Raw genomic sequence first — 522,912 nt, forward strand, 5'->3', positions numbered from 1 at the left:
CTGCTAACGACATGCTAGTAACTTGCTAATCATGCTACCAACATGCTAGTCACTTGCTAATCATGCTAGAAATATGCTAGCGACATGTTAGTAACTTGCTTATCATGCTACCAACATGCTAGTCACTTGCTAATCATGCTAGAAATATGCTAGCGACATGCTAGTAACTTGCTTATCATGCTATTGACATGCTAGTCACTTTCTAATCATTCTAGAAACATGCTAGCGACATGCTAGTCACTCACTAATCGTGCTAAAAACATGCTAGTGACATGCTAGTCACTTGATAATCATGCTAAAAACATGCTAGCGACATGCTAGTCATTTGCTAATCATGCTAGAAACATGCTAGCGACATGCTAGTCACTCACTAATCATGCTAAAAACATGCTAGTGACATGCTAGTCACTTGCTAATCATGCTAGAAACATGCTAGCGACATGCTAGTAACTTGCTAATTATGCTAGCAACATGCTAGTAACTAGCTTATCATGCTAGAAACATGCTATTAACTTTGCTAATCATGTTAATGACATGCTAGTCACTTGCTTTATTAAACTTCTTAAACTTTTCAAACTTTTCAAAGTTTTCAAACTTTTTAAACTTTCCAAACTTTTCAAACTTTTTGTTCAGGCTTTCTCAAGCCAACTTAAAGTTTGTCTTGACGAACTTTTTTATCTAGTTGTGTTTGAAATGGTAAAATGGTAAGTTGGTTTGATGGATTTTTGCTACCATCAACAACAATGAAAATCAGACTGTATGTCCGATACAATTAAAACTCTTGCTTTTTTGCAATCAACAGTTTAATACACTGTCAGCAGGGTCAGAGTCTGGGTTATTTGCAAACTTTAGCATTCGTGAAGTAAACCAGACACCAGGGAGGAGTTAACATCGGCCTGAGGCACATTATGAGACTTACTGAACTTTCTAGAAATCCCTAATGAGGGTGAGAGTGGAGCCTATAAAACATCAAATAGGATAACAGCTCTTCAGCTAGCCACAGTTGACATTTCTCCAATAATAATCATTCGTGCTTTTAATAAACAATAAACTCCAGGGAGGTGTGCACCGGCTGACCCCTCATTTATTCTGTAATTATGCGTGAGGCTGATGGAGAATCTTAAGACACGCTCTAGTCAATAACTGTTGAAGCTATTCAAATTATCATCATCAAGTTGATTTGTTTTTGCAGTTTGGTCGGCTGTCCCCTACAGTACGACTGGAGCTCTGAGGTGGCACAGAACGTGTTTACTCTGATCTCTGCCAAAAAAGCAAACATCAGAAAACAGCACAGCATCATTATGAGATTGTCCTTTTGCTGCAAAGTTGAAAAGCATCTGCAGATCTGCTCTCATTCTCAACTCCTCACACACATGCAGACATGCCAGCTATCAACGTGAGTCGCCCACCACATACACCATGATCGGACACCTGAGCCCTAAAAATGACCAAGCTGTGTAATCTTCAAGCTGCAAGCATGCACGCACGCACACATGCACTGTGACTCCATTCACACCTTGCACGCCGAGCCGCAAAGCGGTGTTCCACACACTGCACGTCCTGTTTTGAAAGTGAAATAAGAGGCATTAGTCTAATAAAGCGCCCACACAGTCAGTGAACCATTTAAAGAGTGCTGTTAGCATTCTAACCATCAGCAAACAGCCAAAACCCGTCATTACACCATAAGTACCCTGAGCGATGAAACATGGACCTGCAGTCTGAAGATAATGCATTTCAATGGTGTGCAGAACTGGACAAAACTGCCTAAAGCCACAGTTTAAAGTTAGTGAGGAAATTGCCCCTAACTATCTCCATGTTTGATTCGTGCGCTAGGGAAAGTTCCAGTAATTGTTAAAGAGCAGTACTAGGGTTGTTCAGTGCTTTTGTAAAATGAGGGACACGGGCATCCTGAAACACTGCCAAGTGAATCATGCCATTGCACTGACCTAGCCATGCTGTCAGCCCGAGGCACTGACCCATCACAGATGGAAATGTACATGAGGATTCGACAGGTAATTTCTCTTTCAGGCATTCGGAAAAATAGAAAGCAGAAGAAGATTATCTCAAGTTGTACACACTTTGTATATGACTCTTCACTAAACAGTAAACTAGATCCCATTGACTTTCACTGCATACAAAAACCCAGACAATTTTCAAAACACCTTCTTTCTTCTGGAGAAAAAAAGGCATTATAAAATTATGTTTTAAAGTTGTAAATAAAACAAAGATTACCTGCGTTAGAAAATACTATTCCAGTCTTTCTACTTTAAAATTTCACATTTAATTCAATGTGTTACTTGTAATTTCTTTGTAATTATTTGTGAGTGAAAAATGTAAATCCTATACACTGTTTTTTTTCAACGAGGTTTGGAATGACAACTATGTAATGAGTTTTATGTAAAAGAAAATGTAAAATTATTGTAAAGCTAATTAATAATCTCGAGTGTTCGCCATTTGACGACGTCACAACCAGCAGGTCTGTGTTTGTATGCATGTGCATAATCAGAGGTATCACGCGGTTCTCATCACCATGCTGATGGAGATGTTTAAATTACCTGTCTGTCCATTACACCAGACAGATAAATTAAACTGAAGTGGGGCCTAATCTCTGTCTCTCACAGACTCACACATAAGCACACATTCCCATCTCTTATTTCAGCACAGAGTCTGGCAGTGAGTCCCCAAAGGCTGTGTCACTTTAATTACTTCCCTACCAATTAGAGAGATGCTACAAAAACTGTTTGATTAAATTCTATACATATTCTTTGAACCATGTTGTACATCTTTCTATTAACCCTTCTCACTGATGAATACACTCTCTCACTCAACTTTCTTTCAGTTAGAAAACTTCTTTAGCAGAAGGATGTATACGATTGTATTTATTAACACCACAAGTTCAGAAGTATATGATGTATGTGAGTCGGCTGTGAAAATATGATTCTAAAAACAAATTTTGGGAGTTCCAATGCGAATTAAACTCACTAATCATTATTATTGCATTATTTATTTATATTTATTATTATACAGTTATACATTTTGCTACATTATTGTGCTACTTTTGCTATTATTCTCTCTTCTTTTGATAAACTTCTGATTTGTTGATATTTATTACAAAATTAACCAAATCCCAACAGAGGATAATGGGTTGTGATCTTTTTTAAAGAAAAAATTTTTAAACGACAGATTATATTTTATGCATAAAAAGGATATTTAATGTTAACAATAGCTGAGTCATTGTTCATGGATAACCTTCCCTTCCACTTTGAAATAGAAAAAAAAAGTCACATGGACATCAAAAATGGCATGTTGATATCATGGGATGCCAAACACTTTTGTTCTCACATGCCTTATGATCAAATGCCAGATGTTAATGACACTATATTAGATTTGAGATTTTAAATTTCAGCCTGATCCGCACACAAAGCTATTGTAGGGCTTCAAAAGACAAAAGAAAGGTGTTTTTTTGTTATTTTGGAGCCTGATAGCACAGGCCCCTTTCACTATATGGAAAATAGCAGCCAGTATACTCATTAAAAATTTACCTTTTATGTTCCACAGAAGAAAGTAAGTAATACTGGTTTGGAATGATATGAGGGTGAATAAATGGTGACAGAACTGTCATTTTTGGTTGAACTGCTCTTTTAAGTGTTGGTGTGAAATTGTGTGTTTTTGTGCTGCTGTAAATCTCATAGAGGCAATGCAGAGGCCAAGGCCACAGAGTGCACATACACACTGACACTTTCACATACTCTTGAAGGAGGCGAGATTTTCACTCAGTGTCCTCTCTATTGCTCGCGGCGAGACAATACCTTTTTATGTGTTGAGTTTCTCACTCTTGCACTCACACTGATGCAATAGGAGGAGCAGGCAGGCAGAACGGTCAAGTCATCTCCTATAGGCTGTGTGGAGTGGGTGGGTGGTGGAGGCCACAGGCCTCTGTATGATTATGATTAGTATGAGTCGCGAAAGCATATAGCCATGAAGGACACAGTATCCACACATCCGTCTCCACACCTTTTCCACTATCATTTATGATCTATATAGAGCATTCTATTAGACTCCATAGATAGCAAAGACATAAAGCCTAAAGCGTCTCAGAAAGATCGCTATATATGTGACACCTTATTGCTGTTTGTCTTCATCAAAACTCTGATTGGCTGCCATGTAAGATGTCTTGCTTCGGGACTCTGTATTGTAGGGGAGACCAGGGGCGACTGTAACACTAAATTTCTTAAATCAAAAATATGAAGTACTAACTCTAATGCACATGCTCAGTTGTGTTTTCCCTCTGCCTTAGAAAAAGGAGTGTGATGACAGAAAAGTTTCTGGGTTGGAAAAATCCAATATTTTCCTTTCCATTTTATGCCTTTGAATTCAAATTAATATCTAATTTCTCTCTGGTTATAAGTTAACATGAATAATATATGCTAACAACAACATTTTATCATGGCTGTGAGGTTGAGAGCAACATCAAATATGAAATAAAAATAAAATGGTTGAATTGAAAATGTGATCTTTACAGTTCTATAATCGCTTTGGTGCTATTTTCACAAGAATGTGTGAGAACCAATCATTGTAACCCAGCTAGTCGCTCATTCAAAACCTGCTATTGTGATTTCATTAGGGTTGTAAATGTTCCCTTTCACACAACCATTGTTTCAAAACATAATGAGAACATTTGATTAAATCAGCAAAACACAGCAGAATGATTTTTCTGTTAAGTCATTTTAATCACCAGTTAATTCTGTAGCAAACAATGCAAGAGACACATTTCAAATCACCCTTACAGGAGCTGAATGGTAAATGTTACATTTCTGTATTTTAAGATACAGGCATCAGATTAGGAAATGCATTTAAAAAATCAAACCAAACTGACGTGACATCTATAGTACCTGAAATATTGTGTTACGTTATCAAAAATGTGATATCACTGAAGACATGAAACAGATCTGTCACTTCTGACAGGAGAGCAGAGTATACTGTTAATACTGTAAATCATACAGAAAGCACAGTGAAACAGTTGTAATGCCATTTACTTTTAGTACCAATTTTGTTGTCAAAATGTTCCTATAGATTGCCTGAACTGATACGGTGCTTGACCTTTTCACACTGGGAGAGTTACTGTAATTTAGTGAGACATGTGTTTATCACAGAACATGCTGTAAACTAATTCATTTGATACAACAGTTCCCTGCCCTCTGATGCTCACCTCTGTGACAAGAGCCATGTCAGCCTCTTGACCTATCTGATGGGCCTCTTGTGGTCAGTTAATTGGTTCTCCTCACTCCAGTTTATTCTGCTCTGTGTTGCAAACATTCTCCCACACACTTCGAAAGGATATTGTAAACAACTGTGGTGTCCCTATGAGATAAACTGGCAATAGTGTAAAGAGAAGAAATTACAGTCCTTTTTGAATATGTTATTCAGATTATTTACATCAAACCAGAATAAAAACAACAACAGATCTGTTGAAAAGATATGTATGTAAATAAAATATAGGAATATCACATGCTTAGATGATTAACCATTTAAATCATTTGAAAAAAAGGTGCATCTAAAATAAGTGAGAACTGAACTAATAAAAAGCATTTACTATATATGTGTTCCTGCGGCTCAGTGGTAGAGCATTGTGTTAGCAGCGCAAAAGGTTGTGGGTTTGATTCCCAGGGGAACACATGTTAGGTAAAAAAAAAAAAAAATTAATAGCCTGAATGCACTGTAAGTCGCTTTGGATAAAAGCGTCTGCTAAATGTAAATATATTTCATATATGTATATATATGAAACACTTATTAGTTATATCTATCTATCTATCTATCTACAGTATCTATCTATCTATCTCCTAGACAAGACTTTTAAAAATTTAACTCTTATTTAAAATAGTTAAATGTTTATATATCTAATTACAATATATATATATATATATATATATATATATATATATAAATAATTACATATATCTAATATTATATTAATTTAAATTGTAGTAATATTTGATAATATTGTTGTATTTTTCATCATAAGAATGCAGCCTTTGTAAGCATTTGATTTTTGATTTTTTTTTTTTTGAAAAAAAAAAAAAAACTTACTGGCCCCAAACTTTCAATGATTCTATTTTTAATCAAATTCTGAAAATGCCTGATAATCATAATTTCACACAACAGGTCCTAAAGGAGAACATGCTGATTTCTAAAAGAAACCATAATGTTCTTGCACCATGTTGCGCCATCTCTACCGTGGTAAGATTATGGCCTCGGTTTTACCTACGCATTTACCCGTAGGCAAGCCCCTGCCATTCTCCTGTCTGTGTTTCATCAGTACCTCATGTTGAGTAACAGTGTAAGCAGTTTTTCCTAAAGTCTGATGAGTGGACTGGATGTTTTGTGCTGTAGGGGGCTTTAAAAGATCTCCCATAAGTCTGTTAAGCCTTCTGTTTTCTGTTAGCACTTCTAAAGGTAAGCTAACGTTCTCAAGAGCAAATCTCAGAGTGCTGTTTAGATGTTATGCTTTGCCAAGAACATGATTCTGAATTGTCTCATCTTGTCATCATAGTTCACCATTACATGCACCTCTCACACCTTCTGTTTATGCCCTTCATGGTCCATGCAAGACTCTTTTCTCCCGTGCATTTGCTGTCTATGCATCATGTCACATCTGATATCCTGTGCCAGACGCTGGAGGCTGGCATTACTGCCGCAGGAACTTCACTAACACATTTATCTAACCGCTGCAGTGCCGAGGGGCAGCAGATGCAACAGAAGCATGGCATAAGTCTGCGGCTGGTTTGAGGTTTTCACTGCACCGAGCAAAATGAACAGTCTTTGATGTAGCCACAGGACTGTCTCATTTTTCGCCATCGTTTTTCTGCACTTACATATTTTACAACCCAAGTGCTGCCATGGGACAAAATAATTTCCCCCTAAAACAGCAGAAGTAGCGATTCTCCATGCCAATTCTCCCTACTGAAACCAAAAGTGATGTCTTTCTCACACCAGTTTAGTAGACGCTACTATCTTAACTATTTTTCAGAAACGTGAAAGTAGCACAGCTTTCAAAATAGTTGAACAGAAACTACTTTTCAGTAGTTGTGTAGCATATCAAAATGCTACATTGCTGTTTATAACTAACGTCACATTGTTTGTGTAAGCAGTTTAACTGCTGAGCGTGCTGATATAATAATCACACATGCCCTCCTAAATGCCCTCTCTCTCATATATTGTAGTATAGGGGTTGAAAGTCTAATTCATTCTAGTGAATTAACTAATTCAGACAGTGTCAAGCAAGCACAAATACCAAAAATGATTCACTTATTCGAGTCCCAGTGCTGTGGGAATTAAATTTCTATCATACATGACCACCATCCTTCTGAGGTGACTATAGAAATCTTTGCACAAATATAAATGGTTTATGGGGGTAAAAAATGAAGTAGAGAATCATTTCACTCTTGGGTTTAATTTGATAAGGTTTATGGATATTAAATTACAGAACTGAATCATCTGAATCAGCAGATCCTGTGATTTAATTTTACTTATAATATTTTCTTCAAAACTTTCACAAAAGCACATATTCCAAGTCTAGACGCATATTCTCATATTCACTTCACTGAACCCACAAAAGAGGACAGTGTTTAAGCTATTATTTGAAGCAGTCACTAACATGTACACACATACTCTCTGTTATGGCTTTTAATGTATACGCTAAATCATTTTTCCACCTTTACTGTCAAAACCGGATCAAAAATTATATCTTTATGGGTACAAAAGCTAATTTAGTAATTTATACCTTTATGGTATGATTATGATGCTTTTAAAGGTACATTTTTTATTTTCAAAAAAAAAAAAAAAAAATGTTGGTTTGCTTATTTGATTAACACATTTTTAAAAAAAATTTGTTCATATTTAAATTCCCCATACACTTATTTTCTTAAAGTCAGCATGAAATGGAAACCTTATATTTTCTAAATGCAACTTATCGGTCTAAATGTGAACATTTCATCGATGCACAAGCTTTTATGGTTACAAAAATTTAGCTCGTAATTTTTAATCAAAATGTCATAACTGGATCTTCTAATGAAATGACACTGGTAGACTGTGTAAGTCTAAGTCAGTGGCTTCCATCAACTGTTTGGTTCCCTATTCTTCAAAATATCTTCTTTTGAGTTCATCAGAAGATAGAAACTTGTACATATTTGGAACAACTTGAGAATTTTTATTTTTGGCTGAACTATCCCTTTAAATTCATACTCAACCGTGCATTTAGATATATCTTCATTAAGTCAACAACCAATGGATAAAACCAGTCCCCACTGTACCCTTTTCCCCATTTTGACAATCCATTTCTATCATATGTATGTCAAAATATGGAAGAAAACAGTTGTTGCTTCTTTCATTACATAGATACTTTAAACTGATGTCCATGTTTCTATTAGTGTTACAGCCCACCTCATCTATTACTGTACAACTCACCCTGTGGGGTAGATTGTAACAGCAGTACTCTTTGTACTTGACATATAAATTACTTTAATTTTCAGCATTTAAAGGTGAAAAATAATTTATCAAGGTTGAGATACAGAGCACAGATGTTACAGCAAAAAGTGTTACAACCTTCAAACTAACTGCTCTTTGCTACTTTACCAATGACTAACTCTATCGAATGGTGGGGTGGTTACAGATAGGTGTGTGAAAAAACATGCATTTTTCTACCTCAACAGCATGAGGTTTGTCCTCCTAGTATTTAAAGCATGGAAGGGGTGGAAAATACAGGGGCAAATGCTATATTTTCTTGTCACTGCGAGCTTGGAGCCCCACACCCTCTGTTTCTCTCTCTCTCTCTCTCTCTCTCTCTCTCTCTCTCTCTCTCTCTCTCTCTCTTGCTCCTTCACTCGGTCAGACGTTAAGTTATTCACCCTCATTATATAGGGCACTTCTGCTGGGACTTGTGTTCAGTAATTCATCCAAGGATGCCCCTGTGGGACAATTTCTAGGTGAATCCTATCTTTATCACCTTGCCCCACAATCCCCCCACTCACACCCACTGCTGCATGCTGTGCAATATCATTACATAACCCACACTATAACATGACCATAAGCAAAAGTTCACTCTGCGGCCATTTTTGCAAAACCCCCAGGCAGCTATTTTCTGTGTACTTGAATGGGTCAAGTATGAAATCTCCAAAACGGTTTGTCAAGATTACGTTTCAGTGACATATTTCAAATCGCCAATAAAATCTGACAAAATGGCATCATCAATTTTGATCTTTTTTTAATCAAAATCAGGCTTAAAAACTATTTTTCAGGTTGGTCAATCTAATGCGAATTAGGGTTCTATATCAATAAGGCCTGTGTCATGCAATACCCTATGCAGTATCTTATCACCCTTCCTCAACTCATTTCATTGGCTGAGACAACTTTTTAATGGGTGCTCTATTCAGTGCCTGATTTGAAATTATACAAATTGTATTTATTCAGTGTATTTAATCTTATGTATATTTTTTTTTACCCGAAATTAACTAAATAATATAAATGACTTTTTTCAACCAATGTTTTTGCCTTACCTTAAATTATTAAGGTAAGCCTATATTTAAAATGTTTATTTAAGAGCATTCAGAATGGATTTAGATGGAAAATGCATGTTTCTGTCATTCAGTCATATCTGTAAATAAAGAAAATGACTATTGCTATAAGGTGTTGTAGTAGCTAGAAGCTACAACAAATGAACCTTTATTAATAAAACATGAATCAGCACTGACTTGACTTTTCAAAAATACATTTAGTTTGCATAGCAGCACATTTGCTGGGCATTGACTGGGCTAACCAATCTAGGCTGAAATGTGTTTATGCAGTTTAAGGTTAAAACACATTATTTTCCACATACTGTACATTATTGTTTCTCCTCTATGCCCCGCCTTTCTTAAATGCAATGATTTTTACAAAGCTCATCGTTCCGAAAAGCTAGGTGTTCCCTTATTGGCCAGCTATCCAGTGTGTTGTCATTGGCCGAATCCCTCAAGCGTGTGACGGAAATGTGCGGCAAGACAAAAAACTATAAAACCCATTATAAACGAGGGATTTGTTGGATCCAGTGGGGGACATAATTACTGATTATAATGACTTTTTATGCTTCGGATCTTCTAATGTTTCTCTATAGCACTGAAACCTACAGATATCCAAGTTGCGCTCCCTGTGCAACTGATACTTAACTGCCATTGGCTAGTCTGCATTCAAGGGGAGGTGCTTACTGATAGATCAACTGTGCTTTCAGTTAACTTTTTGTTAGCAAGCTTACTAATGAAATTAATTAATGGTTAATTAGTTGGAAGAAGATATCACAACAATGTGCTATTCTATTTTGATCAGGCATTAAAGGGTAAAATACTTTTTTAAGAATAAAAAAACCCTCCAATTTCTTCAGAGATCATTAGATTAAGAGCTGAAAGAAAAACTGGATTTCAAGAGAATTTAGGGCTTTCATTATGAGGTGAATCAATGTCCTGATCTTTCAGAACATTGCAAATAGATGACAGTAATAGTCATTACTCAGTTAAAAGAGATAAATGAGTCACATGAGCAAAGGTGGGGCCAGAAGACACTATTTTCTAAATCAATTCCAGGAAGTTTTAGAATTGTTATAGCTGGCGATGTCTGAAGATGTGCTGTATATATGCATGTATGTTTGTGTGTGTTTCAAGTAATGTATATTATGAAGAGATGCTGCTCTCCGGGTCACCAAGATATGAAACCATATGAGTACATATTCAAGGTTGTATGTGAAAGCGTGACTTGTTGTCTCCTCGCTTCCCAGGAAAAATCACACATCACATGCCCTTCCTGTGCACATTAAAATTAGTCTCACATCAGATGCATCATGCTGAAATTTTATGTCGCACATATAGTAGACACACACACACACACACACACACACACACACACACACACAGATTTTACCCTCCTGTGGCTCCATTGACTCATGGCATATTAATGTCTCATGGAGTTGGTATAATAAGTAAAAAGCAGTGTTGTCACCTACCTCTGTTTCTGCTGACACGTTCCTTCTACTCACAGACATGGAGGTCAACTTTGTAAGCCCACACAATTACAACAATGAAAGCAATTACACAAGGATGACATTATAAATTAATTGAAAATGAGTCCTGTTATTGTGTTATAATTGTCTGTTGAGTCAATAAATTAGGATGGTGTCATGTCAGAGGAGCTTGATGATTGGTGAGGACAGAAAGGGTCTTTCAGCAAGTTTAGTCAGTGTTTGCCCCTGAAAAAAATAAAGTCATTTGCATCTCAGGTTCAGAATTAAATCTCCTTTGAGGTAATTGCATGAATGAATGCATTAGTAGATGAACGATGGAATGAATGAGAAATACCAGTTATATTCTCTTAGGTGTGAGAAAATTATTGCTAATAGTTTTATATTCCATAAATAAATGGATAAATGTCTGCTGGAACAGAATGAAATGGAACACTTTTTTTCAGAAATTATGTCATGTTGAATTAAATACAGCAGACTTCAAACAAAGCATATTTATTAAATCCTGTCAATCACACCACCATGGTAAATAAATAACCACTTGCCTCAGCCTTCTGACAATTCTTCCTTCTTCCTCCACAGATTCAGCTTCATTTCTATTACAGGTAACACTTTACAATACTGTTCCTTGCTTAATGAATACCTACACAGGAACAAACAAGCAATGTTTCACAGCATAAAAATATTAACATTTTGCTATTAACCAACAAGACACTCTGATATACACATTTATTAATTAATAGCACTCAGTTGAATGTGCTAGTTCACTATTATTTTTCATACCTCTCAGAGAAAGTCACTGGGCTACCATAATTCTAACAATACTTATCAATGAAAACCTAATCGTAATGTACAGAATCTTCTAACCATTCATAAACTCCATTACCACATTCAAATAAGTGCATCAAGTTAATCAGAGTTTCTTGTTAGTTAACAGTAGTTATTAAAATAGTAGTTAATATTGTGTTACTCATTTGTTTCTGTGTAGTTATTCATTAATGACAAAAGTGTTACCTTATGTATTTAATCACATGATGAATCAAATTTCCTTTGATAAATCCTTTTGAAAAATAATACAATTAATTTAACTAAGAAAAAAAGATTTTCAGAACTCAATATAATATATATATATATATATATATATATATTTTTTTTTTTTTTGAAAATATGCAGCAGAACATCTTGTTACAAAATACTTGGATTTCTAATGTCAGAAACTCAATAATTGACTTACCACATTTACATAATAATGAATCTATGTTCAGAAACTGAGGTCATACTGATGGCCTGAGGTCATAAAAAGGAAGTAAATTAGTACTGTAGGTTACCATTATTCCTAAACACCTGAAAAACTAATAAAATAGTAATATGAGTTGTTGAGAAATGTTGCCAAACAATTTTGTTCCTGTAGCATCTGCTGCTTTAAATTTTCTTTGGAAAGATCCCAGTGTTAAAAACAAACAGCTTATGTACATTTTTATGTTCATTTTAGTCCAAATGAAGATTGGCGGGGGATGGTTGAGGCCACAGACAAATTCAAAGCATGTACATTTGAACTTGATTATAATTATGCATGATTATGTATATACATTCATACAAAACTCAAAGGTGCAAGCATTTGATAGATGAACTAATTACAGGAGATTAAAGTTCAGGCTAAGCTGAGATGAAATGGCTGAGATGATAAGCCCTGGCAATGTATCAAAAACTTAATAACAGCAACTTGTCATTCAAAACCATGAATTTCAAGAGAAAGGAAAATAAGAATCATGAGATATAGGATGGCTGTATCATGGGAAAGTTGTCACAAGGTCTGTATGTACTGTATAAGGTTTTTGGGTTACACTTTATTTTAAGTGGTCCTTGTTACAGTGTAATTATACATGTAAGTATAGAGTAATATTAATTAACTACATGTACTTACTTTGTGGTTAGGGTTATTTATTATGGTTTTCCTTAGGGTTACTTGCATGTAATTATGTATGATTTATTCTTATTATAGTAGTAAGTATATGTAACAATGTAACAATGACGCCTTAAAATAAAGTGTTACCGGTTTTTGCATATATATATATATATATATATATATATATATATATATATATATATATATATATATATATATATATATATATATATATATTAAACATTAAATGTATGGTTATAAAACACATGGTAACACATGACACTAAAATATAGCAATAAACATTAATTCAACAACATAAGATGTAACAAAACCCTTATGTACATAAGAAAAACCAAAGAAGAAATTTGTTATTTCAATAAAAAAAACATGCATGAAATATGACAACTTGCCCCATTATCAGTACCTTTTTCCTGGCTACTCTTTGCACAATAACTTGTATCCTTCAAATAGACTTAATAATATAAAGAGTGTAACAATCCGCCAACTTTTAAAACCCACAACATACTATTATATACAACCACATTTTACATTTATTATGCTTCTAACTGCATACACTTTCACTTACATTTTCTCTGTCTTTTACAGAAGTTCTGAGAGAAGAACCAGGATGAAAGTAAAGAGGACTTGCTGTAGAGTCATCACCTGTCAGCACTGCGCAAAAGGACTTTCTGTTATCTCTCTCTCTCTCTCTCTCTCTCTCTCTCTCTCTCTCTCTCAACAGATGGGCCGTTAGTATGCCTGTTTCCACAGTTTTCCAGCTTGTGAGAGAGGATGCTGTGCCAAACCCCTGCTGGCAAACATTTTACTGGCCAAACACACTCTCTCTAGCAATCTATCGGTCTTACTTTTTTCTCACTTGTTCACTCTCTCTTCCCTGTCAGTCAAAATACCTGCAGCAGGTATTATGTCATAATTATTACATCCACACTTCAAAGGTGCCACAGCACCGAGAACAAAAGTGATGAAAAGAAGAAACATACAGTGAGATCGAACACAGCTCAAGCAATCACACACATTTTCAACCTTTGCCAAAACTAATGGAAATGTCACTCATTTCTTATTTACACTGAGGCTGAGAGCTCTGCTTCCCAGCTTGAATGAATATTTCTCTCTGTTGAAATTGTTGTAGTGGCATGGAACACAAACTAAATAAATAAATATTCATTGATTCTTGGAAAAAAGTCTTCACAAGTTGAAAAAAATTTATGCATCAAGGAATTATTTTGGATTAATCTCTACAACATATTTAGAGGTTTTCACTTATATTTGAGTGCATCTTCTTCTACTGTTGCTGACAAACTAACTACACATTTCACTACTAACATTACCAACTTAAAATGAGACTTAAAAAAATCTGAACATAATTATAATTTATCTTTGTGTGCATTCATCTCTAAACTGTTCTAGTTTTTTTATTTGGTTTTATTTTTTAGCATAGTAGTAGACATTTTTTTGTTTGTTCTGTGAGAAAACAAAATAACAAAAAAAAAAAAATACTAAAAATAAAAAAATAACAGTTTCTATATTATGTGATAGAGTTGACATAATAGTTGTGACAATAATATATACACAAGTACAGGTGGTTTTGTAGTACTGAGTGATAATGCATTTTTTATTATTATTTTAAAAAAGTTTTTTTTTTTTATTTGTTTGTTATCGTCATTATATGTGATTAATTTCAGTGTAACTGTTGCTATTTTAAGTGATATCATGTTTTGTCCCACGTCTCAAGAACCAGCGTAGCATTCAAATGATGACCAGAAATAGTTTTATTTTTGAAAGCTTTACAAATAAAATGATATTTTCTCACCGCATGGATGTGGGTGACCTTCTAACATACCACAGAATACACTAATCTAGGAAATTTACGTTTCTGTTTTTGAAACATTTTATCTTGTAACACAATTCGATATCCCATGTTCCACAGAGTATGACATTTAATTGCATTCTCTTTCCAAACATTTGCTCCTCTCTGCTGTCAGTAGAGTTAGAGGGCAGAGCGCAGTGCTCTTACGCGTCCAGTGATTTGGTGTCAGTGCAGTTCTCATGCGTTCAGGAGTTAGACAGAGACGCAGCACCAGACGAAAAACAGCAGCATTTACTCCCGAAGACCGGCACCGCGCTTCAATTAGTGTCTTGAGTGCTAATGAGGTTTTTAACGCAGCATACAAACTTGGTAATGAAATAGTGCCGTTTCGTGACACTGATTTTGTGCAACTGTTTCCCTCGACCTGGCGCCAGATTTGCTGGGGAATAAAAGATGATTCTCGACGTGCTCTGTTCCTATGAAATGATTTGGATTGCGTCTCGCATTTTTGGAGGAATTCAGCACTGAACGCAGTACGACGTTTTCTGGACAACTTTGGTGCCAGTGGACACGGGCAGTCGCGAAAGTCTTTTACTGCCTCAAGATTGTTGGCTCTAAGCAGGATGGACTTCATCGGGCTCTACTTGTTCCAGCTGGCAATTTTTGGTGAGTTTTCTTCCGATTAATTCTGCTGATTTGAGGGGAACGGAGGATGATCTCAGTTGCAGCTGTTGCGGATGTGAAGGGAAAGAAGAATCCCTTCTTTGCCTGCAGACGCACGAATCATCTCGTGTCGCTGCGTTTTAACTTCAACTTGTTTCTTTTGCGATTGCAATGTTGTTTTAAGTTATTCTAACCGAAAGATGCAGTGTTTCGGGTGTTGGGACGTTTATATTATCTCTGGTTTGATTGTCAGGACGCTAGATTTTCAGTGCGCACTTAAGTGTCATTATCATGTTTGGCACACCAAATGAGACGCATCGGACGACCCGCTAATGCGATTACGTATGTGTCAGAATTACCTGTCGCTTGTATTTAATGTGCAAATGCACGGCACATTACCTCCATCATTAAAGCAGCAGCCCGACACCCAGTCCGTCAAGCTGTGCGCGTCATCGTGGATCTCGCGCGGTCCGCAGGTAGAGTGCAGGACGCATCCTACTGCAGCTATGCAAATGCCTTTAAAGAATTATGACGAGCCAGCAGCCTGACACTGTGGAGTCATGAGCTCTTGTCAAAAGCGTTTGCGACGGATACCTCCTAACTAGACCCCATGCCGCTGGCTCCTGTCGTCCTGTCGTTCCATTTGTGTATTCCACTGAGACTTAGTTTTGTCAAACAGTCTCAAGAGAAGCGCTTGTGCATTGGGCAACAGGCTGAAAGCAGACGTTTTGAGGCAATCTTTCTTGGCATGCCATGGTGGAGAAAAAAAAAAAAAATTTCAGATTGATGATGACAGTCCTGTTTTTCCCTCTAAGATTGTATGATGCTTAATAGCCTCACTGAAGCATTACTGCTAGAGTCGTGCTTCATTTAGTGCTTTTAGATTTAAATTTCCATATTGAATATGGACCATAAATGGGTTACATTTATGAAATAAATGTGAATGTCACAATGTTTTTAAGTATACACTCACACAAACTTAAAAAGGAACAAAGAGAAAGTGGGAGGTGTGGGAGACGTTATGGTCATTAGAAGTGTCTTGTCATTGAGCGCCCTTATATTTTCAAGTGGATTTTGACTGCAACTTCCCCCAAAAGGTAGCTATCTTTGATAATTATCAGAAGTAATGCAGATCATTTACTTTGAACAGAAAACTGTCATCATCCAGCAATCCAGTTTGCAACAGCATGCATATGCCACTTTTCAGTGGAACACATAAATAGTTATTATCAAAATGTCAAAGCTTTCTTTTACATGCAACAAAGATGGATTGTCTGTAAAGTTCAGTTGCAATTTTGCTTGATTTACTAAAAAAAGATTCAATATTTAGTTGAACTGGGCTTTTCCTTGCACAGTGTCTGAAAATTGTATCAATAGCCAAAACATGTGTTACCCTTACATAATGAAGTGCTAAGCTGATTTAAGGTGTTATCTAGCCTAGGGCAACAAATGAAACCAAGACCGCCACTGGTGCAACATTAAATTAAAAAAAGGTGCATGATACCCTTTCTTGACAAGAAAGCAATAGGCCACAATAGGTTCGTAATAGGATTGTGAGCAAAAATCAAAAGCCACAAGTGGGACAGGATTAAAAACAGGAGTAAAACCAGAACAGACATTCAATCACGGGCTAGTCTTGAAAATAAGAGCATACTGTCAGTGTAACGTATATACTCTCTCTCTTTCTGACACATACTGGTTTTCCACTGAGGTTCACAAGCTGAGGACGAAAGACATATAGCCACCAGCTAGACAGGATTGTCATACAGTCATTGACGTAGAGTGACACTTTTGCACTGATTTTCACACGTTTGTTTTGGTGGTGGTTGAGAATTTCCATTGGCTTTGGTCTAATGATATTTTCTGTCTCTTAACCCAAAACTAACCTTCACACAACCTTTTTGCATTTTTATTAAGACACATTCAGTATGTTTATTAAGCTGTTTAGACGATATCAGGTTTTGCTTTCCTTGTGGGGACATTTTATTCTTAGCATTTTGAAGTCAGCATGTGTTCATTTAGCCTCTTTTCAGAAATGCAATACACTGCATACAGCAACTATTTTGGGTCAATCTATGAAGCGTCCTCTCCTGCAGGGGAGATACAAGCAATGTGAGAGATGATTGGTTTGTGTCCTTCTGTGTCACTCTTAACTTTGACAGCCATCATGGTTCCAGTCCAAGGAGAAACGTTAATGGGCTTTGTCAACTGTTTTGTTGCAGTGTAATCATTTAGAGAAACTTTGCTACCAAGTCTACAACATAATCATGTCAAATGTGGGAATAAAATATGATTAAGTTATGAATGAATAAAGAAGAGAAGAACTATTACCATACAATTTCGTGTTACATTACTTTATACTTTTTGAAGTGCTCATTCTAAGACTTTAGTGTAGTTATGAGTCTTTGAGCAAATCCGAATTACCCTTTCTCAAGGTATTAATACAAGTGATCATATGTAATTTCCAACTGTTAACAACAGTGTGAGATTCATGCATGCGAGGCAAATGAATTCCACCTTTCCTAGACTAATGTTCATTTAGCCCTTTAAGCTCTTAGGGGATTGAATAAATTTGTTAGCCGCACATTTAGTAGCCTTGAATTGTGGCAGATTACATTATGCGGTGCTGTTCATTGCACCATGCTGGGATATGAATTCATTCTGGCACGTTGCTGTTTCTCACCAGCATTAATGTGAATGGCCCCTCCCCTCCCCTTCTGGCCTGTCCAGGTTCTCTGTCTTCACCCTGCTAATTATCCTCTGCATACATCTCTTAGTCTATTCGTTTGGCATGATTTTTGGTGTGACTTTTTAATAAGCTGTCCCTGTGAGTGAATATTGACTGGGATTGACTTGATTCAGCCGGGGTTAAGTAGGCGGGATAGATGAGTATTAATGTGCGGTGAGTAGACAGGGCTGTTATGTGTCTCAATAAAGGACTCATCGCACAGAATTTGGTCTAAAGGTGGAATCTTTGACCAAAATCTTATATAATAGCATGAGTAATCGTGAAAAATGTAAATTTTGGCATCATTTACTTACTCTTATTAAATTCCACATTCATAAGACTTTGGTTCATCACAAATTAAGTTATTTTTACAGAAACCTGAGAGATTTTCGTCTCTCCTTTAAAGTTTTATTCGCCCCAAACTTCAGCGCTTTTAAAAGTTCATAAGAAAATTGAGCTGTCATCTTTGATCGTTTTATATGATGAGCAGATTTAATTTGGCAACACAGTAAAAAGGTTTTTATTCATACATAAACAACTGATAAATGCACACATATACTGTAGAGCACATTAAATATGACTTGCAAAAACAAACAAATAACAAACGTTTGAGGTTCTGTTTACTATATTTGATAAGCTCTGTGTGAGTTGATCAGTTGTTTATATGTGAACAAAAGCCTAAATTAAATTTGTTCAGTGTTTAAAGTGATGTCTTTTCGGAGTGATATGATTCATATGGATTACTTTTATGAACTTTTTGAATTTTCAAAGTTTCAGTGTATTGAACTTTCAATGGAGGAACAAAAATCTCCCAGGTTTCATAAAAATATATATATCTTTAACTGTATTTCCAAGATGAATAAAAGTTTTATGGGTTTGAAATTACTTAAGGGTGAGATGAAAAATTATAAATGATAGAAATTGAAGTTTTGGTTGACTTTATTTTTAATTAATATTTTGTAACCTCATCCTTGTTATGACTTTGGGACAGCTTTAAACTTTAGTGTGTCTTTGTATCTTTTGGTGACTAACAAGCCAGCAACCCTGACTTATTAATGTTTAATAAACTAAATAAAAAAAAAATAGTAAAATAAGTGGTGGTTTTTATATAAATTCATGCATTTTGGTTGGTACAAAACTTATGATTTAAAAAAAAAAGAAAAGGAGATCAATCCCTAAATGCTACCCTCTGTAGAACATAAGCAGATCATATGAAAGTGTATGAATGAGAATGAGATCATACAAATACACGCCAATTCACCACCAATTCGCCGAAACATAATATAGAGTGAATTGCAATGAGTATGTTGGTAGAATTATTAGCTTGAGCAGTAAGCTCTCACCTCTTAGGAGGAGCTACTAAATATAACATTCACTGACATTTAAGTTATTCTTAGATTCCTGTATGAGATCTGAGGATATTGCAGTACAATTTTTCATTATAACTATTTAATTATAGCTTTTCAGCCATTTATTGGCAGTAGTGTTGTTTTGCTGAGCAGCTCTATATTTTCCTAACAGACTCAAAATCGTATCTGTCAGTAATGTATGCTAGGTTTTATTCAAGTTATGAGTTCATTCATTTCTCCAACACAATGATTCTCCATACCAAAATGGAGAATCTGCTCATCTGCATGTTTATTTATTTATTTTTCAAATGAAAACATAAACACGGGGTTTCTACAGGTTTGATGAAGGTAAATTTAAGACCTTTTTAAGAGAAAATAAAGACAAGCTAAGGAACACAGTTAAAGGTACCCAATACATCAATATGTTCTCTTAATGTAAATGTCCAGGGAACACAATGAGTTGTACTGACATCACTTAAAAGTTTGAAAATACAACTTCCAACAGCTTTCCATTACAATATGGAAATAACTTTTACTGTGCCTTCAGATCGCACTGCAAAAAAGTTTGTCATCTGTATTTTTGTTTTTGTCTTGTTTTCCAGTGAAGCAAAATTACATAAGATATGTCTTGTTTATGGTCAAAATTGATCAAAGTTTTTGATAGAAACAAGAACAAAGAGCTGACATTTTCCATCTGCATCTCCAGAAAATGCGTATTGTTTTAAAGATGTTTAGATATTTGTGTTGGAAAACAAGACAAAAATACAAGATGCGCCTTTTTGCAATGCATACAACTTTTATTGATTTAAGAATTCCTGTTATGATTTAAGGCATTGTTAAGGCCTTAAATTGTGGATGGGGATGAATTAAGACATTTTAAGACCCCCAGAAACCCTGTGAGCAGCATAAAACAATGCAAGTATGCCACAGATTCAAATAAGACAAAGAACCGACATACTGTAAGAGAAAATGAACATGTTGTCCCTCCTAATGCCCCTGTTCATGGATATGTACTGCAGTATATACTAGATCAAGATGACACATTTCTGCCATCAAATCACCCAGTCCTAATGTGGTGTTGTATCTAGCACACCTGACGATATGTATAGACCTATATGTGTGAGGTCAGGTCTGAAATACGCACCCTTGGTGCGAGCTCATTTAGAGTCAGTCATCCATTCAGTCGGCATGTTGCACAGGATCCAACCCCCCCTCCAACCCCATCATCTGGAGAGAACAGAGAAGAAAAGAGAAGAAATTGAGACCTTTTTTGGATTTAGATAAAGGAAAGCACACCCACCCACCCACACACACATACACAATCGTGGAGTGGGCAGAGTGGACTGGAGCGCAGGAGGAGGTGACAGAGCCGCTCATTATGTTAACGGCCCGTCATTCCACCGTCTTTTGTAAAGGCACGATTAAACTGCCAGGACAATTACCAGAGCCTCAATAAAAGAATCTGGCATTTTTACGACTTCCATGCGGCATACTGACAGGCGGAATGGGAAAGGCCGGAGATTGTCTGGAGTGATTTTATCTCGGCAGGGTGCTGAAGAATGCTACCACCTTGCTCACAAGCAGAGACTTCTTGTTAGTGCTACAGAGGCTGGTTGTGAATAAGGGGGAATTGAGGCTGAGTCACAGTCATGTGAATACAAATGAACAGAGTTCAGACTCTTGTCGAGTTCATGTGCCGCAACCACACGAATACAGATCAACAATGCAGGGTTTGATGGTCTCTGCCTGGGAGGGGATATAAAGTGATGTGTGAACTGAGGCACGTTTTGTTCTGTTTACTGTAGCCTTTCTGTCCCTTCTATCTGCGAGAGACTTTTGATCATGAAGAACAAAACACTCAAGCTTGGAGAATGTGTGAACCTCAACCCCTGTAGAGCCGACATGTGCCTTTGGCTTGAACCGAGTGTGTGTTTGGGGTTCAAAATGAACTTTCTGCAGTGGCTAGTGAAAAAAGAAAATCTTTTGTAATATAATTTCATTTTTGGTGGCCATTAAACTGCATTTAACATTATTCTTTTGCAAAATATATTTTATAAAATATAATTTTCTTCTGTAAAACTGTAAACAATGTCATTTTAAGTTTATTGCAATGCTTTTTTAAGTGTTATTTTTAAAAACGTACCAGATGGCACCATAATCTGTAAAAAATTAAATATTAAAGAACTAATAATTTCCTACATGTAAAATTGTGTTTGTTTAAAAATACTGATCAAACTGATTGTTAGTCTATAGTCATTGACCATGGTAATGCAAACAGTACAGGTCATTGTCTCACTTGCAGCATCAATACAGGCTAAGACTGTCTCTATCTCTTTAAAAAGAAATACAAAAATGTGAAGATTTTGTGGTGTAATGCAAGGAATATTTTGCGTCATGAACTTCTGGGGAAAAAAAAAAATCCTACAGTGCTGAATCTTTCACTGAGATATAAGCTGTTTAAAGATAAAGGAAGATGTGTCAGATTGACAGATAAGTTGTCACTTACATCAGCAAGGCTAAAATTATCATTCATGCAGTTCTTTTTAACCATGTAATGCAGCTTTTCCTAAAAAAGTTGCCGACCAACTCTGTTTGCTCACTAAATCTATTTTTACTTGTATTTGTCGTGTGGCGAGTGGTAAATTTGGACCCTGTGTTTACAGATCAACTGCAATGATGTGGCGCCTGTGAATTCTCACAATACAGACAATAAAAAGTTGCCTGCAGTCTGGCATAAACATTATCTCTGCTAGCTCTAATGAAACCTGCATGCATCCTTTCTAGCGATGGTGTTACTAAACCTCATTCACATGCATTAAAGCCTCTCATTGCATATAAACTCAAAGACAAAAGGGGCATCACCTCTGGTGTAACATGACTAATTCTTTCTGTATATGTAACATATATGGTGTACTGCCAGCTGTCACTATGCTCATTACAGTCAAGGGCTAAAGTCAGCAGGCTTGGCATGGCATCAGTCATAATTAGGTTAGGCCACACTGGATATAGTTCTGCCTTTGATCCCTTCATGTTCATTTGGGAGCTGATGGAAAGGACCGATAGGTCACATCAGGGCAACCAGTGGCAGAATCTGTGGGTAGTTCAGCTAAACACACTGAGTTGATTGGTTCCTAATGAGTGGTTCACCAAAACGCACTGAGCTGATTGGCCTGTAATTAGCAGACTGACAAAAAGCACCATGCTGATTGGCTCATAATGAGGACAAAATATGGTGGAGGCTGATAAACCAGTCATTAACAGAGCAGGTGTCTGTTGAGAACAAGCACTGTGAAGTTGGTTTATAAATTAAACAGAGAGCACAGTTTTGTATAGTTTGACAAGAAAGCAAGCCATCGGCCTATTCTGTATGATTGCATAATAGATGCATTTTCTCTTAAAAAACAGCTCATAAAAGACTTTTGAAGCTTCAAATATGCACTTTAGCTTTGAATACAATTCACAAAGAGCTCTAAAAAAATTGCTGTTATCTTTTGATTTATCTTTTATAAAAGATGAGGCAATATTTGACAAACAACACACTGCAATACAGAATACAGCAGCGGAAGAAAAAATAGACAGTGAGAGAATGCAAAATTTGTAAAGGGGTCATTAAATATATTTATTTATTTTATCATTCCATTGTTCTCCTGACATCCATTAGTCATTTTTTTTTTGTAAAGGTTTGCACCAACACCTTTGCACCTTTTCTAAGGGGAAAGCCCTCTTTGTATTGATCCTTATATTCCATTCTTCAATAACAGCCACAGAACAGAAAGTTGAACATGGGATTTGATGATTAGGAGCAGAACAACTCAAATCTTCTTGTTTTGGTTTGTAAGCATAATGGTTTTATTCATTACTTACTGTAACAGGGTGAACTAAAAACTAGGTATTGTTGATGTGTTGTGCTGAGGAACTGTCATATGTTAATTTAGTCATCTATATGATGTCATAAATGTGAAATGAGTTGCTTTTATAGGCATAAATTGTCATTTTGGACCGATGAGTAAAGTCAGTGTTATTTGAATAGCTCTTTTAACAATATGCATTGTTTTAAGGCAGCTTTAAAGAAAATCAAGATCTTAATGTCTATATAATACTGTATATTATTACACAGCTCTGTGGAATACTTGATTCTGATTGGTCAGTCGCGACATTCCGAGGTATGTTATCCCTCGATAACAACCGGTAAAAATTAATAACACAGGCTCATCCGGGTAACTGAAGTTGGCGCTATACTCTTGCTAGGAACTTTTTTTTGTTGGTAGGGTTTTTCTTTGTAGAAAGCTTTGAGTTTGTTTAGCTAATAAAATATAAAAACTCGATTAAAAATTGTATACAATTATTTAATTAGGTCATCCTGGTATCATGGACTTGCTCTCTCGTTTCATACAAACCCAGATGCTGCCATTTTGCAACATTTGTTTTGTATGTGGTAACGGATTACAAGATATAACTAACAAACTGGTCAGATTTTCATCTTAAATCTTTTATCGACATAATTATTTGCGTGGTGAAATATTGTGTAATAAGTGGTTTGACTGTCTAGTTTGAACGTGCCTCCTGCTCGCAACTGCTGTATTAATGAAAGCTTTGCGTTCAAATATTTCAACTCAAATCAATATTATGTGTCTAATTATTTACCTGTGTGGCAAGTAGCCATGTAATAAGCGGGATAATGTACATCCAGCCAGTTGTTATCGCAGAATAACCCCCTTCAGGGTGATACAGGACTCCTCTGCTTCGCGTTGGGTTCCTGATCACCCTGTCGGGGGTTATACTGCGATAACAACCGGCTAAATATTGTACACTCAAAACAGTTTATGCTTTAAAATAAAAAAAGAGATTTTTTTTTTTTTTTTATCATACGGTCCCTTTAAAAATAGTGCTGAAACAGCTCAGTCTGAGTAATTTTACTTCATTTAACTTGGACTTCTGTTGATTTGCCCTACTCAAAATCGTGCCACATTTCTTAGTCTATTTCTTCTATACATGGCCACACACTACATTATTCAGAGAGTGTTAACTAATCAGAAGCTTAATGCCTTGTTCTATTTATTACTTTATTTATTTATTTAACTAATCACAAAGGTTTTATTGCATTGGTAGGTTTTTGGGTTAGTTAATATAATTTGCTTAATAAATTATAATTAGTAATTACTGTTAATAATTAGCTTTATATAAAACAATTTTTTAAATATATGTCTTCATTTATATCTAGGTAAACATTTCTATGTGTGTGTTTCCCAGTTAAATGCTTTAGTTGTTTTGTGTATTAGTCCCATGCTCCATAGTACCTTACCACAGCGAACAGCGTGTTTACATTACAGTCAGACCATTGTGATAGCATGCAACTCTATCTCTCTCTCTCTCTCTCTCTCTCTCTCACACACACACACACACACACATACACATACACATACAGCCTTACACATGTGCACTCAACTGTTGGTTTGTTTGCAATTACAAGGCAATTCACTCCCCTGATCTCTCAATCTCATTCTTACTGCTCTGTTCTATTTTATTCAATAAAACTCATTTCTAGCTTGTCTTTGTAGGGGCTACTGTATAGATTGGCCAGAATGGTATAGGTTTGTAGGTAAAGTGAATTTGTTGCTCCTACCTGGATTGCCTTCGGTTTTAACTTTTTGAGTTAAAGTGCAGAGATAAATGGTGTCAATATGAGAAGGTGAGCTAATCTATATTTAAAATGACTCTCTTGTTATGCACAGGTGCTACAGTTTGATGGCCATCACTGAAGGGTACAAAGTAGTTTAATTAAGTTTATGTGGTCTTTGCTGAAGGCAATACATTTGTACATAAATAGTGGGATCTAAAAGTCTGGGGGCACAATGAAAATTTGGGATTCAAAGTTTAACTAAAACCTTGAAATAAACTGAAAGGATATTGAAAATTTTAAAGCAAATAAACATTTTGATGGAAAATGGATTTGGATAATTCTCAAATCACGTTGGATACCATGGTCATGAGATTTGTCAAAAATGTATGGAGTCAATTAATTGATATTCCGATAATTTAATTTGCTACGAAAAAAAAATTAACTTGCGGTCTCAGATTTTAAATGCACATTCTCGCACACACAAATGCAAATGCAAATGCAAAAAAAACCCTTAAAAATCATCATTTAAAATTGGTTAAACATGACAATGAAGACAAAAGGTTGCATAGGGAGTGCTGTGTTGATCAAATGGTCATCAGTGTTAGCGGCTGGAGAGATGGACAGTTATTAAGCAGCGTTTATTGATCCCCGTCTTCTCGACATGCTCCCGGGATTACCCACTGTCCTCCTCGAGGGCTATCAATGTTCATTAGTCAGTGTGACGCAGAGTGATGTTCCTGCTGTTCTGGAGTTCTGGAGAGATAGATGAAGCATTGGAGGTGAGAGTATTGATACCATCACAGCGTGTGGGTGGCAGCGTTTGATTTAAGTCTAAGTCGTGTCCACTCAACAGATGGCTAACAGCAGAGGTGCAGCCACATTCCCAGCATGCAGTGGTAAAAACATAAATGGTCTCCCTGGACTGGTGTGTGTGTGTATATGGTAAGATTTTTTTCATGAGTAAAATGAGAAATCTGTGAATTATTACAAATTAAAATAACTGTTTTAATATATTTCAAAATTTAATTTATTCCTGTGATGGACAGCTGAATTGTTGGCTTTATTACACCAGTCTTCAGTGTCACATGATCTTTAAGGAAATATTCTAATATGCTGATTTGCTGCTAACTAGCTAAACTCATTTCTTATTATTTTCAATGCTGAAAACAGTTAAATGCTGTTAAATATAGTTGTGGAAACTGTGGAAACTTTTACTTTAGAAATGTCTGTAATGTCACTTTTGATCAATTTAATGCATCATAGCTGAATAAATGTATCATTGACTTTAAAAAATATCTCGCTGCCCCCAAACCTTTTGTCATTGTAGTTTGTCATCCATTTCTTCAAGCTGTAAGCCTATGTATCATATGGGCATTGGAGGCTCATTTTATCCTATAGTATCCATTTTGCAAAAGCCTTAACTCAAAAAGATAAAGCTAAGTGCCATGTACTGTATCTTAACAATGTCCTACATCAATTTTCTCTACATCATCATAACTCTGGACATAAAGGAATTCAATTTGAAAGAAACCAAAAAACTTTTTTGGACATAAACATATTTAAGTCCCAGTCTGTGCTGTCTGTCCTTTTCAGGTCTACTAACGTCATGTTTGAGTGTCACAGTCATTTCTAGTGTGGATTACCCCTTGTTTTGGATTTATTAAAGACTGTTTCTCTGATCCAGATCTCCGTCATTCTCTCTGACACAGTGTGTCAAAGTTCTAAGGTTATGTAGTTATTTTTTAGAAAATGCACAGCTCAAGTAGATGCAAGCAGGTCTTAACTGCATTATACTTTCATACCACCTCGCCAAATGATTTCAGTTACTTCAAAGTTCCTTACAGCCTTTAACAACAAAAGAATCAAAACTCACAAAAACACTGACCAATCAAACAAATATAACAAACGACAGGATAAAAACGACAATCTATTTCCATGTTTTTCAAACAAAATTACATCCTATTATCTATAAAAAGCATGCTTTCTTTTTTCCTGCTCTCTCTACCATAAAAAAAGTGCACACATACAGTACAGACACACTTGAGCACAGAAACTTGTTGTCAGCACTGCTCTGCAACATTATCAGTAAAATAGTAATATTGAATACTTTTGAGAATCAGTTAAACTTACAGGTTCACTATTAGATGCTGCTGCCAAATGCTGTTAAGAGACGCACGAACTCAAGCTCAAGCCTCCAATACTGGCTCTAAAATCACATTTTGGAATTGTCAGTAGAAGCTCGGGATGAGATGTTATACACAAGAGCATTTTAAGGACAAAACCCTGACACATTTCTTCAAATAAATCATCTGAACAATATCTTGAGGTGTGGTAACCATAATATAAGTGGAATAACTGACTCCAGGCCATTGAAATTAGGTGATCCTCAAATCTGGCTCGCGAGATCCACTTTCCTTCAGAGTTTAGCTCTAACCCTAATCAAACAAACCTACCTGTGATTTTCTAATGATCCTGAAGACAGTGATTAGCAAACTCAGGTGTGTTTGATTAGGGTTAGAGCTAAATTCTGCAGGAAAGTGGATCTCGTGAGCCAGATTTGAGGATCACTGATGTAAGGAATAATTGACGACAGGCTGTTGAATTATTATAAAAATAATGCACACCCAAGGTGATGATGGGTTACACCTCGAATGTGCATTATTTTTCTAATAATTCAATGTAAGTTCCTTACAGCCGGAGTCAATTATTCTGTTTATACTATGGTTACCCCATCTCAAGACATCGATCAGATGATATATTTCAAGGCATTCATCCGGTTTGGAGTAGGATTAATTTATTCCGCATCTCATCCAATGCCTCCGTTGCTAATTCCAAAACGTAATTTTAGACCTACAGTAGTAACGGTGCCCTCAGGAAAATTAACCATGGTTTAATTTGGAGTCTGTGGAGTCTGTGTCTCTCAAAAATGTTCGGCAGCAGCATCCCTACTAATAGTGGAACTTTAAGTTAATTTTCTTCACGTAAACTGCCGTTACCTCACTTGTGAGAAATGTAATTTATCTTTAATGTTGCCAAACTTTTTTACTGATAAATCATCAGAGTGTCCAGTGTCATAGTGGGTTTCGGTTATTTCGCTGTTGTAAGACCTTTGAAATTACTGAAATCATTTTGCGAAATGATATGGAACTATAATGCAGTAAAGACCTGCCTGGAACTACATTCGCCGTGCATTTCCCTGAAAATAATTGCACACCTTAAAACATTCATCAGCCAATCAGATTCAAGCATTCAATGTCCCTGTAGTATAAAATAAAAATTATGCACACCTGAGGTGTAACTGCCACAAATTCAGCGGCTCACCATCATTTATTCCCTACAAGTCCTCCTTCACCACAGACAAAAATAACAGATTACTACTTCCTAAAAATTCTCTCACATAATCCATTTTGTGTTTGGCCGCCTAGAAAGAAGTGGAGCTTTGTCTTACCCCGTGGCTCACCTCGCCCTAATCTCCACTAATATCGGGAACACTGTGTAAAAATTTACAGCTGTAGTTTTTTAATACAGTCACAAGCAATATTGGTTAATCATTTTTTGGCTACCACCTCCAGCTCGACCACCTGCTGTAACATGCCAGGTGTTTTGGGAGGAGAAGAATGCTGTGATTTAATCAGCTACAGCTTTTTCAGGGCTAATCCACTTAATTGTGTTGACCTTTTTGTGTGCACTTTTTTCATCTGCACAAAACCTTGTGTTTTCTAGTGCATGCTGATACTTTTTGTGGCAAAATAAAGGACAGCAGCATATATCTTGTATTGTCGTGCATTCTAGTGTGGTGAGGCAATAGGGATTTAATCAGATATTCTGTCTGTGCAGACAGAGCCTGTGTTCTGATCAACATGAGCTGCAGTGTGTGTTTAACAAGGCTGATCACAGACAGACCACACCTGTTTCTCCTGTTCAATCTAGGGTAGACAGGAGTGCAACAGCATTTTATTGGTTTGAAGTATTTTACAGGATTGGGGAGAGAGAAAGAGAGCAGGAGGGAGAGAAATGGAGGAGAACACAATGAAAAAGCGGCACGCACACTCACGCACAGAAACCTACAGGTACGCAAACACTTTAGCATCAAAGGCAGTCACACTCATCGTACCAATCTGAATCCTGTCACCAATGCAGTCTAACTCCAGCCAACAGAAACTGCCAGCAATCCCTGCTTCTGTGAAACGATCAATATTCAGTATTTTCACTCCACTTTGAAAAAACCTTAAACACTTTCAGTGACAGTCTTTATGTACTGTATAAGAGAATGGCAGATCAGAGTTTCAAAGTGGCTCCTGTGTTTTTAAAGCTCTGTATGATAGACTTCAAAACCTAAGCTGGCCCCTGCTGAAAATATAGCATATCATTAAAATGTATTTTTTAAAAACGCAATTAAATTGTTTGAAAGCACTTTTCTTCATCGGTTGACGTATTTACTATTAAAACATCAAGGAGGCATAATATATCAAAGGTCTCTTTTTCCTAATAGCAATAATTAATAGCCTAATGCCACCACAAGTACATGCACAGTCCCAAATCTTTTACTAGAGACTATCCTAGCAGACAGGGAAACATTTTGTGCATTACACTTTGAAGAGCTCTCCAAAACATGTGGAAACTAGTAAAACATCCACTACGATATAATGAAATATGTGTCATATGTTGCTCGAAAAAGATAAGAATTAAAGTAACAAAGGATCAAAAATTAGTAAGAATCAAATGTAACAAAGGCTTCTAATGTTACAACATTTTTCTATAAATTAACTCTAGTCATCAAAGAATCCTGAAAAAAGTATCAAGAACTTTCAACATTATTTCTAGGGCACACAAAAATTACATTAGAATGATTCATGAAGGATCATGCGACACTGAAGACTGGAGTAATGACAAGACAACTATTTTCAAATGTAATAACACTTCAGAATCAGAATCAGAAAGAGCTTTATTGCCAAGTATGCTTGCGTATACAAGGAATTTGTTTTAGTGACATAAGCTTCCAGTACACAGAGACAACAACAACACACAGAAAAAAAAGCCAAATATTGCAAAATAAATCGGAAAATAAATAAATTGTATGAACAGTTGTGCTATAGATTAAAATGGAATAGAATAGAGTGAGATGCTGGGATGTACTAGGATGGAGGGGTAACATATATATATAAGAATATTGCACATTTTTATTGCATAAGTGGGGAACATTTAACTGTTCATGAGGTAGATTGCCTGGGGGAAGAAACTGTTCTTGTGCCTGGCTGCCCTGGCTGTCCTTCACAAATATTACTGTTCTTGCTGTCTTCCTTTGTGCTTAAATATTATTTTTTTGTATTGAATACAATGTGGTATCTGGTAGGAGGACGAGGTAAAAATGTACATTTTACATTCAGTATTCACATGTGGGTGGGAAGACGTAGTTTGTATAAAAAAGAAATGGACAACGCAGAGCAGAATGGGTCAGAGATAAAGACACAGCAGAGGGAGAGTAAAACGAGAGGACAAACCGCTGGCATCTTAAATCAGGTCAAGATAAAATCCTCCTCCTTCTTCATGTTTCATTTTCTCTTTCTCTGTCTCTAATGTTGATCTAAGGCCACGAGGTTATTGTAACACTCACCTTTTTCTGCTCCAAAATTCAATTTCTCTATTTTAACAAACCCATAGCCTCTGTCCAGACTGCTTTTGTGTTTGTGTATGTGTGTGTGTGTGTGTACACATGAAAGAACAGAAACCTGTAGAGCTCAAATCCATAATATTCCGAGAAGCTGTCTGTTTTTCTGTCTTAACTCTTAAGTGAAGATTTGACAAGTTATATTGAACATATATAGATCTAAATGAAATCAACAAGTACAAAATGGATTGCTGTGGACGACAGCCAGTGAGAAGCTCACGTTCAATGAAATGGAAATAAACAAATGTACTGATTTCAAAGCCACCTCATTTGCCACAATAATAGAATGATTATGAATCTTTCTGAGCAAACACTGCAATGCTAATTTGATAAGTTAGCAGTCGTGTCCTGTAATTAATTCAATTTAACATTCAGTTGAAAGCCTTAGAAAATCTCGCAGGTGATTGTAGCTATGAACTGATTTGGACAACAGATGTGTTTTGTGTAGTTAGTGTTTTGCTGTTGGCTGGGTAACCGCAGGTGGGCTGTTGTAAGCTGAGCTTTAGTGGATTGAACCATAATGAGAAATGTCTACTTTCCTCCTACTCACCTTCTCTCTGATCCTCAGCGTAGAGTGTAGGGGGTCAATGGACTCCACTGGGCTGCAGCTGTGTGTGTGTGTGTGATGATTTGAAATCGAGATGTTTTACCAACGCTTACCTAGGTGGACCTGCAGACAAAGGCAAAGACCTGCTGCTGTTTAGCAGTGGGCTACAAACACTTGACAGCTTCAGATTTGACCCAGGCCTTTTACCTACAGCAGGGATGTCCATTCCTGATCCTGGAGGGCCACCATCCTGATGCTAAACTCCTGTATACCTGCTGATTGTGGAGACCTTGATTAGTTGTTTCAGGTGGCTAATTAGGGCTAGAGCTAAACTCGGCTGGAAAAAGGCCCAAAGGGAACAGGGTTGGATGCTCCTGACCTACAGGAATATGCCTGGTTAAATGCAATCAACTATTTATAAAAACCAAGGAAAAATGTTTTAAAGTAATGGAAGTCATAGGGCACATGCACAGCATAGTGTATAAAATTTAAGATATACAACTGTGACTCACTCTGTTTCGAATGAATAACCATCTCATGAGATGGTGTAATATAAGCACTTAAAATTTATTGTGATATTAATAACACAAGAATGTCAAGCTCTGTTTTAGTCTTTAGGTCTGTTTTCATATCTGTATAATGAAACATTATATTTTTTTATTGTGATATTAATATCACATATGTCTTTTACAAGTCTTTAGGTCTACTTTCACATAAGTCAACTAATATAACGTAAAATTATTGTGACAATATTACAGGATCGTCTTTTGCGAGAACTGTTTTAGTCTTTAAGTCTGTAGTCATTTCGGTAAAATAATATAACTTCATATTTTTACTGAGATATTAATAACATAAGAATGTCCTTTGCAAGAGCTGATTTAGTCTTTAGGTCTATTTTCAAAACAGTAAAACAATATGACTTCATATTATTATTATTGTGACATTAATATCACCATTTTTTCAAGTCTTTTGGTCTATTTTCACATCAGTAAAATAATAGAACTGATATATTGTATTATAATATAACATTTTCATCATGCCACTGATAACACAAGAATGTCTTTTGCTTAGTCTTTATAACTCTTTAATTTTTTTTCCACTTATGATCCCTATTAGCATTCTTTACTGTGTATGGATATGCAGTATACCATATTCATTATGTTTATCTGTCAAAATTACAAAAAGCATTTTGAATTATCCATCAACATTTCAAAGAATATTAGATACATCCAAAAACCAGAAGTTTTTCCACTTAGAAAACAGGCCTTACTTAACAGGATAATTTAGAAGAAGTTACATCTTAAATATCAAACAATTTTACAGAGAAATTCAAGTAAATGCAAAAAAGTTTAGTCTTTAATCTGAGCTGTCAGTCCAATTGTGTAAATTATTTCTTGAACTAATCACCAGCATGCCACAGATAACGAAGCATTCAAACCAGAATATTCACACTTCAGCATTCTAGCGATCAGTAGCCCTGCTGGCCTTTATAAAAGAGACATTCACAAGATTAACATTTCTCTAGGAAGTGTCTTCTTCTGTCCGAGCTTACATTAAGAGCATTTAGATAGGATGTATAGAAGGCACATAAACGCTCGATCTGACCTTAAACTGTAATCATAGCTTTTTCTTTAAAGCCTGATCTGAGCTGTTTTACAAAATCCACTTAAAGTAACTCTCACTTCTAAAACACAAATGCTTTGGAAACATATTTACCAGCAGCTTGCGGCAGGCCACGTTCGCTTTGTCTCACTCAGGGTCAAACACTGATTATCCTGTCAGATATCTTGATGGCCAGTTGAAAATGCTGAGTAAGAAAAGCAGTCAGTGGCCACTGCCCCTATTACCAGGGTCAAATGACCGGAGTGGTCTATAAGGAGCAGTTAGGGGTGGACGGGGGTCCCGCAGACATCTGTCTAAACGGGGCCAGAACCTCCTAGAGGACATAAGGTTGAGGGTGCCATCCCTTAATGACTCTCGCAGGCCAGCCTTGGAGACGATGCCAGGAAAATGTCGCCGGTGGGAAGGTGATAGATGATGTCGGCAGGCTCTGGTTTTATTGAGGTTTTATTGAGGTTGAAGGAGAACGCTCAGCATGGCTGCCATGAATAAATGATTCTCTATTACCATCTGTCAGGAGACTAAATCCATTCGTCATTATTACTCATTCACACGAGCTATAATTCAAGTTACCACACATGCGACCACATATACACACGCATAGCAATAATATGTATTGCTAAACAGGGAAATAAAATATCAACCCATAAGCAGCTACAGGACCATTCACAAATTGTGCCGTCTCCTTGAGCTCTAAATCTTGGAATACATTCATCAGCTGTAATGAATTACATCTACTTAACATCTGACACTTACGATTTTATGTTCAGTTGCATATTTAGATCGCTCTCCTTTATCATGGTGATGTAGGAATATTGTTTGTGTTGGAATGCTTTATTGCTGACTGTAAATGCAGAGGGGAATGTGCAGCACGTGTAATGTAATTTTAACACACTTTCAAAAGGAGTATTTATTACACAAATAATATAATTCAGTGCAAACTAAATGGAATTTTTTTGGACAAGTGGATAATTGCATGGTATTTACAATTAAATGTAAATGTATTAGATTAAATGCAATTAAATTAATTTAATTTACCTTGAACTGTTTTTGACTCACTTAAAGGGATACTCCACCCCAAAATAAAATTTTTGTCATTAATCACTTACCCCCGTGTCTTTCCAAACCCGTAAAAACTTCGGAACACTATTTAAGATATTTTGGATGAAAACCTGGAGCCTTGAGACTGTCCCATAGATTGCCAAGTAAATAACAGTGTCAAGGTCCATAAAATGTATGAAAGTCATCGTCAGAATACTCCATCTGCCATCAGACATGCAATCTGGGTTATATAAAGCAACGGGAACACTTTTTGTAAGTGAAGAAAACAAAAATAATGACTTTATTCAATAATTCCTTTGTCAACGGTCTCCTCTGTGTCTCACATTATCACTAGCCACTTTTCCACTGTCGGGCCAGTGCGAGCCAGTGCTTTAAACGGGCCGGACGGAGCTAATAGCCTCGGGCCTGTATCACCGAGGCCAAAATAGCGCTGCGTTTCCACCATTGGGCCAGAAACTCCGCTGCACTTCACTAAAACCTGCCCTTTACACGCCTCTCAGGAACAACATCACACAACCCCATAATTTTACCAACAAAGAGACGTTATCAGAAAACTAATCAGAAATAAGTCTTGGGAACTAGCGCGATCACAAAACGAACATGATAAAAGCGCCTGTTTGTTTGCATGCTTTGTTATTTTTTTTTTAATCCAAAAGCATCTGTGTTTTACTATAATAAGTGATACACTGATCATAATGAATTAATTTATCAGGATTTAAAATTAGTCACACAGAAAAAAAGCGTTCAACTCAGTCGAGTCGGTTTCTGTTTATTTGTAGTCTTAGTATACGTTATACACATCTCATTTAGAAAAAATTATAATTTCTATATTTTTATAAAAGCTCCCGAACGAAAAACATTATTATATTTTAATGACATAGGCTACGCGGAGCTAAACTCGAGACGAGACTTATGACAGATAAAATATGTTACTAAATAAATACACGACTGTGATAGAGAATAAGAAGCTGACGTCTGATTTCTTCAAACGGTTGCATTTACCATGTTTACTATGGTAACGTTAATGGCTAGCATGCATAGTCTTTTGCATCGCTTATAAATATTTCTGACCTTGTATGGTGATTATAATCCACATCGGATCAAGTTATTTCAAACACTCGCTGCTGACTGAAAGTGAGTTTTGAGCTCAACTTAGGCTATTTTAAAAAGTTTTTAATGCTGGTGTTATAGCTGTTAGCTTTCTGAAATGATCCGAGGCGCTGATGCTCTCCAGACGCGGAGAAACTCTGCCTTTGTTCATAACCACTCCTCTAGCCCCTGCTGGCCTGCTTTGGCCCATGGTTTTCGTTGGGCCAAAAAACCCGGGCCATTGGCCCCGAGGAAGCACCGCCAAGGCACGATCAAGCCCCGGAAGTGACAGTGGAAACGCGACTGGCCCTGGCACGCACTAGCACGCCTGCTTTTGGCCCAACAGTGGAAACGCGGCTACTGTATGCTGCGTATGCTCTTGTGTCATCCGCGCCACAAGGATGCGCTGTTTCTATGTGTATTTAGCTTTGATTTGTAATAAAACAGCGCATCCTTGTGGCACAGATGATACAGAAGAGCATACACAGCATACGGTGATATGGAGAGACACAGAGGAGACTGTTGACAAAGGAATCACTGAATAAAGTCATTATTTTTGTTTTCTTCGCTTACAAAAAGTGTTCCTGTCGCTTTATATAACCCAGATTGAACGTCTGATGGCAGATAGAGTATTCTGACGACAACTTTCACACCTTTTATGGACCTTTGGACCTTGACACTGCTATTTACTTGGCAGTCTATGGGACAGTGTCAAGCCTCCAGGTTTTCATCCAAAATATCTTAAAGTGTGTTCTGAAGACGAACTGAGCTTTTATGGGTTTGGAACGACATGGGGGTAAGTAATTAATGACAAAATTTTCATTTTGGGGTGGAGTATCCCTTTAAGTAGCATTTAAGTACACCTTTTATATAACTTTATAATTACTTCAATTATTTTTTTTTACATTTTAGTTAAAGTGCACTGTCGAATGTACTGACAATCATTCACAATAAAAAATAACAGTAATTAAGAACAGAAAATTAATTGTAAAAATTATGATATTTATATTGAAACTTCTCATGTATTTAAATATATACTGTATGTAATTACACCCTTGTAATGATGAAGCAGTTTATAACATTTATAACATATATTAACTTTAAATGTATTGATAACACTACAATTACAATTACAAGTACTTTAAATCAAGTTTGCTGTATTAGTCAACATCAGAATAAATGTACTTCTTTAAAGCATTAGAAACAATTATAGTATAATCTAAAATGCAAAACTTTTAATCTCACATTATTACAAAGCACAATTTTTAAAAGTGTGAAAATAAAGAACAATAAATAGGTGTAGAAAAATTTTCATTCAGAAATTGTTAAATTTGATACAAATAAAAATGGCAAGTAATACATTGAAATAAATGTGAAAATTTGAAGTGGAAAGACTGAAATAGTATTTTTTTGTAAAATAGTCATAGTTTTACTTAAATTTCTAAGAAAAAAAAAATCACAGAGTACTTAAATGTGTTAAGAAACACAGATAAAACTTCAGAATAGGGAACACTTATTCACTATTAACTCCTACTTTTCCCTCAACAAATTCCTAATTTGCTGCTTATTAATAGTTAGTAAGGTAGTTGTTAAGTTTAGGTATTGGGTAGGATTAGGGATGTAGAATAAAGTCATGTAGAATAAGGCATTAATATGTGCTTAATTAGCACTAATAAATGGCTAATATTCTAGTAAAATGCATGCTAATAAGCAACTAGTTAAGAGACCCTAAAATAAAGTGTTACTGAAACACCTCTGAAACTATACTCACTTTAAGTGCATTGAAGTGGTCTTTTATTTAATTCATATTTTATTATCTGCAAGTACAGTTTTAAAAAGCAAATCTTTTAAGATTTAAAGTATACTACAAGTGCATATTCATTGCAATTAAGCACACTTGATTTTCATAGGGCCTGCATAAGGAAATATAGCTCTGAGCGAGTTCTTCAAGCATTGCATGTGCTACAGCAGGCTATAAGGCTTGCAATAAATTGTTGTGCGGGAGCATGAGCTGTCTTGGTCTGGCCACTTTGATCTACGATGGCACTTGTTGTCACTTCCAGATTTTTGCATACGCATTCTGCTCACACGGTGCCTTGCTTTTCAAACAAAATTGTTCTCACCCCCCTCTCCGCCCCTAAACCATCACACACAAAGGTCTGAGGATTTCACGTATCCGTGTGGTCTCTGCACCAGCGAGAGGGGTTTAGCATGCAGTGTCAGTGCCAAGCCTGGGCAAATATTCTCCTGCTGTGTGATGCTGCGCCGCATGGTTGAATAAGTTAGCGTTTCCTGCTATGCTAAATTATGCCATTTCTTTTCATTCACTCACAGGCATGTAGGACTTGATTCGACCTACAGCAGTGAGCATACTTCATCGGGTGAAGCCCTTTGCTCTCAAAGTCTCTTTTCCAGCCTAGATAAATAATTCTGTCCTTTTTCCGTCTCCTACAGCTAGCCTGCTTATATTCATGACGCTATGCTAAGCATAGCAAGATACTTATTTCACACTTGCATTATGTAACCAACTGGTCATTACCAGCGGATGCTTTGGCCTTGGCTTCCTGTCGTGGGGTTTGAGGAGCGTTGGGGGAGTGGAATGCACCTCTATACCTGCTGATTAAGGCTGATTGGCTGAGAGAGGTCATGCTGCTGCAGGTGATTGCTCAGGGTCGGCAGACGTTTTGCTGCCGCTCAGCACTACTTACATTCAAAGGATTTGAATCAAAACGCAAACAGAGAACATGGAAACGTGCTATTACCAATCAAGTTACAGCTTTACCTGGAAATTTGATTGTACCTGTGAGTTCAGAAAAGCAGTTATTGTCTTACTATCATATTTAGATGTGAATGTTGACGTATGAGCAAAATCCCTCTTGCTACTGATATTATGTTTTCATCTAAAGCATTGGAAAATAGCTCAATTCAGCCCAAAGGACTCCTGTGATGCTATATGTTCAGACGCATCCTGCTTAGACAGACCTTTCATTTTTAAATCCGGTGATTATTTACCCACACTTTTATGATTTAATTTTCCTGGAGGTTCACAGAATACGGAATGCAAAACAAAAGGAGTAACCAAAGCATCAAAGCTGCAAGCATACAGTGAAAAGTGAACGGTGATCACTGGATGACAGGTTCAGTCGGTTTATTAAAGGATTTGAGGTAAGAAAGTAAAATGTGATTTGCAGTCATGTTGATTGACACAACTAGTATCATCTTTATAACATCCACACAAGCTTTTCAAGCTTTTTTGATGTTAAAAAAAAATAGAAATATCATGACTGAGCAGATAGAGAGAGCTGACACTGCTTTCATGTACTTCCTCTGAACTCACTAAAATTGTATAAAATGGGACAACGTCTAGACCTAAATTTCACACAGTTGTGAGACAAACACATACAGACTCATTCTGGATGTGTGTTTAGAGCTGTAAGCCTGTGTTTCTAAATTTACTTCTGTATTTGAACTTAAAGGGAGAGTACACCCAAAAATGACTCACATTGCCTCAACCCTGTATGACCTTTTTCTCTGAACATGAAGAATATATTACAAAGCATGTTGGTAAGCAAACAGTTTTGGTGATTAATGACTTCTTTTCTAAAAAAAAAATCTATCAATCAATTAATCAAACAAAAACTATTTTCAAAATATCTTCACTTATGTTCTAGAGAAAAATCACATAGTTTTTTTTTCATATAGGGACGACATGAGGGGGAGTAAATGTTAAACTAGATTTTCAAATTAACTTATAGCAGACAAATATGTATGTGTATTTATAATATTATATTAACATTTAAGACACATTAAAAATGATAAACAATCAAACAAACAAAAAACAAAAATGTGCTACAACATTCTCTGGTCTCCACTTTGCAACAAGCTGAGATCTAAACTGTGGACCCACTGCATGTTTCATATAAAACAACTAGACTTATATGTCTTGCATTTACAAACAAAAAACACACATACACATATATACCTGCTCAAAAATATAGTCTTGCTGATCAAGTAACTAAATTCATTAGTGCTTCTCTGGCTAATAATCAGTAGCTGTTAATGACAGCTCTCCCTCTCCAAGAAAGCTCTCTCAACAATCTGTGAAATATACTATCTGAAGGAGACCACACAGAGCACACACTCTTCTGAAAATTGCAGATCTGTCTTAATTCTCCATGAGCCATGAAATGTTTATCCAGGACAAACACTAGAGCTTCATAAATTGGATTTCATCAGATAATGAAGTCAGACATATAGACTGTGGGTTATTGCCATGGCTTCACACTCGCTCATGATAATACAGCATCCAGATGATCAGCATGCAAGACAAGAACTGAAGTCATTTGATCTGAGTTCTGCCCTAATTAACCTGTGTTTCCCTTGTTTGTGTATGTATGTGTGTGTGTGTGTGTGTGTGTGTGTACAGGGGCAGATTGTTACACCTGATTAAACTGCAACAGGCACATAGTTATCGACTTATACACCTGTTTTAATTATATGCAACAGCACAGAAATGGCATTTGCATTCTGACATTTCCGTGACGTCATTGTGCTGGGTAATAACTAATTACATGTCATCTGAATTATGTAATCACTCAGATTCCAAAGGTACTTGTAAATAGAAAATATTGTGCGTTAAAGGGATAATTCACCCAAAAATGAAAATTCTGTCATTAATTACTCATGTCCCTCATGTCGTTCCAAACCCATAAGACCTCCATTTATCTTTGGAACATAAATTTATATATTTTTGATGAAATCTGAGAGCTCTCTGACCCTGCATAGACAGCAAGGGTACTACCATGATCAGGGCACAGAAAGGTAGCAAGGACATCATTAAAACAGTCCATGTGACTGGTTCAACCATAATTTTATGTAGCTGTGAGAATATTTTGTGCACAAAGAATACAAGAATAATTTCTTCAACAATTTGTCTGTTTATAATCAGATTAAAGCTACTTTTTATGGATTGCATAATTAATTGCATAATATTCACACGTTATTTTGACGCATTGTTTACTCAGAGATTTTAAGTTTATTTTAATCATTTAACATATTTTCACATTTCTCTGATGTCCAGTAATGGTCACACTGACATGCAGGCCAACAAATAAAATATTTATATTTTTAGTTTTAAAACATTGCTTTATTTTAAAGTTTTCATTTAATGAATTCGCTTTTTATCAACTAACAACCCCCCTGCAGTTCCTTAGTAAACCACTGCTTAAGAAACCCTGACCTTTAATTCACTTTAAGTTGTTAATAATAAAGAATAGAATATATTTTCTTTCTGTTTTTTTTTTTTTTGTTTCAAGTGTTCCATACTGCACCATCTCTCTGTACTCCCAGTGAGATATTTCTTGAGGGGGGCCCGGTGGCTGCCTCTGTGCCTCAAGCCCCTTATGCTGTTTGCATGTCAGAGAAGAAGGGGGAAAAGCAAAGAAAATAAATCCCTTGAGTCCATGTGAACTAGGAACACTTGGCAAAATAGATGCAAAAAAAGGAAAAGAAAATTGAACAGTTCTAAAAATGTACTCTGTGAATTATTGCATATCTGTAAAACAAGAAGTTCCAAACCTGCGGTTTACACCGGGAATATGTTCATCATCGTGCAGTGGCACTGACTTCTTAATAAAACTTATGAGCTCAAAATCTGCTATTATACAGCTTCATTAAGGCAATCCTGCAGCACAATCGTGCCTTCATTACCACTCTCCCTGTTGAAACAGATGGCCACTGTCTGTCTGCCTTATTTAAATGGTTATTTGTTGATTTAACTTAACAGGTTGTTTCTCAGATGTGTAATTAAAAGGTCTGTCTTTTTTCTTGTCTTGATAGGCTGTTGCTTTGTCCTTAATGGATGAAGAATTGGGCTAACAGTATCACTTATGATCATAATTGTCTGGATATGGCTGCTTAAGTCTGGTTATGACAGTCCCCACCCTCAACATAGCCCTGAGATATGACTGTCGAGATCTGGTGAAGTCTACCAAAACATCCATTTCTCCTCTTATCCGTGTGAGGTTGCCTTTACAGATGTATTCTGTTGTGGTACCATGATGATGGAACCTAAATTGAATTTAATTCATTTTCTGTTACAATTTGTAATGACGGTAGCCATTGACTGCAATAGTTAACCACATTCTTCAAAATATCTTCTTCTGTGTTTAGCAGAAGACATTCATACAGGTTTGGAACAGCTTGAGGGTGAGTAAATGGTTTTTACTTTTAAGTGAAATAACCTTTTTAATGATAAAATAAAGTACTACACATTGTAATAACACATTGTAGTACCATGTTCAAAACATTTTAAGGGATAAGATGCTCATGACAGGACTATGTTTGTGTTTGCTGTTAGTGGTGCCGAAGGTAAATCTGAACACAGACCATATTTTAGCCAACCCTCAGAAATCTGCAGAGGGAACATGGATAAATAATGACACCCTCTGAACCGTATAATTCTGTCAAAACTCCAGCACTGTTTCTCATGTCCAACCGACATCCCACCATCCTTTTCTGGCTTTTCATCAAGTCATGTTGCAAATGAAACATCCTTTTTCACCAATCCCATTTAAAGTGGAGTTTCCCACACCTTGCTCTTGGTCTTCATTCGGAGGTACAAAATGTGGTTTTATTTTATTGAGCCTCTTAAAGCCGTTGTGAGCCCGCTTTGATCTCCTCCCTTAATATGAGTGTTTTATTGCATCTGTCAGCATCATCAAAGTAGAGCACAATAAACCCGTAGGCTTCATTCTTCCCCTCTCTCTCCGTTTATTTACCTTTTGTTCTTTATCTTCTTTTTATTATTCCTTGTGGCAACTCTTTAAGCGCATCAAGGGTTTGATCCCTTAACAACAAACAACACAAACAAGGTCAGGCTTCCTCCCAACACGGTGCCATTAAAGACATCGGGTACTATACAGTAATTGTGGTGTGGGGTTAAATTGATCCAGTTTTCGCTTGATTCATTGACTGAATGTAATTGGATGCCGTTGTGAGACATTAGTTTAGAATTCATCAAACTCAATAGCGCTTAATGAAGACTAGGCCATTGGACCACACTTTAGGGAGTTTAATTAAAGCGGAGATTAATTTATTGGGGTACCGGGGTAATTTCATATCTGTATCTCTGAGAAATAGAGGTGAAATTGGCAGGAAGAAGACGGGACGAGTGAGATACCATTAAACAGCTGTTAAATGGATTACACACCAAAGCCTTCAACAATTTCACACACACACACACACACACACATTTGCAGCCAAGCATGGAAGGGCAGAGACAGACACAAACACAATAATTAAGCAGCTCCTGGTTGAGTACTGGCTGGGTGACAGAAGGGCTTTTTAATTCCACCTCGAGAACACGCTGAGTTTGTTCAGGTAGACATTCCCTGGAGACATGGGCTTAAAACACACACTCACACATCCTACTTATGCAATTAAATGCAAATTGAATTGCAAAGTAATGGGTTATTCCATCTGTGTGGTGTAATATTGTTTGTCCTTGGTAAAGGTAGACAACCAGTAACGGCTGTAGCCAAATAAAGACAGTCATTATAGGTATTGGCATAAAGGATGAACTGCGAAAAGCAAACAAACATTCATTTAAGCCACATTTGACAGGATTTACAGTATATAAATGTGGCTGATGATATAAGCTGGCTGTCAGAAGAGAGGACGTGGATAGATGGGACATAGATGGTGGTTTGAGCTTGAGACATTCCATCAGGCTAACAGTTACTATATCAAATTCAGTCCAATGTCCCTTTTTCGTGCCTCATTCGGTTTCTGCCTGGCCCATGAAATGCATCTAGTGATACACATGGGACTAAAACATGACCTTAATGGAGCTGTTTTTCATGCATGTACACATAGGATGTCGATTTTAAAAACTGTCCCTTTAACCTTGCATTATACTGTATATCCTTTGTAGCACAGACTTTAAAGTCTTTTGATTTCTGTCAGTGAGGTTAATCAAAGTTTTGCATTCAGAAATACACACAATCTCATTCTAAATTACCATTTTCTACTTGCTCGCTCTGAAATGGCAGTTTTTGTACTCTATGGCACTTTTAATAGTATTACATAAAGGAACCACTTTGAATTTGACATGACTAACAATGCTTAGAGTAAGTTTGCCGGCTCTGTGTGGCTCTGTCCATCAATAAATCCCTCTTTGCAGACCTGCATTACAAGACAGGTTCATAAAACAATCAGTGCCATACAAACTGTTAAGGTCAGACTGAAATCATCACTGACTTGTCAAAAACTTCACAGCCTTTTCAATATGTTGAAATCCTTTAGAAAGATACTCTCATCAGATATATACTGTACAGTCTTGTGCTTAGAAATTATAGCATTTATATTATAGCAACTAACATTCATTTCTTTCTGAACCCTTATGACTCTCTAATAAAATGTATGCAAAAAAGATAGTTAATTGCATGTAATTGCAAAAAAAAAAAAAAAAAAAAAAAAACTGTATTATAGTTGAATTTTACATTAAATGCAGTTAGTTGAACCTAACACTGCTTTTTTGACCCATTTATAGGATTTAAGTATATAATGGCATTAATTCTATTGTCTTTGAAATTTGGTGTACTGTTGAAAATTGACAAGCATTTATTGCAAACTAAAATATACATTAAAATAATCTTCTATGGAAACAGGTGTCTCATGAATTTACATATATTTGTAATTACACATTTGTTATGATGAAGTTGCAATTTAGTAAATTTAAAATATATTAATTTTAAATATAATACTAAATAACAGACTATACCGTTCAAATTATACCGAAGTACTTTATCATGTGCTTTACTATGTCAACACATAAAAAGAAAGCACAACAAAAGATTATATAAAAATTATATATTTGAATGGTCATTTATTAATGCATTAATTTGTTTGATGTCAAAATATCATAGAATTTTTGCAGCCATGATTTAATAAATGCTCTTTATGAACAGGGGAAGGACGGTTTTCTGGCCCATCAAACCCTTTTATTTCAAAGGATGAAGGAAAAAAATAATGATTTTTATCTGTATGCTCCTTGTTTATTCTATTTGCTAGTCCACGCTGTGATTTATCGTCAAGTAATTTCATTGTAATATGATTTTTGTTGTGATGTTTAAAGCATTTCACGTTCATTCACCATGCAGCACTATGGGGCTCTGTGTAAATAATCAACCTCAAGGTAATTATCTCATCCATGATGCTGTGGTCCATAAAGAAAGACGCCAAAGGCTTAATTAACTCACAAATGCGCTAGCAGACATATTTGTGTTTGTTATCAAAAGAGCAGTAAAGTCTTTTGGCATACACTCCCAGCTATACTAAGAAGAATACTTTGGATTTAATGCTTTGTTTTACAAAATCAACCTTCAAATGGTCTTTTTAACTTACCTCCTACACAATTTCCTCGTTTTCTCCTTCTTCTCTTTGATGAGGCTCTTGAGTAATCAGAGTTCCTGCTCTGTGTCTGCACACGTAAGACACTGTACTGAAGTGACCCGACAGTTTCCACCGCGCTTATGAAATCACTCCAGTTTTACTTCTCTTATCTGTCTCCATCTACAAGCCTCTTACCTCCTGTGAGATAAGGGCCACATAAAGAACTATCTGAAAATATTTCTCTCTTTCATCTTTCCTCCTCATTCACCCTCCTTTCTCCAAAGACTATCTGAACTTAAAGCAAAAACAACACGTTCTGTCGAAAAGCACAAGTATGCGTGCATCACATTGACTGTACAGTTAGTATCTGAAACTCTGTAGATTTGTTCAAAAAACCACCCCAGAGAGTATGTATGTATTTTTGATAAAGTGTTCTTGTTGAAGACATCATCTGCTTGTTTGTTTGAGCGGACTCCAGAGGCGATGGAATTTCCTTAGTCTTTGTAAAAGCTCGCTCACATTCATACGCCCTTATCCCGCCCCCCTGAGGCGTTCACAAAATTATGATAACTGTCGCTGTTTACTTAATGCTCTTCAAATTATTGAGATGTCTTCCTTGGAGCATCTGTCTTTGCAATACATACAACAGACCTCTGAGGCTGGATGAAGCGTGACAGAGAACACAAAGACTGCCGGAAGATTTATACTTTAATTCATTATTTACAGTTGATGTCTTGCCTAACAGAAATATTACATTGCCGGTCAATCTTTTTTCCCTGTTACAGTGGGATCTGAGCAGTCTTAAAGAGATGAAAATTTAAATGTAATCACTCTCATATTATTCCTTGCATGCTGTTTTTTTTTTTTTTCGTAAAGAAACTGAACCCATCAGGATTTTAAGTAGAAGTAGATTTAAGACTAAAATAAATATAATTTAATTACACAGTTAATACAATTCTACACTACCATTGAAACATTTGGAGTTGGAAAGACTTTTAATGTTTTAAAGGCAGTCTCTTATGTTCACCAAGGCTGAATTTATTTGATCAGATATACAGTAAAAACATAAATATTGTGAAATATTAAAATTTGAAAAAAGTCCAATAGTAATATATTTTAAAATGTCATTTAGTCCTGTGATGCTAGCTGAATTGTTGTGAACAGTTGTGGTCAAAATTTTACATACACATTGCAGTAGCTCCAAAATGTTAAGGGATCACTCAAAATGCTTGTTATTTCTTTAGTATGGACCTGAATAAGATATTTCACATAAAAGACGTTTAACATATAGTCCAGAGAACATAATAGTTGCATTTATAAAAATGTGTAACATATATAAAAATGACCCTGTTCAAAAGTTTACTTTCCTGAATGATCCACAGGTTTCTTTTTTTTTTTTTTTCTTTTTTTTTTTTTTTTGTGATAGTTCTTCATGAATCCCTTGTTTGTCCTGAACAGTTAAACTGCCTGTTGTTCTTCTAAAAAAATCCTCCAGGTCTCACAAAGTCTTTGGTTTACCAGCATATTTTGTGTATTTGAACCCTTTCCAAAAATGACTATGATTTTGAGATCCATCTTTTCACACTGAGGACAACTGAGGGACTTGCAACTACTACAAAAGTTCAAACATTCACTGATGCTCCAGAAGGAAACATGATGCATTAAGAGAATGGAGATGAAAACTTTCTGAATTTGAAGATCAGGGTAAATTGAACTTATTTTGTGTACTGGAAAAACATGTGTTCTGTAGCTTCTAAAGGGCATTACTAAATAAAAAAAAAATGATATTTAGGCAAAATTAAGTAAAATGTACACATCTTTATTATGTTCAAAAGTTTTCACCCCCTGGCTCTTAATGCATCTTGCTTCCTTCTGGAGCATCAGTGAACATTTGAACCTTTTGTAATAGTTGTGAATGAGTTCCTAAGTTGTCCTCAGTGTGAAAAGATGGATCTCAAAATCATACAGTCATTGTTGGAAAGGGTTCAAATACACAAAAATAGTTGGAAAACCAAAGCTTTTGTAGAACCTAAAGGATATTTCTGAAGAACAGCAGGCAGTTTAACTGTTTAGGAAACACAAGGGAATCATGAACAACTATCAGCCGCAATATGAATACAATATGAGGTAAAATAAAAATAAGGGTAAAATTATAATGACATAAACTGCACTTTTGGGTGAACTATACCTTTAAAGCTGTGATCATTTTTTGAAGTAATTGCATGCTGGAATGCTTTGTAAGAGTTTTAAAATAACTCACACGGTCCGACTGGCCTGTGAGTGTGCTGACAGCCGAAATAAAGATGGAGTCACTTCAGCTCATTTCTGCTGCGAGAAGCAAATTTGATTCAGCTCATGGTCACATTTCACTTCCTCTCTGACACCCATTCTGACATGCACCCCACAAACTCTCATCTCAGCGGCACTGTGGACCATCGGGCAGCTGCAGTCACCCACTATCATATGAGGTCAGCTCTGCACCGAGTTCATTTTAAAGATTAAAGTATTATTAAAGTTTAAATGTAATGCAGAGAGAGACCCATCAGTGTCACACTGTGTGCTGCGAGTTCACGGACGGGAAAAGCTTTTGAAAGAGAGGCTTTTCCGACTTTGAACCGCAAGGGATATGAATGTAGAAGCTCTTCTATCTCCAAGAGGGCTGAGAGAGGGACAAGAGAGCGGGTGGTTAGTGTGTGTGCGTTCGGGGAGTTACTGAATATATGTGTATCCGAGCCTGTAATTTCCCTTGAGAAACAAAAAAACGAAGTGGGTGATCTGTCCTACTTTATCATTTCACATAGTCCAACTGCACACTCTAGAGCTTGGACAAAGACTTATTTTTACTAGTGGACTAGTCAGCGAGTCCTTATCTTATGAAAATGACACTCTGTGTGCCGCATAAGCGGTCTTTGGTGTTTTTGTTGCCACATTCACAAATTTCTTATATGTTTTGTCTTGTAGTGTTAATGAACTTTGTGAATGCAAAGCAGTTTGTATTAACATTTTAACAGAATAAGAACAAAAATAAATTGTTGGACTGATTATCCAACCAGCACAGGAATTAAGTGATATTTAAATCCAATTCATTCATTTATAGAAAATAAAAAGAATAAACCATTTTCTGAATTCTAGAAGGCATATTTGCTATATGGAAAATATTCAATACTAATCTAGCTGAACACAATAGTGGTTCACAACCAGGAGATTGATCCAAGGGGCCTGCAAGATGACTTTAAAAAATATGTAAAACAAGACAGAATAAGCATTAAAACAAGCTAAAACTCAAAAATCAAGATCCAAACTGGCTTATTACTCATTCATTTGTTCCCTTAAGAAGATAATTTTTTAAGAACATGAATTTCCACTGTCTTTGATAACCTGAATATAGTATGAGAGATGACAGTGTATATGTCAAGCTCGAACAGGATTTGCTGTTTGTGACAAATAATTAAAAAAACCCTGTAATCACAAAAAGCATTTTAAATCCATTGATGTAAAAAGTGTATACCCTGTTGAACATTATGTTATTGAAACCTGGAATTTAATTATTTTAATCATTTTATTGGAGCCCTTTGTCTTTGTCATAACAGCAGAAATACCAGAAATAACCCAAGGATTTAAAAAAAAAAAAGGTTCAGAAGCACTTGAATGCAGGTACAGAAACAAAATTATTTAGTTTTTCTGTCAAATAAAAAACAGCTCTTTTTTCTTGTGACTTGGAAATATTACCTCTGCACTGATGTGGCAAAATTGAGTTTTTCTTTCGGGTTTGGGATTTGCCTCCACACCCTGCCACGCACCAAGTCACAGTTGGTAATGATAGGTTTATGCATCGGTCTTGGTCCTGGTGTTTGAATGAGTTTCTACCTGAAGATTTGTGGCACACAGTCCCATCACCCCCACGTCCATTCCGAGGTAATGACTGTCCTTGGTAAGAACACTTGAGTGTGCCCACTCTGTCTCTGTGTCCACCTCGGCCTGACCCCCTGCTGGGATCATAGATATCGGTGATGCCCAAAGAGACTCCCATCAGTCAGACTGCTTCTGTCTGAATCAGGTCCTGAAAGACCTGTTCCACAGCCGTGATCCTTCTTAACTTAACCATAAATCAGGCTATGAAAACAGTAAACCTGCTTTTTTGGAAGATAAGGATAATGAATTTACACGTCACAGTCAGTTAGGGAGCTCTTGGGCCTTATAAATAGGCGATAAATGAGAAGTATGTATTTACTGCCAGACACACAGAAAAGAGACAGATCTTCACAGAGTACCTCAGACTAGTTTTCAAAAAGTACTTAAATATAAAGACACGGTTGCCATGACAGTTGTGGCGTCACGTTAGATGAGAATTTGTTTTGCTTGATCTGAATCAAATACTTTAATAAACAATTTTTAGATGAATGGGTCCACTGTTTTTATTATATTTCATTTTAACACTGTAAGTTACTTTTTTTTTTATCTGTAATTTGCATTACAAAACTCCCCATCTAGCAGGCTGTTTTTTTGAGCGCTTGGTTTTAGAGGATGCAGATGACTATCTGGATAAACTTTACTGGGACTGATCCAGATGATCCAGATATATGGATCGGTTCTTTAAAATGGCTTGTACTGTAATGTTCTTGTATGCACTTTCGATAAGGATATACGATATGCAATGCTATGTAAAGCATTTAGCTAATAAACAACTAGTTAATACAGAGAATTGGTCCCTATACTAAAGTGTTACCTAAATTCATTACTGTAATCAACATTTTTCCTATTTATAAAGCAAAGAAACGAGTCATGTTTTCGCACTGGATCCCATATGATGTTACGGCACTGGCTGGAGACGGTTCCCTTCACACATCTCTAATTGCTTATTTAGAGCACTAATTTTAATGCCTAATCAAACTGTATCAAATGATAGTTCACTAGCTTGGGAACTGAAAGACTAGAGAAACTAAAGAAAACAGAAGTGAAGTAAAATCCAGAAGTTGTGTATAATGGTATTGTGGTGAATTAATTTTATTATAACACCCTGGATGCCTTTGTACCTTACCATTAACTGTGTAATGAGGCAAAATATGATGAGAACAAAATGTCTAAACGGCATAGTTTTAACAGTTATAATGAATAATGTATCATGGGAAATTCTGGATTTTATGTTAATTAGTCAGCGGAGTAAACACCTTGCTCTCAGGTGCACCAGGGGTGCTACAGCAGCTGCTCACTCAGTTCTGGCATTAATGATTTTGGCAGAAGAGGTGATAAGAAATGGAGTTTCCATAGTCTATAATTAACATTCCAAAGCAAACCTCGCACCAACTGACCATGTTAATGAAGAACTTCAATTCTCATTCTCACATACGGTATGATTAAACTTGGTGTTATGGTAAAGAAGTTTACTGTTCCTGTGGCTCAATTGTAGAGCATTGCATTAGCAGCACAAAAGGTTGTGGGTTTGATTCCCAGGGAACAGATGTTAGGTAAAAAATGTTAGCCTGAATGCACTGTAAGTTGCTTTGGATAAAAGCGTCTGCTAAATGCATACAAATGTAAAATATTTAGAGGTTCAGGTTTAATTTTAAAGAATCCTTCACAATGGTTCCAGGTTTAATCAGAGGATTACTTATAGTACACTGTGGCTCTGTCATCATTCAATCACTGGAATGAAATTCCAAATCTAATTTTGTTTTGCTTTCTAATGGAATGTGCAAGGAAATATTTTACAGAATGCTAATGTTGCTCTTCTCCTCACAATAAAAGGATATGATGACCAGGGGCTACCATGCAAAATAAAAAGTTTTATACTTAAGTTGTCATATATGACATGTGCTATATTCCAAGTCTCCTCAAGCCATATGATAGCTTTCAAGTCATACACTAAACATGAAGGTTCCCTAATATAGCTCTGAAATCTCATCCACTCTTGGACAATTTAAAACTTGGGACATTGCAATCAATTATGAAGTATGTGTGGTCTAATCATTAGTTTGAAGATGACTTGACTTATGAAAACACACATAATTTGAGGTTTAAATCATGACATATGTCCAGCTGTACAGGTCTGGTGGCCTTATGTGGAAAACAATGCTAAATACTTTTTTTTAAATTATGTATTTACAACAAAAAGAAAACACCCTTATACAACCTTTCAATTAAATATTAAATATGGGTTCACTTGGAATAAGGATAAACAAGTTTTGTGCTGACAACAGTGTATTTTGTACAGTGAGTTGGCTTAGTAAATATAATAAATAATAATAATGCATTTCAACATTAGAGTTTAAGGACATTATGTTCACGTTTTGTACAATAAACAGTTTCAGTACTGTGTTAAGTCACCACTTAATGTCCAATAAAAAATATGCATACTGAATCAAAATCAATGTAAACAACTGCATTAGAGTTGCATAAAGTAGATGCATAAAGGAATATCAAACACAAAACACATAAATGAGTCACAAGAAAATACAGAACTAACAGTCCCTTAAATTTGAAGACAGTGCATTAATGCACAACACAAATAAAAATTCTATCTGCAAAGCACAAAATGTTAAAATGTAAATCTTGACGAAACACTGAAAACAACAGAAAAAAAAATAACTTTGACAATGAAAAATGAAAGTCTTGGTAGTCTATGCAACACTTACAAAAAAAAAAAAATCCTTCTCTGCAATTCCCAGTTTCCCATAGTACCTATCTCATGTGTTATCAGACAGAATTTATAATGCATGAGGGCATTGCAATTGATAAAGCAAGGCTGTATTGTGCTGAACATATTCCAGAAATGTATGTTGCTATTCTTGATCCCTCTAAGACTTCCCTTGAGCAGTAAACTCAAAAATGAGAGAAAAAAAAATAGAAATTGAAAAGCTTATATTTAGGGAATAACACCTTCCAAGCTGTGACTTACAATACTTTAACCACTGACTCTGACATTTTAGTTTTTCCATCTCTTCTGAAAATGTTCTGAAAATAGCCATCAAAAAAAAAAAACATTTGCATGATTATTGTTGTAGACACTAATCTTGGCAACATTACAACAATGGCAACATTTTCCTCTTTTGCAGTAATGCCAAATAAGCTACTTTCAACCATATAGTGTATGTGTGTGAGAATAAAGTGAGAGAGAAAAATAAAGCATTTTCATGAAGGGTTCAGGAGTATGTAACTTCCCCCAGGATGATGCTTTGATATTTAAATTCCCTCACTGGGTGGAGAATCTGACATGCGCCTGCTAGACAGATGCTGAAAAACATGGAAGGACCCTGACAGACATGTAGACGGAGACATGGACAGATGAGGGGTCTGAAGACAAGGGGATAGACAGATGGGCAGAAGACAACAAGAGTCTTACCTATGCTGTACCTGTTTCATGCCTTCTGGTTCTCACTTCCTTTGCAGACACACCTGCACACAAGCATACATTCACATACGCACAGATTTATTAGACTCTTGTCTTTATATATCTCACCACAATTTCTGCAGCCAAGGCAAGGTGCCACTGAATGCATGAAATTATTACTTGATAAGAGAGTCTTTCTATGGAAATTTGCAAGGACATTATCCAGTAATAGATGTCCTATTTACAGATATGCTCAGCCACAGTTGTAGAAGCATGTAAAATCAAACAGGCTTGCAGATACTGTAAAGGGTTTCGTGAATGGGGTTCTCTTTCAAACAATCACTCAGTATCTCACTATGGGAAACGCACCGGGCGTGATAGAGTATGGAAGCTCCAATTACAAAGGACGTACCAATCACAGCTCATGACAAGGAGCCCATCCCCTCCCTATATATACAGCTGTGATCCTCAAAACTGTATTCTTGTTCTCTTCCCTGTGAAGACTTTCCTTCAGCACGTAGGCTGCGCTGCTCTCAGTTCGTAAACATACTGTTAAGGTTGGCGTTGCCAAACGCAGTACAGTCAAAAGAAAGAATGTGTTGTGGATTCTGTGCTCGTTACTGAGCTTCTTTGCCTTGCTAAAAGAAAATCTGTTGTGGATTCCCTGCTCATTGCTGAGCTTCTTTGCTTCACTGTTATTAGCTGTGTGTCACTAGCTAATGCGTTAAAGCATGCTACCAAGATTATCTGACTTACCATGTCGGCTTCCAAGGTTGCTGCGGAGAAAGAGAAGGAGGCCCCGTCGCACTCATGTCCGACAGCATGTGGATTCATCATCTCGGGCCGGGATTTACATCCAATGTGTATTGCATGCATGGGTGTCAAGCATGCCCAGACCATGCTGGTGGATGCAGAAAGTTGTGCACTGTAATGTCGGCCAAGATTCTAGAAAGAAGGCTTCGAGTGGCTGCATCTTCCAAAGATGATCCGGTTCTCTCTGCTGTCCCTCCTTCGGCAAAGGGGACCCAACCCTCTCCCCGCTGGCTTTTCCTTCATGGGGGGATATTATGGATTCGGAGTCCCCTGAGTTTACACCGCTTTTTGACCAGCAGCTGCTGGCAGAGGGCAATCAGGTCGTGGGAGATGAAGAGGAAGATGAGGAGATGCTAGCTCGCCTCCTCCTAGATGATTCGGATGATGATTCGGATGATGCTTTCCTGTCTGCAGTAGGGGTGGGAGGATAAATCGATATGCCGATTTATCACAGTATTTCCGGCCGCGATATGTTCTCAATAGTCTGGCACCAAGTATTTGATATTTTTTTAATCATTAAACAGATCTAAATTCATACCTACACTGTGACTGTTTAACGTTACTACTTTGGCTTACCGGAGCGGCAGTACTTCCAGACTTCTTGTGGTGGTGCTTCCCAGATTGTGGATAGTCAGATGAACGGAAATTGTAATTCACAGAGAAGAAGAAATACGAGCGCAATGGTAGACCATGGAGATGAGAACTAAAAAACTGCCCCGGAACAGCTATCAGTGTGGACTGTAGTCATCGATCATGTTATCATTGCAGAGCGCATATTGATTCCATGAGTAGCCTAACCTCTGTGCTCGGATCACAGGTGGATTTCCCTCATTATATGAGTGAGAGAGAGCAGCACCGGTGCATCCAGTTTTATGTCAATAAAACTGAAAACATTAATCTGCACCTATGGTATGGATGATGAAACAAAACAACAAGGTGAACACCTGTCATGTGCAGGGCTCCGTTTTTATGATGAGAGGAGAGTAAATGTTGAGAAAACCCTCCAGGTAAATTTTTAAACATACCAGGTTTATATATGAATTTTTTTCTATAAATAATTTCTATCAGTTTGGGCTTGAATAAAGAGAGAAAACTTCACTTAACCTTTTCACAGGCATTTTGTTTTCATAGTTAGACAGATATTGTGATATATCATTATAGGATTGTATAGCAATATATTGATTATCAAAGAATCGCTGTATTAGTTATATTATCATATCGCGAGCCATGTATCGTGATTCATATCGTATCGTGAGGTATCCTGCAATTCCCACCCCTAGTCTGCAGCCCTTCCAGGCCCATGAGTGCGCAAAGCGGCGTTGTGGCATCGACGGTGGTGGATTGTTTTTTATTTGAGGTTTGTAAGCGTGCAGCAACTAAGCTTGGCATCACTTGGCCTGTAACTCCTGGGAATCCGGGAGTAAAACGGGATATCTATGGCGGGAAAAGGCTCCCTTGCCACTTTCCTCTGGCAAAGCAACTGCTTCCCGCTTTAAGGGAGTGCATCATAGAGATGAAATATTCATGGGATAAACCCTTTTCTCATTGCATGCTCATGTGGTGCGGTGCAAGGCTGCAGCCGTACCATGGCCCTCGCCATCACGGTCGAGAGATCACTGTGGCTAAATCTCTCTGGAAAAATTGGATTTTCTCGACATTCCGGTTGATTCAAGTGGGCTGTTCAGCTCTGGCTTTTGCGACGATGAGATAGAATGCAACCTCCAGAAGGCATTTGACATCTGTCTGCCACATAAAAGAGTATCTCGTCCTCCTGTTCCCCCGCAGCCTGTTCCTCTTTAGCAGAACTGGAGGTTTTTGAATGCATCCAGAACTGCTAAACTCCAGAGCACAGAGCAGGCAGCCTGTCCCCCCGTTGCTTTGAACGCTAAGCCATGGGGAAAGCAGTTATTCGCAGCAGCGGCTGCAAAGTCCAGGTCCGCTAACCCTTCCAACAAAAAGAGAGATACCTAGGACGCAAACTCCGCAGGGGAGGGACAGGCAGCACCTAGGGTTTTCTGCGATGTCTTCTCCCGAGTCTACCATGTTTGTTCCCCCACCGGCAAAGAAGCGGAGGATGTGGAGTTTGTACGGAGAAATGGCTCTTTTTCAGGCCAGTTCAGATTCCCCTTAGCACACAAAGTTCCGTGGATTGCTTAGAGCAATTCCGCAAGTTCGAGTGCTGAGAACGCAGCCACCAAAATAATGTGGTCTGACGAGTCCAAGCACAAGTTCCCAAGTGTATTGTTACAAAATACTTCAGCAACTGGGTTCACAAAAAATAAAAGATCCTCTGTCACATCCAGGCTCAATGCTGAGGGTGCAGGGAGACAAAAGCCTTTTTTTTTTCTCTGTCAACTACAGTAGATGGCACCAGCACTCCATCTATGGAATCGGTTCAACAGAACCCTCTGGCTCTTCATCAGGAGACTTGGAGAGAGTGTTCTGTGCATCCATGGGTCCTTGCAACTGTAACCAAGGGTTACAGGCTTCAGTTCGCTGTAAAAAACCCCTCCTTTCAATGGGGTTATAGCATCTGTAGCAACAGGGGATTCAGCTCAGGTGCTGGAAGCAGAAATATCCTCCCTCTCGGAGAAAAGAGCTATAAGGTGAGTTCCAGTGGGGAAATTCAGAGGGGCTATTACTCCCGTTATTTTCTAATTTCAAAGAAAGATGGGGATTAGCGCCTGATAATGGACCTGCACCTGGGTGACTGGTTTGCCGCGGTAGATCTCAAGGATGCTTACTTTCATATAAGCATCTATCCTGCGCACAGGAAATATCTCAGGTTTTCCTTTCAGAATGAGGTGTGCAAATTTGTTACTCGTCCATTCGGGCTCAGCCTAGCTCCACGCATGTTCAGCAGGTGCACAGAAGTGGCATTATTGCCGCTGAGACACAAGGGTCTCAGAATATCTGCTTATTCGGACGATTATCTGATACGTGATCATTCCCAGGAGCTCGCGGAGCGGGACACAGAGATGCTCTCTTCGCATTTCACGAATCTGGGGTTCAGGATCAACTACGCCAAAAGCTAGCTGATTCCCTCCCAGGAGATAGACTATCTAGGCTTGCGAATAGACTCAGTGGCATACCGCGCCATGCTCTCAAAAAGGAGGATAATGACATTTTAGTGCCTAGCCTAGTTTCGCAAAAGAAACCTGGTCTTGTTCAGGACCTGTCTCTGACTTATGGGCGTGATGGCATCGTTGCTGTCTGTTGTCCTGCTGGGCTTGCTTAAAATGAGAGACTTTCCACATTGGGTAGCTGTGAGGCTTCTGTGTCCTCGCTGGCACCTCTCGCGCAGAGTGAGAATGTCAGCGGTTCTGCTGGGGGCCGTGTCTCTGAGAAAAATGGTGACAACAGATGAATCCCAGATGGAATGGGGAGCAGATCGGTAAATGGTCGTTAGATGCCTCAGCTTCGCAAACTTCACATAAACATGTTGGAGTTGATGGCAGTTTTTCTGGCACTGAAGCATTTTCTCCCATTCTTGGAAGGATTTCATGTTCTAGTCAGGACAGATAACACGACGGTGGTGGTGTATATCAGTCGCCAAGGGGGAACACGTTCGTTGCAACTGCACAATCTAGAGTGCAAGCTGATTGTCTGGAGCACCGCGCACTTCGGCCTGCTGCGCGCTACACACATCCCAGTCCTGAATGTTGGGGCAGATCTCTTATCAAGGTCAAACCCATTATACAGAGAATGTGTGCTCCACCCACAGTTAGTTAATCAAATTTTGGAAATGTACTTCAGAGTACTTCGCAGGCAAAATCAAAATGTCCTCTGTATTTCTCTCTCAGGGATGAAAATGCATCGTTGGGTGTGGATGCGCTGGCACACCTGTGACTGAATGTGTTGCTATACGCATTCCCACCTCTGAGTCTAATTTCTCCCACCCTAGTAAGAGTAAAAGAAAATGGATTATCTCTCCTTCTGAGAGCCCCTCATTGGCCAGGAAGACTATGGCTGGCAGAGATTGTCCAGCTCCTTCTGGGAGAGCCCTGGCCGCTCCCATTTCTGTCACAAGCGGGGGGACAGATATTTCATCCCCACCCAGAACTAATCAATCTTTGGGTCTGGCCCTTAAGGGGTTAAATATAAATACTTGTCATGTAGGAGTCAAAGGCGTTTCAGTGGGTCAGCACCCTCTTTTTTTTTCACCCTCCATTTTATGAACTGGGTGAAGTGTGTTGAAGCGTTGTTCTGTCGATTTGTTCTACGCTGTCAGATTTTCCTTCCTCCCATTAAAACAGTACAATTCGACAACGAAAAATGCTGTCGATAAAATTATGGTTTATTAACATCTACACATACAGTACCATAACCCTAAACCTACCCTTAGAGTAATGCAAATACAGTAATTATGTGTTATATTCGCAGTTGAAGCTAGAAGGGATACATTTAGAGGAAACCAACAATAAATATATTTTGTTTACCTATTAGATTGTGTTTTATTAAAGTCTATACCTACCCCAACCCTAAACCTACCCTTACAGTGATGCAGATACATTATTGTTGTTTAGCATAAGAAAAAGGACTCAATATTGCTGTGTGCATGCGCAGTAAACACTGGTAGGAAAATCTGACGGGTAGGATAAAATGTAAGGAGAGCGGCTGGTCCCGTCATGGGATTTGTCCATGGTCTTGAATGCTTTAACTCAGGGCCCGTTTGAACTTCTGGAGAGTGTTCATATTAAGCTCCTATCTTTGAAAACGCTTTTACTACTTGCTTTAGCCTCAGCTAAGTGAGTAGGTGCATTACATCCCTTGTCAGTTCATAAAACATGTCTGAATTTTAGTCCAGATGACAGCAAGGTTACGCTGCTGCCAAACCTAGCTTTCATTCCCAAAGTCAGTGATTCTGCTTATAAATGCTCTGCTTTGAAGTTGCGTGCTTTTTAACCCTCCTTCATTTTCTTCTATTATGTAAACAGGACACGATCGTTCAGAAAGAATGATCAATTATTAATTTCATGGGCCACTCATTGTAAAGGTAAGCCAATCTCCTCTCACGCTTCTACAGTTGGATGGTGGAGGCTATTGAATATACATCTATGGGTCTTCATTGCCCAGAAGGCTTAAGGGCTCATTCTACATGAGGAATTTCTACCTCATGGGCTTTGTTCAAAGGGATTTGTGTGGGAGATATTTGTGCGGCGGCAAGTTGGGTTTCCTCGCATACATTTATCAGATTTTATCGACTTGATGTTACTGTGCCTTCATTGGCTCTTGCAGTTCTTAAAGTGTGCTCTCTTGAGAATTGAAAGGTTATCTTTATTTCTTACGGGAGTTGGCAAAATCATTCCCATAGTGAGATACCGAGCGATTGTTTGAAAGATAAAGTTAGGTTACTTGCGTAACCCCGGTTCTCTGAGAACAGAGTGAGGTATCTCACCAAGCTTCCCTACACGCATAACACGGGGGAAGAGCATGCTTAGAATGCAGTTTCAGGGATCACAGGTGTATATATAGGGAGGGGGTGGGCTCCGTGTCAAGAGCTGTGATTGGTCCATCCTTCGGACAGACGTGGTGTAATTGGTGCTTCCATAGTCTATCATGCCTGGGGCGTTTCCAATAGTTAGATACCGCGCTCTGTTCTCAGAGAACTGGGGTTACACAAGTAACCTGATGATTTGTGAGAGAACTGCTGGCAGTTTGTGAATTGATGAAGAGCTAATAATTAATTAAATCAAATGTAAAATTAAAATAAACACAAGGGCTACACACAAAAAAAATTATACATCTGAAATAGCAATGTATCTCATTGTATTGTTTTGTAACATTAGCTGCAACTTTATTGTAATGTAAGTTGGTTCTTGTAAAAACTGAACTAAAGCGTAAACTTTAAAAGTGAACCTTAATCATGAACCTTAAAAGTAACTATTTCCATCATTTCCATTTGCAACAGTCTTAGTTAGAGTAAAACATTTTCATTTGAAATTAAATTGTCATAATCACAGTCCAGATTTTAATATATGGCAAAATAATCACAATATAATTGTTGGAAAAGTCATGCTGCCCTATATATAGAGACATCAGAGAGCCATGAACATCCAAATGTGTGTAAATTATTACTAACTGCCAGCAGCCATATCACCCTGTAGCCCAAGACTGGTTGCCAACTGAAACTAGGCAGGGTTGAGCATGGTTAGTACCTGGATGGGAGACCTCCTGGGAAAACCAGGTGCTGCTGGAAGAGGTGTTAGTGAGGCCAGATATGTTCCTGGATCAACATCTTCTGATGATCGTGGATCAACAATATTGTCCAAAAATATAGACTTAACCCAATCTTTACCCCTAAACCTAACCCTACTCATAATTTATTCCTAAAATCAGTGGGAAATGAAAGCTGATTAACAAGGGTGTAGAAGCACCTAACCCTGATTGTAAGCCTAAAACAGATATTTGCTGAAAAGTTATATTGTAATTCTGATTGGTTGATTGGAATGTTGTTCCAGGATCAACAAGGATGTTGATCCAGGAACATGTTGTACTTGGGAGTGATCACCCTGTGGTCTGTGTGGGTCCTAGCGCCCCAGTATAGTGAGGGGGACACTATACTTTGAAAAAGCACAGTTTTTCGGATTAGATGTTAAACCGAGGTCCTGACTCTCTGTGGTCATTTAAAATCCCAGGATGTCCTTTGAAAAAGACTAGGGGTATAACCCTGGCATCCTGGCCAAATTTGCCCATTGCCCTCTGACAATCATGGCCTCTTAATCATCCCCATATTCTGATTGGCTTCATCACTCTGTCTCCTCTCCACCAATAAGCTGGTGTGTGGTGGGCGTTCTGGTACAATATGGTCATTGCATCATCCAGGTGGTTGCTGCACATTGGTGGTGGATGAGGAGATCCCCCCTCACAATGTAAAGCGCTTTGAGTTCCCAGAAAAGCACTATATAAATATAAGGAATTATTATTACTATCTATTCATTTTAAATATGTACATGAAGTACACAGTGACATTTAAAGTCTGAGAGGTTCTGCTGACAAAAAGTTTGGGAATCCCCTACTGTAGAAGAACCATCTTCCCATAGTTGCTGATAGTGATTTTTTTTTTTTTTTTTTTTTTTTTTTTGATGTATAGAATGCTCCTTCTACCTAACAGATATGAAATATGTGTCTTGAGGAATAGCACTCGTCTGTGCGACAGCCCTAAGCTATGTGAACAGGAAACAGAGTTAGGGGAATGGCCAATCCTTTGCTTCCTGCCACGCTTTTTAGTTGCTGTATCTGCAGCACCATGGCAAAAAACAAACAATCAAACAAACAAACGAAACCTGCCTGAGCCATGACCTTGCAGTTTGTAATGTGATAAGATATTAAAAATGCCTACTGTAAAATTATACACAGGCATCATGCCTTTAATACTGAGGAATTGGTAGAACTGCTCCAAAAGATTTAAAGACTCATCCGTTATTAGTTTGAATCAGAAAACACTCTCTACATATTACAGTGATGTGAAAAAGTGTTGGCCCCCTTCCTGATTTCTTATTTTTTTGCATATTTGTCACACTTTAATGTTTCAGATCATCAAACAAATTTAAATATTAGTCAAAGATAACACAAGTAAACACAACATGCAGTTTTTAAATGTTTTTTATTATTAAGGGAAAACAAAATCCAAAACTACATGGTCCTGTGTGAAGAAGTGTTTGCCCCTGTTCAAACTGTGGTTTATCACACCTGAGTTCAATTTTTCTAGCCACACGCAGGCCTGATTACTGCCACACCTGGTTGTAATCAAGAAATCTCTTATATAGGACCTGCCTGACAAAGTGAATTAGACCAAAAGATCCTCAAAAGCTAGACATCATGCTGAGATCCAAAGAAATTCAGAAACAAATGAGAAAGAAAGTAATTGAGATTTATCAGTCTGGAAAAGGTTATAAAGCCATTTCTAAAGTTTTGGGACTCCAGTGAACCACAGTGAGAGCCATTATTCACAAATGGCAAAAACATGGAACAGTGGAGAACCTTCCTAGGAGTGGCCGGCCGACCAAAATTACCCCAGGAGCACAGCGACGACTCATCCAAGAGGTCACAAAAGACCCCACAACAACATTCAAAGAACGGCAGGCCTCACTTGCCTCAGTTAAGGTCAGTGTTCATGACTCCACTATAAGAAAGAGACTGGGCAAAAATGGTCTGCATGGCAGAGTTCTAAGACCTTGATGATCCACAAGACTTTTGGGAAAATACTCTGTGGACTGACGAGACAAAAATTTAACTTTCTGGAAGGTGTGTGTCCCACGTCTGGCGTAAAAGTAACATCGCATTTCAGAAAAAGAACATCATACCAACAGTAAAATATGGTGGTGGTAGTGTGATGGTCTGGGGCTGTTTTGCTGCTTCGGGAGCCGGAAGACTTGCTGTGATAAATGGAAACATGAATTCTGCTGTTTACCAAAAAATCCTGAAGGAGAATGTCCGGCCATCTGTTTGTGACCTCAAGCTGAAGCGAACTTGGGATCTGCAGCAGGACAATTATCCAAAACACACCAGCAAGTACACCTCTGAATGGCTGAAGAAAAACAAAATGAGGACTTTGGAGTGGCCTAGTCAAAGTCCTGAACTGAATCCTATTGAGATGCTGTGGCATGACCTTAAAAAGGTGGTTCATGCTCGAAAACCCTCCAATGTGGCTGAATTACAGCAATTCTGCATAGATGAGTGGACCAAAATTCCTCCACAGCGCTGTAACAGACTCATTGCAAGTTAACGCAAACACTTGATTGCAGTTGTTGCTGCTAAGGGTGGTCCAACCAGTTATTAGGTTTAGGGGGCAAATGCTTTTTCACACAGGGCCATGTAGTTTTGGATTTTCCCCCCCTTAATAATAAAAACCTTCATTTAAAAACTGCACATTGTGTTTACTTGTGTTATTTTTTACTAATATTTACATTTGTTTGATGATCTGAAAAATTAAAGTGTGACAAACATGCAAAAAAATAAGAAATCAAGAAGGGGGCCAACAATTTTTCACACCACTGTATATGTTGAGAGTTTACTGGCATTGGATTGGCTGATATGTCTTTGGAGGGTGGAGTTACAACAACAAAAGAACACCATAAATACCCTGATGTTCTAGTGTCCCCACGAGGCATTTTATAGTTAAACTTGCGAGGAAATCTTACCAAAACACCAGAGAGAACATGCTAGTTGGCCAACCTCAATAAATGGTTTTCCTGGAGAACAGTATTTCTGTACCTCAAACACTAGAACACAGTGGTAGCAATGCCAAGGTCATTAGTTTGATTCACATGGAATTCAAAAACTAATTTAAAAAGTTAACACTGAATGCACTTTAAGTCACTTTGGCTAAAAGTATAATACTTTTCTTTTCAACATTGATAAAGTTTCTCAAATCGGCATATTAGAATGATTTCTGAAAGATCACGTGACACTGAAGACTGGCGTTATGACTTTGCCATCACAGGAATAAATTACATTTTACAATATATTCAAATTAGGCCTGTAAGTAAAATTTTTTATCTAATTACATGATGTGTGGATTAATTAATCTAATTAATCACAAATTACATTTGGCTGTGTAAATACCCTCAAAAGTATTGTGTTAAATGAGAAAGTAGACATTACAAACAGTAACTTTAAAAATAAACATATTATTTAATTTAACATTAAATGTGTTACACATACAGGTCCTTCTCAAAAAATTAGCAAATTGTGAAAAAGTTCGTTAATTTCCATAATGTAATGATAAAAATTAAACTTTCATATATTTTAGATTCATTGCACACCAACTGAAATATTTCAGGTCTTTTATTGTTTTAATACTGATGATTTTGGCATACAGCTCATGAAAACCCAAAATTCCTGGCATGGAGGCAATCAGCCTGTGGCACTGCTGAGGTGTTATGGAGGCCCAGGATGCTTCGATAGCGGCCTTAAGCTCATCCAGAGTGTTGGGTCTTGCGTCTCTTAACTTTCTCTTCACAATATCCCACAGATTCTCTATGGGGTTCAGGTCAGGAGAGTTGGCAGGCCAATTGAGCACAGTAATACCATGGTCAGTAAACCATTTACCAGTGGTTTTGGCACTGTGAGCAGGTGCCAGGTCGTGCTGAAAAACGAAATCTTCATCTCCATAAAGCTTTTCAGCAGATGGAAGCATGAAGTGCTCCAAAATCTCCTGATAGCTAGCTGCATTGACCCTGCCCTTGATAAAACACAGTGGACCAACACCAGCAGCTGACATGGCACCCCAGACCATCACTGACTGTGGGTACTTGACACTGGACTTCAGGCATTTTTGGCATTTCCTTCTCCCCAGTCTTCCTCCAGACTCTGGCACCTTGATTTCCGAATGACATGCAAAATTTGCTTTCATCTGAAAAAAGTACTTTGGACCACTGAGCAACAGTCCAGTGCTGCTTCTTTGTAGCCCAGGTCAGGCGCTTCTGCCGCTGTTTCTGGTTCAAAAGCACACGCCTGTGCACGGTGGCTCTGGATGTTTCTACTCCAGACTCAGTCCACTGCTTCCGCAGGTCCCCCAAGGTCTGGAATCGGTCCTTCTCCACAATCTTCCTCAGGGTCCGGTCACCTCTTCTCGTTGTGCAGCGTTTTTTTGCCACACTTTTTCCTTCCCACAGACTTCCCACTGAGGTGCCTTGATACAGCACTCTGGGAACAGCCTATTCGTTCAGAAATTTCTTTCTGTGTCTTACCCTCTCACTTGAGGGTGTCAATGATGGCCTTCTGGACAGCAGTCAGGTCAGCAGTCTTACCCATGATTGCGGTTTTGAGTAATGAACCAGGCTGGGAGTTTTTTTAAAAGCCTCAGGAATCTTTTGCAGGTGTTTAGAGTTAATTAGTTGATTCAGATGATTAGGTTAATAGCTCGTTTAGAGAACCTTTTCATGATATGCTAAATTTTTTGAGATAGGAATTTTGGGTTTTCATGAGCTGCATGCCAAAATCATCAGTATTAAAACAATAAAAGACCTGAAATATTTCAGTTGGTGTGCAATGAATCTAAAATATATGAAAGTTTAATTTTTATCATTACATTATGGAAAATAATGAACTTTTTCACAGTATGCAAATTTTTTTAGAAGGACCTGTATATGTTTAGGCTACAACGGCCTAACATAAACTATGGAACATAAAAGAAGATCATTTGAGAAAAAAAAAATTGTTCATGCAATGGAAGTTATTGGTGACCAAAACTGCTTTGTTACCAACAGTCTTCAAAATACCTTATATGTTCCACAAAATAAAGCAAGTCATTCAGAAAATGATGACAAATTAAACTTTTTGGGTGAATTATCCCTTTAAAGTTTTTTCCCCCTTTTTTTAATGAAATAATTCCCTAATTAAGAAACTAAAACTGCCTGCAGATTGTGGTAAATGTCTTTATGAGTCATGCATTTATCCGATTCGTTCAAACGGCTGATTCATTTAGGAATTAAATGGTAGTTAAAAGTAAATGACTCTCTCTATTAATGGGCCTTTGATGGGCCACCCAATTCGTTCAAAACGCAGATTCATTCAGAAACTAAACACACTATGTTGCTTGGAGATGCACTACAATTTTGTTGTGGCTTTAAAGGTAATATTTTTGTCGGCAAAACTGAACAAAAACAGACAATACATATAACACAATATTAACTTATTTACAGAACTGTTGTATAAAATCACATTTGCACTCATTGTATTTAGGACAAACAGCAGTCAGATGATATTGCTTTCACTGCTCGTGTGATATCACCTATCATATGATATAAATATGAGACAAAAACTCACACATTTTTGCCCCAATATCTTGAATTTTAGTGCATAACTGTATTTATGGAGTTGTTGCTCTGCATCATATTTGTCAACAGTCAACTGTATGAAATGTAAATTGACGTACAGGTCTGGGGGCGGGGCCATTGCGTTAACTACGTTAAAATATTTTAATCGTGTTATTTTTTCATAACTAATTAATTAAGTCATTAATTAAGAATTAACATTTTAAACTGACAGCCCTAATTCAAATACAAAAGTTTGTAAAAAAAAAAAAAAAAAAACATTGGCCATATTCATATTGGAATCATCTGGTCTCTTCAGGAGAGATGTTGTAGGATCTACAAGTCTTAGATTATCAGTGATCTGTAATGTGCTTGAATGAATATCTACAACAATTCTATTCAATGTCTTTTTCCTGATCTCTGTAATCGACCAGTCAAGTACCCGTTCTGCACCAAATAGTTGACAAGTAAAAACATTATTCAAAGCAAATTGATTTCTCTTTGGCTGCTATAGGTAACAATGAAAATGTACTTTCCCACTGAAGCCTCTCTCCTAAATCTCAGCTTTGCAACTGAATGCATTGGGTAGCGCTGACATTGAGGTGATGATAGATAATGGTGTGTGCTTTGAGGTGCATCCAAGTCTGGCAATATTTTAATTCTTATTCGTCTATATTCAGCTCTCATATTCTCATGCATCCCTCCAGATGAGCTTTTACAGTGAATAAAATATGAACCGCTTCAATGTATTTGATCACTTATCAGACCAGTATCTTATTATGTTGTCTGAAGCACAGTCATCTGAGCACGACTGTCATCACTTGTTTTTTTCTGAATAAGAACATGTGAGATGATAAACATTTGAAAGCCATTATATAGACATGTGCTTTAACTTCAGAATGGTTCCTGTACAGCACCGTACCTGGTGAGGAAAAATTGACATTTCAAATGAGCTGTCAGTGTCCAAAGAAGAAAGACATCTACATTAACAACCAGCTGTTCAATTCAGTTCTGTACATACAAAGTGAATACACTTAAAATGTTGTTGTTTTAAACTTAAGAGTGATATAGGGAGAGAGTTGTAGAATGTGGTTGGACAAAATGTGAACACCCATTATTATAGGTGTTAATATCATTTGTGTTGGCTACTCTGAAAAAAAAAGCATCGCAATTGCCTTTTCTTTTTCTTTTTTGTGATTAACTGCAGCAAAGTTACAGCAAACCTCAATATTCACATTGAAAAAAGGACCACAGAGAACTTCACAAAACCAACATCCATGAAAGAGCTGTAATTCCTAGTGGTCGACCAATTATTCACAGACACTGATACTAAAATGCAAAAAAGTGTCATATAAACACTCAACAGTTGGAGCACCAAGATGAACTTAAACATTTGTCCGACCAACTTGAATATTATCAAACCACTGTGGGCAGTTTTGAAGAGAAGAGTGAGAAGCAGATTCCCTTCTTCAACATCTCTGAAGCAACTGGCAGATGTTCTGAGAGATGATGACATTCATCTGGAGACTAGTCAAAAGTTGCATAAATCTATTCTAGGCAAATGGTGATAAAATACATTAATAATGAAATATTGCCTATTTCCCAGGTTTTCACATTATTTTGTCCGACCCCTGTAGTTGTTACTTTCATAAAGAGAGAGAACAGCACTTAAACACTAAGTTAAACAGTAAACAGAATTAGCTTTAATGTGCGGTTGCATTAGCAAAATTTTGGTGAAATTTTAGACAAAAAAATCCATTGTATTGTCAATAGAGTAGTGATGTATGAAGCACAACTGACAGATGTTACTTTCTAACCAAACAAGTTTTTGTTTGTGAATGTGGCAAATCCATAAAAATATAATAAAAATAAAAATAAATGAACCCATTGCAAAATCAGTATGAGGAAAGCTTTCACCCCATGTGAAATTCCAATTTTGTGAATTCCTAATTAAAATGACTGGATTTCACCAGCAAATATTCTCAGAACAACAGTAAATTAGGCTCCGTACATGCAGTGTTTTTATGAATTGTGATTGTTGCTTGGATAGGTTTAAATGCAGCTTTAAAAAAAAAAAATTGTTGACTTAGCTCTCTGTCCTTCTTAACATATTTCTCTCTCTGCATGGTTAACCATGCCTCATAGACATTTACTGAATCAGAATCAGCCTCTCAAGGTAGACCACAGTGGTTCTCACATTCCCACACACACTTTCAGATGCACACCAGGCACAATCCGTCTTGGGTTTAGCACTCTTACCTGACCTGGATTCGTTGCCATGGTGAAATCCAGTTACGAAACAGGACACTTGCTCATCGGACACTTGCACATCTGCTAATGAATCTAAAGATGTGTTACAAGTACGTTAACATAGCTGTAAGCCAATCCCATTCCACTTCACGCTGATTCTAATGAGATGAGGAGCAAGGAGCATTCATTCGCATTTTTTAACAAATGCTAAACAAAAATATGCTGCTGTTGCTAAAAAGAGGTCACAGCAGATCCAGAGGCTTCACAGTAGTATGAAACCGTAAGAAGGACCATCTGTAAACACACACACAGAGCAGTAATCCAAAACATTATGACTCCTGTGTCAGCATGCTGCCTCTCAGTATCTCACACAGGGGTCCTGTCAGAAGACATCATCATTACAAGACTGTCATATGACATCGTCACAAGGAGACTGTCGCCTCTGCTCCTCTCCACTGTCACTCTAAACCCTCTGCTGGCTTTTGTCCCATGCTGTTGTCACAGCCGTGCCGTGTGCGTGTTAGATAGCTCTTTCACAGACCGTTTGAAGGACACTCCTCGGCTGCGTCTAAATGAGCCAGAGTTTCTCACTATCTGCTAAATGGTGGAGATTTAATTGATCTTTTTTTTTCCAGCACTGCTAAAACACTTGCCGCATTTTAGCACAGCATCAAAAGGGGGTGCAAAAGAAAAAAGGCAACTGGAAATCAAGAAGGTCTGTAATACCTTGGGAAAGTCATCCCCTACACTAACCCGATTCATCTTAATGGCAGAAGCCACTGAAAGGATGCAATTTCAAATCTGCCATCTTTGCTTATGGGACAACAGATGTTTTTGAGCCATTCAGTCAAGTGGTAAATGCCATATACCTAACTCTGACATCAAAAACATCTGACAGGTATAAATATAAGTCCACCAAAAAGAAGGTCATGTAATGTGACTGACAGAATTCCTACATTTTTAAAAAAAAAAAATTAGCTTATAGATTAAATGCTGATTGGCTTTTGAAAACAAACTCTTAGCAATATTCAGTGCAGAACTATCATGATGCAAACATCATTTCAGGCTGTCATAACTCATTGAATTGTTGATAGTTAAAATGTTGACTGTGAATCATGTTGTGACTGTTAAACAGTTTTGGACATAAATCCACATTTTAGTACAATTATACAATCATTAAAAAAAATATATATTGATGAGGGTTTCGAACTAACACTGCCTTCACATTCTATCGGAATTGCTGTAAATACAAGTTTCCTTGTCAGAAATTGGACATGAACAATCTCTAAAATCATATGTGCAACTGGGAAACTTGGAGATAATTGTGATATCTGAGTTTCCAAGTTGGGTGGGCCATAAACTATACCTACATAGTTTTTAACGCTATAACTCTAACCATAAACATAGCAAAGGGGAGACCGATTGCTGCAGCATTTTTTCCCCCCGTCTTTTTACACAATAGCTACATTGCATATATATGTATATAAATAATCATTTTATGCATATGATATATTTTATACACAATGAAAATAGTATGTATTTGACTGAAATTCCAGAATATTTTGCAAGCTGAGAAAGAAGCAATAATGAACACAATGAACTTTAGAAGAGGGAAAAAGGAAACTTTTCTAGCATGTGAAGCCAACATAAACTCTGCGGGCAAGTGCACCTCAAGGACAGAATTGAGAACCCCTGCTATAGAAGCTAGAAATTCATACTTGGGCACAATTTATATTTACCCTTACCAAAAAGAAGTATATTTCAAGTTTATTTACAGTATTAAGTACACTTAAGTAAAGTTCAAGTATATTTTTAAGTATACTTTACGTAGTAAGTGTACAAATATCAGTGTACTAGTAGTATATTTGTAAGTGTACTATTTCAATACTCCTTGGGACTAAATTGGCCCACTTTCTAGTATATAAAAGTATACTTAAGTATAACTTTGAGTACGCAACTAGTTTACCTCTATGTTTTTAGTTTGTACTGCAACTACACTAAAAGTGAATCTATAGGTATACTGATAGTTTACTAATTAAATACCTTTAGCATTTTAATACACTTTGAAGTATATTCCCAGTAAACTACTAGTTTAGTAGTTTTATGCTGCAAGTATACTCGTAAGTTTTCTTTAAGTGAACTTTACATCATATTTTATGTATACTACAATGTCCCTATTTATTAATTTGTATATATTTTTTATATGAATATCGGACATACAAAACATCAAAAGAAAGAACAGGGTATCTGCTTGTAAATAAAATAATTTTATTCTAGATTCATGCATTCTTTTTTATAGACACTTAAATGTGGGTAAGTTTCATAAGTTAAAAATAAAAATAAAGAAAGAAATAACATTTTAAACAAAAAGAAGAAAAAAAAGACAATCTATTGGATATGATAATCTAAATGTATATGGAGTTGATCAACACCTCAAAGCTTGACAATCATTATTTCCTCTTCATGGGTAAACATTTTATTCCATAACGTTATAGAGTTTTGATTCTGTTTTATGTTTGATGAACATGTTAGATTACATGTGGAATCATCTGTTGTTTTTCGGTTTCTTCTTCGCTTGTATTTTGGAAATTCTGTACAGAAGATATGTAATAGCACCCCCTACCATATAACAGTGAAAACATTCTCGGAGCAAGTATAGCTCAAATAAATTTAGACTTTTTCGAAGAATAAGTAAAGTATACTTTAACCCTCTGGAGTCTAAGGGTATTTTTGGGGCCTGGAGAAGTTTTGTCATGCCCTGACATTTGTGCTTTTTTCAGTTTCTTATAAATATCTAAATATCATTTTAAATATATTTCTGAGAAGTACAAAACACACATTTTTGGGAAGTACATAAAAGGTAAACTGAAAATATACTTTGCTATTTTTAGTTGAAAAGAAGTATACTAAAAGCACACTTGAATAAACTTCTTTTCCGTAAGTGTAGTAAAGAGTCTCCAAACTTTTGGCTGGTACTGAAAGAGCATCCTCTTTATGTGAGTGTGTGTGAAAGCAGATGGCAGCAGATAAGCCAAATCACTAAACTATTTGTGTCTATGGTCTGAGATAGGCAAGGTGGAATACCACTGAGAAAAATAAATCCACAGCATGCCTTTTTAGAAGCTGTGGTGTGTCTAAGTAACACTAGTTATTTAGAGTTATTTAGAGTTTATAGCTACCGTCTGCACAAATAGTACTTGCACAGATGCTTATTTTCATTAGCAACTTCAGATTTATTAAGCACCCCTAATAAAGAACATTCTGTGGCCGCCACTGGAAGTTAAGATGTCTTTTTAATCTAGGGGTTGAATTGACTGGTAGTTTAAAGAGACACAACTAATTGATATGTAAAAGGAGGCATTGACTACCCTGTTGGATCATTAACATTTAAATGGAAATCATTGCATTAAAAAAAAAAAAATCACTCAAAGCTATGTCTAAACACCCACTAGCCCAGACACAAATACACCTAATTAGTTTGTCACTATTGATCTGTTTAGTATTTAACTATTTCCCTCAAGAATTACATGTAGGTGGACCACCCAGTCTCTTAGACACACAAATGGACAGCCCAAAAAATATTTATCAGCATCTCATTTGTGAATTCCAGCATCTTCATTAAAATACGAACATACAGAGGAAGATAATAGGACATTTCATTATCAGGCATACGGCAGAGGAAAAACCAGTGGAAAACCAGCTTTGTGAAAGAGAAAATCGTTTATTTTCCTGAGGCTTTCAGAACATCTATAGGTCCCACTGAAACAAATTTCACCATGATCCTCCCGTGAAGTTTCATGAATGCAATGTACGTTTGTGTATATATAGATCTGCAGGTCTTGATGCTACACCTAGTTGATCAAACTCCTATTCTTTTGCTTTGTGAGAGATGAAACAACATGATACCCCCTGCAAACCTACCCACAAGGCACCACTAACTAAAAATGGGGTGTTTTACAATATTTGTGCAATGCATGCGAGAGTCAGTAAACCATCACAATTCTGTTGAGTGGCCAAATCCCAGTGGGTCCAGGAAATGTAGTCATTTTTCATGTGTCACCAACAGGAAGTCAGTCGATAAATGTGTGCATCTGTTATGCTATCCCATGAGGGTTATATGCGTGAAGTTTAGATCCACAGGAGAAGACAAAGATGCTGTGGAGTCCACAAATATTATTTCAGCAAACAGACAGACAAAAACACACTGAAAAAAAAAAGAAAAGAAAAAAAAAACACGTTCTTAGTCATTGTTCTTGTTTTTCATAAAAAGATCTATCCTTAAAACATGATAAATTTACATACATTGACCAAAATTGTTGGAAATTATTATTTGTTTCCAGAGGACATCTGTTTGGGTACAATCTACCATAATTTAGTTCATTTAAAACATGAAAATGATAATAATACAACCCACTCTCACTCCCAAGTTGTCAAAAACTGAAGCATGGCCGCTAGCATCTTTAACGTCACTATTAAGGCACTAAGGTAGTTTTATTTTAGACATACTGTATAACAGTCAAAATTGACTCAAAAATGCCGTAACGCTTAAATCACAAAAACATTAAAACAATGAGGAAGCGTTACATCAACTTTGTGATGTGCCTTTGACTATCATGTCTTGTGTTAGTCTTGTGACTGATTGTGCCATACTAAAGTTCATATTTGTCTTTTGAAACAGGTGTGACTGTGTTATGGAGTGGGAACATTTTCAACTATTAAAACCTTAAGTTTCACCCTGTTCCTCACAAACTGTAAATACATTGTATGGCTGAAGACTTGGAATGCAACACTAGTTATTTGCAACACTTTCTATATGGTTTTTAGTCTGTTTTTGCTTTAAATACTTGAGACTTTTATTTACCTCTTATGTTTTATTCTTGTTGAAAAGTGGTTAGGTTTAGGTTAGGTGCTAAAGAAAAATAAATAAATAAAAAAAGAAGAATTAAAAAGATAATCCACCCAAAAGTGAAAATTCTGTCATCATTTATTCACCCTCATATTTTTCAAAGAGTTGACAGTAGCCAGTGACTTCTATAGTATGGGGAAAATACTACAGTCAATGGCTACCATTAGTTGTTTGGTTACTAAGATTCTTCAAAATATCTTCTTTAGTGTTAAAAAAAAAAGATTTGAAAAAGATACAGGTTTGGAACAACATGAGGGTGAGTAAATGATGACAGAATTTTCATTTTTGCATGACCATTTCACTTCAAATGCATCTTGATTGGAAGCATAAGGCAAACAATTGACCATTTGCAAAGACCCACACCCCTTAGTCACTGTTGCTACATCTGACAAGCCATGGCGCTCTGTTGTTAGGGATAATGTTCTTGGGCAGTTATATATAGATTTTTTGGTAAAGAGAAATGTGACAATGTGTCAACAGAGCAGGTTACTTTTGGTGTTAAACAAAGTCTCAGCTTTCAAATTTTGTCATTTTTTTTTACAAATTAAAACAATAAATACAGTTTTTTTGTTATGACAGATCACTGTAGCGCCACTGTTCAAGTGGTACGTGAAATGATCATATCTTCCTCTTTACTAGTTATAGTTTGAAATAAACATGAATGAACATCAGAAAGTATCTTGATTCAACCTCGGAAAAGCATCAATACACAACATTTTTCAAGTTCAAGTCTACTTGAACTTGAAAAACTGCTCTCCTGTCTGGTTTGTTTGTCAGACAAAATGGCAGATTAGGCATTTTGATTGGTCAGATCATTTGTCAATCAAACCCCCAGCAAAAGGTGAACTGAGCAATGCAGTTCCTAGTTTGTTGATATAGTGATTCATTTTTTTGATGCCTCATAATCTTCTTACTAAAGTGATATGGCAAATATCATAGATCTTTATGTGTTTGCACATGAACCCATATTTATCTTTCTACCTATATCTTTCCTTTTCTCTGATGTGCTCTTACTTCCCTCTTTATTTCTCTCTACCTCATTCTATATCTCTCTGAGAAGAATCGATTGGCAAGACACTCTAAAGGAAATGAGATCTGACCCTCTGCGTTTGGCCCGCTCCGCTCACACACTCAGAATAATAATGACTCCTCCTGCAGGCCAGCACACACAGGGTGTGAATGTGTTTGCATCCATACATGTGCCGGCGGGTATATAAGTGTGCATTTGTGTCTGTGTATAACACTCATAGCAGGGTGAGTTTATATGTGCCGGCATGTGACTCTCACTTTATTTTTTTTCTGCCATTTCACCGCCAGACAGACGCAGCCAAGCAATGAGCTCAGACTGGAGATAAAGTCAACATCCAGTACACTCTTAGCTAAAGCGTTTTAAGTATTATCCCAATTAATTTTCTTCCTTTTCTGCTGGTTTAACTTTATGAGCAAAGGCATCATTTAGTTTCTGGGCTCTGAACGTGAGTTGAATGGCTTTATTGGAAACTAAGCAGCCAGACGCTGCCTGTACGCCCCTTCCAACGTGGCTCTGTCTGAGTGGCTAGGTTGATGTTTAGCATTGTGTTTGTTGCTGTGACTGGTTCAGTGCGTGAAACACTTCCTACCATCTCTCTGACTGCATGTGTACCAGTTTCATAAGTCTTAAAAGGAAATTTTATATCACTGCTTGATAGTTATTATCCATTTCCATTTCTCTCAACACCTCAAGTCCTGCGGTACAATAGGAACATAAGCTCTGTTCCAAAACATAGCTGGCTGCCTTTCTGTCTTTCAACTACATAACTATAGGCAGCATCCCTGTGAATTCACCATGGGAGGTGTTTACCTACCCTTGTCTGAAATTATGACAGGAATAACTGCAGTTGCAAAAGATGCAGTTTATTTCAGCAAAATGAGGGAAAATGCCTAGCAGTGTTGTTATCATAGTGACATATCATAATGTCATATTGTGTGCTCAGCATTTTTCCTCATTAAAAAGTTTTAGCCCTAAAGAAAAGAATAGTATTTAACATGATGTACACTCACATGAGATTAAAATAACCCATATTAGTAATTTAAAAAAGCTGCACTGTAAAAAAACAAAACAAAACAAAAAAACTGCATATGACTGGCAGCTATGGCTGCCAAACAAAAACTGTAATATTACAGTAAAATAACAAGTGCAAAAACAATAATTTTACAGACATTTTCATTAAGGGTTTTACAGAATATATATATATATATATATATATATATATATATATATATATATATATATATATATATATATATATATATTACAGATTTTTTCTTGTTTCAATTATGATTTTTTACTTTAATTGTACGATTTTTGTTTAGCAGCCGTATCTGCCAGCCATTTGACCGGGTTGTTTTTTTGTTTTTGTTTTTGTGCTCTATTTGACATAAGCTATTTACATTTTTTGTGAACTGTCAGGACACCAGGACAAACCTTGTGAAAACAGAACGTCTGGTCACCCCATGTCTGCAGCCTACATAGGCAGTATCCTAACCAAAATAGAACTTCAAAAGTGACTCATTTGGAGCGCTCTACATTCATGGCACAAATAGTGTTTGTCAAATGAAAAACTTGAGATATGCAACTGACCCTAACCATGGTTGATGTGTTGTTGTAGAAGTACAGCAGGGCACTAGGAAGACCCTGTGTTTGATTCCCCTACAGTACAATGAAAGAACTCTTAAAATGGTTCTCCTTGACTGGTATGCAAGTCACTTTGGATAATAGCACCTGCCAGATGTGTAAAGAAAATGTCAGCATGTCTCTAAGCTAAACACTCCAATAAGCATTAAAAGCATAAATAAGACATGTCACAGTCAAAGCGTTATGGGCATGCAGTGCTCTGACATGTCCAGCACTGGTCCCTTCCAGGGGTGCATTTCCCAAAAGCATCATTAGCTAATTATGGTTAATTATGGCCAATTAAGTTTCCTTCATTACCAACATAGTTCAATGATTCGTGATTCCTGAATAGTTCAAATGAAAATTCGCAAAACGTACACGTCACAAACGTACGTGGTTAGAACTAGCTGTCAACCTGTGGTGTTTAGTTTCTAGTTAGTAAGACATGTGGACTCAAAGGAATAGTTCACCCAAAAATGAAAATTTTGTCATCGTTTACTCACCCTCATGTCGTTCCAAACCTGTATGAATTTCTTTCTTATGCTGAACACAAAAGAGAATCTTTGAAGAATTTTGAAGAACTAAGCAGTTGTTTGTCCCTGTTTACAGTACTTCCATAGTAGGGAAAGAAATACTAATATGGAAGTCAGTGGGGATTGGGGACCATCAACTGTTTGATTGTCAGCATTCTGTCTGATTACCATCTTCTTTGGATGGCAGTGTTGTTATGACACCTACATTTAATAAATAGGGTTACATGCAAATGTGTTCATTTTGCTAGTTGTATTAGCTTTCACTTACAACAGGAGACAGCCTCATATGCTGATGTGGGATGTTTTCTTTTGCTTGTACAAGTGGCCATCAAGGTTCATTGCCACAGCAACCGCTGCTTTTCCACGTTCCACACCACATCTCATGCATAAGGAGAAGCCCTGCGCTCATAAGATGTGGCAAGACTGCACAAAAAAGCTTGTCACTGACCGTGTACTGTGCAAAAAATCCTTAATTTTGCTTCCTGCTTTCTGGAATGCCAGGAGCATGGTTGTGATGCCTTAAAACACTGTCTAGAAAGTTAGCTAGCTCACTAGGTTTCGGAACAGAGCTTACATGTACAGATATCCCCTGTAGCCGTAATACTGCTGCACTGCTGGAACTGTCAATAGTGACAAATAAACTGCAAACCGAGTAGCACTTATAGAGAGGGCAGAGTGACAGAGGGGCTTTATGTGTGTGTGTGGACGGGGTGGGCTAGAGGGATATGGATGTCATGTTGTGACACTTGAAGCTTCATAAACAGCATTAGGAGGAAGAGCTGTCAGACACCTTTAGCTCAGCGATCTCTCACAGCCCTGATGAAGTATAATCTAGCCGTGTGAGCCTTGTTCCTAGCAGCTCTTCCTCAGACAGTCACACTCACACACACAAATATATGTCGTTTCTGCAAATGCAGCACTTTTTTTGTAAGTGTGTCCTGAGCAATGAGACACAGAGGTACACAAACAATATGGGTTACAGGTTATTGTTTATATTGAACCTTCAGGGATGGATAAAAACACAATCATGCTGTAGTTTATACACTGTGTGTGCATCAGAGAGCAGAGTGAGACTGAGATTGAGGTGAATTTCAATAAAAAGAAAAAAAAGAAAAAAAAATTGTAAATGCAAACTTATGATTCATTTCTCCATGGAAACCTTCAAACAGAAAATTTAGAGTGTGAGGTACAACAGAGATATTGGATATAGAGGAGGATCCTCTGTTTCTTCACTGCACTCAAAAATATTTAGGCCTAATTGAAGATTTGAATTTCATTAAAAATTTCCATTCATTTGGATTACTCCTTTTTTCTAATAAACTTCAGTGCGATGCATATTTGTCAGTCACGAATACATGAACAGTTAAGATTTCTGAAATAGAAAACTCAAATTATTTTGCTTGTTCCACAGCTATCCATTAGCAGTTTAACCATGTTCATACTTTTTAACAGAATAAATGTAATTGTTGTCACACTAAAGACTATGAAGATTCTAAGTAGATTGAATAAATGCATGTCAAAAATATTATTTATTTAAATAAAATCAAATAATAAAATATGACTTTTTTTCTTTTTCAGAAATCTTTTTCCATTTTATTAAAGCATGACGCATAAAATAGGCCTACAATATATCACATTATGTTTATTAGTTAGTCTGTTAAAACTGTAATCCAAATGGATGACATATGCAATTCAAAGGAATATTTAGGCCTAAATATGTTTTGGAGTGTGCCATCTAACTTCATCTTATTTTAGTATGTAGTTTACGTGTGATATCCAAATGAATAATAGATGAGAGATTTCATCATATCTCTGCAGAAATAAGTAGGAATTTCAAAGAGTTCTAAAATGTTTCATGCCATTGGGACTGTACTTCAGCATGGTATTTGAGATGAGGAGAGGCGCAAAAACAAGAGGAGATAAGAAAGAGGGATAGAGGCAGAATGTATGACTGGCCTGGGGGCGGGAAACAAAAAGAATGATGCATTTGTTTTTGGATTATGGGATTAGGCTATAATTCCCACTTTCTGAAAACTGAAAAGTGTGTTTAACTCTTCTGTAGGGAAAAGAGGAAGAAAGACAGACAGACAAACAGAAAGACAGTAGAAAGAGACACATACATGGATAAAACAGCACACAAGCATCATACCATGAACATTATAGTACATCAGGAGTGATTTTGCTATCTGAGTCTGTCACAAACATGCCGTCCAAACAGATAAATGCTGAAATGTTCAAGGAAAGTGCAGGAACATCACAGAGGAAATGCAGGTTCTTCAGTCTGTTTGTACTGTTGCCGAGAAAATGGATTCCTGGAATTCAAAATCTACTCCTCTTCCCCCACCTTATCCTTTTTCTCTCTGCCTTTTTTTTTTATTTACATCACTCTCTTTTTTTGCATTCTGCATGTATTCTGCAAGCTGTATTTTGACTGCATTCTCATGCAGTTAATTAGAGAAGAGATCTTATTGTGAGTCATATGTAGAGCTTGAAGACAACGAGTCTTCATTTAGCATTTTGACTCAGTTAATTTTATCATCGTCATATAACTCATATAGGCTTTTAGACTGCAAGAGACACTGCTTGAATATCTGTGCGTGTCATATAAACTGGAGGGAGTGTTCGTATCAGTAATGTTTGTAAAACTCAAGTACAAATTGCTTACAGATTGTGAAATGGAAAATTGATCACAGAGAAAACTGAGATAGCACCGGATAAACAGAATTATACAAAAATGAATAAAAAAACTGCATTCAAAAATTTCCCTTTAAGTCCCAGTGCTCTGTAGGGACCACCGCTCCTTCATTACAGCTTATACGATTCACAAACTGATTATGAGACTCCAGTCCAGAATAGGATTTCTCCACTCCAGCTCATATAGCAACACACTCATACTGATTAGACATCATTACTAACTTGCACTACACCCAGTGTATCACTTAGGGGCCATTCACATATGCTGCTTTTGCCGTTTAGCTACACCGCCATTTGTGACCATTGCTTTTGCATTGTTTTGTGCATGACAGGGCATTCTTATTATTATTAATTATTATTATTATTATACATCTTATTACTCTCTCACTTCTTTCTTTACAACTCTATGGTCTCATTCTTTCTTTACATCTCAATACTGCTTTAAATATTTAATAAATAAACTGTTAGATTTCCAGATGTCAACATGACTGTGAATCGACCTTAGAAAAAAGGACACAGCAAGGAAAAACAGCATGACTGTGAATATGATATTGTTTTTACACAAACGATTAATTTAAACAAGTAAAATGTAATATTGAGAAACAATATTGCTGGGTACGTTTTCTGTTTTTCTCTGCCAAAGAAAGGTACATCTGTTGAGCATTGGTGTGTATTTCTGAATGAAAGATTGTTTGAATTAATGATTCTATCACTTTAAGCTTTTACTGGTTCCATTCCAGAATGAATTTGTATTTTTGAACAAATCAGTGGAATGAATGATTCAGTGATTCATTCATATGTGATTTGTTTAGTTCTTCAATGAGTCAAAGCTTTAAATGAATCTGTTCAATTAGTGAGTCAATGTTTCACTCAAAGATAGTCTATTTCTCACCACCTACTGGCGTAACAGTGTAAACTCACTGAAAACAGAGTTTATTAGAGACTCTTTTAAGAGTTTCTATCAAGGGAGCTCCTCTGAATCCACACATTATCACATAATCTGTCAGCACCAGTGGCCACAAAGGGGCTGCTGGTGATCACCCATTTGAGTCATAAAATAAAAAACAGAACACCCTATGGTCTAATGGATGTCACAGACATGTGTAGACTAATGCAATGGGACCACAAGTCTACATCAAGTAGCCTATTACTTAGGCTACTTGTAAAACACACTGCCTGATTTTCGGCTGTCCCAGATGTAAGATCGGCATTGTGAAACAATCGTGGCGATTTCTGTGATCCTGGCTCTTAATCGGTGGTTATGTGATGTACAGTGAGAGAGGTTCAAAGACAGCCGATGTCACGGTCTTGCGACCAAAGATAGCCTACGATACAGCATGATCATCGCACAGTGTGTTTGTTGGTACGATCCGCGTTTACTGACCAACCAATAAAAATGCAACATGAAACAACGCAACACGGCGCTAAAACATAAACTGCTTACTTCAAGCTCTTATCCCTTTCTCTTTGACCGCTTCCACTTTTTTCAGCACACATAAAAAATTACAACTGCTAAAGTGTGATTTATCATGCTCTTTTTGTTTAGCACTAGCGCATACTGATGATATTTTATTCTTCTATAGTAATCATTGTAAAGTCTAAACACACATGTCGTAGCCAAGTTTATTTGATCCATGTTGCACAGTGTGACATGCAGTGATCTTATAGGATTGCTAAAATCATGCAGCGTGTTTTGGGCTTTAGAAGATAAAGATTTGTTTTGTCTCAAGAGTAATATAACTGTTATCTAATAGTCAACAGTATAGTAGTCAAAATCATGACAAATTACAGTGTATGTGTAACGGAGGCCAGCGGGTAGGTGCTGTGCAGGTAAACCTCACTCCCCTGATCTCAAGAGATGCACTAGCGACTGACGCTAGTGGCTGCAGTCTTTAGCCTCCTTGTTAGTGCGCCCAACTCCCATGCCGGGGACCAGGGTTCGAGACCCACTCGGAACAAGAACGAGGTGTGGCGGTGAGGACCTGGGAGAGAGGGGATACATTGGTGACCCGGATGGGAGTGAGGTTTAGGGGGTGAGTGTAATGGAGGCCAGCAGTTAAGTCCTGCACAGGTAAACCTCACTCCCCTGATCTCAAGAGATGCACTAGTGACTGATGCTAGTGGCTGCAGTCTTTAGCCTCATTGTTAGTGCGCCCGCCTCCCATGCCGGAGACCCACTTGGAACAAGAACGAGGTGTGATGGTGAGGACCCATGAAAGAGGGGTTACATATGTGTCTATGTTCCCAAAAAGATTTTATTCAGGTGTATGCAAAGAAAAGAATATATATTTACAGAATGTCCTAGTTGATATGACAAGCCATCATTTTTTGTTGATTCAGCCCAGATCATCCAAGCTAAAAAGCATCAACTTATTGTGTAAAGGCCCATTCACACCAAGAATTATAACTATAATGATAACTTTAACCATAGCTATACGAGTGCCCACACTAGCGGACGAAAATGTTCTGTTTATTATAAACATGCACTGATGTCTGCAGCTTAAATGCTCAAAGTCTGTGAATTCAGGTGGATTCTGACTCCCAATGCTTTTATCGCCTTGTCATCTGGAACAAATCATTCTGAAAGTGATGCTAGCAGTATTGTTTCTCTGTGTCGTTATTGTCTGGACATTCCTGTTCTCACAGCATTATTTGGAACTATCATTTAAACTTCAGTTAGTTATTGTCCTTGGTGTGAAAAGGCCATAACTGTTAGTGTGTGTGTGTGTGTGTGTGTGTGTGTGTGTGTGTGGATATCCTGCAGGAGCATTTCCACTACTAACCATGATGCCCATGAAAAGTGACATCTGTTGATGGAGTAGGTCAAGAATACTCAACAACTTTACCTCTACACCATCTCGCTCTCTCCGCCTGTCCACATCCAGGCCTGAAAATCCAGTCCTAGCATGGCAGTTATGCACCCTGTGTCCATCTCTAAAAGCTCAGGCTGTGTCAGACAGCATCTCCACAACTCGATCACCTCTCAAAGCATAAACCTTTGCCCTTTTGTTGCAAACTAGCAAGAAAAAAAACCCACATCAGAGGTATAGAGGAGAATTAGCTAGACCGGCACTGTGCATTCAAACGCAATGAGCTGCAGCTCATAGCTTCAGTTGATCTTGAAACTTTGAAGAGATGTTTGCGATCACAGACTTTGTGTTGTTAGGCTTCCGCATTATGTGGGTTACGCTCAGTCAAGCAAGGCTCGTTGGAATCACATCATTGTCATTAATACAGCTGGAATGACGAGATGCCACCTAGATGCACAGATACACAAATTAGCATGCTGTCATGCAATCAAATCTGATTTGTTGTTGTCTTAACAACAAAAGCACTGGCTCACGTCCTAGTTTTCAAAGACCCTTATAGATGTTTTTGATTAACTATTAGGGCCTTGTGTAATATCTCAGATGAAAGAGGAAGAGCAGGAGGGAGGGGCAGGTGTGGTCTAATCAGGTATCTCATGCAGGATAATTGGCAGCACAGGCTGCCTAATAGAATTAGTGCAGCTTGCTTTGTTCCTAACACTTTGCTTGTTAATTATGCTGGTTAGGTTGAAAGGTGTGTGACCTCCACCCTGAACCAACCCACACCTGAGGTGTTGTACAAGAGATAAGATTGTCACATCAATTTTAGAAGCTGTAAACTAAAAACCCAGAGGAATGTGCACACGCTAGGAATACACAATAATGTACTTAAATTAACTACTGGTCTCAACTCATTTTAAATGTTATAAAATAAGGCTTCATGGTAGTGAGACTTTTTTTCATATAATCTGATGGAGCAAATAGTAACCTTATTTTGGTGTACTGTCCTGGGGGAGGGCTCCGAGCCTGGAATATAGACCAAACCCAGAGAACTCCCCCTATCCTTAGTATGGGATGAGAATAGATTAAGGGTCCCACTTTATATTGTGTCCCTTATACAGTATGTGTGCGTAGTCTGTCACCACAGTGTAAGTACACATTGGTACATAGCTGTAATTTTTCTGTAACTACACAATGTAACAACCCTTAGGTTGGTTTGCGTAAGTACAAATGTACAGGGGGTGGAGATGGGTAGGTTTAGGAATATGAAAAGTGGGAGGAGTTGGATCTCAAGTTGGAGGTGGACCACTGTAATACCAGTGCACTTACATGGTAACTACTCAGGAACTGTCCACTTAATATAAAGTGTAACATTCTGGACACCAACTACAATTTATATGTAAAGCCTAACTTACTGGCCGATGCTGTGTAACATCAGAGTTATTACATGATAAATTTTATACAAAAGGGTAACACTTTCTTTACCAAAAAGTGCCGTTAGTCCTGTTACACATTAGTACATTCATTACCAAAAATGTTGTTACCAATGCCCTGTTACACATTTGTACTTACACATACCATTCAGTGGGTTGTTACACATGTGTCGTTACACAAACATTAGAGCTGTAGATACTATGTACCAATGTGTACTTACACTGTGGTTACATACTATGTACCCATCTATCCTCCCGAACCGCGTTAATAAAACATCATTTTGTTTTAATTCTTATGGGGACATAAGGTAATTTCAACATTTACAGGGGCTAGTAGCTGATTTTTTTTTTTTTTAAATCCAGAATGCCAGTGTTATTCTCCCTCCACCCACATAAAGAATCCGGCCAAGTTAGGTTTTTTTTTTATTTATTTTTTTCACAAATGTCATCCAAATTCACATCTCTGGCTTTAAAGAAGGGATCAATCCAAAAGTTGTTTTGTAAATCTTTTTTGAAAACTGATTGAAAGCATCATACAATAATTTCACTACATTGAGTGAAAGCTGTTAAGAAGAAAATAAAAAAAAGAGAACAAAATTACTTAAACTTTTAAAATGTGCCATTATTACAGCAGCAACAGGTACAGTACTCAATAAAATTAATTATTAAATTATTATTATTATTAAATTATATTTAACTATGTGTTTAACAACTTTTAATTAACTTTTAAATGTTTGCTTTGTACATAAAAGGGTTGCTTCAATCATTTTGAGAGATAAAAGACATTAAATCATTTAAACCATAGTGCATCAATTTTACTATTATTAAAAGGATATTTGAATGATAAATACAGTAAATACATGCATACACATACATAAGATTCCTCCCCACCCCCATTATTCAATTCATCATTCTGAACATGTGACTAGCCATGTGAGAAGCAAAGTCCTGGGTTTGGTATCATTTATTTTCCACAGAGAATAAAATTTTTCAATGCAAATGTTTTTTTTTTTTCAGATGTCCCCATGAGAAACAATTACGGTCCGAATTGGGCTAAAGATTAACTTTGAAATTTTAATCCTGTCCAAATCAGCAAAGGTTTTTTAACACAACCTCTATAAAAAATTCCATAGCAAATTACCAACTATTTTTCAACAAACTCAATAGTCCTCAGAGAAATGTAATCTTGAATGTGAATGTCTGTGATTGCTGAACCATTATCCCAGTGCTTTGTTTTTGACTAACCTAAACTACGATTTGCACACTAATCTTTAGCACACCGGACCTTTTAAAATGGACTGCATCCGATTAAAAAGTAGTATAATAAAATGAATTAAGGAGAGCAAAGCATAGAAACTTTTTTGTGCACACCACAACACATGACCTTCTGTAACAGCCACATCTAGAAAACACACACTCCTGCCTTTGTAGATGCTAGTCCCTTCTGAAAAGGAACATAAATATAGACATGTGATAAGAATTGTAACTCATGTCATTTAGAAAACTATTCCCCTCCAAATTATTGACTTCCATTGTACGGACAAAAAATACACAGACATTTTGCGAAACATTCCACAGAAGAAGAAACTCATACAGGTTTGGAACAAATGAGTAAATGATAACAATATATTTAACTGTAGTGCAAACTATACCTAATTAGGAAAACGTAAGGATCGGGAAATTCAAACTCAAACACAACAGCTCTATTTATGTCATAAAGGAATTACCCACTGGGCCACAGCTTTGACACAAACAAACAGCTCAGTGAGGTTATTTAAATCCCTGCAATTTCAGTTTTAACACACTTGCATCCGTTTAAACACCCACTGTGACTCATTCTGTGGATTTGTTTAAGCAGTCTCATTTTCTTAACAACAACAAAAAAGACCCACAACACTGACAGAAATGTGGCAGTTAAGTTGGACATATTAGTTAGATATATTGCTGTTTTACTCTTAGGACAAGTAGGACAACATTACAACAAGGACGGTGGACTGTCTGTACACACATCAGTTTATGTATCTTTCTCACAAACACACACAGAAACCTGCTTTCACAGCATTGCCAGAGACAGGAATCAGCTTTTGTCTCTGTGGGTGTCCTCAGAGCAGCAGAGAGATTGCCAGCATCCATATTTGACAGATAGAGACAGAGAGCAGGAGATATTGAAAGAGTGTGAAAAACAGACTGACAGAGTTAGCCTAAATTCAATATTTCCGTTATGCATTTTCATTTTATAATCCAGAGGGCAGCATATGGGGCTAAAGAGACTGAATCACACACACTGAGCAAAATGAAGTGGGAAGGAAAAGAAATTACAAACCAAGTGTAATATGAAATATGAATACCATGCCCTGCCATATAAAGGAAGACACCTGCCAAAACCAATGTGTGATGGTGGAGAGCGAGTACACGGCTCAGAGCTACCGGGAGAGACGTCGAGAGGAATACTCCTGTCTGAGAGATTATAAAAATTTATGTGATGAAGCTCAGACTTACTACTCACAAATTAATTTTAATGTTTTCCACTTCGCTGACCCACATGAGTTCGATCTGGTACGATACCCAAATCACATGGTGAATATTACTCATCAGAGGCAAGTTGAGACACCTCAATAATTGTTTAGAGCAGGCTTTTACAGCTTTTTCTTGCTTTAAAGGCTCATTAACGTGAAATATGTTCCTTTAAGCTCATATTACACTGCATATTATTTGCACCCATATTATTTAAACCGCCATTATTATGCAATGATTCTCAATCAGATAATACTGTGGGTGAAAAGACTTACCATTCAGACTCACTAAGATTTTTCAATTCAAACTGAAGCTGATAATAACAGAATTTTTTTTTTTACAATGGCATATACCGGTACTATGCATTAAATTAATAAAGTGACTGTATAATGTTGCAAAAGATTTAAATTTTAAATAAATGGCGTTCTTCTGAATTTTCTTTTTATCAGTAGAATCCTGAAAAAATAATAAGCAGCATACCTGGTTTTTTTGTTTGTTTGTTTTTTAACACTGATAATAAGAAATGTTTCTTGAGCAGAAAATTAGTATATTAGAATGATTACTGATTGTTACACTGGATGCTGAAAATCTTATGTTTTTACTGTATTTTGATCAAATAAATGCACCTTGGTGAGACTAGTTCTTTCAAAAACATTTATATATATTTTTTTTTAATCGTACCAACCTAAAACTGTAGTGCAGGGGTGTCTGTTCCTGGAGCTCTACCTTCCTGCAGAGTTCAGCTCCAACCCTGATCAAATACAACTGAACCGACTAATTAGGATCTGAAGGAGTACTTGATAATTACAGACAGGTGTGTTTGATCAGGGTTGGAACTGAACTCTTCAAGAAGGCAGATCTCCAGGAACAGGGTTGGGCACCCCTGCTGTAGTGTTTAATTTCATCCAAACAAGATGACAAAAATATCTGAAATCAAAATATTTTAAAGTTTTCCCAGTGTGGCCACACATGTGTGTGGGAATCACTGCTTTAGAGGCATTAACTGTGACCACTGCTTTTGATCATGATCATCATAATATATTTGCTGGGATAAGTCATTGTAAGTCATTCCAAAGACATTAGTATTGATTAGATAAACAATGATTGCAGTCTCAGAGTGGCCCACATTATGTACTATTACTTCCTCATTGAGATACTATCAGTTCTCTTCCTATTTGCTTTGTACACGCGAACTGCACATTTCTGTTGCAAGAAGGCTTTCTGTTGCAAGAAATACCCAGTAATAAGGTGATTTTCTTAGATTTTATCCTATTTTAGAACATTTTGATCTTAACAGTGCCTTAAATCAAATTTTAAATTTTAAATAAAGAAAAAAATTGGCAGAAAGATGCATGTGATCTTGAGTAATTACACAAACATCTCATATGAAACAGCCATTCTGATCAGGTTAAGCGAAACCTGATGTAATCTAATCTGCCCCACAGCACCATTAACACAACACATATCTCCACAGTCTGCGCACATTGATTTATATTCAGCTCTCACACAATGAGACTTGTTTATTTGTGTGCATCTGTGTGTGTGTGCATTTAGAGATGTGGAGGAGGCTTAACGAGCAAGCTGAGTTAAACCCTTTTCACACTGTGAATGAAGCATCTCAGCCATGTCCGTTGTGGCACTGAGCTGTGGCACTGATAAAACCTTTAATATGCCATTTTATTTACACACACACACCTCCTTAGTGTGTATGTGTGTGTGTGTGTGGACACACCGTAAAGAGCCTGATCTTTTCTTTCTTAAAAGCAGTGAAGCAGAGGAATGGTTCGCATTTAAATCCAGATCTCTGCTCCTCTCCAGACCTTTTTCACTCATGCTCTTTTTCTCCTTGAAGGATGTTACTTCTGCTTTCAATCGTCTGCTTTGGAGACATGATAGAAAAGTTGATTGCAATTTGCAGCATGTGTCATTTCAATATACCTGTCTTCTCTTCCGCTTCTGGCAGGCCTCGTTTTTAAGACCGAAAAATAATCACTCAGAACACGCACCGGAATGCAAACATACACGCCCGCAAACAAGCATGTTACCTTGAAAAGATCTATTGAGGCTGTTCGGAGCCTGTGTTTAAGAGTCCCAGCAGTGCCCATCAGACAGAGCTAATTGCTGCTTTCCCAGTGTTTGGGATGTTGCATTTCCTGTCTGAACCTGATGCAGAGGAGGGGGGATGATGGGAACACAGCTTTATGACAGATTCATCCGTACTTTGTCTATCTGTGTAAATAGAGCTTGCGAGCGAATGTGTCTGAGTTTCTGACAGGCAGTGTAATTCCTCCTAAAACTGACATGGTCTCCTGAGATGTGGACGTACATGCTCATACACGTACACACAGATGTGAACGCATGCCCACATGCATGTAAATGCCTACGCGTGCAGACACGGCAAAGATGTGACAGGAAAACAATGGTAAAGTAAAATAAACTGCAATTCTTTTTCGTGAAGGAAGTTGGGCTGGCAGGTGTAATATCTGAATTTTGAAGTGCAGGCATGCTCGTATTAAGAGGACACCTGACCTACATTGTTGACCTATTTAACAGCTCAGTCGCTGGGTGGCCACAGGAGATTGGACTCTTCATCCCTGTATGGATCCTCAGCTAGACACATATACACACTCACCTTATATGGAACCTTACATACACAAAAATCTTTTCTTAGCCAGTATTTTGATCTTTTTCTCCAGGAAACATATCTAAGCAAAATTGCATATAATTGTTTTAGAGAATTTTGGAAAAAAATATCTTGGCCACCTGAAATGTGTTTTCTTGTTGTTAGGATAAACATAACAAAACATAGTGAGGCGTATGCTTAAAATAAGGAAAAAAATGCCAAGAGGGATAAAAAAAAAAAAATCTGAAAATGTTTTATTGACGTACATGAACCAAAGATATGATATTCTTTGTCCAGATCGAATTAATAATTAAAAAATAAATTAAAATACACTTCGGGCATACAATGCCTTTATAATTCTATGATGTGCATGTGTTTAATTTTTTAATTTATTTATTTATTTATTTATTTTTGGTATGAAGTCATACATGTCTCTGTGATACAGCTGTACTGATATTATAACGAAAGAAAAATGTTTGTTATATTTACATAATTTAATCATGTACAATGGTTCTATGAAACAATTAAGTTACACAAACATAACTTCAACCACAGAGTGAAGTTATTTTTAAACGTTCCAATTAAGTATTCTCAAAGTGATTTAATATGGTTCTCTGACAAGATTAATTTATTCCATTTCATATATTTGGTGTCTCATCACTAAATGATAAGACTGTACTAGTTACGAATGAGCGAGCAATAGCACATTCTAGCATGTGAAATGCTAAATATTATATGTCTTTCAGCTACTCTGACTTAAACACACGATGACGAAGATGATGATGATGATGATGATCGAAAAGTCTAAATCCAACATACAGAGTAGCACAAAGACACAAATGTTCTTGACTCAAGACTAGACAAACTTAACTGAACAGACAGGAACTTATATCCACAGACCAAACTAGGATAATTTATTAGACAGACCTGAACTTAATGAAGAACTTAAACCACGACAACAAACAAACAAAGTCCATGTGGTTGTGGCAATGTCCTTTCAGTAAAGCAGCACAAACATCACTATGGCCCGGTTTCACAAAAGGGGCTTAGCTTAAGCCAGGACTAGGCTTTAGTTAAATTTAGATATTTAAGCAACTTTTACAAAAGTGCCTTAGAAGAAAATATTGAGGTGTGCATCTTCATGCAGAACAATGACACTGACATATTTTAAGATATTTCAGAGTAAGATATTTTCAGTTGAGACAGCCCAAACATGCATTTTAGTCTGGGAGCTTAAGACTTGTCTGTGGTACATGTCCTTAGCCTAAGACAATGCACCATTTATCACCACAATGGCAACCTAGTGTAACTGAAATGGTTCTAAATCCCAACATAATGAAACATTCAGCACTATCATATCTCTCATCTTGCTCAAAAACACTTAAAATAATACCTAATTTTAACATTTTTACACTTCATTAAGTCCCTTGCGAAAGCATGCTGGAAACTACAGTTTCAGTGATGTCCACATCATTTTCAACAATCATTTATGAGTACTTGATTGGTTCACATTCAGCCTACATAACTTAATCTAGTGTGTTGCACATTTTAAAGGATTACGTTATTCGAAAGTAATCAAGTTTAGAAGAGAAATAATATAATAAAATAATATGATTGAGTAAATCAGACAATCTATGTTTTCCAGTTTTTCAGTTAAAAATAAAATACTTGAACAGAAAACCTTAACTGGTTTGGTATAATATATTATTATTATGTCTTAATACAAATGAAATGTTACAAAAGAACAACCCTAAATCCTGTAAGCATGTGCATGCATTTGGATGCTGTTCTTTTAGCCTTGTGAAGGACTGGCCATCCTTCCAGGGCCAAAAACTGTTAGGCTTCAGCTCCACGACCATGCATAGCATAAGCTGTTTATAAAATAAATGGATTAATGGACATGCAAAATGATTAAACACAAATATTACATGTCTAAGAATGTGGCACACATTTTAACCTAAACTTTTAAAGGATTTTTCCTTTTCCTTTTGACATGCATTTCCCCACATGCGTTTTGTGTTGTAACATTCTCTATGTTAGTTTGCATCATATGCAGGTTTCACAGACTACATGTTTTGTTAAGACTGACCTGCTCTCCCATTAGAACAACACTGTCAGTCCGTCAGTCAATACTCCTCCCAATCAACTGTCAGGTCATCCCGGAGATCTGATCAGCAGTCTGGCCTCTGGTCATAAAAACATCCAGTCCACTTCCTTTCAACCTTCAGGATTTTGAGAGGGGAAAAAGTTTACAGGAGAAACAACACCTCCTTATAATGGGGAAAGTACATAAGCCACTCTCTTGACACTATCTGCCTATTCTTCAAACAACTCCAGAGTAAATCATTCGTTAATGAGCGACACTCTCCTCCTAGACCACTGGCCCTGACGAAGGCTCGATAATGAGCTCTCCTGTTAGGAAACGGAGCTGCCGCTCTTTTAAACAATCTCTCAATATCAGCATTATCTGCAACGCTGGTTCAGTAACTTTCTTGCATCGATAAACATTATCCTCCTACCTGTTCAATGACTCAATAGTAGTATGTGTAGCTTTTAATCAACAGTAAAGTCACTGTTGGAGACAGTTCTCTCATGGTGAACTCTACTGGTCTTGCCTGCGGTGTTACTGTTGACACTGGCTGGCTTTGGTGTCAGTACAGTAATGCTGGCCTCATCCTGCTCCTCATTATGACATCGATCTTTCTGGCCTTTCTTCAGAAGTTCAATAATATAGAATGCTTGTGCAGTTAGGCTGCTTACCTCGCATCTTTTCAAACTCTTAGCTAGGTAATTTAGTTGATTATTGGATTTTGTTAACTAAAACAATGTACTTGACAATTATCTGCACTTCTCATCCTTGCAAAACTGAATACACTCAGCTGTTTAATTCAGATAAGATGCACATACTGCACCATAATACAGTCTACAAGCTTGACATATGAAATCATAGTCAGGAAAATCAAATTTTCTGAAATGGAGCAGTTTATTAAACTTTTAGACGAAAAACACTCGGTTTTATTCAGAGGCCCAGAGTGAGCAAAAGTATGCAGTTTGGTGCAGTTGCTGATATTAATATGCCCACAAAGTAAGATGAAATTATAATAGCTTGTAATGTAAAGGTCTTTATAAAAGTATATCAGACTACTAACATAAAATGCATATAAGCATAAGTTGTCAATCTATATATCATAATAATCTCTCTTAGTAAGATGATATTTTATTGCTTAGTTTTATGATCAAAACTTTGTAGTTTTTATTTTGGGGGCAAAACATTTGAATGAGATGCAATACACTGATGATTCAGAGATGTACAAATAATTGTTGCTCAAAAGCCTGATGTATCATATTTGATATTTGCATTTTAACATGATTTTATAATTACGTAAACCCATGTTGCTCCAATCCAGTAAATGTACTTGATCTATATAAAAGTTATTTTTACATTTACTATTAAAAATCACAGCAAAAAGACGTGTACCACAATCTAAAGGGACGGTTTTACAATTATACTAAAAGGCCTTTAACTTACTAAAAAAGTATAAATTATCAGTAAGATGACAGAAGACATGTAGTAGATTGTGTACAAGAGGTTATCCAGCAAAGTTATGATAACGTGGATATTAAGAGGCCTTAGAAATATGCATTTATAGGGGTAATTGCACCATTACGTGCCTGTTAAGAGTAATTGATTAAATAAAACTTTAAAGTTTTGTAAGGTCAGCACGCAAACGTGCTTGTTGGTCTACAGATGGGGCTAAATTACTCATAATTAAACAATAATTGATTCATTATAACCACAAGAATCTGTTACTGAAAGTGCTTTTAAGCTCTGAGGGTGGAAGCACTAGGATTCGGTTCTTTTTCATTCAAAAACAATCATTACAGATTTGGGGGTGGGGTGTGTGACTCCAATTAGTGGTTCAAGTCTAGGATGACAAGGCTGTGCGACTGATGCAACTCAGTCACAATGAGACAAATCAAACTGGACTGAGAGAGACCCGCAGTGCACATTCCCGGATTTACACAGGCAAGTGTATGCAATAGGGAGTCACTCGGATTTAAAGGCTGGACTCTTGATTGATCCATCTGAGGCCTGCTGCGAGATCTGATCTGACAGCAGTTTCTTTAGGCTCCTCAGAGCACAGCAGAGAATCATCAGCATTCCTCTGCTCCGCTCACTCTATCATTATGAGCTCCTCTACATTTCATTTGATTCTTTTATCCAATCAATAACCAGCCGAAACAAATTCCCCTTGTTTAGCATAAAAACACCAATCAAGAAGAGAGCGGGGAAGGCATAAAAACAGAGGTGGTTCTTGATTTCAATCTCAGCTCTCTATCAAACTATCAGATGTTAGTTCAAAAGTATATATCTTGAGATCTGTCTCATCCTGATATACAAATTTGATACATAAGATATAACAGGTCACAGATGCAAAATCAACAATGTTTAAAGTAAACCTATTCAAATGGAACAATATGAAAATGGATGTTTAGGGGGCACATTATAAACCATGTCAACCTGCCTCATTAAAATGAATTGCACTCCAAAAAGTGAAATTATTACACGGTATTTTTCTCTTGCTTTACAGAACAAATAAATAATCATTTTTAAATCAGGATACATTAACCTGAGATGCAAAATGACATATCGCTAATTTTATATTTATTTTTAAATTAAATAAACATAAAAATATAATAATAATAAAAATTACAAGTGGAGTACAGAAAAATAAACAATTTGAAAGGAAAACAAGTTTTTTCCCTCCCATTGGCAGATATTTTTCTCATTTTAAGCATCAACTCAATTTTGATAAATTTGAAAATAAATATCTTAATATCTAATGTCTTTTTGCTAGTAAATGTATCTTGATATAAGAATATTTGTACTGAAAATAACACAAAAATGCAGCACAACATTTGCCAAGAAAAATAGAAACTTAAGAGGCTGCAGATACACAATAGACAATTAAAAAAAAAAAAAAACTATTAAAAAGCTCACAAATGATCATCAGGAGCTTAATATCAGTGCATAAATGGTCATAGGACAGAGCTGAAAATGTGTGTAGAGGGCCACATTATAAGCCTGGCTCATAAATATTAATTAGGTGGCGCAAGTTGTGCCTAATGGTTAGAGAGTTTGACTTCTAACCCTAAGGTTGTAGGTTCGAGTCTCGGGCCGGCAATACCACGACTGAGGTGCCCTTGAGCAAGGCACTGAACCCCCAACTGCTCCCCGGGCGCCGCAGCATAAATGGCTGCCCACTGTGTGTGATCACGGTGTGTGTGTGTTCACTGCTGTGTGTGTGCACTTTGGATGGGTTAAATGCAGAGCACAAATTCTGAGTATGGGTCACCATACTTGGCTGTATGTCACCTCACTTGCACTTTCACTTTCACTCTCACTTTCAACGTTTGCCCAGTAGTTGTAATAGGCTTTCTGAAAGCATCTAAGTAGGAGCTAAATTTTTTTCTTCATACTAACTTGGTCATTATTTAAATACAGTCACTATTATCAAAACAGAAAAGAGCTATAATAATAAACATAAAATGGATGAACTTGGGACTTTCAAAAAATAGATGAGACAGAGGTAATGGCTGCTAAGCCAACAAGTATATCAGCATTTGGTCACACGGTTCTTCCACTTAATAGAGCACTGGATAATGAACTTTAAAGTTTTTTTGCTGAAGAATTTAGAGCACAATACCCTAAAATAGCTCTTTTTCATTTGGTCACACGGTTCTTCCGATCTGAGAGCATTGGTCATCCTCTCACCTCTACCAGGGAGACTTCCTAAACATGGTATCCTCTATATAAACATATATATATATATATATATATATATATATATATATATATAGAGAGAGAGAGAGAGAGAGAGAGAGAGAGAGAGAGAGAAAGCATTTATTGTTGTAGTTAATCAACTTAATTACCAAATGTTAATGCCTCTCACCCCTTCTACAGCAGCATTTGTGTCTTTTATCTCTGTGTGTCCATGTAGGTATTCTTCTGTTGAAGTGTGTGGGTGTTTAATTTTAGCACACTGATGGGAGGTGTAAAGTATTGGAACCAATGTGAGTGACAAACTAGATGATTTCCCATAATTGCTTTGGGCACCGTTGCTTTGATGTAGCAGCTGTACTGCGGCAAGGTTCTCAGAATGGCTGCTTGTCAGTCTTCAACTATTCCCGTACAATATTTCATGAAGAAATAATCTGATTATCACATAATCCATTGAGCAGGTTCATCTTCCACACTGGATTAGTCTCTTTTTAGGCACAATGAGATTAGTTATTGTGGCGACACACATCGATTTATTTAGGAATTTGTCTTAGATGATGTGCAAGGTTCCCACACAGATCATCTCATCTCGTCTTTTCTCATCTTGTCTCTTCTCTGCTCTCGTCTTATCTCTTCTGCCGTCTTTTCATTTCTTGTCACATCTCATCACATCTCATCTCGTTCTGTCTTCTCTCCTCTCATCATGTCAAATCTCCTCTCTTCTTATCTCATCTTGTCTCTTGGTGACAGAAACAGGAAAACCACAAGAAAAATAAAGTAAATAGAGTATACTGTAAATAACAACCCAGAATACGACAGAAGAAAAAGACTAATGTACGACTTTGTGAAAAAGAAGTGTGCCTAATTACACTGAATGTGCATTTGTACTGTACATTAATCTTAAAAGTATAAAAAAAAAAAACTGTGCTTGTACATAATAGCTAATATTAATTAAATAAACCCTCACTTATGTTTGCTTACGGAAGGTACACTTTTTATGAATATATGTTGCTTAACCGTAACAGATAGGTGCACTTTAAAGCAACTGTAGGTACTGTAGTTTTGTATATTTATCCACCTTATTTTTCACGTTAGAACAGCCATTTGCATGTTTAATGTGTCTGGTGTCATTTGCTTCCAGTTATTTGTAGCTGTACACTGCTTCTTATGCTCCCTGAAACGGCAAACTGGTATTTTTACCATATTATTGTTATAATTATAAACACACTGGTTTGTAGCACAGCTTTACGCTTTACTGCACGTTCTTTTTATTATTCCCCTATAGCGGGGAATAGTCTCACACACTCAAAAACTGCTTACTTTCGCATTGAAAAATAAGGTGGATATTGGAGCCCCCCTACAGTTAAGTGGATGGAATTCACTGTCATAAATATATCACTGTCTTAATTACAGTGCAACATTTGTTGCTGCAGTAAATCAACCAGGTCTTTTTGTGGGGTTTCGTACCTGCTATCAAAATTACATACTCTCAGAACAGATGTTTGAAGGGAAGCGTGGAAGCCATTCGCTTTTTTACAAGTCTGTATCCTATAGCAGAGGTTCTTAATTCCAGTTCTCGTGCCCCCCTGCTCTGCACATTTTGTATGTTTCTCTTATCGCTTTATTCCATTGTTCTATTCGAATGTAAGTGCCCTGCGAAGTGGACTTCACAGGATATTTCGACATGATTCCAGTTCGAAGCGAATGTATATGTTCCATTCAAAGTGCATTGAAGTGTGCAAGACGTGAATTTAAATGGTATTTATTTACAGAGGTATATAATGTCACAGTTGTCCGTGTGTGAAGACGAAGTGAGGTAAACTTCAACAGATTTCCCCTGTTCAGGAAGTAGGGAGCAATGAACACTGTGTAGGGACTTCTAACGAGCTGATTATCTGAATCAGGTGTGTTAACAAAGAGAGACATGCAAAATATGCAGAGCTGGGGGGCACGAGGACTGGAATTGAGAACCGCTGTTGTAGAGTAGTGCTTGTTGTTTTGTTGTTTTTTTTATTTTATATGATGACATGTTTTTATGGTTTTATGTTTACGTGACACGATACGCAACGCAACATGTAAAAACACAGTATAATCAGTAACTATGTCCCCAATGAATGCAACAAATGGCTCATTTGTAATGGGTTTTATTGTTTTTGTCTTGTCTCACTGGTGTTCTGAATGGGACACGCATCACAGTATGACAAGGGGCATAACATTTCCATCACATGCTTGAGGCATTCGGCCAATCACAACGCCCTGGATATCTGGTCAATCATAGCATACCTCGCTTTTCAGACCGATGAGCTTTGTAAAAAAACATCGCGTTTCAGAAAGGCGGGGCATAGAGGAGAAACAATAATGTACAGTATGTGGAAAATAATGTGTTTTTTAAATCTTAAACCGCATAAACACAGTTAATTACACCAAATACACAAAATAATGTCCTTTTTAGCAACATCATATGACTCCTTTAAGGTAAACCAATTACATACAGTTGCTTTAAATACACAACCAAGATTTACTTTACAGTACACTTTAAATAAATAGGTTTTAATATTTTTTCTTACATACTAAAGTGTTACATAGTGTTACTTACATAGCTACTAAAGCACATGTAAAGTACCTGATTATAATTTAAAGTTTAGTTTTATTTGATAAAACTTTTTGTTACTACATTAAAAAAAAGTCTAAATTGCAACTTCATTGCAAATGTATATTTACAAATATATTTAATACATGGTACAAGTTCAGTATAATACATAAGGCAGCCTTATGTCTCATGTGGGACGAAGAGGATTAATAAACATGTTTCAATACAAATGGCATTAAAATACATTTCAGCTTACCACAAACGTTGTCATTTCATTCGGCATACACTTTAACCATATTTCAAAGACAATATAAGTAATTATAAAATTAATTATAAATATGTTATATTTAAGTGGGTCTAAAGTTCACCTAATTGCATTCAAATATAGGGTAGTCAACCCTGGTCCTGGAGATCTACCTTCTGCTTCCTCTAGTATTTAGTTCCAGCCTTGTTTCAATCCACCTGCCTGTAATTTTCAAGTGACCCTGAAAATCGAGATTAGCGGGTTCTGTCCGATTTGGTAGCTGAACCAAACCAGAGATAGCTATAATGGAGGTATACAGAACAGACTCAAAGACGGCTGAGAACTATATCAGCAGGTCAGCTTCAATCACAGACTGGCTTGGAAAAACCCAAACTTTTCAAATATGCTTGCCAGTTTTGTGTGCATCAAAAGGTCAGGGCACAGATGGTGGGGTGTCCGTGGGTGGGACGTCTGAGGCTGAGACCATTATTACATTCAGCTCCTTTAAACAATGCTGAGATCATGATATTTAAGATCTCATTATGTAAACTGCAATAGAAGATATTTATTGTGTATATCAAACACTTAACAAGCTAAACAAAGACTATGGGCTAGTACATGCATTGTATTGGGAAATTTATAGACAGCTGTTGAAAATATTTTTTACCTGCTGAAGTTATTCACGGGTGTTTCAGCTAAACAGATGTTGAGATGCAATTATTGCCCTAGAGATAAAACAGCACTGCATATTGGGAAATCAGACTTTCAGAAATATTCTCTTGCCATTAACTTCTGATTTAAATAGAGGCTATTTTCATACATTTTTTTAAATCAGAAAACAGAATAGTTTTGTTTTGCTTTGTCGCATGTGATTATACAGGTAATTTTCAGGAAGGATGAAATTGTCCTTTGATGAGCAAATCTGGCACTGTCATTCATTCCTCCACAATTTGCAGCTTGCTTACCCCCTGAAAACAAGTGGTGTGACTGTGAAACGGCAGGGAAAGTGGATGAGGTTGACATAGGTTAAGCCATGTAAATTATTCCTTTAGTCGCCCACATAAACAAGTAATAATATTGCTTTTTGTTTACAGCAGTAAATGTTGTATAACAGTTTATTATGAATGACAGATCAGTAACACTTTGCAATTTGTATACATTAGGTTACATGAACTAACAATAAAAAACTTATAAAATGTTTAATAATCTTAGTTAATGTTAATTTTAACATTTACTAATACATTATTCAAATCAAAAATCATGTGAAATATTGATTCAACTTAAAATCTTACCCTTTTATGATGTCATTATTGGGGAATGACAGATTGACAAATTAGAATCAAGCATTTAAAAGCGTTGAGTAATAATGCCAGTATATAGTATATAGGGATAGTTCATCTAAAAATGAAAATTCTGTCATCATTTACTCTGTTGAACACATGATATTTTGAACAGTGTTGATAACCAACTAGTTGATAGAAGCCATTGACTTTCATGGTATTTTTTCCATACTATAAAGTGAATGGCTACCGTCAATTGTTTGGTTACCAACATTCTTCAAAATATATTCTTTAGTGTTTAACAGACAAAATAAACTTATACAGATTTGGAACAAAGTGAAGGTTAGGAAAGGTTTTTTTTTTATAACGCAAACTAATGGGACCTTACTGTAAAGTGTTCCTGACAGCTCTGTGTGTTCTGTGCAGGGGTGCCGCGGCTGGTGTCCGGGGGCCGGTGGGACTGTCTGACTGCGGGGGATTCGTGCTCCAGCGACGAGGCGTGCAGTCCGCGCTTGAGAACGCTGAGGCAGTGTGTCGCAGGCGGCGGAAGCGTGAAGCTGGGTCCGGGGGCACGCAACCACTGCGAGAACGCCGTGACGGCCCTGCTGTCTAGCCCTCTGCACCGATGCCAGTGCAAACGGGGAATGAAGAGAGAGAAGAACTGTCTTAGCATCTACTGGAGCCTCAAGCAGTCTGTGCTGCACGGTGAGCAAATTCATATTCATAATTTTCCTTTGTCACATACAAAGCATTTGCTCGCACAGTGATACAATTACAAGTTCTAATACCCACACCCACGCGGTCCCTGGAAACCACTTCAATGGATGCTAATTAGACGCCGCATTTTAATATGCTAACCAGTTTAGCATTATAGAAGCATTACTTCAAACTGAACTTTTACCTGTGACACTCTCATTAATTCACTGACACAAAATACTCGGTTACCATAGCCACGAAAAACCCTGTTTGTGTGTGCGTTTACAGGGCTGAGCTTGGTGGAGAATTACCCCTATGAGCCTGTCGAGCGGGGCTTTGATTATGTTCGCCTGGCCTCCATCGCGGCAGGTCAGTGATTTGCACAGACACACTATGCCGATTATGTACTATGGTGTTGGAATGGATATTTGGAACTGATCACGATGTGTTTTGTCACTTCTATGCCAAGCATTAGCAGTGAAGAGTTATTAATAGGGCAGAGCTTAATAGCTTACAACAGCAAAACATGAGTGCTTTGTTTAATGTGTTTGGATATAACATAGTTGGCATTCATCGGCACCGTTGTTGATAAACTGCGTTTCCTACAAAATGAGGCATGCATTAGGGAACTGTCAGGAACAGAACAAACATTTCATTGTGGGCCAAAGACTCTCAGACGGACCTAACAAAGACTAAATGGTCAGATGATTTATCTCAGAATTTCATTTTCTAATCAAGGCATTTCACTCATCACTTCCTCATCTCTCTCCTATCTCTGCATTCACTCAAAATAGCACCGTACCAAGTTTAGAAACTTATTTTTGGAGGAGCCACATGACTAAAACTGTCAGTTTGTCAGCCTCAGTTTATGGGGTGCTTAAGGCATGAGCTGAATTTTATGGACCCCGAGGGCAGCACATAATGATCCATTTACTCATCATCTCTCTTGCGTGCACACACACTGATATACACACTTGAGTCCAAGCAGACACACATAAAATAACATTTAAACTCTCGGGGATAGGACAGAGAATGATTTCCTCAAAGTAATGAAAGTAATGAAAGTAATGTCGGTCATTCATGCTTGACTTTTAATGATGGCTGCTCTCAACTCTCAAACACTGTGAGCGTTTAACAAGCTGGCTCGGTAGAGACAACAAAGATCAAACAAAAAAGTGTGGAAATTAGAAAGGGGAGGGAGGAGGGATAGACACATAGAAATAATAATAGTAAAAAGACAAAGAAACTGGGAAAAATGAGAGAAATTAATTAAATATATTCTTAACATTATAATGACCTTGTAACAGGCTTTTCTGCCAGTATTACAAACTCAAATTAAAAGGCCCACTTATCCAAACAGGAACTTTTGTTCATTTTCTTTTCTTTATGTATTGGTTCTTTATGTGTTTGTTCATTCATGTGGCATGAGGCTTTCAGTGTTACTGGATAAATTATATTAACCTTGAAATTTACAGATTTTAAATGAAAAATATATATCTCATTGTAGATATATATTTGTAACTGTATGTGTGAAGTGTAAGGCTTGTAATAATAGTTTGATTGGTCCCAACAAATTCTGATGTACTTACATCTAGAATCTGTGTATACAGCAATATAATGAGCACCATGGTCCAGAATATTGGCTCAGTATTGATCACAAGCTTGCAAAACCCCTTAATGATGGATGAGAAAGTAATCTCACCCAAACAGATTCTGAGCAAAATCCCTTTTATATGAAAGAAAAAATAAAGAAATAAATGAATGAGGGAAAGAAAGAAAGAAAGAAAGAAAGAAAGAAAGAAAGAAAGAAAAATATTTAAGATAAGAATGAAAGAACGAACAAACAACAGAAAGACAGCAACAAAAAAAATTAAGAGAAACAAGCATGGAAGGAGGGACAGAAGAATGTACTGTAAATGAGGTGGAAAGAAGAAAGGAAGGAAGAACAAGAAAGGAAACAAGCATTCATAAAAAGGAAGGAAACAGAAAAAAGGAAGAAAGGAAGGACACAAGCGAAGGAAGATAGGTGGGGGGGAATGAAAGGAAGGAAGCAAGAGTGCAAAGAAAGGAAGCAAAGAAGGAAAATACAACAAACAAAGTATAACTGGAGGAATGATGGATGAAAATAAATAAGGGGAAAAGAAATGAGTGAAAAAAGGGAATAAAGAAAAGGAAGGAAGCAAGCAAATGAAGGAAGGGAAGAATAGAAAGTAAAGTAAGAAATAGAGTGGTGGACAAAATTATTAGAACGCTAATATTTTCACCAGCTAAAGAAAATGGTTTTAAGTCAGTTATTTCTGTCTTCTGTCTTATCAGTTTACAAATATCAGATTACTTTTGAAACATTCATGCTGTCATTAATTGTAATAATCCAGTATGATTTTTGTTTGCACAAGGAGTCTGACGACAGCCAGTGCTCCACACAGAGATCTGATCTGATCAGCACTCAGTCTCTCTGGATTGGCATGAAGAAACAGAACAAACTGAGACAGACTAAATCCAGAAGAACTGAGGCAACGTCTCCGAGATGCTTCAAGAAACCTACCTGCAAAGCTACAAGTAATGTTAAAAATGTTGGGCACTTGTGTAAAAATGCTGTAAAATGAGGATACTGTCAAAAATAATGTCATAAATAGATTTTCTTTATCAATTAACTTCTATTAACTATATTACAGTAAATCAACATTTGGTGTGACCATCCTTTAAAGCTTTAAAGCAGCTTTTGTCCTATAGGTGCACTTGCGAATAGTTTTTCAGATAGCTTTGCAGACTCTTGAAGCATCTTGGAGATGTTGCCACAGTTCTTCTGGATTGTCTGTCTCAGTTTGTTCTCTTTCTTCATGTCATTCCAAACAGACTGGATGATGATGAGATCAGATCTCTGTGTGGAGCACTGGCTGTTGTCAGACTCCTTGTGCAAATAAAATCTCTCTGGATTATTACAAGTAATGGCAAAATTAAATTTTTGAAATGTAAACTGATATTTCGTACTGACACACTACAGCAAAAGATAGAAATAACTGACTTAAAACCATTTTTTTTAGCTGCTCAAAATACTGGTGTTCTAATAATTTAGGCCACCACTGTAAAGGATAGAATAAAGCAAGAAAAGAGGAAAGAAAAAGCTAACAAGCCAAGGAAGGATGGAAGGAAGGAAGGTGAGCGAAGAAGGATGAGGGACAGAAAGATGTAATTAAAAAAGGTGAAAAGTAAGAAGGGAAATAAGAAATGGGGGGGGGGGGTGGAGGAAGCAAGTGAAGGAAGGAAAAATGAAGTAATGAATGGGGAAAGAAGGTACAGGAAGAAACAAGGAGATGAAACAAACTAATGAAATGAAGCAAAGAACAATGGATGGATAGATGGATGGATGGATAGATGGAAAGGATAAATAGGACATGTTAAAAGAGGGGTGAAGAAGAAGAAAAAGATGACAATGAAGGGGGCAGTGGTTAAAAAAGTCCACGGCTCTTGGGGGAAGAAAGAGAGAGAGAGAGAAAGCAAGCTCTGTGGCAGTGTAATGCTGGCAGGCTCTCTGCGGCCCACATTAGTCTGATATGAAAAATGAAGCAGCAGCAGCAGCCAGTCTCAGCTGGGACCTGCTCTGTGATAGAGACCAGACTCATTCAACTTTCATTCTCACTCATGCTCTATTCATTAACAGCACACACAGGCCACCCAGACTCACATCCTCTTAGAGTAGACCAACTCAAACCTTCGTTAAGACATGAGAGAAAGAGACGTTCTGTATGAACCTCAACCCTCATTAGAACAATGAGCCAGAGCACACCTCCAAAAACTCATGCTGCTCTGACAGTTCGACAAGGCCATTCTGAAAATAACCAATGACATCAGTTATTAAATTGGAAGGCTTTTGTAAGTGCATTTAATACACTCTTATGGCGATTCATAACTTTTTGCATTTGACATTAGTGACTACAATCTCATTTGTATGATTTCATACCCCATCGACAGTTAAGTTTAGGAAATGGAACAGAAGGGGAAAAGAAAGAAGGAAGTAAAGAAAAACAAGAAAAGAAGCAAAGAAAGATGGGGAAAACAGCAGAGAAGAAGCAAATAATGAATCTAAGGAAGCAAGGGAGCAAAAAAGAAAGAAAGAAAGAAAGAGATTTTGTTTCATAAGAAGTTTAGGCAAAGGATAACAAGGGGAAAATAAATTTGTAAAAGAAGAAAGTAAAAAAGAAAGGAAGCAAGTAAGCAAAGAAACAAAGGAAGTAAAAAAGATATGAGAACAAAGGAACAGTGAAACAAAAAAGAAAGGCAGCAAAGAACAGATGCAAAGTAAGAAGCAGTAGAGAAAAGAAAGATGCAACAGGAAATGAAGCACAGAAGGAGGGATGGAAGGATAGCAAGTAAAGAAATAGGGAGAAATGGAAGGAAGAAAAAAGAAAGGAAGCAAGGAATCAAGGTAAGAAAAGTAAAAGAAAAGAAAGTAAACAAGCAAAGGTAAGAATCAAGCAAAGAAAGGATGGAAGGAAACAAAAAAAGGAAGGAAAGAAGCATGGGAGGGAGGAGGGAAGAATGGAAATGAAGAAGAAAATAAAACAGGGAAAGAAGAAAGGAAAACGCAAGCAAGGAAAGAAGCAAGTAAAGAAAGGAAGGAATGATTGACAATCAACTCATGCCCCATTGGTGGTTACAGGAGATGGAAAAGAAGGTCGGAACAGAGGGACCTTTGCCATCTTACAAAATAGTAACATTTTCTTATGAGATGGGGTTGCTGCATTGCATTATTTTGGCTTTGTGTACAAAGAATATTATGTTGGATGGTAAGTAATGCCACATTTTACAGTTGTGGTCTGGTTTTCTGTGTTATCTTGAGAACAGGCTTCTGTTTCAGCACTGGACACCGACTGTAGCCACTCCAACTACCTTTTTGTTTGTACTCCGAAGTAGGCAAGTGTAACTAACACGCTAATCCCTTTATACCCAGGAAACACAAGCCTGCTTCTCTCTCTCCTTCCTTTCAGAGTCTGAGGTGGGCATGACAACAGTGAACCGTTGTTTGGACGCTGCTAAAGCCTGTAATGTGGATGAGACGTGTCAGAAACTACGCACAGAGTATGTGTCGGCATGCATTGCCCCATCGGCGCGAGCCGGGCCCTGCAACCGAGCACGCTGCAGCAAAGCACTGAGAAAGTTCTTCGACCGTGTACCGCCAGACTACACACACGAGCTGCTCTTCTGTCCATGCTCTGACACGGCTTGTGCAGAGCGACGGCGCCAGACCATTGTGCCTGGGTGCTCATATGAAGAAAGGGAAAAACCCAATTGCCTGGCACAACTTCGAGTTTGTGAGGCCGACTATGTGTGCAAGTGGGTATTGTGTGTGTGTGTAAAAATTACTGCTATAAATACAATCAAGCTCTTTTGAAGGGCCTTAAGATTCTCTGTAGAGAGTAATATACTTTATAAAGGTGCACAAAGACATTTTGTCCCATTCAAAAAGTGTTGAACCTGAAGAAATGGATGTATGTTAGACGTGTTAAAACAATGTGAATTCATATAAGATAAACACTCAGAAACCTAAAAAGTGTTTTTTTTTTATAATTTGGTTACACTTTATTTTAAGGTATCCTTGTTACAGTGTAATTATAAATGTAAGTACTGAGTAATATTAATTAACTGCTTAATACTTAATATGTGGTTAGGGTTAGGATTTGGTTTAGGGTTACTTGCAAGTAATTATGCACAATTTATTGTTAATATAATAGTAAGTACATGTAACGTGTAACAAGAACACCTTAAAATAAAGTGTTACCAATATTTTTAATATACTCCAATTAAACAATTATACTTTAGCAATGCCATTTGAATGCAGTTTTTTTTTTTTTTTTTTTTTTAATGGAACAGTCTTGCCATAACCTCCCATAGATCCAAAGATGCTGAGGGCAGCAAACAGGCTAATATTGTTGAATAAGAGCCATTGAAGCCAACCAATTAAATCAAACCAATCAAAACCCTACTTTATTTCAGTAATCTTGGCTAATGTATTGCAGGTGTGCTGTCCTGTTAAACATAATTGATGTGCTCTCACATTGCTGTACCGGTAACAAACAATGGTACTCAAAGGTATGATAGAGTTTCATTCAAATGACGGTAACGTTTAACTGGATATGTGTTTTTCCCTTTAGCTGGCTACTAAAAATGATGGCTTTAAATTGCAAAATAAAGCTTGCTAAAAAACTGTTGAACCATTCATAATGTTGGGCTCAGTAAGATTTTTTAATGTTCATGAAAAAGTCTTTTATGCTTAAAGCTGATTAAAACCCTCTTGGGAAGACAGAAGTCTGCCGGGGAAACACAGGTTCTAAGGCTATACCGTGGACTATACACATACGAGTACCGCTTAGGTCTCAATATGGAACCCAGCCTTCCACAGTTCTCACGGATTCATCATGAAGGCCTGGTGCCGCACATTCCGAGGAGTCGGGCTGGTTAGGGTGATGGAGGATCTCAACATGGTCTACGGTACGGACACTCTGGAGCAGTTTTAGCAAGCCGACACTAACCGGGGCCTCTCTGTGCCACTACCAGTTTGAGGTGAGAATACAGGAGGATACCGGCTCTAAACCAAGGCTATAGAATCTAGCGACCATGTTAGGGGTCGCCCAGCCCACAGCTCTACAATTATCTCTCAGTGACACTTCTTGTTGAGTAAGCTCGCAACCTGAAAGGGCAGGGCACACCCTGTGCCTGATAAGCCAGGGTGATGGCATCCACAATCCAGTGGGCCATTCTCTGCTTAGAGATGGCATTCCCCTTCTGCCGGCCTCAAGTAACAGACAAAAAACTGGTCTGAGGTCCTGAAGCATTGTGTCCAGTCTACGTAGCATCTCAGTGCTCGGACGGGACAAAGCAAAGCCAGGGCTGAGTCTGCCTCCTCCAGGGGCAGCGCTTGCAGGTTCACTACTTGGTCCCTGAAAGGTGTAGTGGGAACCTTTGGCACGTAGCCGGGCCAGGGCCTTAGGATTACCTTGTCGGTTGATGTACACAACGGTCGCTGAGTTGTCCGTTCGGACCAGCACATGCTTGCCTCATAAGCGACCTTTGAGACAGTTCAAGGCAAGGCGTACTGCTAACAAGGGGCACCCCTGCCCAGAGGAACGCAAAATCTGACCACGGGGTGAGGGTTTGGTGACAGGCTGGTGTAACTTGGACCTGGAGAGTGCCGCGCTTCCACGCCCACCTCGGGACTCAGCCATACAGCCAGTGCTGGAGCGGTCTCATATGTAACAGGCCGAGCAGTGTAAGTGCCGCTGTGGCCGTCATATACCCCAGGAGCCTCTGAAAAAGTTTCAGTGGGAGTGCTGTCCTGCTCTTGAACGTATTCAAGCAGGCTAGCACTGACCGCACACGCTCCTCTGTGAGGCGCGCTGTCTGTTCGAACCAAATCCAACCCCATACCGAGAAAAGAGATCCTCTGTGTCAGGGAGAGTTTGCTTTTTTCCCAGTTGACCCAAAAGCCCTACAGGCTGAGGTGCCGGAGCACCAGGTCCCTGTGCTCGCACAACTGATCCCGAGACTGTGGTAGTATAAGCCAATTGTCTAGATAGTTGAGGATGCGAACACCCTGTTCTCTTAGAGGAACATGAGTCGCCTCCACGACTTTCGTGAAGACACTGGGAGACAGGGACAGCCCGAAGGGCAGGACCTTGTACTGATATGCCCGTCCTTCGAAGGCAAACCACAGAAATGGTCTGTGGCGCGGAAGGATCAACACAAGAAAGTACGGGTCCTTCAGGTTGATCTCTGCAAACCAATCTCGGGGACAGACACACCCAAAGATGCGTTACTGCGTCGACATCTTGAATGGTAGCCAATGAAGGGCCCAGTTCAAAACTCGCAGATCCAAGATTGGCCGTAACCCACCGCCTTTCTTGGGTAAAATGAAGTAAGGGCCGTAAAACCCCAACCTCATATCGGCTGGAGGGACCGGCTCTATCGCGTCCTTCGCCTGTAGGACTGCAATCTGTACCCATAGAACAGGGGCATTGGACGCTTTCACTGTAGTGAAGCGGATACAGCTGAACTTGGAGGGCGCCGGGTGAACTGAATTGCATAGCCAAGGCTGATGGTCCGCAGAAGCCAGCGAGACGGGCTGGGTAGCGCTGACCAGGCGCTTAGAAACTGTACAAGCGGGACCAGTAGAACCACAGCCATACCCGCTGTGGGGCAGCGAGGTGGAACACAGGGACCCCACTCGGGCAGCTTGTGAGCGGGCCGGAAAGGGGTGTGAGTGTGGGGTGCAAGGCCCACCTGGTTCCACAGGTTGGTAGAGGGTGCATGAGTAGGGCCTTTGTTGACGCTCTCGAACCACCCGCTGCTGCCATCAGGCGAAGGAGGAGGGTGAGTGAGGTCCGGTGCTTGGCCGTCCACAACTAGAGAAAAATGTTCTCTCATCGAGATTTCCAGATTCTCCACCCGACCCTCCTCCAGGGGAGGGAGAGGTGCCTTCACCATCCCCCAAAAAACAGCTACCTCTCTCTGGGTCACCCGTCCCAGGGCCTCTTGCTCTTCCGCCCACTGCCAGGTTTGACGGGGGCCAGGAAGGGTGGGGTAGCCTGCCTATACCTAGCTCTACGACCCCACTTGCTAGAGGATGCTGTGGATGCGGCACGGGAGAGGACGCAAGGAGCCACCCTCAGCGACGAGCAGGCTGGGGCGCTGTGGCCGGTGGATGGGTGGAGGCAGCAGCTGCCCGCCGGGCAGAAGGTTGGTCCGCCTCAGTCTGCTTCCATGCAACCAAGAACTGCTGGGCCAGGTTCTCGACTGCGTCACTGAAGAGACCGGTCTGGAACATAGGGGCATTAAGGAACCGATCTTTGTCGGCGTCCCTCATTTCAACCAGACTCAGCCAGAGATGGCGCTCCTGGACCACAAGCATGGACATCGCATGACCCAGAGAACTCGCGGTGGCCTTTGTCACTCGAAGCACGAGGTTAGTGGTGGTTCGAAGTTCTTTCAGAACTTCCGGATCGTGACCACCCTCGTGCAGGTCCTTCAGTGCCTTGGCCTGGTGCACCTGCAGTAACGCCAAAGCGTGTAAGGCGGGAGCAGCGTCCCCGCAAGCCATATAGGCACTGCCGCTTAGACCAGATGAATGCCTACAGGTCTGGGAAGGAAGCACTGGGTCTCCCCGCCAGCAGGAGGCAGACTTAGGACACAATTGTGTCACTACTGCCCGCTCCACTGGGGGAATAGCCGAATACCCCATCGCTGCACCGCCATCGAGGGTGGTGAGGGAGGAGGACCCCACCGGCCAATTTCTGGCAGTAAAAGGTGCTGTCCACAACCTGGTGAGCTCGTCATGAACTTCCGGGAAGAAAGGCACCGGGGCGGGGTGCTGAGAACCAGCGCGAGCCACCTTGAGAAACCAATCATCATGCCTCGAGGGCTCAGGACGCAGTGGAGATTTCCTCTCAAGCCCTACCCTCTCAGCGGCCCGGGAAAGCATAGTAACATCTCCAGATCCGATTCAGGCTTTGCCACCATCTCAGAGGGCAGAAGCGTGGCCGAATCTTCATCGGACAGCTCTCCCTCTGATGCTGAGATCAGCATCTGGTCAGGGGGAGGCCCACTGGATACCGCTGGTACACTTTTTAAAGAGGGCCCAGCGCGTTCCGTGGGTTGCTCCACTGGATCGGAGGTGCAAGAGGAGTGATGGTCCCCAGAGGGTGACCTTTTCCCACAGTGAAAACATGACTTATCCACGAAGGCCACCTCAGCATGCTTGATGCCCAGACACGTGAGGCAGCGATCGTGACCATCACCCGTTGCCAGGTAACGACCGCACCCAGAAACGCACAGGTGAAATGGAATCCTTAAGGACGTTCCGTCATCTGTACAAAACTCTTTTAGAGAAATTTGCTCTTTAGGAAATGCTCTTTTAGTGCTAAGGCGCACAGGGGAATTGGCTGCTTGCAACACGACAAGGGGTAGTGCAGCCTGAAGTGCGCAACCCACTCGACTCGGGAAAGACCCCCGCTGAAGTGCCGTCTCGCCAACACATGAAGCTTCTGAGAGTGTGCTGAACTCGTAGTTCACAGCTAGACACAGTTTGAGCAGAACAATACTAACGCTCGTCTCCAAAGCGAAAAGCTGGTATGTATTGCACCTGCTGCCTTATTATACTCACGCTGTGATCAGCGGCAGCGGGATGCAATAATTGCATGCCAATGTGCATTGGCTCGTTTAGTTTACACTCGAAGTAGATTGGTCTATCGAAGCAATATCCCAATTCGTCAGTCACCGACGTGACGTCGAGAATGACCGACTGAAACGGAACTTGTCTTATCAAAGTTGAAAACTATTGAAAACCAATTTAATAGTTGTTCTGGTAAATATTTGTGAGTAAACAGATATTTTTGAGGATTCTGAGAGCTTGAATTAATTTAAAATATTTAATAAGTTTTTGCTGAATAAAAGTACAAATTTCTTAAACAAACAAAAAAACTTACTGACCCCCAAACTTTTGAATTGTAGTATATATGAAAACTACCCATATAAGATGACAATTTATGCTACATTATCCTTAGTGGTATTGCTGAGAATATAATGCATAATGAATTGCTGTCAACAGCTTTTGAAATGCAATAATGCCCAAAATCAAGGTTATACAGTATAGATAGAAGACTGTACAACATATGCGTAATAAAAGTATAGGAGGATTTTACACTCCATTACTTTATCTGTTCACAACAGACAAACAGAAAACCGTAAATCCAACAAACACACAAGTCTGACAGCTGCAATCACTCTGCAAGCAACTCTGTATAGCAGAGTTTCAGTGGTCATATCTGAGTCTCCCTCTTTTCACATCACAAACACGAAGGCCTTCATCGTACTTTGCCATCGATCAACCATCACGCTTTCACACTCCAAGTGAACACTCTGCTGACACAACGCATTACACAAGAGGAGATCACTTATGGCCACAACAGCCAGTTAGCATAAGAAATCAGCAGGGAATGTGGGTAATTCCTCTGAGACTGACCTGGTTAAATGATTGATTGGTCACCAGAGGAGTGGCAGAATGTGACCTGCATGTAAACGGTCACTGTCGGCTGAGTATCGTTCCCGGTTACTTAGCTGTAACCTTGTTCCCTGAGAAAGCGGAACGAGATGCTGCGCTGCTCAGCGCATTGGGAAACGTCTTGTTCGTGACCAGCTGTGAATAATGTGTGTAACACGTCGATAGAATTGACCCGGTGGTAATATAGCCTCGGTTGATGACGTCATCGGCGCGCGCGTCCGCAACACGGGGCTATAAATAGATAAGCCACAGGTGCATCAACAGGACATTTTGTCTGAAGAGCAGTTCTGGGACATATTTCAGTACGGCAATGCAGCGCAGCATCTTGTTCCGCTTTCTCAGGGAACAAGGTTACAGCTAAGTAACCGGGAACGTTCCCTTTCGAAAGCTTCAGTCGATGCTGCGCTGCTCAGCGCATTGGGAACGAGAATACCCACGCCGCCGTGCTTGAAAATGTCTGGACCCCTAAGGTTGTGCAGGTGTGCTACCAAACCACAAGAAGGCCTCAGACATTAGCTTGTGATGTTGATTCAAGGACATGAGAGCCCGGAGTAGCATGGACATCCAAACTATAAAATCTTATGAATGTGTGCGGAGAGGACCAACCTGCCGCATCACAAACCCGTTGTAAGGGGGCACCCCTTGCTAAAGCACTAGAGGAGGCGACCCCCCTTGTGGAGTGAGCTCTAAGACCTATAGGCGAAGCTTGACCGCGCGCCTCATAAGCCAAAGCAATAGCATCCCTGACCCAGTGAGACATGGTCTGCCTGGTGGCAGCTGCTCCTCTGTTACCACCACCATAACAGACGAACAGTTGCTCCGACTTACGCCACTGGCTAGTGCGGTGGACGTAAGTCTGAAGAGCACGGACTGGACACAGTCTATAAGATTTCTCCTGCTCCGGCGTTGCGAACGGCGGAGGACAGAAGGCCTCTAGAATGACCGGATGTACAGCCGAAAACGGAACCTTAGGCAGGTAATCAGGATGAGGATGCAGAATCACTTTCACGCTCCCTGGGGCAAAGTCTAAGCATGATGGTGAGATAGACAGAGCCTGCATATCCCAAATCCATCTTCAAAGAAGTTATTGCCATGAGAAAAACCATTTTTAGAGTTAGAAGTCTATCAGACGCTGACTCTAAAGGTTCAAAGGGGGTTTCAACCAGACCCTCGAGAACTATAGCTAAGTCCCAAGAAGGCATCTTGGTCTTTACTGTAGGCCTCAGTCGTCTGGCCCACGACGAAGAAAGCGAGAGAGCAGAGGGTGTCTCCCGAGTGGCACCCCGTCAATCAAGGCGTGGCAAGCCGAAAGAGCGGCCACATAAACCTTAAGAGTAGCAGGGCATGTGCCTGTTGACAACTTCTCTTGCATGAAGTCCAGAACTGAAGCAATATGGCAGTTGACCGGATCTACATTGTGTACCACACACCACCTGTCAAAGACACCCCATTTACTGGCATAACTCCGCCTGGTGGAGGAAGCCCTAGCACTAAGGATGGTATCAATAACACCCGGCGACAGCCCTGTGTTCCTCAGCTGGTACCCTTCAGGGGCCAAACATGAAGATTCCACAGGTCGGGCCTGGGATGGAGTATCGTACCCCCTGCCTGAGACAGAAGGTCCCTCCTCTCCGGAATCGCCCAAGGCGAGCCGTCGAGGAGAGATATTATCTCCGAGAACCATACCCTGTTCGGCCAACGTGGCGCTATCAGCAAGAGGCAAGACCCTTGTTGGCGAACTCTGGCTAGGACTCCCGGGAGCAGAGAAAACTGGAGGAAATGCATACAGGCGCATTCTGGGCCATGTGTGTGCCATCGCATCCAGACCCAGGGGGGCTGGGTGACTCAGAGAGAAGTAGAGGGGACATTGCGCTGTCTGAAGGGAGGCGAAGAGGTCCACCTCTGCTTCGTAAAATTTTTCCCAAATCTGCCTCGCTATCTTGTTCAGATTGCGTGAGCGCAGACCCCCCTGGTGATTTATATATGCTGTGTTGTAGCGCCATCTCTCGCGATTGCGCTAGTATCAGCCAATCGTCGATATAATTCAAAATGCGGATGCCCTGGAGTCGTAATGGAGCCAGCGCTGCACTCCATGCATTTTGTGTACGTGCGGGGTGATAAGGCTAGGCCGAAAGGAAGAACCCGAAACTGGTATGCTTCGCCCCCGAAAGCGAACCTCAGGAATTTCCTGTGTTGTGGCAAAATCTCTATATGAAAATATGCGTCCTTCAGATCGATCGTGATAAACCAATCGCGATGCTGAATTTGCGACACGACCGTCTTGACGGTTAACATCTTGAACTTGAGTGCTCTGATTGTACGGTTTAAGCCTCGAAGATCCAAGATTGGACGCACTCCCCCACCCTTTTTGGGAACTAGGAAGTATCTGCTGTAATAGCCCGACTCTCTCTGTGGAAGAGGAACATGTTCTATGGCCTCTTTGCCCAGAAGAGTTTGTAGCTCTTGAGACAGTACCTGCATCAGCTCCGGTTTCACGGAAGTGGAAACCACGCCGTTGAAACGTGGAGGATGACGAATAAATTGGATCCTGTATCCTACCCGTACTGTGCTCAATACCCATGCAGAAACGCCTGGCAGAAGTTTCCACGCTGCCAGACTCTCTGAGAGTGGTACCAATTTCAATACTTCCTTTTGAGGGGATGTTAGATGTTCCGTGTCCAGAATGATGGCAGGAAGCACTGGAACATTTAAAATCTCGCTGGAAAACCCGCCCCCCCGAGACACCAGAAGCGGCGGGGATGGAGGGGTTTTGTGAGGGTAACGGTGCGGGGCGAGAAAAGCTCTCGAGCGCGCCCCACCCCGTGAGGGACTACCCCCACCAGCACGGGTGCCATGGCGTCAGGACTTCTTCTTCCTATTAATAAAAGTCCTGAGGTCTGGCTTGGGAGGTTGCTGAGCACGGCGAACCTGTCCCCAATCCCTACGAGGGGGAGCACGGTCTGTCACGCTCTGCTTTTTAACCTCCCTGGTTTTTGAAGGACCGGGGCGAGGCTGGGTGGCTGATGGCCCCTCCCCTTGAGTGCGGCGAGGAAGAAACTGAACGAACGCTTCTTCATGTTTCTTTACTTCCCTAAACCTGTCGACGACGACCGAATTAACTGAATCGCCAAACAGGCCAGATGGAGAGATAGGGGAGTCTAAAAGAAAACAAACGTTCCTTCTCTTTAATGCCCGTCAAATTAAGCCACAGATGCCTCTCCGTGCTGACTAAAGCTGACATCGACCGGCCAATGGCACGAGCCGTCTGCTTGGTCGCCCGGAGAGACAAATCTGTGGCCCGACGAAGCTCAGCGAATGCTTCCTTGTCGATTGTACTGCCCACACTCAAGTCCTTCAATAGGTCAGCCTGGTATGCCTGTAACACCGCCATAGTGTGCAGCGCAGCACCAGCCTGACCTGCAGCTTGATAAGCTTACCCACTAGCGATGATGTAATTCTACAAGGTTTAGGGGGAGAGTAGTTTTCTTCACCGAGGATGCAGATTCAGGTGAGAGATAGCTCGCAAGCGACTCTTCAACCCGAGGCATCTCCGAATATCCCCGCGATTTTGCATCCACGATAGTTGAAAAAGTCAACGTCGAGGGCACAAAGATGCGGGAAGTATATGGTTTGCTCCATGACTTCGACAGTTCATCATGGAGGTCCTCGAAAAAGGGGAGAGACTGATGTTGCGGTCTCTTTCTCCTACCACCCGACAGAAACCTATCCTCCAGCTTACTACGTTTGGGGGTCTCTTGGTCGCGTGGCCAGTCAAGCTGCAGTCTGTCCACCGCGCGAGTAACCACCTCGAGCAGTTCCTCGTCCGATTTCCTATCGCGAGAGGAGCGTTCAGAGGCCTGCTCATCGCCCGAAGACTCAAGAGATATATCATCCTCCTCGTGAATCGAAGAAGCACCGGAGCGCGCTTCGAGATCACGAGAGAGGATGCGTGGATCTGGTGACACTGCAAGCAAAAGGGACGGGCCCGTCGCTCGCTCGTCACGCAGACCCGCACGAGAGCCCTCCGACGAAAAGGTGGGTGCGGTCTGAAAATAGTTCAGACGAGCACGAAGCATCTTCACTGAGAGCAGTTCACAATGCTCGTACTCGCCCGTTTCTAAAGCCAGAACCGCGTGCTCTTCCCCCAAACAAACAAAACAGTAATCATGCGTATCCAGCTCATACATAGGACGAGAGCATGGAGGAACACAACACTTACTGTTTCGTTGGGTCATCGTACGAAGATCTGTAGTAGACAAAAAGAATCTTCCTGACGCACACATGCACAGAATGATCTGAAGACAAAAGACCTGTTGATGCACCTGTGGCTTATCTATTTATAGCCCCGTGTTGCGGACGCGCTCCGATGACGTCATCAACCGAGGCTATATTACCACCGGTCAATTCTATCGACGTGTTACACACATTATTCACAGCTGGTCACGAACAAGACGTTTCCCAATGCGCTGAGCAGCGCAGCATCGACTGAAGCTTTCGAAAGGGAACTGGCAGTTCTCCAGAATTCTGAATTGCAGTTATGTCTTTGATTAGCAAAACGAATGGATCAGAACAGTGCATATGTAGGGTATATCTAGGGGACTGAAAAAGAAAGAAAATGACAGAGTGGAGAGTGTTGATATAAAGCTTTCTAAGCAGAACAGAAGAGGACAAAACAGAACAGAGAATGTAGCCCCATCTACATGTATAACACAAGGTAGAGGGAAGTGTTTGTGGGAATGCATGTTTCTGAGGGTTTGCTGACTGGCTGGATGATGGATGTGCTGTTGTGGTTCCCTCAGGTCTCGCTGGGCTCAATTCCAGCACGACTGCCAACCCTCTGAGCTTACTGCCAGCGGCTGCCAGCAAGAAAATTACGGAGCCTGCCTTGTTGCGTACACCGGCCTGATAGGTAAGAACTCTGGGCAACATAGTTCAACCTGGCTTATCGCATGCACCAGTCAGGGACATTCAAATTATGGCCATTGCAACCTTATCAAGCTTGGCATTACAATCTTATCCACCGACAAGTGAAATTTTAAGAAGAGAAGACCACCGTGACACATACAAGCTCTCAGGGTTTATTAAACCTTGTCACCAGTTCATGTGATGCATATACTGCAATTACAATCCTCATTACAAACATGTATGACTTCTGCAGAACACAAAAGTTTCAAATGTTTTTGTTCATACAATGACAGTCAGTGGGGTCCAAATCAACTAAGTCCAGTCCTGCTCCTGGAAGGCCAACATCCTGCAGAGTTTAACTTCAACCTGCTCCAACACACCTGTTTTAAAAATGCAGGGGCGTAGCCATCATTTCAGAAGTGAGGGGGACAAAAATGTCAAATGTAATACCTTTATGTCTGTGTGTGTGTGTGTGTGTCTAATTGACAGTTAGTTAGTTATTTAACTGGCTAAGAAATCAAATACACTACTGGACAGTAACCAATAATATTCAATTATATTATTCCTATATGTTCTTAATGACAGTTTTATTATTGGTTTATATACACTACAAACACTTTTTCCCATTTTTATCACAGAATAAGGCAGAAAATACAATTTATAGTTTCTACTATGAAAATTATGTCAATTAGCATAGCATTATTCGTATACGTTTTTTATTACCTGGATAAGACTTAAAAACACACACACAGAAATCATGTATTATCACAATTGTATGTTTATTGTCTTCATGTTTCATCAGGCAAAATGTTTCTGCTTTTTATTCAGCTTAGCTGCAATCAGAGCCGTTGAGCCGGTTGGGGCAAGAAGGATACAGCTATGGCCAGATTGTCCTACTGGCCATGCACATACACATCAATGTTGCATAATTTTTGTCATGCTAAACAACAGTTAATTACTGTATTTGCATTATATTAAGGGCAGGGTTTAGGGTTGGGGTATGTGTACACAATAATAAAATGCAATCGAATAGGTAGCAGATGTAATGTATTGTTATTTTCTGGCTCTAGCTGTATCCCTTATAGCCACAACTCAGAACCCTTGCTGCAATAACTGGCAAGGCACAAATTATTACTTCTATAAGTCTGTTTTGGACTCTCTGCATGAGAGCGCCCTCTAGCGTCGAGTATGAATGAAACATACACTGCATGAGAGTGTTTAGCACTCTGCAATTTACACATCACCTTGTTTTGGATAGAAATAAAATATCAGGTCATGCATAGACTGTCTTATTTGTTTGAATTTAAATCTACAGTTATTCACAATAGCCCTTAAAAACCTCTACACGTGAACACACTTGCTGAAAAAAAAAAAAAAAAACACTGTTGGATATTCTACTATGTATTTTTTGTCCTTCCCTCCTTAACGTCCCTCCATCTTGTTGACTCGGATGTAGGCTATTTGACTGGTTACATTTCACGAGGTCCCACTACTGCCAGAATCCCTGTGATGGGTAAATTGGAATGTCCTAAGTAACAAGTATGTGTTTAAATCTCAAAATAATTCATATATATCATACATTAGAGTTGTGAGGGTTGGGGATAAATTGCACACATCACAATTGTGTTGCATTGTGGTATATGGAGCTGGCTGAAGTGTACATATGAGTTGACTCGCACCCTCTTGAAATTGAGGGATCAAGGGTCTGTTCATCTAAATTTTATATATTCACTTGACAAAGTAGAATGCACTTCAAAATAACATCCGGGATTCCCCTGAAGGGAAGCGCTTAGGGAAATTTTGCAAAGCTTGTCTAAAAGCAAAATGGAAGCAAAATCCATATTTGCAGAAGAGGTCCACAATATCTTGATTAGCTGGTTCATTTAGGGTCGAAGCTAAATGTGACCCTCCAGGAGCAGGTTTGGACACCCTGGATTAAATGTGTTGTTTGATTCTGTGGCTCAGTATGAACCCAGGTACTTTTGGGTCTGATTTGCAGTACATTTGTGTGATAAACTTGTACTACAGCAACTTATCACCACTATAAACAAGTAACGATTCAGTGTGAGAGGATTCCAGCTTCTGCTAAACTTTTGTTTTAGTACTTCACAGCATTTGTCTGTGCAGGTATTGCAAAAGATGCAAGAAAAGCAACGTGGGCTGCTCTCCAAAGGCAATTTATTTGGAGACAAGCACCTATGAGACACATTTCACTATAATAAATGTGACTAGGAGTGTGCAATGATGCAAATTATATGTCATCAGTCAGAGGCTCACTTTTGTTTAGTACCTGAAATCTGATTACAAATGGACTCAGCCAAAAACAATAGAGTGACAGCACCCTTGAAGTCTTCCCCTGCACCGTTCATATACTGTAGGCTACTCCAAAAAGGCATGTAAGGAGACTGGGTAGACAGCACATCAGGATTGACGTCTACAATGCCAAACGTTTGACAGAATGGTGAGATTTGCTGGTAAAGAGAGTTACAGAAGACTTTATTACATTAACAAATGAACAAGTCAGACATGGCAATACAGAGATACCGAAGACAAAAAGAGACCGAGCTCTCTGCCCTGACTGTTAGTCATTACAGCAGTATTTTCCAAGAGCGGTTGTGAAGATGTTGTGCTTTTGTGTTCTGGGACAAAAGAAATCAATGTGTTTAAACGGGTCCCTATCAGACTATTGAGTTCTAGAGTGCAGCACCTCCACTTTTCCCGCTTTCAGCTGTCGCCTTCTACACTCACTCTCTCACACGGTGAAAAAGCACTGTCATTTTCCCTCCCTACTGAACAAAGACAGCTCTAAGAGCTACGGACCTATATCCTCTGCAATCAATGTTCTAGCACACTTATGTAACCCACACACAAGATAAAGATTGACAGAGCTTTTCATATCCGTTTTAGCAGAGGGCTTACAGAATAACACAAGGTGGATTGCTTAAAATGCAACAAACATTTTAACGTCAAAAAGGTGAAAGTGTCTCTGCGCTGATAATAGGGTGCACTTGGTGTCCCTGAGGTACAAATCTGATATCATTTGTTGCAAGAAAAAAATAAAAAGGTAGAATGTCTGAGTGCTAAGTGACATCTTAATCTGCACTAATTAGCTTAATTTGATCTGAATGATCTTAATCTTGTTTAATTTTTTATGTTTTGTCACTTTAAAAATAATGGTTTGACAATTGAACCCATTTTTGGTTTGACAATTGCACTAATTGCAACTAATTTTGACTGATCATATGTTGAAAAAAAAGATTAAAAGAATTTACGCTGTATTTTGTACCCTATTTGTGGAAAATGGCAAATAAAGTTTGAATCTCTGCCTTTTATCTAAAAAAAGAAAATATTTCCCATAATACATGACTCAGATATGACAGATGGATGGTGCATTTATTTGATACCGGTAGACTTGCACTGTATTTGGCTTTCTGTTTTGCAACTGATGTTCTGATCTGTGTTATTTCTGTCTCACTCTCTCCCTGTAGGTAGCATTATCACTCCGAACTACCTAGATAACTCTACATCAAATGTGGGACCGTGGTGCTCTTGTGCGGCTAGTGGGAATTTCCGAGATCAGTGCAACCACTTCCTAAGCCATTTCCATGACAACAATTGCTTGAGTGAGTAAAAACTTCTCCCCTGTCCTATATCACAAATAAATATTACCATCATTGCTGGAGATTCCCTTTTGAGCTCGCAGGGAAAAATGAGAGAGAGTCATAGAAACCACATGTAGTGGCATATAGCCTGTTTCAGTAGTTTTTTGCAGAAGTAGCATTTCAACACATCATTTCCACCCATCCACTACCTTGGCATTGTCCTTTGACCTATATGTTCTTTGACCCATGACATAACAACAACTGTGAAAACAATACTGTGCCTGTCCGAAAACCCACAATTACAGTACGCAGGCTGTCTCAGGTTTGCCATAGAAGAACCATTCTGGGCTCCAGTAAGCAGTTTTTAAAAGACCATTTTTTGCCTTAGTGCAGAACATTTTTAAAATCTTTTCCAGTTAAAAAAAGAACCTTTTGTCTAATGGTTCTTTATGGAGTGTAGTGCATTTCCCACATGCTGGTAGTTTCAGTTTTGCTTAATTCTTTCTTTCTTTCTTTTTTTCTTTTTTTTCTCAATAAATGTTTAGTCTTGGTGTTTATAATGAATGTCACTATAATATATGTTTGTTTTAAACTTATATTTTTCATTGCTGTTCTGTTCTGGATATCATTAGGGGAACCAAAATACATCAAGATTATAAATGTATTGTTTTATTTACCAGTGTGACTTTAGAATCAGGTGCAAGTTATTTTCTAGAATATATGTTTTTTTGTTGTTGTTGTTTTTTTTTTTTTTTTGCCTTTTAATCACTTAACATGGGTCTATTTTTCAGAAGTTTAAAAGTTTATTTAAAGTTCATAGTATTGAAAATCAAAATGTTTAAATGGGTCATGACATGGATTTGTTTTATTATTTTAATATGTTCTTTGAGTTTGGTTTACTTATAATGTTAATACATTTTTTTGCATACAAAAAATAATAATAATAATAATAATAATATGTGGAAAAAAACATAAGCAGAAAAAACAACAGAAACAGGCTGTTTTTAAGGGGCTGGTCCTTTAAGGCTTCTCAGGAATCAGCCACTGTTATGATTGGCTAACGTCATTTCATAGGAAACAGTATCAATGCCCCCTTTTGACAACATAATCAAAATAAAAGTCATTTCCAGACAAAGCATTATGAAATCTTTTACTTACAATGTGATGCAGCAGCAGTCAGATCTAGTACTGCTTCATCTTTCAACAAATGTTTCTTTGTGAACTCTTCATGACACTGTGCCTCATTTCCAAAACAAAATACTCCTATCAATCCTCTGACATGATCTGGGGTGTCATTAAAATAAACCATCCACTTGTTCCTTACTCTGGGATCCTTCTGATATCTGTACAAAGATGTGAATGAGCTGTTTAAACCAAACGCGTCAAAGCGAACATTCTTTCACTCCATTTGTCCTGACGTTAAGGTGACGTCAGCTTGTACCATTGGAACGAGATATTTTTGGAGTTTAATTAAATAAATGCTTTGTTTATAATGATAAGTACGTTTTAAGCTATGAAACTTGCAAGATGTTTTAATGGTACAAAGACCTCTTATAAGCCAGAAGGCAAATTTGATTTCTCATGTCATGACCCCTTTAAAAGCTTTGCAAAACTTTACTTGCATCACTATAAGTGCCTCATCGGGTATTCAGAAGTTCTACATACACTTGCGTTTTCACGTCCACTTAAACACTTGGGCCAAATGCAGTAAATATGTTGTGTACTGTAAGTAGACTGCAAATGTGAGTACCGGGACAGGTCCTGACTCAGGTTTTTTTACTCATGAGGAACAACTTTCTATATTCCATAATAGCACTTTCCATTAATTTTAATCAAAGGGTCCATTGTTTCCTCGCTTAAGAATCCCAGCACATGCAGGACGTCATCCGGGTTTTGTTCACCTACTGTATAATCAATGCAGCCAATTCTCCTTTTGCATGTGTGGAGAAGGATGCACATATGGAAGCAGGGACAGTTTTACACTCATTGAATACTCATATACTCCAATTGATAGAAAATAGACCCAGGTGATGCAACACGAGAGTCAGCAGAGAGAAATATTTGCAGCCCAGTTCTTCGCAGTCAGCACTATTATTGTGCATTCAGCAGCACTGAGAGAAAACTCTCTTGATGTAACGTTATGAAGTTTCAATGCATGTCGGTAATGAGGCATTAACAGTCATCAGGAGCACAGGATATCTTGAACGGTGTGCTCTGCTCATGGGCCGCTGCATCTCTAAACCACTAATAACAAACACTCCATGTAAATACATCCGTTTCACAGGTGGGCTGGTGCTGTATCTGACCGCTGAGATTTTGGAGATCAGCTCCAGCTCTAATCCAGAAGCGCTTCAGTGTGATCTTGCTCCTCAAGGGTATTTCCGGCATTAACAAATTGCAATGTCCGGTTTCAGCCATCCCTCCCTATTCTATCTGAGGGTCTTGGGGCGGTCCGGAGTGCTGGGTCGGTGTGTATGTGTGCTGCTGATTCAAGCTGAAGCGCAGCCTCTGGTGTCTTGGTAATTGAGCGTAATTTGGCTCCCTGCAGTAAAACTAATGGAGCGGAGACAGCCGGAGAGTAGCAAACAGGACAGAAGTAGCACAGTATGGAGGGAAACAGCTGAAAGAGCTTTTTGAGAGAGTCCACTGAGGCTGGTCCTCACCTCAGCTGTTTCTGAACTAGTTTTGCTGGCTACACCAGCCCCCAAACCATCAGCGTACCCCTGGGACCACCATGAAATACTGGACAAGTATTACAAGAATTTCTTCATTCATTTGGACTGTGAAAAAAAGCGCTTAAGTCATTGGGCCAACAGCCAGCGGAACTGGAATTAGACAGAAGTGATTCAGTGATTTGCTAATGTAGTAAGCACGTGAAGTTTATGTTTCGTAAGAGTGTCCCTCAATGCAGTCCAGAATGAGTGATGAGTGTTTCGATGAGAAATATGCAGGAAGAGTGATGGCTCATTTCCTGTCTCTGGGTGGTGAGTAAGCAGTAACTGCTAAGTGTGTGCGTGTGAAATGCTAATAACATAATGTTTATTCATTTATGTATTGATTCAAGCGAAAGCAACTAAAACATTCATACTGTAGTACAGTAATGGCACAAACATTAGGAAGAGTTTTGTGCTCATGTTTCCGTTTACTTAAATTCTGAAGCAGCCTGCAGTATTTAATCATGTTTACTGTGTAATTTAATAGTTTCTCAAAGGAATATTTTCTTTATTAAAGTACAATGACAGATTAAAAAAATAAATAAATTAATTAATTACACTTAATTTCAGCACATATGAGAACTACAACAAAAATCTTTCTCCATTAAGTCATTCAATATGTTCCATGTGTTCTAATAATTAATAAATTGTAGTAAAAATGAATTAAAAAACAAAGAATATTCTAATAATATCAGGATTATTTTCAAGCAACACATATCTTTAATATTACTTTAATAATGAAATTACATTATATTATTCACCTTATTTCGCAATGTGCAAGCTATTTTCTGTAAATGTGTGATACTTCAGTTGCCACTATAGGTAAATAAAGGAAAAGGTAAAATTATTTACAAACCAGTGTTGTTATGATCTGGATATGATTAATAAAATAACAAATACCAGTTTGCAATATCTACAGAATAACAGACTGTTTAAGTACAGCTAAATTACTGCTGAAATTGGAAGCCTTGCACATTTAAGTTACAAATGGCTGCACACACCCTTATGTTGATAGTACTTTTTATGGTGAAATGCCTGAGCCACAGCTCAGGATGGTCACCTGTGAAGGGATTGTGAATAAATCAGCCAATCAACGCAGTCATTAAATAGTTTTTCAGAAAAACGAGTCACATGAGATTAATGGCAGATAACTGGCTCAAAAAACATTCTGTCCAAAACTGAGCATCCATGGACAAAGACATCCTGTGCCAGCTGAGCAACTGCTATCAAAATGAATAGTAAATTTACCAGTAGCTTTGGGTCTGAGCAAGCAATGGGAGGTGGAGCTTATCAAAGGGTCAGTTTCCTCTAAAGTCCTGCAGGGATCAGAGAGGAATCACCACTTCTAAACATTCACCGCAAACTCCCCACTGTTAGCTGCTGCCATTCACACCTCGATTACTTAGACGTCCACTATTTCGTCCTGCCTTTCATCCATGAAAGAGAGAGTGAGACAAACCGAGAGTATACTGGAACCAAATGTTCAGCATCACTGATGAAATATCTTTGTAATCATTGTCTTCGCTTCCCCATTTCTGAGTCTCTTATCATAACATCCACACATCTTTTTAGCTGTGATAGAGAGTGACACTGCGACTCTACACAGGCCACACACTCATTGTTTGAGATTGATCATTTCATTTACTAACAGATGTGACTCTCAGATTGTCTTGTATGTACAAAATTAGACAAGAATGGAATGGAGCTATAATAAATGTCAAGATTTTATATCATATCTTTAGTTCCAGACCATCCTTTAAATAAAAATTCCAAGAGTGCTAGCATTGTTATGCTAGACGTCTAGCACTGGTTGTCAGCTAGTGGATCTGTTTATACATCACATATCAACCAAACTCATTCTCATAATTTAATCGTATACTTTAATGTATTCACTGTGAATATAAAATGTGGCTGTCATGAACGGTGTATAAACAGGGCTGTATTCTGCTCCTGTGTGAATGTAGCAACTGTATTGGTTTGTTTCTCTGCAGTAATTCAGCAACGCTACGAGTGGGCAGCTTCAATTAGCATCAACTCATGGCATTTTGCTAAACATTCGGAGACTAATCAACTTCACACCATTCACACTCCTCCACATTACTCTACTGCTAACACTCCCCTGATTATGATGTGTTATGGCTGTTATGATATGAATGTCGGATAATGAGGGCTTTAGTTGGGCTGGGGTGAAGGCTAACTGACAGAAATTATATTCTTTACAGTAAACTTAAATGCAATGCTTTTCTATGAACCCGCCCCTGCCTTTCAAAATACATGAAAGATATACAGTAGTTATAGAGTCTTTTGTGTGTATAGAGCAGTGATATGTGCTGGACATCTAAAATGAAAGTGAATTTGTCTATTTCATTGATGTTCAAGAAGTTTCCAGGTTAAAGGCCTGTAGGACAACATTTACCAGACATGGACAACAAAAAAGCAGGAAATAACAAGAACATACTAATTAAAAGTAATTTGCAGCAACGTTTCAGTACAGTCAGCTTTTCAGATCATGCTTTCGGACCTCAAGAAAGGCAAAAACATCTTCTGCTGGTGTCGATTAACAGTCCGAACCTTTTTCTGGTTAAAACTGATCCAAAATCAATTTTTGAGCAAGTAAATAACCAGCCAGTGTTCAAAACGATCTCCTTACCTAAGCCCGATTCACAACGGTAAGCTTGTAATAATGTGTTCTAATTTGAGTAGTACTGTTAGGTCTTCATAGGGGAAGTCGTGGCCTAGTGGTTAGAGAGTTTAACTCCTAACCCTAAGGTTGTGGGTTCGGTTCAAGGCACCGAATCCCCAACTGCTCCCCGGGCGCCACAACATAAATGGCTGCCCACTGCTCCAGGTGTGTGTTCATGGTGTGTGTGTGCACGTTGGATGGGTTAAATGCAGAGCACAAATTCTGAGTATGGGTCACCATACTTGGCTGTATGTCACGTCACTCACTCAGTTCACTTAATGATCTTGACGCCATTAGTCTTTAGCCCTAAACATACTGCACAATATTTCGGCTGTCTCAGATGAAAGATTGGCATTGTGAAAAAAATCGTGGGGATTTCTGTGATCCTGGCTCCTAATCAGTGGTTCTGTGTCATCAGTGAGAGAGGTTCAAAGACAGCCATTGTCACGGTCTTGCGACCAAAGATAGCCTACAATACAGCATGATCATCGCACAGTGTGTTTGCTGGTACTATCCACGTTTACTGACCAACCAATAAAAATGCGAAATGGAATCAACGCAACATGGTGCTAAAACATAAAACTGCTCAAACCTCAAGCTCTTATCCCTTTATCTTTCGCCGCTTCCACTTTTTTTCAGCACACATAAAAATACAACTGCTATAGCGTTATTCATCATGCTCTTTTTGTTAACCACTAGTGCATGGAGGTGACGTTTTATTCTTTGATAGTAACGTGTGTCTTATCCATGTCACACAGTGTGACATGCAGTGATCTTATAGGATTGCTAAAATCGTGCAGTGTTTTTTGGGCTTTAGCATCATTACATCACATCTGTATACATAAAGAAATCGGCTAATAACGCTAATAATACACACTAAATACAGGTAGTCATGCAATACTGATGTTGTTAAGATTTGATAATTAAGTATAACAATAATAATAATAATTTGCACAGTTTTTAATGTGATTTGAGTTAAGCGATCATTAGATTAAATCACCATTGGTAGCGCGATGTATTGTAATGCTTTTTTTTTTCTCAGTTGGTCAGAACAAAACTGGCAGATATGTTACTTGCTTGTTCAGATGACATTTTCCAGTGAAAATGTTTAATTGGATCATATATTCCAAGACATAGAATCTGTGATTCCAAAGTACAGTATCCACATGGTGCGGTGACTGACAGGCCACCAGACTGAAAAAAAAATGGACGATGCATCTCCACTTCTTTCCACTATAGAAAAGTGAAGCCAAAACATTCTCGGTATGGCCGCTGTCATCTTGGGAAAATGACGTCATTTGGAGCCATAGGCTGCGCAGTAGTGATTGTGAGGTGGAGCAGCGGAATCAAAGTCCCGCAGACCCAATCGCAAGCTAACATTCATGACGCCACACCCCATTTTTCTAGCATCAAATAGTTAAAAGCAAACTTGTTGGAAAAACAAACACTTGTACATACATTAGCATGATAAGAACTACCTTAAATGATGGAAATCATCTTTGGAAAAAAATGTATTTGAAGTGTAATTTGATTATTTAGTTTGTCTCACGGCGATCGAGACACTATGGCTTAACTTTTTTAAGACTCGTGCACATACTCCTCAAAACGCTAGATTCATCTGTGCTGGAGCAGTGCCGGTGCACAACCCACGTAAAGATGGTAATTCCACATATAATTGCAATTGAAATTTTGTCATTAATCACTTACCCCCATGTTGTTCCAAACCTGTAAAAGCTTTGTTCGTCCTTGGGAACACAATATAAGATATTTTGGATGAAAACAGGGAGGCTTGTGACTGTCCTATTGACTGCCAAGTAAAATACACTGTCAAGGTCCAGAAAAGTATGAAAAGCATCATCAGAATAGTCCTGACATCTGACATCAGTGGAATCTGAATTTTATGCAGCAACGCAAAAAAACAAAACAAAACAAAATAATTTGTCTCCTCTGTGTCTCTCCGCATCACAGTGCCATTTTGGAGAACATACGCTAAACTGAAACTGCATATGGTCTTCTGTTTCAGCCGCGACAAAAGGATATGGTTTCTATGTGTATTTAGACTTTGTATCTGAACGAAAACATCGCAGCCGCGCAGCACGGCTGACACAGAAGAGCGTACTGCTTTCTCTCTCTAGCTTCATTACCCCTTAAGATCACAAATATTAAGCAATTAGTGTTTCAATTAAGAAAGAAAATTTACTCAACCATGCCACTGTTCACCATTCATAAATCTAATCTTCCTTTTTCCCCACAACCCTTTCCTCAGGACCAGAAAGGAATATCAGACTCAAATATGGAGTTATATCCCGTGCCGTCCTCACAGCTGTGTCTTAATTGAGGCGACTTTCATGCCACAGTAATTTCAGATAATTGACCTACTAGACAAATGGAAATTAATCAGTTCAGATGATTCATATCATTCATATGGCCTTCACTATATGTCTGAAATACACCCTATATAGACAATAAAAAAGGGGGAAATTGAAGAGGAGTGTGAATGGGAATTTATATTTAGGTCAAAGGTAATTTTGCCAGTACACAGGTGACTGTAAAGAATATTTCAAAATGAATACACAGGTGTTTTAGTACAGGTAAGATTTGCTTCTAAACATCAAGATACAAGAAGTAATCAAACTTCTTTCAAACACACATGCACTGAGGCACACTCAAGCGCACACTCCATTTTATGCAACCAATCTTTCCCAAGGGAAAACACACTGAACGAAAATAAGAAAGAAAATGGAAGACTTGGGCAAAGAAATAAGGACGAATGCCAAACCGTTAAGAAATACAAGTCATATATATATATATATATATATATATATATATATATATATATATATATATATATATATATATATATATATATATATATATATATTTCTGGAGGGCAGGATTAGCCGCATGGTAATATAGGGATGTATATTCTACTATATAAACAAACTATATTTAGAGCATGAATCAGATGATGGAGTTTATGATCCTGAATGCTGTTCTGTCAACATTTATGCAGGATCATTTATATATAAGCCAGTCCTCTCTGGTTCCCTCGAGTGTGTTTTGTTGTTGTTATTGTAAGAAAGCATGTTGACGAAATCCAAACCCATTTTGAAAGAGAGACACGTCTGAAAGAGAAAGCCAACTGAGGCATGACTGCCTTCCAGACGTGTTCATCTGCAGGGCTGGGAATCTGACTCTTTCCCCTCCTTTCAAACAGAGAACGCCATCCTGGCTTTCGGGAACGACACAGACCTGAAATCTGCGACCAACCAAGCTACGGGCTCCAACACAAACACTTACAATCAGATCTTAGTTACCAGCACCGAGACCACCACTACCACCATTGGTTCTGGCATGGAGACCGAGCAGAACATCCTGCGTCCACAGATGCCCACACAGGTACAGGCCTTTATCCCAGTCTGTCTGAGTGCCAGTATGCATTCTAGGACCTTTTAAAAAACTGCGTTCCTGCTAGATTTCAAACTGGGCAAAACAGATCATTCATGTTGCCTATTCATTCACGTCAGAGATTTCTTGTGAGCGAACACAGATTTGCATTGTGTATGACACTGCATACATATTATGTCACAAAAATTAAAATCCATTTTGACTGTCCAGACTGTAACGCATTTGGAAAAAAATGTATACTGTTTTAATCGGATTTCAAATCACATATGGATAAGGTTTGGGTTTGTCAAAATTGGATTTCTTTCTTTTTTTTTTTTTGCTGTTCAGAGTGCAAACAGCTAAATGGATTGGAGTCAGATATGCTTTTCATGTCTGTCAGAACAAAGCCATAGATGTGTGTTATAGTCTCCCTGCTGAAAGAAACAGTGTAAACCAGCCTACATGATTACTGTTGCCTGTTTGCCTGCCTGGCCAAGCTTACCACAATAGTCTGGTTTTGTGATTTTAGAAGGGATTTGTCAGATGGTCTGGACCAGACTGGAAGACCAGATGTAGACTGTTTTGTTATTTTCTAATGCAGTGGTTCTTAATTGGTTTCAATCAGGATCCAGATTTTACATTGGACTTTAAGTGGTGATTACATCACAATCCCAAAATTGTTTATTATTTAAAACTGAATTTTGAGAGTTTCATGCTCTCAGAAACCAATCATTCACTCAACAAAGCCTGTATTTATAATCAGGCACACATTCTTTTCTTTTTCACATTTGGTTCAAAGGCTTTTGAGGATGTAACATCACATAACCTACACTACTGCGATCAGTAAGATTATTTTCTAAAAGAAACGTATCATTTTTTTCCCCCCGCAAAGTGCAAGAAATGTATAATGTTACAACAGATTTTTGTTTCATATCAACGATATTCTTTTGAACTTTCTATTCATCAAAGAATCCTGAAAAAAATATTTTCCACAAAAATGTGTGTAATATAAATCAGCATATTAGAGTGGTTTCTTAAGGATCACGTGACACTGAAGTCTGGATTAATGGCGGCTGAAAATTCAGCTTTGCCTTCACAGGAATAAATTAAATTTAATATATATTAAAATAGTTATCGGTTATTTTAAATTGTAATACTTCACATTACTGTGAACATGTTTTTTAATCAAATAAATGTTGTGAGACTTTTAATAAAAGACATGGGAAGCATCTTTATCTTTCCTTTTAAAAGTTACACACCACTCGTCCCTTAGAGATGAATCCATTTAGTACTGTATCTGTCTGTGATGTGATATCCGTAAAAGACAGAACCAAACATAGAAAGAAATGAGATGATAAAACAGATCTCACTTGCTCTTGTTTCTTCTGCAGATGAACGAGAGAGACAGACTGTGGGGCGACTCCACGCTTCCGTCCCCTGATCTCTACGACGCCAGTCCTGCAGCGGCCCACCTGGACATGGTAATGTGGCTCCTCCCCTTCCTGCTGCTGGCTCTCTAACTTTAAAATCAAGCAACCAATCAAAGCACCACAGAACTGGGACAGTGTGTGTGTATTCATGAGTTTCGACTTCCACATCACAATAACTTGTTCGGCGAGGGCGCAAAAACCGCCAAACTCTCTAAATATATGAAATCCTGCTCCATTCCTCAATGCAATATAGTGATTCATTGTCTGGGTGTTCACAATGACTGATTTCAAGGGTGTAAATAATTGTGTGTGTGTGTCTCTCTCTTAATTTGAACTGAAGATGGTGCCCGTGTAAGATAAAACCCCCTCTCTTCAAAGTGAGCGACTGAGTCATGCCTTAGCTACAGATTTCTCATACACAAAAAAGAGAGAGAGAAAAAAAACCTTACATAAATTTCTACCTGTTCATCATCCATAATTTAATATCTATTTTTCCCCAGCTCTCTCAAATGGTTGGTGTTGGTATGTGTGCTGAATATTCACCCGGATAGAAGTGCGGTTTGTGATGTTTGCTTGAAGCACAAGAACAAGCGGTAAGAGAAAGGAAACTGATGTAATGCACTAAAAGTGTCTGTGATGAGAGCTCTTTCAGTGGGTTACAGAGACGGTCATTTTTATTTTTTTTTTGTAATGTGGCTGTATTGTTTAGATGTAAGCTGTTTCTCCCAGCAGTCTTGGAGTGCACGGTTTGCTAAGAAAATGGCACAGATATGAAGAACAGAAGAGCTTAAGTATCTTGATGAATGCCATGATCACTGAGCAGTTCTTGTACACTTCACCTGTGAATATGGGTTATCTGAAATACTGCATCAAACTGCTTATTGCAAATGGAAAAAGAAGCACAAAACACTCTGTTAAACAAAAAAACACTTCCTGTTCATGTGAATTCAAGTAACTTAACCCCATCTCCTTACTGTTCGTCTATGCCAATCAAAATGGGCACGACGAGAGTCTGTTGATTCTCTCCAGTGACTGACGGCAGTTTTCTGCATCCCCATCCTATGAGCACTTGGCACCTGCAGTTGTGTTGCTTTTTTATTCTCAAGTGTCCTGTGATTACAAACAAGGTGAGTGAAAAGTAAATGCGCTGACCTCTAACAAACTTCAGAGACTACTGACCAATCAGCAACCTGCATCACAAAATGGGGCAAAGCATTTCTGTCAGATGGGTGGACATTGTGGATTTTAATTGTTATGTCCTGAAAAATAAACCTGCCAGATACAGATGTACAGAATAATGCTTGTGTGTCCAAATATGTACATAAAGAAAGCGCATATGTTTGCTATGCAATGATTTTTGGGGAAAAACCTGAGCAATCGATTTTAATATGGTAAAATATGCTAAGATGATAATTGAAAATAGGTTTATGGAAAATAGTGGTGAGAAGATTCTTTAATATTTGTATTTTTGTTTGCCCTACAGAAGAAAGTCATACATGTTTGATTTGGAATAAATACTGAATTCATTCTTAAAAATAACTGAAATCATTACCAAATGTTACCAAATTAGCTAAAAGTGGCATTACGTATTAGAGGGGCTTCATGAATGACTGATGTTGTAATTCTAAAAGTTCTGTGGGTGTAGTTTGTGTGTGGGCCTGCCGATCAGCTCAAGCTGAGGGGGTAATGAATAACTGAGGGAGTGAAGTAACCCTCATTTATCTGGAGCACAGTCGTTGCATTGTCACCTATGCACATCGTCTGGATCAGCACACACATCTACACTGCCCTTCAGACTAACAACCCCCAACAAAATAAAACGCCCACATGTAACAGTGTTGTGCTACTGCTGCAAGGCATACTCAAGGAAATATGAAGGATATCTGGACTCGGGAGGAAGACAACATGGGCAACACGGACACCAAGTCACACTTAAGCTGAATTTTTTTACTGTCATTATATTTCTGAATTTCTTTTTTCTGTTCAGCACAAAAGAGGATATGTTGAAGAATGTTGTTAACTATACAATTGCCGGAAGCCACTTACTTTCAGAGTTTGAAAAAAAATAAAAATAATAATCAAAGACAATGAGGACCAGCAGCTGCTTGGTTACCCATTTTCTTCATATTTTTCATGAAATCTGAGAGCTTTCTGACCCTGCATAGGCAGCAACACAACTGAAATTGTTTTATGGTCCAGAAAGGTAGTAAGGACATCATTAAAATAGTCAATGTGACATCAGTGATACAACCGTAATTTATGAAGCTATATGAGAATTCCAGAATGCTGGCTCCTGCATCTGCAGCACCGTACGCATGTGTTATAGTACTCTTCTGAATGGTGGCAAAGACTGATGCGGAAGAGAAGAAATTGTTTAAGTTTTTCATTTTTTTATTTTGGCGCACAATTAACATTGCACAATTACAGCAACACAACTGAAATTGTTTTATGGTCCAGAAAGGTAGTAAGGACATCATTAAAATAGTCAATGTGACATCAGTGATACAACCGTAATTTATGAAGCTATATGAGAATTCCAGAATGCTGGCTCCTGCATCTGCAGCACCGTACGCATGTGTTATAGTACTCTTCTGAATGGTGGCAAAGACTGATGCGGAAGAGAAGAAATTGTTAAAGTTTTCATTTTTTTATTTTGGCGCACAATTAACATTACGGTTGAACCATTGATGTCACATGGACTATTTTAACAATTTCCTACTACCTTTCTGGCCCTTGCTGTCTATGGGAGGGTCAGACAGCTCTTGGATTTCATCTAAAATATGGTAATTTGCATTTTGAAGATGAACGAAGGTCTTATTGGTTGTTGTAGAAAAATGTGGGTGTGTGTTTTTTGTTATAGTTTTTTTTTTTGTGTGTGATATATTTTTATTATTCTTCAGAAAAGGTTGACTGTCATTTTTTCTAGCTTATGTTTATTAATGTTTTTTGTTTTGTTTTTTAGCATTTTTTTCAAGTAAAACTAAACATGTAGCCTAAAAAATTAAATCATTTAATTAATCATTTACATAACATACTTTCCACAAAATAAAAAAAAATGTGTTTGATAATTTTCCCTTAAATTAACTTTGCTTAAAGAGTTAAATGGCTGAATTTGATGAATACAGGAACCACTACAATTTGTATAAAAACTAAGTAAATGGAATGATATGATTTATATGTTGATGTACTCACAGCATGCGGTTAACCAGTCCAAACGATTACTTTCTGGGTCCTGTAATTTTAAGGAAGGTTTTTTTTTTTTTTTTGGAAATTGAAAAACCATGCAGTAACAGATGCCAGCAAAATGTGGGGCAGCTAAACATCTCATTCATAATAATTAAACTTGAAACATTTTCAGTACAATAAAATATTAATTCAACAGAAAATTGTCCAAATTATGATTTTAATCACTGCATACAGTCGAGAAGGTCAAGACCTCTGAGACTCCACAGGCCCCAATAACCATTTTACGGAGGGCATTTGTGAAAAGAATATTCACCCTCTCTGTTTCTGGATTCCTGCCAAGGTGCTTGATAAAATGCAAATACACAGCTAATGGTGAGAATTTCCATTCAATTATGAAGCCGTAAAGTATCTGTAATATATCTGAGCAGGGAGACTTTGAAAGCTCCCTCATAATCCCATTCGGAAAATCTCTGAAGAGGCACTGGATAAACGCTCACGCCGAGCTGAGGAAGTTGTCACGATATTGTTTATCCACATCCGCCTGCTGATAATAAGGAGATAACAAATGCATTTCATCTGTGCTGTTGTGAGAGACAAGCTTAAATGCTTACAACAGCACACTATGCAATGAAGATAAAACAATGTACATTCGATGCCGTACTGTACAGTGCCGTTTCCCCTTGTGCTACATAAATAACTCAATAGATTAAAAAAACGCCATAGGCAGCTCGTTATCTCATTAAATAAACGATGGGTGATAAGCTAACCAAGAACACTGCAATTTCTCTCAACATTAGAACAACAGATTTACAGGCACTCATCTTCATTTTACCATTTAATTATAGACAAAATGTTCTATGTCATTCTTTATGTACACATATAATTACAAGGTCAGTTTAATTTTTTTTTCTTAAAGTAGGCAACTAGTTTAAAGTTTGTTCATGACATTCGCCATCTTACATACAAAAGAAGCTGCAATGCAGTCACATTTCAAAAGCTTGGGATACTCCACCCGCCAAGTGCAGTAAGTCGCTTAACATAGACGGCATTCACATTACTGTCCATCACTACTGTATGTACAAAAAACTTGAGTGCAATGCTGCTACATTATACATATTAACAAACTACAGACTCCGTATCTACAGTATCACTGTATACAGATGGTGCGGTCGGTGTGTGAGGAGTCCTGTTTGAGGCTTACAGAGAAAAGCAATGTTAGAGTTAGCTTCCATTTGAAGGAAGAGAGACCAGCTCCTTTCATTAGAACACTTTGTGTGTACGTGTGAGTGCGCTTTCCCTTTTGGACCCTAACAGATCGAAAGAAAAAAAAGAAAAAAGAAACATAAAATGGTCTCTCTGTGACATTCTAGCTTACATTTGCACCTTAAGGGTGTAACAGGACATGAATTTTCCACTGAGATCACGGACAGGTTAGTAACATCTTGTTTGGGCTCTCAATACTAGATGTTTGGTTTTGGTCTAGTGACTTGTGTCCCTTTATTCATGGCACTCTAAATGCACCGAGAACTGGCAAGCAGGTCATCTGTGCCGTCTCGATACAGCCGCGCGCCAGGATAATGAAAGAAGTAATGACTGCGCCGCTACACGCACTTACACCGGTTTAGATTTCATAATGTCACATTTGCTCTATCTCTGACCTTTCCTTTGCACTAGGCAGTGCACTCCATATCCTGGAGAATACCCCCGGTATCCAACGCAGGTCCAGGTTTGTGCATTTGTGTATGCAGATAATACTTCGCCAGCCCAAAATGACATCTGACATTTCGAGAAACCCAAACAAGGTCCTTGTTCGCTCTAATTCCACCCTGCTGCCTGCCTGCAGTCGCCTTTTATTTCTGCCTTCCTTGAAATGTGCCTGAGAAATGGGCTGAGATTTCAGATAAGAGAGAAGTGAGAGGAAGTAAATGATAGAAGCAGAAGCAGCACTATCATTATGGCAAACATAAACACTGACGTCTCAGATCTCTACATGAACATGTGAAAGGAGGTAATTCAAAAGAGGATGGAAGGATGTGAAAAAGCTAAGATCCTCTTATTGGGACAAACATGAAATGCTTGGGAAAGACGTCACAGAAGTAAAACGCTTGCAAACATACCAGTTAGCTGTGTCTTATTCCTGCACATCAAATCAGAGACGTGTTTAATAATTAAGAAATAAAAGCAATTTTTGGCGACTACTGCCATGATTAAAGAGACATCGACGTAGTATATGCCTCTAAAAGACATCCTGTACTATATGCATGTGTGTGTGTGTGTGTTTGTGTTAGAGCCATGCAGCCAAGGAAGTCTCAAAAAGAAAATTTTGTTTGTGTGTGTGTGTTGCCTTCATCAGAGATGCAGCAGTGCAAGGATTCTTCCTCCTGATTGTAAAATTGGAATAAAATAACTGAAATAAGTTAAATATTATAAAGTGGCCCAGGATAAGTCCTATCAGTCAGGGTCACATAAAAGTTAATTTCCTGTAGTGTTCTTTCAGCTTGGGCCAGGAGAGATTCAGTTTCTCCAATCAGAGTCCGCTTGGCTTGGCTAAAACCACGCAACCCAGCCATAAGCGTCCTGGCAGGGGTCCGAGGTCAGAGGACGAGGGGTAAATGTCAGATGCAGGTGGCGGGCTGTGCTAATGGCTGCTGCTTGCGACTACGCAACCCTCCCGACTTCTCCTTATATCCCAGACACATCTGCTGAGAGACGTCCACTAATGCACTCGCTACTGCCAGACCTGAGAAGAGAGGAAGACAAAGAGGTGTTTCTGAGCGTCAGTATAATAGCCTTGGCGGCAGAGAGTGTAAAAATGTTCAGCACTCAGTGTGGGGGCCAAATGCATTGGCTCGTCGACCCACCTGACTGTCCTGGAGGAGGAATACCTCCGGGGCCTCTGGGTAATCTCACAAAGATGGAGAGCACTGCTGCCTTATTCCCAAAACAGGGCTCCAAAGCTATGGGCTTAGGCACAGACTGTGAGGGAAAAAAAGACAAATGGTTACAAAAAAAAAAAGAAAAAAAAAAAAAAAGACAAATGGTTACAAAAAAAAAATAATATGCTTCATTTTTTTTCATTTAATAAAAAAAGTTATATTCTATTCTATTCTATTCTATTCTATCACAAAATGAGTGAATTTTAAATAAAAAATGTATACTTCCATTCAAAAGTTTGGTCTTGGCAAGATTCTGATACTTTTGAGTCTTTTTTGCTCATTTAGATTTATTTGATTATAAATACAGTAAAAACAGTAATATTGTGAAAAAAAATAAAATTTCAAATAAATGTTTTCTACTTTAATTTTTTTTTAAATTTTATTTTTTTGGGTTGTTGAAGAGGAGTTTTTTGAGCATCATTACCCCAGTCTTCAGTGTCATATGTTCCTTCAGAAAAAGTGCTAATATGCTGATTTGCTGCTTATGAAACAGATGTGCTGCTTAATATTTTTGTGAAAACCTTTCTTTGATGAATAGAAAGTTTGATATACTAGCATTTATTTGAAATCTTTTCAACAATATAAATTTTTACTTTTGATAAACTGAATGCATTCTTTTTTTTTAAAAAATTGTTAATTTCTGTTTAAAAAAAGCATAATTTGAGAACGATCAAAAGAGCATCTTGAGTTTCATTATAAGCAAGAACATCTGACGTCTGTTCAAATAAGTGCTCAAGATCTATGTACTTATTTGATTTTTGACCAAGAAATGCAGCAGTACCACATATATTTACATATATACATATACATATATACATATATACATATACATATATACATATATATATATATATATATATATACATATATATATATATATATATATTATATATATATATATATATATATATATAATATATTATATATATATATATTGTATTTTTTTTTTTTTCTTATTCTTTTAAAATCTTAAAAAGGAATTCCAGACTAAACTGAAAAAAAAAAATTAAGATTTCATTGTGGACCCCACTGTACATATAAATGACATTATTAAAACACATGGACAGTTCTGACTCTGAATTTTACTTGTTCAGTCAAATTTCAAAACCACTCTAAAACAGCTGATATATGCACACCTGTGACACTAATATTATAATACTGTATTATAATTTTAGCCCATTAACCTCTTCAAGGGATAGTTCACCCAAAAATTTAAATTCTATAATTAATTACTCACCCTCATGTCGTTCCTAATTTGTTTGACCTTTCTTTTATGTTCTTTGTTCATATTATTATATTTTTGTTGATATATTTTTGATGAAATTTGAGAGCTCTCTGACCCTCCCATAGACAGCAGGGTACCACCACGATTAAGGCACAGAAACGTAGTAAGGACATCAGTAAAATGGTCCATGTGACATCTGAACATAAACAACGCATGCACGCGGTGCTGCTGACACAGAACACACATGCGTCGAGATATTCTCCAAAATGGTGCCAGGGTGATGCGGGGGAGGGAGGCGTTTTTAAATAAATTTGTTTTTTTTGTTTTCTTTGTGCACGTGAAAAGTATTTTTTTTGATTGTTTATTAATTTCGGTTTATCCTCTGATGTCACATGGACTTTTTTTTTTTAAAACAATCTCCATACTATGTTTTTGTGCCTTGACCGTGGTAGTACCCTTGCTGTCTATGGAGGGTTCAGAAAGCTCTCGGATTTCATCAAAAATATCTTAATTTGTGTTCCCAAAATGAATGAAGGTCTTACTGGTTTGGAACGACATGGGGGTGAGTAATTTATGACATTTTTGGGTGAACTATCCCTTTAACAGTGGCAAAACACCATACTTGAAAACAGGGGGGGGGGGGGGGGGGGAAAACTTCATTTCATTTCATTTCATTTTTCTTTTTATTGTTTTTTTCCACACAAATGTGGAAATTTGCCTTCGGCTGTTCTCATAAAACACAATCAAACCAACAACACAAAAAACAACAAGAACAACAAGACTAACACACAGACATCCTTCAGGCAAAAATGCAGTACAGCAGTAGCAATTACGTTACAATACATCAACGGGAACGTGTTGTTCAACGTCCCCGAATTGCATTAGGGATAAAAGAATTTTAAAGATATTAGCCGATTTGCCCTAGGTACTCTGTAACGTCTGGCAGACGGGAAGGAGTTCAAACTCCCTATTGAGTGGATGAGTGGGATCGTTTGTTGTTTTTAAAAGCCTTTTTTCCTGAGACTTCCTCGTACATGGGAACTTAATTGTTTCTGATTTGTCCCTATGATTTTTGAAGCGAGGTTTACTATTCTCTGCAGCTTACTTGCTCCCCTTTTTACGTTTAAAAATTACCATAACCCATCGCCATGTTAAAAGTTAGAATACTCCTCTATCAGAATCTTATAAGACTATTTCCATAATGTTGCTTGCTCACTCTCAAAGAGTTGAGCGTTGCGCAGTAGATGGAGACGTTGGTTCCAAGTTTTAAAAAATGTAGTCTAAATGTTTTCACTGAAATTTAGATGAATCAATTTATGTACCGTAGGTATTTGAACTTTTCTACTACACTCTACAATTTGTCCCCTAATTTATACGGGGGACTGCACAGGGTCCTTTTTTCATAAAAGACAAGTTCCTTTGTTTTTTGTTACAATTTTATCTCTAAGAACTTTCATCGCAACAAGCACCATGTTCTGGAGAGATGACACCTGGCTCTATATACTTCCTCATCCAACTATGTCCCCCTCTTTAATAAAGCAACCAGGGCCATATCATCTGCCAGTACTTGAACCAACGAAAATTTTCCAGTATCTAATTGGAATTCGTTTGTATAAATGGAGAAGAGTAATGGAGATAGAATAGTCCCTTGCGCGGGCGCCAGGATTAAGTACAAGGATGTCAGGACCGAGTATTATTAACCAGAACCTGTTTGAGGGCGATCAGAGAGGAGTCCCTTACAAGGTGGGATACTACCACCATTTACTCCTATATCGATAAGCCTCTGCAGCAAGGTGTGAATCTGCATGCTGTTAAAGGCAGATGTAAAATCGATAAAACAGGGCCCTAGCAAAGTGAGAGGGGGCTTGAAGGCGTGCTTTGCCACTGGTTTGTGAAACATACTGACAGTTGCCCCCCCACGGTCGTCGTCGGTTCCCCTCATAATTTTGTTAAGCAAAACTGGAGATAATCAAAGCTGTTAGAAACTGATGCTGTAATATGTTTGATTATAACTCTCTCAAAACATGTTTCCTAAGATGGAAGTAAGGGCGAATGGGCCTGAAATCTTCTAATTCAGTGGAATGGCTCCAGGTTTTTCGGAATAGGCACAATATAGGACATTTTCCATAATTTAGGCCTTGTTAAGGAATTAAAGCAAGTACTGGAATAACTCCAGCACACAATACCTTTTAGTCATGAACATTTTCATTTTAAAACTCTCCCTCTCAGGCCATCTGGCCCCCGGGGCTGAGTTAGGCTTTATACTGGACAGGCTGGCATAATATCATGTTCATTCAAGTGTAATAGGGACATATCCCGAAATGGACCTACACACCCTATCACGTTCAGACACTAAAATCATTTTTGTCAAAAAACGACTGAAAAAGACAATTTAGATCATTTGCAAAAGATGGAGAGGAGTTGACAGGGGGGTGTTACGGTTTTTCTTAGTTTCCCGACCCATCATCACATTTAACCTTCCCATGCTTTCTATGGCATATTTCCTGAAGAAATACTGACATTCAACTTTATCCTTATATTCTATTTTGCTTTACTCAGTTTCGATCTTAGTTCGCTTCTTTTTTTCTTGAGTAACTCAATATTACCATTTTTAAAAGCATGTTTTTTCTCACGAATACATTCCTTAAGATCACTAGACATCCATAAATTGTTATTAGGAAATATTCTAACAATTTTAGTTCGAGTGATTTTACTTTCATTAAACAACAAATAGGATGTAAAAGTGTCAATTAGTTCATGGGTGTGTCACATGAGTTAAGAAATAACCAGAGTCAGTAGTCTCCAGCTCACATTTTCATCTCCTCCATACAGTCCTCAGTACAGATCTTAATTTCCTTAATCACAGTCTTTTCCCGTCTCAGCTTAGTCCTGTAGCTTGGAAGTAGGTGGACGACATTATGGTCAGATTTCCCCAAGGCAGGCCTGCAGATGGATTTATACGCGTCTAGTATGTTGCCATAGCACTTATCTAGGGTACGTGCCAGGCGGGTGGGACAGTCCACATATTGATGTAAAGTGGGTAGATGATCAGACAGGTCACAGGAATTAAAGTCCCCGAGTAACAGGACGCGGGTTGACTGACTGCAACGGGACAGGGCGGTGTTGTAGCTCTCTGCTATCCTGGCTGCAGCTCCCACAAAATCCGGCCCAGGTACATAGGCCAATATGATCGTGATCTGTCCAAACTCCCTCGGAGATAAAAGGGGCGAAATGAGGACAACCAAAGATTCGTAGTCATGTGTGCACACACGTTCCCGGACGGTGTACTGAGTAGCCCCAGCGTGTGTCCATATAGACACACAAACCACCACCAATAGATTTCCGAGACGAATTAATGTCTCTATCAGCCCGAATAAGTGTATAACCCGGCAAGTTGGGGTCTGACGTCTCCTCTTTCAACCAGCTTTCCGAGTTGCGGATACTTAACCAGCAGCTCCAGACCAGAGTCCTCCAGTCTGATTGTGTATCTGAGTGACAACAGCTGGTCCCGCGTATAGGTAAGGATTCCGGCATTTCCATATAAACTCCATACTTCGGCGATTAAACCACTGAGAAGGCACACAGCCAGCTAAAGTAACATGCCAACGCTGAACTTCATTTTGCCACAAAGAAAATGCAGGCTCAATCACTTAAAACAACAAAAAATCACAGGACACGAGACAGACAGGTGAGACACTGGGTCAGCAGCAGAGCCGCGCCCCCATCAATCCCAAACTTAAATTTATAATGTTTCCCAATTACCCTTTAAATGTATTACTATGACATATATTGTACCAGTGTACTGGATTGACTGCTACATTCCAAGGTACTGTGCTTCAAAGAATACCACGGTACATGCACAGAAACCATTGTAATTTTTTTGTAAGTATTTTTAATGGATGTGTGGAGCAGGGCTGAAAGCACCTGACCTTCTGTTTTTGAACACATGCACAAATCATATTCCAGCTTTGACCCATTTCACACTCTCATTTTGCCCTTAGTCCCAAGCCTTACATAAACCCTTTTATACACACACAGTTGTTCTTTTTACTTAACTGCTGAGTTTCCCCAGCGTGTGTTGTGTGTATGCGTGATATTAGCACATATGCATCAAAAAGACTGTTCAATGACTGAGTGTTTGCATGCTTACTGTGGCTCTCCAAGCCCTCATTCACACATTCTCCCCACTGTACCGCACACTTGCATATTCATCCCTCCTTCTCTTCATACATTCTTTTCTTTAAGCCACTTCTTATCCTACCGAGGCCAGTTCACCCCCTCACTCCTCTCTATCTCTCTCCTCCTCGCACTTTCCCACTGTCAATTCAGAGCAGGGGGGACGGCATTTATCTTTCACGCCATACACACCTACTCCTCCAGCACACAAAAAGAAGAAACTCCTAGTAAAATTCAATTACAGTTTCTGAGAGCATCGGCATTGCTGTACGTATGCATTTATATATTTATATATATATGCGTTCGTTACGTTTCAGCTCAGGCGATTATCTGAGGCAACCAGACTGAGCAAGCAGAAGACAGGTTCTGTATAATTAACTTTTATAATTAAAGAAAACGAGAGTGACGGTGAGTGAGTGAGTGAGAGAGAAAGCAGATGTATATTCCATGTGTCAGAGGCCACAAACTACAGCACTGAATGCTCTGATGTCCACTGAGCTCCTGTGTGCACTGCTCTTTGTTTAGTTGTGTTTACTTCAGTTTCACACCCTCTGGGTCCTTCTATGAGATGTGAGAGAAATAACTGCATTTATAGCATTTTGCTATCAAGGATGGCTGGATTGTAATTACTTTTAAACCTTGATCTTGAGCATAGGACATTGATGGAGCAGGAGTGAGAACATAGGAAAGGGGTAAATCTAAATTGGATCTTCACTCTAGGGCTGTCATTACAGTGTTAGGACAACAAACAAAACAAAAGAGTAACTACAAACCAACAATTCCTGAAACCAAATATAGCTGTAATACTATGTAATGTAGTTATTTGTTGCAAATCTCATAGAGGGGTCAAGAAGTCTAACTAAAGTAAACAGAATTAAACAAAGCTGTCAAATCTAGACAAAGTGTGATGGTTTTAAAGTTGCGGAGTACTGTTAAGTTCTGTTCTGAAACCCAGTGAGCTGCCTAACAAGACAATTCTTGAGGCACATTCCAAAAAATCTATACTGCCTTATAATATACCTCATTTTGGCCAAGTTGTCAGGTAGTTTCACATGTATCTTCCAAAGACACAATCCTAGAATTCATTTTGGAGAGCTTTGTGCTTTGACGGAAATATATTTTATTTACCACTTTCAAAATCGATATAATTATTTCATTTATAATGTTGGGTAAAACCTAGATTTTCCAATTAATCGCAGTCTTTATTTCAACTATCTAGACATCAATTCTTAAAATACCATGATTGATCTTTTACTCAATTCCTATTTTCAGTGGGTGCATGAAAATGTAGCCTCCATGGAAAACTAACTCCGTCAACTGCATAGTTTGGGCCCTGTTGTTAATATTTAACGTAAATATTTTCATAATGTACCAAGAAAGTTCCCCATATCGGTGCATTCTGCACTACTTTTCAGCACAGTATTCCCCCACTGCTGAATCTTCATCGGAAAAAGAAAAATTATATTTTACCCAAGTTGTGAATGTAAGTTTGAAATCTGTACTGAATGTGATGTAATACAAGGACCATGTACCATCAAATAATAGAAAGAAACCTCTTTCTATTGCGGATTGTATGCAAAAACAAACATACAACGCAACTAATTTCATCTAAACCTGTCGTGTGCTGTATTTATCCAATGGTAGTTGACTGGTAGAGTTGAATGGTAGAGTGCACTGTTTCCATTGATATCAATGGATGAGCAGGGTGTTTGACAGACTGTAAACTCTAGTGTGTAGGTGCCCCAATCACTGTCACTTAAATGAACGATCTGTTTCTCTCACACATGCAAAAAGAGAACAAATAGAGTCTCACATACCGTGAAGAATTGGCGTGCTACATGCAAATGATATTCTTTTTGAGTTAGTTTGAAATTATTCAACCCTCAAGACTAATCAGAAAGCACTGCCGGCTGGTTACTTCAGTAGTGGGTGAGAAAAACATGCAGGTGGCAATTCAAATGAATGTATCTTTATAAAGGGCTGTCATAGTCTGAATAAAATAAGATTTCAAATCTTTTATATTTTCATATACAGTATATCTGTCGAGTCTGATGAGTACACCAAGAAATCCACTAGCCAATGGCAGTTCTATTGCCAAGGGGTGCATAGAGGGTTGTGGTGTGAAATGAGAAGCACAATAACCCAGGATTCAGTTTACCTGAGATTTAGAATGACTCCGGGTTAACGATTTCAATTGTGAAAAGCCCTTCTGAAATACTTCCCTGTATATTTCACAGCATTAGCAGAGACAGAATTTTAAAGCAAAGCAAACTGGACAACCTAACTAATAACTGATGTGCATTTAATGAAATCGATGACTATTGCTGTGAATATTTGTGTGCTATTGTATTTCTTTTTGTGTTTATTCGAGCACCGAATCATTAGTTTGGCAACATGAATCGGAAACAAAGTGGGAAATCTGTATTTTTGTGCTTATTTTGGCATTGAATTCTAAGATTAGCAACATACGCTAACGAGAAACAAATCAAAAGAATCAAGTTTCTTGTGTGCGTCATATTAAGAGAGCACGAGTGACCAGTCCTAAAAGAGTTGCAGCTTATGTATAGTTTCAAATGACTTTTTATTCGGTTGCTGTTTTAGAAGGCAGTTGCTTATGTAGACAGCGACACAGCTCACTAGGTTTTGGAACAGACCAAGTGACTCAGCTCATAGTTCGTTCCCACATTAGCATATGCAGTAACTGTACTCCCTCTTAAAGCCACTCTGATGTCACCACATGAAAGGTCCCGCTAACCTTCACATTTCCACCAATCAGGTCTGGCGGCTCCTCATCAGTCTCCAAGGCGACGTTGATGGTGGCGAATGGTCGGCTGGCCATCTGCTGCATTTCTCGCAGGAGTTGCTGAGAAAGAGAAGAGGAAAATTATCCAAGTGTTACATTCACACACAAACATGCATACGGCTCTGTGTGCCATTTAAGCTGAGATCAATATAAAGGTGCCGGTTGAAACGGCCCAGCTTGAATGAGATGCAGGCTGAATGTAAAAGAGAGAAGACCAGATTGAAACAAGCTTGTGAGCACATAAAAACATAAAAAGGACCATCTAAGAGGAAGTCAAACAAGAGGAACTGAATATCTGCAGAGGCTTTTAACTGTCAGAGTCTGAGAGCGAGCGCACAAAGAACAGATCAAACACCTGTTAAGCATAACTGATGCCACTCTTTGCTTTTATCTCAGGAAAATAAGGATACAAACACATAAATTGGCACAAATCTTCCAATAAAGAAGGAAAAAATGAAAAGATTATATGCAGGTATGGAACATCTGATAAGTGTCAATATTAAAATTTCAAGAGCTGTGCTCAAGAGTTCTTTTTATTTGGAGATATCCCTTCAAATGTCTGTCAACAGTATGGGAGGAAAAATAAATAAATGTAAATACTAGTGTTCACTTAAGAAACATAGGAAACAGAAGCAAGTCATTTTTTTCTTTTTGTTTTCTTCTTTTCAGTGAATGTAAACTTTTGGGTACACATGGCAGACCAAACTTATATCTGCATCATCAATGTGAGCACCATAGCTCCTGAAATCACAGTAATATTCTCTAAACGTACCTCAGTGTTGTTACTGTTCACTAAAACTTAAAAATATATATTAATTGAAATAAAGCAGAAATAAAATCTAAGTATTGGATGAAAAAAATAACATTTGTTCCATGTGCTATTTCCCAGCTCAATTCAAATAGGAAAAGGTAAATTTTTAGGTTATTGTAAGTTTTTATATTTATTAATATTTAATGTATTATGGTCTTTTATATTTGTTTGTTTTATATGTGCTTGTTCTCCACCGTTGTAAAACAAATTGCACCTCAAGGGGGACAATAAATGGTAAAGTAAAATAATGAAAAGTAAAATAGTTGCTTCCTTAGCAACTAACTGAAATAAAATACGTTGAAGTACTAATTTTACTGGGGGGAAAAAGCAGAATAAAAAAAAAATATCCACCCACCCATCCATCTACAAATTGTAAATATAGTTTTAAACATCATTTTTTCTTATGTTCATTTAGTGAAAATAAAAGTGCAGAAAACATGATTTTAAAACTACATTTACACTAGATAAAGTTCCCACATTAAACATTCTGAAGTTTTGAACATCTCAAATGTCCCCATGGGATTGTCTTTTGGTTTCTGATGTTAATAATGATGAAGACGGTAATCTGAATCAGTACAAGTGTGTGAGAGACCGAGAATACAGATAGAGAGAGCGATAAGAGCAAAACAAGCTTCTTCACAGCAAACCACTCAATTAGAAACCCCCACCGTCTGACTGCCATCCCTCTCTGCAGGAGCCACAAGTCATTTAATCTGTGTGTGTGTGTGTGTGTGTGTGTGTGTGTGTTGTGTATCTTTCCGTCCATGTTTGAATGCTCAGCTCAATACACAACAGAAAATCATATAAAGACAGAGAGTGAAAGGAAGAGAGAGAGTGAAAGGAAGAGAGAGAGAGAGAGAGAGAGAGAGAGAGAGAGAGAGAGAGAGAGAGAGAGAGAGAGAGAGAGAGAGAGAGAGAGAGAGAGAGAGAGAGAGAGATCAAGAGCTCCAGGGAGCACAGCAACTGACACACATACCCACACGGTCCCATTGCAGCACATCAAAGTGCATATTTACTGATGTGTGCCTTAAACTACCGTCAGGAATATAAGGCTTATCCAAAGAGACGGAGCAGAGGGGTAAAGATAGATATGGACAGGGGAGAGAACAGAGAGATCTTTCAATCAACCTTCAAGAGAGAAGCAGTGCTGAATCAGATGGTAAGGTGTAGCCATGCTGAATACTGATCTGAGACAGCCTGTGCGCTGAAACACAAGGACACTCTGATATCAATCCCCACTGCGTTTCTCCCAGCTGGTCTGGGTTGGTGGTTTTAGAGGGGTTTTGGTCACTTGAAAACCAGCTAGACCAGCTTTTTCAGCAGTGTAGCCTTGAATTGTCCTAAAATTTGTTCTACGTACCACTGGCTTTGTACAGGCAGGCAGCAAAAATCAGATTTTTTTTGGTGTATCTGACTCAAACTTGTGGTCTGAACATCTAAAGATTAACTGATCTAAACTTGGGCTTCAATAACTAATCAATAAAATCAACAATAATTGCTAATGAAAATAATAAATCTTTACGATTCTGAGTGGATCTCGAGTTCCTTGTAAATAGTTGTAGGTTTTAAAATGTGATATAAAGAATAAAAATCAATCAATAAAACAATTTGCCATTTACACCACTTTACATTAGTAAATAATGCATATGGACAAAAAAACATCTGAAATACAGTGGTTGATTTTGTTTACTTTATTATGGTGGGCAAGTTTGAGAAAGTATTATTTATATTCATCACACTTTATTTTAAGGTCCAATTCTCGCTATTAACAAACCATTAACTATAACTTTTGCCACAGTAAACTCCTAATTTGCTGCTTATTAATAATTGGTAAGGTAGTTGTTTAGGATTTGGGTAGGGTTAGGGATATAGAATATGCTCATGCAGAATAAGTGCTTTATACAGTAAGTACTAAAAAAAAAAACTGCTAATATGTTAATAATAGGCATGCTAATAAGCAATTAGTTATAGTGAGAACTGGTCTCTATACTAAAGTGTTACCTTATATTTGACCCTTTTTTGTACAATGTATAGCACAGCCTACTTTCTTTAGTATACACACACATTGGACAGGTTGTAAAAACTTTTTTTTTTAAAATAAAATACTGAAAAGTGTAAATAAAATTTGACAAAAAAAAAAAAAACATTAAATTATTATCAAAATAATAGTTATTTGCAGTCCTAATCTAAATCACATCCATATGTGATTTGAAAAACTCTGACACTTATGATGTCTGATGCGCCTCATGCCTTCAGCACTGCGGTGAAATCTACAAGTTTTCTACCCTCTGATGAAACGACAGCTCTTCTCATCTCTTTTGGCATAGTACAGACACTAGTGTCATTAATATGGCAACCGTGAAGTTAGAACAAATATTCACCACACTGTTTGAACAAAAGGATCTGATTTCATCACTCGTAAAATGACAGTGGGGACAGTCAGTCCTAAAGATTGGACTTGGAATTTGAAGCACTGTGAACAAAGCCATAGACCGATGGTTGGTTGTCAAGCACACACACACACACACACAAAAAAAGAATTTGCCTGTGAGACTGCCTGCAAAATAATGGCATTGCATGTCTGATACATCTAATTGTCTCAGCAACAGGGCGGGAAAATGCAAGGCTACAAGTGGGAGGAACATGACAGAACAGGAGGGAGCCACCCAACCAACCAACCAGAGATAAACCTGGGCCACTGTGAGAGATTAATGCAGGAATATAATCCCCAAAATGAGCCGTAATCCAACTACCTAATTATGCCCACAAGGCCCTGAGACTACAGATTAGTGGAATTAATATCATTGCCTTGCAGCAGACAGAAAGAGAGAATGCACAGAGTGCAAAGAGTCATGTGTATTTAGCCATAACTCACATATGATTCAGAGATTCACAACTAAAAAAAGCCATTTGAAAATCCGTGGTCTGTCTGTCCCCATTTCAGGGATTTTATACCTTTTGACCAATGAATCCCAAAGAATATTCCAGGAAAAATCCTTTTATAGAAGTTACACTCCCGCAAAGAGCAAGTAGTCTAGTCAATGAAATATTTTAGAGAGATAGAAAAATGTATAATCACTCAAGATTTCCATGACCTTTGTATGACTTCTTTCAATTAATTTCTTTGACTTGTCCAGCCCTAGAAATGACTATTTTAAAATTCTCTGACATCCCAGTTTTTGGTGACCACGTGAAGCCTGATATTTGTATGCATGTCCGTGACTGATGGATGAATACAGTATTTATTTTTTTTTTGTCTTTATTGAATGTTTATTTAAAAATATTGTTTTTAAAATTTTGATCTCCCTTGAATGTCAAATCACAATGACAATGCGAGAATATGTGAGCATTTCATTTCCAAAAATGAACACAGGAAAACCTTTGAGGGCAATGAGTATTCAGTATTCAAGAAAGTGCCTACAAATACTCATTTCAAACTGCTAACCAAGCAAATAGTACCATATTTGTTGCATGGTTTCATTTGGTTCAAAATGTAATTTTCAAATTCAAACTCACTGTACACTTAAGATGCAGCGACATCTGTAAAATTTTGATGAAAACTTGCAGACAAAAAACCGAGTAGTTTTCAACAAATATGCGTGACCAACAGAACATAAGTGAAATCTCATGCACGGGACCTTTTCTGCCCTCACTTGTAAGTCCCAATTGTGCAGATTTCCATTTAAATGACTGAATTTTGCCTGCAACATCTAGAAAGATGAAAGTATTACAGCATGGACTATGTAAAATCAAGACAAAAGGTGGCAAAAATGTCCAAAATAACCTCATAATAATTGTCCATCTTGTTTCGTGCTACCACGGAAGGGGGGATTTGCCACACAGCACTGGTTAGTATTTACTATTTTTGAAACAAGTCAACAGTTCTATAAAGTCTGGCAAGATAAACCCATGCTCATTTGTTGCATCAAAGCAAAACGAATTTGTGCTCTGAGGGATATTGGAGAGATAAGATAAGGGAATATGAGAAAGCCTTGCATGCACCGTAATGACTAGAATGTTCTCGTTAACCATGCCATTTCTGTGCAACGGATGTGGGCCGGAGCACTCTGAAGGAGGCAGGCATGCCCACGTTGCTTGTCTTCTTAAATCAGTCTGAAGCTGCAGCCGGTTCTTGATGGCCATGAGTGGATAAGGAAAGCTTGTGCCAATGAGTCCCGCTGGTATTTTCGGAACTGTTCTGCTGTAATAACCCGTTGCCTTCACGGTGGCACAGGGATCAGTAAAGACTGGATCCATTACAGAGAAATATTTTGATGCCAGAGCAGCACCATTCCTAGGTATCCAATTCTCTACTGCAACAGATTGTTAAAATTAGTTCACTCGGACCATATGCTGAAATCAGTGTTTTTAGTGTCGAGTCATCTATTACACATAGTGGGTGGGAGAGTGTGTGTTCCTCTGTTGTCTCTCTGTGTGTGTGTGAAACACAAATGTCTATTTTTTACTCAACTACAACTGTTTGAGATTACGTGTGGGAGAAAAAAAAGCAAAGACCGTATTACTGCAGAGGGAATCTGACCTCCAATTGAGAGGCGTTAAGGCGCTGAAGAACTTGGCTACTACAACAGTCCAAACGCACAAACACATTTATTTATTTCTTTATTTATTTATTTCAGGTTTATTTAACAGGGACAATGCACACTAATACATAATTAAATGTACAGTGTGCCAGAATTAGCCCAAAGGCTATTTTACATCTGCTGTCCCTGGACAGATCTTAAGATGTCACACCTAAAAAAAAAAAAAAAAAAAAAAAAAAAAAATTAAACAAAGATTAAAATATTACATACATGTTAGAGCCAGCCAACCTCATCGGCATAGCACAAGAAACACAAACAAACAAACAGACAGGACAGAGAAGACAGGATAGTAGCAAGATTTCATGTCAAATATAATGTTGACAGACCTGATTACCTGTTAGCCACTTCTTTAAGTTAATTTAAAAAGAAGCGTACGTTTTAAAATTCCTAATGTGAATTGAAATAAGGTTCCATTCACGAACAGCCCTGACTGAAAAAGCTGTTTGACCAAGTGCACTCTTCCTAAACGGAACAATGCAGTCACCTCTGGCTGCACTCCTTGTAGATCTGCAAGCATTTGGCGCTGTTCTCACAAACTGGCACAATACAGGAGGAGCCAGTCCATGCAAAATTTTGTACACAAGACAGAGATCTGCATATATAATCAAGTTTTCGAAATTCAATAGACTATATTTTTTTAAAACATGACAATGATGATAATATATGGATTTCCTATCAAGTACTTTAATAGTTTTCTTATATAGGGAGAGTAGTGGTTTGAGAGAAGTTTTTCTAACTTGTGACCAGGTTGTCAAACAATAGGTTATATGTGATAAAATCATTGAGTGCATAAACATCAAAGCGGCCCTTTTTGACATGCAGCTGCGGACATATATAAAATTTGCCAGGTTGTACTTAATACGATTACAAACCTTCTTAATGTGTAATTTAAAAGTAAGATTGTTATCTATATATACTATATATGTATTTAAAATCTGAGACGACTTGTAGTCTCTTCCCTGCTACGACTACATCAGGTTCTACACAGCGGCTATTAGATTTACTAAAAAACATACATACAGTTTTAGATACATTCAGTTGAAGGCAGTTGTGATCTAACCATTCTGTAATCTTTTGCATTGAGTTTGATAGCAGATCAGCAGCTTGTGCTGCACTGTTAGCATGTACAAAGATTACTGTGTCATCTGCATACATTTGGATGTTGGCATTAGGACAAACATTTGGCAAGTCATTTACATACAAAGAAAATAAAAGTGGACCCAAAATAGAGCCCTGTGGGACACCTGCAGACAAGGCAATAACATCTGATTGATGATTCCTAACTCTAACAAACTGTGTCCTATGTTTTAAATAAGATTCTACCCATTTAAAAGTTTGTAATTTAGATAAAAGAACTCTATGATTAATGGTGTCAAAAGCTTTTTTTAAATCTAGAAAAACAGCACCAACAACCCCTCCAACTGTGACTTGACTTTTGCAATTCAGGACTGGGTGAGGTTCTCTACACCCGCATCCCTTCATCAAACAGAAGGGGGAGGCTGATGCAAGCGTTTACACTCAATCCTCTGAAGGAATAGAGAGTGAAGAGCAAAAGGAGAGAGACTGTGAAGGAATGAAGGCTAGAGAGAGGGAGATTGAGGGAGAGGTGGAGACCAACTGAGTGTGCTGACTGAGTGAAAATGTGGCAAAGAACGGATGAGGCCCTTCTTTAGCTCTCTCTTTTCAAAGCAATCACTATCCTAATCACTCAAGCTCTTCCTCTGCGAGGTTATTATTGGCAAATAAAACTATTACCAAGACAAAAAAAAAACTGCACTGAAAAATTAAGCAAGAATATGAGCTCGTGAAAAAAACAAAAACAAAAAAAAGTAACTGAAACTATAAATGTGCACCACAAAATCTGTATTTTCAGTCAATTATTCACAACATCATTGTACTTTCTGGCCCCAGAACATAGGGAAATCTTTGGACCTCACAGAATTCCCAATTGTGTGGATTCCTATTCAAATGAGTGTGAATTCACCCCAAAAAAAATAAAAAAATAAAAAAGGATATGTGACCACACAGTTTATAGAGTGTACATGGATATAGGTCTATGGATTAGCATATTGAAAAAAAAAAATAAAAAAATTTTTTATTTCAAATCCAAAGATTAGTTTTTCTCCAGGGCAGACCATTTAACATGAGATCTGAGCGGATCCAATTCATGCTGCTGAACCATAAATTACCCTTTGAAATATTTTGTATATGATACAGTTCAATATGTCATCATAAGCAAAAGAGAAAATATATGGTGCAGAGCATTATTAGGGTTGGGCGATATGACCAAAATATTATATCATGATACGAGTAATTTTATTTCACGGTAACAATATAGTTGTTTTTTTGCTTTATTAAACATCTTTTTTGATGATTTTTGACACAGCATATTAGACTGCTGTCACTTTAAGAGCTGCCCGGAGACAATATACTGTTACACGTGAGTTCTTTCTAAATATATACTTGCAAAAATAGCCATTTTGACATACAAATGTATGTATTTAACCGTTCAAGACAGCAAAAATAACATCGTTCAATACTCCTGCGCTCTATGAGCAACGTCTTCACATGCGCGTGCCTCTCTGAAGCACTCTGAAAGTCTCTCAGAATGTGCACACATATAGCGAATTGAGTTCTCTTTCACTGCTCATTGCATTTCAATGGATAAATATGTTTTTAAGCCGCAATGCTCAAAAAAAAAAAAAAAACGCGTGCAAATGATAGGTCTTTGTGACCACATAGCACAGCAACGTTGTGTCAGCATGTAACCGCCATAGAGATAATAGTTCAAAATCTCTACCGGTTGACAAATTGCTACTGGCTAATTGTGTCTACAGGTATATCCCCCCTAAATTAAATCTGCCGTTTTCAACTAAAACTGAAAACAAAACAAAAATGAAGACAACAAATAATGAAACAAATTAATCACGCAGAATATTTCCCCTCTGTAAATAATCTGAATTAGCAGGTTATCACTTCTAATACTGTCTGTCGTAATCATGGGCTATTTAATCATACAACCCTGAGTCACAAAATTCCTAATTATAAACATATAGTCATATTCACTTTGTTCATGCTCTCAAAAAGAGACGGAACAAAATACAGGATGACTGTTCAAGTACGATAGGGGCTGTTTGCCCCAGAGGAGCTCTGATCATGTAATGCTTCTCTTAATCATCTCACACAGGCGAAACGTGAAATATGTCAAGACAAATAAAACACTAGCATAGAGGTGAACAGTCTGAGAAGCGTTTCTACTCGACAGAACTGACTGCAATGACAGTTCAATCTTGCGCTGGTGAGAAAAGTGCATCCCAACCCAAACCACAGCTAAATAAAACTACAGAGAACACCCAAAGGACATTGCTTTGCAGAGAAGAGAGGTCTTGAGATGGGAGATGAGGCTTTGTACATGACAGCACAATGAAACTAAGCGACTTCACTGTTTGAAAGGCCCTACCATACATTATGAAAAAGATAAAGACATCTCTCCAAGCGCCAGAGACCCCTTGCTGCAAAACAAGCAGTTTTCATGCTGGAACTACAGTTTCCTGCTCAAACCCTTTCGTTGTGAGGGACAGGAAGACTTCTTCAACATTACAGAACACAAAGTCAACAAGGTGTTTTGAAGAAATAAGACATCAGAAGGGCTAGTTGGACCCAACCTGGCATCTCCTGCAACAGTGCAACCCTACGTTTACTAACTGTCCCAGGATTTGTGGAGATTTCCACTATTCTGACATTCCTCTGTTACTCTGAAAAAGCAAGAAATATCCTGCCAAAATCTCAAAAACTTTGCCATCTCAGCTAAAATCAATCAGTCTCGTCTAGCTACAGATGGTCAAGGATTTGACTTCCACGGTCCAAAAAAAACCCACACACAAAGAATCTTTCCAAAAGAATTCGGAACAAAATTACAATGAGAGAATAACTGATATTGCATCTGCTATTATAAAGACCAGATGCAGATCATCATTACGACAACAGAGAGGACCATTAACCATCACATGCCATCCATGAATGACATCTGTCTCCAGGACAAGCAGGAAGGGTTGATCACTAACCCCTTCCACACTAAAACTTCTCCCAGATCTCCCTTAATGAGAAACAGTTAGTTTAATCAAGACAAACTACCTAAAATGTAACTACCTAAATCTCTCAAAGGTCATGGCATAGTTTTTATTACATTTTCCCTCGGTCTACTAATATGGTGGTAGCTTTTTGCACCTAAAAGTGCAAATTTAGTAAATAGTACATATTTTAGCTTTTTGCTTTCCACTCTCTCTCTCTCTCACAGACCCTTAGAATTAAAACGGGCCATTGTTTGCTGTTGTCTATTTAATATTTTCTATGACTATGTAAACACTCTATCCCACAAAACTTTGCTCCACTCATTTGAGCTGACTACAATATACTTTTAAATTGCAGCATCCTTCAATAACAGACTGTTTGAAAAGTATGCGTTTCATTGTGACAGGTTCACAAAACAATTTGCAGGGAAATGTTAAGATCACACTGAAAGGATCAGGGACTTTGCTAAAAATAAATATCAGCTGCTTGTTTCTCTGGTACTCTTTAGAAGGATATGCAGATACGCACAGAGATGAACAGCACAAGATTTTACTCTTTGCATCAGTTCTTCTAGTGCTTAGGAATAATAGTATCTAACCTTATATACTTTGTTGACATGTACACGTGTCAGATACGGATCCAAAAAGACAAGTGTAGTGGGGGAAGAGTTTTAATCTTTTGAAAGTTACAGCAGGTTTTCATAATAAAATGGCTATAAAGTCAGATAATAAGACCTAAGAATTGATTTATCATGATATAACCCTTAAAACAACAAAAATGACTAACAAAACTATATATAGCTATTTAAAAAAAAAAAATAAAATAAAAAAAAAACACTGTTGGTAACAAGTATTTGTTTCTCAGTGTAAAAGAGACACATAAACACGAGACCAGCTCAGACGACCTCATTATAGCACACACACATGGACAGGGAATATCGACAGCTATTCTCACTACGGCTAATTCACAAGCCACTCTCTGTCAGTTTAATTCACAGCCTCATCAATAAAGGTGCGAGAGCTTGTGTGTGTGTGTGTGTGTGTGTGTGTGTGTGTGTGTGTGTGTGTGTGTGTGTGTGTGTGTGTGAGGACCAGTGACGATGACTGAAGAGGAGCTCGTGCTCATCACAAATCTTGAATCTTGTTACCTTTGTGTGTGAGAAAAATAGTGTGTTCAGTGTTCAGAAGAGAGTAAAGTTAATTTAATTGGGTCATAAATAATAAATATTAACTAATAACAAAGGCAGATATCAACATGCTCTATGCGCACAAACACATAAATCAAAAATATTCTCCAAGTGTGCAACATGGATTCACAACTGAAAACGTAGGAGCATGCAGTCTTATTTTAAAATGTGACTAAATAGAAATTTCATTGGGATGCTTTTGTAATATTCTTTGAATGACGCACATTCACAAGATTAAAGAAAATAATCAGCAGTCTGGTAGCATCAGCTCATCTCAGCTGAGTGGCCCTCATTTGCATATCTAACAATTACAGAGGATAGTCCCTGAAAAACTGATAACCCGCATCTTTGATTTTTGGGTCACAATATGTTCTCTGCCTGCGAGGCTTGTGATATTTATCACTAGTAGATTTACCTGGAAACTCTTTCAGAGCACCTCCGGAGGAATTCTGTGTAATTACTTGCACGCGCACACACACCACACAGAGCGCTTTGAGAAAAGGTCACTTCTGATTTGCAATTATAGTTTCGACATCTGAGCAACCCTCAGATGCTTTTTCAAATCTTCAAACAGGACAGTGGTGTTCAAAGGCAGGACATGTACATATATGCAGCTTTATCATTCACAATCATATTTAATATAAATTAAAATTCTAAAAAAAAAAAGATGAAAAAATACATGAAGAAAGTATAGACTAAATATAAAAGACTAAAAATATGAAAAAGCAACAACATTCAAATTCTTGCTAATACAGATGAATCATTAAATGGTAGATCTCAAAATTTGATATTGTTTAAATGTCTACACACACATTCACACTCACCGGCCTCTTTATTAGGTACACCTGTTCAATTGCTTGGTAACACAAATTGCTAATCAGCCAATCACATGGCAGCAACTTGATGCATTTAGGCATCTAGATGTGGTGAAGACGACCTGCTGAAGTTCAAACCGAGCATCAGAATGGGGAAGAAAGGGGATTTAAGTGACTTTGAATGTGGAATGGTTGTTTGTGCCAGCCGGGCTGGTCTGAGTATTTCAAGAACTGCTGATCTACTGGGTTTTTTCACGGACAACCATCTCTAGGGTTTACAGAGAATGCTCCGAAAAAGAGAAAATATCCAGTGAACGGCAGTTATGTGGATGAAAATGCCTTGTTGATGTCAGAGGTCAGAGGAGAATGGGCAGACTGGTTAGAGATGATAGAAGGGCAACAGTATCTCAAATGGCCAGTTGTTACAACCAAGGTATGCAGAATATCATCTCTGAACGCACAACGTTCAAGTCGAACCCTGAAGCAGATGGGCTACAGCAGCAGAAGACCACACCGGTTGATGCTCCTGTCAGCTAAGAACAGGAAACGGAGGCTACAATTCGCACAGGCTCACCTAAATTGGACAATAGAAGACTGGAAAACCGTTGCCTGGTCTGATGAGTCTCAATTTCTGCTGCAACATTTAGATGGTAGGGTCAGAATTTGGAGTAAGAACATGAAAGCATGGATCCATCCTGCCTTGTCTCAATAGTTCAGGCTGGTGGTGGTGGTGTAATGGTGTGGGGGATATTTTCTTGACACACTTTGGGCCCCTTTTTTGTACCAATTGAGCATCGTTTAAACACTACAGCCTACCTGAGTATTGTTGCTGACCATGTCCATCCCTTTATGACTACAGTGTACTCATCTTCTGATGGCTACTTCCAGCAGGATAATGCAACATGTCACAAAGCTCAAATCATCTCAGACTGGTTTCTTGAACATGACAATGAGTTCACTTTACTCAAAAGGCCTCCACAGTCACCAGATCTCAATCCAATTGAGCAGCTCTAGGATGTGGTGGAACAGGAGATTCACATCATGGATGTGAAGCCAACAAATCTGCAGCAACTGTGTGATGCTATCATGTCAATATGGACCAAAATCTCTGAGGAATGTTTCCAACACCTTGTTGAATCTATATCATGAAGAATTAAGGCAGGTCTGAAGGCAAAAGGGGGTCCAACCCGGTACTAGCAAGATGTACCTAATAAAGTGGCCAGTGAGTGTGTATATACTGTATATATATATAAAATGTGTATGTGTGTATGTATGCATGCATGTATGTATGTCTGTATATAGTAGTCAACATTTGAAGTGGACCAAAAATGTTTATCAAAGTTGTCCTAAGACAAGAACGCTTTTTGGTTTTAGGTTTTATTTGATTTAGTTTTTTTATATAGTTGTATTGTGGTAAGCAAAAAAAAAGGTCCTCTTGAATATGCATGTATTGTATTGTATTGTATATATATATATATATATATATATATATATATATATAAAAAAATACAATACATGCATATTCAAGATCAGGAGGTCTGATCCTTGGTCTGGAGGTCTGGTACTTGTTAAGAACACGACTTGATGTGTTATGATTCTACCAACAATTCTCCATCAGGTGCAAGTATAAGAAAAAAAAAGAAAGGAAACTTAACTGGCCCCAAATTAGCTCGCTATGTCTGGTTGCAATGGAGATGATTAGTAAAAAAATAATGCAGAAGAGTCAGAAGAGTGCAAAACTTCAATGTTTAAGACTGAGATAGGAAGTGATGTACAGTACATGTACATATATGAATGCGTGTTGGATTGCTGCATGAAAGAGGAAAAAGTATTACCACATTTTAATGGATGAGAGCACTTTACTAAGCCAGCTGGTGAAGAGGGTCATTTAAAGGACACTCACATTAGCCCTTATAAACACCCCTGCTTGGTTTAAATTAGCCCCTTGAAACCTTTCTAAACCAAACCTCTTCAGTCTCTGTTGGGGCCGTAAAATCACGGTTCATATTCCAGCACAATTTCTTCTTTTTAACAAATCGGTTCGCAATGTAATAAAACAATTAATTAAAATTTCTTCAGTCTCTGTTGGGGCCGTAAAATCACGGTTCATAAGTTTTACTACTAATGACTGACTTTTTAACAAATCGGTTCGCAATGTAATAAAACAATTAATTAATGCTATCAGAAATACCAAATAACAGGTCAAGATTTGCCCATTTGGAGATTATGGATTGCTAATCAACAGGGTCTGGATTCACTAGCTGTGCATAAATTACCTAGAGTAGTTGAGATGTAAAGGAGCACTAACTTGCACACTATTACATTTTTTTGCATTGCACCATTAAACTTAGTAGAAAAGTATTTACAGAAAGCCTCTGACTAAAGGTAACAGTTGAATAGAAAAGCAGATTCAATGAAATGCATCAATAAGCTGAAGTTTTACCTAAAACTCGTCAATGCTTGGACATATTTGATTGTATTTGGAAAAGTTACTTTTAGTAGCTCTTCAACACAAATCTAAACAACACACACCTGTATGCATAAAATAAAATCAATCAAAATAAATGTTATTTCTCTTTTGTATCAGTATTAATTTACTGCTCCTTATTTATTTTTGAAGTAAAGTTTTTAAATGTTACTCACATAATTGCATCATTTCCTGATTAAGTATACACTGCAAAAACCAAAGAGTTAAAGGGGTGGTTGACTGTTTTTTTTCTAGGCTTGAATGTGTTTATGGTTTGCAATCTAACATGTGTTCATGCCTCATTTTTGTAAAAAAATTGCATTATTGTTCACATAATTTACCTTTATTCCACTCCGATCTGTCCCTACTCTGAAAGACGCCTTGATTATTTCCTGTTTTTATGAAGCCCCTCCCTCAGAAATACGCGATGGGCTGAGATTGGTCAGCTGGCTCAGTGTGTTGTGATTCGCTAAACCGTAAATTGGTCAGCTGGCTCAGTGTGTTGTGATTCGCTAAACCGTAAATGTGGATACTATTGTAAACAATGACGTCTTCTACACAGAGAATATTAATGAAGAGGATCATGCAGAACCTGTGCAAGCATGGCTCTTAATGGTATGTTTGTTTGTTGTTGTCTCGGATACTGTACTTTTAGACACACTGTTGATTGTAAATGCTACTGCTTCTGTTAGCTTTTAATTTATACGGTTTTATTCTGATTAAACTTTAATACAGCAAAGCAACCGTACGTGCGTCCATGTATAACACTTCTCATTGCTATGTGAATATAAGTGTATAAATGGAACAGTTTGTTGGAGCTGATCTGACGATCTGAATGAGAGAGACAGAGAGAGAGAGCGAGAGAGAGAGATGCAGAGCAGGGTGACAAGAGGAACAGTATTAAGAGCCGCTGCTTTAGAACATTGGTTTTGAAGCTTGTGAATCCATTAGAATCGTTAGAAGACAGAATCGCGATTCATATATGAACAGATTTTTACGTGCACCCCTAGTTTTCTCTTCCTCTACTCTAAAGCGGCACAGCATGGCCTCGCCCCCTTTGTTGTGTGTTCCTGGGGGTGGGGTTTATCTGGGTTTGTGACGTAACGGACCTGGGAAGAAGCTCATTGCAGTCCCTTACCAGCCGTTTTTGTAGGCATAAAACTGCCAGAATTTTGAAAGACTATATCTACATTTGCATTGAACTTTCAGCATTGCAACTTAGCAGATATTGTTTATGCTCAAACAGCAACATTACACACTAACTAACGTTAAAAAAGTGAAATCGCAATCAACCACCCTTTTAAGAAACCAATTGCTTTAAATCAAGAGAATACTTCTTAATACTAATCTTTAATTCCACTTAAATACTTTGTGTAGCTGAAACTTAACTAAATTGCATAAAACCATTAAAATGCTCACAAGATATCATGGTAACACTTTACTTAAAGCCTTTATGCAAAATGCATTATAAAGGGTTATTAAAGGGTTTAATGCATTATTATTAGTGCTGTCAAATGATTAATCGTGATTAAACATCCAAAATAAAGGTTTTTGTTTACATAATATATGTATGTGTGCTGTGTATATTTATTATGTATATATAAATACACACACGTGCATGTATATAGTTCAGAAGAATGTTATATTTATATATTAAATCTATATTTTCTTTAAATATAAATAATAGAATATAAATATAGACATGTAAATATTTTCAATATATATACTGTAATGTTGTGTGTATTTATAACAAATACTTGTCGGAAATAATTATAAATATACACAGAAAGTGTAACACACATATGTGTGTATAATGCAAACAAAAACTTATTTGGATGCGATATAATATCGTTTGACAGCACTAATTATTATTATTCATAATGTGCATTCATAACACATATATCATATATATGTATATCTTGTGTAATAATGTGTATATATATATATATAATATATATATTATATATAATGCTTGTATATACTTTTTGTTAAAGTGTAACACAGGTGTGTATATACATATACCCATATTATACCCATATACATATATACTACGATTAAGTATACACTGCAAAAACCAAAGAGTTAAAGGGGTGGTTGACTGTTTTTTTATATATACACACACACAATGAATTAAAGGTGAATTGTGTTGTATCCTTAATGCATTAAAACTCCTTTTATAATGCATGATAGATAAAGGCTTTAAGTAAAGAATGCATTAAAGGTGAATTAAAAGGCATCCTTAATGCATTAAAACTCCTTTTATAATGCATGAGGCGCTTTAATAAAATATAAAGATATATTGCGTCAACCTCTAGTGGAATGTCCAAAAAAAGCCTGAAATGAAATTTTTCTAAACCACGGTTTAACAAGTGAAATGCTACACCCGCACTGAAACCTCTCTGCGCCGTCAACGCCCAGCAGCCTCTATTTTTATCTTCCATACGACTGCTGCCACAAATAAATCAATGTGTGGGAAACCCTGAAAGTTTTATCAATGTTTTGGAAACAAATAAATCAATGTGTGGGAAACCCTGAAAGTGTTACCAATATTATCAATGTCCATTTAGAATGTTCTTTTATGGATAAACAACGTAAAAGAATCACTGACATCTCTGCAGCAGCTCAAGTTTTATCTTCCATACGACTGCTGCCACCAGAAGCAAGGACAGGAAACAGCTACACACACACACACACACACAAGACAAACACACACAATCATTAACATTTTTGGACACATGGAACACACACTACACACACACTGACACACACACACAAACACAGTCATGTAAAGATAAAATCTCGTGTATAAGAGAAATAGGGATGTATGTGAAAATGTTTATTGTGTGTGTGTGCTGTTTTATACTTTATAAGTGCAGGTGTGCGCAGAGCTGAAACACATTCGCTCTGAGTTTTGGGAATAGCTCACCCACACACACATACACACACCGAGGTTATGAAGAGTTGGTGTAATTTATCATGGCTGAGCTGACATAACTAATGATGAAGAACCATGGCCAACCACAGCTACAGTTGGGTGTATGTATGTTACGTGTGTGTATGTGTCACATGTGTCTTCGCCATGATGCATGACCACATCTGAGTGATTATCATATTTTAATCACCCTTTTGCTGTTTGAGAACCAGAAGGAAGTATAACAAGCGACATGGCAGAATATGTGAGAATGTGTGTACGTGACAGGGTGAGTTTGCTATATATGGTCTACGCCACCTGCTTCCTAAATCAATAACATATTACAGCAGGTCTTGCAGAGGTGAATTAGAGCTTAGAGCCATATAACACACCCCCAACACACTCCAACCCAATGAGTTCCATTAAAAATGTACAGTGTTTAGATTAAAATGGGTTTTTGTGAATATCTGTGGCTTTACAAGTTCATCGAAGACTCATGTGCTTGTCTTACCTGAAGAACGTGACAAAGAACTGAACCAAATCCATGAAGTTACTGTGTTGAGAGAAAGCGATCTGAGAAGAAAACAGAAATGGGTATTAAATAATGAGAAAAAAAAAACATTCATTTACATGCTTTTGTGTACATGTGTTTTTCAGTCTGTCTAAAAAGGACATGAGAGCAAAGGTTTCGTTTCTGACTGTACCAATACTGCCCCCTTCTGATACACCTCTCTCTCTCTCTCCTCACACACGATCAATAGAAAAGAGCATCTTTACAGTTTCAGACTCTAGATTCTAATTCAAATAAGTAATCATATTATTTTGGCACAACTATGTTATTAGGATGAACCTCCAATAACAGGGAGAGATGAATAACAGACAAAGAGCAATGGCTTTCCAAACTAGTATTAACCTTGAGCAAGTGTATTTATTAAATCCAGGTAAAGCACTTTTAATCATGGGTTACTAGTGCCTGTTCCTGAACAGGTTTAATACTGTATGCTAATGCCCTACTGCAGTATTAAAGTTATAAAGCAGGGGGTTTCATATATATATGCAATCTTTCAATTGTTCATTTAAATAACTTAAATTATTTATTTAATTTACAATATCATTTTAGTTATTTAGTATTTTCTATTTTTCTCTAAGCTTTTCCACTTGCTCCCTAGCACTCCCTTATGGGCCTCTTTCATTTTAAAAAAGCCCCTGGTATAGAGTGTAAAACACTGCAGTGCTGGAGTTATTTAACAACAGGCAACATCATAACCTTCTCCAGTGCTTACTTCATTAGATATTCATACAGCACTTGTACAACTTTCTCACATTGTGTTTAGTGTCTAAGGGAGAAAAAAACTGAAAAGTGATGGCAAACGCTCCTCCGCACTTTCATTCAGTTTTTTCTTCCAAGTATTTTTAAGAACATATAAAGACAAGCGGAGGAGATTTACATGTTGACGTTGTTGTACCCAGATGGTCAAGCTGTTATTAAAACTGGTCACACGCTCGCTACATGCTGTACTTTTCCAATCAGTGTTATTAACCTTGTAAATATGCAAATGAGACGATTAACCCAGGGTTTACAAAGTACAGCTTGAAACAAGAAAACCTGATTAGTCCAAATTAATTACTAACCCAGTGTGTGAAACATAAAACAAGCCCACAATTATGTTAACGTAGCGTTTAAAATGACCCTATTGAAATTAGCAGAGCAAAGGCTGCAAAGAATTACATCATTCCTGTCGCTCTGTTTAGGGATGCAGCCTTAAAGCTGTCTACCGTAAGGAGGGCAGAGTCTAGGGGACACTAGAGACGTTTCCACTTTAAAACACTGTCATTTTCTCTCCATCTTTTACCTGCTTTCAAACAAGCTCACTCTTCCCTCTCTATTCCTCCAGGCATTTCCAAAATAAGCACAGGATTTTCAGCGAGGGAGAGGGAGAGAACAGGGTAAAAGAGAGCATGCCAGACGTCCACAGCATGGAGGGTGAATTCACACAGAGCTCTCATTGAGCAGATGCTGTGTGCTGATACGTCCTCTCTCACACACCACAACCTCCTCATGTTCAGACGCACACTCTCAAAGACGAACGGGGCCTGACTCACAGCACTGATACCCACACACATTCAATATAAAACAATAGCAAGCCGACTTATCACTGTCATTCACACATGACAACCTGTGGCTCACACGGGCATTTATGTGGCGTTTGTGACGTAAACACTATATATAGCTTGTTAGTCATGTTTTAAGGGACAATCATGTGGCTTACCCAATCCAAACAAAAGGGAGAGAACGTTCTGGTACACCTGCCAAGGTAAGTTAACTAGTGTGATGAAATATGTTTTGTTACGTGTGATCTGTGGAGGAGGATTGAACTTGAGAAACTAATGTACTGGTATCTCTACTGACAGAACATAAGCATGTAGAAACTAGTCCAGGATGAATGGAGGAGTGTGTCATTTCTGAACCACTAGGAAATACAACACTCAAATTTGAATTCTTAAGTTTGGCGTCTCAAACATTCCTTACATTCTGTCCCCATCTGCCATTGTTTGAACAAACAGGCAGTCCCACCCCAAACTCTCGCCATTGGCTGAGGCAGAAGTTGACATGTCATGCTGCTCAAACAAACAGAGCAATGTTTTGAAAGCCTGACACAGCCACAGTGTTTACACTCCTCTTATGAATATATGACTTGTTTTTGAACATTAAACTGGCTAAAAAGAAGCCAGTACAATGAAAAATCTCACAAACCCTGTCAAAAATATGTCTAAACCTGCCTTTCCAACAGACCAGTCAGTCATTTCCAATGAAGAGCAGTATGGAGGCTGTGTAGAATTTCAGTCATGTGTGTATGTGGAATTTTCAGATCTGATTTAAGCTTCTGAAATGTTTGAACTTTTGCCAGTTTTAATCAAAACTGAGACCGGGACATGAGAATTATCAACATATTTGCAAAAGCATTACTACTTTTACCAACACCGCAACACTACTTCTGTAAAATGTTATGAATTATGAAAAACTTGAAGAATGAAGATGAAGAAACTTTCTTGTAATTATGCCTTAGTATCTCATAATAATGAGAAACTTTCTCATGAGTTAATATTATAATATTCAGGGGGAAAAAAATCTCATACATAACGAATAACTTTCTCAAAATAACGAGAAACTTTCTCGAAATATTAACTTAACATCTCGTAATAATGAGAAACTTTCTCGAAGTAACAGGAAACTTTCTCAAAATAATGACTTATTTTCTCAAAATAATGAGAAACTTTCTGGAAATGAGAAACTTTCTCGAAATAATGACTTATTTTCTCGAAATAACTTAATCCATGCATGCACAACGCAATGTTAGCGACATCTGTCGGTCAAACTCAAAGCCAAGCAGGAACACCGCAAACATTTGTTCTGTTATATAAAGTGTATAATCAGTCATTAATGAACAATTTCAGATAAATTATCTGCATGTATTCTTGTTAATTTGTAGCACCTACCAACAAGTTACTCCGCCAGACAATGATAGTTTATGGCTTCAGATATAGAGGAATATATTCCAACAAAAATCACACGCATTTTATGAAGAAATGAAAGCCATTACACAAATAAACTTAATGAATAGATGTTCATTTCGATGATTTGTTAGTTTTATTAGCCATCATTTTCATGCATAGGCCCACAATGTTTATACAGTGGGCCAATCTCATCTCACTAGCACAAAGAATAGTTGTTCGTTACCACAGCAACACTTGGTGTTCAGCATCCCACACCACTTCTTGCAGGACATGTGAACGTGAAAAATGCTCAATGTGGCTTAAAGTACAATGACAAATTCAGGATACAATATTATTGATCATGCATACAGGCAAGCATAAAAGCCCAGAATTTGAACGCAACACCCAAAGTTGCACGTTAAGTGTTTTCCTTTAGAAAACCGTTATAGAATAAGCATTGCAGTTTTGTGTTGCATTCATATTTTGGGTCCACCTGAATGCCTGTATACAGTATGCATGATCATTAAATCAAGCCACATTAAGCTTTTCCATGTTTGTCCTGCAAGAAGCGGGACGCAGAAGACCAAGACCAAGCGGTTGCCTGGTAACGCACATGCTTTGTGCTTTTGAAATGAGATGGCTTACTGTATGAACATTGTATGCATGTGATGCATAAAGTGACAGCTAATAAAACTAATAAATCATGGAAATAAACATCTATTAATTAAGTTTATATGTGTAATGGCTTTCATTTCTTCATAAAATGCTTGGATTTCTTAACTGAAATATTAGTCTTATCTGGCAGAGTAACTTGGTAAGTGCTACAAATTAACAGGACAACATGCAGATAATTAATCTGAAATCGTTATTTAATTACAGATTATAAACTTTAGATTACAGAACAAAGCGATGTTTGCCGTGTTCCTGCATTGCTTTAACCAACAGATGTCGCTAGCATGCAATCACTTTTGCGTTTGCATGCGTGGATTAAGTCATTATTTTGAGAAAAAAAATCTCATTATTATGAGAAAATAAGTCATTATTTCGAGAAAGTTTCTCAGTATTTCGAGAAAAAGTCATTATTTCAAGCAAGTTTCTCATTATGAGAAAATAAGTCACTATTTCAAGAAAGTTTCTCGTTATTTAGAGAAAATAAGTTATTTCAAGAAAGTTTCTCGTTATTTAGAGAAAATAAGTTATTTCAAGAAAGTTTCTCATTATTTCAAGAGAGTTTCTCATTTTAAGAAAGTTTCTCATTATTTCGAGAAAATAAGTAATTATTTTGAGAAAGTTTCTCATAATGAGAAAATAAGTCATTATTTTGAGAACGTTTCTCAATATTTCGAGAAAGTTTCTCATTATTATGAGAAAATAAGTCATTATTTCGAGAACATTCCTCATGATTATGATAAACTTTCTCAATATTAAGAAATCTTTTTTTTTCTCAACTGTGGTGGAAACGTGCTTCCATACACAGTATTTAGATACAGTGGCAGCATTTGTTGTACCGTTTACAATAATGAAGTAAAAGGTCTGAATCCATTTTGGTATTATTAAGAATTTAAAGGTAAATTAACTTCACCATCATGTGATTCTGAATAAAAAAGGTCTTACAAAATTTTTGATTTTGGGTTGATATGTGACCTGCAAATGTTTTCATGAAGCTCAACCAAATTCTGCTTTTAAATAACATTCTCACACAGAAACTCGACACATGAGCGCTCCTACTATACTCTTGTTAAGATTCACACGCTTCCATTCCGCTGGCCAAAAACTACACAGGCTGCACAGACTCTTTGGCCACGGGCAAAATAAAAACAAGAGCCAGAAACAGAAGGCTGGGATTGTGCCTCTTCTGAACTTTCTGATCTCTCTGATTCTCTTATTCTCTCAGGCTCTTCCCTCAGTCTCTCTCTCAGAGAGCCATGTGTTTCAACTTAACATTCCTTCTGACACTCTCAGTCTCAGCCTGCCATGTTTACAGAGCAGGTTTTGAGCACTGCATTTTTCTGCAGCCCAAACCCTCTTGTCGTTCTCCTCTAAACGCCTGACAACAACCCCTCTGTCCTCCAGAGCTACCACGGCGCAAGCCCTGCCGCCCGCCTGCAATCGTGCTCCGATCCAAACATGCAATCCGTTAGATGAAACGTGGCATCCAAAGGTCAGCTAGAGAAGCGAAAGGCGAATGAGAGAGACGATAAGGGCGTTACCTGTGTGAAATTCACCCTTTCTCCATGAGCTGAGGAGAGAACGTGCTCTAGAACAGTGGACGGAAAATCAAACTAAACTCTGAGTTTCAGAGTCCTAGCACAGGAGGGTAGGTTAGATCACTTTCCAAAGCAAAGGAAGAGAGGAGGGGGAAAGGAAAAGAGGAGGAGGAGAGGAGAAAAGGGAGGGAAGGAAAAGCTCTGCCAAATCATTTCCAGACAGAAAAGGCCAAATATATATGAGAAAGAATAAAAGGACACGGACTGTGTGAATTTACAGATTGAAGGAGAGGATAAGATAGCAAAACAAAACACAAAGACCCTCGCTGATGCTTAAACAGCGCTCATGCACACACACACAATATATTTTTCTCTGTGTACATCACCGGACTCCTCTCACCTGGATTTTGACTGGCCAGGTAAAGTTGCTGACATACACGTAGAAGGTAATGTTGGCATTGCTACGGAAATCAAACTTCTCGTTGGAGAAACTGTCTTTGAATTCCTTTATGTTGCTTCGGGAGACAACAGGGATTTCCTCACCAGCTTGAGTCCCAGCTGCTCAGAAAGGAAGAAATGCAGGAAGGAAGGAAGAGAGTTTCATCTGCACACGCAGCACATTTATGATGTGCTTAAAATATATGTTTAACACATGTCAGGGCTCCATACCTGCAAAGCTGGTTGCCCATGTGATGTTGAGGTTAAAATTTTTTGAGGCATTAATAAACATGTCCAGGTCTCGATTTTGCTGCAAGAGAAATCCAAAAAAACTATCAGACGGAAAAAATTACAGTATATGAAATATTCAAAGCAGAATATACAACTTCTCAAATGTATTATATAAGCCAAAATGTCCAAAAAATTGCTGTAGCTTTTATAAGATGGCATATCAGCAATATGATTTAAAGCATAATCTACTTTCCAAACTGATGCTTATCTAAATTTATGCATCACATAAAATGTGTCTTCTGTTTGTGTCTCGCTTTTAACTCAAATTATAAAATTCCTTTTCATTTCATAAGTCAACTCATGATTTTAGCGCGATAGACACGATAATCAAAACCTAACAGATGTTTTGTTTTGGCAGAGTACCTAAGGTACAAGCTATAAAGGCACAGCCCTATTCTGGAAAAAGGGGGCAGTGAGCAGCAGCTCATTTGCATTTAAAGATACAGGCACAAAAAAAAAAAAACAGTGTGGTTCTGCTTCCACTCAAAATAGGCATTTTCAAAATAATCTAATAAACAATCGGTGGGGTATTTTGAGCGGAAACTTCACAGACACATTCTGAGGACACATGAGACTTATATTACATCTTGTAAAAAGGGACATAATAGATGCACTTTAAGAATGCGTCCTTGGTAAACCCCCTTAATGCTGTATTGTTTCCTCTGTTCAACTCTGAATTGCTGAACAAATTTATGAAAAAAACAAAACTATTGATAACAGTAACATCAGATGTCCAACTGCACGTCAATCAAATTATTTTGCTATTTGATCATTTCAAAGTTTGTTGTGTTTGCAAATAAAAGAAAACCGTCAGCCTTTGTTCACTGACACCTAGTTGACCATGACTCCACAAGAAAAAAAAAATATATATTTTGAACAGTAAAGTCTTTTCAGTGTAACGTACCTCGTCTGGAGTTGCCACAAAGTTGATGGCAGTGTAGTAGCGGTCGTCCTCCTGAGACAAACTGAAGGTAAACTGGTAATCTATCAGCAGAGTGTCTGTGCATCAGAGATAAAGATACAGTTTTGTGTGAGAGGAAGATGAAAAGGATAAAAAATAATATTGAAAAACTATAACTTAAAATCTGGATATTTTCCCAGATTGACTGACACATGTGCAGGTTTGTGGTTTCTGTCTGATTTAGTCAAGTAAGGACAAAATGACTAGTTCTGAAAATGACAAAATTACTCAAATAGCCAAAATATGAACAGCCATCAGCTGCTGCATTGACACACTCACAATAACACGTTCCCTTCAGAGGGTTGCCCTGGTAACGGTTCTCTACCTCACACCTGAGGGACAGAATGAAACAAAGGCCCAGAGTGAAAATGAGTAGAATTATATAGAACAGAGTTTGATATAGACAAGATAACGATAAGCTATCCGTCGTACATTTGACAAATTACTTTGTAATGGCAGAGCGGAGAGAAAACCTTACGAGACTGAGGCAGAACGAGTGTGAGCGCACACTTACAAATGGCAGCGGTCTCCTTTGATGCCCTTGGTGGTACAGAAGCATTTGCCATTGTTAGAGTTACACATGCTGGCATGGCCGTTGCACTTACAAGCGCAAATGACCAACACACACACACACAGAGTTAAGACCCTATCAAACCGGCAGCAGAAGTCAAAACTGTATTTTGGCCTGAGCTTGTGTTTAGACTTACGTTGGCAGCTGCCCCCGTTTGTGGGATCGCCATAGTACCCGGAGATACAGCTCTCGCACTGTTTGCCTGTAGTGAGGTCCTCACATCTCTCACACACGCTCTCATTGACACAAGAGCTGTGTCCATTACACTGGCACGCTGCATGAGAGAGGAACAAACAGAACAATTTGAGAAAATATGATCAGTACTATAAAAACACAAACAGTATCTAAAGTAAAACTGAGATAGAAGTAGATACAAACAGAGCCAGAGTAATCTATCTATAAAAAGCTGTCTTTGTCAGCAATGTTATGATTCAGTATACACTGTGATGATTACATTCTCTCTAAAATGGCTTTTAAAGGTTATTTGATATCCACAATGACCACAAACTTTAACTAAAGAAATAAAAGTGATACAAATTATCAACACGTTTTACACAATATTTGTTTTAAACCAATTACATTTAATAATTTTAATTTATATTCTTTTAAATACTATATCAAAATAACAAACTAATTTGTTTTAGATTTAGAGTTTTTGGGGGGTCTGTAATTTTTCTTTATTATTTATGAAAGAAGGCTGCATTTATTTTATCAAAAACACAGTAAAATAGTAATATGTTGAAATATTATTACACTTTAAAATAAATGGTTTCTATTTTAATATATTTTAAAATGTACTGTATTCTCAAATGGCATTCCTGATTACTCCACTCGATAATGCCACATTAACCTTCAGAAATTATTCCAAAGTGCTGAAATATTTCTTATTATAATCAATGTTGAAAACACTTGTGCTGTATAATACTTCGGTGATGCATTTTTCAGGATTCTTTCAATAGAATAATAAGCACTGCAATATTCACATTTAGCGCTGCATTGATTATTATTTTGGTAATCGAGTAATCGGTTGATTATTCTGACGATTAATTAATAATCGGATAGATCAGAAGATTTTTGTCGTAATAAAAATAGACCTAAGCAAATAGGTCTATAATAACAAATAATACAAATATAATAGCAATAAGGCAATAATAATTAGTTTAAATAAAGTATCAAAAGTAAGTAATCATATGGTTTTTTGAACAAAACTGTTCCCATACTGAAAAAGATGATGCATTCTCCAGTGTTTGCGCAAGTTTATAAATTATTTACCTTACAAATCTGATGAAATGGCATGCGTTGCATTAATAAACTCAAATTCCCAACAATATGCATGATGGAGTTTGAGACGCTTCTCACATGTAATTGATAATAGTTAGTGTGGATCATCATTTACTATTAATGGAGCCATACCTAACCTACGTGCATGTAAATAATTAAAGGGGTCATGACATGGGTTTTTTTAATTTTATTATTATGGTCCCCTAGGTGCAATTATAGTATTACTATAGTTTTTAAAAAAAAAAAAAAAAAAACTTTTAAAATGTAGTGAATTATGACATTTTCCCACCCTGTTTCTCATCCTTTGATTCAAACAGTCTGTTTTTGGGTTGTTTCCCCTTTAAGAGTTCGGTGTTAACGCCCGCTGTTATGATTGGCTAACGACAGTGCTTATGGATCAATTATTAACGCCCCCAGCCAGAACATTTGTGGATTGAGCGTAACTGTTTAGTAGCGGGTGATGCATTCGAAGCAATGGCTCTTGCAATGATAAAACTTCATATGTTTGAGCACATCTGCGTGGCATTGTAATTTTCCTGTACACAGACCCACTCGCTGTCCGTCGACTGAACACTTGTGAGGCGCGCGGCGCGACAACGATACGAAATGAGCGTAGTTGTCTTGTGCTGGAGGCGGTCATATGCAAATGGTTGGAACGTCACTTCGCACCGTGACGTCACTTCTTACCATGGATCCAGAACGAGCTGTATTTAGAGCTTGATTAAATAAATGGCTCGTTTATAATGGGGAGGACTTCTTAAGCTATGAAACTTGCAGGACGTTTTAATGGTACAAAGACCTCTTATATTCCAAAAGATCAAGGCAAATTTGGTTTCTCATTTCATGACCGCTTTAAAGCGCATATATTTAACCTGAATCGCCTATGTTTATTTAATTGGATCATAATGTTTGAACTCACAACAGCACTATGCTTTATTATGATTTTTAATGGGTTTAATATATCATGCAGCCTTGAAAAACGGTCTAATAATGTGTTTCATGGATTCTCATCCACGAAACACTCCACTTCACGGGCAAAATGAAATCAAGGACCTTTTAAAATCAAGTACTCAAACGGAATCGAGGAATTGTGACAGCCCTATTCACATTGTTGCTTAATTTTATACATGCCTTAAGTATATCAGCGTCAATGAGACATTTTGATATCTAATTCAATTTAGCATGAAATTCAGTTTATGTAGAACAACTTGTGAGTGAGATGAGTTTTACCTGGGCATTGGATGAAGGACCAGTTGTAGCTGCCCTCTAGTGGGCACAAGCTCACATTCAGCATTGGCTGAGGGGCGGGAATGAGGGAGGGGCCTGAAGAGGAAGGGGCGTGGAACAGTGTTTGGATTGGACCGCGGTAAGAGCCCTCTATACACTGGCCCTGTCCTGTATTACTGGAATCAGTGCACCACCCACAGCCAGGCTGCTCCAAACAGTGACCACAGGTCTTGTAGCCAGAACAATTCTCCGCTACAATAAAAACACACATCCATTTATAACAGGGGTCATGCAGTGCAATCACCTCAAACTGAACCCTTGACAGTAAAGTTATTATTAGTATATTAATCTGAATTGATTTTAAGTCAGTTGTAAAGACATCTTTGTCCATTTCAAGTCAATAAACAAAAGCTAATGTTCAATTTTAGATTTACAAAGAGAAAACAAGACACAGGCTGCCAGGCATGAATCCACTAAAAGAGAGCCAGACGTACGTGGGCAGCTGTTCATGGTGTACCACTCCATGCACTGGCCGTAGGGGAAGGACGCCACATAAGCATTAGAGTCCACGCACTGCCTCATGTTACTGCACCACATGCACTCTGAGCTCCCACTGGTGCACTCACTACAGGTAGAGCGCAGGGCACAGGGGGTCCGGCACTGCTTCACACTGTGGTTCGCTGCAGGAACAGAGAAACAGAGAGAATGTAAGAAAAGACACATGAGAGAGAAAAGAGTGAAGTGCATTAAAAAAGTCCTTTAAAGATTCTGATATCAATAAGCAACATTTCTGTTTAAAATTCTAATGATAAAATATAAATTATTATAAAAACTTAACAAAATAATTAAATGTAATTAAATGCAAGTAAATTTAAGTAAATATATAAAAAAAAAAAATTCAAAAATGTTAATTTGTAACATCAACAACAACAATACAATAAGAATAATACTATACAGTGTAATATAACATTTTATCATTTAATATAATATCATAATACATCACCTTTTAAAAACAGGAAATGATACAAAATATTAAAAGCATAATGACATAAAATTTAATTTAAAATAGGAATTTATAATATAATTCTGAAAACAGGAAATTGCACATTTGCACATTAATCATTGACATGATTTAGAGTTTTCTGTTAATAAAGCAAGTGAACACTGGTCAGTGTTGTGTGTGCATGTGCATCTTTCTCACTTGGTCGTTCACACAGGCTTCCATTAACAGAGTTGACGCAGGTTGCCGCCTTCAGTCCATTAAAAGTGGCCTCAGCCAGGTACCCACAAAAACCAGCGTCGCTGGGCTCGCCCGGCAACCACTGTAGCGTGGAATTGGTGAAGGGGGACATGTCCTCCCAGCACCAGTAGGAGACATTGATCTTCCTCAGACCCACCCACGGAGTGATGACTGCTTTTGACTGCAGCACACAGGACATTTCATATTCAGTTCAGTTTAATGTGTGAAGAGCTTCACACAGACTAGTGTCTTACAACCCCCAGATTACAAAGTTGTGAAAAAAAACATGTCATGAAGCACAAAGACTGTGAAAGTGTGCCGCAAACTCACTTGCAGTGATCTGTTGTGCATCTCTTTGAGGACGAACTGGACTTTCTTCTGCGTGGTGAGGGATGCCAGCACCGCCTGGTGACTGCGGCATGCCAGTTTAGCGTTGTCATACGAGTCCTTGGCTGTGATCAGCTTCAGACAGGAGTTCCCCACCAGGTGCCAACTCTCTCCACAGATATTCCCTAAAACACAAACATGGTGCAATCATCAGGCCTCCAAATGAACATATGAGAAACATGGCAAGTGTGATATCAAGTGTTGATGATGGAGGAATCCTTTGAAATAACAAATTAAATAATAAAAATAATAATAATAATAATAATAATAATAATAACAGTGATATTTTCATTATCATCATGATGGACGGAGGACTTTAAATAACAAAAATTCAAATAATAAATAATTTAAAAATAATTAAAAATAAATAATATTAATAATAATAATAAATGATAATAGTGATATTATCCTACCATACTGTCCCAATAATTGATTTTATTCTATATCACACTTTGTTGTTCTGCTATTGTTTTTGCAATGGACTATATAAAATGGACTATAAATAAAATATTTTTTAAAACAGGAAATTCTATTAAATATTTAAAGTACAATATTTTACAATATTTAAGTACAGGTTTTTAAATAACTGCCAATAGGCAACATAATAAATATAATATAATTTAATATAATATAATATAGATAAACGAAGGCCTTTAAAAACTAATTTAAATAATAAAATTAATGTGGTTATTTTTTAGGCAGGCCTTTAACAAAAATAACTAATAAATAAATAATAAATAATAATACAGCAACAGTAATAGTGATATTATTTCAATAACATTAGGTATTTTATTCTATACCTGTATTATTCTGCCATTGTTTTTGCAATGGACTATGACTAACACATTATTTACACTCTTGAACTTCAAATAGCTTCTTATATGACTTGAAGGTCAATGGACCAGTTAAACCACAATGTTTGGTTCATACCAGGGAGGGTAGTGCACTCTTGATTTCTCGTCTCCCATTGGCAGTTCTGATCTGTGGCACAACTTTTACAGCTGGTCTTCTTGCTGCACACAAAGGATGGGTTATCCTTTGGACATGCCTCATACTCCATTATCCCACCCTGCAGACCGGCAGACAGATTAGACACGTCAGAGCAAAGTCCCAGTATTACAAATTCATACACTGAAACTTGTTCTTCCACACACTTTTCTGTAGGACACAGCTTATTAAATGTTGAGTCTTACCGGGGAACTGGTGCAGTTACTATGACCAGACATACAGACCGCAGCGCACCACTGGCAGCTGTTAGTGTTCGCTGTGCAGCTGTAGCAGTCTGAATACTGCTCACACTTTTCACCATCTGCATCTGGAAAGCACACATATATATTAATGCTTACAAGGCCTGTGGCAGTAACTGTGTATCCAGTGATGCCACACTCTGGAACAAAAGGTAAACATACAGATTCTGTAAATATGTTGCAAGTAACTGCATCTGACAGATCATCAAGAACATCGTCTATTCGGACAAGACTAGTTCATGTTTTGCAGAAATATTATCTTGATTTGGACTGAAATTAAATTGAATACATGTTTTTTATAAATATTATCTTGATTTGGACTGAAATTAAATTCAGTAATTACCCATCATTTCTGGCCTAACTCTGACATCCTCAAAAAAATCTAAGATGGCTTGTGTTTGTAGATACTGTATTTTCAAAACACAGCTTTTGCCAAATAACTAAAGCTCACATTCTCACTGAGTGCAAATCTTTTTACGGCCTGGTGCACTATCATGGATTTAGGCCTTTTTGCCAATTTTCTGGATAACATAACACTTGGTGGTATAAATACTGCCTGCTGGTATCCCATAAGGCATAAAAAAAATTCAAATCAATAAGGAGAGCCAGCAGCCGGTTGCAATATGATTAGGAAAACCTCTTAAGTTAAGAAAACTCTCAGTGATAGTTCATAATTCTTAGTGATACATTCACTATAGAATTCACTATACTTCGGGTTTTCTCAGTATAATATTTATACATTTATTTGACCAAAATGCAGCAATATTAAAACAGTAATATTGTGAAATATTGCAATTCAGAATAAACATGTTTTTTTTAAATTTATCCCTGTGATGCAAAGCTGAATTTTCAGCATCATACTCCAGTCTTCAGTGTCACATGATCTTTCAGAAAACATTCTAATGTTCTAATATGCAAAAAAAGAAAAGAAAAAAGCATTCTAACATGCTAAAGCTGTTAACACTAGTGCATTTTCGTTTTAAAACGGCTCTAGAAACATTTCTTACTATCAATGTTGAAAATATTAGTACTGCCTGCCATTTAAGAGCAAGCCATTAGATTGAAACGTTTACAGGATCGCACATAAATGCAGTTAAGTGTAATGCATAAATCTAGACAATGCCACATAAAATGCCAGACATCCTATGGTAATAATCATAATTTAAAAACTCAGAATAGTTCTAAAGGCACACAAGAAGCAGACGTCCTCTTTGTTCCTGTCACTTACACCCTCTGGGACTGCAGGTGTTTCTCAAGCCCTCGGTGTCATGGGGTGCCGCTGCGTCCCAGGACATACAGGTGGAGGTAGTGAAGTTCCACACACACTTCACCCCGGGCACAGCCGTCTCACACTCCAGCTGCTCAGAGAAAGCAGCGCAGCTCGCAGGGGTGAACCTCAGCACATCGCTGAGCATCAGGCTGTTAAAGCCTCCATACACGTACATCACCCTGACACACACAAAGAGACAGAGATTAACCTCCAGAACCTCAGAAGAAACGAGTGAGAACAGGGAGAAGTATGAAAGGTGAGGAAGAAGAGGGCAGTGCGAATGAGGAAGAACATGAAAAGGAAGTTAGGAGGAGTGATGAATAAAGCGCATGAGACTGTCAAGTCAAACAGCAAAAGCAGTGTTGTGCCACAGCTCCCCACAGAGGGGTCACTTAGTGGTCATATCGGCGCTGACAATGACGCTGGGAATTATGGGTAAGAATACAGATCACAGTCAAAATCTCCCAGGAGAAAGTCTTCTGTGTGGATGAGTGCGGTTTGTTAAGGTAGCAAACTGAAGCACTAATAATGAGACGTGTTATTTATGGATAATGATTCTGCTTTATGACTTCATTTGACTAATCCGTATGGAAAGAGATTACAGGCAGCTTTAAATATAGACTTCATATTTACCACAGCACTGTTCAAACATCACAGATATAGAAACACTTTTAAAAAGGAACAGGACTCATTACAATTTAAGCGTTAGTGGCATGCTGTCAAATATCTGAGGAAATTATTTTGACTGAGTTTGTAACAAATCAAACAGCTTGTTTACAGTCTGTATGACAAGTTTACTGGAGTGTTTAAAAGCAAAAAATATGATGTTCTTATTTTGTTAAATAACTTGAATTATTTAGCTCAAATGATTAGCATTTGAGCTGTAAATCAATTTTTGAGTGGGGTTGGTTTCTAGGCAGATTAACTTTTGGTTATGTGATATCCAAATGCAACCTGGCTACGTTCATCCCTGGTGATTTTTCATAAAATTCTTCCCATAGGTATAGTATAAAATATAGGTTTACATGGTCATAATATCAATTTAAAGACCTATTTTACAGAGACAAGGCAAAACGTAATTCTATCACACTTGTCCCATACTAACACATAAAGGGCCAAGACTATAATATTGAACAACAATTAAAGTGTATAGCTTTTACAGTATTTTTAGTTAATGTATATTAATGCAACATAGACTTCCCTTGAAAGTGTATTAGTGTTAAAAAAAAATTCATTTAATTGTAGAAATTGAGGTATGTGTTTAATTAATTTTCGGTGGAATTCAAAAGCACGTCACAAATATCAGTAGAGTTCAAAGTTACCCTACTGTTTAAAAGTGTGGAACGAGTTTTTTTTTTTCACTGCATTTATTTTATAAAAAAAAAAAAAAAAAAAAAAATAGTAGTATTGTAAAAATATTATTACAATTTAAAATAGCCGTTTTCCATTTTAATAGGTTTTAAAATGTAATTTATTCCTGTGCTGTTATTAATGTAATTAAATGTAATGTAAAGTACATATTATAATAACAATAAATTATGCATAATTACATGCAAGTAACCCTAACCATATAGTAAGTGCATGTAGTTAATTAATATTACTCTGTACTTACATACAAAATAAAATGTAAACAATTTTTCATTGTAAAAGTCTTTACTGTCACTTCCTTGCTGAACAAATGTATACATTTCTTTAAAAATAACTCAATCAAACTTACTAACACCAAACTTCAGAACGGTAGTGTATATCATCCTAACTATTCATTTAAAACAGTGCACATTATGTTTAACCCAAAACAAAATATTACAAGTGCGACTGGATATTTTCGCATTGAGATTACCCATTGTGATACACGGCTGAGTGGCCAAAACGGTTGACATCACGGTGAAGATCTGGATTGGGCAGAACAGTCCACTCATCACAAGCTAGAAAAGAGAAAACGGCAGACAAAGTGAATCTCAGCCAGTGCTGCCAGAATACGTATAGAGAAGACAGAGCTCATGAATATTAGACTAATCCTTGCTCAGTAATCTCCACTTACATTACATTACTTACATTACACAATTAATATTCATAAGTCCAACCTTCACATAAACTGATGACCTGTGCAGATGTGCAGGGGCTATAAGGCACCTTTACTTGCACTCTAAAACTACATGACACTTTAATAACACGCAATATGGGATAAAACTGAATGTTCCCAGTTCCCTGCATCTTTCTCGCATTGGTTTGTAAAATGAGCTCTTTGCATTTTTGGAGCTGACCCTTAATATCAAATCATCTTTCCTAGTTATTAGTAGTTAATCTAACAGGAGTAAGAGGAGTAAGAGAAGCATGAAGAGAAATGACTGCTATTAGCAGTGTGTGACAAGTCACTGCCCCCTGCTGGCAAACTCTCTGACAAATGAATTTGGCATCCTGGTGTGGGCCAGTGTAATTGAGTTCAGCTTATAAGGACAGAGCAATTACCCTCAGGGCCAAGACAGGCCTCTACTTAATTACAGATTAACACAGCACTAGTCTGAATCTCAAAAGAGAAGTTGGCAAGGGAAGAACAAGAGAAAGGAATTTAGAAGCGGAGTGATATACAATGATAAACAAGCAAATGCAGACACTTATGATATGTTTGAATCTTCCTGTGTATTATGCAGGCACTACAAACTCCTCAAAGACGCTCTAAATTTCTGCCCACGCATCATCATATTCTCACATTCAAGAGCCGCCGTATTCAAGTGCTTGTAGTGCGTCTATTCTGACATCACAGCATCCCTCATTATCTAAATGAAAAGCGAGTTAATCCCACCAGACAGGCATGTCTCCATTCCCTGGAGATTACAAAACTCAAATGTGTCACTCATGAAATAATGGCTTCAAGATCACGCATCCTTCTGCAAGAAGCCCCCCTGATGAGTGTATTTCGGTCTCTAATGGCTTGCTGCTACACGCACAGAAATCCAATTATGCTTTCTGCTGTTCAGTGTTGTGAAAGACAGAGATATTATATAGATATATGATGCCATACGTGAGAGGATGCAGTAAGTGAACGTAAAAAGTAGGCAAATGACAGTTTTTTTTTTATATATTAAAAAAACACATTACATAATCATATAATATAGTTATTTTGCTGGAAGGTGTATTACATTCTTTACTTCTAATTTGGTGGAAACAATATAAAAGTATCACAATCTAATTACATTTTAAGTATGTTTAATTTGGTGCAATAAACATTTTCATCTGAATGAATTCAGACATTTTTTTTTTTTTTGTATTAATGATTTTAATTTTGGTGAATTTATAAGTTTACATTTTTTTTGGTCCGCCAGATCAGCTGCTGGTACATAAAACTTGCTGCTGCTCACGAATAATCTATAATGCTAAACAATAGTGCAGAGGAGAGGTAAAATCCACAGTTGGCTCTCTTGTCTCTGTACTCTTATATTTGGTTTTGGAAATACAAAAACCTGAACGGCTGTTTTCTTTTTTATAAGCACCACCTACTGTCAGAGAGCAAATCTGCATTTTCATTTAACTCATTTTGTTGTTTTTTTTTTTACACAAAAATCTGAACAGACAAATTGCTTGTGGCATTTGTGTTGGTGTGAACACGTCTTTACAGTCACATTATCTTCAAAAAATAAGACTTGAGAGTAAAACCAACACCTAACATCACATATTCTCATGTTTCCAAGTCCTACACAGAAGTACAAAACCCTGGTGGTTTGAATAGTCAGGTGAGAAAGAAGGTGTTTGGTACTCACCGATGCTGTATGCTATGAAGTCTGAGGAGAAGCACTTCGCCCCGTGGCTCATTGAGGTGTCGTTGTGTGTGTTCCCTTCAAACACCAACATGTGCCCGCCAACAATCACTGCCGTGTGGAGGTAACGGAAGAAACCACTGTCTCTCAGAATAAACCTACAGATTAATCAGAGACATCATTAGTGGGAAACCCAGAGAAAGTCAGACTATGTTTATCGTAGCATGCTAGCATACCACTCATAGACCATCTACATCATACCATGTGTGAGCTTTCTCTATGAATGTACACTACCATTCAAAAATTTGGGTTGGGCAAGATTGTTTCAATGATTTTGAAGAAGTCTTATGCTCATCAAGGCTGCACTCATTTCATTAAAAAAAAAACAAAAAAAAACAAACAAACAATAAAAACGAAATATTACAATAAAAAACACTAGTAGTTTTAATTTTAATGCATCTGAAATATTATTTATTCCTGTGATGCAAAGCTGAATTTTCAGCATCATTACTCCAGTCTTCAGTGTCACATGATCCTTCAGAAATCATTCTAATATGATGATCTGTTGCTGGTTCTTTTCAGAAGTTCTAAAGGACAGCATTTATTTTAAATTGAAATCTTTGTAAAATTGTAACATTATATATGTCTTTACTGTGACTTTTGATGAATTTAATGCATCCCTGCTGAATAAAAATATTAATTTCTTTAAAAAGTCTTACAGACCTCAAACTTTTAAATGGTAGAGTATTCTATTTCTTTTTTAAATCAACCACTATATAAACAGAAAATCAAGGAGGTAATAGTATTTCATTTAATTGCTTTTTTAATTGGTTAATTTGGTTAAAATAAAAAGCTAAATAAGCAGGCACTCCATTTTAAGCATAGCCTCAAAAAGTAGTCTGTATTATATTAAATTGTGCAATGCCACTTAACGTACCACATTCTCTTGTCCACATCGTAGCGGTACAGGTCTCCAGCCAAGCCGTATTTATTGGCACTGAAAGCTTTATATCCTCCATGAATGTAGATGGAGCGGGTTTGAGGGTCGTACACACTGCTGTGCCCATAGCCACCCTGAACCAGCGCCCCTTTAGTCTCTAAAACACTCCATGTGTTCTTTACTGCAGCAAAAGGACAGGATGAGAGTTAGTGAAGAAAGAAACAACTGGTTCTCCTGAAAAAAATATTTGTGATGTTGCTCTTCCATTACATCACCAGAGGGCAGTAGAGTAAACACAATTACTGCAAACACACCAGAACAGGAAAACTGTCACATGAGGAAGAACTACATTAGCATGTATGACATTTTGAGACAAAAGTATAATAAATGCTTGTTTTCCCTAACAGAGGTTTTGTATGTTGATTTCAAACCACATTGGAATCCATTCACCTTTAGAAACCAAAGTCTCCACTCTCTCTCTCTCTCACACACGAATCATGAAAACAACTTCAAAACATTTTAGACCAGCTGAAAACTAATATCAAAAAGGGGCCTCATTTTAATTCTGTGATGAATGACAGAGTCAGTCTCTGCGGTACCCAGCAGTCTGATTCTTCAGACAGAAACTGGGTCACAACTGTTCACTGTGACTTTCAGTCCGTGGTAGCACTCAGTTCTGAAAAGGATTAGGGTGCTTTCACATAGGATGAATTCTTCCTTTTTTAACAGCTAGACTGAATGGAACAGAACACAAGTGTCCTGAGGCCTGTTTTTAAAAGATGCTATTTTCTTTTTTTTTTTTTTTTTTATTTTTTAGTTTTTCATAAGCTATCTTAAAAACATAATGTGCATGATGCAAGATGCTGAAAAGGAAAACGTGGTGTAAGAGCCATGTATATGTACAGAGAAAAGTAATAAAATTAAAGAAATATCACAGAAGGATGTCAGTACTTGGTTGATTTATCCGTTGAGTAGGGCTGGGTAATAGAGCTAAAAATGTATCTCTCGATATTTTTGCCAAACTTAATCTTTATTCAATCTCGATATGTATCTTGATATTCTGGAATAAAAAAAAACATAATCTAGATAGAACAGATACTGTTGCTAAGTGCATTTATATCAAAATCAACAACAACAAAAAAAAGATAGTGACCACTTACTGCTTTTTATCACATGAACACAAGTTCATTAAAGTACTTTTAAGTCAAAAAATATAAATTTACATTTACTTAAACGTAATGTGTGTGTGTGTATATACATACATACATATATATATATGAAAATATATATACATACATACATATGAACACAAGTTCATTAAAATACATACATGCATATATATATATATGAAAATATATATACATACATGCATATATATATATATATATATATATATATATATATATATATATATATATATATATATATATATATATATATATATATATGCATATATATATATATATATATATATATATATGCATATATATATATATATATATATATGCATATATATATATATATATATATATATATATGCATATAAATATATATATATATATATATGCATATATATATATATATATGTATATATATATATATATATATATATATATATATATATATATATATATATATATATATATATGCATATATATATATATATATATATATATATATATATATGCATATATATATATATATATATATGCATATATATATATATATATATATATATATATATATATATATATATATATATATATATATATATATATATATATATATATAGATAGATAGAGAGAGAGAGAGAGAGAGAAAATACAAAAAGTGCAATCTTCTAAAAAAAAGAAAAAAAAAGTTTGCAGTTGTCACAAGAAAGCGATTAGCCGAATGCAGATTTATTTTGGCATACAGTATGAGATTTTTTCCATCCCATCTGTAGCTATGGTTATCACTGTCAGTTATCACATTTTCAGTTTCAATCCCATATTTATTAAATACGGTTGTTGATTCAAAAACAGAGGAGTGTTTGAAGCACCCAAACGAATCCTTTGACAAGGTCATGTTTGTGAGATGAAACTGAATTACACTCTTTTTAAAACTATAAACTAAGCTAAACTTTTAACACTGCTGTGATATTCACACCATTCCTTAATTTAACATTATTATTTAAATTATGGCAGCAATATTCATCATAACGCCCAGCCCTGTGCACTACTGACCAATGCTGTACTGCTGCACTTGGCTGATGTATCCGTAAAGAGGGCAGTGTCCGAACACGACCAGTATGACAGGCTCCGATTCGTCAAGATGGACAGTGTGTGCAGAATGGCCCACGACGGCATACTGTTCTTTAGCCTGCGGATTCAGCAGAACCCACGACTGGTTCCACGTGTGAAACACCCACAGTTCTGATGTCACGTTTCCTGTGGAGTCAATCTTCCCACCATACATGTAGATTTTATCCTGTACGCGTGCGCACAAAGACAAAGAAGTCATTAAATCACTGTTTAGGAGAAACAGCTCTCAGTTCAGTGTATGTAGGGAATAAATACAAAGGACCGTAATGAAGAACACCATTTACAAACCTCATGCAGGGAGAGAGAATGACCGTAGCGTCCAGTTACAGAGTTGACGGACCGGTTTAACGACATCCAGCTTTGAGAGGAGATGTTGAACCTGAGGAATAGACACACAGAGTAAAGGACAAAGTGAAGCTGCAAGCCTGTAAAGTTATTATGCTCCAGTGTGTCTTGGTTAAGAGTATATGTGTGTGTGTGTGTGTACTCACGCAGTCACCATCTGGTAGTGTGTGTAGTTGAACACATGTCCACCTATCACCCACATCACGTCTTCATGAACCACAGCCTTATGGGACGCCCGTGCCAAGCCATGCCCGCTGTATTCCTCACGTGTCCAGAAGGAAACATTTGCTGGTACAGTTATTGAACAGTCCAGGCCTAAAACACACAAACACACGTACTTTAAGTAGTGGAGTCAACCGGCATTCAATTTATTTAAAAAAAAAAAGTGTTTCATTGACTAAATTTACAGAATTATAAAACCATCAAATTAAAGATACACTAAAGGGCTGTGCTTGCAAATACAAAATATTACAGGAAACCATGGAGGAACTTGAAACATGATTCAGTGTGACTCAACCTGATTAAACACTTCAACAAGAGAGAGAGGAAGAGAGGAGAGGAAACAGAGATGGACAGGGCTTAGATATGAGAGAGAGAGAGAGAGAGAGAGAGAGAGAGAGAGAGAGAGAGAGAGAGAGAGCGCACTGGGCAGCAGTGCTCTCCCTAAAACTGAGGAATAGTGGCTGCTTGTCATAATTACTGTTAATTACAATTATAAAAAAAAGTTAATGTCTTTGTCGACCTTGCAATTACAAGTCAAACTCACAATTATGAAACTTTAGACTTGTGATGTAATACAGTATATATAGAGTCAAAATAGCAGTTCTAAGGAGGAACACATTTCTTTCATATGCCATTTTATTGTAGCTGATTATACCTGGTGCACTTTTCTTAATATTTCACGGTTCTTGTGGGTACATTTTAATGTTATAATAAGTACTGCCATAGAATCAAATCATTATTGAGTTTGAGGTGGTGAACACAGTAGGGTCTGTGAGTAACTGGGTGTTTCTTCAACTACGGGCATTTTGGCCCTGAAAACTAGAAAATAAACTTTTAGAATATTCTTGGAGAGAAAAAAAAAAAAGAAAAAAAATTGTTGATCCTAAACACTTAAAATTAAATAATGTTTAATAGCAGCTTGATTGGGAATGATAAGCAATAAAATATTCTATAATAGTAACATTTTTTAATTTTCTTTATTTTCCGCACACATCATGTCAGGCCTTGCAAAATTTCAAAATCCCTGGTAGCCCTTCGGTAAAATGAAATTAAAATGCCAACGACACCTTTCTGAGGACAGTCGGTTCCCTTCAGATACATTTAAATAATGACATCCGCGCCGCATTTTGACTTGAAACAAGCAGCGCTTATATTTATTCAATGACATCATTGCCTTTTGAAGTTTAATCCAGCCATATCGCGACTCTTGTCTTTCCGTTCCCAACTGTAAGACCTCTTGAAATTATAATTAAGACATTTCTTATACCATTCAACGTATTTAAAACTTTTTACAGACTTAACTTTGATACAACTCACTTTAAGAGTTTTTAAGGACCCGCGGGATTTCTGTATTTAAGGTAGACCGTCGGGCAACCAAAATGTATCCCCGCTGTGCCCACAATAGCCCCGGGACGTCGGGAAGTGAAGTATAAGAACACAAGCTGTTCTCCAAAATACAGCCCTGGGACAAACAATATCCTGTCAGTGTCCCGTCTTTCAAGCAAACCCAAACAACACTAGAGGCGGCGAGACTGAGACAGAGAGATCTGTACTCAGCGCTGTGAGGCCAAGAGGAGGAGAGCCAGGAAACAATTAGTGAAACCAAAAAAAAACCTACAAATTCCCAGAACTGTGAGTGAATTACAAAACATTTAGAAACAAATTTGATGATGAACAGCTTCCTTAATGATTCTTAACGTCACGCAGTATTCAAGCCGCTAATGTATATACTGTACAAATAACTAATGTCATGTCATTCTCACGATAGCTGTGAACAGGTGCTGTAACCATAGCAATAGCGACTAAAAGTAAATATCATTACACACAATGCAAGGTCGGTCAAAGAGCAATGCGTGATGCTGATTGTCACCAAACTCACTCTCAAAATGCAGTCCTGAAATGCATCAATCTTGTTCATAAATGAACTCTCTGTCAGACGTATGTCCAGTAGCTTACTGTCATTCCTACGCTTGAGCCAAGCGACAACTCACCTTGCCATCCTGGATTGCACTGGCAGCTTTTGGCGGCACTGTCACATCGTCCCCGCAGAGGGAAGCCACAGTCAGAGGAGCAGTAGGGCACATCACAGGCCTCTCCTTTCCAGCCGTCCTCACATACACACTGCACAGAGTCACTTGAATACCCCACACGACACTCCCCATGATCTGAGCAGTTCTCGGGGCAGGTATTCAACCTGGGTAGAGCAGAAAGACACAGAGAAATCAATGCAACAGGAAATCCCACATCTGTATTGATAAACTGGACCAAAACTAAAATGTGTGCAAGTGTGCAATTGCTGTATTACTGGCAGAACTACTTAAATAAGGATCGCTTCTGGTCTGCCATTGTTTGGACAACAATTTCCTGCTAACAGCTTATTTCAGGTAGCCCCGCACCATTGGCCAAGACTGAAGTTGATATGTCAGACTGCTCAAAGCAAAGCCCTGACAGAGCCAACATATTTACAATTCTCAGGAACAGTGTTGTTATTGTTAACTATATACTAGGGCTGTATGACATTAATGGAAAATGTGAAAACTTGTGTGATTTTGTGACAACCTGTTAAATAACAAGTGATTCGGAATGCAAATTTAAAAAAAAAAAAATTATATTTAAATACATTTAAAAGCTGAAAATGATGAGAGCAAGTTGCAACATACTACTTTCAGTACTAAACTGTTAGCTATTTGTGTCTACCTAAACTTTTCTTTGCAACTTTCTGAAGTATTAAAATAATTCTACTGTTGCAAGTCCTTGCGATATACAAATCACGATTTGTAAAATTGCATTATTTTGATCTATTTTTCAGCCCTGTTGCTGACCAAAACTATTAATGTATTAATTGAAAGAAAGCTGAAATGCAAATAAAAATAAATATACATATTATTTAATTAAATAGTTTTATGCAGTGAAAAACTTTTTATTTTAGTTGCCAAGGCAACATTTCAAATGATCATCAAATCAAGTTAAAGTACTAAAACTAAAATGCAACGTAAACATATAAAAACCTAAATACAAAGTAAATAATAAATACTAAATAAATACTTTAATTTTATATGAATGCTATAATAACCTACAAATGGTGTACTTGAATCACTTTTATACTGTTTTACAGAATTTTTATGACTGAAAATTGTGTTTAATTTTTATGAATAAATGAAATCAAATCCAAAAAATTTAATTTTACATGGTGATATCAGCCATCAAAACATACATATCAAAACAAATTATAAAAATATAGACAACAGTTCACTAATTTTGTAATACGGTACAGACAAAAGCCCTGATATTATTACTGATTTTCCTTGCACCCACCACACCTCATGTAAGCCTATTGTTACACTGTTTGCTTGGGCATTTACCTTTTCCAGCACACAGTTAGACATTTTACTCAGTAGACATTAGATGTTGCCAATATTGTCTGCCCACTTCCCCTATAAAACAGTGTCTGGCTATACAACAGACATTTAGTCTAGGCTAAAAATATCTTGATTCAGATTTAGCTGCAGTACACTGATTCAGCGACACAGAACTGCAAAGCTGTGTCACATTGCCCTGTACAACAACCAAAACTTACATGAGACATTTGGTTAATAATTAAACTTCATCTTAAGTTAATAATTGCTTTTGTAGCTCGAAAATATGTAGTAAGCAACTGAGGGAAGAGCTTGACTTGGGTTGAAAACTGTATATTTCGATACAACCTGTACTGTACTGCTGGCATTAGTAGGCAGCTTGCTCCCTTCTACAGCTGAACACGGGAAGAGAATAACAGGCTGTCTAGCATCTGTCTTTCAGCTCTACGTGGTTTTGTGAGTGTCTGCAGTGTGTCAAGATTGGTGTTTGATGTTCTATTGCTACTGCACTCCAGTGTTTTTTTGTAAATGCAGTCTCTATAGAGACTGCCGCAGTCACCGTCAGGACTTCGCACGAGCAGTCCCTGCCACAGACACCGAGGTCAAAGACATCTGCGCTTCCTCTGTACCGCTCTTCTTAAATTACTCTGACCTGCATTTTCTTGTTCTCGCTCTTGTTCTCTAGCGCACAGAGCCTTAAAGGGACAGTCCAGCCAAAAATTGGTCAGCTTTTACTCACTCCTGGGGTTTTCCCAGATCTTTGAGTTCCGTGGAACTCAAAGAAAAAAAAAAAAGAATAGAATCGCATTTATATTTAAACTTGACGTGTTAAAGGAACACTCTCCTATTTTTGAAAATAGGCTTATTTTCCAACTCCCCTAGAGTTAAACAGTTGAGTTTTACCATTTTCGAATCCATTCAGCCGATCTCCGGGTCTGGCGGTAGCATAGATCACTGAATCTGATTAGACCATTAGCATCTCGTCAGTAATGACCCAACAGTTTCTATATTTTTCCTATTTAAAGCTTGGCTTTATTTATAACTTGTATATATTTATCCTGTGAAGTACATTTTTGATTTGCAATACAGACTGGGTGAAACAACATTTCAGCTATATTTTTCAAGTGGCTTTAACAACAAACCAAACTTGACCTAAAATTTCAGCACTGTAAACTTCTCCTTTTGTGTTCCACAGAGCAACGGAAGTCACATAGGAATGATGTAAGAGTGAGAAAATGACTACACGCAGCAAATGATAACAATTTTCCATTTTGGGTGGACAACACATTCACATTACCCAGAATCCTCAGATCTCATCAACAGCCATGGGCAACAAAACCACACCCTGTCCCAGCTTGTGAAAAGCCATAAAGCAAAGCGCTGGCCATTCAAAAGCAGCTATGTACTGTATATGTGATTTCAAGACACCTTCCTTATAAACAAACGTTCTTAAATACCCCGATGTTCTTAGGTCAGGAAAACTTTGTTAAAGTTATAAATTAGGGTTAAAGTTTCCAAGTCCAAGATGGTAACAAGCACTGTTCTAAAACCTAGTGAGCTTCCAGTGTCACATGACCCTTTAGAAATCATTCTAATATGCTGATTTGGTGCTCAAGAAACATTATCATCATCAACGTTGAAAACAGCTGTGCTACTTGATATTTGTGTGGAAACCAGGATGCACTGTTTCATATAACTATTTATGTGAAACAAAATCTTTAGTAACATTACAAATTACCTTACTATCACTTTTGATTAATTTAATGCATCCATGCTTAAGAAAAGTATTAATTTCCAAAAAAAACAAAATTGTACTGACCCCAAATTTTTGAACTGTAGTGTACATATTATGAGTTGCATGCATTTGGGCAAATTAAAAATAAAAGTGGCCTATTTTTGATTAAACCAAATCAATTTCTATAGATACTTTTCAGGCTGGCTGCTATCTTGGATTTCACTGACTTAGCATAAATAGAAAAGTGAGGTATCTTATAAGGCAGCTGGCAGCATAATGTTGCTGTCTAGCTTCTGGAACAGTTGTTTTAATGGAAGCGTGCCCACAATTCCTTAAGACGCGGTCAAAGCAAGCAGCTCACAAGGTTTTGGAACTACAGCACAGCTGTTTCGCTCCAGGAATTAAAGCTTACCTGTAGGAGATGTTGAAGCCGGTGAGATTATACGCAGCGTCACTGAAGAAGTGCAGCAGGGCGAAACCAGACTGTGCCACCACCTCTGGGACAGTCTCATTGCTGTAGCTCTCAGGAACAATCAAACCACTGGAACATGAAACAGAAAAACACTGAATACTTCATACCTCTGCTGACAGGGAACCCAACAGATGTAATAGTTTCAGTGCTTTCTCATTCAATTGTACTCTAGTAGAGTGTCTGTGTGCTTTCTTTATAATGCTCTTTTTACAAAAGTGTTAGGGTTTGGGTTTGGTAGATGTTCTGTCAAATATTGTACTAACTATTGGAGTCACTATGCAAGTTCATACTTAAGACTTATAGACTCACGTAAGGGGTAATCAACCAATCTATCATCAATCAATCATTTTTATCCAACTGACCTTAAAATCCTAAAAATCAGATGACTGTATTGTAATTTTCTCCACTTTCAGAAATAAAAATAAATAAATATTTTGGTGTTAGCACATTTTTTTGTTTCTAAAATTTGCTCACCATGGACGCATTTATTTGATCAAAAATACAGTGAAACAGTACTATTGTGAAATATTATTACAATTTAGAATAACTAATTCTAATCTGATCCTGGATTAAGAGGTCATTACCTGGCCGTCTCACTCCTCTTGTTTACACACAGAAATAAAGAGAAATGATGAGAATACCTGAAGGCAGCGAGTAAAGGAGAGTAGATGGAGTCTCCATCATACACATACAGATGATCCCAGCTGCACTCGGTGGCAAAGTGCTCAAAGCGAAGCCTCAGGATTGAGTTCGGCCTGACAAGAAAACAACCATCAACCAACGTAACCCACACAAATACTAAGTACCTGATATAGAGTACTGCTACATGACCCAAAACTGACAGGATCTGACAAATGGTCCAAAATGTGTATTATGCAAATTGAGGGTTAATCAAGTGTTAATCAAGTGATAAAAGAGTAATCGATTTTGATTTACGCCAAAATGTAAAATTTAACATTAATGGTGAGGTCAGGTGAGGTCACAAGGTCTTGTGAACAGGCCAGGTTCAGGCTTAGGCTTAACGTTCAGACCTCTAATCTGAGAAAGACAGTTTCATTTTCAGGCCAGTACTCACTGTCCCTCGATGAGCCATGTGCACTTGGTCTTGTATTTGTAGTTTCCTGGTCCATCCGAGAGATAGCCTGAGGGTCCCGTTAGCCTGTGTATGACAGACACAGCGTTATTAAACCAAACGAACAACGCTTGCCAAACATAAGATGTAATTTGTTTTTGGTAAATCTAACATCTTTAATCTTTAGTCTTTATTCTATTAATCTATTAATATGTTAAAATGAAAATTAAAAAAGGCAATACTGTTTGACATATTTGGTTTCATTATAATGTATGTACATCCCCTGAACAACATTTTTGCTGCTATTAATATGTTTAAATGAAACTGAAAAGAGGCAGTGGTGTTTGATATCATATTTCATCTTACTGTAAATACAGTGAGGAAAATTGCAGTAGCCAAGGCGAGCTGACTGATGTTATCAAGTACACTGCTGTTACTTGCCTCGTCCCGTCAACAGGAGTTCACAATCCTGAGTCGAACTTACGAAGTCCAAACTAAAGAGGATGCAAGTCCGAAATTTGCGTACTTTGTATTGAGAAGTGTGCGCAGACCTACATCACCAGACAATTTGCCTAATCTTCTGAGTACTTTAGACCACGATGGAAACACAGAAAGCAACAGCTCTGGGGGGAAAAAAAGTTCCTGGGACAAGTAATTTCCGTGGAAAAGTGGTTCAAAATACTACTGAAGTCAATGGCTACTGACAACTGTTTGGTTGCATACATTCTTCAAAATATCTTCTTTTGTGTTCAACAGAAGAAAGCCATTCACACAGGTTTGGAAAAACCTGAGGATGACAAAATTGTCATTTTTTTTGTGTAAACTATCCTTTTAACATGCTGTCATTTTTTACGAAGTCTAAGAAACTCCCACTCTGGTAGAATAACGTTTTTGTGTGGCAGCAGTAGCTACGCTGCGTTATGTGGTGACGAGGTATCTAAGCCCCTGACTACAGTCTCAAGGAGCTTTGTTAACATTGAAAAACAGTTCATTAACACACCCACAATCCTGTGGGAGCTGCACAGACTGTACACTCTCCAGCAGACAGCTGTGACAAACACACATAACCAAGACACGATTCTCGACGGAGCACGGCACTCTTCCACCCAGCCGACTAGATCATCATTTAACACTGTCCCATTAGAATCATTAACAATTAAAATCACATCATGTATTTCCTCAAATAAAGCACACGGGTTCAATAATGGGCAAAAAGATAGCAGAATAATTGAGCTGTTGTGCTTTTTTCCTGTCAGTTTGGCAGCTGTCTCCATTCAGCCTTTATGGTGACAGAAGACAGCCGAGTGAATGTCAGAAATGCCCGTCTGCCGTAAGTGATTTCAAACCTGGGTCTACTGAGAATTAGACTTGCTGAGTGCAGACGGAGCTGCTGAGAGACGGAGCACTTAGCGTGAGCTACTGCACACTTTAACAGAAAAAACCATCAGATGGTGTTCAGCAGAAATGCAGTGTCCGGTCAAGGCGACATTCTGGGGCAGGAATGGACTCATGTGTTTGCGGTTGGTGTGGGGAAACAGTCAGGCTTCTGTACTTCTCCAAATGATGCACTAAAAAGAAGCCATTTACTAAAGCAGATCCTGTTGCTGATAATTATGTTACGGAATTATGAATGGGCCGGCAAATTAGAAGACAAGCAACATACAACATTACGGCTTTCATACAGCATACACATCCTCTCTTTCTGATTTCTGGGATAGAATTCTATTTATAGATTCCTATTAATAAATTCATATTAAATAGAAGAAAATAAAATTAGTATGTACTAAGACACAGCTTCCGCATTCACTTTCGCACATACTACACTCATAACTAAACAGTAGTGTGGTGTTAATATGAAATATACTGTGACTCTGAAGAATTGCCATGTTTACATACCATGGAACCCCAAAAATTATGAAAATCCTGATTAAAAAAAATAATAATAAAATTCCAAGAAACATGATACTGGAATCACCATTAAGCACGGCACCTAAAAACTGCATTGGTTCATCCAAAAATCACTTACTGAGTTGCATTTGGAATAATTCACAACCATTAAAAAAACATATGTTATATATAGTATGAACAATAAAGGTATTATAAAAAAAAAAAATTCGGACATACTAAACTCACCACGTTTTAAATGTCACATGATCTACTAATATCTGTTGCGATTTTTCACTGCTATGCAGAAATCCTCTCCTATGGCCTTATGGGACAGTAAATTAACCCTCAAATGCACACCTCAGAATTAGTAGGTCATCCAGGTACTTTTTGCCTACATCATTTTCTGTTTGTGTACTGTTTTTCGCATACTATATAGTAGGGAAGTATCTGATTTCGAAAGCAACGCACGTCTCATACACAAAGCCCCTCCATATCAAAAATCAAACATCCAGCATCATCTAATCAGTGTTATTTATTATTATTTGTATACTACTATAGTATTTGTTTTCATTTTTAATCTTTATTTTAGATGATGTTTTAGTTATTTTATTATGTGCTTTGGTCATTTTTATTGCACTTTTATTATTTTTTTTTTTAAACATTTCTATTTAGCTTCAATGTTTTAAATTTAGTTTTAGTACTTTTAGTACAACGTAAACAGATTACAGGTAGCTGCTAAAGCAAACATTTCTAATTTCTGTGTTATGTTGTTTTTTGTTGTTGTTTTTAGTCTGCTATTTATATTTTATTTTATTTTATTTCAGCTTTATTTCAGTTACTGAAATGTAGGTTTCTTTTAGTTATCAACTGGGTCTGATCACTGCACAACATCACATAAGAACATGAGTCGGATTATAAAGGAACCTGTGATGAGTGTCAAAATAACAAAATATTATCAATGTATTACTCTGATGACACGTGTGCCCACAATTTGCATTTCCTTTGCAGAAATCTATATAGAAAAAGAATTTAGACTGCGTTCCATAGACTTTATTCCTGGTCATTAGCAGGACAGGAACATTCCTGACCTGAGATGAAATGGCAGAATGGTCTCTGCCTCCAGCGTGGCTGTGCTAGATTCATGATTGACACCACATGATCATTTGGCTTCAGTCTGCCTGTCTCTTCGCAGCCATTTGGAGCCTGATTCACCCCACATGACCCAAAGCCTCCAATGTAGCCAGTGTCTCTGTCAGACTTTGCCCATCAGTGAGTCACATCCCATGATGGAGCAGCATGAGGCAAAATTCATATTCCAGTGAAACCATAAAATACTACTGTTCACTGGCCTTTAATCACTGCTGTGAAGATATTTCCCAGTACAGTTCTAGATAAGTATGACACAACCGACTCAAGTCGCTATATAAAAATAAATGACGACAAGGGTGCGAAATATTTAGTGATATTCAGCGAAAATGATCAACATTGTAACATTTCAATGAGCAAAATTTTAAGGGCCCGATCGGCTCGTGCAAACCAGTTGTTTTTTGGCGCCCACAGGTTGCAAACATTCGACTATTTAAATTACACAATTATTACATTTATCTGAAGTGATAATTAAATGACAACACCTTAAAGTCTATCTTTTGTGGTTACTAAAATGTTTGAAAAAGCTGTTAAAATAATATTTGTGACCCTGGACCACAAAACCAGTCTTAAGTAGCACGGGTATATTTGTAGCTAAAGCCAAAAATACATTGTATGGGTCAAAAATCATTAGGATATTAAGTAAAGATAATGTGCCATGAAGATATTTTGTAAATTCCCTAGGTAAATATATATAAAAAAAACTTAATGTTTGATTAGTAATATGCATAGCTAAGAACTTCAGTTGGACAACTTTAAAGATGATTTTCTCAATATGTCGATTTTATTTATTTATTTATTTAGCACCCTCAGATTCGATTTTTAAATAGTTGCATCTCAGCCAAATATTGTCCTATCTGGTCCTGGTTCACAGTAATATTTATAAACGTAAAAAGAATACACACTTCACAGGACCCCCCCCAAAAAATATTTTATAAAGAGCCTATATACAACTGAGGGCTTCAAGTTCTCCAACGAAATCAAAATTGGCACCCTGTTAAAGAACAGTTTCTGACGACAATATCAGATGCCAGACAGCGCAGCTCGTCTATATTCATAATTCCCTAAGAAGAGCCTTCATGATACATCAGCACACATAAACCGAGCTATGACAAAAGTAACAGCGTGTTCTGAAAGAGCTTCATGTATCAGACGCGTTGGTGGAAATGTCACGAGCATCAGCTGGGAATAAGAGCCGTCTGTGTCTCACCTGAAGCGGCCGCCGCAGTGCTGGCACTGCTCCCCGACCCATCCCGGCTCGCACACACACACGCCGCTGGCGGTGTTACACTGGCCGTTCAAGCACGGTTTATCGCACTCCTTCGCCTCCGTGGCCGCAGGGAGACGGACCAGTCCGCTGAGGGCTGTGATGAAGAGAAGAGACCGCAGTACGGTGCCGTGAAGGCCTCCGCGAGCCAGGCCGAGCGTCAGACACCAGCCACGGCCGAGGGCCCTCCGAACCTCCGCGGCCATTCGCGCAGATACGGCTGACAGTCGGCGGCGAATCCGCTGCTAGTCACTAGCGGATGACGGGACACAAAGGATGACAGTGACGTCGATGCTGTCGGCGGCCCGTGCTTTCGTTTTGGAGGCAGATTGTTGTATCTTTTCTTCCCGCTCACATCTTACCGATGCTTATCGCCGCACTACCAAGACGCATATTGACACCCGGAAATGACGAGTTTTCGGGCGAGATGCGGAAGTACACATAGATTGATAAGGGGCGGGAGTAATTGGGATAAATGACCCAGAGCAAATGATATAAACATTAGGTATAATATAAAATATTTTAGGAATAAAGCAATATTATAATAGACACGTATAATGCCGTTGGGGTTATCCTCTGTAGGATATTTACGTGGTCGGGACATAAAATTATAAAGCATGCATAACTCTCGACAAATCTTTCTAGAGTTATTATCATATCAAATCGTATGTGATAAGATTTCTATTCCATTCCACACATTCTGGTGTATCAAAAGTTCATTTAGTGTCTGTAGTAGAGAATCTAACTATAGCTCAACAGCGTTCCCTTGTGGCATTTTGTGGTATTTAACCATCAAATATACTACTACACAATGTAACAAATGTTTCATTTAAATAATTTTTTTAAATATATAGTTCTTCTGTAATGATTATTATTGTTTTTTTTTTTTTACGTGGCATCAATATTTAGGTCAGATAAATCTTAGAACTTTTATCATTAATCATGAAACAATGGTTAAGTCAAACATGAAGAAACTTAAAAAAAAAAAAGTGAAACGACTTTTATAAAAATTAGCTTCATGGTGCTAAAAAATGATTCTTGGGAAAGCATGATAATCATATAAACATGTCTTATAGCAGGAAACTGCTGTAAAAAGTGCATCCATAAAAAAATGATTTAAAAAGCACTTTTACAAACATCATAGAACGTTTATTAAATTCTGACTTGTAAGAAGTCAAAATAATTCAACGCACTCTGCCGGATGAAGTGCATTCATATACCTTATTTATACCTCAAACCAATCCAGCGGATCGATTTTTGTTCTCAACATAAATAAAAACAAATAAACATATTTACATAGACGGCAGGAGACATGGCTGGGCTAAATAACATGAAACAGGGATATCGACAGTCACAAGGAAAAAACAAAACATCTGAAGAACTGTCTGAACCAAATGCTACATTAACAACAATGAAACAGGCATGAATAAAACCGATTTAAACCTAGAGACTGGAGAAGATCATTAGGCAGGGAAAGAGCCGTTGGAAGGATTTGCCACAGTGATCTGAACAGCACTCGTTGCTGTCTTCACAGGTTCAAAGCTGAAGGGTTCACAAGCGGTCCCTGACGTCAATTACAGGATGCAGTCCTCGTGATTAAGGGTCAAAGGTCATAATCTCATGTCCGTTCTGCAGCATAACAGCCCGTTCAGGAAACACACCAGTATTCATATACACACGAAAGCGGCTCCTGAAGGTGCAGAGGCACCAGGTGCTCTTTAACTCAACCACAGAGATCAAATCCATCACCAGAGACCATAAAGATCCACTCTATCACCATTCTCTCAAACAAGTCTTAGGAAAATCATCTACAGAAGTTATAAAAAAGCAGTTACATACAGAAAATTCCATCATATACAAATGAAAATTTAGTCCCTCTAATCAAAATTGGTAAGAAAAATCATACAATCAGTAATTACCTGATATGTTACAATTAAGGGTGTGTGCTGAATATTTGGTCGAAGTGATTCCTCCAGCTGTATCCTTTCTTATTGTGTAATTAGTCAAAGCACTTCTTAATCAGGTTTTTTTTTTTTTTTTTTTTTTTTTTTTTTTTTTTTTTTGGAAAATTATCACAATTTGTGTTTCAAAATGATTTGAAATACAGTAAACTAATTTTCTGGCTGCTAATGACGAAGTATTTTACAGAATGATGCTCAAAGTCTCAGTTTCAAATCACTCAATTCTAATTCTCATACTGACCATCATCACATTTTTGTCATTCATGTCTCAAAGTCCAGCTTAAAGGCAGTTTGAATAGTTCCACATCCGTTGAGTCACACACAGATTCACTTTCATCAAGTTCTGTGCACCTAAGCCACTAACACAGTATCGGCGAGTGGCTGTAATGCCTCTGAACTTGTGCGTTCGGTCTTGTACGAGCACCTTTAAAGCACACAAAGCCTCTGTTCCTTATTATTTAAGATTATTTACATTAGAGGAGAAAAAGAACTTGTACAATTTTCCGTTCGGACTGGAAAGCACGCGTCGCACCGATTCCTGTTTAAGACATGCAGAGTGAACAGCGTCCGAAGGCAGGTCATTCATCAGCATTCGTTAGCGCTGGAAAAACAACAACTCTCCTCCTACAGCAAGTGTTTGTGTGGGAGTGTTCAAATGCTTCTGGAGTATGGAATCATGGGATTGGTCAACGATGAGGGCTTATTGTAAATCAGTGAACGCACTTGGCACAAACGCCACAGTGGGCAGCTTGTTTTATGGTTACGATGTGTTTGGTTCCAGTTGTAGAGGTTTGTGGAATGATCTGCTCTCTATCTGTAGGGTAGTGTCTGAATGATGTGCGATCTAAGAGGTGGTGACTGGTTGTGTTTGTCATCCCGCAGATGAGGCACAGTATGTGTCTGTCTTTGAGTGGGAGTTCTAGTTTGAGGAGGATATCTGTCGCGACGGTCGTCCTGCAGATGAAGCGCTGTACGTTCGAGGGCGTTGTCGGATTCTGCAGGGCACCTCTAGCTCCTGGAATATAGGAGCCTCTGTGATCTCTGACGTCTCTGGCCGCTCGGCGGGCACTCGGGACAGCATACAGCGCACCATCTGAGCCTAAACCACAAACAATGATATTTATTTATTTGTGTTTTAATGCCACATCAGCAACAATGGCTATATTCATGGCAATATTAACAGTTCTATTTCAATACACCATTTACAATAATATAACATTTTCTTAAGCAATCACTATACAGTACTGATTAAAATCATATAGAATCTTAACATAATGATATTAGTGTGTGGAATAATGCATTTATATATATGTGACCCTGGACCACAAAACCAGTCATAAGTAGGGTTGGGAACCGAGAACCGGTTCTTATTCAGAACCAGTTCTGTTTTTTTAAAAGAACCGGAACCGTGAGCAATTTCTAAGTTTCGGTTCCGAAAATGGTTCTTGTGCGACACGTGACCAAGCGCTGTGAGCAGTGATTGTTCTGAAGATTCGGCATTTCCCGTAAAGGATGTCACAAACCAAATAACAGAAACACCACCCTGCCTCTTTAATTACTGAGCACATTATTTCTAATGATGCGCTCTCCACAGACGCGCCGCATCGTGTCTTTAACTGCTGAACACATGTTTCCCACGATTGTACTGCACTCGCGCCTTTGATAACTCTGCACGTCGTTTTGTCAGACTGTACATGTACCGGCAGCGCGCAGCACCTGCCGCCACTAAATAACATTATATTTGTCCCATGTTGTCATTAATATACATACTGACTTTAACTTGGACCACTAAATAAATTGACTGCTATTCTTATGCAAGTATGAGGGTTAGATTATTTTGACATTGCCAAAATTTAAATTAAGTTGACAGTAAGTAATAAACAGTATTGAGCATTGAGTAGTTGAGTATTCTGCATTTTTCCTTACCACTATTTTTTTAATAGTTGTTTAATGATTTTAATGGAACCGGAACCGGAAAATCTCTAACGATTCCCAACCCTAGTCATAAGGGTCAATTTTTTGAAACTGAGATCTATACATCATCTAAAAGCTTTGCATTGATGTATGGTTTGTTAGGATAGGACAATATTAGGCAGAGATACAACTATTTGGAAATCTGGAATCTGAGAGTAAAAAAAAAAGGAAAAAAAAATAAAAGGAGAAAATCCCCTTTAAAGCTGTCCAAATGAAGACCTTAGCATTGCATATTACTAATCAAAAATTAAGTTTTGATATATACACAGTAGGAAATTTACAAAATATCTTTATGGAATATGATCTTTACTTAATATCCTAATGATTTTTTGGCATAAAAAAAAAAAAAATCTATAATATTGACCCATACAATGTTTTGTTGGCTATTGCTACAAATATACCCATGCGAATTATGAGTGGTTTTGTGTTGCAGGGTCACATATACATACATATATACATATATATATATACATACATACATACATACATAGAGAGAGAGAGAGAGAGAGAGAGAGAGAGAGAGAGAGAGAGAGAGAGAGAGAGAGAGAGAGAGAGAGAGAGAGAGAGAGAGAACGATTGTCTATACGAATGAATAACCAAAGGCAAGATCATTTTTTATTCTCAGAATCAAAAATAGTGGGTGAACAAAACTGTATCCTACACAGTTGTGCTGAGCTTTCTGTAAAGCTGTTTTGAAACATATGTTGTGGTATGTACTATACAAATACAGCAGTCTAAATTTAGTTTTCTAAAACAGGTCTGACAACTGCATTCTGCTGCTGTATGAGTGAAATCAGTTCCGACTGGAGATGTTGATGTTGTAATTGTAACTCTGCACCTACAGGGGGCACTACAAGTGTTGTTCATCTTTAGGATTTCCCAATTGTAAGCTCCCTTGCACTCCGCCTCCCACCACCATTGCAAAATTCCCAGCAGTATAGGAAAACAAACACTAACAAACTTACTTCCAGGACATTGGCCTTACAGAAAGCAGCAGGAAACTGCAGGGCTCTGACCTCTGTGAGAGTCTGAAAGAAAAGCAGTTAGAGGTTCATCATTCGGTACAATATAATAAAATATTCTAGTCAAAAAAAATTCTTGCATTCACATGAGTACATTAGCATTCAGATTTTTTTCTCTTTTTTGGAAAGAAAAACAATACTTTTATTCAAAATCAAAAATCAAATTGATCAAAAGTAACAGTAAATACATTTATGTCGCTACAAAAAATAATTGTTTTTAAATAATAATAAATGTTTTACAGGAATAAATGACATTAATTGTAATAATATTTCACAATATTTTGATTTTTACTGTATTTTTGATCAAATAAATGCAGCCTCGGTAAGCATAAGAGACTACTTTTAAAAACAAAAATCTGAACTTGGTCTTACCCTGACTCTCTCCATCTGGGTGCGGAATGGACAGAGAAGCTCAAAAAGAATCAGGCCGAGGGAATAAATGTCCACCTTGTGAGAATAAGAATTCCCAGACAGCTACGGAGGGAAAAGGAAGAGACAAAAGGGACAAATTAAAAATGTAAGTGGTGCTTGGCCAAAAACAATGTCACCTCCTTGGTGGTTACCAGGATGTTGTTATGAGTCTGTTAAGGTGCTCTTAGATATATTGCTATGTGGTTGCTAACTGGCCCACATTAAGTCTCTTTGACATTCAAATCCTTTACCGAGTGCTTTCTTTATGCTGTTTTTATCCCCCGCCAGCGTTTTCCTTTGGCTTGTTGTATGTTAAACACCAGCACTGTTTTCACACTAAATTGTGAGTAGTTTGTGCAGTGAGTGACAGGAACTGACCTGTTCTGGGCTCATGTAGAGTTTGGTCCCCACTTGGCCAGTGTGACGGGCATAGACTGGCATTGGTGTGAGGGTACTGAGCTCCTCATCATCTTCCTCCTGATCCATGGCAGTGACCAGTCCGAAGTCTCCCACCTTCACCACGTCATCCATTGTGAAGAAGATATTAGATGGCTAGGAGAGAAAAAAAGAAAATGAAGCATAGTTTGCTTTGGAAAACCCCTCAATGCAAGCACGTTTTCATTTTTAACACCAACCTTAAGATCTCTGTGCATAAGCCCTTTGCCATGCAGGAAATCCACAGCTTCTGCGATCTGCAGGAAGATGTCCAGACACTGAGCGTGTTCCCTGAGCTCAGGCAGACACCTCTGAGCCATCCAGTCCTTCAGGTTCTCCTTCCTGCACAGCTGCATCTGAATGTACAAGTAGACCTTAGGTGTGAGCGGGGGCCGCGTGGCAGGACAGGGGTTGCTGGGGGCCAGGCTCAGAGAGGTGGGCCTTGAAGGTACGGAAGAGGGAGGTCCCGCTGATGCACTACGCTGAAGTTTGGAGCCAGACTGTGAAAGGCACGCAGGTGGCACAGGTGTACTTCCGCTGAGGTCACTGTCATTGTCCTGGTGTTCACAGCCTGTGTCCTCGAAGACGATGTCGAATGAAGAAGAAGTGCAGTCGCCGTGAATAACTGTGCGGGGAGGGCAGAGCTCAAAGGAGTGCGGGGAATCAGAGACCTCCAGGACAGAGTCTTGGTTGGCCTGACTGTCATGTTCTGACATCATACTGTCCGGCCCCAGGCCCTCCACACACACCTGATCCCCGATGCACACACTCGTGTCACCACCGGCTGCAGACATGCATGAGGAGTCCACTGGAGAAGGGGTGGCCACAGGAACCTTGACTGAGAACGCCTCCATGTGGTCAGGAGAGCTCAGCAGCCAGTCAGCACTGCTGAAGAAAAAATAAACAACAGGATCCTTCAAGTTATGTCCTCACTTCCAGATTTATTTTTATAATCAAAATATAAATTGAGAAAAATTTCACTGGACAGACAGGTGTATTTAAATACTAAAAATGTTGCAAACATACATTTACACTACAGGTCAAAAGTTTGGAATTATGATGTTGGGTCTGAAGTAAGGCTGCATTTATTTGAACCAAAACACTGTAAAAAATGTCGTGGGATATTACAAATGAAGGCAACATTTTTTCTATATTATTGCATTTTAAAATGTAATTTATTGTTGTGATGCAAAGCTGAATTTTCAGCATAATTTCTCCAGACTTCAGTGTCACATGATCCTTCAGAAATCATTCTAATATTCAATTTTGGTTGTCAATTATTGGTACCTAATTAATAATAATAGTTCTTATCAATTTTGAGTTTTTGCTGCTTAATATTTTTGTAGAATTTTTATAAGGATGAATTTTTTTCATTGATGAACAGGAAGAAAAAAAAATTTTTTTTTCAATATTTACACTATTTTGATGTATTTACATGATTTTCCCCATTTTGCCATTTTGAAAAATCATTTAATAGAAATTGACATGAATATTTAGGAGATGAAACATTGTAGAATTAAGCATAACTAATATGTTTATTCGATAGAGAAATTTTCAGAGACTTTCACCAGCCCAGAAATGGGACTTCTCTGAAATTCTCTGGCTATCCATGACCGCAACGACCCTGTATTTATCAAAAGTCACCAGTTTCTGTTCAAGGCCATGTTTTGCACCTTGCGTCTTTGAGCCAGCGTTTGTCCATGTCCTCCTGCCAGCCCTGGGGCGGGCTCTCCTGCCAAGCGTAAAAGTAACGAATGATGCCTGGGTGTTCCAGCTTAGCTAGAGCCTTCACCTCTCGCATGACCTTCTCCCGAGCCAACTCCCTACAATCACAATCATAGCATTACAGACAAACATACACACACCTGTATCCCAAATGGATGTTTTTTTATGGAGCACTAATGTTTATGTTGATTGATACCTATTGGGTAGACGGATCCTCTTGATGGCGTAGTTGCAGTCATCCACTTTGTTGCGTGCCTCAAACACAACACCAAATCCACCACGTCCCAAACACTGTACTGGCTCGAAGTCTGTCAAGTACCTGATATACACAAACACAAATCATTTCTGAAAAAATTCCTTTGGCCTTTTTCTGCTGATCTGAATCACCACTGTATGTTGTACAATAGAACAGCTGTGTGTCGGTGTTCAAATGAGAAGCCTACTAAAACAGTTACATACTGTATAAATTAGTAATTTAAAACGTCACTTGAAAACAATCAAACTCAAACAACAAATAAACTGCGCAGCAAGAGCACTTGAGTCATAATAGCGGTGCATTTACCCATGAGATTTAAAAAGCAAAATATGATCATGAAGCCATCTGTGCATTCCACATTCAGCAACTGCAAGTCTCTAATGCACCATGTGCAAACTATTTTAGGAAATGAGTTTGAATTTCCTTATTTAAAAGAGGAACTCCAACTATAATTCTGACTGATGCATTTGTTAAGTACGGTTAGTTCATTTAAAGGTAAAGTTACTTCTAGAAGCACCATATGGAAGTGAAATGTGTTTGAGCAACCTGACTGAGCTGGACACTGACTCAACCAATGGTGTGAGACTACCTGTTTGTCCAAACAATAGAAAATGCAACGTGTTTGTTTTTAACTGCTGCCCTCCTGAATCTGAAAAACCTGGAAACCTTTACATGAACATGATACATTATGTTATAAACTATATGTGTGCCTGCCTGAATGTATATGGAATATTGCTCAGATTTTCACTTTTGGTTTTAGGCAAAAGTAAAAAAAGAAAAAAAGAAAGAAAAGAAAGATAGAAACCAGACCTCATCTATAAGAAATGGTTCAGTTAAACAAACAACTAATTAAGAATCTATTATCATCAAACTATTAACAACAGAAAATTAACAAATCAGTTATTAATTAATCATTAATGTTGATACAAGATGCAAGTAGCTCATTTCAAATTACGGTTTATATATACACTTGTGAAATGTTTTATTCTTGATACATTTTCAGTTTGCTATCCATATTTTAATGCATTGATGCCAAATATGACCTTAATTTGTTTAAATGTACTATTAACTGATGACTATTAATGAACAGAAACAATGAATAGTAACTGCAGATTTAAGTTTAAGTCTTCAATAAATAAATAAATCTGCATTTACTATTCATTATTTCTGTTTAAATTAACATCAACAATTAATTGTAATAATAATGAACCATCTTACACCCCCAAATCAGCATTAACATCAAAATAAAATTCAAAAAGCATGCTCACTTACCTAGAAACATATTCACAAGGACGTGTCTCTGTGACAACAATTTCTTTGGGTTCTGTAAAGTCCAGTTCAGACTTGCTGTCAGTTTGACACTGTGTCTCAGACTCCTTTCTTTGCTGCACAGATGAATTAGAACAGAGCAACATACATGACTTTTCACTGACATTATTTTGACATTATAAAAAACATAAGATGTTTCGTGTATATTGAGAGTTTTTGTTTACCCGCACATATGTTGTGGGTGGGTGGAAGAACTTGCGGACGATGTAGGTGGTGGCAGCGATGCAGAAGATGATGGTGCCCAGAATCTCTTTCCACCACGGCAGCAGCAGCACAGGGTCCTTCCTTCTCACCGGTGACCCCTCTCCATCTTTCTTCAGCAGAACACTCACTGCCGTCTCATCACGCCGGTTACGGTAACGAGGACTGTACGGAAAGTAGTATCCATTATCTACATTGGGAAACAGAGAAGAAGGTGATGAGTTGAAACTGTCTCTCAAACCACATGGTCACAGTCAAACCAAGTGTTGAAACGGACTGAACGACTGTTGTTCTCACCATATGGATACTGCAGTATTGACAAAGCTCCATTACTGTACTCCTCATGAGAGAATTTGTCATTATTCAGACATTTATCAAACTCCTCAGAGCCCACCAGGACTGGAGTACGGGAAGGGGAGTCTAGGAGGAAATGAACAAGTGTTACTGACAACATCACAATGTCTTGAGTACACTCTTATTTTTGTGTGTATGATGTGTAATATGCTTACGGATAAGGGGTTTCCATTTGACCGTAGGTGGTGGCATCATTTCACTGTTACTGCTCCACCCGTTCAGACCTTTGGGCTTCAATGGAAACTTCTCAGAGATTCTCACAGAGGACTGGAGGTACAGCTGACCCTGAAACATTCCTTTAATGAGAGAAATCACATTTTAGATTCCCATTACATGCCTCAATATCTCAAAAAAAAAGAAAAAAAAAAAAATCACATGTCTCAAATGCATCTCCTGTAAAAATATAAAAATACAGTAAATTACAATTTCAAATAACAGTTTTCTATTTAAAAATGTTTTAAAATGTAATTTATTTCTGTGATGCAAAGCTGAATTTTCAGCAGTCTATACTCCAGTCTTCAGGGTCGCATGATCCTTCAGAAATAACTGAAATATGCTGATTTGCTGCAAAATAATTTTTTTATTACTATTATCAGTAATAAAAAACATTATACTGTTTAATATATTTTATATATTTTTGTGGAAGCTGTAGTTTTTTCAAGACTCTTTCATGATCAGAAAGAATAGCATTTGTTTGAAATGGAACATTATTCCAAATAATGACTCAAAACAATGAAAATATTTTACTGTCACTTCTAAACAATTTAATGTATCCTTGCTGAACGAAGTATTCAATTAAAAAAAAAAAAAAAAAACCTTACTGAACCCAAAATGAACAGAATACTTATTTTAGCTGAGCAGCTGTATTAACTACATTTAAAGTTGGCTTTTCAAATTTTGAGTAAAAAATATATATATATTTTAAAGCAAAAGTTATCGCCCTTGTTTTATATTAGCAGTTGATTGACAGGTCAGGAGCTTGAATGGACGGATCACAAAAACTTTGAGACGCAGTTTGTACCTGTATTTAGACATGACTATTCATTGGTTCAGCCAATGCCAATTTTTATACCAAATGTAAACATATTTATGTGTGTAAAACAAATGTCAAGTGTGTGTTACCCAGGTAAACGCTGGACTCCGTGGCCCCACGGGCCTCCTCCATGATGTCATCATCCTCCTGAGCCTCAGTCTCAGTGTGGGAGTTATATGAGGTGTCATCGAACAGGCTAATGGGCGTCACCTTCCCCCCTCCAACCAACCATGCAGAGGCAATGGGTGTGCAAAATTCACAAAAAAGAAAGAAAAGAAGAAACCATGAAAAATGTGAAATCGCAAGTTTTAGCTGAGACAGCAAATGTCAACAAAACAGGTTGAGTTGTGTTACCTGATGCTCCCAGATCAGCTGTCCTTCTGGTTTGGTGCTGAAGGCCATGACTTTCCAGTCCGGCACAGAAACCTTAATGACCAGGTCTAAGCCCTCTACCTGAGTGTGCGAGTTTGGATGCGCATGATTTTTGGTTTGTGCGTCTGTCTCCTCTTGGATGACGCGTTGTGCTTCACGTCTAACCTCTCGCCATGTCTCCCCATTAGACGCCTCCCCCTCAAGGAAGTTGAGGTTGGACTGAATCTCAGGGATGAATTTTAGCTCAAAGTTTCCCACGCTGAAGTTCCATCTAACAGGGAGGGAAAACAAAACGATTGGCATTTTACTAGGATGACTACTATTCTACAATTGCTTTTCAATATCAAGCTGCGCACTGTTGATACAACCTAGCATACCGTGCATCCAATCTACCTCTGTATCATTTGTTAGATTAAAAGCAAGGTCATGTGAAGCGCTCAACAGAGCCTGCGGGTATTTCTTACTTCTCAAACCCGTTGCGAGGCCTCACGGCTCTGACAGTTTTCTGTGTTCTCTGGAGTAACAGTACGTCCTCTGGCTCTCCTTCCTCGTCCCCCCACCGACTGCAGCCCACCGCTGAACAAATATACTTCAACTACAGAGAAAAAGAGAGCGAGGTTAAAGCTGACAATGATACTATATGATAAAAGAGTTTGCATAGTGCCACAACAGCACATCAATCATTTATTGTTCTAAAAAACAACTGGAAAAAAAGGGTTTGAGTTACCTTGCCGCTGTATGCGCCAAGGCCATACGTGGTGAGGGACTTGCCACCTACAAGCACAGTGTCCTCTCCAATGCGGTACGAGGAGTCCAGCAGGGACTCGACACTGAATGGAACAGCCTCCATACTCTCCCTGTCCCTGTTCCACTGAAACAGAGCTCCATCCAGAGAAGGAATGAACATCTTGTTCCCAAAAATCTGAAAAACAGAAAGAGGTCATGAGAATCATATTGTTTTTGATCTGATTGTTGTGATAAATCGAAGTGGTGCAAGATTTTTACTTTGGGAAATATTTCACGTTTTTTTATCAGCAGCAGCAGGTTGGATACAATGAGCAGATCATGATGGATAGAGACAAGGGGACAGACAACACTGAGACTTTGACCAATCAGCTTTGAGTCTGTGTGTGGCATTATCACACTGTATGCCATTAACATTTGGCACTTGGTCTCCTGTTGTCCAAAGAGTTACACAATCCGACACGTCCTTAAAGGATAAACAGGGACAAATGGGTACAAGTATCCTGAACACACACACACACACACACACATTGATAAAAAGAAAAGGCCATTATATAAGGATGTTGTAACTGACCCTAATCCAAAAAGTGATCTCAGCTCAAACAGACACTTTAGTGAATGGGTGGGGGGGGGGGGATGAGATCACTGACTTCCTGTTGTGCTGAATCTAACCTTGACACCTGGTGTGGACCAATAGGAAGCTGAAACACCATGAGAAAGCAAGCACCTGGAAAACGAAAACAGCCGCTGTGATTGGCTGAGAAACAAGGGATTAGCTCATCTGTCCATCACATCTAGGAGGGCAGGGTTAGTGAGGAGCTTGCAGTTGTACTGAGGGTAAGAGGTTTAAAGAGTGTGTGTGGTGTGTGTGTGCTGCAATAATGACTCATCACTGTGCTACACTGAGTTAATCCATCATGTGATCTATTTGTCTGATCTCCAGCTATACATGATCCTGATGTTGGGTGAGACTTCAATCATCCTCAGCCCAACTACATACTGAATCAATGAACAATTAAAGCCAATCAATTAGAAAAGCATGAATTTAACCCCAGCCGATGTCCAGAACTTCATTAATGCCATTAGCTGTAACAGAGCGCTTCTGCAGATCTACAGTGTCAGCTACATAAAATCAATTTAAAAACTAGTACACAAGCGAAAAATGGATTGATTTGTCTTAATTAATCAAACTATATGATAATGTATTAAAATGGGGGGAAAAAATTCACACACACACATACATATTATATATTTATATAAAGAATAAATAAATAAATAAATAAATAAATAAATAAATAAATATTACACATAAAAATGCATTTGTGGCGTGCTGGTCCAAAAAAGGTGTGTGTTCAGGCGCATTGTTGGCATGAAATAAAAATAGACTGTGCCATAGACCAACTCAAATCTGGTCTAAAGTCTGGCGCAATATTTTTTCTTTGTTATTTAAAAAGCGCATTAGTAATATGTATCTATTAGGCAGGTGCACTATGCACGTACACTTTGCTTATTACACACACAGGGATGCACAGCAGCAAACAAACATTTTTAAAAAGGAAAAATTACATTCCGCCATGTAAATAGCGAACCTGCCATGGCGTGAGCGCAACTGGCTTTTAAAAGGGGATGGGAAACGAGACTCTGATTGGCTTATTGCATGTTACGCCCAAAAAACCTCTATTACTCATTAAGAGAATAGGGACAACCCGTTTAGACCATGCGCACTGACCATTTTCCCGTCGTAAAACTGGCAAAAGTTGATTTGGACACGCCCTGAGTGCACCTGCGCCGTGCACTTTAGACCATGTGCTTAGATCGTTAAAATAGGGCCCTAAAACTGTATTTCATGGCATTGGATAAAATTATTTTGAAAACTACATTTATTTCACATTTATTTTATTTTATAAAACATTTATTTTAAAGAAAGTTAAACAGCCTTTAAGCAAATCATTCTGCAAAAAAAAAAAAAAAAAAAGTGGTGAAGTGAAAAGTAGCTAATTTAATGAACTACACCTGTGATTACTCTTCTAGGACATTCTTGTGAACTTGAGAGGAACTGACTACATACATTCACAACTGGTTAAAAGTTATTAATATAGCTTTTTTTAATATACTATACTACTTTACATTAATTAAAAAAAAAAAAAAAAAAATTCCAGTGTCCAAAAAAAGGAGGCTCCCGAAGCCTTGAAGAACATGAAATTAAATTACTTTTCAGAGAATTATTGTTAATTTTTTTTTTTTTTTTTACACAACAAGGAGGTTTTATGGCTTGCATGAAAGGAAGACAAGCTTTTAAACCTCTTAACTACAAGCTGTAAATGTAAAAGGTCGGCTGCTTTTTACGAAGTGTGTAATTTAACCTCTACAGTATCACATAATAGTGTGCTCTGGTATTTAAACAAATGTGAAGCTTCAGTAAAGAGACACATGGCACAAATCTATTTTTTCATGCACTGGATGCGAGGGAGGACTGAAGGACCAAGCTGGTAGTCTGGTATTCAAAATGCTTTCTCTGACGGGGGATATCTGGCTTGGCATAGCTCTTTTCTGCACTTCAGTGGCAAATCTGGCATCAACTACTTGTGCATTTCATTTAAAATGCCCCAGAGCCTGTAGTTTTGATGGGCATCAATAGTTAAATCAAGATTCTGTCATTTAATTAGTGTTGGGAGATATGCTGAATTGTCATATCGTCCTATCATCAGCCTGTAAGATCGCCGATTAACCTTATTATCATGCTAATTTATTTCATTATTTACTTTTAGTTTCATTGCCGGAAAGTGAACCAACTTAAAAGCAGCCTAATGTTTTTAATATGACTGAATTTGTATTTAACATAATTTAATAGAAACATTGTAAATTACTAATAATAAAGCTTACATTTCCTCAGTTATCCTCTATTATAGATCAGTGACTGGAACACACTAAGCAACAATCACTGGCTTTCCTTTTAATTTGATCATTCCTAGTTTTCCATCATTTTCATTAAAGAGAAGGGAACATATGGGCATGATATCAGACTGAAGCCTGTAGGCAGCCCAACATGAATCAAATACTTAGTTCAGTTGTGGGCAATGAGTTCTGGAATCTTGTTTGACATTTTCAATTTGAGAGATTTAGCCAAAGGCAGTCTGGCCCTTGTCTTAAGGGATCACAGCAGGTTTGAGAATGAAGTGTGTCTATGTAGGCAGGATATCCCTCTGTACTCAATGACCTCCCTCAGATGATAGCGCTCCACCGAGTCTGACACATAGCATTACATCAAGCTAGGAGCAATCCCCTCTCCCTTTCCTGTTTGGAGGTAATCTCTCTGTCTCCCACACACATCATTTCACACTTTTCCTGGCACAAAAAAAAAAAATCACTTTAGTGAACCCTACATACAGTTTAAAATCAAATAAACACACTTAGGCCTACAGATGACATGCTATCAAGAAAAACAACAGAACAAAACATTTACAGTTTACCTAACGTAATATAGTTGTGACATCAATTTGTACGCCAACCTGGAATATATGGGTTTCAGAATTATTCAGTTTGGAAGTATAATATTAAGACCTGTGGTTAAGCATGTTTTAGAGAAAACCATAAAAGTCCCTTTACATGATGTTAAACACACTCTCCTGACCATTTGTAACTGTTTTACGTTTTGCCAAGTTGATGTATTTCTATGATCTCTTTTGTGTGTTTTGTACAATCTGCTTTTGCCCCATTGAGATTTAGGTTTAGGGGTGGACCTTCATGCTTGCTTTTTTACAAATCGCATGTTTTAAACAAATAAAATTTTACAAATTCATATGAAATCACCAACTATTAAAATAGTTACGTTTTCTCATGAGAACTGTTTGACAGACCTTACTTTACTCAAATCAAAAAACCTTTATTCTAAAAATTTCTGAGGGAAAATGCCGATATCCGATATTTCACTATTGTGAAACCGCTGATGCTCTTTTGCCTTTTTTCATGGCAGATGAGATATTCAAGATATCAGTGCCGTGCCATCTCTCTTAAGAAGTTGACATCACTGACATATACTAAAAAAGAAAGCAAAAGAGCCGCACCAAAATGACACTTCAAAGAACTGCGTGTTCGCACAGCATTGTGCTGTTGAAGAAAATCTCACAAAATCTGTCAAGAACATGTCAGGGTCATATTTTCCAGCGAAATTAAAAGAAATAAGTTTATATTTTACCAACAAAAAAAACAGCAATACCAACAACAACAGCATGAAGAATGTTTTTAATACAATTACATTTTTACCATTGTAATATAAAGCAAAAAAAAAAAAAAAAAACAAACAAAAAAAAACCAGACCAATTGAATTATTAAAAAATAATGCATACCCGAGGTGGTAATGCAGCAATAACGCAAAGCAGAGTGGCCTTTGCACCTTGGGCGTGCATCATTTTTTAATAATTCATCGGCCTGTCGTCAATTATTCTGCTAAAACCATGGTTACTTACCACACCTCAAGATATTTTCAGAAGTTTTGTTTCAAGACATTTATGCATTTTTCTGTCTTTAAGATGTGTATTGTTTAACAAAGTAATCATTTTTTGTTTTCTTTGCAAACAAAAAAATATTTTTTTAGCTTCATAAAATTAAGGTTGAACCATCATGTCACATGGACTATTTTAAAAATGTTTTTACTACCTTTCTGTGTCTTGAACATGGTAGTTGTGTTGCTGTCTATGGAGGGTCAGAAAGCTCTTGGATTTCATCAAAAATATCTTAATTTGTGTCTTGAAGATGAATAGAGGTATTACAGAATTGGAATGACATGAGGGTGAGTAATTAATGACTGAATTTTTGAGTGAACTATCCCTTAAAAAAAAAAAAAAGTCTGTACGTAATGTTAAATTTTAACAAGGACATTGTGAAATAAACTGTAACCTAATTTCCTTTTTTTTTCTCTTTTGTTTTGGTGTGAAATATTACCTGGGCATGGTTTTCAGAGATTCAAATGACTTCATGAACTTTGTCTTTAGCACAAGCCCAGCAGTGTGTCTATACCTTTATTCTGTGAGACACATTAAACGATTCCCTTTGGTGCTGCAATCAAACAAACAAACAAAAGGCCTTGTGCATTGAATAGCGTGCAGACATACCAGATTTTCAGCTCATTGGATTAATGTGCCTTAATTACAACTGTTCACTCTAAAGACTAATAGATGAGAGGGGGTGCATGTGTTTGTGGGGGGGGTCAGCATTCTTATGGATGACATCATCCCACACATAAGGCATTACCTCATTCTTCAATCCTCTCAGCATGACTCACACCACACAGTCAGTGGCATCCCTCTCCACCCCTCATCTCTCTTTCCCTCTTTCCTCTCATCTTTCTTTCTTTCTTTCCTCCATCCCACCTCCCCCTCGTTTTGGGACAGCGTGTTTCTGCAGACAATGCTGTTTACTGCTGGCCTCTCTCCTACTGTTGAGGCATGCTATAGGTGACTGCTTTCTACTGGCGCCATGGCGAGGGCCAATCAGAAGGGGGCAGACTGCTCTAATCACCGAGCAGAATGCCTTGCAAGGCACCAGCTGAGCCAATCAGAATGGCTGGTTGCTAGGCACCCAGAGGTAAAAGGGGAGGGGAGAGGAACATTCCAGCCAATGAAGAGGCTGCTTCCACAGCAGCAAGGCATTTCAGGTTACCGCCAAACCAGACAGGGGGTCAACACTATCACTCACACACATACTCATTAAGCTATACAAAAATCAAATTAGAAGAAGCCTGTGAGTGTAGCGTCAATGTTTTCTCAGTGTGTTTGTGTAAATGTGTGCATGCGCACAGGCGCATGGCTGCCAAACGCTCTTCCTCCAGGCTAGTCTTCCGTCTCTAGAGAGTATGAGTCTGTGATCTATGTGTGTGTGTGTGTGTGTGTGTGTGTGTGTGTGTGTGTGTGTGTGTGTAACTTGTTTCAGATTCAATTTCCTTTGGGCAATGTCTCATTCTCTTCTGGGGTAAAGAGGTTCAAACAAACATCACCTTTTCCCACACACACAAACACACACTTACTCAAACTCTTATAAACAACAGAAAAACATGTGCAGTGTGCATATTTGGGGAGAAAACCTTCTTATGTTAAATCACAATGCAAAATGCTACAAGAAAGTGTTTAATACTTCTAACCAAAACACATCTGGTCACTAAGCATTACCTTGTGTATTTTAAAGGTTGTGAGAAAATGTGTTGAGTACCTCTGGTTTGCTGAGGCTAGAGGACACTAGAGATCCTGAGCCCACGTCCAGGTCCCACTGCTTGCGTCCCTGGTTTAGAGGATCCAGAGCGGCGATTCTCCCATCAAGTGTGCTGATGATCACCAGAGCCCTGTCAAACGCATGAAACACACAGGTTCACATAAAGTTTCCCTTCATCTTCAAGTTTGTTTGACATAGAGATTAGAGGATGTATATGAATTATATCCAATATAAATATTATGACTAATAACAATACATTGCCAATATTAAAATACTATTTTGTCTAAATAAATAAAAAAAATAATAATAATAATTGTGTATATACTATGTGACCCTACAGCTATAAAGTATGAAATAAAATTGATGTTCATTTTGAAATTTGCTAAAATGACATTTAACAGTGATATTAAATTAGTCTTTTTATTTTAGTGTTTTAATTAATGTTTGGTTAGCCTACATTATATATTGGTGTATACCGACATACTGAAGTAGGTAGTAAAGTTTCAGCACAAAAAGAATTGTCAAAAGAAATAATAATAATAATAATAATAATAATAATAATAATAATAATAATAATAATAATAATAATAATAATAATAATAAATCTTCAAGTTTTTATAATATCACTGGCAATATTTTAGGAGTTGGGTGGCCAATAGCCAATATAATGCCAAAATATGGGTAAATAAATAAATAACTTATTTTACACAATATTGAAATCTAATCAAGAATGTTGTAAAATCATTGAAAGTAGTATTTTTTTTTTTTTATCATCGGTCACACTTTATTTTAAGGTCCAATACTCATGATTAAAAAACTATTAACTACGACTTTTGCCTCAAGAAACTCCTAATTTGCTTATTAATAGTTATCAAGGTAGTTGTTAAATTCAGGTATTATAGGATTAGGGATGTAGAATATGGTCTTGCAGAATATGTACTTAATAAGCACTAATAAACAGCCAATATTTTAAGAACAGTCATGCTAATTTGACCCATAAACTCTTAAAATCTATAACATCTACAATTGGCCAAGAGAAGTGGGAGATTAAACTGTGTGCACACCAAACTATCACAAACTTGTTCTTTTGTAGTATGTGATAAAAGCTAACAAGAACTGAAGTCTACACAGGACACTTCATGGCTAAAGTGCCAGGGAACTTTTTAATGGAAAGGGGCAAACACACCTGCAGGGAAGAGAGCAGGACTAAGAGTGAGGGGAGTCACTTTGATCAAGTCTAAGAGAGTTAGCACATCCCTCCAGACATCAACACTGATGAAGTCAGAATTTAAGGGCACTTCAGTTCTGCTCATCCCAATGCTCTGGGCCAACACCGTTTGTTCTCATTCTCCAATAGGACTGCAGAGCAGAAAATGTTTTAGCACAGCACTCCTGATTGGCTGGAGGGCCCCTCCAAAAATATGAGGGCTGATTGGTTGTTGCTAAGCAGTGGGCATTGTGAGAATGAATGAGGACACTACACGCATCCCGCCCAGCCAAAAGAGTGATGAGGGAAAGAAAATAAAACTGAGAGAGAGAGAGAGAGAGAGAGAGAGAGAGAGAGAGAGAGAGAGAGAGAGAGAGAGAGAGAGAGAGCGAGAGAGAGAGAGAGAGAGAGAGAGAGAGAGAGAGAGAGAGAGAGAGAGAGAGAGAGAGAGAGAGAGAGAGAGAGAGAGAGAGAGAGAGAGAGAGAGAATAAAGGAAAAATAAAAAATCCCATTTTCTGGATGAGATCAAAGAGTAAGTGTATTCCACAGGCTGTTTAACCTCAGGAAAAATAAAAAGGAGTACAAGAGACTAAAATAGAAAAAGGGAAAAAATGCTTGAGAATCGAAAATTGTAAAACTAAATTGAAAAAAATTCAACAGTTTGTCTGACACCAATTCAATTGTGTAGATTCTATTATAACATAAACAGCACAAATAAGTGCCATTAGATGTAATTAAAGTCAATGCACACAAAATGAATTTAAGCAATTTTGTGATAATGTAGTACACTAAAACTAAACTCATATTCTTGTACTTTCTAGTTAACATTGTGTTTTGTAATTTGTAAATTTTATTTTCCTCTTCCTTTTAATACATGTTCACTTTTAATAACTTTTTTGTCTTTTATTGCATTTTACTGCGCTTGCAATTTTCTACACTTTTTCTTTACTATGCCTCAGTCACATGACTTTTTTTACTCATCTGGCATATAATTTATGACCATCAGCAAAGCAAAGTACTGGTGTTAAATACAAAAGCACATATATAATGTTAATTTTATAGCAAATGTCAATATATGCACTACTATTTTTAAGGAAATTAAAAAAGTTTTTCAACAACACAAATGTCTGCATGTAAAACGTGAAAGCGGCTTCACTTTATCTTACAGCCTTTTAAAAGTGTGCCTGAACACTCACAAATGACGCTCACCCTTTCGCCTCTCAACATTATTCTTGTCATGCTGTTTAACACACTTAGCACTTTACACACAAACAGATCCACACACCTGTGATCCCTCCCTCTCGCTCTCACTTACTCTCTCGTCTTGCTCTCAGAGGAAGTCAAGAGATTCTCAACTCAGACCTGATGTAAACAGACTGCATGGAAAAAAAAAAAAAAAAAAAGAAAAAAATAGGGTATCTGAGGGGTTTGGTCCAATCACACGAGGCTTTCCTCTTCCCTCAGCCAATCAGGGCTTAGATGCGTTTCTGCACTTTCAATCAGAAACCACTCCTTTAAAAAACACCAGCCAATGGACATAAAAAGCCCACTGTAACCATGCCACATTGAGCAGCTCTTATCAGCAGAGTGTGAGTTAGCAAGTACCACTGCAAAACACACTCGTGCACAATAGGGGCATGGGGAGCACGTGGCAGAGTTGTGAAAACAGAGGCACACCCCTGCGGAGAATCCGCAGAATTCATGGCACGTTAACATAGTAAAGTACTTTGTGCAGACACAATTGTTCAGCATGGATGGCATGCAGAAACCTGATACGGCAATTAAGCGAACAACAATGTGATTAAAGCAAAAGTTCACTCAGAAATTAACAAGCCGTCATTTTTCACCATCCCTTTCAAACCCAATCTTTTTTCAGTGGAACCCATAAGCAGACGTTTCAAAAAATGTCCAGGCTGTTATTTTTCATAGGGACTGACTAGTTATCATCAAGTTCCAAAAAGAAACACCCATATACTTTTTTTCTTAGGGTGCAGTCACATTTACATTTGTAGGGTGAAATTCTGCTGACAAAACGCTGTCATCTCAATAGAAATTGGAAACACGTCCTCACATGGATTTCACATCGGATTTAAATTTGTAGAGCTTCAAATATGTGAAGTTGACCATCATTAAGCTGCTTGGTTTGGAAGTGACTTCTGGATAAGCCATGCTTCATGAACTGCGACAATAGACCTTCTTTGCCCAAAAAGTTTTCGTTAATGCGACTGCACCTTAGATCTTCTGACCCCCCATGAAAGCGTTATTAGAGGAACAGACTGAAATGGAAGTTATTGAGTTAAAAATTAACATTAATGCTCTAATATCTCCTTTTGTGCACAGCAGAAGAAAAAAAATGCATAAATTTTACAATACATACAAGTTTGAATAACATAAGGCTATAGCATGAAAACAGCCACATCATATCCTTTCTTGTTTGATTATTTATTTTAGCATCATGGTGAGAGACAGGTGGGTAAATATAAACAATAAATAAATATATATATATATAAAACTTTTCTTTGATTTAATATAAATTTAAAAATGAAATTTCAGTTAAATTGTCATAAGAATTAATTGAAAAGAAAAGAGACTTTAAAAGAGTTAAAACCATGTCAAAAGCCCACATATTGCACATGCATAACTTACATAAGTGTAAGTTATGCTGAATAAAAGTCTCCAAAAACACAATTGAGAAGGGGCATCTTTTAAAAAGGATGAGATGAAGACTCCAGAATCCACCGAGTTTCCAAAATGAAAGGGATGTTCTGCTTAAGTGAGCACACAATAAAATATAGCACTGCAGTAGCATGCAGAGCTCGGTATGGAGCGATACACAAAGCACTCGGCAATGCATTTCGAGGTACCATCTTCCCTAGGCAACATCCACAGTACACAAACATGTCCATAACCGTATATCTCACTACAGAAAGAAGAAGCCCTCACTAGAACATTCAAAGCTTTAGATGCACACACCACATCCTATAACACCTGCACACCAAGTGCAGTCTGTGCATTACTTGTTGAATGTGTAGTGGACCAAAAAACTGTAAATAAAAGCATGACAATGTGTGTTCTAACGTAAAAGAGAAAGATGATCAGAAAAACAATAAAAAAAATCAAATTAATAACAAAAAATATAACCAGCTTAACCAAGAGACAGTTGACCCTCGACATCTTTCTTAACATGTATGCATTTCTTTCTTCTGCCGAGCACAAGAGATGATATTTTAGAAAAATTATAAGACTCAAACTGACTTGTACAAACAACACAGAGACATTTCTCAAAATATTTAAATTTTTCACAAAGGAAAAAAAAAAAAATTGTGGGAGAACTATGACTTTAAGGCTAATGCAACCCATTGAAGAAAGTTGCATTCATTCTTACATCGTCTCCTCCATCATGCAGAGTTTTTCTCCACGTATTGATTAAAGCATTTACCCAGTGTGTCTGAGTGTGTGTGAATGCTTAATCTGTCCTCTGACTCCATGTCACGTTCTGACACGCCCAAGCAGCTATCTCCATGCAGAACTAGAAGCGCTTCTGCCATCTCAACTGACCTTGCTAAATTTGGTGCATCCTGCAAAAACTGCAGTATAGCAATTGCACAGAAAAGCATTTCTAGCTGATTTTGATGATGAAACTAAACTTAACAGTGGAGCACACCTGTATGATTTTTCAATAAGCTCCAACACTCACTTTGAAAAAAATACCACCACAAACTTGCACAAGAAAACATGAAAGGCGTGTCACACAAACTAATTCCATCATGCACAAGTCACTGTCATTTCCCTCCTCTTTAACTCTCATCATCTTCCTCCTGTTTCTATCTCTCTAATGTGCGCGGTGCGGAGAAATCAAAACTCTGTCACATGGTGCTGCTCTCGTCCTATTGGATGAGTCCTGGTCTTGATCTAGGTGGCTGATTTGTTGTTGCTAAGCAGTGAGGAACCAAACTACAGAAAAGCAGAGATCCTGACTACAGGGTCCTAGTGCCTTTGGTTTTAGGTCTCGATGTCCCCCCTTTACTTTCTCCCTCCTCGTCTCCCCAATCTCTCCCTCTGCCACACCTCTCCCATCTTCCCACATTGCTGCAGTGCAGTAAGGTGTGTCCTCTGCAATGAATGAAGAAACCGCTTAAAAGAATAAAACCACAAACAGAGCAAAAATCAATCAAGTCCTGGAGTAAGTGTTGCCACATGGCTATGAACAACAACACAGAATCGACAACCTTAAAAAAAATGTTCATTAAACTGGTTTTATTTTAATTGTTTGAACAGCCTGTGAGATATTTCAAAAGTGCTCCAGTGAAGTGGAAAAGTTTGCATAAAAACATGCCAAGTTTGGTTCTGATTACAAGAATATAAAGTCTTATCGCAAAGTGATGAACTTCACTCCAGAACATGAGATCCTATAAAATGAATCTGACAGTCTCTCGCTAGTTACCTAACCATCAAGTCAGACAAAAAAAAAAAAAAGCTCACAACAACAAGCGCACGAACTCTACCCTTTCCATCCCTCCTGCTCTCTCTCTCTCTCTCTCTCTCTCTCCCAACTCAAATTCTGAACACTTTTTCCTTCCAATCATCTAATTGGCCAACAAGTTTGCCAGCTCAGCTCTTCTGATTGGCTGTTGCTAAGCAGTAGGCAGTTGGAGCTAGATGTCTGGCAGAGTTTGCACCAGGCAGTGGAGAAGCGGCATCACCGTGAGTGTGTATTTGTGTGTATGTGTGTGTAAGAGTGAGGGCACCTCGAGCGAAGTGTTCCTTCCAAAAGGTCCCTCAGGAATCACCAGCAGTCCAAAAATACACACACCGAGGCAAAGCTGAGCTACATTAGTCTATAGGCCATACCTGGATCCTGCTCGCCAAACCAATTTAAAGGAGAACACATACATACCACATACTAATTCAGTTATCTGTGCATTTAAATAGCAATTGTGTTGCCTAGTCTTTACTCTAACAGCAGCCTAGGAACTGGCATCTGGTTGGTTGCTTGGAAGATCTTTACAATATGTTGTTGTTTTTCTTCCACCTTTACTAGACTTAATGGACTGAGTAACAGAACAAGTTGATGAGAGCATCTTTATTACAAGTGTTCCCTACAATCTTTGCTTTTGTTGTGAGTAGATCTCTCCAGGGTTAGATTCCCATTTGCCAGTCAACCATGCTGTGCAACACATAAAACTGTCCCAGGAGAACACCATCCCCCAGTAAAACTGTTCCATGTCACGGGGAAGGCCTGAGGGTGATGATTATCACCGCTGTGTTACTGAGAAGTGAGCGCAAAGGTCTGGTTCTTGGTTCATGCATTATCAATAAAAGCCAGACACTTGTTTGTTTGTTTATATGTGATTGACAGTTGCTTGAACACTGCACATAAATGCATGAGATGGTTTGATACAGAGGATCATGGGGGGGAACATGTAAAGGTGTGAGCGAGTGTTTTATCTTGGCAGCAGGTGTGAAGGCAGCTGCTACTCTCACCCCTGTAGAGATACCAAACCAATGCAGTGTTAAACACACTACACACTATTCCCTCGAGTGTGCATGACACATATAACTATGCCACCAGAAACAAAGACCAGCCCCTCCTTCCAGTGATATATGACTACTGTCAAGACAAAGTCCCAGGAACTTCACATTAAAGCACCATCACTGAAGTGGTGTTTAAAACTGGACTTCCAGCAGGCTATTCATACGCACAGATAAAGCATCTTTGCACTGATCATTTTCAACATATCTTGTAGTACATGGAAGCTGACACTCATATAAACCCCAACTATTTTTTTTTTTTTTGCTTTTTCTAGGGTAAATGAATTTGTGGTTGGTGTAGAGTTGCAAAAGCATGCATGATATTTTTAGTTATTTCCTCAATAACCTGCAAATGATATGAATCTTCTCTTCATTAGGCTGTTTAAAACAAGCAGCTTTTTCAATATCTAACTGAGGTGGTCCATGCCATTCAGGTGTGCAGATAACTGCTGCTACATTGCTATCAGCAATACCAGAGCAAGTGCAGGTCTCATTCACTCAAAGATGTTTTGAAGAAAGTTATTATCCAAACAGTTTTTGTGACCTGACTTCCAAAGAAGAAACCAGATACATTTCTCAAAAATATCTTCTTTTATGTTCCACAAAGGTCTCAAGAAATTTTATTTTTTTAGGTAAACCATCCCTTCATATTAAAAAGCTCAAAAGCAAAATTTGCAATTGAAAATTTGCAAATGTGCAAGTGTATGCCTCAATTACTCAAAATTTTTCACAAAAATTGCAGATTTTGTTAATAACATTCTTAAAAACATATTTTGTGTTTCACAGAAGATTGAAAGTTGTACAGGTTTGGTTTCAGTAGAACATAAGTAAATGTGTAAATAACAATTTTTAATTTTCATGTGAACCATCCCTAATATCCCTTAAAAGCTAAATTAATTCCCCTTAAGTTAAATTAAAAATGAATTCAAATGAATTCAAATAAATAAAAAATTTTTTAATTTTTATGTTTTTATATAGTTAAATAATTATATTTTATATTCTATATATATATATATATATATATATATATATATATATATATATATATATATATATATATATATATATATATATTATATATATAAAATATTTCTTGATAAGTTCCAAAAGGTGTCTGCTTCAACATTTCCTGAACATGATATCCATAACCCTGACTCAAATCTATATATAACAGTTTTCAGATGAAACAGAACTGTTCTCTTTTGTCTTCAAAGGTTTTAGAAGAATCCTCAGCACTGGCAAACCATATCCACCCTAAAATTCCTCGCTGTAGTTCAAGTGAGGGTTTCCTGCTCCTTCTTATGTTATTTTCATCTTTGGAACACAGTCTGTTCTAGGTACTTCGATGTGTTGTTGCTTTTCTATTTTACCTCTTTTTCTAAAGCCTGAGCCTGTAGTTATCAGGACCGGACTCTGGTCGTGTCAACTTGTGCTTGTTTGGAAAAATCCTCCATTAATGGGTGCGCCACATGTCGATGTGACAGCATGTCAATGGTAAGGCAAGGTGTGACAGATTTTTTTACTGCAGTGGAGCAGAACAGGTGTTCCCAATGATATTATCAGCTCCTGTAACATATTTGTAGAACCAGCATCTCCACCAAAAACAATATCCAGCTTCAGCTAAAAGAAAAAACTTAACATTTCTACAAGGAGGGCGAAAAAATATCACCTTAAAGCTCCAAAGGTCTTAGACAAAATGTTAGATTAAAAAAACAACAAACTAAAGCACCAAAAAAAGTTTAAATTAGTTTTAAAGCAAGACCCGCGCGCTCGCCATTCACCTCTTCGACACTGCTTCTCTCTAAGGTGGGGCAGAGGGCTCAGATGCGGTAACACACTGATATCACATCCAGCAGCACGACTAATTCCCGCCACAAACAAAAACAAAACACCCTGAATGTTGGATCGCGCGTCTGGGCGCGGGGAGACGCGTCTGGAGTCGCGCTCTGAGCAGCGGTTTAAAGTGCGTCAGCGCAGCCTCCAGAGACCGCAGTCTACCGACGGACACCGGCTTCCTTTGTAATAACTGGAGCATAAATAGAGAACTAATGTCTGAAACAACAACAACAACAAAAATCCCATATAAACCTATTAAAAACGGCATTGTTAATGTTAAAAGTTCAAAAGACGTCTCTCTCCTCTACTGGTACAGTAAACTGTCGTTTTGGCGTCTTTAAGTGTGTTTACAAACAACACTGAAGTCAGACTCAGTCTGGCTGACATGCATCGCACGCCCACACTCAAAACACTGCAGCAGCTCTCAAGACAGGCACAACCTCCTCAGGCTGCGACAGCAGTAAAACAAGTTTTGAACTCCAGAAAACAGGTCCGTTTATATACCATAAGGCAGTCCAAGTATATACAGTAAAGTTCACAAACACACACTCAAGCCATCAAGTGCGAAAGGGCAGACAAGCGTTCTGCACTGGCTCTGAGACTGCTGTCAGTCATCTAAATCTCCATAGTAACAGAAAAAAATCCTAACTTAACAGATTTTTGCGTACAAGTAGCCATATTATAAATGACAGCGTCGAGTCGAACTAAAATGATCTGCTGTCACGCGGATTTAATTTGGTAATGTAAATATTTGCACATATTTAAACCCTCCTTTTGGCCCAGCGGGGAGAGGTCGACTGCTGCAAACATCCGCCCATCACGAACTCCAGCTCGGATGCCTTACGCAAACTTTACTAAAGTTGAATAAGACTACAGAAAGCGACGTGACAACCTAAAAAGCGAGTCACACCCAGACAAACCGAAAACTTCTGCTAGGACTCGGTGGAAACTGCCTAAGTTACCTCCGCTGCTTGTGGAAGTTTGCGTCGCTGTCTCCAGACGGCTCTTCGCTCTCCCCGGTCGAGTCGTACTCGTCGTCCTCCACGGTCACTTCCCCGACGCCAGGGGCTCCTCCGACGCTGTCCAGCGGCCGCTCCATAACGGCAGCATGTTCCGCCGTCTCGGTGTTGGGCGTCGGAGCCACTTCGAGATCTCTCTCTGAGAGAGACTGACTTTGTAAAGTAACCGTTAACGTTCTCAAAACAAGCAGCAACAGCAGGGATGTGCACACGTTTCCAAACTGAAACCCCCTTTCCATTGGGACAAGTAGCACATGAGTAGTTAGTCAATCACATACCAAAATAAAGTGAATTTTAAAAACTAGTCTATAAAAGGCGTTTTACAATTAAACTCGTAAGCTGTTAGATCTCTTTCTGTTGTCTTCTCTTGACGTAAACATGCACTCCACAGCACGGCACCATGTTATTCCCTTTATACTTGACGTTTGCCGTGCCGTGGTAACGTCATGCCCCGCCCCGTATCCAAACGCCCATTGGCTGCGCATGGAAGCAAATCGCTGCAGTGTGTGCTGATTGGTGCTAGCGCTTGTCAATCTTCACCGCTCGTCTACTAAGCAGATTTTGATTGCGTCCTACAACTGTCTTTTACAGCGCGGTCTGTTGACGTGGTCGGCCCTCCAGCCTCTTCATTCCTTTGGGCGCTTTTCTTGTTACTCAGAAATATAGGCGGGAGGAAAGGCAGCCCAGAGCGGGTATGGCCATCTTCGGAAGTATTTCACTAGAGTTTTAGCCAATAAGATAGTAGTGTTGGCTCCAACACGCTTCATTAGTATGTTTACGGAAGCCGCGAAAGTAGTCTAGTCAACCCATTGGTCTGACAAGCTGTCAATCAAAATCATCGCTACTGTGATTTTCAACGGAGGGGCGTTGCTAATTCGTTTTGAAAGAAATTTGATTGGGTAAAAAGTACAAGGATGGAAACAACGACGTGGCCGTTTGTTTGCAGATAAAAGTGAAGTCATGTTTGACAGTTTTATATCCGGGACTTTTGGTATGAAAAGAGTAATGTACTCATTGGTGACGCAAATTGTAGTGAGTTCAGTATTGTCCTTTAATTTTACATCACGTCACGTATCGGTTTGTAATTACAGCTTAACAACCATAACACTTCTAAAATAATACAAATAGTATTACTTAAGATTAGAACTTAAGCGTTCCAGTTCACTTTTTGCGGTCATGAAGGCTGGCCATTGCGAAATGTGTATGGCGCCCTCTTGTGGTTTGTTAAATTATCTTTTAACCCATGTTTGACTTAACTGAGCCACACTGTTTACAAAGCCCTTAAAACTGTCTTACTATGTCATTTTTATAATGATTTCCTTATTTTTTTAAATCAGTAATTGTATTTTCAATTGTACTCACCCCTGGCATTGATTTTTGTATGTTCTTGTGGCATAAAAAAACGGGTTAAATAAAGTATGAGATGCAAAATAATTAAGATACTTTAGTTGATTGGTCTGGTTTTAATATTGATTTTCAGTCTAGAACATAACCTCTGAAAACCTCAGTATCACAGTAAAATTGGTAGAGTAAAACATGCTGGTGTTTTAAGTAGTACCATACCCAAAAATCACAGTGATCTCTGTGAAGGGTTTTCATTTAAGGAACTGAACGATCAATACATGTACAGAAGATAAGGCTTTCAGCTGTGCCACCAACTCACTGCTGCTTTCATCCCTCAACAACACTGTGTTCGTGGCCACAGGCCAAAATTATACAAAAACAAAATCAATATCAAAAGCCGAGTGGCATTTCACAACTTCAAATAGTGCATTTTACCCAGGGGCAGAATCCTCTGAAATGATTGATCACTGAACTAAACTAACCGCTGTGTGCTGGCAAAGGCCGCTCGTTTTGCTTGAGGTTTCACGTTGGAGCGTCTGAGGAAATCTGTCATAATCAGTCAACAAAACAGATTCAACATGATCATGCAAACTCAAAGACACTATACTAAAGATTATGGAGGCACAGACGCAAGCCACAATATTCATAGATTTGTACAGACGCCCATGCAAGACAACATTCATGGCTACGTAAAGAAGCACAGAAGGCAAACTGACACTGTAGATGTACCGTATGGACAGTGTCTGTAGACTCCAGCCCAACATAAACAGAACTGTCCAGACAGAGCGTATGAGAGGAAAAACAGGTACATCTGAAAGGTCTGAGGATCTAATGTTGCATTGTTGTGTGAAAATCCATATTTCATGAGAGGTACTGATCAGACGTCTGAAGGTTTCTGGAACAGAAAATAAAATAACCTGTAGAGAAAGAGCTGCCAGAGTCTGTGTATTTGAACGGCACTTGAGGTGAGCAGGCTGGTCTATCGCAAAAGCAGAGGAAGATCTTCTTAGTTGATGGGAGGGTCTCTAGTCTTGACACTCCCGTCCTCCAAACCGAAGTACACCCTCTCAGCCATCCCCACAAACAAACCTGTCTCAACCACACCTTATATGAAAAAAAGAGAGAGAGAACATTCATTTGTGCTTAGCAATGAGAGAGAGAACATTCATTTGTGCTTATATATATATTTTATAAAGACATCAAATGATCAAAATGAAGAGAGAGAGAGAAAACATTTATTGTGTGCTTAGCAATACATTACTACTATGTTTTTTGTTTCTTCTGCTCATCAAGCCCTTGGATTTATTTGCAGAAAAAAAAAAAATGTAATATTGTGTACTTTTTTTTTTTTTTTACCAAAGATCATTTATTTTATTCAGCACAAAGATATTCTAAATGATGATCAAAACTAACGGTAAAGGACTGTAAATACTTTTATAAAAAAAAAAAAAAAAAAAAAAAAAAGCTATGTTTTTAAAATATAAATATTTTGTAATATATATATATATATATATATATAAATAAATATATATATTATATATATATTATATATATATATATATATATATATATATATAGATATTTTTTTATATAATAAATAGTTCTTTTTAACCCTTTTATATCTAGATAGAATATATACTCATAATATATAGAATATTAGAAGATTTCAATAATGTGATACCATTCTTTTGACACTTTCTATTTATCAAACAATCCTTAAAGTAAAAAAAAAAAAGTATCACAGTTTCAATAAATACCACTCAATAAATACCACAGTTTCCAGTTTTTCAACATTTCTTAAGCACAAAAATCAGCATATTAAGGCCAGTACACACTGCACCAACAGCCACTGACCGATGGTTGGAAGTGGAGTAAAATCTGCTAAAAAATAAGCTTTGCCATCACAGGAATGAATTACATTTTTGGAATAAATATGTATTTAAAAATCAATTTTACACAGTTCTTGGAATATCCGATAAGTGGAGTAATGCTGCTAAAAATTCAGCTTTGCTGTTAAAGTAATTGATTTCTTTTTTAGATTGTTGTGTTATTTAAAATTTTTACGATTCCAAACTTATTAACAATAGAGAAAAGGTGTAGATTTGTACTGACCTGGGATCATCTTGATGGCTGTGTTGACTTCTTTCCAGTTCTGTGCATGCTCAAACTTCCAATCCAGGATGAAGTTACTGTTATCAGTAACCACTGGACCCTAGAGTTCAACACCGTAAAGAAAAATCATCATTTGACTAGAACATCCATTTCATAGAAGCCCACAACATTCCAAGCTTAATGAGACGATTCCGAGGATCTACATTGGAACAATGCTACTTTCTGTGAAATTCAAGGCAAGATTGGGAGCATGTCAAAGAATAATACACTATACTATAATATAATACCCTAAATAGTGCAGCCAACACAAATGTGATGACAGTTCTTTTCAACAATAAACCAAGTTCTTTGGGTTGAATCACTTATTCAAATGAAATCAGATAAAAAGGAGTCCCTATTTTAGGGCAGGACATTGATTTTGTTTTACATATAATGTAATAAGTATATTATAATAAGAAAGTAAAAAAAAAAAAGAACCCTTAAAAATGTAAATAACACACAAATGTAATTCAAGATCCATTAGTAAGACTCTCTTACAGCTTTACTGACTGCCATCCTCAGCACAGCCTCTCCTCCAAAGCGCCGGGCAATGGCTCTGGACACAGGCACATACGCCATGGGAATGACCTCCACCGGCACACCTTTCTTCCACTGCTGCCCCAGGGCCTTCGAGTCCTTTCTACCCACACAAGCAAAAAATGACATCACACAAACACATCTCAGCTTCCAGTGGAAGACTCCCGTATAATTATAGCAATCACAGGCTGGGTTATGATGAAACCTCACCACTGTTTCACTACATGCAGTGATCAGCAGTATGATCAGCAGTAATTATGGGATGCTAAATATATACCAAATATTGTAGTTCAAACAATAGTGCACAGTGGGTTGATTTTCTGGGAAACACATGAAATGATGAAGTCACAAGCATCTGCTAGACACCACATTCATACAGTACCTATAGTCTGCAATGACAATGAAGTGTTTGGCACAACCAGCTACAATCTTCTCCTGGGTTAAGCATCCTCTGTTTTGAGGGAGGAAAAGAAAAGGACATGATGCTAGACACCTCAGGGATTTCACACAAATGAAGAGAAATGAAAGAAAAAAAAACTTGAATTAAACTTGAATTTTCCAATAATACCCTCCTCCTTTAATCAGCGTCAAAGCAGCATCAACCTCATCAGCTCCATCAATTGCAACATCCAGCTACAAGACAAAAAAAAGTTCTTCATTAATTCACAAACCCCCTGCAGTTCCCTCATAAACCCCCAGGGGTTCACAAAAAACCCAGTTTAGGGAAAGCTGATGTAATTTAATCTTGTGTAACTGAACTCTTTATGCTATCCAGAGTGTCATGGGTACTCATGTGATAAATTAAACCAGTTGTAGTAAAGTTTTTTTTTTTTTGGCAAAAAGCTGTTACTTTATTTCAGCCCAACAAAATGCTACCTATTGCTATTCCAGCATCAAAGTCAAATCATACATTTAATTGCCCTTTCCAACATAGCATTGTTTTACTAAGCTTTTACATTCTATAATGTTGTCTGAGCTAGTTAAGTTAAGTTGTCTAAATCATCTTTTTTTAGCCATTCCAGCTGGCCGTCTCAGCCCAAACTCACCTCAGGATGCCGGTCTAAATCAGACAAAGTGAGACCGTGCTGCAGAATCAGCTGACGGGCCTGGATCAACACAAGTTAAGTTAGTTATAAAACACAGTTTTCTAGTGTTAAATGAAGCTCTAAATGAATGAATACTGACCTGGAAAGACGTGGGAACACATACGATATTCAGCTTCTCCTGTCTGACCCTCTCAGCTAGAAAGAAAACATCTTTTACTAATTATCACTGTTAAGCGCTCCAAGCAGGAGTGTGTAATATTAGATCACATGTCTTACCCAGCCTGTCCACAGCATAGACGATAGTTGAGCCACTGCCCACTCCAACTACCTGATTATTCTGAAAGAGAAATGAAAAGTCAAATATTATAGCATAAGCATAACCCAACCAAATATACCCATACATCAGGCCACCACAACACTGAAAATAAAGCCTGCATTCATTCATTTCTTTCAACAGGGTCAGTAAAGGAGATGCTTAACCTTGAGGAAATATTCATTAGCCCAAACAGTAGATCACAGCACTAGAAACAACAAGGTCATGGGTTTGGTTTTCAGAGAATGCATGAACTGATCAAATGTACACCTCAGGAGCACCTCAAATCAACTTTTATATTCATTTTCAAGTAGGTATATAATTCTTACTATTTTATTTAAGCATGTTACTAAATGTATCTAATAGGCATCTCAACAACAATAAAAAGTGTTCATGAGTGTTTTACAAGCTGTATAAACTGTATAAGCTTACTCTCAATTTGGAAGCATGCAAGAGTCAAGTAAGGCATAAAGAACCCAAAGTTCACTTTGCTTGTCCAGTCTTTACCAGATTTACCTTAAATCACTCAACTGACCCTAGTGTGTTACAAACAATTAATTATTTATAGTACAGAGACTGCATCCGTTAGCTATTTCCAAACATGCTAAGCGCTAAAGGTTTAATTTGAGCAGAATTCGCATCTTTATCGCCTAGCTTGCTGTATGTTTAAAGGAACCCGCTGTGTAAATAAACACAGGTGCTCAACTGATGCCACCTGAGCCACACTCACTCACTGACGTTAGCTGACTTCACTGTAACATCCCAGCTAGCACGTGTAAAGCTCACAGCGAATACTTCCTATTACATACTACAACTGTCAAAGCCGTTAGTCACAGCAAATACAAAACAGCATTACTGCAGGTCTGCTGAAGCGTATTTTAATAACGCTTCGTACGTCGAGCATCTGCACATGTTTATCAACGCCTCCTAAAGTATTTGAAGCGCCCGTTTATCCAGTTAAACTAATGCAAGTAGCGTTAATGTGTCCCAACGAAGGTAAATACACAATCTCACCTGTATGTGGTTGTCCACAGCAGCATGAGCTGCCAGTTTTTTGGCCTCTTCAGCCATGAGAGTGCCGTGGTGCCGCGACACACGTGTTGTTTCCCCGGCGGAGAGAGGAGGAGATATCTGCTGCTGATCACCGCAGACTCAACCCACCTCCTCCGCGGCCTCATCACATAGCGCCTTCACGACCAATACTACGAGATACGTGCCTCAATAACACATGTGCACGAGCAGAGGCATATTACAGAAGCTGGACTGAACAGAGCCTGAACAGGACGCTCAACACATCAGCTGTCAGATAAGTACTAGTCAGGTGTTTTCGTAACAGTGTTGTTGGACCCAACGGCAGAGCAGCGTACAGTGGATTCCGATTCCGCCTGAGTCGGATCTTTCAAATGAATCAGTTGCACAAACTGTTTGAATCGGATCTTTTCATTCAAATGGTTGAAAATATCAAGTCTGATCTTTTGAGAGAAAAAAATAAATAAATATTAAAATAAAAAAAAAAAATCGGTCAACAAATCATCGACTGAATTGTATTGTCTCTTTCGGACAATATTCACGCTACGTTAACCGAGGAGGGTTGGCTGATGGGGCGAGAAGGTACCTTAATAATTGAACAGCAAAAATATAAATCACATGCAGAAATATGTTTTGAGTAGTGATGGTAAAACTAAGCTTTCTAAAGAGGATACAACTGTATTGAAACTGGGTTTATTACTGGGTATGCCTATATTGTTTATTTTATTTTTATCACACACGAAATTTGGTTTTAATAGCATTTTATTGACAACATCCAGCCGAGAGTTAACATATTTAAAATATATTCATATCAGAATGACTTGCCTTTGAATGAGCCGAATCAAGGCTGCAATAATGAAATGAAAAAAATAAAACGCAATAAACACAGGTAATTACTTATGTGCAATATGGCTTGGTTGTAATTATTATTATTATTATTATTATTATTGTTATGTAAGCCACTCTGGGAATCAGGGGCCACGTGAGGAAGTGTAATGTAAAGAACCGCTAAACCGTTTTTTGAGATGAATTGTTCAAATGAACCGATTCGCGTTCTTAGAATCCTTAGAATCTGTAATGCCGTCATCACTATACTTAACATGACCAGTAGAGGGCAGTTAATGCCAACATTATTTTTAATTTGTGGTATGCGTAGCAAGAGCGTTTAAACATTAGACCAGGGGAAAATAAAAAGAAACTGTGGTAGTTAGCAATGAAAATCAACTATAGCCAACATAAATAGAAAACAGAGGAGAGCTGAAACAGATGGGTATCAATATATCTCTTTATTTGGCAATCAGCTTGAAATGATCTAGATTTCAGTGTATAGCATACCCCTATTAAACCCACACAATCCTTCCAATAAACATGTCTCTTATTTACCATAGTTTTTACATATTGCAGTTTACAAATTTAGCTTATCTGTTTGACAAAATCAATTCGACAATGGATCTTTTTTTTATGTGCTATATAAAAATCTACACAGTATACATTCATGATTAGAAAAAAAAAATCAAAACAATATTTTTAATGGATTGACAGCACACACACACAAACTCCCACCCAGGTGTGAGCGATCACAAATTAAAGCTGAATACTTCAATATTACAGTAAATGCTGAGAGATGCCCAATGACAAACAGGATTACTGAAGGGAGGTTGTTTTTACACCAGAGGTCTGGACTCAAGGGGAATAACTATGATACCGTTACAGGGAAGATAGAGAGAGAAACAGGAATGCTGATTATGCGAGTGGTGCAAGATGTTCAAGAGAAAACCAACTTTTTCAACACTACATCTAATCTCTCTCTCTGAAGCTTAAAGCTCTGCATGACAAAAATCAATCGAGTCTGGTTCTCCGCTTTCTCTAATCTCATATTGCCTATGATTAAGTGCACAGGTGCTCGCTTTTTTGCCCACAGTAAGTCAAACCATATCTTTCTCAATTTGTGCGCCTTTGTTTATAACGTCGCTCTCTCTAGGAATGTAACATGGTTTGATGAGTCAAAATCATCAGAGATATCTGCGTCTTCCGACTTCTTTTGTTCGGAAAGATCGCGAACAACTATAAACGATTATAAAGTAGGGATATAAAGGTACTATACCTTCATTTGACCATTATTTCTAGTTGCTTTTAATAATAACACAACAAATTACATAATAGTAATACAAATCAAAAGTTTCAATGTCTTATAAAAGGCATGCCTTCTCAGTTTTAAATATATTGTGAGACGGATAGACATGAAAGTGTGCGTTTAAGCGCCTTTCTTTTGGGTATTGTTTATAATCATGCCTCTGTGTGTGTGTGTGTGTGTGTGTGTGTGTGTGACTGGGGAAAGTACACAGATGTGGTGTCCTGTGATGTGCAAAGCTTAAATGTCAGAGTCCATTCAGCAGTGAGTAAGGTTTGCAGAAATGCTGCTTGTTTTTCTCCGTTTCCCTGAAACCCCAGTGCTTAGGATACATTCTCTACACATCAGTGGGTCTCCAAACTAGAAGTCTATTACCTCGAAAGAAAACTCTCTTTAGAAAACTCTAAAATATTGATAGCCTCTAATAATCCGCTGTATTGCTATGAGACACAGTTTCCTAAGGTGAGTGTATTCTTTTGGTCCATGCTCACTTCGTTATTACTTATTTGCACTGATATGTACCAAAATGCGCTGGAAAATCTGCCATCGACAGCTTTTTTTACTTGATGTATGAGAAGTTTTGCACTGGGTGTGTGTGCGTGTAAAACGTTCAGCATTAAGAGGTATTGCTACAGATTCAGTTCAGTCTCTTGTTCAACAGCTGTATTTGTGTTGAGAACACTATGGTCGGAGATGGAGTAAACACTTGTGTAATTTAGTCATGGCACAGTTGTTAAGAATACGTGTGATGGTTTCCTACGTCTCATAAATCAAGTGTCTGTGATGCATGGATACATCAGAATAGACTAGAGAGAGAGGGGGCGGGGGGCTTTGGTGTACTATTCAGATCATGAGAGAAGCAGTGACTGACCAAGGTCAACAGTCAAACAGTCAGACAGCGGTCTGTCGTTCTACTCTGTTTTGAACAGGCATCTCGTCCTCCGCCCTCTCTGGTTCTGTCTTCAAATATCCTTCTTTTCTAATCTCTCTCTTACTCGTTCAGTGCTTCACCAGAATGTCTGCTGTTAAACACTAGAATCAGTTTGTTTTTTCCTCCCAGAGTTTTGCATTTCAGAAATACAATTCCCAGAGTCCTTTGCTCAGAGGCTCAGTGTGCATGCGTTTACATGCGCTGTGCATCCATAATGTCCAGGTATTTAGCATCGATGATCCTGGGCAGTAGATAGTTCCTAAAACAGAGACAAAATTACAGCAGTTATCTTAATTACATACAAACAGATAATTAAGAAAATATACAGTACAGGTCAAAAGTTTGGAAACATTACTATTTTTAATGTTTTTGAAAGAAGTCTCTTCTGCTCATCAAGCCTGCATTTATTTGATCAAAAATACAGAAAAAACAGTAATATTGTGAAATATTATTACAACTTAAAATATAGTGTTCTATTTGAATATACTTTAAAACAATATTGATTTGATGTGATGTGAAGTTGAATTTTTAGATTTTTTGATTTTGACTTGTTTTAAAGTGCTAACATCCCATCTAATCACATGATCATTTAGAAATCTTAATTCCTGATTTATTATGAGTGTTGGAAACAGTTCTGCTGTCTAATATAGATTTTGATGAATAAAAGGTTAAAAAGAATTGCATTTATTAAAAAAAAAAAAAAAATTCTAATAATATATATTCTAATATATATATTTTTACTATCACTTTTTTTTATCAATTTAACACATCCTTGCTGAATAAAAGTATTGATTTTTATTTAAAAAAAAGAAAGAAAAAAAATTACTGACCCCAAATTTACTGACATATTCTATTATTAATATTAATATTTTTAAAACATAGCTTCTTTTTTTTTTTACTTTTTATTCATCAAATATCCTAAAAAATATCACATGTTTCTGAAAAAATATTAAGCAGCAAACGGTTTTCAACTTTGATAATGAATCATCATATTAGAATGTTTCTAAAGGATCATGTGATAATGATCCTAAAAATTCAGCTTTGCATCACAGAAATAAATGATAATTTAAAGTGTAAAATTTAAAAACACTTTATTTTAAATTGTAATAATATTTGATATTACATTTTTTTTCTGTCTTTTTTTGATCAAATAAATGCAGGCTTGATGAGCAGAAGAAACTTATTTGTTTAAAAATAGTAATGTTTCCAAACTTTTGACCTGTACTGAATATTTGATTTTTATTTGTTTTTTTTTTTTAATTAAGAAATGCATTTTTAATGACATTATTATAGTTATTTATTAATTAATAATTATTTATTAAGAAATAAAATTATATCATTATTGAAAAGGAAATCTTATTGATACATTAAAAATTAATACATTTTTGAAATCTTTTTTTAGTCCTGTCAAACGATTAATCGCGATTAATCGCATCCAAAATAAAAGTTTTTCTTTACATAATAAATGTGTGTGTTCTGTGTATATTTATTGTGTATTTACAGTATATATTAATACACACACACATGCATGTATATACTTAAGAAAAATGTTACGTTTATATATTAAATATATTTATATATGATATAAATTATATGAATATAAATATATACATGTAAATACATGTAAATATTTTCTAAATATAGGCTGTATGTGTGTGTGTGTTTATATATACATAATAAAAATTTTAAAAATTAAAAAATTTTATGTATGTAAAAACTTTATTTTGGTTTTGGATGTGATTAATTTTGATTTGTTTTTTTGTATTAATTCTTTTTAAAGCACTACTTTTTAATTAAAAAATATTAAAAGAATGTTTAACAAAAGTGCTTCAATTTTTAAAAAGGCACATGACTACAAAGAGCACATTTCAGAGAACTTCAAAATATTTTTTTTTCTCTGTCATGAACAAGCCACACAATGCATCATTCATCATTCTGCATCATTCATCATTCTGTAATATGACCTTTAGCAAACACCATTTATTACACATGCACACGCACAGCAAATCACACACTACACAACAGACGGGAGCTGAAGGCATTTCAGGACTCACCTGATGGGTATGAGGATAAACATTAACAGAGGAAAGATCATCTTCATATACGGCAGAGGGTACATCCCAAACGCACACAGAAAAAGCAGCTGCACCATCTGAAGGAAAGTGAAGTAATGGATCTTCCTCTGCGGCACCTTGCGGATGTAGTGAGCGGGAGGGTAGGACGTCTGAGAAAGAGTGAAAGAGAGATAAAGAAAAGAAAGAAAGATATAGATCAGAGAAAGATAAATACAACTGTATAACCTTGAGCATCTTGAATGATGGGATTAAGATCGGTCACAGTATGGACATTTCACTTTCACCTGGCCACATACACAAGTCTCCACAATACAGATACAAATCAGATCTAATTCTGGGCTACATGCAAATTAATGGAGATCATGTCCATGATTGTTCTACTCTTTTTATACCATAGGGCAAACAGTGTTTAAGTTAAGTATTACTGTTCAAAGTTTTGGTGCATGCTTTTATTCACCAAGGCATTTATAAAAACATTTAGAATGTAACAAAAGATTTCTATTTCAAATAAATGCTATTCTTATGAACTCTCTATACATCAAATAATCCTGGAAAAATATTCTATGTATGTTTCCACAAAAACTGTTTTCAACCTTGATCATTTAAATAAATTTGTTTATATGTTTGTATATTAAATATATTTATATATAATATAAATTATATGAATATAAATATATACATGTAAATATTTTCAAAATATATACTGTATGTGTCTGTATTTATATATACATAATAAATATACACAGTACACACACATATATTATGAGAACAAAAACATTTATTTTGGATGCGATTGATCGTTTGACAGCAAGAAAACGTATATTAAATTAATAGTTAAGAAAAATTGTTTTAAGTTAAAAGTTAATAGAAATATCAAACAATTTAAGTCAAATCAAAAATCATTTTGCCAAATCATTCTGTTTTCGGGATGTGCTTAACTTTTGTATTGGATCTTTTGTTTTGAAGAGTTTTATAATAAAAACTTTTATAAATAGACTTTGTGTAATAAAAACACTAACTAGTCGATTATGAAACATTTTGCCAATCCATAGCATTTACACAGATGTATGCATCTCAAACCACCTCCTGATCCATTCTCAATGCATCTTGAGTGCATTTATGCTTAGCTATCCGATCAGTAAAAATGCACAAAGCATCCAGCCACAAAATGCATCACTTGGTACAAAGACATTTACATCGATGAGAGGTAGAGGGCGCTCTGGTGCTTTATTTGCACAGCGGTGCTCTCTCTCTCTCTCTCTCTCTCTCTCTTCTGTGTTCTTATTTGTACAACTCCTATGACTTTTATTTGCCTTTGTTTTCATCAAAGACGCACGCACACACTTACTTGTTCTTTGAGTAGCAGAGCCATGCGGTCGCACATTTGATTGCCGTCAATAGATGTGAGAGCGATGTAGAGGAAGAGCCCATAGAGCACAGGCTTAGGAATCCACTGCAGGGGCACCGGCAGCAGAAACAAGCTCACACCTATCAGGATGTTAGCCACGAGCGAGGTCACCCGCGTCTCCTTCACACTCACTATACTACACACATGCACACGTACACACACAGAGGAGTCATTTAAAACCAAGCACAGTGTGCCAATAGCTACTAGAATGACGTTTGTGCTTCACAGATTGATTGTGAGTGTAATTGTTTGTGGTGTGTGCTCACGTCTCGTAGAGGTGTCCTCCCTCCACCCTTTCCTCCACGATGGCCAGCTGTCTGACGTGAAGAGTGGAGTGCGGGAACGCAGCATGCATCCACGGCAAGCCCAGCACAGACATCAAAATATTAATCAAGCCAGACAGAGTCAGGTCCCAGTGATACGCCGTGCCCTTCAGTAACCTGTGGCACACACACAGTCACGACTCAGCAGTGTTCAACAGCGGTGCCCTACCGAGACCAATACACAATCTGACCCAGTGTCCTATTCAGGTGCAAAGTGTCCAGTTTCTAGTGATGTGTCATTTTTATGTCAATGCTGAAAGCCAATCATGATATATTTGATGTTTAATATGCAGCTAGGTAGAGCAGGACCGACAAGGTTTCAGTGTGAATTGGGCTTGATGTTGTCATGCAATAACCTAAAGTTCAAAAGTTTGGGGTCTGTACCTTTTTTTATTATTATTAATTGAAATTAATTATTTCTTTAAATACATTTTATTTATTTTTTTTATTAATAATGCTACTTGGCAAGGATGCAACTGATCAAAAGTCACAGTAAAGACATTTTATAATATCAAAAAAGATCAATTTTTTAATAAATGCTGTTCTTTGAAAATTTTATTTCTATTCATCAGAGTATGCAGATTTTTTTTTTTTGTGAGCACATTTCACGTGTAACTGTAGAAAATGTATTTAAAAAGAAAACTGTTATTTTCAATTGCAATAATATTTCACAATATTTGTGTAAAAACGGTATAGTAGTGTGTGCATCTTGGACCCTAAAGTGATTCCTCTAGCTGAGACAATTATTTATGAGGACTGTGTTCAGTGCCCTTTTAGAAATTCCAAATAAATAAATTGCTTACAGATTTAATCATGAAAATATGTTCATTAATATTATTTTAAATGACACATCACATTATATGATCAAAGTTAGGGGGTAAAATTAAACACTTCCCTTCCGTTTTAATTTTTTCCTTTGCTAACTTGCTTAGCCCTCATTATGGTAATGATAATTTGCATAAAGATTAAACATGTTGTATTGCTCATTTGTTGCTCTTTGTAAATAAATGAGTGTAGGATGCTATAAATCACAGCCAGTGCAAACACTCCTCAACATGAAATAGAGAGCTCGTCACTTATTACATTGTGCCTGGTTAGGTGAAGTTCATTTTATCATTAATCATTTTAATAATCTGTAGTCTTCTGTAATGAAGCCACTTGTATGAGTGGGATAGGATCTCAAAACACAAGTTTAGCTGAAACTAATTTCAAAAGACATTAACCTGTTTTCTGGTGCATTTGTGAGAGAAACAACGATGTTCTGGTCGATGAAGATGAGGAGAAACAGGAGGAAGCCCAGACCCATTGCGCTCAGGACACTCGCTCCACTCAGCTTATCCAGCGGGGCTATTTGAAACACCGGACCTTCATGGAAGTTAAACACCGGCACTGGAAGAGAACAAATAACAGAGTGAACCTCAGATCACAAACCATTACAGACCCTCTGACACAAACCAGGCCCTCCAGCAGTCATCAATGATTTTCCTCATGGATTATTTCTTGTAATCACCATCATGTCACTTTATAACACTGAAGGGGGATTTCTATTGGGGGGAAAAGTTGCAGCAAAAAAAAGACACACCCCGTGTGCAATGTCTTAACAGTAATAAGCCAATCAGAAAGCACATTTGTTGTAGAATGGTTGGTTTAGGTCTAAAAATGACCACATTTAATTGAAATCCTACATTTATCACAACTTATGATATTTTTATAGAAAAAGTAACAGTAGCACAATTATAAAGAGTACTTACATACTTACACTTACATCTACAAGAATAAGAAATGAGTTATACATTAATATGTTCATAGGAAGGTATGTGAATGTACCTGCTTATCATTTGCTACCTATTAACTTATTATACAGTAAGTTAATTACAAAAATGCTACCCAATGTTTATTTTTTCCCACATAAAACATAAAAAAAGAAAACATTGGAAAGGATATGAAATAAAATGTCATAAAAAAAATAAATGTGGGGATTATATATAGCAAACAACACTACAGCAAAGTTTTGGATTGTTTGGCCATTTCCTCCAAAAGCAGGCCTTTTTTGAGAGGTTGTGATTTGATCTAATTTCGAATATGAGCCTCTTGACTGCAGCATTGGAGCGCTGAGTGAACATTTAAAGAGCCTGAGGTAAGACGTAAAATCTCACTCTGATAACCAAGTTAAACTCCCACACCGAACTGATGACAGAGGAGTTGGAGGAATCATGTAGTGATAGTCGGAGTGAGTGGCTTTGCAGTTATGTGCTGGCAGTAAGAGAAGGAGAGTACTGGCAGTGTGTGTGTGTGTGTGTGTGTGTGTGTGTGTGTGTGTGTGTGTGTGTGTGTGTGTGTGTGTGTGTGTGTGTCTAAGAATTGGTAGGGGCGTACATTTTGGCAAGCCTTCCTGGACACAAACTGAGCCAAAATTGAACTGATTCTCAGTACGGAATCTTTTCTGCTATTTGCATGTAATTTCAAAATTGCTGCTTTAATGCTGCATTTTGACATATTGAAAATAACCCCCCAATATGATAAAAAAAAAAAAAAAAAAAAACATAATAAAGCAGTTTTATCATTATGAGTGTTTTGATTTTCCTCTGCTTAAATTATACCATAAATAAACTCACATTTTCACCTTGTTTTAAATAGTATTATCATGATTAAAAAAAAAAATCTTTAATACTGAATGACTAATACGAAGTGAAATAATATAATGAATGGAAAAATAACCTAATGTAAATGATAAAGAATGTTTCATGTCAAATAAAAAAAATAACAATAGCAAAAAAAAAAACATTAATAAGTAATGATAAAGGGATAAAATATAACAAATAAAAGAAATAATAAATATTTAAATAATAATAAAAACACAAAAAAAAATGTGAAATGAAATTCAAATAATATAATATAATTAATATAAAATAGACCTAGTAAATAATAGTAAGAAATGCAAATAAAAAATAATTATAATAATAAATAATACTAACTAATGCCAGAAAAGGTTCAAATTTAAGAAGGTTAAAACAAAGATTTTTATTTATTTTTTTTATTTTTTTTGAGTGACACATATTGTACTTGTCAAATGTTTAGGATATAAATGACCAATCATCAAATGGAAAACTGTATTGAAGAGCTGTAATGTTTGCACATGTATATGTTAGTGTCTCTGTGTGTGCAACATGAACATGTATAGTGACTCACAGGCAATGTCGTTGAAGACGTATGATCCCACATAAGAGAAGACAAGCACTGAGATAGGCAGAGCACAGTCGGACAGAATCTCTCTCATCTTCACATGCAGAAACGGACTGTAAGGAAAAATGAAAGATGGGGGTGTCAGAACAATCTTCTATCACTCTTTAAAATCTCCATCAGTGTGTGTGTGTGAGACAGGGAGAGCTCCTCACCTCCTCCTGAACTGGTACAGTGTGTATCCCACCCACAGTGTGCCCAGCATGAGGAGCAGAAAGAGAAGAGGCCGTGCCCGCGTGCACAGAATGAAGGATTCTGGGAGGGACACAGGGCCTGTCTCTGTCAGGTTCGGTTCCCCTGAATGTAAACTTCCACTGATGCGATTCAGCTCCGCCGCACTCCCATTGGCCAAAGTGGGAGCATGGTAGAACTCATGAAAGACTGAAAAAGAGACACATCAACATAAGGTATCACTATTTATATACTGTAAGAATAGGTCAAAATGAATGTACAGTATACAGTATGTTAAAAATCAGTGTTCACTATATGCATTGTGTAAATGTTTTTCAATCATCAATAAGAACAACTTTTTTCAAAACATTTTTCTTCTGTACCACGTCTTCATTAAAAAACTGGTTTAAATGATTTCAATTATTGATGGAAAAACAAAAAAATTGGCTCAAGTAAAATTGTTGGTACGGTTGCCAAACATTGTGAGGACCACTATTAAAAATATTTTCACACTACTAAATTGCATAAAAAAAAAAAAACCTTAAACAAATTATTTTATTATTATTTTATTTTTTCTTTCTAAGATAAAGAGTCTTTGCCTTTGTACTGGCAAAACTGCTTTAAAAAATCTATGGATCTAAAATCCATGTTTACTGTATGTAATGTGTAGAAGTATTGAAAGTGACAGACTTTTAAAGTAAAATTTTCTCTGTGCCATCTTTATTGAAGAATTGGTTTAAACAATCATGATTATTGATGGAATTGTGTAGAATCTTGTTTACTGCCAATAGCACCAACCAATGCTTGTTGATTATGACTACTGATGGAAAAAAAACATCTCTCAGGCAATGCAACAATTAATATAATTGGCAAATGTAATGATTACTACAATTTTTTTTAAATAATCACATCTTATTCATAATTGTAATCATTTAAAATATTAATTATTATTTATATGTTATATAATTTATATTATTTTCAATTGTACTGGTAAGCGGGCTTAAAAAGTAGAGTCTAAAACCATCTTTTACGTTTGTTGTGTGTAAACATTTTGAAGTCGTCAGCATGAATGGCTTCCAAAGCGTAACATTTTTTTTGTTGTGCATCTTTTTTGTTTAATTTTGTTTTTTAAATAATGATTATTGATGGAGGTTTTTTTGTGGTATTTTTTTTTGTGAATATAATATAAAATTTTTTTTTGTTGTTATCACATGCACATTGTTTCGGTCCATGCACATTTTTGGGATGTCTGTCTTGAACGGCCTGTTTCACATCATAGCAGAGCATTTCAAAGGAAGTGGGGTCAGGACTCTAATTTGGCCATTGTGAAGTGCTGAATTTCTTTTGTTTGAAGGGTTCTGTTGTTGATTTACTCCTGTGTTTTTAGATCACAAACAGACGCTCTGAGATTCTGCTCCTGATATAACTAGGAATTCGTTGGTCCCTCAGTGACTCCAAGCCGTCCAGATCCCAAGGCAGCAAAACAGCCCCAGATCATTACACTCACCCACAATCCTTCACAGCCACAATGATGTTTTGGCAATGGTATGGAGAGTGTTGTTCCCAAAGTATATAAAAAAATTTAAATGAATAGTGTCTTAGCAGGGTTTTGGGATGATTTAGAACACTTCATGTCTGATCTTGCCTCATAACCAACTCTCAAGAGCAAATGACACCACTATCAAAATGCATTTTGTTGGTCACCACTAAAAAAAAAAAAAAAATTTAAATGATTAATTTTTATTAATTTAAGTTTTAATTATTTTTTTTCCCATTATTACCATTTTTTCTGATAAGACAGGTACATTTTTAACAGAAGAGCTATTTTTCTTTATGTGTCTATTATTAATATGTGACGTTATTGCATATGTGGCAATTTAAAAAATCGTTCAAAAGTAATCACATTATGTTACTTTCATTTTTTGTGGTGCATTACTGATTAAATAAGTTAGTAGTAATTAAAAATTAGGACAGTATATAGTTATTTATTAGCTACTGTACATCTCTTGTTCAGTGTCACTTCTTTAGAGATGCAATGGTTTGTCCTTGTAGCTGGTAAAGTATTTGCACAGCAGTTTTTAGGGAACGCTTGTTTTTATTTTACAGGCAAGTGATGCTTGTTTTCTATTTATTGAAGCTGTTTCAGCACACATCAGACTGGCTTCATCTTCCAGGAAACACAGCAATGGTGCTGAACTGATGGTGCTAATCTGCCTGACTGTAGGCATAAATCTTCCGAAATCCTTTGCAAACATTGAATTTTATGAGTTCTTCTTTTGTTTGAAGTCCCTTTTGATCAGACTAGATTGCTCTTGAGCACAATTGTTTGCTGAGGAACAACTAACATGCTGCTTTCCATTCAGGATGGCAGGTCAAACCAATTACCTTCTTTTCAAGAGGTCATTATTGTAAAGGTTATCTTGATTGTTTAACACATTTGTCCAATAAAGACACGGCACTGCAAAATGGCTTGTGTGTGTGGTTCTTAATAAGGCCAGTCATATGGGAAGCTGTGATCTAAAATATTTTTCAGCAACTGTAAGGTTTTAAAAATTTGAAACATTAGCCCCTTTGACACAGTAATACCCGTAAATTGCCGTAAAAAAATCACCAGAACGACTTTACCAGTAAATAAATAAACAAACTGATCACACAGAAAATGATGTTCCGTCTTTTTACCAGTAAAGCACTATTCACACATTAGTTTCAAAATACCGGTAAATTCTGTGACATCATTAGCCGGAAATGACCTCTAAACGGTTGCATTTTGTTTTGTTGATGTTTACATTTCTGTGTCAAACGTTCACATTCATGCAGCTGCTTTTGGCCCAGAGACATCATATTAGATGACTTTAGACATTTCTTTGACTTCCGTAAACAGTGTGGAGTAAATGCGTCATCTGCGTCAGAATGTTATGATTGGCCCAGAGTGATGAATTTTGTGTTTTCTTTTTGTTAAATAGTAAGTTCTCATACAGGTAATCTTGTTCCGGGTTCACACAGAGCACATAACCGGTAATTTACTGGGAATGTTACAACTTTTCATACCAGTAAATTGCTAGTATTTTTAAGAAAATGTTTGACTATATCATGAAAGTAGATTTTAGCTAAAAGGTTGAAATGTGTTTTCAGAAAAAGGCTATTGTTTTTTTAAATATCAAGGCAGAAAAAATTGTCACTTCTATATGGGGACATTTTATCACATATATTACACATTTATTTTATACCATATTTGTTTTTCTTATAATATTTTCTTATCTTTTTCTAATTGGCTTTAATATGTAAAAAAAATATTTGACAGAAATTAATACTTTTATTCAGCAAGTATACATTCAATTTATCAATATTATCAGTAAAGAAATGTTAAATAAATGTTCTTCTTTTAAACTTTCTATTCATCAATAAATACTGAAATAAATGTATCATGGTGTCCACCACTTAATTATTAATTAATTAATAATTATTATTAAAATATTTTCAACAGTGATAATGATAAAAAAAATATTTCTTCTAATCAGCAAATTAGAATGATTTCTGAAGGATCTTATGACACTGAAGCCTGGAGTAATTGCCAGTGTTGCCAATTTCTTTCAAAGGTAAGTAACTAAAGGCAGCTTGAAAAGTTGCAAAAAGTCGCTAGATGACGTCATACGCTAATTAGCATATTCACTACATCATATTGCCTTTTACATTTGTTTGCATCTCTGTGCTCACATACTGTAGTTTAATGCAGCCAAATTCTCAAATTCTTATTCTCATTTATATGTTTGTCAGTTTCTGTTGTCAGAAAACGGGATGAATATGAAATAGTGACTGAAACATGGCCCATTAAGACTACATAACCAGCTCTCCCTTCCAACATGTTAATCTGCACAAAAATCCTGATTTTATAATTGAGCCGTCATCTGATGAAATCAAATACACATAAGACAAGAAAAGCAAAGACATTGCCTGTGCTCTGATTTTGGCTTTATGCATATAAAATTAGAGATGAAACAGTATATCTATTTTAACTGAAAGCCCTGCTCTTCTCAGTCGCTCACTGAACAGAGCAGACGCAAAGAGAGAGGTGTGTGTACGCTGGGAAAGCAAGACCTCGTGCGGCAGTACTGGTGAGTCTTAGAAACTAAATAAAGTTTGTCCAAGAAGTCACTTGATTTGTCGCTAGGCGCTTTTTTTTGTGGAAAAAGTCACTAGGGGGGGTCTGTAAAGTTGCTACATTTAGCGACAAAGCAGGTAATGACTGCTAAAAATTCAGCTTTGCCATCACAGGAATAAATTACATTTAAAATATTTGAAAATAGTTAATGATGGTTCTTTGCATCAATTCTGGATCTGATGTAGGCAGGTCTGAATGCAAGCTTGCAGCCGATTGTAAAAAAAGATAGGAGAAGTGTGACAGCATCTTTCCATTATCACTAAACAGCCTCATGTGTTAAATGAGCTGTATCGTTTTTCCTGGGCAGTAACAATGAAAATCTTGATTTCACAGCATAACAACTAGCCCCAGTCTCCCTAGAATTTCTTGTTAAAATCAGACTGTAATCTAAGAATCATTCACACAGAAATCCAGATTATTTAAAGGGTTTGGCTGTGTATACAGTTCAGGTGCTGGTCATATAATTAGAATATCATCAAAAAGTTGATTTATTTCACTAATTCCATTCAAAAAGTGAAACTTGTGTATTATATTCATTCATTACACACAGACTGATATATTTCAAATGTTTATTTTTTTTAATTTTGATGATTATAACTGACAACTAAGGAAAATCCCAAATTCAGTATCTCAGAAAATTAGAATATTACTTAAGACCAATACAAAGAAAGGATTTTTAGAAATCTTGGCCTACTAAAAAGTATGAACATGAAAAGTATGAGCATGTACAGTACTCAATATTTAGTTGGGGCTCCTTTTGCCTGAATTACTGCAGTAAAGCAGTGGCATGGAGTCGATCAGTCTGTGGCACTGCTCAGGTGTTATGAGAGCCCAGGTTGCTCTTATAGTGGCCTTCAGCATTGTTGCGTCTGGCATATCGCATCTTCCTCTTCCCAATACCCCATAGATTTTCTATGGGGTTAAGGTCAGGCGAGTTTGCTGGCCAATTAAGCACAGGGATACCATGGTCCTTAAACCAGGTACTGGAAGCTTTGGCACTGTGTGCAGGTGCCAAGTCCTGTTGGAAAATGAAATCTGCATCTCCATAAAGTTGGTCAGCAGCAGGAAGCATGAAGTGCTCTAAAACTTCCTGGTATACGGCTGTGTTGACCTTGGACCTCAGAAAAACACAGTGGACCAACACCAGCGGATGACATGGCCCCCCCAAACCATCACTGACTGTTGAAACTTTACACTGGACCTCAAGCAACGTGGATTGTGTTCCTCTCCTCTCTTCCTCCAGACTCTGTGACCCTGATTTCCAAAGGAAATGCAAAATTTACTTTCATCAGAGAACATAACTTTGGACCACTCAGCAGCAGTCATTTTTTTTTGTTGTTTAGATGTTTTGTTTTTTTTATTGCGCTGTCTGTTGTTCAAGAGTGGCTTGACACAAGGAATGCAACAGCTGAAACCCATGTCTTGCATACGTCTGTGCGTGGTGGTTCTTGAAACACTGACTCCAGCTGCAGTCCACTCTTTGTGTATCTCCCTCACATTTTTTAATGGGTTTTGTTTCACAATCCTCTCCAGGGTACGGTTATCCCTATTGCTTGTACACTTTTTTTCTACCACATCTTTCCCTTCCCTTCACCTCTCTATTAATGTGCTTGGAAACAGAGCTCTGTGAACAGCCAGCCTCTTTTGCAATGACCTTTTGTGTCTTGCCCTCCTTGTGCAAGGTGTCAATGGTCGTCTTTTGGACAACTGTCAAGTCAGCAGTCTTCCCCATGATTGTGTAGCCTACAAAACTAGACTGAGAGACCATTTAAAGGCCTTTGCAGGTGTTTTGAGTTAATTAGCTGATTAGAGTGTGGCACCAGGTGTCTTCAATATTGAACCTTTTCACAATATTCTAATTTTCTGAGATACTGAATTTGTGGGATTTTCCTTAGTTGTCAGTTATAATCATCCAAATTAAAAGAAATAAACATCTGAAATATATCAGTCTGTGTGTAATGAATGAATATAATATACAAGTTTCACTTTTTGAATGGAATTAGTGAAATAAATAAACTTTTTGATGATATTCTAATTATATGACCAGCACCTGTATGTGTGTGTGTATGTAGCACTCACTCTTGACAGTGCCCTTAACTGCATCTGCTACAAAAGCAATGGAAATGAACAGAGCTATCACCTCCTCTATCGACCTGTGGGTCAAAAACAAGAACAACAAAAACATATCAGTATTCAAGCAGTGGTGTCTAAACAATTATCTATATTTGTAGGTGTGTGTGTGTGTGTGTGTGTGTGTGTGTGTCTGACCTCTTAAAAAGCTTAACAAGCAGGCTAAGGTTGAAGACTCCTCCCATGATGAGGAAGAGGCTGTTCCATAGGCCGATACATGCATAAAATGCTGCAAAGTCCAGCTCATAATCATCACAGATCCCCCTAATCACTGCAGCCACACAGAGACAAACACACAGAAGCAACAACATAACATCCAGATCATTAGGCGCGAACAAAAACACAATCAACTCAAATCTCATAATGGCAGAGGATTATAACACAGTAAATGTTCATTGTTTGATGTTTAAAGAACTGCTCCCAAACATTTAAAGAATTCCTGTTGTTATTCCCATGAGAAACCACAAGACAAGAACTTTGATTGGAAAGGATCATTATTATAGATGGATGTGGCGGTTTTGTCCTCCTCTGTGCATTTTTATCCAAACAGAATTTCATTTTACTACAGTGAAACCATTTTTCAGGGCAACCCTCCCGCTGGTAACAGTGTGCGACTGCAGCCGCAGGAATGAGCTTTAGGAGGAAATCTCCTCTCAGCCAGGGCTAACATCAAACTTCGCCCAAACAAATAGCGGCCATATCGGACCCCCATCCTGCTGTTTGTGAGATTAAGAATCTTGTTCCACCTCATCCTGTGGTTAGCTGAGCTCTCTAAACACTCAACGTCAAAGTATTCAACAAACAATGAGTGCTCATCTAAACACACCGCAAAAACGAAGCACAGTTTAGGTTCCAGACCGCAAACGAGAGCCAAGGTATGTGTGTATGTGAACGTGCATCTATTGTTGCACATGGAGGCATGTATGTACATACCGCTGATGAAAATAGCAATGGGCGCTGTGGTCAGTGGAATGACGAGAGGAGAGCCAGCACACAATGAGTAGATGATTCCACCTATACTCTGCCCGATGATCGTCTTCTGAACGTCTAATCAAGAGAGAAAACAACTCAGTCTGTGTGTGTGTGGAGATGTGGTGTGTGAAGAGCATATGTGTGTCTGTGCGTGAGTGATCACCAATCTCGCCCCGAGTGCTCTCGTCGTTGAGTGAGCCAAAAGCAATGGCGGGAAGCAGCACAGCGATGTAGAGGAAGATGGAAGTCGTCATGAACTTGACCAGGGCTTTGTTATTACCCACTAATCCTGAAACAAACACATTTATAGAAATGCACATAAGTATTACAACTGCCAAATTGAAGTCATGAGATTAATATGTTTAATGGCATGTAATGTCATATAATTCATCCACATTCGATGTATTTATAGCTGTTAACATATAAAATAAACATCATTAGAGCTATATTCACTTATAGCATAAAATAATAAACAATCTAAATCAGAGTGAAGCATAAAGTATATACACTCCATTTAAAAGTTTGGAGTTGATTTTGATGATTTTATTGTTTTTAAAATAAGTCTCTTATGCTCACCAAGACTGGATTTATTTGATAAAAACATTATTACAATTTTAAATAACTGTTTTCTGTTTCAATTTTCAAATTTAAATTATTAACAGTTATTGCCCCAGTCTTCAGTGTCATATGATCCTTCAGAAATATTTTTGTGGAAAGTTTTTTTTTTTTTTCAATAAATAAAGTGATAAAGTGGAGAAAAGAATTAAAAAATAAATAAATAGAAAAATGTACTGTAACATAGATGCCTTGACTGTCAATACTTTCCTATAATGTTTCCTTGTAAAGAAAAAAGAAAAAAACTAGAAATGAATCATTTATATACAGGTATAAATGGAATGTACAATATATATACAACAGAATATATAACTGGAATATTTCACTGCAAAACAGAAAAACCAATTAATCAGTGTTTTTTAAAGGTTTATATCTAAATGAACTGTTTCACCAAAATGAATCAGACTTTTAAATGCAATAAGAGAAAGAAAGAGGAGAGTTCAGAAGAGCATATCTGATTATTTCCTCAGAATGCTAGGCTGTACTATAAAGTGGCACAAAACCCAGAAATATAGCATTTTGTAATTTCTGTTTGTTCCTGGTCCTGCTTATTATTGGACAAGCTCTTATGAAATCATCTGCACTACTGTCATATCTTTAAATATAACTAAGGACGTTAATAAGACCACTGAAGGACCATATATTCTTTTTGAAAATGCAAAAAAAAAAAGTACATCTGCAAAATTTGATCCTTTATGTTAAAAACATTTGAAAGTTTATGCTTGACACACCATCAGTGAAGTCAGACGGGTAGAGAGGCAGTCGGCGACACAGATCCTCATAGATTCCTCTGCCCACTCTGAAAAAATCTCTACACTACACACATACAGAGAGAGAGAGAGGGAGAGAGAGAGGATTACTCACACACACATGTACATACATCTACATATATAAGAGTCAAAACATTTAAATACATTTACTGCAATACTGCAGCAGGAGAGGCACAGGATTAAAGCACACACACACACATACACACACATCAATTAAACATCATACACACCAAATCCTGCCGAATCACAGCAAATATGCACACAAAAGCACATACACTCACACAACGCTTTACACTGCAAGGGAAGAGATACTGTGTTAAAGCAGACAAACACACACACACACACACACACACACTCTCTTACTTAAATCCTCACAGACAAACACGTACACACACAGAAGCTCAGTGTAATCGCACTCACACAGGGCCCCCTGCACAGCAGAGAGAGAGACACAAGATGAGAGAACACAGATTCTGCAGACTAGAGAGAGAGACAGCTCAGTGTTAGAACAGCATTAGTACAATGCAAAAGCATTACAACTACATCAGCAAAGCACAGTTAAGACACCTGTTACATTACTCTAAATATCCATTAATGTAGCATCAGAAAACATCTGACACATGCATTTCAGAGAACTGCATTAGACTGGATTAAGCAATTCATAAATAAAAAGCACTCATAAAATGTGTGTACTTTTGTAATTGTGGATTTGTGTGTGCATATATATTTTTATAATTAATTTTTTTATATATATATATTTTAAAATATATATATATATATATTTTTTTTACTTGTGTGTATTAGTGTTTTGGCATGACCTTATATTTTGTTCTATATATTTTATTATATTTTATCTTAGATTTACACTTGATGTTTGTTACAATGTTAATTAATTAGGTATTTTTTTAACAGCATTTATTATAAATATTAAAAGTTTATTTATACTGCTGCTCCAAAAGTTTGGGGTCTGTCAGAATTGTAATGTTGTTGAAAGAAGTCTTTTACACCAACCAAAGCTGCATTAATGAAAAATACAGTAAAACTGAAATATTGTGAAATATTTTTTTAAAGTTTTCTATTTGAATATATTTTAAAATATAATATAATTTCCTGTGATGGCAAAGCTGAATTTTCATCATCATAACTCCAGTTTTCAGTGTCACATGATCCTTCAGAAATCATTCTCATATGCTGATCATTCTAATATACTTAAAAACAGCTTCTTAATGTTTTTTGGAAACGTTGATACTGATGAATAGACATTTGAAATATACATTTTTGTAATATTATAAATATATTTGCTGTCAGTTTTGATTGATTTAATGCATCCTTGCTAAATAAAAGCATTTGTTTCTAAAAAATAAAAAACATACTGACACCAAACTTTTGAACAGTACTGTATAATTATTCTATTGTTTGTTGATAATTTACATTTGATCAAACTTGAAATATTATAATGTATTAGTAAATTTATGAATTATAATGAAAAAATTATGTAAAATATCAATTATTTTTAGTTCATAATACCCAATCCATTAATTAATGTTAAAATTTTTAACCTTACAGTATAGAAGAAACAGGAAAATACTACAGGATTTTTTTAAACATGTAGTTAGGACCAATTATGGTGAGGTAGGAAGCCCTGGTGTGTATGTGTGTGTGTCTTTGTCCCCAGACACAAATATAGAGTCTTGTTGAATTAATCAAATTTTAATAGGCTTTACAGGTCAGGATTTGGCAGCGGAGCAGTTTGTCCATCTCACATTAATGACCCACATTAGCCTCTTTTTGGCAGACAAGCTCGTTTTCTGTCAGTCACAGAGAACCTTGTCTCAGGATATGTTTAAATAAGTCGTACAGCTTTAAGTGTTCATTACTGAGCCGCACTCATTCATCATGACAGTGTGTGTCTGATACAGAAAGAGAGAGAGACCTTTCCTGGTCGTTTGCCAGAGATGAATAGCTTTTAGTGTGCACAAGCGCAAGTGATCATGCACACACACACGCACACACAAAGTAATGATCCTCTCCACCTGGTTACCATTCCTCAGATGTGTGATGGAGTGAAAAACGCAAAAAAAAAAAAAAAAAAAAAAAAAAAAAAAAACTATTTGGGCCTCCGCTGTTGTCTTTACAGAGAAGAAAAGAGAAGGCTTTTACAGGCTGCTAACCTCAGCCAGGGTGGTCTAATGCTCACATATGCCAAATCGGACTTTGTGTGTGTTTGTCAAACCGGAGCAACAAACAAGATCAATTCTCATTAGCTGCTACATGCTCAGTAGAACTTCATCACTGGAGTGTAAGTCAAACAGCAAAAGGTGAAGGGAGAAAGAGTAAGCGGCAGACGAGGACTGAAGAGAGAATAGTGGAAAACAATCGCATTAAAGCCATTAAAACTGAACCTTAAGCATCGGCGCACGCGCTACGATGCGCACACACCTTCAGTGGTTTTTGACTGTGTGGGTCTGTCTCTTCGCCCTCCACAGCCGTGGTTTTACGCTTGGCAGCGGTCAGGTGGTACCTCTGGATGAGCAGTGCCTCTTTGAACTCCTCTTGGGTTTTACTCTCTAGCAGCTTCTGTCTGAAGGAGATGTCCGAGAACATGCTGGCGAACGTCCTGCCAAGCTCCATCGCCGTCTTAGTGCTTTTCTGAGAAACGTCAAATACAGAGATCAAACATATTTGGCGATCGTTACTCATTTACAACTGCTATTAAAGGAAATGTTCAGTGTAGCAATCCAGAAATCACTTCATCTTCTGAGCAGAAAATGCTTTATCATCTTATGGATTGAGTCCAGTTGGTATTAAAGTTATTTAACATTTGTGCTGTCTATTGTTTTAAAACACAACACAAGAAAAGAGGGTGTATCTACATGTGCCGGCATAACAACCCAGCTTTTAATGTAATGAGAAGATGTGTTTGTCTGTGTGTGTGCAATGTGATTTGAGTTTGTGAAAAGAACAGAAGATTATGGAGGAAAAGCACTTTGCTGTACTGAACTGCAGAGGACAGAAAGAGATGAGTGCATGCGAGAACAAAGAGAGAGAGAGAGAGAGAGAGAGAGAGAAAGAAAGAGAGAGAGAGAGTGATTAGATGTAAACAGATGTAAACACATACACACAAACACACAGATTTATGATGTAAACACAGACACAAAGAGATACACAAAATGGTCTTGGAGGGAGCCAGGGGCCCCAAAGACTTTACAGGGAGACTGCAGGGGGAACAAGAAACACAGGAGCAGGACTTTAAGACTTGAACATGATAGTATTAGTGTGCCTAAACCTGATTTTATTATCTCAATCATTTCTCAAAATTAGCAAACTGTTTAAAAAGAGAGCAAACAGACCCTTTTGCTCAAGTCTATTTTCCCAGATTTTTTATCTAAATACCCCAGTAATTTAATCTCTCTTTTTTTTGTACTTTTTTTACTTTTTGATGTCAAAGACCCCGAAACATGATTATACTTTTCCTGAAATACTCCATGAACGCAAAATACTATTTTAAACCATGTATGTGGAAAAAAACGTGTGATATTATTAAAAAAAAATCTCATTTTTTTTATTAATTTTTTTTTATTTTTAATTTATTTTTTGTATGATAAATTTTTCTATATATTAATGACAAAAATGTGCACAAATACAGACTATTTATGAACTGAGACACAACACGGAAATAAATATTTATATTAATATGTTCAGATTTTGTTTTTATTTCTTACTGTTAAAAACTAGGACTCTCATGATTTTAACCTGTCCTTAGAAAGCAGAATGAAATGGCAATCACATCAAATTCAGTAAGAGTGTTAAAAAATTAGGTAACACATTATTGTCTTGTTACGCGTTATATGTACTTACTATAGTAATAACAGTAAATTGTTCATATTTACATGCAACTAATCCTAAACCAAATCTAAATCCAAAACCTATAGTATAATGGTTATTATACTATAATAACCTTTATATATGTGTGTGTGTGGCCCTGGTATATGTTTTGGGGACAAAATGTGACCACAAAGATTGTAATACTAGCAAATTTTGACCTTGTGAGGACATTTTTTGGTCCACTATTAGAAACAAGCTTATAAAATAAATAAGACAGAATGATACTTTTTGAAAATCTAAAACAGCAGAAAGTTTTGTGAGAGGGGTAGAGTCAGGGTAAGAGGACAGAAAATACTGTTTGTACAGTATAAAAACCATTACGCCTACAGAATGTCCCCATAAAACTTGGAAACCCAACATGTGTGTGTGTGTGTGTGTGTGTGTGTGTGTGTGTGTGTGTGTGTGTGTGTGTGTGTGTGTGATTATATTACCATCTTTGAAGGTGCCAGAATAAGGATAACATAGCGGACTTCTGCACAGTTTTCCCCCCAGTTCTGTGGACGATCCAGGCGTGAGATACACACATGCCGCCTCTGCAGGTTCTTCACATTACAGCTGTCACAAAGAGTTCATAAATCATCATAAATCCTCTTTACAATTTACACAGAGCTTTAATGTACCTGGCACTGTATCAGATTAATTCAATATGTAACAGGAGTACAGCAAACACATTAACAAATCCATTGGTTGAGGTCTAATGGGATTACAGAAAGTTCTTGGACAGAGGTGTCTTATGCCGTGTTTCCACCGAAATTACCCGGACAGTATTGTACCAGGACTTTTTTTTCTACATGAACTAGTTGCTTTCTTCGTTTCACAAATTTAAAAAATGTACTAGTTCAGATCATAGTTCAAAACTTCAAAATTTTGAACTAAGTTCACAGTTCCAAAAATGAACTTGCATCATCGTAGTTCTTTTTTCCATGAGTGTTGCTGTGAGCTATTATTTTTCAAAAATTATTGACACAGTCCCATAATAGAATCACAGACAGCACTTGATAAACATCAGTCAGTTTAACAATGAAGCTATGCGTCAGATTTCCATCTGTATATCCAATTTTGAATAGCCTTATACGTTTTAGGGTATACATCCGGCATTTGAGGGTACAGCATTTCCCCATTGTTGCTTTTCTGAGGGGCTTTGTTTCTGTCCGGAACTTCATTTGGACACTAGTTCCAGCTGCAGCTTTCAACACCTACAGTACATTCTCAAAAACCTGAGGAAAAACATGTGCTTGAATGGCTTTTTTAATGAGGAATTATTAAAAGAAAAACAGGGTGGAATCATTAAGGCACAAACATTTTTCAATTTTAAGCTTTCCATTGTCCAAATGCTAAAACAGAATATTGGAATCCTGGGTAAATATACTGTGTTCAGGTTCATGTGGCCACAAGTTATGAATAGTAAAACCCTCAATTTACATTCTACTAACAGAAAAACTGAGGTACTCAAACCAGGCTGAGGTAGTAATTTAAGTTGAACTCGAAAGTTGCATTAATCAAAGTGCAAAACATTTAAAGGTTATTAAGTAAACTTTTAAATTTTTTACAACACTGTTTGCCCAATGAATAATTTAAAAAAAATAAAAATAAAAAAAGACCCCTAAAGGACTCAGTCAGAGCCAAGGCCATGGACAGTGCTTCTACTTTCTGTCCAGTGAGTGAAAATACTCATAACTGAATGAAACTCTGTTAATGGTACTGAGTCACAAATAACTAAAAAAAAAAAAAAAATGCCCTGAAATAAGTGCTCAGTTCAAATGCCGTGTTCACTTTTGCTGTGGATGTCATGAAGTGGCGGATTTTCTTTTTTGAAAGCTTGCGGGCCAAAGTTTGCACATTTAAGTGCTCTGTTTCCCATTCTCACCGGAAATGTCATAAGACATCATAAGAGCTGCTGTGGATCATACGCATTCCATGCTTTTTTTTTTTTTTTTTTTTGACTGACGCGTCATTTAATGCGGCACAAATGCGTTTCAGGCACTAGACCACTGTACCCGGAACAATTGTACCAGGAACTTTTTCCCCCGCAGACCTGTTGCTTTCTGCGTTTCCAAAGAGGGTCTGAAAGTACCGTGAATGATTAGGCAAATATTATGGTTGTCGTAAATTTGCAATCTTTTCTCAATACAAAGTATGCAAATTTCGGACTTGCATCCTCGGTAGTTCGGACTTTGTGATCTCCCGCGGAAGAAACGACGCAAGTCCGATAATACTGCAAACAGCAGCGTACTTGATAACATCAGTCAGCTCGCCTTGGCTACTGCAATTTTCCTCACTGTATATCAAATACCAATGCCTCCTATCGTTTTCATTTAGGTTCCGGACCTTTGAAAAAGTACTACCTCGCCAGCAGGGACTTTCTGAGGATAAATTCATTCTGAACCCGGAACTTTTTTGGATCCTGGTTCCTGCGGTGGAAAACACACCGATTACCATCCCTAGAAAGTCCCTAGTTCCTAGGTAAAGTATCTCAAGTATGGAAACCATTCATATACTAATATTCACTTGTGGGCCGGGTGCATATGAAGGCATTCCATGGGCCGGGTGGCAAAAAAGGCACTTCCAAGTAGGAAAAAAAGTGTGTACCTTCTGTTTCAGGCATGTGGCCACCTGTTATGAGGTTAATATCAACTCAATTTACTATATTAAAACAGAAAAGATAAAAACACTCAATACACTTGATTTTTCTGTTTCAGGCATGTGGCCACCTCCATTTCCAATACATCAAGTCAAATAAAGCATAAAGGTTGGGCAAAGTTACAAAACTTAACTGGTAGGATGTTGTGTCACATGTCTAATTTACTTGAAAAGGAATTAATAACAGCTAAAGACTCTCCAAACTTATTAATGACAGAAGGTGGGCTGAATCTGTTGCCTGAAGGGGGGGTGGATGTGTCTTTATAACTGGTCCTGATATTAATCATTGCAATAAAACTCATGCATTTTTCTGAGTGGTCCAGCTAATACTCATAACTATAAAACTCAGGCAATGTACTGAGGTCACAAGGGACTTTGGTAACTGCAGCCTTACATTAAGCACATTTATGTGCTCTGTTTTATTTACTATAAATGTAAAGACATAGAGCTGCTGTGGGTCATCCAACATTGCCACTTGTTTCTCTTTCTTGGCCATAAAACTGTCCACACATAATTCAAAGAAACACAAATCTTCTGCTCACTAGACTAGTGTGGGCCATTGGCTGAACTCGGCCTTTTTTTATTTTATTTACCTCAGTCAGGGCTTTTTCTGAAATTAAAAGTGGGTGTGGGTATGTTGATTTTCTTTTGATTTTTGTTTTTTATATCTTTATTTTTTATTTTGTGTTAATATTTATAATTTAATTTTTTAATTTTAATAAAGTTTATGTTCATGATGTAAGAACTGGTAAATGCCTTTCCCACTGTGATAGATAAAGCCATGGGCAAAAATATCGGCACCCTTGGTAAATATGACAAAAGAAGGCTGTGAAAATTAATCTGCATTGTTGATCCTTTTGATCTTTTATTTAACAAAATCACAAAAATCGAACCTTTCATTGGATAAAAGAATTTAATGGGATAATTTGGATAAATACTCATTATGAAATAAATGTTGTTCTCAAATACACACGTTGGACACAATTATTGGCACCCCTAGTAATTATTATGAGTAAAATATCTCTGAAGTATATATTCCCATTCATATTCACAATTTAAGACCACTTCAGGGGATTATGAATATGAAATTATTCAGCCATGGCTTCCTGTTTCACAGAAATATAAATAGGAGGGAAAACAAAGCCCCAAATTCCCTTAAATCATCCATTACAATGAGAAAAAACCAAAGAATATATTTCTGATGTGCAGCCTTTTATAACTGAGCTTCACAAATTAGAAAGTGGCTTTAAGAAAAGAGCTAGAGCAGTGAAAATTCCCATTTCCACCATCAGGGCAATAATTAAGAATTTCCAATCAACAGAAAACATTTACGAAACTGCCTGGAAGAGGATGTGTGTCTGATATCATCCTAATGCACAGTGAGAAGGACGAGTTTGAGTGGCTAAAGACTCCACAAGGACCACAGCTGGAGAATTGCAGAAAATAGTCTTGGGGTCAGAGAACCTAACAAAAAAAAAACGGTCAAACAGCACCTACATCACCACATTTTGTTTAGGAGGGTTTCAAAATAAATTCTCCTCGCTCATCCAAAAACAAACTCCAGCATATTCAGTTATCAGACACGACTGGAACTTCAAACGGGACTGGCTTCTATAGTCAGATGAAACTAAAAAATGTGCTTTTAGCAGCAAAACACTCAAGATGGGTTTGGTGAACACATGGATAAAAAGTACCCATGTGTACAATGAAATATACTGCTGTATTTTTCATGTTGTGGGCCTATATTTCTGATGGAGGTCCTGGACATCTTGTTTAGGTACATGGCATCATGGATTCTATCAAATACCAACAGATAAAAAAAATCAGTAAGTGGACTGACTCTGTTAGAAATCTTATAATGGGCCATGTTTGGATCTTCCAACCGGACAATAATCCAAACACAAACCTCAAAAACAACACAAAAATGGGTGTCTGAGAACAAAACCAAGCTTCTGCTATAGCCATTCCAGTCCTCTGACCTGAACCCTATGAAAATGAGAGGTGTGAACTGAAGAGGAGAAGCACCATCATGGAGCTGGGAATCTAAAGGGCCTGGAGAAATTCTGGATGAAGGAATGGTCTCTTATCTCTTGTCAGGTGTTCTCTAACCTCATCAGGCATTATAGGAGAAAATTTTGAGCTGTTAAACTGGCAAATAAAGGTTTCAAAAAGTTTTGAATAAAAGGGTGCCGTTAATTGTGTCCAATGTGTATTAGAGAAAAACATTTATTTCATAATGATATTTCCCCCCATTTTAAATTCTTATTATCCAATGAAAGGTTAGATTTTAGAGAATTTTTTTTAAATAAAAGATCAAAAGGATTAGCAATGCAGATTAATTTTCACAGCCTTCTTTGATCATATTTACCAGGGGTGCCGATATTTTTGGCCATGACTGTAAATAGATAGATAGATAGATAGATAGATAGATAGATAGATAGATAGATAGATAGATAGATAGATAGATAGATAGATAGATAGATAGATAGATAGATAATATAATGTAAATCCATGTACAAGTACGGGAAGAAAAATATTCCTACAATGCAGAAAGTGTTTTTTATGAGTCACCTGATTTTGTTCTTTAAAATGCATAAAGTGCACTTGACTACATTGTGTTTCTGGATATGAGCCCAGTTATAATGCTGTTCTCCTTCATTTTATCATAATTCAATGAATCACTGCTGCCATTATCACTAGAAAAATCTGCATAATTGTCCCCTTTATATAAAATTCAGTGTACCACTTGTTTTAAGCAGGTAGTAATGTAAATTGTAGCATTGTGCATATAGCTGCTGCTTAAGTTTAACAGGGAGATGTTGGTGAAAAATCACACCATTGAACGTGCTGTATTTGCCAATAGAAAATAAGACTTGTTAGTTTGTGCACTGATGTTGGGTGCTGCCTGACACTGCTACAGTTTGGAGGCTGTTGATAAAAGTTTCGGCAGCTGTTAAGCAAAAGTTTTGAGAAGGAAAATGTGTTGGCGGATCTTGAAAACTCTGAAAGAAAGTAGATGAATCATCAGAACCTAATCATGACCTGCATATGTCTGTTAGATAAAGTTTTTTTGGGGATCAATTTATTTTGATAAATGACTCAATTGCAGGTAGCAGATTCTGACAGATGTGAATCCTAAAGACATCAATGTATGATTTGCCCAAGAGTTGCATTCATCTTTTCAAAATTACAAGAGCTATTTTATGCACAAGTATTGTATGTATTAATATTTTTTATAATAATAAAATCATTGATGAGACTGATGATGCAAAAGTGTTGTGTGATAATAGGGGAGGAGGAGCCTGATGAAAATGATGAAATGTTGTAGTAGTGTTAAAGTTATTTATGGTCAAAAAAGACCATCTATCGACAACACACCTTTGTTGTAGCCTACTTTGTGTGTGGGTGTGCTTGTGTGAAACGGCACTTCTTAATACCACTGTGTTAGCATCAAGACAATTCGAACATATTTTAGAGATACTAAGTAGGGAGCTCTCAAGGGCATCAATTATTTTGTTGATGTAACAAAAAATGTAACAAGAAAGTAGTAACATGAGACATTCATTCCACTACTGCTTCTATCAATCCAGTCTCAACAAAAAATGAGCCCACTATGAGCTTTCCTAGGTAAATAATCCACTATTACAGCTTGATGTTCCAGAATAAATTTACTTTCATCAACAGCTTTCAAAATTTCACAAAAGTTTGTTAGTGTCTAATGTTTGTTTTTGTGTAATCTTTCTTTAAAAACACTGAGACAACCTTGTTGGCAAAGGCTATTTTCTCTAGCCCTGCCCACCAGTGCTGTTTAAACATTAGTACAAATAGCATGTTACTTCTATTTAATATAGCATCTATCATTATTTGCACGATAATCTGTGTAAGACACACAAGACAGGTATCAGGAAAGACAGCTAATTCTCCTTGCAGTGGCAAACCATGTGTGTGTAAAAATATTTTTTTCCTAAATGTATAAATCATTTTTGGGGCCGCTGGTTATTTGGGGAGTATGCAGTTCCTTATGTCTCTGATTCTTCTGCAGTGATCTGCTTCATAAAGCTAGTTGAACCCCCACAAATATTCAGAGCCGTGTTGAATGACGCCCCATTTACACTGCTGGCTGTGCGATGTGGCAAAATAGAACGTTCCCATTATAATCACTGTCAACACTGCAAGTATGGCAGCGCGGGGTCCACTGCGCACTTTCACACAACTGTTTGAGCCCACAGTGTGCTTTTTGCTTGCACAGGGAGAGCTGAACTCCTCTGAATGCTCTCATTATAATAAACGAAGCTGTTTTGTTTCATCACTCGCTTGGGGTGTAGATGGGCTGCAAAAATACTGCTACTAGCTGAGCTCCATTAATGAGTCTCTGACATGATTCATTTTCTTATTCCTCACACACAATTATAGGCCTGCTTTATCTTCTCTGAGAGTTCTCAGCAAACTCTAACTTTATGTTTCCATTTGTTTGCTGGTTTTAAATTTATCTTTCTAAATGTTATTAACACAACCTTTTGCCTTTAAAGACATAAGCTACTTAACAATTGCATATGAGCAAAATACCTATAATACCAGACATTAAAGACATAAGCTACTTAACAATTGCCAGACAAATTTTTGCCAATACTCTTACCTTTCCTTAATACTTTTATTCAACAAGGAAGCAATAAATTGATCAAAAGTCACAGTAAAGATTTAAAATACTAAATATTTAAACTAAATGCTATTTTTTTAATCTTGCTATTGTGGTCAGAAATGCATCATTATAATACATCATAGATTTCCCAAAAATTATTAAGCAGCACAACTCTTAATACTAGTAAGAAATGTTTCTTGAGCAATAAAGCAACATAGAATAATTTCTGAAGGATGATGTAACGCTAAAGACTTGAGTAATGACTGCAATAATATTTCACAATATTACTGGTTTTACTGTATTTATGATCAAATAAATACACCCTTGGTGACCATAAAAGACTTCCTTCAACACAAAATCAAACTTAAACTGTAGTGTATGTGTTGTGGAGTAACTAGTTACATGTAACAGAGTCACGTAATTTAATTACAAAATAAATTTAATTGTAATCCGTTACAGTTACTGAGAAAAAACATGTGGAATTAAATTACACTTATGTATGAAAATGTTAACACTTGGTTAACCCTGCCTGGTTTAAATGTTTTAAAATTATTAATTGCTTAAAACATTCAACAGAAATGTAGAAATGTAATCAAAAAGTAATCAAATGTAATCAATTACATTACTTTAATGTAATTGAAATAGTTACACTACTTAAAGGGTTAGTTCACCCAAAAATGACAATTAGCCCATAAATTACTCACCCTCAAGGCATCCTAGGTGTATATGACTTTCTTCTTTCAGACGAATCCAGTCGGAGTTATATTAAAAATTGTCTTTGACCATTCAAGCTGTTTAATGGCACTCAGTGGGTGTTGCATGCATCAGTCCAAAAGAAGTTAAATAAAAATGTGGCCATCCATAATAAAAAGTGTGAACAAAGGCCTCCTGTACCGAATCGATGAGTTTTTGTAAGAAAAATATCAAAAAATCATATTCAAATTTTATTTATCTTTTTAATATAGTTTTTGACGGAAGCAGCTCCAGGCGGATGACGTATGAGGTCAGCGCTGCGCATGCGCTGATGAGTCTCATGAAAACCAACATTTGTTAACAGAAGCAAAGGAAGCAAAGTTTCCTTACTTTAGCAAAGGAAAACCAGTCTCCTCTCTGCTTATATCGAAATCCTCCGACATTCTTCTTTACAGATCTTCATTTTGTACTTCTAATTCATGACCGGCGTTTTGTTTTGATCTCTCCCCTGTGTTTATGCGTTTTTCGCTTTTGTGAATTGTGTGTGGAGCGTTGGCATAGTTGGTCTTATGCCTGGAACTGCTTCCGTGTACAACTGTTGGCGCAAGCTAGGTTAAAGTGATTATTAAGTTTTAAATATGGTTATTTTTCTTACAAAAACGCATCAGTTCGCTACAGGAGGACTTTGTTCACCCCCAGGAGCCGTGTGAGACACTTTTTTATTAAGGATGGGCACTTTTTATTTTTGGACTGATGCACTGCAGTACCCGCTGAATGCCATTAAACAGCTTAAAAGATCAAAGACCATTTTTAATATAACTCTGACTGGATTCATCTGAAAGAAGAAAGTCATATACACCTAGGATGACTTGAAGGTGAGTAATTTAAGGGCTAATTTTCATTTTTTTGGGTGAACTAACCCTTTAATGCATTTTAAACAGGGTAACTTGTAATCTGTAACCTATTACATTTCCCTTGTGAACCTCAAATAGGGCTCGAAAGATCTTCAGGCCCATCACATCATGGACATCACCTATTCACCTTTCCTTCCTCGGGCAGACATGCTAGTCATGCACACAAGTTCATCTTGCTATGATAACAACTTCTTCCCTGAGGCCATCCACCTCCTCACTGGCCTCAGCAAATGATTAAACTGTCTATGCTCAAACTGATCCAGCAGTATTTCATTATCACAATACCTCTATCCATCAGAATTTTAAGTTGACTGTTTAGATAAGGTTTTATTCGTTTGAGCAGTTTCATTTTAACGCCAGAACCATGAATTTCATGTGAGATGGCAGGAGGCATGTTCACTAGACTAACTCCTTATAGACATCTTAAAGAGATCTTAACCCAAGAGAAGGCGATAAATTACTTTAAATTGATGATTCAGGCACTCCCTGGCACAGAAGTGCAGTGGCAAAGTAATACTGGCAAAAGCTTCTGCTTTCATAATGCATGTTTTGACCCGGCTCACCCCTGGATTGGCCTTCTTCACCGAATCTCTCAGACTGATTGCTTTTTTTGCATTTTTTCAGAGAGACTCTGAAGTTTGCTACCTTGTTTTGTACTGAGGTGTCCTATGTCTATGAGTGTCATCTGATTTTGTACTCTTGCCACAGATATGTCTTCTGAGCATTCTGTACATTGACCTCAGAATAGTCCATTTATCTTGATATTTTTTTCTGGACAGCATTCACTAGGAGAAACTGTTCAAAGCATCTCTCAAATCTCATTGCTGCATGCTGAGGTTACACAAAACACATAGTTCTGGCTCTTTTTTGCTATAGAGAATAAAGAGTTTATGTCATTTGTGACCCTGGACCACAATACCAGACATAAGTAGCACGGCTATATTTGTAGCAATAGCCAACAATATATTGTATGGGTCAAAATTATCAATTTTTCTTTTATGCCAAAAATCATTAGGATATTAAGTAAAGATTGTGTTCCATAAAGATATTTTGTAAATTTCTTTCAATAAATATATCAAAACTTCATTTTTGATTAGTAATATAGATTGATAATGTCTTCATTTGGACAACTTTAAAGGCGATTTTCTTAATATCTTGATTTTTTTGCACCCTCAGATTCCAGATTTCCAAATCTATCAGTATCAGTATCTCAGCCAAATAACAAACCATACATCAATGAAAAGGTTATTTATTCAGCTTTCAGATGATGTATAAATGTCAGTTTCAAAAAAATTGACCCTTATGACTTTTTTTATTGTTTTTATACAGTACACTACCCTTCAAAAGTTTGGGGCTGGAAATATTTTTTCATGTTTTTGAAAAAAGTCTGTAATGCTTACCAATGCTGCATTTATTTGATAAAAATACAGTAAAATATTAATAATGTGAAATATAAAAATCAACTTTATCTATTTTAATATATTTTAAAATATAATTGAAGAGTTCAGATGCAAAAGCCTCTAAGTGCAATCTGAAATTTTCTTCTAAAATTAGCATTTTTATCAGGATCCTATGTTTAGGTTCAGTATTTTTACTTTAATGGCAATGTACAGGACCTTTTCTATGCCATTAAAGTGAAACGAATGAACATAAATATAAGAGCCTGATAAAAATGCTCATTTTAGATGCAAATTTCAGATGGCTCTTAGAGGCTTTTGCATCTGAACTCTTCGGTTTATTCCTCTGATGGCAAAGCTGAATTTTCAGCAGCCATTAATACAGTATTCCAGGAAAAGTTCAAAGGAAAGCATTTATTTTAAATAGAAATCTATTGTAACAATATGCATGTATTTACTAGGAATTTTAATCAATGTAATGCATCCTTGCTGAATAAAACTATGAATTTCTTTAAAAAAAAAAAAATTGCTACTGACCCCCAAATTTAGATTTTTTTTAAATTAAATATGCCATTTAATTTGCCAGTCCTAGTAATAATAATTTTGTGGACTGTCTTGTGGAATTTCTTCAGACACCCCTGTTCTAGAACTTCTAAAAGCTCAGCATTACAGGTAAGACAGATTCAGGTAACTCACAGGATACAAAGCCAAGACTGCTGGTACTGGATCCCTGTGGCTGTGGCCGTCACACACTGCAGAGTCTCTGACAATAGATGCACTGTGAAGAGAGAAGGCAAGGGGTCAGTCGTGAGCAGCCATGCAATACAGACAATGGATGACCATGCATGAAGACAGAAACTAAACAATCAATTCAAGTTAACTTCAATCTGGATGCCACTTCAAAAGTAATGCACATCATGAGTTTGACACCAAGATTAAGTCAACTGACTTTCACTGTATATAATGGCACACACCAAAAACAAACAAGAGGATGTGAATTGATGGAAGGGCCGGTAATTAAATCAAAGTCCACTCATCTCCATGAAAAGGCTAATGCATATCGAGGTAAAACAGAAGCAGAAGCTCACCAGAGGACAATACACATCACTGCAGCCAGCTTGAGTGACAATGAAGACCTTTCCAAGAACACCACCAAATGTTTAATTCAAATTAATCAATCAGTGTGTGTGTGTGTGTGTGTGTGTGTGTGTGCGTTGCCTGCACTCTGTCTTGTGTAGGTGTGAGCTGTCCAGAATATTAACAACAAGCAGTGTAAAAGCATGTATGTGTGTGTGTGTATGTACACATCCTCAGTCCGGCAGAGGTGACAGGTGTGAGTTGTTCAGCATGACCAGCAAAAACAATATGTGTATGTGAATTTGTGTGTGTGTGTGTGTGTGTGTGTGTGTGTGTGTGTGTGTGTGTGTGTGTGTGTGTGTGTGTGTGTGTGTGTGTGTGTGTGTGTGTGTGTGTGTGTGTGCGCTGTTTAGCAAGCAGGATGGATGTCTCTGGCACACAGTCACACTGTCTCATCAATAAGACATCACACACTCACACTGTGGACAGATGGGTATCACCATGACAACACACTCAGCACCATCGAGAAATAGACAGGAAGAGAGAAAGAATGAGAAGGAGGGGAAAAGAGAGGGAAACGTTTCAATGGGGCAATACAGGGCAATATGAAGACTGTTGAATTGGCAGGATGACAAAGAGCTGAGATAATTGTGTACTTGGTGTGTTTGTGAAGGAAAAACCAGACCAGACCTCTTGCCACAATTCTTTTGGGCCATAAAAGCATGTACAATAAGGCACACATGCACACTTTCACAAACACTACAGCTGGATGATATATTGAATATTTACAAAACTGTATATTATTCTATATTATTATTAGGAACAGAACTTATTCTGGGATGTTCTAATGATTTCTGGTCATTACGTTTGTAAGACTGTGCCAGCAGGACAGTTTCACGCTTGCTCATTGTGTCACAACTTGTATGTTAATGTGCGAGTAGGTTGATAGGATTCAACAGTCAGGGTTATTACAGATAACTGAAATCATAAAAATTTTACTTTAAATAAACGCTGAATGAAATCAAATAAAATACAAAATTACTTTATTTCAGCTAATTGCGGAAGCAACATTTCTCATTTTCATTTAGCATAACTTGATGTACTAAAATAATTGATGATGTACTAAAACTAAAATAAAAATTAATAACACTATATAGGCATATAAAAAAATCACTGTAGTGATCAATAGTTCAATGATAGTATAATAGTATAATTATAATAGTCTCAGTGATACTAAAATAAAACTGTCAACCATTTGTGAAAAAATATTAACAGATGTGTGGCATTTTACTTGCTTAGTATAAATATATATCTTTATATATTAATATATAATATATACTATATTATATTAATCCTTATCTTACTATAATTTAAATTACAGTGTATTTATTATGATTATATAGTGCTGTCAAACGATTAATCATGATTAATCGCATCCAAAATAAAAGTTTTTGTTTACATAATATATGTGTGCACTGTATATTCATTATATATAGATACATTTATATAGATATATTTGTATATTAAATATATTTATATAATATAAATTATATAAATATAAATACATGTAAATATTTTCAAAATATATACTGCATGTGTGTGTATTGATATATACATAATAAATATACACAGTACACATTAGATAAACAATTTTTTTTTTTATTTTGGACGTAATTAATTGTGATTAACGGTTTGATAGCACTAATACACACACACACACACACACACACACACACACACACACACACACCACATATATATATATATATATATATATATATAAAATAGTTTCAAAAATTATGTATACATTGTTATATTGGATTATATAAATAAAATGATTAAATATCATTATTTTTGGATGATTTAGTTAGTAATATATGGAATCTATGTCTTGGTTATATTGGCTAGTTTTTAGCTATTTGAAAAAAGTATATATATATATATATATATGTGTGTGTGTGTGTGTGTGTGTGTGTGTGTATACTGCATTTTGTCAAAAAGCTGAAAATACCCAGATATAATGTTTTCAGCCATCGTCCAGCCCTAAAATACACTCATTAACATTCAGGTAATCATCTAGGCCAACCGCACCTCACCCCTTCTGATAACTGCCAGAGGCCTGGACATCAGGATGGAATGGGATGCTTTTATTCACACACACTAAAGACTTTTCCACAAGATATTAAAAAGTCTGTTCGCTCCTTGTATGTGTGTGCTGCATAAATATTACGCAGAAAAAGACATCAGAATGACAGTGGGCTTTTTCAATCACAACAGCAGAATCCATGCACAGCCAATCAGCCGAACAGCAATGAGGCAGGAATGAGAGAGAAAGAGGCAATGATACAGCCCAATCTAAAGCACCACCACGGGGAAGGGAATCACTCAGCATTCACCACCGACTCTTTGAAAACAACACCGAATCTTGTCATTTCAAATGTGTGGATACTGATTTCAAATTGGATTGTGTCACTGCATCAACTGGAAAATGCAGCAAATTGATGGATCTGAATAAGAAAACAGAGACTCTCGTGTCTGTCAGATTAATGGTACGTGTCAATCACATCCACTGGAAACATCAGCACTCAGGGAGAAAACACACATGAAATGTAGGTTATATCCCACGTCTGATCATATCGTTCTTACCGTTGTCATAGAAAATGAAATTCGCCGACCTGTCTGTGCGAGAGAATTGGAGACACGCAGACGCACACACAAACACACAAACACACACTGAGTTCAGTTTGGAGAGGAAAGAGTTAAAGTTAGGTTGAGCACAGAAACACGTTGTGAACCCTTAAAGCAAGCAAAAAGAGTGAACAATCTCTCACAAATTCAGATAACCCACCACCCACACAGACACACCGACCGAACCTCCCTCTCTCACTAATTGGGGCTGGGTTGTCAGGCAGATGCTCAGGTCTCTTTACTCAGATGAAATATAATTTTTCTCCATCTTTCATTGTGCTTGCATCTTAGCTGAATGAGATCTTTATTCCCATTTCATTCTAATTTGATCTTCAGACTGATAGACTTTGGGTTGCGTGTCTGTGTGTTAAAGACCTGCCGCATGCACATACAATCAATGCGCTTACAATTAGATCCCATTCATGGATTCTCAACCAAATGATCATTCATTATCATATTCATGACATTCGCATTTCATAATCCAATCACACATCAGTTCATTTGCATGTTCCCAGGCTCATATCATTAATATGATTCTCACTCACATGTGAGCCATGTATCCTAGCAACAGAGACAAGAGGGAATGTATCATCCCTAGACTTGAAAAAGAACAAACAAACTAAACTAACGATAATTCACGTCTCACCATTCACGTGATCCAACAGAGTCCAGGCATGGATTATGTGCCGTGTTAGACCGGACTGGAGTGATGGCACAGTAAAGTCCAGAACTGGACTTAATTGGTGCCCACTGATATTCTGTGTGTATTCAGTGTGAATTTGGCAACGATGATAAGAACACAGAGATTACTGGTGAGCCGGAAACAATCAATACAATCCAGAAAAAGCGTGCTGCCAGCTTGTAAAAATCTCAGAAGTAAATGACACATTCATGCAGCCTGATAGTGTGATTATATATGTTGTGTTGTCATGAATATTTCATTTATCGTAGTGAATTTTGATTCAAGAAATCATTTGGAAAGACTCTGAATGAATCTGTGAGGAACAAATACAAACTGAATCATCAGGATAGAAAATATCGGAGCATTGAGTAGTGTATTACAACATATAACATGGCATCCTGTGTCTCTCAATGAAAGGTTTCCTTTACCTTTGTCTCTTGTAAGTGTTTTTGGCAGGAAGTCCTAATTAGGTGCTTAATTTCAATGGTAGGGGTTTCAAACATGTATAAATCAGGATATCAGGCATTCAGTTTGCCAAAAATACTCTCACTATATAGTCACCATAATAATTTAAAAAGCACCATGAACTGAAAAATCTGTTTCTAATCTGAATCTCTGGTGGTGCAGCATCACCTCTAGCTGAGAGTATGCCAAAGGTTTCTTGTGTTTGAAAGAATCTGTCCGTCTTCCTGAGAGAGAAGGAGTTAGTGATACAGAGACCAGCTGAGCTCATAAAGTAGGGATACTTGAATTACATAGCTTGGGGACCATTTTTAGAAAATGCTGGGTGTCCAGGGGCAAGTGAATAAAATGACCCAGTAGAGTAGATCTAATGATAGCTGCAGTAATGTGCAGTAACCAACAGCAAGCACTACCAGCCTCACATCTGAACATGATGGTCAGTCTTTAAAAGATGTGTTCTTGCTTCATAACAACAACACAATGCAATAAAATTAAATAGCATTTTATTAAATCAAAATAAATTAAATAAAAAATACAGACGCGTAAGCACAAATTCTACACACAAAAAGCAATGATAAAATAAACAAATTATTGTGTAAAGTCTGGAATACACTACACGAGTTTTGAAATCTGAAATGATTTGAAAAAACTAGGCATCATACACTTGCCAACTTTGTAAATGGCTTCAGAGAAAAACTGGGCATCATACGCTAAATGACTGAAGACCACATAATATTAGACTTTTCAAGCTGTCCCAAACACAACATATTCATGCAAAAACATGCACTTCCTTGCAAGAATCGACTCAAAATATCATATTTGACATTTTGGATGGACTCTTACTGTGTGTGCATACCAAAAGCAAAGCGAATCTTCACATTGCGTTATCGCTATAGATTACTCGTGGGATGTTTTTTGTGTCACTTGTGCAAATAAAAACATTGCGTAATGCTCTCCTACAACCAGACGTGTCAATAAGCTCTTCGCTGACTTGCTTACACGACTGCGTGTTTATGCAAATTAGTTTGCAGCAATCGCGTCACCCAATTTGCATTATCTGCATCACCCGGTGTAAATTCACACTTATTCGCGTCTTTGCATCGACTTTGTATGTAATCTACTCTTGCGAATAATTAAATTCTCTTTTGGTGTGCACAGTAGTATAAAATCTGTGCCCATCATACATTATTTGGTTTTCTTTGAAATCCGTCAGCTCTGACTGTCCAAATTCTGAAGACTTTCTGCAAACAGCACCAAAGATCTGTACAAAAGTGATGTAGTGTATTCCAGCATTATTTTAATTTGGTTCTTGTATCTTAACTATTGACTCAAATATCTTATGTACTCAATCTTGAATTATACATTTTGTACTCATTTATATTTCATATGTATTGTATTTTCCTTGCAGCTGCTCTTTCCTTAACTTTTGCTTAACTTTTGTGATTCGTCTCTATTTTCTTTGACTTTATCACTGTCATAAAGGCTTGTGTGTCCTCTGGGAAGGTTTGACAATTCCAGTGAGTCCAATGTGTGAATGACTGGACAGAAGAGTGTTATTATCACCTGACTTCTCTTTATAGGGTCATTCAGAGCAAGCCCTCTCTCTGACACATCCTAGACTGAGTTTCAAAGCTATGGGGTCAGCAGGGATGGAAATGGACTTAATTATTGTTGAAACTCTTTTTTCTGTCTGTCTCTGCACAGTTCCCTCTGTTACTCATTCTTCTGTCCCTTTTTTATGTAAAATCTGTATTATAATTTATAAAGCATTTTAAATTAAAATAACATTGACTAACGTCAAACTGCTGTGCTTATATCCTTTGAGGTGTCAGTCAAATCAGCTCTCTGAGGTATTGAGCAACCTTTCACTAGCTTTTCATGAAAAATCACACAAATAAAAACAAACACACTCACCATTGACTTCCTGTGACCCTGCGTCTGTGAAGAGGGAGCTCATGATCTCCTCGAAGTTGCAGCTGGGCTCAGCGGTGTGAGGGTCCTGTGAGACGTGGAGGAGCATTGTCTTTAACACGTCGTCTAGAGAGGCCTCGTCCTCGTGCAGCAGAATACTGGCCCTCTCCAGAAACCCGTCCAGATCCCTGTGAGCTCGCACTTCCTCCTCAAAGTTCATCAGCTTCACATACTGAGGGAACATGCAGAGGTACATGTAAGCAATGCTAAAAAAAATAAAAATCTATATAGTAAACAACTTACTTTATAAACAATTTTTTGATTTATATATTAAGCTGATATTTTTTAAACAATGATTTTTGAACTTTTCCAGTATGTATGATTGGTTAATTTTTATTTAGATATAAATATTAAATAATATATTTTTTAACATATTTATATTAAAAAGTATAAATTATTTATTTTTCAATAATATTTTTATTCATTTTGACCGGATCACTAAAAAGAACTTGAAAGATTGATTCACTCAAAATGGACAGATGCAAAAGAAATAAAAAAATCTAATAAAACAAATAAACAAATAAAAATGTCCTGATATTTCCCTATTTTCCATGACCTTGGGATCACTCATGAATAAGTCATTGAAAACTGTGTATTACAGTGATGTTAGGTTTGTTAGAAATACAGTTTTTTTTCTATTGTGGATAATTGTCAATTTTTTACAACATTTTTCATTACAAATTAAATTGTCAGCATAAAAATTGAGTGAATAGTTCATAATTTAAGTAAAAAACTGTACAATTAATTTTAGAATGCAGAGTTTAAATAACGGATAATAATTTGAGTAAAAGGTAATCAAATTAATTTTAGAATGCAAAATTCAGAATGCTACAATGTTAGATAAAACCTGATTGATCATTTTATCTAGTACATTTCTTTCATAATTTTATATCATACGCTTTGTTTTAAATTTTAAAATCCTGAAATATTCTTATTTGCATATTTAATTAAAAAATACCAGATTTTTAAAAAAAAAAGGTTGCATACTCATGGGCGCCACTGTATGTAGACATGGTATATCAAAACAGAATTCTATTAATGTGCAGTCACAGGTGTGCATATAACTTCTGACGGTGACTATGCATCTTATAAGATCTGTTTGGCATGTGAACGTAATGAAAAGTCTCACCCTTCGAGACGTGTTAAGCAGCACACAGCCATGGACATCAGATTCTGTAGGAAAGAGAGAAGAGGAGGCCTGAGGGGTGAATACTGTGTGCCAAAACAACAAGCATCATAAAACAGCTTTTAGAGTTTTTAAGAAGAGAACGACTAGTTTCAAAGAGAACACTCTGATAGCATAAAATTGTTCAAAAAAAACTGTGAACATAAAAGCCATCTGCATCAGAGAGCCCCTATTGTGATCTCCTCAATTTAACCCAACATCAGAAAATATCTGCTATGAAACAATTCAGTCCCTGAATACAAAAAAAAATATCACTCCCACAACACTGTTTATTAGTAACTGCCAAATACATCACAGCATACTCCATGGATCTTATCCAAATGTTAGTCGTTAGTCAAAGGGACAGGATGTACTTGTGTACGCTCATGTGTTGCCATGTCCCTGCCATGTCCCTGCCCTGCCTTTATTTGCTTAATTCATGTTTGGTATTGTCCTCAGGTTTGCCAGTTGAGCTTGAAACCCTCACGTGATGGCTGCATGCTGTGTCCTCCTCCATATAGAGATTAAATAAAAGCAGACAGCCTTTATCAAATAGAGATCCCTCAGTCCTGTGCGCGTGGCCCGCAAGAAGTCCTGCCCCTTGAAAGAGATATTCAGGCAGGATTACCACGACCCACGGCTGACTCCTCTGCTGCCTTAGCTCCAAGATTAAACAGCCCCTCAGATGGGTTTGGGATTAAAAGGGGGAAATTGAGAATAAAAGCACCACTTTAAAAGCACAACTTTGGGTTTTAATAAGAGGTAAGTCTATGTGTTAAACTAATAAGGTTACATAACTCCTCAAACCTTTTAATGGCTTAAAGTCACCATGCGAAACCGGATATTTTATTCTCTCCTCTATCGTCCTTCTGTCCTTCACGTTTCCATTTGTCATCTGCATTTTCAGATGTTTACAAGTACGCAATATACATTTAACAATTGAGGTCACATCATGTTGAACTGAAATGTACTGCATTATCTAAGCATCTAATTAAAGCTCAGTGAGTTGTCGGGTATAAAACTCGAAACCACTGTATTAACATAAGATAAAAGGCAGCATTAATTGAGCTCCAACTACACTGGTGCGAACCTTAATCCAAAGAGAATTCAGCAATTAGCCAGTTATCAAAACCACATCCAATCAAACCAGCATCAATGATTTGCCGGAGGCTGGTAATAGTCAGACATACTGTATATGTTCACCCCCGTGGTCTTCTGAAATGAGGAGCCAAAGCCTCTCTCTCTGTTTACTTATTTACTCTAATGTGAATTCATGTTCCATTGAAGTTTACAGTTTCATGGTTAAAATTTGGAAATTTGCCTTATACTGTGATAATGCTTGTAGGGTTGTATATACTTTATTCTTCAAAAGTTTGGTGTCATTTTCAAATTTCTGAAAGAAAGATTTTTGATGTTTTTGAAAAAGGCTGCATTTATTTGACAAGACATTACAGTAAAACCAATAATATTGTGAAATATTATTAGAATTTAAAATAACTGTTTTCTATTTGAATATATATTTTTTTTTTAATAAAATGTATTACTTTTATGGCAAAGCTTAATTTTCAGCAGCCACTACTCTAGTCTTCAGTGTCACATGATCCTTCAGAAATCATTCTAGTTGTGCTGCTTACTGTATTTGTGGAAACTATAATACAATTTTTTATGAATAGAAAGTTTAAAAAAAATGAATTTATTTGAAATATAAATCTTTTGTAATATTTTAAATTACTGACACTTTTGATCAATTTAATGCATTTGTGCTGAATAAAAGTAATTTAATTTAATTTAATTTAATTTAATTTATAAGTATATAAATAAATAAATAAAACCCTGAAAAAAATCGTTCCATTTCCTCCAGTCTGACGCATTCAGTCAAATTTACAAAAGAGTAATCAGCCAATCATAGTGCTGCTAAGAAGGACATGCGTTCCTCACATTTACGCCATGCTACAGGACACTGATGAGAACTCATTAGGCTCAAGTGAGGCAAAAGAAATGCTGCCACCCTCTAAAACTGGTGTGTGACTGTGTTACTTCAGAAAAATTAGTGGTTTAGATATAATTTGATCTCATATTAGGTCATATTTTTTTGCTTTATTTTTGTAGTGTGTAATTATTTCTCACCACCCCTGCCTCACCCCCAGCAATCAAGCAGCATTAAAAACCCAGCAGTTTCCTCAATAACATGGCTGGGTGTTTGCTTCGGACAACTGCTGAAATCATGGGAATTATCACTTAAAGGGTTAGTTCACCCAAATATTAAAATTATGTCATTATGACTCACCCTCATGTCGTTCCAAACCCGTAAGACCTCAGTTCATCTTCAGAACACAGTTTAAGATATTTTAGATTTAGTCCGAGAGCTTTCAGTCCCTCCATTGAAAATGTATGTACGGTATACTGTCCACGTCCAGAAAGGTAATAAAAACATCTTCAAAGTAGTCCATGTGACATCAGAGGGTTCATTAGAATTTTTTGAAGCATCGAAAATACATTTTGGTCCAAAAATAGCAAAAACTACGACTTTATTCAGCATTGTCTTCTCTTCCGTGTCTGTTATGAGCGCGTTCACAACACTGCAGTTTAGTGATATCCGGTTCGCGAACGAATCACTCGATGTAACCGGATCTTCTTGAACCAGTTCACCAAATCAAACTGAATCGTTTGAAACGGTTCGCGTCTCCAATAAGCATTAATCCACTAATGACTTAAGCTGTTAACTTTTTTTTAATGTGGCTGACACTCCCTCTGAGTCGAAAAAAAACCAATATCCCGGAGTAATTCATTTCCTCAAACAGTACACTGACTGAACTGCTGTGAAGAGAGAACTGAAGATGAACACCGAGCCGAGCCAGATAACGAACGAAACATTGACTCGTTCTCGAGTCAAGAACCGATTGCATCAGTTTTCGGATCACCAGTAGTGATGGGAAGTTCACCAGTTCTTTTGCGCTCGACGTAATGACGTCATTGGCGATGATTGCCCTTGATTCAAGCCTTCGGTTTACCCGCGCTCATAACATTAGCACAGAATCAGTTCAGAATCAATCACCAAGAGAACCAGTTCAGTTCATACGCACTGTGTGTCAGTCTGAATCACGCATGTGCAGTATCATCAGCTCCTCGGTTCTCGAATCGGACGCGTCTGACAGAAACGGTTCTTGACTCGAGAACGAGTCAATGTTTCGTTCGTTATCTGGCTCGGCTCGGTGTTCATCTTCAGTTCTCTCTTCACAGCAGTTCAGTCAGTGTACTGTTTGAGTAAATGGATTACTCCGGGATATTGGTTTATTTGAACTCAGAGGGAGTGTCAGCCACATTAAAAAAGTTAACAGCTTAAGTCATTTGTGGATTAATGCTTATTGGAGACGCAAACTGTTTCAAACGATTCAGTTCGATTTGGTGAACTGGTTCAAGAAGATCCGGTTACATCGAGTGATTCGTTCGCGAACCGGATATCACTAAACTGCAGTCTTGTGAACGCACTCCTAACAGACACGGAAGAGAAGACAACACTGAATAAAGTCGTAGTTTTTGCTATTTTTGGACCAAAATGTATTTTCGATGCTTCAAAAAATTCTAATGAACCCTCTGATGTCACATGGACTACTTTGAAGATGTTTTTATTACCTTTCTGGACGTAGACAGTATACCGTACATACATTCTCAATGGAGGAACAGAAAGCTCTCGGACTAAATCTAAAATATCTTATACTGTGTTCCGAAGATGAACGGAGGTCTTACGGGTTTGGAACGACATGAGGGTGAGTCATTAATGACATAATTTAAATTCTTGGGTGAACTAACCCTTTAAAGGGTTAGTTCACCAAAAAATAAAAATTAGCCTGTGTTTTACTCACCCTCGAAGCAACAATTTTCTAATATTCAATTAGTTGATTTAATTATAGAATATCGAACAGGTTGTGTGATTATTGAGTTAAAAAATTTCCCCATGTTTCCGTGCCCATGCGGTGGTGTCGCATTAAAAGCTGTCAAAGACAACAGAACACATTGTCTCATGTGCACACTGTAGACTTGTGTGGCATAAAAAAGACTTGAGTAGCATATAATGGTTACAGTAACTTGGGATGATGTCAAATAAGAGTGCTGTGTGGACCACAAACACCCCCGACTGGGTTAGAGGTGTTGCTGAAACCATATTCAGAGAGGTGCGGAAAACAACTTGTTCTACGGAGCCACTAAAGGGACACGGTAAGGCACGTGCTAACAGTAGCCTGTTACATTACAGTACATAACATTTCACTTACCACATAAACAGAGTAAAGAGATGACTGATAGGACAATGGCAAATTATTTGCAGATCTCGAGCACCACTGACAAACATCTAATCTTAAAATATGTGGTAAGTACTCCAAGTACTTTTTACAAGTGAAAGTAAAAAACAAGCGCGCGTTCATAAGCGATTTCAATGCCCCGGATATTAATAATGGCTCCCTGATACCTGCAGTTTATAAACAGTGTAATTACCCAACGATATAATTGTGACAGAAGATCCTGAAGTATATTTTTCCCCCCGTCCATTTTCGAATAATAACTGAGTAATACCCAGTGATTTTCGAATATTATTTTTGCTTGGAATGCCCATCCCTAGTTTGGACGCCCTGGTTTATAAATATTCAAACACGCACACACAAGCGCATACATCCTACACAGTTCAGACTCTTAGCAGTATGTCAGAGGAGTGGAATTTGGTTTTAATCTAGACAAGTGCTGACGGCTTGTGCGCCGAGGATGACAGAACATCAGACCGGATGAGACAACGTGTGAACACACCCCACTCATCCTAATGTGAGCCCACCAAATGCACAGCAGGAGTCACTCACGCAGAAAAGAGAATTTAAAACAGAACTAACTGTATTTGAGTAAACAGAGAGAGAACATTTGCTTGTCTAATTCTGGGTCACCTGTCTAGTGATATTACTGAAGCTGCGCTCACTTTCAACAGCAACAGCATGTTAGGGCAAATAGCAACCCTAATAATAGATACGTTACATCATCCAGAAGATATTATAAGTTTCAAATGTTTTCAGTTATGCAAAACAGTAAATGCAGCAAAAATCTTTAAATGGGGCTGTACTGTACCCCCTAAACATCCAATTATAATGTTACTAGAGGTTTCTTGCACCAAAAGCAGTTCTTGTTTTACATGGCCATTTTCCATCCTCTTTCTGATCCATATTAAACAGGCTGTTTTTCCAACTGTATCTATAAAACTTCTGTATGTAAAAGATTTGTGATTAGCTAAACTCCATGTAATGATGTAGTGCACTTTCGTTGTTCATCAAGACTTTTTATAACTTTTTATACTTTTTTTAAAAAAAATTATACTTCTGATGTTTAGATCCATTAGCATTCGTTTATCAGTCAGCATAATACTGTAGCATAACAAGTTATACAATATAATATAATGCTATTATGAAGATCTTATTTTTTTCCAGATGTGGACAAGAATCAGCAATTAACCTTGGAGCACGTGATTCATTGGTACTTATGTACTTAAGTTTTTGTAAACACACCTTTTTGCAGATATTGGCGCACATCCAACGTACAGATTTATGAGAGATAACAAAAGCTTTGTTCAGACAGGACTAGATTTACCTGAAAAGGTTAGGTAAATATGCATTGTACAAAAACACATTATGGGATTATACTGTCTTACAAGGCAAATTGGCCGGTTTCTTTTTTTTCCGGCTTATTCAGTCCTCTGAGAATTGTAATACTGTAACAGTATATTATTAGTATATATTATTTCTCATTATTTATTTTGACCTATACTGTAGCTAAACTTTTCTCGTTGTGCTGCCTGGTAAACCTTCATTATGGATTTAGACAACCTTAATGGCAACTTTTCCAAAACAATGTCCATTCTTCCTTGAATACGTAACCGAATGTTTATCAGCGGTTTAAAAGCAACTATTTGGCCTTTTGCATGCACGATATACTAAGTAAATTACAACGGAGATGTCAACAGTTTCCACTGTTTTTTGTTTATTTTTCAATTGTCATCTTTGATTACATTTTCCTGCAGAGACTGAGGACAGAGAGAATAGAAGACGACTTTGTGTGGTTTTGAGTGACAACAGGTGACCTCTCACCGTGTGTGGGTTTGGTGGGATTGCCGCGACATAATCACAGCACACCTGAGACTGTTGCCATGGCAACAACTGACCTGCTAACCTGAGCATCTCCAGAGCTCATCAACAGCTCTGGGTCTAACTGCCATCCCACCCTGAACTCGCTCGCAAACACACACATTCACTGACCTGTCCCTCCTTGGTGTGTCTGGTTGCCGTAGAGATGAATGTCATCTCCTGATGGGATGGGAGAGTCCTGGCCCTCCTCTCGCTCCTCGCTCCCCTCCTCATGTTCTTCTCTCTCCCTCTGTTCTAAGAGCAGGCACACACACACAAAACAGCCTCAATCTATATATACTTTTTAAACACATATTTTAATACACACAAATTGCATCGACTGCTCTAAAATATGAAACAACAATGTTTAGGACACAGAATAGGACTCATGCTTATTCAGTAACTGTTTTATTTCCTGTTTGGGTTAATGTATATTTTTTCCAAAGCATTGTTAGATTGTAAGTGTTTCCTGTCATAGCTATGCAAAGGGTTGATTTTCAGAAACAGTATCTAAGCTATTAAACTATTTCTAGTTATGATTTTAAATCTATATTTAACCTCAGAACAATCTCAAAGTAAAACAATGTGCCAAAGTCTGATTTTGTAGTGACTGTGCTTTAAAATTAAAATATTATAATCTTAATTCAAGTGATGAAGGACTTTGAAAGTCTGACAGTGTCGAGTACTACTGTAAAGTTAACCTTGCATGCTTTTAATGTTTTAAAATGATTAACAGTTGAAAACATTTGTTTGAAGTTTAGAAAAGTAATCAAAAAAGTAATCAAATGTAATCAGTTAAATTACTTTAATAAAGTAACTGAAATAGTTAACCTCTTAAGACCCTGTGGCCTCATATGAGGACATAATTTTTTTGTGAATTTCTCTGAGACTCTACATGCCACAGTTTTAAGTCTGGATGTCCTGTACAGAGCACATTCAGGGTTTTTCAGAGACACCAAATGACTGGATGTTTCACCACGACCACTCCCTCTCCTTGGTCATCAAAAATGTCTGAAATTAACTTAGTGACACTCTTATGGAAATATGATAATATTTTGTAATTATTTAAATCTGTCTAATTTTTTAAATTGTGTGTCATAAATCAGCATCTCAGGAAAATGTTATGGGGTTTGAAATCAAAATATTACTTTCCATTACGAAACAAGACGTTGATTTCATACGTATATTTAATACTCATATGAGGACATCAGGACTAAAAGCATGTTTATTATGCATTTTGGGAGACATAACAAATTAATAGGAAAATAAATTATATTTCAATATTCTATGAAATATTATATATTATTATGAAAATCTTGTCAATTATTACTCCCATTATTACACTTCTTTTTTTCATTACATGTTGCCCCAAAAACACTAATTAATTGCACATTAATATGCAAATTAATATGCAAATTATATTTAGTATATATAATGAGAAAACCCGTTTATGGTCATTTTACACAAATTTTTTTGAAGGAAGAATGGTATATTGAATCATTCTGTTATAACATAGTTGAGAATCATCTTTATACAAAGTTTGGTAAAAAAAAAAATCTTGAAAACTAAAAATGTATTGGTGATTTAAAAAAATCAATTGTTTTTGCCTATGCATGTTCATTCATGTCTTTTTATTTTTTTTTTAAAGAAATTAAGTCCCGATGTCCTCTACCAAGGACATAGCATAACTTGTGAACTTATTTATGTCTTATTATCAACTTATGAATGAAATATCTTTTAAAAATTATTATTATTATTATTATTATTATTATTATTATTATTTTACATTATTTTTAATGCTCTAAACAATGTAAAGACTGGTCTTAAGAGGTTAAACTACTTATTACATTTTAAATAAGTTAACTGTAATCTGTAACATAATACATTTCCAAAACAACTTTTCCAACATTGCCAATATGCTATCCAGTAACACCGGAAACACTGTCAGCATATTTTTACAGTGAATTTCTGGCAACTACAGCTGTAATTTTCTTACTGTAAATTTTACAGGATATATTTTACAGTATAGCAAAGTATACAATATAAATTGGCTCTTCATATAAATAAAATAAAATAAATATCCAATTTCTACTAATCCATATTAATATTGCAGAATTTTTCATATCTACATACATACCTACACTGTTCTCTGCTGACCCTATACATTACTGACAAACTCATATGTTAAAGTTTCACTTAATATACATAATTAATATGCACCACTGTACATTTAATCCATTTGATTCTGAATTGATATTTCAGCACCGATAAGACAGTTCCTCAACGCAAACACTACAAGGCTTCAATAATCCATACATTTCTCTCTTTTTTCCTGTTGAATACAAAGTGTTCTTTGGGTTTAATACCCCACAGATGTGACTGTGTAGCCAGAGTGTGGCTGAAGCTGTGATTTATCCACACATGGCAGCTCGTTATTGTTCTTGCTTCTCTGGCTGAATGTGGTATGTGAGTGGCTATCGGTTCCATATCTTTCTCCTCATCTATTCATTTATTCACTAATCCTTCCCTCTATTATTCTCTATGTAAAGCTGGAGAGGAGAGGGGTCTGTTAATCCATGTGTGCTCACTGACTCTACCGCCCTGGACCTACGGTGAGCGGGCGAAAGGATATTCCTCTCCCCGGCGACGGCGTTCCCCTTTTTTCCCCTTTTCTCACTCGCTCTTTCAAGCTCAGCACACCGTGGTTGATCATATTCATAAGTGTTTGAGTCACTGAAAGCCTATTCATTAACAAATTAACTCATTTATTGAAAATACCCCCCATACTTTGTTATACGTATAAACAAGAGCCCCTTGAATTGAATTGAGAGAGAGTGATGACATAAACAGTGATTTCTGAAATGGCATAATGAGAGAATACTTGAGAAATCGGAATATGCCCCGAGATGTACTTGCACTAACAAAATTTACACATTTAATTTTACAGACAGCATTTCAGGCACTTTCAGACCTTTTTTTGTTGTTGTTGTTTTTTGCTTGGATTTTGCTGCATTGGGCTTCAATGCAGCAGAATCTGAGGCAGATAACTTGTCTCTCTTTGACACTGATGAGAAAACCAGAAATACTACATTTTGAATATTCCTGCAATTCAGAAATGAGAGCATGCTTTTAATACTGTAGAAAGGAGTTTCCTTCTCCCTGTGTTTTACTCCCAGCTCGACCTTCACACCTCTCCTCCAGGCCATGTGTTGAACAACAAACACACCAACCAACTCCTACAAACATTCACTCACCCATCTCTTGATAGAAGTATCCATTCTTAGCCATCCCTGAGGAGGGAGCCTCTGCAAGAGAAATTAAAACCACAATAAACAAAAGACGTCAAATAATGAGTGTGTGTTAAATAAGTGTTTCAGATTACCGTAAGAGAATAAAGCAGGTTTGATCAAGCACTGATTCTTAAGTACTGGGACAAAACAGACTACAAAAATAAAAGGCTATCTATCCAGGAATTATTATGGATTAATCTGTTCCACATTTTCGGGTGCTGTCTCTGGCCTCTATTTTCTCCCAAAATGTTTTTCCTCTCAATAAATGTCAATGCCAACAGACACAAAAATAATGTGTAAAAGTGTTATTATGAATATTAATTAATAATTACCGGTAAGAATAAAGTAATTAATCATTTTTTAATAAATTAAGACTACAGGATAGTTTCAAACTGATATTTAACTCCATCTATTGTCACCACACTAAGACAGAAAATATTACAGTTTTGACAAAAAACAAAAAAAAAAAACTGAAAAAATTTGAATACCATATTAAATTTAGAAGCATTTTTTATGAGGTTGATTGCTACTGCCAAGATCAATTTAAAATTAGGGAAATTATTTAAAAATCCAAAACAACTGAATTACAATTTAGAGTTGACATATTATGGCTGTGATCTGTGAAAAAATAAGCATAATTACTTACATTTATTTTATTTTATTAACCCACTATTAAACTTGTCTCGGGTGCATTTCCTGTACAATGACGTAACTCGCTGATTAACCACCATAGTACGATGCATTGTTGTTGAAACAAACTAGCCAGTTACGACTGATTCCCGAACACGGTCGCATCTCCATCATTTGAACCACATTAGTTCAACAACATAGGGCCATTGTTAATGATGTCATACGCATGTGTTGGAGGAATAACTTCTGCTTTTTAACCGATTAGACATCTCTAAGATGCTGCTGTATTGAACATGGCACATGATGACTAATTTATGATTTTTTTGTTCCCTGTCATTTTGCAGCCACACACACTCCAAAGCACAATTACACTGATACACACACAAACTTGTGTATTTATTCCAATATACTCATACTCAAGCATAAACACATGCACATGGAACCAGCACACATACTCCCACACCTGTGGACTACATTCATTTGGTGCCGTTTAAGGGGATATTTATGAGGTGAAGTCAGCCGTGACTGAGGTTTCTCTTTTAACACTTTCTGACTCCCTTAATTGTCAGGTACCTCTCTTTCCAGCCAAACACCCTGTCTAAAGAGAGTATGCATGTACGGCTGGCACAAGTGTACCACAGCACTCACATTTTGGAACATGAAAATAATACACACACACCCACACACACAAACTTGCACATATCTCGTCCTGTTGTACAGTGAACAGACTACATCAGACGTACTGACAGAGAGTTTGTCTCATATTTCTCTTCAGTGACAGCCCAAAAACACGAGCTGCTGTGCCGTTATATTCTGCAGGATGTAAAAAAGTAGAATGTGTCAGCGCAGGAAACAGACTGTCTGAATATAAAGCTGATATGAAACTCCAATCAGCTGGGACTGGCCAGTCCAACATAAGAAGCCTCTGAATGCCTGACAACCCCTCACACTGTGCCTTAAATTAGCACTTATTTAAAATCAATAAAAACCCTCACTGAAGACTGAAGATTCATATATAACAAAGACATAGCTGAGCTAACATCCTCATGCTCATGTCTCTAACTAAATCATTTTATACAATGATTTCTTGAGGGTTATTCCGACAGCTTTTGCATTAGTAATTTGATGCCAACAAAAACAAGGTTGTGAGCAGCAGAAGAGCAGTCTGTTCAATATGTTGTACTGTCTCAGGGCAGTGTGATCTCATTAGTATTGTGACAACCTACAAACACACACACACACACACACACACACACACACACACACACACACACACACACACACACATTAGTAAATGAGCGAAACATGTTGATGTTACACTGTAAAATTAAATAAACCTGCATTTAATATGACTTAGTTTCATCATTTACTAATAAACGCCACGTGTAACTGAAGTCTTACAAGGCTTTACATTTTAAATGTTTTCAGTATATGTTTACATTAAACAATAGTGGACTTTAAAACTTTCCCATTAATTCAAGACCTTAAACACCAGGAGAAAATAAACAACTGATGTTGTAAAGGGTACAGATGTCCTTTTTATTTAATCTAAATGGAAGAATGAAATGGATTTAAATGTATAAATTACAAATTCCATCACATAAATGATATAGGCTCTTTTCAATTTAAAACTGAAATTTGACCACAATAAGTAGAATCCTTTGCTTTAGATATTACTGTTGGTAGAATCTTTCACAAAATACTGTTGAATTTTAAATGTCTAACTACTTATTTCACACTTATTGATCTTTAAAACTAAATCATTGCACTGGATTCCTGTTTGAGTTCAGTGAACAGTAAACTCTTCCTCCTTTGATTTGATTTGCCATCTCAAATATTTTGACACTGTTAGACTGCAGAGACAGACTATCCTGAGAATTTAAATTTTAAAACATTTTGACATCCTCATAACACAGAGAGTGGAGCGTAATGGAGCACAGCATATTGGCATCAACCATGTCAAATATTGGATGGGGGACCATTTGGCCATATCTGCTTATTTTAGAGGGGTGGGTGGTGAGGGGCTTGTCCCCCTCAGTGTCTATATGGTTACGACCCTGCATTAATTTAACAGAATTGTGAACAGTGTGAAAAGAACCTGTTGCCAGAATGCCAGTAAATCAATTTAAAGGCCATTGTTCGACAAATGGCATTATAACGGCATTTTGATGCTGATGTGTAAATTTGATTGCGTTTCAATACAAGTAAATGATGGGAAGCAGTTTGATTCAATAGATTTTGTACATTTGCTGAAAATAGTCCATTTAATTAGCAATTTAGCAGGTTTTATGTATGAAAGTGATTGGTGTCCCTTCAAATTTACAAAAACACATGTACAATTACTTACAAAACACATGCTTAAGCTCTGATTCATGTCTAATTTTTACAACAGAAGACTTTTGTCTACTGAAAACATGTTTAAGGTCCTATTTTTGCTTCTGAATAATCAAAACCCAGGTACATCACAATAAAAAAACAAACCTAACCACAGTACAAACAAACATACCCTATGCAGTCTCATAGGTGTTTGTGTCAAATCAAATACAGCGTTTACACTGACTGAGGTCTATGATCACAGTAAAAGCCCCAAGGTCACAGTATAAGGTCACCCTCCCACAGTAGATGACTATTCTCTGACAGCAAACGGGCAGGTTTTTGCGTTTCACCTCACACACTGCTATTACATGATGCTCACAACCCACCCAGCTCTAATCAACGACATGCACTAGCATTTGCATAAATGGCTTGAGCAAGCAAACCCATAATTCTTTAAATGTCCTCCTGTCGTAACATAATTTAGGAAGCCAAGAGTAAGCTGGTGAGGCAGATGGAAAAAAAACGACTCCCTCCCCTGCCATTCAAAGTCAGTGACGACACTGCAGCCGATTGGTATTCTGTGTGTGTTCCCATCAGAACCGTCCCTACAGACAAAACACCTTTAGCCCAGCCATGCCTACAGGCCCTCCGGAGGGGACGCAGTCACTGTGCTATTTACCCCCACTCTGACCTTTCACTGGGTACTTCGTCTCTGCTGCCTCCAGCTAAGGGTACTGTGTGACCAACCCCTGGCTCAACGTCTGAACTGAAGATATTTCTCTAATGCCACGATATGGCATGCTTATTTCCACCGCAGATGCGTGTCGATATGCAAAGGAAGCGAGCAGGACTGATAGAGGAAGTGGTGCTGCGGCACTTTCAGCATTAAATCACTCAGGTCCGGGGGTGGGGGCAAGCATCGCACTTCCTTTTTAGAGGTTATTGTAGGTACGGTACACAGTAGGGTGGTGCTGACAGAAGATAGTATCGTGTATCAACGATAGTCAAAGATATCGCCTGTGGCTAATGCCTTTGATGACATATGATTCATGTTTTTGTTTTTATTATTATTGTTATTTTTATTTTTTTTTTTTTTTTTTTATTGTTATTATTATTATTTTTATCAGGCTACTTTTTATTTGATTCATCATATTTATTTTTAGGCAATTTTAAAGTGTTGTTGTGTTATAAGCAATCACACACGGTTCCGTTGACTTTTTGAACGCAATGGCTAATCAGAGGCATCTAGATTAGTCTGAAACAGCGCCGTTTTGTTTTTCAGTGCACGCACTCCTGCTCTCTCGTGAATTCTCTAAACATAAACAATAAAGTGCAGATTTAAGTGTGATGTAAGTATAAGAGATTTATTCATTATATAGTGTAGATAGCTTCACTGATTATAACATGAGTGTTTTTAGAGGGCAAATACTCATGCTAGACTGAAGTCAGTGATGATGTTCTTTGATAATGTACTGTAAATGTTCTTTGCTCATTTTCTGTAGCTACTGTTTAAATAACTGAGGAAATTCAAGCATTATAATAACACTAACTTTCTATTAAATTTTTATGTTAAATACAAATTCAGTCATATTAAAAACATTATGCTATTTTAGCATTACGCTGGAGTTGGTTCACTCTCCGGCAATGAAACTAAGAAAGTAAATAATTAAATAAATTTGCACGATAATATCATGTATCGCGATCTCACATGCTGACTATAGGATGATATGACAATTGAGCATATTGTCCAACACTAGTACGCAGACCAAGCCAAAACAGACATATCAAACCAAACAAGCTAAGGTTTGCATTCGAATCCTCCCACAGGCATGAAGCATGAAACACAAACAGATCCGTCAAGACGTGTTGTAATTAATGCACCTTTACTGTTTTATTCGTTCAAGTTTGAAATGCAAAACTCTCTCGCTTTTTCTTCAGTCTCTTCTATAATCACATTTCCTGCAAACCAGAGGAAAAAAATATTTTTCACGTGGAGACGTGATCAAAGCCAATGTGCTGAAAGAATGAGAGATAAAAGGAGGCACAAAAAGACTAAACAGAAAGCTGTTTTTGGAATAAATCTTGATAAAAAAAACCTGCTAATCACATTAATGCAAGGAAACATGGACAAACGATAACTCAAATCTAAAGCGAACAGAAAATACCTGGTGCAGGCTGCGTAGCGAACAGGCTCCTAATATCTGAGCATCATTACTAACACAGGAAGTGCTGTCTTGGCAAACAGGAAGCAAGAACTGGCAGAACAGGTCTTTGTGTGTGTGTGTGTGTGTGTGTGTGTGTGTGTGTGTGTGTGTGTGTGTGTGTGTGTGTGTGTGTGTGTGCGCACGTGAATATTTGAACGCCAATGTAGTTGTACTCTCAAACGGATCATCATTGTTTGCATGTGCATTTAATACGATGTCTAGATTCAGTTCAGCTACAGCGATAAGCTGATGTGTGAGTCACAGACTGAAGCAACCAGCGAGTCCTTCCCCTTTACACACACACACACGCAGGCAATTTCAGGCTCTCTGCGCCAGTGAGCAGTGAGAGGGGTGTCTCTTTAAAGCTTGGTGGTCTGGTTGTTAAGAAATACTCATGTATGTGGTTAGTGTGCAACAAAACCACAAACAGCCTGTACATCTATTCAGTTTCGTACTCAAGATAAAGAGCATAAAACATCAAATATGCCTCAGTATCTCTCTCTCTCTCTCTCCTTCTCCTTCTCTCCTTGCTTACATTTTTTATTTTTTTTTCTAGACAAGACCAGACACGCTAGAAAAATACTGTCGGGATGGACGAACTCTCTCTGGCGAATAATGCAAATTTACAGATAAAGTGTGCGAAGATGAAACAACAGTGCAAGAGCAAGCATGTTGTTGCACAGCTGAGGTGGCTGTGTAGTTTGGCTGGTGTGAAAGCAAGGGTGTGTAGTCAAGCTGTCCTCCCTCTCTCTCAAACACACACACAGAGTTAAATAAGCTCATCACAGAGGTGCTAGGTCACACAAGACAGCCGCTCGATCTCACTACTTCCTTCAAGACAGTAACCTTAATGTGATATTCTTCTTTGAAATTGAACCTCATAATAAGTACATCAGAAGCTACGCAGCCCTGATGCATCTAGTTCTTCAGAACTGATTACAGCAATCATGCAAATCAAAATCAACATCTACAATCACAATTCAAATGTACATTTTGAACTTTCTTATATTTGACCAAAAATAAACATAATAATAATAAACGGTAGTATTTGGTTTTCATGTCTCATTATTGACATCAAACATGTCATGACTCATCTTGATGCGCCTTTTTTGGATGTATCATACTGCACTGCGCTAACTGGAATTTTTCTTTGACTCACTCTTCATATTAGGTGTCTTTAACTACTTTGTACTTATGTCAAAAAGTACAGTATGTTCAGTAACACCTTAATTTAATTACTACAGTAATACCAGTAAATTATGCATAGTTATAAGCAAATAACTTTACATAACTAAACCATAAACCTAACCCTACTGCAAGAACATGTTGTGATTTAATGTTACTTATTTGTGTAATTACATGGTAACAATGACACATTAAAATAAAGTGTAACCCAAAATATGTATTGTGTTCACGTTGCATTGCAAAACCTTGCTGCTATTGAGGTTAATTTTAGGAACAGGTTTTGTGGTATGGTTTGGTTTAAGTGTGGGTTAAGAGGTCAACGGTGTAAATTAAGTAATTACATGTAGGTTTTTTTAATATAAGCACAATATAAAAAACAATAGGCCTATGTACAAAATAATTGCATTTTATCAAATGATTCATTTAAATGTTAGTATACGTACATTAGATGATTTAAAAAAAAATTTGGTTACACTTTATTTTAAGGTGTCCTTGTTACAGTGTAATTATATATTTAATACTGAGTATATTAATTAACTACATGTACTTAATATATGGTTAGGGTTAGGATTAGGGTTTGGCTTAAGGTTACTTGCATGTAATTATGCATATTTATTGTAATTGAAATAGTAAGTACATGTAACATGTAACAAGGACACCTTAAAATAAAGTGTTACTGTTTTTTTACAGTTAACTGTTACAGTTTTATAGCATTAAGTTTTGTATTTTGATGAAAAATCCATTAAATTTAATCAATATTTTGTCATGCCGAATTTAATTAATTTTAGCTCCTATTACTTACTAAAACAGCATTTTAGTCAACATAAGAAACATTTTAGCTAATAAGGAAGTGCAAAATTACACCAAATATGCAAACATTTTTATAAATTTATTTAAATATGTTTCATATATCTGTCTGTTTATCTCAAAACGATCGTAAATCTTCAGAGGACTTGGAATATATTGGATTAAGTTATATGGACTACTTTACGAAATTTTTATAAAAATATTATTTATTTATTTTTTCATTTTCTGAGCTCATCAGCCCCTATCCCCATACATTTTCAATATTCTTCAAAACATATTTCGTATTCCACAGAAGCAAGAAAATCAAGAGGTTTGGAATTATGTGAAAGTGAATAAATGATTACAAAATAATTTTTGGGAGAACTATCCCTCTAACATTTTCATCAAGAGAGGAATTGAAATCTCACGCTGCATCTCGGCAGGTTTGCATAATGTCAAAAAAAAATAAAAATCCAGTAAATTGAGTTTGCGAGGCTGTCACAACCAGCCATATGGCACCACACTCTGGCAGACCAAAAACATTAATCCCTGCCCTGACAAATGGACAATGTGCATTAAAAAATTGGAGGTACTGTAAGAAACAGGGCACATGGCCTGCAATTTAAAAGCACATCAAACATGTGAATGCATCTTTTACATAATCTTTTACAGCTGTAATATCATAAGAGAAGGTACAAATGCAGAAAGCATGTGCTTTGGGTTTAGAAATGCTGCTTAGTCACTGTTATTTCACAGACATTAGGTTTTTGAGATCTTTTAATCCGGCGGTACCTGTACGAGAAGGGCCATGCTTTGACACAGATATGACTTTGGCTATGTGAGAGATAGGGTATGAGAGAAAGAAAGCTGCCTCCTGCAGGCTGTAATGGTATTTTGGTTGTCTAGCAGTGTGTAGTGATGGTCCATTAGTGTATACACCTCTACTAAACAGACAGACAGAATGAGAGACAGATTAAAGGTGCTCTCTGCCACTTTTTAATGTCACTTACAGCCCTGATCTATGAGAGAGCGAGCCGGAAAGAGAGAGACTTAATATGCCTGCAGGCTTTTTGGCACTCGAGTCTCCGACTGCTTAGAGAGGGAATTCCTTCTGAAGACCAATAATGACACACATACATACTAGGGGTTGAATGACTTCTGATTTTTTAAAGTCAACTTTTATGTGATGAAATTCGAGTCGAAGTCCACTAGTCACTGATGACGTCATTAATGAACAAATAAGTCTGGAGCTGAGACTCAAACACCTTGTGCACAGCTATGGCATATGACACAGCACTACATACATGGCTATTGCTCCTATAACAGCTCAGTTTTATCAGTTCTTTTGTCTTTGGGTCGTTATATTTCTCACAGATTTCTGCTTGTTCTAAATCACGTACAGATAAAGTAGCACAGTAAAGATTACATTCATATGAATGCATTAGTGAGAGCGATTGCATGTGTGAATTAATTCTACATGGCAGCATTTCACTAGTAGTAGTGAAGCTGTGGGATTTAGTTATTAAGAAATATATGCTTGAACTGTTCAGTTTCTAAGCTATGTTACTAAACAGTGAAATCAAAGAACAGTGTTTACAATACATTATCCATGCTGAAAGATTCTGTGCATGCGATCTGCGCATGATGTACTGTAGGAGGTTCTGTCTGTAGTCTATGTGTATGCGTTACAGTGCAGCAGCGCATTAGATTAGAATGCAGATTAACTTACCTGTACAATAAGCTGTTTAAAACATGTATTCTCCCATTCAATTTTAAGCATCCAGTAATACAATAACGCGTCTTGTGGAGCGCTTTCAGAGTATGCATTTATTTGTCATTTTAACTGTTTGGAAACTGAGTGTAAATGTGGAAGTCCTTCAAATATTTCTTATCCTGTTGCGCCCTCTATAGAACCAGCGACTAGTCGACGTCAAGCTTAAAGCGTCATGGCAGAGCACTGAAGTTGACTAGTCGATCATTCGGTGCAACCCCTAATACTTTCACATATGCTGCTTCTTTGGGAATAAGGGAAGAGTGTGATGAGGCGAGGAGATGGAGAGAGACACCGAGTTGTGTCTGTGTGTGCATGAGGCTGCTCGACAGAATATTCCTGGAGAGAAAAAGCCAAACAGTTGACGATGCATTCTCTCCACAAATAAACCATGGAAAGCAGCAGAGAAATATTAATATGCATGCTGTTGTGGGAGTAATAGAGGGCAAAACTCAATGCTAAAATTATTAAATGAGGAAAAAATTACTGTTTCTGCATGCAAATGAGCATGTTATTGATCTTCAACATATAAACACACATTAAAAAGATTTTAGAAAGGCCAAGCTGAATTAGTTTCTTCAAGCAAGTGTGACATCGGCATACATCAATTCTCCTCTGCTGGAAGATGCTTTTGACTCTCTGCATGAAGTCTGGTCTGGAGCTTATTCTGGTCAAGAACTGCCTACTTACATAGGAAAAGGTCTGAGTGACAAGAAATCGACTAATGTTTTGTTTTTACTCAGCTTTCAGAAGAACGTTTATTTTGGACCACAAAACCAGTCTTAAGTCGCACAGATATATTTGTAGCAATAGCCAACAATACATTGTTTGGGTGAAAATTATAAATTTTTCTTTTATTCCAAAAAATCATTAGGATATTAAATAAAGATCATGTTCCATAAAGATATTTAGTAAATCTCGTACCGTAAATATATCAAAACTTAATTTTTGATTAGTAATATGCATTGTTAAGGACTTCTTTTGGACAACTTCAAAGGCGATTTTCTAAAAAAAAAAAAAAAATTCAGATTCCAGATTTTCAAATAGTTGTTTCTCGGCCTAAATATTGTCCTATCCTAACAAACCATACGTCAACAGAAAGATTATTTATTCAGCTTGAAAAATTGACAATTGACCCTTACGTTTTGTGGTCCATGGTCACATTTTATATTTTATCTAAAACATAATAATCTGGCATGAAAAACTTAATTAATTAAAAAAAGGACACAGCAGTGTTGATATGTGTTGAAATGTGTGTAGAAGATTATTTCACAGACATAAGTTAAACATACAGTTTTGCTCACTGATTTCAATTTAATTGTTAAAACACTGAATATCTTTATTCAGATGTTCAAAGAACAAGCGTAGCACCGGCCAATCTGATCAGAACAGGCGATTTCAGCTGGCTCTTGCTTTTTTCTTTTTTTTTTTTTTTTTTTTGAGTGCAATATGCATCAGTGAACAGACTGTGGGCAGTCTGTTGGCATGTCATCTGAGGATCTTCTGATTGTAATAGAGAAGATACCGTCCTGATAATAGATTTATTAAACCCCTGCCACAGAATAAGGTGTAACGCAATTATAATGTTCTTCACATATTCGGTTGAAATAACCGTTCATGGCAATTTGCAGGGAAATCCTGAAGCCGCAGCCATTTGCTTTCAGATGAATTTCCTACAGCAGAGATGTTTCTGCAGCATGCAGAAGGCTGATGCGTCCGTCTCACCTCATTCTCTCGGTGTGATGGGAGCAATCACCAGGTGACCCTGATAGTGATCTATGCATACTCTACACATCACACAGTGTTATATAGACGTCCGTGAGCCGGCTGCTCTCTCTCTGCCTCTCTTCATCTCACTCTCTATAAGCCGTAGGAGAAAATACGCAGAGCAGTGTGTGTGCAAAAGCAAAGAGCACCAAACAGCAACAGGAAAACCTAGGTAATATTATGAAGATGGCATCAGATCTCGCTCTCTTAAGCACGTTTATTCCTGTAAAGCATCCTCTTGGGTGTTGGGAAGAGAAATGGAGAGGGAGATACTGAGGGAAATGTGGACGTCAAGATCCAGTGACCGCAGCGCTAACATGCTTCAACATGACAGCCATCTTTAATCACACGGTACCAAGGGAATGCGCAGCTTAAATGTGTTTGCATGGACACTATTGTCCTGTACATCAAGGAAAAAGAGATTTTCTTTTCCTTCATATCTCGGCTGCTCTGGTTTTGTGAGCGCTCTGCTGGGGGATTCCTGCTAATTGCTTGCACATTCCCTTCTTCCTCTATTAAAGCCAGGCCACCATTCCCTCTTACAATCTACAGTACCGCCGCCACAAGAGAAGACCAAACCGGAGACAAAACACAAGCGAGAAAGAACAGAAAAAGGATACAGCTGTATCATACGAGGAATGTGAATTCTGAACGAAAACAGAAAGACCGTTTGACATTTGAAGGCCATGATGGTATCTAGTTTATGCAGTTTGTCATACAGACTGGCACAACGTCAGACTGCGCGCATCTGTGTGTTTGTCTGCCGTATGCGTATCAGAAAAGTGGCATGTGTGTGAGGTTTCTCCCCTGGCGCACGGGCAGCATCGCAATCAAAGGTCGGAATTCATCAACACTGGCATCCTCCGACATCTTGAAGCAATCTAAGGTTTACTCCAGGGGTGGGCGGGGGGCGCGTCTGTTTGCCTGAGCGTGGGTGTTTGTGTGTGTGTGCGGATGCGAGAGGGGGTTCCTGACATTCGCTAACAGAAAGTGAGGATGGAGCGTTTGTAACTTTTCCCGCGAGCTATATTTAATCCATTACGGAGAAGCAGAGGCATGTCTATCTGGGATCAGACTTTTAGCGGAAGAGATGGCCAATTAATTAGGCTCAAGCAAACAACACACAGCACTTGGCAAATTGCGCACATATTTGGGCCTCTAAAAATATCCACATTACGGCCGTGCCTGTAAATCAGAAGAGGGTCAAGCTCTCCATCATGTGAGCGTCTGTGATGGCTGCTCCATTTGCGCCCACAGACGCCGCTCTTTGTATGAGAGAGGATGCCCATATGGCCGTTTTACAGTGTACCATAAACAGAGGAGATAAACAGAGGAATGTGTGATTCTAATTTCCCTTTGCAGACTGCAATGTACAGTGGGTGGAAGACAAATGGGGAACAGAAAAGTCAGAGATGCCTAACCGCATTACCAACCTCTCTGGGACCCGGCAGATGATTGTACACGCACATACACAGATAAATAAAGGGACGCACAGCCACGCAAAGTCAATCAGCCCTCCAGAAAATGACATCTATTCATATCCCGGCATCTGCAGTGCAAATAGGATGCTCAATACGCAAACATGATGGGAAAACGTAAATAAAGGAATCTGGGGACAAAATGTCCACCTTTCATGTGTGTGTAATGAGAGGCGGGTGAGCAATCACGATGCTCGTTAGAGAGAAAGGCAGTCATAAAAAGACAGAGGACATTGCTTATTACATTAGTCCCATCGTTAATTTTATTCTTTCATCCATCCGTTCATCCGGTCGATCAACTTCAATCCTGTTGCAGCGATTGCTCACCTATGTGAAAGTTCTCAGGCGGCCACAGCATGCCGATGGCCCGTGACCTGCTCCAATGACATTGAGATTCTGTGGAAATTATGGTATTGACAGAGTGCCACAATGATTATCTACAAGCCAAGATGGGCACAAAGTAAGTGTCAATTACAACAGCCTGATCAAATGCACACTTGATGCTGTGTGTCACACACACATGGAGAAACACACACGTAATCATGCGAGGAGAAAAAATTGAGACATCAACTGATTTGAAGTTCAACCCTCAGGCGAAGGATGCAAATCACAGTCTCATTATGTATGTGTGTGTGTGTGTGTGTGTGTGTGTCAGCGGGAAGACGGGCACAAGATTTGGTGTCTTCCCACTTCTATTTCCTACTGTGTTTACACTGAGCGCATTTGTGTTGCATGCGGTATTAGACTGACTTTTCACAATGACACGAATTGAACAGCAACATTGCGTACAAATAAGACCTACTCTCTCAGAAGACTACCAACTACACACACCCGCTTGTTTTCACATGCGCGCACACACAAGTGCTGCCTGATCAGGCATATACGTTTTGTTTCAAGCGCTACCCTACAGGTACTTGATTTTGATCAGTGCTTTGCATCAGTCTCTTTTCTCACGTCTCCCTCTCCCTCATTTGTATTTGCGTGCGTGTGCTTTTGCAATATGTGTGTGGGGTATCTGAAAGTGTGTGATGTCATTTTTCTTTTTTCCTGTTTACTCGACTAAGATTAACAGCGTAAAAGCATTTACGACGCATTCAAGAAAACCAGCCCCGAAAAAGCCCGTCTGCATTCCAGCATAACGCACCCCAAAAAACACCAGCAGCAGCAGCGGCGGCAGTGGCAGTGTGTGAGAAAAACAATCCACAGACCTGCAGGATTCAACAGAGAGAAAACTTACAACAACACACAAACACGCATGCACCCTCTCTGCTGCACATGTTTAGCACACACAGTCTCAAATTTCAGGGAACCCTCGGATGCTTGGTCGTGACGGCGCGGGAGCATGTGCATATATATGTGTGTGTGTGTGTTTGTGTGAGAGTGCATGTGGATCTTACCGGATGGCACAAAATGAAGAACTTTGTTTGCTTCCATCATTCCCTTCTCAACCCATAATCATCCTGTAGTCCTGACACTAATGAGGGCAAGATCACCTCTGCTCCGGTCTCCTCTCTCTCCCCTCCTCTCTTTACTTCTACCTCTCCCTCTCTCTCTCTCTCTCTTTATCTATCTTTATTTCTCTCTCTCTCATTCCTTAGACATATTTAGTGAGTCAGCCTTGCCCTGCCTCCTTTGAGCTGTGACTCTGGGTCCTAAAGCCTACATTTCCTGCGTTTCTCCATTTCACTTTGCGTACTTGATGCTTGCGGGCATAAATCGTCACGACAAACCGCCTGGCATATAGCATTATTTTTGTGTGAGAGAGAACTGAGCCTGTGTCAGAGTAGTCAATAAAATGTGTATTCTGATAAATGTTTTGCAATGTGCGATGTGGTGTGCCTGTAAGTTTACATACTGATGTCACTGTAATGTCCTTTGTTTCTTTCACAATAAGGAATAATGTCATTCTTGCATCTCGAAAATCAAGGCATGATAGAAATACACACCCTGTTGTGAGGTGTGGTGCTTTTAGTTTGTTTGATGCTATTATTTTTGGTGTGGTGCTTCTAGATTATTTGATGCTGTTATTTTTGGTGAAGACATGTTGAAACAACGTTTCAGAGAGATTCACTGAAAAGATGGCTGCTGAAATTGGGTACATTAGCTGAAACACGTTGCAAGCATCCTGCTTTTTTAGTCAGCTGCGTATGAGAATCAACACAGTGTAGCGCCATCATCACAGTGAAAAGGCAGTTATATTGTTTAATAAATGCAAGTGAGCAAAGACCAATTAAAACAGATGTAAAAAAGTACTCAATATGCCAATGGCACAAAGACATTACTGTAGTCAATTAGAATTTGAATGGCAAATATTCTATCAAATTAAGCCAATGGAAGACTTAAAAAAAATGAAATTTTAATTTTAAATTATAAAGATTACAAACCCAAAAATATATTTAGTACACTTAAAGGAACAGTTCATTCAATTTTGTCATTATTTACTAATCAAACCTGTATGACTTACTTTCTTCTGTGGAACATAAAAGAAGATATTTTGAGAAACATGTTTTATGTCCACACAATGGAAGTAAACGGTAAACAAAACTGCTTGGTTACCAACATGTTCCACAGAAGACATACAGACTTGATGGTGAGTAAATGTTGACAGAATTTGCAAATTTTGAATGAATTATCCCTTAAATGCTAAAATGGTCTAAAAAAAATATCCACACGTTTGAACAGAAGCTGAATAAATATTAGAAGACAGAATAAAATGAAGATGACGATGAAGAAAATAACAAAAGACAAAAATAAACAGAATGACGACAAAGCAAAAAGTCAAACAAAAGAAGCAGAAGACAAAGATTAGATGTAGAGAAAGAAGACGTTGAAGCAGACGCAGTATACTAGCAGCAACAGCAGAACATGATGATAGTATAAGGCAGTATAAGTAGATGAAAAAGATGAAGACAATGGTGAAGAAGAAGAAGAAGAGGAAGAAGAAGAAGGAGGTGAAAAAGAAGAACAGAATGTTTGAGGAATTTCCAGCAAGCACTGTAATGACTCATCATTCCAAGGCTGTTTGTTTTATTTCTCTGTCGAGTGGAGTGGGGGGTATAGGAGGATCTGTTTTTTATTTCGGCCCTCACAATAAGTCTTATAAGAAGTACAGAACCCCTCTCTCCTCCCTCCATTTTGTTGCCATCAAAGGCTCTTTCCACAAAACACACCTGCTGGCAGTGTGTAAAAGAGTTTTTAGAGGCGTGTATGTACGTATATGTGTGTGGGGGGGCTGTAATGTTCACACAGCTCTTGTGTAAACCCTGGACTGTATTGTGATGCGCTGCTCTTTAAACTATTCTGTTATGGTCAAACCGAGTACCTCCCACAATATGAAATGCTAAGCATTTGATTCGGCCACCTACGCGTCCAAACATTCAACATAACGACATTACTGAAATATCCTACCTCACAATCATACTCTGACTGATTTATAAGAGATATGGTGTATGTGGTGTGTGAAGGGTTAAATCCTGATGTGGGCACAGGATGCTGTGGGTACACAGAGTGAGGTCAATCTCTGACCTTGCTATTGTCCTTGAGTTCAGCAGAGTTGTCCGGAGGTGCCAGACAAACACACATACCACACAGCAAAATATTTGGGCTAGATTAGGGACGCAATGTGCATTGGCCAACTGAAAGAGATCCCTACAGCAAAGCAGAGGGTTCTGGGTGACACACTGCCCCCTAGTGCCCTGTGTGGCTGTCAGAGGTCTAAACAACTACCTTATACAATGACTCTTTGGAGCCGTCTCCTAAGCACACACATTTAATGAATACTTTGTGCTTTCACTTGTGTGCCCTAGACCTCACTTCCTATCTGTGTTTGACTGTGATAGTCAGATCATAAGCGTCGCAGGAAATGTTTTGTTGTCTTTCTGGACAAACAATGGGTATTGGAGATTTATGGGTTGTGACTGCTGACTGTAACACTTAAAGCCAAGAGGTACAATCCCAAAACGTAACATACCATCTTTTTGCATAACTCCTGAGCTATCTATTCACATCACAAATACAAGTAATTGGTTTTCAGGTAAATAAATCTAATCATTTACTCCCAGAACAGTTTCTGTTCATTCCAATTATTTGCAAAAGAGATAAGAAATATGTAGTCAACTATAAAGTGATACAAAATTATACACAGGGTATTTTTGCAGCACAGGTCAACAAGATTCAAGACTCAAGAGATTCAAAACTAAATATATATATATAAAAAAAATAATAATCTAAAACATCAATTTTATGGTTTGCAAACATATAGGTTTGGTTTTCTGTGAAGTATTCTAGATTTTTGTTACAAATTATGTTTATTATGATATTCATCTTATTATCATGCAGTCAGACGCAGATGAGTTTTTGGCAAAGGTTTTTTTTTTTCAGGAATGTGTATGTGTGTGTGTGTGTAAACCTGTACTGCAGAACTACTGTTTAAAAAAAAAAAAACTTTATTGTTGAGACCTGAGTCACTGCTGCTTTTGAAACAGAAGTAGTGAGGATCTTTTTCTCCATATTGTGAGCATATTTTAGTAAAATGGATTTTAAAAAGAAAAGTGTAGGGGGACATAGGTCTATACTTTCTTTGTTGATTGGATGGAGGCAGATCTGAATGAGACCTTGAGGTCAAGTCTGAGAAAGGGGCGGAGTTTAAGAGAAGTCAGGTATACATCAACAAAGAGAAGTTTGTTTCACAGGAAGATCCAGTTAAGATCCATTTGTTTAAAAAAATAAACATATCGATGAACTGTTCACAATAAGATCAATAAGCTGCATTTAAAAAATTAAGTGAATTTTCATTTCATGCTGACTTTAAACTGAAATATGAACTGAGTGACTGAGTTCACTTTTCATTCTTACTGGGTCTCAGTCCATTTTGCATTCACAATGGAAACCCAGCCTACTGAAATATTACTATCCCCTGCAAATGCAGTAACATGATGTTTAATTTGTCCAAATTCTTCCTTTGCTATAAGCATTAAGGTCGAGCCATGCAAACACCAGGCCTTTTTGGGTTTGCTTCACAGACACACACACACACACACACACACACACACACACACACACACACACACATATTCAAGAACACAGAGTTGTATTGTATCTTCAGGAAGAGCCAACAGTCAAACTGAGTGAACAACAAAGGGTGGAGCTTCCTTCCTCTGGACCCTCACCTAATGTAAGTAATGTATCAGTTAGAGTGTGTGTGTTTGTGTGTGTGTGTGTGTGAGCGCATATGCGTGTGCTTGTGAGAGAGCATGCACGTGCATTCATAGTGAGATTTGGAATTAAGAAAACAATGAATTTTTATCATAATACCTTGACATCTAGAACAAATATGAAAGATGTTCAAATGGAGCAATCTTTAATACAGTCTATCACAAAATCTATTGAATTCACAACCTAAGATGATACAATAACAAAGTGTGCGAGAGAAATTCTGAGTTACCTCTCACTTGCAGTACTTCATGAGCTCCAAGGACAATAGAATATGTGGGAGGAAGCATGTTATGTCTACACAACTACTAAGGGAACTTTCCATTTTTTGTCAGGCGAATGAGAGTCTGAAATGGCACCACTGCTGCGGTGGATGCTGATTCTTACGGGTGTGCAAAGATGCTTTAAAAAGAGGCTTTCTAAATGTTTTGTATAGATTAATAAACAGGGTATCCTCTTTGATCAGACAGCCTGATAGCTTTTGACTTTGTGAGACTAACTGCTGAAAGACAGAATAAAAAGATGAATCTTTATCCAGCAGTCCTTCCTTCGCTCATTACCCTAAGAGCATGAACCCAGGCAGCTTATGTGCAGCTCTATTATATAGCAAACTATTGGGACACTCATCCTTTCTTTGTTGTGTCAGTCTTGATAGGGAATGGAAAATACAGCTTAATCATAAAGAAAAAGGTAATTATGCTGATAGAAAATCATTGGTCATACACATTTTCCATTTAAATGTGTTAATACATCCAGAATTATATATGACTAGACTGTTCATCAAAAAAAAATTAGCAGACGATAAGATCAGATTTCCGAGTTCTACAGAAATTCCTTTTTGGGAAAGTGCTACTTCAGTAGTTGGCCAAATAAATGCATGGATATCGTATTAGGCGATATTTTAACAGATTTGCATAATAAATAACTCTATAATATAATTTATAAATGAACCATATTTATCATGGTTAGTCAGGTTGTGCAGTAGTTATCACTTCTGTAGTCTTTGGCCTTGTGCTTGTCTTGAATAACAGGACTAGATAATGTGACTGGGGCAGTGATAATGAAGGCTAGAGTTTGGATTTCTGGAAAACACCATAGGCCTATCTCTTAAAAAATTACCATGGTAACCATACCATAATAATATTGTTACAATTATTGTGACGTTACAACAACACAAGTGTGATTAAATATCAGCAAAAAATATATATAAAGGCCTAAACACTTATAAAATGACAGCAAGTTTCTTCAAGGAAAGGGTCCTTCTGTTTGATGTTCGTCCAATATTAAATTAATATGGCTTTACAGTAATGTAAGTAGCAGTAACAAAACTATGGTTGCCATGGCAATGTTTGTTGAAAAATAGCATCTGTTCAAGACTAGAATAGGAAAACAAACATTTGTTGTTTTTTTGCAGTTTAGTATATTCAAATTACGCGACATTCAGCAGGACTTTGAGGTTTACAACAAAAACATAAACTTGTATTTTTAACATTAAAACTTTGCAAAAATTACAACTTCTATCACAAGCATATTTCGTTAATAACTGTATTTTCATTCAGTTTGCCACCTTGTCCGTGTCGATACAAACATCCTTACCTTCAGCAAAGCGGTTAACAGTCACTCCCCTCATGTCTTCACCGTCTTTATCCGTCTTCATGATGTCTTTCAGTTTGGTACACCTTCTAATGTCTGAAATCACATCCAGAGGAAGCTTTTCTGAGAGTTAGCTTATCTTTATATCCAGACTAACTGGTCAAGTTGTTCTCTTTTCTCCTGAGTGTGAAACACAGACTGGCATGTTAGCGGTGCGCGCGACTGTTCCTCAGGTGTGCATGACAGCGAGAGCGCAAGAGGTGCAGCACGCGAACAAAAGCTCGTGATTCTGGACCAATCACGCTCCAGCAAAACAGTGCGACTGGACACTGATGGACCATCAACATCACTGTTGTGTGGATTTTAGAGGGAAAAACTGTTTCTCCTACTGTTTAAAAATATTTTAAACGTGACTTTAAATTAATAGCGGACTTGTAACTATGAGTATGTGAGAAACTAGTATGAGAGAAAGGTCCCCCACTAGATAGCGCGCAGAGAACATGAGACACGTGCTTTCTTTTGGAGAGCCCTGTAGCAGTTTCATATAAGATTTTTTTCTGTAGCTGTTACTGTGAATTTAGGATTCTTTATTCAGTTTAGTTTTGAGAACTTTAGAAGAGAACACTGTGTTACAGCACTCAGTACTACTGATCCTTCAGTATCACAGCACTGGACATTTGTCTTTCTTATCTGATTTACCCAGTTCAGTTCGTGGAGCCTCTACTAATGAGCTGATGAGTTGAATCAGGTGTAGTTGATAAGGGAGACATCCACAATGTGCAGTGCCGGTCGATGATTGAGAAGCACTGGTCTTTTATGTTCTGCCTACAGAAGATATAGATACACTCTTAAAAAAATAACATTTCAAAAGTGGGGTTTTCACAGCGATGAACCGTTTTTCTTTCAGTGAAGTCCTCAAAACAAATTTTTCCTAGTGCAAAGAAGGTTTTAATACTCTACAGAACCATCATTTACTGTAAGGAACCTTTTGTGGAATCGAAAGGTTCCATGAATGGTAAAGGTTCTTCATGGAGCCACAGAAGCCAGTAAAGAACCCTTATTTTTAAGTTTATAGAGCACACTATGCCTTTAAATGTTTGTTATACTGTTCAAGGCTACCTTTTGGGCTTCTTTCTTATCACATCTTGAGAAGAAGAAAGACCATCACCTAATGTCCTCGTGATATCAAAAAGGCTGCATGTACATGGAAAAGGCTTCATGTTTACATGATGCAAAACAGAAACAGGAAAACTTATGCAAGTTTTATTCCAAAACCTGAAGGGGAGAACTTCATAAACAAACACACAACTGTAGTCATTGCTATTCTGGCACACTGCCGATGGGTAATTGGTCAGGGGTAATTCAGCCTGCTAGAGGGGGTATGTAAGAGGACCCTTGAGGGCCCCCGACAGACTGTCTGACATGGAGCCCGAGCCAATGAGGATGTTTTCGGAGGAAGGGTCTCTATGTATGGAAATAAAAACTGCTTTGTTTTCCTGCATAGCGACAGTATCCACTAAGGTCAGCTACAATTTCCATATCAGTGATTTTATTTACAGAAGGATAGTAATTTGGAGAGCAGGGTTAACGAGTCCAGGACTGTCACTGAAGGAGATGATGATTATTGTGATGAATTATTGTTATGTATTTGTGTGTGTATTGCTCCCACTTTATTATTTTTTTAATCATAAGCAGACTAAACATTCACACAAAGACTTTAATAGCCTTAACAAGGTCAAGATAAACTTGTTTACGCATGTTTGTTAGCTAATAAATTTATCAGTTACCAACCACAACCTTCTTCACCCTCTGTGCCAATATCAAATGCCCTTCTTTCGCCCCCATCTCTTGTATCTTTGAGCTCATTGGCTGTCATGATAAGTCCAAGTGTATTTTTAGCATGCTTTCCTTTCATAGGGGTGGACACAGGGTGAAAATAGATATATACAGACCCCTGCAATAGAAATCAAAACATATATAAATCTGCTGCTACCAACAATACTAGAAGTGACAGAAGGTATGAGTTTCACAACTGCGAAAGGTAAGATTTTCCATCTAATTGCGTTTTAAATGTATTTTGTAGTGTTTTGAAACTAAGAAGAGATAGTATGAAGTATGACCTATGTCATCAGATGTTAGTTTCTGAGTTGAAAGTGATATACTGTAATAAGCAGGATGATGTAAATTTTAGTTCTGATGTTCTCTTTTCCTCTCATCTGCACTGATCAAGCTCAAACTGATCAACAACCAATAACGAGAGAAAACAGCAACCGAGGCCGCCAACCAGAAGAAACTGTCACAGATTTAAACAGTGACACAGATAAACAAAACTTTGATTTGAAAATCGAAAATGGTGTGGTCAAATACAAACTTCAGAATGTATCTGAAAGCCAACAGACCAGCATGAAGGATGAGAACAGCACTAAAGTTTCTTTGATTATTAAGAGCCACCGAGGAGGTTCAGCTTCAGTGGAGCAAAATGACCCAAAGCCATTATCCATTGTACCGATACAAGAAAATGTGGTTTCACATAAGGTATTGTTAGAGAACTATGAAGGGAAGTTATGTGAGGAACAACGGCCGAGTACAAAGCGCCAACTGTCCGCTGAGAGCGCGGCGAAGTCAGTCAGTGTAAGAAAGAGGAGCACTGTGAAAAAGAGCCAAGAAGGGATTGTGAAACCCCTCTCAGCTGCCAGCCCTGGCACGCAGTCTGGGAGACCTTATCTACCTGCAGTCTCCACCTCTCAGAGGAAACCCAGAAAATTGCTGTTCTCCAGCACAGATATTTTCAGCAAAGTAGACACATTCTCAATTCAGAAAGGAAGAGAGGTAAGAGACATCACACAAGTCTTTATGTTTTTACAAATCAGGAGTGTCCAGTCATGGTCCTGGAGGATCAACGTCCTGCAGAGTTTGGCTCCTACTTATCACAAAATACCTACCTGGAAGATTCTAGTGATTTTAGATGTTGACTACATTGGTTCAGGTGTCTTTAATTAGGATTGGAGCTAAACTCTTCAGGACAGTGGCCCTCCAAGAGCAGGATTGGACAGCCCTGTTATAAACAATAGATTTAGACATGAACATGTGTTTTTCAGTTGAGGGAGCAGGAAGTATTTGATGCTCAGAAGATTGCTCGTGCAGTCACTGAGAGAGGCAGAAATGATGTGGAAAAACTCAGGGCCATATGGATCTGGCTATGCCAAAATATTGGTAATTCCACATGCAAAAATGCATGCTTGATTTTGAATGTTTTTTCTAAGTTGTGAATAAAACGAAGTATTGGACTATAAAACATACAAGACATTTTCATGTTTTTCAAAATTTCACAATTCACCTTGTAATTTTTTGTATCTGTTTGTGAAATTTACTAGCTATTTTTGAGTGAAAACTCTTTTTACACAATTCTTTTAGTAAGTCAAAGCATGTTTAAATATTTTAGTGAGTCTACTTCCTCAAGTAAAATTTTGCACGTGTTTGTGTGCGTAGAGTATGACTTGGAGGGGTACCTTGGTCTTTCTCAGAAGATTTGCTCTTCTGATGAGGTCATCAGGACAGGAAAGGGTGTATGTAGTGGATACTCAGGCCTCTGTGTGGAAATGTGCAGGTAAATGCCCACAAGTATATAAATACACACATCATGCCAGTAGAATGCGGCTCTGAACTTTCTCTCTTTCTCTAGGGAGGTGGGCATTGAGTGTGTGGAGGTGAGCGGGTACAGCAAAGGCGTTGGATACCAGGCCGGGCACAGTTTAGCTGAGAAGCGTTCCGATCATGAGTGGAATGCTGTCTTCGTGGGGGGTCAGTGGTGGCTGCTTGACGCTTGCTGGGGCGCTGGCACTGTGGATATGAAAAGCAAAACATTTGTGAAGAGGTCAGGCTCCTCAGAAGTGTCAGTTATTCATATCATACAGTACACACATACTGCAGACTACAGTATATACAGACAAATCATGAGTAGTTTTTACATATTACAACAAACACAATATATTCTACAGCATGCAAGAGTTGGGTTTCTGGAAGAAAATAAATTCATTCATGCATTCATTCATCCATTGTAGAGAAATTGTTTTTGCATTTAATTGATTCTAATGTTATTAACTGACTGGATATGTATCTGTTGAATCCATTAGTTAGCATAATTTAATAAATTATATTTATTAGCCAGTGCGGAATTACACTACCAATATCCAAGAATGAAAGAGTTGTGGAAAAAACAAATTAAGACAACAAATTAAGACAATGCCAATCAACCGCAAATGAAGCATTATGAATGAGTCAACTCAGTCTCCCAACACTATTATTTATGAATATTTTGCAATAAACTGAAAATGTATTGTAACTTCTAAATCATGATTATAAATCAATATTTATATTGTACTATCACGTTTCATTTGGTTACATCATTTGCCATGCTTCATGGGATTATAGTTTATTCAAAATCAAAGTTTGTTATGCGGCTCATCTTGGATCTGGTTGGTTTGGTTTAGCAGATGCAAATTTACAGTCTTCAGGGAAATTGGAACTCATACTGCAGTCTTTAAAAATGAAAAACCAGTGTAATATTCCACACTAAAGAGTAGGAAAATAAGTAGTGATGGCTCTGTTTCAGGTATGACGACTTTTATTTCCTGACTGAACCTAGTGAGTTCATAAACTCACATTTCCCTGATGACCAGACCTGGCAACTACTTACCACTCCCATCTCCATGGAAGAGTTTGAATCGAGACCCTTGAAGACCTCAGCATTTTATCAGTTTGGATTGACCCTTTCACAACCCAAAGAGTACAACACCATCACAGGTATACATACACACAATCTCTATGACACAACTACACATATGCAAAATAGAATAATGCACAAACTCAAAAGGGAAGATTAGTGAAGAGCACACAATGTCTGTTACACTGTAATGAGATAACAGGCGGCTGCTGGCATCAGCTCGTGGTGAGAAGCTCTGAGAAAACAGATTAGACCGTTTGCTGCAGAGATTAGACTGTCTCATGAGAAAAAAAGTTATTGTAACTAAAACTTCCTGAATACTGTCTATAGCATGCACTGTAGCAAATAAAGGCAAGAGAATTAAGTTAGTGTAAACATTGGGTGAACCACGAAGAAAGCTTGACAAAGCCTCTACTGGTACACTGAATAGATGCACACACACTGAAGCTAAATGCGGTGTCACAAGGTCTTGAGATGAGTTTTCATATCTAAACTTTTTTAAAACTAACACTCATGCATGAGATGCTGTATAAAGCAGCAAAACGTCTTGCGAACACTTCGGTCTAATATGCATGCATTGAAAACCAATGAAAAGTACTGCAGTGCAATGCAGTAACAACCCACTAGGGTTTCTGAGCCCCCTGGAAAGTATATTAGCTTGGGCCCCCAGAATTCATAACCACGTTTCAGGGAGGGGCAGTACAAATTGTTTTCCCATTTGGAGAAATCATGATCATGTCCGGCCCCTTTTCTGTACTCATTTTTATGGCATTTGGCTGTGTAATCCACTGTTGACAGATGAGAAAGAGCGAACATTGATTTAGCACCCTCCAAAAGGGCTCCGAATTCCTGCCACGCTCAAATGCTTTCTGATTGGCTAAACAAAGAATCTGTCAGCAGCCCATGGCTATGTTTTATTTTACCATTAATGGAGAGTCATTCTGTCACAAAGATCGACAAAATATCCCAATTATATCAGTAATACCTGAAAGCATGGATCGGGCCACTTCAGTCCCTGTTCCCTCCCTACCTAACTGATTTCTACCGAGGGCCCCCCTCCCCAGAACGCAATTTCGCAATTAAAAAAATTATAACTGTTATTACTATGTCAACCATTGTAATTTTAGGAGTGGTTCTCCATGCATATATACTGTATATATAAAGGGACACATAAATATAAATGTGTCTTAGCAGTGTGTGGACATAACTAGCCTACAATGATAAGAATCCGTTCACTCCTTTTTTTAAATCCCCCAAAAAACTAAAAGCCGTTTTGATTTTCTGAGCAGTATGATGTCATACTACTCAAGCCCTGCCCATGACCACTGATGCATTGCCCCGTATTAGCATATTTCTGCACTTAGCAATGTTAGCAGACATATGATAATTATCGTATTTGAATGATAAATTGACCTCTGAACGATGTACCATCAATAATGGAAAAAATCCCATAATGTAAGATAATTTTAGAATTATGTGACACTTTAATTGATAATCGTTGTAATCAAAGGGCTTCCATACTCTTTGATCTAGCTGTGGATCCTACATCTGTCGTCATGATTGTGAGGAGAACTCGAACGTGGTGTTACATGTCTTCCATCTCATCTCGCGTTACATCTTCTCAGCAAATCAATGACTCTCTCTCACGAGCACAAATTAGCGTTAATGTTCCTGTTGCACTTGGGTCAATTGTGTCCAAGCTGAGATCAATAGTTTAGCAATAAAGTATAGAAAATTATGTTGGTCTAGATAAAAAGCTGTATTCGGTATATTTGACTCGTGTACGAAAATTTTCTTCCAAATATGAAAAATTTGAGCTTCTGGTCTGATACTTTGGACATTTCTAATCTAGCAACACTGGCACTTAGTTAGATGTACGCTCTTTGCCATTTTCTCCACGCTCAAGAAGATTTAGCGTCAACAATGTCTTGTAAGCAATGCAGGTGTTTTGTAGTTGGATGTAAATGTGTTGTTAGCAGTGTTGGTTTTTTGTAGTCTTCAGAGCCACAGAAGACTCAGTAGATTAGTTTTGTTTTTGATGGTAGCGTGCCACCGAATACACATAAAACGAGAGGGACGGGGTAAGCAGGAGCTCATTATCATTTAAAGAGTCATGCACCAAAACGGCTCGCTGTGAACAGAGCTGTTTTTGACAGGGTAAAAAGTGTGTTTTACTTAACCATTAAGGAATTCGAACCAAAGTATGTTGCGGAGATTTCATGAAGAGCCTAAAGAATCATACCAACTTGTGGGAAATGGGCATCCCATGTCCCCTTTAAGGATTTTACTTCCTTATTTACATGTTGGCACTGCCATAATTTTCCAGTGTGAACGTAGGCACAATATTACTGTAACATTTTGCAAATGTGTCAAAATTTGTTTTCCACAGATGGCGGGGAAGCAATTGTGTCTGTGAGCTCCTCTAGACTGTTGACGTTTTCGTATGAGATGAGGCAGCGGGATCCCCAGACTGGAGCTCTAAAGCAGGAGGAAGTTGACAGCTCCTGTGGTCTCCTGTCAGTGACTCGTCAAGGGATGAAGTTGCGATTACTGCCCCCAGAGCCTGGCGCCTATGAGGTGAAATTGTTCGCCCAGCGAGAGGGTGAACCTGGTCCTCTGCGGTGGATTTGCTCTCTTGAACTGGTGTGCCCGAGTATCCAGAAGAGGCAGGCCCTGCCTGATAACCCATACCTGAACTGGGGCATAGCGGCAGGGGCATTGGCACTAGGTGTCAAGGGTTGCAACTTCACAGGAGAAGAGGCCGTAGAGGTGGATGAAGGTGGCGAGTGCAAGGTGATCCTACACACATCACGACCTCTGATGATGGTGTGCGAGCTCACGCACCATGAGCTCGAAGCCATCACTGCCAAGCGCTGCCTTGCGTCGCAGATCACAGCAGAGCAGCTGGTGTGTAACGTCATGTGCCCGTACAAAGGATTTTACCGGCTGTCTATATTCGTGCAGGATTACGACAGCGGAAGTGGGACTTTTCAAAACGCTGGGAACTACCTGCTGCACTGTCAAAGCCCAGGGTTGAACCCAAACTCTCTGTATCCTCCAGACTTGGGCCTGTGGTGTGGTCCCGGGTTGCGTACCCAAAAAGCCGGACTGTCGCATTTCAGCCACACAGGGGCAATAGTGAACACACCCCAGGGCCGGTGCAACATTACCTTCCACTGTGCTTCACCAGAGCTGCAAATACACACGGCGCTCTGTGCTGAGCTGCATGAGCAGGCTCATTTTCCTCTCTCCCGATATGTACTCTTGACATTTACAGATACTAAGGTAACCGTAAGTGTGTGCGCGCCCAGAGCGGGAGTCTATCGTCTTGGTATTTATGGACGCAAACCCCCTCAGCAGGACTACATGTCACTGTGTGATTTTATAATCAGGAGTGTGTGTGAAAAGCCTGGAGATCCGTTTCCATGTGTGTATTCAGCGTGGGGAAGAGGGTGTGTGCTGCTGGAGCCCCGCACAGGTGTCCTGGCTCCACAAAGTTCTGTGAGTTTTCGAGTGCGGGTACCAGGTGCACAAAGAGTGTGTGTGGTGGGAGAGAAACAAACCGATCTGAAGATGAATAAGAGCAGAGTTTGGGAAGGTGAGGCTGTCACTGGAAATGCCGCACAACTCAAGCTCGCTGCTGTCACTAAAGAAAGCAATGACATGCATGTTCTCATGACCTTTGATGTCCTTAACCTGAAGAATGAACTGTGAACAGAACAGACTGTTGTCTAGAGGACTAAAGCGCTACGGTCACACTGCAGTTCAATGTGGTCCAACAGATTTTTTCAATCAACACATTTATTTGATGATAGTGTGAAGATCTATTTATCCTTCATATTTAGAAATAAATCAGAAATAAATCTGTTGTTTACCAAAACTAAAAAAAAAGTTAAAGATATATAAATATTTACAACAAAATAAAGGAACATGAGAAGATAAACTTTTTAAAATAATTAGAGTACAAATCTTTTCTTTTATTATTATTCTTTAATTAAAGATTTTTTTGTTGTTAAATTTAATTAGTTTTATGCCTGAAAGAAAACAAATTTGTTATTGAAATATGAAGAATAAACTTACAGTAATTCAATGCATGAATAAAAAAATATAATGAGCATCTTTAGTTTATTTTGTTAAATATTTATTGCAACAAGCCTTATTATAGCTGGGATTTTAGAGCAGTTTATGACCGACATTTAAAAGATCTTACAAAAAAAAAAAAATTTCATCACAGGTATAACTTACATTTTAAAATATATTTAAATACAAAAATAGTTTTGTAATAATATTGTTTATATTAATATTCACAATATTAATGTTTTTACTGTATTTTTTGATCAAATGCACCCATGGTGAGCATAAGAGATTTTTGCCAAAAACACGTGTATGATGTTTGATCAGAAGTGAAATTGGGCAGTTTGTCTTGCGGTGTAAGCGTAAACTAAAAGAGGAGGAAAGAACAGGGCAAAAGCATATCTAAGATCTCCAGGTCAAAGTGTGATAATGTCCACACACATTTTCAAAATAAGCTGTTTCTTAATGACATTTATGTCAATGTATGCGTGTGCATGTTATATTTGCATGGTGACACAAAGAGTCTGTATCCTCAACTGCTCTTAGGCTCTGCAAGTATCAGGGACATAAAGTGACTACCAGATAAAAGGGCTCTCTGGCCTCCATGTTTATGCAATAGAAAGGACTATTACTGTCCATCCTATACATCAGTCCCTGGCAGTGATCAAAAGACAGATGACCAAACAACTGCCACATTCAATGGAGCCCAAACATGGTTCTGCATAATGCTAGCAATACCAAGGTCATGGGTTTGATTCCCGGGGAATGCATGCATTAGCATAAAATGCAATGTACTGTAAGTCAATTGCATAGATGTAAATGTTCAATCTTAAACTGCAATTCGTATATTTTTATTTAAGAATTTAAGATTTAAATTGTTGTATAATTGTAATAAATACAAATGCTTAATGCTGGAAATGGAGCAGCCTTGGGAGACAAACAGTCCTTAGTAAGGTTTACACAATGTGGTCATAACAGTGCATCAGAAATGAAACCTTGAACTCGTCCCACTGGCCAGTGAAAAACAATGGCTGCTATGTGTGCAAAGGGTGGGTACCGTCTCCAGGGAGAGATGAAGGGAGCCTGATGTAAGTTGAAAGATATGTGGGTATTGTATCTGCAAGAGGGTGAGCGCATTGTTTTTAGACCCACTCTGGAGCCGAGCACAGGTTGTATAAACGGCCCGAGGATGGGCTGGGACACGTGTGCAGATCCTTGGGGTGTGTTAGAGTAGAGTCCCGGTGGATCGAATGGAAGTATTTTGGAAGGTGGGCTGGGCAGGGACCCAAAATAAAGGCCAGGAAAAGGATGTGTGTGGTAGGCTTCAATTTGACACACAAAACAGTGCTCGATTACATATTACAGATACACATACTAAGTTATAAAAAGCTTCTGTTGTTGCAGGCCCCTGAGATTAGTGTTTAAGCTGGGCTTGGCATCCTAAAAGATGTTATCACCATGTGACAAATCCACTGCTGAGTTGATAACCTTACACACACAAACACACTTCTTTTTCAGTCTGTTTTTGTCAGAAGATGTTGTTTGCCTGCATTGTTTGACTAAGCAGACTTCTACGATTGACTGATAATAAAAATAGCTCATCAACAGAAGTAGCTTATAAATATTTTAATGTGTTATTTTGTCATAAATACAACATATATATCAGAAAAAAGCATCAGTCACAGGAGAAAACACGAGTTACAGTAGTTTTGTGCAAACAACACTCAATTTAAGATTTTTTCACAAACTTTTGTTTAACCCCTTTAAACAAAAAAAAAAAAAAAAAAAAAGTTACTTGGCACTTTTCAAGTAGACCAATCTGAAATCTTGTTCAGTTAAGAAGATATCAAAGATATCATGAACTCCGAGCACTGTATATTCAGAAACTGAAGTAAAGACTAGGGAATCTATATGAATCCCACATTTTCCCTCTGGGTCAAGAAGGTCCAATGTTTCCCCAAAATGCCAATATAAGACCTTATGGGTGCATGTTTAGCTTTGTGCAAATAACTTTTAGCTAATAATATCTATTTTTAGCTATTTCAATTTTCAGGCTTGTCCCCAGCCAGCCAGCAGCAATTGGAAATCATTTAGCCCTTTAGCTTGTCCTAATTTTCCTGTTGCCCCCAAAGCACAGCACGTTCATCCACAACACAATACACTGAATGTAGGCCGCTTGTGATGGACGTTTGAAATAAAACTTGAATGCTGGTGTTGCCAACTCTACTACATACCTGAGAACACAAGACATGTGCTGTCTGAATATTCAGCCTCTGGCTGGTTATTAAAACAATGATCAGATTTAGGGGCTAGACAAGATAAAAAGTTTTGGTCGGAATCAAGCCTTTAGTGACCAGTGAAAGTCAGAATATTTATCTATAATAATAACAGTTTGCCACCAAAGGCAATGTTAAGACTAAAAAAAGTGCTTTTCTTTAAAAGTTTGACCTTTTGGAAAACCCAGGCCAGTTTGTGTTCAGCAAAACAAAACTAAAACGACATAAATCTATCCCTCCTATCTGAATAGCATTGCAGCCGCAAATTGAAAATTATTCTTGACATGTTCATGTCATAAACCTTTCCACCAAACTCTGTTTTATTCCTCTAACCTCAGCTCCACGAGCACAGCTGTGCGGGCCAGAGGGGGTTCACATAATACCAGGAACTGCCTCTGGAGGGCCTCACTAGAGTCCTCTGTGATGAGAAGCAAAGATTCATAGTTCTCATCTCTGACAAAAAGCCCAAATTTCTTGAGTTTTACACGGTGGCCCTCCAGTGCCTTTCTGTTACTCGGCAGACCCTTACTGGCCCTTTACACTTACATAGACAAACAACTCTTCATATCCTTTCACCAACACTGGTGCTTGGCTCTGCCCAGGGATGCCCCTGCTCTCTGCCAAGACTCTGCAACGGCAGCCAAATATCTCTCACGGGAGAGAATCTGCTTCGCCTGAGGAATACTATCATCTGGCTCCAATTTAATTGATTTCACAGCATTAGAAAAATAGAATTTGCAAAGATAAATCACCTTTTTTCCAATATGAAAAATAGATTGAACTCTTGCGATTTCTTTCTTGGTTGTTCCAGTTTGGTGAAAGGCATTTCAGTTAGCTTAAATAGAACTTGGTAAGACATCTTAACACACGCGGATATGTGCTAAAAATGGCCACTACTTTGAACTACACATTTTATAAAGTGTTACGTAGCCCTGTACCCATTAAGGACAGCTGCTTTGTAGAACCCGACTAATAGAGACACCACCAGCTAAATGAGCAGTGTGTGAGGGGTGGGGGGGCACATCGGTGATTTTGTTTCAGCACTCGTGAAGTGACTGCTTACCTCTGAGGCTTTTTTTTTTTTTTTATTTGTTAGTGGTTGGTTTGTTTGTTTGTTTGTTGTATATATCAGCAACGTCCTTTCAGAGTTTATTCACAACAGGGCGGCCTTGAGTAAAACTGCACTTGCATACTGACAAGGTACAGATGTGTCAAGAGACATAAAGGCAAAGTTACCATATTAGAAATCTCTAAAGGAACACTAAAAAGGCCCATAGCAACATTAGCACTATGTAGCTCATAAATCTCCACAGTAAAGAGTGAATATGGCTTGGTGAAATAACTGCTAACCATGTAGTGTATTAACACCAGTACAGTATATTGCAGCACAGAGGAGACCAGCAGTGTCCGGGTTTCTTTGGAAGTGCATCCCTTTAGTAGCGCTGTAATTATTTGAAAACATTACTTTTAAGGCTTGTCTTACAGACAAAAGTTCAAATGTGTGTGTATATACACACAAGACACTGCTGCTCTCCTGCTGTGTGTGATTAGTCTAAGTAAACATGCATAGAATGACACACACCCCAAGATGGAGTTAAAATACGACCGTAATACCGAAAGGTACAGATCTAATACAGTACAGGGGTGGTATAAGCATACTAATTACGCTTCTGCCATGCTTTTGTACCAGCACACGCTCGGCAAGCATGGGTTTAACACACCAAACCGATCCCTGGTGCTACAAATGAACCCAACACCAACAAGTCAATCTGATTAAGAACGCATAAAAACTTATAATAATAAACCCTCCATCGTACCCTGATTCCCTCACCCTCCCGAAATGGGGTTTCTTGAAGCACCGGCGTGTCAGTTAATGACTTTGGAATGGCTGAAAAGAACTGCAGCACATGAGAGATCCTCAGCCCTGATCCACACAGCGGGGGTCGATAGATTGACAGAGGCTGACTGAGTGCAGCTGCAGTGCACCTGCCTTTCCAGATGCACACGGCTGGAAATGAGCCTTCTGTTTGATCACTTTCAGCCTCACTGACAAACTTCATTATGATTCAGCTCAATATGTCTGCTAGGCACTGGAATTACAGTAGAACAACCTTCACTGCAGGGAGCTTCAGCACTACAGTATGTACACTGCGGAGAGAGTAATGATCTGGGCATCCCTTGTAGCCTATATATAAGCCTCGAATTTCTGTTTACCTTCTATTTTATAATACAACGAAAATATTGTTCTTTACAGGAATGTTTTGACACATCTGAGGCTTTAGCAGTGCTGTTTTACACAACAGCGTTTTAGCTTTCTCAGGGCACTGGTACTATTTACAGTCATGGTATGTTGGGCAAAGGATCTCTCATTAGGCTGTGATATTTCTTCCTGGCTGTGAGCTAAATCCTCCCCATCTCTCAACAGCAAATCCCTCACTCTAACATGTGAAATGGACGGTTTTGAGCAGGTAATTGAATAGTGGACGTTGGTGATTGTAAAGTGACCCTCCCCTCCCCTCCCCTTCCCCGGAAAGAGAATTTGTCAGATGAGAGGATTAGGGGTCGAAGAGGTCAACGTGTGGCTGCAGGTCCACCTCTCTGTTAAAGTGTTCAATCTCCTTATTGGCCTCCTGCACGTATTCATCAATGAACTGATCCATCACTGAACACACACATGTAAGGAATCAACAACAAGTGGATCACACAAACACATCGGTTTTGACAAGCACACAGTAATATTCATTAATGTAAATATTCAATATTATTTTTAATGCTGTTGATTACAACTGACAATAACTTTAAATGATGCCTCAGTGTGTATAAATGCATTTACAGTGATACACTTTTAATGAAAGCTTAGCCGTGCAAATGTGCTGCTTTTCAATGCTCCTGATCAAACATTAAGCCTACTTATCAGATGAATAAAAGTAAACATCACCTTATTGTTCATTTATACACACATTGGGACAAGTTGAAATTACTGTCTGTGGTAATCAACAGCATGCTACTGTTGCAGTATGCAGACATTAGGTTAAAAGTACACTACTGTTCAAAAGTCTGTGGTTGGTAAGTTTTACATGCTTTTAATGGAAGTCTCTTATGCTCATTAAGGTTGCATTTATTTGATCAAAAATACAGTAAAAAAAATTTGTTCCTGAATTTTCAGCATCACTACCCCAGTCTTCAGTGTCACAAGGTCTTTCAGAAATCATTCTAATATGCTGATTTGAACAGTATTAATTTGAACTAGAAATATTTAGTAACATTATCTTTAATGTCACTTTTGATCTATTCTAATGCATCCTTGCTAGGGTTGGTTATCACTTGAATTTTGTCAATTCCAATTCTGATTCCAATTCTGCTTATCGATCCCTGATTCTTATCGGTTCCCAGTTTCAACTCCAATGTAGTTAAAAAAGTCATTTAAAAACATTTAGAAATCAAACATATTTATTCTGGGTCTCTTGTAGCTAAACATTTAATTGCTGACAAATACCATGAACAAAAATCAGCCAGCTACATAAAAGCTGGAGTTGATTAAGAGAGCTGTTTGTGTGCAAAATAGAACTGCATGATTCTGGATAAATTTTTTTAATAAAGGTTGTATTTCTCTCACAGTTATGAAAAAAAAAAATTAGACAATTAAACAAAATCTCAAGGAATTTATGAATGAAATGATTCAAAGACTCACTCAAGATTTACTCGTTTCAAAACTGGATGAATCAGTGTTTTTGAATGAATCTCTTGAATGAATGATTCAAAGACTTTTTAACAGCCCCTTTTCACCACCTAAAAATACATATGCGCACACAGGAATTGATAGGTGGAATTGAAATTGAAATTTTACAACAAGTATCCGATTCTGGAATTGGAATTGATTTGATTCACAACCCTAATCCTTGCTGTCAAAAAAGTATTAATTTACAAAAAAAAAAATCTTCCTGACCTCAAACGTTTGAACGGTAGTGTAAACTTCACATTTGGTTAAACTACAATTAAACTACAACAGTTAAACTACAATTTAAAGATACGAGGATGGAAGTTTTGCTTTTCTCCAAAGAAACTGACAAAGTGATGACCATTGTAGAAGTAACCAGGAGGGAGAGGATCAAGGTGTCTTTTCACCTAAAGACACATAAAATGAAAATATTTAGATTAACTATTTGCTTTTGTGCTAAATTAATTAAAATATGTGTGAGTGCAAGTGTTTCGGTACTCACATGAATGTATCTGATCTCCTGTGGGGTGAGCGTCCTCTTATTCTTCTTGATTTTTTTTGCAACTTTCTGTGAAACACAAAAACACTGACATGTTTAAGCCCTAATCCTCAAATGTTTATGATTTCATTCAAATTTCCTTCTCTTATATGCAGGAATCTGCGCCCACAGGAGTCTGCAGAATTGCAAGCAGTTGATATAATTTTGTTTATTAAGTATTTTGGGTTATATGATCAGCTACCAATATGTTGTTGCTCTCAGCACACATTTCACTATGCTTAAATCAATGTTTATTCCTTCCACAAAATTAGGGAAGAAAATATGGAAGAAGTCTGTGGATTCCACCTGCTCCCACCTATGAGAATTTACCTGTTTGGCACAATGCCGAAGCCAGTCTTTCAGCCCCTCCTGGGTGAGCCCCACTCCGTGAAACATTAGATAACAGTTGTTTGTTGTCCGTGGGCCATAGTGAGTCCCCTGATCAGGGGCAATGGTCACATTCCCACTGATAGAGTTACAGTTTACCACCATCTGTCTGTCATTGTCTACAGTGAAAACAGACACCGCATGCAGTCAGATACACACACACATTTCACTGAGTCCAACATGCTGCACACTAATTTATCAAACATATCATCAGACGGAGCTATGTCTAGCATGGCGTGCCAACAGCCATCCATCCATCAATCACTCCTCTGCAGTGTGGACTACGACTCTGCACTCTACAAGCAAGCAAGGAGTCAAACTTGAAAACAACTGATCACAATGCACTGAATGTTACAAAAAAAATCAACTTACAGGATCTGAAAACAAATCACACACCAAACCGAACGTAGGCACCAAAAATCAAAAGATTTCCATAACAAAACACAGATGATTCATGGTGATAACTAGGCATCACAGATGGTGTCTGGACCGCATGGGTCCTAAATGAACTACACTATCTAGCGTGCTGTTACTTAGGCAGTATTAAATCACTCAGTTCTCTCCATTCTGTCAATCTGCCCACTCTCTCCATGCAACTCCACCACAGATTCAAAGGAACAGAGGACGGTCAAAAACCCTCCAAAAAATATGACCACAGGAGGAAACGATGTGCAGGCCACATCACTTTGAGGAACCAGAGGTGAGAGTCCTACCGTGTGGCGTCACCCCACAGGCCCCCTGCCTACTACTTCTCATAGAAAAATCATACATTAACTACACAGACAAAACCAGAGCAATAAACATCCTAGAAATCAAACAATACACATTTATAGCCAATCATAATTGATTTGTGAATATGTCACACTGTATAAAGCCATAAAAGAAAATCATATTAAGACTAAGGTTATGGAGACCGACTGCCCTACCAGAGAACAGCACTTTCCCACTGATGTGATAGATATTTCCTGTGAAAGAGCTGGGTTTGAGAGAGGATTTCAGAGCTGAAAAAAGAAAGAGACAGAGAGACTTGTGAGTTGTGTTGACTTTGATCACTTACTTTAGACAGTTCCATTTTTAGCACATGATCGTACAGCATCCTTACATATACTGTCTGCAATCACTTTATAATTAAACACTCTTGAATATTTATTATTGATGATTAGGCCTCTCACAATTATTGCATAATCACCTGATCACAATTATTTGATCAGATTGCTTTGATGTAAAAAGACCTCAATCATTTTGCATGTTAAATTACAATCATATAGTGGCATCAAAATAAAGTCATTTTAAGTAAATATACCATTAAATGCACATGCTGTGCCTCTTTTTAAAGCATTTGTGCATTATGCAAAATTCAGATCATCTTAGGAGGTGGTGTTCTCATCTCAATTCAACTGACCCTATTTACTTTTTTAATCTTTAATTAAAACATATTTTAACAGAACCATAAAGGCCTTGTTCTTTTGTGCAACATAAAGGTTTGAGGGTTTTATCAAGACAACCTTACAATGCCACTAAAAAACATTTTTATTACTCTTCACGTCATTCTACTCTGTGCCAGTGTTATTTTAGTGTTATTTACATATTACTATAGTATTTAATACAACTGTGAATTAGCTTTTATTTCCAATTAAGCACTTTCGTTTTAGTAATTAGTTTTAGTTGTAGTAATTTAATTTAGTTTTAGTAATTTAGCAGTTAAACATATTTCAGTTAGTTGCTAATGCAACATTTATGATTTTTATTTTATTTAGTAAAATAAATCTTTATATTATTTAAAATATTTTACAAAAATATTTTGAAGCTTTTTGTTTGTTTTTTTGCTAATTTTTTTTTTTTTCCTAAGAAAATTAATTTAAAAAATTGTCATTATTGTGACAGTCTTATGGATTATAATAAATTCACACAAACAGATGCTTACCTTTGCAGCGCTGCAGAAATAATGCTTTTTCCAATGGACGACTGAACTCAATGCAATGCTGAGACATAGACAGTGATCCACTTCCAGAAACAAACCTGCCTTCCCACCTGAAATACACAGTATAGTTCAATATAGTTAAACATGCACCTGTGTATACGCACACATGTAGGGAACGGAAACATTACCAGCCAGGATACAGCAGGTATCGTGCATTGATCATATGAGACTGTGAGAAACTGCTGTCATTCAGAATAAGCCGTATATCTTCAGTCCTACAATACAAAAAAAAAATCACTAAGTAATATTAAAATTAAGTGAGTGGGTATGTCAGAGAAAATATCACGGTACATACCTTCTGACCACCCATTTCTCTGCTGAGATAAATGCAGTGCTGGGATTGGCTGCACGGATCAGCTGCTGCATGTATTTGAGAAGTGGATGCTTCTGCTCGGTAGTCAAACCCGTGAAGATAACATTGCTGACAACGCCTGAAAGAGAAACTCATCTAAGAAATCATTTTATCCAAAGCCACTTACAGTGAGTGCACTTATTACAGGGGCAGTTCCCCTAGAGCACTGAGGTTAAATGAGGCTGCTTTAATTAAGGGCGCACTGGTGATGTCTCACTGTCTTCATATACTCAGTACACTTTGATTGATATTGTTCATATCAGATGGAAATGATCAGGGACGTTGTAAAAATAATGCTGGTTTCTAGCCATGGGATTCTTCAGAGGGATATGCAGATACAGAAAGTTGCTGAACACCAATTAAGCACTGTTCATATGCAAATTTGTTTAGTTTCTGAAAAAAAATTTATTTAAAAAAATACACTTTATCGAAGCAAGGGAAATTCAAACTCAAACTCAAAATTATGGTAGGTTTCATAGTACAAAGAACTTTCAATCTCCAAAGATCCAGGAAAATTTGATTTCACACGATACGACCCCACAACAGCGACAGATCTGATCATCTATTCTGTAACATCCACGCACTACCACCATATTGAGAGAAACTCACCCTGACTGCACTGCTCCAGGAGTTTGGGGAAGAGAAGTCTGTAAAGAGCAGTTTCAGAGAGCTTCAGTGACGACATCAAACAAGGGAAATTACAGTGTGTTAACAGGCTCTTTAGACACTTACATTATAATTACATAATGACATATAATTCTTATTACAGAATTTACAATCTGAATTACAAGTGTTCGTCTGGAGAAGTAGGTGTGATAAATGTCATGTGGAAAAACTCTTGCCTGTGTTTGATGAAGGATGTGAGTGGGTTGACACATGCTGAGACGGCACCCACTGTCACTTGGCTGTGAACTTGTGGGTCTGGATGAGCCGTGATTGCCTGGATTACATTCATTACATCGGTGTACCTACAACACATACAGTAAGCACAAAAACTTAATTTAACTGATTCTTGTATATGATGGCTATGTCTCAAAACAGTCAAGTACAGTCAGCTTTATTTTATACAATAAAGACTGATTGTTTCCAAGCAGCTTCAAAGCAACAACAGAATGATGCAAACTTTTTTTAAATATGAGACCAATTTAAATTCTCTTGTAAAGCAGCTCTCACATGACAATAGTGTCAATATTCAGCTCAGTCAGATTAATGTTGATTCAGTTCAAAAACTGAAATTCAGTTTCAGTGCAATTCTGAAAAGCTATAAGCAGCTCTAAAGAAGGCAACATATTGTTATTCGTCCATTTTTAAGTCAAGACCATTCAATGTTTAATAAGTGTTAGTACTGTAAAATTCATCAGTAGTGAGCAGCTGAAATAAACATGATCCTCAAGTTTTGAGACTCAGTGTTCATGTCTGTCTTACCCTGGTATAAGCAGCACAACTCTGGTTGAATTCAGATCCGTCTCCCTCTGTTTGGCCAGAAGGCTGCTCAGGAACCGCTGAAGGTGTGACGCACTGAATTCCTCAGAGCCCTCCAGAGCAGGGCAAAACACCTCCCAACTGTCAATCAAATAGTCCTCAGTTTAGGAGTGTAAGGATAAAAAGACAGTAATGAGCGCACTAGCATTCAAGATGCTTTCCACTGAACTTAGAAAGTCAGAATTTCCAACCTTCTATTTAGAACACATATTCCGAATTACAATTTGTTTTTAATGTTCTTCCAATAGCAGTACAGAAAAAATCATTATGGTCAGAAGTCAGAAATCTGTCACATCCAATATTAAATGTAACGTCACAACGTCACAGCTGTAATGAGCATAGATAAAGTACATGGCATTTCGATTATTCTCTCACCTGGCGCTATTTTGATTCACTTCCATCAAGAAATCACACAGATTCTCTTTATGACTGCCTGGCAAGCCTGCAATGATAGTGAGGACCACCTACGCACACAAACACATTTATCTATTATTATTCATATGCTCTGTTTCCTCCAGCATGACTTGTCAGATAGATTATGTATGATTGTGTTGCATTTATACTCATGTATTTCACCTTTTTCTTGGATTCAGGTTTGATGTTTTCAGGTACTGTGTCTGAAAACACAGTAGACAAGTGGTCGCTACAAACAGATTCTTCACCCACGCTACTGCTGATGGCAAAATGCTGAAGGAACCTGAGCAGAAAATTTGACAGACACCAATATACATGCGCAAAGCAACAAAGTCAGTACAACCAATAAAACGATCAGAATATATGCTGTACAGTTTGTCGTTAATCTGTTGGTTTTTCAGCATGATAGCACCATTTTCAATAATGGGCTCAGAATTTTGACAGATAGCTCAGAATTTTTACCTTACTGACAGATAGAAACTAAGCAACTGGCAAAATGTCTTGTCAATTGCTTGTCATAGTCATAGCTGGTTAGGTCAAAAATTCTGATTAACAAGACAGACAGATTTATCGCCTGACATTCTGCCACATCATCCCTAGTTAGGACATGGTGGAGGTGTGTATGTATGTGTTACCTGTCCTGCTCTGGCAGCTGTGGATAAGCAGTTTTCAGAACAGCTCTGTGACTGTTTGCCGCTGGTGTATATATCTCATGAAGCTTTAACAGCCTGAAGTACCTGAGAGGAAACGCGTCATGGGATACATTTATGTGCTACATCATGATACCTCAGGGCACAAGCACAATGAGATCTTAACAAATCAAGCTGAATGCTGTTGGCTGAGCTAATGCAGAATGAAGTGTTAACTCACATGCTCTTGTGCTCAGGGCTCAGCTGATCGTTGAGGACATGATGCACTCTCAACCCAGAGTCTGACTTGCGCCAAGCTGGCAGGACCTGCAAATCATATCATAACTCATTTACAACCAAACACTAAACAGAATACAACAACTCTGCAGGACGACAGAAACCTAAATGTTCCACCTGCATATGTATGTGTGTGTGTGTGTGTGTGTGTGTGAGCACCTGTGAATAGAAGCTTTTGTAGCTCTTGGTTCTGGGAAGCAGAGCGATAGCCAGAGATAAATCAGCACTGTGTAAAGGGAAAGGAAGGTGTGGAAGCAGAGAGGTCTGATACTTGATGAACAGCATTGAAACATCAGACAGAGAGGCCTGTGAAAACAAAATTACATACAAAGCTAAATTGATGATATATACAGTACCGTTTAAAAGTTTTGGGTTAAAATATATTTATTTTGAAAACATCTTCTCTTAGTCTCTTACACTCCACAAGGCATGTATCTCATCAAAAATATAGTAAAATTGTGATGTTTTTTTTGTCTTTTAATTAACTGTTTTCTGTTTTTTTTTTTTTTTTTTTTTTAATGTTATGGATCCATGTGATGCAAAGCTAAATTTTCAGCAGCCAATAATTACAACTCCAGTCTTGAGTGATGCATGATCCTTCAGAATTCATTCTAAAATGCTGATTTGGTACTCAAGAAACATTTTTTATTATTCATCAATGTTCATAAGTTGTTCTGTTTAATGACAGCATTTATTTGAAACAAAATGTACTGTAAATTTTTGATCATTTTAATACATCCCTATTGAATAAAAGTATTAATGCTCACCCCATCATAGAGCTTAATGGTGTTGATGTGACTCATAGAGAGTGTAATGGAGCCGTGATGAGGATGCACAAACAGGATACCCTCAGAGAAAAACACCAGTTTCCCTACAGGACAATAAACACATTAATGCCTTTGCACAAAGACTACTTGAAACCATGACCTTCCAGTAGAGATGAAATCTGACCTTCCTCAGGTGTAGACAGCAGGCTGTTGGAGAACATGTAGGCAGAGTCTCTCACTGTAAGAGGAATGCCCAAACACGTACCATCCTCTTCCTGTTTCCACACACACAGGTTTTAAGCATATATATAACAGTTAATACAGCATGAGGGAGGAGGTTCAATGGTTTGTACAAACTACTGCATTGTAAAACTTCACCTTCAACAGATGCTGAGCCTGTTCAGACATTCGCACATCAGCCTCATCTACCTATAACACAGAAAACAATGAATCAATGAACTCAGTGTTCAATCAAAATTATCAATCATAATAGTACTGATAAAATATTATTCTGCCAGAATTGTTCATGTTTTAACAAGAAATGCACATTTTAGCACAACTGTGCAGAAAGACAATGAGTGCACTATACCAGCCAGCAGACATAGCGAGGAACTGAGGAGGTGAGCACAGTGAAACAGCTGTCAGAGGAAAGAGCGCCATCTGCAGGAGAAGAGGTGTCTTACAATCTCACATGTACGATGTAGTATTATTTAGTACTTAACCTCCAACTGAATACTCTCACAAAACAGATTTTTACCTCTCTGCTGAATGTAAACGCTGGACTCTAGAAAGGACTCTGAGAAAACTACTGATCCCAGGTTTCCTCCACAATGGAGATCTGGGATATCGTGCACCATCATGGACGCCTGCAGAGAAGTCAGCCATTTAATACAAGTTGCAGTAAAATGAAAAGCTGCAGCCGACATGGAAAAGTTTTATACTCACAGTTTTTACCATAAAGCGACTGTCCTCATCACTGAGGGGAATGATTCTGTGTAAAGGAACATTGTTTTAAGTTATAAAAATACAGAATGTGGAAAATGTACAATGCAGTATAATGTGTGAAGGGCAATAGCTGTGTCTGTGCATAGAAACTCACGTTCCCTCATTGTTGACAGCCTGTATGCTAAACACAGCTTTGGATCTGAATTAAAAAGACAAAGCAGATTCTCAATTCACAAAGCAAGCACAAAATGTGTCCTATAGTGAGACCTAAATATAACTTCACTTTTAATAACCACTGTTTAATAGCCAAGGCCCAAAAGGAATCTGCAAGCTCAGAACCCCAAAGAAATTTACAGAGATTTCCACAGATTTGGAACATCTGTCAGTTCTATACATTCTGTACCCCATGTGTGTTTGTTTAATAAATATTTAAGCATAATTTGATCATACTATACTTCACCTTCCTATGACTTTGTTTAAATTCACCCCTAAATCGGCTAAGAAAAGGTCATAAAAAAAATATGCAGATTTCTTCTGGGCCCTTTCTGTGTGAATTGCATACCTGAGAGCTCCCCTGTACTGAATCAACCCAAAGTTGTCCAAGGCCAGCTGAAACGTTTGCTCGGCTACATCCTTTGCCTTGAAAAAAAAATGCATCATTTTCTATATTGATAACCTGAGCAAAATTCTTTCTAAGCCCATAATGATAGGATCATAAAAATACTGTGATACCGTATAAAGGCTCCTTATATATATTATATACATATAAATGTATAAAGAATTTCTCTGTGCCCATATTGTTATAGTTCTGGTACCTTTGTTCACCAAATTTTCAGGCAAAATTAAATCAATTTAATAGGAATCCACATGATTTAGAATTATCTGGGAGCAGGGTTCCCAGACCTCGGTTAACTTCAAATTCAAGGACCTTTTAAGACTTTCCAGGTCCAATACCCTCAAATTCAAGGACTTGACGTGGGGACACATTTCAAGTGAGAGCGAGGTTACATCGTGTTATCTTGTACATACATTGTTACAGTTTTCATGTCTCAAGCACAACTATGCAAAAAAAATTGGCCATGACAGAGATCCGATATTCTATTTGTTGTATTTCTATTTTGCATAAAACTGAAGAATATTCGGTACATCCTATACTGTATTCTAAAATGATATTAACTTTTGCATGGATTTTATTGTAAAGAGCTTAGGCTCATGTAACCAGAAGTTTTAAGATATATGAATATGCTTTTAAGTTTTTCTTGCCTCATGGGTTTACATTATCTTAACAAGCAAAGCAATTCAACATTAATTTCATGGTGTGTCTGTGAAACGTTGAGGTACCATCGTAGTAGTTTTGTGTGCGCATGAACGTCATGTAGGGTGACCATATTTTAGTTTTCCAAAAAGAGGATGTGGTTGGTTGATGGTTAAAGTAGTGCCCAAAGTAGTGCAATGACTATATCCCAAATATCAAAACTGAAAATTTATTTTCCATACCTAAAATACATATTTTACATTTACTGTTATGCATATTGATCATAAACACAGCTAAAAAGCTTCCTACCAGTGTCTCTCCTTCACAAAACTTAACATCTAGCACAGATTTATCATAGGCAGAATGCAAAATGTTTCAATACAAGCATTTCAGTCAAATGTAATTTAAGCCACAATTGAAACCTTTAACCCACAGGGGAAAATCAACCCATTAACAGTTTAAAAGTAGCCATAGGAAAAAAAATGCAGACTTGGCAACCCTGCATTCAACGCGAGCTGCAGGAGTCAGATTTGACTGATCACGGGTTGAGGAGAGAACAATGGCTGATAGACCATGCTGGAGGATCTGCTGCTCAACAGATCCTGAGCTTATTGACAAATATCTGATTTTACTTTACACAGAGCGTGCATGATCGCGTAAACAGAAGTTAAAGTGAACAGCGAGCACACATTCAAAAGAGATTTAAATACTCTGCGTATTGATAGATGCTCCCTGATGCGCGGAAATTATGCAATATTAGAAAGTTTGTTGGAGGAGGCGGGACTGGACACAAAAATCACGGGAGCGGGCAATAATGGTCAGAAATTCAGTGGGAGCGGGAAAACAGTCCCTTGCAGCGCTCTAATACAAAAACGCACACAATCATTGGCGACTGTAGAAAGTAAAAGCCGAATCCTCGACATTTTGGGCGATTCAAAAATCCTGGCTGGAGGCATTTTTTTAGGTCCAAAAAGAGAACATGTCCGGGAAAAAGAGGAAATATGGTCACTCTAACGTCATGGCTATGTACAACACAAAGTACATCACGTGGGAAACACTTAACATAACGCGTAAATGCACCTAACTAATGTAAATCAAGCAAGCTAGTATGCATAGGCCATGAAGTGTTGGCGAAATAACACATAAGCGGGCACGAGGGAATAATATGGAATTTATTCCAGAAAACTTCTTGCACAAAATAAATTTAAGTACTTTCAAAGACCTGTGTCAATGTATGTTTATTTTAAAAAACTTTCCAGTGCCTGGAATTTTTTTTTTCCCAGATTCAGATTTTTTCCACTTTCAAGGATTTCAAGGACGCGTGAGAACCCTGTGGGAGGGTTTCCACACAGACAAATTCATGTTGACCAACAGAAAGCTGCTTGGTTTTACAGTGATTTCTGTGTGAACTGCACTTAATGTTTATTACATGTGACAATGGCCCCTTTTTGTCCATAAAACTTTGCTAATGGGAAAACACTTTTTGTGATTTTAAAACATTATACTTATAGTTATCGGAAAGCTTTTTATGAATTGAAACTTTTTACCCACATTTACATCCTAAGTTGCCTTTTTATTTTATTTGTAAATAAGTTTTACTTCTAATGTAAACCCTACATTAATGTTCATCCCAGTTTTACTAAACAGGGCCCCTTTGGTGTTATACGTACCTTACTAGCACTTGAGTTGATGGAGAAACATTTGATTCCTGCTAGTACAGACTGAACCACAGCTGAGTAGATATGTGAAAGCAGCCTGCAACATAACAGGTCTACCTTTAATACCAATCCAGTCATCAAAACACAGTACAGAGAGCAGTTGGAGTACTTACTGGAGATCTGTGCACTTCTGCTGGGTGTTGTCATTTCCTGTCGGATTAAAAAAAAAAAAGTAAACTTATGACAGAAAAAATTAAAAATGATTTTATTAAAACATTTATTAGAGATACACTTACCCAAGTAAGGGACATGTGTGCTTCCAAAGAAATAGGTTCGAGCACAGGCTAGTGGCCCTTTAGGAGCCACACATTGCATCAGCTGTGAGAGGCATAACAAATGCACAAATTAAATTGTTTTATGCAGAAAAATACATAAAGGAAGTAGATGATTTCATTTAAGTTGAGGTCTCAGTCATCATGCCGCTGTGTGGCGCTCTCACCATGTGCTTGGCAACACCCCCACCAGGGCCAGTGTTGCGAACCTGGTGGCCTTCAGAAGGGAAGGTGAAACAGTAGTTCTCCAGATCTTCCTTAGTAGAGTGGCTCCCAAACAACACAATTGGCTGCCTGCTTTTACTGGCATACAAACAGTGTAAAATGCATTACATGCAAGAGAAATAATTCCTGCAGAATGTCTTTCTCAGAAATAAGAGCTACTGTATCATTTGTAAATACCTCTTGTCTGTGATATTGCTGGAAATAAGGCCATGCGAATAATATGTTCTGAAAGGCTGAAAGACACAGAAAATGAGATTAAGCATCACACAAGGAATCATATCCAACATGTTATTTTCAGTGACTGGTAAAGCCAACATGAAACCACAATAATAAAGAAAAAAAATATGCAGGAGGTGACTTGATTAATTTGAAATGGATTTTATCCATCAGGACCATTTAAGTGGCTGTTCCATACAAGAAAAGAGTAAAATTGAGGTTGCAGTCAATTGTGGTAAACTACAATTGTGGAGAATTTCCCAGCTCATGCAACCTAGATGTCATCTGAAAGGTAATAAACCATCTTTGATTTTATTTGCACTTTAAATTTTGGTAGTGATAATATTACAAACAGCACCTCTGCAACTTGGGCCTCTGACAGTTCCTGCATGGAAAGTGCACTCTCGATTTCCATACTGGAGAACAGACAGCTCCACTGTCTTTCGAAAAGCTGAAGATCCTGTGAGAGAGTATCACATCCACTGTTGTATAAGAAAGAAATGTGTGCATGGGCGTTTGACTAACAATCTATGCAAGTGATTTACCTCATTAAGAAGGGAGTCCAAAGAAGCTGGGTCCAATCTGCTGTAGACTTGCCAAAGTCTCTGACTTACATCTGTGAGCTATAAGATGCAAGAAACAATTTGGTGAAGAACACAATAAAAACAGGTATGTTAGTTTATTTGCATTTACACTATTATCATGTTTATATAACATGATTATTACAAAATGTGAATATAACCCATAAGTCATGTATATGTAAAGGTCATGGAGTATAAATACGAAACCTTATATTTCATGGTGAAAAACACTCCAGCCCCAATTCCTTCCAAGGCAAATGCCTGAATGATAGGCCATTTCTCCAACATGAACATGTCAAACTTCTGAACATGGCCTATGGACAATATGAATCAACTGTAAACATTATAGTTAAAAGTACAACACTTTTGCAATGCCTTCATCAGTGTATCTCATGCTTACCATGTGAACTGTAGGGAATTCCAATACAACGGCAGTCTTGAACCATGGACACAAAACTTGAGATTTTAAATTCCTCCGCAACCTCTTCATCCTCATACTGAGAGACAGAAAATGAGAAGAAAACAACAAAAATAGTAATCAGATGAATATGAGTGATTTTTACTTGTTTTTTTACATTTAGATTCTCTCTGCCATCATCTAATGCTCACATAAAGTTAATATGTAAGAAAACTAAAAAATATTTTATCATAATATTCATATTTTATTACATTATTAGACATAAATACAACATTTGTTTCTATATATATATATATATATATATATATATATGTATATATAACAGTATCAAATTTTAATATCTGCCATCACATGAAAATAATTATCAGTCTATTGTATCAGCTTGAATTTTAATATTGGTGCATCCCAAGTAGAGATGTGGATATCACGAAAGCAGTGCTGTAGATCATTACTTCTGTCTCGGTCAGACAATGAAGCTGCAGATTCCTCCAGTGAGATACATAGGGAAGCAGGTACCCATAATTCACTGGGTTGCAGTACAGATGCACACACTCCGCCTTAATAAGGATGATCACATCTAGGAATAAGCAAACATACAATATGCTCAATCCAGCCAATAATAACTGATTGCAATGAAAGAGCTTTTTAACACTATTAATGAATATGAATGCCTATATTATTGTTGTACCATCCAGCACTTCCTCTGGAAAGTCCTCTGGGATCTGCTCCATGTCAAAATGGTTGTGTTTATACATGCCGCAGAAAAGATAGCTGGCCAGCTCGCTGCAGCCTTCATTGTAGCGGCTGTCAATACCTGAAAAATCAAACACAGCATATTACTTACAGGTGGCTCACTGGAGCAAGTCATCTCCGCCTATCTCTTTGGAGTAAAGATCATATGAGTGAAAGAGCACAGGTGATATTGATTAATTAACTCACCCAGGGAGCAAAGGATGCCATCTGGAGCTGTATTAACATCATCCCTTAGCAGAGCCTGGACCTGCCGTAAGCGGGAGCAGCTGCAAGAATGGCATTGCATTACATTCACTGAACATGGTTCAGAAACAATACAATCCTGCATTACATGAAATAGGAAGGAAGGACTCCTTATAAGACTTGCGCAGAGAAAGTTCACAAAAATGAAAATTCTGGCAATATTTATTCACCATCACATCTGTCCAACTCTCTATGCAGCCCTTTTACATACAAGAACAATTAATAGTGATCAGGGGCTGTCAAGCACCACCACGAAAGTAGTTTATATGACTCATTCACTATATTCCAAGTGTTCTGGAGTCATGTGGTATATTTGGGTAAGAATTAGATTCAAATTTAAGTCATTATTAACTAATAATCTTCTACACCAGAGTACTGAACTTTCATTTGCAATCATGCACAGATTAATAAAGGCCAAATGCCACAGGTTCTTGTTTGTACTGTAACTAGTGATGATGGGTGCTTTTGAAGCACTGATTCATGAAGATTCAAAACATTATTTACAAATCTTTTGTTTTCAAATCAGTGGCTCAAAGCATGTATCAAACTCCCCAAGTCACAAGAATACACAAATTGAGGCTTTTTTATATGTAATACTGTTTTGAACCTTGGTTTCAAAGTGTTTTAAAATTCTGATAGTTGGCACTAGGGGTGTAACGGTACATGTATTCATCCAAAACCTTCATGGTACAGACATCATGCAGTCAGACGACGAATACAGTCAGTCATAGGCGATCAATCCAAATCCAATGCAACGCTAACCGTCACAACAGGAAAGAGCAGAAGAGACGATCTACGTAACAACCCAGAACAAGAACGTGAGTTCAGGTGGCATGCTGGCTATAAATCGGAACCGGTTTTTAGTTTTATTTTGGCCGATCTCCATTCCAGAATTGCACACAAAATGCATTGCAATCATTTCCCAATATCTAATTTGTGTGTAATTTTTATGAGGTCTGTAAAGAGGAGAAAATACTGTATCAGGCAGCTCAAGCTCACTGTTTGCGATGCTCAAAATATAGGAAGACAAATATGTGTGGGTTTATATGAATGTATTTCTGAGAGGAGCTGACCGTCTTCAGAAATGTATCAATGGCATTTTCTTTTTCTTTTCCTTTTATATAATTATTTTTTATTTTTGTGTTTGTGTTTGTATGCGCATGTTTTTTTTTTTGCGGTGGTAAAGCTGCTGTACCATAAGCGCCACCTGCTGTCAGAGAATAAATCTGCATTTTCATTCAGTCCGTCTGAACCATGACCCCAAAACCGAGGTATGTACCGAACTGTGATTTCTGTGTACCGTTACACCCCTAGTTGGCACTGATATAAAAGAGTGTTTAATAGTTTTAAATTATTTTGGGTTTATGTAGGTTCCATTTTAATTTAATAAATGTTAATACTTATGCATGTATAATACAAAAAGGAGGATGATAGTTATTTGTTTTTAATTGCCCTAGATTGCCAAGGCCTGCCTAAGGGGACACAAACAAGCACAAGAACACAATAAATGAATACAGATCATACAGCACCTTTATATGATATTTAATATTTGTAGAGTATATTTCATATTTAGTTTATACTTTCATAAAAACATTTGCAATTGGTTTGTGAAAGGTGTCACTTGGTGGTTACTAGAAACTGTTGTTTGGAAAAATCTGAGAGGATTCTTCAAAATATTTCATTTTCTGTTCCACAGACGAACCAAAAGTGTAGGAGTGTGGATTGACAAAGTAAATAATGACATTATTTTCATATTTGGGTGAATTATTCATTTTATATTATCAAATAATGTGCAAAGAGTCAACAAGCATATTTTCTTGAAAAGATGCCACAGAAAGGATTATTATTATTATTATTTTATCTGAGAATGTTTGTGAGAAACATGACGGCCCTCCCTCCATCCATCATATTCATCATTGGCCATGATCTCATATAATGGCAACGCTTATGTAGACTACAACTATACAATGTCAAGATCAAGATGTTTATTACTGTAACGTACTATTTATTTTCATATACGTATATTTAATAATACGTGTAACTGAAATGGGTCTAATTACAAACAAACATTATTTTGCATGAAATGAGATATGTCTCGACAATTAATTCAAATATCACCGGTCATACTGAATTTACCACTGAATTACCGAATAAAGAAACGATTGACGTTTTACATTCAAGACATAGCAAAATCTATATCTTTAGGTTCATATTTAACTAAACCCAAGGCGAACGGATGTTTACAGTCTTGCCGTGCTCTCACCATCTTGGAAACGGAAGAAGAGTCTCAGGGGATCAGAAATCAAGCGAGAATAATGGGTTCACGCTGAGGGGTGGGCGGGGGCGCTCGACAATTAGCTCAACGACAATTATCTGCTAGCTAATTACATTTTTATTGAATAACTGGTAATGTTAGCATCTTATTACACGAAAATCTCTTTGTTTGACACGACGTCTTCAGATGGCGGCGGCTCGCGCGCGCGGACGGTTGGCCCGCGAGCCTCAGCAACGGTCATTTCTGTTTGAAATAAAAACATCTTGCCTATAATACAACCGAAACCAAAATAAACGACGGAAAATAATAATTACCTTACGGCAGCGGTCATTAAAGGAGATTTGTTTTTCCTTATAGCAGCCATGGTCGTTGTTTGGTATTTAGAAGGCGTTTGGAGATCTGTCAGTATTTCTAATGCTGTTAGTCTCCATAGTAAGCTAATGATTCACTGTAGGAGAGAACAACAGACTGGAGCGCATAGGAACCGCGCGTACCATCTTCTCAAGGGTGGGGGAGTCGGTATTTTCAGCGTTGCACAGCGTTAGAGGACAGACAGTGTGCCACCCCCTGATGGAAATATCAATATCGTTTGTTACAGTTATTTATCAGTTTGGCATAAGAAATATTTATGAACACATTTATTGCAAAATCAAAACAAAAGAATGATACGTTTGCCTCCCCCTCCGCTGCTGAGGACGAAGGAAGAAATATGACCAGTGTCTCGTGCAATCCTCGAGCAATATTCTCGGTTCAATAATATTTTATGAGAATTAAAAAAAAAAAAAAAAGGTTTTACACTTTTACACAGCAATAAGGTTTCAAGTAAAGATTGGTTTCAGTTCTTAACACTGATTTGCATTTATAATATGTTTAATTTTTGTATGTTATTATTTTTAATTGTGTTTATTGGTTTAAGTTCTTAATAATGATTTTCATAACTTTCGATTTTTTTTTTTTACTTTTTCATTTTACTTATTTAGTTTTTTGGTTTGTGTATCTATCCTAATTTTATAGATCATTTAATACTGTGTTTGCTGTTGATCAGCCACTATGTTTCAAAAACTAAATTGATCAACTGGGTTTGTTGCTATAGTTCTCTCATCATAAACAAAGTGCAGATGTGTGTAGCCTACGATATAAGTAAGATATTCATTTAAATCTAGACAAAAGTTAATATTCTTTGGTAATGCAAATATTCTTTGCTCTCTTTATGTACAATAAAGTGTTATAATTAGTAACTTACAATGTTTTTATTAAATTTACGTTAAATACAAAGTCAGTCAAGGGGTTTTATGCATAGGCTAGTTAATAGATTACACTAATATTACCCGGAGGCGACTTTTCCCATCTAGGGCCCATTAATAGATAAACTAAACATGATCCTATAAAGGTTGCAAAATGTACTTTCTTATAATTAGTAAGAAGCCGTGATATTGTATGATATAGGTTAAAACCCATAATTTGGGGTAAAATTTAGAAATAAAAAAGAAACGGAAATGTTTAACCGATCGGGGGGCGGCCCCTTTATTTCGCCCAGGGCACCGATGTGTTTATAATCCCTTCCATCTCCTCGTAGCACTAAGGGGTGTGAAATAGGTTTAATTAAAGCACATGAAACTTGTTTAGGAAATACTGCTATAAATACTGCTTATGTCAGTATCTTGTAGTGTTTCTTTTTTATAGGCTAATATGCAGTCTATTGTATTTTCTATAGGCTATTTGTTATAGTTTTTTTTTTGTTTCAATTTTTGTGTTGTTTGATTTTTAGTGTGTTGTATTTGTAGTTGTTTGTTTTTATGTTAGCTTTTGTTGGATGTTATTTTTTTTGTGTTTATTGCCATGTTTATTTTTCTTTCCTTTTTTTCTCTCTAATCTGTCCTGTGAGAAAGTTGTAAGAAATGTCTTGATCCTTTAATGTTTTCGTTTTTATGGTTTGTTTGTGTTTGTCTGGGGGTTGGAGATGAAGAACGGCAGGAAGTGTTTTTGAAATTATGGATCGTTTGTGGGGCTGGGAGAGTAGGTCGGACTGAGACCAGCAAAAAAAAAAAATAGGAATAAACAGGAACCTGCGGTAGATGGCTCTTTGGGTTCTGCCCCCTGATAACAGCGGTAGATGGCTTTGTGTGCGATAACATGAAGATAAAGACCCGGCAGGCAGTTTGTTGAACTTCCCTTATTAAACACACACACAAAACCCCTGCCAAAGACAAAAACAATGACACACTCGGACAAACACAAGCCTTGAGGCCAACTTTTATTATCCAGTTTATTGTTACAGTACATTTAATTGGCAAGCACAGGCACTTTAGGTGATCTAAATCTCTCTTGAGACCGTATCAGGATCCTGGTAAAGGAAATGCCTGGGTTAGATGCCTGCTAAGTCACTGAGCAGACTCAGGTTCACCTTTGCTGGCAAGCACAGGCACTTTAGGTGATCGGTAAAGGAAATGCCTGGGTTAGATGCCTGCTAAGTCGCTGAGCAGACTCATAAAGGAAATACAAAACAGTATACTTGGACGCATGTTTAGTGAACTTGACTGCTGTAGAAAACAGGAACACAGGACAGCATTCCTGCACTGGACCCTGAGGAATTGACTTCCTTTTATGAAGTCTGTTACTTTTCACTGTCTGATTTAGACTGTTACCAGCTAAGCATCACAACTAGCTAGCACAGTTACCTAAAATCAAATGCCAACCATGGCAGCAGCTGTGCATGCTAACTTGCTGAAAGCATTGCTTCCCTCATCTGGCAAACCTATTATTTGTGAAAAGCATGTTTTTGAGAAGTTAAATGAAGTTATGTTGAATGAATTTGGTTTGGCTGACGTTTTTGTTTTGAGAGTTTTTATTTTGAATATTTGAGTGATTTGTTTTTATAGTGCCTTGTGTTATAGATTCTGTAAATTATTGGTTATTCCAACCTTGCAAATACTGGGTTGAACACCTTACTTGAACTAGGTTCTGGAAAAGATCCTCAGAGATTTTGGTTCATACTGACATGATAACATCGCACAGTCGGCTGCACATCCATGATGTGAATCTCCCATTCTACCACATCTCAAAGGTGCTCTATAGGATTGAGATTTGGTGATGGTGAACTGTGGGTCCACTGTGGTCATAAAGGTATGGACATGGTCAGTAACAATACTCAGGTATGCTGTGGCATTTAAACAGTGCTCAGTTGGTAGCCCAAAGTGTGCCTGAAAAATATAATATGCATCAGTCTGAATCATTGTTAAAAGGATTGATGCATGGTTTGGGTTTTTGATTTAATTTCTGACTTCACCATCCAAATGTCACAGCAGAAATCGACTGTCAGCACACAAAACAACCTTCTTCCAATTTTCTGTTGTCCAATTTTGGTGAGCTCATGTGAACTTTAGCCTCAGTTTCCTGTTGTTAGCTTTTTCCAGTCTTCTTTTGTTCAACTTTGGTGTGTGTGTGTGTTTATACAAAACCTGCTTTCTATATAATGCTAATTTTTTTGTTTCTGTTACAGTATTAAAAAAAAAAAAAAAAAAAAAAAAAAAAAAAAAAGTGTGTTTGTGTTTGTGTATGTATTGTTTTAATATATTTTAAATATGTGTGTTGTGGTTTTTGGATGTTTTTATTTGTGTTTGTATTGTTTAAATATATTTTAAAAGATGTTATGTTTTTTTTTGTGAATTTTTATTAAGAACAACTTTAGCTGAACCTGACCAAAAAAAAGGGGGGTGGGGGGGGGGGGGGGGGGGCATGTGCAGCATCATTATGTAAGTACTATTTAATTTCTATGTTCACTTGAGATAAGCACAATTCTTGTGGACCCATTTCCAGAGGACTGGATATACTTCATCTCTACTCTTACTGGAAGAAGAGAAGACAAGAACCAGAGCCAGCAGGAGGAGTATGATATATGTTACAAAATGAGGTAAATGTATCAAACTGCAAATAAGGGTGCTTATCACTTACATCTTGAAATACATGAGAGAGTAAAATTTATTTCATTTCTTTAATTTTTTTTTTATTATGCAAATAAGGGTGCTTATCGTGTGTGTGTATGTTTGTGTGTGTGTGTGTGTGTGTGTGTGTGTGTGTGTGTGTGTGTGAAGAAAAAGAGGGAAGAGAGGTAAAGGTCCTGCAGGCTTTGGAGAGGATGCAGTAATATTTCTTGTTGTCCTTTCAATAAAAGCTGATTATCAAGAATTTATCAAGAAGTCTTTCTGAACTCGAAGAACTGGAACATGTTGGGTGGGCATTTGGCCAGGAGTTTACAGAGAATGTTTTCCTTGTCATCCATTGTAACCACAATAGAAATCTATTGAATCTAAAGAATATATGTGGCCAACAGCCATAACGGCCTGCTGGAAACAATGGAAATTTCCTGAACACTGTTAATTATAAACAGGTTGAGGAGTTATTATCTGGCATCCAAAATGCTTGCAGCCTCATACAGTATAGGGGTTTTGCAACACACAAACACTGAAAAATACTCTTCCCAAAAGACCTGTCATGGGCTATTTAAGTTAGAGATAGCAGACATTGCAACACCGATGTGTGTTGAGAGGTCTATTTAATACTGTTTTGTGGATAGATTTTGTTAGCACTCCAGCCGTTAGATTGTACTGGCATTTCATATGTAAATAATAGGAACAACATTGTGTTTCACAACTCAGATATAATGAAGCACTAAAAAGTCTTACATAACACAGTAAGCAGTTTATCATTGCAACATATTAGACTCAAATCCACAAAAGCATAACATCATTCCGTTTAACTGTCAGAACATGTGGAAATATTTTATTTATCTATTATATCACTGCTCTTATCAGCTTGTGCTAGTCTCATTGCAAAAATGTCTTTTACTTACTCATAAGATGATTTCTAAAAATGCTGATAAATAGCAGTTTTGGTATGCATCTGAGTAAATGGAATCGATTTCAAAATTACATTTTTGGTTTTAGATTTTTGAATAATTTGGCTCCTCATCTTTCAAACTTGAAGAGTTCTTTTAAACCCATTAGAAACTTTGAGATCAGAAAATCAATAATGACTTGTCGTGCAGAATATTATAATATAATATAATATAATAATGATATGATATGATATGATATGATATGATCTGATATGATATGATATGATATAATATAATATAATATAATATAATATAATATAATATAATATGTAAGCATATAATGTGTGTGCATAAAATGGTATATTTGGCCTGGAAGAATTAACTTCATTGGGTTGTCTATTTCTATTGTCTATTGTCTATCATATGCTATTGTGTTGTCTCACAATGAATCATTTAATAGTGGTGTTGATGACATCTTTTAGTAAAAATAAAATATCCGAAAATGAACAAATAAACAAGCAAAACAACAGTGAGTAGATTTAGGTATATGTAGAAAAGTTTTTATTAATGTTGAAAATAGCAATACATGTACATTGCCAATGAAAAAGAAAAATGTTATGTAAAGGATTCTGCAGCTTGAAAAAGTTGTCTAGGATTAACGTTTTTTTTTTAAATTTTTACTGGGTCATTGTACTGTCAATCCACTGTGTGTAGTGGGAGATGATCGTGTAGAGTCCAGGCTTTTTGCTGGAGCCACATTTCTTTCCTCCATTAGAAGTTATACCCACAGCAATGCCCTTGAATAAGAGAGGACCTCCGGAGTCACCCTATTAGACCAAAAGACAGCAGAAATGAGAAAGGTCATGTATTAGATGTTGTCTTAACAGTGGTCATGTTCATTTTGAAGTGCTTTATGAATAACTGCAGTGAACTTACATCACAGGTGTCCTTTCGTCTATCTGCAGCACAGAGCATGTTGCTTGTGAACTTTGTTCCATAGTAGTCACCACGGCCACAGAGCCATTGTTGCATGACTTTGATACTGAGCTCTTGCAGTTTGTCTGGTCGTCCTCCCAGGTTGTTCAAGGAGCCCCACCCAGCCGTTTCCACAATATCAGACTCCTTGGGGTCAGACGAACTTTCACGCTGGAATTTCACTGGATTCACTGCATCGCTCTCAGTGATTGGCTTATCCAGCTGTCAAAAACAACAGCGTACAGTATATTCTATGATTCTGACAGTCTGCTGATGAAAACTGTTCTCTTTTATATACACATGCATAGATTTCAGTGATTTTCAGCTACATGACTGGATCACAGTGTATACCTTGAGCAGGGCAATATCATTGTCATAGTTGCTAATACTAAAATCAGGATGGTTGTAGACTGCAGTGGCTTCAAAGGTTTGTTCAGTGTCCTCGGCATTAGACAGTGAGTGAGCACCCAACACAACTTTAAAACCGGATGTCCTCCTGCAACACACAGGACATTTATCAATTTGCATAGATAAAAAAATATATATAATACAGTTTCTCTGAAACAAATGCTTAATAAGTGCCAGATGTTTTATAAAATTTTAGATAATATGGGTTTTTAGGAAAAAAGGGTACAAAAGTTTAAAAGGAACACTTTTGTACCTTATTCACTAAAGGGTGCATATTGTGTCTTAAAGGTACCTCAATGGCGCATTTTGAAACCTTTTGAAAAGATACGACCCCAGTGACAGATTTTTGGTAGCTTTTTTCTGAGATTGTAAGGACTGAAATTGTGAAATATTTGCTGCTGAAATCATTTCAACTTTGCATTGCAATGCTGACGGACAGATCACTAGTGTCGATGTGTTACATACCCGTCCTGAAAGCAGTGCGCTGCACTCATAACCCACTGACTGGAGATCAGAAAGCCACCGCACTCATGTTTTCCATTCCACTGAAGTGAAGCCATGTATGGACGAGAGTGTGCAACAGCCTCATTTCCTCCTGTGATGCATTCACCTGCACATTACACAATAATGTGTAATAACGTGAGAAAAACCTCATTAATCAAACAAAATATAACTGTTCAGTGTTTAAATGTAGAAATGCTCAACGGAAATGCATATTGTGTAGCATAAATAGATTCAAGTACTGATAATGAATATTACTCACCAGTCTGAGATGCTGTATAAAGCAGCAAAGTGGCAAATATAAGTCTATTCATAGTGAATGATCTTTGTCTGTATAATTCTGAGACTGAAGACCAGGGCTGAGCTTTATATAATGCCCAAACAGGAGAGAGAGAGAGAGACAGAGGGTGTGTGTGGGTGTAGTTCACTTTGCATTCTTTTCCCAACCCCACACCACAAGATAGAAAACAGGAATATGCCATAAATCTTCCTCTCCTTATCGTTTCCTTTACATCTCTATATCTGTTTCACTTTTCCTTTCCTCTAAATGTCTCCTTTCCCTTAATTGTGTCTATATTCTAAGTAAAGGCACAACAATAAATTTTATTTTAGTGTAGAGTGAAATTGAAGGAAATTTGGGATATTGTGTTTTTCAATTTTTTTTGGTTAATGCCCGTATCAATCAGAAGTGAGCGGTACCCTCATTTCTCAACCCTCTTCTACATGTTTTTTCCTAGACCAGTGAAATGTACTTGGTGGTACTAATCAAAATAATGCACAAAGTTTCCTGGAACCTTCATGGTCACTGACACTTGAGCTTCCAGCTTCAATTTTCACATGTGCCATAGAAGAAACTTTCAGTGAACAGAACTATTTTGTCTTAGTGTGAAGAACATTTTAATAATCTGAAGAATATTTTTTCAGTATAAAGAACCATTTGTGCATTTGAAAGATTCCATGGGTATTAAAAGTTTTTCAAGGAACTAGATGCCAAAAAGTACCTTTATTTTTAAAAGCGAAAACTGCAACCACGTCAATCTAATTAAGCATACCACAACAGAATTTATTTATTGAAATTATTTTGTTAATGTTTTTGAAAGATGTATTTTATGTTCTTTATGCACGTATTCAATTAAAATACAGAAAAACAGCAATATTGTGAAATATATCAATTTAAAGAAACTGTTTAAACACATTTTTAGAAATATATAATTTATTCCTGTGATGGCAAAGCTGAATTTTTAGCATCATTAATCCAGTCTTCATTGTCACATGATCCTTAAGAAATCATTCTTATTTACTAATTTTCATTAGTTAACCAGCTTCTGTCATCATGCCTGTCACAAGACCAGTCACCTCAGCACACTACATTTCCCAGAATCCTCGCTGGCAGTTCGCACCTGTCTGCTATTAGTTTCATCAGTGGAGCCAGCAACATGCACTCAAAAAATTTGCTTCATCCCAGTGTGCCTACTTATACTATGCCCTTAAAGTATGTACTCTTTTGGTGAAGAAACAGTACACACTTTTGAGTGTGTAGTAGAAGAGTAGGCAAGCTTTGGGTCATAATATAAGTTCCTACAATTGCGTCTTTAACGGTCCACTCTGTCGCATAATTACACACATCCTGTCACTGTAAACTGGCCTGTCAATGATCTTGTCACAGTTAACATCCTCCACACTTTATTTAATTTAACTTACTACCGTATTGAAGAGAAATGAAGTAGCACATTGATCTGTTAGCCGTGGGTCTTCATGCAAAGAACTCTGCTCATATTTTTTTGCATAATGATGCATTTAAAAGTTAATGGCCAAACGGATGTTTATAAAAGTTCACGTTGTTGTAGATGAAATATCCTAACACAGATAACATTAAATAAAACATTTTAACAGGTTAAATGTTGATTATTAGTAACTCAAACCCCTTTATCTAAACCTGTCTACTTAACTGTCAGTCACGCACATCCGCCATAGTTGTAGTGATTTTTTTTAATTTTTTTTTACTTTTTTATATGTATTTGTAGCTCTGAACAGAATCATTCATCAGAGCGCAATGGATTGTGGGTAATGTTAGCCATTAGAGTGTGCACGGATCCACACTTCAAAAATCTGCCTGAAATAGTAGACCAGAGAATGGCATACTCTTTTCAACATAGGCTATTACGCTTGGGGACACACTTAGGCCTATTTTAATCTCACATTTAGGATGGATAGCATGAACATTGGGACGCAGGGATTGTCTGGTCTCGTCAGTGCTTAGGACAAGTTGGAATAGGCCATTGTTCTCACCTCAGATCACCTACCTGGACTTTATGCAAGTTTGCGGTCTACATACCCTTCTTCCCAAAAGCTCAGTGGATTCTTCCTTGAGAAGAAGAGGACATTTCTACTATTAAGTTCCTGATCCATTCAATATACTCACCTGCCGTCTTGCATTGCTGCTCACCTGTTAATCACCTGTTTTTAAAGAACATTGTTGCACTATCCTGAAGTCTCTGACTTACCTGACTCCTTACCCAACCTGCAATCTCCCTCAATGAAAAGAAACCTGCACATCTACTTACCTGTTGCCTGCTTGTGTGGACCTCTGCTCGAGCCAGTCATTAAACCTGCATTACTTTACCTGTGCATTCCTCTCATACGTATTCTGTGTCATATGCGGTAGCGTATATTGTTCTGTGTCAGCTGCGCCATGCGGATACATTTTTTACGTTGTTCGTGCTTTGATTTGACCAAAAAACAACTTATCCGTGTGGTGCGGCTGACACAGAATAACATACGCTGTTTGCGTTTAGTGGATATTCTCCAAAATGGCACCAGGGTGGCGCGGAGGAGACAAATTGTTGAATAAAGTGATTTTTTTGCTTGTTTTTTGCAAACAAAAAGTATTCTCGTAGCTTCATAATATTATGGTTCAACCTCTGATGTCACATGGATTATTTTACCGATATCCCTTCTACGTTTCTGGATGTTGATTGTGGTAATATCCTTGCTGTCTATGGGAGGGTCAGAGAGCTGTCAGAATGCATCAAAAATATCTTAATTTTTGTTCCGAAGATGAACGGAGGTACGGGTTTGGAACGACATGAGAGTGAGTAATTAATGACAGAATTTTCATTTTTTGATGAACTAACCCTTTAAAAGTGTGCTACGATGCATGTGTGCTTTACTAATAGTTTACTCATAAGGACAACCACTGACGCCACCTGCTGCTGTATCGATGTATCCATTTTTCAGTGGCGTACTCAAGTCATAGTCAAGTAAAAGTACCGATATCCTACCAGAAAATGACTTGGGTAGAAGTTGAAGTCACCGTTTAGAATATTACTTGAGCAAATGTCTTAAAGTATGTGATATTTATTGTACATAAGTACGAAAAGTATATTTTAAATCTTAAACGTACTTAAGTATTGAAAGTAAAAGTACAGGTAAATGCAACATGGAAAAGGAGCAAATATATCATAATATATATATATATATATATATATATATACATATATATATAGATATAATATATATATATATATATATATATATATATAAATGTTCATACACAACTTGAGTAGCAAGATTGAGTTCAGTTTTAAGTATTTCTTCCGTTTTGTATTTTTGGGTAAGAATAAGAAGCACTTTATCCGGTACGTAGTCCTTCATTCCAACATAAGAAAACATTTCTGGAATCTGCATCTGAAATAGCATTTAGCCTACAGTTTAAATGTATTTCAGTGGGGACATGGATGAATTTAATAAATAGGCTTAATGTTTTGTTTTTAACATAAAACTGATATTTGAAATAATTTAAAACATGGGAAAAAAATTGTCGAAATGTGAAATTAAAACCGCCAGTGGGGGACAGCAAGTGAATGTTAATGAGTGAGTCATTGAGATTCAACCGATTCATTCAAACGTCTGATTCATTCAAAAAGCTGATTCATTCAATAAGTAAACACCTATCACTGCTCAGACACAACACAGTACTGTGATCTTTGTTTGTAACTATTTCCATTAGCAAAACTGAGCAAAAACAAGCAATATTATGTCTGAAATGTAAGTTACTTATTGCTTTACTGAACATGTATAAAATGATTATTAAATGTGTTCATGCATCTGCAGAAAAACTGTAATCTTTGTGTGACATAGATTAAGCTAATTATAGGCCTACATTAAATTATATGAATATAAAAAGCATACAGAAGAATTTCTGCCGTCTACAATTTAGAATGCTTGAAATTTTGAGTTTTACTAGACTAATAAAGCAATGTGCATGCACTCTGTGTGTGATTTGGTCATATAGCCTACCAGCAGAAGTTGTGGCCTAATGGTTAGAGAGTTTGACTCCTAACCCTAAGGTTGTGGGATCGAGTCTCGGGCCGGCAATACCACGACTGAGGTGCCCTTGAGCAAGGCACCGAACCCCCAACTGCTCCCCGGGCACCGCAGCATAAATGGCTGCCCACTGCTCCGGGTGTGTGTTCACGGTGTGTGTGTTCACTGCTTTGTGTGTGCACTTTGGATGGGTTAAAAGCAGAGCACGAATTCTGAGTATGGCTACAATCTTGTAGTAAGTAATGAATATACTTAGGAGGTGTGTTTGTTAGTTTGTTTGTGTTTTTGTTTTGGGTGATGAATATACTTAGTATAAGTAGGCTGAAATATAATTAAAACTCAAGTAAAGTACAGATACTCCCAAAAAATACTTAAGTACCGTAACAAAGTATGGATGGGTTAAAAGCAGAGCACGAATTCTGAGTATGGCTACAATCTTGTAGTAAGTAATGAATATATTTAGATTCAGATTTATTTCTAGAGCACAAATCTATTACACTAGTCATTCTGATAACCAACTTCATGAGCTGGAACCTGGCTGATGCTTAGTTAAACAGTACTACTTGACATTAAGTACAGCATTATTTAAGTAGTTGCAATGTTTAGATTTGAAATGAATATGATTTGATTAAGAATTTGAATTTCTAATATATTTAGGCTAATACACTTATGCTCTCCAAATGCTTCTACTTTTGTCGGCCGGTAAAATATTGTATAGGTCCTTGATAATAAATTGCTCGATTTCTTCATTTGTAAGTCATTTTGACCACTGCATACAACTGCACATATAATTGTACATTGTAGTTAGTACATAGTAGTCACATCCCATGATTTTTATAAAGGAGCAGTGTAATTTAAATAAAACCCACTGAGAGGTAATATCACTGATTTTAATTCACGTTATTCAGAATTCAAGAGGAGAGGCAAAGCAATCCAGCCCATCGCGGTGCGCTTCCATATTATGTCCGCAAGGGGGCAGCAAAGACTTATTATGTAGCGGTCAGATTTGTAGCTCAGGATACAGTAAATGTCAGGAAGAAGAATGATGTAGAATAGTGTATATTATCATAAATATAACAGCGTAAAGTAAATAAGATGTCACGAAGATAAAGAACCTAATTGAGGAAAAAAAAAAAAACATTAAGTGGGCCTAAGCTGTAGCCTACTTTTTGTGTCTCCATTGTGTAGAGGTGTGAGAAGAAGTGATTTGACCCCTTTTGCTGGGGTCAGAGGTCAGGCTGTATTCTGTGGCTTGCAAGAGTGATTGACAGGAGGAAGTGTGTCCTTGACCTGAGGAAGATGGAAGCTTTAGTTCAGTCAGTTGATAATACAAACGCCATTTCCTCTGTTATTTTTAACCTTTTTTTTTTTTTTTTTTTTAGAAATGTTTATTTTAATTTATTGCCATTACTGGTGCTATTATTGATCACATTTAACTTTTTAATAGTTTGCAACAGTCTCCTTCATTTCATTAATGTTTAGGTTAGTTTTAAGTTGAATAAAGGCAAGACACAACAGGTGCATTACCATACTTTCAACTGTTGATTAATCTCATTACATAAAGACAGTTATTTTATATGACAAGATTTGCATGTTTAAATATGCAAATGAGGCATTATCCAATTAAATGTGCACAGATTTGCATATATTTCTAGAACAGAAAACAAAACTTTGGATAAGGCCGGGTTTTATTTTGTTGACAATTTAGAATTTTTGATATCCCTTTTGTCACTCCATTAATCAAAAAGTAATAAAAATGCCACCATGTTTTTGGAATAAAAGATTAAATATATATCAGGTGTGTTATGTATATGAACAAACCCCTCTGTAAAAACCTTTTATGTATAGAAACTCATTTTGAGAAAACTGCCTTTAAACATATGTATTTTAAACTGAAATCTGCAGATGCAAATAAATCAAGTGCAATAAAATAAACACCTAAATGTGTATTTTGGATAATTTCTTTCTATTTGTCTGAAAAAAAAAGCGTTATAAAGCAAAATCTCAAAACTGGCATACAGTCCCTGAAAAACAATGTTTTTGTCTGTAGTGTCTTGTTGTTTGGAATTATTGGCATTTTATACTTATATAAATTCAGTAATTCAGCAGATGTTAAGTAATAGGGTCATAAAATTGCATATGCTTCTGATCCTGCTTGTGTTTAAATGTTTGTATGTACGTGTGGTATATGGTCTCCTCTTCCTCTTTTGTCCCCAGGGGCCGCTCTCATCTTTTATCACTTTTAATGGATAGGAAATAGGTTTTCTTCTCTGTCCCACCCCCTCTAAACACACCTCCATCAAATTTCCACTTCATTGTCTCTAATTTGATATTTAAATCCATTCTCTCATTTACTTCCATCTCTTTATCTCTCTCTCTCTCTCTCTCTCTCTCTCTCTCTTTGACTGAAAGTCTTTTTTCATCTTATGGACTTAAAATACAGTAATATTGCATTTTTAAAGTCAATGGATCGGTCACAGAGGGGTCAGGCAATAAGGTCATGACCGTCTGTCACCACAGCTAATCTGAGACTCCATTCTGTTAGTCAGGGTATAATCCAGCAGATTATCAAGAACTAGAGGAAACGCAGGAGATATTTACCCAGCCACCCAAGCCTTCAAGTTCTCATGTTGAGAGTCCTTGATGCATCTGCTGATCTTCTGAGATCCCCATGAGAGAGAATATTCTTTGGACGAGGGGTGGGAGGTGGGATTAGAGAAGCGATTTCTCAGAACACGAGAAACCACCACTGAATGACGTCTTCCTTTGCTGCAGTCCTTAGTATATAGTGTTTTCTAAGACTAAAAATGGTATATACAAACAAACGCCCACGCATTAGAAACACACTAACAGGCATTGAAGGATTAGTGTTGCCAGTTTGGTGATATCCACTGGATTGACGTCTGTTCCTCCACTGCAGTGGGAAATCCCATTGTCTTTGGAATAGAATGCGTGAATAGTAAAAAGAATAAAGAGTAAATAGAAGAGAAATTTGACTTCTATTCGTTTAGTGAACTATTTAGTTATTTCCAGTGTGATTTTATGTGATTTAAAACTGCTTTGAAACAACATGAATTGTGAAAAGTGCTACACAAAGTGTTTTAAAAAATCAAGAAGAATACAAGTAGAACTGGTTAATCCGAGGAAAAAACAATACTAGTTTTGTTACTATGCCATCTAGCAGACCTCGGATCATCAAATTAGGGTGACTGCAATTGTCAGTTCCAAACAAATGAGAGCTCAAAACAGAGTTTGCAAGCCAGATGATCCTTAATTAATTGATTTAGATAATTATGGGGTTAGTTTGGTCAAGCCTGTGAACGCGAAAAGGGCACAAAAGCATCGAAGAGGCTTGTAATGCTGTGTTTGGTTCTGAATACTGTTCATGACCGCTTTTTAAACTGTGTGAAACCACCACCAACTGACCAGGATACAGTGTTCAGTTTAGATAAACTCTCATGTCTTCTCACATGCATGGCATGCACACACAAACCTCATCCTCTGACCGTGATACCGTATGTGACCTGTTTGAAAATCTGTGAGGCCAAGATGCATGGATGCAATTTCTTTCAGTTTCTTTCAGTAATTCTGCTTTATGCTGCAGTATTGGCATTTATTGACAGATTATGCTTTTGGGTCACTTTTAGGGATAATATGATAAAAGTGTAACATGATGTTTTGCTTTTTGTTTGATTTATTCATTGAGGCCAATGTTTTTGCATTTTAAATTCCTTGAAGAAAAGGAAGTGTGTCTTTACATATAGTAATATGTGCCTTTATAGTGCCTTTGCTTTATTCACAGATATGCCATAAATAGAAAGGACGACTGATGTAAATCTGACATTTCCAACTGAATCAGACCTATTCAGATAACAGTTTGTGTGTGAGTGTGAGTGTGTGTATTGGGATAAGGGGTTACTGTGTCAGTATGAGTGTTCTCTTTCTTTGTTCTCTGTATGAGAGTTCTCTTTCACTATTAATTAGAACAAATCAAGTAAATTAACTTTGAGCCCAAATCCTCTTAAAGACGATGACTGCAGTATGGTCTCTATTCTTACTGTCCTTCTTTAAAGAAACAATGTAGTGAAGTTATACATTTAACATTTATACATTTAAGGTCAGCAGAGTTGATGTTTGCCTTGTCTGTATGATTAGTATCTTTGACAGTATTAATAATAAACAAATATATAATATTATATGTATACACACACACACACACACACACACACACACACATATATATGTATATATATAAACTTGGTAAATGCATCTCATTTGGTCATGTTCCCTGCCTGTTTCTATGTTTGCCAAGCATATAATTTTCTTTTCAAGGCCAAGTCAAAAAAATAAGCCTTATTTTTCTTTCTTTCTTTCTTTCTTTCTTTCTTTCTTTCTTTCTTTCTTTCTTTCTTTGTATATTATTTTAAACACACAGTATGATAAATGACTGAATTATGCCTCAACTCCTCTCAAAGGTCTTGATTGCATTATTGAGTATGGTTTTGAATATTTTTATATAAATGGCTTTTAAATTCACATTAATGGATTTTAGGCAATTCACAATGTCCAAAAGCCATCTTGAACTGAGACATGAATTTTACAGACAGAAGATTAACCATCAGGCATTAAAAGGCGTCTAATGTCTGGCCACTACTGGCCTAAGAGAGCCGATGGTGGATCAGTTTAAAACATCTAAAAACACCTTTATAGATATCACTATAAAAAGTGATATCTTGTAGTTGTGAGCTATTTCTAACTAAATTTTGTTTTCTTTTCTGGGATGATCTAATGTATTTATGTTGATTTAGTCATCTTAAATATATGATTTTTTAATTTTTTTAATCTTTTTTGAAAGACAGCAGGATAAAGAAGCTGTGAAGTTATGAGGTGGAATATGATTCCCTCATTGCACGATGGAAGGTGAACAGAATCAGTATTGTTGTGAATAGCAGATGTAAGTTTTGTAAGTTTTGCTCTGGAACAGCTTTATCAAAGTCTATCAGGATCTTTTCTAATGAACAAGAGTGATGATACAATATGTTGCTGTAGTTTCCTCTGTGGTACTGAAGGGAACAGTGCCTGCACCTGTGCCCTCTGGCAGTATGAGAAAAGGGAAAAAAAAAAACTGTTCTTGGCAAAAACAGTGGTTGAGACCTGTCGCACGCCAGACCCTCCTAAGACCACACACAGGTGTGTGTGTGAGAGTGTGTGTGTGTTTGAATGTGTGTGGTCTAGTGTGGCAACAGTTATCAAAAGTGGGAGTTTCTGTGCCTTAAGAGATGTTTCTTCTCTTGTGTCTGAGCGTTATGTCCCACCTCTCCATCACTCCACAAAACTTCCCCCTCTCCCTCTCTTGAGTCCCGTGTTCAAATCTGGACAGTTTCCAATGGAAGGGATTATTGTTAAATTCACATAATCTCCTGTGTTTCCTCTAGAGAATCTGACTTTTTAGACTTTTTAAACAATTCACACAGCTTGTCTATAATAATTATTATGTCCACCTTAGAGGTTCATTACCCAGCATTCAGCCAACAGGCTCAATACAACATTTAATACACAGTAAAATACATTTTAAAGCTAACTGAATGCAGATAACAATCAGTCAGTAATCTATAACGTATTCCCTGTCTACTGAAAAGTCCACTTGCAAGTTTCCAGGCTACCTATCATTATCCTCCTGGTTTTTTCCCATGGGATGCAGTAATCCAGGTCTTCTCTCATTGTGAAGCAAGTATCCGCTCCAGTGGTGGGCCAGAGAGCATTGGAAGGGGATTCCCAAGATTCCCAGACATCATGCACTTCCTGATCTCCGGACTATTTCACCTCACCTCAAAATACTCCACAAGCATTATCTCTCACTGAACCCTACTATATCAAAAAATACACCTGCGGCCAGGATTTTGGAATCAGGTAGCAAATCGACGTATTTCAAATAATATTTGTGACCCTGGACCACAAAACCAGTCTTAAGTCGCTTCTTTATATTTTAGCAATAGCCAAAAAAAATAAATAAATAAGATAAAAAAAGTTGTATGGGTCAAAATTATTGTTTTTTCTTTTATTAAGTAAAGATCATGTACCTTGAAGATATTTTGTACATTTCCTACCGCAAATATATAAAAACATAATTTTTGATTAGTAATATGCATTGCTAAAAACTTTATTTGGACAAATGTAAAGGTGATTTTCTCAGTATTTAGATTTTTTTGCAACCTCAGATTCCAGATTTTTAAATAGTTGTATCTCTGTCAAATATTCTCCTATCTTAACAAACCATACATCAATGGAAAGCCTATTTATTCAGCTTTCAGATGATGAATAAATCTCAGTTTCGAGAAATTGACCCTTATGTCTGGTTTTGTGGTCCAGGGTCACATTTAGGGTTCTAGAAATGTAAACGTATAAATTTATAAAAGCACTTTACTTTAACGCTTCTGGTAAGACTTTGTTGTTTGAGCTGTAAAGTTGTTTCTACCATTTTATGGCCATTTTTCAGGTTTTAAGCATTATATTGTCATTGCAGCAATGTTGGAAAATTTGGATATAAATTGACATAGAAAGGGTTACTAAGCAAATTATATGTGAAAATAAATATAGTTCTGAAAATGAATATACAGTATCTAGTAGCTATACTCTTGGAACAGAGTATTTTAATGTTTATGAATTCTATAAATATTTCCATCATTGTAATTTTCTGTCAAACAGATTAGTGCGTAATGTGGACCAAAATTTTTGTTGTGTGAAGTCAATGCATTTTTTTAAATTCACCTGATATCCTAAACTCTACACATGAAATACAATCCTGCATGTAGAATTAGTTGAACGAGTAGTTTGTAACGTATTTTAAATCGGAAGTGGTAAGCCAACACAGTTGTAAAATTGTGTACAGTATGTGCCCGAATGTGAGTCTGTGCGCATTTGAAGTGTTGAAACTGCTCTTTGAAGCTCAGATGACAGTGTGTGAATGAGTGTTTGGGATTGATGTAGACCTGAGCAGTGGCGAAGAGGAACCCGAAGTCACTGACCCACGGCCCATTTCCACCTAACACCAACAGTCACTCAGCACTGCTTTGAGTGCAACTGGAAACACTCATACACTCAAACAGGAAAGCATCTTATATCTTCTGCAGCACCCAAAGTGGCCCATTTCAGACTGTCAGCCCGAAGAGGCTCCAAACAGACTGGTTGCATCAGCCGTAATCTTGTCCACAGAAAGGAAAGCACCTTCAGGGCATGCACCACATGCAGTCTGGCATAGCAGATGTCACCCGAATGAAAGAATGCCATGAACTGCACACAGACTTGAAACAAGCCTCAGAGAAGTTCAGTTTAAAAAATACGTCAATGGTTTTTTGCATATGTGAGATGTCTTCTGCGCCGCCTCAAGCATGCTCTGTCAAGACCAGAAACCCATATCCTCCTTTGAACCTATGATTGACAGGCAGGAATCCCCACATTTTACACTCAGAGTCTCCTGCAATAAAAACAAACCAGGACCAACATGGATCAGGGTGTCAGTCACTATAGAGGCGATCTCTTTCATATTCAGCTTTATAAACACCACTGCTTTCTCTGACTAATTTGTTGAACATAGTTACAGTTGTCAAGGCCAAAGCCGCCGCATTTGAAATGTGCTCTGACAATGTTTAGGTTGGAAGTGTCGGTTCCTCTCCCTTAGGCTTTATTATGGCTAGACGAGTCGATTGTCAATAACTGTCACCTGTCATGAGCGAAGGCTGCATCCATCTGCCTTTACCTGCAATGTAATTAGTGAAGCAACAAGCCCTTGTGTTAAAAAATGCAGTCTGCCATGCCATGCCAAAAACACAGCACATTGCGTGCCCGACCAAAGCACAGTTCTCACTTTATTGGTTTTCCATATTGAATAGCATTCAGATGACTCATGCATTACAAAATAAAGCTGTTAATATCTAATTAAAGTGTTGTTGTTGTTTTTTTCTTTTTCTTATCGATGCTGAGCTGTTTAAAATGCATTTTTGTATTGGTGTGGGTGGCAAGACCACAGTCCTTTCCACCTGTTTCCCTGCGGCTGATCTAGACGAGGGTTCTCATAAGCCGGCCTGCTAAAAGATATATGAGAATATTAAAGCACTTAATTTCATCTTGATGCAATGAAGAACAATAGCAGCTTTGTGCAACCTCACAGACTGTGTTTTTCTTTGTGGTTTCGCTAATAGAAGGTTCCACCCTCTGAGATATTTGTCTTGCTAAGTGGCTTCCCTAGAGATGATTCTGAATGATAAGGCGTTAGCAGATGTAGAGCATATGCATAATGTCTGATTCACATTTACTGTGTATTAATCAATCGCTGCATATTTCTTTTATGGAATGGAGGAAGTGTCAACCACAAGATTTCTTTTAGAGGTTGACTCGTCTACCTGATTACTCGGGCCGCTGGTGGTTTTATTACAGCTGCTTGCTTCCACATAAGGAGGTGAACTAATTACAACCCAATTAGTTCATCTACCTCACCTATTTGCAAAGTGTAGAGATCATGCTTTTAGAGGGAGACCACAAACTTTCAACAATCTTTATGCTCTCTTTACTAAACAGAAAAAATCCCACAGCAGTTACCTGAATTGAATACTATTTTGTATTGCCACAAAAGACTTTTACAAATTCCTTCAAAGGAGGTTGTGTGTGTATACAGAATTGTGGTTAATGGGAGGGTCATGAAATAAAAGATAAATAAACTAAATCCAAATACCTATGACTAATTAACTGACTAAACCTTGAAATCTAGGAAAGGTGCTGAACAGTACTGATGTTGCATATCACACTCTCAGAAAAAAAGGTACAAAATCTGTCACTGGGGCGGTTCAAAAGGCACACTTTTGTACCTAAACAGTCCAAATCGGTACTTTAAAGGTACATATTAGTATCTAAAGTGTACATATTAGTACCTAAAAACTACAAAAGTGTACCTTTTGAAAAGGTACCACCCCAGTGACAGAGTTTCTACTTTTTTTTTTCTGAGAGTGCAGGACATTTTGTCACAATTCAAACACAAGTTTGAAAAACATATAGAAACAAAATTATTTTTATTAATTTGAGATGGAATAAATTGAATGTTAAACATTTAATATTATCTAACAATAAAACGCACACACGCACATATTCTTTTCTTTTTTTTTTTTTTTGCAAACATTAAAACAGTCACGAGCAGACAGGATTCTATGAACAAAAAAATCCAAAACATTAAAACAATACTCAAAAATGATGAATAGTAATAACAGTTTGCAAAACTATAATGAAGCAAAACCAAAACCTAGCCAATCACAGAAACCAATTTTTTATTATTGTTAAATAATTTTTTTTGTTTTTAAATTGGTAAAATAGTATTACAAAGTCCTGTCTGCAGTTATTATGTATTACTATGTCTTATCAATATGAAGCCTAAATCAAATGCTTTATCTGTGACATATATCAGGACAGCATAGTTGTCTTATAATTGATGATTAACTCTTAATTATCTGTCATATATATTTGATTAATGTTGATTTAGGACTGTCCAGGTTTGTTTTGTGTTGTTGTGATGGCATGAATCAAACCTGAGGTTCCTGTTTTGCTCAGACCTCGTTAGAGCCTGTCAGCAGCCACAGGAAGCCACACATCCATCGCTAACACCCTGCCCACACACACACACACACACACACATACACACACAGAGAAAGATACTCAAGCAAGAACACTTCTCCCCCCATAACATGACTGTGATGTATCAGCCTGGCACAAATTGTCTTCTACTGACGTATTGGACATGTGTCAAGACTCGTTAGGTAATGTATATAATTAATCACATATTTACTTAAGAGTACTCTAAACCTAGGATAAATTAAAACAGTTGTGTACCTGAAATATATTTATTTGGGTTTGACAGACAGTTGTACTCTACATGACGTAATGTCCACACACGGTCCCAGACAGCTGGGAAACGGCTATATAAAGCGTGTCTGTCGGCAGTGGTGCATAGGTTTGTTTGAACCTTTCTCTGGCGGATTTGATTTGAAGTCTCTGCATTGTTTTTAAAGCCCCCGGTTCTTCGTTGCATCATTCCCCATGAGACACAAAAATGTCTCTTTTGTCATGAGCAACTGAGTCCTTGGAAATTCAAAGCAGCTTTTTTCTCCATCTGAAAATTTGAATCGGGTAACTCAGTTATTACATAATGCACTTTTAAAGTGTTTATATATTATATATAAAAACCACATATATTTAAATGTCATAAATATATCACATATAATAAAATGTACTACACTATAGAGCTTTTCACACTTGAAATAGTTGAAATACTTTTTTTCATGCCAGTCGATATTGACAATTATCACAGTCAATTTAAAATCTTTATTTATTTATTTATTTTTAAGTTTAAAGGCAGATTTTTGCTCCTATTATTTCTACAACTTTCACTTAGGAGCCTCCTTAGTGAAAGTTGTAGAAACAAGACCATTAATTGTGTTGTTAAACTACTCTTTATGGTCAGAACATGACAAACGCTTCATGTTTTTGAGTTCTTTACACTTTTCCAGTTATTTTTCCTTAACAAAATAAATATATTTGGTTGCACTTTATTTTAAGGTGTGCTTGTTACAGTGTAATTATACATCTACTGTAATTATACAAGTACAGAGTAATATTAATTAACTAATTACTATATGGCTAGGGTTAGGGTAGCTTGCATGTAATTATGCATAATTTATTGTTATTATAATAGTAAGTACATGTAACATGCATGTAACAAAGACACTTTAAAATAAAGTGTTGCCATATATTTTTAAAAATATACAGTGGTGGCCAAAAGTATTAGCAATTTCAGCAGCTAAAAATGGTTTTAAGTCATTTTTTATTCGAATAAGAATTAGAATTTATTTGGCAAAAACGCATTTGCCGAATAAATTCCTCCATGCCCATCAACAAAGTAATGTGACTTTGCACTTAGGGACGGCAAAACCTGACTAACCAGTGGGCGATCTCACTGTCATTTGAACTTTGAACCAAGTGGATAAATTGTCCGTGTGGCATGGTTCAAATGAGTAATGCTGTTTCGTTCCGCTTTTGCCACATAAACATTATACGAACAATTATCGAACTCTTGCTATCATTTTATTGAATAAAATTAAATTGCAATAATTATCGTTATCGTTTTATCGTCCAGCTCTACCTAATTTATCCTGGCTGGGATCAACATCATGTATGTTCATAAGATAACATTTCAAACTGCAGTGTACATTCCTAAACCCTGGATTGTCATATTTGCATATTTGTGATGTCAGTGTCATTGATTGGACAAATACTGCATGCAACCTGTTTACATAAAGGTTCTAGCGTTACACATCCTTATATAATATATATTGCCAATTTTTTTCCTGAATATATTTTTTGGTGTACCTGGTGTTTCTGTGATGACTCAAAGCATGTGAATATGAGGTAGGCCTACGAGATTGATGTCTGCTTCTTTCCTTTTCCAGGGGTTAAAAACGGGGTTTGGAACGTCTATAACTTAGGGTTAAGCTCAGTGTGAAAATCCCTTATATAAAGTACCAAAACACTGAAATAAAAAAAAGGAAAAGAATATGAAAACAACTAAAAAAGCAATAAATAGGTTGATGAAAATGAGTGATAATGAGCTTTATTAGGAAGTGGAGAAAAATACAGTGGTCTGACAGTGGTTTGGCTGGCATGTGTTCCGGAAGATAAGAATGTCATACACGCTCACACAGAGCACAGTGCTGTTATTGCAGAGTATAAAACACTCTCCTGTCATCTTCTCCCCGCCACAGACCTACACCGCTGCATGCGCCCGGAATGGACGTGTCTTTAAGCCAACTCGAGCAGTTATCTGAAGAATCTCTGTACTGACACACTCACAGCACCTTAAAACACATACACAGACACAAACGCAAATGCTGTCATACCCAGACAGGTTTGTCTAAGTTTATCTTTGGAGATATCTGTGTGTAGCAAATACATCATTGAAATAAGTCTTCTTAATAAGAGTCTGTGTGTGGTGTACTGCTATTATCTGATCTGTGTCAGCCATGCCTGATTTTGATAAATGGATGATCTCTTTATTTTGATTATGAATTATGTCAATGTACATATACTGTGCAGGAGAATGTTTCTAAATAAGGATTCATAACTGTTGATGAAGTAGGTCATATAAATATGTTACAGGTCTTAGTAAAACACTGTTGTAGTACCATACAGTAATAGTATCCGAGGAAAATACTTTAATATACGGGTGTGCCTTGATGTAGGTGATATATAGGTATTTTAAAGCTTTTTTTAAGCTTTGATCCCTGCAAAAAAATTTATTCTCTCCAAACACTCCAGTAGCTTATAAAATTTGTCTACTAATAATGTCTAAGAGTGGATTGGACGTGAAAGTCATTGACATTTTAAACATTTTTGAAATATAATTTGTCTTGCTAAAGTTAATTACATTTTATTTTTTCCTAAATATATTTTTTCACACTTTTTGCGGAACTTGACATAATTACAGCATGATTTAAAGTATAAAAAGTGTTGTCTTCACTGGCACTGTTGTTGCTTTGGGAACCAAGTACACTAACTTTTGGAGAAAATAAAAATCGATGTAATGTCAGTATTGTTGACCATGATGGAAATGGTGAATATGGAAACTATGCTAAAAATGAGGCACAAAAATTGATAGTAATTGTTTTCGTAAAATTAATATTGATTTATTTTCACTATATTCAGATTCTCATATATTTAAACAATAATAATTTAGATTTTTATAATGGATATATGTATTTTAAGATTGAAAATCTGGGTGTTAGACAATGAACAATAAACAAAAATGAATGCAGTAGAATATATAAATGAAGTCATTGTGAAAAGTTTGGTAGAAGACATAAGTTAATGTGATCTTCATAATCTTCATGTACCAAAAAGCAAATTTGTTAGTTTTTATCAAAAACAATTAAACTTGGGAACTTAAAGTGCCTTTACCTAAAGAAACACCTGTACATCATGGTGCTGAACCATGGTACATGGTAGGACTGCTTCATGATACTTAAAAAATGCATTACTGTCGTACAAAAACTATGATAACATGGAATTTTTACAGCATGATGAACATATTTATGAAAGTTGATAAGCTCTAAAATAATATATATATACACACACACACACACACACACACACACACACACACACACATATATATATATATATATATACACACACACACACACGGTATTGATGTGTGTGCAGTGTTTGTGTGATATGCATTAGCGTAATGTGAGTGTGTAATATGAGGTAATTTACTGCAGAAATTAGACCCTTTTTTATAGGGCTGCCATACTGTCAACATGGCTTGTTAAATCTCCTTTTCACTCCTCTGCCACTCCCCTCCACTTCTGTCATTCTCTTCTCTTCCCTTCTTCTTTTTCATTTGTTCTAATTCCAGGGCTGGCCAGGTCTTGCCTGGATTTGAGCAGTGCTGGGTTTCAAAGGGGTAAGTGACACCTTACCTGTAATTTCATGGTTTCACTCCACCTGCCTTTGAAGTCTCAGACTGGAGATGTGTGCGCGTGTGTGTTTAAGTGTGTGTGTGTGTGCATGTCTTTTGAAAGGTTGCTGAAGAAAGATTTTTAATGTTGCGCTTAGACTTCAGAAATGGGATTTTAGCTTGTAATGAATTATTTTCAATAGGTCTTTATACAAATACATTTCAACCAGTGGATTTTATAGCTGATTTTTATTGCTCTAATTTGTGTGATGTTGATACATCTGCGTATTTGCTTTGTTTGCTCAAACTTAAAACGATTTCCCTTCTTTTCTTTCAAGATTGAGGTTTACTTTCTATCAGTGTCTTCTACACGCTGCAGCAAGTTAAGGACTCATCAAAGTGCAAAGTGTGAATATGATTTCAGCTCTTTGATACTTTTGCCAATCCAGGTGAATAACAGAGCAGACACTCTTGCCGTTAGTGTATAAGAATGGCACTATGGTATTTGTACTGTATGAACATATAGAAAAGAGGGACAACACTGAGGTTTGCTGTAGCCCAGCCTCTCACCAATGTTATTGGTGTTTACAGTCATCTGCTCTCTTTGCTGTCAGTCTGTGTACTGTATGTGTGCTCTCAGCCCTATTTGTTCAATGATAGGCTGTTCTTCGTCAAGTGCTGATAGACAAATGACACATTTTTTTTTTTTGTCATGAATCATTTTGAGCAGATCTTTACGAAACGCTGCTCTCTAATCATCATCTCATTCACACAGCATTCACCATAGGCCATTACCTCCATTTCCTACAACATTCCTTAGCATATGTCACCTTAAGGCCCTGTTTAGTATTAAGATGTTTTGGTCGATTCAATCACAAATGGACAATGCTGAATACAGGTGTAAACAGGATGCAAAATGTTTTTAGCATGTTAGCAACATACAGCACTGCTTGAAATGTAACATTTGTGCAATATTTATTGGCAGCAACACACAGCTTATTTATTTCTATTGTTTTCCATTTATTTTCGTGCTTCATCAAAGGTTTCAATTTACAGCATTTTTATTTTTTATAATGTGTAAAGCACTGTTGCTAATCACAGTCATGTCTATTGAGCACATGAACGCAATGGCCAATCTTACACGTTTCAGTTAGTCAGAATTCACACAAGCTCAAGTTATGCTTGTTTAAGAATCCTTTCATAATAACCAACAAAGTATTTTATAAATTTCTATTCTATGACAGTAGGGAATTACACACTACAATTAAAGTGATAACAACACAGAGGAACAACATCAATGGAATCTATTTTTTTTTTCAGCTGATGAATGACAAAACCATTAACAGCCAGTCAGAATCCATCCAACTTTAAAAAGCTTGAGCATATAATGCAGCAGATGACAAAACTGCTGCATGCATCCTTAATAAACAGAATGTTATTGTCCGCTGGTGTGGATTCTAATATAGTTACCTTTATAGTTATCATTCTTGGTGTGAACAGCCTTTTAAAATTTTGGTATAGTGACAATACTAGTGGCATTACTTTTCAACCTGTCTAGTAATATAGTAGCATAACAGTGTATTTACCATAATTGATGTAAAAGTTAAAGATGAAATACATCAGTGATGTAAGTAAGCAATGTTTACTTGTTGACATCATAGGCTGTAAAAACAAAGATGGACGACACACCTTCACTCACTCCCATTGAAGAAAAGTGAAGCTGCCATTGTCCCAATAGGGCGCCATATCACGGCCATATTGCGCTGATTTGGGACCAGAGTTTGCGCAGTATGAGAGAGCGAAGTGGAGCCGCATCCTGCCCACACTCCCGCAGAGTCAATCACAAGCACACGCCACTGACCCTTTTTTAAATGAGCCTATACATCTCCAATTTTTGTCTGCTGATTGCAGTATAAGAGATATGTGTTAAAATTTGGTAAATACAACTCCAATCTCTTCCTGAAGTTCCCTAAAAAGTCCGCTGGCACCTCAGTTCGTTCAGTTTAAAAAAACGAACACTTGAACTTACATCAGCATGATAAAAACTACATAAAACGACAGAAACCAACTTTGAAAACAAAATATTTGAAGTGAAATTTAATTATTTAGTTTGTCTCACGTTCCATTAGATTACATGGAGAGGGCGGGGTTTATGACCTATACTGGGTCCAGCCACCTGGGGGCGATCGAAATGCCATGGCTTCACTTTTGAGGACTAGTGCGGCACACTTGGTTGACATGGTCAAATGTAAAAAGAAAGAATGAGAAAGAGTTTCCACTGAGTTTTCAGCAAGGTGTCTGTGAGTGTTTGGGCTCTGCTTCAAGTTTTTGACAGGAATATCAGTCCGTCTGCGCAGGGGTTCTGACCCTTCCCTCCCCCCGGCCCTCTAAAACTAACAGAGCGACGCCAATGACCCAGCCGTGCACCTGAACCCCCCGCCTGCCCACTATCGCTCAAACTCTCACAGATTAAGGAAGTATAGAAACCACGTTCATTCACAACAACCACCGCAGATCGTGTCTCATTCGCTTCTGAGTGAGTGTATTCGAGCAACGCCCTTGTTTCGCAATTGTTGACGTGTTGCAACTGCATGGTGTAATTTCAGCAGAAGCTCTCCGACAGGAAGTTTGCTTCTTCCACGACACTGAGTCCAATCCCTGAAACGATAACTGTCAACATATCCCAGTGTGTGTGAGCTGGTGTCATGGCCGCTGAGAGTGTTTACCCATAACACAAAGCTGTGAGTTTGATGCATTAATACCACAGACCTGTGTAAACTGTAAACAACTCGCCAGTGCCCACCTCTCTCGTTTTCTCACAGTGTCGCACATTCACCCCTCTCTTTCTGTCTTTCTCTCTCTCCTGGGTCAGATTAAACAATAATAATATGGTACTGTGCCAAGTTCACAGCGCCCCCTTCTCTACAGACAAAACCATCACCGACTGTGCAGTTAGTTAATGTTGTAATCTCTGGCACATTTATTCATTAAAATATAAACTTTGATATCTTCAGATCCATCCACAGCTCAGTTATTTTTAAGAGAGATCTCCAGGCCCTAATAGCTTGAGGTGTTTGCCCATTTTAGTCTGGGAAAAGAGCGAGTGGGAGTATATGGAAGACTGGCTACGTCTACTGTAGATTGAGCTGCTGGGTCATGTCTGGTCATGAGGAAAGAAGGAGCTACCACACTCGAGGGAGCTTTTCCCTCTCCAGATGTTCATCCCTCCTGCCTGCCTCTGTCTAAACCAATCAGTGTCCGGGGTGCAGGCCTATCCAAAGCATACAGGGTTACCTGGTGAGAGCTGACCTTCAGGAATTACAAGGCAGTTATTCAGCAAAGCCTAAAGAACTCTACACCACAGTAGAAAAAAGGGATAATAAAGCAAGATATGGTGGTGAGATGGAGGGAAGTATGCTTATTTGAGGAATTCAAAATATACTTGAGTCTATAGATACTAAGTTAAACTGAAGTAAGGCATTCTTGTAGCTCATGAAAGTAGTCACATTGGAAAGGTCACACATGGCGTTGGCGGAAGTACCACCCCAGTGGGACTTTACAAAGCGAACGTGCAAATGTAAACAACGATGTTGGACACCCTACCTTTTCGAACCGAGGTATACACAGACAAAGAACTAACCACACGTTTCCAACGTTATTACGTAATGTGTAAATTTGCGCATGCGCATCGCAGAGCTACTGCAAGATGAGCATTTGTTGTTAAAAAGTCTATACATTTTTATTGTTTTCTTTTTTTAGAAAATGACCAATCATTTGGCTACATAAGACCCTTATTTGGCTGGGATCGTGTAGAGCCCTATGAAGCTGCATTGAAACTGCAATTTGGACCTTCAACCAATTGGGTCCCACTGAAGTCCATTATTAGAAGAAAATAAGTTAAGGTTTTTGAGGAAAACATATAGTGGACTTCAGTGAAAGCCAACGGGTTGAATGTCCAAATTGCAGTTCCTGGAACTTTATTTCTTTTCGACTGAAGAAAGAAAGATGTGAACATTTTGGATGACATGAGGGTGAATAATCAAGAATTTTTTATTCCGTAAGTGAAATATCCTTCAATAGCTTTGAATAGAACCTGCTGCTTCTAGCTCAGTCTGACTGACTGGCTGGCTGGTCAGTGTGATTTGTCTGGTTTTCACAAAAGAAGCTTTGCTTACAGTATTTATAAAACACCCTTTTCTTATGGTTACATTTATAGCAATACATAAGTATTGTAATGACCAAATATTTTCTTGGTTTTGTTAATTTCACTTGAGTTTGTTTTAGATGATTAGATGTGCTGTTGGTGCTTTTGAAGCTGGTCTGAAAATGTTTTACATCATACACAGAACCCTGCATGTTTAAATACACTTTAAAAGTTTGATTACAGTGAAATTAAAACAATTTGTTATTTCTTTCTGACTGAAATTGGACTAACTGACCTAGATAATGTGATTCTAGCTCTGCTTCGTCCAGCATATATACATGTAAGTCAGACATTGACCTCGATGTTCTGTGCATGCTCTGAAAGGGTTATGTGTTATATTTAATCCTTCAAATGATCAATTACAGTATCATGTGTCCACCATTTTTTCAACATTAGAGCAGACAGCCATTTTAACTTGAATGAGCAAGACGTCTAGTGTCAGCCACTTACAGTTCTTTTAGCTGTTGAAAAAAAGGTCTGTTATAACATATATGACGTTTGATGTTGGTAACTGTAATCTGTTATCGTATTATTCTAATAATTTACCATTTACTGCATATACTGTATTGTACCTAGCAACTAATGAAGATGATGACTGTTGGATGACTATGCAAAATAAAGGCCTCCTGAAGTGAATCCATGCATTTTTGTGAGAAAAATATCTATATTTCAAATGTAATAAACAATTTTCTCACACTTCATCTAACTGTGGTACGCAGAAGCCCTTCCAGCGGAGGACAATTTTTAATATAACTCAGACTGGATTCGTCTGAAAGAAGAAAGTCATATACACAGAGGGTAGGTAAAACACAGGCTAATTTAAATTTTTGGAAACTCTTTAACCAAAACTATAAACAATAAAATAAAAACAAAAAACAAAAACATATATATATATATATATATATATATATATATATATATATATATATATATATATATATATATATATATATATAAAAAAGGAAAATGGGAAATACAAAAATAAGAAGAATTCAAAATACTAAAAAAAAGGAAAAAAGAACTATAATAGTGTCTCATTGATATACTAAAACAACACTATAGACTAATCAAGCAACAAGGTAGCTTCCTTAGTTTTCATAAAGCACATAATGAGAGATTTTAGTTTTAAACGGGTGTCTCATTAATGTGCTAAACATTTTCAGGTGTTCATTGACTCAGGCATAAGGAATCACATGCACTCTCAGTTGCTGTATAGTCCCCAACCCCCCCGTTGGGTTTCTCCCTTCATGCAGACTGCACTCGTCCCCCAGATGAACCTGTCTGTGAGGGGCAGTGTGTTGGCAGTGGGCTGGATTAGTGAGCCTGTTGCTCAGCTTGGACACCGGTCTTCTTAATGAGCTCTTCTCCATGGCTCGGAGAACCCGGCTTGGAACCAGATGTTCAGCCTGGAGGGGTTGTTGAAGGGGTGACCCTACAGATCTAGAAGAGTGCATCTAATGGAGCTGCAGATAACGGCTCTGACCTTATGTCAAAGAGGCAACAAGATACAGTTAGAAACTCCCCTGGAAGTGACATCTGTGAGTGATTTGATAATTGACTCTACAGGACAACACTGGAAAAAATATAGATGGATAAGATGGAATGAAGGAAAGAGAGATAGTGCCAAGAATGGCAAAGATGTCTGAAGCATTTAAGATGAGAGCAAAGAGGCAGACATGCACTGGCAAGTGTCCCAGGACTTTGACCGCAGACAGACCTCCCAATTTATACACCTGCTTCAGCTCTGCACAACATGTGTCTTTCATTTACACACACACACACACACACACACACACACACACACACACACACACACACACACACACACACACACACACACACACACACACACACACACACACACACACACACACACACACACACACACACACACCATTATTATGCTTAACATACAGGGCTCAAGATTAGTCTTATGCTGGATTCATAACCATTACCTGTGTTCACTGTCACCAACTGCAGCAGCCATCAAGTGCTCAGAGAATATGTCTAAGTCAAGGTTGAAGTTTATAAAAAAGCGCTTGAAATGTCAATTTTATGTCTCTTTATTGTCCATCTAGTAAAGGTTTATAATAAGATTAAAGGAAATTAATGAGAGATGTGATACTGTTTAGACTGGGTTATTAGTAAAGTATCCTATTACAGTCAATTAAAGGTAATTAGTAATTTTTGGAGTAACAACTCTATTGAGTTGATTAGTGAGGTCACTGGTTATATGGGGATTTCTTTAGCTAAGGGTGCTTTTGGTCCTATGGACTTTTAGAAAATAGACTCCCTGATTTCTGTAATTTTTTTCCTTTTTTTCTGAAGTCATGAAAATTCCCACCACATCTGGAAATGGCTGTCATGGAACTGACATTTGAACTTAATAAAATGGAATCCTAAACACAATATTTTCACACTTTTTGCATAACTTGACAATTGCAGCTTGACTAGAATTGTTACACATCATGTCTAATACTTCATATTAAGCTCTGTCTTGGTAGCCAGGTACATTTAGAGTGTTTACACAATGACGATGTACTACAAAATGGAAAAGTTTTCCTCTTGTGTTTTTGAAAACTTTTGTGTACATGTTGTCAAAACAATCCCTGTTCACATGGATCCGTGAAAATGACTAAAACGTTGTATTATCCATGCCAGGCCAGTAGCTGACAATGTCACTTTGTAAAGAAACTTGAACATGCCTACAGACGTTTTTATAGTTTACAAAAGGACATTAATGGCATTGTTTTCAGAAACTTATGAAAAAACTTTATTAAGGGCAAAATTGTTGGTTGTGGTGGAAATGATCCAACAACTGTAATAAATAACAATAAAAATGCTACAAATAATTATTTTCACAATTTCAAGCAGTTTATGCTTATTTAACTTATTTTAGATGATGATAGATTTAAACGTAATAAATCATATTATTAAAAAGTGTTTTCATATAAGACTAAAATTCCATTCTGTTAAAAAAAGTGCCCAAATTTGAAGAAACAGCGGAGCCAGCCACTTCCATCAGCTCCACTTCTCATATAGAAGATTAGAAGTACATAAATATCCATATAGATCATACCTGTGTTTAATTCACTAGTTAGTGTTTTATTTGCGTGAAGCTGTTGCTGACTGTAGTAGTGAACAATGAGGGGATCAGCTTGCGGCTGCCAAAGAGAGAGAGAGAGAGATGGGAAATGTAAAGTGTTAGAGTTTGTTTTGTTTTTATCAGGGTGAATGTAGAGAAGCTGTTCCCTCCTCGCACCCCTAGCTGCCCTTGTTGTCCCAGGGCAAGAGGTCGGCTGTACAATAGCGGCCCCTGTCCCAGTAATGCACAAAGGGCTGTCCATGACGATTAGTGTTAGGCGTTAGATGGTGAGCGGCTAATAGCTTATTACACCATTGTGGGGAGAGTGGCCCCCGGAGAGCTGCAAATTGCAATCCGGGTCCAATTAAAAAATAAAAGCAAAGAACAGAGGGATGGGGACACGGGGCAATGACACACATTCCTCTGTAGCCCCTCACATTTCACTTTCACACTCGCTCACTATGCTCATCTAACCCTCTCTCTGCCTTGGGCCTGCCTCCAGCATTCAGCTATATCTGCAAAAATAATAAACTGTGCAGTCATCATTACTTTCTTTGGTGTATCAGGCTGATTAAGTCACATGAACAATATTTGATTTGAATAAAACATTAGAATAAAACACTAGAAACCTTTTTATAGTGCAGCTTTCCATCTCTGTGTTATACACTGTTACTTCAGTACTGTTCTATACATGATTCCAGTTTTATGACAGTCCAGTTTTATAATTCTCTGGACCCCAGGAGGACTAAGAGACAGTAATTCGTATCCGTTTATTTGCATAGCCAGTTTTCAAAATGGTGGTTGTAGTTACTCATAGCATATGATTTTAAAGATGTGTGCTAACCCCTTAGCATTCCTGGAAAATTAAATTAAGAATAAAGCAAAAATTTTACAGTTTACTAAGATAACATGACACTTCATTTGTTGACAAAAAAATACATTGGAAAAACATTCATGAATTTACAATCAATCTGATGTCATGACTACTTTTTATCTGTTAAATCTGTTTAATTCTTGGCTTTATATGCATGCCATAATCATTATATTAGAGTAGTTTTACTTTTAAGGTGTACATTCTTTATCTTCTATTGTGACTTTATATCTCATAATGTATCTTTATAAGTCCCAATTACGACTTTATATTTCACATGTGATTTCCTATTGCATAATGTTACTTTTTATATTACAATTTGACTAAATTTAGTATCTTTTTATTGTGAATTTAAATCTTATAAGGCTTTATGTCCCAATTGTGACTTATATTTCACAATATGACTTTATATCTCATACTGTGACTTAATTTCTTGCACTTTAACTATACAGTATTTTCCAGTAGTGACTTCATATCTCATAATGTGACTTTTTATCTCACTTTGTGTATCATATTACATGAATACTATACCTCACAATGTGACTTTTTATCTCACAGTGTGATTACGTACATCTCCCAAATGTTACTTTATATCTCATAATGTGACATTATATTTCACAGCAGCAGTTTAATAACTCACAATGTGATTTTATATCTCATAATGTGATTTTTTTTTATGCTGCATTATGACTATACTTCTTATTTTGCGGTGTGATTATTTTATCTCCCAAATGTTATTTATATCTCATAATGTGGCTCCCAATTTTGACTTTATATCTTAAAACAGGACTACTAAATCTTACAATGTTACTTTATTTTTCATGTTATCTCACAATGTTACTTTATGTCTTATGATGTGACACAGTGAGACTATATCTCTGGTTGGGGCTTTATATCTCATAATATGACTTTTTATCTTACAGTTTGACATTATACCTCAGTGTGGCTTTATATGTCCCAACTATGATTTTATGTCATAATGCGACTTTTTATCTTGGAGTGTGACTTCATATCTTATAACATAACTATTATATCTCACAATGTTACCTTTTTCATGCAGTCTGACTATACTGTATCTCTAAATTGTCACTTTATATCTCATAATGTGACTTTTAATCTTGCAGTTTGACTATAGAGTATCTTCCAGTTGCGATTATATATTTCACAGTGTTACCTTTATATCTCACAACGTGACTTTATTTTTCAAACTGTATGTTTTACAATTTATTTATTTTTTTGTCACAGTCTGACAGTATCTCTGAATTGTGACTCTGGTAATGTAATTTTAAATTGTAAAATATGACTAATATTTACAATAATATTAGATATAATTAAAGTTATATTTTCCTGTTGGGCTGGTCAGCTGTTAAAGAGGAGCAAAAAGGGTTTACGTAGTGTCCATTTTTCCCCAGAGATGGGCTGTAGATTTTTTACCCCACTGCAACGGAGCAACAAGTGCCCCCTCCTCCCGTTGATGCAGGTGTGGGATCTGCTTTGTTGATCATAATCCTCTGTGCGGAAGAGCCGCTGAGTGTGTCTGACTCCACCCCCTGACCCCCCATCCCCACCCTGAAGCCCGTGCACTGACCGTTTCCTGGGCGACCTCATGGGATCCGACAGGCGTAAAAATAATGATGGATACCTTAGCCACCGCTGACCCGCCCTGACTCGCCCCCGACTCGCCTGCTCCACATGAGAGGTAACGCAACCACTTAACTGAGGCCCCGTTGATACACACACCTACGGGACAGACATACACACTCCTTCACACACAAGCACTTAACTGCTTCCTGCTGAGAGCTATTTTCCCTTTTCTTCTCTATCAGGAGGGGGCCCTTTTACACTTAAACTTCAAAATACACAGTCTGAAAAATGATAAAAACAGCTCATTTGTGAGCAAACCCTCTGTTTACTAAAGGATTTAGACACTGGTGAGAGTTCATCTTTGAAACGACTCACGTTGTAGCCATTGTTCTGGTGAAACATCAATCATAATTGATGTTTGCAACACTGTTTTGTTTCATGTCTTTATTTCAGATATTCAATGTCATAAAAACAAGTTTTGGCCTAAAATACAGTTTCAATAACCTTCAGTGACCTCAGTGACCCGAAAAGCTATGGTTCTGCACCTGACTGCTGAACGGGTCTCAGAGGGAGCATGAGAAAAACTGATTGTGTGTGAAGGTTTGTCTCAGATCCAGACAGTGTGTTAGAGGAGAGCTGAGGTGGGCTGTTTCTCTCAGCTTAGCACTAGGAAAGCGATGTAATACTTTAATTACAGTCCTTAATCACTCACTCTAAAGCCCTCATATTTCTCACCTCCCAGACATGTAGCAGCTCGTTTACAGTAGACTAGAGAAACACCGCAGCTCAGCACAAACACAGACACACAGAGTCAGACATCCTACACTCTTAAACATGGATCTTGATCACAAGTGCACAGGGAGTAGAAGAGAACATGTCAGAGTCTCATCCATCATCACACAAACATTTGTGCTAGTATGACCTAAAAGAACTACCGCGGAAAAAAGTATTTGAACCCCCCCAAAAAAACTATTTTGCCTTTTTTGATGTACATCTGTCTATCATTTTAATATCTAGGCCTGAGGCGGTAGGAAATGCAGCATTTGACTTACGTAACCTCACAAATACTTCTTATTTGATTGTCAGTCGAGTCTAGTTAGGCAAAATGGAGTAATGAAATGACTCAGGCTATTGTATATAATTGTACACAATTATATATTGATAGAAGCTTAAATTATACATTTCACATTTGTAATAAGAAACAAAAAGTGATCTTAACTTACATAACCTACAGACGTCACATCCTGTAAAAATGGTGCTCAATGGAAATTATTGGTTCTGGTTTGTGCATTTGAGTTCACAGATTTTGATAATTAATAATTTTTTTCACTGCATGCACTCTATAAATCTCTCTCATCTAATAGAAAACACGTACAGTAGATTGTTTTTTTCTTCTTCTGGTCATCAGGGGTTTAGGAAAATATAAACAGATGAATCAGTATATTGGTAATATGTTCTCTGGCAATTTATATTTTAGGATGTGACTGGAAATGTCACATTCATAATGCTAGAATTACTTGATTATGATTTTGTGATTTTTAAAACTAGACAGTTATGACTGACAACCATTTTTTGGTTCATTTAAATTGAATCACAACTCATTCATTTGATCATGGTCATGTTTTATTAATTCTTCCTTTATTTTAGGTAATTCATGGTTGTACTGATTAATTCCCTCATTGTAATTTAGTTAAATTGTGGTTACGATTTAACAAAAAGAAGACAAAAAAAAAAAAAAATCACCCAGCATTAGGGTCATCCAGAAGCAAGTAGTCTCTGTTAGGACTCTGTTTTAAACATATACCAGGAGTACAGTTCAACACTCTGTGCTGACAAACAAACCAACAGAGATGAGCACACAGGGCTGGGTGCGGGCGGGGGCTGGTTGATTGCCTGATGTCCCAGGCGTTTACTAAGCACAGAGCGTCAGCCCCGACTAATTGACAACGTCATATTTGGCAGTAGTGTAAAGTGCTCAGTGTAAAAAGCCGCCTTGCGTGGTGTCTGAGTAAATATGGCGACTCAGAAGATGCTAAATAAGCTCCTGCCCCCTCCAAACTCTAATTATTACTGTGGCTTTATCTGAGGCGCCAAAGACCACTGTGATTAGTGAGTTGACAACATGTGACTAATTGTAATTAATTGAGTATATAATATACTATACTATAATATAATATGCGTACATACAGAATTCTGAAATCTAGAAAAAAGTCTTATTTAATTTGTGCTTTCATTTTGTTTCTCTGAACCTGAAGTTGACTGGCCTCCACCCAAAGCCACACCTCTCCATCTCCTCCTGGGTGGCACTGCCCTGCTTACTGAGGGAATTTCTCAATGGGAGTTTTTTTCTCCCTTTAATCTCTAAACAAGCACTTGGGTCTGTCCCGCTTTTACTCAGACAGTTGTAATGAAGAGAGGACAAAAGGAGGAGGGCAACCCCTTTTTAATTCATCTCACTTCAGTGCATTTTAATGCCATCAAAAGTTGTTCTATACGTATGCTCTTTGTAGATTAAAGACTTTAAAAATCATAAAGATCAGTAGCAAAAATGATTTTATACTTGGAGAGATGTATGTAATCTAATTTGGTATTTTAACACACAAGCACACAGTAAGAGCTGTTCTGGCATATGCAGAACAATAGTGGTATTGTTTCTGTGGCACTGGGTAATAAGACAGAAACCTCAGCTTTGTTATCTGTGTTATCTTTCTGGTTTCTTCTCACACTGTATTGCCGCAGAAACACCTTCTTGAAATACACTGAGCTCTGCACGGGACTGTCGATATGATGATGCTGATGTTACTCAGTCTCTGAGGTTTGAAAATGTACATTGTGCAACTGTCTGTGATAAAGTCAGGAATATTTAGTCATGAAGGTTACAGAACGCATAGACATGTTTGCTTATTTTGTTTTGAACTACTCAGCTCTTGTGAAAAGCATGGGTAAGAAAATATTTTTGTAATATCACCTAAAAGAAAGAGATATTATTGTCAGTATTCTATATAGAATTATAGGAGTTTTGGTAGTCATTGTTTTAATCCAGTTCTCGGCTATTGTTTATGCTGCAATAAAAATCTAAACTTGCAGATGTTTAGAGTCAGTGCCCATATGCTTCACAACTGTCCAACTGAAAATTAACAAAACTTATAAATCATATTTTGGTGTGATTTATATATGTAGCCTATATGCTGAGTTATTTGCTTAAAGTTTTATATTTAAATACAGTTTTTAAATTACAAAATGTTCCACATTTGCCTTTTGATGCTTTTTTAAATATATTTTTTTCTTAGTAATTTTAATGCTTGAATTAAATCTTAGTTTGTCATTACAAGCGCAATCTTTGGCTTTAGTTTAGATCTAATGTGCACAGTTGACATTTACAGGCCATATGTTCAGGAGTTGTTCAAGGAGGAAAAAAGCATAAATAAATAAATAAAAGAAAAAATTTAGATTTGGATTTGGAATTCTTTATTTTCTTTAAAAATGTATATTTTGCAGAAACTGCGGAAAAATAATAAATGTAGTGACTTTTATCAGTGTAAAGATCATCACCTATGAAATATCATTTAAAAATCAAGTGAGTTAGTGGCATGATGACAATCAATAATTCACTTACTACCTTTGCAGGTAAAAGTTTCATTTTAACCGTTCATAGCTTACCAGACCACATATTTTTCTGCTTAAAGGACAAACTGCAAGATACATAACTTATTATAAATAGTTAAAAACAAGTGTATATAACAAAACAACTGCATTTACAAAAAATACACAATAGGAAAAAAAAAAGGAGACACAGAGAACGTTTTGCGATATTGAACAATACTGAATCTTGGCAATCATGGATACCAAGGCAATCCCTCAATCAAACTACTGTTTAAGACTATTAGAAATTCAAACTAAAAGGATAAATCCATTTAAATTAGTGCATAATCAAAAAAACAAAAAACAAAAAAACAATGGCACATAATAGGGAAATCTGTTAAAATATGACATAAAAGAATCCGATGCATAACTAGATAGATTTTTCACAGAATAAAATGTTTTAACCAGTGTTTTACACCAGATTTCACTCATTTGGTGGCTGTCAGTGCGTTAATGTTGCATTTAAATGAATGTCATCTGCTTATAAGGCCTGTCGCATTTCAGCAGCGAATACACAGTGCTGAAATAATAATTATTTGGTTTTTTTTGCTGAAATAATAATTATTTGGTTTTTTTTCTTTCTTTCTTTTTTTTTTTTTTTAGAAACGTGTCATAGGTTTTTAACTCCGTTCCGTCTCGAGGGTAAATGAGACTGTTCACGCTGAAGCTGTTGTAGAAGTGTCCGTTGAACTGTGCACTCTGGCCGCCGGTAAAAGAGTTATAGTACATTCCACGGTTGACATGCACGCTGTCCTGCAGCTCACCCGCTCCACCTGCGTCAGGCGCTGAGCTGGCGTGGTAAGGGCTCAAGGCGCTGATATTTCGGCTGGAGAGTTCGTTTACTAGCCCCAGAGAGCCCTGTCTGCTAGTCGGAGTAGAAGAAGAGCTTAAGGTTGACATACTGTTGAAGAAGTTGTTGAAGCACGGAGCGCTGGCGAGGCCGGCCGGAGACGCGCCCTTGTGGTTGTCAGTGGCCGCGTCAGTGTCAGGAGATGCGGGTCCGGTGAGGTGAGGGCTTTCGGTGGGTTTGATCCCTGCGAGCTGTCGGTCCTCCTCCGGTTTTGTGTTGCTGGCAACACCTGTGCTGGAGTCAGACCTGCGCTTCCTTTTTCTACGAAAGTTGCCGTTGTCAAACATCTTTTCACAGTTGGGGTCTAGAGTCCAGTAGTTTCCTTTGCCTCAAACAATACGGAGAGTTGATATTAGAACCCAAAGCTAGCAACTTGCATGCAAATGTTATTTACAGTGAAATTTGATTAATTTAAAAACTCTAAACGAAATTGTTCGTGAATTGCACTATTGGGTCAGTGAGAAATAAGACTGTCTGTGATGAATGAGAAATCTGTATTAGGCTATAGGCTATTCATGTAGCCTATATATGTAATCATATTTAAAAAAAGTTTATGCCATTTTTTGTTTGTATCATAAAATTTAGATGTTATGATTAAATGACTTAAAAATGTCAAGTGTAGTAACCATCAAAAACAAATAAAATAGCCCACTTTACCTTATGATTTAATGACTTAATATTGTAAATTGTATTGAAGATCAGATACAGTTATTTTTTCTAATATCACTTTTTTATATGTAGGCTATAGCTACTAATTATGAATAGAAAGACGTTCTCTTAAGATTTTTTTACTTTGCCAAAATGCGCCTTTTACTTAAAATTACAAAATAATATTATAGCCTAATTTTCTCTTAAGATTTTTTTACTTTGCCAAAATGCGCCTTTTACTAAAAATATATATATATATATATAATATATATATATATATAGATATATGATATATATATTTTTTTTGTTTTTTTAAAAAAGGTATTGATCAGTCATAAGGGTATAAAGGGGTCTTCTTTTTGTCCATAAAACAGAATGGATGAATTTTATTCGACAGACAAAATATTTTCAAATATTAAGGTACTAATATAGATATTTTTTTTAATTTTTATAATTTTTTTTTATAATTTTGAAAAGAGGTTTTTATAATTTTTTTTATTTTTTTTTTTTATATAGTGTGTGAAAATTTTTCTTTTTTTTTCTAAGATTTCAATTTTTTATTTGTTATTAAAATATTTTGAAGTTCAAGTAATTTGTGATCTCAAGTCATTTATTTATGAACTGTACTAAATAGATCTATACAAAAATAAGCGTCACGTCACTGACCCATATGCAAATATACACGAGCATCACTCACCTGGGTCGTCTTCGTCCCGCGGCACTTTTTTAAAGCAGTCATTCAGTGAAAGGTTGTGCCTGATGGAGTTCTGCCATCCCGCCTTACTCTTCTTATAAAACGGGAAATTATCCGCCACATATTGATATATCTGACTCAAAGTTAACTTCTTCTCGTGCGCGTTCTGTATTGCCATGGCTATCAGAGCCGAGTACGAGTAAGGCGGGCGCACGAGCTTTAACAGTTCCTCTTGGCTCGCGATGGAGAGCCAGCCCAAGTCCGGACCGGCGAACCCGGAGGAGTTGGTGAGATATTGCCTCTGAGAGCCGTAAGCAGGAGGGATGAACGACGGGCTGTTGTTGCCATGTATGTAAGACGAAGAGGAGTTAACACTGGGTCCATTGAGCCACAGGTATGGGTTTGGGGTCGCGTAGTCCCCCAGGCCGTAGCCCGCTGGTCTCTGCGCCGCAGGTAGACTCTGTTGGTGGTAAACACTGAAGTTGTCACAATACACGGCCATATCCGGTGTCTCGTGCGCGCTTTTTGGCAGTTGCTGGAGAGGGATGACAGCAGCGTTACTATTGTTATGGATCTGCGCGTCGATGGTGTTCATATCTCCAGTGCCTTTAAGGCAGATGTTTGTCTCTGGAGCCCACGCTCTCACAGTAACGCACAATGCAATCTCTGACCGGTCGGGTTAAAAGCAACAAGTGGCTGCTTTTGTGAGAGAAGTTTGGTCATATATACACCCAAGTGCGGCAAACACAGTGTCTAATCTGGTATTCTTGTCTCTTTCAGCCAATAGATCACAAGCTCCTAGAAGTAGGCGTGGCGTAAAGAGTGGGATTGCAGGGAGATGATTAAAGGCATTCATAAACAGACAGACTCAAGGCTTGTTAAAATGAAGAATACCGAATATATTCGAAAATATTTCTGCAAAATAAAAATTGATGTTTGTATTTATATTGTCAACAGAAAGGTATTGAGTCTGTTTCCGTTTTTCTGAAATCACAGTTCATATGAAAACCACATCATAAAAACGCATTTAAACAATTTGTAGGAATTATTGAATAAAATAATGTATGATATTTACAGCCACTACAAAATTTTAATGATAGGCTACAGAAATAGATTACTACAAAAATGTAAATGACCATCATCACCGAATTTAATTAGATAACCAGATATTTTCCGAGACTGTTAATTTTAATGTATAAAATGATGTATAATTATTAGCCTATTATTTTAACAAATTGTTTAAGTTGTTATATATAAATGTGCACAATTTCCAGGTCTATATATTTCGTCGTTTCATTAAATAATTCTCCAAAATACTGCAATCCGTTAAAAAAAAAAAAAAAAAAAAAAAATCGTTTCATTAATTAAATATTAATTCATGATTTTAAGATGAATTGTGATGTGATGTAAAGTAATGATATTATTTTTGACAGTTGCAAACAAATTGTAGCTAAAACGGCTGCTTACAAACAGAATTATATAACATAATTTGTGCTTTGCAACCAGTGTTTTTATCTAGTAATCAGTTCCTATTTTAGATTCGTCTTTATATTTTGGAGCTATAAAATGAACATGAGATGTAGCACACAATTTCAAGAACATAAATGTTGATCGAAATTTAGAAGCCTCTAACTTGTTTAATTCTTCAGTTACTTCACACTTCTCCAGCGGTTTCTGTTCCAGCAGTGTTCACGTCTTTTCTTTTCTTTTCTTTTCTTTTCTTTTCTTTTCTTTTCTTTTCTTTTCTTTTCTTTTCTTTTCCACTTGCAGCTTTATAATAATAACAATAACAATAACCCAAACTGCAAAACATCATTACAAACAAGCTGCTGTTCTTAAATGTCCTGAATATAATGATTGAGCGAATCATCAGGGTCCTGACCACTAGGGGTCCGTGACAGGCATCCACCAATTACGATGATCTTTCTTCCTTTAATTTTTAATTTTTTTCTTGCACAAGTAACTCAGATCAGTTGGTCTTTGGTCTTAGTTTCTTTTCTTTTAAATATTTATATTTTAAATATTTTTATATATATCTCCCCGGGGGCTTTTCGCCATAATTCCATATACCACAGGAGACATGTGCCATGATGCCTGTATTACTGCGCCACCTAGTGTTGAAGTGTTGAAAGCGTATTAGTGATTAGTGCCTCACTGATCGTTTTTGGATTTTTCATTAGTGCATTGATGTACTTGCATCATGACATTACTGATCATCGGAAATTGAAACCTACTGAACTTATCCAGTGTTATTTAACTTATAAAAAACCGCCTCTTTCAGACCTTTTGCCAACTCGCTCGTCATATTCTGTCATCATTAGTTCTGGATTCTATATTTACTGTACAAATTATTTTATATTTAAGAAGTGATATTTGAACTAGGGCACTATACTGACATTTCACTTCAGTAAGTCTAGCGAGAAAAGCTCCTGTGTATAATTGCTTTCAGATGCACATTCCAACATGTTAATTTATTTCACCACTAGATGGCGCTAGATACATTTAGAAACATTTCGAATGGCCCTGCTCCAATAAGCAAGTATATATTTTAAGGAAATGTCAGATGTTATTTATTAATTTATTCATGACATTCTTTGGCCTTATTGGAACATAAATGTTTTGCAGTCTATGATTTAGAAAGACACAGATACACTATAGTAGTGCTAGTATTTTTTTCTTTCTTAAAACAGCTACTACTGAAACTTTTTTTTTTTTTTTTTACCTGAAGCCTACAGTACCAGCATATTTAATGCAATTTGAAATTTACCCATTGAGATGTAGCATTCTTTATGAATTACATGATAAATAGACATACATGTTAAAACGTGTATATCTGTAGAATCAATATCTGTTATTATATCTGTTATCATATTAATAGTAAGTCATGAACTCACCACTGTTATATATATACCATTATAGTTTTATTAATATTTCGATTTAGCATTATTTTTATACTTTTAGTTTTATAATTTTTAATAACTGTTATGTGCTATTTCATTTTTTTTATTTCTAAATACTTGTAATTATTGTTGTTGTTATTGAAAAAAAAACAACTAATTTTAGTACTCCAACTTCAGCTTCATCTAATATTAACATTTCATTTTATTTCAGCTTTATTTCAAGTAACAAAATGCTTTTAAATATTTTATTTATTTAGTTTAATTAACAATAACAATACTGATGTACACAATCGGGACACAAATGGCACAGTTTCCTGAGAATAATCCATAATATAAAATGTGTTTTGTATAAAATACACTATAGTATATACTATAGTAGTTATCTTTTCCCAGTGTGTTCCAATAGCAATATGGGAAGGGAATCCATTATTCATATGTATGTGCACATGCTCGCTGGCATCATTAGTGGGTCTTACTTCTACCTGAGACATGCTGTCACTGTGCTGCTACAGCCGAGCAAAGATCAAGGTGGCTGTTGTCTTTACATTGAGGGGAAACCCAACTGAAGCACAGACTCTGAGTGTGTGCGTTAGTCCAGGAAAACAATAGGAAAAGTGAATTTCACAAGCTCATTATGAGTTCACCTCAGGCTCCTGCACATTGGTGACAGAGCAAAAGACATGAGAAATGAGAGGAGTGTGAGACTTAGACAGGAACAGGCGAGAAGGGAAAAAAAAAGGCAGTGAAAGAGGCTGCGCTCCCCTCTTTTTGCAGAGTGGTGACAGAGACAGATGGAGGTAGATATACTCTGTGCTTCTCATTTACAATACATTGTCTCTCTCTCTTTTCTTTGTTTCTGCTCTGCTTCCCATTTCCCTCTCAGTTTACGTTATTGAGATAAAGGACCTTTTATACACTGGTCACTATTCCTGTCATGTTCTGTGCTCACATTATTCCAGCAAAAGTCTATTTTTATTTTAGAAAGGACACAAAATTGACTCAGGCAGACAAATATGAGCTTAGTCCTATAAATATATTAATATTATTATGTTTTATTTATTTTTATTTTTTAATCTGAAGCTAATATCAGCAATTGTGATAACAGATCATTTTGTATCTTTTAATTTATTGCAACAACATGACAACGTTGTACAGCTTGACATGCTAAACTGTAAAATTATTTTACATTTTAATATATAAATCTAATGTGCAATTCATTTACTGACAACAACAATTATTATTGTTACACTACTACTACTATTATTAATAACTGCCACATAAAAACTGAATGCAAAGTAAGTCTTCATAGATAATAGATATATAATTAATACAAATTAGTAAAATAAATCTTAATTAATTGTAAATGAATTAATCAAAACATTAAATATAAAGTAGTTAATAATACTAATAATAACAACTAATATATTAAATTATAAAATTATTTATTATGTAGTTGTTAATAATAATAACCACTAATATTTAAATATAAAGTAGTTATTATAAAATGGAGCCGATTGTCAGGATGACTCAGTCATATAAATAAAATGTTACTTTTTTTTGATAATATAGATTACTTAGTTTTTTTAGGTTACTTGACAAATACCTTTTTTGTTGTTTTTGTTCAGACTACTGTCATCTTGCATCAAATTCTTTGTACCTATGGTAAACTGACACCAGTTCTGTATTACACATGATGAACAAGAGTGACTCTGTATCTGATTCTAATGAATGTGCTTGTAAGAGGCAAAATCATTCTACAGAAGCCAGATAACCCACAGAGAGTTAACTACAGCATGTCTTTAACCTAAATACACACACAGGGGCTTGTGTATGGCAGCGAGATGTGGAGGAAATACCAGTGGTTTGCTTGGCTAAGCTAAAAACAACTAGAGTATAAATAAATCCTCAGAAACACACAAGGTAAACAGGACTGAGTGAATATTGACACAGGGTGTGTGTGTGTGTTTGTTTTTGTGTGTGTTTTTTATAGTAGCATACTGTGGGATGGGAGAATACAGGCAGAACTCTTGTGAGACTCTCACCATTCTGTAATGTGCTTCTGTGTGTCAAGCCAAATGGTCCATAAGCCCAATAACCTGAAGCAGATCTGCGAAATACAGATTGTTTTCCCAGTGCAGGGGTTGAGTTGAGGTTATCTTTCTTGTAGGACCGCACACCTTTCAGCAAAAGGCCTGTACAAACAACACCATAACAGTAATCAGTCAGTTTTCACATTTTTAGATCTCCGTCTCATGATGATGACTGTGTGGTGTTAAATGCTACCAGAGGATGGCGCTGTGTGTCTCCATAGAGCTCATAGCTGGAAGTTTAAAGTGTCATCATGCCATACCAGACGTCCACACGCTGTATTGTGACAGCAGCAGAGGACTGTATGGTTGGAGTTTTACTACAGATGCCACCTGAAAAGGGCAGATCAGCTGCCAAATGGCCTGGCACACAGGGTGGTGTCGGCCCCCATCCTGTTGGCTGCCCTCGTTTTCTTTCTCTTGCTCTTAAAAGAGTCTTCTTAGACTCCTCCACCCTGTAAACCGGCCCACAAACAGACCTCTCGCCTCTTGTTAGTGTGAAAATGTGCTACTGCAGTGTTTGTGAGGGATGACGAAGTGTGTATAGATTAGAAGAGGGTGTGTGTTTGTTGTGTGGAAATGTTGACATGCTCATTTGGTTTGTTTAGTGTATTGAGAAATGCAGATCCACATGTGGAATGATGTAATGTAAATGAAATACACATATGGAAACTAACGAGTCTATGGACATCAATGTTTCAGTTAATTTGCATGAATGTTCAAGGGAAACGTTTATCTGTTGTCCTGTAACTGATCGTTTTTTAACTATTTATTTGTATTTTGTTTTTTTTTACCCATAATATTCAATTAATGTCTTTGAATTAATATGACATAAAAGCTGTGTATAAAATAATTACCATATTATATTAAAGATATGTGACCATTTAAAAAAGGAATTTATTAAATCAATTAATTCAATGTATTAATTTAACAAATATATTAATTAATAATAATAATAATAATAATAATAATAATAATAATAATAATAATACTTTATTATTTGTTTAATTCATTGAAGTAATTTATTATATTAATGTATTAGTTCATCTTTAATTATTATATAATTGGATAATTATTTTGCATTTCGCTTTCATGGCTTTATATTATTAATTTGATTTTGTTAATTTAACAAATGGATATAAATAAGAATAATATAACTTTTAATTGAATTAATTAATTAAATTCATTTATTAACTATTTTTCAATTTATAAATGATTTTGCATGCATTTTAAGAGACAATAATTTAATATTTTTAATATTTTATGATTAATTTTGAATTAATTTATTAAATTGATTTATTAAATAATTTTAAATAATTATAATCTGTTTATAATTCTAGAATTATTTTGCATGCATCTTATGGATTTATATTAATAATTAAATGTATTAATTGAACAAAATGTAATAATACTAATACTAATAATAGTTTTAATTGACTGAATACAGTATATTTATTTAATTAATTTGTTAATCATTTAATAATTATTGTCTATTATATGATTTAGAAAATATTTTGCATGTAGCTTATGGCATTCACTGTAAAAAATGGTACGATCAGAAAGTCACGACAACTTATGTATTTACATGAACTCATCAAATTAAACTTGATTTTGGAGTCGATTTAATGTAATTTAAGTTCAAATAACTTGTACAACTAAGTTGATTATACTGTAAAATTTAAGGCAGCAACTGAACTTAGTTTTTAAGTTGAAATAGGTGGAATTTTGAAAGTGTTGTATTAACCGAGAGATAAAAAATGCTTTAAAATAGTTTTAGAGTTGAACATTGCAGAACAGCAACTTTTCAAAAGTATTTCATGTTGCCTCCCATTTACGCGTACAATAAAGTTCTTTCAAAGTTTACTTTCTCGGCTTAGTTTTTAGTATGCTTGTGCGATTCAAGAAGCAAAGCATTGTAGCTAATGTGCCCATTTGAGCATGAAAACACAAAGATGCAATGACAAGGCATTCTTGTCTGTGTAAAGTTTTACTGTGAGAGCGTGTGCGTCTGTACAGTGTATGGAGGCAGGTGCAGGCCGGCTTCTGAATTAGCTCTTTGTGTCGTGTTAGTTTTAAAAGCACTCCTGCCCAATCTGTCTCTTTCTCTTCCTCCCTGCCTGTTCCTCTCTTTTCTCTTTTTCCCTCTTGCTGTCTGTAGGAAGTTGGGAGTGAAATGTTTGCAGCTGAAACAGTGGCAGGTCTGTAGTGCAGTCAGACACAGAGTCATATATCTGCAGAGCACGCTGCACTTCATCTATCACTGACACATGCACACACACACGCACACAAACACCTTTTATAACTGCGTACATTGTTTTCTAGCCTTTAGTCCTGGTGACAATGAGAGGGTGAGGTTGCCATAGTTACCAATGGCCTTGGTGCAAAAGAAAAGACACTCAACTAAACGGCTGTCCACTAAGTTAAAGCCAACCCTGAGTATATAGGAAGAATGGGGTTGGAAAGTTTGGAGAACTGCAGTTTACTACATTTTCAAGATCTCCGATTTTATTATTCTATGTTGAAATACATTATTGTGTTATTGTGTGTTCATTAAAAACAAACAAAAAAACAAACAAACAAAAAAACAACAACAACTACATCATTGTGTTACTGCGTTCATCAATAAAAACAACAACAACATTTAGATTTCCTGAAACAGATGTTAACTGTGTTATTGTGTCAAACAAAAAAACAACAACAACTACATCATTGAAAATGAAAACCCTGTAAAGAGTGACAGGAAATAAAAGTTAGTATAATTTTTATTTTTTTTTGTTTGATTGAGATGTTTGATTTTAAAAATTTTTTTATGTATAAGTATATATATTTTTATGTATTTATAGATTGTTTTGATTAATGTTTGTTTTTCTGTGTGTAAAATAAAATAAATAAATAATAATAATAAAATAAATAAATAAATAAATAAATAAATTAGATTGCCTGAAAAAGATTTTAACCCTGTAGAGACAAAAGACAGAAAATAAAAGTTAGAAATATGTATTGTATTGTATGTATTGTATTTTGTTTATTGTATAGTAAAACATGCATTTTGTTGCAGATGCTGATGTTTGTATGGCCATACAGATTAAATTTTGATATATTAAAAATTGTGTTTTGTTTCAGGGATCTCCAACCCTGCTCCTGGAGAGCTACCGTCCTGCAGATTTCAGTTCCAACCCTGCTCCAACACACCTGTCTGTAATTAGTTCAGCTGGTACAGGTGTGCTTGATTGGGGTTGGAGCTGAAATCTGTAGGACGGTAGCTCTCCAGGAGCAGGGTTGGAGACCACTGCTTAAGATGATATTTCAGTGCTTAGTTTTATGACCACAGCGCAGTAGTTTTTTATTTTGGGGACAAAACATAAGACAATGCAATACATTGATGACTGAGAGTTGTGATACTCTATTCACATCATTACACTATATATATACATACACATATATATATATAATATATATATATATATATATATATATATATATATATATATATATATATATATATACGGTATATATGTAGCCTATATATGTAGAGAGCATGTAGTAGACTGTGTGTAACAGGGTTTTCAACAAAGTTTTTATAATGCTGATCATTTAGAATAGAAATTTGCATTTAAAAAATGATGCAGTAGGGGTCAAAGAGCAAAGTTTGAGCAATACAATTTTAATATGGGTCCATCAACTCTAAAGTGCATGAAAACACTCTGTTTCTATGGAAAACAAATTCACATTTGATCATTTTGATGGAGCCTGCCTACAGTTTTTAAACACATCCATAAATTGTGCCCTTTTCATTTTCTCCATCTCTATCACACACCGATATCCCTTGTAATAAAAGCGTATAGCCAAATAATCCCAGCCTGCCCTGTGTCTCTATCACTTCTCCTTCCTGTCTCACTCACGGGAGAGAGATTTTTCCTCTCCGTGAACTGAATGAACCCTCTTTCACTTTTCATTTACTGAACGTGTGAACTGATCATTTCCCAGGTGCCACAGCTCAACTCTTCCTCACTTTCTCAACTGCACCCCTGCTACTTCAGGTTTCTTCACATCACACACACAGTCGGAGCGTTTTATCCTGATTGGATGTTTAGCATTTAAAAGTGTTTCTTGGATGTTTTTTGTTTGTGTGTTTGTGTGTTTTTTTTTTTTTTTGTTTACACGCTAATATCCTAATATCTCTATTCTGTTCTATTCTCTGTCTTTCTCTCTCTCTCTGTCTTACCTACAACACTTCCTCTCATTTCCGTGCTGAGAAGATCAGCATGTCACCAATGCTGGTCACTAACATATTGTGTTTTGCATGCTGCTCTCCTGCAGAAGAGGGTCACAGCATGAGACGCTGGTTGCTGACGGACCAGCGTGCAATGCTCAGTGAAAATGCCTTTTTTGAAGTTTAATTAATTTAGGTAATGTCAAATATAAATAAAACTGGAAAACAGTTCAACAGTGCAACCTTATTATGTGTGCCCCAGTGCATGCTGGGAATAGGGCCAGAGGGACCACTTTGGGCCTGTTTGAATACATTAAAATGTATTAATCCAGATAACTGTTATGGTGCATTCAAGTCAATGACTGTATTTATGCACACACATGAACACCACCACAAAGTGGAAAACCTGGAACTTTTTGAGTTCTAATTTGTCAGTGTGAGTTGTACATTTGTTAAAATGTATTTTTTTTTTTTTTTTATTTATAATAGAAGAGTTTTTTTTTGTAAATAATATTGTTTTGTTGTACTACAACAGAAAATATATTATGATTCAATTTACAGAACCTTCATAAATTGAATAAAAACATTAGAACGCAAACACTTTAACCATGTTTTTATTTTTCATCTTTTAGAAGTAGAGTTAACAAATATTTGTATGTACGTCGGCATCTTGCATGACTTGTTTATACAGACTTCCATTTGTTGGTTTGACATAAATAAGAGAATATTGTAATATAAAAGTTTGAGGTCCAACCCAATCTCATTAGAAAATTTAACTGTTTTATGAAGTGTCAATTTTTGCAATAATTTATACAATATAATTAATGTGGAAATAGAAAAAAAAAATATTATTAGAGTTTCACAATACTACATTAACTAGAAAAGCTACAGTAACATTGTATTTGTTTTAAGAGTGGTTTTTCTTTTCCATTTCAATTTATTTATAATGCATGATGTTTTGATTGAATTATTTTTCAAAAAAATCATCATATCTGGGTCAGCCAGGCATAAGCATGAGCCATATATAGACTGCAAAAAAATGTCATTGTCTCAACAGTTCTGCTGGGGCTACTATATTAAAAAAAGAAGAGCATGATAAAGCAAGAGTGAGAAAGGGAGAATTCATCATGTTTGCCCACACTTGAAAAGACCCTGCCAATCATAACAGTATTTGCAGCTATTCTGGCTGAGAATGAAAAGAGTAGAGAGATGGGTGGCAGGGGGTAGTTCACAGATCAAAAAAAAAAAAAAAAAAAAAAGACTGAGGGCATGGGTTAGTTCAAAGATAAATATCAATCTAATGACTGAGGGGTCAGTCACCATGGCAACCAGGGTTACATGTGACATTATCCACTGCGGTCCACCAACGGAAGAGAAGAGCTTAAAAGCCTGTTAAAAACTGCCTACGCTCACGCATGCACACACATGTGTTCAGCTGGAGATTTTGACTTCTGTGCCAAATTGTGTCCCATAACACACATACTTTCAGAAGCGCTCTTAGATGTGGATGGGAAAAGGTGATCCCCTGACAAATCTAACATACACAGCCACCCTGTGAATACTCCACATATGGCCACTCTGGAGGTCCAGATCGGAAATGTGCAGATGAAGGTCTTTCAGGAAGACTATGTGGATTAGAAAGACATTCCTGTTAGTTACTTGTCATTTTGATTATTTGTCTTTTATTCAAGTGATGTGGAATACAATACTTATTTGAAAACTTACTGGGGTTAAATGCGTTGCTCAGGAACAAGCCATCACTTACAGTACATGTATATGGCCTGAGACAAAATCATTACTGTTGAGCTCAACGGCTGCAGCAATATGGAAATTTTGGCTGATACTGATAACAAAAAATTTATTTAAACAAGGGTAGAACTGCAGAAAAAAAAAAATATTAAAACACAATCATATGGGAAAAAAGTAGGTCTGCTTTTTTTATTAGAAGATAAATATTGTTAACACAACATCAACACAAATATCACAAAAATAAAGTAACTAAATGCCTGTGTGCCATAGATAAAAAATCTTTAAAATCAATTTTTTTCTTCTGTAATGGTTTTCAGTCACACTTGATTTTAAGGTCCAATTCCTGCTATAAACAAACCACTGACTATGACTTTTGCCTCAATAAACTCCTTATTTGCTGCTTATTAATAGTTAGTAGGGTAGTTGTTAAATTTAGGTATTGGGTAGGATTAGGTATGTAGAATATGGTCATGAAGAATATGTACTTTATAAGTACTAATAAACATAATAAGCATCTAGTTAAAAGTGAAAATTAATCCATATACTGAAGTGTTACCCATATCATTCAAAAGTTTTGGGTCGATAATATATCTTAAATATGTCTTTGAAATAATCTCTTATTCTCACCAAAGCTGTGTTTATTTGATCAAAAATACAGTAAAAAAAATAATAATTAATAATTGTATTATTAATTAAAAATTGCATTTTATATTAATGTATTTTAAAATGAAATGTATTCCATTAATTATGTATATCATAAATGATGAAAACAGTTGTGTTGTTTTAATATTTTTGTTTGAAACTGATACTTTTTAAGGATTTTTTTGATGAACAGGGTTTCTGAAGAACAGCATTTATTTGAAATAGAAATCTTTTGTAACATAAATGTCTTTACTGTCACTTTTGATTAATTTAATGTGTGCTTGGTGAATAAAAGTGTTAATTTCCTTAAAAAAAAATCTTACTTACTCTTCTGAACAGTAGTGTTGAAATTTTGAACAGCAATGTAATTTTAGTTTTGATAGCTGTGGTGTTTTAATTAGTGTATTGACAGCTCCTGGGTTCACTGAGATCAAATACAAAACTGCTGATAGATGGTGCTTAATAAACTTTAGATTAAATACTAAACACAGTTAAGAATATAGTTATTGTGCTTTACATGCTTTGTTTGGTGGTAGAAATGGACCCTTATAACGATGATGATGATGACAGGAGGCAAAGGCTGACTCCCCTGTGAACGCTATAACTCCTTTTCATGACCACTCTTTTATCTATTCTTCTTCCTTGTCTCTCATTATCAGGCAACAAAACTACTTCCTTAAGCAGCTCATTATTTGCTAACAAAGGAAGCCTTTTGCTTTCTTTTTCAAATATGAGTGTTTCTGTGTTCAACTCAAAGTCTGATAATAGCGCAATCAGCACTAAAACCGTCAAGGAATGGAAGATGAATCCCTGTTCTGTTTACTCAGAGGTTAACTCAAGGTAAATGGTCATGCTTTCTCTTACTTTTTAATGAGTTTTCCCCCTCAGTGTCAGGTTTTGATCTGCATCTGGTTCATTGGCAGCAAGTACTGTAGGTGGATACAACAATAAGATCTACTCATGTTACCCAAACAAACCTCCTTTACAGTTCACACAGTCCAGAATGAAGTCACGAAGTGAAGCCCACCAAGGTCATGCACAAATCAAAATAAAAAAAATTGACAGAGAGGGATGAATAGGAAAGTGAGGGAAAGAGAGAGAGCATGAAAAAGACAGAGAGAAAAAAAAAGTCGGAGAGAGAAATGGTTAGTGACTTTTCACACAGCTTATTAAAATCAAAAAGAAACATGGCTTGCAGGTTCAGCTGTCATGGCCGGCTCATAAACACTTTTCCTGTTCACCACAAAAGCCTTACTATAGATGAGCCTGTCTGACCCCAGCACTGTGTGTTTGTGTTCAAAGGCATGTAGTGTGTTCAGAGTCATGTGAACATCTGTGCAGCATTACATGCTTAACCTTTGACCTGTAGCACATCATGCAGCAGACATTATATTTTACAGCATATGTATTTTTTTTTGTTTGTGTTCAAACTGTTGTTACCCAGGGAGAGCTTCTTTTTTTTTTTTTTGTGTGTGTGTGTGTGTGTGTGTGAGAGTGTGCACGTTTTTGTGACATATCAGGACATACATTTTTATAATGACAAAGGTATGACATAGGTTATACAAGGAGAAGGTGACTTTTCAGGACATTACCCCATGTCCCCACTTTTCAAAACGCATATAAATTAGAGCCCTGCACGGGCCTCAAATTTAGGTCATAGGTGGGGCATGGGTTTTATGAGGAGATTATCTCGTGTCCCGTCTGGGACTGGTTTTGAGAATTGCTGGGGCGTGAGATTTGTCGGTCTTGCTGTTCTTTCTTACTTCTCCCAAAACAGCTTATACTACTGTTTCAGCTATTTAAAATAGTTCAGTTTTGTATGTAATGGCAAAGTGATTATATTTAATTTAGTTTTTTTATTTAGTTAATTTCAAAAAATGTTTGGAGCATTTTTTTGTTCGTTAAATATAAATTTTAGTTTTTTAAAGTAAAGACCAAGCGGCCAGCGGCAGACAGTGAGCTGATCATATATGTTTGATCAATTTACCTTTTCAAATCATCACAACTTGCCTAAAATAAAATCTATAGATATACTAAAACAGTTCAAGCATATAACAATGTTTAAATGTTAAACCTAGATAAATGTGCACTGTATCCAATAGTTTGTGCGGAGAGTGGAAGCTAAAGTGCGCTTTGCAGGACATGGAGCATGCAGTGATCACTTGCATGTTTTCCGTGGATACGCCATCATTATTGCTCATAAGGTAAGAGTAATTCATCATTCGTAACTGTAAAGGGTCTACTTTTATTTTTCTTCACTCACAATATCAACAAAACATTGTGCTTTTATAAAATAAAGAAAACAAACATGACGCGCTTTCTGCTGTCTCATCTTGAACAGGAGCGCTTTATAAAAATGAACTGAAACTCAGCGAATACAAGCCTTACAGACGTGATAAATATATCTATAAAAAGCTTTAAATTAGTACTTAACAAAATAAAACATATTGAAAACTTCTCCGTGATGCTCTGCATGGTCAACTGTCACCTGTCCCATTGGGACCCGACGGGCTTGCAGACGTCTAATATAAATCAGACAGAATGGAGTGTATTGAAAATCTGAAATAGCACAAAGTTTTCTGTGAGGGCTAGGGTTAGGTGTAGGGTTGGTGTAGAGCGATATAATATACAGTTTGTACAGTATAAATACCATTATGCCTATGGGATGTCCCCACTTTTCACAAAAACAAACGTGTGTGTGTGTACTTACATAACCATATTTTGGAGACAAATCTGTAACCAGAAGTGAGCTATATCTGACAAAACTTTCTTTTGGCTACACTATTTATAAAAACAATATACATTTGTATCAATATAATGTTTCGGTTACACTTTATTTAAGGTGTAATTACTATGTAATTATACAAGTAAGTACTGAGCAATATTAATTAACACCATAAATTTACTATAGGGTTAGGGGGGTTGGTTTAGGATTATGTGCATGTAAATATGTAAGATGTTTAACAAGGACACTGTAAAATAAATTATTTAAAAATTTAAGTTTTTTTTTTTTTTAAATACATAAAGTGTTCTGTTAGGTTTAGAGTTAGGATTAGTGTATAGTATAATCATATTTGTAATATTTCACACTATTACTGTTTTTACTGTATTTTTGATCAAATAGATACAGTAGCATTTCAGTCCCACTTTATATGGTCTTAACTGCTATGTACTTACATTTAAATCAATCATTTAATGCAATGTATTATTGTGTACTTACGGTACATGTTTTTACAATGTATTTATATTTAAAAAAAATACCTGCATGTAATTACATCTGTAATTAATTTCTTTTATAATTACACTGTTGACCCAATCCTTAACCCACCCTTAAACCTACCCAAACCACCAAACCTGTCCCTAACCTTCACTTATAAAACAAATATGGACTGAATAGCTCAGATAATTTGGTCTCAGATTAATTTAATGTTTAATGAGTAAATAATGAGATCTCTGACTTTTGATTGTAGAATTTGGCATCTTGTCAAACCTAAATCCAGTCTGAGACATTGTTGAGTTTTATTCTGAAATTCCAAAATTGTAATAATATAATATTAATATTAATATTATTACACCTAGAAGTTTTCCCATTATATGCTGCTTTTGCTGTTGAGCTAAATGTGTGTGTTGAATGTGCAGCTTTGAATTGCTCATGCTTATGTAGTCTCTATATATTTTTAATCTATATGTGTGTGTGCGTTCATCTGGGGTTGTCCATGCACATACATCAACAATGCTGCAGTGGCATGTCCTGTTTGTGTCTGTGTCCAACATACAGTACCTCTGTCAGACTCCTGTTGTCTTTGTGGTGCCACTGACAGGAAGCAGACATCTATGTTTGGCACGGAACAGAGAGAGAGAGAGAGAGAGAGAGAGAGAGAAAAAAGACTGTGGAGATGTGGTAGTCCAAACATTTAACATTAGTCTTTATACTCTTTTATTTCTTGCGTGAATAAAACATAAAGATTTTTACAATTAGGCATTGTCTAGAACAGCACAGGTGTCTCTTTGGACATTGGGCATGATTGTAGAATCATAGATTATCTGTGATCGGTTCTAAAGGGCCAGTTTAAGTCCCAAGCCTCTTTTGATATAGATGACTGAGTACATTGGTGCTTATCTGTGTGTGTGTGTGTGTGTGTGTGTGTGTGTGTGTGTGTGATTAATGTCCTGTTTGTGTCAGGATGAACAGGCCATCTTCTTCTCTGTGGTGACGCATGACACAGTGCTGAAGTTTAGCATAAACATGGTGTCATGCCAGAGACTGTATCCCTGCTCTCACCTTCACTCACCGTACACAATCACTGACACTACACAGAGCTGACACTGACAGACAGACAGTGAAAGGCACAGTTCATCTGTCTCACATACCGCGGGGGACTTAATACATCCACACCAATACCATACCAATACCTGACAGTTATCTTGTTACTGTGTTGTTGCTAAGGTTTGTAAGTGGTAGTCAACTGGTTGCTGTGCTGGTGCTGGGGTGTTTCTATGTGGTTGGGTGTTTCTTCATGTCTCTGTGACCCAGGTCATATCTGTAAAATAATGGATTTTTTATTTATTTATTATCTCGTTTTATAATCTGCTATATGAAAATCGTATGTCTTAATAAAGATAAGAGCCTTTATCTTGAAAAAAGAAGTACATTCATACAGTACATTCAAATGAGTACTTATTAAAGAAGTATACTTTAATAAGAGTACTTTAATAAGAATATACTTTTGCAAATTGAGTGTAATGTTTTTGGAAATTTGGTTAATTAATCAACAAGGATTTAAGTGCATCTTTATTTGTAATTTACTTCGCTGAAGTATACTGATAAGCATTTACTGTAAACTAGAATATATTATTGAGTAATTTCTATTTAAAATTATGTCATCCCAGGCAAAAAAAGAAAAAAAAAGAATATATTATTGAGTAATTTCTATTTAAAATTATGTGATAGAAGGTAAAACACTAATTTTGTACTTTATATACTAAAAATGATTCTTTAGTACTTCTATGAACTCAACATCTATGTACTCAAATGTGCTATTTTGGGACACCATGAATATGAACTGTAATGTGCTTTTAACACACTATCTCTGTATTAAAAAATAAATAAAATTAAGATACCACTTGTAGTACACTTGAACCTACTAGTGTATGAAAGATGTGTTCAAGTGTACTACAAGTGGTAACTACGTGTTTTAATACAGTCCATTTAGTCCTTTCAAATCCTTAAAATAAAATTCTTTACATGTTCTTTAGAATGTCAACAATAAAGTAAATAAGTAAAATACGAGATTATTAAAACAAAAGATTATTAAAACTGATTTAAAATGTACTTTTAAGTAAAACTTTTACCCCTGGTTTCATCTTTCATGGATCATAAAATATATCAGTGCCTTTGTTTATTCTCAAGATGCAAGGTTTTTTTTTATTTATTTTTTTATCCTGGCTTAGTCTAAGCCCTGTCTGTGAAACCAGGCCTTAATTTAACTTTATTACAAAGTGCATTTGTGCATTTAAATGTGTTAAGAAAAAGAGTTGTGAAAGCATCCTCTCTTTAAGTACATTTAAGTGGCCTTTTAGTTCATTAATATAACATTATCTGCAAGAACATTTTTTTTTTTTAAATATATATATATTTTCAAATCTGAAGCATACTACTAGTGTACTTTTGATACAATTAAGCACATTTCTCTTTCAACAAGGGACCAAATAATGGCTTTGCAGGTGCGTGTGGGGGGGGGCAATTATTCAACTCAAACGGAAGTACTTCAAGCCACCAGATAAGGGCCACCTGATAAGCTGAGCTACATCTTCCTGTGATAATCAGCCAGTCATCAGGGGATGGACACAGGAAATGAGTTCAGCCACATTTCAAGAGCAAAACAATCAGAAAACACCTGCTTTCTCAGCTCCTCATCTCCCTCCCTCCCTTTCTTCATTCCTCAATCTCTCTCATATTTTCTATCTCTGCAGAGGCACAGGGTATGTGGCTTATTAAAATACTGTGATTTTAATGATGTCTTTTATCCAGAAGGGAAGGGAGGCTTGCAAGAAACAGAGTAAATAGAAACAGAGTAGTTTAAAGAGAAAGACAAAAGAGAGGAACTGAGGAGGAGTGCAAGAAATAGAAGGAGAGATGGAGGAAGAGGGAGAACAGATAGCAACCTGGAAAGAAAATGATCTGTGCCAGATGTGGTGAGAGTCTAATTCCTCTTGCAGGCATTAGTAGGGTGCAGCCGCAGTGTAAATTGGTTTTTAATAGCACAGAGGAAGACTTTGACTGTTAATTATGTACGGCGTCTTCGTTAATTCTAGTCCAGAATCTCAGCTCGTTAGCTTAATGACCACACGTCTGACGTAATAATTAATACTGATAATGTGTCTCTTATTCTGAGGTTGTAGTGACTCTACTAATAAAGTGATGGATCTGATTACTAATTAACCCTAATTTCTAACTTCCTCTCATTACATCATGGCAGATGATTCAGAATTTTTTGGTTAGTTAGAAATGATAAAATGAAATGGTGTTAAAGGGATGGTTCACCCAAAAATGAAAATTCTGTCATCATTTACTCACCTTCATGTTGCATATACCTTGTAGCATTTCTTTACAGGTGGAACTATAGGGAAAGAGAGATATAGTGACCAATTTGTGATTGTATGAATAAATCAGTGTGTGTGAATCAAGTCAATCAAGGAGGATTGAATGAGTGAGTATGTAAAATATTAAGTATTAGCAGGTCCAAGGTGGGAAATTACAGAATTTTGCTCTGAATTTGTGGGAAACTCTGTGGAACTCTTTCAAATTAAACAGAGCTGAGAGGGGTGCACAGGGGTGGACTGGGACAAAATTTCAGGCCAGGAAATCTCACACTTATCCAGGCCATCACATACACCCACAACAAATTCTGTAACATGGACAACCCTAGCCTATTTGTATGACCATCACATAAAAAGGTCTAAATCTTTAGTCAGGGCCGTGGAAAATAATAAAAGGTTCTTTCTTGAACTGCACCTTCACTTCCCTTTTCCTTTTCTCCAATATCTCTGTCTCTCCCTTTTTTTCTTGTACCTGTCACTTCTTTACCAGGTCTATTAACAGAACTGTGTCCATCTTGTTGCAAAACAACCACCTCATTGCAATTTGTTTTCACATAATGTTGTTATTTCTCTTAAAATGACTTAAATACCCAAGATGTAACAAACCTATAATTCATACAATTCATATAACTCAAAGTGCCTAAATGCCAAAATTAGTACATTAAAAAAATCCTAATATTGAACACACTATTGCATTTTTGGGCTGACTCATATTTTTGTGTTGCTGCCTGCTCTAGCTCCCTCCCTTCCTATACAATAAATCCATGTGAATATCTGTCTGCTAAATTTATTAACGTAACTTTCCAATCGATAAAAAATGGCACAGTATTCTGACTGATGATAATAACGGGGTGCCCCTGATAGCCCAAAATGTGCTAGCAGTTTAATACTCAACTAGGTTAATAAAGACAAAACAGTAGCGCATTACAGATTAAACTGACCTGCACTTGAAGCCCTGAACAGGTTAGTAATTTCGCTACATTTAACTGCTTCTTCTGAAGTGCGGAACAGACGTGAAACCCGGCGCTGCCAGTCAAGACTAACTGATTCATGATTTATTATCGATTTATTATCGAATGACAAAACAAAACAAAAAACACAGGGCAGCGGGCCAAATCAGCCGCCAGGCCACTGGGAATCGGTGGTGCACTCTTATTAGTTAGAAAGCATAATCAAATTAGCCAAAATGTTTCATAAATGAATGCACAATGGATGAATGATGTCTAGAAATTTGTATATGATGGGCGTTTCAATGCAGCAGAAATCTGTGGAGTTCTGTGGCCGGTAATTCTGTGTGGCCCTGAGCGGATGAATGAACGCTTACACGAGCAAACTCTCTAAGTGCACCTACAGGACAATTCCAGCACACATGCAGTAAAAATTAGGTTTCCAGGGGAACTAAAACAGTAATAACTTTGTCCTGTGTGTATGTGTGTACATAATTTAGCATCTGTATGCTACCGTGCTCAAATCACATTACAGTGCTTGGCTCCAGGGCGGCAAATCACTCTTGTGTCTCTGTTCAACCAGAACAGAATTAATAAAGAGAAGATCCGCAGCTACTGAACACCAGAGCCCACGCCATCAACCTACTACAGTTTCATTATTCACAATAATCTCATTCCGTTCTAGAGACCTCATACTGTATTCAGTGCACAGCAATATAAACAATGAACCTGGTCTTGGTCCCACAGCTCTGATCGTTTCTAATGCAATTTCACAGGTTCGCATTCCTGTAAGGTATTGGAGGGATGTAGAAAGGGACAGGTATATCTTTTGGTCCGTAATGGATGGCACAGTGCATTGTAGTTGCAAAACAAGCTCTAAGCTCCAGATCTATGAAGAAAAAGAGAGAGCTACAATGCAGGATTTAAATGAATAGTTCACCCAAAAATTAACACTTGCTGAAAATTTACTCATCTTCAGGCCATCCAAGATGTAGAAGAGTGTGTTTCTTTATTGGAACAGATTTGGAGAAATTTAACATTATATCACTGGCTCACCAGTAGATCCTCTGCAGTGAATGGGTGCCGTCATAATGAAAGTCCAAACAGCTGAAAAAAACATCACAGTAATCCACATGACTCTAAGTTTATACTTAAAATGCTCTAATGTTGAATTTATTTCTTACAAACATGCAGCTTCTCACTTCACAAGACAGGAGTCATGTTAATTACTTGTGGATTATTTTATAAACTGTTTGGACTGTCATTCTGAACTGCAGAGAATATCATTGGTGAGCAAGTTGTGTAATGCTAAATTTCTCCAAACCTGTTCAGATAAAAAAATAAATAAATAATTATTTTGGTTGGTAAATTTTTAGCAAATTTTCCTTTTTGGGTGAACTATTCCTTTAATAAATGAATTAAAGACTTATTTACATACCTTAGCACAATTTGTAACTTTCAACCAAAAATATATAAATACATTTTTCTGTGCATATGTTTGGAATTGGTACCCAGTATGCTTGCAGTGTTTTACCCCAAGCTGATAGATTATTAACTTCTTTCATACTCTTTCAGGTCCACCAGTTGTTTGCTTTGTAACACAGAAAATGAATGCTAAATATTTATGAATATTTCCAAATAAGGAGGAACAGCTTTCACAATTCAGGTGAAAATATGAGATAAACACCTCAAAAAGCAATTTATTAAAATACTGTGCACTACCACATTTCAGACCTCTGCCCTGATTCTTGTTTATTTTAATTATTCTGTCCCATTTTCATGCATAATAAGCACAATTAGCCCCCACCCTAATAACTCTAAAAAATAACCAAGCCAAGTTGCATGCAGGAATGTATCTGTCGAATATTAATGAAGCCCAGAATGCATGTTAGCGAGAGATAGGAGTGGGCTGCATGCATGAATGTTGAAGTATATGTAATAGAATAGATAAGGAAGTGAATATACATAGACATTTTACTCTACCGTACATGAATACAAAGCAGAAACAATGAATAAAGTTTGAAAGCATGGTACATGGGCAACAGTGATAGAGGGGAAAAAAGTTTGCTTGTCTGTCCCACAGAGTAAGCTATGGTATTGATAATGCAGAAAGGGTATGTTTATGTAATGCACATTTGTTTAGAACTGTTTTGGTTAGTAAACGGTAATAACAACAATAATGCATCTTTTCACTTTACAAGATGTTAATTAATTGACTGGTGTTGTGTTGTGATGATTTTATCAGCAGTTTGGACTCTTAATTATGACAGCACCCATTCATTGCATTACATTTTTTGGTGAATTATTCCTTTATTCCCCTCACAGAAGTGCCAGTAGTTTGTTGTTTCTGTTAATTTTTCTACTCTGAAACAACAGCCCAGGCCATTAATTCGTGCAAAAATGCACTACAACTATACTATGGTACAGTTTAAAAACTATAAAATACCATATATTTGAAGTTAATTGCAACATAGTCAAAATGAATGCATTAAATAATTAATTTTGTTAATTGAACCATTTAATAAAAATATATATTTTTTTCAGTTTATATAGTGCGATTTTGACAGAATGATGCACATAAATGTAAAATGTTAAATGTTCTGTTATTAGCAGATGAAAAGGTCAAGCAAAGCAGACTCTGTATGCTGGTGTAGATGCTGCTTTCCAGCTGTCGCTTTGCCGTGACGTGCTTCTGTAAATAGTCATCTGCTACTGAGATGGAATTTCTGATGAAATTTATGAGTTTATGAGGATGCAAATAGCCTGAGACATGACTTATCATACAAAACCTACTCATAACAGATCATGGAGGAGTGTAATTGTGTATATGTGAAAGGAGCAAAACAAGAGTGTGTGCTTGTGTGTGGTGGAAGGCAGAAAGGGTTCTGTCTATTATACTTGGGCAGAAAAATAAAGTTTCTGGAGAGGGGCTTTTTGAGGACAAACGCCCCCAGCAGAGTAAATGACCAGAGATGAGGAGAAGGAGGGGCCGGGGGTCCATTGCTGCTCACTCGAGCATTCCTTATGAAATCATCAACCAAATCCTCACTCAAATGCAACTGTTGTCAATGAACTCTGTTCTTCTCCTCCCCTTCCTCTGGAGTCCTGAAAGAGAGTCCGTTCCAGACCGGTCTCTAAGGCTGGATTAGGATGCCAGCACATGTATTGTGAGGTGCTGTGTGTGTGTGTGTGTGTGTGCGTGTGTGTGTGTGTTCGTGAAGCTCATTTCACACATGAGTGTGTGCCATTGTTTGTGATGTGTGAGAGTGAGTAGGAATATGACAGGGAGAGAGAGAGAGAAAGAGAGATAGAGATAGTAGAGAGAGAGAGAGAGAGAAGAGATAGAGATAGTAGAGAGAGAGAGAGAGAGAAAGAGCTAATCTGCAGCTCTCATCGTAGTTAAATTAGGCCACTTGTGTGTGTGTGTGTGTGTGTGCACCCATAATTTGGCCTCTGTAATACTGTGTGTGTATCGACTGTTCATATGTACATGTGTGACTCTGGGATTAAGGGTACTGTTGGGACCCACTTTAACATGAGTGAAAAACCAGGCTTATACCCAATGTATTTATATTTATCCGTGAAATTTTCAAACAAAACTCTTCAATTTTAAAAAAACATGAGAAAAAAAAAATTCAGAGACACTTTTAACACCCTTGCCTTTTTATAAACCCACAAGGAATCCTATTTCTTTTCTTTGACAAAAGCCTTGCTGCTTCTTTTTCTCAAGCTCTTTATTTTTTGATAAATACATAAATATAATCCTACCACTTCATTTTGGGCTGTTTTTTTTTTCTGGATCAGAGAACTTGAAAGTATCTTGCAGATGTTTACGCTGACTCATCTGTATTTACATCAGAAATTTAATAAATGAAAATTTTAATGCATTTAGCAGACGCGTTCATCCAAAATACATTCATTAAAAGACCTATCAGTGTTCCCGGGGATGAAGCCCCCAAACCTTAGCGTCTTCGTAACGCCACGCTCTAAACCACTTGAGCTACAGGAGCATATAATATTGTTAAAACACTCCACATATTTCAGTTTTGCACTGACAACCTCACAAACAGCTGTAGTATTTTGTACACTATCGCACATAAAACTCAGGTGCACTGCGTTTGCTGAAACACAGAGACATGCAAAAAGCCGTGTTATACAACGGGCTAACTGTATTTAATAACTTCTAGAGACCATGAACATGTAACAGCGTGCGTCACGCACAGAAAAGTGCTAGGCTACGTAACGGCGGTCCCCATTTAGGCCTACTTACAACCCCACCTTTTCCTTGTGAAATTTTATATTTTTTTTTCTCCTTTCCGTTTTTTGGACTTCTCAGAAGGATACTTTTTTAATCTCCAGTGCGCAAGGGAGTACAATAATTGGGCGGTACCATTTTATGATATTTTGCCCAGGGGGATACCACGGACGTTTTGTTTTTCCTAAACAAATATTTGACACCATGAAAACAATAGAATAAAAATATAATGTTTACTATCAAAGTCGGTTTTTTTTTTACAACCACAATTTTATTGGTGGCTTCTCTGGGCCCCCTCTTAGTCACATCGTACACGTTTTTACCCAACCCCCCTTTATAACATGTAAAACCGCACTTTACCTGATAAAACATGGTTATCCCAAATATTTATCCGTGCTATATAGAAATAATCCTAATCTTCTTTTCCCCCTTCTTCGTTTGGTTTTGCTCTTCTCTTTTTGTATTTTTAAATATTTATTTTTTATATAAATTAAAAGAAAACATTTTATTACTTATTTTTTAATAGTTATCGTACTATTAAAACTCGCAGTTTGAAAACAGAGAAGAAAAGTTATATTAGCTATACCTTCTTTGAAATAAATACATATATATTATATTTCACAATACAAATCTTAAAATACAATTAAAATATCAAACAAATGAATTACAAACATATAATATAACTTATTAATAATATTCTATATTTATAAATATATAATGTACTATTTAAAATATATAAAATATTATATAATATATATATTTATATAAATTAAATGCATAAACAATATAAATATAATAAATTTAAGTACTATTTTTTAATTAGTAACAATTTTAATAATAATGCAAAACCATAATAAAATTTAGTACATATTAATAATAATAATAATATAATAATAATAATAATAATAAAGTTTCACATTTATGCTTGTAAACTCTCCATTACCTTTCCGCATAGACTTCCAAGTGTATGCAGTATATACTGTATAGTGTTCTGTTGATATGGGAATTGTACACTTTTTGTAAGTAGTAGGGGAGGTGTTTTTTTTTTATTAGCTTTGTTAACTGTGAATAGAGACTAATGGAACTGAACCTCCTTTAATCAAACAGTCTAGTGTTTGTTGTTTATTTGAACTATATGTTAGGGAGCAGGAGTTCTTTGTGTGTGAGCGTCGGAACAGACGGCGTACAGTGACCACGCCATTGTTTCAGACAGCTAATGGGGATGAGATTGGTGCTAAATCAAGGCCGTCGTCATGGATATGACCTATGACAGTGTAATTTCAGTATCTTCTGAGAAGCTCTGTGGGTATTCTCCCTCATGCTGCTGTAGTCATGACAACGCTGACATACTGTAATTCAATGTGGTGTGTGGGGTCTTTTGTGTGTGTGTGTGTGTTTTGAAGTGGTGTGTTGTTTATTCGTATCATGCCAAGCTACTGTAACACATTTGAGTTCTATTTCCAGCATACAGACACCTCATGCAGAAAACACACACATATACTCACACACTCCCACCCTGACCCTGAGATGGAGATGTAAACCGGCTCCATTCATACAAGAGAAAGGCTGGGCAAAGTGAGGGAGGGGCCGGGCCGTCCCCCACAGAGACCAGAGCAGGGAGTCATGGGAAAGATAAGCTGTGGGAGTCACGAGGTGGACATCTTTTCACACAATTAATCTTAGACAGACAAACAAAACCAACAGCTCAGCACCTAAAACCAGTTTGCATATAAAAATATCACGTCAATACCTAGTTTATCACTTCACATAAGTGTCTCGTTAAAATAACACAAACAGTCTTTTGCAGCTGTGTATCAAAACCAGCTGTTTGATGAACAAACCGAATTTTGTGATATTTGTGATGCTGTGGGTTTCACCCTGCCCACCAGGGGGCACCAGACACACACCTCCCCAAGCAACAAATAGAAAGGTCTTGCATCAACAGTCTCTCTCAGGATGTCTTCCACCACACCCTAAAACTCTCACACGCTCACAAGTACGCCGCTTTGAATTTAGCGTGAAAGCACATCTGAAATGAGAACGTTTGGGATGTGTGTAATTGAGACGTTATGAAGTCATTCAAACCTAAAGAATTCAATGAAACCCCGGCCCTCCATCCTTCTCTCCTCCCCTTCCTCCACAGCCCTGAATGAGACTCTGTTCTAAAGCACCACATACGGACCTTTGACGTGACGTGTGTGCATGTGAAGAAACATCTCAATCTCCTGTGTGCGTCTATAAATGTGGGAACATCTTCACTGGACTATTCACCGTGCACTACACCCTCCGCAGGAACAATGCATTAGATCAGTGCACAAACCTAATAAAAACTTGCACTGGAAAACATGCTCTCGTTTTCTAGGCTATGAGGAAAAGTGATTGTCTGGAAATTGTAGGGCTTCTCTTTGATGCGCTGCTGGTATTTTGGTAGAATAGCTGAGCTTGAGGAAGAGGGTGCTAAAAATGGAATACGGGTCAGTTATATCACATCTAAACCAATTATTGTGTACCAGTGATGCCATTAAGATGATAGAAAACACAGCTGCGTGTTGTGAGCGTTCATTTTTTAGTCTCCTCAGGCCCACACAGAATCTGTGCCTGCTGAAATCCACAGAGTCATTGACAGATTTCTGCAGAACTGGAGCAGCATCATTCATAAAGTTCTACACACTCCTCAGCCTTTGCGTTTTCTTTAATTAAATATTTTGGCTACTTTAACAATGCCTTAAGCTGCCAATAAGACTGATTGATTTAATATGGTTTAACATGATTAAATCCATGCTGCAGAATTCCACAAAATTTTGATTGATTTAATATGGTTTAACATGATTAAATCCATGCTGCAGAATTCCACAAATTTTTTTTATTTTTTTTTGATATTTATAATATTTAGTTTAGCTTATTGAAAATAGATGTATAAGAATCCTGGAAAATGGTGTCCACAAATATATTAAGTAGCATTATAACAACATTAATAGTAATATTAATAATAATAATGTCTCTTGAGCATCAAATCTGCATATTAAAATGAATTCTGATGGATCATGTGACACTGAATACTGGAGTAATGATGCTGAAAATTCAGCTATGAATCACAGGAATAACTTACGTTTATTAATTGTACTAATATTTCACAATATTGCAATATTACTATATTTTTATCAAATAAATGGAGTCTTGGTAAGCATGAGAGGCTTACTTCAAAAGCATTTGAAAAATCTTACTGACCCCAAACTTTTGAATGGCAGTATGTATATTCAAATACTGTTATTGGCTTAAATGCACAATTTCATATCGATTACCAGCATATACAAGTAGATGAAAAAAAAAAAAAAAAATAAAAATAAAAAATAAAAAAACAACAATGATTATTTTTTTTTCATTATTATAAAAATAGTTGTTTTATTTTTTCTATCGGTGTTCATGATGTCAGTGGGTTCTGACTCTGATTAAAGACTCTGATTGCATCATTAAACACACAATGACACACAATAACTCCAAACAGCATGAACCCTGGGAGTGAGTGTGTTATCATGCAAGCCCAAGGACTGCATGATGATACAGCACACACGCTCACTTTCAAACAAGCACACAAACACACACCACATGCTGTTTGAAGATAGAGATGATAAGAGACGTGATCCTTCTCTTGCTCTCGCTGGCATATGGACATGGCCAAGCACTGCATCACTCTCTTGTGTGATGTGACAGGTCAAGATAAGACCGGAATGATCACACTCCTCATCACTCTAAAAATCTGTCCTTATCATCCCATCCTTGCCTTCTCTTTCGGTCTTTCTCTTTCTTTCCCAACCACAAAACTGGCTTCGTTTTTGAATCCTGAATATGTAGATCTCCTAGATTGTAATTGTGGTTTGTGTGTGCTGTTGTTAAGGCCTTTCTTTCTGGTCCATGGTAAGTTTGCAAGGAAACGGAAGCAACATGAAACCAGAGCAGTTTTGGACTCTTCTTGTGGTGTTTGTGTTCAGATGCCCAGATTAGAAGCGAGCGGTTCGTATGTCTCTCACCACATACTGACCAGCTGGACACAAGCAGAAGCGAAGGCGATCTTACCGCAAGCATGGCAGGCCATCAATTTCATTTCCCAGCAACTTCCTTTTTGTGCTATAAAATCGGATATTTTATTTCGCTCTTTAAGAATGATACATAAACTGCTGTGTTAAATGTTTTCTTAAGTTAGTAACAGAGTAAAAAATGAGTAAAGCGGCAGCAGTTACTTTTTTGCATGGACGTGTGTGCTAGATGATTTATGATTACTTAAAACTCAAATAGTAGAAGTCATTGGTTTGATTTCCAGGAAATCGAATGAATCTGAAATGTCATGTAAGTGTCATACATTGTGGGATGTTACTTTTAAAAGTAACGATATTTAAACAGTATTGCATTTCTTATTATGAAAAGCAATTATTAATTAATTAGGTTACATTTTTACTTGAAAATAATACATTAAAAGATTAAAGTTCACCCAAAAGCATTATTTTCTCATCCTTATGCCATTTCAAACATAGAACCCAAATGGATCACACATGGATTATTATTATTATTATTTTTTAATTCAATTAATACTTTTATTCAGCAAGAGCTCTTTTAAATTGATAATAAATGCTGTTCTTTTGAACTGAAAAATGTATCATGGTAACATAAATCAACTGTTTTCAACACTGATAATAATTAAGAATGTTTCTTGAGCAGCAAATCAGAATATAAGAATGATTTCTGAAGGATCATGTGACTCCGAAAATTCAGTTTTGCCATCACAGGAATAAATTACATTTTAAAATATATTAAAATAGACAACAGTTATTTTGAATTGTAGCCTGCTGGTTGCTCTTTTCGTTGCATTTACAATGAATGGGGACTAAGGTTTTCAAGCTTCAAAAAGGACACAAAAAAATAAAAATAGTCCATATGACTCATACACTATATTCTTGAGTCTCTGAAGCCACACAATGGCTTTATGTGAGGAAAAAACTGAAATGTAAGTTTTCACCCTGAATATAGTATATATAACAAGTAACACATTACTTTACTCATATTACTTTACTTGAAAAAAAAAAAGTGGTCTGATAATTCACATGTGAGAAATGCCCTCTCATCCCAAGAATCATGATCACCTGGAGACCTAATCATCGTCTCTCACAATCGTTTCTCTCTCACTGAGTGCAGTATCTAGTTTTATTATTCAGAGATATGATTGGTCCCTAAAGGTGCAGGTCAAGTTAGCACCTTGAACTTGAGGCCTTGTTGTGTCAGCCGTAGCGATGCGTTCAATTACGCTCCCACACAATCGTTTCCTCGACAGCCATCCACAAGCCATCCAATTACATGTTTCCAAACGAGTTTTCTGTTCTGAGCTGCCAGCGAGGACCTGGAGAGCTCCGCCGCAGCTAACCGTGTGTGTGTGTGAATGATGATCTCAGGGCAAAGGGTGAGATTTCCGCGACGCACACACATGCAGAAACGTTTATTCTGAGGTAAGAGTGTGAGCGGGGTACATCCAGCGGCGCAGTCAGACCGACGTACATTCACACAATCCTCTCTCTGTACTTGAGAGGAAGAGAGAGAGAAAGCAAAAATAAATGACGGCTTGTATTTCTCTCAGACTTCACTCTTTAATTCAGAAAGCAATTACTTCAGATTTTCCACTTCAGAGGGACGGAGTGAGAGAAAGTGAGAGAGAAAACTGAACAGAGATGATACTTTGAATTAGTTACATATGGAGTCTGTGATGAAAGGCTCGAGAAAAAAGGGAAATAGAACTTCTTCATATGTGCTCTTGTGTGTACATATGTAGTGTGTGTGTGTGTGTGTGGCTTCACTGGCTGTTTTTCTATCTGTGGAGACTCTTTTTAGTGGGGAGATGGATGATGCATCATTCTGACATCTGTATAAAACCACACACACTCACAAACACACACACACGTGCCATTCACTATGCCTCATTCACTCCGTTATCGGACAAATGCTTTGAAATTTATTGAGGTAATTATGTTAAGTAGCTGAATTATATTACAAGGTAATGTGTTTTCTTTAAGCAGATAATTATATGATAAGAAGATGTTTTTTTCTTTATTCATATGGAATAGAGGAGTGACGTGAAAATCTGTGCATACTTCTCTGTTAATGATAAATAAAAGTGTCCATGATAAAGAAAAAGATAAATGTAGTTTGAAACACATGGCCAAGTTCTTACTCTTTATATTCATGTTGATTTCATATGGTTTTGAAAAACTTTTAAAACAGTTTTTAGGACTTTTAAAATGTTGTGTTGTGTAACCATAAAACATAACAATATATTTTCCATACACTCTGAGACATATTAATCATGAATATTATTACTAACTCATAAATATACATTTTTAGGTGGCCATTTCACATGATATTATACAAATGATCTGATATTTTAAGAAACTTTTCAAACTTGACACACGGCCATGGGGATCTGATATCATTTTCTTTTTTTAAGTTTTTGGTTTTATGCATGTTGGTTGCACCACATGTTTTTACTTTGGTGTTTTCGAGTATTAATAAGTACTGAAGTATTTTTGTACAAATATTTGAATAAATATTAATAAAAAATACTTGTTTAAATGGAAGAAACTGGAGAAAATGGATAAAAAGGGCTGTGGCATTCCCTTTTGGCAAAAAGGTAGAAAAACTTCAGCATTCATGATGCACTGGGCTTGATCCTAATGGGGATACAAGAATGCAGAAGCACAATTTGTGTTGAGATATCTGGGTTAAGGTAACATGGAGAAAAAGTACATATACGATTGCCCTTGAAAAAAATACAAAGCTAGTTGAAAATTGGCCAACTTATCCTTAAAGTTATTGTATATAAGAATTGTTTTTTTTTTGTTTTTTTTAAATGAAGAACAATAATGAGCATCATGTCATTAACACTTCAATACATTTTGTTTTTAAACACAAAAAGATAAATCTATAGCATTAAAAGAGATTCAGAAATCATTAAATAATGTCAGTTAGAATGCAAGCATGCAGTGATTTATTTGTGAGTATTTGACAGTAGGTGTGGATGCCATCGGTAGCATGGCCTCAGGTTGGCACACTAGCCTGGATTAGGGGGGATTTCCGTTGCTGCTCCCCTTTAGCCAACATCTGCCCATCTGGCACATCTCCACCTCAGTCAGTCCTTGATTCCTTTGCCCAGCCCCCCAAACCATGGCAAAAGAAAGCCCACCACAGGCCTTTAGTCTGCATTGCTGCATTCTTAGTTTTGGCTGAATGAAGTGGCACATATTCAATGAACGTATTCCTCCCATTGGCTCTGTACTCTGAGCTTAATCATACAAGAGATGGCAGCGATGTAAAATATGTTTCTGTGTGTGGCAAGCAATGAACCTGTGTAACTGAAAACGAGCAGTTTAGCCTCTCTACTCTGTCTCTTTATGAGGTCTCTGAGTTTGGGGTCAGTCATGAGGGCTGAACTGTGACTGTAAATCAGGGTTTAAGCCCCAGATAGGAAAGGTCAAAGGTCAAGCCTCAGGGACCTCCAGAGATGTCGCCGTTCCTCTCTGTCAGAGTTGATCTGGATGAGAGGAGTCTATGTAGAGCAGTGTGAGTCTGGGTCAGTGGACTAGGCCTGTGTTTGGTCAAAGGTCAAGCAGCAGACCATGTTTAAAGCCCATTACACAGGAATGAGATGGCACAAATTCTTTGACTAGAATGCAAAACATCCACATACCCAACTTGCCTTCACCAAAAATAGAGACCACCTTCAAAATAACACTTTAACAAAGAGATGCAAATGCATCTTGTGCATCAACCGCGACAATGAATACTCAGAGGTGGAAAGTACTGTATCTAATTATAAAGTACATTTTAATTTTTTTTCTACTTTCTTGAGCATAATTAAATTGTGGTACTTTTACTTTTACTTGAGTACAATAAAACTAAAGTATTTAACTTCACTACATTTATTTTTCATCAAAAGTACAAAGTAAATGTGCCTGGAGTCCACCTTTATTAAACCAAACTACACTTTCAATGTGATATTAAACCATTCAAGTCAAGAAGACTCGCGGGGTGTTTTCTCTGCTGCACACCTATCCTTGTGTAAGTGTTCTTTAGCCTGTTGATTTTCATTCATAGTATTCAGCTAACAAGGAAATATTTTGCAATAAGAGTTAGAATAAATGTGAATGATATCTAAGATTTTGTATTTATTTATTATTATTATTATTATTATTATTATTATTATTATTATTATTATTATTATTATTATTATCTTATTGGAATCATAACTAGGAATTGACAAGAATCAGAATCATAAAAATTAAACGATGCCCAACCTTACCCATACCCCACATTATTTTTTACTGCCAACTTTCTATTCACACTGTTTTAAACCCTTTCATTTCTTTTAGCAAACTACTTTTTTACTCTTACTTAAGTCATATTATTTTTCAGTACTTTTACTTGTACTCACATAAATCCTTAAGTAGCAATACTTTTACTTAAGTACAGTTTCTTAGTACTCTTTCCAACACTGATAATACCAATTGAATGAATAACTGGTGACTGTAGTGTCTAGCACTTAAGGCTTGCATTATTTACAAAAATCACAAACAAAATAGCAAATAATGAATGGAATGAAGATGCAAGTCTATATGCAATATATATATATATATATATATATATATATATATATATATATATATATATATTCATGCTGACCAAATCAATAAAAATAGTAATAATGTGAAATATTATTAGAAATTCCAATATGCTAATTTGCTGCTCAAAAACATTTCTTATTATTGTTAATATTGAAAACAGTAAAGCTGCTACATATTTTTGAGAAAACCGTGACATTTTTAGGATTCTTTTATGAACAGAAAGTTGAAAGAACAACATTTATTTAAAAAGTTAATATTTTGTAATATTATAAATGTATTTACTTTTTGTAAACATTTGATGAATTTAATGCATCCTTGCTAAGTTAAAGTATTAAGAAATAAAAAACTGAATAAAATCTTACTGACCCCAAATTGTTTACTGGAATGAGCACTTTCTGTGGGTGTGCAGGGTAAAATGCAGGAGGATCTTTATAGGGGCCATAAGAGCTGTTGTTGTGGGTGCTCCAAGGTTGTGGTAAAGCTTGTAAAATCAGAGAACTGCTGAAATACACAAACACACACACAGACCACAGCACACCGCACCACTGTGTTTGCACGTCCACTCTTCCTGCTGAAGTTTGAATTGCTCTGTACAGTACTGAGGTACAGGAGAGGCCACAAACTTTGGAGGGACACAAACTTGCTGGCCAACCACAAAATGCCCTGGAATGCTGGGTAATTACTGCTTGGCCTCTGGAATTTGATTGAAATACTTCTGTCACATAATATGTGGACTTTTCAGGAAGAGCCGAGTTATTGATGGCTGTAGATGTTTGTTTCTCTCACCGCAAATTGTACAGCCATAAAGCGGTGAATGAGAATGGAGGGGTGCATGAACCAGCAGGAGATCATTAAATATGCTCAGCATTCAATGTAGGGATTCGTTGTGTAACCATAAGAGATGTTTCCAAAGAACATTTAAGGCTCCTTTTAAAATACACAAGTAAGATGTAGACATATTCTAATGTTCACAATGCAGAGATTTCTTCTCAGTCCACTCAGACAGCTAAACTGCAAAAATGTTACGACATCACAACCATGAGCACACCATGAACACCATGAACATGAACAATGTGAGGGTGAGTAATGATGACAATTATATTGTTGGGACTATCACATTGCAAGCAGGTCTTTAGAGGGCAGGGTTTTAGAAAGCATGAGGTTGAAGTTAACAAAATGGCATAGGTTAGCAAACAGCTAAATCATTTTACACACTTTTAAGAAGACCAGTAGCTTCTATTGTATGTGTGTGGTGAAAATACATAATCATTTACATCAAAACAAACCTTATCAAGTTGCATGAAGGTCCTCTGATCCTCTGTAGTACAGCATCACTATTCAAACACGCTCTGCTTTTATTTGTGATGACGGGTGGTTCAAGGGTCTCCATTCATTCTAGCTAGAGCACCTGACTTTGACAGAAGCTTCAGTCTAAAAATAACAGAATTGTGTTTGGATCTCTTTCAGTAAGGACAGGAAGTGGCAGAGCCTGAGAGTGCTGTCCACAGGAAGTGGGCTGATTTATGTTGGCCCCTCATCACAGCACTAAACGGCCATGTGCTACACACATGCTCATACAGAGGAAATGTACATCCGCTTGAAATATACAATATATCTCTCTCTTCTATTATCTATCTTACACCTACACTTCTCTCTTTATGTAACCCAGTCTCATGACTCGCCTGTGCCTGTTTCTCTCTAATGCAAAGTTTTTTTGTAAAGACCCAATATTCAGACCAAGTATGCCTCAGTACTGTACATCACACTGTACATATAGTATAGATCTATGACTCTATGCTGTGACTGAGCTGAATCCAGATGATAAAAATGCGTGTGCCATTAGTGATGACAGGTGGGGACAAATGAGTGTCACTCTGTTGGCAGGGGTTCATGGACAAATACAGCACAGGCCTGCAGACTTATAACACATACGCACTTAAGTCAGAGCACCGACTGTGTTCTAAGACAAAATCTACCCTTGTTTATTTACTTAATCAGACACATGATACACACAAATACATGCAACAATGCACACATGCTCTTTCAAAGGAAAACGCAAGCTCTGCTGAAATCTGTTCATGGGTGTTTCTTCAACTTTCTGCACTTTTAAGGGTTAATTATGTAGTTTATATTAAAGCTTTTCAAATGTGCTTTGAGTATAGTTAATTGTTTTACCCTTGTCTTTGACCCAGACTTTCAATTATAACATGATTTAAATAATAAATATGAAATATGATATAGATATATGCTACCCTTCAAAAGTCTGGGGATGGTAAGGCTTATATTTAATATTTGAAAAATATATTTAAAATATATTTAAATATATATTTTAAATATATGTAATACATTTTAAAATTTATGCTTAATATTACATATAAATTTATGCTCATCAAATTTACGAATTTATTCAATCAAAAATACCATAAAAGAGTTAAGTAATATTTGTGAATTCATTACACTTTAAAATAACTTTTCTATTTTAATATATTTTAAAGTGAATATAATTCATTCCTGTGATGGCAAACATGCATTGTTTTTTTAGGGTTATTTGATGACAAAAGTTAAAAAGAAATGCATTTATTGGAAATATAAATATTTTTGTAACTTTTGATTAGTTTAATGCATCCTTGATTAATAAAATCATTGTGAAGAAACTTTCCTGTTAAAAGTACTGTTAAAAGTTCATGTACTTGGTTAGCATAGAGACAAAAGTGTCAGTTAGATGAAATATGAGATGTGATGTGTGAAGAAAATATAGACAAAATAAAGATAATTTATGCAAATTATGCAATTTAGCCCTAGAAAGTCATTTTATTCAAAAAATTTTTAAAATGTCATTTTCACTATAGAATGATTATAGACAAAATACATAATTTGAGATGTGATGGAAATGACACTGCAGTGGACAATTAAATATACCATTGTACAGTAGAGTATGAAAAGTGTGAAGTTTATTTTCTCAAAGTCCAAAGGGCCAAAAGTGGCCCTAACTGAAGAAACACCCCATATTCTTCAGCAAAATGCAAACTGAATGCAACATATACACATGCAATTAAAGATGCATAGGGAAAGGCAAAGGACTACTTTCTTTGCTTCCATTTTCTTCTTCCTTCGCTCTCTTTCTTCATAATGACAGGAAGAAAGTTTTCCCGCTCTCCATTCATCCTCAGCTCAACCCAAACAAGAACCCATTTCTCCTTATACACTTTTAGTCTCAAGCCTATAATTTAGATTTAACTTAATGCATCCACCAAATATTTCCCAAATTCAGCAAATCAAAATGATATCCTCCATCTTGGAGTAATTATGTGTTCGTTTTGTTTTTTTCCAGCACGACCACAGCTTGAGACGATATGTCTCAGTCTCCACCATCGATTCCCCTGAGCAAACATGCGTGTGTGTTTGCGTTGCTCGGGTATGTGTGTGTTTGTATGAGGTCACATCGCCCTCCATTGCTCTTATCCCACCCCGACTCTCCTCTGTGAAGCGACAGATCATCAGAGGAAGACCAGAAGCATTCACAGAGCAATTGTGAATGAAACTTTACCCTGTGCAAAAAAAAGTGGAAAGGGAGAATGACAGAAAAAGAAAGGGAAAAAAGCAACTGCAGGCTCGAAACCACAGCCAGGCTTGAGTTTTATGGGAAAATACTTCAGAAAAGCCTGATTCCACAAGAGACAGACTCGCAGGCAAAGACAACACACACAGACACGACATTTCTCAAACCCTCAGGGCTGTAGATGCATGCACTTAGTCACTTCACATGCAAAAATGCTAATTGAGCCACAGATGTTGCTAATTTAGAGATAATTACAACAGTCCAGTCACAAACAAACTTGATCAACAACTTGGAATGTTGACGGATTCACACATTTGGAATATTTGGGTTCTGTCATGTCAATAAATGCACCCATTTTGCCACAAAGTGTCCTGACAATCACATGAAACATGTCAAAAACATGAAATAGGAATGAAAAGTGTGTGTATGGTAATATTAAAGCAGAGAAACAGAGAGCAGTTCTGTGACAGCGAGGATGGGGGGTGTTTTGCTGTGTGTGTGTGTGTGTGCGTGCGTGTGTGTGTGTGTGTGTGTGTGTGTGTGTGTGTGTGTGTGTGTGTGTGTGTGTGTGGTTTTAATTATCTTGACTGCAGAGCTGCGGGTATACGTCTGTATCTGTGTCAATGTGTGCGCGTCTGTGTGTGTATATGTGCTGTGTGTATGTGACTTTGCCAGGACGTCCCATGAGGCAAAGCACTGACGCCTCGCAGCCCTGCCAAAGCAGCCACAGACTCCCCCCCCCACTCACTCACAGACACACACACACACACCCACACAGTGAAAAACAAGGCACGGCCCAGCCGCCGAACTCGGGTCGCCGTAACGGAGGGGCAATGACGGGGCCACATCACATCTGACAAAACAATCATATAAGTTCAAACGAACACACACGGGTCCGTACAGCATCATTATAAAGAGAGAAATGTGTTTATATTGACGTCATCTTCTCGGAGAAGTGGGAGAGAATGAGGCAGACTAAACATTGGGAGGAATATTCGATATGCACTATCATTAAATCTGCCGTAAATGAACCCGTTGTTAGAGATGAGGCGAAGACGTAACACTTACCGGGTCTTGAACTTGAACTACAAAGTGGAGAAGCTATTTGATGTTCATGATATGCAGTTTTAGGGGCTGCTATACATTAGGCGTCTCCTCTTGGCCCGGTGGATCTATAGTACTGACAGCCTGAGTGTGTGGTGTAGAGTGTTCACTAATGAATACCCTAGAGAGATTTTGCTTTGGGAGAGCAGACAAAAAGTATGGTTGTGCAAATGACACTCGCACATCCTTTTATGTGTGTAAATATGCTCTGCATACACACCGCATGCATATAAGAGCGAGAAGGAAGAAAAGCCCACACGCAAAAGCAAGAACATCCCTCCTCTGTGATTATATGTTTGGACAAATTGGTTTTGTAGTACAAAGCGAACCCAGACAGTTGTAGTGAAGCGTTTCAAGTTGCTTGTGTATCATATCTGTTTGTGAGTAAGTAATCTAAACTCGCTTGTTGTTCACTTTATGGTGAATTCTAAATAAAGCCTCAAGCCATTCGTTTGATGTGTGCGAGCCAGTGAGCGTGTATATGTGAACAATTGTTTCATTACCCAAAATGAAATACCATGCTGAGAATGTAGCTTTTGTCAACACATACAGTGAAATCCAGTTTGTGCTCAAATGCATGAGGGTGGTCTGACACGTGATCTGTTGGGTAGTGTTCATACTCCAGGGATGAACTGGGACAAAGAAACTGGGCTGGGAATTAGGCATAAATTTAACTAATTTAAACTACTGCCATAAAATATTCCCTTGTGAAAAAGAAGTACATGTGAGCAAACTATAACAAAGAGTAGGCTACACATTACATAAATAAAAACTTTAGATATACGTAAAGTAAGTGCAAACTGAATGTACTGTTTTTGGACACTTAGGGCCAGTTTTACTAAACAGGGCAAATTAGCGCAAGAGCGCAATTCCAAAGTAGCGTCGATGGGAGGGGAAATCTCATTTACTGTACATATCGATTCCGCCATAATTGTTGCCTGGGTTGCGTACGTATGTGTGTGGCAGAATAATCAAAATAGGGGTGAGACCCTTTTGGGGTAGGGGTGTGGTTGTTCTGGTGATTTGAAATTTCAACATTGGCTACCAGAAACCTCTTACCCCACCTTTAAAGGGATACTCCACCCCAAAATGAAAATTTTGTCATTAATCACTTACCCCCCATGTCGTTTCAAACCCGTAAAAGCTTTGTTTGTCTTCGGAACACAATTTAAGATATTTTGGATGAAAACATGGAGGCTTGAGACGGTCCCATAGACTGCCAAATAAATAACAGTGGAATGGAGTATCCCTTTAAGGTTTGCGAGAAGTTTTGATAGACCTGGTATTGCATGACTCCTAGTTGAGGGTTCCAAGTTGTCTTTTATTTCATGAAGCAAATTAAAAATAACATGGTTGGGCAAACAATATGTTTGGATAATTCTGGCATTCAAAATATATTAATACAGTACGTGTGGAAAAAATTCTCTCCCTTCTACCATACGCTCTCTGTTCTCTGCAGTGCCTCCTCCTAGAAACAATAATTGCAGCCATTTCAAGTGCAAAATAGTTTAAGACATGCTTTTTGGGGGTGTTAAATAATGTCGCAAATGCCAGTAATTTGACAAGCGCAAATGTTAGTAAAACATGTTGTATAATTCATTTGAATACGCTCTTCCCATAACTTTTGCGTCTGAAAGCAAAACTCCTAAAAATGCATATTCAGTGATATTGTACATCCTTAGAAGTTTCTTCTTCAGTCATTTTGCAGTGACTGGAGCCTTTAGCCTTCAATAAGGTCAGGCGCAAAAATAACTGTGTCCATGCCTTTTCAGTGCTAATTCATCACTGCGTGTCTTTAGTAAAATCTGACAGTACAATTTTAACACCAAAAGACGGTTTGCACTGGCGTAAGCCATTAGTAAATCTGGCTCTAAATTGTATAGAAATATCAATTAATGAAAATGTATTATAATTTAAATATATATTAAATGCAATTAGAGTGCCAACTTAAGTAGGATTTAAGTACGTCTTTATGTGTAATTTAATAATTACAGTAATTTAGTTGCTTTTTAAATATGGTAAAAGTTCACTGCCAAGCATTTATGGCAAAGTAAAATATATTTTAATGTAATTTCTATTGAAATTTTCACACACACATATATGTATGTATGTACTTCTTTACAATAAAATTTAATTAAAGTTGAATTTAAAAAAAAAAAAAACCTATTAGTTAAAGCATAGCTAACATGAATAACAATTAGCAATACTTATAGAGCATTTATAAGTTATTGGTTTATCTTAATTTCTGCATATACATTTTATACATTTATAATGAACAACGGCATATTTGTAAATTAAGATTAACCTAGAGTAATAAATATTGTTCATTATTAATTCATGATGTATTAACTAATGTAAACAAATTGAAACTTATAACAAAATAATACCAATAGTACTGTACAGAGCATCCATCCCCCATCATGTCTGGCTTCCAGCAGGTGAGCAGACTCATGTGACTGAATAGATTTCATGAGCTCATGTGAAGACAGATAACAACAGAAGTGGGATGTGGCAGCCAATGGTGGAGAAGGAATACATCTGTCACTATAGCTTATATGGACCGGTATTCTTTCCTCTTGTAAAAACCTTTGGGAATTTACTTTATATCTAAATTTGGTTTTGACAGCCGGCAAGTTGACAGATCCATTGGGAAAAATCCAGGGGCTCACAATTGCCAGTCTATCTCTGGTGTGCTTTGACATGTTGTGCAGCAGCATTGAAGTTCAGACAACCTGGGTTTGGGTCTGGATGGTTGATTTCGTTATTCTATCTTCTCCCTAATATTTCTTGTTACTTTTCTGTAAACATAGTAAAAAGCTTCTTTTGACAAAATCTCTTAACAATGTGATAAAGTGACAAGTGATAAAAGCTTTCACGTAAATCATCCATTGTGCAAATCACTTATTACAGGTTCTATTTTGATAGTGTAGCTCCACCCAATGTGAATTCTGATTGGTCCTTAATTTTGCTCCACATAACTATATATTAATCATCAAATATCTCTGTGTCCACACTGAAAACAAACATGCTTCATGATAAAATGCCAATTATGACTTGCTGCATTGCGACTGGTTAAAACGTGAGGTTGTTTAACCCAGAGAACCTGTCATGAGAGGACCGAGAAAGACAGAGAATGGAAAAAGGTGATGAGGATGGGAACAAATGGTGTGACAAAGGCTGAAAGAGAGATTGATGGAGGGAAAGCAAGAGAGAAGAAAAGTGAGACTGTCATAAGGAACAGGATGGCTGGCAGGGAGTATATTTCTGAGGGGAGAAGGGAGCTTCCTTTATTCTGAGAGGAAAGTAAAGTAGATGAGAGATACACAGAGGACAAAAGGAACCGAACAATAAGAAAGAGCTGTTTTATTCAGACAAGCATTAATATTTAACGTTAGCCCGACACGTCAAACACACAGATGTAATGAGAACACAAGAGGCAGAGAGAGAGAGAGAGATTATAGCACTGTTCCAAAACCTAGTGAGCTGCCTCAGTGCCTACTATCTATAGCTAAGGCAACTTCCTATCTGAAAGGGATGTTGTGACCAACTGGTAGTGCCCTACATAGACAGCAACTTTGCATGCCTCTCAAATGTGTACATGGTGTTAAGCTAATACTGTGCTGCCTTAAAATTCTGCCACAATGAGGTATTTAAAAAGGCAGCATAATTAAGATGCCTTGACCAACTCAAGCTAAATAAATACATTTTAATATATAGTAAAATACAGTTTTGCATTTAACAGGTAAAGATCCATGTTTCTATTTTCAGTATTTATTATACAAACTAATAGTAACAAGGGCTGACAGTATAAGATAATTTTCTACTGTCAAACATTACAAAACATAAAAAAGAAAGATAAAAATCTAACATTACTGGCAAACTTACGGAATAGCTCGTTATTTTAAAACGTGATAAATATTGAAATATTAAATCACAAAATATTTTTTTTTACATATTTGCTTTTACTTTTAAACAAGTGAAAAAGCATGCCAAAAATAATAATAATAATAATAATAATAAAAATCTTTGTCAATATATTATATTTTGAGGGAGTTACATATCTCACTCAGTTACAAATATATTTTCTGTCACAGAAAAATATATACAAGAAAAATATTGTTAAAATCTGGATGCAACTATTTCTGACATCCTATTTAACTGAAAAATATTTTTTGTACCTATCTGGTTTTCTGAGAATAAAATGATTTAACACTTATTCCTGAGGTACATGGTGCATCCCCTTTTCCTGCCGCCATTTTAAATATATTATGCAATATCTCAAAAAAAATTAAAAAATAAAAAGACAACAATTAAATGTAATTGTAGACAACACTTTGGGGGTTCGTCAGTTGGTGGTTGGGACATGATGCTACACATTAAATGGTTCAAAATGGCTTCCAAATATCTGTCCACTGTAGTGACCACTATGCATCAGAGGGATCCCTAATCCTACCAAATACCTAAACCTAACTACTTTACTAACTATTAATAAGCAGCAAATTAATAGTTTATTAAGGCAAAAGTTGTAGTTAATGGTTTGTTAATAGCGAGAATTGGACCTTAAAATGAAGTGTGATCTAAAATCTTATCATATCGTGCATATTTGCTACTACATAAAGGACAAGTTGGAAACACAGGGATAGGGACAGACCAAGGACACAAATGGCATCTGTTTTGTAGAATAACCAATCTATGATGCCTTAAAATGCTGAATCTGTAGGCAGCTCACTAGGTTGCTGGAGCGCAGCCATTTTTCATGTTCTTTTTGTTCTTTATGAACTCAAATGTAAAGAATAACCAAAAACTCATTGTGTGTAACTGTGCAACTCATCCGGCTTCAGGTCAATGTTTTTCTCAGATTGCATATTATTTGAAGAGAAGCACTTTGAATTAAAGCAGAGAGCGTGAGGGGGGCTGTGAAAGCAAAGGTCAGACTGATCCTCAAACCTCAGCTAAGCACCATGATAAAGAAAAGGAGTTTTCCGAGCAGAGGCCTCTTCTCTTTCTTTTCTTTTCTTTTCTTTTCTTTTTCATATCCCTCCTCACACCTGTTTACTACAGGAAGCGATGATGTCAGCCTCTCAACCCTCTGGCAATTGGCAAGGAGGGGAGTGTGTGTGTGTGCGTGCGCGAGGAGGGTTTATTTATCAGTAATCCTGGTTTTTTATTTCCTCTGCGCTCAGACTCGCACAATAACACTCAACTGTGCGAGTTTATGCTTTGCCCCTTTCCTCTCTCATTCTCTGTGTCTGTCTTTCTTTATCACTCTTCCTTTTTTTCCCCATTTCCCTCAAAGAAATGAATTTCTCCTCTTTACACGCCTCTGTCTAATTACTTTGGAGAGGAAGGGGGAAAAAAAGAGGGAGAGACGAGAGAGGGGTTACATACAAAAAGAGAGTAAAAAAAGAATACGCCGCATTCTTGTACTGCTCTACACAAACGCAATAAAGAAACGGGGGATGGAGGGGCACGATGCTGTAGAAAAAAAGACTCATTCCAGCAGGAGAGGCGAGGGGGAGGGGTCTCTGAATAAATTAATCAGCACGATTGGCTTTTTGGAGGCTGGAATGGTGAGCTGTGATTGGCCAAAGGAAATGGAATGGATTGTGAGGAGGGGGCTCTGATTGGACGGAGTGGCTGTGAGAAAGGGGAGACCCTGACTCGCCTGTGTTACTCCGAGGCTATGTGGCCTGACCTTCAGCACACACATACACGCATACAAACACACAGAAGCATCACACCTCTGTGTGTCTGGAGAGGGGTAATTAAAACTTCAGGAGGAGGGAGGTGAAGAGGGAACGGGTGGAAGGGTGGCCAAAAAAGCAAGTGTGTGTGTGTCCCTGCTGTGTCAGCCCTGCAGACAGACATCTGCCTCATTATCAACAGCACTTCACTGCATGAGCTCTATTATCCCTCTCTCAAGTGTCCCGAGTGTGTGTGTGTAGTGGCTGTAAGCAAGAGAATGTTCCAGATAAATGAAAATATTTCATGCTGATTTCCATTCATGTGTCTGGTGAAGTGCTTGTAATAAATTTAAATATGTTCAAATATTCAGAAAATCACTCCCCTTAAGCAGTTGTAGTTGTTTGTTTGTATGAGTGTTATGTGAATATCAAAAAAGGCTTTTTGATGTCTGTGCATCATTAAATAATTACGCCAATAACAATGATGCAAGCGAGTGCACCTCTGAGGATCACTGAAATTAACTGGTTAGACATTATGTTATACTGTTTGAATCTACTAGTTTATTAAGATTGTTTCAATCCTGAGTATAAAGGTTGCATTAAGAAAAGTCATTTTTAAAGGAAAAGTTCACACAAAAATGAAAATCCACCATCTGTTACTCACCTTCATATTGTTCTAAACTTTGCCCCCCCACCCCTCTTTAGCTGAAAAGGACTAAAGCCGCAGTCACATTAAGCACACAGAATTTCTAAGAAAACTGTGACATCACAATCTGCAGCTTTTTAAAAAACATAATTCAAAATATACAAATATGCAATCTACTCCACTTTACTGCAATGTTGAAATCATTTAATTTGGCTAAAAGGTCAAGCAGTGATATAACAATCTTATATTGGTCACACATCTTCTCATGATACAAACTTAAACTTTGGATCTTGAGAGTGAAATTCGTATGATTTGCATTTGTTGTCTCATGTATTCACATATGGAAGTCACTGATTGCCTCTTAATGTTGAAGAATGTACTGGCTACTCTTTTCCATAATAAAAGTGAATATCAATCTAGACTCTAAAAAGAACCATACAGTTGGAAAGCACTGCATTGAACATGTGCTCTAAGTCATAAATCCTCTAAAGCTGGTATGATATGATGTATGATGAGCAGATGAGCTCTTTATATCTCTCATATCTCAGTTGTACTTCTGCATGATGTATGAAAACAAATTTGCAATGATGAATGGCCATGTCACACTGACGTCATTAATGTTGAACCATGTTGTGTCTGAACTATATTTAAATAAATAAATATATGAGAAAGCAATGGGCAAGTTTTTACAGCTTTCTCAAAATAAGTTTTGCTTTACACTTTTTTATATATATATATATTTTTCTTAGTGGTCACCATACTGTTGTTGACTAAGCCTCCAGACAATATCCAGCAAGGTTAAATGAAACTATTTTTTATAGTTACAGTTCTCATTTTGTGTTGTACTTCAGATCAATACATTTGAGTCACACCATAAAGATCACTGAAAGAGATAAGTGCATTTTCACGCCCATATGCGATGCAGAATTAGATAATAGATCTTCATGCCTGATGGGTCACAAACTCTCATACTTCATATAAGAAAGTTTTTATATTGATTTCTACCATTGCATATCTGCTAAAACGACTGCTGAACGAGTGAACAGCAGTAATAAAACAAATTCAGAAGTGAAAATAGAGTTTGGTCTCAGATTGAATAAAGCACCCTTAAATAAGTCTGATTTCTGGTGTCAGCACCAACACTGCAAGCGCCTGAGATGAAAGTCACTTCTTCCATTCAAAGGCCTCGAAGATGCAACTAATAATGACATCTCGTTCAGAGCTGACGTCAAAAGGGCCAGACTCCAAAAGGGCAGATTCAGTGCGAGCGTCGCTGCTGCTCATCAGAGTGAGTGTGTGTTAATGTGTCAAGGTACACTGAGCAATAGAGGAGAAAGAGGTTTTTGTAAGTGTGTGTGGTGGAATTCTTCTCCGTCAGTAGAAAAGGAGCACTGTGAAGGTGAACTGGGGAGGAGACCAACGAAAACACCCCTTCCCACACGCACACACTCGGCCGTTGAGTGTCAGTAGTGTAGGACCGAGTTAGTCAAAGGAACATTTCAGTAAAAAATGGAAAAAAGGAAATAAGAAAAACATGCCAAACTTCCCCTGTGGCGTCAGCTACCTTTAAAGGTGAAGGCTGGTGGCTGAAAGAGGCCAACCGTTCTTCTCCCTCAGGAAAAAAAACACACAAACAAATCACCTCGGATAACTAATTCATGTCTATAAAAAGACGCCGCTTTAAAATAAAATACCTGATTGTAGCATATTTACTGTTCAGCTTCTGTGCGTTTGCTGATTTCCATTGTGATGTGACAGGAGCTGATTATGTCTGACTGGTGCTGTATTTCAATGGGAGGCGACTGAAGCATGCACCTTTGAGTTTGGGTTCGTTTGGGCAATTCCATCTGGACCCTCTCCAAACTCCTGCAGTGTTCACAGCTTTCACCGAGCCCACACAGCACCATTAAATATCCAGCCTCAGAGATTCACTTTATATTTCACTTTTCGACTCTTTGTTCTAACGCTACAAAGCTTCTTCTGGCTCTATTTTGAAAGACGGGGAGAAATGAGGTGTGTGTGTATTCATCTTTGAAGATGAGGAGAAGAGGGTTACTAAAAATGCATATTTGAAAGAGTACTGTACATTAAATGTATGTTTTATATAAAGTTTTAAAATAGATAATGGAGGAAGAAAAGTATGTGGGTAAAGGAGTGAAGGCCATAAGCTAGCACGTGGTTGTGTTCCTGAAAAACAGGAAGATGTTTTAATGAAATTCTATTAAAAATAAAAATCAATTTAAAGAGCAAAATGTCAGAGGACAAGGGAAATGATTTATTTGTGACAATATGCTTTTGCTGTTTCCATGGATACTTAAATTACATTTATTTGACCTGACCAGAGAAAACAAAAGCGACACATTGATTTTCATTTAATCAATTTTACTTTTTTTTTTCATTACAAGTTTCGATTACGTTGGCTGAACAGGAACAACTTATAGCCAGGATTTTATACTGGACCAAAATCTATTTTTAAAACATTATTCTAGACTTGCTTGTTTCTGAGTTGCCGGGCAAGCTGAATCCTCTAATATTGTTAGCAACACTAATTGTTGTGTCAAATGCTTATTCGATCACAAAACACTGACAATGTAGACTCAATTTAGGTCTAAGCTGTTTTTGCCTGGAAGGATCCAACTACCCCACAGGCGGTGTGTGAGGTACAGTATTGTTCAATTCTGATTAAAGCCTTCCAGGACAAGCTTAGCATAAGCTTGTTCTCTCTCTGAGCATTATTTATATTCACATTATGTTCTTAACTTATGCTTATCAACTTCACACACATCACTCATTAAATAGAAAATGTGAGTTGGTTACAGTGAGCAGATAACATGGATGCAACATGGACGGGGAGCATAAAGAATGGGAGAGAAGCCAAGAAACAATAGAAAGTGTGCAGCACACGCACACACACACACGATTCATCAGCATTCCGAGAAAAAAAATCACAGTGGTTTATAGCACCCCTGGGTTACCAACATGCCAGAAACACTTCCACTGTACGATTGGCACTGCCAGCATGTCAACACAAACACAAATATGCACACCACAGTAAAACACAACACTCCTGCTTATGTGAGCACCTCTATATCTTTTTAAATCTGTTTGTGTGAGTGTGTAAAATGATATCCGAAATGTGTGAGTGTGTGTCTTTGCCTTGTTAAAGTTAATGGGCTTAAGCTGAACAGCAGCCCATCCAGAGCAACAGCTGTAAAATGCAGCAAATTACATCACACAGGAGCCATAACAGCTACACACACACACAATGGGGTCAAATGTATTGGATATCTAATATATGAGATATGCTGAAATGCACACTTTGCATCCCTTGTGAAAAAGAAGTACACTTTAGAATACTTTTTAAAAAGAGTTATTAAAGAAATCACATACTTTATAGGTGCAAGCTCAATGTGTTTGGACACTTAAAATGCTTTAATTGCAAATAAATGAAAATATACTATAATTAAAATTTTTATTAAATGCAATGCAATGGAATTTTGAAAGGCTTTTTTGACCCATTTAAATATGACGTGAGTAACCAATACCTTAATATGTAATTTCATAATTCTGTTGTTTTTGAAATATGGGTGAGAGATGGTTCTTTAAAGAACCTTTGACTAAATGGTTCTTAGTGGAACCAAAAATGGTTCTTCTATGGCATCGCTGTGAAGAACCTTTTAAGCACCTTTATTTTTAAGAGTGTACTGACAAGTGTATTTGGTAAACTAAAATATACTTTAATGTAATTTCTATTGAAACATGCATGTCATGCATTTACTTCTATCGTATTTTCTCCTCCAAATTATGAAAGTCAATGGCTACTGTCAACAGTTTGGTTACTAACCCTGTTTAAAAAGCCAGCATATGCTGGTTAGCTTATGTTTTGAAGCATGGCAACTGGTTTGAGTTGGTCCTTATTTGGTCATGAGCTGGTTGAAGCTGGTCCTAAGCAACCAGCTCCTAACAAATTTAAACCAGCTCAATCCATGCTTCAAAGCATACCTAACCAACATAAGGTTTTTTTTTTTCTTTTCTTTTATTTTTCCAACAGGGAACATTCTTCAAAATATCTTCTTTTGTGCTCAACAGAAGAAAGAAACTCTTACAGGTTTAGAATAATATGTGTGAATCACTTTATCACTTTAAGCACACTTTTCAAAAGGGGTAGCATGTACTAAAAAAAAAAAACAATGCAATTTAACAGAGAGTAAGATAAAAAATATACTGTAAGTCTACAGAAAAGGTTAATAAGGAAAGATAAAATCAAATGCTTTTATTTAGCATATATATATATATATATAGGAAAGATAAAATCAAAATATATATATATATATATATATATATATATATATATATATATATACTTAAATAAAAATGTTAGCTTGCGATTTTTAAGATTTGTATATTCGAAAAAGACACAAGAAAAGAAGAGCAACCTTCAGTTGGACCAATCAACACACACTCACACTCACAACCAGGCACCTTGTGTGCCAACCACTGTAAATATTTAGAGGTCAGCAGTCACTGAGTGGAAAATCAAAGCCTTAAGACGTGTATGTGTGTACGCACATCGCGAACCGCTCTCACTTTCAGACTTCTTTTTAACTCCCCACACTGACAGGGAAAGAAAGCAGTTATCTGTCTGGATGGTGTGTGTGTGTGTGTGTGTGTGTGTGTGTGTGTGTGTGTGTGTGTGTGTGTGTGCACGCGTGTGTGTACTTATCTGTGCTGTGCCACAGGACTCAGGGCACCACATTAATCAAAATGTAAAAAAAACGTTTCCAGTTTAAATAAACAACACAACCCAGAGCAAGACTAAGTGCACCAAAGTGGACACACACGCACACACACACACACACACACACACACACACACACACACACACACACACACACACACACACACACACACACACACACACACACACACACACACACACACACACACACACACACACACACACACACACACACACACACACACACACACACACACACATACATTCACAAACCACTAATCTCTCTGCTGCAGCTCTATCTCAGCTTGTAACGCAGAGATGGTGTTTGTACATTGTCGCCAACATCTACATCGGAAAAACAGAATGACTGTGACAGGGTCTGATTTCAGAAGATGTTTTAAGCACATCAAAGTGAGAATATTTTGTGTGTGTGTGTGTGTGTGTGTGTGTGTGTGTGTGTGTGTGTGTGTGTGTGTGTGTGTGGATATGTCAATGTTCAGGAAAGAGTTCATGTTCTTATTAGTGCTGCTTGTGAAGCAAACCATTCACTACAATTCGTCATTCTTCTTCTTCTTCTTCTTGAGGACTAAACTTTTGTTACTGTACCTCTAATTATGCTGCTTATTGAGCAGAAATGAGCTTGAGCAGAAGGGTTGTGCCAACAATTATTATTATTATTATTATTATTATTAGGCTAGTAATATTATCTTATTTATATTAGGGCTTATTTGTCCCATATTTTTATATATTATATACATATTTTTTTTTTTTCTGCATGTTATAACAAATCACACACGAATCTGTTGAGTTTATGAATGCACTGGCCAATCAGAGGCGTTTAGATGAGTCATTGCTGAAACACAGTTTTGATGTTGAGTGCGCTCACTGACTGAATTCTGCTCTCTTGCGAGTTCTCTTATCATAAACAACAAAGTGCAGATGTATGTGAGATGTAAGTATAAGAGATATATTCATCATACAGTGTAAATAGCTTCACTGATTATAACGGGAGTGGTTTTTAAAGTGCATAAATAAACTCGCTCTAGACTAAAGTCAGTGATGTTCTTCGATAATGGAAATGTTCTTTGCTCCGTAGCTGCTGTTTGAATAACTGAGTAAATGTAAGCATTATAGTAGCTTACATTGTTTCTATTAAATTGTAATCAAGTTAAAAACAAATTCAGTCCTAGGCTATTTAAAATATTTTATGACATGACATCCATATGCTACTTGACTGAAAATATATAATGTGTAGTTAATAGATTACACTAACGTTTTTAGTTTTTAACTTTTAATCTTACCCTAGAGTTAGTTTACTTTCCTGGCAAAGAAACAAAGTAAATAATTAAATAAATTAGCAAGATAATGTGGTGTATTGGCGATCTCACAGACTGACGATAGGAATAAGATGATATGCAACCTGGTCTCTTAAAAATAAGTACCTCTGGACACTTTTCTGCAACACCGTTTTTACGTACCTTACTGCACATTTTGCCGCAGTTTCAAAGAGAAATGAACCCGGGCACGTTTTTATTACGTTGATATAGGTCCGTATTGCTGTGTTTTTATTACTTTGCTTCAGGTATGTATTGCGGCGGTTCAGAATTCAAATATCCGAGGACTTTCGCTAAAAGTTAATGCTCTATCCTGTTGGAAATATACCCTACACCAAACCCAACCCTAAACCTACCCTATAGTGTTAACAAATGTAAAAACTGATATAAAAAAGCATTTGTTGATGCAACTGTGCCATTTGAACTTCCTTATATGCAGATTTGAACTGTTTTGTCATACCGAAAGTTACTTACACAGGATTCAAAGTATGTCTCCGTACTATGTGAGCTACCGAACAAACCTACCGTCTATGAAAATCCATAGATATGAAGCTAGATATGTGCGATGCTAGAATTGTGCCAAAATTACGCTTTATTAATCAAAACTCTGTAAATTTGTGTGAAAAGGAATAAAAGGTGTTGGAGTTGTACTGCCTCTAGTGTTCATTTCTTTTGGAAACTGCGTCTCACGACATAGTGCCCCCGGGTACGCTTTTGCCATGAGACCAGGTAGATGATATGACTATAGAGGATATCACCCAACACTATTGACCGCCTCTCGATTTTTGCCTGGTGAATGAAAAAAAAGACAGAGATTTTAAAAATCCTTTATATTTACACTGAAAACGGTTGATTAGAATGAAAAGCCTTGACAATCTTGACATAAGAAAGACTATTTTTAACCAGGTCAGTGAGCAATTATTTAGTAACGCCATAGCAACCACCCATAACTCTTGAGGAATCTCCCAGAACAACTTAGCAACTGTCAAGCTGTGACCTAGCAAACAACTAGGAGGCCCTAGCAACAGTTTAAAACATCCTAGCAACCACCTGGAATACCCTAACAACCACCCAAAACATTCTAGCAACTTAAACAGTCACCCAGAAAACCCTAGCAACCACAAGAACACCCTAGCAACTGCTTGAATTCCCTAGTGACCACCAAGAACACCCTAGTAACTTCCTAAAGGGCCCTAGTGACCATCTAGAACACCCTAGCAACTTAATAAAGTGGCATATTGCACCACCAAGAACACCCTAGCAACTTCCTAAAGGGCCCTAGTGACCACCAAGAACACCCTAGCAACTTCCTAAAGGGCCCTAGTGACCACCAAGAACACCCTAGCAACTTCCTAAAGGGCCCTAGTGACCATCTAGAACTCTATAGCAACCTACTTAAATTGTTATAGTGACATAGAGAACACCCTAGCAACTGCCTAAAATGCCCTAGTGACCACCTAGAACACCCTTACAACCCCCAGAACACCATAGCAACCACAAGAACACTGGGGAATTTCCTAAAATACACTAGTGACCATCTAGAACACCCAAGCAACCCCCTAGAACACCCTAGCAATCCCAGAACACCGTAGTAACCACGAGAACACCCTAGCAACTGACTAAATGCCCTAGTGATCACCTAGAAAATCCCAGCAACCACTTAGAACTCTGTAGCAACCACAGGAACACCCTAGCAACTGCCTAAAATGGTCTAACAACCACCTAGAACATCCTAGTAACGGCTCAAAACTCTGTAATAACCATGAGAACACCCTAACAACTGCCTAAAATGCCCTAGCGACCACCTAGAACACCTTAGTAACCTCTCAGAACAACGTAGTAACCACGAGAACACCCTAACAACTGCCTAAAATGCCCTAGTGACCACCTAGAACACCCCAGCAACCACCCAGAACACCATAACAACTACAAAAACACCCTAACAACCTAACAACTTAAAATGGCATAGGAACCACTTAGAACATTGTAGCAACCACAGGAACACCCTAGCAACTGCCTAAAATGGTCTAGCAACCACCTAGAACACCCTAGCAACCCCTCAGAACATTGTAGCAACCGCAAGAACACCCTAGCAACTGCTTAAATTGCTTAATGACTACCTAGACCACCCTAGCAACCACAAGAACACCCTAGCAACAGCCTAAAATTCCCTAGTGACAACTCAAAACATTCTAGTGTCTATTCAGAACACTGAAGTGCTGAGAATATCCACAGATATCCCCCTAACAATTACACTGGACTCCCTAGCAACTGGCTATTAACAACCTAGAAACCCCTCTGGACACAATAGCAACCACTGTGCCAGCAATTAGCAAAAACCCAAACATCATGTGGTGAGTTTTTGCACAGACACGCTCCAGTCACATGCTCTTCTAGTCATACATGTACAGCACATCGACCTCATATGTACATCCACTCAATTTGACATTTAACTGAAAGGGTGCGTGTTCTCTGAACCCCACTTCACCTCCATACATTCTCCATCTGTCATAGCCTCCATTTAACCACATGTATATGTATGTGTGCCACAGCTCAGGAACATCTAAATGCGGTGTGTATGTTTACGTGTGGCGTTTCGGGGAAATCTAACTGTAGTTTTATATGTGAGGCATATGTGAGCCTGTTTGTGTGTGTGTGTGTGTGTGTGTGTGTATATATGTGTGTATATATATATATTTATGTTTTTTTATTTTTGTGGGTGTGTGTGTGTGTGTGTGTGTGTGGGTGTGTGTGTGTTTTTTTGTGTTGCGGCAGGTCACCCTCTCTCTCACTGGCCCTCTCTTTGGAAGCCTACCATATAATTTACTTTAAGCCAACCAGTCGCTATTTTTTCCAACCACTAATTAATTATAATTCTGCACAGTTTCATACAGTCAGTAAAAAGGCATGCGAGAACCTACCAAACGAGTTTAGAGAGGGAGAGAGGAAGAGAGAGAAAGGGCTCTTGTGGTTTTGTGTTAAAGCATTTACCCTGCCTGTCGTCTTTGTGCCTCGAACACAAACTCCCTTTCAAGACTTTTCACATATTGCAAAAGGGCTTAAAGTAACTGCAAGATAACCAACTGAGATGCCGATGAAATCAAGCAGAGAGAAGCAAAAAAGCCGGTTTGACGCTGTGTAGAATATATAAACAAACCGTGCACTGACATAGCAACACACAAGCAAATACAATCCTCAATGAAAAAGGGAAGTTGTTGTTTTAATAAGAAAATGTGCAGATTTAGGCCCAAGTAACTTGTAATTATACAAACCACTTACAAAACAACCTGGTACATGTACAAACCAATCAGATTTTCAGATGTTATTAATTTCTCATCAGTTACGCAACTGCAATTGTTCCAATTGACATGACATCAAGCCAGATTGGGAACATCTCTAAAACTCTAATTTAGGTCATTTTGTTATTTTCTAGCAATAAACAATGAGTTAAATATCAAGCTAATAGTCAAAATCAGGACATTATTGTATGATTTTGAGAAAGACCAAAAAAATCCTTATTTGATGTGGTTCAAAGTAACAATTTTTCATGCTAAGTTAATTATAAACTTTATTAATACATTTTATGGATTTTGTGCATTCAGATGCCTGTAAACGTTTGGGCCACATGCTATATTTGAAAGTGTTTCATCATGGTCCATTTGTGTGACACCCTGTCATTAAAGTTTTTAGGTCCATCTTTTGAAAGGGATTTCTTGTGTTACTTCCCTGAACTGTTTTTGTCTTCTCTCATCTGTCAAAGCACAAACTGACAGATGACACTTAGCCTAAATATTTAATAATACTGCTAAGCTGCCACGACAAACACCAGTGACATTTAAATGGGTCATATGATGCGATTTCAATTTTTCCTTTCTCTTTGGAGTGTTACAAGCTCTTGGTGCATAAAGAAAATCTGTAAAGTTGCAAAGATTAAAGTCTCAAATCCAAAGAGATATTCTTTATAAAAGTTAAGACTTATCCACGCCCTCCTAAAACGGCTTGTTTAAACACGCCCCCACATCTACGTCACTGTGTGGAAAGATTTGCATAACGCCGTCCAAATGTTCATGCAAAGAAAGAAGGTGTAACTTTTATTTCGCTGTAGAATTGTTGTTGCCACCATGTTGTGGAGATGATGTGTGTTTCGTTGTGAAAGGGAAACTTCTTTGTTTGGCCTTCCAAAAGAGGACGATATCCGCTTCGTCATGCCTAGAGCTGATTCGTGCTGGTCCCTGAGGAAATACATCAACTTCGTGCTGTGGATCGCCAGAACGGCTTTCACTGTGGACGAAGCGGAGTCCAGCCCAGGTTTGTCACATGTGTCCTTTGTCGAATCCGCCGGCGACGCCGTTCTCTAACACGCCGACCATTCCTTACTCAAGCCTGCAGTGACGCATTTTGTGGAGGACTGTTTCTTGAACAAGTAGCCTACAATGGGTCTGTGCTCAAAGGCTGTTCTATAAAGTGAGGCAGTTCCAACTTTGCATGGACAGTCTGGTGCTTCTGAATCACAACCTGTAAGTACGTTTTGTTTTATATTTAAAGAATTTGCCACTGATGATTCAAACATGAGCGCTTGTTGTTTGTTTCTCTGATCACAAATGCAGACATGGTTTTATGTTTACGCAGCGCAATACGCAATGCAACACGTAAAAACACAGTATAAGTCATTATAAACTGTAATTATGTCCCCACTGGACGCAACAAATGCCTTGTTTGTAATGGGTTTTATTGGTTTTGTCTGGTCGTGCCGGAAGACACCATCAAGGTATGTCAAGGGGCATAACATTTCCATCACACGCTTGAGGTATTCAGCCAATCACAATGGACTGGATAGTTGGCCAATCAGCGTACACCTTGCTTTTCAGAACGATGAGCTTTGTAAAAATTGTATGCGTTTCAGAAAGGCAGGGCATAGAGGAGAAACAGTAATGTGCATTATGTGGAAAATAATGTTTTTTTAATCTTAAACCACATTAACACATTGCATTACACCAAATACACAACGTAATGTTCTTTTTAGCAACGTCATACGACCCCTTTAAAAGTGAAATCTGTTGACTCAACAAATACCTGCACCTTGGAACTGAAATTTATTCAGATGATGCTGAAACTCTGAACAGATCTCTACTATTTCTGGACTAGCATTACCTTACTATTACAAAAATATCAGTGCAAATAAAGTAAAAATTGCGAGACTTCAATGCTATTTATGTATTGTACCGGTATTTTATAAAACAGACAGACGCAATTGTAAATGCTGGTTGGATGGGTCACATTTCACCTGTTACTGCATGCTTTATGCGCATTACTGCCCACCCACTTTTTCAGTGGTCTTGGTTCTGGAAGTAATTTCCCCATTACTTTTTCCCCGAAAAAGTATTTTAGTTATAAGCCATTAACCAAACCAGCTTCAAGGTGAATATAAAAAAAGAGCACCGTGTATGACAAAAAAAAGAAAAAAAAGAGAAAATTGAAAATTGAGAATCACACATAAAAGACAAGATTGTTTACTTAACTGTTTTGAGGGAAAGAACTTTAATCCCATCAAGCATTGCAGTTAGCAATCAAAAGTGTGAGCCAGTGTTCTGTCGTAGAACCTGGATGCGCTGTGGCTTGTTTGCAAGTGTAGTGGTACTGTCATGAACGCGAGTCGAAGACTGACACAGATCAGTTTATTTTTGTTTTCTTCGCACACAAAACAGTCAGTGCTTCATGGAAATGGATGGGCACTAAATAATTGTTTGGCGTGATCTGCTTGTTTTGATTCTCTGATTGGTAGCACAGAATCATGGGTAATGTTGTTTTATCTCTGTCAAGCATGATTATTTTTTTTAAAATAAGTTGAATATATTATTGTTTTAGACTATTTAACAATATTAATCACTGGAAAACCATTTATTAATTATATTTGCTATATTTTATAACTTTATTAAATGAATAATTCTAATAATTGTAGATACTTACTGAAAATTGGAAGAAAAATCATGCACAGCTTCTCGTAGCCTATTGTTTTAACAGTGCTCACAATTGTCCTAGCATAATTTCTACAGATAGCCTATTTATTACTTTGCATGCCTTAAGGATATCATTCTTTTTTGCCTACAGCCTACACAGATACCGAATGTTATTTGGCCTTTGATAAGCTGGAAGAATCATATGACACAGGATTTGCATATTGCTTTGAGCCTACAGTTTGCATCCTATAGAATAATGTTGCAAATGGCAGTCCACCCACAGAGGCTCCACAAAAAGCACTCAATATTCCATGAGATGTTCAAAGTGCTCAAACTCATAGGAATAAATGAAAATGAGTCCACGCAGTTTGGAGGGGATTCAGCTGTTCTGCCCTAAGCTCTGCCTGAAGACATGGAGGAGACACACACATACAGCCTCATCCATCTGTACCTGAGACTGGGGCACTGGGACGGTCTGTCAGAAAGACACAACAAGCCCGTATCCCTGTGAGGACTTGATACTCCAGTATGGTTTCAATTGCTTATGTCCCAGAATGCATTTGTCCAAAGTGTTGGCTGTGCCTTTTTTTAATGGACATAAATACACAGACCATTACACCTCAGTTAACCACTTTTTATGGTGACATTAAACTTTTTGCCATCTTAGCACAACAGCCCCTGCAGTGAAAGAAACAAGAGAGCGAAAGAGAGAAGCATTTAAAATATTTATTCAGTAAATCTCCTTCCCTGACACACACACATTCCCACACTAAAATCTCATGCATCAAGCTGTAAGCACACAGAATAAAATTTGCCTCTCAAATATGAAAGCTCGTCTTCATTTTGTTACCTGTGCCAATACTCCTCCATCTACTTTATGTCCTTCTCTCTTCATTTCTCTTGCTTTCCTCCTCCTCAGACATTCGGGCCCCTCCTTTCCTCATATTCTGGTCTTTGCTAATGCCTGCTATAAAGTGAATATGTGTTGCTCTTGTTAGAATGGTCATGGCATATGAGAGGTGTGACTCATGGGCCACTGAAAACGGCAGAGCAAGTGAGAGAAAGAGAGTTTTGTTTGTTTGTTTGTTGAGTTTCCATTTGTTTGTTGCCATTTTTCCCTCCGTATAACTGTTCAGCTTGTATTTCCTATTCAGTAACATCTTATGGAAAATGCAGAACAGTCACATAAGTGTCTGGCATTTTAATGTATGCTTCCCCTTGAGAAATAGAAGTACACTTCAGCATACTTAACTGCATGTTAATTGCAATAAAAAGAAAATAAATTATAGTTGCATTTATATTAAATTCAATTTGCAAATTTTTTTTTTTGACCCACGTAAGTATGTACCTCTTCATATATAATTTCAAAATAAGTTTTATTGTCTTTGACATATGGTTAAAGTGTACTGCCGTATGTACTTAATTGCATGCATAATGAATTAAAATGTACTTTAAAATGTAATACTTTTCAAAATAAAGAGCCATTTTAAAGGTGTACTTAAGTGTGTTAACAAACATAGTCATTAAAGTGTACTTGCTTTTAAATTTCATTAATATATTATCTGTTTTTTAAATATGCATTTTAAAAACATCTTACCTTCCACTTTTCAAAATATCAAAAAACAATATCTGATAATTCTCCATTATCATCTTACCCTTTATTTATAAATTAGCATGAAAAAAATTCATAAATGCTATAAAAAGCTTTTTTTATTATTATTGTTATCTCCTAATGCATCTGTCTACATATAAATGCATATGTAAAAATATAAAACATCTAAAGCATATGTAATATACAAAACCTTATTGTAAAATGTTCCTGCGCTATCATACTCATTTTCTCATGTCAAATTATCGACATTCAATATTGGCTAAAGGATATTACAAAGTGTGCGGTTTTGTAATTCTCTTCCTCTCATTTCATATCCCAAAAGGATCATCTATCACTAACCCCACCCCCTACCCCACGTGATGGAAAACATTGAGTTCACCTTACATAACGGCACACAATATAACCCGGGACATCAGCAGATTACATCAAACATTGCTGCATTTAGCCCTAAACTTTCACCTGACCTTTGACCTCTCTTTTGAAAGGATAGGCCTCACTGAACAGCGGCAGGTTTCTTTGCAGTCTCCCGGTTATTTTGAAGTGGTGAGTTATCATGTCACGGCTAATCCCTGGAGGACAGAGGCTTTAAAATAGTGCTTGGCACGAGATTAAAACATCTCAAATAGTCAGCTAGTCCCCCACGGTAGATTGAGGCAGCCCTTGAGAGTGCATTTTTTCACCTTAATTTGGTTTATATTTAGCTGTGATTGCCTGAAGTACAGTAGTGTTGATGTCTTTTATAAACACTGTAACCTCTCACCTCTCAGACTGCAGCAGTAATCAGAAAGGAATCTGTTCGGCGCTAGTAGTTAGCTGAGACACTAATGCTGGGTACCAAGAGGCGGTGCCTGAGCGAAGCCAGAAGTCAGAAAAAAGCACAGGGAAGCCTCTTCATATCTTGCAACCTTTCAAACACTCCTTAATGTCAGAGAATCAGTTACATTTGCTTTGTAATGACTTTACTTTGAACAGATAAGTGAATTAAGTTTAAATGCATTGTGTTTTGTGTCGCGGCCGAAGCTGCACTTATTAGACTGAGTGTTTGGTTTGCCAACTAAAGCCTGTTTGTTTTCCAACAGAGCGGTATTACAGTTTTCAGCATATAGATATGAGCGAGTGCTCTGTTTTGAAAATCTCATTTTAAGAGATTATGTGAAATGGATGTTCCAATATTAAATTGAGCTCGCAGCTGCATTAAAATTGCATGTTATAAACTGTCTCGCCACACTTTTTTTGCCGTTCCTCCCCCCTTTCTATTGCACTCCTCTTCTCTGTCAGAGCGAGAGGAGATATATGTGCCAAACAGACATAATAAAAAAGAAAAGCAGAGGAGGGCTGGAAAAACTTGAGCGGGACAAACTTTGTCATTCTGTTGCACATTTTGAGTTTGAGTGTCTATGAATCAAATCATTATTGAAGCTGCCGTCACACAAGCCAAACAGACAGGAATGCAGGCTTTTTTTTAGGCCTCGCAGGAAACAACTCAGAACCATTAACACGTTTATGTATTGTATGTTTCATAAGCACGTTTAATGACAACGAACGCTGTGGTTTCGAAATCCATTTGTAACAATTATTATAATTACAGATGGCACAGAGACTGTATTGTATTAATGTTTTCAAGTGAAAAGGTTAATATGAGTTACATGTAAACAAATGAGGCTAATGGGGTAGACTGAGGCTTGATTAGATGGTTATTATTTAGGAGTGGGGGGAGCGAACACGAATGAGAGGATGTTAATTTGTCTTGGTCTACATGCTTCTTCACATAGCGTGTTAATCGCCCAGACGCCATGCTAACGATTTTACAACAATAATGGGGTGGTTTAATTGAAATAAATTGCCATCATTACAGAGTGAGCGCTGCCAATCTGATGGCTGTAGGCAGCAGTGTTGGGGTCAGTCTGAGCGCGCTCACTCACTCTTTCTCTCTCCTGCCGAGATCTAGTTTTTCTTTCTTTCACTCCATTTTCCTCTTACCTTGCTCTTTTTGCTTATTTCTTGCCCATTTGTTTCTTTTTCATTTTTTTTTTATGAGGTGATATTTAATTTAGGGGTATATACAATTTTTTTATTAGGTTTTTTATCTATAAAAAAAAGTAAAAAAAATTAAATGGTGAAGTGTGTACTTTCTACCCCACAGCGACTGAATAGCAAAAATAATTGTTTTCACACAGGTTTCCTTGAACATGCCTCTCATCTGTCATTGGTCAGACCAACAGATAGCAACGCCCTCAAACTCACACCATCTGTTGCTGTTGTCGGGTGGGTTGCAATGCTCAAACAGAGCAATGTTTTGACGGCACAGTGTGATAGATTACAAGAAAATAAACCTTCAAATATATTACGTTTGTTCCATATTAACATTAGAGAAAAATATATAGGCAGAAAAAAAAGATGATTTCATAATTCCTACCTAGGAAGTAACTTCAGATTGATAGTTACTGTAAACACAAGAAAAAAGTGGCAGCTATAAATAGCTGTGTTTTTAACCTTTTATTGACATCTAAAAGTTGGCACATCGCATTTTGTAATGATTCATCTACTCTGTTTGAACAGGCTCTTCCATCTCATGTGTTGTTTTTCTGTTTTATCTGTCTCAGACAAGCTTTCTCACTTTGAACTAATGTACTGTCAGCTAAGACTTTCCAATAGACTGCAAGACAGAAACTGTTAAAGAATGATAACTGAGAATACAAGCACATGCATGCACACTACACATACTCAGAAAAATAACAATGAAACCTTTGGCCATGCATGAATTTCTATTTAATTTGCAGACAACAGCTTTCAGCTTGTCTTGAATGGTGTGGAAACCTCATGTTTGCCGAGTTACAGTAAGTCAAGGTCATATCTTAATAAGGAAATAATGTAGACCGACTTGCCAAAACTCTGAGAAAACAACACTTGGTTTCTGCCCATGTTGTTATCGTTAGAATGTACTAAGGTTTTGTGCAGTTCTTTTACAAAAATGCACAGTGGTGGAATTAGGTAATATGATGGTATTTTTATGGACACCATAATAATTAATGACCACACCATTCATATATCATATTATGTACATCAGACTCCAAGATATTTCAGAAAATATCATTACCATTGCAAAAAAAAAAAAAAAAAAAAAAAATCTTCAAAAGACAGTACATTACCACAGTACGTCAATGGTATACATTTAAAAAAAAAAAACATGGTACAGTACATGTACATGTGCACAAATGTGATACAGTATTACCATAGTATATGTTTTAAAAACATATTACCATGGTACTTGTCCAATTGAAGGTGTGTTTACTTGTATACTTTACTTTCATAATATGCTGTGCTACCTTTCGCATGAAACACTTACCCAATCTCAGAGCTTCATTCATTGCACAATCACACAAATGTGCACCCAAAAATTATCATTTACTCACACCCATGTTGTTCTAAACTTGTATGACTTTCTTTTTTCTTTGAAACACAAGCGAAGACTTTTTGAAGAATGGTGGAGACCAGATAATACCGGAGCCAATTGACCTTCATTGCATATAGACACAAAAAGTGTAATTTTTCAAAATATCTTCAACTACTGTATGTTCCACAGAATAAAGAAAGTCATACAGGTTTGAAATGACATCAGGGTGAGTAAATAATGACATCATTTTCATTTTTGGGGGGTGAACTATCCCTGACTATAGTTAACGGCCGAGACTGTGCAGAAAGCATAACAGTCACGGTGTACCATACACTATGAGTTTATCTTCTGGGGAAAGGTGTTTATTAGCCAGCAGAGCCCGAGGGTCTGTGTTTACTGCGGGCCCTCACACTGTGTAAACACATGAATAAATACACTGAATGAAGAGAAACAAAAGAACTTGCGACATTCATTTAGAAGTAACCTGTGGCTTTTCCATTTCTGTACAAAACCATACATAATATGCAAAACAGCCCTATATGGATGATCTGTTGTATGACCCTCTCTGTGTCCTACTTAGATGCCTTCTCTCTGAAAAATGCACTTCTCTTCAATTTCATGATGAATGAAAATCTGAGATATTAATCTCTGCAGGAAACAAACTTATTTGCTACAAATTACCAACAAGAGCTGTTAGCTATTGTTTTTGAGACAAATTGCAGGTTTAATAAGATCTTCAGAGAAAAACATGCCCATTTAAAACCCACTGAAGTGTTTAATTTGTCAAATGACAGGTAATAGAGGGCATATTTTGCAGCATGTCATATCTGCGCTCTGACATTAAGGTGTATGAATTTCAGGAATGAGAAAAGGGTTTTTTTATTGACTTTTCGCAATTATTTCCCCAGAGGAATGTTTTAAAAAAGTCTTACAATTACAGATGGGGTGTTGTGCAAGGAAACACACCCAGCCACCTATATGAACAAGCAAAATCACTGAAGAAAACACAACCAATACTGAAAACAAGAAACATTCACACTATAATTAGCAAAGAGGTGGAAAGTGCAGAATAATTTTGCTTACCATATGAGTAATGAAGGATACAACAAAGCATAAACATACACCAACAAACGGCAGGCAAAAACCTTGAGGCGTAATGTTTTTATGGGTTTGTTTTATGTCCGAGCTCAAAGAGAATCAAGAACAAAGACATAGAAAAATGCTCTTTTAATTTCTCTGGGGCACAATTTGCTTGTGTGTTGTGTCTTGTGAAATTTAAACACAGGGATTGTGTTTCACAGCTTACAGAATTTACAGAAACATTGAAGCTGGTCAGACTCAAAAGGATAATCCATCTAGAAATGAAAATTCTGTCATCTTTTACTTGCTCTCATGTTTTTCTCTTGTGGAACACGAAAGGAGATGTTTTGTATAATGTGTGAGCTGCTCTTTTCCAATGACACTGTGATAGCCTCTGGTCTGACTGCACTGGATGGAAAAGTGCAGTCATTGTGGAATACAATTCCATTGTGGAATAAAGCCGTCATTGTGTGAAAATCAAAAAGAGAAAAAGAAAGAACATATTCATAAATAATTCTGATAACTGAGAAACTACATGGAATATTTGTACTTTTTAAAAATCATCCGTGCATGCATTTTTACAATAAATAAATAAAGCCACAAGGTGACAAGACACAACACCTAAAAATACACATTTTCTAAAACTGGACATTGAAAAATAAAAATGTTAATGTTATTTGTCAACTACCTCTTTGGAAAATATTAAATGCATGTTAAATAAAAATGCAATTACTTTGGAAGTCTGTTAGGCAACTACTGTATGCTTCCCCATGGACTTCCACAATCTTTGTTATATTAATTTTCTGTGGTAATTAGCAGCATGCCACAGATGCCTCTGATAGAGCCCCTCTTAATACATCTAAAAGAAAAAAAAAGCTCCCCTTCATAAAAAAATTCACCTTGTCTCCAAGCTCTCTTATTTTCGTCACAGCCATTTAAACTGAAAAAAATTCACCTTGTCTCCAAGCCACCAACACACACACACACACACACACACACACACACACACACAGAGAACATGACATGTATAATAGAAGTGTTTTATTGATTTCCCATTCACATTATTCAGAGACTTTAGCTCCCACTAAGGCCTACTAACTGTCCACACACACAGTACGTTCTCTGTAGGGACCCAGTATTTCAGGAGTAACTGGCAGACGCATGTGCTACTGTATGTTACGGCCTTGGTCATGCAATACTCCCAAAGTGACATTAATCCACAAGCACACACACACACACACACACACACACACACACACGGACACACGGACACACGGACACACCGCTGCTTCACTAAAATGGCTCCGGTAATAAGACACTCCCTCAGAGACTCAACACACACAGGTAGACACACACATTTTGGAAACATGCGAACACATGCACACACACGTGCATGCAGATAATTAGAGAGAAGCTCTTTACTTGAGAGACCATCCACTTCAGTATGCTTTGGAGAAGAGTTGTTTAAGTGCGGCACAACGGCAGACGGGGGGTTTGAGTGGAGGAGTGAAAGATGGGGGAACGGAGGTGTGGAAAGCCAGTAAGTGGAGCTGAATTCAGTGGGACAGTAATAATTTCTCACTGCTGGTATTTGACACCTGCCAGGGAACGTCTGTAAAAACCCTGCAGCTAGCAGAACACAACGACAGAGAGAGAGAGAGAGAGAGAGTCTCAGTGCTTAGGGATTGATTGATAACTGTACTTACTCCACTCGACCTTTCACCCCTAGGCACTGAAAAAGAACAATGAGACACTTCTTCACAGTGTGTGTAAGTATCTGTGAGAAAAAGTGCGAGAATCCGCCTCTGTGAGTGTGTGTGAACGGCCTCACACACATGCACGTTTGCGTCGACATTTGCTTTCCGGCACTGTAAATCACTATTACACTCTGCTATTGCAATTTTATAGTGTCACCTCACAAATCCCACTAGTTCAGCTCAGTCACACCTATTGTTCTCTGACGGGTCCTGCTGAGGATGTGATATTCCCAGCCAACATGACACTTTTGCCTCATAAAGACGCGTAAGGCAACATTTCTCAAAACCACAATTTGGATAAGATTTCTGCATGCAGGGCTGAGGCAGCACTCTTTCTAAATAAAATAGTGGCACAAACCTGTTGTTGGGTAGCTGACATGACATTTGAAACACTTTAACTTAATGCTTTTCTTCAACTACAATATTTTTAACTATCCCTTCAAGTATAAGTGTTTATTTTACCATGGAGTTGAATTTTTATATAGTACGCATTTGACCATGGATTTGTGTGAAGAGTTTATTCTACAAAGCAGTTTGCATTTGACCATGGATTTGTGTGAAGAGTTTATTCTGTGTGTGTGTTTTGTTTTTTGTGTTTGTTGTTTGTGAATAAATCATGTGACACTCATTCAGTTATTAAAAAACACAGTTTATACCAAAATTACTTGTATACACCTTTTGGATGATGCACATAAAAATTAAAATTAATTTTGGCATAAAGCAGTTTGTTTTCTTTTATGAGGTTCATCGTACTTCAATATTTTTTCGCAAAACAGGAAAAAACTTGGCATAATAAACCAATTGTGTTTTAAATTATTAAACGTAGAAAAAAAAGAGAGAAAAAAAGGCTAGTCATAGCATAACCTGACCCCTTGACTGTATATAAAGTTCATTATTATTATTATGAAAATAAAACTTTATTTTGAAGACAGATCCATTAAAATTTTTCTTTCACCTTGAAAACAATGATGAAGGTGTTGCACTAACATTAAAGGTGCAAGGAAAATATTTTAATAGCTTTTACTCGATGGTTGCATTACTTGACATTTATAGAGTTATAAAATCAAACTTTTTATTTCAACATTTCTCAAAAATATATAAAACCAAAAAGACTGCATTTACAAAAACTTGGCAAATGCCTTTTCAACTACATTTTTCAAAAGATTTCTCCTTTCTGTCATTTCAGACATCCTTATTTGGCCTTGACTCGTGCATCCATGAGGATATGCAAAAGAACAGCAGACTTGGCAAAATTCCATCTTTCCCCTCCAATCAAGACAGCATTACTAATAAACATTTGACTAAAACATTTTTAAAACTAATCAGTGTTTAATTAAACATGTCTATGTTTGTGTGCATGTTTATATATGTGTATAAACCTGGTTGCTGTTGTATTGCAATAAAGATTAGGTGCTGCTGAACGCAGCTTTTGTCTGGACACACACACACACACACACACACACACACACACACACACAGGGATGTGTTATTCTTTCTTCCAGACATATTTTTTGAAATGTGAACATCCTGTCAAAACGTGCAGATTGCAGCATGCACAAAAATATAAACTTCTGTCTTTATTAAATATTATGTTTCCCTCTCTGTGCATACATACAGACTTACTGTAACACTATTTTTATGTTGTTTTGGTGTCTAGCAGCACGGAGATGGTCAGAACATCCTTGAATATTTTTTATTTTTTAATTTTTTTTATGGCTAAGGATGAAAGAGATTAGTTGAAAATTAAAGGCTTTCATATTTACTCTGCTGGTGTTTTTCTCTTGTCGTGCCGCTCTATAAACCCAAGCGCTTTGCAGAACCTTTCTTTAGAAGTTCGTAAGCCTCTGCCTCTATATGTGTGTGTGTGTGTGTGTGTTTTTGCAATCAGAGTCTGTGCTGTGGCTTATTGGTTTGGTGTAATTTGGGAGTAGCTCTATTAAAAGAGATGCTTTTGTTTACACAACATTTTGACAGCGTTCCCCTGCCCCTCCCAGAACATTATGGTTAGAGTGTGGGATACAGGCTTCGTATAGCTGCACGAAGACAGGCTTGAAGAAAGTGACCACACGACCATCCCTCTGACCATACTTAGACACGGTAACAGTAACTTTACTGCAGGAGAGAGCGTGTGTGTGTGTGTGTGTGTGAGAGAGAGAGAGAGAGAGAGTACAGAAGCAGTAGTGGGTTTCTTGCTTGGGTTGGCATGGTTCTCGGTGAGTGAAGATTAAACATAGCACTGCTGACAGAGAGAAATGCCTTATACAAACAAGATCCACTCACAGAGAGATGTGTGAGTGAAAGAACGAGGGGAGAGAGAGAGATAAAGAAGGAAAAGAACAACAAAATTACCAAAAACTTCACTTTCAGATCGTTATCCTAAAATGTCCACATAACAATATAATGAATTGGTCACACTGTAAAATATATATGGCAAGTCAATTAACGTTAACTCAACTTACAACTGTGAACTTGTGTTCATCTAATGAACTTAAAAATTCTTGTCAAGGAAACTAAAGACTGTTAAGTATTTAATTCAAGAAGCTACAAACCTTGTTCCTTCATCATTATGTTTGATTTTCATTTCACTACATGACATAAGCATTATATGCTTATGTCTGCTATTCTTTTAATTGTCTGATATAATTTTGTTGGTTGAGGCTTGGATTATTTGAGAAGTCTTCAAATGTAGCATTACATCATTTGCTCAATGCATCCTCTGCAGTGAATGGATACCATCAGAATGAGAATCCAAACAGCTGTCAATAAAGCCCATTTTGTTAGCAATTTGTTTTTTTTTTTGCTTTTTGTTTTTAAGAGTATTCTTAAATAATAAACCGACTAAAAAATATTTATGCTATTTTTTTTTACAACAATCCATGTTTAAATCCATTTTGCAGAATTTTCTCAGAAATCAGCACAAAAATCCAAACATAGGCTAGATTGTAGATTCTGTCTAGATTCATTTACAGTAACCTTGACCCCATGACACATGGTGGAATGTGTAACCACTGTATGATCAATAAGTTGTTCTGTCATGGATTCATTTTAGATTTAAGCTCTCAGCATTTTGAAAGGATCATATTATTCAAATTAGTCTTCAAAGTTAGACAAGGACAATGCAGCTGAGAAAAGTGACAAGCAAAATGGTCATACTAGACACTTTAACTGTGTGTACCAGGATGATTGGTCTTAGGTGTTTTAATGTGTCTGTATTTTAAGTGTCCATGTTTGTGCGAGATTGAGTCCCACTACTGCCAATGCTTCTATTTTGATTTCTATTTTAATGTTTTTGAAAGTCTCTTTAAATCATTAAGGGTGCATTTATTTAAACAAAAATACAGTAAAAACAGTAATATTGTTTAATATTAACTATTCTCTATTTTAATATATAGCAAAGCAGAATTTTCAGCATCATTACTCCAGTCTTCAGTGTCACATGATCCTTCAGAAATCATTCTAATATGCTGATATGGTGCTCAAGAAGTCTTATGATCAATGTTGAAAACATGTTTGATACATTCAATACATTGTGATACATTTAGGAATCTTGATAATTAGATAACATTAGATATATTCTTGATAACAGCATTTATTTTAAATAGAAACCACAAACTTTCAAAAGTGTATATTGGCCATTCTGTGTCAAATCAACCAAGGACTATAGAAATACAAAGACGGTTCACTCCTATACTTATGAATAGGGGAAGCTGCAATGCACAATATGGTGGAATACTCCCGCCTTCTAAATGAAAGGGGTTTAAACCTTTTTTTTTTTTTCAGATTTTAATGTAGTCTCAATCTTATACCCCTAAACCTGATTTTGATTTATATGCATTTAAGACAGTGTGGACAACTTCAGATGTCCTCACACTATTAGGGAGGGCAATTGTAAAATTTGTATAGCCAAATCTGTACACACATACACACACACACACACACACACACACACACACACACACACACACACACACACACACACACACACACACACACACACACTGAACTCCAGGAAGATACAGCACAAATACAAACTTACATAACGGTCATTCCTACCAACAGTTCCAGTGTGCTGTATACTCAGTAACCCCTGTCTCCTTCCTTTCTCATTCTCTCTTTCTCTCTCTCTTGTCTGTCTGTATATCTGTCTGTCTGTCTGTCTGTCTGTCTGTCTGTCTGTCTTCTTCTCTCTCTGTCACTCACACACACACACACACACACACACATACTCAAGCACAGAGTGACACCTGGTCTTCATCAGTCAGTGGGCTCTTCAAAGAGCGGCTAATGCCCAAGACTAAGAGAAAAAACACAGACCTAGACAATCTGGCATCCAACAGCTTTCTCTCAGGTTGGCACAGAGGTGAAAGGTTTACAGAGGCTCAGACAGCTCTTCCCTCTGCACCTCCGTCTGTGTGAGTGTCTGCATGAGTTCCTGATTTCATAAGTGTATGCAGGATATGGTAACTCTTGCCTCATACACCCCCACAGTCCCATCGGTATAGCTCAAGGACACCTTCGTCAACACTAGGCTAGAAATGTGGCTTTAGTCTTTTTATATTGATTGTCCTAAAAAGGACTTAAGGGAAATTGACTAAGACAGCACCATTGATTTGCTCATGCTGTCTGCGTTGCTGGGTACACGTAATGACCTTATGTATTCAGAATCCAAAAGTGAAGTAACTGTATATTCAGCTCTCGTTTTGTTTTTAAGCACCCATATTCAGTTACTGTTACTTTATAACATTTGGTTAGAATACTTGCTCAATACTTCTATTGTATTGATGACCGATGTGATTGAAAATAATCAATTGAGAGATACCGTTTTTCTGAGCGAAATGCCACCTGTACCTGTCGTCTGCAGCTCCTGCGCATGTGCAATGTCACTCTGCACTTTCTACACCACTTAACTTTGTGTAAAGGCAATTCAGAAAATTTTTTTTAAACTCATGATAAATGTAAGTGCCACGGCCACAATTTACCAGAGTTGTGAGCTTGAATGTGATAGGATGAAAAATGATGTGCAAAGCAAAAAAATGGTAAGTCAAGTCAAGTCATGCTTTTAACAATACAGATTGTGTCAAAGCAACTGTACAGCATTAATTAGGAAAATAGTGTATCAATAATGTTTAAGAAAACGCATCTTTCTATAAAGTTATTCTCACATGGTACAAGAAAAAACAAGCGCAAACAAAAGCAGCACAGTTAGGTCAAAATCACGAACAAATGACAAATGACTCTTTTGAACCGGTTCTTTTTATTGGACATACATACATTAAGAGCAACCAGTGCAGTCCGATTCACAAACAAATTACTATTATGAGCCGGTGCTTGTTACTGAATCAAAAACATACTGCGTAACCTTCTAAGATCGTTTTACAAACCAATAGGCCTGTTTGAGATGCATCCGCGCTGCACAGAATGATCAGCTTAAGACATTAAAGTACCGCATAACATCAAAGTTGTACAACACTCAAACAAATATCATGAATGAATGGGAAATGCTGTAAGCTGTATCCCATCTGTCGCAAAAAGTCAGTGACTTCTCTTATAAAACAGATTTTTTTTTTTTCTCGATGTAAACTCTAAAAATAGTTCAATCCATAAGTATTGTTTAGTGTAAAACATGTTGAAGATTATCAGATAGGCTGTCGATTCATTAAATGATAAGCTGTTTCTTTAAAAAGATGTTTATTCAGTGTAGTGAAGTCTCCCCTCCATTGACATCCACTAAAAAAAAAAACGGCCTCTGGTCTCTGGCCGCAGACTTGCCTTCTAGTGGCTTTGATAAAGAGTTGTCTGCTCACAATCGCTCTCGTGGTACTTTGATGTCATTCTGTGCAGCGCCGATGCATCTCGAACAAGCCTATTGACTCTTATGAGCTATATCTTGTAATGAATCGTTCAAAAAGACTCTTGTGTTCCGGTTTGACTCACTATCACTAATGAATCCATCACTTAATAAATAAACTGAATGAGCAGTTGTTTATCAGACTCACTGTAAGATGTGATGTCCGTCACAAACCGTGAAAGTTTTATTCAATGAATATCTACTGCCATAGTCAATAGAAGATGCACTCTAAAGCCTCTTTTATGTAATTTGTTTACCACCTTCTTTCTGTGGCAAGTAATAGCACATTGTTAATTGCATCAAGAAAATAGTGCTGAATTTTCTGAATAAGGTGTGAGTCATAATGAGTGTAATTTACATGGTGTGTTTGTCCTTTATTTAATGGCTTTATTTACATACTCGTGTTGCGGCGCTATTTCAGCACATTTTGTGCTGGTTTGCGGACAGTTTATGATCAAGACACTAATTATTTTAACTCTCTGGCAGCCCTGAAATTGCTATTCTTGCTTTTATAGTTTTAACAAAGCAAATACAAATCTTCTCCCTCATCAACCTGAGTAGAGGGGTACCTGGGATTGTTTACCCCTGCTTATAGTGTATGATCTACAGTGTTTTTTTTTTTTTAGCCAGGGCAGGAAAAAAGTCAGCTTCCCACATCTCTGCAGTAGATGTGATTTCAGATCTCATGTCCTGCATATCCCATGCCTGTGTGACCGCATGTGCGCAATATACAATAATTTCAACATGCACTTATTTGTGGGGTAATTACCATGCATGCTGAAGCAATTAAAATCTTAAAGGAGATTATACCCAGAAATGTCATAATTACATTCGATTCATTTGAAGTTGTCATTCTCAACCATTTTCATTTTCTGTGGCTCATTCTATCATTCTCCCTTTTTTAGGGAGTCAAGATGAGGAGTCAGAGAGAGCAGTTTTGATGCAGACCACTGAGAGAAGCTCCAGAGGGAGAGAAAGACAGACTAAAGAAGTGAGAGAAAGAGAGAGGGAGAGTAGTGGGAGATGTGTAATTTGTATTTTGCCAACAAAAGCTTTAATCCCTATACAGTCCACCTTCATGAGGCCTGCAGTTTGCACCTCCTACTATTGTTGGCCAGAAAGTAAAAGACAGAGGAGGGAGGGAGAGAGACTGTGCTAAACAGAAAGAGAGATTTGGGACTGAGGTTGCTTCATTGTCAGCCTCCTACCGTTTTCTGCCTGACAGAGTTTATTTAGAGCTAATCTCTGCTCTTTCATCCTCTCTGAACTATCTTTCTATTTTCTCTTGCGCGCGCTTTCTCACGCGCTCTTTGGCTTGCTGTTTCTCCGGTGGTGTGGGGTTAGAGGTCGGTAGGAGGGTCGTAACGGTTGTTGGACTCGTTTAACACGAGCTGCTCATTAGCATTGTGACAGGAGGCGGTCAAAATAAAGTTGCCAAACAGTGACACAAACATGTGCACCCAACCAACAGGTTCTAACAGGTCTAAAATTAAGGGGAGAGAGTGTTTTGCACTCAGACTCTGACAGAATGTGGCTGTCAGTCTTGTTCAAAACTATTTTGAAAAATCATACATTTCCTTGAGAAGCAATGCTGCATATAAACTGCACCTTCAATTTAAGTTTTTATGTGTTCTTGCACTGACTTTTTTCACTTGTTTTAAACTTAAACTATAGTAAAAAAAAACACCTGCCAGCACAGTAAGACAAAATACACTTTCATAAAAAATTCATTCTCTGAAAACAAGCTTTAATATCTTATGCAGTGTAGCTTTGCAGGCATTCATTGATCTATCCAAACTGCTTGTCCACTGTAGTTGCAGGAATGCTGCAGCATATCCCAGAGTCTTGGGATACAGGATAGGGAACATTCTGGACATGTAGCCAGTGCTTTTTCAAACATATTTTATAATTTTTATATATTTTTTAAATATATATTTTTTACAGGGAAGAAGACTAATTAAAAACTCATAATTAGGAAATACTAAGTCGTAATTATGAGATTAAAAGTTTAAATTGGCATAAAAATGCATACTTATGACCTAAGAAGTAAAAAGTACAATGCATACTAAATCATGATGACAAAGTACAAATACAAAGTCAAATTTTGTCATATTTTTCATAATTAATGACCTTTTAATCTCACAATTATGACTATATTTTCATCTTATTATTATGACTTAGTGTGTCCTAATTATGAGTCATATCACAAATTTAAGTAATATATATATATATATATAATATATATATATATATATATATATATATATATATATATATATATATATATATATATATATAAATCTCATTATTATGACTGTATCTCAATTTAGATTTTTTATGTAATAATTATCATAAACCAAAGCATTTTATTTTAGGTGATGGAAATGAGATTTCATACACATGTGGGCAGTTGAGGGCAATATTTCAGTGTATCACCATAAAAATGTATTGTCAGGTAACCTAAACAATGCATATAATACAGTATAAGTCAAAATTTTTATATCAGTCAGTCAAACTGACTACATTAAGTTAAACCAACAAAAGTCATTTTTGAGGGTCAGATCAGGCTCTTTCTGTGATACCTGTAAGCTGGACACTGATACAGGAATGTTTACAGTTGTCATTCTTAAACAATGACTGTGTGAGCATAGCCTGTAGGTGACAAACATGTGATAATGTTTCTGAAACAGGCCATGGACTCAAACTGAATAAAGGGGCTCTGGAACAAACTGCATCATCTAAACCTCAACCAATAATATTAAAGGGGTCATATGACGTTGCTAAAAAGAACATTATGTTGTGTATTTGGTGTGATGCAATGTATTTATGCGGTTTAAGTTTCAAAAAACACATTATTTTCCACATAATGTACATTATTGTTGCTCCTCTATGCCCTGCCTTTCTGAAACGCGTAGATTTTTACAAAGCTCATCGGTCTGAAAAGCGAGGTGTACGCTGATTGGCCAGCTATCTAGAGCATTGTGATTGGCTGAATACCTCAAGCGTGTGACGGAAATGTTACGCCCCTTAACATACTGTGATGCCATCTCCCGGCACAACGAGAAAAAAAAAACAATTAAACCCGTTACAGTCAGTGAGTCAGAAGCGCCAGACTGTCCTTGCAAAGTTGGAACTGCCCCACTTTATAGAACAGCCTTTGAGCACAGACCCATTATAGGCTACTGGTTCAGGAAACAGTCCTCCATAAAATGCGTTCAGAAAGCGTCACACATGGCGGTCATGAGTAAGTAACAGCCGACGGACTTGAGAACAGCATGGCTGGCGGATTCGTCTAAGGAGCGGCCGGCGTACTTGCGGCATCCACGTGTGACAACCCCAGGCTGGACTCCGCTTCGTCCACGGTGAAAGCCGATCCAGCGATTCACAGCATGAAGTTGATGTATTTCCTCAGCGACCAGCATGGATCACCTCTAGGCATGACGAAGCGGATATCATCCTCTTTTGGAAGGCCAAACAAAGTAGTTTCACTTTCACAACGAAACACACATCATCTCCACAACATAGCAGCAACGGCAACAACAATACTACAGCGAGAATAAAAGTTACACCTTCTTTCTTTGCGTGAACATTTGGGCGGCGTTATGCAAATCTTCCCACACACTGATGTAGACATGTGGGGGCGTGTTTAAACAAGGCATTTTAGGAGGGCGTGGACAAGTCTTAATTTTGATAAAGAATATGTCTTTGGATTTGAGACTTTATTCTTTGCAACTTTACAGATCTTCTTTATGCACCAAGAGCTTGTAACACTCCAAAGAGAAAGGAAAAATTTAAATCACATCATATGACCCCTTTAAACAAACCATCAGCTACTCTTTATTACATTTTCACCAAGAGGCGAATAAAAGGGGTAGAGAATGGAGTGATGGCAACTTTGTGAGAAGCAGAGAACGGGGAAAGAGATGTGGCTCTTTGTCCACCCCCTCAGTCATTAGTAGTAAGAGAAGAGTCCTCTCTCAGCCTCTTTCAGTCTGTTTCATCTAACTCCCTCTCTCTCTCTCTCTTCCTCTCTCTCTGTCTCCCTCTCTCTCAAATGCGGCAGATTGCATGTCACTTTCAAACTCCTGTTCTCTCTCTCTTTCACTCTTTCGCCCTTGCTCCCTGCTCTATCACTATTTCTTTTTGATGTTGGCCTGATCAGTGAGGTTTGAACTGAAAAATCTTAACAGCTAAAAATAGAGCTTGAACAAGCTGAAAATTGGCTTTAATCTGCTTGTTTCATAAAGGGTGTGTGTGTGTGTGTGTGTGTGTGCACATCTCTCTGTGTGTGTTAGGGTACGTTTTGAATCCTAGTGTGTAAACATGCATAATAATCATAGATTAATTCTGACCGAGAGCAAGGTTATGAGTTTACATAAACCTCAATAATAATTCTCATGTGTCTTGTGGAAGAGCCAAGATTCTCTGTCTCTTTCATAACCATGAAAATGAATCATTCAGCATTAGCAGCATGTGGGATATGTGGTAGCAGTAAAGGCTGGATTTATGGTACAAGAGGCATCAAAAGCAAGAGTATACAGTTGCATTAGTACCAATGTATATTCAAGCAGCAGATTATGAGAATATAATCACTGTACACTATACCACAAGGTTGCATGGCACCTGTAGGCTAAACTGTGTATTATGCATACACAATATGTTCTGCATACATTTCATACATACGTATAGTATATAAATATACATTTCACATACATATACTTTCTCATGCTAGGAAAAATGCCACATAGAGAGGCATAATTACTCTTAAGACCCATGAACTGTTTAGAGTGAAATATCGAGGGAAAAACATAATTTATTCAGTTTTAGTAATTTTTTTTTGTCATATAATTGTCAAATATGTTGAGGTAAGCTAATGATTTACTGACATGGAACATGCAGTTCAGTGAGTTATATGTTGGATTCAGTAGCCGCTGTGATGGATTTGGTGAGTTTATTCAGTGAGGGATTTGTGAATTGATTCTAACCGGCAGCTTATGCATTTGTGAGTCTTTTCGAATGATTAATTAAAAGAACACAGTCATAAGAGTCATTTGTGAATTTGATCTTCACAGCACAGGTTCATTTTTTTTTTTTTTTTTCTTTTTTTTTTTTTGTGCAGGGTGAAAAAAATGGTGTGTGTCACAGATCACAGAAGTGTTACGTCATGTGATAAATATCTAAGTTATGCCCACCATATAACTTGTTCATTCAATATAAGAAATTGTATTTTTATCATGATTCTTGTTCAGTTTAATGTCTATTTCTACTATGTGACCCATAGAATGAAAACCACTGCTATAGTGCAAACTGCTACCACAGTTGAATGAGCTGTTAGGGGTATCATATATAAATCTCTTAGATAAAACAGGAGTGGACTCACAATAACACCCCAAATCAAACCCTCCTCTGTGCCACCATCCATTCAAAGCATTTATCATTTGAAATCAAACTATAGTTGATGACATTCACCTTCAGGCATTTATGCACCTCAAAGACCCTCAATCAAACAAGGCATGCAATTATGTATGCAAATAGATGTGCTTTTGACAAACTGAACGTTAACAAAAACATCATGTTGATGTTCTGAATATTTGGTAGTTTTATACAAATGTAAACTTTCACTCTTCAGAATCTTTGTTCTAGTTTTGGATTTGTGATGTGAAAACCAAATTTTGAGGAGCTTGAAGGAAAAAAAACTTTTTTCATAAAAGATCAGATAGAACTGAAATAACTTTAGAGAGCTGTGAAATATTTAAAAGGGTGATGTCACCGGCTTATTGGATTGGCTGTTAACTGTGACATGGTTGGCGCTTCTTCAAAGACAAACACACATACACAAGGACATACTATAACTCTCCCACCCAGTGATTTAGTACATGGATAAAAACAGAATACTTGTCTGTGCAACAATGGTAAACTCTGTATGCAGTGGAGATTAGTGCTGTATTTGCATTTTGCCTCATAATTCACTGCTAGCATAATGGCCATTCATTTTAGCATTATTGAAGATCATACTAGAGACTTACTCAATATACCTGTGACTGTACTGAGGGCAACTAAATAACAACTGTAAGCCATAGCTCAAAAAAAAACCTTTTGACTTTTCAACATTTGCCTTTTCAAATTATTTTTGTATTATTAAACAAGTACCATTTATAATTATAAAACATGTAGCATTTATTGATTAATACAGAAATATGTGTGAACTGAATATAATGTTTTTGGACACCTAATTGCATGTTATCTGCAATTAAATAAAAATTTATTATAGTTTAAATTCATATTAAATGCAAGTAGCTAATCTTGTGCTTTTTTGATCCACTTAGACCTAAATACATTTTATATGTAATTTGATAATTACTTAAATTGTCTTTGAATAATGGTTAAAGTGTGCTGGCAAAAGGACTGACAAAATGTTTGGTAAACTAAAATATACTTTGATTTAATATCTTTTGAAACTTGTATGTCCTGTATTAAAAAATATTTGTGTATAAACATTTGTAATAATAAAGTTGAAAAAGTACACTCTGTCCCTTATACAGAGTCATCGTATGGCTTCATGAAAAATATATATTGCACCAGTCATATTAATTTTATGGTGCATTTATGATACTGTATTGTCTTTTTAGAGCTTGATAACCCTGAACTCTCACAGTATGACAAGAGGCATTCATAAATTGGCACTTTATTAAATATAAAGTTATTCGATAACAAGTTTGATTAGAAGCATCTCTTTCTCAGATATTTAGAGCAGCAAATTCAACTTCTAATGGTTTTAATCTCTTTTTCTCTGTTTCTGTCTGTTGTGGCAGATTTTGGTCAGGCTCTTTTAAGGCCGAGTGCTGTGTGTACAGTGGGGTCTATAGAGACTGGCCAGTAATCCTGCTCTCTCTTAAGGCTCAGTCTGAATCTCAATAGGAATGTAGGGGGCAGATTTACTCCTAAATCCGTTGGTAAACATCGCACCAATGCTGCTCTCTGAGTACCAACAGCTCTCCTATATTTGTTCTCTATGTGCATTTGTGTGCCTGTGTGTGTGTGTATACAGCGGAGGGTGTTTCTTTGTTTGTTTTGGTTACTCACAGTTCTTGGCCAACTCACTTATTGAGTTAGATGCTAGGCTAAGCTAATCTCTGCGAAGGAAAAACAAGCACATGGAGAAACTAATTTGTTCTGCTTTTCTTTTTTTTATTGTTGTTGTAGTGGAATTATGTGACCATTATAGCAATTTCTATGGTAGTGCCATTATAAAGTGAAGATGTTGCCATGGTACGTGTCCAAAAACCATGGTAATACCATAGTACATTTTTTGTAGTGAATGCTTAACAAGCAAGACAGCAGATTGATTGCCCACCAGTACACTTAGGGGCTGTTCACACAGAACATGCTACTTTTCCATTGTATTTTCTATGTAAACACACACTACATGAATGGGTTTGATGGTTGCATTCACGTCTCGCATGACATTGCATGTACTGTGATGTACAAGTTTAATGAAGTTCAACATTTCTCGAAACCTTGCAGTCCCCCCCCCCCATTCCACTGCTAGCGTCTCCGGTTTTCAAAGCAAATGCATTTTCCGTGCGAGCAGCCTCTTATGTGCCAGGTTAACATATCAAGGGCAGGTCAAATCATTAAACGACTTGACATTGCATCATACACTGAAACCATTGTGCCATTTGAGTGTCAAAGCCACAGTCAGGCTGATAAATGGGCACTAATGGCATCTCAGATGTTGAGCTACAATGGCCGTAGATGCAACATATAACGTTTCTGTTCCCCATCAGCGCTATGGATGTCCGATGCTTTAGAGAATGCATTAAACTCTTATCAGCGGGGAATGTGGTGTTAATTCAGGGTGTCTGAGTGGGAGATTAGGAGGAGATGGAGTGGGGCTTTAGGGTGAGCGGGAGGACGGGAGGGGTACAGAGGGCCGAAATTCCAGGGATGCCTACTGGATCAGGGATGAGGGCTGCTGTGTTTGGAAACGGATCAGCAGCAGTTGCACAGGCCTGGGACCAGAGTCCATCTGCTCTGCTCAGATAGAACAAATCCAGCAAGAGCCTTTAATAACACTGCATCATCAGGCATGATAACGCACGTCTTATAAATCCACTGTAAACCTAATATTATTAAATCATTTGTAATATGACTCGTGTAAGTCATGTTGACGGGCTGGATTTCAGAGCAAGTGAAGGTGACATCATTGTGATCTCCTCCCTGCATTGTGCAGACTGCTTTGCTTGTCGCTGAAAGATTTATAGGACATCCATGCACAAATATGCATCCTCAGAAAGAACTTTGAATACATACATACAAATTGAGGGTGAGATGAGAGTGGTCACTGTCTTTCAGAAGGATTATGGGAAACAGAGAGGGAGATGGGGAAAAGGATGCTGTTAGGAGAGATGATGTGCGCAGAATAAACAGGGGCTCTCAGGTATACATGCCAGAAAGCAGTGGGACATAGTTGACTTCTGAAATGAGAAGTATCCTGTATGCCTTTGGGTTTTTTAGTCCAATGTAAATTCAAATTCTCTTTGATGTTTACATGCTTTCTGTTTTGAGAGGATTATAGCACAGTATTTACCCTGCACTGTAAACAAACAGTCCAATACAATGATTTTTTTTTTTTTTTTGTGAAAGAAATTAATACTTTTATTCAGCAATGATGCATTAAATTGATCAAAAGTGACAGTAAAGACATTTTTGACATTTAACATTACAAATGATTTTTATTCAAATAAATGCTCTTCTTTTGAACTTAGTATTCATCAAAGATTCCTGAAGAAAATGTATCATTAAAAATATAAAGCAATTGTTTCCAACATTGATGCTGACAAAAACTGTTTCTTGAGCAGCAAATCAGCGTATTAGAATGATTTCTGAAGGATCATGTGACACTGAATACTGGTGTAATGATGCTGAAAATTCAGCTTTGCCATCAAAGGAATAAACTACAACTTTAATAACATCTTTTACTTACAACTTTTACAACTAAATTTACAATTAATCAATTACAATTATATTTAAAAAATACAATAAAATATAAAACAGTTGTTTTACACAGTAGTAATATTTCACAATATTTTATTTTAGACTGTATTTTTGATCATATAAATGCAGCCTTGGTGGGCATTAGAGACTTCTTTCAAAAACATTTTTAAAAATCTTACCGATCCCAAAGGTTTTCAGTATGATTTTTTTCTCCACTGTTTCAAAAATAATAACTGCAATATTACAGTGATTTATTTAATATGTATTCTTTTATACATTATATTTTATTTATTTCTACTACTAACTGTTGTTTAGCTAATTATTAATTACATTTTGTATTATTTGCTTTCTTAATGTTTATACTAAGCAAACATCTTCGAGTAAAAATGCCAGAAACTCATTTCTGCTCTTGTGTCCTTTATGCGCAAACTCTTTGATGCAGCATGTAATTGATTATTTATTACAGTACCAGTAGATAACCGTGTACAGCTACTGTACACAGAAATAAAACTAGTGACACAGATATGCCAGACTCCTCTCTGTATCGGACAGAAATGCACAAACTCTGGAGTCCAAAGACAATAGCTTTACTCAGCCACATTGTCAATGAGAGCATTATACATGCATCCGGGTGTGTGTTTGATTTTGTGTTTCTCTCTCTCTCTCTCTCTCTGTGTGTGTGTGTGTGTGTGTGTGTGTGTGTGTGTGTGTGCAGGTCATGGTCTAGAGAGGAAGGATAGACTCTGTATACCTTGCTGGAGGACACACCTTGCGAACAGTTACTGAATGTACATTGGTAAGGTTGGCACAGTGTTCCTTAGTATATTCAGCAGAACTGGTGTGAAGTTAACAGTTAGGATTGGGATAGGAAGTAGAAAATAATCACCTTCACTTATGTTGTAATATCTGACACAGGTCTGCCTTTGCACATGGATCATTTTATATTAAAAATTTTCCTCTAAAATTAACTTATAACCAGTACAACACACACACTCATTCGAATACTTTCAGTCAATTTGCAAAAAAAACAAAAGAAAACAAACACAATGTTATCAGCTCTTTAGGTTATCAGTAAAAGTATGCGCACTGATAAGAGCCGAACTAGCAAAAAGATCTTACAAATGCTCTCTCTCTCACACACATACACTCTACAGACGTTTTTGTCTCCCCTCCCTTCAACGTTACACACACTTTAAAAGCCCATGTGGTGTAGCAATGCTTTAAATATCATGTTCATTCTGGGTTGTTTTCAGGGATTTAGCCACATCTGTAATCAATGAGGGAGTTATTGATTTGTGATTATCTCCTGCCGCTTACAAAATCACATCAGTCTGACATTGTGAAACATGGCCAGTAGGTGCTCACAAAAGACCTTATGGATTAGAGCCATCCATGAACAGTGTTTTTCAGAGGATAACTGCAGCCCAGTTTAATATTCAACCTCTTGTGAAGGGAGGCCCTCGTCCTCACCTCCGCTCCTTTGTGTCTTGTAGCCAGAGGCTGGGGTTAGACTGAGGGGTGAATCTGGGGAGAGAGTTCAGGGGTTCACTGGGCTCTTGGGGTGGAGGTCACCCATTCGTTCAGTTCTTCAGGTCTCAGAATGTCTGACGTTGCATTATACAGCCTTGAGCTGCTTTTTTCTCCCCCTATACTACACACATGCTCATTTTACTTAAGCATCATTTTCATTTTGTCCAGATCATTTATGTACAACATAATGTATTTTACAAAAAAAAAAAAAAAAAAAACTTGACAGTGGTCAGGGCTTTTATTTTAATTTTTAATAATAATTGCTTGGTTGTACCGCCAAATAAATACATATAATAATAATAATAATAATTACTGCTTGATTATACCACCTAAGTTCCAAATAAATACAAATAATAATAATAATAATAATAGTAATAATAATATCATAATCAATTATGATGCCCAGGTACTTGTACTCTGACACTAATGCAATCAGTTTCCCTTGCAGAGTTCGGATAACAACAGAACTATCTAAAGAATTTCTAGAATTTGATAACCACATAAGTTTTGTTTTCTCAACATTTAGAACGACTAAGACCAAGATAAAGTGAATAACAATAGTCCAGCCATGATAAAAATAAAGCATGAATAATCTTTTTTTGTGTCCATAAAATTAAGAAATGACTTGATTTTTGAGATTTAATGAAGATGGAAAAAGCAAGACCTACTGTAACAATTGAATTAACTTGCTCATCCATTTTAAGGTGACTATCTTTAATATAGCCCAAACTTTTAACATGTGGTTTCAAATCAAACTTAAATTGAGAGAACTTTCCTTTTAAATTGACCGAGGAGGATGCTGGAAATAAACACTGATCTTTTGCACTTTCTATTATTTGAAATTTTTTTTTTTTTTTTTTTTTGAGTCGATCACTGAAATCATATCTGTAAGATGTTGGAAATGCATTTTAGTTGTTGATCTAATATCTTCTCCCTCATTCAGCCTTTACAGTTGTAGCAGTCATTTTTACCACATGCTGCCAACAAGCCACTAAAATTCCCATAAACACCCTTGCCGGGGTCAGAAGTCATCACTAACAGAGCTGCATCTAACTTGTCAATCAATAAAATCAATCTTCTTTCTCAAGGCTCTAAGAGATATAATGATAGGGACACTGCATATTCACAGAGGATAGCATTTTGAGATTTGGATTATTATTGAATGGGTGCTGTTTATGTCTTTTTACTGAATGTCTTTAACCTTGGTGTCAGAGAACAGTGTTGATGTGACTGAGGATCCTCATGTTTGCATGCTGATTTTACCACTCACAGGCTAACAGCCGTCCTCTTAAAACAAACACAGATGGACAGCTCCTTACTAAGAACTCTCTGTCTCTGCTTCCTTCACATGTACACACACTCCTCCGGTAATTAAGAAGACGTTTCTTCTCTTTATGGTCTCATAAAGTTCTCTCTGCAAACATGTTTGCTGCTTTAAAAGTAATTGAGACTTTATTTTGCTGCTTATTCTACAGAATTACGACTCTGGTGACACTTGGTGATGGGCTAATCAGCCTTCAGGAGACACATGACAGCTTTATGACCAGAAAAATCAACACACACAATGACAGAAACACAAACCACACACACACTTGTACAGATACATAAGCTGAAATACCTGATCAGACAGCCTGTAATTACCACACACTTGCATTTCTGGTTTTTGTTGAAGAAATGACAGCAGTTTGAGATGTCTGCAGGTCAAAGAATCAAAACATACAAGAGAGAAGGTCTTGGTTTGGGGGTATAATATTACAGTTAAAACTGAATAATTGTAAATCATGCTTCTATAGGAGTGTTCCGCATTGTGCTTTTATTTCCAACAGCATGTGGTTTGTCAGAGAATTAGTCAGTGACATGAAATGAAACATTTTTGCACGTTAGGTATATTTTGTTTATTTTAGTTACCCACCTTAAATGCTGAACTGCTTTCTTTACTGCACAATATGGGCTGAGGGGCATGCAATAATGATCTGTGTTGACAGTTATAAACGCTGTTCTATGACAGGATCAGTCTATGGACAGGATATGTTACATTTTTAAAACATAATCAGTGTGCAGATTATTTAACCCTCTGTGGTATAGAATTGCCATATGGCAACAATTAATTTTACACTTATTTCCTTGTTATTCTGAAAAAGATATCTGTAGCAATATGGTAATTAAAATGGGCGGCCTTAAGGTTGTCAATGATGTGCTGTTTTTAAGTCAAATGACATTTGAATGTTCTTTCAAAACACTTTTTCCCACTTTCACCCTCACATGGAGGACACCTGATGAAGTGCTCCAGAAATTGCTCTGTTAACCTCATTTCTGAACATCCCTTCTTAAGGGTTTTTTTTTTTTCATCATCTTTGGTTAGTAAATTACATATTTTTATTCAATAATCACCATGGTCTAACATAGTTTTACTGTAAATTGAGAAAATATCAATGTTACCATATGGCACTACGGAAAAATAGGCATGTTGTCACATGACAACACTGTACAGTGGAATTGAAGTAATGTATTTCCCCATTGGGATTTATTTTTTATTTATTTTATTTTTTATAGAAAGTAACATCAATAATATGATTGCAGTTATTTATTTATTTGAAGTGTTTATTGTAGTATAGTTGTATTGATGTATGCATAAGAAAAATACAGCAATATTTCAAGGGAAGGGCAATAGGAAGAGTGCAGAGTTGGCTCTTCCATGTGTTGACAATGAGGATGAGTTAGCCTTCGGTGACTGTAACGATGAGAGTGTGGATATGTGTCCGTATGTGTGTGGAAGATTTTTATGGAATTTAAGATTAGATGCATCAGTTTCTAAAAGAAATAAGCATTTCAACTGAAAAGAAAACCATAATTTGATAGAAAACTACTTTTTTGGCAATTTCCCATTTTGGTACACTGATGCCATATGGCAACGGTTTCCTAAATACCCCTCACAACCTCAACATTTCAAAAATCTGTTTTGATTTGCATAACTGAAGCTATTTCATGTAATAAAAACTTATTTGAATAATAATAATAATGGTTAGAACATAATGCATACCATAGAGGGTTGTCAGTGGGATTTGTAAAGGATTTCTGTCAGTAGATTTTGGGGCGCAAATAGTCGCAAGATGAATAGTCTTTTAGCACTCTAAAAGCAGTTAGAAATTAGACTTGACGTTTTAAACCAAACATTTTGTGACATATTTGCAGTGTGTAAATCTATAATATCATTAAAAATAGCCTAACACTTTTAGCTACCTAGTGCAAGGACAGCTGTGGTTACCTCCTCAAATGGCAGCATCTTCGTCAGCGTGTACATTAGCCCTCAGTGACTTGTATTCAAACTTTTGTTCTTACTGAAACGTTGTTATGCCCCCCAAACCCTCTTCAATTCGCACCCTGAAAAGAGTATGAACAGCAGAATCTTTGCTATTTTTAATTGTTATTCTGCTGACTCTCTAAATGGTCCATAGCGCGGTTTGGGTTCGCTGAGCGCAGCTAATTTAACAGTGAGTAAGTTGATTGAATATTCGGGTTTGGTGTGGGAGGCGCCTGCGGCTCTCTCTCTCTCTCTCTCTCTCTCTCTCTCTCTCTCTCTCTCTCTCTCTCTCTCTCTCTCTCTCTCTCTCTCTCTTTTCTCTCTCTCTCTTTTCTCTCTCTCTCTCTCTCTCTCTGCCCTGAACTCGCGAGGGGGGCGGCAGGCGGCGAGCACTGCACTCGCAGCAGGGACGCGGTTTGAAATCCGATCCTAGTTAATTTTTTCCCTCTCTCCAGAGCCCGGTGCTCAAACTGTTAGTGGGAGTCTGTGAGCCAAGCTTTCACACAGCACCAAACGCCCCGCACTTCACAACAGACCCAGCGGCGCAGCGAAGCAGTTGTGCCCGGACAGCGCAGCGCAGAAGAGCGGAGCTTCATCCTTAGGACCCCGAGACCTTCTTACGAGCCAAAACTACACTGGTGCTCCTTTAGATGATACAGTCCAGTGTGCTTTTGATACACTTTTCAGCGGTTTAAGGACTGGACAGAGTCGGACAGCTCAAGGCTGTGTGTGAATACGGCTTCTTCTCAAACACTGCACTGACTTCACGTCTGTTCAGATTTTCTTCACGCCTGGATTTGGAAACTTCAGTGTATTTGGATGACTTGCCCCCTGAATGTGATTCACGAAACATCTGGAACGGACCCCGCAGACAAAGCTTTCTCAAAAAGCCGATACACCTATTTTATTTTGTTCTCGTAAAGGATTACTGTCAAGAAGGAATTTGGTGAGGAGTTTATTATTACATTCTTAAATTGTATTTTACAAAGTAATAACTGAATTTGTCATGAATATAGAAACATGAATTTTGAAATATTAAAATAAAAGTTTAAATAAAAGTATAAATAAATAGATAAAGTTATAAAATGCATACTCCACCACGAGAATAACAAAGTTTAAGGGTGCATCATGCTGCATCATTTCCATGGACGCAAAGCAGCATCAGAGCCGTCTCTAATAGGCAACTATAAAAGCTAAAGTCTGCATACTTTACCAGTTATATGTAGCATTGCGTTTTGACACAGACTTTGAAGCAGACAGAGCTAATCAGACCAGGCAGGTAAAGGCGCCTTTGAGGGGTAATAGTCTTATCCTCATATTTCTCGTTGTTTCCTTGTTCCAGTTCCAAAAACGAGTTTTTCAATCGGGGTATTGATTCAATCAAAGCATTCTGAATGGAAACAAAGTTTTAGTGTAGAAGTGAGCTGCGGTGACATGTGGTGTGTGCCCGTATCGCTTACAGTCGGACAGGTGTTGCGCGGTGTGTGTGTGTGTGTGTGTGTGTGTGAGTATGAGTACCGCGTGCTCCAAAGCGGCTCTACCGGTCGCGAGGAGAAGCCGCACCTGTGCTGAAATAATTCACAATATGGCCTAATTAAAAATGTTTGCGGTCTATAATTTAGCCTGTTGTGTGGACAGTCGATATGAGCTGTGAAATTGACTCGTTTCCTGAAGCGCGAGTCAAAAACAACCTTTTAATTCGTCAGCAGCTGGTCTTTGTCATGAGGTGTAGGTGTTTTAATGGTGCCGAAACCCACCGTGGGATGTGAGGTGACGGGAAACACAGTCAAGGGCGCTTATATCAACCGTTCCTTCGCACTGCATGAGTTTAACACAAAACTTTTTATAGCTATTCCCTTTAGACACTTCATATAGAGCCATTTATATTTTTTACCTGTTGTAAACTCAATAACTTTGTTAACGGTCACTCAGTTGGCATGTCTTTCTGATGAGAGACATAGCCCTTTACAGCTTGACGTATGACGCATTTTAAAACCAAAATTACATCGTGTTGTTTTTAGCTCACACTGAATGGAACCTCACCAGTTTTTCCTCCTCCGTACCCACGGGCCATCTGAAACCAATTGTAGCTATCGGAGTGAATTAGAGTCTCTGGAGGTGTTAACGCAGGCTACTGGGGGCAATTAGCCACCTCATGTACTGGAGTCATTCAAACCTGACTGGAGTCCGTGGTGAGAACTGAACTAAGATGTAAACTGTTAGGTTTTCTCCTAATCTCGATGATATCATTATTTCTAAGCGGATCTATTGTTTATATAGGTTTCTTTGGGCTTTAAATGGCTGACAGCAAGAAGTGATAATCATTACTTTTCTAGTCATGTGTCCTGTGCACTTTTCAAACCAGCCCTGGTGGAACTAGTAAAGGTCTCTCTAAGGCATTCACACAATTCAAATGTGAGAGGTCGTGTCATCAGAGAAAAAGAAGCTCTTTTCAGTTGGAACCTCGACTAATTGTGACCCTTAGCGGACTGGTGCTGGCTCAAAATCAATACGCTACTCTGTGGACTGTCGAAAGTTTCAGAGTTGAAGTCCTGAATATATGTCATCAGACACTCTTTCTCTAAAGCTCCTTATGCTTTTTTAGACCTTATTAGCTACTGGTAAGATTTTAATATAATATATTATTAAAAACCTCACAAAAATGTGCACAAGATCATTTTACACACAATGCACAATGCAGTCCAAGGGCTAAAACAGCATGAATGAAAACGATGCATACAATAAACAATGGGCAATGTTACTGCGGTCTCTCGCTCTTTCATCTTTCTGCTTTTAATTAAACTTCTGTTTTTCTTTTTCTATGAATGTCTTTTTGGACAGTGTCATGCCAGATGCTTTATGTAAGCATATGAGATGATGGGTTTGATGCTAGAAAGCACAGAAAAGTCACTGACTGAGTTTGGAGAAACCCATAATTTCACAGTGACAAACATCTGTAAATGTGTTTTGCAAATGGGTCCTCTTTGATTTATCTGTTTGATGTGTTCCTCCATGGGGATGTTTAAAAGGGTGGGTTAGGGAGTTTAATTCTCACCTTTATTCAGTTGTCTACACTAAAGCAATGCACAAACCCGTAGCCTCACACACTCCCACACACGCGCTGACAGAGCTCTCAGAGAACCGCAGGAGGGCGAGTGAAGTCCTCGGAAGAGGATTACAGCCAAACTCTAATAGAGACACCTCAGACTTCAGCTTTTCATCTGCTGTCTCTCTCTCACTCTCTTTATCTCTCTCATACTCTGTCTCCCTCCTAATCCCTATTTTCATTGGCAGATATAGGCTGGGCTGGCCGTTGACATGGCTGCACAATTACTGGAGATTACTGACATTTTTGAGTCCCAGATTTGTTGCAAGGTGTGACTAGCGTGTGATAGGATTCTATTAAAACCTTCTTTCACCCAAAACTATTAGACATTTCACACATAAACGCCCAGGATTTGAAAAAATATTCTTGCATTGCCTTGTTCAGGTCTGTAGTTGTTTGCTTGCCTTTAAAAAATCATTATATTTTTATACTTTAATATGTGTTTTATATCAGAGTTGACTAGAGTAGCTAATGTTGAAATAATGTTGAATTATCGGCTAGACTGATAATCATAATATTTCAATAGAGTCCGAATCAAATTCTTCAGTAATCCCCTAGATAAACACTGACTCTTCTGAGAGAGTTAGAGTTTTACACAGCACACAGCAACACACTGCAGCACACATCAGTCATGTCACACAGTCCCAGCTGCCTATACCCTAAACTTTCATTTTCACAGAAGTATATGCATTTAAGTTTGGGGTAGGTTTTTCAAAAGAAATGTTTACTTTTATTTAGAATGAATAGTTACAAAAACATTCTATTTTGAAACAAGTTATGTTCTTTTGAACTTTCTGTTTAAGGGTATAGAATGATTTCTAAAGGATCATGTGGCACTAAAGACTGGAGAAATGATACTGAAAATTCAGTAATTTTAAATTGTAAAAATATTTCACAATATTACTGTTTTTACTGTACATTTTTTTAGCAACTAAATGCTGCCTGGGTGAGCCTGAGACTTATTTAAAAAACCTTAAAAAAACTTTTTAACGTTATGTGTTAAAATAGTTTATTATTAATGCATGGATAAGATGCAAGCAGGCACAGTCAATATTCAAACTAAACCATGTTGTTTTACATAACATATATTGTACAATCATCCATTCATTATCGCTAAATAAACCAAAACAGGGTGATCAGGATAGTCTTGTATCACCACAAAGAGGTTTATCTTTGTGATAATGACTGGCTTACTGCACATTATCCCATTCATTACACTGCTTATCTCCAAATAAATAAATAAATGCATTGTGATTTGAGATTAGAGCATAATGCAGAATGTTGCCTGGTGAAATGTTCAATCATTTTAGCTGTCTTGTACCGCAGAATGCTGTGATCAACAAATCAGAATCAAATAATCCAAAAAGATGCATAATAATTATAATAATAATAATAATAATAATAATAATAATAATAATAATAATAATAATAATACAAGATAAGGCTTTTTCCAAGAATATATCAGAGTTTGTTTCTGTTTTAGGCTTCTCCCCTACTTTTAAGCTTTGTTACTGTAAGATAATATGGCTCCAGAAACATGCTCAAAAAACACACCTACGATACCCACTCCAGAAATATGCTCCACAAATATACCCTTCTCTCCTACAACAGCAAGTGCTGATACACTATCAGCCCACAGCACAGTGCACACTCCTGCTCCACCGGCCAGAAAAAACACTGAGTTACTCAACACAACCAACCCGGCTTCTCTCCTTCTCTCTCTTCAGTATGTGCTGACCAAGAATCAAGCATCTGCTCGTCAAGGGAAAGAAAAACAGCGCCACACTAGCCTCAGGAGAGTGTGTGCGTCCGTTCGAGAAGAATGGCACAGTTTAAAGTTAACGCAAACATTTTGTGTGTCTAAACCAAGGCTGCTCTGAAATAACAGGAGTTCAAGTTTAAAGCAACACAGAGTCCTCTCAAATTCTCAGCATCTTTGAGCAAAAATCTCTCAGTGGGGAATCAAATCATATAGCCTACAGTATATGTGTGTGTGTGTATTTAAAGCTCTTTACATTCCTTTTATTGTGACAAATGTAAACTCTCTATGTGGTAAGACGCAGACACACACACACACAAGTCACAGAGTGTTAGGGGAGCATATGTTTTCTTTAGAGAGATAAGTGTGTTTGTGTTAGCTGAGTGAAAGACGTGTTTCAGAGTAGACCGACCACAGAGAAGGAGAAAAAAAGGGAGAGTAAAAAAGAGAGGGCAAAAGAGAGTTTACAACAAATCCCAGTCTCGTTCAGCCAGTCTAAACTAGCGTGGGACATATAATATAAAATTACTCAATTTCATTCGCTCGTGGCAGTTGTGTGTGGTCGTCGCACTTTATTTTTCAATTTACAGTGTACGCAGAGAGACTGCTGCAGACATTTGCACGTCAGCACAGAATTTCAAAAGAGTGTTTTGAAAAATGTGTCCCGTGTCAAAATATCAAGGAACAGGCCCAAGTTTTATTGAATATCTGTGAGAATTTTTGCTTTTTACACTGTTAAATGAAGTGTTTGTTCTCTGTTCCTTCTCTATTTGACCTCTGATTGTTGATGGTGTTTTTATGTTTCAGGTGGGGGACGGGCAGCGACAGGACTGTGTGTGTGTGTGTGGCAGCACTACATTGACAGCATGTGTGGAAGGGTGGAGGATGTCTGAGTCTGGTCTCCGTGGTGAGGACACTCGTCCCTGCGTCACTCGGCCCGGAATGGTCCCGCTCTGTCTCCTTCTGTACCTCGCGGCCCTCATCTTCCCTCCAGTGTACAGCGCCCACCTGCTGTCCCCAGAGCCAACAGGTCAGATATTACACCTCACCTTCTCTGTCTCATGTGCCCAAAAACCAGGAAATATCAGATCGTTTTTACACTGGAAAAGTAATTTTAAATATACATTTGGTGTACAAACCATTCAGTTCGGGGAAGTTGTGGCCTAATGGTTAGAGAGTTTGACTCCTAACCCCTAAGGTTGTGGGTTCGAGTCTCGGGCCAGCAATACCAGGACTGAGGTGCCCTTGAGCAAGGCACCGAACCCCCAACTGCTCCCCAGGCGCCGCAGCATAAATGGCTGCCCACTGCTCCGGGTGTGTGTTCACGGTGTGTGTGTGTTCACTGCTGTGTGTGTGCATGTTGGATGGGTTAAATGCAGAGCACGATTTCTGAGTATGGGTCACCATACTTGGCTGTATGTCACTTTCACCTTTTTTTAAGTAAGATTTTTCTAAAAATGTTTTTTTAATAAGTCTCTTATGCTCACTAAAGCCACATTTAGTTAAACAAAAATACTGTAAAAACACAAATATTGTTAAATATTATTGTAATTCTGAATAACTATTTATATATTAATATATTTTAAAATTTAAATCTATAAAATATAGATATACCAAGATTGATTTGTGAATATTTGGTTCTGTTCTAAATAAACAGATTATGTTCAATTAATCTGACAAATTCACAAATTAATGATTCATTAGTGAATCAGCCTGAAACAGAACAATTATAAAAACACAAAGTTTTCTGAAATGACTGGAAAGGTCTTGGTCAATTCTGTCTTTTGCTCTGAAATATTTTGTCACCTTATATAGTAGATTTTGTTTAGAGGCCACAGCGATGTTTCATTTTAAAATGTATAAGTCGATTTTCTTAAATGAATCAGTCAAACTGTGTTCACTATACTAAGTGATTCATTTTAGTTCATCTAAATATTTGTATGTCCTCTTTTTGAAATCTGTAAACCATCATCAAAGGATCTAAATTGATTTAGGCTTCACTTACCTGTGTGATTCACACCTTTTTGTTTTCAGTGCAAGCACTTCTTAATTTTTTTTTTTTTTGGACACGTTCAAAAAACAGAGGATTGTTTGTTATTATTTATTATTTATCACATGCTGAAAATGAATAGGTTGTCAGTGATTCTGTGTTCTTAAGGAGCTCGAGTTACAGCCTCTTCGATTGGGCAGTGTGGAACTGGCTGACTTTGTACAGTGGCACAAAGTGGGTATTGTTGCAATGAACACTTGTGTAGCTGATATTATGTAAACACACTTTGTCCTTGCCATTGATTTATTATCCCGCAGTTGACGGATGAGGCCCTGCAATAATAGCTCATCACTCCAGGCAGATAGTGTCTGGATTTTCTGTATATGTGGGCAGGTATGAGAGAGTCCATGTTGTTGAGAGGTGTTGATCATTATCAGTTGTTTGTTAAAGACAGGTTTCTTGGCTGAGTTCACCCGAGTCTTTGTTGTGTTTGGATTCTAGATGGCGCTACTAAACATGTTACAGTCACTTAGAAAATAGAAAGGAGCTTGATGCTTTCTTGGCCCATTTCTCTGCTCTGTGAGTGTGTGTTGGGAGAGATCATCTGATTACTGTTGGATCTGATTTCTCATACTGATAGCAGGTAAATATTAGGAGACGGCGAGAGAATTACAGTTAATGTTCGCACATGGTCCGAAGGAGAGAATGCAAATTCTCAGCAAAACCACAGCATAAACAAAGAGGGATTGTTATGAGACAAGAACCTGCAAACACTTCACCACCCAGCTCCTTTTCACTTCTAATCCTAACCACCAAATCCCCTGTTTTTCTCTCTCTTTCTTTCTATTCTTCTATTCATCTTTTAAGGTCTGTGTATCCAGAGACAGTAAGTTTAAACTGATCATTTCAGACAGACAGATTAAAGCAATAAGCCACAAGAGGCCGCACATTACAGTGAAGTTAACGTGTGTAAGATGTGTTCTTAGGCACAATATGAAGCTGCATATGAAGTAAAGTAGATGTTGTGATAAATTTAACACAATGTGTGTGTGTGTGTGTGTGTGTGTGTGTGTGTGTGTGTGTGTGTGTGTGTGTGTGTGTGTGTGTGTGTGTGTGTGTGTGTGTGTGTGTGTGTGTGTGTGTGTGTGTGTGTGTGTGTGTGTGTGTGTCTGCATACATATATGTATGCATAATGACAATGAGACATAACATGCCCCCTCAAATCAGAAGTGAGAATCAAATGTTGAACTATGCATTTTATAAATCAGAATATCAGGTCTTAATTCATTAATCTTTAAGTCTGGATGCACAAGTGCACAAGTGTGTGTGTGTGTGTGTGTGTGTGCATGCATGTGTTTGTTACTGAAAGTCTTCATTATGGTTTAAACAGACACTATATTGCAGTTCTTCTCCTTATTACATACTACTTACATTTCCATACATTTTAAGACCCTTTGCACATTCGTGTGAGTGTTTTTCTTTTGTTCTGCTGTTATTAGTTGGGGTTGGTTCACCTCATTAATGCTCTTTGAAACTCACTGCAGGTCAGCAGATGAGTTATTAATGAGGAAAGAAACACATTCTCCAAATGGTGTCTGAAACCACCTGTTCACACTCGAGAAGATACTTCCTTGTACCAGATACCTGCGTAGATGTTGCACAGGCGTGTGAAGCACGTACGCACTTGCTGGCCTGTCAACCTGTAGGATGGGTGTTTTCAATGTAATTATCAGTTCCCCTGAAGGACATTACTTAGATACTTACATAAAGTCATAAGTGGTAAAACGGCTCGGTGTGTGTGTGTGTGTGTGCACATCAGAGTGTAGCAGGACTTGCTTTATTTCTGACAGGTTTGTACTGAAATGTTTTTCCTTGTCCATTCTCTTCTTTCTTATATCTTTTTTTTCATGTCAAATATACAGAGCATATATTAACTATACAAATCATACAGACCCTAAACTTTGGGGTGTTCTAAAAGGTTTTTCTTAAAGGTTAGAGTTAGTATCTAATTATAATTAGCTTTATATATATAAATATATATATAATAGAAGTCTACTGTAAGTCCTCACTTAGCCAAGTCAACGTGTGTTTGAGTGTGTGTGTTGCTGATTTCCTTCAGCTCCCCTATACCACTTCTGGCAGTCATGAACAGATGGCAGAAGTTATGTGCTGTAAGAAGTCCAACAAACACACACAGAGACGTGTACACTTCTCCTTTACCACCCATGGAATGAACCTCTGCCTTGGCAATATTCCTGGTCCAACACATACCATCCCGCGCACACATCCACAACAAACCAGAGCTTGATGTGTCGCACAAACAGCAGTCCATCTATCAATCTCCTCTGGAGTTTGGTTAGGTTTAAGCTTTGGCTTAGCATCTTATATATTAGGCTCCTCAGGAACACAGAGTCCTCTATGATGGCTGCTTTCTCTCCTGGGATGCTTATGAATAGTTTATAAAGCATTAATAATGCATTAATGACAGTGTAACAACGCTTATACCGCACACAGATCAGTTTGTAACCGAAAGTGATCAAGTGCTGGCTTTGTTTAGCAGTGTGCGAACATTATAAACTGTTATAATGTTACACAAGGACAGCAGGCCGTATGAAATTTTTGGATTCAGTTATTAGCCGTTTATACTGTGTGATAGACTAAACAGTGTGTCACATGTTTAGGGGAATCTGTTTTTGTTTAAAATTTTGAGTTATAAATGGGATTGCATATTCATGTTAATACACTCAGATTGTGTGTGTGTGATTTGGGATCTTTCTGAGCAGCTGTTGCCAGTTGCTTCTGGGTATCATTGGCTGGAAGGAAGCAAAGCAGAGGATTAGTACTTTTCCTGCCCAGTAATACCCCATCTCTCTCTCTCTCTTTCTCTCTGAAAATGCTATGTTTCTATTTAGAATAATAGACAGAGAGGGTAAAGGGGGCAGGGCAGGGGCCATGGAGAGGTGACGTGTTTGTGTGTGTATTTGCTTGATCGCTTGTGTTTCTTTGAGGGCAATTTGAGGTCACAGAGTTGAAAGAGTAACATCTCAATCAGCTCATTTCTTATTCTTTGTGAACTTTGTTCGCAAGACCTCTCACTTGGCTTACAGCACACATTTACACATTTGACATACAACAATTTAATATAGTGATAGACCCACTTATGTTGGCCAAATTGAAGAATCAGTCTATGTTTAGCTATTTTGAGATATATATGCATTTGCATTGGCCATTGGCTATAACCATATCAGATGATGAAGTAATGGTGATAAAGTACTGTATTGGTTACTCACACACACACAAATTTAGTTAAACTTACTTAAGATGTCCTTGTTACAGTGTAATTATACAATTAAATATGGAGTAATTTTAATTAACAACATCTGTTTACTTTAGGGATTAGGGTTTGGTTTAGGGTTAGTTGCTTGTAGTTGTGCATTATTTACTATTGTACATGTAACTTGTAACAAGGACACTGTAAAATAAAGTGTTATCAAATATTAAATTCACAGGATATTCAACATCAGGATGGGAACAAATGTAAAAGTACCAATAATATGAATATTAAGGTTATGTCCTAATAAATTAAACATTTAATCAAGAACAAGCCTTAATTTCAACTCCAAGTTAAACACTTTTTTCAAAATAAGCTTTTGTTAACCCTAATTCTGAGAAAATTATTTAAGGGAAGAAATTGGATCTGGATAAAGACATTTGTGAAATATCCAAAGATGTGCTGACATTACTTTAGATTAAGAGCACGTGTTTGTTCATTTTGCAAGCTGCTGCAGTGTGTTTTGAGTGTGTGTTCTGTACAGTGTGTAGGGTTTGAAACTAGGCCAGTTCGTCTATGGAATGACAATTAAGATGGTCCGGTCCCTGATTAGAACCTGTGTGTTTGTTTCAGTGTGTGTGTGGCTCTTTGAGTGTGTAGACATGCGAATGTGTCGGAAAACCTTTGAAAGAATGTTTAAGGACAAAGATTAAAAACTAGGTAAATATATATTTATATATATTTGTATGGATATGTGCTAAAGAGTTTGGCTCAGACGCTGGATGTTCAGTACATCCAGCTTCCGTTACTAATTAGCGCACTGATGTGGGAGGGTTTGTGTGTGTGTGTGTGTGTGTGTGTGTGTGTGTGTGTGTGTGTGTGTGTGTGTGTGTGTGTGAGTGTGTGTGTGAGTGTGTAGACAAGGATTTTTGTATGCAGCAGCTTTCTTAAACTTTCCTCAGGGGCACGCTGTCATACACACACACACACACACACACACACACACACACACACACACACACACACACACACACACACACACACACACACACACACACACACGCCTCAACAGGACGGAATAAAAGAGGTAACAAGCTGAAAACTCTTCTCCGCCCACCTCTCTTTCTGTCGTAATCCTAATCGCCGATCGCGTCTTTCTCTCTTTCTCTCCCGCCAGTCTCATTCAGAGGAGGATCCGGCTCAGAAACGTGAAGTTTCTACATCCGGCATCTGCGATTCACACATACAGTGGATGCAGACTTCAGCTTTAGAAAGATAATTCTTTAACGCAACAAGATTGGATGATGTTGAGGCTGAGGGACCGGAAAGGAGATTGCATACGAGAAGTGTGTGTGAGACTGTGTGCGTGAATGTGTGTTGTGTTCAGTCTGAAGGTCAGACGACAGTAGGGGAGGTTGACTGAGTGTATCACGCCAAACGGCTGAAAGCAGCGGGAAATGGCAAAAGAGCAGACTGGCACAGCTCCGGTTGGTGTGAGTGTGTGTGTGTATGTGTGTGTGAGTAGATAAAGGTGCAGACTAATTACCTGCTATAAATCAACTACATGTATTGATTACACTGTGTCACAATAGATCACGTACCTGTGCTTTCAGCCATGACTCTCTCTGTGTGTGTATGTGTGTGTGTGTGTGTGTGTGTGTGTGTGTGTGTGTGTGTGTGTGTGTGTGTGTGTGTGTGTGTGTGTGCAGACTCTTTGTCCTCCCCCCATATTCTCTTGTTTTAACCTGTCGTTTTGTTGCAACACCCAAAACAAGTGGAACCAGAGACTGTTAGTCGTACACACATTTATCACATGCTGTCAGCTGTGTGTGTGTGTGTTAGTGAATGTTGGAACTAACAGCATAGCGACTCAATACACGTCCCTTAAAACAAGCAAATAAATCAAGAGGCCACGTTAACCCCCACCCAACACACACGTGTTTGTGTGTGTGAGAGTGAATAATTTTTTTTTATCCTAAAAATGCAAAACGCTTACATATACAGTTCAATTCAAAAGTTTTGGGGTTTGAAAGAAATTAATAGCTTTATTTAACAAGGATGCATTAAACTGAACAAAACTAAAAAATTACTGCTACAAAGAATTCCTGTTTTAAATACATACTGTTGTTTTGAACTTTCTGTTCATCAAAGAATCCTGAAAAAAATGTATCACCATTGCCACAAAAATATTAAGCAACACAACTGTTTTCAGCATTTCTAATAATAAGAAATGTTTCTTAAGCAGCAAATCAGCATATTAGAATGATTTCTGAAGTATTATGTGAAACTGAAGTATTCAGCTTTGCATCACAGGAATAAATTACATTTTAAAAAAAATTAATTGCAATAATGTTTCACAACATTATGTTTTTTTACTATTTTTGTTCAAATAAATGCATCTTTATAAGCAATTGAGAGACTTTTAAAAATTTGAAGTCTTACCAACCACAAACGTTTAAATGTGTGTATACATATATTTTTTTGTTATATATTAAATATTATATTGAAAACTAACAGACATCTAAGATGTCTGTTAAACACACACTTTATATTAAACACACATAAAGCACTTTTAAAACAGATGCAAAAACTACTGTTTTCTGATTACTACTAAAAATGCCCTTCTTACACAAACACACGCAGAGTGTTGACCTGTTCGTTTCATAGAAGCAGTCAAATATATTCCAGCAACTGCTGTGTTGCCCATGGCAGCAGGTTTTAAATCACATCTCACATATTACCCTGCACAACTCTGGCAAAACACAAAAAACCTTTCATCTTTTCCGCATGATCAAAGGAAAACTGTCCTCAATACATGCAAGTGTGTGTGTGTGCTGAATATAAAACAGTGCTTGAATCTACAGTGATTATGAAAATACATGAAGCTGATTATGGAGTGAAAGTATGATTACAGGCTTTGGAGGACGGTAGTGTTGTGGTCACGAAGGTCAGGACATAGGCCAAAGGTTCACATCCAGAATGGTTGACCACTACTGAAATCTAGTAATCTAGTTTTGCCTTTAGCCAATCAATGTTGTCATGATGTCATATCCTGTGGCTTCAGAGCGATTATGGCTCAGATTTCCAGTCACATATTTCAGCCAAGCAACTGCCATTGAATTAAATGGAAATGCACAGCAGAAAAGCAGATACATACTCTGCGTTCTGAATTTCAGAGAACGGTGACACATGAACAGGGTTTGTGAGTCTTCATAAAAATCTCACCTGATCTGTGGCCCTCAAGAGGTTTCTATATCAGCCCTGTAAAACTTCAGCCCTCACACTGACTCTATTCTCCACACACCTCCTGGGAAATATGGGAACACATAGTAGCCATTTATATTTATTTATAACCCCTTCCCCCATGCACATTAGTGTCTTTCACTAGGCCCAGCATATGTTACACAAACACACACTCCCTCTCTTTCACAGGATATAGAATAGACACGCTCACACAGCAGCATTTATTCACTGAAGGAGCCGCCGTCTGATGTCAGCACTGTGGTTCCTGTGGATTTGAGTGGCATAGAGGGGCGAGAATGAGGCAGAGAAATGAGTGAAAGACAAGATGAAAGGTAAAAAAAAAAGGGGGGGGGGGGGGGGCCAAGAGGCAGATGTGACAGCGTCAAGAGTGAAACACACAAGAACTGATATGAGAAGTGATCAAAGAGATATTAACACTTCACGTGGCCTTCAGAAAGCTTCAGATGGTGTGGTGTTTTTGGACTTTGCACTTAACACTGTGTGTGTATGCGTTCACATGTAGCAGGCGATCTATAATTCATACACCCAATTCTGTATTCCACTCCAGCTTAGTCTTGTCTGCAAGCCGTCTGCCAACACACTCCTGACCTCATACACACACACACACACACACACACATGAGCGCAACATCTATCAAATGTATCAATCCTTTGTAAGTCTGTCACCGCTCTTCCCGGAGATGAATGTCACTTTGAAAAGAGAGAACGAAAGAGTGATAGAGATGCTACAGAAAGAAAACCAGGTTTATTGGAGGTGATGGGAAAAAAAGAGAGGGAAAATGAAGGAAACTCTGTCAGGTGGAATATTTATTCCAGCATGTTGCATTTCTGCATCTCAGTGGGGTCTCCATGCCGTTCACCGGGGTGGTTAATAAACATATTTGTTTATTTTTCCTGGTGTGCATTTGTGTGATTTTAGATCCACCTTGGAGCAAGAATGGAGTGATTTTTGTAGTATTTATACTGGAGATCTATCTGTCAAACTCTACTTTTTATTTATCTAATTATTTTTTAAATGCATCATATGGATTTTATTGTGAATGATTCATCCATGCATATATTTATTTATTTATTTATTTATTTATTTTACCTCAGTTCTTAATCAAAATGTCAATCTTCAGGTGAAATAACAGACTCTCTGCTGATGTATGCTGTACTTGCATTCAAATCTGCCTCCATCCAATCATCATTTTTTTGATAATCCATTTCACTTGGATGTCACAGTACTGAAGAAAAGATGTTAGTTCTGTCTGATCATGATTTAACCTGCATTCTTAATGCTATCAAATCTCAAGAGTGCATGAGGTACACCTGAACAGTTAGATTAGCCACCTAAAATGTTTGCTTGCTATAAACATGTCAACTTTCCCATACTTGCTAAGCAAGATCACCTTCAAACTGTTGCTATGCGCTTGGACACATTTTGGAATGCAGTGACACATGACACAGTTTACCAGTGTTTGGAAAGTTTGGAAATATCTCTGAGGTTAAATACAGTTTTAAAATCATAATATATAGTTTAACAGCTATGCTGTTTTTATAATCATATCCTTGCATAGCTATGACAAGAAACACTGGCATCTAACAATACTTTGGAAAAAAAAAAGTTCATCTTAAAAAATAAAGCATATACATAAACCCAAAAAGGAAATAAAAAACATAAGCATCTGTCCTATTCTGTGTCCTAAACTAAATATTCAGATGTAATCCCCTTTGTAATCGTTGACATTTTCAAAAGTAACTAATTTAATTACACATTTTTTCCTCAGTAACTGGAACAGATTATAGTTACATTTATTTTGTAATTAAATTACATAATTCTGTTACATGTAACTAGTTACTCCCCAACACTGCAGTTTACATAGCCTTACTATATACGTAGCTTAATGTGTACCTTCAAGGCACTTCGGATAAAATATCTGCATAAATCTGATTTCGTTATCAATACTTTCAACTACTACAGATTGAATTTACTCCGTTAATATGTCTTTCTCTGTTTTCTTTCTTTTAGATTGGGTGTCGAGTGAGGTGGAAGTGTTTCTGGATGACTATGTGGCAGGAGTCGGGGACACTGTGGATCTGTCCTGCACACCACGCGACTTCCTGGTCCCCATCGTGTGGGAGAAAGACGGCAACGCCGTGTCTCCTAACAACCGAACGCGAGTGGGGCAAAAAGTGCTCCATATCATCAACATCTCCTATGAAGACTCAGGGGTGTATTCCTGTAGACACGCCCACAGCAGCATGCTGCTAAGCAACTACACCATCAGAGTCACTGGTCAGTCTCTCCAAATAATATTTAAGTAGTCTTGTCATTATTTTAGTACAGTAGCACAAGCTCGGGCATGCAAAGCATTGCTTGGAAACTTGCCAGTCAGACTCATTCCCAGCAGGCAAACAGGTCTTGAGACATACTCCCAGCACACACCTACAGGCTGACTTGACGTTTATCATACAAGCACAATATCACACACTCAAAGGCAGAATGTTAAACAGTCTACATGTTGTTTAATATTCCACAGGGACTGAACAGGATTGTTTTAGACTGTGACGAGGGCTTTACCCGAATAAAAATGAGGAAATTACCAAAAATAAAGCCTTCTTGGGAAGGTACGGAGGAAATTGGCATATTTTGGTCCCTATAGATTAAAATCAGTGTGAAATATTCTTGAATAGACACTAGAGTTGTTGTTTGAGTGTGCGTCACATTTGGCCCATTGAGCCGGCCTGTCAGGTATAGTTATCTTTTACTATACAAACCTTTAAAGTGTCACTGACTATGTTTAGAATGGAATCTGAACATTGCTTACTATTTAGTATACCCTGTAATGTCTATTATTATTATTAAAATTTAAAAATAGTGTTACAATAGGCTATGTATTATTATTACATTTCTGACACGTGATCGGAATTCAGTGTGTGCCGTTTAATTATAGGTCAAATGATAGAACATTTTATAGTTGGAAAATGTGTTTATTTTGAATTAAATTAAGAATTAAAAAAATTAAATTGTATATAAAAAAAATATATATATATTTTTTAAGTCGATCAATAAAGTTAAAGTACATAAAAAAGTAAAGAAAAACATTTATAACTACTTTTAATATTACTTCCAGTTCAATTTGGCTAATGTAATAAGGTCTATGTATACTGAAAATTAGCCTGATTTGCACAGTATACATATTAAATACTGCAGAATAGTAGAAGTATTATAGTATGCTATTTCAAACATGTTCATACTGTAATAAAAAATATCATTAAACTCTAAGACAAACAGACATTACATGATGGAATGCAGAGATTTGTTTTTGTGGGGCGTGTATGTGTGTGTGTGTGTGTTTAAACGGTAGTGTGGAGAGATCTTTGGTTCTGTAAACTCGTGGACACAAGCTGAGCTGCTCATTGACAGCTAATTAGAATGTAATTATGTGGAATCACCTCATCATTTAAAGCAGATGGAAAAAGTAAGAGAGAGTTTTTTTTTTTTTTTTTTTTTTTTTTTTTTTTTACCGACATGTGTTTGGCGTTAGGCCAGGGCAAATCATCTCTCCTTTTCGCCAGCATCTGGAGAAAGACAGAAAAAAAGTGAAACGGGCACACAACCTGCACCAATTATCGCATGCTGATAAAGGGTCCACAAGACAGCAATATCCTGTTCTGCACACTTTAGCACAAGACACAGCTACCAGACACACTGACAGACAACAACACACAACAGAGCTTTGCAAAGATAGTTCATACAAAAAAAAAAAAAAAAAAAAAACTAATCACCCATATATCATTCCAAACCTGTTTGGGTTTCTTTTGTGTGTGGAACATAGAAGATGTTTTACAAAATGTTCCAGCTGCTGTTTACCAAATAATGAAAGTGAATAGAGACTAACTTATGTGCTATATTCCAAGTCATCTAAAGCTTTGTGTAACATACAGAAAAAGAAAATGTTCTTTGCTTTTTTTATGGTCTTGCGTATCTTCTAATAATGTGGCCCTAAATGCTTCACACCAGGTTTGACATCAATGACATCATTTGTTTGCATGGGTTTTGTCATTTACGTCTTGACAATTTTTAACTTTTGGGTGTGCTAATTTTTAAAAACATGTAACACCACAGAAAAACAACAACATTTTATAAGACAAACTCCAGTAGCTGCTGAAGACTGTTAAGCCACAAAACATGAGAATATCTGATGGTTTGGTGCAACTAACACTGTGAAAGCCACACACAGAAAGCTTCAGTGTCCCAGTAACAGCATATCTTTAGCACTAAATAGGCCTAGTGTTGGATTTCACGCTCTGCTGGTATTTTAAGAGTGTGTGCTGTACAGTTTTACCTGTGTAAATGTTCACAGAGGAGGAGCTGAAGACAGAATAATCTCTTTTTCAGGATCATAGCGTTTTTTTCCCTCTCCCTCTGAATGAGTTCATTTAGAAGCAGAATACGAGAGTGTGTGTTTTTCAGGACATAAGTGTAAAAATACAGCTGTTGTCAGAAATCTCTGAGACGTTTTATTCACTGAATCTCTGCTAACATCTGCCATCCATTAACCGCTGTGTGTGTGAGTGTTTGAGGGTGTGTGTGTGTGTGTGTGTGTGTGTGTGTGCAGTAATTGGTTTTGATTTGTTATCAGTTTATTTTCCTCATTCTGCAGATCATATGAATAGGTTCATTGTTCATACAGAAAGGCCACTGTGCTGTGTAGTAATAAGATCGTTCTCTCTCTCTGTCACTCTTTCTCTCTTAGACTCACTGTCCTCTGGTGATGATGAGGACTATGATGAAGATGAGGAGGATGCAGGTAATGGAAATGGTGTGTTTCACCCTCTTATTTCTCATTTCAATCCTCTTTTTTAATTGAGATTTCATGAGGTCTCTCTGTTGTGTAATGAATGCATGAGATTGCTGTCTTTTTTAGCTGGGGTTAGGTTGCATCTCATTTCATCAGCTGCTTTTTTCTCCCACTTGATGCTAAAATAAATTCTCAGGAGGGATCGAGAGAGAGAAAAGGAAAGGAAGAGAAATAGTTTAAAGTCTAACAGTGTCAAATGAAATGTGACTAAAAATTGGAGAAAATGCCTCAATGTCTTCGAATTGTGTATAACAAGTAAACAAAGAAACCAGAGGGAGATTTACAGCATTTTAGTGTTAGTAAGTTCTCATTTTAGTGAACTGGGCTGTGTTTCCCAAAAGCATCATAATCTTAAGTACATCGTAGACCCATTGAAACCAATGGAGCTATGATCAACTTAGGCTTATGATGCTTTTGGGAAATGCAGCCCTGATTGATTTTTTAAAACACATATATTTTAAACAGATTTTGATAAATGTCTGTGCAGGCAAATATATGTCAGTATAGCAAGAGAATCAGAATCACTGGTTCTGTCCATATTTAAAAAAAAAATGAAATAAAAGAGAGAGAAATGAGAACAATGCGATATACTGTTCATGAATACAGTAAAAAAAAAAAGTACAAAAAAAAAAAAAAATATATACTGTTCATGATATATATATATATATATATATATATATATATATATATATATATATATATATATATATATATATATATATATTGCAAAAAAAAAAAAAAATATTGAATTTAATAAGAAACGGTAAACAAAGAAATAATGGGGGAAAAAAGAAATAATAAAAGAATGAAAATCAGAAAAACTGAGAACAGTTTGAAACATAAAGATCTCTTCAGTCATTTTATTTCTTAACTAAAACTATTAAAAAAAAATTTTGGTAACTGAAATCAAGCTAAAATTAAATAAAATATAAATATTTGGTGATAAATAAACTGAAATCTAAATAAACTGAAGTTTAAGTATTTAAACTAAAACTGTAAAAAGAAAGCTAATAAAGATAACTGAATCTTAAATTAAAATTTAAAATGAAAATTGCTAATTGAAATATAATAAATATTTTTATAGTACAAAAATAATACTAAAATTATACTGAATCTATTTATTTGAAACTCTACATGATACAGGATTAGTGGCATCTTTTTCTGAGGGAGAACAATCTGAGATTCAGGAGACTTTTTTTCCAATTTATCTTTATTTAATCTCTTTGCTTTGTAGGAGAAACAACCGAGATTTGAAAGAGATCTTGTTAGTGATTTTCACAAGGAAAGAAAGAGAGAGGGAAGGGAAGGGAAAGCTAATGCATCTGTCTGCTGTGGTGGGATCAGGGTTGGGGAAGGGTCTCAGGGTTGAGGGGAGGGCATGAAATGAGGGATTAGGCAAAAACCAAAACCTCTTTAGAGTTTAATGACCAGTAATCCAGCTCTAATTAAGAAAGAGAGAGAGGGGAGAGAGAGAGAGAGATGGAGCTGAGAGCTGTGAGGTCTGGGCTCTCTAGAATATTTGAGAAGAGCTGAGGTCGTATGACATCTGATGACATCATTCTGTAATATCTTAATGATGCAGTGCTAGTTACTGCTCTCAGTTTGGCTGACTGAAGCAAGCTGTGCGTAATATCAGCTGTGTAGAGCTGCACTGTACTTTGATGGCTTTTTTTTGGCAGTAGAATAAAAGTAAGTGGAAAAAAAAGTTGGGTCACTGTAGATTCGCGGTTCCCACTTCAAAGCTCAAATTGTCTGTACTGAGCTCTATAAAATGGCAAACCATACACACACACACACACACACACACACACACACACACGTACACATGTAAGGTCCACTGTTTGGTACAGATCCATGTTGTGTTCCTGACGGATCACTGACCATCTGAGAATGCAGTGAAAACTGAAAGAGAGTGTGTGTGTGTGTATGTACAGGCATTAGTGTATCGGTTATGCCAAAGGAAATGCCAGCCTGCCAATCACCCTTTACATTCACAATCTGATAGTATGAGCAAATAACGCGAGAGAGAATTATATTCAGTCTAGTTAATGGGTTTATTATGTGTGCGTGCATTCACAGATGTGTGCTTGTGAGCTCGCATGTATGTCTGGAGCGAAATGTGGCGTCTGTGGGTTTAATCGCCAAGTTTGCGGGTTGATCTGATCTGGAGTTAATTGTTTGAGGAGGGATAAAAGTATGTTTACTCAATCTCTTAAAGACACATACACACACAATGTTCAAGACTTGAACTGAAAATAAAAATAATGACTATTATTTTAGCTAAAGGATGTTACTGTAAGTATTTATGCTCTGATATTTGGCATTAGCTGCTAGGAAGCGTAAACACAGACCTGACCACATGACAGTCAACATTATAAACTGAATTTGTGGGAAGATTAAATGAAGGAAAATTGCTCTGTTATTATAATAGGTTATTATTAGGAATCCGCATTGTGTGTTCACAGCTCTGTGAAGGATTTAACACTGCGAATCTTTCAGAGTTCTGTCTGCAAGAGCATAAACGCGCCTCAGACTCACATAAGAGCGTATGTAAGCTTGTTTGCTTTTCCAAACAAATTTTAATTCAGTCTGGGAATTAGGCAGCCAGTCTGACGCTGCCACAGAGCGAGCAAGAAAAATCTTTCCATAAACATTCACCCACACGAAGACTCCCGGAGAGGGAACACCCTACCCCCGAATAAATGGTGCTGCGTGTAAACATACACTTATATGTGGTCCATTTGTACATATGGATTCATGTATTATACAGTAACCTGCTTTTGTAAACTTTCAAAATGTCATGTTTAGTTGATATTTTCAGCAGCATCTGATTTTATTCTTTTATTTCAAGCAGAAGCTCCATTCTGGACCCGTCCTGACCGGATGGAGAAGAAACTGTTGGCCGTTCCCGCCGCTAATACAGTGAAGTTCCGCTGTCCTGCTGCCGGCAACCCCACTCCCACCATCCACTGGCTGAAAAATGGGAAGGAATTCAAGGGAGAGCAGAGAATGGGCGGGATTAAAGTAAGACAATATGAATACCGATTAAGAACATGTGCGTGTGCATGTGCAAACATGTGATTGTGTGTTTAGGATTACAGATAATAAGAATCTGCAATTAGTAATAATTTACACAGATCCTCAACATCTGCTCCTCAAAGAGCTCTCTCTCTCTCTCTCTTGCACTGGATTTTATTTGCTCATCATCTCTAGAGGATACGTCCACCTGTTGCTGTTCCTCTGAAAGAACAGAAGAACACAAAGTTCTGTGTGGTCTTGTTATTTATGTGTTGATGCGTTTGTGCGGGTGTTATTTGTGACGTGTTTTGGAGACTGTCCACTGATTTTTTAGATTATTTTTATTTATTATTGCCATTTTTTAATCTCTCAGGGCTGTTGCTCCTTAATACTCAATGATTTAACCCCCACAATTTAAGGGATAGTTCACCCATAAATAAAACTGTTTTCATCATTTACTCTCCTTCCAAACATGTAAGACTTTTTTCTTCTCAGGAGCAAAAAAAAAATATTTATTTTGTTGGTATTGTTTTTTGTTTGCTTGTTTGTCTTTTTGGTTCCTTTATACTTCACAGAACAAAAAGTAGGTTATACAGGTTTGCAGGTACATGAGCATGAGTTCATGACTTTTCTGTGAATTAAGATTTTTCAGTGAATTACCCCTTTAAATGCTATATATATATAAAAAAAAATAATAGGCCTAAATAATAGCATTATTAAACACATTTTTCCTGAAGAGGCACACATTTTTTCCTATTGGAAAGGAAAAATCATGAAATACACCTACTCAGTGGTTTCTCCTAGATAGCCTTGAGATTAAATTGAAAACAAATTGAGACTTTCACTGAAGACTTTTATAGAATTTTCTCCTGATTAAAAGACATCCCCTCTTCAGATGAGATCTCAAACTGTGCTCAGATTTGCAAAGATATGAAAGTCTGAAATCAAAAGACCTCAAGTAATAAGTTCTTCCAAGACCAAATATTCTAAGCTTTGCTATCCACATTTATTTTATACCTCTATACTCCCATTGTATGTCAACAATTTTTTTCTAAATTAAACAGAATTTTAGGAGAAACACCTGAAAAAAATTCAACACTTAAAGCACAGCTGGAATCTTCTGAGTGACTTCTTTTTGCATATTTAGATTCTTTAACACATCACATTGCATTGACCTGTATGCATAGAATATAACCAGTGTCCTCTAAGAGAGACATTTAGAAACAAAACATTGACCTCTCCACCTCTCCATGGCCATAGTGTGACCGGCCTGCCCTTACAAACACACACACGTATACACACACCAGGGGTCCACACTGACCCAGGGTCATCCTTTATACCAGACCTGTCCTCTGCATCAGCACAGTCACTGTTGGCATAAAGATCTCTGACAGCATCATAATAGCTTTATTTAACACACACATACACAGGAGCTTGACAGCTCACCCTGAAGGTCTTCTGTCTCTATTAAGACCAAGGCTAAAAGTCACGGCTCTTATATTTATGCAAAAAGATGTGTGACCCCCTTGTGTGTGTGGATATGACAGGCCTGATGGCTTGATAACGCACTCAACGATGTGTTAAAATGCAGAGCATTATGCGAAATTAAACATGAGAGATCAGCGTATTGCATTGCAAGGGGAACAATAATGCTGTGATTATGTTTCTGTTGGCACTGGAACCAGTTGTAAGTTAGACTAACTCTCTGGCCGACGGTCAGGGCACGTTAATTGCTGACTAAATGCGGTAAGATTGCCGAATCAGTTTTAAATGCTAGAAAATGAGTCACACTTGCTGTACTCTCATTGTTTGAAACGATGCATGGCTTTGTTTAGACAGTTGACTTTCCCACAGCTTTCCCCACACACATTAACACAAACACACACATACAAACAGACACAGATTTCTGTGCCTGACTGGCAGGGTTCTAAGGTCAAAGGTTAACTCTTTATTGAGTCATCAGAAGGGGGAGGTTCCGAGAGGGTGTTGTTGTGGCGATTTAGAGACCTCGATTGGCAGGGGGAGGCGTGGCTTTTGTCATGCTCACATATGGCAGCCGAAGTCGCATTGTTAGAATGCTAATCTGTGGCACTGTGGGTTAGTCACACCTCACACACACATACACACTGATGTTTTGTAAAAACACTGCGTTTGAGTGTGTGTTTGCGAGCAGCTCGCAACATATTCAACAGCTCAATTGACGAGCAAGCTGAAGAAAGGCTGTTACGTCCTCCGAGAGATGACTCAATTTCAGTCGCACTGCTCTGTGGGACAATTCTACATGCTTGGAGCGTCAGTGAATCTCTAATCTACCGACAAATTTGACTTTTGTCTGAAGGCCACAGTAGAGTATGTCTTTATTAACTGCTTAGGTGTAATTTATTACTCATTTACATGTAAAAATATGTTTAAAGGTCAAGTGTTTAATGTTTTTTGCTGTTTAACATAAGGCTAGTCCACTTTGCAGCTTATTTCCAATAAAGCCTTTTGGGCATTTGTGGGCAATAGCGTAGCAGTATATGAAGTACCGTTTACACAGAAGTATGCTAAGAAGTAAACTAAGCAGATTTCTGTTGGTCGGCGCTGCCAATTTGCTTAATCATCTTGAATCCAATCTGAAATCTACATAGGAAAATTTTTTACCTTAATGCATAAATTCCAGTCATGTGGATTCTTATTGAAATGACTGCATTTCCTTCTGACTGACATAACAACAAATGACCAGTTGTAGTTTAGTGTGCGTTTATATGACATAGTTGATACCACAATGATAGACTGGTGTGGAAAAAGTAATAAATGCAGATTATTTTACATATAAAACTCTGCATATCTAGAAAACTGGCACAAACAAAACTCTCAACCAACATTTATTTTTTTTTTTTTTTTTTTTTTGTGAAACCTGTGAAACTGAAATTCAGTTTTCTGCCACTAGTGACCACTAAATACACGTCACGTGGTAATAGTTATCTTTATCAATATGAACTGAGAAGACTTTCAAATTAGGGTGTGTATGATTATGGGCCATCTGTACAGTATCGATGGCTTGTTTTAATGGTGAAACAGGGTGTTTCCAGAGAGACTACTGTACTACTTTCCATTGAGAAAGAGAAAAAAGAAACAGTTTTGTCATTTTAATGACTAGCCCTGGGGTCAGTTGTTTTTGCTTCCTGTCTCTGTGGGTCAAATTAAACAGCACCACTATTGGAACGAGCTCGCACCGTTTTGACACAACCATAAATCCTGAACAAACACACATACTCAAGTACTCAAGAGAGACCTGCGCTTCTTGGCACCCCCTGAGCCCCTTTACTCATGATATCCTCTGCAGTTCACAATTCAGCCGAATATCCACCGCACTGGTCTTACCTCCTAACCCCAGTCTGACATCAGAGTTAAAGAGGCTTAATATGTTAACAGCGTAATGCCGGGAGGAATTTGAGCAGTGCTTTTCGACTGATTATCAGACCTCTGCTTGGGTCTTTCTTCTGCTGTTTTTCTCTCTGAATCAGTGGGGTCCAGCACGCCATTGCAACACTTTTCAGCTCTTATCTTTTGATGAAGGATGGGATAAATGTACTAACTCTCTCCTCCCATTCCCTCTGGATAAAGTGCTTGGGTAGATTGAGGAACAGCTGAGAATTCTTCACAGCATTTCTTTTCAGCAGACACACTGAGATAAATGTTGTACACACACACACACACACACACACACACACACACACACACATAGTGTCAAGTAAGATAGGGTCCTAAATTTACTCTCTCTCTCTCTTACAGTCTCACTGCACATGACATTTAATACTTTTGGGAAGTTAACAAGGCGAATCTAGGATTTCACTGAAAGGAGAGCTTGAGTTTAGGGAGCTGAGTTGATGTATAGCTCAGAGTAATATTTATTTCCTTTAAGTCTATAAAAATAAATAAATAACATAATTAAAAAAATTAACATAATTAAAAAAATAATTATAATTTATAAAAATATTTAATTAAACAATAATATAATATAATATAATATAATATAATATAATATAATATAATATAATATAATATAATATAATTATTCTATAACTATTCTGAAAAGCATTTGGCTAGTTTTATTTATTTTTATGTAGTCTCTATGACCCTTTATTGGTTGAGAGACTACTACAATATTTGTACTTTTAAAAAAGTCTCTATGCAGGATTATTTAGAATGAACTACTTAGCATAAAGGTGTTTAAAAGAAATGATCACTAGATCACAGGGCAATACAATACAATTTCCCTCACACATTTACATTAATTTGAACCTAAAATCTTGATTTTAAAAAGTCAATGGAAACATTAAATGTCAGCTACTTCCGTACAGACATTCACTCGCACACATTTCTCATACAGTGCACCGTGTCAATCAGCAAACACCGAAGCCTCACTGAGTGAGAGCGAGCCAGCGAGAGCAGCCCGTGAGAAGGTGAGGATCTCAAAGACAAGGGGGAGGAGGAGGAGTGCGGGGGGCACAGGCGCCCTTGCCAACTTTCTTAGGCATGTGTGTTTGTCTATGTGCATGTTGCCCGCTCAGGCAGTGTTACCATGCAACTGTTCAAACAGCCCATAATATTTACACAGTTACATTTTTTTCCACTCAGACCTTCGAAGTACGTAGAGGAGGAATGAGAGAGAGACAGAGCACAACAGAAACAAAAAGAAGCAGAGAGAGAGAGACATATATGCAATTAGAGTGTGCTCTATGAATGAATGGATGGTTATGTGTGTATGTGCCAGTGTGTGTGTGTGTGTGTGTGTGTGTGTGTGTGTGTGTGTGTGTGTGTAGGAGGTGAAGGGTTTGTGTAAACAAAAGGGCTTTTTGACTTTTTTTAACTTTCTGACCAATTAGCATACTTTCCCTGTCTGGTGATGTTAAAGGTATTAAAAAATAAACCTTTAAATAAATAAGTGTGTTATTATTTTCACGTCCTTGTGTTGTTCTCTGTATGCTTTTTCCATTTTATTTATCTATCCGTCTGTCTATCTGTCTTTTAAACAAACCAATGTATAGCACACTTTCAAAGACAGTCTTGACAAACTCTCTTCTAGTTAAAAAATTCCAGTATATGGATTTCAATTCATTTCAATTCTGTTTGCTTATATTCAAATTTTCCTGTTTGGAAACTTAATTCAAATTAAATTCAGATTTATCAGCACGGTGGATCACAGTCATAACATTGTACAGACACAGAATTTAGCACCTGCTTTTCTTCAGCTAACAGAAAAACCTCAGGAAGGATTCAAGTGGACCTTTTATGTAATACTTCATGAATAAAATGTCTCTGTCTCTGTCTCTATCATCCTCTCTCTCTCTAGTTGAGGCATCAGCAGTGGAGTCTGGTCATGGAGAGTGCCGTTCCATCTGACCGGGGAAACTACACATGTGTGGTGCAAAACAAATACGGGACTATCAAACACACTTACCAACTCGATGTGCTGGGTATGAACATGCAACCCACACACATTCAAACTTTAAACCACTTACCTTCATCGCTGACTGCCCTCCGTCTCTCCATCTCTCTTCCAATCAGAGCGCTCTCCTCACCGGCCCATCCTACAGGCGGGACTCCCGGCCAATCAGACAGTGGTGGTGGGCAGTGATGTCGAGTTCCAGTGTAAGGTGTATAGTGATGCTCAGCCACACATCCAGTGGCTCAAACACATCGAGGTGAATGGAAGCCAGTATGGGCCCAATGGCGTCCCCTATGTCCACATTCTTAAGGTACAGTACCAGAAGAATGCATGAATGAACCACTTTTAAGAGGATAATTCAAACTTAGTTTTTTCAAAAAACTTTTAGTATGCCTTTTTATTAATATTACGGTACTTATGATTTGTTACAATGACAATGATTTCAATTTTGGGGGGTTTTTTTCTTGAAACTTTTATTATGAAAACATTTTTAGCTTTTGCTTGTTAGAATTGTCCATCATAGATGTTGAAGGCATGTTTTGAAATGTGTCCAAGTGCAGCTTAAATTAAACCACATATTAAGTCTCATGTGAGTTTTGAGTGACTCTTGGGGCACCTCCCTCGACTCCTAATCCCACCCATGTTAGCATCTCACTATAGACTCTGCAACTGGAGAATTAGGGGTCTCTCGCTCTCTTTTTCCTCTCAGAGGAGTGAGAGAGGAGGCAGACATCTGTTTTAGGCTAAGCTAACCGCCGCGGTGGCGTCGCGCAGGGAGACAGCCATTAGCTGCGCTGCCCCACTCACTCTTCAGAGGAGAAGGAGGGAGGGAACAAGGGAAGAGGCTCCCGAAAAAGCCATGGAAAAAATGAGTGCGGGAAGCGAGGGAAGGGCCAAGTCAGCAGGCAGAGGAGGGGAGTGCGTCGGCTGGCCAGACCGCCACGCTATTTTAGACTCCCACATAATTGAAACAGTATTTTACTGGGAGCCGCGCACCGGCTTTTCCCTTCCCCGCAGTCTCATCTGTGCACCCTCGAAAGCCTTCCCCAGCCCTCCCAGACCGAGAGTGCTGAGCGACAGATCATGTGTGGCGCAACGCCTGTGATCAAGGGAAAGAACGGAAACTGAGAATAAAGCAAATGAAGCGTCTGAAAGAAACACAGAAGCAGATATGTGTGGGACTGAAGATGATATTTGAGCATGTATTTATAACATAGTGACATCAGAGCGATGTCCTAGCAGTTAGCATGTTGAGCTGTGGCGCCAGTACAGGTGGAATCAGTTTGAATCCAGCTCGCAACATTTCCCAAGCTCGTTCCTATTCTTATCCCGTTATTTTCAGTTTTTAAATAAAGAGTTCTTGAGGCTCAGTGGTTGAGCACTGTGTTAGCAGCGCAAAAGGTTGTGGGTTCAATTCCCAGGGAACACGTTAGGTAAAAAATGTTAGCCTGAATGCACTGTAAGTCACTTTAAGTTTGCATCCACTGAGAGTGTTGTGTATTTGCATGCACTGTCTGTGTTGGTTTAGTTACCTGATTATAATGAATTATGCAAATCTGTTAACAGCACAACATTTTGCTGCTTTCATTCGTTGATAATAGAGTAACATTAATTGCTCTACGTTTTGTGAATAAACTACAATCTATAAGAAGCCAAAATTAGAAGGAAGATTCATCCAAAATTAGAAGTTCATTTAAATTTTAATGATGTGCAGTGATAAATGCCATTCAGAAACAAATTCAGTTTCGGTTCGGTTGAGTTTGTGCATTTGAATTGAGTTAGAAAACAGGAATTCCAATTGAAATTTGAATTTGACTTTAAGGAAGTAGATTTTTTTTTTAATTGAACATAAATAATTAAAAAACTTATTTTTTGTTTTTTTTAAAGGTCAATGTATTTAGTACATTTTATTTTAAGTCTTTTAAGTTCAAATTCAAGTACTGTTCAAGATAATGCCTGGTTAAACTGGATTTTGGGAGGTTACTAGGTACTAAAGTGGCGCAACTGTTTTGTGAATTTGCCCCTAAGTGTATCAGCATCTTAAAAAGTGGTAGAACAAGCTGCGGGAACATTTTAAATCATTAAGTGTTTATTCATGTGTGAACGTGTTCGCCTCTGACTAAGTGTGTGTGTGTGTGTCTCTGCAGAGTTTTGTCAGTAAGGTAAAAGAGGCCCACGATATGCTGACTCTGTATAATGTGTCAGAAAAAGAGGCAGGCCAGTACTGGTGCAGAGCCCACAACTTTGTAGGCATGTCAGAGAATACGTTTTGGCTCATGGTGTCCCAGCCAGGTAAAAATCTCTCTCCAAACAGCTGATGTCAGTCAAGACTCTGGTGGCGTAGAATCAAACTCCCCTAAACTCTCTCCGTTTCTCCCTGCTCTTCTTGTCCCTTTTTCACACAATAAATAAGGTGACCTGATTCAAGGACTTGTTATGTAAGGCGAGTGTGTGTCTGCTTCATTTAAATGCTCGCTGCTTCTTCTTCCCCAATCAATGCAACAAGAGCATGTTTAATAGGAGTCGAGACTGTGCCACATGTACTTTCTTATTGATTTTCTCCTGCACTACACACAGCTCTCTCGAGTATTGGGACACACACTTCTACATAAATAGGTGTCAGTTTCTAGTATCTAGTGAGAGGTTACAGTACATTATGCTTTAAGCTGGTAGTATTCTTCCCCGCTCTTTTTCTTTGCACCTCAAGCAGATCTGGATGAAAACTAACGTGACCTGCTGCTGCTGATGGGGCGTTGAATTTTCCACCAGGGTTTGGGGTTTTACTTTGCTTCTAGGTCATCTCTTCATATGCAGGATTGTGGGATTTCTGGGTTAATGGTGATGGGTTAACTCTCATTCAGATCTTCCTCCCGGTGTTGGGTCTGCTCTTTTCCCAAGGGTTGTGGTTTACGCATCTGTCTTTCTCTCTTTATCTCTTCCTGCTTTTCCAGACTGCGGGGATAAATACTACGGATAAAGAACTGGAGATTCTCTACCTGACCAATGTGTCTTTTGAGGATGCGGGGCAATACACTTGTCTGGCAGGGAACTCGATTGGCTATAACCATCACTCTGCCTGGCTTACAGTGTTACCAGGTATACCAGTCTCACTTTCTGGGGTTTCTCTTCACCTTTCCTTCCCATGTCTGCACACTTCCTATTTTCTCTGTTGTCCTTGAATGTTCATAGTTTTGCAGTTAAAATGTTTTTGAATTGTTTTCAATGATATTCTCTATGGAGCTTACTCATAGTTTTTATTCACGTCAAATTAAATATGCCACCCCGACTAAAGTCCTCTGAAAAACAACCCGGTAGTTTGTAATTGTTTTCAGATTTAAACATGACATATGCAGAGAAAAAAGACGGATGATGGGTTTTTCTCGTAGGCTGTTTCCACTCGATAACACACGCGCTCGTGATTAAAGTGCTTGTCGTGTTTACTGGAGTATTTACTGATGGCACACAGTCCCAGTATCTGGGAGGCCCGATTCATTAATTCTTACATCCTCTGCGCTCATCCTGTTATCCTGCTCTCCGTTCTGCTGCTGTAATTAAAATCGCTCGTCTCGTGTAGAGCCACTGAACTCTATCTGTGGGGCTCATCACACAAGTGCCAAATAAGCCTCCCGGAGAGAGGGGCATTATGGGATGTTTGTACCTGCATGGGGGCGCGATAGCATGTTAATTAGTTTGTAAGGTGGCTGTAAATTAACTGTAGGCTTTCTGCTTTATAACTTTGAACAAAACAATAACATGATCTCTAATCTAACCATTAGTGGGGCTTATTTCTAAAGTCTCGAGGCTGTAGTTAGTAGCCAATTTAAGTTGGGTTTCATGTTTTATTCAAGTTGATAAACTGAATTTTGTGGTTATGTGTATTAGAAATAAACTGGGTCCAAAATGAACCTTTTGCCACACAGGTGGATGAAGTGACCTGAAAATATTTCTAATCGCCCCTCAGCAGATTTTGTTCCTCTAATTTTATATTTAGTCACATTTAGTTCTAGAGACTTTTAGGCAGATTTTGCACTAAGGAAAAGTTGTTTGAAGATGGTTTGTATGTCTTTGAATCATTTGTGTTGCAATTCACTTTGATTTATGCTACATATTATGTTGCAGTCCCCAGTAAAAATTTAGTTATTTTCCTACCAAAGCAAAGCTCATCAAATTTTACTCGCATTTGGCACTTGTTAAACCCTCGAACCCTGACAATAGACAACACTAATAGAAAAGTGAGCCATTTTAAAACATTTTAATTCATCGTTGTGTCTGAAATTCACATATTTCTGAGCAGGTACTTCTTTTAAATAAGAACTTAATTCGCAGCCGTTTAGAAAGTATGTTGTAAATAGGATGGTGTGTTGTATGAATGTTATTCAGACGTACTACCATTCACAACAGTCATTGTTTCATCTATAGAGCAATACATTGGTACATTTGTTTCATAATGTCATCACCGCATGTCTAATCTGTGTTCTTGTGCTCTGTGTCAGCGGTAGAGATGAAGAGAGAGGATGACTATGCGGACATCCTCATCTACGTGACAGGCTGTGTGCTCTTCATCCTCACCATGGTCATCATTATCCTCTGCCGTATGCGGATGAACACGCAGAAGACTCTCCCCACACCACCCGTTCAAAAACTGTCCAAATTCCCCCTCAAGAGACAGGTAACAGAAAGTAGATACAAGATTTGATCAGCTTATTTCCTATCTCCTTTCTCTCTTTAACGTATAGCTGTTGTAGTATGTCTTTGGGCTATTGGTGTCTATGAAGACATACTGTGTGGATGTCCTAGAGGGATATTCATGCTCTCCTGGAATCTTCCTGTGTTTATATCATGTTTCTCTCTTGGTGAAACTCGCTCTCTCTCATTTGTTTTAAACATTTGAAATCGTAGCAGCTGCAGCTGACACACACTGTCTCTCTAATCTCTGTCGCTCTCTCAATCTTTTCTTCTTTTTCCCTCAAGTTATTTCCAGCAATCAAAGCCTGACAATGTCACACTGGAATCAACGCAAGCTACATAATCACATTTCAGTGTTTTTTTTTTTTCTTTCATTCAAATAGTGTGTGTGTGTGTAGGTGTGTATTTTGAGCTAGTTCTGATTTTAGAAAATATTGAGATATCATTGTCAGACAGTTTGATCCTCCTACTGCTGACATACTTTCTCAGTGTCTCATGAAAGTCTACACAGATTTGCATTTCCTAAAGCTTGCAACGAACTAAAAGAATAGTGCTCAAGTTAAGGCAAACATGTCGTTGTCATGACTTTCAGCGCATGTTGTGTGTTGATTCTTGTGCAAAGACAGTTATGGATGGCTAAAAAGATGCAAATCAGTGCTGGAGAGAAACCACAGTTTGGAATGAAAATATTACATTATGATGATGCCATTGATGGAAGAAAGAAAAAAAAAGAGAGCCAGTTGAGCTGGTGGCTCCCAAGCACCTTTTTAGATACAAGACAACAGCAAAACTCTAGATCATAGCTATGTGTGCATGGCAGCACTGAAATGTTGCTTCATACAGTCTTCTGTGGTCCATTATGTGGAGATCTGACAGCTACAAACCTTTCTCTCTCAGAAGCGCTCCTCTGAGGAACAGACACCATGTTTCTGTCTGCAACACACAACACTTCAGAGTAGATTATATTCTTAAAATAGACATCTTGATCCTTCCTCTCTCTGTCTCGCTCTTATTTTCGCGGTCTTATTATCTTTCAGGGACAATAACATGCTGTTTTTATTCTTTACCCAAGCAGGTGTCCTTGGAATCTAACTCTTCCATGAATTCAAACACCCCGTTGGTCCGGATCGCCCGCCTGTCATCCAGCGATGGGTCCATGCTGCCCAACGTTTCTGAACTTGAACTGCCCTCTGACCCCAAGTGGGAGTTTCCACGTACTAAGTGAGTTACAAGCTGAAGTGAACATCAAATGGCCATAATATTTGTGAGTTTTGTCCCTTGCTGATTGATGATTCTGTTGCAGACTAACGCTGGGAAAACCGTTGGGAGAGGGTTGCTTTGGGCAGGTAGTGATGGCTGAAGCCATTGGGATTGACAAAGAGAAACCCAACAAACCTCTCACTGTTGCTGTCAAGATGCTCAAAGGTGAGTGTATCTTGATAGTACTGTTTTTACTGAATGTACTGAATGTCAAAAAACATAAAAGAAACATCAGTCTCAGTGCACAAAAAATGTCATAAATACTGTGTGTGCTTAACTGTAATTAAATAATAAATACTAATATACTAATAATATATCCCACCATTCAAAATGTTGGGGTCAGTAACATTTTTCTGAAAAAGATTTTTATTTCACATAAATTCTGTTCTTTTGAATTTTCTATTCATTAGATAATCAGATTTTTTTTTTTTTTTAAACAAAATCCACAAAAATATTAAGCAGCACAGCTGTTTTCAACATGAATAATAATAAGAAATGTTACTGGATCACCAAATCAGTAAATTAGAATGTTTTTTGAAGGATCATTTGGCACAAAAGAATGGAGAAAATTCGAGCTTTGCCATCACAGCAATAAATCACATTTGAAAATATATTTCAACTTAAAACAGTTCTTATAAATTGTAATAATATTTTGCTGTTTTCTAGATGATGGCACAGATAAGGACCTCTCAGATCTTGTCTCTGAAATGGAGATGATGAAGATGATTGGAAAACACAAGAACATCATCAACTTGCTGGGAGCATGCACACAAGATGGTCAGTATGCAGTATCCAGGCTTTTTTTTCCCAGTATGTTTAGCTTTTGTCAGTGACTGAATTGTTTCTGACTGTGTTCACGCAGGTCCTCTGTATGTGCTGGTGGAGTATGCCTCTAAAGGAAATCTTAGGGAATACTTGCGGGCGAGAAGGCCTCCTGGGATGGACTACTCGTTTGACACTTGTAAAATCCCAAATGAAACTCTGACATTTAAAGATCTGGTGTCCTGCGCCTATCAGGTCGCCAGGGGCATGGAGTACCTGGCCTCGAAGAAGGTAACGCATCTACTTATCTCAGTTTGTAAACTTTTTAAAATAGAAATAATTTAATATGCTTGAATTGTTTATGAAGTTTATAAATGCTGTCTACGGATGGCAGTTATTATTTTCCAGATGTGTACATCATAGTGTGTATTTATCAGACTTGAGCATAAAAGATGGCCCTCTTTCTGTTTGTGTTGCCAGTGTATCCATAGGGATCTTGCGGCCCGGAATGTTCTGGTAACCGAGGACAACGTGATGAAGATTGCAGACTTCGGCCTGGCTAGAGATGTGCACAACATTGACTACTACAAGAAGACCACCAACGTAAGTTGACACTATTATCAATCTCAGAATGCTTGAAGGATAGCGCTCTTGGGTGGCACTGGATTGAAACACAGCGGATGTGGTTACGCACTGTATTTCAAATGTCAAGCCTGCAGGTGTTGTATTTTGTGTGCACTTAGTTTAGGAACTTTTGAAGGTGCGTTTATGATCAACTTGTCATAAATGAATGAACTGTTGACTGAGGTCTGGAGTTGGTCATAAGAACGTGTGAGTGTTGGTGAGGACTGGGCAGTACTGAACACATCACAGTTTACCTGGCCTGCAGTACATTGTGAAATACAGTAGCTACTGGGAAGCAGCTAAAACTACAGTAGGGGTGCTGCTATGTAACTTCACTACATTTTCAGTAACATGACATTAGCTTAGCTGTGGAAAAAACACTTGTTTTCCATTAATTGTGATGAACTGGTTAAAAAAAAATGATTCACAGAGTCATTGGAATCAGCACCTTTTGTGTAGGTAGAACTCATTCTGAACTTATTTCTGTGTCTTTTTTTGTTGCAGAATATAAATTTGGGATTGAAAATAGTGACTTGGCTATTTTCAGTCATGTAATCTGAAAATTATAGGCAGTGCTTGCAAATTGTAGTCCATTACTGATTACAAATTACATAATAAAAATGAAAATGTAGTTAGTAACGTAATCTGTTAGATTACTCATTTTAGGTAATGTATTCTGACTACTGTTTGATTACTTTTTAGATTTTTATGTTAATTACTTTTATATTTTTGTCCAGACATTTGTCCAAATCAGTAATTAGTAAGTCATTGGATATGATGGAGATACAGTGTTTCACAGCTATATATCAGCAGTGTTAGTAACTTGCCTAATTATCCATCACATACAGTACATGGCCTAACTCATTGAGAGGTGCTTTTGTCCCCAATTTTAGAAGCATGGATCACCAATTTATTTACATGACATTTAAACGGCCATTCTATATTGTTAATATAGTCAAAGCTAAATGCTACTGAACACAGTAGGATTTTCAAGAAAATACATTTCAAAAGAGAAAAAAATAATAATTAGGGAGAGTCAATAAATTATAAATAATTTACTACCATTGTGTGAACAATATGTAATCATGTAATCCGTAAAAAAAAAAGTAACTGTAATCTGATAATGAGCATTTTAAAATATAATATAATATAATTACAGGTACTTAACTTTTGTAATGTGATTGCGTAATCCAGCACTGATTATAGGTTATAATTTAAATGAAATTGCTTATATGCCTTCAGTGTAGTTACATTTTTGTTAAAAACATGTAGTGTGCGTTCTCCTTTTTAAACAGTTGGTTTTACTGTAGTTGAAGTACCTTAAATATGTTTATAATAGCTTGTAGCCAGATCATCTTAGCTTCCCTAACACTGGTGCAGTAAACGGAATGTGTTTATTGGAACTGTTAGGTGTTGTGATGGCGGGTTTTAGATGTGGGGTGTAGCCGGTGAAGTATTTGGATATTGGATGGGACAGTTGGAGATTAGAGAGCACTGGAGAGCGGAACGATGTTGATGCGGGCTGCTGAAGTGTATTTGCATTAGACAGGACAGTAGGAGATTAAGCTGCAGGCCTGTTGATGTTCGTTGGGCATCTGTATGTCTTGCTGGGTCAGCACCACTGTTGTTCTGACTGATCTGTGTCTTTTCAGGGTCGTCTGCCCGTCAAATGGATGGCACCAGAAGCACTGTTTGACCGCGTCTACACGCACCAGAGCGATGTGTGAGTTTACATTGCCATGCATACCTCTTCTTTTTTACTCCATCACTTTATGCCATCTGTTCATAAAGTTCATCAAGCGGTAAAGGAATGCAAGTGAACACCATAACCCTGCAACGATAGCATCAAAGCCATCCAAGAGAGTGTGCCAGTGTTTCTTGCACTGGAATTCTCTGGCGATGTTCAGAGATGTGAAAAAAACATATTTGACCTAAGTTAAAAAGGCTGAGAGCGGTTAAATAAAACAAAGACAACACATCTTTCTGTTCTTTTTGCAGGCTGCACTCAACAATAAACATACAGCATGACTAGTGTAGTCTAATTCACAAAAAATTATGTAATGAATCAGCATAAATATGTTATTAAATAAATATAAATGTGTGTGTACATATATATTACAAAAATCTGAGTTTTATAGAAAACACTGGTGTTTGTGCATCTGGTCTATCGTTCAGAAATGTGGGAAAGTTATAATATTAAGGCTGCATTTACCTGAGCAAAAATGCAGTAGAAACATCAATATTGTCAAATATCATTACAGTTTAAAGTAAACGTTTTCAATTTAAATATATTATAAAATATAATTTATTCCTTTAATGCAAAGCTGAATTTTCAGCATAATTACTTCAGTCTTCAGTGTCACATGATCCTTCAGAAGTCATCATAATATGTTCATTTAGTAATAAAGATACATTTCTGACTGTTATCTATGTTATTATTTTTATCTTATCTTCTATTATTATCTATTATTATCAATGAAAACTTTTTTTCAGGAGTCTTTGATGAATGGAAAGTTCAGAACAACAGCATTTATTTATAATAGAAAGCTTCTGTAACATTATAGATGTCTTTGCTGTCACTTTTGATCAATTGAATGCATCCTTAAATAGATTAATAAATGTGTTCAATTAAAAAAAAAAAAAATCTCACTGACCCCAAGTTTTTGAACGGTAGTGTGTGTGTCTGTGTTTGCGCAGCAGGTTTTGATTAGTATGTTAGTATACTACACACTGTCTTTCAGTAGACCGAACACCCATTAATCAGACTCAGACTGGTACCCGGAGCTGCACTTTCTAATATGTCTAAATACTCTTTAATCACAGTTGGCCTGAGACAGCAGTAATAGAATAATATCATTTGCCTCTGCCTATAGGCTGTACTTATGCTATGATATATGAGCAGTGAGCCCTTCATTCACTCGATGTGCTCTGTATGTGTGTGAGTTTGTGTGAGCACCACGCTGATGGGCGTAAATGAGATTTGACTCCAACATAAAGCTAATGAACGGAGAGTGATATAATGACGAGCCAATTATTCAGCCCCCATAAGGCTTCTAACTGACTGTGTGTGTATGTGTGTTTGGCCGGGTAGCATTAGCTGGCTCATAGCTCCTGTTGTCTCTTAGCGTGGCTAATTTGATTAGCACTGCTCAGTGGTGGCGTGGGAGGAATGGGGCCAAAACAAAAGAGCCCTGAGTTAACAGAGCAGCTTGTGATAACACTCACCCACATACACATATGTGCGCACACACACTCACTCTAGTTTAATAGACTCACGTCTCATATCACCAACATACATTATAAGCCTCAGTGAGAACCAACAAAACTCCTCTCTCACATCTGCCAAGTATCTACACCCCAGAAAGAGACAGGCAGACAGACTGATAGTGAGAGTATTGTGACTCTACTATTTCAAACACAACCAGCATATATAGGCCTAACAAGTGTTTAGACACTTCATTTATCATTGAATTGGACTTATGTTTTGTACTGTAGTGTAAATGTGTGATTGTTGCCCCTTATTTGCTCTGAACTGTGACCTCTCTTGCATCTCAGGTGGTCTTACGGAGTGTTGCTGTGGGAGATTTTCACACTGGGCGGCTCACCGTATCCAGGTATCCCAGTGGAGGAGCTCTTTAAACTGCTGAAGGAGGGTCATCGGATGGACAAACCTGCAAACTGCACTCATGAACTGTACGCTTTTGGTCTTCTTTGCTTTTCATCTAGAAAACTCTTAAGACCTTCTTATTCTTCTCTTAAAATAAAGCTGTAAAATAGGGCTGAAAGAATAATACCATTATTAAATCACAAAAGCTACAATTTAATTAAATATAAAAAAGAGAAGAAACAAATAAATAAAACTCCACGGTTTAATGTTTCAAAATGAAGAAATTAAGGTAGCCAAAAATATTTAGTATTGTGTGTTGTTTATATAGTATATAGTATTGTGTGTGTGTGTGTATATATATTTACAGTACAATATATACAGAGAGAGAGAGAAAGAGAGAGCTCAAATACTCCTTTATTTTACAGTGAAATAGTATTATTACAATCGTAATTTTTTTTTTATGTTTATTTATTTATAATAGTAACATAAATTAACACACACACACACAAAAACATTTTTGGACAAATTGTGCAGCCCTACAAACAAGCGAACCTGAAGTCTAAAAAAAATGCATTTTATTTTTATCAGAAAAGTCACAATTCAATATTTGCTGCCTTCATGTCCTAATTACTGTACTTTATAATTACTACTTTGTAATTAATAAATGACAATCCAGACGTTCTACTTGAAAACTGTTCACATCCTCAAACTCAAAATGATGTTTATATGGCCTTTAATCTGTGTAATTTGAGTAATCAATAGATAAGCCCACAATAAAACAAGTAACATCTGCCTAAGCTAGTTTATTTAGCAGGAAATTAGTTATTTAACTGTATTGTTTATCGTTTACTTTCAGATTATTCTTGCATTATTACGAAATCAACAATAGTCATTTATAGGAATTAAACATAAAATATTACAAGATAAATGCTTAACTACATTTAACTGATGCTGGCGTCATTTAGATGTTTGTCCATGTGCTCTCGGAAAAGTCAGTTAACGAGTTATTAAAAGTAATTTTTACTTTTAAAAGCAGGCAAGACTGCTTTTTACAAGTCTGAATCTCACAGTTACAGTAATTCCAACATGACGTGGATGCACCTATTGCCCATCAATATAAAAATGTTATTTCTGGCACGTATTAAATGCATGTATTGTTTTGTGTTGTGATTTGTGCAGGTACATGATTATGCGGGAGTGTTGGCACGCTGTTCCTTCACAAAGACCCACGTTCAGACAGCTGGTGGAGGATCATGACAGGGTTCTTTCCATGACCTCCACTGATGTAAGAGCTCTTGTACAGCAAACCAAACACCTTAACTTTTATTAACCTGAACTCACCAATTCTGATGTGTGTGTTTCCTCCATCAGGAGTATCTGGACCTGTCGGTGCCGTTCGAACAGTATTCCCCTACCTGTCCAGACTCCAACAGCACCTGTTCCTCCAGTGACGACTCTGTGTTTGCTCACGACCCTTTACCTGACGAGCCCTGCCTCCCTAAACATCACCTCCATAGCAATGGGGTCATACGAACATAGGGACCCAGGACAGAAATGGTGGTTTGTGGGGACCTTCCGGTTCGCTGCACTGGACCAGCATGTGGCGGCAGTGCAGACCGGGCTCCTGGTACAGTGTGGATCTCATGAAACGCGCAACGAGAAGCTTCAGACTTCCAACTGTTCACAGATCTGAAGGACGGATTACACCCCTCTCCTTCAGCTCCTTTTCTTCCAAATCATTATTCAGCTTTTTGTCTATGAAAAGAGAATTCCTATTTTTATATTCGGCCAGTTTCATTTTTCCTTTGCGCAACGCATTCAGAAGGGTCAAACCATTCCGTGCCTACCAAAAAAAACAGACAAATTGCTGGACAGGAAATAAAAAGAACAGATCGAAACTGTGTTACAGCACAGTTCTGAAGCGACAGACAGAGTCGTCCTGTCACACATGGACAGGAAGTGTTTTTACAGCAATATCTGACTGGAGTGAGAATCAAACGCATGGCCAGTCTCTCCTCTCCACTCCTCACAAAGAACATCCTTTTTTAATAAGAAAAGAGAGAAAGGTCTCCTAGATGTGAGATTTAATTAGAAGATATATAACTGTGTGCTTTGTACTTATCTTAAAGTTTTTATTGTAAATATATAGATATAAATATGTATCATATTGCAGTCGGTAGCAGTGTACTTAAAAGAAAAAACTAAAGAAAAAAGAATGACATTTTAAAAGCAAGTGAGCATACACTGTTGAGATCATGTAAACATTTAATCTTAAAAAAGCAAAACAAAAGTTTTATTTGAATTAACATGTATATTTGTAAAGCTATTTATAGACTTAAGGTTTTTAAGGGGGTCTAAAATTATAGTCGGGTTTTGGTACTGTAAACAAAGGGTTTTTCTTTTCAATTTTGTAAGTTATTTACCACAGAAGTGCAAGATTTCAACCGGTGGGTTGTGTTTTATTTTTGCTTGTTTTCTTCCATTTCTTAGTTTACAGTGACAAGAATGTATGAGAAGCTAATTGGCGATATCAGCAGAGCAAAATGATGAAATTATGAATTCTAAACACGAAACATGTACGCCAGAAGTTGCTTTGCCTGTATCTCAGTATTGAATTTAATGATAAAAGGACCACAAGTGCTTCTGATCTTCATGAGGAAACTGCACCGCAGTGTATTTTTAACTCCAGTCAAATTCACACTTAAAGCACTTTTCATCATTTTTGTATATTTTAAAAAAATCTCAATATTTGGGCTTCCATGCACGACATCCGTTCACTACAGTATTTCAAAAAAACAGTGTTGGTTTTCTCTGATTATGAGCGCTGTGGTCTTTTCATCCAGCTCTATGATATGAAGGAGTGCTATGTGGGTAAAACCTACCATAGCATATAGATATATGGTGAAACCATGTTATGAGTGTGTCGCTCTTATTTGCTCTTTTGCTAATGAATATGTATAATAACATTTTGAGGTAATCCTCCGGGTGGGTATGTTTGCAAAGTGCCAAAATCTTTTTCTCTGCTCTGAGTTTTATGTTAATGAGTACAGAACCGTTATTGCTATTCAACTCTAGCGTGCATGGTTGTCAGATGAGTGTCTCTGGCCCTGCGAATCTAAGCGAAGCATTATGGGATAGCTTGGTCATGTCTCAGGGTGTCCTCAGACAATTGCATTCAAGCAGAAAGCTGGCAATAATATATAATGGGGGGAAAAGAGGATGATTCGCTTGCTGCTAAACTACGAAAACTGTAGATTTGATAGGAGGTGACTGTACAGGTGCCGAGTGAAGCAGTCGCTCCCTCCTCCTGCAAACCATTGAATTTTTGTACTTGTCAAGTGCCTGGGAGGGAGTTGAGTGGCTGAATATTGCGACGAATGGTTTGAATGTACAGCCACATCAAGAAAAGATATAAGCAGGGTGTTTCTTCGAAAGAGAAATGAGTAAATATGTGTAAGGCATTTCGTTACCTTAATTCTCAGATTGGGTTCTTAAAGATACAGATGACGTTGTTCTGTAATTTCTTCTTCCAGCTAAGGGACATCATGTTCTGTTGGATACAGTGTTTTGAGTGTTTGTGTGTGGAGTTATTCGTTTATTGTTTGGTGGTGTGGGATGGCAGGGCAAGCGATCACTCTCAGCTTGGGTTTTTTTTTTGTTTTTGTTTTTTTGTACAACCTGTAACCTCTGGCTCACCTCCGCATCCAAAGCTCTACTACTGACAGCCCTTTTGCATTGTTTCAAACATATCAAACAATGTTGCTGGTCCTTCTCCCTCCTTGTCACAAACCCACATTATTTATTTCCTTGTATTTATGTTTTGTTTTGTTTTGTTTTTCTTCATCCGCTTGCTTCCATGACCTTCTCTTATTCAAAAGGACAGCATTCCTTCATGCTTGTGTTTTGGGATGGAGGTAGAGCCGAGATGCGTTTAGGGGTTGAAGAAAATTTTCTTAAATGTTTACAATTAACATCCAGACAGTTTCAAAAGACAAAGTGTTTCCCAGCACTTTTGAAGTGGCTGGATGTTGAGCAATACTGGTCTGATGTCGACACTCTTTCATTTTACGCATTTGTTATTTTCCTCTTAAGCTCTATTTGATAGTGCCATTCAGCTCTTATTAGAATTAAGATATTAAATTAAGTTATAGATTTAAATTTACAAATGAATAGATTTTATATAGGTGTGTTTTTCTTTTGTTTTGTTTAATAGGGATGAAAGCTTCTTTACGGTATTTTCTTACAGAAGAATTGCATTGCATTCCAGGTAGATTTCTTTCTTTATGCGGTGAGGTAACACGTTTGCAGAATCAAAGGCTTTCAGCTTCTGCATCCCTCTCTGTTTAACAAAAGAATGGAATAGTTGACTAACAGTGTTTTATGTTATTTTTCCATATCTCTGTATCTGTGGAACATTCCGTTCTGTTTCAGTTGTGCCCCTTCCGAGCTGTTAAACCCCTTTACACTATTAGTCTGTGCCTGACGGAATTATGCTGTCAATCAAAACCTTTTCAATAAACACAACAAAACCAGTGCTCGCTTGTCACATTCTTTTTAAATCAATACTGGCCACACTCAGTATTTCAGGTTTATTTAGCCAATAATTATTAAGATTGGGAAAGAATTTGATAAGGATATCTTGCATTGAAATACAATGAAAGAAAGTAAATTTTAAAAAAATAAAATAAAATTCATTAAACTAAGGAACACCTAATTAGTTTAATACAAGAACAAAATAAGTTTAATTTTTCTAACCAACTTAAATATAAGTTCCTATGTCATAGTTGCATGTATGCTAAAGACAATCTTATTTATTGTGTATATATATATATATATTTATATATATATATATATATATATATATATATATATAATTTAATACAATAATGCAACATAATAATTAGTCATCATAATTGGAATAATGTTGTGCAGGGTAACAACAAAAAAAAAAACCTTTTCATAAGTTTTGGACTAGGACACTTGTTTGCTGGAGTCCTGCCGGCTCTCCAGAGCTGAAAGACTCAAATATGTCTTGAAGGGGAACATCCTGCTTCCCCAGAGCTCTGAAGAGACTCATTCAGTGCCTTTAGGTATGTGTGTGTGTGTGTGTGTGTGTGTGTGTGTGTGTGTGTGTGTGTGTGTGTGTGTGTGTGTGTGTGTGTGTGTGTGTGTGTGTGTGTGTGTGTGTGTGTGTGTGTGTGTGTGTGTGTGCGTGCTCGTGTGCATGGACTTCACTCTGCAGCTCAAGAGCTCCTTTCACAAATGTGTTTGAGAGAGCCAGGTCTAAATTGGTGTGTATGATTCAGAGCTGTGTTTGCTCAGGGGGAGGCTTTGCATCCCTCATTCCTTTACACCTTTTTTTCATTCTTGCAGGGTTCTCTGACTCCAAGAAGCCTTGATATCTCTCGTTTTCCTCCCTGCATGTCATCTTTCACTGCTGTCACCCTATTAGCAGGTTGTCCCACTGTGCAGTAGCTTGGACGTAATTGCTCAGGGTTCACTGGAAATCAGTCACCTCTCAGTCAGACTCTTCAAAATCAGATGCTCTATGGGATTTGTCATATCTGTAACCTTGCCATGTGTGTTACAAAGCGCTTTACAAACTTTTGGTTATATTTCTGCATAATTAGTTCAATGAGGACATTTGTTTATGTACAGATGCGTAATGTGTTTGGTCACACAGTGGCATGAGTGATGTCATCCTAAAGAGTCCTGAAGGAATGAGCTGTTCGTTGCTGCAGGAGTCAATGGCATGCTCTCCATCACTGAAAATCATTGCTTTGTGAAATCAGAAAATACAGTACTGGACAAACAAAAATGTAACCCAAAATTGAAGTAAAACAACTGAAAGTGGCAGGACAATTACATTGTGAAATAAATGTTATTCTCCATTACACAATGGCCACAATTATTAGCACCCCTAGAAATTCTTATGAATAAAATATCCATGAAATATATTCCTATTCATAGTTACTGTACTTTTTAGCACACCAGAGTGACTACAAACATGAAATTGTCCCGCCATGACTTCCTGTTTCACAGAAGTATAAATGTGAGTTAATACAAAGGCTAAATTCCCAGAATCATCCATCACAAGGAGTAAAACTATAATATAGTTCTGATGTGCAGCAAAAGATTGTTAAGCTTCAAAAAACAGCCTGTACGAAAATAGCTTAAGCATTGACAATTCCCATTTCAACAATAATTAAGGCATTTCAATCAAATGGAGAGGACTTGTGTCCATATCATTTTAATGCATGGTGAGAAGGACAGTTAAGGTGGTCAAGGAATCTCCAAGAAACACAGCTGGAAAATTGCAGAAATTCGTTGAGTCTTGGGTTAGGAAAGCCTAAAAAAATATCAAACAACACCTACATCACCACAAGATGTTTGGGAGGGTTTTAACAAAAAATTCTCTGCTTTCATCCAAAAACAAACGGCAGCATATTCAGCTGCCAGACATGACTGGAACTTCAAACAGGACCATGCTGGTTCTATGGTCAGATGAAACTAAAAAAAAAATAGCTTTTATACACACGTGAGATGAGTTTAAAGGATTCAGAGGGATAAAAAAGTACCCCATGACCACAGTTAAATATACTGATGGATCTTTAATGCTTTGTGCCTATTTTTCTGCATGTAGCAACATGGATTCTATCAAACACCAACAGACTGTCAACTAACCAACTGACTGCCTTTGTTAGAAATCTTACAAATTGGCTGTGGTTGGATCTTCCATCAGGACAATGATACAAAACATCAAAATTAACACGAAAATGGGTTCTGCCACTACCGTCCCAATCCAATGACCTGAACCATAAAATAATGTAAGTGTGAACTGAAGAGGAGAGGCACTAACATGGATCTCAGCATTTGAAGCATCTGGACAGTCCAATGGAATAGTCTCTGATCAGGTGTTCTCCAACCTCACATTGCATTATGGGAGAAGACTCTTGGCTAAGAATCTTGGCAATATGGATGTTGCAAAAAGTAGGCCTATTGAATAAAACGCGGTGTAAATGAAAAACTAAATTAGCAAATGTTTTCATTCATAACACATTGGCTGATGCAGCAATATGCTGCACATGCTAAATGTTACAGTTAAAAAATAAATGGACATTGTATTTAAAGGGATAGTTCACCCAAAAATTCTGTCATTAATTACTCACCCTCATGTCGTTTCAAATCCATAAGACGTAAGATCTTCGGAACACATAGTGAGATATTTTTGATGAAATCCGAGAGCTTTCTGACCCTGCATGGACAGCAAGAGAACTACCACGTTCAAGGCCCAGAAAGGTAGTATCGTTAAAATAGTCCATGTGACATCAGTGGTTCAACCGTAATGTTATGAAGCTACGAGAATACTGTTTGTGTGCAAAAACAACAATACAGAAAAAAAAAATTACTTTATTCAGCAATTTCAACAACGTTCACGTATGCGTGTGATGCTGATGACACAGGAGCTATAGTTCTTTAAATGAAGATAAGGTTTTGTGTGACAGAAGATTTGGAAAAATTTCTATAATGATTTCATTTCACAACAGCTCGCACAAAAACCCCAAATGGTGGACGCCTCACAGGGTTTGGAATATTACTAATGCAAAAGCTATGTGTTTGTTCGAGCTGATGATAGGCCACAAGATAACTGTGGCACCTGGTACCCACACTGTAGCTTTCACTGTGACTCCATCCCTCCCTGCTTTATATGTGGTATACACTATAAACACACAAAAAGTACCTGATGACTCACATGCATTTCAGGGCATATGAGTACACCTCATGGTCCTGTAATCAGCGCACCATAATATATATATAGTTTTCAGAATTAAAGGGGTCATATCATGAGAATACACTAACTTTCAAAAGACCATATTTTGCTGCAATAATCTAGATGTTGGGTTTCTGACATCACAAAGGCTTTGCAAAGACAATGAAGGAGAGATGTAGAATATATTGGACTCAAAAGCAAAGTGGCAAGGGGAGGGGCAAATTTTATTTTATTTTATTTTATATGAGGGGGTGTATTATATAAGAATGGAATGGCTCATTTAATTATAATGGTCCAAGAGAGAGAGAGAGTGAAACGGTTATAAACTAAACTAAAATTATAAACTAACCACAGAGAACACTTAAAATGATATATCAAATTATATAACTTCAAATAATGCCCCTATTAAGTTTTCAAAATAAAAATGGCCTTTAAAACCATAACGTCCCTGACTTGTGAGTTGCTTAAAGATGATTATGGCTCTCTGTACCCAGTGCTGGTCTGTATCCTCAGTCAACACACTTAATACTTTCTTGACCAAAAAGAAAGACACCAAAATGGCCTACACTGCATAAACAGACCTTAAAACAGAGAGTGCAGGAAATCTCCTACCGGCTGCACTTAATTCATTTGATTTGTGTATAAGTGTGTTTGCTGGACTTATGTTGTGCCAGACCCTTCTGTAATTGTTGCTGGTTTAGTGTGTATAGTGCACATACACACACACATTCATCGGTGGTCTGAGGTATGCAATAAGAGGCAGAGTTCGGGAGGCCTGAGCATAATTAATACCTTCGATATGGTTACAGAAAAGCCAGAGTCACTGACTATTTTTGGCTAAATTTAATAAAGTAAAAACATGTTTTCATGTGCATGTGTGTGCCCAGCTGGCACTGTGCTTTGACCAGACAAGATGTTTACCGTTAGTCTGTGGCGTTGGACGGCAGAGCGGCGACATTTTTCAGCCCCTATTAAAAAGCCACTGCAGACACCAACGCTTATGACGCAAAAGCGGGAGAAGGGGGAGGGGGCAAGTCGGAAGGGAAAAATGACAAGCAAGTGAGAGGTTGAGAGAGGAGAGATGTGTCAAACATACTGTCAGCATGGAGACTCCTCTGACAAGTGGCTGAAGTCCAGACTGAAGCTGGCTTGGGTGAGGGACTCCCCGCCATATTGACAGAAGTTTACAGAGAGCTTTAGGAAATTTGAATTGAGTCTAAATGCCAGCACAGCAGAATGTGAACTCTGTGTTCTGAATGGTAAAAGAAGAGTAAGACACTCATGAGGACTGTTCCACAAGCTCATTACCGTTGGCTGACAACAAAGATGGCAGAAGCATCGTGTCTATTCACTTCACAATAAAATAAAATAAAATAAAATAAAATAAAATAAAAGTCACACACTTATTGTTGGTGAAAAATAATGTAAACTTTTTTTTCTATGGAACAACATGTAAGAAATGCTCTTTTATTTACAATGAAAGTATATGATCACTAGCTGTCAAGATCAGCTGAAATTTTGCTTGGTTTATTAAATTAAAAAAAATATATATATTTTAACTAAAATACTGACAGATTTACCAAACTAAACACTCACTGACTCAGTCTTAAAGGAGCCATGTGTAATGTCTGGCAAAAAAATCATACTCCACATTCCATACCAGATGGGGGCAGTATGCCTCAATAAAGTGAATTGGTCTACTCTAGAGTAACAAACGAGAAACGGCATAATTCTCTATGCTCCGCCCCTACCTTCACAACAACCCTAGAGCCATATCCGAAGCCTAAGAGGACGTTTTGCCTCCAGAGGAACGTTGGGTGATGTCAAGTGATTTTGAAACATGACATCTTCAAGCTACTCCCCTTCACCTTTCCAGTGAATGTTCATATTCGTTTTGTTCATATTACATTTTGAATTGTATATACACATTATTTGAATTAAATTAATTTGACAGACAGAATTCTGTCAACATAATTGGTCAACATCAGAAAGCTGATGTTGACCAAGCTAGCGCCAACCAACGTAACCAGAGCTGCCAACTCTCAAGCATTCACCGTGAGACACACGCAATTGACTCTTTTCACACACGCTTTCAAAAACTTGACCGCTCTGAATATAGTGAGTGAGTGCGCGCGCGCGGAAGGGGCGCTCTCTCTCTCTCTCTCTCTCTCTCTCTCTCTCTCTCTCTCGGGTTCATTATCATCGAAGACATTTCAAGCTTCTTAGGTAATGTTACATTTTAGCATCAGCTTGGTAGAGACGGGCTTTGGTAGATAACAGGTGAAAACCGGATCGGATCTGTGGGTAAGTTATAGCTAGCTTACTATCAAATGCAGCTACGGTTAGCCATCACTAACATTAGCATGTTTATCGAACAGCCTTCGATACATTTCTATGTTATAACTTCCCGAAAAAAATACGCCAAAACATATAAAACAAACTTCTAGCGAAATACTAACAGCATCTTACTTAACAATCCAAAAGAAATGTTGCAAGTTCGGAGACGAAGCTCATCTCTTTCAAGTCCATCAGTTGTCTCCAGCGATGGAAAGCAGTGCCGATGTTTACTCTGGTTCGGCTCCTTTTCTTATCGGATTTGATTTGTGATTCCGAGCGCGGTTGCTTGACATCAGCTTCAAGTTCGCCCACAAGCTGTGCGAGTTATTCGTGTATTGCAGGTTGGCTGGTGGTTATGTTGCCCGCATACCGCCTCCAATGGCCGAAACTGGTATTACGAACCTGTCGGGCCGTGGCTTAGTAATGCTAATGCTTTTTAAGGTTGATATCTCTGCAGCACTATAACTTAACATTTTTTTGAATGACATCATCGCCCTTATTTCTTCTCATTCTTTTGATGCGTGTAGGTCATTTTTTGGATATTTTTACCTCAATTTTTACACATGGCACCTTTAAGCTAAAGGGTTAGGTCACCCAAACAAATTAACATTTTTGTCATTTTTTACTCTTTTCTTTACATTGAAAATGTCTGATCACTGGATGTCAAGATCAGTTGTAATTTTGTTGAGTTTATTAAAAGAAAAACTGGATGTTTGTTCAGGATTTGAACTAAAAAAAAAACTAATAAAAACTCACTAAATAGACTATTTATTCTTAAACTGAATGGATAGTTCACCCAAAAATGAAAAAAAAAAAAAAAAATCATTTATTCACATTGTATGTTTGGACCAAAAACACTGACACATTTCTCAAAATATCTTCTTTTATGTTTCACAGAGTGACATGAAGGTGAGTAAATATGACAGAATTTTATTTTTTAGGTGAACTCTACCTTAAGTACCTAATTAAGAGAGTAGTTCCAACAGTTTTATCTCAACTAGGGCACCAAGTGAACCCAGGCTGCCATTGGCAGCCCCTAAAATTAATAGTTGCAAGTTGTTTCTGAAAGATGATATGAGGTTGTGAAAACAAAAGGAAAAAGAGTTTGAAAAAGTCAGATTCATAATTATAATTCTTATTCCTGTCCTCTGGCTATGGAGGTTTTGTGGCAGCATATTTGGCATCCTTGATTCCTTCAAATTCCAGATGTTTCCACAGAGAGACGCATTCTGTATGAAAGCTTTTGGCTCTGCAACACAACGCCAGAATGTTTCAGGAAAGCAGGCACTGCGGACACACTCAAAGAGCTGCTCAAATGTACCTTTTCATGCTTGTCGCCAGAAGAATGTTCTGGCTTAAATACAGCTCAAGCTGTAACGCCAGCATCTGTGGCATGCTGCTGATTACTCCAGAAAATTATTCTGACTTAAAAACCCATGTACAGTAATCCACTTACAATAGACATCTAACGCTTTCAAAGCATAAATGTGAATGTTTGAAAGCAAATTATTTAGTAAAACAAACTGTTTATTTTATCTCGATTTTCATTTTTTTCAGGGTGAATGAACTAAAGGCTATCCAGAAATAAGTTGGAATTTGGCTACTTTAAAAATGCTTTATTGATAGTTACAGGTTCCTGGTATCTTTGCATGCAAAACTTATGTTTACTGAATCTACACATCCTTAAAAACTGAGGGATGAGTTGAAATTATTTGGGTAATTGTTTTTTTTTTTTTTTTTTTTTTTTTTTTTTTTACAGAGCATACTCTTTTAATTAATATGCTTCTGTCAGAAAAAAAGTTAGGGCTAATTTTCATTTTTTATGCACTTGCAAACACGTTGAACTTTGAGGTCTCTACAAATAAAGTGTATTAGACTGTTCCCATATTGTGAAACATGATATTAAATGAAATCAGTTGCTCGAGTCCAAGTCAAGAGATCAATTATGGACTATTGCATTATCACTATCTTGGCTTTCGTTTGTCAGATCCTCTTGTAAGATATGAGAACTTTGCTTAATATATTAGCACTTTTTTTTACAAGTATTACGTCTATATCATTTCGCAAGTGAGTTCACAGCTGTAACACTGCGATGAAAGTTCAAAACGGAGACCATGTTAAGAAAAAGGGACATAAAGCCCCCAGAATGACTGTGTGTTTGACGTGTGAGTGTACGTCCGTGTGCAATTGTGCAAGCTTGTGTGAGAGAGCTCTTCTCCTGAAACTGGACCTTGGAATGTTGTCAGAGTAACGCTGCCAAATCAGCGATTAGTGAGGATGTGTGAGAGACAGCCGTAGAGAGGAGTGAGCTTTGGGGACAGGTGTCCTCAAACACACACACATCTCTGCCTCTTCATCTGTTGCGTATTGTGGGACAGTGCAGTTTGCTTTTTGGTGGGTATTTCAGCTATGTGCAGTAGCATGGAGTCCTGTCACAAACTGGTCTAATAACACACTCTGGTTATTATTTCACCATGATTTTAATATCAGTCTCTAACAGTGTCATATATTAAATTTTCATTAAGTAGAAATATCTGCCCCCGTAATTTTTTTTTTTTTTTTTCGTTTATTTGGGTATATTTGTTTCTAATTACATTAATACACAGCATGCCATCTATGTCAAATACTTGAATTTAATTATTTAATACATTTAGTAAGAATTAGTGATGATTTAAATAAGCAGATTTTCAATGATGATTGTTACTTTTAAATTGAAACCACTAAACAGGTCAAGAGGTTAGATTCAACACTCATTGGAAAAAACATGCCTCTGGTGAAATTTCTGCAAAATATTACGTTGCTTCTTGGACAAAATCATTACTCTTTCAAATCACTCTTTCCATTGAGTGGCATATTCAGTTTTATCTATAATCAGTTTGATCAGTGTGAATCTGGCAATGTTTAATTATGTTGACTTTTGTATGTATTACAGCAGTTGGAAAAGGAAATGTCTAATGTCTAAATGCAGAGCACCAATTTCGAGTATGGGTTACCATACTTGACAAATGTCACGGCTTTCACTTAATAATAATAATAGTAATAATAAAAACTCAAATGCATAACTTGCTACATTATATGCATAACTGATCAAGTAAGCAAACTCACTGGTTGCACTTACATGTATACCAAAACATTTTTTTTTGAAAAAAGCTGTCATCCCTTACAAAAAAAGAAGTTTATTTAAGTGTGCTATTAGTATACTTCTTTTAAACTAAAAATAGGAAAGTATGCTTTTAGTTCACTTTTTATGTACTTCTCAGAAATGGGCTTTATGTACTTCTCAGAAATATACTTAAAATGACATTACAGTACACTTGTGTCACAGACACGCCAGGCTCCAACCCCTGCCAATCACAGCGCACTCCCTCACCTGAGTACTGATCACACACATCTGCCCCTCGTCAGCACCTCATCTACCAGCACTTAAAAGACACTCACTCATACACAATCACTGTCCGGTCTCATTCGCAACTAGGATTACCTACCTGCCAACTTCAAGGGCTTCCATTGCTATACTTACCCATCTCCAGTGATTCCCAGTTACCTCCTGTGTCGATCGTGAGTGTGTGTGTGTGTGTGTCTCCAGGCCTCAACGTCTCCACTCCTCTGCTACTTCCAGGACCTTCACCCTACATCAAGACAAGGACAGTATCAGTTTACTCACTCTCTGCAATTACCGTTATACCACTGTTTACCATACCTCCTCTGCTTGTGTCAATAAATACCACCTTATATTTGATCTTCTTTTTTGTAATCATCTGTACTGTAACAGAAGACCGGACCGAAGACAGACTGACACAAGCATGAGCCATCCAGACCCCTTTCAGGACCTTGTAGACGCCTTGCGGCGCACACTTAACGTCCCTCCATCACCTTCACCACCAGCGGGCACTACCAGGAATGACACCATCACTTCACCTTCCGTGCCCTCCAGTCCCATGGCCAAACCAGCACCCTTCTCTGGTTCGGTGGAGGAATGCAGCGGATTTCTCCTGCAATGCTCGCTGGTCCTGGAGATGCAGCCGCACTTATTTCCCACCGAGAGATCCAAAGTGGCATTCATCATATCACAGTTGAAAGGTAAAGCACTTCAATGGGCCAATTCCATTTGGACCCAGAATAATCCTGTCATCCAGTCATATACCAGCTTTGTTGACCACTTCAGGGAAGTTTTCGGAAAACCTAACTGGGATTCGTCCATCGGTGAGAAACTATACAATTTAAAACAAGGCAAGATGTCTGTGAATGATTATGCTCTTCAGTTTAGAACTCTCGTGGCCACAAGTGGGTGGAATGAACAAGCTCTACTAACTACCTATCGACAAGGATTGGATCCCCGAGTGCGGTTGCATCTCACTCCATACTGCAGTCGTGTTTCGAAGAGCACCAGGGCCAGCCTCAGCACAACATCTCCCTCTGCCGACCAGAACCCGTCAGCCCTCCAGAACCAGCCCACGAACCCATGCAAATGGACTCTACCCGCCTGACTGGGGCTGAACGGCAGAGAAGGCTGAACCAGAATCTGTGCCTATACTGCGGATCTCCGGGGCATATCCTCTCCACATGCCCCATACGCCCTCCTCGTTCTCTGGTGAGTGCCATCTTTCCTACCACAAATCAGATGAAACCACTCACCACCATTGTGACACTTACTGCTGCTGATGTTTCTATTCCAGTCAATGCACTCCTTGATTCTGGGTCAGCCGGCAATTTCATCTCTGGCTCCCTCTGCCGTCAGCTCAACCTCCCGACCACGGCCACGCAATCCTCCTACCAGATCCACTCAATAACGGGAAGGCCGCTGAGCAGGAGACGGGTTCGCCATAGTGTCGGGCCACTCAACTCCAAATTGGCATTCTTCACAAGGAAAAGATCCATCTGCTGGTTCTGGAGGAATCCACCGCTGACGGGGTCCTAGGGCACCCGTGGTTGGAGCAGCATAACCCAGTCCTATCCTGGAAGACTGGCGAAATCCTGAAGTGGGGCGAAACCTGTTTCATGGACTGTTTTCCCGACGTTCCTGTTCCATCCCCTCAGCTCCCAAAACCACTCTCTGTCTGTGCGACCTCCATAGAGAGTCCGATGGAAAGACAATCTGTGGACATACCGTCGTGTTACGCCCCCTTCAGTGATGTTTTCTGCCCAAAAAGAGCCTCAAAGCTGCCTCCACATCGGCCATGGGACTGCACCATTGATCTGCTTCCGGGTGAGTCAGTGCCAAGGGGAAGGATCTATCCCCTTTCCATCCTGGAGGAGAAGGCCATGGAAGAGTACATCGAGGAGGCTCTGGCTCAAGGCTACATCTGTCCATCCACTTCCCCTGCTGCTTCGAGCTTCTTCTTTGTGGAGAATAAGGACGGAGGCTTGCGGCCATGTATTGACTACCGAGCCCTCAACCATATCACCGTCAAATTCAGATATCCCCTTCCTCTCGTCCCGGCAGCCCTGGAACACCTCCGTGGTGCCACTGTCTTCACCAAGTTGGACCTCCGCAGCGCATACATCCTCATCCAGATACGTGAGTGGGACGAGTGGAAGACAGCCTTCATCACACCCACTGGACACTACGAGTACCTCATGATGCTGCATGGCCTGGTCAACGCCCCCTCCGTATTCCAGGACTTCATCCACGAGGTGCTCCGGGAGTTTCTCCACAGATTCATCCTGGTCTACATAGATGATATCCTGATTTACTCCCAGAGCTTGACCGAACATCGTCACCACATTGCGGAGGTCCTGAAATGCCTGAGGGAATACCAACTCTACCTGAAAGCGGAAAAATGCTCCTTCCATCAGCCCTCAGTGCAGTTCCTTGGATACAACATCGACAGCAGTGGCATCCGGATGGACGAGGGGAAGGTGGATGCCATCAGGAACTGGCCAACACCTACTACCGTCAAAGAACTCCAAAGATTCCTCGGCTTCTCCAATTTCTACCGCCGCTTCATCCAGAATTATAGCTCCATCACCAGTCCACTTACAAGCCTTCTCCGGAATAAGCCCAAGTCTCTGTCCTGGACCCCATCGGCCACGGAGGCCTTCGCTACCCTCAAGGAAGCCTTCACCACCGCTCCTCTCCTGGTTCACCCTGACCCTGATAAACCTTTCATAGTGGAAGTGGACGCCTCCACCACCGGAGTAGGAGCGGTGCTTTTGCAGCAGCAGGGGAATCCCAGCAGACTCCATCCATGTGCCTTCTCCCACAAGCTCAACCCAGCGGAGGTGAATTATGACATCGGCAACCGCGAACTTCTGGCTATCAAGCTAGCACTCGAGGAGTGGAGGCATTGGTTGGAGGGAGCAAGACATCCGTTCCAGGTACTTGTGGACCATAAGAACCTGGAATACCTGAGAATGGCCAAAAGACTCAATCCCCGACAAGCCCGGTGGGCTTTATTCTTTACCCGTTTCAATTTTACAATTTCCTATCGACCCAGATCCAAGAACGTCAAGGCTGACGCCCTCTCCCGTTGTTACTCACCTGAAGAGAACTCTGAAGAACCTGACTCCATACTCCCTGAAAGACTGATGGTCAGCCCAATCACCTGGTCCATGGAAAACATACCCTCCTCCAATGCCTCAGCCAATACTCCGCTGGGTTGCCCACCTGGCAGGCAGTATATCAGCAGGACACGGCGCACTCCACTCATCCATGCTGTGAAGGTTATGGTCCTGAGGAATGTTCATGGGTTCCACGCAACAACATACTCGACCCAAATTTACTGGACACCTTCCATGCTGCTCATCCCGACAGACCTCCCCCTCGGGGAAGAGGAAGACCACCACGACGTCGGGGTCCTCGGCCCTCAGGAGTGGGCCGTGGTGGGGGGGTACTGTCACAGACACGCCAGGCTCCAACCCCTGCCAATCACAGCGCACTCCCTCACCTGAGTACTGATCACACACACCTGCCCCTCGTCAGCACCTCATCTACCAGCACTTAAAAGACACTCACTCACACACAATCACTGTCCGGTCTCGTTCGCAACTAGGATTACCTACCTGCCAACTTCAAGGACTTCCATTGCTATACTTACCCATCTCCAGTGATTCCCAGTTACCTCCTGTGTCAATCGTGAGTGTGTGTGTGTGTCTCCAGCCCTCAACGTCTCCACTCCTCTGCTACTTCCAGGACCTTCACCCTACATCAAGACAAGGACAGTATCAGTTTACTCACTCTCTGCAATTACCGTTATACCACGGTTTACCATACCTCCTCTGCTTGTGTCAATAAATACTACCTTATCTGTGATCTTCCGTCTCCGACCCATCTGTACTGTAACAACTTGACTTATACTTACAAAATGTCTAAATATATTTGAGCTATACTTGTGCTCCTAGAATCCGTGTTTTCATTATTATGCGGTAGAGGGTGCTAGTACACATCTTCTGTACAGAGTTTCCAAAAAAAACACAAGTGAAGAAGAAAAAGAAACAACAGATACTAACACATGTAACACGATCATCTGACATGAAACAGCATCAAACTTGTAATGTTATGGAAAAAAATGTCGACCGATGAAGAGGTAATGATTACAGTCAAGCTTTGGGGTGTTGATCGACTCCATCTACATTTTGATTATCATTCTGAATCCAATTCATAGTCTTTTTTCAGCTTTTTGTTCAATGTTATTTCTTTATTTTTTATGAAACTTACCCACATTAAAGTGTTTAAAAAAGAATGCATGAAGGTAGAATAAATTGTTTTTCTTTACAAGCAGATACCCCGTTCTTTCTTTGGATGTTTTGTATGTTCAGATACACTTAACAAAATACTTGCAGTATAAAACTACTTAACTAGTAGTTTACTGGGACTATACTTCAAAGTGTACTAAGTATTTAATTAGTAAACTGTCAGTATACCTATAAGTTTACTTTTAGTATAATTGCAGTACAAACTACAAACATAGAGGTAAACAAGTTGCGTACTCAAAGTTTGCTTCTGTTATACTTAAAGTATACTTTTATATACTAGAAAGTGGGCCAATTTAGTCCCGAGGAGTAATGAAACAGTACACTTACAAGTATACTACTAGAACACTGATATTTGTATACTTGCTACATAAAGTATACTTTAAAATATACTTAAACTTTACTTAAGTATACTTAATAAAATAAACTTGAAGTATACTACTTTTTGGTAAGGGACTGGGGCCAAACACTCAGGTGCAAGAGCTAAAAGGTACATTTTCGTACACTGCAGTATCTCAAGATCCACCTAGAAACACCTTGAATAGAATCTTCAGAAATGTATCAAATGTTAGAAAACAGCTATAAACAGAGGAATGATCTGTAAGAGCATTTTTGTCCCAGCTGAGCGCAATCCCACTGCAATGTCTGATAGGGAGAAAGACAGAGTGAGAGAGAAATTACGAGAAAAAGAGCTTCTAGATTTGTTATCTCTCGAGTTGATCGGTGAGAAGCTTAATCCAGATGTCCTCACAGTTTGGGTATATCTATAACTCAAGCACAAGGATTGCTGGGTAAATGCTGGGGGTCCCAATTAGCCATTTCAAGTGTTTCATCACTGCTTCTAAAATTCATTGATATATTCAAAACTGACATTTAACACATGCTCCAAGATCACCCTGATATACCAACCATGTTCTTTATTCAGCGGCCAAACGCATGCGAGCGTGAAGGAATGAGCTATCTGTTTAGGTCTGCGACTATCTAATGGGGAATGTGTGCAGCAGTGTGTCTGTGATCCATTTCACTTCCAGACGAGAGCAAGTGATAAACTCTATCACATCCACAGAGCTGCAGAGCCCCATACAGAGCTCAGAGATGAAAGACGCAGACGTATGAGTGTGATAGGTGAGAAGAGATCCACACTACCCCACATTTATTATTTATATCTCAAATTTGAATTGCATCAGGCTCATTCTAAGGAAACAGTGCCTGTATTTTTCAATTGTGTCCCCAATACGACTTATACAATTAACAGGACACTGAAGTCACATAATTTGAAAATTTTAACTCTATTTGGTGTGTAATGCAAAGATATTTGTTAAAATACAGAATAAAAAATTAATTATAAAAAATTTAGAAATAACTTATTTTTATTTTATTTTTATTGAAATTAAGTCTTTGTTTGAAAAAACTTTTTCCCCTTTAAAAATAATTGATCTTTCTGAAATCATATCTAAGGAAATGACATCATAAAATGTAGCAAGTATATGTTTAAGTGCAATAACAGAAATGCTTTTTAGGGATAAAAACAGCAAGCTTTTTTTTCAAAGCAGTAATCGCATATTTAGTATCATGTTAATATTTTAACATTTGTATGTTGTCATTTTAAATCTTCAGTCAAAATCACGAGCTGCGCTAAAGGTTGAATAGTTTACCACACATTCTGTGTGTAGGAGTGTTTGTCAGAGCAGGCCGGTAAGTCTCATTAGCTGAGAATAAAGTAAGGCAGTGTTACATGTGTGTAAGATACAGAAACACACTGTTCAGTTTAGAGGTAAAGACTCTGACTCTACAGTTCAGTGGCAGTTCAATAGATAAGAGGACAGTTCCAGCTTTAGCTCCAGTCAGTGGAATGCTGTCTGTTCATGGCCGCTCGTAAATGGTCTGTGATTCAATGGAATCTCTTTTGACTTATTTGCTGTGAAATTAGCAGTCATTATGCTGAGCAGAACGCTTCCACATGCTGAACCTGCCTCTCCATCCTGTGGAAGTAAACACTCCCAAAGAAGAGCGAGTTTACAGAGAGAGAGCTGAAAAAAAAGATGTCTGTGTAGATGTGAATGTGGATAGTGAAGGACAGTGAAACCTGACATACAGCTTAATAAACAAACTAAACAAACATTTCTTGTAAATCTAACAGTGCAAAACGGTTTGTGAGGGGGTTATTTTGGGGTTGTGGGAAAGAAAATATCATAAGCTCAGTTTAAAAACAATAAAAGTCAAATGGAAAGTCCCCACCACAATAAAAAATCAAATGTGAGCAACTTTTCAAGCACACTCATGCATCAGAGGAACACATGCTGATGTGCAAACAGAATGAACTCTAAAGATGGAATTCATCAGATGAAAGAGAAAATAGCACTGTGCTGTTAACTTACACACACACTATAACATAATATTTGATACTTGACTGCTTTCACAAAGGCAGAAGCCCACAGAGGACATGCAATATTAGTGATGTTGTTAAGGTCGGCATCACTATTACTATTATTAAGCTGTAATACATGGGGCAACTTTTTGAGTAATTTTGCTGGGGAATTTTATTTTATTTATTTATTTATTTTTTTGAGTAATGTTGCTTTGGCACTTTCCCATTGAGAATGGGTAACAAATTTCTATCTGGATATTTCAGATCAGTCATGGGCTCTGTTTCTCACCTGCTTGCCTGTTGACAGCAACATTACCCAAAAAGTTGCCCCGTGTATCATCAGTCTTAGGCTATCATCATCCTGGTGGGCAATACGATCATCAATAATATACAAGATGTTTGAATTAAAAGGGAATGCAAAAGGGTTGAGGGAAAAAAAATTATATATTGAACCCTTTTGCATTTAAAAATGTACACTACCAGTCCAAATTCTGGAAAAATCTAAATCTTTCTTTCAAAAATATTTAAGAAAAATCGTAATTATATACAATATTTAATTATTCCTTTAGGCCAGTAGAGTATATTTAGTGATGTTAAAGTTAACAATAAATCTCCTCATGAAACCAGATCTGTTGTGAAAAGAGATATAAAAATATTTTCTAAGTGATATATATAATTACTCTAACAGTGGACAGGAAAAAAAAAACACTAAATAAAAAGTCAGTGTTTTCAAGATCATTTAATTAGCTTCTGTTTTAACCCTACAACTATATAAAGGTCAATTAAGTTGGCACAAATATGATGTTATTTAAAAATTATACTTTTACGAAGTATAAAAAAAGTCTTCTTTAATGAAGTATACATATATTTGTGTGTTTGTGTGTTTGATTTTAGGAAAACAAGGCAAAAATAATAATCCATCTGTGTTTGGCAATCATTATTTTTCAGATACCGCTCCTACACTAATTGCACTCCTTCCACCCTATTCAAAAAAAAAAAAAAAAAAAAATTCCAATACAGTCACAATCCCCACTCTCCCTGAAATCTTAAGATTGCGTGAATTCTTAAGCACTTCCTGAAGCGTAATTAGGCATTTCCTTGATGCCCCTAATTTTTCGCTTCATAAACAAACATGACAGCAAGTAAACTTGTGTAGCTGGCCAGGCCTATTTGAATGCACACCCATTGGTCCACACCACACAGCTCTGGTCTGGGTTTATTTTGGAGCTGTTTTCGTTTACACATGATTTGTTCTGGATTGTGTTTAATACACTTTGGTTCTCAGCAGGGGTGTCCTAGGGCCCCTCATCCTGACAACTGTTGCCGAGGCAGTGAAGACCAGACCAATGCCAGTCAATGGATTTCATTCAGTCCGTACTTCCTGAACAACAGAACGAAGGAGGGAGAGAAGAGAAGGAAAGAAAGAATGAGAGAGAGAGGAAACAGTAAAGTTTTGCGCTGGCATCTTCTTCCTGCGCTGTCGTTGCCAGCTGTCCTAAAAAATCCACCACACCACACAATGCACTGGCCTCTCTCTCTCTTTACCCATTTCCCTTCTGCCAAGTGGGTCTAACCGTGATCAATCGGCACATCTGGAACACACACACCACCTGCAGACAAAGAAATCTGGACACCCAACATGCTCATTGTGAATGCATGTAATTTGCACTACTGAGCCTTCCTGTCTGTTTCTGCAGCTCAAGCCAAGTGTTCATACCCAACCGAGAAGACAAGGGCAGGATACAGTGAAAAGGATGCAGAAAAAACCATGTCCTATAGTATAAGCCCATTCCCTCGCTCCAAACTATCAAATTAGATCCAAGCAGGTGTGTGTGAGCGTGTGTATGCGTCTGAGGCTGCAGAACGGCCAATATCACACAATGCTGGCGAGAGCTGCTGTTCTCCACGGCTTCAGAACCACTTTCTCATAGTTGTAAATACCTTACATGCATCCCACACTCACTGAGGAGGTAATAATGAAGAGAATATAAGAAAGATTTATAATAACAAACCTAATCTATCTCATATGAAATCTCATTTCAGGATGTTTTCAACACACGTCTCTGAGGTGCTCTCTAAGGACAAAGTCATTTGAAGACGAATAAAAAAGAATATGTGTATGGACTTGATGATATACTGAATACATTTGCAATGACTTTCCTGACAATAGCATTTTAAATTATTTTTCAGAATACAGTTTCGTGTATTAAAATATTTTAGAAAAAAAATAATGTTGGTAAATATTACTGTTTGTTAAATTATTATATTATTAAAACATATATAGTAAATACACCTATGTTTTATTATATTAGTTCATAATAAATCAATAACCATTATGTTAACTTATTGGTAAACAATGTGAAAAACATGCTTTTATTCTTTGCAACTGTAGATTCTTTATTGTATGTATTTTTAGTCTACTTACTGTATCTATAGTAATTGTTAAAATGATTGTTTCTCTAATAGAAGTTAAAAAAAAAAATGTACAGGTTTGAGTGATTGATTCAAAGACCTATTCATAAAGATGGTCATTTTCTGAACGAATCAGCTGTATTGAATGAACAATTCACTGATTAAGAAGGACTTACCACCACCAATTGGTGGTTTTAGTTTCATATTATAAATTATCTTTTGATTCATTTTTAATATCTTTAATATTCAAACTATTTTTTTAAAACAATCTCATAGCATTACTTATGCAATTGAAATTACAGTGTAAATGCATTCATGCCAATTCTGAGTTGTAAATATACTTAACACTTCAGATGCAGTTTCTGTTGCACATTTCCAATGCAAAGATGGACTTTGTTGATACAAATTTTCATTTGATTGGTAACAGTCTTATAGTGTCTTACTGTTCTAAGTGAATTTATTAATTAATTAGATTTTTAAAAGCTGCAAAAGACATACATTTGGTTACCAGCACACTCAGCAAATTACTGTATAATTATCATAATAGACAAAATCCCATCATATAAGAAAACATCATATTGCACACCCCTAATTTTGAGATATAACCTAAATCGGATAAAATTAGAATGCAAAAAAACAACAACAAAAAAAACAAGATATATGTAGTTTGGCTGTGTGTCCCAGTTCTAGTACTCTGGTTTGCTGCACTAACGCAGAGCTGCTGTGCTTTATATAAAGCAGTGTAACTCATCCTCCACTGCACCGGCTCTGAAATTACCTTTGAATAATTTCAGGCCTGATCTGCGATGGCTGTTAGTTTTCGCCACACTGACTGAATCTGAACCACAACTACCCTGCTAACACAGCATGTCTATGATAACTCATCCACCCCATCAGGTCTGAACAACAAAAACACACGAGTGGTGCGGCACACATATGTTACACAAACACACACTTGGAAGCTAAAAGCCTGCGCTAAGCATTATCACCAGGTTTGCAGTGGAAAGTGCGTAGAGCATCATCAGAGGGATAATAAGAGGGAGAGAAAGAGAGCTGTTGCCAAGCAACCAGACTTGCTTGGCAGGTGCTTGAATGGATGTTTGGGACTGAACTGAAAGCCTCCAGTTAACCTCTTATTCATCTTTTACACTAGTTTTTACCCTTGTACAGTAACATCAGTTCAAAAACAGAATACTGCATTTTTAGTTTTTATCTGAAAAAAAAACATGAAATTAACTAAATTATATAATAAACAGCAATGGTAAGAGTTGTGAAGACACAAGATCTTTCAGCTAATTTTATCATAACTGAGTGGTGGCCCTGGAACATCAGATTTGATTCATTTAATTTCAGCTAAGTAATAACAGAGGCTACTAGAAAAGATAGACATTAATAATCTGATAACAGTAATAGAGTATGTTACATCCAACACTGCAGACAGCTGATAAGGCCTGATAAATATGCAAGTACAAACAAATCCTTCTACACTCAAATACTAAGATCACTACGCACCATACAATTTCCGTACGGAGGATCGTGATTACAGAAGCACTGCTCGAGTGTCTGCACGCAGTGTGTACGTGTCACACGGCTGGATTGTCAGTGTGAAATCATGATGAGTCTCAGCGGTGGAGACAGGTGAGAGGAGTGTTATTGCATCTGCCCACTCAGCCCATACCATCCTCTGCCTAACAGACCTCTGGGAACGTCTGCACTAAAAATACAGGCCTAATAGGGGGTGCAATTACTGTGTGTATATATGTGCATAATAGTTCAATGACCTTGGGTGGAATTAAGCAGTTATAAGATGGGGTGATGGTTTCATAATACGAGGTATGCGTGAGGTTTTGTGCGTTGGGTTTTCAGGTGAATGTGATGAAGACTGTGGAAGAAGAAAAACACAACAAAGAATCCTCGAGGGATGAGTGCCTGCTATAGACTCACGCTTTCATCTAGCGCTCACCTCAGGCCCTTGGTTTGGTGTGTGTGAGGGGGATTACTTTATGAGCATTGAACCCTTTTACAGCTCTTGCCCTGAAACAATGACCTGCTCAGAGAAGAGAAAGGATGTAAAAAGATCAGAAGACGGCAGAGAAATCAAAGAGAATCAGAGAGAATGGAGTCTGACAACCCACAAACACACACACACAACACAACACACACACAACTATACAAGACAAACAAAGCATACGTTCAAAATCATGACATTCTTTAAAAAGAGCGTCTATGTCCTCTCCTATAAAACATCTCAGGCCCATGTTTTTGCTATTTCCTGTTAGCCGCTCCGGGTTTGTGTGAGTGACTGACGTGTTGTGTGGGTCTCGGTGGTGTTGGCTGACCCACTGATCTGTCTGCAGGACTCCTCGTTATACCAGCCAACCCAGAATACTTCCATACACAAAAACACTCGCTAAACACACAAACTCTTTTTTCAAAACCTGGTGAGATGCCTTCTAAAACAGCATTTTAAAGCATCATATGGAAATTCACAGGTATTCGTCATGGAGAAAGCAATCCCAGAATGTAATGGCAGATGCATTTTATCTAAAGCTACTTACAAATGAGGAACAAAGCAATTTATCCTGTAGGCAAGATGCATTTATATTTCCCTACATAATAGAGGACAAGAAAAAATATTAATATTAATAAATAATCATTTTATTAAATAAAGAAAAGTATTGTTAAAACACTTCTTAGCAGAACTTATGTACTGAAAATAGATAAATATAAATTAGCCAGTATTTATCTACTTATTGGTGTATCACGTTGTTAGCTTAGCAACATGCTAATGCCAAACTGTGAATCAATTCTGAGTATAGGCAAAGCAAAGTAAGTTTATATACTGTTGAAAAGTTTTTTTTTTTTTTTTAAGAAAATAATACTTTTGTTCGGTAAGGATGCAATAAATTCGAGTTACAGCTAAGACAATTCTAAAGTTATATTACAAAATATTTCTATTTCAAATAAATTCTGTTTTTTAAACTTTCTTCAAAGAATCTTCAAAATGACTTGAACTGTTTACAACAATGATAACAAATGTTTCTTAAGCAGCAAATCTGCATATTAGAATGATTTCTGAAGGATTATGTGACACTGAAGACTGGAGTAATGATGCTGAAAATTCGGCTTTAGTTACATCACACACAAAAAAAATGCTTTTTATAATATATTAAATCAGAAAATAGTTATTTTACATTTTAAGAATATGTCACAATGTTACTGATTTTACTGTATTTTTGATGAAAGAAATGCAGCATTGGTGAGCATAAGAGTTTTTTTTTTTTTTTCATAAACATTTTTACAAATGCTATAATTATTATTATAACATTTTTGACCAGTAGTGTAGCTTAAAAAATAGTAGTACAAAGTGCTTTACTGAGCAATAATATAGTGCTAAAATATAGCTATTCACAACATATAAACATGTAAAATAACTATAAAGAGATATACGGATCCAAAGAAAAATACAAAAGACTTTATGAAGGACAGAAGAGATGAGGAAATGTGTGGAAATAAAAACAAGAGAAAAGAAAATGAGATTTTGCCAATGAAGGGTGTCCATTATGTAACACAATCTGAGCACATTAAACCTATAGGAGGATGGCAGAAGTTCTGGGCAGCTGTCGTTCAGATCACACATGCAGAGCAATCGCCTAATCTGATATAAGACTTTCAGAAGGACTTCCTGCAAGAAAAAAGACTTGCACAGATACACTATAACATGTAATACTAACACTCACATGCGCATATGCAGATCTGAGCAAACAGAAAGTGCTGAATGAGGTACTGAGGCTGGTAAATAGGACAGCCCTGTCAAAACTGTTGTGGGGACAAATATTTACACTTCCTGTGAGTTTATCGGCGGAGGTTCAGAGGGCAGTTTCAGACCTCCATTACATCTCTGCCACATCCTTAGTCACTCTTCTTAATGAAAAGAGCTTTCACACAAACTCCTACTGTCCAAACACACCTAGCTGCATCGCTACAGATTCCCTACACAGGCAGCTGCCTTCTAAGACAGCATCCCAACCACCATGACACTTAATAAGCGATTGATTTGGAGCACTCTACATTGCCAGCAATTCAACATACACATATAAGACTTGACTCACAAATGATTTCAATGGAGTTTAATGTTAGCATGTTGTAAGATCCGTAAAGTCACCAAAAAGATTAAAGCCTCAAACCTAAAGAGATATTCTTTCAAAAAATTGAGTGTATCCATGCCTTCCAAAAACATCTCATTCAAACACGCCCCCACAAATCTACATCTCTGTGTGGGAAAATTTGCATAACACTGGCCAAATGTAAACGCAAAGAAAGAAGAAAGAAGGCTACTTTTATTGTCGCTGTAGTATTGTTGCCGCCGCCACCATGTTGTGGAGAAGCTGTGTGTTTCCAAATATGGTACGGGGTGTAACATTTCTTCACACGTTTGAGATATTCGGCCAATCACAATGCATTGAATAGATGGCCAATCAGAGCACACCGCGCTTTTTAGAACAATAAGCTTTGTAAAAATCGACATGTTTCAGAAAGACGGGGCAGAGAGGAGCAACAAAAATGTACGGTATTTGGAAAATAATGTGTTTTTTGAACCTTCAAGTACGTAAACACATTGCATTACACCAAATACACAAAATAATGTTCTTTTTAGCAACGTCATATGACCCCATTAAGAACTGTTGACTGAAATGTTTTTTTCTTCTTTTGTTGCATTGCTACAAAAATCCCCTTTTGGAACCTTTATTCATAAGTATAAGCTATATAAGAGCACAATCTTCTAATACGCATAAAAATAACTCACACAAATATTGTGTACAACTGGGCTAATACTATTTAGCATTTCACCTGCCTTGTCAGCCATATTTGACTCATTTTTTTCACAAAGCTCATTGCAGTGCAATATGAGATTGTCATCTCCCCAAGGATATATGTAACACTTTATTAGAAATTGGACACATATTATGTTTCTTTTGATTCTTATCTTTTAGAACAAACTTTGCTTCAGAAGTAGAGCTGTCACAATTATGAAATTTGGCAACCGATTAACTTATAAATGTTATAAAGTTTGGGGTTTTACAGATTATTTTTCTGTTTTGGCACGTTGTCGATTATGATTAAACATCATTTTTATACAAATTTTCATTTAATAATGTCACAGAGGACTATGACCAATATACGTATACTGTATACATATTTGAAATCTGGCTTTGCAACTGTCCTATTGTGCATTTGTGAGAGACAGTAAAAGTGAGATCATATCCAGTCTATCTCAACCATCCAGCGATGTGCACATATGACCAGAGCATCCCCTTACCGTATCACTGACACTGTCATGCCAACAATTAGACAAGCCCCAGAACAGCTGGATACAGGAGTCACAATTACAAACTCACAGGGCACAGTATGTGGAGTATATGGGAAGGGCACGGTGGATATGAGATGAGTCTGAAACCATAGAACATGATGAAAGGGTTGAACGGTTTGGCCTTTGTTTACATTTCATATAAGGCATATCTGAATATGGTAGGAGGTAGATGGAAATGGGGCACTGCTCCAAGTATTTCCCATGAGAACCACAGGGAAGAAAGATAAATAGGAAGGAAAGGAGTGAGTAAGAGCGAGCGAGCCTCTGTACTCAGCTGTTAGCCTAATGATAAAACTAATGAGACAGCTGACCAGTATCAGCTGTCACTGCTCTAAATACACACACACACACACACACACACACACACAAACACACACTCGTTCCCATAACCCGTGGATCAACACGGTTCAGTTTCTGGATGTTGGTACTAATTGCATCTAACGTGGCATTTGTGTGAGTGGGCCACAGCGCCATGTCGTGATGAATCAGTGACAGCGTGGAGTGGTATTTCCTGGCATTGCATGGGACCCCCACTACAATGCAGGGAATGAAGACCCTCCTGAGTCCCTTCACACAGTGCACCACAACACAAATAAATCCATCAGCCCATCTGCACCGCATGCGACCCAAAACGCATCTCTTGTTAACATTGTAAGAGCTGCTCTATACGTGTAATAGATGTTATATACGAAGTTTTTAAAATAATCATTATGGTACGTTGACTCGTAATCATAGTTCAGCAATGAAGATTAACATTAAATCTTTCATTTTGAAAAATGTGCTTTTATTGTTTTTTGAGTTTCAAACACACTCTCATTGACAGTTACAGTTAGGCCTATACCTCAAATTAAAACTAAAAAAACTCAAATTAAATATACTGAAAGTTGTCAAACTTGTTGTTTGTTCCTGTGTTGCCAAATGAGTATTATGTGTTAAAGGAAACCAAAAATCTCAATGCATGCTTCCCTTTTTTTATTATAAATAACATTTTCAGAAAAGAAAACATATTTTGAATTATGTTTCTTTTAGTATATATATAATTTGGTTATATTTATGCTTTGGTTGAATTTTTTCATATCTTGCATTTAAAGAACGATATTATTCAAAGATTATACAATCCTCATCAATTGTGACTTTGAAACACATTTTAGTCTTAATAATAATAAAAAATGCATTGTGCACAAGTACTCCAAATAAAGTTGAATTATTTTTATATCAGCAAGTCTCAAGCGATATATCAGTAAATATATTAACAGATTTAAAACTATAGTATAAAAAATTTATTTAAAATATATAGCATTTTTTACTAGGAATATTCCCTTGAAATAGTGTTTTAATATCTTAAATACCTAAATGTAATTCTCCATGATGTTAAGATATGCTTTACTGGAAAACAGACACATTTTTTGGAATGCAACAACTCACTGAGATGTCTCATGTCATACTTGAAAGATGCAAATCCAATAACTGAAATAAATAAAAAAAAATGTTGCATTTTATTATTAAACATACCATTTGGGGTCACCATTTAAAAAAAAAAATTATTTATTTATATATATCAACTTTTTTTTTTATTATATATATATATATATATATTTTAAAGAAGTCTTATTGTTAAAGAGTTTGTTTTTATTTGATTTAAATGCAATTTATTTTTGTGATAGCAAGCAAAATTTTCAGCAACCATTACATGATCTTTTTTATAATTAATTCTAATACGAGTTATTTAGTAGTATATCATATGTACTTTTACAGTTGAGAAAACTAATTAATTTTTTTTCCACCACATTGCCATATTTTTAGTATTCCCAAACTTTTCATTTGCAGTAAACAAACCATTTCCAATGGCTTTACATCCCTACTCTACACCAGGATCTGTCTGTCATGGAAACGAGAGCTGAATGTCAAAAAGAATAGACGTTAAATCTGTCATATTCAGCTGACAACCTAATACAATTAGTTACTAGGGTGAGACGAACGGTTTGTTACTCTTTCTGAGAGCGCTCCTAGTTAATCCTATGATTGCGAGGGAAGTGCTGAGGCATCAGCGGGAAGCGGGAGCTTTGGAACTGGACGCAGAGGCCGGACCATAACGACGAGCAGGAAGTAGCCCCGTGTCGTCCCGTCTCACTGCAGCCAGCAGCTCTTAAACTCCCCCAGGAGTCTCCGCTTCAGATCTCCAACTCCATCCATCCCTCCCCTCCACCCCTTCTCTCCCTCTCTATGAAGCTGTCAGTCGCTCTAAGATGGTTTAGAGGATCCCCTGCGATAATTCCACATTCACAAAAGCAGCCTGCGGACAATAGGCCTCTTTATACCAGAGTGTGAGTGTGTGTGGCTAGATTTTATTTAGCTCGCAGTCAAGCGTTTGATGATGAGTCTGGATATGCGGGTCCAGCCCATGAGGAGGGGAATAGCGGCGCTCTCCATGCGTTTTACACTGAAGGCTAAAAACATAGGCAACACAATAGAGATACTTATGAAAGAGGTGAGAAGAATGGAAAGATGGACATGAGAGGGGGTTGAGGGTAAGCAGAGAGAAGGGAAGAGGGTCATTTGTACTGCCGGACTGAAGTACATGGCACACGGTGACCTGTCATTCAAAGCTCTGACAGCTGGGAAACACCCCTTCAGGAAGGTGATGGAGACGTCGATATGAGCTGTCACTCCAAATGACACACATTTTCCTATGCATACACAAAAACACAAGCAAGCGCACATATATTTGCAGTGCCCCCACCGCAGACCCCCTGCTAGTGAACCCAAGTAAAAGAAGCTGTTGGCCTTAGTATTCATTTAAAGTCAGGATGTGTTTTCTGCTCTGTGAAAGGTGACAGGCGTGGAGGCAGCGGTTGTGTTAGTCTATCTCTCTCTCACGCACACGTCCTCATCACACTGACACCTCAAAAGCTTGAAGTCACAGCTTGAGAGAGACACTGTGACCTCTAAACACACAAAAACACAAAATCATAATTCTTTAGCGCATTCTCAATAAGTACTAACTTAGTTTGAGGGGTTTAAGTACCTCCTGCAAAGACATTTAAAGGGATAGCTTAAAAAAAAAAAACAATTATTCTGTCATCATTTATTCACATCATTCCAATCACGTCTGACTTTCTTTCTTTTGTTAAAATTCAAAAGAAGATGTTTAGGAGAATGTGCAAGCTGTTCTTTTTCATTAATATACAGTGAATGCTTATTAAGGACTTTAAAGCTCCAAATAAACTCCAATAAAGAATCTTAAATGCAGTTTATATGACTTGTGTGCTTTATTCAGAGTATCCTGATTAGCCATATGATAGCTTTGAGTAAGGGACAGACTGTAATTACTGAAAATTATGCTTTTAGAATCTTCCTCAACAGCTTCACTTTCACTGAACTTAAGAAAAAATAATCATGCATTGTTTATGATTTAACATTCTAATCTATTTGATTAGATCACGCTTTTAAATGCAATTATTGTGTAGTTAAAATGTATTCAGTTTATTAGTGCTATCACAGAAATCGCATTCTTGTTTCATTTATGTATGACAAATATGCTTTAGTTTGTTTATGTTAAAACTGTGTAATCCAAATGGATGGAATTTTTTTACATGCAGTTAAAATACATTAATCTTAAATTTGGACCTAAATATCTTTTTTGAGTATGTATAAACAAGAAACAAGTTGTTCTTGTTTATACACACTCAAAAAAAGATATTTAAGTCCAAATTTAAGATTAATGTATTTTAACTGCATGTAAAAAATTTCCATTTGGACTTGAGGGTGAATAAATGATTCATTTTTGGGTCAACTATCCCTTTAATGGAAATCCGTATGGTTTTGTGCACCTGAAGCCAACCATATCCTCCAAAGTTGGAGCTCTTTCCAAATAAATGAGCGGCTAGACAGCATTGGGTTTTTATCAGACTCCTGACTAATGAGAATAAATGGACATGCAGTCCGGTCTCTCTAGTACTCCAGCATGGCCATCTGTCCCAATCAGAAAGCGATTGGGTCAGGGACTAGCTAGGAGCACGGACAGCAGCTGGTAAACTACACCAGGTACACAGGGACTGTGGTGGGGCACACAGATTTAAAGGACAGCTATTGATTTGTGAGCTCATCTGGTCTGAAATCAACATCTGCACATTAAAGGTGCTCTGGGCCACCATGAACTGATGTGAGCTGCCGCTCTCCCCTGGCCTGCACTGCCAAAAACCATGAAACAGGAAAACAGGAGAACAGGAACAGGATTGGATTGTTATATAAACTAATGATCAAAAGTTTGGGGTCAGTAAGGTTTTTTGATGTTTCTAAACATCTATTATGCTCATTAAAGTAAGATCATTAATATTGCAAAATATTATTACAATTAAAAATAACTGCTTTCTTTTGTAATATATATTACAATGTGATTTATTCCCATAATGCAAAGCTGAATTTTCAGCATCATTACTCCAGTCTTCAGTGTCACATGATCTTTTTGAAATCACTCTAATATGATGATTTGGTCAGTAACATTTCTTCTTATTATCAATGCTGAAAAAAAGATACCTTTTGTCAAGATTTTTTGCTGAATAGAAAGTTCAAAAGAACTAAATGGCCCAGATTAACACAGTTTCCATCATCATCACTATTCCAGCCCCACTCCAAATGTTCACAATGATGTCACTGCTAGTGGGCGGAGCCCCGTCTCATGATTCCCAGGTGCACATATCTGCAGTTCATCATGGCACAATCCTGAATAGTACTAAACATACATATTCACCATTATTCTCAGATATAAAATCAAAATATTGTTATTTATAAAATCGCAATACGAACAAAGCTTGAACACCACCTCTGGCTTTTCTGTGATTTATCCCTCAAACAAGGTTCTGTCTCACACAAAGAAATTACTGCATACAAAAAAAGCATGCAATACATCACTGTATCAAAGCTCTAAAAATATCCCGTCTCTGCGCTCACGACCAAACTATAGGTACAAAGCAGTCTCCCACTCACATAACATGCAAGACAGCACGTGTATGAGTGAGCTTTTGAGCATCAGAAATGAATGAGATGTCTCAGATGGGCTCTGAATTTATATCGCTTATTACAATGTGATCTCTAAAGATAGCTAAATCTTCTCACATTCATAATGCCAGTTCGGTCTATCACAGTTCCCTAAATAACGACTGTGAGAGTGAGCCATGAGGCTGCCTGCTGGAGATTGTGTTCAGTATTATAGTTGTTAACTGTCTCATCACCATATTCACTATCAGAATGTCAAATCTGGTCACTGGAGGATCAAATGAGAAAGATGACTCAACAACCTTTAAAGGGATAGTTCAGCCAAAAATAAAAATTCTGTCATTATTTACTCAACCTCATGCCATTCCAAACCTGTATGAATGACTTTGGTCTGTGGAACAGAAATCAATTACAGAATATTAGATTTTGAAGAAGGATTTAACCATTTTTTGGCATACAGTGAATGAAACAACAGTGGACCCTACTGGCGTTAATTATATGAAGAAAAAGAAACCAAAAAAAAAAAAAGACATTTTTCTAAACATCTGAATGACAGCATTTCAAATTTTGGGTGAATTATCTCTTTAAATACACAAGTGGAAGGATATAGAAAGGAAGGGAGCTGCTGGTCAGAAAATTTATTAGCATGGCTTTACATTCATGGCAAACAGAGACCTAGTTTTGCATGTACATGAGGCTGTGTGTAACACTGGATTGTCAGAGCCGTAATGAGTCCCATAAGAATGACCAGCTGTCTTCCAGCCAGGAAATCCACTTTACACCAGTTACTTTCCTCTTCCTTAACTCCTCTCTTGCTTTGCCCAACTCCCTCTTCTCTCTCTTTTTCACATCCCTCTGAGCTGTGCCAATGCTTCAGCCTTCTTAAAGAGCAGCTTCACTAACACCTGCTCAGCAGTGCCCTGACAAAACACACACAATCACACAAACACTGTTTAATAACACTACACACTGGAGCACACTCACTATGAACTGACCTAGACACTCCAGAACCAAATACAGCCTATACTGCTAAAACAGGCTTTAGTTAATTGGACTTTAGTAATACCATGGTATTCTTTTAAGTAGGCTATATCAACAAATGTATGTGGACACCCAAAGACTGCAGTCATAAGTGCTTATTGATCATTCATCTTCAACACAATTTGTATTAAAGTTGGCACAAAATGAAATTTCACTGTGTTTCCTAAATGTGTTGTAGATCAGATTGTGAATGATTCATCTAAGTATGTTTCTCATGTTCAACTTCCTCTACTTGAGTGCAATGCCCACATCTCAATCTTCAATCAATAATGATTCATAGAACCAAGCCCCTGCCCTACATTTTTTCTTGTCTGAGAAGTTTCACACAGGTGTATGTTGCAATAAGGAGGAAAATCACTGCTTATATTTCATCACAACTTTTGTAGGGAGTTGGTCCCTTCTAATAGCCTTCATTTGTCTGGGAAAGCTTCCAATAGATGTTGGAACATGGATGCAGGGATTTGCTCCTAATCACACACATGAGCACAGTGAGGTTAGGAACTGATGTTGGGTGATGGAGTCTAGTTAGCAGTCCAGTTCCGCTGATGTCATTTCCAGTCAAAACACATTTCACACTAGAAGTCACAGAGAAGTCCGGATATCAGCCTGCTACATATTTCTCAGGCATTTGCGCATTTCTCAGATCACATTGTAGATAATTCCCACTATGCGATCGTCACACATGTCACGTGAACAAGCATCGATTTGCCTCAGATTTTAGGCTTTTTGTTGTTGATATCCTGAAAAATTGGGCCTAAAATCATTTGGTGTGTGGTCGCCAAAAGAAATGTTAGCATTAGAACCTCCTCCAGATCGTTCACACAGAATGTGGTTTTGTGTTCTACTGTACTGCTTTTCCATTGTTTTTCTATGTAAACATGCACTAGAGACAAATGTGTGTGTGTGTGTGTGTGTGTGTGTGTGTGTGTGTGTGTGTGTGTGTGTGTGTGTGTGTGTGTGTGTGTGTGTGTGTGTGTGTGTGTGTGTGTGTGTGGTTTTATTTTTTTACCTTCTATCTTCCTGAATTCCTTTAAGGGCATGTAAACCAACTTGACATGCAAAATCACAAATCACATATATATTTATGTATGTATATAGGATCAAAATCTTATATCACGATATGAGTAATATTATTTCACATGAATGATGTACATGTGACCATGGACCACAAAACCAGTCATAATTCGCACGGGTATATTTGTAGCAATAGCCAACAATACATTGTATGGGTCAAAATTATAATTTTTTCTTTCTTCATGTTCCATAAAGATATTTTGTAAATTTCCTACTGTAAATATATCAAAATTTCATTTTTGATTAGTAATATGTATTGCTAAGGACTTAATTTGGACAACTTTAAAGGCGATTTTCTCAATATTTTGATTATATACGCAGTATTTTTGCTTTAAATAAGGTCTTTATGATATAAAAAAATTTGATACCATAGAAATTTCATAATTCTTGACACCAGTGTCAATACATAAAAATAATAATAATAATAATAATAATAATATTAGCCTAAAAAAAAAAAAACAAAGAAGCTCACTGAAGACAAGTAAACAGTCAGTGATTAAATAACATTAAGAAACTAATAGGACAAGCAATCAGACAAAAAATACAGTACAACATAAAAAAAGAAGTGTTACATACAGTATATAACATAATCAAATGTATTAAAACACTGCATATTCTCCACTGTGTAAATTAAATATATATTTCTTTTTATTAAAGTTACAAAAGTGATTTAGTCAAGAGCTGTGAGAGATTTGCTCTCGTTTGTTGTTTGATTAACATGAATGACAGACAGCAAGAATATTATAAGAATAATACTTTAAGAGCTGCCCCGATCTAATATACTGTTACATGTGTCTTCTTTCTCAGCTGTTTGCTTTCACTTAGCATCTAAATAATTGTGTTTACAAAGATACTTGCAAAGATGGGCATTTTGACATACAAGTGTATGTATTTAAACGTTCAAGGCCCATAAATCAGCAAGAATTGCTCCGTTCAATACTCCCGTGCTCTTTGAGCACTGTCTTCATGTCTCTCAGACAGTGCATGTATATAGCGAAATGAGTTCTCTTTCACTGTTGATTGCATTTCAATGGCTTAAAATCACCTGTTTTTAAACAGCAATATTTAAAAATGCATGCAAACCTTGTAACCGCGCTAGAGACAATAGTCCAAAATCTCTACCAGTTGACAAATTTCTACTGGTTAATCGTGTCTACTGATATATCACCCAGACACCCAAACCTAAATATAACTCACATAAAGCCTGCATCACATGGAAACGGGCCTGAAATTATTCATGATATTTATTTAGCTAAAGCTAATTGGTTCTATAAACATCACCAAATTATATCCGTATTTCATAGCCTTGTCTGCTAATGGCTGAAATACCACCACAGTTTTGGTTTTGTATTTCCTCACAACACACACTCAAACCTTCACTTCCATCAACCCGAACCCACAGAAGGTTCAAGCTGCACATTAGACCAAACAATCAAAGAAAAGAGAACAGGGCGAGGCAACAGAAAAGGTCAATATTTACTATTCCAGCCATATAGTGATACCAGCCTGATGTTTTTGTACTTTAGTCAGGCCCGACTGGGCACCGAGACAGTTTACAGTACATCACAGAAGCAATGCTACATGCCAGCAGTTAGAGAATTATACACGGCTGTCATCAGTTCCTCATCAACTCACACATGATCCGGGATGTGTTTGCGAGCAGTATGTTTAACCCGTGTGAGCTTGCATCACACACACCTGATGGATTGCATGTGTAAAGCGGATCCAGCTGAGGCCCCTGGACTGGCATATACACAGCAGATCCCACAGACGTTTCGCAGTGAGTAAGAGATCCTATTGCAGCATTTCAAACTCAAGCCAGGGCAAACCTCAGAATACCGAAACTGCTGCATGTGGTCTTTTTCCTACACAGACCATCGCTGTTTGTTTTTCTTCAGTTCTTCTGGATTCTCATGACTTGT

General features: G+C 37.4%; 11 protein-coding genes across 32 annotated transcripts; 3 read left to right on the plus strand and 8 right to left on the minus strand.

The window, feature by feature from the left end:
- Positions 1 to 14,929: 14,929 nt before the first annotated feature.
- On the plus strand, positions 14,930 to 129,548 carry gfra4a (GDNF family receptor alpha 4a). The gene is made up of 8 exons (XM_042736609.1): positions 14,930 to 15,438; positions 97,146 to 97,424; positions 97,704 to 97,784; positions 102,404 to 102,749; positions 113,268 to 113,377; positions 116,862 to 116,996; positions 125,590 to 125,771; positions 127,151 to 129,548. Exons 1-8 carry the CDS (start codon positions 15,396 to 15,398, stop codon positions 127,277 to 127,279), a joined length of 1,305 nt encoding a protein of 434 aa, XP_042592543.1. The 5' UTR covers positions 14,930 to 15,395; the 3' UTR covers positions 127,280 to 129,548.
- Positions 129,549 to 131,197: 1,649 nt separating this feature from the next.
- Positions 131,198 to 157,870, minus strand: LOC122134263 (attractin-like). The gene is made up of 4 exons (XM_042736614.1): positions 157,862 to 157,870; positions 141,468 to 141,575; positions 133,237 to 133,351; positions 131,198 to 133,115 (listed from the first exon to the last, which is right to left on the minus strand). The coding sequence occupies exons 2-4, from the start codon at positions 141,558 to 141,560 to the stop codon at positions 132,991 to 132,993; spliced, it is 333 nt and encodes a 110-aa protein (XP_042592548.1). The 5' UTR covers positions 141,561 to 141,575; positions 157,862 to 157,870; the 3' UTR covers positions 131,198 to 132,990.
- Positions 157,871 to 158,884: 1,014 nt separating this feature from the next.
- On the minus strand, positions 158,885 to 191,910 carry LOC109045575 (attractin-like). The gene is made up of 25 exons (XM_042736610.1): positions 191,436 to 191,910; positions 187,196 to 187,279; positions 186,762 to 186,875; positions 186,061 to 186,189; positions 182,549 to 182,751; positions 180,482 to 180,650; positions 180,279 to 180,369; positions 179,913 to 180,156; positions 177,685 to 177,868; positions 176,751 to 176,905; positions 174,833 to 174,917; positions 172,951 to 173,171; positions 171,669 to 171,790; positions 171,406 to 171,544; positions 170,419 to 170,600; positions 170,050 to 170,269; positions 169,343 to 169,528; positions 168,852 to 169,100; positions 166,477 to 166,614; positions 166,284 to 166,377; positions 166,049 to 166,101; positions 165,713 to 165,807; positions 164,749 to 164,827; positions 164,480 to 164,637; positions 158,885 to 158,950 (listed from the first exon to the last, which is right to left on the minus strand). Exons 1-25 carry the CDS (start codon positions 191,696 to 191,698, stop codon positions 158,885 to 158,887), a joined length of 3,723 nt encoding a protein of 1,240 aa, XP_042592544.1. The 5' UTR covers positions 191,699 to 191,910.
- A 707-nt stretch (positions 191,911 to 192,617) lies between these two features.
- On the minus strand, positions 192,618 to 219,886 carry LOC109045292 (eukaryotic translation initiation factor 2-alpha kinase 3-like). Of its 2 annotated transcripts, none has more exons than XM_042736612.1 (17): positions 219,052 to 219,886; positions 209,514 to 209,643; positions 203,293 to 203,487; positions 203,030 to 203,160; positions 202,548 to 202,836; positions 202,283 to 202,448; positions 201,316 to 201,456; positions 201,104 to 201,226; positions 200,770 to 200,996; positions 200,549 to 200,661; positions 199,217 to 199,339; positions 198,969 to 199,118; positions 197,496 to 198,180; positions 197,239 to 197,412; positions 196,822 to 196,923; positions 196,393 to 196,455; positions 192,618 to 194,552 (listed from the first exon to the last, which is right to left on the minus strand). In XM_042736612.1, the coding sequence occupies exons 1-17, from the start codon at positions 219,345 to 219,347 to the stop codon at positions 194,373 to 194,375; spliced, it is 3,288 nt and encodes a 1,095-aa protein (XP_042592546.1). In that variant the 5' UTR covers positions 219,348 to 219,886; the 3' UTR covers positions 192,618 to 194,372. The 2 variants fall into 2 exon arrangements, with proteins under 2 accessions (XP_042592546.1, XP_042592545.1); XM_042736611.1 differs by having other exon boundaries at positions 197,496 to 198,183; positions 219,052 to 219,884.
- A 665-nt stretch (positions 219,887 to 220,551) lies between these two features.
- Positions 220,552 to 225,877, minus strand: LOC109045295 (ribose-5-phosphate isomerase-like). The gene is made up of 9 exons (XM_042736613.1): positions 225,514 to 225,877; positions 224,463 to 224,523; positions 224,326 to 224,381; positions 224,187 to 224,246; positions 223,709 to 223,773; positions 223,523 to 223,591; positions 223,102 to 223,243; positions 222,565 to 222,664; positions 220,552 to 221,556 (listed from the first exon to the last, which is right to left on the minus strand). The coding sequence occupies exons 1-9, from the start codon at positions 225,568 to 225,570 to the stop codon at positions 221,459 to 221,461; spliced, it is 708 nt and encodes a 235-aa protein (XP_042592547.1). The 5' UTR covers positions 225,571 to 225,877; the 3' UTR covers positions 220,552 to 221,458.
- Positions 225,878 to 227,204: 1,327 nt separating this feature from the next.
- Positions 227,205 to 295,678, minus strand: LOC109071502 (sodium bicarbonate transporter-like protein 11). 10 transcript variants are annotated; one of them, XM_042736617.1, is made up of 23 exons: positions 295,534 to 295,678; positions 295,056 to 295,148; positions 276,076 to 276,126; positions 272,954 to 273,076; positions 266,631 to 266,674; positions 265,445 to 265,673; positions 262,345 to 262,377; positions 259,318 to 259,399; positions 248,770 to 248,893; positions 246,893 to 247,102; positions 244,874 to 244,933; positions 244,415 to 244,499; positions 243,232 to 243,357; positions 243,030 to 243,143; positions 242,235 to 242,367; positions 242,046 to 242,119; positions 235,792 to 236,017; positions 235,586 to 235,692; positions 233,620 to 233,785; positions 232,340 to 232,513; positions 232,014 to 232,209; positions 230,645 to 230,814; positions 227,205 to 228,849 (listed from the first exon to the last, which is right to left on the minus strand). In XM_042736617.1, the coding sequence occupies exons 2-23, from the start codon at positions 295,114 to 295,116 to the stop codon at positions 228,783 to 228,785; spliced, it is 2,655 nt and encodes an 884-aa protein (XP_042592551.1). In that variant the 5' UTR covers positions 295,117 to 295,148; positions 295,534 to 295,678; the 3' UTR covers positions 227,205 to 228,782. The 10 variants fall into 10 exon arrangements, with proteins under 10 accessions (XP_042592551.1, XP_042592550.1, XP_042592558.1 ...); XM_042736616.1 differs by lacking the exon at positions 295,534 to 295,678 and having other exon boundaries at positions 295,056 to 295,361; XM_042736624.1 differs by lacking the exon at positions 295,534 to 295,678 and having other exon boundaries at positions 272,954 to 273,071; positions 295,056 to 295,360.
- A 32-nt stretch (positions 295,679 to 295,710) lies between these two features.
- LOC109071501 (kyphoscoliosis peptidase-like) lies at positions 295,711 to 304,761 on the plus strand. Its single transcript, XM_019087941.2, has 7 exons — positions 295,711 to 297,093; positions 297,283 to 297,881; positions 298,151 to 298,265; positions 298,542 to 298,659; positions 298,735 to 298,926; positions 299,665 to 299,855; positions 302,165 to 304,761. The coding sequence occupies exons 1-7, from the start codon at positions 297,072 to 297,074 to the stop codon at positions 303,487 to 303,489; spliced, it is 2,562 nt and encodes an 853-aa protein (XP_018943486.1). The 5' UTR covers positions 295,711 to 297,071; the 3' UTR covers positions 303,490 to 304,761.
- Positions 304,762 to 305,460: 699 nt separating this feature from the next.
- On the minus strand, positions 305,461 to 326,064 carry LOC109071493 (dynein axonemal assembly factor 9-like). The gene is made up of 37 exons (XM_042736615.1): positions 325,906 to 326,064; positions 323,260 to 323,339; positions 323,009 to 323,134; positions 322,773 to 322,897; positions 322,303 to 322,399; positions 322,110 to 322,216; positions 321,867 to 321,944; positions 321,680 to 321,781; positions 321,283 to 321,338; positions 321,048 to 321,183; positions 320,845 to 320,926; positions 320,722 to 320,758; positions 320,561 to 320,645; positions 318,198 to 318,274; positions 317,790 to 317,834; positions 317,636 to 317,681; positions 317,448 to 317,556; positions 317,280 to 317,350; positions 317,069 to 317,119; positions 316,875 to 316,965; positions 316,691 to 316,794; positions 316,083 to 316,229; positions 315,868 to 315,953; positions 315,633 to 315,734; positions 315,160 to 315,280; positions 314,959 to 315,047; positions 314,527 to 314,664; positions 313,944 to 314,069; positions 313,711 to 313,748; positions 313,045 to 313,180; positions 312,878 to 312,964; positions 312,693 to 312,799; positions 311,695 to 311,769; positions 310,712 to 310,887; positions 310,346 to 310,411; positions 310,157 to 310,250; positions 305,461 to 308,787 (listed from the first exon to the last, which is right to left on the minus strand). The coding sequence occupies exons 1-37, from the start codon at positions 325,953 to 325,955 to the stop codon at positions 308,681 to 308,683; spliced, it is 3,450 nt and encodes a 1,149-aa protein (XP_042592549.1). The 5' UTR covers positions 325,956 to 326,064; the 3' UTR covers positions 305,461 to 308,680.
- Positions 326,065 to 330,959: 4,895 nt separating this feature from the next.
- LOC109071498 (complement factor D-like) lies at positions 330,960 to 332,721 on the minus strand. Its single transcript, XM_042736626.1, has 5 exons — positions 332,572 to 332,721; positions 332,274 to 332,418; positions 331,752 to 331,896; positions 331,362 to 331,622; positions 330,960 to 331,252 (listed from the first exon to the last, which is right to left on the minus strand). The coding sequence occupies exons 1-5, from the start codon at positions 332,621 to 332,623 to the stop codon at positions 331,103 to 331,105; spliced, it is 753 nt and encodes a 250-aa protein (XP_042592560.1). The 5' UTR covers positions 332,624 to 332,721; the 3' UTR covers positions 330,960 to 331,102.
- A 31,036-nt stretch (positions 332,722 to 363,757) lies between these two features.
- LOC109071496 (forkhead box protein I1c-like) lies at positions 363,758 to 366,460 on the minus strand. The gene is made up of 3 exons (XM_042737676.1): positions 365,712 to 366,460; positions 364,124 to 364,694; positions 363,758 to 363,770 (listed from the first exon to the last, which is right to left on the minus strand). Exons 1-3 carry the CDS (start codon positions 366,301 to 366,303, stop codon positions 363,758 to 363,760), a joined length of 1,176 nt encoding a protein of 391 aa, XP_042593610.1. The 5' UTR covers positions 366,304 to 366,460.
- An 82,205-nt stretch (positions 366,461 to 448,665) lies between these two features.
- LOC109098492 (fibroblast growth factor receptor 3) lies at positions 448,666 to 490,463 on the plus strand. Of its 12 annotated transcripts, none has more exons than XM_042736628.1 (18): positions 448,666 to 449,248; positions 453,975 to 454,197; positions 463,703 to 463,969; positions 466,434 to 466,499; positions 469,390 to 469,562; positions 474,895 to 475,018; positions 475,110 to 475,300; positions 477,138 to 477,282; positions 479,484 to 479,665; positions 480,752 to 480,897; positions 480,980 to 481,101; positions 481,603 to 481,713; positions 481,799 to 481,989; positions 482,179 to 482,301; positions 483,975 to 484,045; positions 485,878 to 486,015; positions 487,109 to 487,214; positions 487,301 to 490,463. In XM_042736628.1, the coding sequence occupies exons 2-18, from the start codon at positions 454,053 to 454,055 to the stop codon at positions 487,466 to 487,468; spliced, it is 2,469 nt and encodes an 822-aa protein (XP_042592562.1). In that variant the 5' UTR covers positions 448,666 to 449,248; positions 453,975 to 454,052; the 3' UTR covers positions 487,469 to 490,463. The 12 variants fall into 12 exon arrangements, with proteins under 12 accessions (XP_042592562.1, XP_042592561.1, XP_042592565.1 ...); XM_042736627.1 differs by lacking the exon at positions 477,138 to 477,282 and adding an exon at positions 477,942 to 478,086; XM_042736631.1 differs by lacking the exon at positions 477,138 to 477,282 and adding an exon at positions 477,942 to 478,086 and having other exon boundaries at positions 479,484 to 479,659; positions 480,749 to 480,897.
- The last annotated feature ends 32,449 nt before the right edge of the window (positions 490,464 to 522,912 follow it).

Source organism: Cyprinus carpio, chromosome B13, assembly GCF_018340385.1.
Source record: "Cyprinus carpio isolate SPL01 chromosome B13, ASM1834038v1, whole genome shotgun sequence".
Taxonomy (NCBI): Eukaryota; Metazoa; Chordata; class Actinopteri; order Cypriniformes; family Cyprinidae; genus Cyprinus; species Cyprinus carpio.

Coding starts and splice junctions, on each gene's coding strand:
- gfra4a (XM_042736609.1), top strand. CDS start 15,396: ATGGACTTCATCGGGCTCTACTTGTTCCAGCTGGCAATTTTTG. Junction 97,785..102,403: donor CCTGGCCTCCATCGCGGCAG/GTCAGTGATTTG, acceptor CCTTCCTTTCAG/AGTCTGAGGTGGGCATGACA. Junction 113,378..116,861: donor TGCGTACACCGGCCTGATAG/GTAAGAACTCTG, acceptor CTCTCCCTGTAG/GTAGCATTATCACTCCGAAC.
- LOC122134263 (XM_042736614.1), bottom strand. CDS start 141,560: ATGCAGCAGATGGCCAGCCGACCATTCGCCACCATCAACGTCGCCTTG. Junction 133,352..141,467: donor TGATTGGTGGAAATGTGAAG/GTTAGCGGGACC, acceptor TTTCCCTCACAG/TCTGTGCCTAAGCCCATAGC. Junction 133,116..133,236: donor TCCTCCTCCAGGACAGTCAG/GTGGGTCGACGA, acceptor CTCTCTTCTCAG/GTCTGGCAGTAGCGAGTGCA.
- LOC109045575 (XM_042736610.1), bottom strand. CDS start 191,698: ATGGCCGCGGAGGTTCGGAGGGCCCTCGGCCGTGGCTGGTGTCTGACG. Junction 171,791..172,950: donor CACCTGCAGTCCCAGAGGGT/GTAAGTGACAGG, acceptor TGTGCTTTCCAG/ATGCAGATGGTGAAAAGTGT. Junction 164,638..164,748: donor ATGGGCAACCAGCTTTGCAG/GTATGGAGCCCT, acceptor CTTTCTGAGCAG/CTGGGACTCAAGCTGGTGAG.
- LOC109045292 (XM_042736611.1), bottom strand. CDS start 219,347: ATGGAAAGGGGGTTTCAGTTTGGAAACGTGTGCACATCCCTGCTGTTG. Junction 203,161..203,292: donor TTGGCGCATACAGCGGCAAG/GTAACTCAAACC, acceptor TTTTCTCTGTAG/TTGAAGTATATTTGTTCAGC. Junction 194,553..196,392: donor GTAAGGCCAATGTCCTGGAA/GTAAGTTTGTTA, acceptor TTTGTGGTTTAG/GCTCAGATGGTGCGCTGTAT.
- LOC109045295 (XM_042736613.1), bottom strand. CDS start 225,570: ATGGCTGAAGAGGCCAAAAAACTGGCAGCTCATGCTGCTGTGGACAAC. Junction 223,592..223,708: donor ACGCTGATTAAAGGAGGAGG/GTATTATTGGAA, acceptor CCCTCAAAACAG/AGGATGCTTAACCCAGGAGA. Junction 223,244..223,522: donor ATTGTCATTGCAGACTATAG/GTACTGTATGAA, acceptor TTGTGTGGGTAG/AAAGGACTCGAAGGCCCTGG.
- LOC109071502 (XM_042736617.1), bottom strand. CDS start 295,116: ATGAAGACGGATAAAGACGGTGAAGACATGAGGGGAGTGACTGTTAAC. Junction 235,693..235,791: donor CTGTACCAGTTCAGGAGGAG/GTGAGGAGCTCT, acceptor TTTTCCTTACAG/TCCGTTTCTGCATGTGAAGA. Junction 232,514..233,619: donor ACAAATGCACCAGAAAACAG/GTTAATGTCTTT, acceptor TGTGTGCCACAG/GTTACTGAAGGGCACGGCGT.
- LOC109071501 (XM_019087941.2), top strand. CDS start 297,072: ATGAGTTTCACAACTGCGAAAG. Junction 297,094..297,282: donor GAGTTTCACAACTGCGAAAG/GTAAGATTTTCC, acceptor GCACTGATCAAG/CTCAAACTGATCAACAACCA. Junction 299,856..302,164: donor AGAGTACAACACCATCACAG/GTATACATACAC, acceptor TGTTTTCCACAG/ATGGCGGGGAAGCAATTGTG.
- LOC109071493 (XM_042736615.1), bottom strand. CDS start 325,955: ATGGCTGCTATAAGGAAAAACAAATCTCCTTTAATGACCGCTGCCGTA. Junction 320,646..320,721: donor CAGAAGTGCACAGATCTCCA/GTAAGTACTCCA, acceptor GTTATGTTGCAG/GCTGCTTTCACATATCTACT. Junction 316,795..316,874: donor GCTGTCTACACCTGAGGAAG/GTCAGATTTCAT, acceptor ATTGTCCTGTAG/GGAAACTGGTGTTTTTCTCT.
- LOC109071498 (XM_042736626.1), bottom strand. CDS start 332,623: ATGAATAGACTTATATTTGCCACTTTGCTGCTTTATACAGCATCTCAG. Junction 332,419..332,571: donor TTATACAGCATCTCAGACTG/GTGAGTAATATT, acceptor TGTAATGTGCAG/GTGAATGCATCACAGGAGGA. Junction 331,897..332,273: donor GCGCACTGCTTTCAGGACGG/GTATGTAACACA, acceptor TGTGTGTTGCAG/GAGGACATCCGGTTTTAAAG.
- LOC109071496 (XM_042737676.1), bottom strand. CDS start 366,303: ATGAACACCATCGACGCGCAGATCCATAACAATAGTAACGCTGCTGTC. Junction 364,695..365,711: donor GCGGGACGAAGACGACCCAG/GTGAGTGATGCT, acceptor GTATTGTTTGAG/GCAAAGGAAACTACTGGACT.
- LOC109098492 (XM_042736628.1), top strand. CDS start 454,053: ATGTCTGAGTCTGGTCTCCGTGGTGAGGACACTCGTCCCTGCGTCACT. Junction 469,563..474,894: donor AGAGAATGGGCGGGATTAAA/GTAAGACAATAT, acceptor CTCTCTCTCTAG/TTGAGGCATCAGCAGTGGAG. Junction 479,666..480,751: donor CCCTCAAGAGACAGGTAACA/GAAAGTAGATAC, acceptor TTACCCAAGCAG/GTGTCCTTGGAATCTAACTC.